The sequence below is a fragment of the Macaca nemestrina genome, chromosome 10 (assembly GCF_043159975.1).
Source record: "Macaca nemestrina isolate mMacNem1 chromosome 10, mMacNem.hap1, whole genome shotgun sequence".
Lineage (NCBI taxonomy): Eukaryota > Metazoa > Chordata > Mammalia > Primates > Cercopithecidae > Macaca > Macaca nemestrina.
Window position 1 is genome coordinate 121,139,083 of NC_092134.1, and position 576,716 is coordinate 121,715,798.

Genomic DNA, 576,716 nt, shown 5'->3' on the forward strand with positions numbered 1-576,716 from the left:
TAACATGTGGTTTCCTCTCTCTACCTTCAGCTGATGACCTATTTCACCGCCTAAAATAAAGAAGAAACCTTCCAAAAGCTCCTGGACCACATCTATACAGGCAAAGCTTCAGTACCACATGTTCCACCTTGATGAATGTCCATGTGTAAGCTAAGGCCAACCTACACTTGTGTATCAGATTGCCTCTTTTCCTTGTGTTGGCAAGGATATCACTTTCCCCTTTCTAAAGAAATATCCCCAGCAACAGGTTAGCACGCTGTCATTTTCCCGTCTCTCAACATCTCTCTTTGGCTTCCACTCTTTATATTGATATTGCCCAATTTCTGTGCAATTTTTACAGAAAAAAAAAGTCTCATTTATAATTCTTGTTTTCAATCTCTCTCCTCACATTCTCTCTTGAACACACACCTATCAGGTTTTTGCCCCCAACTTCCTAATAGAGTTATTCCTCCTAAGTCACAAGTTACCTAAATGCAACATGTAATTATCCTCATCTGATTTGAACTATTCACAGCATTTTTCAGAGCTGAGGATTCCCTCCCCTGGCAATACTTTCCAGGGCACTATTCTTTGTGGTTTGCCTCATCACTTTCACCGACTTCTCCATTTACGTGTCCTTTACTAATTTTTTTTCTTTTTTCATTTCTTAGGCTTCTTAATTGAAGCATTTCAGTATTCAACTTTTGCGTGTATGTGTATGACCTTGTCGAGTCTCACGTCTTAAAATATCATCTCTACATTCATAATTGCAAAATTTGTATCTGTGGCCAAAGCCTTACTCCTGAACTTTAGATTTATTTCATCTCCTCACCAGTTCCCTGTATATCTGTAATAGGAATCTCATACTTAACATTTTCTGAACAGGTATCCTCATCTTCCTTTCTCAAACCTCTCCTCCTGGAATATCCTTATTTTAGTACAGGCAATTCTATCCTTCCAGTTGTACATACACATGCAAAATATTGAAATAATTCCTATTCCTCTGTTGGTCATGCTCATAGCAGGCTCAAATTTCAAATCATACCCAGAATCTGACTACTTTTCAACACCTCCACAAGTTTTACCCTGGTCCGAATTATTGCCATACCCTCAAGCTTGTACCTCAGCTTGTCTCCTGACCTCTCACAGCCCTGCTTCCCCAACCTCACTCCCCTGTGTAAATCTGAAAACAGCAGCCAGTGTCATCATGTCAAAACAAGCCATATCACGTCACTGCTTTGCTCAGAAACCCATCCCCTCCCCACCAGTGGCTACCCACATCGCTTAGCATAAAATCTAAAGAACAACCTGAAGGCCCTATAAAGTATACCTCCAATACTGAGTATCTTTGATCCTGTTGTTCTTTCTGTCTGAAATGTTCTTTCCCAATAGCTGCATAGCTCACTCCCTCACCATGTTCTAGTACCCACAAAAAATGACACTTTCTCAGTGAGGATTTCTGTGACCATTTTTTTAATAATTACTCCCTCTGACACTCAATATACCTCTCTAGTTACTTAAATTTTCTCATTATTTATCAGACTATGATTTTTGCTCACATATTTTGTTTATTGTCAGCCTTCATTTGCCTCAGCAGCTATAAATTTATACTACTGAGTAAGCTCTAGAAGTTCAAGGATGTGTTTTTCTCTTTTTGTGTTCATTGCTGTATCCTCTGTGTCTAGAATAGTATCTATCCCCTAACAGATGCTCAATAAATATTTTAAAGGAATATATAAATTAAATTTCCATTTTAAAACAACTTAGAGCAACTAAGTGATATTAAAACCAAGATTTAATCTGGAATAATATTTAAAATGATAAGGAAGTTGGCTATAATTGTATATGACACAGTTATCCAATCATCAATGGTCATAATATTAAAAAGTTGAAAACAGTCAACAATTCATTTTGCTAAAGAGTCAGACATGACACTGATGCATACTACGTTAAGAAATTCTCCAAGAAAATCCTATTCAAAATCTTCCAACGGCTTCCTAGCTCACTTAGAATAAATACCCAAGTCCTTTCTACATCCCATAAGAATCTATGGAATCTTTTCCCCGGTTATCACTCTGACAACATTTTCTACAAGTATTTCCTACTCAGACATTACTACCCAGTCACACAGACTTCCTTAATATTCTGTAAACATTTCATCTATATACTTGTCTCAAGTCCTTTTCACTTATTCTTCCTTCTACACAGACTATTTTGCCTCCAGATGTCCATTTTTCACTTCAATTATTTTTCTGCTTGACCACTGCTGCCTTGCAGATGCTTTCCCTGACCTATATAAAAATGTAATATTTGTAATTCTTTAATGTCTTGCCCTACTGCCCCCTCCATATGTCTTAAAATTACTTGATTTTATAAAATATGTTTGTATATTGTCTTTTCCCCAGTAAATATAGTCAACAAAATGGCAGGAACTTCATCTTTTTTGTTCCATCATTTTCTAGTATCGTGCTTGTTGTATTATTGAAACAACAGACATTTTGAATCAATGAGTCAGTTATGCCAGCTGCATGGATCCTGAACATGTCTGACACACAGAAAGAGATTAGCATCTCTCCTTGCTTCTTATACTTTAATGCTTTAGCCCTGTGGTCTTCAATGTGGCACATGCATTCTCTCAGAGAAATGAGAAGGCTTTCCAAAGGATGTGCAAGTACAGATAAAGTTTTAGAAAAAATTAACAGTTTCATGGAAGAACAATTTATATGCAGTAAAATGCACATACATAATGTATACCATTAACTGAGTTTTGACATATGCATTCAGTCATGAAACAAAGATAATTAAGATAATGGTCACCCCAGAAGTTTTCTTCTGTCCCTTCCTACCACTACCCACCTCAGACTCAATCACTGAACTGCTTTTGTCACTATAGATTAATTTACATTTTAAAGAATTTTATATTAAGGTACGTCAAACAATAGGTACTCCTTTCTGCTTGACTGAACTTAATTACTTCCAGGTTCAACCATATTGTCATAGATATAATACTTCATTCCCTTCAATGTTGATTAGTATTTTCTTTTAGTTGTTGTTGTTTTGTTTTTTAGATGGAGTCTCCGTCTGTCTCCCAGGTTGGAGTGCACTGGTGGGATCTCTGCTCACTGCAAGCTCCGCCTCCCAGGTTCACACCATTCTCCTGCCTCAGCCTCCAGAGTAGCTGGGACTACAGGCGCCCGCCACCAAGCCCGGCTAATTTTTTGTATTTTTAGTAGAGACGGGGTTTCCCCGTGTTAGCCAGGATGGTCTCCATCTCCTGACCTCACGGCCTGCCCGCCTTGGCCTCCCAAATTGCTGGGATTACAGGCGTGAGCCACCGCAACCGGCCAGTTTTGCCCTGTTTTTATTGGTATGTTTGTCTTATTATTGAGCTGTGTTTTTTATATGTCTTCAAACAAGATGTTCGTTGAATGTATGTTTGCAAATATTTTCAAAAGCAAATGTTTACAATTTAGAGCAAGTCCAACTTGTACATTTTATCTGTACAGTTTCCCTTTTGTATTCTATGGAAGAGGGTTTTCACATAAGGTTTTCACTGCCAGAATGAAAGTGAATATGATTTTCCCATGTTGTTCTAGAGGTTTTATATTTTACTTGTTACCTTTATGCTCCATTTTTAGTTAATTTTGGCAGAAGATATAAGGCAAGGGCCAAGGTTTTTTATTTTGCCTATTGCCATCCAATTTTTTCAGCATTATTTGTTAAACTTGACTTGGAATTTTTGTAAAATATCCATTAAACATAAATATTTTGATCGTGTCCTAGACTCTCTATTCTGTTCCATTTACTAATTTGTTCAATTTTATGTCAATATTATTCTATTTTCATTAGTACAGATTGATAATAAGTGTTGGAATCAGATCCTGTATTTCTACTTTTAATCTACTTTTAAGGTAGATAATCACGTTGTATAAAAAGAGTTGTCCTTCTTTCTTTGTAATTTAGATATGTTTTACTCCTTGACTTATTGTACTGTCCAGAACCACCAGTGCCATCTCCAGACTACCATATCTCAAAATAGAAGTGATGAGAGCAGACGTCCTTGCCTTGTTCCCAGACTTAAGGGAAAAAGTTTTCAGTCTTCCATAATGAAGTATGATGCTAGCTATAGGGGTTTGTACATTCAGGTTAAGAAAGTACCCTTCTCTTTCAGTTTTATGGTAAGTTTTTGTTCACTTGCTTTTTTAAATCATGAATGAAATAATTAACATTTTAAAATCAATCAATTTAATTCACTGTATCAGCAGAATAATGGGAAAACCTTATACTTACATTATCTCAAAAGTTGTACAAAGAATATTTCACAAAATTTAACTACTCATGATGAAAACAATTGCAAACTATAAATAGAAACGAACTTCTTCTAGGAAGTGTATGGGGAAGTAGGAGATAAAGAGAGGTTGGTTAATGGGTAGAAATATATAGCTTGATAGAAGAAAAAAGGCCTTGTGTTTGACAGATCTGTAGGGTGACTATAATTTACAAGAATCTGTTTTATATTTCAAAATGGAAGAGACTAATTCAAATGTTTCTAGCTTAAAGAAAAGACAAGTATTTAAGGTGACAGATATTCTAATTATACTGATTTTACCTTTACAAATTAAATGAATATATTAAATTATTACATGTACCCCAAATTTAAAAAAAAAACTTAATGTGATAAAGGGTATCTACCAAAAAATACTACAGAATCATCATACTTCATTATATGTTTATTGATTATGAATGTCTTAATGAATAGAAAGAGAATGAAGGGCTCAATAGACTGGAGGTCCCATGAATTAGAAAGAAGAATATACTAAGATTCACTGAAAATAAGATGAACATAAAAATCTAAATGTATTCTTTTGGAGTAGTTTCAGGTGATGACAAATACCAAAAAGTGTCTACAGGATAGGCTGATTGAAGTAAAATAGAGGAGTAAATTTTTTTCCATTGAGCAACAAGGCATAGTCATTCTACTCGAGGTTGTCTCTATTGAGTCTTTAGGGCAGTGCTGGGCATAGCACTTTCAGAGATGATGAAAATGTAATATCAGTGTATTCTTAAATGCAGTAGCAACTAGCTTCATGGAGCTATTGAACACTTCAAATATGTCTAGGGTGACCAAGAAATTCAATTTTTAGTTTCATTTAATTTATTTAGTTTAGATTTAAGTAGCCACTTGTAGCTAGTGACTACCATGTAGCACAGCATAACTTCCGGCTATCAATTTCACCATGGCTGAGCTGGTAGAACATTTTCTTTCCCCAGAGTCCCGCAAAATTTCACTTAAACCATTTCTAAGTCTTTCACCTTTCACCTATATTTTTTCAAGTTCTGAAATACCAAGTCACTAGGCTGTTAGGAAATAGAGGGACTAGGCCATGCTCTATTACTTCTTTCTCTCATATTATTTCTTTCCTCTCTTTTGTTTTCTCTCTCCTTCATGTCCTGCTTTCAGGGTCAATCACCAAGCACGATGTCAAAAACATTACGATCATTCAATACAGTGTAGCTATTATAATAGTCTTTTTCTAATTATATACACTACCATCATGAGTATATTTTATGTAATTATTTCAATACATCTAGGATTACTTCTACAGTAAACTATCTTAAAACCAAAATTACTGATTCAAAGAGTATACAATTTTTTAAAATTTGCTTTTCAAATTGCTTTCCAGAAAGATTTTTATCAATAATAGTCTTTTAGACAAATTACACCTCTTAATTCCTATCTACTAGTCGTATATTTTTCTATTTTGAAAAATTAGTTGCAAAATGGAATCTACTATTGTTTTATTTTGCATTTATTTGATTATAGACCACATTCATGCTAGAACCAGTGACAGAGTTCTCTAGTATATTTCATATGATACAGAGTTTTCATCACTCATCTGTTTCTACTTCTCTAGGGCATAAACTCAGAATACTTTTTGTTATATTCAAATGGCAGGAACATGTGTCTCCCTTGAATGGCACCAGCATGACATTGGTTTTCTCTAACAGAAATCCAAATTAATGCTCAGTTTTAAGATATTTGCTCAATAACACAGCAAACAAAATATTTTTTTTCTGGAAATTTCAACTTTCCTAGAGACTTAGGAAATCATTTGCTTCCACAGGAAATAGCCAAGACCAGGCACAATTACTCAGATTTTCTTCGGATGACAGTATCCTCCTGCTCTCAACTCCTGATAATCAATTGTCTTGTGAGATTCCAGTTGTGACCATACTTTCTTGGATCACCCTGCCCGTTTTCCTCGGGCCTCTATCCATGTATTCTGTGTGGTATGAACTTTGTTAAGCCTTCTGATGTCCTCTCGGATACCTTGGATATCTGTAGCTTCTTAATATTTTTTAAAACACAACGTTCTGGCTAGTTTATCACTGATCCCAGAGGCTAGACCTACAGAGATCTGGTAGGTTTTGGAGTGAAGGAGAAGGCTTACATGGAAAAGAGCTGACATTATGCCTAGAAATCAGAAACAAATATAAAGATTCAAGTAGAAATTACCTGTAGAGTATTGATAATTGTGAAATTCTTCAACCAGTAGGTGGAAGCAGACTCCTATCTGTAGAGATGGAGAGTCCAAGCAGTTCGCACATCTGAGTATGCTAAGTCATTTAGCACTTGCAGCAAAGAAAACTTTCACTTGTCAGCAATCAGGAATCAGCTGTTTCTTGGGGAAATATTTATGCAACCACTAATCCCTACTCAAAGGAGATTAGGTGCCTAAACAAATTTAACTCATGCCTGAGCTATTGCAATATTTTCCCAGGCAACTCAGGTTAGGGGATATAAATCTAATAAATAAACTTTAAATCATCATCTTAGTAGGTGTTTAATGCTAACAAATTGTGTTACAAAGGTTCCCTGTTAAAATGAATGCTGTTATTGCCTCATCCTCCCCAAATACTGGTCCTATTTGTCTTAGAGTTAGGAAGAGAGGACTGGAATAGGAAGGATAAATTCTGCATACTAGCAGAAAAGGTAGTGAGCAGGATGACATACTTGATTGAGTAAAAAGGATGACATAACCTGTGAGCTCCATCAGGGCAAGAATGTATCTATGAGGTTGGCTTCAAAGGCTAACAAAATTCTAGATACCTGGGGCACACTTATTAAATATTTGGTGAATAAAATGTTGAATGACAAACTAGAAGTATGAACGGCCTCTGTTCCCAGGATTTGATATATCAGAATATTCCCTTAAAAATTATGCCGTGTGTGGTGGCTCACATTTATAACCACAGCACTTTAGGAGGCTGGGGCTGGCAGATCACTTGAGGTCAGGAGTTTGAGACCAGCCTGGCCAACATGGTGAAACCCCGTCTCTACTAAAAATACAAAAATTAGCCAGGTGCGGTGGTGCATGGCTGTAGTCTCAGCTACTACAAAGGGAGGCTGAGGCAGGATAATCTCTTGAACTCAGAAGGCAGAGGTTTCAGTGAGCTGAGATGCACCAATGCACTCCAGCCTGGGCGACAGAGCGAGACTCTGTCTAAAAAAATAAATAAAATAAAAATTATGCATCATGTAAAAGAAAGGCAAAGAGCAGTGAAGATTGGTGGTATGGTAGGCCCAATCCCTGGAACCTGTGGATATTAATTTATATGGCAAAAGGAACGTTGCTGATGTGATTAAGCTAAGAATCTTAACATGGGGAGAGTACCCTGGATTATCTGGTTGGGCAAATTTCTATTTTATCATTCAACATTTTATTAACATCCATAGGTTATAGCTCCAATCTGTGCTATACAGAGGCCACACAAACTTCTATTTTATCATTCAACATTTTTTTTTAACATCCACAGGTTATAGCTCCAATCTGTGCAATGCACTTTGAAAATGGAGAAATGGAACACGTCAAGGAATACAGGAAGCCGCTAGAAGCTGGAAAAAAGCCAGGAGACAGATTTTCCTCCCAGATCATCCAGAAGGAATGAACCATGCTAAAACCTTGACTTTAGCTCATTACAAAGGATTTCAAACTTATAGCCTCCGTAAGGGTAAGACAATATATTTGTGTTATTTTAAGCCACCAAGTTTGTGATACTTCTACAGAGCAGCAATAGGAAAATAATACAGATGGTAACCAGCTTCTTTGTCCCTAATCATCTCTCTTCCTTCACTAACTCCCACACTCCTATCTCTTTCAGAGACTGTCAATAGTGAAATATTGAATCAAGTCCCCCTGAATATTTTATACACACTCTTATGAGATTAGAGTGTGTGATTACTGTTGTTATAATACAGGATTCAAGTCTAATAAGGTGGGCTCCAGGGACCTACACAACCAAGAACTGGTATTTCCACCATTAAAAAGTATTCTAAACTCTTTCCTTTTGTTATGATTATTATTATTCTAAGTTACTATGCTTTCTTTTGGTCTTGGTGTCCTTCAGAATGCACCTCACACAACTCTAACAACATGAGCATAATTGACCAATGGTCTCAAGCACATTTAATCCCATTTTGTTATTTCCTAATTCTTAGAGACCTAATATATTTGCTATCTTAAACAGAATCCAGTTTTATTTTTCATAGCACTTTATTCTGGAACTTTTCCTAGTCATCTAGACTATTGACCATAGTTCTGTTTAGCCCATTTTCTTCCAAGAAATTGAATATGTTTTGTCACTTCACACTGAGATTCTTCTCTACACTAGGGTATTATAATAATATTGTTCACTCAACCATAGATATTCTATTTTCCCACAGACTCTGGTTGCTTTTCTGCCCATCCTTGGTCACGCTGGAGATAAAGTTTGATGAATCTCCTTAGATGAGGAAGAAATTGTGTGATGATTCAGATCACAGACTCTGAATACAGATGGTCTGGGCTTAAATCCCAGGTCTTTCATTTATGAACTGTGTGACTTGGTCAAGTTACTAAATCAGTCTCAATTTTTCTATCTGTTGAATAGTAATAATAAAATATGAAATAAGAGGCTGGGCGCATTGGCTCATACCCAATCCCAGCACTTTGAGAGGCCAAGGTGGGCAGATCACAAGGTCAGGAGATAGAGACCATCCTGGCTAACACGGTGAAACCCCATCTCTACTAAAAATACAAAAAATTAGCCAGCCGTGGTGGCACTCCCCTATAGTCCCACTTACTCAGGAGGCTGAGGCAGGAGAATTGCTTGAACCTGGGAGGTGGAGGTTGCAGTGAGCCGAGATCATGCCACTGCACTCCAGCCTGGGTGACAGAGTGAGACTCAGTTTGAAAAAAGAAAAAAGAAATAAGATTATTGTGAAGATTAAATAAGTGAGCTATTTAAAGCATTTAAAACAGTGCTGGTCACAAAAGATCACATACTTGATAATAGCTTTTGTATGAAAATCCAGAATACTCAAATTTATAGAGATGAAAAGTAGATTTATGCTTGCCATGGGCTGGAAGAAGGAGAGAAAGAGAAATGACTATTAATGGGGACTGAGTTTCTTTTAGGAGTGATGAAATTATTCTAAAATGAGGTAGTGGTGATGGGTATACAATTCTGTGAATATATTAAAAACACCACTGAATTATATACCTTTGAAAGGTAAATTTTATCATAGGTAAAGTATATATCAACAAAAAAATAATGCTGGCCCCTTGTATTGTGGTTATTTTAAATTATTATTGAGATCAATGTTTCTAGTCATCCTCTTCAGGGCCTTCTTCAGAAGGAAGTGCTACATACTGAATTGCATTTCTCCAAATTCATATGTTGAAGCCCTCATCCTAAAGTGACTGTAATTAGAGACAGGGTCTTTAGAAAATAATTAAGATTAAATGAGCTTATGAGTATGCCCTTACCTGAAAGAACTGGTGGCCTTACAAGTGGAGAAAGGAAGTGCTCTCTCTTTCTTCCTCTGTCTCTCTCTCTCTCTCCACGTGATCACAACGAAAAGGCCATGTAACAACTCAGGGAGAAGGTAGCTGTCTCCAAGCTGAGAAGAGGGCACTTACCAGGAATTGTATCAGCTGACACCTTCTTCTTGGACTTCTTAGCCTGCAGAATATGAGAAATAAATTTCTTGTTTAAGCCATCCAGTATTCGGTATTTTGTAACAGCAGCCTGAATACTTTAGTACATAGTTTGTTGCCATAGAATAGGGTGATGCTGCAACAGATACCTAAAAATGTGGAAGTGGCTTTGGGGACTAGGTGATGAGTAGAGCCTAGAAAATTTTGAAGTGGCACTAGAAAAAGCCGAGATTACCATGAAGTGATTGTTGGTAGTAATTTGGACAGTAACGGCAATTATGGTGAGGGTTCAAAAAGAAAAGAGGAGAGTTGAAGAGAAAGCCTACATATAATCATAAACAAAATTTTGATAGAAGTACGAACATGAAATGCCATTCTAGTAAGGTCTCATAAAGTAATGAAGATCAGATCATGTGATTGGAAAATGGAGAAAAGATTTTTTTTTTTTTTTTTTTGGTTTGATGGAGTCTTGCTCTGTCACCCAGGCTGGAGTGCAGTGGTGTGATCTCGACTCACTGCAACCTCTGCCTCCCAGGTTCAAGCCATTCTCCTGCCTCAACCCCCCAAGTAGCTGGGACTACAGGTGCCTGCTACCACGCCCGGCTAATTTTTTTGTATTTTCAGTAGAGATGGGTTTCACCATGTTGGCCAGGATGGTCTCGATCTCCTGACCTCGTGATCCACCTGCCTTGGCCTCCTGAAGTTCTGGGATTACAGGAGTAAGCCACCATTCCCAGGATGGTCTCGATCTCCTGACCTTGTGATCCACCTGCCTCAGCCTCCTGAAGTTCTGGAATTACAGGAGTGTGCCACCACGCCCAGCCAAATGGTTCTTATATTGTGTCAGAAACACTGCCAACTGGGGCAAAGGAGAAAAAAAAATGGAACAGAATGAAAGAAGTATTTTGAACTTCTTAGATTCTACAGGGTAAGATTATAGAGTTATTTGGTTCAAAAAAGGCAAGAGTGACCCTAAAGGCAATTCAGAGATCATCAAGGATACCACTCCCAAAGCTGGCAGGGCTAGTTCCTCCTTAGATTCAAAGAGTGGGGTTTTCAAATCTTTTCAGTTTTAGAGGGTCAAAATGCCCCCACCTCGCACCTCAGGGTGGGGATATCCCTCCAGAGAGCCCTAGCAAGGCAGGTAATGCTGTTGTTCAAGTGGGCCTGGAGGGCAGAACACTGAACCAGAGAAGATTACTTTTAAGCCTTCAGATCCAATGAAATTTACCTTGCTAGTTTTGGGGCTTGTTTAGGACTTGTCATCCTTTCTTCCAATTTCTTTCATTTGGAATGGGAATGTCTATCCTATGCCCATTCCACCACTGTATTTTGGAAGCTCATAATTTGTCTGACATTACAGGCTCAAAGCTGGATGGGAATTTGGGATATCTGTAATTCAGTAGAGATGTATTCTATCAGCAGCACAGAATCTCAGCCCAGGAGAATATCAATGAAAAGAGTTGAGCTGAGTAAAATATTTGAAGAGATTCATTCTGAGCCAAATCTGAGTGATCGATGGCCCGTGACACAACCCTAGGAGATCCTGAGAACATGCATCCAAAGTGGTGGGGTTACAGCTTCGTTTTACAAATTTTAGGGAGACATAAGACATCAATTATAACATGTAAGATTGGCCGGACGTGGTGACTCACGCCTGTAATCCCAGCACTTTGGGAGGCCAAGGAGGGCAGATCACATGGTCAGGAGATCAAGAACATCCTGGATAACACAGTGAAACCCCATCTCTACTAAAAATACAAAAAGTTAGCCGGTCATGGTAGCAGGCGCCTGTAGTCCCAGCTACTCAGGAGGCTGAGGCAGGAGGATGGCATGAACCCGGTAGGTGGAACTTGTAGTGAGTTGAGATCATGCCACTGAACTGTAGCCTGAGCAACAAAGTGAGACTCCGTCTCTAAAAAAAAAAAAAAAAAAAAAAAAGGCAAGATTTACATTGGTTTGGTCCAGAAAAATGAGACAATTGGAAGTTGGGGCTTCCAGGTCACAGAAGATTCAAAGATTTTCTGATTGGCAATTGTTTGAAAGAGTTATTATCTAAAAAACCTGGAATCAGTAGAAAACAATGTCTGGGTTAAGATAAGGGGTTGTGGAAACCAAGATCTATCATGCAGATGAAGCTGTAGCAGGCTTCAGAGAGAATAGACTGAAAAAGAGTTTCTTCTGTCAGTCTCAAGATTTCTGTATTGATGCTAATGCTGGTCAGCTGTGCTTGAATTCCAAAAGAGAGGAGAGTATAATGAGACATGTCTGATCCCCACTTCCCATCATGGTCTGAGTTTTTCAAGTTAACTTTGGGATGCCCTTGACTGAGAGGAGGGCTCCACTCAGTGGTTAGGGAGTAGGGAGATTAGAGTTTTACTTTTGGGTTATAAGAAAGTTCTGGGTTAGAGATGTCACTTTTAGCAGTCATCAACATATAAATAGTAAAAGAAATCTCTGAAGATAAAGTAAGTCTCCCAGGTGAGGGTATACATATGTATGTAAACGCATGAAAATTCAGCAGATATGATAATGAAAAAAGACAGAGAAAAAACAGATTACAGTCACAGAAGCCAAGAGAGCAGGTAATATCAAGTTTAAAAAAAGAATGAAAAGGCCAGGTGCGGTGGCTCACGCCTGTCATTCCAGCACTTTGGGAGGCCAAGGTGGGCAGATCACAAGGTCAGGTAATGGAGACCACCCTGGCCAACACGGTGAAATCCCATCTCTACTAAAAATGCAAAAAAATTATCCAGGCATGGTGGTGGGCACCTGTAGTCCCAGCTACTCAGGAGGCTGAGGCAAGAGAATGGCGTGAACCCAGGAGGCAGAGCTTGCAGTGAGCTGAGATTGCGCCACTGCACTCCAGCCTGGGCAACAGAGCAAGACTGCATCTCAAAAAAAAAAAAAAAAAAAAAAAAAAAAATTAAAGATAGTTCTGAAGAAAGATTGAAAAAATGAAGCCTAAAATTTATTTATTGAATAGGAAACTTCATTATCTGGAAATCAGATTACAGTGTTTTGTACAATTAACGTGTGTTGAGTTCAGGTAGACAGCGTGTCTTGGCTATCTCAGAATATGGCATACTAGAGTGCCACACCTCTTTTTTGTACATTAACAGCTCTTGATACTCCTGGGTAGCCGAGAATTTCCAAAGAACTATAAAATGTTGGAGGCTGAATGTTAGAAAATACAATCTATTAAAGGATCTTATGTGTGGATCCACCTGGGTAGCCTCAGCAGTAAATTCAAATTAATTGTAAATAATACCTTAATAAGCCCTTTTTGTAGGAATCCGTCATGTAAAACTTATGAGTTAAAAGGTTGTTACTGAAGTGGAGCAAGATGTGGAATAGAAGCCTGCACAGTCCATCCTCCTTGCTGGAACACTGCATTTTAAAATCTATCTGCACACACAAAAGCACCATCACAAGAACCAAAATTCAGGTGAGCAATCACAGTATCTGCTTTTAACTTTGTGTCATGGGAAGAGGCATTGAAGAGGGCAGGAGCAACAGTTTCAAATTGCCAATGCTACCCCTTCCACATTTCTGGCAGCAACCTGAGGGAAGCAGAGAGAACTTGTGCACCATGGGGAGGGAAAGAACAGCAACTGGGGGACTTTACATTAAACTCACTGCTGCTCTGTCAGAGTGGAGAATAAAATCATGCTGAAATCAGCCTGCACCAATGCACAGAGGGAAAATTTGGACCAGTCCTAGCCAAAGGGGATTCAGCCATCCCAGCTGTTGGAAATTGAGTTACTCAGCAAGCCATGCTACCACAGAGTGAAGCGTTCTGAGATCCTAAGAAAACTTGAAAGGCAGCATAAGATACAAGGACTGCAATTTCTAGGCAACTCCTAGGGTTAGGCTATGCTTAGAGTCAGTGAATTAGGTTGCCACATGACCTAGGTAGACACTAGTTGACACAGCTAAAGAAGGGCTTGCTCCATCCCTTCCCCAACTGCAGGCAGTGAAGCTCATAACAATAAAAGTGATTCCTTCATCTTAAGGAGAAGAGAGTGAAAAGTAAAGAGGACTTTGTCTTGCATTTTGCACACCAGCTCAACCACAGTAGGATAAGGCACCAGGCAGAGTCATGAGGCCCCCATTCTATGCCCTGACATTTGTAGAGACATCCTGGGACAAAAGGGAACCAGATAACCTTGATGGAAAGGACCCAGTCCTACCAGGAAAAATCATCTGCTGACTAAAATGCCCTTGGGCCCTGAATAACCAGAAGCGATACTGAGGAAGTACACCATGGGCCTTGGGCTCTGAGATGTGCTGGCTTCAGGGGAGACCCAGCATATTCCCAGCTGTGGTGACCAAGATGAAGGACTCCTGCTGTTGAGGAAAGCAGGGGGAAAAGTAAATAGGCCTTCATCTTGCATTCTAGGACCAGCTCAGCCACAGAGGGATAGACCAACAAGCAGGCTCTTGGGGTCCCCAAGTACAGGCCTAGGCTCTTGGACAGCATTTCTGGACCTGCCTGGGCCAGACGGGAGCCCATTGCCTTGAAGAATGAGACCTAGGGCTTGGCATTATTCACCACAAGCTGATGGAAGAACTCGTGGGCTTTAAGCAAACATGGGAGGTGGCCTAGGAGAAATCCCTGTAGACTAGCAGTGATGGTGGCCACAAGGAGAGGCAACTCTGCCTGTGGAAAGGAGAGAAGAGTGGAAAGGACTTTGTATTGTGGTTTGAGTGCCAGTTTTGCTGCAGAAGAATAGAACATCAGGTAAATTACTAAGATTTTTTACTCCAATTCCTGACTCTCAAACAGCATCTCCAGACATGACCACAGCATTGGGTAACTCACCACCCTAAAGGAAAGGGCCTTGCACAAAGCCCACTGCTGTGCTGTCTTCAGGTCTGAATAGGCACAGTCCCAGTTGTGGCAATAGCATGCTTGCATCACCATAGCTTCAGTTCCAGGTGACTCAGCACAGAAAGAGAGACTCCATATGTTTGGGGGAAAGTAAGGGAAAAGAACAAGAGTCTCTGCCTGGTAATCCAGAGAATTCTTCCAGATCTTATCCAAGGCTACCAAGGTGGTACCTCTATGAGTCTGCAAACACCACAGTGTCATTGGGCTGGGGCGCAAGTCCGTTCAAACACCTAGAAAGCCTTCCCAAGAAGGACAGGCACAAACAAGCCCAGACTGAGATTACAATAAATACCTAATTCTTCAATGCCCAGACATCAAAGAACACCTACAAGCATCAATACCATCCAGAAAAACATAACCTCACCAAATCAACTAAATAAGACAGTAAGGACCAATCTTGAAGAAACATAGATAAATGACCTTTCAGGCAGAGAATTCAAAATAGCTGTTTAGAGGTAACTAAAAGACATTCAAGATAATACAGAGAATGAATTTAGAATTTTATCAGATACATTTAACAGAGATTGAAATAATTAAGAAGAATTAAGTAGAAATTATAGACATGAAAAAATGCAGCTGACATGCTGAAGAATGTACCAGTCTCTTAACAGCAGAATTGATCAAACTGAAGAAAGAATTCGTGAGCTAGAAAATAAGCTACTTGAAAATACATAATCAGAGGAGACAAAAAATAATGAGAAACAATGAAGCAAGCCTACAAGATCTAGAAAATAGCCCCAAAAGGATAAACCTAAGAGTTATTATCCTTAAAGAGGAGGTGGAGAAAAAGATAGAAGTAGAAAGTTTATTCAAAGGGAAAATATCAGAGAATTTTCCAAACATTGAGAAAGATATCAAAATACAAATACAAGAAGGTTATAGAACACCAAGCAGATTCAACCCAAAGAAGACTACCTCAAGGCATTTTATAAGCAAACTGTCAAAGGTCAAGGAAAAAGAAAGGATCCTAAAAGCATCAAGAGAAATGAAACAAATAACATACAATAGAGCTCCAATGTTTTGTTCAGCAGACTTTTCAGTGGAAACTTTACAGGTCAGGAGAGAATGGCATGATATACTTAAAGTGCTGAAAAAAAAAAAAATGTTACCTTAGAATAGTATATCCATTGAAAACACACTGTAAGTATGAAAAAACCCAAAGACCTTCCCAAGAAATGAAAGCTGAGGGATTTCATCAACACCAGACCTGTCCTACAAGAAATGCTAATAGGAGTTATTCATGCTAAAATAAAAATGTGTCAATGAGCAAGAAGATATCATCAGAAGGTAAAAACTCACTGGTACTAGTTAACAGACAGAAAATCACAGATTAGTGTAACACTGTAATTGTGGTATGTAAGCTTCTCGACTTAAATAGAAAGACTAAATGATGAATGAATAAAAAATAACAACTACAACATTTCAACACGTAGTAACAAAAGACATAAAGAGAAACAACAAAATGTTAAAAATTGGGAAGACAAAGTTAAAGCGTAGAATTTTTATTAGTTTCCTCTCTACATGTTTGTTTGTTTAACTAATCAGTGTTATGTTTTCATCAGTTTAAATAATGGGTTATAAGATAGTATCTGTAAGCTTCATTGTAAACACAAATGAAGAAAACATACAACAGATATGCAAAAAATAAAAAGCAAGAAATTAATGTGTACCACCAATGAAAATTACCTTTACTAAAAGGAAGACAGGAAGGAAGAAAAGAAGAAAGAGAAGACCACATAGCAATCAGAAAACAAATAATAAAATGATAGGAGTAAGTCCTTACTCATCAATAATAGCATTGAATGTAAATGAACTGAACTCTCCAATCAAAAGACATAAAGTGGCTGAATGGATGAAAGAACAATACCTAATGAACTGTGTCCTGCAGGAAATACACTTCACCTATGAAGATACACAAAGACTGAAAATAAAAGGGTAGAAAAAGATATTACATGTCAATGGAATCCAAAAAAACAGCAGGATTATCTATACTTATGTCAGACAAAATAGATTTCAAGACAAGAACTGTAAGAAGAGACAAAGAAGGTAATTATGTAATAATAGGGGGGTTAAATAATAAGGGGGGTCAAAATAAGAAAAGACAAAGAAGGTAATTATGTAATAATAAGGGGGTCAATAAAGGGGTCAATTATGATTTTGCATAAATCAAAAATCATGCATATTTATGATTATAAATATATATGCACCAAACACTGAGGCATCCAAATCTATAAAGAAAATAGTATTAGAGCTAAAGAGAGAGATAGACACCAATACAATAATAGCTGGAGACTTCAATGCCTCACTTTCAGCATTGGGCAGATCTCCCAGAAAGAAAATCAACAAAGAAATATTGGACTTAATCTGCACTATAGAATAAATGGAACTAGTAGACATTTAGAGAACATTTTATCCAAGGGCTGCAGAATACACATTATTTCTTCAAAACATGGTTCATTCTCAAGGATAGATTATCTGGTAGTTCACAAAACAAGTCTCAAAACATTCTGAAATTAAAATAATATCTAGCATCTTCTCTGTCCACCATGGAATAAAAGTAGAAATCAATAATAAGAGAAATTGTGGATATAATACAAACACATCAGAATTTTTTATAAATGCTTCTGAATGACCATGAGTCAACGAAGATATTAAGAAGGAAATTGAAAAATATCTTCAAACATATGATAATGGAAAAACAGTATACCAAAACGTATAGGATACAGCAAAAGTAGGAGGAGGAGGGAAATGTATAGCTATAAGTACTTACATCAAAAAAGAAGAAACCAGACAAACAAACAAACAAACATAAAGAAAGAAAAGAAAAGAAAAGAAAGAAAAAGAAAGAAAGAAAGAAAGAAAGAAAGAAAGAAAGAAAGAAAGAAAGAAAGAAAGAAAGAAAGAAAGAAAGAAAAAGAAAGAAAGAGAAAGAAAGAAAGAGAGAGACAGAAAGAAAGAAGGCCAATATCTCTGATGCATATTGACACAAATGTCATCAACTAAATACTAACAAAACAAATTCAACAATACATCAGAAAGACCATTCATCATGACCAAGTAGGGTTTATCCCTGGAAGGTAAGGATGGTTTCAACTTACTCAAATCAATTGATACATTATATCAACAGAAGGAAGCACAGAAAACATATCATTTTAAATGATGCTGAAAAAGCATTTATAAAGTTCAACATCCCTTCATGATAAAAAAAAAAAAAAAAACTTCAAAAAACTGAGTATAGAAGGAATATACTTCAACACAATAAAAGTCATATATGATAGACCTACAGCTAGTATTGCACTATATGGGGAGCAACTAAGGCTTTTTCTCTTAGATCTGGAGCATGACAAGTATGCCAATATTCACCACTGTTATTCAACACAGTACAGAAAGTCTTAGCTAGAAAAACCAGAAAACAGAAATAAACAGAGGGAGAGGGTATCCAAATTGGTAAAGAAGAAATCAAACTTTCTTTGTTTGCAGATGATAATTATCTTATATTTGGAAAATCCTAAAGACTCCACCAAAAAACAACTATTAGAACTAATAAACAAATTCAGTAAAATTGCAGAATACAAAATTACCATACATAAATCAGTACCATTTCTATATGCAAACAATGCACAATCTGAAAAAGAAATTTTTTCAAATTGCATTTAAAAATAGGCACAAATAAATTTAAATACCTAGGAATTGACAAAGTGAAAGATCTCTCCGATGAAAACTGTAAAACACTCATGAAAGAAATTGAAGAGGATACTAAAAAATGGAAAGATATTCCATGTCCATGGATTAAAAGAACCAATATTGTTAAAATGTTCCTACTATCCAAAACAATTTACAGATTCAATGCAATCTCTATCAAAATACCAATGACATTCCTCACAGAAATAGAAAAAACAATCCTAAAATATATTTGGATTCACAAAAGACATAGAATAGCCAAAGCATCCTGAGCAAAAAGAACACAACCAGAGGAATCACATTACTGACTTAAAACTATACTACAGAGATATAAGAAGCTAAACACCATGGTACAGGCATAAAAACAGATATAGAGATCAATGGAAAAGAATAGCGACCCCAGAAAAAATCCACACAGCTACAGTTAACTCATTTTTGACAAAGATGCTCTATTAGTTCATTTTCACACTGCTGATAAAGACATACCAGAGACTGGGTAATTTATACAGGAAAAAGGGTTTAATGGACTTACAGTTCCACATGGCAGGGGAGGCCTCATAATCATGGCAGAAGGCAAGCAGAAGCAAGTCACATCTTACATGGATGGTGGCCGGCAAAAAGAGAGAGCTTGTGCAGGGAAACTCCAATTTTTAAAACCATCAGATCTCGTGAGATTCATTCACCATCACAAGAAAAGCATGGGAGAGACCCACCCCCATGATTCAATCCAAAATGTCATCTGAGACTAGACAAGTTCCTTCCACCTATAAGCCAGTAAAATCCAAAGCAAGTTACTTACTTCCTAGATACAATGGGGGTAGAGGCATTGGGTAAGTACAGATGTGCCAAATGGGAGAGACTGACCAAAATCAAGGGGCTACAGGCCCCAGGCAAATCCAAAATCCAGTGGGGCAGTCAAATCTTAAAGCTTCAAAATGATATCTTTTGACACCCTGTCTCACATCCAGGTCATGCTGATGCAAGAGGTTGGTTCCTATGGTCTTGGGCAGCTCCGCCCCTATAATTTTGCAGGGTTTTCATGGGTTGGCATTGAGTGTCTGCAGCTTTTCCACGTGCACAGTGCAGCTGTTGGTGGATCTATCATTATGGGGCCTGGAGAATGGGAACCCTCTTCTCACAGCTCTACTAGGTGGTGTCCTAGTAGGGACTCTGTGTGAGGACTCCAACCCCACATTTTCCTTTCACATTGCCCTAGCAAAGGTTCTCCATGAGGGCCCTACCCCTGCAGCAAACTTCTGCATGGACATCCAGGTGTTTCCATAAATCTTCTGAAATCTAGGCAGGTTCCCCAAACCCCAATTCTTGACTTCTGTACACCTGCAGACTCAATACCATGTGAAAGCTGCCAAGGCTTGGGGATTGCACTCACACCCTCTGAAGCCATGGCCTAAGCTATCCCTTGGCCTCTTTAGTCATGGCTGGAGCATCTGGAGTACAGGGCACGAAGTCCCTGAACTGCACACAGCAGGGATGCCCTGGGCCCAGCCTATGAAACAATTTTTTCCTCCTAGGCTTCTGGGCCTGTGATGGGAGGAGCTACCTCAAAGGTCTCTGACATGCCCTTGAGACATTTCCCCATTTTTTTTCTTTTTTGGAGATTAACATTTGGCTCCTCATTACTTATGCAAATTTCTGCAGCTGGCTTGAATTTCTTCTCAGAAAATGGAATTTTCTTTTCTACTGCATTGTCAGGCTGCACATCTTCTGAACTTTTATGCTCTGTTTCCCTTTTGAAACTGAATGCCTTTAACAGCACCCAAGTCACCTATTGAATGCTTTGCTACTTAGAAATTTCTCTGCCAGATACTCTAAATCATCTCTCTCAAGTTCAAAGTAGTACAAATCTCTAGGGCAGGAGCAAAATGCCACCAGTCTCTTTGCTAAAACATAACAAGAGTCACCTTTGCTCCAGTTCCCAAGAAGTTCCTCATCTCCATTTGAGACCACCTCAGCCTGAATTTCACTATCCATTTCATTATCAGCACTTTGGTCAAAGCCATTCAAGAAGTGTCTAGAGTATTCCAAACTTTCCCACCTTTTCCTGTCTTCTTCTGAGTCCTCCAAACTGTTCCATCCTCTGCCTGTTATCCAGTTCCAATGTCACTTCCACATATTCTGGTATCTTTTCAGCAGCGCCCCACTCTACTGGTACATCTTACTGTATTAGTCCATTTCATACTGCTGACAAAGACATACCTGAGACTTGGAAATTCATACAGGAAAAGGGGTTTAATGGACTTACAGTTCCACATGGCTGGGGAGGTTTTATAATCATGTTGGAAGGCAAGGAAAAGCAAGTCACATCTTAGATGGATGGTGGCAGACAAAAAGAGAGAGCTTGTGTAGGGAAACTCTGTTTTTAAAACCATCAGATCTCATGAAACTCATTCACCATCACAAGAATAGCAAGGCACAGACCCTTCCCCATGATTCAATCATTTCCCACTGGGTTTCTTCCACAACATGTAGGAATTATGGGAACTACAAGATGAGATCTGGATGGAGACACAGAGCCAAAGCACATCAGATGCCATGGAAATACAATGGGGAAAAGACAGTCTTTTCAATAAACTGTGCTGGGAAACCTGGATATCCATAAGCAAAAGAATGAAACTGGATCTCCATCTCCCTCCTTATGCAAATATAAAATCAAAATGGATTAAAGATTTAAATCTAAGACCTTATACTACAAAACTAAGAACAGAAAACAGTGGGAAACTCTCTGGGACATTGGTCTGGTCAAAAATTTCTTGAGTAATACCCCCCAAGCACAGAAAACAAAAGCAAAAATGGACAAATGTGAACACATCAAGTTCAAAACTGTCTGCACATCAAAGGAAACAATCAACAACGTGAACAGTCAGCCCACAGAATGAGAGAAGCTATTTGCAAGATACTCATCTGACAAGGGATTAATACAATATATAAGGAGCTCAAATAACTCTATAGGAAAAAATCTAGTAATTTGTTTTACAAATAGGCAGATTTGAATAGACATTTCTCAAAAGAAGACATACAAATGGCACACAGGTATATGAAAAGGTGCTCAACATCACTGATCATCAGAGAAATGCAGATCAAAACTACAACGAGATATCACTTCACCCCCATTAAAATGGCTTTTATTGAAAAGTTAGGCAATAACAAATGCCAGTGAGGATGTGGAGAAAAGGGAACCCTTATACACTATTGGTGAAACTGTAAATTAGTATAAACACTATGGAGAACAGATTGGCAGTTCCTTGGAACACTAAAAATAGAGCTAACATATGACCCAGTAATCCCACTGTTTGGCCTGTTATACCCCCAAAGAAAGTATATAGAAGAGATTATCTGTATTCCCACGTTTGTTGTAGCACTGTTAACAACAGCCAAGATTTGGAAGCAACCCAAGTGTCCATCAGCCAATGAATGGATTAAACAAATGTGGTACTTATACACAATGGACTGCTATGCAAAAGAATACAAAAAGAATGAGATCCTATCATTTGCAATAACATGGATGAAACATGGATGAAATGAAAAGTCATTATATTATGTGACATAAGCTAGGCACAGAAAGACAAATATCGAGCGTTCTCACTTATCTGTAGGATCTAAAAAATCAAAACCATTTGAACTGATGGAGATACAGAATAGAACGATGGTTACCAAAAGTTGGTGGGGAAGGGGGAGGGAAGGAGTGAGGTGGCAATGTTTAATGGTAGAAAAAAATAAAAAAATGAAGAAGACCTAGTGTTTGATAGCACAACAGGGGACTATAGTCAATAACAATTTAATTGTACATTTTTAAATAACTAATAGATTGTTTGTTAACACACAGGATAAATGTTTGAGAGGACAGCTATTCCATTTTCCATGAGGTGATTATCATGCATTGTATGCCTGTACCAAAATATCTCATGTACCCCATAAATATATCTACCTACTATTTACCCACAAAAATTAAAAATACATTTTTAAAAAACAGTTTTACCTTCTATTTTGTGACATCTATACACAATTTTAAGGGGTAAGTTGATTCTTTGTGTGTGTGTGCTTGTGTTGTATTTTTATATTTTTTATTGATACATCATAACTGTATATATTTATGGCATATATATGATGTTTTCATACATGCATATCATGTGTAATTATCAAATCAGAGCATTTAGGATATTCATCACCTCAAACATTTATCATTCTTTGTGTTGAGAACATTTCAAATCTTCCTACTAGTTATTTTGAAACATAAAGTAAATTATTGTCAACCATAGTTGCCCCACTGTGCTATTCAACACAAACTATATCTGCATGCTTGCACCATTTACCAACCTTTCTTCAGACCCACCACTGCAAACCCTTCCAAAAGCCTCTAGTAACTACTAATATACTCTCTACCTTCATGAGATCAACTTTTCTAGCTCCCACATGAGTGAAAACACGCGATCTTTGTCTTTCTGGCCTGGCTTATTTTACTGACCATAAAGACCTTTAATTCCATTCATGTTCTGCCAATGGAAGATTTTCATTCTTTTTATGACTGAATACTACTCTATTATGTACATACACATTTTCTTCATCCACTCGTTTGTTAATGGCCACTTAGGTTGATTCCATATCTTTCTTATTGTGAATTTAGTGCTGCAATAAAAATGGGGTACAGGTATACCTTTGATATGACTACTTAGTTTCCTTTGAATAAGTAGCCAGTAGTTGAATTGCTGGATCATATGGTAGTTCTAGTTTTAGTTTTCTTGAGGAAACTTCACACTGTTTCCATAACAGCTATACTAATTTATATTCCATTCCTACTAATAGTGTATAAAAGTTCCCTTTTCTTTGCATTCTCATCAGAATCTTTTACTTTGCTTCTTTTTAGTAATTGCCAGCCCACATGGGATAAGATGGTGTTTTTGTTGTTCTTCTTTTTATTACTGTTGAGTTGTTTGAATTTCTTGTGTATTCTGGATATTAGTCCCTTGTTGGATCAATAGTTTGCAAATATTTTTTCCATTCTATAGATTTTTTCTTCACTCTGTTGATTATTTTGCTGCAGAGAATCTTTTTAGTTTAATATAGTCTAGTTTGTGCCTCTTGTCTGTCTTTCCTTTTGTTGTTTTGTGTTTTTGAAGTTTTAGCCATAAAATCATTGCCTAGAGCAATGTCCTGAAGCACTTCCTCTACATTTCCTTGAAGATGTTTTATAGCTTTGGGTCTTATATTTAAGTTAAGTCTTTAATACATTTAGTGTTGATTTTTGTATATGGTGAGAAAATTGGGTCTAGTTTTATTCTTCTATATATGGGAAATCCAGTTTCACCATTACCATTTATTGAGGGGTACCGTTTCCACAGTGTATGTTCTTGGCACTCAAAAATCAGTTGGCTGAACTATGTGGGTTTATTTATAGATTCTCTATTCTGTTCCATTGGCCTATGTGTCTGTTTTTTATAATACCACGCTGTTTTGACTACTATAGCTTTGTAGTATAATTTGAAGTCAAGTAGTGTGGTGCCTCAGCTCTGTCCTTTGTGCTCAGGATTGCTTTGGTTATGTGGTATCTTTAATGGTGCCACAGGAATTTTAGAATCTTTTTCTATCTCTATGAAGAATGTTATTTAGGGATTACATTGGATCTGTAGATTGAATTGGATAGTAATGTCCAATATTAAGCCTTGGGATGTATTTCCATTTGTATCCTCTTCATTTCTTTTGTGGTTTTCTTTGAAGAGGTCTTTACCTCCATGGTTACATTTATTTCTAGAGTAGTTATCTTTTGTTGTTGTTGTAGCAATTGTAAATGTAGTTGTTGTCTTGATTTATTTTCCAGCTAGTTTGTTCCTGATATATACAAATACTACTGACTTTTGCATGTTGATTTTATGCCTAGGAACTTTAGTAAATTTGTTTTATCAGTTATAAGAGTTTTTTGTGGAACCTTTAGGGTTTTCTATATATAAGATCATGCCATCTGCAAAGAGTGATCATTTGACTTCCTCTTTTTGAATTTTCATGTCTTTTATTTCATTTTCTTTCCTAACTGCTCTGGTTAGAACGTCCAGTCATTACTATATTGAATGGGAGCCTTGAAATTAGACATTCTTATCTTCCAGTGCTTAGACGAAAGGCTTTCTGCTATTCTCCATTCTGTATGATGTTAGCTCTCGGTTTGTCATATATGGCATTTATTATGCTGAAATATGTTCCTTCAGTGCCTAATTTGTTGAGGTTTTATCATGAGAAGGATGTTTAATTTTATCAAATACTTTTCTGCATCTATTGAGATGATCATTTAGTTTTTGTTTTTTGTTCTGTTGATGTGATGTATCACAATTATTGATTGGCATATGTTGAATCATCCTTGCATCTCTGGGACAAATCCCACATGATTATGGTGTGTTATCTTTTTGATGGGCTTTTGAATTCAATGGACAAGTATTTTGTTAAAGACTTTTTTGTCTATGTTCATCAGGGATAGTTTTGTGTAGTTTGTTTTTGTTGTTTTTTGTGCTCGTGTGTGGTTTTCAAATGTGAGTAATGTTAGCCTTATAGAATTACTCAGTAGGAATTCCCTCATCAATGTTTTTTGAAATACTGTGAGAAGAATTCCTTTTATTTCTTTATAACAGTGTGAAAAATAGCTGTTATTTATTAATTGCTATAAGTTGACCTGTCTTAGCACTGCTTTTGCTGTATCTCATAGATTTTTGTATGTTGTGTTTTCATTTTTCTTTCAATAATTTGTTTTAAATTTTCTTCTTAATTTCTTCACTGACCTAATGATCAGTCAGGAGGATGTTTCTTAATTTACATGTGTTTGTACAGTTTCTAAACTTCCTCTTGTTATTAATTTACACTTCTAGTTCATTATGTCCTGAGAACATACTTGATAAGATTTTGATTTTTAAAAGTATGTTGAAACTTGTTTGATGGACTAACATATAGTCTATCCTAGAGAATGTTTCATGTGCTAATGAGAATAATGTGTATTCGGCAGCTGTTGGAAATAATGTTCTTTAAATGTCTGTTAGGTCCATTTGGTCGGTAGTGCAGATTAAGCCTGATGTTTCCTAGTCGAATTTCTGTCTAGATGATCTATCGAATTGTTTAAAGTGGGTTATTGAAGTGTCCAGCTATTACTGCATTGAGGTCTGTCTCTCTTTTTAGCTGTAATAATATTTATATATCTGTGTGTTCTAGTGTTGGGGGCATATATATTTACGATTGGTATATTCTCTTGCTGAATTGAGCCCTTTATCGTAAAATAATGACCATTTTTGTTTTCTTTTATATTTTTATTTTATTTTATTTTTGCTTAAAGTCTTTTTGTCTTATATAAACATAGCTACTACTGCATGTCTTTGGTTTCTGCTTCATTGGAATATTTTTTCTGTCTTTTTTCTTTTCTTTTTTGAGACGTAGTCTTGCTCTGTCACCAGGCTGGAGTGCAGTGGTGCAATCTTGGCTCACTGCAACCTCTGCCTCCCGGTTCAAGTGATTCTCCTACCTCAGCCACCCAAGCAGCTGGGACTGCAGGCACCACACCCAGCTAATTTTTGTATTTTTAGTAGAGATGGGGTTTCACCATATTGGCCAGGATGGTCTCGATCTCTTAACCTTGTGATCCGCCCTTGTTGGCCTCTCAAAGTGCTGGGATTACAGGCGTGAGCCACCACCCCTGGCTGGAAACTTTTTTAAAAAAGAGACAGTGTCCTTCTCTGTTGCCCAGTCTAGAGTGCAGTGGCATGATTATAGCTCACTGTAACCTCGAACCCCTGGCCTTCAGTGATTGATCCTTCCACCTCAGCCTCACAAAATGTTAGAATTACAGACATGAGCAACCATGCCCAACCTTGGTACTATTAGAACCTGAAAAAATAATCTTGAATATATCCAGAAGAAATAAATATGAATGAATATATTTAAGAAACTTTTGAATCATTCAAAGGAGGATACGAGCTGCCAGAAATTAAAATGTATTTTTATAATTTACATATGTAATTCTTACATGGTATAACCATGGTCAGAAATAGGCATATTGTTGAGATTCATAAGTCTCCAAACACTCATAATATAGTAGTTCTTAAGTATAGAAAACAGGGATTTTTCAATAATCAGATCTGGGACAAGTGGCCAACCATCATCCAAATAACATTTCCTTATTTCGAAATAGAATGTCAAAATAAATCCATGTGTATTAAACATCTTAATTTTAGAAATTATATCATAAAATGCAGATAAATGTAGGTAATTATCCATCTAAAGGTAAGAAAACAATTTTAAGCACACATGCAAATATAAAATCTGTTTAAAAAGGAGATATAAAATTATATAAACATTTTTAAAAACTGTGAGTCAAAATTACATAAAATAAAATTTTAAATTAAGACTTCAAATTGGAAAACATCATTATGATACATGGGACCTGCCAAAGGCTAATATCATTGATAAGATAAATACTCAAATAAAAATATTTTAAAAGACAGTGAACTTATTTATCAAAAAAGTAGATATGACCAGTGCACTAATAAAAGTTCAAACTCACTATTCACAAATTGTGTATTTGTGCAAATACACAATTTCATGTATTTTCATGCAAATACATGAAAAGTAAAACATTGAAATGCTATTTTTAACTTATAAATCCGTAACTTGGTGAAAGTTTAGGAGAAGCTAATCTTTTAAATGCTGTTTGTGTTATACTCTATTACCATTCCTTTTTTGAATGCTGTTGGTTAATCTGTTTGAAACAGTGTCTCCAGGAATCCATTTTAAAGAAATAAATGAAGATAGGAAAAAAGGCAAGTGCATAAAATATTCTTTGTAGATTTGTTTATATAGCCAATAGAAAACATATAAAGTAGAAATAATTTATTAATAATTTAGTTCTTAGATTCTTGATTATATTAGCAAAAAATCTTGGCATTGTGGGTAAAAAAGGAGACAGGAAGTAAAATACTTAAGACTTTTAATCTTATACAAAGGGAATCAATAGTATTTATTATTCAATTCTTGGTATTTCTAAGTAGAGATAGTTATTGTTAAGACAGATTTTTATAATTTGTGGGTCATTAATTACAAAATAATTTTCAGTTTGCTAAAATACTTCCACATTTCTAGTAAAAAGATAAAAAGTAATAATATAGTACATTTAGCATATGAAAGAATAAAAGAAAAACCATAATGAAACATTTACAAAGTAATAAACAATAAAACAGAAGTAAAGGCAAACATCTGATATGACAATTAAACTTCTTTAATAATAGAGAAAATTTTAGATAAAGATAAAATCAAATTTCTTGCTGTTAAAAAATAACTAACCATGAACAAAACACAGAAAAATTTAAAAAGTAAAGGGAGGACCAAAGATACATAGAATTTAAAAAATTAAGAATAACAACAGTTTTTAAAATCAAATCTATACATAATATGATAGTTACAAGACATAATATTAAATTCTACAAATAAAAATAACTTTTTAATGGAAACAATTCACAAAACTCGATTATATTGGAAAATTTTAGCATATTACTACTCTCAAGAGAGAAAACAGAAAAGAATATAAGTACCAAATATGCAAATAGTATAATTAGATTTGATAAATATATTTCCATTATTTTCCTCTATGATAAGAGAAATACTTTTTCTTCGAAATCCAAAACATTTTTACAAATTGATGATTTTAAAAGGCAAATTTAAATTAAAATATCCAAGCACAAGAAAATTTTTAAATATTCTCCTTCTAGAGTAAATAGAAATTTTCAATCAAATAGAAAATCAAGAACCCATTTGTAAACAATTCAAGAAACATCATTGCTGCTACAGCATGTTCAACCTTATGAATCATAAAGCTGCACATTGCAGCAAATTAATGTTTGAATTACTAAACTAGAGAATACAGTTACAAGCCTACAAACCAATCATTTAGGAAAATATTTTTAAAAGTATGTCTAAAGAAAATAGAAGAAAGAAAGTAACAAAATTAAACAAAAAATTAATCAATTAGGTAGCAAGGAAACAATTTAAAAGCCATTTCTTTGAAAAATTCAATGAAATAAGTAATTGACAAGCATAATGCACAAAAGACAAACTCAATACACCAAATTAGGAATAAAGAAGCACCATAATAAGAAATACTAAGTTTGGATGCTCCAAGTTTATAAAGCTAAAATTATTTATTTTTAAATCTAAATTTTTGGCCAGCACGGTGCCTCATCCTTGTAATCTCAGCACTTTGGGAGGCTGAGGCGGGCCAGATCACAAGGTCAGGAGATCAAGACCATCCTGACTAACACAGTGAAACCCCATCTCTACTAAAAATACAAAAAATTAGCTGGGTGTGGGGGCGGGTGCCTGTAACCCCAGCTACTTGGGAGGCTGAGGCAGGAGAATGACGTTAACCTAGGAGGCAGAGCTTGCAGTGAGCCGAGATAGCACCACTGTATTCCAGCTTGGGTGACAGAGCAAAACTCCGTCTCAAAAAAAAAAAAATATATATATATATATATATGTAAATTTTTCTAGAAAAAGTACAAATTTTCAAAGTTAAACTAATAAGCATATACTTTTGAAAAACCACAATGACCAATCAAAAGCTTTTCAAAGTATTATTTTTCAAAAAGACTAAGACATTCTTTCCAACATAAAAGGAACAGATAATTCTTATGCTATAAAAATTGTTCCAAGATATTAATTAAGTAGTTTTCTAGTTAATTTTATAAAGCTGTATAATCCTGATATCAGAATTTGACAAAGATGGCAAAATACAAAAAAGGATGAAATTGTATTTTTAAATATATTTTATTGAAAATTATGTTCAAGACTTGTTATAGAAAAATGGATTCAATGCCAAAGAAGTGTGAGATAATCATCCCCTGTAGAAGTTCAACAATGTACACCATCATATTGAAGAATCTATGATTCTGCAGTTATAAGTGTTATTAACTCAACATATTCCAAAATTATTTGGACAGAAAACATATTTTTATATTACACTTACTAATATTTAAATGTTATGTCTCTAATGCCTGATACGTAGTAGGTCCTCAATAAATTTTAGTTAGTTTGTTTGTTTGTTTGTTTTACCCTCTCTCATTCTGTTTTCAAGTGCTGAGCTTTCATACCATGGAAAGTGGATGGCATTGATCTTCATGGTGACTATTCAGGCCTTTCCTAGATTAGTATGACTGACTACAGAGCTGACTAAAAATGTTATTCTCGACAATGTAAAAGTAAAGGTACAGCTAGCATAAAGAGGGAGATAGAAGAGAATTTGAAGACCTGGAGAAAAGTTAGGAAGTTCTAAGTTCTTCATTTTGCAAAATGCACATAGTGACCTGTGTACTTAGTGACCTTACTATGTACAGAGAACAGAAGAACAACGGAGGATTTATGAGTGACATTAGTACCAATCTATCAGAGTAGACAGTCAACAGACATTGCCCAAAGTTGGTAAATCAAGACTAGTCATATGAGCATACATTTAAAGATATGAAAGTGACCTTCGAAAAACCAACAAACAAGCCAGGCACAGTGACTCACACCTGTCCTCCTAACTATTTAGGGGGCTGAGGCAGGTGCATGGCTTGAGCCCAGGAGTTCAGAGGCAACATAGTGAGACCTTTGTTTCTAAAAATAATAATTAAAAAAAAAAAAAAAAAAAAACAGGAAAAGAAAAGCCCACAACCAAAACTAGTGAGTAGTTAGTTGTTGCCTTTGAGGAATAGAAGTCAAGGTGGGGTAGAGGGCTATTACTTCTCATTTCAAATTTTTTTCATTTTTTAAACCATGTATATGTTTTAGTGTGTTAAAACTTTTCTAATAGCTATGTCCAAATTTTGATTTTTAGCAGAGTTAGTGAAAGCCAGTGATTTAGGGTATAGATTAATGAAGGCACAACATGGCTTTTTGAACCTGATAACCTTCAGTTTAAGTCTTGGCTCTACCAACTGCTAAAACTGATTGGCTTTGGACAAACCACTAACTCTTTAAGACTCAGTTTGTTTCTCTGAAAATGTCAGTAATAATACCTTACACATAAAGCTATTTTAATCTTTAAAACTGAGAATATCTAAGGCATTTAGCACACATACAGAGGGTACTTAATATAAATTGTTTCATTTAATATAATAGTGAATATGTTATTATCAAGTATGTGTCAATTCTCAAGTATATGTCTCAAGTATATGTCAATTTATCTCTTGAATCTCTCTTTATGCACAAGTATAGGTATAGGTATGTAATATTTAAGTGTAGATTCTATAAATACTCTAAATTCTGTAAATACTAATGGTCCAGCAATTTTTAGAGGCTTCAGAATGTTTGTTTTCTGTTTGTAGTAGGAATCATGATGTAATGAAAGAACCCAGTATTGGCTTTCACACACCCACATTGGGAAAGTCATTTAATCCAATTTAAGTCACTCCCCCTATAAAATGACATTGCTGGAGCTTTACCTGTAGGAAGGTTATAGTGAATCAGATGTTCAGTGGGGATGCTGGTCACCTCTAGGGCCCATGGCTGCAGAATAAGAGAATAATGTTGCCCATCAAACTTGGAGAAATTGTGGGATCCTACACATCAATTACAGCTCTACCTCAAAAGTTTGGTCTTGGAACTGAGGGAATTTCCTTGACTTCTGAAATGGAGCTTGGTTTGTTGAAAAAAAAAAAAAAAAAAACTAATCGTGCTTTCTGAGGCATAACAAGTCTGCTTACCTCTGTCAAATGAGTTTACTTATCTAAAATATGAGCGTTCCTCTTAGTAAATTCAATTTCCTGCTAAATGATACCCTCATTTGTTATACAGCTGAGTTTAATATGTGTAATTCCACTGTAAAATTAATGGTTGTGCATAAAAATATGCTTCCTTTAAACTGACCTTCAGTTCTTTCATAAAAAGATCATTGTTTATTCATCCTTTGTGTTGTTTTTTATTTTTCAAGTTATTCAAGAATAAATTGGAAACTATTCTGTTTGGAAATTTACTTGCAAAGAAGTTATTTTTCAAGGTATTGTGACAAAAAGCCTTGAAAAATAACGAGGATGTAGGAGGCAGGATTAAGACTTTGAAGTTTAATTATATCTCTACAAAGAAAACTCTTGGCAAGTGTACTCACTCACCCATTCAGTAAATATTTATATGGGTAAGATTCATACAGGGATGACAAAAAGGATTCTTGCTCATAAGCTGGCAGGGGAGCAGCAGGTCTGAAGTAGGGCTGCTGGAAACGAAAGTGTAAATAAAAATTTAAAAGTCTTTATTTTCAAAAATAGCAAAATACAAAACAATTGAACATCACCAATTCAAATAAATTGACAAAGTTAATATACATTTAGAGAACATTTCCTTCTTTCTCCAATTCCAAATTTTCCATCTCCTTTTTTCCCATTAGTATTTGCAAGATTGATATAAAATTAAAAGAATGCAAATGATTTTGGTTGTACTGTATGATCACTTCACCTGAAGGAGCAGTAGCTTGCACCTGTAGTCCTAGTCCTAGCTACTGGGGAGACTGAAGTACGTGCATGGGTTGAGCTCAGGAATTGGAAGGCAACATAATGGGGCAACGTGAATGAGGCCCCCATATTTTTGAGCTGGGCCTTCTTGTTGAATTTAGGCTTCAAGAAATGCCTCAAACAGACTGCTCTGGTTGGAGTGTTCTGTTGACTTGTGCTGATTGTTCTAAAGGCTACTAAAATTGTGTTGCAATTCCAAGTTTCCATAATTCTAAAGGATTATCTTTGATCATCAGACTTAAATGTTTTGGGCTTCTTTGTTAGCACTACAGTATTTCAAAATATAAATCAACAACATTTGGAGAAAACAATATGCTAAAGAAATTGTGTGGTTTATAGTAGTTGTTGATGACCTGCATGGTACTGAAATACGCAATGAAGACAACTATAGGAGCAAACTGATTCAGTGAAATAAAATAATGCAGAGACATTACAAATGACAGTAGCAGTTTATTGTAACATTATAGGGTCATGTTGGTATGGTGGAAAGATAACTTCAGATTCAACCTGGTTTTAATCCTCTCTGTGCCCCTCCAAGGTTAAGCAATGTATCTAACCTCTCTTAGCCTGTTTCATTGCAAAACGGGGATTCAGATACTAGGAGTGCTACACAGATTAAGTAACACAATTTTTGGTGTGGCTGGTACATAATAGAATTATGGGTTCCCATTGTAACCTTGAAAATCTCCTAAGTAAGGGTCCTCCTGTGCATTTGAAGGACTCTGTGGCCTCACTTAGGCTGCAGTGTTCTTCAGGTTATCTTTTCTAATCCAACTTTTCCTTTCATCTAGTCTTCTCCGGATTGTACCGGACTAACAGAATGCGGACAGAATTGGATGGTGAGCCAGTAGTAGCTGAACAGGATACCTCACTAGGGTGGTCTCTGTCTTAAGTCTGCTTTTCTTGGAAGGATTAAGCCTTTCTTTACAGCTATGGTGGAGGAGGAAACATATAGTACATAATAGAGCTAAAGATTAAAGATTTTTGACTGCTGAACCTACCAACCCCCATCAGAAGAGCACCAGGAAGTCAGGAAAGAAGAAACTCTTGGCCGGGCGCGGTGGCTCACGCCTGTAATCTCAGCACTTTGGGAGGCCGACGTGGGCGGATCACGAGGTCAGAAAGTCGAGACCATCATGGCTAATACGGTGAAACCCCATCTCTACTAAAAATACAAAAAAATTAACCGGGCTTGGTGGCGGGCGCCTGTAGTCCCAGCTACTCTGGAGGCCGAGGCAGGAGAATGGCGGGAACCCGGGAGGCGGAGCTTGCAGTGAGCCGAGATCGCGCCACTGCACTCCAGCCTGAGCGACAGAGCGAGACTCTGTCTGAAAAAAAAAAGAAAAAAGAAAAAAAACTCTTGGCTTGACTTTTTCAGTTGCAGAGAAACAGAGCTATCTGGCAAGCTGTCCCCGTGGCAACTCCCTGCGCAGGAGTCCCTCGGCCCTGTGATGCGGGCAGGTGGAGCACCAAAAGGTGCCACACTCAGACTTCCCATCACGCATCCATCACTCTCTATTCCTGTTGTAACACCTACATTTATTGTAGACGTTCAGAAATTCACCTTTCAAACATGTTTTAGGAACACGTCATGTATGTAAGTAGGAAGTTGCTTACATATATTAAATTAGGGGCAGCATTATATTTTACAATAGTTTTAAATTCACTGAATTCATAAAAGAACAATAAGGCATGTTAACATCAATTTTATTACTTTACAACCGTAGTCACTTATAGCGCCACACAAAAAGCACATGTAAATGAATAGTAGGAGAGCTATTAATTCCAAATTCTAATCCCCAATATAATTTGCTGCTATACATTTCTATATAAATTACTGTATTTCAAAGAAAAGGAGATGCTTAAAATGAAATCTTCCTCTCCATGTTCTGCTCCATCCTAAGTTCATTATTAAAATACACAGATGAAGACAGCTATGGGAGAAAATACTATAGAAGTAATACTTGAAGGAGCCCAAAGTATGAGTTAATTTTTAGCAGTATTTTCTTACTCTAGACACATGACACAGTTCAGAAATTACTTTGAATATAACCATGTGTGACAATAAAGACAATTGTTCTTCTAGAAGTACAGCTAATATATATCAATAAGCACAAGGCAAAATAAAGTGAAATAAGTAAATGATATAAAAAATTCATATAAATTAAAAAGTTCAAAATTAGTTTTATCATCTGCATCTTCCATTATATGTTTCAGTATATTTGTTATCAGTTATATTATCTAATGCCTAGGGCCAAAAACAAAGTAGACATTTTTTGAAAGGAGAAAGAAATTACAAATTTAGAGCTCTTTTGATTACAATTTATTTGTTTGCAAAATGTCCACCAATTAGAACACATGACTTCCAGTTATCATGTTTCTAAAGTTGAGTTTCCTTGCCTGGCCAGTATTTGGGTTGTAGCAAATGATCACTTGTAGTGCAATTTTCCTTTTGGAATCTTGTAGACACCATTGTTCTTTCTCTCTTCGTTATAAAACTTCTGTGTTTTGAAACATAATTTTTCTTTAAAATGAAAAGTACTGCAATGCTTAGGAAAATTGACACTGTGCCCAGTATCACAGTTAGTCCCAGATATATATGTCTAGAAGAAGAGAGAATCTCTGTTAGAATTATTGCAACTACCCAACTTCAGAGAAAATTTAAAAGGTAGGTAATAATATCATTCTGATGCTTTTCTTTAAGAATGCAGATTTGGTGGTTTATATAAAAGACGATTTTATGAATACTGACAGACCGTTGAAGGCAGTTTACAAAATAAAGCAATGTCTTAGTAGCACCATCATTTTCAGTTACTACTAATTACATAATCAGTTTTATCCTTTCTGTAAATTATTTCTTTAGACCAGGTAACCATATCCCTGTTTGCCTAGAACAGCCCCGGTTTATGCTGGTGTTGGCCCAGTGTAATTTTTATAGTGCTCCTTTTCACATTCAAAAGTACCCAGTTTTGAATAATAAATTATGTGGCTACCCTATCCTCAGACCTTTCCCAACTTCATTTCTTTGGAAAACTTGCATGAAGCAATGCTAAGGGGAACTGGAGCTCTGAGTAAAGCAGAGTGATTTCAGAATAAACCAGTTATTTAAATCAGTTTATTTCATGAGAAACCTATAGTTCTATGCTTTGTCAGAAGATGCTAAGATATGGAAGGGCAGGTTGCATGTCTCATTCTGGTTACCTTGAAAACATACTCTCAATCTCTGATTGAGTTGCATTGTCTCTACATTACAGTTAATACAGCCTTAGCAAAAATGTGAGGAAATCCTAAATTATACTCACAGATTGGGTCCCTTTCAAAAACCAAAATAAATTTCACGCATAGCATCAAAACCTATTAACTCAAACAGATTTATTTGAAATGGTGTACCCAATTCACATCCAACTAAGATGGTTCAGTACCAGGTTTATTTCTCTAGAAAATGCTCAGCTTGTAAGTCTTTTAAACAATCTTCCTTGCTTTTAAGCCATTGAAGCATTGCTTTAAGCAATAAGGGACTAAATGTTTGATGAGCTGAACTGAATGACACCATAGTGAAAAAGCCATGCCACCCAACCCCCATATACACTCACCCACACAGAGAAAACCTTTTACTTTTGTGCATTTCAAGTACGAGAATAATTGAACATCAGTTTGGCAATAAAAGCCGGGCAGATTTAGAGCCAAATCCAACTCTTGCCCAGGGGGATTATATCTGACGTAAGTGGTACAGTTTGGCTCAGTTTGAAAAAGAATAAAATCAAACCCAAAATGTGACCTAAATTTAAATGCCTCTGAATTTCAGGGAAATACTTGCCCATTTGTGTGCATAAACTTTCAAAATTCTACTCTATTCTGGACATTTTTGTCATATTTTAAAAATGATTACTCATTTAAAATGGGAGTCAAGGTAACGAATAGGGACAAAAATCAAAGATCTAATCAAATAATAATATAATTATTCTATGATTACAGATCACACTTTTTGATTAGACTATTCTTTACCTTACAAGCAGTGAAATGACATGAAAACTTGTTAGTGTCAGTGGCATTGTGTAAATCTGGGATGCTGTAGCAGTGAGACGCGGGAATGCTTTTGATTTGGTACCTGAAGACATTTGAATCATATAATCTGCATGATCCTCTACTTCCACATCTTTTAAATCCCCATTTGAGGCATGAAGTATCAATCAAAACTCCAAAATATACTGGAGCTGGGATTCCTGCTGTGAGAAAAACAACTGCTGTTAAAAAACATATGCACATCTTTTTGTCTATGAATGATTATCTGAAACCACTTACTTTAATTTAATTACTGTTTTGGAGATGAAAGGCCATCAGTTACATGCTGAAATCTCCAAAACCTCTCTCTAATCCAGTCTTTTCTCATAAGCTCCAGAATCATGCAGTAACTGCCATTTATTTTTCTCCAGAAGCATGTCACTCAGGTACTTCAAACTCAACATGAGCTCAACTTCTTCCCCTACAGACCTGTCCCTTTATCAGTGGAAGCCCAGTCATTAAAGCAGACTTGGGAGTCATCATTGAGCCTTCTTTCTCTCCTCTGTCTGGCTATCACTATATTTAATTTATCCCTCAAACATACCAATTCTACCTAGTAGGTATATCTTAAACAGTTTCTCTTCTTTCCATTCCCACTGCCACTCATTCTACCCTAACATAAAGCAACAGCCAATTCATGATTTCTTGGCTTCCTTCATTAACCTTCTCGAATCTATCCATCATACAGAGATTGCATCACTGAATTAAGTAGGTGACTTCCCAAGACATCACTTCCAAAAGAAGAGTAGTTAACTGAACGTTGGGTTATTCTACTTTTGTGGCCTCGCTTTGGGCAAGATTGTTGTCTTATATTTCAGAATGCAATTTTCTTGGATTTCTTTCAGTGACTAAAATGTTCTCTCCTCTTGTCTCAATGCCTTGTGTAGTTTCCTTTATCCTAAGCAATACTTTTCTCTTCTTTACCTTCTTAATACACACTCACTTTTAAAATCTCAGTTTGAACGTTTTCCTTCATGGAGGCTATTTTGATGAACTAAACTTGTTTTACATCTCATAAAACTTTTAATACTCCTGTAATAGCTTGTCGAATTGCCTTCTCTGCTAGACTATAAGCTCACCATGGTAGGAAATCTGTCCTCCTTTTTCAAGCTGTAAACCCTCAGAAAATGTTCAGAATTTAATCCCTCCTTAAGAGAAAAGGTATCTCTAGTGTACAAATATTAATGAAAGTATCTTAAGTAGTTGTTCATAGCTCAGGGTATATTTTACGTGTTCTAAATTGGTGGTTCATTAACATCTGTTATTTAGTTCTCTTAAGAACTATATTATCTGGCAGTTCATGGTCATAGTTGGCTGGAGTTGAGCAGGAGCTGCCTCCATGCCTCACTCCTCACCCGCTGCCTACACTTGGAGTCTACCGCGAGTCCATACAGCTTTCTCTCTGCCTACATCACTCATTTCCATCAACAGCCTGCTTGTTTCTGGCATTTGAGTTTTAACCTTTTTATATGTTTTCTTCGGTTATAAAATTTCTTTGTAGGCTTATATTGAATAAAATAATCTCACTAAATTTTTAAAATCATCTAATAATATTTATGATACTTCTAAATTTCAGAGATTATCCATTTGTTATTTGAAAACAAATGAAAATATTTCAAAATATTTTCTGGCCGGGCGCGGTAGCTCACGCCTATAATCCCAGCACTTTGGGAGGCCAAGGAGGGTGGATAACGAGGTCAGGATAGAGACCATCCTGGCTAACATGGTGAAACCCCATCTCTACTAAAAATACAAAAAAAAAAAAAAAATTAGCCAGGTGTGGTGGTGGGTGGGTGTACTCCCAGCTACTCAGGAGGCTGAGGTGGGAGAATGGCGTGAACCTGGGAGGCAGAGCTTGCAGTGAGCAGAGAGCGCACCACTGCGCTCCAGCCTGGGCAACTGAGCAAGACCCCGTCTCAAAAAAAAAAAAAACCGAATATATATATATACACACACACACACACACATATATTTATGTAAAGGTTTACCTAAACTTTGCAAATACTCATGTAAAAAATTGATTCAATCCAGACTCATGGGTGGCTGCCAAAGTTTTGAGTGAAAGATTTTTGGGAAACAGAATGGTGACATAATCTCGAAGTGTCAAATTATAGATAACTTATTAACTGCAGAAGGATTGTTACAATGGAGAAAACTGGTGGACACCACCTTCACCAAGGGACCAAAATTAAAATTCCAATGATGGCATAAACTGAATTGATGTGCTTCCTGATGTGATTTATTAAGCATCATGCAAATCATCTGTGTAGTATTGCCACCAACAATATTTTACCTGGACATACTCAAAAGCAAACACATCCAATAGGTGGGATATTTTACAAAACAACTGGCTTTGCCTCTTGAAAAAAAAATGTAAATGTTGCAAAAGAACAAAAAAAGAAGAATGAGGAATTTTTGGAGATAAAAAGGGTAACTAAACACAATATGTGGTCTTTGACTTTGGATCAAAAGAGAAAATAAAATACTATAGAAGACACTATTGTTATAATGAAAGAAATTTGAATGAGGAATTGTATTAGACAGAGTAGCATATCAATGTTGAATTTCTGAAGTGTGAGAATGGTATTGTGGTTATACAGGACGACAGACGTGCTCTTGTAGAAGAATACAAGTCGAGGACTTTAGGACTGAAGTGTCAGCATGTTCACTACTTATTTTCAAATGATTCAGCAAAATATTTGTATGCTCAGAGAAACAGAGGAGAGAGATTTCTGGTTTTTGGACACAGTTGATAAATCCCAGTAAAAGTTTTACAATTATTCATTGTCATTTAAATTTTTGTTTTGTAGATTTCAAATTTTCACAACAAATGGGAGAGAAAGAAAGAGGGAAGTGAAACCTATGGATTAAAAAAGATTTTAGCAATATATCACCTAAATGCAATTGTGGACCTTGTTTGGTTCTTGATTGAAACGTACATGTATAAAGAAACATCAGATAATTTAAAGAATTTGAGCAGTAATTGGGTATTTGCTAATATTAAGAAGTTATTTTTTAAGATGCAAGAATCACCAGATTAAAACAAGTCATTATGGTTTTGATTAGAAGAGCACACCAAACATGTTATAGAAGAAATGCAGTAGTCTAAGACTTACTTCAAAATAAGCTAGTTGGGGTAAGTAGTTAGGCACACAGATGTCCTAAGATGAGCTGTGCATTGATAACTGTTGAAATTGGGTAATGGATAAATGGGAGTCCATTGCTATCTTTGCTGTATACAAAGAAAGCTCTTGCTATCTTTGTACATGTTTACATTTTAAATAACAAATGATTATAGGAATATCTAATTTAATCTATTTTGCATGAAACCCCATGAACAAGAAGAGTAGAAAATTTATCTAGCATTCAGTTTGGATTATTTGGTGCCTCAAAAACCAACCAAATAGATGATTTACCACTTAAAAACTTCTGGTGATAACCAATTTTACATTACCTTTAATGATGTGAAGACAAGCCAAAAGATTCAAATGTTCGCCGTTTTCTATACATGGTTTAAGATTATTGTAATAGAACATTTTCAAAGATTCACAAAAGCAGAGAGAATGATATAATTAATCCTCATGTACCATCATAGCTTTGACAATTATTAATGTTTTGCCATTGCTGTTTCCTCTCTCTCTCCACTCTGAACTCTTTTTTTTTTTTTTTTTTTTTTTGAGACAGAGTCTGCCTCTGTCACCCAAGCTGGAGTACAGTGGCACAATCTCAGCTCACTGCAACCTCTGCCTCCTGGGTTCAAGCAATTCTTGTGACTCAGACTCCCTGAGTATCTCGGAACACAAGCGTGCGCCACCATGCCAGGCTAATTTTTGTATTTTTAGTAGAGATTGGGGTTTAGCTATGTTGAAACTAGGCTGGTCTCCAACTCCTGGCTTCAAGAGATCCACCCGCTTCAGCCTCCCAAAGTGCTGGGATTGTAGGCATGAACAACTGTGCCCAGCCTGAACTCTTGTTTTAATATTTTAAAGGCAATCTGAGACACCATGTCATTTCAATTATGTATATTTCAGCATGCATCTCTACTGATGACATTTTTTAAAAACATGACTGCTATGTCATTCTCACACCTAACACGTTTTGTAATACTTTCATAGTTTTATATAAAATGTAGCACATATTCAAGTTTTTGGATTGTCTCCAAGGATTTTTTTAATTCATTTGTTTTTATAAGGATCCAAAACAAATAAATACATTATATTTAGTTGATGACTCTTTATAGCAATATACACTCTTCACTTTTTTTTCTTACTAATGGTTTTTGAAAAAAAGACACCACCAAGTCCTATAGGATATGCCACAGTCTGGATTTCATTGCTTCTTTATAACATTATTTAATTTATTCCCCTATCACCCATCTTTCCTAGAATCTGGTAGTTAAGTCTTGTTAGATTCAGGTTCAATTTACTTCAGGCAAACGTACTGTGTATTTTTTTATTCTGTCCCAGTTAGAAGGCACATGCAACTTAGTTGCCACTCTTAGTAATGCTAAGATGGGCATGAAGTTCAGACTAGGCCAGTCAGATCCCTCCATTATGAAGCTGTTCATCAACTTTCAGCTAAAGCTTTTAACTATTTTTAAGGCCACAAGACAGGATTTTTTTTTTTAAATCTATACTTCTTCAGAAAGTATTTTTGGGTTTTTCTCTAAAAAGGTATTTTCCTTAATTGACTAATTTGGATACTTTGACATACAGTTAATAGAAGAAAGGCAGGATAAATCATTTTTTTATCCTTTATTTCTCAATTTTCAGAATAATGACTTGATGTCCTGATATTCTCCAAATTTTAAAAATATCATTATAAACTCATGTGTTTTAATATATTCTATGTATTTCAATAAACTGCAGCCATTATTGTTACTACTGCTACAACTATTTTGAGTTTCAATTTATCTCACCTTGAGGCCAATCTCCTCAAATTGGTTCTGTTCCCTTGTGATATATCCTTCTTAGGCTGTGATAGCGCATTCATTTTCTAGTATAAAAAGATGTCCCATAATCATCTTATGCATTTTCTACCCTAGGCCTTGAACCAGTCATTTCTCCAAGGTGCCATATCTTTTACTGCGAGATTATATTTAGATATCACAGATTAAGTGTTGTGGTGTTCATTTCTTCTGGGTTTCAAAGTTTCTAGAGTTTTCAGGAGATGGAGCTATAAAATACACATTATTTTAAAATAAAAATATGTGAGTTCAAATTTAAGAATGAGATTTATTTAATTTTCTTTTTTTTTTTTAGATGGAGTCTTGCTCTGTCACCCAGGCTGGAGTGCAGTGGCACGATCTTGGCTCACTGCAACTTCTGCCTCCTGGGTTCAAGCAATTCTCCTGCCTCAGCCTCCCTAGTAGCTGGGATTGCAGGCACGCACCACCACGCCCAGCTAATTTTTGTATTTTTAGTAGAGATGGGGTTTCACCATGTTGGCCAGGCTGATCCGAACTCTCGACCTCAGTTGATCTGCCTGCCTCAGCCTCCCAAAGTGCTGGGATTACAGGCGTTAGCCACCACACCCGGCCTTTAAATTTTTTAATTTTATTCTTGTATCACTTTTCTGTTTTACTAAAAATATTGATTCCAAGTAATCTTAACATATTTCAATTGCTTTATCTTAAAAATATAATAGTTTCAACATAAAAATATTGATATTAGTACTAATAATAACTACAAATCCAGTTAATCTATGAGGATTTGGTAAAAACTTTTATTTTTTAAGGCATTTAAAGTTTTTCATGTATGCTTATTTAACCAACATATGCTTACGTTAAACAGTTTCAGTTTAATATTTGGTTATTTTAAATTTTATTTTCAGTTATATTAAAACTTTGTATAATTTTGATTAAACAATCACATAAAAAGTTACATTTACAAAGTCTTACTTCCATCCTGAACTTTATCCCTCTTCCCTTTCTTCTCCTACAGGTATAACCATTTTTAAAAATTTGTTTTTAGTTTATGCTTCCATTTTTCTTTTATAAAAAAGAGCAAAATGCCTTTGCACATGCATATAATGTTTACACGGTTCCACACGTAACACCAAAAACATCGTACAATAAAAATTGTTCTCCATTTTGCTTCTTTTTACTTAATACTATATAGTAGAGATCGGTTGGTAACATTAGATAGATTTTCCCCATTCATCCTTACAGTTCTGTTATGTGTGTGTACTACAGTTTATTCAACCAATCTCCTACCAATGGACATTTAGGTCACTTCCAGTTTTTTGTTATTATAAAAAGTCACAATTATTGCACCTATTCATAATGATTAAATTTATTTTATAATTTTTGCTAGCAAATTTTTGGTATAATTCTTAGAAGTAAAGATATTAGGTTAAAAGGTAAATATATATATATATATATGTATGTAATTTTACCTGTTATTGCCCAATAAAGAACATCATTTTCCAACAGCAATGTGTAAGCATAATCTATTTTTCCATACATTGCAAACAAAATTTGGCAATTTGTCAACCTGATAAGAAAGGTGGTTCTAACTTGGCTCTTTTTATGAGTGGATTTGAGCATCTTTCTATATATTAAATGGCAATTACATTTATTTTTCCATGAAAAATTCACATCTTTGGCTCGTTTTTCTACTTTGTTGCTTGTTTTTTTCTTCTCAAAACTTAGGATTTTCTTTATAATAGGAATATTAGGCAATTGTCTGTTACATAAATTACAAGTTCGTCATTTGCCGTTTGACTTTGCTTATGATACTTTTGCCAATTTCAAATATTATTTTTGTCAAATCAATTTTGTAAACCATTTGTTTATGTTGGAACAATTTTTGCTCTGTAGGCTCCATCTGTATTCCCAAAGACAGGTAGATATGGGGGCCAATTCTTGCCAGGCATATACTACAGGCTCAATATATGACACTTTTCTAGCTAATACCTATTTTCATATTGTAGAATTAGGGCCAGTCATGATGCCACATAACCCTATTTTTGTTTCTTTTTCAGTGTTGTCAGGATTCTATTATCTTGCTATGCAACCATTTTACAACAATATCTATGTAAACCAAATTTAATTTCAGATTTTTAAAGCTTTGAATTTGTTCTTGTTTCTGGGTTGTTCCTTTCTGACAAATGGCAGTGAAATATTCAAAATTATTTTATTTTATTCTTTAATATATAAACTCTTCAAGGGTAAAACTTTAAGGATAAAAACCTTATTTGTCTCATTCACTGTTTAAGGATAAAACTCTTTAACAATAAAACTGTTTACGGATAAAACTCTTTAAGGATACAAACTTTGTCTCATTCACTGTTTCCTATGGGTTTTAACCAATATATATTTAAAAATTTGGTAGTCACAAAAAACATTTCAATTGCAATTTAAAGTATGACCTACTCAAATTTATTTGCTTGGTTTAAATAATACCTTATCTTTCTCCCTAATGACATAAGGGATAAGCATTGAGAGTAACTCAAAATAATTATTTCCATTTTAAGAATTGAAAAAATTATATTTAGGCTTCAGCCTTTCTTACTCATTAATTTCTGAGAGCTGTCTTGTAAAAGCCATGGGTTTTCTGAGAACACACAAGTGCTAGAAAAGGTAAGATTGTTAAACAAAAATTGTGATTAATGATTATTAATCTCACAAAATCTCTGTTATATCTGGAGCACAAAATAGGCAATACATTTCTGTAACAAAAGAAGAAAGGAGTCAAGAAAAGGAGGAAGGGAATAAATAAATGAAGAAAGGAATAAAAAAGACTATGAACTTTGCTACCTACAACATATATTTATGCATGGCAATTCTGTAAAAATATTTAGAAAAGTCTTCAAAATACACTTATGGTGGCTACCATAAATTAAAGCATAGGTTAACTTACCAAGAACTCTTATTGATAATGTGTAGATACCCAAGGCAAAAGACTTGAGCTGTGGCTTAATACACCTAAAATCAACAAAAGCACCATTACAAGAAATATATAATCCATTAAAGCAAATAGAAACTTGAATGATAATCTGCCTAACATGCATGAAATCATGTTAGAATTCAAGTGCCATTTATGTTGAACCCATTGTTGTGCTAACATAGGGAGGGCAAAATATGTAAAAGCCATATTCCATTTCATGCAATGCTATAAGAAGTTTATAATTAATATTTCTAGAAACTAAATCACCCATACATGCCATATTCATGTGGTGCCGATAAAGTCAAATTTAAGTGTAATCACCAAAATGCAAAGATTCAGAATAAAACTCAAATTTCTAAGAAATTGTTAGAATTTGAAGCAACAATAAATAATTAATAGCCTACAATTTTTATGGCTTTTTGTCTAAAAGCACAGGGCCAAATTGATCAGCGTTGATATAATCACTGTGGCATGCTAAAAAGTTGTTGCTAAATAGAGGGAATTTTAAAAAATCAGAAAAGTGCAAAAACACCTAAATAATAAGAGTGTCATTAATATGACTGTAAAGCTTAAACTGATTGGCCTATGAAATTTAATAGTAATAATCATGGTGATATATAAAATAACTGCTGAGTGTTAACCATGGTATTAACTACTTCTTACATATTATATCTTTTAGTTTCTGTTTAAAAGAGGCAAAAAAAAAAAAAAAGACACGCCTTTTCTTCTGACATCAAAATTCACAATAGTTAATATGACGGACTAGTGGTTAGAAAGATGCTTTCTGTGGTAAGTAACCTGATTCTACACTTGGCACAATATAAGAAGATGTTGAAGAAGTAGCCACAATGTTCTGGAAAGTCTAGGACAATGTTTTGCCATTTTGTCAAACTCAGGCTGCCATTTGTAAATGTAACTATCTCACGTTCTCCATGCTGTATTTCCCATGATTTGATGAAAGCTGTTTTGAGAATAGCAGGTTTGTGGTTAATAAGTTCTATTTTCTGTTTGTCATTTCTAAACAATTTCCAGATAAAAATTGTGGGAAATAAAAAAAATGTACACAATACTTTGCTTAGTCTTACTTTAGGAAAAAAATTAGTATTCATCCTTAAATATATGAATTAATTTGAAAATCACCCAGTCCATCTCATAAATATATAGAAACATTTGCAAAGCTAAAGCTAGCTCAATTAGGTTGAAAATATTATAACTGAGGCTCCTGTTTTCAAAACTATTTACAATTTGGATTCATATAATTTTTTCAGGTGTGTGATAGCATAATCAGTAAAAAAAATTCGAGCACAAATTCTGCTTTAATATAAGAAAAACGTTATAGGGAATTTGAATGGAGATATAAATACAGGAACAAGGAAATATGTAATGCTTGTCACTGTTAAAGTAGTTATACAATTCTCACTCAGGTGATGTTGGTTAACAAATCACTATGTTTTAGATCCCATTAATTACATTAGAAAGTGACTTACATTTAAAACCGTTATTTTTAAAATAGAAATATTTATAATATACCAGAAATCAATTTAGTTACTATTTAAACTTATGATAAAGATTTTATGTGTCAAATTATAAATATGCAAGAAGCTACATACTTTTACAAATTTTTTTAGGGTTTTATAAGCAAAAATGGTTGAAGTCATTGATATGGTCTGGCTCTGTGTTCCCACCCAAATCTCATCTTGAATTGCAATCCAAATTTTAATCCCCGCATGTTGGGAGAGGGACCTCTTTGGAGGTGATTGGCTCATGGGTGTGGCTCCCCCATGATGTTCTTGTGATAGTGAGTTCTCACAAGATCTGATGGTGTTGTAAGAGGTTCTTCCCTCTTCACTCTGTACTTCTCTCTCCTGTGCCTTGTGAGGAAGGACTTGTTTCCCCTCCCCTGACTATTGTAAGTTTCCTAAGGCCTCTCCAGCCATGCGGAACTGTGAGACAATTAAACCTCTTTCCTTTACAAATTACCCCATCTCAGGTATTTCTTTCCTTTATAAATTACCCCATCTCAGGTATTTCTTTCTATCAGTGTGAAAATGTAATAATACAGTCATTAACATCATGGATTAGAAGCCTCAATTTACCCAAAAGCCATGAAATCCCCCACAGATAATTCCAGTCATGGCAAAAATATACAGATAAAGCAATATATATAATAAATTCTAATATTATTGTATTAGATGAGCCTTAAAATATTTTATAAATTGTATTTCCCATGATTTGGTGAAACTATATTTAATCTAAAATGCATGTTACCTATGCTAATTAATATTATCACCAGCGTTAGAAGTTGGATACTACATTTATTAAGCAATTCTAGTGATGTAGGCACTAACATTGCCTCCTAGACCAATAGTTTGCAAACATTTTTAACTAAGAAAACTTCTATTCAGCCACATTTTTGTATAAATACCCAAAGTGCAATAACATATAAAAGTGAAACAAGGATATGGGACAAGTTTCTTGAAAAAAACTAAGAGGAATCATAACGATTCCACAGAAAAAAATTTAAATCATTGCTCGAGATGATTGTGTCTTATATTAAAGTTAGAATAGGGAGAATCAGTACTCACCTCAGAAGTAATATGTATCCAGGTATGCCACCTAGGGATAAAGTATAGGATGTGATGACTGAAATTACAAGGAAATACAGAAACATTTGGGGACATCCATTGTCTTTCTGACATCTTCCCACTATGCCTGAGGAATTTCCGGATTTAGAAGCTGCAATTCCCACACATGTGCAGTTGTAAAATATCTGTAACACAATAGGGAAAAGTCCAATTATTTCAGTAACATTTAAATAAAATTAAAGATAGTCACTATAAAAATTTTTACAGCACCATAGCCATGCATTACATAAACAATGAGGAAATATTCTTTTATTTTTCTGTTTTAGAGTATATTGAGCAAAGCAAAATCTATACAGATACAACATTTCATTATCTAAATAGCAGATGGTTGATCTACAAACTACTAATCCTATACAACAATCTCAAAGCAAATCCTGCCTAATCTAACCATACCTTACCTCCTTCACTACCACTTCCAATTCTAAGTAATCATTATTTCTTGCCTAGATTGTTACAATGCTCCCTTTATGCTCAACTCGTTTCCACTCTTACCTAGCTAGAATCTGTTTTCCACCCAGTAAGCAAAGTGAACCTTTAAACATGACAGTCAGACTGCATCAATACCCTCAACCTGCCAGTGGTTTCTCATTATACTTGCATGAAACCCCACATCCTTATAACAGTTTACACATTCTCCATCATGTAGCACCTGCATGCCACTCTAATCTCTTCATTCAGTGATCTTCCCTCTCTTCTTTTGTGTCAGCCACACACGTGACCCTTGCAAAGGCCCCATTTTGCCCTTTCCAAACTTCCCCTCAAACCTGGCAAGTTTATCCATGCCTCACGGCCCTGCTATTTTCTCTGCCCAGGTAGCTCTTCTCCTTGGTGATTACACAGCTGGCATCCATACCTTAGTTCTCTTTACAGAGGTTTTAATAGAGAACTTCCATGACTACCCATTAAAAAAAAAAAAAACAAACTCCCATCTCTCCTTTTTCTTATTCTAATTTACGTCTTTTTTTTTTACAGGGCTTCTTGCTGCCTATCAGGATATCCTATATTTACTTATTTTTAAAATATACTTTCCCAACAAAATGTAACCTCTATGAAAGCAGAAACTGCTGCTTTGTTATTATGCAACCAGGGAATGGAATAGGCTCTCATCTTAGGCATTTGACACAACTTGGTTAAGTAAATGGGCACAATTTGAGGATATGACATAATTTACAGTGGCTATGAGAAAAAAATGATTCTGGTGCATAAAACTAAACTAAATTTTGACTGAAGAGAGACAATTTGTATAACCCAATAGTTTATTATTGAGTAAACTCAATAGTTTATTTCTGTAAATTTTATTTATGAATGTGTACATATAATGTTATCATTTTAATCACAAAAGAGTTTGTGAGTTTTTAGACAATAAATAAAGCTGGAATTTCCTTTTCTAAAATAGTAGTAATATAGATTTTTTGTAATGTCAAGTTGAAACCTTTGAATCTTAATTCTGGTTGCCCACTAGGTAGATGAGTTAAGCAAGTCCTTTGTATCTCAGTGCCTCAGTTCTCATATGAAGAAAATACTGAAAATAATGCAAATTATTTTAGGACCATGAGATTTGAATGTAATTTTGTTCTTAGAACACCAATCTTTAGCCCTTCCTTATAATGTCTTTTATAAATGGTAGCTCTCATTATGAAAAGCCTTCATGCAGCTGTGAGCAAAAATAACACTGGCTAAAAGAAAAATAACAAAGAAAGAAAGCAAAGACAGGAAGAAAAGAGAAGCATGAAAACGTATTTCAGATGAGTAGGTAGTCTTATTCATCGTTGCTAGAAACCAATCCTTTCTGCTCTAAATAAGTCAAAATAATAATACAATGAACAGAGTCAATCAACAAACATAGCTATATATCTGTGGATATACAGCCTAAGCATTCATATCTAATATGTAAATAAATGAAATATATGTGTGGTCTAATTTTCTGCCCTCTAGGATTGTCAAATAAAGGCATATGTAAATAAATGAAATATATGTGTGGTCTAATTTTCTGCCCTCTAGGATTGTCAAATAAAGGCATATGTAAATAAATGAAATAGGATTTGTAAATACATGAAATATATGTATGGTCTAATTTTCTGCCCTCTAGGATTGTCAAATAAAGGCAAATTTAATCAGTCACAAATAGGAAGCAGTCTCAAAGAGCAAGGATAAGGAAAAGTCTGGGACAAGAATGGAAAGGTGTGCTTAGAAGAATGAATCTGTTAACGATTTAAGTACTTTATATCCCTCACAATTGCGGTCTGCTAAGGATTGAATATTTGTCCAAAGTTCGTATGTTGAAATCCTAACCTTCAATGTGATGGTATTTGGAGTACAGCATTTAGGAGGTAATTAGTTCATGAAGGTGGAGTCCTCATGAATGTGATTTTAGTGCCCTTATAGAAAGAGACAGGAGACCTGTCTCTCCCTGCCTGCTCTCTGCCATGTCAGGATAGAAGGTGAAGATGGCCATCTACAAACCAGAAAGCGGGTCCTCGCCAGGCACCATATCTGCTGGCACCTTGATCTTGGGCTTCCCATCATCCAGAACTATGAGAAATAAATGTTTGAAGCCACCCATTCTATGGTATATTTGTCATAGCAGCCTGGACTGACTAAAACAGATTCCTACCTATATTTCCTACCTCTTCTCCCTCTTCTGCCCTATGGAAACCCTCCATTCCAGCCCACCTGCCCTTTCATTATTATACAAATTGGCTTGATTTTCCAAACAAAGTTGTCCTAGAACCATCAATCTCCTCATAATCAGATCCCTGACCCCAAGGTCTAGAATCTCTGGACCTAAGCCTCCTAATATTGGCATCTATTTGTCCATCCCCTAAAACCTCCAAGGACCACTGGTCTTGGGGTCAGAAGACAGGGATCTGAAAGCGTATCTTATTATATGATCATATGACAGACATTCTCATTCAGGGCTAACACTTCTTAAAAGCAAAATGAGAGAAATAGACTACATAATTACAAAAGTTCTTCCACCCTATTTCGTGACTCTAATCCTCACTCACTCCAACTTTTTCAGCAACTCCAGTACTACTAGGAATAGTTATAACATTTTCTTTTTCTACATAAAAGGACCAGGCAGCAGAGGGGTAAGCCTCCCACTAGTAGTGGTCTGCTGTGAGCCCCCATAGAGTTTTGTTGTTTATATTGTACCAGGACCATCGCCATAAACTTGAGAGGTGATTTCTTACAATATTTTTTCCACTCCTGTTGGAGGTTTGACAACCAGCAAGACAAGCTGATACATATGTGATTCCATTTTCACCACACATGGGTTCCCATTTTGTCTCTGAACATTTGCATCTTGAGTTGCAATCTGAAAAGAGAGCTCGTTCATGATAAGAGACAGGTTTGGTTCTGAAAAGAAATATAACAATATAAAATATTACCTCTTGGCAGGTAGCACCCGAATATTTTCAAAAAAATCAATGTTCTTGAGTGATATAAATGATACTACCAACAAAATTTGCCTTTTAGAAACACAGTTGTCATCAGAAATGCCAGCTTCTGGTCATGAAATATAAGTTTACTAATAAAAAACTTTCTTTTGAAAGTTATCTTTAGAGGTTTACAAATTCACATGATGTCCAATTCTTAGCTTATAGGTTTCAGTCTACTGCCCCTAGGATCGTCTAATATATTTCTGTGCAAAGGTGTACAAAAATAGTTAACAAGGTAGAAGAGTAAACTTTTAGAGCAATTTATGACATTACTTAAATGCATCACAGGTGTGTGTGTGTGTGTGTGTGTGTGTGCAAATTTCATTCAGAATTGTTGTCTAAGTGTGAGTGAAATGGCTGTTGCTAATGGTCCAGTAAAAGCAAAAATAGCCAATCAGTTATCAGTTAATTCTCTTTCGGTGTTTGCAGGAGTTACATGCCCTCTTGCATATGTGTTACCAATAAGTGCATTCCCAGTTCATTCAACCTTTCTCCCCTGTATCCTACCAGTGTGTAGTGCTCTTTCTTAGCTGATAGCATCCTTTCTTGCTCAAATTCACAAGTAAGTTCAATGACTTACACATTTATTTGTTCATAAAATTTTACTGGAAGCCTAATAAGTGCTAGCTCTGGGAGAATAGGAGATAGTTACAAATATTAATGAGACAAAATTTGTCCCCCTTCAATGGACTTTTTTGAGTTATTACACAAAATTTTGATTGCATTCTTTCTTTTCTCCTTCATTTTTTTTTGTTCTCTGCCATTTGCTCTTATATTTACCCTTCATCTCTCCCAGTATTCTCTCTCCCTCACTTTTTTTTTCTGTCACATGAATGGCCTAATTCTTCTGCTTTTATCCTTTTTATTATTCATATCCCTCTATTCTTCTCAAAGGGAACTTTTGCAATGGTAAGTCATTTCTATCTGCACCATATATGCCATTCACTGGTCCTCCATACTTCATTCTTTCTGTTCCTTATTTTCAAATGTGTTTATTTATTTGTTTATTCCTCCTCTTCCCCCCCCCATTTTTAAAAAAAATATTTGAGGAGCTTAAACAAACAAGAAATACACTGAAATATACAATCAACAGAGGTAGGAACTACTTTTTTATTCACTCCCATATCTCCAGAACCAAGAATAATTCCTGTCACACAGCTAGCTAAGAAACAAAACTTCTAGTAAGTTAGTCAATAAAAAAAAAAGATACTTTATTTTGGAGAGAGAAATTAATCACTTGGGATTCTGCCTCTGAGAAGTATTGTCATTAATGATGGCAACCATAATTTCTTAATTAATATAATACTCCGTCTAGTAGAGCTGGTATGATGAATTCTGTCACCTCAAAAGTACAAACCAAAGACCTCTGAGATGTCTCCAAATAGTGTGAAAGGGTACTGCACTAGGCCTTCCGAGATGTGCTATAGGAATGTTTAATCCTATTCCCTTCCATAAAATTTTAATTGTTAACTGAGACTGTTTGTAATATCTGAAAGTATAAAACTTGCTCAAATTCACACTGCTTGCTAGTAACAAACCTGAAAACAGAATCCTGCAAGCCCTCTTGATTGTAAATTCCTATGTCACATCAGAGTTATCCTTGTTATTGCAGAAGAGAGATTTCCTCCATTATCATATCTAAGGCTTGTCTTCAGTTTTCCTATTGAATATCCAGGTCAAGACAGCGTTTGGAATAATGCAACATGGAAAAACCCATGGGAACCATTTTATATTTTATAAAGAAAAATATTTTATATTATTGAGAGTAAGTTTAATTTATCACCAGGAGCAGGAATCAACAACATACATGTTTTCTGAAGGATGTGCTGACAGTAGATTTGTAATTTAGAATTTTAATTATAAGAAGAGTTTTGACAAATATGCCAGAATGTTTATACCCAAATGAGATTTTCTTTCAAAATAGTTATTTTGAAAGATGAGAGCTTTTCCTTAAAGGTTAAATCTTTGCCCTTGTTAAGAATATTCTCAAAAATATACAAAGAAATTTCAAAAGAAGAGCCTTAGAATGTATTAAACAACAATAGCATTACTGCAATAGTTATAGTCTTTCAAAGTGACTGCTTTGAAGAGACTAGTACTCACTCAATGTAAATGTTACCTTTTGTTTCTTTAAAATATTTAATCTTTGATTATGCGGGAATACTTTTAATGGGAATCTCAAAGTTTACTTTTGTTGTCTGCTTTGTGTTTACTTTTGGCTTAGAAATTATAATGTAGAAAGAACGTTCTACTTTGAGTCATGCCTGTGTTCAAGTCCCAGATCCATGCAGTTGCCTTTAAACAAGGATAACAAAACTAACCTCATCAAGGTGTTCTGAGGATAGAAATGAGATCATGAAAGTTAAGGTGTTTTGGAAATCACAAACTATAAAGTCCTCAACAACTGTCCCTCTACTGTGAGGATTTCTGGGACAGTTAAAGATGGCGCTGGGCTTCTGCTGTCTCCAAATGGAAGAATCTTCTTCCATTTCATGGTTACAAGTAACATTCTTAATCCACATCACTGACTTTCACTAAGGCAGCACTACACTCAGCTGAGTCTAACAATGTGGCTGTGATAACTCCCAGAAGCCATAACTTATGAACTTTGCATTAACCAATTTTCCTGAACATTGTAGACGGCCAAAACTATAACAGGTGCTCATTTAGCAGCAGGTGAAACCAGGTTAATAAAGGTGATGGAAGTTGGAACATAGAGACAAGACAGATAAGCAGTGAAGCAAGAGTAGGAAGGGAGATGGACAGCAGGCTGTAAGCAAGAAGCCACAGAATAGGCAGGAAACAGAATATAGTGTCAGGAGTGTTTGCCTTTGAGCCACAGGCAGAGTTTCAGGTGGCTAGGCAGATACACTTGGAGAGGCCTTCGTGGCACAGGATGGAGGCTTGATATTTTTTTAGAAAACAAATAATGCATATATAGGTGAAATGATGAAGAGAGTTACCTCTGGAAACTCATGTTAAGTGGTAGAGTGATGGGAAAGACTCTCAATGGGCAAGGACAATATAGGCCCTACAAGATCCAACCTTGTATTGAGAGAGACTCTGGAAACCAAGCAATGTAATCACCCACCTCATACAAGATGACAGGCCTGAGGGCATCACTAAATATTCTCCTGACCAATTGCAAGACTCTCAGCTAAAGAGAACTTTTATGGGGAGCACTGGGTTGAAGGACAGACACTCTTTCCTGAAACTTTACATGATTCAAGCACAACAGCAACTATGGAGGATTGCAAAGAGGTAACTCCAGTTCCTCAGATATCCAAAGGAGAAAAAAACTATTGTTTCCATGAATGGCACATTTATTTTGTGTCAGGCAAGTAGTATTCACTTTCATGTATGTTAGCTTGCTTAAACCCTACAAAGGTTTAAAAGGTAGTTATTCTGTTTTTAAGATGGGAAAATTGAAATTGGATTAGTTTAAACCATATGTACATCATTTCATTAAGAATAGACAGAGGCATGATTCAAGGTTTGTATTTCCACTATCATGTTTTTCTAAATTAATCAGGTTGGTTCTCTAGTGTAAAATACGGGTTTAGCAATTTTTGTATTTCTCTAAAATCAAAGGAGATGACAAATTCTGGTGACAATAACAGATTCTAAATATTGTCAGTTATTCCATAGTTGTGATGTTTAAAAATCAAATTCCTTTTTGCAGCTCCACCAATAATTGATTTAGTTAAACAAACCAATATCCTCAAACTATTTAATGAGGGAACATACCCTTGGTAGGAGACAGTTAGTCCTGCCACATCAGAATTTTCACAGCCCAGTGCAAACAGGGAAAGGAATAGGAGGTAACCAAAGACAGATGATCCCAAGTAGAGTTTTGCAGCTCCACACACACTGATTCTGAATTTTTTCATAGCTATCCCCCCAGAGAATATTCCAAGGGCCACTGCTGGAATGTTGATGAGCCCTGAGAAATGAGAAAAATATATCATTTGTGAATCTCTAAAAAAGATCTGAGTGCACTAACACAAACTTTCTAAAGATTATTTTGTCACTTTAAATTATAGAAATATTCAGTCACTATCATCTACTGACATATACAAAGGGTGTATGATGAGTGTCTAGGTTATAGACTAATGGTGGTACAACTGTACAGTCTCAGGTTCTGTCTAGCACAATGTCTAGCACAGAGTATTAAATTAATAAATACCAAATGAATCAATACATCTTTCTGGTCTTTCTGGTCCAATTCCAGCATTAACAAGCACAATTAGGTGCTCATTAATGTTCTTTAACATTGTATATAAAAAATAACAGGCACATAGAATATAGAAAACTTTTTTTTTTAAGTCTTGGTTTCTATTTTCTGCCTCCCACCCTGGCAAAATTTGTTTTTGTTGAGCCATCTTCTTAGCTTTGAGTGTGGTATCCTTCCTAATAACAACCACTACCACCTATATTTATTTGCTTATAATGTACCAGCCACTGAACTGAGCATTTGATATGTTAACATTATCACATTGAATTTTCACCACAACCTTAAGAGTAGGCATATTATTAGCTTCACTTCAGAGAGCTATTTGTTCACAGTCACAGTAAGTGGGCAAAGCAGCTTTGAATGCAGAGAGTCTGATGTCAAGTCCTATGCTTTCAATCACTGCTATGTTGCCTCTCCTTCAGGGGTTTGGGAAATAGTATCCTTGATAAATAGATGTATGTTATCTTTTTTGATAGATGTGCAACCTCACTAGTAATCTAATAACTGTGAGCTGTAAACAATACTAGGAAGAGGTTCAACTTAGTAGTTAAGAGCTTAGACTCTGGAATCCCAGCTGCCTGGGTTTAGATCTCAGTTCCACTGCTGAATAGCTGTGCAACTGCAGGTAATTCTTTGAATGTCTCTAAACCTGTCTCCTCACCTACAATATGGAGGTAATAATAGCATTGTAGAGGTAACTAAATTCCATTATTTATGAAGAGTTATCAGCACAACGTTTAGCACAAAAATATCATGCAATTAATTTCTATCCATTCGATTTACGAAGATGAAAATATTGGAGGTGGGGTGGGGAATGGAACCCTTGTATTGCAAAAGACTTGGGAAAAGAGGCACTTTGGTGCCATATGTTGGATTATAAATGGTGTAACTCTAAAGAAAAACAATCTGGCACTCAACAATAAATAAATTCTCTGCTAATTAGAAATTATTTCTCATATTGTCTACCTATCAGTCATTGATGTCCATGTTTTCTTGAGGTTTTGAGATAATCCATCTCTTTCAAATAATGAAAGGGCTAAAGTTTGCATGTACTCTAGTCAACAGATAAGGTTCAAAGACAAAATCAGCATTTGCTGTAGTAAAAAATAATCTCAAGAACACAAGTCTGACTTACAACCCAATGTGAAATTGTAAAATAAAAATGAAAATACTGACATCTAGTGATAATGACATGCAAATTTTCTTCTTTCTTTCCCTTTTTTTTTGTTTTTTTTAAGTTTATATATTTAGTTTCTTAACAAAGCATCATAGAACCCCAAATATCAACATACAATGGTCTTTGGCTTGCTATTACATTATTTAAAAAAATATATTGTGGGAGATCAGTCAGAGTGGCAGAAGAAATTATAAGAATAGAAAGAAGCAGACCCTCTTGGAAGACCTAGCGTGGTTTGCATAACTTCAGATAGTTTGGCTGAAGGCAGCCAGATTCTCTTTTCAGGAACCAGAGAGCTTAGCGTGCAGATACAAAGGAATATAGGGGAGTTTATCTAAATAGCTTATTTACTCATGTGATCCTAAAATCAACCTTTGATCGCAGGCAGGATGGCCATCTCCGGGGTGGGGGGCAACCAGGTTAATTACCCACAGGTGTGTTGACTCAAAGCCTTTGCCAATTAAATCTGTACTAAACAAATGCAAGCATTACCAGCTTGGAGGGGCAGCAAACTCTCTTGGGCCCGTAGTGCTGGCAGCCCCCTGGCCCACTGTTATAGTGATTATCTGTGTCTGAGTATGTGTCTCAGCTGTCATGCAGCTGGGGACTGCAGGACAGAGCCCTGCAAAATATTTCTAACATGCACAGATGATAACAAAGGGACATTTTGATTCATCTGTTTTTATTTGACCATAGGTTGTATAAGTTAACATTTAAATTATCATATTAGAAATCAGCCCACCTTAAAGGGGGCATGATCATGAAGTTAGCGAAATGAAAAAGAGAAGAAATGCTAACTTTTGCTTTTCCATCTGAACTGAAGTTCCTGGGTATGGTAAGCAGCAGAGATGAAAATCTGGAAACCTGAACAGCCAAAAGTCAACTTAGAGGCACCTGATTACTATTTTAAAAACAATGAATAGATTATAGAAAATATATCAACAAACCCAGTTATTTAGGGCCCAATTAATTAATGTTAATGTTTTCTCCTAAATTTTCTGATTTTTTAAAATGTGGAAGTAGATAAAATTAGTTTTCCCTTTGTTTCAGGTTTCATCTTCCTTCTCCCGAAGTAAGTGCTGCTATGAATTTGATATATATCCTTGAAGTGCCTACTTTTACACACACATATACATGCAATGAATATATAAAACATAGTACCTGACTATGAATGCCTTCCACAAAGCCAAAGCTGACACAAACAACAGAGTCCTACATTTTCACTCTCAATTCCATCTCCAAATTGGTTTATGAAAAAAGTATCTTCTGAAAACCAAACTCCGAACTGAAACCTTCAGAGCATCTTTCTAGCATTTTATTTTATTTTGTAAAGTACCAATTGAATCTGGTACTTAAGGAGTAATAACACAAGGTGTAGCCTTGTCTGTAGCTATGTGCCTTGTTGGATTCCATTGACATCCCCCACCCCCAGCAGCCTAGAATAGCCTGAGAACTGAAATGAGATAATCCTGGGGACATCTGCACCCTCAGTATAAATTATTAAAAATCAGGAATATCCTTTCCTGATTTACCTCTTTTTGGTGAACAGTGTTTCCTTGAAACTTCCAGAATCAGAATATTTCTTGACTCCAGATCCTTCCGCACAAGATATTTGCTTTGATAAAAACCTCTACCCTCTTTCTCACATTTTCATCTTTTAATACTTTCTTATCCTTTTCTCTTGATTCAGGTATCATCATCTTCTGCTTGAGAATTCTTCCTGGCTCCAAGATTAGGTTTGTTCTCCCAGAGTACTCTGAGCTTCCCCCAAGTAGAGTTCCTCCTCACAGGTTCCACCAGTCATATGGGGCTTCCAGGGGACACATTTGGCACCAGGACTCACAACTTGGTCATCAGAACCTCATTTTCTCACTCATCAGGTGTTCCTTGTGCAGGGGCCCAGAGGCAGCAGACTTGATGCTTTAACAATTACCTGCTAGTTTTTTCAATTCATGTATCCCAACCTCCAACCAAACCCTCAAAGAAAGAACGGTGAATTGAATTGAATCCCATGTTCTTCAACGGTTTCCAATAAAATGTGCTAAATGAATAAACCTTAGTGTATTAATTTATAGCACTTCTCCTGATATCTTACTCTCCTATTTCAAGATAACTAAATTATAATACAATTCCAAAAAATATTAGTACATTTCAAATATAATGTTGGTTTGATTCTCCCTTTCAAATTTCACAGGATGTATTAAGTTGTCCATGGTGGGTCAAGTTGATGACAAATTTCCTTTACATCATATAAGATGTGTTTCTTCCCTCCCCAGGCTTCTCTTTCATTTTAGGTATTTTTAAATCATTTAGTGAGATAGAAATTAAACTTTGATTTATTCTCCACCCACATCATAAAATGTGTTGATCTAAAAATTTTTACCATCTACCATCAAGGAAGTATTCCAAATGGAAATATTGATTTACACTAGTGTCTGAAATTTGTTTCAATTTATTTTCTGTGTTTTCTTTTGAATTCAACATGCATATTTACCCAAATATCAGAAAAACTTAGAGAAATTTAAAAGCGCATTTATTATATTGTTATATTTTATTACATAATTATTAGTGTTTTAGCACACTCATCAGGTTAAAGATCTTATTCCTTGAGACTGATGTAAAAAGGAGTTATAAGGGATATGTAAAATGTTTGACTAGATTATAGTAGACTAGGAATTAGAAACTTTGATTTCCATACCGATGCCTTGGATTGAAATAGTTATGAGTTATAATAATAGTACTTGGAGATGTTTTAGAATTTTTCTCCTAGTAAACTTGATGTTATATCCTGGACTTTCACAAGAATAATAATAATGTTTTTTATAAGCAACTGTCCTTCAAATAATTATCTTAATTTTTTCTTACTTGTCTGTGTAACACCTCCAAAAATTGACAGTGATAATCATTGTCATAAATGATAGTTGATATATCTTGTCTACTAGAGGTCTACAAAAGGCATTCTAAGAAATTAAGCAAAAATTACTAAATTATTACAGTCTCTGTATTGAGAAGGAAAAGATAAGATCATTTGTATGTAACTTAATATTTATAGGAGAAGGTTAAATTGAAATAAAGCCACACACCTACAACCATTTCATCTTCAATAACGCTGACAAAAACAAGAAATGGAAAAAGGACTCTGTGTTCAATAAATGGTACTGTGATAACTGGCTAGTCATATGCAAAAGAATGAAACTGGACCCCTTCTTATCATCATATATAAAAATTAACTCAACATGGGTTAAAGACTTATGGGTAAGAATCTAAACTATAAAAATCCTGAAGAAAGCCTAGTAAATACCCTTCTCAGTATCACACTTGGCAAACAATTTATGTCTTTGTCCTCAAAAGCAACTGCAACAAAACCAAAAATTGGTAAGTTAATTAAACTAAAGAGCTTGCACAGCAAGAGACACCATCAAGGAAGTAAACAGAAATTCTACGAATGGGAGAAAATATTCATGAACTATGCATTTGATGAAGATCTAATATCCAGACTTAAAACAACAAGAAAATAGCATATAACTCAATTAAGAAATAGACAACGGACAAGTACAGACACTTCACAAAAGAAAATATGTAGCTGGGTGTGGTGGCTCATGCCTGTAATCCCAGCACTTTGGGGAGTCGAGGCGGGCGGATCATGAGGTCAGGAGATTGACACCATCCTGGCTAACACGGTGAAACCCCGTCTCTACTAAAAATACAAAAAATCAGCCGGGCGTGGTGGCGGGCACCTGTAGTCCCAGCTACTCGGGAGGCTGAGGCAGGAGAATGGTGTGAGCCCGGGAGTCGGAGCTTGCAATGAGCTGAGATCGGGCCACTGCACTCCAGCCTGAGCAATAGAGAGAGAGAGACTCCGTCTCAAAAACAAACAAACAAACAAACCCAAAAACAAACAAACAAACAAACAAAAAAACATTTAAGCAGCCAACAGAGATATGAAGAAATGCTCTCAGAAATAATCATCACAGAAATGCAAATAAAAACCACAATGAGAAACCATCTCACACCAGTCAAATGGCTTTTGTTAAAAAGTCAAAAAATAACAGATGTTGGTGAGGCTAAGGACAAAAGGGAATACTTGCACAATTTTTGGTGGGAATGTAAATCAGTCCACTATTTTGGAGAGCAGTTTGGATATTTCTCAAATAACTAAGAGTTGAACTAACATTTGACCTAGCAATCCATCAGTGGGTATAAGTCGAAAAGCAAATAAAGTATTCTATCAAAAGGACACATGCACCCATATGTTCATCACAGCTCTATTCACAAGAACAAAAATGTGGGATCAGTCACCCATCAACAATGGATTGAATAAAGAAAATGTGGTACATATACACCACGGAATATTATGCAATCATAGAAAGAATGAAATCATGCCCTTTGCAGCAACACAGATGGAGCTGGAGGCCATTATCCTAAGTGAACTAACTCAGAAACAGAAAACCAAATACCACATGTTCTCACATATCAATGGGAGCTAAATATTGAACACACATGGACATAAAGTTGGGAACAATAGACACTGGGAACTACTAGAGAGGGAAAGAAAGGAGAAGAGAAAGATTGAAAAGTTACCCATGCTCACTACCTGGGCGACAGGTTCAGTCATACCCTAAACCTCAGCATTATGCAATATAGCTTTGTAACAAACCTGCACTGTACATGTACTCCCTATTCCAAAATGAAAGTTGAAAAATAAAAATAAATAAATAAATGACAAAAGAAAAAATGCAAATCTAGCTGTCTATCCAAATTTCTTCCATTAAAAATCTTTTAAAAATTCCACAAACTTTAAAAAGCCAAATCATTTCACAATATGCTTCCCAGCCTTTGAATTTAAATTTTATTGTCATTTATTTTCCTTTAATATTTTTTCTACAAAGTTAAAGTAATTAGCATGAGAAAAAATGCTGTCTCTAAACTTTAGAAAGAATGTGGCTAACATTTAAAAACATGTACAGCAAGGCTAAGTTGTCGTTGTAACTGTTGGCCCTTGAACATGTCAGGAGATTTCTGTTTATTCTCCCCTCCATGGTATGTCAAATGTCTTCTCTCAAAGAAGTAAGGAAGTATGCTTCTTTGTGTCTGTCTCATATTTTATTGCAGGAAGATCATTATTCCATAGCTCAAGTTAAAAAAAAATTAAGAAAAAAAGAGAAAGGTTGAAGAAGAAAGACAGAAATAATATTTATTGAATGAGAGATATATGCATTTACCATGCATTTTATCTGTATACTCTCATCTTTATTTCAACCTAGTGATATATCCATTTTCACCATTGTACAAATATAATCAAAGTAAGAGTGAGAGGATATTGAATAACTGGCCCGCTTACCCTTAGTCGGCTGCACCCCATACTTACTAATGTGAAACCAAGATGATCTCAGGAACAATCCTAGCTATAATGATGTGAAATTGTTAAATACTATTACTTATCTCTCACAAAAGTATTTGAATTATCTGTAGACATGACATGTCAGAAACTTTGAAGAATAGAGTTTTAGGTAAATGCAAATTAAACCACCATGAAATACCACAACCCACCCATAAGAATGGTTACAAGGAAAAGAATTAACAATTCCAAGTGTTGATAAGGATATGGGGCAACTGGAATGCTCTTACATTTCTAATAGGAGTATAAATTTGCACAACTTCCTTGTGTTTTGGCAATATCTACTCTATTTAAACACATATTCTCCCTCTGACTTAGCAACTGCATTTAGCAATATAATATATATTATATATATTATATTATCTATTATAGTACTATAAATAACTCTTAGCTAAAAGCAGAAAACAACACAAATGTCCATTGCACTTCAGGGTATAGCCATGAAAAATGAGCATAGTGGTCCACCAATAAACATGCGGAATGTTGTTTTCTGCTTTTAACTATTATAAATATATTATTTATAATAGCATTATTATTATACATTATAGTATATGTAATATACTATATGTAATACCATATATTATTACTATATTACTATAGTATTACCATATATTTATATATTATATTATCTATATTATATATAATATACTATAAATTATAATATAGTATATAATACTATCTTATTATATAGTGTAATATGCTATAATAAATTATAAATAATATTTTATATATTATATTAACATATTAAAACACATATTTTTATTTGTATTTTTTTCACGTTTATATTTAAAATACTATTATAAATAATAATTATATGATTTATAATACTATTATAAATAACTGTTATAAAAATAGCTATAATTATAAAAACAATTATAATAATTATTTTATATATTATATACAATAGTTATAGGTCATGTTGTATATATTTATTTTATATAATTTATTATTATATTTTATAACATATAATATATACAATATATAATTAATAAATATTACATAATTAATATATATTACATGGTTTAAATATATATTTTATAATGTAATCATTTATAATGCTATCATAAATTTATAATATAATCTATACATATACATATAAAATCATAATTTCTAATGCTATTATAAATGTATATATAATTTTCATAATATATAAAATTGTATATTATTTATAATATTATTATATTATCTATTATAATATTATAAATAACTATTAGTTAAAAGCAGAAAACAACAGAAATGTCCATCAACTATAAAATGAATAAACAAACTGTGGTTTATTTATGTAATAGGATATGACATAGCATGAAAAAGAATATACCACTGCTATACACAAGAGAAAATGATCTCATAGATTTCACTTCAGTTGAAAAAAGCTAGACACAAAAGAGTATATAATATGCCATTTAATTTATATGAATTTCAAAAACAGGCAAGGATGGTCTATGATAATATAGTTTAGGATAGTTATTAGCTTTGGGGAAAAGTATTGACTGGTAGGAGATTTAAGTTTTCTGGGGAGCTAAAATATTCTATATATTCTGAATGCTGGATGTGACACACACACACATATATATACACACACACACACATATATATGTATCCATCTGAACTGTTTAAGGTCTGTAGACTTACTCTTGATAAGTTATATCTCAGTATACACATAAAAATGAAATAAAATAAAGTCTCTCTTAAACTTTAAATCCTCATCTATTCATGTTGAAATCAATATAAAGCATTGATTAGCATGCATGGGGTATTGGAGAAAAAAGCCACAAAATATTTCTTTAGTAATAAAATTAGTAATAAATAAGCCAATAAGAAATAAAATTAATTTGAACCAATTGATGTTAAAAGTAAAGATGTTCAGTGATGTAACCTTAACATCAAGAATTTTGGAGAAAAATCTTTTAAACTAAGAGTCAATTATATTAGCATGTGCTATGTGCCCATTACCAAGATTATCATAGAAAAATTATATCTCCTAAAATACATTTGGCTGTTTTTTTTTTTTTTTCTCCTTCCAGGTCTCTTTCAGAGGTAGAAATATAGAGTGATTTTTTACAATACTAAGAGAAAATTATTTTATACCACTGGAGTCTCTTATCATAAAGGAGTATGTCCCAAGAAACAAAATATTTTATGCCTTGAAATAGTAACATTAAATAATATCTTTGTGGATTAAAGAAATGAATCTAGATTTTTTTTAAATATCTAATTACTTCCACAGTGGTAGTCATCATGTATTTGTAGGTTCTGGTTTCTCTTCTTTCATTTCTTCATACTTTTCTATCTTTTTATTGACCATGTTGCTAGAAACACAACCCTTTGAACTAACCCAGTTGCCAGGAGTCAGAAAAGTTTTTTGACTGTGAAAATGCAAGCTTTGTTTTGGAATGAACATCTTTTAACCTATCTCATTGTCCATTTTATATAATCCTGGAAACTGTTCATGTAAAATGGTCACTGTTTTGAGGCTTTCACTACACTTAAAAGACAAATATCCAGTATTATTAACAAATTCCTCATAAAATGCATGTTTCATCTCTATGATATCACTTCAAGAACTGCGTGCTCTCTGGGCTACTTACCCACAGATGCGAATAATTCTTGCTACAAAATTATTGCTACTTTTTGAGCTCATCTAAAATGTCATAAATGACCTAAATCTTGGAACAATCTTCTCTAAGATTCCCGAGTTAATCAGGTACATCTAAGAGAGTCCCTCTGAGGAAGCATGAAAGGCAGATGAGCCTACCGATCACAAAGTTGGCCCTGGAGGATGACTGTCCATACTGCTGCTCAATGTACTTTGGTTTGTACGTCACCATGCCGAACAGAGAATTGAACTGAACAGTGCTTGTACATAAATAGAGGAAGTATACTGGATTTCCGAAAAGATTCTTCAGTGATGGAAGAAAATCTGTAAAACAAAAATAACAGACTAATTAAAGTTGCTGTCATGCATGGAAGAAGAGGTAGCTGTGGTGGCAGGACTTTCCATTGTCACAGAGTTTGGAAGTAGTCATAGTTTGGCGCACACATACACTATGTATAGTAAGCCACTGGCATGCATCAAGCCTGCGATCTGGCTAGGTTCAAATCCAGACATAGGCACTCATTTCTACAGACGTGCAGTAGATGGTTATATTAAAAGGTAAGAGTCAGAAAAGAACAGATTCCTCCAACTGATGTGGGCAAAAGATGAAAAGGATGAGAATACTCCCTCATCATCCAGCTGGGAGTCACAGGCAGGACATAAAGACCTTCACTTTTCTTGTCTCTATTCCTCAAACTTATCTTGTGGTCAAAGAGAAAGAAATATGAGAGTTATCTCCATTTAATATGTGAATTTTAGTGTGAGAAATGAGCATTGATCTTTTCCCTTTTTCCTGTTATGTAGACTACCAATTAGACATGTGAAGAATTTCTGCAAATGTAACTATTGCTTGAAGGGACATGAAGAGAGGCTCCTCATTTCCATGAAGGGGGTTCATTAGAACACTGGGTTTTTGCCTACAGAACACTCACCCCTCTGATCATTGGTGAGAGACATGCATTGATATACATCTCTCAAATGAATAGATCTTATCTGTAGAAAGGCTGCCAACCCTGAAGATTAAGCCTTTTATTTTCTGTATACACAGAGTTACAGGAAGCAGCAATCCTACAGACAACTGTAGGATCTAAACTGAGGAGATGTGAGAGGGTGCGGACATCAGCAGGAAAGGCTGTCAAGCCTTTGGTCGTTGGTCGTGTACTGCAATCAGTTGTTCAGTAATAAAGCTGACATCATTTTCCAGTTTTGCTTCTGATATGGTTTCTCAATTTTTTTAATACATGAAGGGAAGTGAAGGATATAATTTATAAATCTCCTTAAGTCCCAACAGAAAAATGAAAATACTTCAAAACTGAGAATTTTACTTACCTCTTGCCATTTCCATTATTTTTACATTTTCTCCCTGGGGTGTTTGGTAGTCTGTGTGATCATCTCTAATAAACTTGGATTTCTCAGAGGAAGAATTAGAATCCTCTCTACTTTGGGATCTTGGTAAACTCTTTGGTAAATACCAGAAAGGCACAGCTGCAAGAAGACTTATGATTCCTGCTATTAGATAGCCAAGCCACCAGGCTCCTACCCACTGGGGATCTTTTGGGGTAATGGTTATGTGATCTGAAAGACAGAGGAGATGGCTAAGTAATACAAACAGCAAAGCTAATATGTTAAAATAATCTACTTAAAAATAAATTATTGCAAAACTCTATAACATCATAAAAATACCTAATAATTCATCTATGCTATTTTTTTTTTTTGATCTGGATATTATCACAGGCATACCTTGGAGATTTTGCAGGTTCAACTCCAGACCATCACAATGAAGTGAATCTCACCATAGAGAGTCACATGAATTTTTTTGTTTCCCAGGGCATACAAAAGTTGTGTTTAATTATACTGTAGTCTACTAAGTATGCAATAGCATTATGTCTGAAAAATGTACATACCTTCATTTAAAATATTATTGCTAAAAAATGCTAATGATCATTTGAGCCTTCAGTGAGTAGCCATCTCAATGTTGATGGCTGCTGACTAAAGAGGGCAGTGGTTGTTGGAGGTTGAGATGACTGTGGCAATGTATGAATATAAGGAAATGATGAAGTTTGTCACATAGATCAACTCTTTCCTTCATGAAAGTTTTCTCTGTAGTATGCAATGCTATTTGATAGCATTTTACCCACAGTCAAACGTCTTTCAGAATTGGAGTCAGTCCTCTCAAACCCTACCACTGCTTTATCAACTAACTTTCTGTAATTTACTAAATCTTTTGTTGTCATTTCAGTAACGTACACAGCATCTTCATCAGGAGTGGATTCCACCTCAAGAAGCCATTCACTTTGCTCATCCACAAGAAGCAACCCCTCATCTGTTCAAGCTTTATCACGAGATTGTAGCAATTCAGTCACATCTTCAAGCTTCATTTCTAATTATAGTTGTCTTGCTATTTCTACCACATATGCACTTACTTTCTCCACTAAAGTGTTAAACACCTCAAAGCCATCCAGGAGGGTTGAAATCAATTACTCTCACACTCTTGCTAATGTGGATATTTTGACCTCCTCCTATGAATTACAAATGCTTTTAATGGCATCTAAAATGGTGAATCCTTTCCAGAAGTTTTTAAATTTAGTTTGTCTAGATTCATTAGAAATCACTATTGATTGTAGCTATAGCTTTGTGAAATATGTTTCTTAAATAATAAGACTTGAAAGTCAAAATTACTCCTTGATCCATGGGGTAGAAAATGGATGGTATGTTAGCAGCCATGAAAATATGTATCTATTTGTACAACTCTGTCAGAGCTCTTGGGTGGCTAGGCACATTGTCAATGAGCAGCAATATTTTGAAAGCAATCTTGTTTTTATTCTGAGCAGTAGATCTCAACAGTGGGCTTCAAATAGTTAGTAAACTATGCTACAAAAAGATGTGCTGTCATTCAGCACATCTTTATTGATCTAATTGTAGAGCACAGGAAGAGTGTATGTGTAGGAATTTCAGAGTGTTAAATGAGCATTGGCTTCAACTTAGAGTCACCAGTGGCCTTAGCCCCCCAACAAGAGAATCACCCTGCCCTTTGAAGCTTTAAAGTCAGGATTGACTTCTCCCCTATGGCTGTGAAAGCCCTAGATGGCATCTTCTTCCAGTAGAAGCCTATTTCATCTAGGATGAAAATCTGTTATTTAGCATGGCCACTTTCATCAATAATCCTAGTTAAATATTCTGGGTAACTTTCTGCAGCTTCTCCACCAGCACTTGCTGTTTCACCTTGCACTTTTGTGTTACGGAGACAGCTTCTTTCCTAAAACCTCATGAACCTATCTCCGCCAGCTTCAAACTTTTCTTCTGCAGCTTCCTCATCTCTCTCAGCCTTCATAGAATTAAAGAGGGTTAGGCCTTGTTCTGAATTAGGTTTTGGCTTAAGGGAATGTTGTGGCTGGTTTAATCCTCTCTCCAGACTACTAAAACTTTATCTCAATAAGGCTGTTTCACTTTCTTATCCTTCATGTGTTTGCTGGAGTATCACTTTTGTAATTTCCTGCCAGAATTTACATTCACAACTTGGGTAACTGTTTGGTGCAAGAGGCCTAGATTTTTGCCTGTCTTGGCATTCAACATACCTTCCTCATTAAGCCTAATCTTTTCCAGTTTTTGTTTTAAAGTGAGAGACATGCAACTCTTCCTTTCACTTGAACACCTAGAGGTCATTGTAGGGTTACTAATTGGCCTAATTTCAATATGATTGTGTCTCAGGGCATAGGGAAGTCCAAAAAGAGAGACAGGGGAATGGCCAGTGGAGCAGTCAGAACACATGCAACATTTATCAATTAAATTTGCTGTCTTATATGGGCACAATTGTGGTGCCCCAAAACAATTACAACAGTAACATCAAATATCACACATCACAGATCTCCATAACGGGTATGATGATGATGATGATGATGATGATAATAATAATAATAATAATAAACAACAATAAAAGCTTGCGATATTAGGAGAATTACCAAAATGTGACACGGAGACACAAAGTAAACACATGCTGTTGGAAAAATGGTGCCTATAGACTTGCTCAACACAGGGTTGCCACAAACCTTAAATTTACTTTATTGTATTTGCAAAATGCCATAAAGTAAAGCACAGTAAAACAAGCTATGTCTGTATTATCTCTGTTATTGAAGGAAAGAGAGTGCTTTTTGGAGCAAGATACTTTCTTTTGTTCATTAGATTAAAAATAAAGAGTCTAAATTCTGGAAGAGGCCTTATGATTTTCTTTTTTTCTTTTTTGAGACGGAATCTCGCTCTGTCGCCCAGGCTGGAGTGCAGTGGCGCCATCTCCACTCACTGTAAGCTCCGCCTCCCGGGTTCACACCATTCTCCTGGCTCAGCCTCCCGGGTAGCTGGGACTACAGGCGCCCGCCACCACGCCCGGCTAATTTTTTTGTATTTTTAGTAGAGATGGGGTTTCACCGTGTTAGCCAGGATGTTCTCGATCTCCTGACCTTGTGATCCGCCCGCCTCGGCCTCCCAAAGTGCTGGGATTACAGGCTTGAGCCACCGCGCCCGGCCTGCCTCATGATTTTCAAACCGTGCTCTCAGGTTCTGCAGAGAGACCCCTGGTAAAAGGAAGGCAACCCATGGGGAGAACTTTGAAGGCTCAAAACCTCATGTGGTGACTCCTCTATATCAGCACCACTTTCATTTGATTTGCATATTGAATATCTGTGTGAGATTTTACTCGAAGAGTTATGCCCTGCACCCTCCAGTCCAAACCCCGTGGAAACCTCTCACTATGATACTAAATTTGAGATTCATTCAAATCAGTGGAATATTTTTTAATAAATGGTGGTTAATACTACTTCAGAGCTATTCTGGATACGAAGCGGTATTTGTATGTGTAACCAAAACTTTAGTATTTTATTCGTCGTAAAAACTTTGTTTTTGAAATCATTTCTGATTTGCCTAAAAATAAGTATTGACAGGTTTTTGAATCAAAGCAAGTGGGTGTTGTTTTCTTCCTAGGCAAGAACCTAGAAAACATTTCATTATATTCTATCATAACATTCTGTGAGAACAAAATAAACACAGGTCCCTTGAGAAGTAGGCTCAACTGCCACTGAATTATACTGGATAAAATGCTTATACTAGGTTATTACTGCATGTGAATTGCTTCCCCTTAACAATTTTCCTCTGTGCTGCTCATTGCATCTATACTTTCTTGTCTTTAAAATCCATCAGTGGATTTTAAACTTTGTGAAGTCAAGGAACTCAACTGATTTGTTCAGAGCTGTAGAATAGCACCTGGCATAAAGTAAATGCAAAATAATTGGACGGGAACTAATGAATGAGTAAATAACATTTTTGAAGCTTGCCTTGTAGTTTATTTGATTTAAATGCAAGAATTTTGCTTTCTGTTTTAACATGCGAAACTTCAAAATGCAATTCCACATTTGTTTTTTAAGTGAAACGTGTTTAGTTTGTAACGGATCTCTTGGAATTCTTTAAAAAAAACTGACAAGTGCCACCTATTTCTAGAGGGTGCATCTCACAGAGATAGAAACAAATTATTAGCTATGAAAAGATCAGTGTCCCTTCTGCCATTTATTTCCTACACAAGCAATATCCCAGAAGAAAAGCCAGTCTTGCTCGATAATATGCTATAATATGTTTCCACCTAAAAATGACTTGTAGAGTAAAAACAAAAAGAAGGGCTGTTTGGTTGCCAGTAGACTTTAAATCTTTGGTCTTTCTGTCAAGTCCCCAAATACATTATTAATTGACGTAACTGTAATAAATGTTGACACACCTGAAGCCAACAAGAACGAACAAGTAGCTAGAGTTTTCAGTCTTAACTATGCTGGAATGCATTTAAACTGACAAATCAGATGTGAAAAAGGATACATCTTAATAACAAATCATTGGTCATCCAGTTCTAATCATCACCTATTTTTCGTATTCCATTTATTAATCTGTGTAACTATATTAATAATAAATTTTTAGTTTATGAAAGATTATGACTGCCATTTTATAAAAAGGCAATTTGATAATTTCCACACCGTTCCCATTAAAAAGTTACAGTAACTAAAATAAATGAATAAATAAAAAATAAACTCCCTTACCTAGGTTTACAAAGCCAATGTCAACATATAGTTTGGCACATAATGAGCCTAGCAGGAAACCAAAAATTGGTCCTATAATTGCAACCGTCTGCACACACCCTGCACCAATAAAAGAAAAGGAAGAAAAAGGCTGTCATTTCTTTACTTTGATAAATTAATACAATTTTAAACAAGAAATGTGAGATCCAGTCAGTAGCTCAAAATGTTTTAGCTCATTTGCATGTGTTTAGTCAGCTTTAAAACCACGGTGAATCAGAAAATAATCCTTCACTGCTTTGGGAGAAGAATGAACAATTTTAAGGCATTAAGTATGTCTTAGTAAGAAAATAACATTAATACTCTGAGGAAGTTAACTTTCCAAAATGGAACAAACTGTATTTCCTAGGATTAGATTGCCCATTTATAAAAATTGGAATTGTATTAATTTTGATAGTTTGTCAAAAACATTTTACATTCAGTTAAGCATAAGACTTGTCTTGACATTCAAAAGGATTTCTTCCATCTTAGTAAAAAAATTGCATCCATTCACTCCGAGGTTCTGTGGGATCATTAGTGAGAGCAGGACCTATGCAGATCCCCAGACCAGCTAACAAAGGTACTAGGAATTGGAGCAGGAAAAGTGCTCTCTGGAACCCTCTTGACCATTCAGGTCAATCTTCATAGATAGGTGGAACAGATGGCCTAAAGGACACCATTTCTAATAACCAGAAAGGTACTTCTTCCCTTCCAAACATCTCCAATCTGTCTTTCATTTCACCACAAGGTTTAAAACACACATATTCATGGGAGATTAAGTTAACTGGAAGAGTAAACAGCAGTTACTAGATACTTTTTACCAGAGGGAAAAGAGAACAAGCCCTGAGTTCCTAGAGAAGAAGGGGACACCTACGCACCTGTATGCTTCTCCTGGCTGTGACCTTTCCTCCAGTCTCCAGAGTAATTGCCTAGTGCAGGTGATGAAGTGTTTGTTGCAGTTCCAGTTCCTGATTTTACTGGAGTTTTCTGTTAGAATAAGAGCTGTGATCTTAACTATAGTCTATCTGGGTGTAACCAGCACCCCTTGGAGTCCTGCAGAGCATAGCCCGGGCAAGATTATACAGTGGACCTAGCTGTAGCATCCCCTCAATGAATTTAAATCTTGCCTTTCTGTCCCTGAACGTGAGATCTTTAAAAGATCAGAATTTCAAGAAATCAAGACTGATGTGTGTCAACACCGTAGGAAAGGGTACAATAAAAATTTAAAAAGAAGAGACTGACATGTGTTTCTAGCTTCATATTAAGACATCAGAGGAAACCAAAAAATGCTGTGTAGATGCATCTTACCTTAGGAGTTTGCCTCTGCTATATTATTTTGGTTTTTGAGATTTTTAGTTACTGGTCTATTTACTGGAATGTGTTCCAGAGATGAGGTAGCCTCATGCCTTGCTTCTATTTTTTTTTTTTTAATAATTCTCTTTATCCATTTCTACCTGCTTTTGAGATCTCAAGATTTCTCGTTGTCTATCCCTCATAGCTTAAAATAATTAGGGCTCATCAAATGGAAAGCAGTTTCTAGGGCTCAAGAAACAAACTTTTAAGTAAACTAAAATACCTAAATGCTTTAGCTGTATAGTTAACCCACTAAAAATCACCTATGAAACCTGAAGCCCACGAAGCTTCACAAGGTCATACATCATTGCAGTTGAGCTCACAGTTATTTTCTTTTAATCTGATGCTCCCTTTCTAATGCAATACATCCCTCTAACTATGGTGTCTTCATCATCCAAATCTTAAGTGTGCACTTCAGAAATGTGTGAGCTAAACAAAGGAGTTGGATATGAAGTATACAAAGCTTCCACATTTAATCTAGCATAGAGTGGAATTCAGAAAACCAGACACCCTTCTTCCCAAGAAGCTAAGTGAAGCAATATGTCAGTATTACCAATATAGAAAGCTGCATTGTCTTCACTGGCAAAATCATCCAGGTAGGCAATGCCCAGAGGCTGAATGGGAGTTTCTCCTATTCCACGAAGAAGATTGCCCAGGAAAACATAAATCCACATGGAAGAGCTAGTGTCCACTTCACATTCTTGAAAGAAAGGCAAACCAGAGGATTGAAAATAGATCACTATAAAAATTAAATATTTATTCTGCATTTCTACATTTCTACAATATATCTTAAACTGAACTAGAATGCAGGAGTTTTTGTGCAATAGTCATAATTTGATGGGAGTTTGGTCAAGTTCTAAAAATGTTTTATATCTTCAACCTTTTAGGCAGAGTAAATCTCCGAGAGACTTCACTGAGGAACTCTATTGCTTCTTGCTCCTCATCCCTTTACTTTTTATTCTCTCCTTTCCATTTCATTCCTGCCCTGAGCTATCTGAGTTCCCACACTACAATGACATTCAATATCTATCTGGCGCAAAACAGAGAATTTGGAACAAAGTCTTTCTCACCTTAATTTTTAGTTCTGTTTTTCAGCAGAAATCACTAGTAATCTTATCGTTCACTCAGTTTTATCTGAAATTCGAATTTTTATATGGTTGATATTCCAACATTTGGGCAGTATTGCCTACATTTATATTTGTTTGTTAGTGAATAACCATTTTTAGGACTCTAGAAACAAATTTACATAAAAATGATAAATCCCTATACTTTAGCAGTATAGTTATTCCAACAAAAACGTTTTGACAGCATTTTTAGAGTAAAATTCAATGCTAACCATTTTTAAATGCTTTTGTAAAACTCGTGTCTTAATATGATCATGTGCACTAGGATAATTACCCTCATATCATAAATGAAACATAGCTTTGAAGGTTTAGGTGTTTTAATAAAATTGATAATGTTAACAACCTCCAACAATCGTCACTGCTGAATGTTCTTTCTCTGCCACGTGCTGAACTAACTGGTTTGCAGGCATTTTTTAATTGAATCTTCCTAACAATCCTATGAAGTAGGAGTTATCTTTACCTGTTAATAACTCTTAAAGTAATTTTTGGCTGTGAAGAATAGATTATGCGAAGATCCAAGGTGAACACCTTTGGGCAAGTGAATCAGACTGCATAATTAACAGAAAAGACTCCTTTGCACTCATGTGGATTCTATCTGACTCTGCTTCTTCTAGAAAAGTTCAAATGACCATGGAATTTTCACTTGTCTGGATTTCTATTCTGCTTCCAAAAATACTATATGAATTCGTTTTCTAAAATTAACTCTAATGTATATTCTAGCCCTAGCAATTGTATAATTCTAAGAAGCTTGTTGGTAGGAGAGTCTTGTAGTAGAGAAGTGTAGACATCTTAGGCGTGTGCTTTTTAATACAGTAACCATAAGCCACACGTGGCTCTTAAAATTGAAATTAAATAAAATTAAAATTCAGTTTTTCTGTCACACTAGCTATATTTCAAATACCCAACAGTCGCCTGCAGCTAGGGGCTACTGGACAGCAAAGATATAGCAAAGATATAAGACATTCCCATTATCACAGATAGTTCTGTGGACAGCTCTGCTGTAGAGTGTTGTAGGGGAGATGAGGATTGTATGTGGAGCACTTTTGAGAAGATCCTTATTATCAGCTTTAGGGTGAGCCTTGTGTCCACTATGCTTAAGGAAACAGACGTTAAGGGAACAGGACCTCACCTGAAGGAAAGAAAATAATTGTCTGTTTTTCTCTGTATCTGTCCGCTAACTTGTCCTTTTATTAAAAACATTTTAATTACTGAGTCTCTGTTTCACCTTTCACCTTTTTACATTACAGGTTTAACTATTTCCTAACTAGTTGTGCTGTCCTTATATCATGTCTCTTTCAAAACAAACCACCTTCCCTGACTGTACATTGTATACAGATGAAACTGCAAGCCCTTAAGTCAGCTCCCTGCCTTCTTATTTGAACCTAAGCCATATTTATTATCTGTTACATTTTTACATAAACAAGGATGCTGTTCTTGTCCATTGATTTGAATGCATCCTCCTGAACATATCTATTACCCCCTTTCCTATTCTCCTCTTTGTCTAGAATGCGTTCTTTCTTTTGATACAGCAGGAGAGGGTAAATTTTTTACATTTCTGTGCTCTTGCCTTCCTTCTCCTTCCACATTTCCATATGTTTTTAGTCCTTTGTCCCTTCCCTTCATTCAAACAGACAGGGTTCATTGCCCAGAAAAAAAAGACATCTCAACAGAAAGTACTAATGAGAATATTAGGGGAGTGAAAAGGTCTTGTGGAATAGATAAGAGATTTGGATGGATTGCAGGTACATATTAATTTTAAAAAGGCTTCCATTCTGCCTGTATACAGTGTGGTTCCTCCGGTTAGGAGTAGGGGGTGAAATTGGGAGGTGGCAGGGAAGGAGTGTGGAGCATATTGATGCTGAAGGGAAGCTGAAGGGAGAAGAGGGGATTTGCTCTCCCTGCCTGTACTGACTCCTAGAGACACAGTAAACACCTGTGGATAAATTCATGGCTACTCTGAGTAAGGAAAACCTGTGTTACCTTGGCCAGGTGAAGCCCAGGCAGGAGGCAAGACTCTATTTCAGTCTAGTTCAGATTCCTGCCTTTGACTCGCGGGACTTCCGGTGTCGACAGTGATATAGAAGAGAGTATCCCTATATTCCCAAGGGTGTCTCAGACAAAGCATTGCTGTGCCGTATGCATCAGCCATCTAGAACACTAGACGCTTTGATAAAATTCCTGCATCCTAGCTCAGGTGAAAAATATAATTATTCCCATGTTTCTAAGATGGCCACTTCCATACTAGAGAGAGCTGCTGTGAGAAAAAAAAGTATGAACATGGACATAAGATAGCCCATGGTGACGAGTATGACCAAATATTGTGACCACAAGGGTTTTAGATATCTAAGCTGGCAGGGAACTGATAACACCAAGAGCTCCCCCGACAGGTGTCCATTTTACTCTTATGTAAGCTCCCTAGATTGTAAATAACCCCTGGGGACAAAAAGGGAGGTTAGGGACAAATTGAGATTACATTTTTTGTCAGAATTACATTTGTACTTCTGACAAAAAGTAGCTGAACACAGAAATTAAATTGACTTATGGGAAAAATTTTATTTCTTTCATAGCTGAGCAATGGATTGAGAGTTGTATGTGCTAAACTAGTTTCACCCTGCTTTCAAGACCCACTTATTCAGAAGCATTGAAAGATTTTCCCAGGCGCTATCAATTAATGCTCCTTTTTTTCCAAAAGATTTGATCATCTGGTATATTTTCTTAGGATCTAATCAAACATTGCTTTATATTCTAGGAATTTTTATGGCATTGTGATATCTCAATTTAAGTAGTAAAGCTTTTGGAAGCAAAAATCATAGATACTTTTGTCCATCCTAAAGCACATATAAAGTCTTTTTTTAAAAAGCTTGCTTAGTCAAGTCAAAAAAATGATCTTACCGTTACTTATTTTGGATTTTGATTTTTCCATCACTGAAACTGGTAATTGACTGCTTGACTCTAGGAGACATGGAGAGATGCTGAGAGTAGAATTGGAGGAAGGAGAATATATTTCATATTTGTACCTGTATAAGAAGAATGTTTTCTTCATGATAGACTCATTAACATCATACTAAGAATATTATACGTATACTCTATGAATCGTTAGGGTGCCAGGTTGAGCTTGCAGCTGTCTCTGAATCTAATTCACCAAACCAAGCCAGCATTTAACAGCAGATTTTGCTGAAGAGGTAACCAGAAGATCTAGCTCATAGACTTGACACCAAGCTTGTCCTACCCGCGGTCTGTGGGCCGCATGTGGCCCAAGATGGCCTTGAATGCAGCCCAACATGAATTCATAAACTTTCTAAAAACATTATGAATTTTTTTTCTGCAATCTTTTTAGCTCATCAACTATTGTTAGTGTATTTTAAGTATGGCCCAAGACAATTCTTCTTCTTCCAATGTGGCCCAGGGAAGCCAAAATTTGGACACCCGTGCTTTGCACCATACCTGAGCCAGTCAATTAATGACACAAAATAAAAGTAAAAAGTACTCATAGAGGCTCATCTTAAAGCAAACTAATGACTATAAATCACCTCCCCCCTAGGTGAAAAAGTATTCGACTTGATAAAAGCATGATTTTTTCTGAGTCAGAGAAAGAGCCATAATTAAACAATGTATTGCCATGAGCATACTTTAAAGTTGTAAATGTAGTCGAATTACAAGGCTGATTCTGGAGAATGGAAAATGACACACTTTGTACCCTTTATCCTGATGATATTCTGCTTTTTCTCTGCTGGTTACTAGTATAGCAACAAGTTACTTTTTTTTTTATTTTTTTATTTTTTTAAAGACATGGAGTCTTGTCTGTCGCCCAGGCTGGAGTGCAGTGGCAGGATCACTGCTCACTGCAAGCTCCGCCTCCTGGGTTCATGCCATTCTCCTGCCTCAGCCTCCCGAGTATCTGAGACTACAGGCACCCACCACCATGCCCGGCTAACTTTTTGTATTTTTAGTACAGACAGGGTTTCACCGTGTTGGTCAGAATGGTCTTGATCTCCTGACCTCGGTCTCCCAAAGTGCTGGAATTACAGGCGTGAGCCACCGTGCCCGGCCACAAGTTACTTCTAATTCCACCCGTTCCCCTGTTTATAAGGTTATGATAGCAGCTGGGATAAAGGGCCATTGCTTAGTGGGCAGCCTGTGATAATGCTAATCTACAATCCCCCAGTTCTACTCTTGCACTCAAATTACCCTTCATATGCCACATTCTCCACACTCTTTGTACCCCTTTGGGGAGAGCTATCTGGTAAGAAAACATCCCAGTATCATCTTGATTCTCATTTTATTCAGGCACTATTTGGCCAAAGGCTAGTATTCATAGGAATATGCACTGGCATATTAATAGTAAAGAACAGTTTGTTCAGCATAGTAAAGAAAAGATGTATTGCATTATTAAAATACTCAAGTTGATAAATAGGTTACCTTAAATCTGTTTTGTGCAGTCTACACCTCAATGGGTTGATGAACCCCACTGAAAATGTAAGAACATTTTTGTATGTATGTTTTTATGTGAATGCTTAAGAGAAGAGGGTTACAGGTTTTATAATTTTATCAAAGGTTCCCTGACCATAGTAGGTTAAGAATCACTCAATGAGGTTGACTGTTTTCGATTCTTAAGTACACATGAAACATTTACCTTTGAAATCATGGTAAATATAATTTTATTTTGTTAATAATTACAGAGAAACTATTGACTGTTATGATGCTTCAAGACTATTGAAGTAAGTACGGATGGTGATCATGGAGTATTTTGAAAAATTTTCATTATTTTAACTCAGTTCCTGCTGACAACAGGTTACTGTTCAAGTATCATAATTATTTTGATTTCAAATAACTGGTACCTTATCTAAGTGCCACTTTTGTTACTAACTGCTATCTGTGATACTCTAAAAAAATTAACGTTTAGGTTTTAATTGACTTAGTTGTAAAATGAGAGTTATGGATGTGGTCAGTACCTAAACTCTGTTGAAGAAGAGACAAAGGTGTAATTATGTAAATCTGGGACTAATATTATAAATGCTTTCATATTAGGGGCTTTAGCTTTAGTTTCGACCTGCATTCAAATCCTGACTGATGCACTCTTGACTTTGATGTAGGAAATTTTACAGTAGCCTCCTAAATAGTCTGCCTGCTTCCAAGCTTGCCCACCAGAGTCAATTCTCCAAGCAGCAGTCAGTGTGATCCTTTAAAAATATAAGTAAGATCATGTCACTCTGCTTAAAGCCTTCTCACAACTTCGCATCTCATTCAGAGGACAAACTAAATACTTGTACTTGTCTTAACCTTACGACTCAAAGGATGGTCTGCAGACCAGCAACATCAGCTGAATCTCAGCACTAACCCCAGGGCCATTGAATCACAATCTGCAGTTTACCAAGAGCCTCAGGTGATTCAAATGCCCATCAAAGTGAGAAACAACGTTGACATATTCTCTCATTCCCTTTTACTTCTCAGCATTCATCTTCTGTGCTTTCCCCGTGGTCATTGCCTTTTAGCCACACAGGCCTCCTTGCAGGTCATCCATGCGCCACACTTCCTCCTACTAAAGAAACTTTGCCTTCACTGTTCACTCAGGCTAGAAGTCTTCTTCCCCAGATATCCACATGACTGTCCTCTTTACTATTATCAGGTCTTCTTCAAATATCATGAACTCTGTGAGCCATACATTGACTACCCTACTTGATACTGCAACCACTCCCAACCCACCACACATACTCCTTATGTGTCTTTACTGGGTTATTTTTCTCTGTAGTTCTTACCATTCTCTGACATACTGTATTTATCTGTTTATTTTCTGTCTCCTCCTCAGAAGATCTATGAGGGCAGGGATTATTTTGTCACTACTCTTTCTTGACTGCCTAGAAAAATTATATATATATATATGTGTGTGTGTGTATATATATATTTGAAATGTATATATATGTGAAATATATATATGTGTGTATATATGTGTGAAATATGTGTGTATATATATATTTCACATATACATATATACTTGCTAAATTAATAAGTTAAATGAGCTAACACATAAAACTAAACAGCCTATTAGGAATAGGCCTTCAATAGTTGCTATCCATGATTAATAGCTTTTGTTGGACATCAAGGATATTTCTGTAAAGGAGACAGAGCACAGTTATCTCTTAGAGAACAAAAATCACATTTTGGATAAGTACCCAGTTAGTGACTAATGTTGTGTAAAGATGGAAAGAAATTAGAGTGATAGTCCTCAGTAGAGAGCAAGCCTCATGAAGGAAGAATTGTGTGTGTGTTTGTTCTATTTTGTTTTCTCACAGAAATAGCTCCATTACCTGGCATTGTACCTGGCAAGTATATTAAATAATAAATAAACAAATATATCCTCTAGCATATCAAAAATGTTGGATAAGAATCTGTCTCTGTCCCTTTGATATCCTTTGTCAACACTAGCCTGTCTGGTTGTCCGACCTTCTTTTTAATACATTTTTTCCTCTGATTTTCTTATATGGGTATTCGATATTTGTCACTAACTTAAAGTAATAAAATCATCTGTATACAGCAGCTTTAAGACAAAACCATTGCTGGTTAAAACCAGGTGGCTTAATTAGCTAAAATGATTGATAACAGACAACAATGATGACACAGCTACTAGTTAGGCTGGTAACCTTTATAAGCATTTTACCTGTGTCATCTCACTTAATATTTGCAATGGCATTATGAGCTAGGAATTATTTTTAATACCTGTTTTAAGATGCAGAAAGTGAGACCTAGAAAAATTAAGTAATGTAGCCATTGTCACATGGAAGAGCTACTGATCCACTGTAGAGTGATTTAAGTCTAGAGTAATGGATTTATCTATCCTATGTGACTACTTTCACGTTTTTAATTGTTTCAGTAGTGGAACGGCTTTTCCCCCTGAGTAAACTGTCACATGGAGGCTCAATGAATCGGCAGATAACAGCAACTAAGATCAAGCAGGAATTAGGCAGGTTGGAGACCCATTTTCTCATTCTTCTTTTCCATTCTTTCTACAGGCTGAACACATATAACATTTCTGTGGAATCTCAATGATCAAGGAAACTTCTGACCTAGGGAAGGAGGTTGTCCAAAGAGCAGGCAGAAGCCCCAAACCACAGAACCCCCCCCCCCCCAACTGAAAATTTAGGGTCCCAGGAATTCACCCCAATGGGTAGAAAATTCTCAAAGAATTCTGGGCCCTACCTTGATAGATTGGCTAGGGAGGTCAAAATCTGACTGTACTTATATAAGTGGTCTAGAAATTCAAGAAAAAGTTCAGACTAGATCATTTCTAAGTCTCTCCAGCTTTAAACTGTTCTGATACAATGATCTAGAGTGGACAATAAAGTATCACTTGAAATATAATTTTCTTTTTTTTTTTTTTTTTTTTTGAGACGGAGTCTTGCTCTGCCGCCCAAGCTGGAGTGCAGTGGCCGGATCTCAGCTCACTGCAAGCTCCGCCTCGCCTCCCGGGTTCACGCCATTCTCCTGCCTCAGCCTCCCGAGTAGTTGGGACTACAGGCGCCCGCCACCGCGCCCTGCTAGTTTTTTGTATTTTTTAGTAGAGACGGGGTTTCACCGTGTTAGCCAGGATGGTCTCGATCTCCTGACCTCGTGATCCGCCCGTCTCGGCCTCCCAAAGTGCTGGGATTACAGGCTTGAGCCACCGCGCCCGGCCTGAAATATAATTTTCTAAAATATTCTCTTACGTTGAAACCTTTTGGTAGTCATTTCCTTTATCAGCAATAGATAAACACAGAGAAAGGCAGTGACATGGGTATATATGCAGACTGCTGCTTGATAAGTCAACTGACCTGTTTTAGGGTTCTGGTTCCATAATTACAAGACACCTAAATTTACAAAAGTCATAAAACTCTTCAAGTCATGGTGTCTGGTCCTTAGCTCTAAAGTAAAAAAGATAAACTATGTTCTCTTACCCCACAGGTTACTATAAGGGTAAAAATGATATAGGTAAAAATCTTCGGAACTACTAAAGTCATGTGCGTGTATTAACAAAAGTACCAAAAGTGGGCTTTAGGGTTAGAGGATACAGACACCCCGCTTCCATTGATAAAGGTCTAAGAGATACTGTTGAGACACTGAATAGTTGTTTGAGTTGATAATATATCCCTGAGTTAATTATCTACCAGCCAGTGTTCCCTAATCCAGAATTTATTATCTGTAGTGTTCATTAATTACCTATTTGACATTTACCACATGTTAATTTATTTTCAGTTACATATTTTGCCTCCACAGCTAAATTAAAGCATTTGACTCAAAGCATAGTTGGTAAAATCTTTCTTTAATCTTGTTGATATCAATATACAGTAATCTATCAGTTTTTTTACAGTTTATTGTCAGAAGAAAAATTATAAAATTCTTCTGAAATTTTATCCAAAGAGAATGTAATAAAAGTAAGACAAAGTTATCATGCATTAAGCTTAAATTTACATAATTAATTGTCATCATAAAAGGGAGAAATGCAGTTATTTGGAAAGGCAAGGAAAAGATGATTGCTTTAGACTTACTGCTCCATGAAGAACTGAGGCATTGCAATGAGCAATGTTCCAACTCCCATTATTAGACACCCTGCTCCAATTATTTTTGGCCTGTGAAGTTTGGCTCCAAAGTAGCTAACAAATGTTATAACTAAGAGATTCCCTTTGAGGAAAAGAATAAAACATCATAAATTAGAGAACTTAGAAAGAAGTCAACAGCATAACCAATGAATGTATATAGCAGACCAAGCAATGTTTTCTTTTGACTAAGCCATCTCTGCATCATTTAATTTTTTTCCTTTAATCCAATATGACTCTTGAAATTCTCATGTTCATTACTTCAATCACCTCATCCCTTTATCGAAATATTTTAATTCAATCCTTCTACCTCACTTCACCCAACCTAATTATTCTAATTATTTGTCCTTGTAAAATATTTTATCAGTAAGTCAAATTCTAGAAGGCTTCCTTTAGTTTCTCTCTTCAATATTTTTTAGTAATTTTGAAGTAAACTTCATATTTTTTCTTTATTCATTAAAATTTCTGTGAAAACTTCTATTAGTGTTCTAACTGCTCATGAACTACATTACAAATTATTTAGCTGATATCCTTTATAGAAAAATTAAACACGACTGTACTTCACTTTAAATGAAATAAAATGATGAAACACATTTACACAAATGATATTTTATGATTTGTTAATAAACTTTGTACAAAAAGATTAAGACTCAAAATAGAAATAAAAATTATTCCACATAGGCAACTTCAGGTATACATCAATTATATAACTACAACATATGTCTATAACACAAATTTTATGAAATACAAAATCTCCATAAAATATGCCCATCTATCTCTTTTGTGAAAAATGGTTTAAAACTCTTGGGGTTTTTTTGAAAATAGAAATTATGGTTTCCCAAAATGTCTCTACTGAAGCATGTGATACATTACTTTTAGTTGATGATGGTGATAAGTGATTAAACACGCTTCAAGTAATATCTATCAGGCTTTGCTATGCATAAAAATACTGAAAGGAAATGGTTAAGCAAATGGAAACTTGTTAAAAATGCAGATTCTTGGCAAATACCAAATGTTTCTGAGTCCATGGCTCTGGGGTCAGGCCAAGAAATCTGCATTTCTAATACTAACTCCAGTGTGTTGATGGAGATGATTCCTAGAACATGCTTTGATAAACATTGTTAAGGTTTTAGACTTCAAGGGACTTTAAAGCTTTAGCTGTATTTATTTGAGATATTTAGTTTTTAAGATGTACAGTGCTAGATAGAGTAAGATCTTAACAATTTCCCAGCAATTGATTGTGATGGCTAATGCATGGCCTTGCTTTGAGGTCCTCCTCATTTCCAATTTTGGGGCAAAAGCATGTTTCCCTATATCTGTAAGCAATCATCTAATTTACTACTGTTCACTCACATTGCCAGCTTTAGTAAATTGGAAATAAAGCAGTAATTTTTGTGGGCTTGAGGATAATAAGAGTGATAGTGAGAAACATGACTTGAACAGTGGTCCTAGTCTTTATGGCTCCAAGAAGAATTAAGCTCTTCTTAATGTTCATATTAAAAAACTAATAACTGAGCACAAGATTTCTCATTTGAAATTTAAGAATTTAGTAGAAGACATTGTACATCATATTATTTTGATAATCTATCTATATGTTTGTTAATTTACCACAATAAACAAACCAATAGAAAATGAAAGTTGACTGTGACTTTATAGGCAATTCTCTCCTATTCTTGCCTACACTTCACCAACACCACACAATAAAGGACTCCTGTTTACAGGCTATTTCTGTGTTATGTTAATGGGCATATCATATACAAGACAATATGAGTTCAGTATCTGTAATATATATATATATACACACACATATATATATATATACACACATACACACTGTATCTATCAAAGTTTTTGCTTCCTTAATATCTTTTCTGAGATCTCAGGAGATACACTTGGAATGTAAATGATGATACAAAATCTTTAAAAAATGAAATTGGATATAAAAATTTTTCCGTATCTACCATCATTAGCCTCTCACAAAAAAACAGGTACAGAAAGTTTTAGAAATATGTCTTACCAAACTTTAAAGTAACATATTCTTGCTCTCTTCTCTCTTTTTCTCTCTATGCACACACATGCACGCGCGCGCGCGCGCACACACACACACACACACACACTTCAGATAACAGAAAAGAAAGAAAGCTATTCAATTCATCTTGTAAGGCTACTATTTTCTTAAAACCAAAACTGGTCAAGGATAATATAAGAAAAGACAATTAGAGCCTAAACTTGGTTATGAAGATAGATGTAAAAATCCTAAACAAAATATTAGCAAACTGAATAGTATATAAAAATAAAAATATCCTAACCAAGCGCAATTTATTATACTAGTACAAGAGTAACACCAAGTAAAAATAAATTATTAATTAAATCACTATATAAGAAATGGAAGGGGAATAATTCCACAGTTAACTTAATAGACATCGTAAAAGTACTAAATAAAATTAACCATTCATTTATGGTAGGAAAAACAAATCTGAGCACACCAGCTTTTAAAGTGTATCTATCAAAACCACAAAGCAAGCATATTGCTTAATGCTAAAATTTTAAAAGTATTTGCATCAAGGTCAAACAGAAGAGAAAGATGTCCATTGTAAATGCTTCTCTTCAACATAGTACTGAGGCTAATGTAATAAGGTAATAACAACAACAACAACAACAACAACAACAACAAAAAACAGATCTAAGAGTTGCAAATAAAGATACGAAATTATATTTTGTTTCAGACAATTTGTCCAGAAAACTCTACAGTTTCCATGGAAAATCAATTAAAACTAACAGAATTTCAACAAAGTTGCCACATACAAATAACATAAAGATGGAGGGTGATGTTGGTTCCAGAACCTTGGAAGGAAGGAATGCAAAAAGAGGCAAAAGAAATAAATTAAGATTATGTTCAGGAAAGTCATTTGTCTGGAAATTTATGTAATTCAAATAATTAGGGCAAACCTGTGATGTTTGGGATGAAGGTTTTCAATGGAAGTAAGAGAACTTTTAAGCCATTTTAAGGCAACTGATCCAATAAAGAATTTATATACGTAGAATAGTCTAGAAGAATTAATGTGAATTTGGAGTCATGGGTTTCTGCTACTTCCGGTGAAAACTTAGTACTCTCTATCGACTTTTCTCTCAAGTTGCATCGGGACCTGGGACCCCAAACAAAGCTTTGGACCAAATCATTTATATGCCTCTTCAGCTCTGAAATATTTTTATATAATAATCTAGAGTGAGAAAAACATCAAAACATCATAATATGTAATGTTTTGCCTGCTCATATCTGCTCTATTCTTTTATCTGCACCAGTTACCTCTTTCTCCTTGTTTCCTCTCATGATATAATGTGTCAGCCTTTACCTTGATTCTCTTTGGCCCTTCAGCGCAGGGCCATCAGTAGAACAGGGCTCAAGGAATAAATCAACCATCTGGGCCAATCTAAGCAAATTACATAAAAGATTGATGTGATCAGATGTTTCGGAAACCTGCTACACAAAGTGTGATCAACTGACTTGAAGCATCAGCATCATTTAGGAGTTTATTAGAAATTCAGAATTTTTTTCTGTTCCTACCGAATCAGGTTTTAAAAAAGATTTTTAAAAGATTGCCCAGTAATTTGTGTGGACATTAAAATTTGATTGGCACTAAGAAATGTCATTCTGGAAGGATGACAAAAGATGAATTTGGGAAGCAAATGCCTGAAGGCAAAAGGTTACTTACTCATTTTATTTTTTCTGTGATATTCAGAGTGAGAACCAAAACACATAGTATGTACAAAAAGAAATAAATTGTTAAGGGGTTGAAAAATATGTATTCACTGTTCTGAAAGTTCACCAGGTAAAGTTAAAATTGGAGCAGTTAGAGGTTTTACTATAGCGTATATCTGAATCTAAACAAGCCTTAAGGACCAGAGAGGGTACTGTTTTGTTTACTTCAACAAAAAATTAAAGCCTTTTAGTTTATCAATTCAGGAAGCAGACTAACTAGGATTATCCTCTTTAAATTACTTCTAAAACAGTGACTCAAATTACTCGGTCTTTTTAATTTCTAAGGAGTCTATAGTCAATTGCTAACCAAAGACACCTGAGATTTGAATTTTTATTGCCTGCTCGAATCTTGTGCTCTGGGTAATAGAATTCCTTTATTCTTCTTTCTTGGCCACTGGGTGGGAAAATCCCTTTATGATGTAACTTCTTTCATCATTGCAGTAAATTCTTGTAGAGCGCATTTGGATTATTCCACATCTCTAAAATTGAATCATAGGGCTCCCAGGGTGTATTGCTCTTCTGTAAAGACACTTCTACATATTTATAACTCAAAATACCGATTAGCATCTCACCCTCTTCGCCAAGAAAGTCACTTACTCTGATGTGGAACTCTGAATTGTGTGAACCATACAATACCGAACACCTTGGGAGAAAAATTTACTGTTGATTTCTCTGAGAAAATTGCCTCTCCTGTAGAATAAGATCATGGCAAATTCTGTCCCCCCCAAAAAAAGATTTTATGAATAGAATCAGATCCCAGCAGACAACAGAATGCAGATGTCCTTTAGCGACGCCTATAAGATCTTGGGCTTAAAATTAAAGTCAGGCATCTGTAATACCTACCGATTTCAAAACTACCATCAATAACTCCCACCAGTGAAGAAGGGATATCAAACCTTCTCTCTATCTGAGTGATGGTGCTCTTCAGATAGCCTTCTGCCAATGCTTTGGCAAAGTAAACAAAAGACAAGGCACCCAAGAACACCTGGAAAATATGACAGGTCACACTTAGTCTGACTCCAGCGTGACACACAGTTGGAAACTAAGTAAACAGACAAACAAATACAAAACAAACAACAAAGAACAATGTATGATATCAACTTTATTCTCGCTGAAATTCAAACACTGATCAAGGTTTCCACCAGCCGTAAGCACATGTACATTTTCAAAAGTTCAAATTCTCTTGGAATTTAAAATATATATTTGATTTTTATGCAAAATGTGTATTGAATTCCCTTTGTCCTCTTCCACTCTGGTCCAGAGGGGCACTCAAAGAAGTCTTACATCAAAGAGTCAGTGTATGGTGAGATATTCATTGGTAAGAAAGTAAATGAAACCATAAGCCACACACCTGACATCCTATAACACATCCAGCATTTGAGAGTATGTATTTCACAGGGTGGTACATGCACCAGCAGGGAACATAATGTACAGACTGAAAAAGTGCAACTATTATTCCTTGTGTTTATGTTTATGCTTATTAAATTCATAGTCCAATATTTTTCTCAATGGAAAACATGTCTTTGATATCCAGCTTATATATTTTGCTAGACATGGAACTGTGACAGAACATTCATAGGGAAGGTTAGCATTTATATGAAAAAAACAGAGATTTGTTGAGCGAATATTTGTATAAAGAAAGAATAGGAGCACACAAAGCTGCATTAAAAAGCAGCTCTTCTCCTTACTCTGTAACATTATTCCCATTTTTATTTGCAAAATGGGAGTAATGTGATGTTCCATAGATTAAATGTTGTATCTGTGCTTGGCGTAATATCTGGCACATGGCAGCAGTTCAATAAATAGTAGTTTCTACTATTTCTGTCTTTTCTGTTTAGGAGGGGCATTTAAATGAGCCCTGGAAAGTAATTTAACCGACATGGTCAGGTAGAGATTGCTTGTACCGCCTGGCAAGGTGTGGTTTTAGTAAATTGCATCTAAGATAGTTTTTTAAAAAGGAGAAAACAATGCTCATTCTAACTTCATATAGAAGATATCTGGACAGAAAACTAAGAGCATCAACACTATTTACTTCTTGGTTGCTCTACCTTTAGTTCACCACAGCATGGTTGCTTTTCCTCTGAGGAGGGATATTCTGTTTTAAAAGAAGGCCTTCCAACAGGTTGCACTGAAGTTTTGCAGAATAACTGGATATTTTCTTTGGATGAAGTGTCCATTATAAACACATTCCTTGACTCTGATCTGTTAAAGTTAGTTTTTAAAGTAAAAATAAATAAATAAATAAATACTACACAATTTATTAAAGTTTTTTATTCAACAGTATACCACAATTCTATGGACCCAATTTAAAGTGAATCTACCTTTTGTTGTCACAGTAAGTTGGCAAATGTTTTCAATTAAAATCAACCAGGATATCTGATTAACTAATCCTGCTATTGGAACTCTGTAGCTAGCATTCTTTCTCAATCCCTCCAGTTTAAGCCTCATTATGGCAAAGAATAAATTTAAGTGTTGCCTTTGGAATAAATAATGAGGCAGAATTTTGCTAACTTTGTGGTCTTGCCAGTTTAAACTAGGAGCAAGCAGGAAAGGAAGAAGAGGAATTCAACTATTTGAATATTGATTCATTAGAATAAAGTCTTTAAAGCCTTTAAATCTGTCTTCATAGCAAAACAAACAGAAAAGTTTTACATTCATTATAGATCCTTATACCACCTTATGATTCCTGTAGCACCCAAAGTGAGCCTTAAAATAGGACAAAAGAGAAGAGGTCCAATTTGTGTATTGTTTTTGTTTGACAAATAAGGGAGCAACATGATTTGTGCCTCAGGCTTAGATTGAATTCAGGTGAAAGAACAGTCTTTGATCAGTCTTAAAAAAGACAGCCTTGCTTCCCATGCTCAATTTCCCACCGCCCCTCACAGGACGGGATCACACATTCAACCTATTTTCTCCCTGTTCACATCAATATTTACATATCCTGTGCCCCTACTTCTTTAGGATTCCACATGGCTCAGTGCCTGCCTGCTAATCTAACCTAAATCAAGGAATTCAACAAAGTAATTTCTCAGTCTCCCTAATATTGTCAGATGATACAATTGTACATTAATAGAGAACTTCTATATCCACATCATAGAAGTGGAATAATATTATTCCTAAAGGAATAATGTTATGAGTCAAATTTCGTGTATTGTGGCAGAAATTTATTCTGACTATGTGTATATCACCTTGACTTTATGCAACGCTTGTTTTGTGTTTACTAAACCTTATCCAACATCATTTCAATTCATACTTTCTCAAACTGAAAAATCAAGTAATAGTAGTATAAACGGTTTGCTTTGTGCTAATAATAAGAAGGTAAAACATCAGAGGACTTCAACAATTTAAAAGTTAACTAGATTCCTCCAGGGAGTGGGAAATGAGTAAAGAAAGGATGAGGCAAGGGTCTGGTTTCAAAAAAATTATTATTAGGCTTTTAGATTCATTTTATAAGCATGCGTAACTTTAATTTTTTAATTTAAAAAGAAGAGTGAGTGAAACAGAAAAATTTAAAAACAAAAAATAAGCAAAACAAAGAGCTAATAACGCTAATCAAGACAAAAAACAAAGATACAAATACATATTAATGAGATAAAACGCAGATATTTAGGAGTATAAAACATAAGAAGATGCATCAAATGTAGAAGCAAGTTTAATATCTTGACTTAATGGTTAAGTTTCTAGCAAATATTCATTACCTTTATTGATAAAAACCAGAAGAGAAAATAGCCAAGAAAGACATTATCAAAAATACTCTGAAACTATTCCCTAAACAAAGATACTAAGGATAGATGATGTACCAGAAGTGCTTTATCACGGGATATTCTTTGAGGAAAGATAGCAGATAATGGAAACAGATAATCTTTGTCTCCATTAGTTTGACAAAACTAAAATTATCTTGGTAACAAAACAACACAAAGATAGCACAGAAAGGAAAACTTCAGATCAAGCCCATAGATTTCAAAAATTCTAAGTAAAATGCTAGCAAATCCAATTTAACTCTTGTTCTATGGTTAGAATTATTCTAAAAGATGAAACAATTGGTTAATTACAGGAAATTTATTCGCCTAAATTACCACATGAATAATTCAAAATAAAAAATAGAATTTCAGTACATGAAAAACATGTTGATAAAATTCAGCATCTATTACTGATTTAAAAAACAAAGTTTAAGAAATGAAGAATATAGAGATTCTTCCTTACTAGTCAAAAGCCAACTTCCTATATCTACTGAGTCACTAGGACTACTTTTCTAGAACAATATTTTGCTAGGACAAGGAAAACAGGGTTTGGGAAACACAGAGTTATACAATGACAATGTTAAATAGATATCTTTACTACAAAACTATGAGTAAAAACATTGCCAAGCAAAAGATATACAAACCAGAAAGGTTTTAAAATAAGAAATGGATAATTAATAAATTTATGGCTTAAATTGCAATCTTCTTCAAACGATTAAATTATATAATTCAAATTGGCCTTCTGTTTTGGGGATTCAGATATCATATTATTTCTCATCAGTCATAATATTAAAGCCAGTGGCCAGAAAATACAAAGAAATTGTTTAATAATAAAATATGCTATCACTTATCCTAAATTTATCTTTAAAAGATCCAAAGTGTTACATCTAGAATGCTAATGCCAAAGAGAAAAAATAATTATGTTAAAAACACTACTGAAAAACTTGAGACACTATAGGACATTTTAAGTTATCTAATATATGGAGGTATTGACAGAAAAATCACTGTAACTGAAATTCAAATGTGATAACGAAAGATAAATATAGTCATCTCAGTTCACTTTGTGTTAGGGCAAAATAGTATCCAGCTTAAACTATTGGCACTACATAGCTTTACTGAAGTGTCTTGATGGCTAATGCGCAAATTATTGCAAGTGTAGTATGTTCCAAGGAGGCTACAGTTCATCTCCTGTAAAAAGAGAGGGAAGGAAGCTCAATGACATGAATGGAAAGATCCTTGGGGCCTGAAGGCTCTCTCTCTTCATTTGCAACTGCAGAAGTAGAGCAAGAGTACACAGTTATTCAGAATGATTTGCATTTGGCAAATCCTTAATTGATCTCTGGCCACTTGAATAGATTCTTCCAGGAAAAGACATATGACAGTTTTCATCCAATACCCTGGGTTAAGAGCATAACTTATTCTGGAGGCCAAAGAAAAACAAGCCAAGCAGTTTCTCTTGCTTTAGTTCAAAAACATTGAATAATCTATCCTCATGAGTTTCAAAATCAACCCTTCAGATTTTAAATATAGAGAGCAAGTGGCTTATGAAGGTTGTAGTTGGATCCCACAGATGTAGTCAACCCCTCCGCTCTGCAACTGATTCAGACTCTGTCCAGCAATCAGTCCCCAAGGACTGCCACAGAGAAAGTCCTAAAGGCAACCACGCTCCTCCCTGTCTTCTCTTGGCCATCTCCCATGAGGAACACCTCTGTCCCGGCTTGACTTCTGGATACCAGGATGCCTCCCTTCAGACCAGCTAAAAAATAGCCTCATGGCACTTGCTGGAGAGGAGTGTGTGTTGTTTAGAAACTAATTTCCCAACCAATACAAATTATTTGTGTCAGATTCAGATTTAATAAGTACTATTTTTGTGTTGGGTGATGTATGTACTTTTTGTAATCCTTAAAACAACCCAACAAGCATAGTATTAGAATTCCATTGTTTAAATTAGATGGCCCAAAGCAATTAAGTGACTTGTCAAAAGCTAAACAACTTACAAGCATGAGATTCAAAATTTGAACTCAAATTTGAGTTTATCTGATTTCCTTAACCAATCTTCTGTCTTATTTCCATCAAACTAACAAGGGGATCATCATGTTTCATTGATAATTTTTATGGATAAAACATAAATAGCACATAAATTAAGGGTTAATCTCCCATAAGAATCTGATGTATTAGTCACAAATATAAAATGAGAGAACCAAGTCTTACCTGGAGGTAGAGATCAAAGATAGCCAGTTCCTTTCAATGTGCTCAGCAAGAGGATGGACCACACACCACAGGCTGAAAGAGGAAACTGAGGTAAACTCCACAGCAATTTTGAACAATTTTGCCAGGTGGGGAGAGCGTGGGTGGACACAGGCAGAGCAGATTAGGGGAAATAAAAGATGAAGGGCATGGTCTCACCCCTGAGCAATCTCTTCTCTTTCCTCTTTCCTCCTGGCCTCTTTTTTCTGGCAGTCAGCAGAGAATTGGCCACGCTGGCAAGGCCACTGACGTGCATCTCAGCTCCCAGGGCACAGAAAGAGCTGAAGCTTTTGAGCCATTTCTTTGCAATTTGCTGCAAGTTTAAGGCCACACGTGATAAAGCTTTCTTTATGGGAGAGAGTGAATAAAAGAAAAGACCACTTGTGATCTTACTTGCTGATTCCCAGAAAACACAACTCCGCAGGGGGCAGAGGGTAAGGGAACAGAAGCCAGAGGAGGGCGGAAGTTTATACCAGAGACCTCTCCTCCTTCCAAAAAGTTTTTAAGCCAACTATTCCTTAGGGACATCACTGAGATCCTTGTGTTTTCTTTGTTTGTTTGTTTTTGTTTTGTTTTGTCTTTAATGGTTCTTGGGCTAATTTGCTACATGGTTTTCTTTTCCATTGGTATTCTAGACTCTTTAGGGACGAAGTATCAGGTCACACCAAAGCTCTGCAGTGCTCTGTACAGAAAGAGTTAATTCTCAGAGACATGATCAATTGCTCATATTTACAATTTCTATGAGTTTTGAAAACAGAAAAAAAAAAAACACACATTGAATTTTTGGCATTGTTTATTCTGCCTAATTCCAAGGATAAAGAAATCCTTGCACTGAGAAAGTCTACAATTCTAATAAATTGTTTTTCCAAGAGAAAAACTTTAGAGGATCTTAAGCAGTATTAGTTTGCATTTGTTTTCTACCAACAAATAAATTTGCTACAAGAATTATCCAAGATTCACCCTACTCTTAAGTGGCTGAGACTCTGGGATGGTCACTTAATTTTACTGAGTCTCAACTTCTTCCTTTGTAAAGCAGAATTTTTTGGTTAAAAAAAAAAAACAGATTTATAGGGCTGTTTTAAGGATTAAATTATATAATGTATTCAAAAGCACGCTGCAAGAAAATGACTGCAAGGTATCATCATTTTATATATAGAGAGAGATATATATATTTGGTTCACATAATGGTCAGGATAGTTAATCAATATTATTCAAGCACATTTTACTACAAAAGAAAGAAAAGAAAAATGGGTTTATCTTAAACCTTGCAATGAAGCAATGGTGTTTTCAGACTCTGAAAGGCCAAATATTTCACTTTAACAATCAAACCAGACTTTTCCATTGGAAATAGTGAGCAAACATCCGAATACATTGAGTGTTAGTCTAGACTTCTCAGTGTCTAACAGGTGGCCAGGCCACTGTTTTATTAAAGAGGAGATAATATTTACCAACCCAAAGGGCATAATTTTCCTCACCAAGAAATGAAATTCTCCCCTGAGAATGTAATTTGGTCTATTCCCAACTGGCTCAATTTCACTCTCCAACATGATTCCTTTTCTTATTTCCAGAGTCCACAGTTAATGTTACTGTTTTGAATGCACATAATTTTTACACTTATTCAGACCTTCTTATATGCACCTTTGCACTGGATTGTGGCCTACTTTAGCCTTTCATTCCCATTTCCAAACTCTAGACCAGGGGGTTAACAAACATCTATAAAGGGACAAATAATAAACATTTTAGGCTTTGTAGGACCATGCGATCTCTATCACAACCACCCACCTCTGCCATTGTGGTGTTAAATTAACCACAGACAATATAAAAATGAAAGCATTTCCTAAGACTGCAGTAACAAAGTACCACAAGCTGTGTGACCTTAAATGGAACTTTATTGTCTCACACTTTTGAAGGCCAGAAATAAAAAATCCAGGTGTCAGCAGAGCCATGCTCCCTCTGAGACCTGTAGGGAAGAATCCTCCTTACCTCTTCCACCTCCTGGTGTTTGCTGACAGCCTGAATTCCTTGTTTTATAGGTGTATCACTCCAACAGCTGCTTCTGTTACCACACGGCCATCTTCTCCCTTTATGTCTCTTTTTTCTGTTCTTAAAAAGACACTAGTCATCTTTGACTAAGGCCCACCCTAATGACCTCATCTTAACTTGATAAGGTCTGCAAAAACTCTCTTTTCAGAAAAGGTCACATTCACAGGTACAGGGGGTCAGGACTTGCTCATATCTTTTTGGGAGACACAATTCAAGCCAGGACACTCATATTCTCATTTTCGTCCTTACTTGAATTTTTTCCTGCAATTATTTTACTCACTTCCTTCTGTATAACCTCAATTCTTCTGTTTCTCTTTCAATTTATTGATCTTCCCAGGCAAACCTCACCTCAGTTGAATCCACTTTCTTTCTCCTTAGTATTTCCATCCGCACTGTTTTAAATGAATGATTGAAGAACAACTGAGTAACATGACCTTAGGGCTTATTTTATATTTATAACCACTAAACTCACTGAGTCCTAGAGGCATTGCTAGACATAATACCTTTTAATGACCCAATCACTTTACCTCTCTCAAATCCTCATTTCTGTTTGCACCCTGATTATTAGCTGATGATCTTGCCTAGGAAATTCACTAAAAAAACCCCAGAAATATTGGGAGAAATATTACACTCTGTCCTCATGACATCTACTCTCTACCCAAATGTACATTGCTATTAGCTGTCTTCCTTCCTGCTCCTACAGTCCATGTTTCTAAGCCCACATTTTAGTCATATTCCTTGTATATATTTTCTCTCCTCCAGTTCATTTTTCACCAACTCTAATCAGTTTTTTCCTTTACCACTCCAATGCAAATATTTTCATCAATAACATTAAAGGCATTCACAGTAATAAATCCAGTGATCAATATCCAGACCTCCTTTTAATTGATGTATTAGCAGAATTATATGTCATTAATGTGCCCTTCTCTTGGATACATTTTATTCACTTGGTTTCACCACACTCCCCTGGTTTTCCTCCTACTTCAGTGGTCATGTGCTCTTAGTCTTCATTGCTGGAGTGTTCCAAAATTCAATCTGTGGAATATCTTCTTTTGCTGTCTATATTTACTTCCTTAATGACCTTATCTGGTGTCATGGCTTTAAATGTAATCTATAATATAAGATCCAGTGAGGTTAGGCAATATGTTGTATACCCAAATTTGAGTTAAGAGTTTTTCAGTCTGGAAACATGTATACATATATACAGTAGATATATATATATATATATATATATATATATAGAGAGAGAGAGAGAGAGAGAGAGAGAGAGAGAGAGAGAGAGAGAGAAAGAGCTATCTACGTGTGTGTGTATTAGCACTCTCCACTGAAAAGGTCTAGAAACAATGATCAACTAAGTAGCAATCAGTGCAACTAGCACCATAAATAAAGGCACCATGGATCCTTGGTAAGTGACTAATACCAGCTGTAAAGACATAAGATGGGCCTGGAATATCTTGTCATAAAAAGGAGCTAGGATGCCTTGAAGAATACATTGTGCCAATAGGAGTCAGAAGCCAGCCTGAACAGGCTCCTGCTAATCAAATATAGGAAAGTTTGAGCATCAGTAAGAATGACTGTAATGGTTGAAACATATAAAATGGTAATGGTTGAAACATTATTTCAATAAAATTTATGTTAAAAAACACTATAAAAACATCACATGGTCATTTTGGAATAATTCTAAACACAACTTAAATATTAATATATTTAAACATATTAATATTTATATATTTATATTATATATAATATATATCATATTATATATAAATATTAATATATTCAAAATTAGCGGTATTTAGGGAGAAATTGTGTGTTTATCCTAGCTTTCCTATTCCATTCTTTCCTTAGAGTTATTACAGAGTAAAGATAAATTTCTCTTCATAGAATTCCAACTAATAAAAAAAGGATGAGAGAATAAGAATATTATAATTTTCTTTTCTTTCTTAGGGTAATTAATATTTATTGAAATGTAATTCAATCTTAAAGGATTTTGGTAAGGTTTTGAAGTTTTACTGAAATAATACCAGTGCAACCTTGTTCAGTCCAACAAATAGTCTGAAAATAAAGACTATTCTCCAGAGATGACAAATTTATTTGTAGAACAGTTTTAATAAAAACAAGATTAAAAATACAAAATCCTTAAACTTATTTGAGTCAAATGCAACAGTTAAAGGAAAAAATGTAGCAAATATACTATAATTTTCAATCGCTTTTAGATTGGTAGAACTCTAATGGGTTTTATTTGCACAGCTTGGTTTTTGTGTCACAGTAGAGAAATTGAGAAAGTAGTTATTGTACAGGGATAATTCTTAACGGTTTTGAAAAATTTCTGTTACTATGATCAGTTCAGACCCTCTCTGTAGTTTTTATAATTCTATATTACATGTAAGTAGATTAATTTCTAGTAAGAATTAAGCTATTACATATTTAATTTTATAATTTTAATTTTTATTTAAGATTCAGAGAGTATATATGCAGATTTTTTACATGGGTATATTGTGAGACACTGAGTTTTGGGGTAAAAATGATTCCATCCACTAGATAATGAGCATGGTACCCAATAGGTAGTTTTGCAGCCCTTGCCTTTCTCCTCCATCTCCCCCTCAAGTAATGTGTCATGTCTATTGTTCCCATTTTTATGTCCATGTGTACTTAATGTTTAGTCCCACTTATAGGTGAGAATAGTGTAATTTTCAAATCCCTAATGAATTAATAAATTTAGCAAAAGGCAATCAATAACCAATACTATCACCAAAAATCTCAAGCCATTTTGAACATACTGGTGGAAGTTAAAAGCTTGAAACACCACCTTTGAAATAGTCCTCCTTTTTACTTCCAAAGAAAACTAATCTTATCAAATCTCAGATTAGATTTAAATACCAGTACATAAGAAATATAGGGAAGAGAAGACAACGCTAAATGACACTGCAAAAGATACAAACAGCAAAATTGAAAGTAAAGAATCTCTTTAGGACAAATAACTCAATATTTTTTCCAACCAAAAAATGCAAGGAGAAAAGGAGATGAGGGAGAAATTTTATATTTTAACTTAAGAAATGAACTGACCAATTACAATGTACGGACTTTGTACACCTATTCAAAGAGAAACAAACTATAACAAGACTTCTTTGTAATCTTCTTAGAAGTTTTATAACCTCAGAAATGAGAACACTGTGGATATTTGTTGTATTGAGTAATTTGTGTTAGTTTTTTTTAGACATGATAATGGTAGTGTCATTGTTTTAGAGGTAAATATAGCATTGCTTTTTTTTTTTTTTTTTACAAATCATTTACTAATAAAAGGATATATTTATATTTTCAAGATAATTTAGAGGAGATGCACTAAATATTAGGAGGTATATATGGAACAGATTGGCTGTATATTAATTGTTTGAGCTAGGTGATAGGCACCTGGTGTTCACTCTACTATTCTCTCTGGTTTGAATACATTTGAAAATTTTCATATTGAGTTTTAAATAAATGATACAGAGACAGATAAATATATGTGTGTGTATGTGTGTGTGTGTGTGTGTGTATATATGTAAATAGATTAAAAAGTGTTACTGGATAAATTCCAAATTTCTTTCTATATTTGGCTACGAAGCCATTGTTGATATAAAAACTTTTGTTTTCTACTATCCATTCCATGTTTTCATTGCCGTCTGCTAGGACTTCTCTTGGTGGAACATTTTTACTGACAGGATGACCTGCAAGTTAATTCTTGCCAGGTCAATTTTCTTAGTAGTTCTGTTTTTGTTTGGTGACTCCAGTGTCCCACTATACTTACTATGTAACATGGAAGCATTAAGGGCTCCATGGAGAATTCTTTGTGTTCCAAACACAATCTTTCTTGCCACTATTTTGTATCAGAAACCATACTTCAGCCTAATAAATTGGGATCAATCACTTCCTCCTCTGATGGTTCAGTAATATGAGACAACAAAATATCCAAATAGTAGCCTTGGTTCCAGGGTACCATTACTATTATCATCGTGTATTCTGGTGAAAGTATCCCTTACTTGGAAATTATTTCATCTGGACAAGCCGAATCAAAAATTTTAGAGATAGAAAGCACCCCCAAACCTGCTGAATCACATGGGGTAGAATTTATAGGCGTGGAGGTGACCTGTAAAGCTGGACTAAGTGTGAATTGGTGTGAACAAGGACACACTAATCTGATGTCTGAGGCTTCCTATTTTAGGTAATGATCATAGTAATCCCTCTCCTCTGACCTGGATGTTAGTCTCCATTAGAACTTACCCATTATGACCCCTCACACCATGTAATTAAAATTTTCCTTCCTTAAGACTTGTTTTGAGAATATTTAATTGAAGGATGACGTTAAAGGTTCAGACTAGACTGCCAAGCAATCATCTCCCTTCCACTCAGAGCCATGGCATGACCGTAAGAGGAAAATCCTGAGAGAGGAGTAAAATACACACCTGAAGAAGAGATAGTCAATCTTGTCTTCTTGTGCTGTGTATAGTTGGAAGTGTGTGTGTGTGTGTGTGTGTGAGAGAGAGAGAGAAAGTATATGTATATAGAAAGTGTGCATTAACTCAACTGATGTATTTGCCCGAGATAAATAAATATAAATGATAAGTGGAAGGTTCCTTTTGGAGCAGGAAGCTGGAGAGGGTAGTTTCAGGCCAGAGCAAAGGGAGATTTGAAAACACCAGGCTAAGGAGTTGGGATTTGATATCATAGGTAATGGGGAAATAATAGGTGTAGATTGAAGAATCAGTTCCTTAGGAAACTTAGCTAGAAACACAACTGTCTATTTTATAGGGCTCTAAAGCCGAATGCCAGAAATGTGGATATTTTGGCTTCGGTGCTATTTGATTAAAGAAAGGACACAACTTAGTTGCAGAAAGTTAGATGATGACTAAATGTGGCTATGAATTCATTAGTGATAGTGAGAAAGATGTGACTGTGAGAATATAAGCCCCATAAGGTTCTTTGGAGACTGTAGGAAGGTCAGTAGATGTCTGTCTCATGACAGAGTAAGTTAAGTACCACACCGCCGTATTTGCATATAAGAGGAAAGGATGCCTTCAGAGGACTGGAGGAAGTGGATTGTACAAATACTACATAAGTCATAATACTACAGAATTATTTTTATATTATACATTATCTTCATTCATAACATCGACAGATAATCTATGACATAATTTTAATAATTTCGAGTATATATTTACTATAATATTTATATATTATATATATAAAACCAAGAGGCACTTCCAGTAATTTTGGCAAAAAGGGAGCATCAACATAGTATCTAAGCTAAAAAATAATAAAAATAAACACAATTGATATAGTTTTTTCTGTAGAGATTCTACTTTTTACAAACATTTCCCAGCCACTAAGTCAGACGCTTAACAATACTTGAGATGGGATGATACTAAGTATTGCTATGTATATTAAATGGAAGGTACAGGCGAAAGGATAAGATTTATTTCAATTGCAAAATGATTACTTAAGTTCAAAAGCCTCACTCTTGTTTTTTTAGAAGTTGAAAAATTTCGCAAAGTTATTAGTTAGTAAACATATTCAGGTTCAGGTCGGTTGAGAATGGTAAGAATTACATTGTTAAAAATTGTCATGTACAAATGACATCCCTACAGTGTCACTTTGGTTGGCAGTTATTTGAAAATATTGCTTTTCAGAAACAGTAAATTCAGCTAATTAAATACTCTTTGGTTTACAAATATCCTTCAAGGTCAATTTTTGGGCCATATTTATTAAAACTTGCCAATGTCATTTTTTTTTTTTCCTGTCAGGAAGAGGTAATGACTGGTCAGAACAAATGCCTGCAGAAATCAGAGCACATTTTAATACCAAAATGCAAATCAAATTATTCAAACCAACCAAAACCCAAAACACTCTAAATTTAGATTAAAGTTCCTTCAGTCACATATCCTAATATATTATAGACAACCAGGGAGAATCTCACTTTTATTATTTTGCATTGAGAGCTTCTGAATATTTATAAAAGCACCAATTTTCATTTTGTGACTTGCATGATAGAAATCTTGAGGAAGAAATATCAGGGGTTGGGTGGGTTCAGTGATATTTATTACCAATGCTTATCAACTAACAGATTGTCCTTGTTGGAACAAAAATGGTATGCATTCTTCTGTGACAATATATTAAGACATAAACTGACAGTCATAAGTGAAAAAAACACCAGTTAAGCAAACATAATATGCTAAAATTCCCATGCAAATAATTTACAGAGTATAAAAAATTTAGTGATTTTTTAAGCTGATGAATATGTATTAAGTAAAGCCATTAAAACTTCACTAACAGGTAATATATAGATATGTTAGAATTATTAAAGTTAGCAATACTACAATACTAAATTATACTTATAGTTAAAATGAAATCTCTGATAGAAGATGGAGTTTTGGACCCGTAATCAGTTGGGAATTTTAAAAAGAAAAGGGACAGGGAAACTGCTATCAACCAACACTTTATATACACAAATAACTATTTATTGAAGTATATATACTTCAAACAACTATTTTTAATTTCACATTTAACATCTGAGTATTTTGCCTTTTTAGGGAGTAAAATTACTGGAAAGAAAATCTTTCTCTTCAAAAGTTATTCAAGTAGCAGTTTTCAAACTAATTCAAGGGCTAATTCACATTTGGAAACATGTATAAGTGCTCCTTGTCATACAGAAAGTAATGGTTGAACTGTGTATTCACAAGTCATTTCACTCCAGAGTAACTAAATTGGTTTGTATCAAAGATGGAGGGGTGTCATGGATACCCTGCAAATTTTACGTAGCGTTCACTTCCAATCCACAGCTCTGCTTTTTTTGCTTCTTAGTACCATCGGTTTTACAAGGAAAGCAGGCTTGAGGAACTAGAACTTAAGTTGAAGGCCGTTCTTTCTTTTTATTATGGCAGAGGAGAATTTCTGCTTATTTTTTTGGTTACTAATATTGAGTAAGAGGAGTATAATTGAAGTGAAGCCATGCTTTCCTCCTATGAGTTTGTCTTTGTTTTTTCTTCATCTGGTTTTTGTTTTGAAACAGGAAAGGAAAATTATCCTGCTGTACTTTAATTTGAAATAGGAACTTTCAATGACACTGAAATATTAAACCATTAAGGCTTACAAAGTTTTGTTATTAGTTTTTTATTAATGAATTTCAAATTCTAACCTACTATCTGATCATGCTGGGCAGATTAATGCAGTGGCTGTTGTTTATTGACTGGTCAGTGTTTCATCTGTGAAAGTCAAGATGAATAAGGTTTAATTTTTCATAGTAGGACAGATAAATATTTGGCCTTTTGTGTTAGAACTTAGTAAAATAAAATATACATTAATAGAACATTTATAACAACACAAAACATAATAAATTGCTGGATAATACACTCCTTTGTCTTATGAAAACTCAGAAGATCTCATACTATAATTTGTACAAAGTTAAATTACTGACACTAATTTTTATCTAATGTATTTGAATAATTCATAAAACATTTCCCCCAGAGGCTTGTAGAATATTAGAAAAAAAGAATTAAATCTTCTTTCTAGTTTTCTGTTATATGATACTAGTTCTTATTATATCAAAATATTCAGCCTCTGATTATATGAAAATAATCAGTAGTTTACAGTTCTGATTATATGAAAATACTCAGTACCACGGAATGTCGTTTTGTGGGTTTCATTTTAATGGAAAAATTTTAAAATTAAATAACTTTCAAGAAAATAAATCAAATTTAAACATTCTTGAGAGTACTTACCTATGGTGATTTATTATTACTCTTTGAAGCCTTTTTGGTTACACTGAATTATTTGCATAATTAAAGAACCACTTCTTAATGCGAAGCAATGAGGAAATCATTGCTTCATTGTCAGAACATGAACATGTTCAACATTTTTATCTGTTAGGAGAAGGCTTTTCTTCTGTGATCCACAACTTTTCAAGGAAGCAGAAACCCAAGGATACCAATGTGTGTCAAGGCAATCAACCTTTAAAACATGTGGAGAAAAACTAGCTGTCCCTAGAAAGAAAATGCGGATTCCTTCTAGAGTCTTACACATATGTCAAAAGCCAATTTTGTTTTCCATTTATACATAATTCCATATACTGTATTTTATGGTCTTACCTACACTAGTTGATACTAGGTCAGTATTTTTGAATCAGCAGGTGAACATTGAGTTCCACTATGGAAATGAAGCCTTAATCTTCAGCAGTTTTGTGTCTTCAAACCTATTTTGCTCAATTTTTTTTTTTTTTTTTTTCTGAGGCAAAGTTTAACATCTCGTTGCCCAGCCTGGAGTGCAATGGTGCGATCTCAGCTCACCATAACCTCTGCCTCCCAGGTTCAAGCGATTATCCTGCCTCGGCCTCCCAGGTAGTTGGGATTACACGCGTGCACCACCATGCCCGGATAATTTGGTATTTTTAGTAAAGACAGGGTTTCTCCATGTTGGTCAGGCTGGTGTCGAACTCCCAACCTCAGGTGATCCACCCGCCTTGGCCTCCCAAAGTGCTGGGATTACAGGCGTGAGCCACCGCGCCCGGACCAAAAACGTTCATTTTATTTCACCATTGTTAGCCTGCTGTTAGAATGATTTGCTAGTGGGAACACAAAGAGCAATTCAAGTTAGGTAAAAGCACCATTAGGTAAGGTAAAAGCAACATTTATTTTAACAAATACAATGTGTAGGCAATAACACACATTGCCTAACATCCATGGTGCACAACATAGACTGGGAAACATGTTACTGTTCTCTGAGCATGGTTCATTGGTGTGAAACATACAAATACGTATGGAAATCTCAATTTAAGTTATATGTAGTTTTAGCTTAACTCATTGTTTGTAGTGTAATTCATTCCCAATAAGAATTTGAGTATCTTCCAGATGAACAAATTGATGTGTGAATAAAGGACCTAAAACTGATATATTTCTTAAAAAGAACAATTTAATTTTGGGATATTCTTTACCTAAAATTTCTGATTTCTTAATCTTAAAATTGAATTTTGTTGAAGATTTAAAAAATGGACTGACAATATCAGCAAATTCATAAAGACACAAATGACCTAGGACAATGGTCATAAAATGTGTTGCTGCTTGTTCGATCAATGAAATAAACACAGTTTCGTTTCAAAGTACATAAATATTTTAGCTTTCAATTATCTGGAATTGAGCTATTAGCATTTGAACTTTTATTGATATTTCTTCCACACATTAGCTAATAATTGCTAAATAAGGGGGATATTGTTGGTGTTTCTAGACTATGAAAGTTCATAGAACTTTGTTTTATTGGCGTGTTCTAACAGTTTGAAAGGCAGTTGATTTGCAAATGGCATATAAGTCAGGAAAGGCATTAAACTAGAATCAGGGTTAGGATGACAGAAGAGGACAAGACCCTTATTGAGGTTTCCATTATTATTTTAGAAGTACTATAAATGACGAGGACAATGGAGAGCCCCTTACTGACATGGAAGCACCAAGAATACCTCCCACAGTAGAATATAAATGATTTTTAGATTATTCACTTCTCATTAATCAAGATTTGATAATCACACAATTAGTTCACTTTTATAAATTAATAATTTCAAACTTTAGACTTTATTTATAATGATAATTTTTATATTTTTATTACTTAGAAAATAATTTATATTTTTCCATCATTTAAACAAAGAGTAGGCCTGAGTCTCATGCCTTTTGCACAGCTTTTACCTTCAAAGAAAGTTCTCTGGGTAAGATAGGCAGGGAATATGGGGAAACTGCAAATTAACAGTCTACATACATCTAATATGAACAGTCTGTAAGATATTCCTTTTCTTTAGTTTAACTGGGATTGCAACGGTAAGATTTGTTCTGGTATTCAACCAAAATAGACAGAATTTGGTATTCTGTTTTTAGGAAGTAAATACTTTCTTGAACATAATATGAGAAAATTTATTCGTTCATCAGATGAAGACTAATATAGATATATCCCTGTACAGAGCTACCGTCTTCATCTTTTATTGAGAGCCAAACCAGGTCTTATACAAATGACAAAAAATATTACAGCTAACAAAAGCAAAAGTGGTGCTTTTATCAAGGAAACCAATATTTTAAAGGTTAATTTAGATATATAACTGGAAAGACGTTTATTAGCATGCTGAAAATAACACTGATGACACTCAGAATATACCTGGTTTTTACTTAACAGAGAACCATGGCATCCAGGTAACCAGTTCCAACTTTTCCTACCATTGATTTTATGGTTTTCTAAACAATTACCTTTTTCCCTAGGTGGGCTAGAAACTCTTTCATTTGAAAGACCTGAGTTTATTTAATGGCACCTATAAATAGGCTCATATAAAAATGTACTAAATTGCAACAAATACATTGGCACCACAGGAAGTAAGCTCTGGATTTGGATGTGAACACAATAATATTGCTGTCACCTAAAAGGGGGAGAACTCTACTGGCAGAAAATGTCCCTTAGCATCCTTTGAGATGTACTGGGTGTGTACGAAAGTCACATACTTGGTGGATCTTCATCCCTTTATTTATCCCAATTGACTTCTAGCTGTAATAGTAATTTATTTTTAAAGAAAAATGTATCAATCTTCCTGGATTGATGAACACAGTTCTGGAATGAAGATGTTCTAATTGCTTTGGCCACTATTATTCCTCTTATTTCCTGTACCTTAAAACACAACAAAAAACAAAACCAGGCAGTTTGCTGAGACTTCCACTGTAGTAGCCAAGATGCCCTGCTAATTGGACTATACAGCTTTGATGAAACTGCCAACAGACTGTGATGGGCTTCCAACTGTCCTGCCAGTCCACTCACTCCAAACGTAGCTTTATGTTCAATTAATATTTATGTTAGAGATGGACAGGCTTTGGAAGATGGGAAAATATTGGCTTTGTTAAGTAATTAGACACAAGGGGTATGAGAAGATAAATGCTTTTCTCCCCCTTCTCTTAATTGCAATGAAAGGAAAATAGTTAAATTCACTGGCAAAATTTGACTCATAGTAATTTTTGCAAACATAGAGACACACAGGCAAAACTAAGGAAATGAAAACAATTAGGTAAGTTCTAAAAAATGAAGACCTGGTGTTAATTCAGAAATCTACTGAAATATATTTTAATTATTTAGGTAGAGGCTGCATCCACTTGATCCTTTTTACATTTTCCTACTTATTGGAGAATTTGCCTTGAAACCATGAATATTTTTTGTTGTATTATCTTTGCCTTATTTTTTAAAATGCTGTGAATTACTGTAAAACAATGCTTCAAAAGGGGAGAGTACAATATCCATTTACGAGAAATAAAAGTATTTTTAATGTAAACATTTCTTTCTACTACGTCAGAGAAAATAAAAACTGGAAATCACAATCAAAGTTTACATAGAAGCTAAGATTGTTTAGATAATGAGTAGGTCTATATATAGTACTGAAGGAAGAATCATAACCAAACAGTGTTGGAAAGAAATGGACACCAACTATAAAAATATGGTATTGGCTAACAGTCTTTCATCTGGGAGATATGGACCCAGAATTCATTCAGTTAGCAAAAGTTACTAGTGAAAAAAACATTCTTTGCAGCATCCTCATTTAATTGGCAAAAAAAAAAAAAAAACTATATCAGATTATCATTTAAATTATAATAGGTAGATGATTGGCTGTCCATCGACCTCCATGCAAATGAATCATCATTCTCTTACTGGGCTTGGAGAGAACTACAATGTATAAAAATGGTGATTAAAGTATAACTTTATAAAAATGTTTCCCTTTTCCTTTTTTAAAAAAAGAGTTTACTATCTACAGAAACAAAAAAATCTTCATATTTACATCAAGATAACTATCATGACATATATAATAATACGAAATAAAATATTGAAAGTGAGTATCAACTTTTTAAATAGAGGTTTGGCTCACAGCATAAACAAGTGTAGATAACAAACAAACCAAAACAAAACAAACAAAAAGACTTTCAATAATAACCCGATCCTCAAACAATCTCTCTATAATCTCCCCTGCCAGAAGAAGCACGACTGACAATGGGCCAGATTGCTGATGGAGGCTACCCCGACAAACAGCGTGTGGATACCACAACAGGGGTTGTCAGCGGGACCTTTGCCCCTGAAAGACAAACTACAACAGTTGCCAAGAATCAGGCTTTTCCTACATCAACACAAAAACCCTGGGTTGAAATAATCTCCTTCCTATCTTGCTATATAACCCAGAGTGATTTTTCTGTTTCCTTTTCTTCCTCTACCACACATTTTGCAGCAAATTAAGAAGACACAGGCGATCACGCTGAAGTACAATTTCCCAAGCCTTCTCTGGCATCATTTAGAATTCTAACCTGACTGAAAGACCTGACTCTGACTCTTTCCTAGGTGTTTATGGATAAAGAATGCCATCCCCTTAAATGGTGATTTGATCTCAGTTGAGTGACATCCATAATCACAGACAGCTCCTATACATTCATTAGGCAAGTAGACTGGAAAATGCCTCGGTCTTCCAGGTTTGAGGCTGGTGATAGAGCTCCTTCAAGTGGTGCATAACAGTAATGTAATACCAAATATGTGGCCCTCTCACCCAGCCCTTCAGTGCCCTCCATCTGCAAAAGGCCCTTTATTTGAAGCTAAATGGAGGAGGGCATTTGGAATGGCTGCCTCCCAAAGACACTCCACAGTGAACTTCCTTCTGTTTGTTCACATGTACTCAGTCATTTGCTACAGCTATTCTATGAGTTACTGAAACCACAAAAATCATATGCACACACATGCACACAAGCACCCTTTCAAACCGTTCCCTTCTGTCTCTCTTTCACACACACACACACACACACACACACACACACACACACACACACACACACAGTGTTGGCAGGATGTATCAGAATTCAAATAATGCTCTGGAACTTTCATCCCTCAGTACTAAGAGCAAAAGCTGCTTAGTTGGTAACCTACATTTCCTGCACTGTTTCCTTGCTAAGCCACACCATCTCCTTTGTGATTTGGTTTCCTTTATGATTTATTATATCACAGTGACCACTATATATCTTAATATAAATGTTACTAAATTGTGGAGCCAGCAATCCTGGCCTTCAGTGTGTATGTGTGTGCGTGCATGGGTGTGAATACGTTTTACATGTATCTATGTGGGAGCTTATATACACACACACATATATATTCCCTCCTTAAAAAATCCTTAGAAGCTGGTGTTGCAATGTGAAAGCTTCTTTGAGCAAAGAGTTTTTAACATGTACCTCACTGTAAAAATATACACACAAAATGCGAAGAATCCCAAAATGCAATAGCCATTTGCCCATCTTCTCAAATTTCTACAGTGTTGTGTCTAAATGTTGTGCTGGCTTGAAGAGAGTCTTTGACAAGTCAATCTGTTTGGAAACACAGCCCATTCTATCCATTGTCACTGGTCTGGCTTTGGGGTTGGTATCTCCTCCCCTCTTGGTTTCCCTTTCTCTTCTTCTTCTTCCTTGATAGCCTGGATCTGTTCTGAAGAGTGCGATTGAGGGGTCGGGTCCAGGGATTGATTTTCAACACCTGCCAACCGTTGCTCCTCTTCAATGACTTTCTTCCACATCTTGTGGTTCTGTAAGAGGTGCTGAGTTATTTGGCAGTAGATTTTTCTCCTTTTGAAAGTCTTCTTTTCTAAAATAAATAAAATAAAATGCACTAAATTAGACTACTTAGTTGTGTGCTGAGCACACAAATGTTATCTCTTTTAAGATAATTAAGAGGAGGTAATCCATAACCTTGGTTTGTATATTATAATAATGCAGTTTTGGAGAATGGGGAAGAAAAAGGAAAATGGCAATAATCATTAAAATATCACTCACAAATAACTAGGGATGGTATTTAATATTTGGCAATGTCCAGAGCAAGATTCTGCTTTTATCTTGGTATTATTCTCCTTACATTCAGGCTCTCAAGGCTTTTTACATAGATCATTGAAATAACTTCTTGCTATGTCTGTCTCTGTTAGTCAATTTAATTCACAAACATCTACAAGACTGATATATTTAAAGATGGTTCTGATGTTCCTCATCTGCTTCATGTGGACTAAATAATTAATTTCAGGCTGGGCGCAGTGGCTCAGGCCTGTAATCCCAGCACTTTGGGAGGCTGAGGCGGGCGGATCACGAGGTCAGGAGATTAAGACCATACTGGCTAACACGGTGAAACCTCATCTCTACTAAAAATACAAAAAATTAGCTGGGTGTGGTGGTGGGCACCTGTAGTCCCAGGTACTCGGGAGGCTGAGGCAGGAGAATGGCGTGAACCCGGGAGGCGGAGCTTGCAGTGAGCTAAGATTGCGCCACTGCACTCCAGTCTGGGAAGACAGCAAGACTCCATCTCAAAAACTAAACTAAACTAAACTAAACTAAAAAAAAAAAAAATTAATTTCAAAATGTAGTTAACTATACCCTGCTTTTTTAATTTTTAAAACATCTACACTGAACTCATATTTTCAAGCTGGTACTACCTATCCTTCTGAAATGTTCTTTGCAACCACTGAGAGTATATATCCATTCATTTTTTAAAGACTCCATCAGATTTCACTGAATTCTTCTAAGAAATAATCTCTTTCTTCTAAATTTCTATGTTACTCCATATATGCCTCCTAGAGTATATACTGTTTCTGCTTTTATTTTTTCCCTTTTGTTCTCCTTATTATCTCTTCTTCTGGTAACTGTGCATCCAAAATCATTTAGAGAGAACTTTTCCCCCTCCCTTCAATTATGTGGTTCTAGAAAAGGTTTTTAAATTCCACAACCAGTCTACAAAATTGTATCACAGTGACTGGCCAATAGTTGCGTGGGTGACCCAAGTTGGGCCTGAGTCCTTCCTTGAGATATTTCCCATTTGCACATAATGAATGTGGGTTTGAGAGGTGTAATTGGAGATCCTATCTCCTTTGCTTATGCATCTGGAATGAAGTGAACTTACAGCTGGCTATAGTTCCAGCCTCATGAAGAAAGCAAAGCTGAAAGAACAAGCTGTTAGGCAGGTGAGGCAGAGACAAAAGCAAGAACAAATAAGCACTGATAATAGCCAACATCATGTTTACATGAACCAATAATGTTCACTTTTTGTATATCCTCATTCCATTGGAATTTTATAACTTGTAACAAAAAAAAAAGTTCTACCTTAGTATACCTCCTTTAAGAAACTAATCTTGGGCCAGGTGCGGTGGCTCATGGCTGTAATCCCAGCACTTTGGGAGGTCGAGGCAGGCGGATCATGAGGTCATGAGATCGAGACCATCCTGGCTAACACAGTAAAACCCCGTCTCTACTAAAAATACAAAAAATTAGCCAAGCGTGGTGGCGGGCACCTGTAGTCCCAGCTACTCAGGAGGCTGAGGCAGGAGAATGGTGTGAACCCGGAAGGCGGAGCTTGCAGTGAGCCAAGATCGGCCACTGCACTCCAGCCTGGGCGACAGAGTGAGACTCCGTCTCAAAAAAAAAAAAAAGACACTTATCTTGGCATCTTCAAGATGGTAGGCTAGAGACATCTGGTACTTGCCTCCTCCACAGAGAAGAACCAATGGACTGAGTAGGTAATCAGACTTAACCTCTAAAATATAATTTTGAATTCAACAGAGAAATGACAGGAAATACCTAATATAAGGAAGAAGAAAAACAATTCGTAATATGAATGAGAAATTTACTAAAGAGACAGGTATCAAGAAAAGAAAAAAGAGGAACCAAAGAGAAACTCTGGAATGAAGAATTCATTGAAAGAAATACATATGCATTCAAAAGTTTTAACAATAGATTAGATCAAGTTGAAAAAAGAATCAGAATTTGAAGATGGGTCTTTTGACATAACCCAGTCAGATGAACATTAAAAACATAAAAAATAATAATAATGAACAAAGCTTGCATGACATATTTGAATTTTCAGTGTCCCAGAAGGTGAAAAGAAAATGAAAGAGACAGAAAACCTGTTTAACAAAATTATAAGTCAAAATTTCCCAACTCTAACAAACAGAGATTTAGACATCTAGATGCAGGAAGCTCAGAGAAACTCACAAAAATACAATTCAAGGTCTTCTCCATGGTGCGCTGTAGTCAAACTGTCAAAAGTCAAAGACACAGAGAGTTCTAAAAACAGTAAAAGAAAAGTATCTGGTAACTTATAAGGAAACTTCCATCAGACTAACAGATTTCTCAGCAGAAATCTTTCAGGCCAGAAGATAATGGGATAATATATTCAAACTGCTGAAAGAAAAAACCATAAACCCAGCCAAGTTATCCTTCATAAATGAAGGAAAAATAAAGTCTTTTTTCACAGAAGCAAAACTCAGAGAATTAATCACCACTAGACCAGCACTACAAGAAATACCTAAGGGAGGCCTACATGTGAAAGCAAAAGGATGGTATCTATCATTATGAAAACACTTGAAAGCGTAAAACCCACTGGTGGAACAAACATGAATAAGGAAATGAAAGGAATCAAATGTTACCACTACAGAAAACTACCCAACTGCAATGATAAACAATGAGAGAGAGAGAGAAAGGAACAAAAGATATACATAACAATTATAAATCAATTAACAAAATGACAGGAATAAGGACTTATATATCGATAATCACCTTGAGTGTAAACAGACTAAGATTTCCACTTACAAGACACAGAATGGGTGAATTGATTAAAAAACATGACTTAATTATGTGCTAAGAAACTCATCTCTCCTGTAGACAGATACAGACTAGAAGTAAAAGAAAATACAGATATAGACTAGAAGTAAAAGAAAAAATATACTTCATGCAAACAAAAACAAAAAACAATCAAGAGTAGCTATACTTATGTTAGATGAAACAGAAATTAAGTCAAAACAGTAAAAAGTGGACATAGTCATTATATAATGAAAAAGAGATCAATTCAGTAAGAAGATAAAATAGTTCTAAACATATATGCACTAACACCAGAGCACCCAGATACTAAATCTGATCTTAGCCAAGAGGCCGAGAAGCAATATCACACCCAGATATATGCAAAGCAAATATTAATAGATCTAGAGAGAGAGAGAGAGAGAGACACTTCAACACAGAAATAGTTGAGGACTTCAACATCCCACTCTCAGAACTAGACAGCTCATCTAGACAGAAAATTAATAAATAAACATTGGATTTAAACTGCATTTTAGACCAATGGACCTAACAGATATTTACAGAACATTTTGTTGAACAGCTACAGAATACTCATTGTTAGCACATGGAATTAATCTCCAGGATAGACCAGATGTTAGGACACAAAACAAGTCTCAACACATTTTTAAAAAATCTAAATCATATCAAGTTTCTTGTTAGACCACAATGAATAAAACTAGAAATCAATAACAAGACAAACTTTGGAAGCTGTATAAATACACGAAAATTAGAAAATTTGTTCCTGAATGACCTTTTGGTTAAAGAGATAATTAAGGAATAAATCAATAAATTTCTTGAAACAAATGAAAATGGAAACAACACAAAGTAGTAGTCAAAGGGAAGTTTAACACAATAAATACCAACAACAAAAAACTAAAAATATTTCAAATAAGCAACCCAATAATGCACCTCAAGGAACTTGAAAAGCAAGAACTAATTAGGCCATGAATTAGTAGAATAAAAGAAATAATAAAGATAAGAAGAGAACTGAATACAATAGAAAATTAAAGACACAATGTATCTAGGAAACAAAAAGTTGGTTTTTTGAAAAGATAAACAAAATGAGTAAGTCACTAGGTAGACTAACCAAGAAAAAAGAGAAGGCCTCCAAAAATAAAATCAGAAATGAAAAAGGAGACATTATAACGGATACCATAGAAATACAAAAGATTATCAGAGATTATTATGAACAAGTATGTATTAGCAAACTAGAAAACCTAGATGAAATAGATAAATTCCTGGAAACATACGCCAAAATTGAATCAGGAAGAAATAGAAAACCTGAACAGACCAATAATAAGTAATCACATTAAATCAACAATAAAGACTCCCAACAATAAAAAGTCTACTACTGGATGACTTTGCATAAAAATGCTTTTTCTTTATCTATCCTCTCAATAGATGCAGAAAAAACATTTGATAAAATTCAACATCACTTTACGATAAAAACTAAAAATACTAGGAAGGAACATGCCTCAACATAATAAACACCACACATAATAAAACCACAGCTAATATCTGAATGTGGAAAGTTGAAAGCCTTTCCTCTAAGAACTGGAAAAGGACAAGATGCTCACTATCACTGCTGCTATTCAAAATTGTACTAGAAGCCCTACTCAGAGCAATCAGGCATCCAAATTGGAAAAGAGGAAGTTAAATTGTCCCTCTTTGTAGATGATATAGTCCTATATCTAGAAAAACCTAGACTCCACCAAAAAACACTTAGATCTGATAAATACATTGAGTAAAGTTGCAGGATACAAAAAATCAGTAGTATTTCTATACACCAATGATGAACTAGCTGACAAAGAAATTAAGAAGGCAATCCCTTTTACAATAGCTAAAAAATAATTAGAAATAAATTTAACCAAGGTAGATAAAGACCTCTACATGGAAAACTACAAAAATCTGATGAAACATGTTGAAGACAACACAAACAAATACAAAGACATTCCATGATCATGGATCTGAAGTATTAACATTTTCAAAATGACTGTTCTACCCAAGCAATGTATAGATTAAATGCAACCTTTATTTAAAAAAAAAAAGACCAACACATTATTCAAAAAACAGGAAAAACAATTATAAAACTTCTATGGAACCAAAAAAGAGCTTGAATAGCCAAAACAATCCTGAACAAAAAGAACAAAGATGCAGGCATCACACTACCTGACTTCAAAATATACCACAAGGGTATAGTAAACAAAACAGCATGGTGTTGGTATAAAAACGGACACATAGACCAAGAAAACAGAGACTCCAGAAATAAATGCATGTACTTATAGCCAACTGATTTATGACAAAGGTGCCAAGAATATATATTGAAGAAAGGACATATTTTTTATTAAGTGGTGCTGGGTAAATTGGATATTCACATGCAGAAGAATGAAACTAGACTCCATTTCTCACCATATACAAAAATGAGCTCAAGACAGATTAAAGACTTAAGTAAGGCCAAAACTAAAAAATGGTTAGAAGACAACATAAGGGAGATTCTATAGGACATTGACCTAAGCAAAGATTTTATGATTAAGACCTCAAAAACCCAGGCAAATAAAACAAATATAGAGAAATGGGACTAAACTAAACACTAAAACCCTCTGTACAGCAAAGGAATCAACACAGTGAAGAGAAAATCTATAGAATGGAAGAAAATATATGCAAATTTTTCTTACAACAAGAGACTAATATCCAGAATATACAAGAAAATCAAACAACAATTAAAAAACAAAAACAAAAAATTCTATTAAAAAGTAGGCAAAGACACGAATAGACATTTCTCAAAAGAAGACATAAAAATGGTCAACAGGTATATGAAAAAATGCTCAACATCACTAATCACCAGGAAAATGCAAATCAAAACCACAATGAGATATCATCTTACCCCAGTTAGAATGGCTATTAGTAAAAACAAAAAAACAACAGATGCTGGCAAGAACGTGGCAAAAAGGGAACTCATAACACTGTAGGAATATAAGTTAGTATAGCCACTATGGAAAACAGTATGCAGATTTCTCAAAACCTCAAAAGAGAACTACCGTATGATCTAGTAACCCCACTACTGGGCATTTATCAAAAGGAAAAGAAATTAGTATATTAAAAAGATAATTGCGCCCCCATATTTATTGCAGCAGTCTTCACAATAGCAAAGGTATGGAATCAACCTAAGTGTCCATCAGCTGATGAATGGATAAAGAAAATGTGGTATACATACACAATGGAATAATATTCAGACATAAAAAGAATAAAATCATGTCATTTGCAGCATCATTAATGGAACTGGAGATCATTACGTTAAATGAAATAAACCTAGAAAAGAAAGACAAATACCGCATGTTCTCACTCTTATGTGGGAGCTAGAAAAGTTGATCTCGTGGAAGTGAGAGTAGAATGACAGACACCAGAGGCTGAGAAGGGTATATGGTTGGGGGTTAGGAGGAATGAAGAGGTACTGATTAATTAGTACAGACATACTAGTTAGAATAAATAAGTTCTTATCTTCGATAGCAGAGTAAGGTGACTACTGTTAATAATGTATTGCATACTTCAAAATAGTGGGAAGACGGGACTTTCCAACACATAGAAATGATAAATATGGTCGGGTGCAGTGGCTCCGGGCTCATGCCTGTAATCCCAGCACTTTGGGAGGCCGGGGCGGGTGGATCACCTGAGGTCGGGAGTTCAAGAGCAGCCTGACCAACACGGAGAAACTCCATTGCTACTAAAAATACAAAAATTGGCTGGGCATGGTGGCATATGCCTGTCCTAGCTACTTGGGGGGCTGAGGCAGGAGAATCACTTCAATCCAGGAGGTGGAGCATGCGGTGAGCCGAGAATGCACCACTGCACTCCAGCCTGGGCAACAGAGTGAGGGATACTCTAAATATGCTGATTTAATCATTACACATTCCATGTATGTGACAAAATATCACATGTGCCCCACATAAATATGTACAAATATGTATTGATTAAAAATACAAAAAGTTGCTTATAGGACAGGGAAATGCAAATGAAAACTATGCCTACTTAGAATAGCTAAAATGAAAATGATTCTAAAAAATCAAGTGTAGACAAGGAATTTAACAATTAGAAATAATATATTGCTTATAGGAATATACATTTTTACATGTACTTTGGAAAATTATTCAGTTCTGTCTATTAATCTGAATAAATGAGTACCCTACTTAAAAAATATAAACCCAAATCTTATTCTCATATATTCCAAACAGTTTCTTTTCTAGACTATAGGGTCTTTGAGGGAGCCTTGGACACAGTACAGATTTGACACATCAGCAAATATGCATTTAAAAAAGAAATACATTTTCTTTGACCAAATCATTCAGAGTTTTCAACATGGAAATATTAACAATAATTTTCACAGGATTATATCCTTTGACTGAGGAAAAATAATAAACCCAATTTAAACAGAAAAAAAGTACAAGATATTTTAAAGAAGACTGTTTAATCAGCATTCACTATTTAGGCTTCTAAATCCTTATTTATTTATGAATCACCTGGTATGTACCAAATGTTGTCCTCAGTTCTAGTGACCCTCTGACAGACAAGATAAATATGATGCTTGCCAGCAGCAGGCTTTTACTCTCGTGGAAAGATAGTGAACAAGCAGGCACAATAATACTGAGTCTTATGGAGTCTTTGAAAGTCAGCAGAAAGGGAAGGAAATGGCTCAGTTGGTACAATATTGTATGAAGGTGGTGGCTGGATTAGGACAGGGGTAATGAAAATGAAGAAAAGTCAATAAATATGAGATATATTTGTATGGTAGAATCAACAGGACTTGGCAACTGATTAGAGGTAGGCAATTAAGAGGGAGGAATCAGAGACAACCCTGTTTTCTGACCTGAGCAGTTGAGCATGTTGGTAAGATGCACTGAGAAAGGGAAGGTTGAATGAGGAGTAGATTTGAAGGTGTAGTAGTCCATTTCACACTGCTGATAAAGACGTACCTGAGACTGGGTAATTTTTAAAGAAAAAAAGAGGTTTAATGGACTAAGAGTTCTACATGGCTGGGGAGGTCTCACAAACACGGCAGAAGGCAAAAGGCATGTCTTACATGGTATCAGGCAAAAAGAGAATGAGAGAGCCAAGCAAAAGAGGAGACCTCTTATAAAATCATCAGATCCATGACTTATTCACTACCAGGAGAACAATATGGGGGAAACTGCCCTCATGATTCAAGTATCTCCCACGGTCCTTTCCACAACACATGAAAGTTATTGGAGCTACAATTCAAAATTAGATTTGGGTGAGGACACAGCCAAACCATATCAGAAGAAAATGAATAGAGGTATTCTGAACATGAGGTGTCTGGAAGACCTCTAAATAGAGAGGTAAAGTAGGCAGCTGGTAGAGAGCTTAGAAGAGAGGTCTGTTCTCTTCCAAGAAACCAGAATATCATGTAACTCTCAGTACCGTCATCTAAGTGACGACTTTAGACTTGAGCCAAGAGTTCAGAAGTTCAGCTAAGATCCTCCCATTAGACTGAATTTCCCTGGTGTATTAGTCCATTCTCATGCTGCTATAAAAAACTGCCCAAGACTGGGTAATTTATAAAGGAAAGCGGTTTAATTGACTCACAGTTCCACAGGGCTGGGGAGGCCTCAGGAAACTTATAATCATGGTGGAAGGGGAAGCAAACATGTCCTTATTCACATGGTGGCAGGAAGAGAGAAGTGCCAAGCAAAGGGGGAAAAGCCCCTTTTAACCTTTAGATCTCATAAGAACTCATTATCACAAGAACAGCATGACAATAACCACCCCCATGATTCAATTATCTCTGATTGGGTCCCTCCCACAACACATGGGGATTATGGGAACTACAATTCAAGATGAGATTTGGGTGGCAACATAGCCAAATCATATTATTCTGCCCCTTACCCCTCCCAAAACTAATATTCCCACATTTTAAAACACAAGCTTGCCTTTCCAAAAGTCCCCCAAAGTCTTAATTCATTCCAGCATTAACCCAAAGTCCAAGTCCAAGGTCTCATCTGAGACAAGCCCAGTCATTTCTGCCTATAAACCTGTAAAATCAAAAGCAAATTAATTACTTCCCAGATAAAATGGTGGTACAGGCATTGGGTAAATACAGTAATTCCAAATGGGAGAAATCTGCCAAAACAAAGGGGCTACAGGCCCCATATAAGTCTAAAATTCAATAGGGCAGTCATTATACCTTAAAGTTCAAAAATGATCTATTTTGACTCCATGTCTCACATCCAGGTCAAACTGATGCAAGAGGTGTGCTCCCACAGCCTTGGACAGCTTTGCCCCTGTGGCTTTGCAGGGTACAGCACCTCCCCTCCAGCTGCTTTCACAGGCTGGCATTGATGGCCTGTGGCTTTTCCAGGTGTACAGTGCAAGCTGTTGGTGGATCTACCATTCTGGGATCTGGAAGACAATGGCCCTCTTCTTACAGCTCCACCAGGCAGTGCACCAGTGGGAACTCTGTGTGGTGGCTCCAACCCCACATTTCTCTTCCATACTGCCCTAGCAGAGGTTGTCCATGAGGGCTCTGCCCCTGTAGCAAACTTCTGCTGGAACATCCAGGCATTTCCATACATCCTCTCTAATCTAGGTGGAGGTTCCTAGACCTCAATACCTGTCTTTTGAACACCACAGACCTAACATGATGTGGAAGTTGCCAATGCTTGGGGATTGCACCCTCTGAAGCCATGAACTGAGCTGTACATTGGCCCCTTTCCACCATGGCTGAAGCAGCTGGGACTCATGGCACCAAGTCCCTATGCTGCACACAGCAGAGGGTCTGGGACCCGGCCTGTAAAGTCATTTTTTCCTCCTAGGCCTCTGGGTCTATGATAGGAGGGGCTGCTGCTAAGGTCTCTGACATGCCCTGGAGACATTTTCTCCATTGTCTTGGAGATGAACATTTTGCTCCTTGTTACTTATGCAAATTTTCTACAGCCGACTTGAGTTTCTCCTAAAAAAAGGGTTTTTCTTTCCTATCACATCCTCAGGCTGCAAATTTTCTGAATTTTTATGCTCAGCTTCCCTGTTAAACCTAAGTTCCAATTCCAAACCATGTCTTTCTGAATACATAAAACTGAATGCTTTTAATAGCACCAAAGTCACCTCTTGAGTGCTTTGCTGCTTAGAGATGTCTTTGGCCAGATACCTTAAATCATCTCTCTCAAGTTCAAAGTTTCACAGATCTCTAGGACTGGGGAAAAATGCCACCAGTCTCTTTGCTAAAACAAAGGGACTACAGGCCCCATGCAAGTCTAAAATTCAATAGGGCAGTCAATAAACCTTAAAGTTCAAAACTGGCCATGAATCATAGCCAGGTCAAAATGATGCAAGAGGTGTGCTCCCACAGCCTTGGGCAGCTTTGCCCCTGTGACTTTGCAGGGTAAGCAAAGCAGGAGTGACTTTTACTCCAGTTCTCAACAAGTTCCTCATCTTCATCTGAGACCACCTCAGCCTGGACTTTATTGTCTATATCACTATCAGCATTTTGGTCAGTGCCATTCAACAAGTCTCTAGAAGTTCCAAACTTTCCCACATCTTCCTGTCTTCTGAGTCCTCTGTATTAGTCCATTTTCACGCTGCTGATAAAGACATACCCAAGATTGGGCAATTTACAAAAGAAAGAATTTTACTGGACTTACAGTTTCACATGGCTGGAGAGACCTGACAATCATGGTGGAAGGCAAGGAGGAGCATCCTATAGTCTTGGGCAGCTCTGCCCCTGTGGCTTTACAGGGTATAGCCTCCCTCCTGGCTGCTTTCATGGGCTGTCACTGAGTGTCTATGGGCTTTTTCAGCCACACGGTGCAAGCTGTTGGTGGATCTACCATTCTGGGGTCTGGAGGATAGTGGCTGTCTTCTCACAGTTCCACTAGGCACTGCCCCCGTAGTAACTCTGTGTGGTAGCTCTGACCCTATACTTCCCTTCTGCACTGCCCTAGCAGAGGTTCTCCATGAGAGCCCCACCCCTGCAGCAAACTTCTGCCTGAACATCCAAGAATTTCCATACATCCTCTGAAATCTAGGTGGAGGTTCCCAAACCTCAATTCTTGACTTCTGTGTATTCACAGGCTCAACACCATGTGGAAGGTGCCAAGGCTTGAGGCTTCCATCCTCTCAAGCAACATCCCAAGCTGTACCTTGGCCTCTTTCAGTGACAACTGGAGCGGCTGGGATGCAGGGAACCAAGTCCCTAGGCTGCACACTGCTCGGCGACCCTGAACCCAGCCCATGAAATCACTTTTTCCTGCTAGGCCCCCAGGCCTGTGATAGGAGGGGCTCCATGAAGACCTCTGACATATACTGGAGACATTTTCCTCATTGTCTTGGGGATCAACATTTGGCTCCTCATTACTTATGTAAATTTCTGCAGCTGGCTTGCATTTATCCTCAGAAAATGGGATTTTCTTTTCTATTGCATTGCCAGATGGCAAATTTTCTGAATTTTTATGTTCTGCTTCCCTTATAAAATGGAATGCCTTTAAGAGAAGCACCCAAGTCGCCTTTGAATGCTTTGCTGCTTAGAAATTTCTTTCACCAGATACCCTAAGTCATCTCTCTCAAGTTCAAAGTTCCACAAATCTCTAGGGCAGGGGGATAATGCTGCCAGTCTCTTTGCTAAAATAGAACAAGTGTCACATTTGCTCCAGTTTCTCAACAGATTCCTCATCTCTATCTGAGACCACCTCAGCCTGGACTTTATTGTGCATATCACTATCAGCATTTTTTGTCAAAGCCATTCAACAAGTCTCCAGAAAATTCCAAACTTTCCCACATTTTCTTGTTTTCTTCTGAGCCCTCCAAACTGTTCCAAACTCTTCCTGTTACCCAGTTTCAAAGTCATTTCCATATTTGTGATTATCTTTTCAGCAGCATCCTACTTTACCAGTACCAATTTACTGTATTCGTCCATTTTCATGCATCTGACAAAGACATACCCGAGACTGGGCAATTTACAAAGGTAAGAGATTTAATGGAGAACTCACAGTTCCATGTTGCTGGGGAAGCCTCACAATCAAGGGGAAAGGCAAGGAGAAGCAAGTCATATCTTACATGGATGGCAACATCCAAAAAGAACTTGTGCAAGGGAACTCCTCTTTTTAAAACCATTAGATCTTGTGAGACTTATTCACTATTACAAGAACAGCACAGAAAAGACTTGCCACCATGATGCAATTACCTCCCACCAGGTCCCTCCACAACACATGAGAATTCAAGATTAGACTTAGGTGGAGACACAGCCAAACCATATTACCCTCCAATCTCTAGGAAGTTCCAAACTTTCCTTCATTTTTCTGTCTTCTTCTGAGCCCTCCAAACTGTTCCAACCTCTGCCTGTTACTCTGTTCCAAAGCTGCTTCCACATTTTTGGATATCTTTATAGCAGCACCCCACTTCTGGTACCAACTTACTGTATTAGTCCATTTCACACTGCTATAAAGAACGCCCGAGACTGGGTAATTCAGAAAGAAAAGAGATTTAATTGACTCAGGGCTATGGAGGCCTCAGGAAATTATAATCATGGTGGAAGGGGAAGTAAGCATCCTTCTTCACTTGGTGGCACAGAGAAGTGCCAGGGAAAGGGGGAAAAGCCCCTTATAAAACCAGCAGATCTTGTAAGAACTCACTCACTATCATGAGAACAGTAGCATGGGGGTAACTCTATGGTTCGATTACCTCCCACCAGGTCCCTCCCATGACACATGGGGATTATGGGAACTACAATTCAAGATGAGAGTTGGGTGGGGACACAGCCAAACCATATCACCTGATATATAGGCTTTTCTCTTTTCTTTTGTGTATATATAATATCTGTGGAGACCTAGACTTTAGTAAAGCATTTGGTAAAAGTTTACTAAATGAGTAATTTTCTCTCTAGTTTTTGTTCCACATTTCCAGGTAAATGATGAAGTATTGATAAGTGGTAAAATAAAACCAATATGAAAAAGTGGTCTACAGGAAATCCTGATCTAATTGAGACTGCATTAAAGAGTTAATAGTTCAAGCTGGCTATGGTGGATCATGCTGCCTGTAATCTTAGCTACTTGGGAGGCTGAAGCAGGAAGATCACTTGAGGTCAGGGGTTCAAAACCAGCCTGGGAAACATAGTGAGGCCCTGTCTCTACAGAAATAAATGAAGTGAGACTGCTGTCTCTACAAAAGTAAATAAACAATTTAAAAAAAAGTACAAGTTAGCAGGAAGATCAAAAGGGATATTTGGGTCTACTTAATGAGGTAGATATGACTTACTCTGGGAGCAAGAAAAAAAAGAAGAAAAGTATTAATAGCACAATAATGAAAGAAAAAAACAAAGTCAATTTCTATAGGTGACAAAGAAACTTGGAGGTCATCTACCAACATCTTTGTGGAAGTGCTAGTCATTCTTTTAACAGTTTTATTACAATGCACTGCAGAAATTTCTTGTACTCTACAAAACAACAAAATTAATTTTTAAAACATAGTGCAGAAAAAGGACATTAAATTATCTTGAATTAGTTTTGAACCATACGGACACAGAATGACAATTATTAAATTGAATGAGTGCCGAGGGAAATGAACACAGGCAGAGTCAAAAGGAAAAAAATATATTTATGATATTCATCATTTCTGCATGAGATAGACTCAAACTAACTGGCAAATACTTTCCAGGATACTTTGGAAACAAAGATCAATTAAGCTCAGAGCTTGCCTTAAAGGAGCTTATACTCTCTCTGTAAGAGAGCGCGCCAAGAAGACAAAAACTGAAATACAAGTGCTATGTTTTATGACAGATATATTCTTGTGACCAAGACAGGCTTGCCATTTCTCTCAGTTTGACTCAATTTTAGACTTCTAGACTACAGGACCCTGACCTCCCTCTTGTCAGAGCATTTACTTTAGAAAACCTGAAACAGCAAATTATTTCTCTGTCCCTCTGGAATATAGATAAATCTTCTCCCAGCCTCTAACTAGCTTTACAATCTTACAAAATAAAATTTAAATTTTAAAATTTAAAAAAGATTTCAATGAAGGAAGGAAGGATGGAAGGAAAAAAGAAAGGTAGGCTAGCAGGCAGGCCTATCTCCTAGTCTCTGTGGGGAGGGAGGAGCCTAACTTTAGTAAGTACCAATTAACAGGTGACTTAATCATACTAGCCAGTGCTCCCATAACGTCTTCCAGCACTTTTTCACTAGCTTACAGCAGCATTTAACAATTCTCCCACCTTTTGCTTCAACAGAGTTCAATCTGTCTCCCCTATTACAAGAGTCTTGAATAAAGCCTTCATTGCCATTTTTAACAAATGTCTGGTGCAATTTATCTTTGATACATCAAACCATGTCAACACAAAAGACTCAAACTGTGGAAAATTAGGTATAATTTTTTTTAAAGCACCTGGTACCTGGGCTGGATGTAAGTAATGAGAATTAAATACACTGGATGAAAAGGGGCTAGCAGTATTCCAAGCAAAGTTTGAAGAACTGGGACACAGGCAAAAGTGTATGGGCCACAGGCTATGACTCCTTATATCAGTTCTTCCATTTGAAAGCTTCCTAACAAGGGCAGTAGATATAATTGCAATTTAAATAAATTTGAATTCTTTCTATGAAAGTCAATAAAATACATTAATACATCAGATTTTTTAAAAGCAAATTAAAAATTACTCTTCTACCTCTACTTGTCTATTTCTACTTTGTTTTTGTTATAAATCAAATTCCATTGAGAAATTTTTAAATGTTAATATACTTTTTAACCTAATCGTTTGAATCAAGAGAGTTGCAGAGGACCCCTGTGTGATGGACAGGTTTGAATCACGGTTGCAGCAAACACTCTTCAGTTCAAGGTGATTATTTCATCTTAAAGTTATACACATTGATGGAAGTGCATTCATAGGGAAGAAGCTAACAAAAGCTCAATTTTCCTCTTATTCCCTTCCAGGGCAGTCCCCCTGAGAGTAGCGTCCTCTTATTAATACTGTTAAATGTTAGCAATATACCTCTCTGGAATTATACTGAATAAGAAGGTGACGTAGAAGAAAGTTTGTACCAAATAAATTTGCGTAGATTAGAGTCCGCAGGTGGTCTAAAACATGCCTGTATTGGGAGCCAAATTGTTCAGTACTGGAACCTTTTGAAAGGAGAACAAAGAGCCTTTCATTACTCAAATTCTAAATGCAGCTTAGTACTTCATTAGAAACCTCTTAGTTCGCTGTAGGAATCTTTCAGATTTAATTATAAGGTGGGATAAAAACCTTCTTTTCCTAGGATACCATATTGAATCATTTTATTCTGTGTTTCCTGGGACATCTCCAAGTTTTACAAACTACAGAACATAACTGTGCATATTTATTTTTTTCTGAAACCTAAGTATTAGGCAAAGTCAAGGTAACCATTTTAGCCAATATGAATTCTGAAATTTAAATTACTAAGAGCCAAAAGCATTGAAGTCAAAAATTAAGAAACCTAGGTTCCCTTTCTGGTTCTACAACCTTGCGATGTTATTTAAATTTCTGAGCCTTAGTTTAATCTTTTGTAAAGTGAGGCAGCTAAACTGATAAGCATCGATTCCCCCTTCATTTCTAAAGTTCCGTTACTCTATATGGCCAATATTTAGTAAATACTAATGTTGCTCCATATTTACCATTTTCTTGGTTGAAAAGAAATACTTTAAAGATATTATTTCCAAAGCTACATATCAAATCATTGTGGATGGGATATTTTTAAATTGTAATATAATGTGGTCAGTTAACTTTTGGAAGGCACAAGCAAACAGAACCCCAAAAACTCTCATTCCTGCTTTAGTGAACTTGATAAAAATGGGAAGGCATGACAACCCAACCCTTCAGAACAGAAAGAAATGCAATATGTGGTTGTAGCATTTGCTGCTAAAGGCTAGGTTGACAAGTTGAGCCTGTTAAATCTTCTGGCCTGGGTCCTTCAATTCCCAATGCCTGGATCTATGTGTCCGTATTTTCCATGTGTTTGAGTTCAAATAGCAGTAAGTCAGGGTCCCTGGGAACAAAGCTTTTCCAGAGGCTAAGCCGACAATACCTTCATTCAGTGGAAAAACTGTCTTATTCTTAGTAAGACAGCAAACTACCTGGCTCTTCGAAATGAAAACAAATGAAAAGAGAAAACTAATACATGTTTATTGAGTGAAAAAAATGAATGAATAACCCATGAAATCCAAGTCTTGGCTTCTAGCTCTGAATCCCAAGATCAGTACAAACTTTCTAATGGAAGTCTTTTTATGTGCATCAGATAAATAAAATATAATTACTCTGACAGTAGCATATTGAAGAAAAACAAATTTTATTTTCCCCCATTCTACAAAAAATCATTAACAGGCCAGATCTGACCTAAAGTTCAATTTGCAAAATTCTACCTCATAAGTTCATAATTGATAATGACTTCTTTATGTTTGCTTATGTGTGCCTACAACAAGGTGCTTTATATGAGAGCAAAATGGATCAGTATAAGGTTAATCTGCTTACAAGATGGTTGGAATGAACCAAGTTGTGCATTATCCTGACTGTGATGAAAATAGGCACAAAATGATCAGAATGTCTTTCATTGGTTGTATTTTTGGTAAGAACTTTAAGAATATTAAGATTGTACTTTATCTGTAAAGGTAAACAGAAATCACATACTATGTTCTTACAAACACAGGAACAGTATTTGTGTAATGTCATTGTAAGGGTCACGGATTTTTACTAATTATGCTATTAGTCACTGTTTGTTTCATGACAGGATAAATAGGAGAGTAGCTTTAGAGGCATAAATAAAAATGATTTTATCGTCGATTAAGCTAAATAGGTTAGATTGGCCACATGATGCACTCCAGCCAATTACCAGATGTGATAGGTTGTCATGGTCACTGTTGCTACTGCCCTGGTCCAAAGTCACAGTCATCTCTCACTTGGATAATTTCAGCGGTCTCCTAACTGATCCCCCTATGTCTATCCTTGCTCCCTTCCCAATCCCAAGCATATTCTCAATAGAGCAGCTGAAGCAGTCCAGTTAAAATGTAAGTTGAGTCTACTAACGCTTCTGTTCAAAACCACTGACGATTTCCCATCTTACTCAGAGTAAAAGCCACAACTCTTACCGTGACCTATAGAGTCCTATCTTCCAAGCTTGTCCAGGCTGACTTATTTGTTGTTGCTGTTCTTCTGTGTTGTTTTGTTTTAGGCTTTCAGCACCTGAAACCATGGTTTTTAGTTTCTGTCTCTAGTGATAAGCAGAACAGAGGGATGAGGAAGGGGCTTTACTGGCCCAACCAGAAACAGAAACTAAGAACCCATGACTGTATTTTGCTGCTCCGGCTATCCGAGTTCTCCTGCTGCTCCCTGAACACCCCACCCAAGATACACCTCCGGACGTTTGCACAGGTTGCTTTCTTCTCTCTTTGGAATCCTCTTTCCACATACAGCCCCAGGGGGCACTCCCTTACTTCTTGCAGGTCTTTTCTTTTTATTTTTACAAATCTTTCCCTTGTTTACATCTTTCCTATCACTGGTTATCTTACCTAAAATTTTAACCTATCTCTATAATATTTTATATCTCCCTCCTTTTATTTTTACTCTCACATTTCTCAGTATTTATCACTACAGTAAATAATACTGTATCTAACACACTATAGATATACTCACTTGTTTTGCTTATTGTCTACTGATCCCACTAGAATGTATTTCTATAAGGGCAAGGATTTTTTTTTTTTTTTTTGGTCTTTTTTCCCCACAGCTCTATCTCTAGTACCTAGAAGGATGCCTGACACAGAGCAGGTGCTCAATAAATGTCTGTTGAATGAACAAATGAATACTACCACCTATCTCTTCACATGGAGTTCCCCTAACCAAGCCAATAAAAACCCATGATTGGTCTTCATGGTAACTGAAACTCTTTCACTTTTAAATCACTAAGATAACGTGAAGTGGCCGGGCGCGGTGGCTCACGCTTGTAATCCCAGCACTTTGGGAGGTCAAGGCTGGTGGATCACAAGGTCAGGAGATTGAGACCATTGGGCTAACGTGGTGAAACCTCGTCTCTACTAAGAATACAAAAAAAAAAAAAAAATTGCCCGGTGTAGCGTCAGGCACCTGTAGTCACAGCTACTTGGGAGGCTGAGGCAGGAGAATGGCGTGAACCTGGGAGGTGGAGCTTGCAGTGGGCCGAGATGGCGCCACTGCACTCCAGCCTGGGCGACAGAGTGAGATTCCATCTCAAAAAAAAAAAAACCGAAGAAAAACCCCAAAAAGCAGTTACCCTGCAGAAAAGGCTTCAAATCCTTTTTTTTTTTTCTTTTAACTTCATGATGGAGAAGATATCTTTGTATCATCTTTCTACCATATGTGTTATTATTATAGATTCTGTAGTCTGAATTTCTATTATTATGATATTGGCGAAGGGAGCTACCTGTAATCAAACTCGGCAAATGATGTGTAGACCTGGAGTATTGTATTTCATGAGAAGCATAACATTCATCTAAAGTAAGAAAGCAATCCCAGGGAAAACACATTAGAACTAGGTTTTAGAACTTACTTGGAGATTCATTATTTTCACAGGTTTCCTCTTCATTTGGTGCTGCTGCTTCTTCCTCCTCTTCTTCTGGGTCATCGGTATCTCCTGACTCATCGCTGTCTTCCACCCATTTTCCTGGCATTAGTCCTGCTGAATCATAGGAGTTGCACAGAGGCCCCACAATGTGAGAGATGAAGGATTCCTGAAGGTTGGCCAGCTGAGGAGCAGAACGATCCATGAAGGGGCTTATGGGTAACCCAAGGCTGGCCTCTTCATCGCCCTGGAAACAAAATACAAGCGAAATCAACATTCACCTGGCGTCTGAAATTTGTAAATATGCAAAACCCCAGGCATTAATGTACAAATTTCTTTACTTGACTGCTAAAGGATCATACCTCAATTGCTAAGATTCCTATAGAAACACTGTTGCTAATTAGTACTTTTGTGATCTTGAGGTTTTTGATTTTTATCAAGGAGAAATACAGAAAGTCTAAATTCTAATGTATAAGTAGGTGATATTTTTATCACACAAGTCAGTGTCTCACATTTATATGAGAATATAAATGCATTAAAATGCAATGGTGAGGCTGGGCGCGGTGGCTCACGCCTGTAATCCCAGCACTTTGGGAGGCCGAGGTGGGAAAATCACAAGGTCAGGAGTTCGAGACCAGCCTGACCAACATGGTGAAACCCCATCTCTATTAAAAATACAAAAAATTAGCAGGGCATAGTGGCAGGCGCCTGTAATCCCAGCTACTCGGGAGGCTGAGGCAGGAGAATCACTTGAACCCAGGAGGTGGAGGTTGCAGTGAGCTGAGACCACACCATTGCACTACAGAGTGACAGAGTGAGACTGTCTCAAAACAAAACAAAACAAAATGCAATAGTGAGAAGAATTCTTTAAAAATATGTAAATGTAGACTATTTTCCTTTTTTGTTGTGGCTTCCAGAAAGCTTTAAAGAATTTATTGCTCAATTCAAGGGGTTACCTTATCCCAGATTTTGTTTGAATTTTTAATGTACCTCCTGTGATTGTGTGGTTTCTGATATTCTTATTTATCTATATGTTTAATAATATTACCGTACAAATGTTTTACTTTGAAGTGCTTCAAATGTTTCTGAGGAAAACAGGGAGATTTTTAACCAGTAGTTATCTAGCAAAATTAAAAACATCCCAAAATATCAGCAACAATTACGCCTAAGAAGTGGTATTATTATACATGAATTTTCCCTTTAATTTACATTTTTCTGCATTTCCATATTTCAGGAATGATTACGAATTAATCCCATTCTTAGGAAGGGCAATACATTATTTTTTAAAAACACAAACCTTTCATTCTATACATGAATCCTACCTATAGTAACCATAAAATTTCATTCTAATCTGTTTAAATATGTCCAATGACAGTCAATTTATTATCATTAATAAGGCGTCTCAGCCTAATTTTGGACAGCTTTAGCAATATAAATTTCTTTCTGACATTGACCTGAACTCTACCTCCCAATAACTTCTATAGACTGGTATATTCATACCTTTTTTAGGGCAGTAGAGAGGGATCTAACTTGTTTTATGAATCAGATCCTGTGCTAAGTATGTTACATAATTTATCTTCTTTAATCTCCACAGCAATGTTATGATTAACCTATTTCTAAATTAGTATGTCACTCCTTTAAATATCTGAAAACAGTTATATTTCCCCAAGAGTAAATATCTTCATTTTTTTCATGTGCTTTTCTGTCACTTATTCCTGTCCTTTATGCATGCTCCTTCACCTCCACATTATTTTTAAGAGTGGTTCACAGCACCAAACAGGAAGGTTCAAGTGCATTCTGATTGGTGTAGGCTAATGTCAGAAGGATCAACCCCAGCTTATGTAACTGTGGTAGCTTTTTGAGTAGTCTGTTAACTCTCACATTATCATGTCAAATGAAAAGCCTGTTTCTTTTTAGCTTTTTCATATAATGCTGTTAATAATTTTTTTACAAAAGTGAAGTTAATCTAATATGCAGATACATTTGAACTACCATATACATATACATATAAACTATTCCATATATGTTTAAACTACCTTCTATGATAATAAATAATTTTTTAGGAAAGCAAGTGAAATTAATGTGATATGCATATACATTTAAACTACCATATACATATAAGCTACTCCATATACATTTAAACTACCTTCTATGATAATAAATATATCTATAAAGAGCAGTATTTCAAGGATCTTCCTAACGTCTGACTTCCACTATCTCAGTATCTTCTTCCCCCGCAAATGCTTGCAAGTAACTTTATCAGAGTTCTACGATTATATTTTAGTCCAATTTTTACATGTCACTTTTTATCTCCTGATCAAAATTGACCAGTGCAATTTCTGATAAAAATATGAATATAAATTGAGTGATCACACTTTCATAGCTGTTAGAAGCTTTCAGCAATTCATGAGCAACCTGTAAGTATAGATTAAGCTATATTAAACAGTTGTCAGTTACCTGTTCATAAAATTCATTGACAATACCATCTGTCCACTGAAGATGGAGTTCTTTACATTTAGCTGGACCATTGATATCAGCCAACTTTATACACATTTGACAAACCAGTAGACGATCATTTTCATTGGTCCAATCTATTCCAACATCATCATTTACCTATTTGAGAGACAAAGTTAAAATATGTTTTGCTTTGATAAAAACAAAAGTTGAACAGAAAACAATAGAACATTTATTGTCTTCATATTATACAGGGATCATAATACCAAATAACTGGGAACCTGTAGCTACTTAAAAATGTTATTGGCCTGTGTAAATTAATGGTAAAAAAAGTTCATGAAAAAGTAAAATAATGAATTATGGATAAAATAATAATAATGGGTGACAGGGTGAGTGTAGTCAAAAATAATTTAATTATACATTTTAAAATAACTAAAAGAGTATAACTGGATTGTTTGTAACACAATGGATAAATATTTGAGGTGACAGATACCCCATTTACTCTGTTGTGATTATTACACATTATATGAATTTATTAATGTAACCCATAAATATATACACCTACTATGTACCTACAAAAATGAAAATTTAAAAAATCATTAATTATTGAATTAGCAACAAATGCTTTTTAAAACTGGCATATATAATCAATTACTTTTCTTTTCTTTTTTTGAGACAGAGTCTTGCTCTGTCTCTCAGGCTGGAGTGTCGTGGTGCAGTCTTGGCTCACTGCAACCTCCACCTCCCGGGTTCAAGCAATCTTCCTGCCTCAGCCCCCCAAGTAGGTAGGACTACAGGTGTGCGCCACCACACCTGGCCAATTTTGTACTTTCAGTAGGGATGGTGTTTCGCCATATTAGCCAGACTGGTCTCAAACTCCTGGCCTCAAGTGATCCACCCACCTTGGCCTCCCAAAGTGTTGAGATGACAGGCGTGAGCCATTGCGCTTGGCCTTATTATCAATGACTATTAAAATAATATAGTTACAGTTCATAAAAAATTGTCATAACTTAATATTTGGGCATTTACTCTTGAGGTATAAAATTGTGCTTCAAGATTTTGATCTGTACTGCTGCCAGATAATTTATATAAATATACCATAGAGATGAGAACAAATTAAATCAATCAAAAACCACAATGACAGAATGTGTTATTTCTCTGTGGTACAAAGCATAATCCATAGACGAAGCATCTCAGCTTCTTGGGCATCTAGATTCAGATCAACACCTATATGTCTGCTTCTGGTTAAACATTTTATTGTATTCCATTTTCACATTTGACATATGAGAGTTGATAGTAACATGTTTTGTTCAACAGTTTACTTCCATGATATCTTTCAATGTGTCTATAAAATGAAGACTGGTGTAGCCAGGCACGGTGCCTCACACCTGTAATCCAAGCACTTTGGGAGGCCAAGGCAGGCAGATCACGAGGTCAGGAGTTTGAGACCAGCCTGGCCAACATGGTGGAACTCCATCTCCACTGAAAAAAAAAAAATACAAAAATTAACCAGGTGTCGTGGCATGAGCCTGTAGTCCCAGCTACTTGGCAGTCTGAGGCAGGAGAATTGCTTGAACTCAGGAGGCGGAGGTTGCAGTGAGCCAAGATCGTGCCACTGCACTCCAGCCTGGGCAACAGAGCAAGACTCTGTCTCAAAAAAAAAAAAAAAAAAAAAAAAGTGAAGACTGGTCCAGCTCTATTTACCTTGCCATTAAATTTGGCTACGAAGTCAAAGTGTTTCTTCAGGTCAGTGGCCAAAATTGCTTCAATGACAAGGAAACGGAAATGCTTAAATTCCACATGGTCAAGGTTAACTAAGAAGTTATACTCTGGCCGGGACATGAAAAGATTCCATGCAGCAGCTGCGTGATGATTCTCCAAAACTGAACGATCGTTATATAGCACCGCCTACGAAAATAAGAGAGTTAAGAGTTTAACTTTTTAAGAAAAAAAATCATAAAAATCATGAGCATATGCAATGCTTTTGAAATTGCTTTTTATTCATACAACAAAGAAATGTAATCATATGACTCCTGCTTATTAAGAATCACTTATTACTGTACAATAGGTATTATTTTTCTTGATTAAATTTACCTTTTTTATAAAATAAATTCATTTCCTTGAAAACTTAGTTCAAACTCTTGTGAGGGGACACTAGCCTATCTTAATAGATTTTTTTTAAAGATTTTTTCTTTAGATTTCTTTGTAGGGTACAGGAATTTAAACGTAAAAAATATATACAAATAGAAAAGAAAGAGGAGGGAGGAAGAAAAAAATTACGTTTACATATATATGTAAATATATATATACACATATATAAAATATGTAATTATACCAATGCTACAATACCTCAAGAGGTAACTAGGTTACTTTCTATATTTGGCATAAGCATTACCTCCTCTTAAACACATATAGCTATTAAAGATGAACGGAATCCCCCAAATGCTCCTGATTTAAAACATTTTCACTCCACTCCACAGGAAATATCACCTTTTATCTAGTATTTGAAGACATAAAATGACATTTACTTGTCTGAAATTCTCTAATAATGCAGAGAGAAGTTTTATTAGAGAATTTTTTAAAAATTTTGCCTACAAAATGCCTGAACACTAGTGTGCAAGATAGCCTATGGAGAAATAAAAAGACAGGACACAAAGAAAACACTAAGCACTGAATATTAATATAGAGGTATATAAAAATGTAGATGTGTAAAAAAATCTGAATGGCAAATTATCCTGGCCAGTGGATTTTTGCCTATATTTAGAAAAAACAATTTTGGTGTATGAAAGACAAGTGGAAAGAAGGTAGACAGTCAAGAAAAAAATTACCAGATAATTTTTATTGTATATAGATTCAAGAAAAACTATAGAACAGTCCATAAGATCAGCTACAGAAATGGAAAGCAGTGGAATAGAACATAAGAGGCAAAGAAGAAAACAGAAAAGTCAGTATCGAATGAAACTGGCCTCTAGATCTTGTAGAAGAACAGAGGATCTCAGAATGTTTAGTAACTTGGGTTCAGCTAATTAAATAAATTAGGGGCTAAATTTGATTGTATAAATGGGTATGTCTAGATACTCAGTGACGAATTTTTTACTTAGATAGAATTATACACCAAGATGAACTTTAAATTTATTCACTGTTTTTGGAATCTATGTTTAGGCAAAAAAAAAAAAAAAAAAAAAAAAAATTCCTCCAGTGAAATAAATTGATGTTAAAATCCTACCAACCTATAGATATGTCATAAGAATGATAATCGTTATAATGAATATATTTCAAAGGAATGGTATTTATATACAAAGAAACCTTACATTCTTAAAAGTCCAAGAAATACTTGGTTCTCTAATCTTTTCAGAAAGGGGCTTTTGTATAGGTTGCCTTTTGTTTGTTGAAGAGGTCCATTAACATGAATTCAAGTAGGTTTTCTTCCTAGGAAGAAAACTGAGAAATGATTCCCACAGATAATAAAGTTGTATACCTGCTATTAGAATCTTGGAAGAATCCATGGTTTCTTTTCAGAATCAGCATGGTCTCTGAGAATTTTAACATGAGACTATATATAGTTTGGCTTATATTAACTTGGGGCCTATTATAAATCACACTCAACTTCACTTTCTTGAGAAATCTTTAAATTAGTTCTCCTAACCAAAATCTAAAGATTTACCTGAGGAGCACTAGTTGCAACCAGGAAAGCATTAGTCCTTCCTGGGTGATCATAATCGTGCATGGCTGCAGCCACATACAGAGCCATCAACTCTAAGGCAGGGATATTCCCAGACAGACATCCGTATTTATCATCTGTCACATTATACGTTTTTGAGAATACATATCCCATATGTCCATGTGTAAATCCACTGTCAGAATCTGAGAAGAGAAAACGAGAGTCAAAGAAATTTTTTTAAAAGTATTAAACTGACATGATTTGTCTTGACTTTCTTTTTTTTTGAAAAAAACACCCTTGTTCCCACCTCTCACATAAGGCAGTGCAGATTCGCTTTGTACATACCTGAATCACTGGTTGAACCATGATCACTAATCACAGTTGAAAGGCCTGGAATAGGCTGTGTAGTAAGATACCAAACAGCATGTAAAACATCAGTGGCGTGGATTCTGTTATGATCTGTAACCAGTGAATAGGAACAGTCATCAATTTACGAACTTTGGGGTCCAAGAACTAAGAGTGCCATCTACTGGACAAACAGTTTAGTTCTAACATTTTACTATTTCCATGAAAGTCGGGCAAACTTTCTAGGACAAATATTCTTTGATTACTCTTCCATAACTCTATAACATCCATAGTAACGAGAAAAAAAACAACAACCCTACTTGTAACATTTATTATGCGTGTAGGTATCTGAGGTAGAAAAATCTGTGTCAATAGTCGACTAGAAACTACGTATACAGGAAACACACTGTGTGAAACAGTGTAATGTTTACTCTGGTACTTATTTTCATGCTCCTGCATAAAACTATGCAGAGAACAAGAATAAATGTAATAGCTATGACATACTTCAACTAAATCAGACAGAATATTTCATCTCTGATAAATGGTACTCAAAAATAATCTGGGAATAGAACATAATACCATTTCTCTGTATCAATCTTAAAGCACTGCAGTAAAATATCTTTTATATGTAGATTTCATCCACAAGCAAAATTCAAAGCCACAATCAATTACATTCTCTGATCTAGACAATCTAATTTCAGAATAAAGTTCTAAGAAATACCTAAAAAGAAAAAGAAAAGCCTCTTTGTATAGTAATGTAGGAAGCTAAGCCATTTAGAAGAGTTAAAACCTACGGGAAAACCAGATTCACTAGTCATAATGTCATCAAGGGAAGGGGGTCATACTCCAAATGTGCAGTTCAACTTCTTTCAAACCATAACCACGTGCCCAGTGTGCTCTTGGCTCACCTTCCTTTTCTGTGCAATTCTTCCAAGTTTTCTGTTTGTTTATCAGACCCCTTATAATACTTCACTGATTAGTATGCTTTATTCTAAATATACTAACTTTACATATTGTATTTCTGCAAAACAACCATGATACTGTTTCCTTCTCTAGTATAATAGATTACATTTCTGCATAATACTTAACATAAGGAGAAGAGAGAAACAGGAGATAATTAGAATGACAAGGAGAATATGAGAGAAACACCTATTTCCTAGTCAGAGAAGAAAGAGGAAACCTATGGTCAATGTGGCAATTGTAGCACCTGAGTAGGTGTTAAATTTCTGGCAGCCATTAGGAATTAGTCTTTAAGTGACAATATGCAGCTAAATCTTAGGTAAACACCCTAGAAATTCAGTGGAGAGGCATGGATGTGGGTTTGAAAAGATCTTATCAGAAGAGCTTAAAGAAACTCAACTCCAGCCGGTCACAGTGGCTCATGCCTACCATTCCAGTACTTTGGGAGGCCGAGGTAGGTGAATCATTTGAAGTGAGGAGTTCAAGTTCAGCCTGGCCAACATGGTGAAACCCCGTCTCTACTAAAAATACAAAAATTAGCCAAGCATGGTGGCAGGCACCTGTAATCCCAGCTACTCAGGAGGCTGAGGCAGGAGAATTACTTGAACCTGGGAGGCGGAGGTTGCAGTGAGCTGAGACTGCACCACTGTACTCCAACCTGGGTGAAAGGGTAAAATTGTCTCAACAATAAAAGAAGAAGAAAGAAGAAAGAAGAAAGAAGGAAGAAGAAGAAGGAGGAGGAGGAGGAGGAAGAGGAGGAGGAGAAGGAGAAGGAGGAGGAGAAGGAGAAGGAGAAGGAGGAGGAGGAGAAGGAGGAGGAGAAGGAGGAGGAGGAGGAGGAGGAGGAGGAGGAGGAGGAGAAGAAGAAGAAGAAGAAGAAGAAGAAGAAGAAGAAGAAGAAGAAGAAGAAGGAGGAGGAGGAGGAGGAGGAGGAGGAGGAGGAGGAGGAGGAGGAGGAGGAGGAGGAGGAGGAGGAGAAGAAGAAGAAGAAGAAGAAGAAGAAGAAGAAGAAGAAGAAGAAGAAGAAGAAGAAGAAGAAGAAGAAGAAAGAAACTCAGGAGAAAATAGCAAAACTTGTATACCTGTGTCAATAATAAATATGAATACCAATATTATCTGATAATTGAAAGAGCAATTTTATTAAGATTGGCGTCTATATCCCTGAGTATAGACCATCTCAAGTGATATAAGCCCATTACATTTACAAATAATTCACAGGCAACACAATTACAATCATATTTTATGTCTGTACTTGGGCTATTTATGAAATTGATCATACTAGAATTTTCTGGATTTGGGACAGGTATGGTTTTACCTCTGCTATAATATTTATTATTCATGCTAACTTGGGTGAGTTACTTAAAATCCACTTCCTTATCTTAAAAATAAGATATAGTAAAAAGTCTCATTTCTTTACCTTAAAAATACGGGAATAATATTGCCAAATTCATAGTACAATTGTGACAATTACAGGAGGAAATAGATTTTAAAGGGCCTGATACATGGTGAGTTTGTAATTTGTGTAAACATTATTCATGTAAAATAAATTGCTGCTGCAGAACAAGATAAAACTAGTATAGATCACCAGCTTTCTCCCAGAGTCAATGCTGGATTTGCAAGAATAAAATAAAGTATCTTCTACCTCTATCGGTAGAAGATAGTAATGACCTGGTATGGTAAGAAAATGGCAGTCTGGGAGTAGGGTTCCACTTTTGGGATATATGTTGGAAGCCAGCTTCTTAGTTAAATTATCTTCTCCTGTTGCAAGCTGGGAAGATTACTATATGCCAGTAGTTAATATTATTATTGCAAGTCAGAGAAACCTGTGCACGAGCATAGCAGTACAGAGGTGGATGGGGGGCAGTATCATAGTGTTGGCAGAGCCTGTTTGGGGTAAGGAATCGATAATATCTATTCCAGGTGAACTCGCAGCTTTTGAGCTCTAATCCTCCCCACCCTGTCCCCCACCCCAAGGCCCAGGCCCAGAAAACTTTATAGGTAGCGCTTTTTTTTTTTTAAAAAAAAAACAAACTTTCAACAAGCAATCAATTCTAAGTAAATAATCTAGTGCTGAAAATATAAGCAGAAAAGCTGCCAAACTCATTTTATGAGACTGGTACAATCTCGATTTAAAAACTAGGTAAAGACAGTATATATATTTGAAAAGGTTCCTTTTGCTTTCGAGTACAGGTTTAAAAGTACTAAATTTTAAAAAATCGCTAACCAAATCTACCTGCTTATTTAAATATATACATCAAGTTGTATGTGTGTATGTGTAGGAGAATAACACCATCATCAATCACTTAGATTGAAGAATAGAAAACCATCTGTCCTGTTAGCAGTCAATAACATGTTTATTAATCAAATATTCACTTAGCATGTACTCGGTATTATGCCAAGTGCTGGCATCTCCATTGTTCTTGTCATTAATTCTCTGGTAACCCAACCCAGGAGCAAAGACACCCAGGAAAGAAGCTAGCAAGGTCAATGTAAGTTACTGACAGGTTTCTATGTGATACACAAAAATGTTCAAAGATTACTCTTCTTGTTCTGGCCAGGGTAGGCAACTGAGAAGGATAAGAAATGCTATCAGAGCTATCCTTATTTTATCCTTAATATCATCATACTTCTTCCTTCATCTCTGCATTTTGGACAAGCCTTCTTGATGACGCCTTCACTTACGTGGCAACCCCCTCGCCCTCTTTAATAACATATAGACGTACATGCATACACTAGCACATGGTACACCCTACCTCTTTCCCAGAGTCCGCCCATCTCCCTCTTCCGTCTTGAAACACTTGTTTTCTCAACTTTCTCCTTTTCCCTCAAGCACAGAGTTGAAGTGAGCTGGTGTGGAGGGTTGGAGTTGTATGTAAATTCACAGATTTTAAGATCCAAATTTATATATTTTTTATTTAAAATTTTGTCTATGCTCCTACGCACCATAGAGGAAGCGGAAGTAGTAAAGAATAGAGGTAACACTTCGAATATTTTGTTTTCTCTTGGAATATAGCTAATACTCTGGTAGTTCTGCCCCTCTAGCATGTACCATGTCACTTCAATATCTATCTTTAAAATCAGTGGGCACATTATGTACAGCTTGATTGAACTGAACTAAATATGGGTTGAGCAGGACTATTCTCATTGCTGCCATGAAATAGCTACATGATCACAGGTACTTCTGAGGCATTCTCCCCATTTCCCAAACTTAAATCAGAATGAGAGATGTTAGGGAGAATATACTTTAGAGAGGAAACTCTTTGAAAATAAAAAAACTACCATCAAAAATAACTGGATTGATGAATGAATATGAACGGATTTTTGTTTAATAAGCAAAATGCCCAACTGAAAGGGACTATGAATGACACCAAACATTATTTATCTCCTTATGCAATTGGGTATTGACCATACATTAATTTATCCTAAGTTTGATTGAACAAATACATTTTTATCACATTTATATTATTGAGTTGACCATATTTCTTGTCTTTCTATTGCTACTAACAAGAAATTTCCTTATTTAACTCTCTGTTTAAATCTAGATCCTTCAATTTTTGTCAGGATTCTAATTACAAATTTAAAAGCTTTCCTACTTACCCTCTTCTCTTGAAAACTGTTAAAGGTACACTTAGAACTATAATAAGAAATTTAGTTTCTAATATTAGCACACATTATCATACTAAAGTTAATCCAACCCTATTTTAACTTCGGTTCCTCTTATGCTTCTTTTCAACTAAGGATTTATTTAGATAGAACCATTAGAAATATAGTCCAAAGTAAATATTAAAATAAGTAGGTACATAGCAAATTTTTGTACGTGCTAATTATAAGTGAAGCTTTTAATAAATATTCATATTAATTTACAATCTCAGCACATATGAAACATTATTAGTTAAAAGTGATCACAAATGAAGCTAGAGCTTTCCTATGAAAAGATGTAAATAAATTCCCTTTATGGAGAGTATCCGGGACTTCTAATAGAACAAGCAGGTTTATTATAACAAGTTCTTTTCACCTGGAATAAAGAACCCACTCTTTCAGGGAAAAAAATATCCATTTACTTGTAACATATAAAAATGTAATAAGAAAATGTAAAAGTGAATAATAAATCTTAGAATCTGAAAACTTATTTTTGTACTTAAACACTTGCCATCTTTCAACTATGATTTAATGATACACTACCTGTGAAAAAGTTGGTAGTTTTTATGTCTATGGAGTTTAGTATTACTTTGAACTCAGTGGAACTTTGCTATGGCTAATTATATCATTAAAATACATTTGAAAATATAACATGAATTTGGAAATTCAGTCTAGTGACTAGCTGTTTAGTGTTTTTAGTGGCTTCCTTTCTATAAAAGTTTATTTATGTAACTCCTTAACCTTTGAGAAATTGTGAACACTTAGGTCAATCACTGGCATCCAACCAGGGTGGGCCCTGGGAAAATTGTATTACGAAAGCAAGGCTTATCTTGAGATCCTTTCCAACTACCCCTTTTCTCATATTTCTCTTCCAGCTTCCATGGATTTGTCAGCCAGATGTTCCCAGGGGCCCTGGTACTGTTCAGCTTCTCTTTGCCTTACTCCAACTGCCTTACTCTGACTGTATTTTGGTCCCATATTCTTCAGAAAATCTCATTGGTAGATTCACTTCTTCATTCTTTTTTTCTATGATACACTATCTGCTGTGCATATTCATTCCAATGTAGCATGTGGATGGGATTTTGAAAACAATATGCTCATAGTAAATCCCTAGGTTAATGTGATACCCCTTCCTGGAAATACTTACGCTTTATCAGTATTAATTTTTTTTTAATGTAACTTCAGCTCTTTACAATTATGAAGAAGTTACGGGACTCTGAAGTCTGAGGTGCATAAAAGCAAATACAAAAGCTTTTAAAACTTTTAAGCTTAAAAGTTTTAAACTTTAAAAGTTTTAAAAGTTTAAAAGCCAAAATACGATTTAAATAACATATTTCCAAGACATGCTCCAATCAACATATTATGTTTGATTATTTTTCTTCTATGTATTTATTTCCTTAATGTGTTACATGGTTTTTGAACATCTCCATAGTTTCCCTGTTTGGACCTATAGACATTGTCTCCCAAACCATATATTTTGTAGCTCTGTAGGACCATTTTACTTATGTGTTCTGATTGATGATTCCTGAAATGCTACATAATGAAAATTTAACATCTCCTCTGTGTTCCAATTTCTTGTTATTATAAATGGGAAACTTATTCTCACAAGACTCAAAGCTTGAATTCTTGACTGTGTGTTTCCCTTGGGTCTTCCCATTTACCTGATTTTTTAAAATGTTTCTCATCATTTTTCCATAACCACTTCCAGATGTCTATTTTATTCATCAGACCATCATCCTCCTGTCCCTCTAAACACCAGCCAACTTTATCTTATGTGGAGAAAACATATATAGTGACTTAACTCTTCAGATGCCACAACAAAAGTTGAATTCACCCAATAAAAGGGATGGGTTACTAAATGAGCAATAAATTTAGTATTTATTTATTTCCAAGAAATAGCCATATTAAAGTGGACTTATGTTGGAATTACTGTGTGCCAGGCACTAAAATAACCTCTTTAAAATTATAATCTTATTTGATCCCAACAATCATATGAAGCAGGTATTATAATCCTCATTTTATGGACTAAGAAATGAGGCACATACAGCTTAAGTAAACCCTAGGGTCTCATACAGCTGAAAAGTAAAGGAGCCAGGATTCTAACACAGGTGATATCTCCTAATCACCATATGATGTCTCCATATTGAGTATCTACCATGTGTAATTCTGTGCTACCTGCTAATGATTCACTATCCCACTTACCCACAGCAAATTTGACATATTTTAAAAGTATTATTTCACAAATCAAGCATACTTACAAGGAATATCCCTGTATCCAATCTCCAAAGCATGAAAATAATTCATAAATTCCCTAATTGGAATTTTAAAAGCTTCAAAGAGGCCCATGTCTTCAAAAAGTCTGTAAGATACCTGTTAAAAAAAAAAAAAAAGACAAAGCCTTATGAAACATGAAACATCTCTATCTGTGTGTCAGACATAAAGACAACAATGGTAAATATTGGTAACTGAAAACACTAAATGCCTTTTCAAAATCTGAAGGATGTCCTTTTAAATTGGTTAAAATGATAATTATCAAAAGGCAGGCTGTATATTGAAACTGAGGACTTACTTCCATTGTACATGTCTCTTTAAAAATCTTTTGAAATTAGACTTTTTCCTCTTAGTCACAGCCAAAAGGTGATGTACTGGAATGTTCACATTAAATCATTTCACTGTTCTAAAGTTGTACTATGGCAAAAATATACGCATATTTTCCATAACCAAAATTTCATAATTTTTGTTCTTGTAAACTCAAAAGAAAAAATCTCAAAAAGTTCTACTGAGCAAGTCATCTGAAGCTGCATTTGTTCAAAGTTTAATGTCTGGGAAATTGGGAAAGTAAACCGTGACTAATGAGGATCATATATCAATATATTACTCTGTTTTTGGAACATGATTGGAACAAAAGATACATTATTGAATTTTGCATGAATCTAATTGTTAATTATCCTTAATCTTTTTATTGTCTACTAGTATCCAGGACTCTTAGAAAACATTGTGTGGCAATTTTGGTCAAGTTGTTTTCTCCCATTCCCAGCTCACAGAACTTCAAGGGAGTGGTTGGTACCCGTAATGAAATTCTGTACACTGTCATTTGTGCTGTAAAACCGACTGTTATCATAACCACTTTTCTACTAGGTCCGAATCCTCATTTGGAGAACTTGAACATATAATAAGTCAAGGTGTTTTATGAAGATATGAGAAGCAATTGAAGGAATGTAAAAACCCTGGGCTTCTGATATGGATAAATCTACTTTGGAATCCTGGGTTGAATATTTACTAGATGACTTTAGAAGAGTAGCATATCCTCTTTTAAGCCTTAGTTTCTTCTTCTATAAAATACATATTTAAAAAAAACCCTGCACTAAATTTACTGTGAAGATTAAGTTTTTGAGAGTCTGTGAGATATACATCAAATATAAAATGAGATGAGATGTGTGTCTCTATACCAGGGAACATACTCCCTCGTAAAAAAAAAAAACTAAAATAAAATAAAGAGAGAAAATGCTTCTAGGTTCATTGCCACATCCTGTGGCCCTATTACAGGCTTATTTGCAGGAAAGATCACTCCCTCAAAGTTGCAGTTTGCCATGGGTTTCAGAAAGAAGATACACAGTCTTCCAGGTAAGGTATGAGGCTAAGGTGAATTGGACAGAGCAACTATCCTTAAATCTGTCGTTAAGATCAGCTAGTGTGAGACGTTGCTTAGCACTGAGAAGAAAGAAAGGGAAGAAGAACAGGACTCTCAACTCCTAGTAAAGTGCAAGGGCTGCCATTATATTCCTCAACATGGTGATGGACAGAATAGAGTCTAGCAGAGGCAAAATTGAATATTTTACAGACTTTGTAAGAATTTTTTGTCTCATATTCCATCCATAATGTTAGTGTACCCCCAGACTAGACAGCCATATGTGCTTGTAGAATCAAACACTAGAAGAAAGGCCTGCTATCTTTTCCCTTAAATCTTCACAGATTAGGATCCTCACCCCAAACGAAGTTCCACATTGAGACATGTGTTGAGTGGTCCAAAGACAGCTCATCTCTGATGCACTGCGTAGAAATCAGCATTTCAGTGATTTCTCTTCTATTGTTTTGCAGAGAAGTGTTAGTGGCCCCAATAAATCTGGGTTGGGTCCTGAATTCTTACCTAAGTCTGATATTCACAAGTTTGATGGTCCTTACTATCTCTGCTGTGATACTTACTCAAATTGATAAGAACACATCTAAAACATGTGAAGATAAGCTGATACACATTATCGCACCATCCTCTTTATTAATTAAGGGTGTGTATTTCAATGGGTATTCCGTAGTACAGCAAATCAATCATTTTGTTTTGTGGTTTGAAACATTTTCAAATTCTTAATTTCTACTTGTTTTCTTTCTTCTTCAGCAAAACGAATAATTATTTATGTGAAAAGCCATGAAAGTAGTCTAGCCTAAAGAAAACAATACTCAGAGGCTGGTTATGCAGCAACAGTATTATTCTATAACTCTATGTGATGTGTTTCTCAGAGCACTAAGAGGAAACACATTTTGGCACAATGTATTACCTTTGATAAGGTCTAAGTGCTGTAATATTCAAAAGTTTTTAAAAAGTCATTGAAAATAATTACAGACAATAAGTTAGTATCTCTAAACAGGCAGTTTTCTTCTTTTAGGGGCTTCAGTCAGATTTTCTTTTGCTTAATTCTATGAATTCTAGATCATTTGTCCCTTGTCTATGTATCTCTATCCCCGCCTACTTTTTCTTTAAAAATAAATCATATTTTAATTGTAGAATATGACATCCGACTCACTTGAAGTTCCAGTTTCTTCTGTTAACCCACCACCAAGGAATCTACAGTGTTCTAAAACTTCTTTTCTCCACACAACACCTATCCACAAGTGTCAAGAATTTACAGAGCTTTAAGCAACCAAGGAACTGTTTTTCCTATATTTAAATTAGTGTGAATGAATGCATTTCTTACCTGACTAAGAATACGGCCACATTTTCTTCCTATATTTTCCACTAAATCGAAAATTGGAAAATTCCAAGTATTTAGCTGCTCCATAATTGAGTCCAGGTTATCCATGACAAGAGGTTCGGGAGCAAGAATTGGTTTGTCCTGTAATGTTTAACGTTAAAATACTTAAACAGCATGCAGTTTTTCTACAGGGCAATTTGTGCTTTGCAAAATTCAGTAACAACTGTGGCTATCGGAAATAAATGACTTAAAACTCCAAGGTGAATAAGTGATTTTGCTTAAAAAAGTCAAGATGAATGAGACATTGACCCCAAAGTAAGAAGGAAAGGAACTAATGCTGTTTCAGATATAAATTTTGCACTATTAGGTGCTTGCCTATCACTGGTCCATATACACTCCAGCAAAAACATGGATGTTTCTTCTATAAGTTAGTATAACTACTTTGGGTCTACTGTAAGGTTCTTAAATAAAGTTTTAAAGACTTCAGAATATTCTGTAATTGCATGTAAATTTACGTCTCTTCATAGTTATGTAAATTTTTCAGAGATGAGGGTTCCCTCCTTAAATTAAGCTCTCAAAAGAAATCCATGAGTAGGAGGACTTGATCATTCCTACCATTATTATTAAGTTTATATTAATGCTTTAAAATGGACATAGGATTAATGTTGCCACATTTTTTAGGGATTTTAATTTATTTCATGTGATCGACTGTTTCTTGAGAAACATGCACTATGTAAAAGTAAAGGTTTTTTGTAATTGGTCCCAAACGAGGATGTTATTAAAAGCACATTTGCCAAAAAATAAAAAATAAAAAAAGATAGACAATGAGGATAAGGAAACATATAAATTATTTTACCTGATGATCTATCTGACTTAGAAATACAAACAGTAAATACAGTAAAAGAAAAATGGTAATAGCAGCCATTGATGATCACTTGAGAGTCAACAGTTTTCTACCACTTGCCACCTCCCCACAATGAAGTTGACTCAAATGTATGCTTCCATTCTCCTTAAATGGATCTTTTCAAATACACAAAGTAAGTAATCATTAAAGGATATTTTAATAGGTGGCTAGTGCCAATATATGCCTGACAATATTACAAGAAAAACAAATATTGGTTTATGTTCTAAGTCAAGGAGGTACTAGAGAAAACCAGCAGATGCCCTAAGTCAATGAATATCTTCTTCCTTCCCTTCCTTCATCTTTCTTTTCTTTGTTTATAAAATATTGTTTTAAGGAATGAAATAATACATTTTCCTGTATATACTTTTTGATGGGGTTAAGAAATATCTGTAATCATTGTGTAACTGTAAATGCTTATGCTTTTAATCACCAGATAATAGAACCACTAAGAGACCAATAATGCTTGGAAAGAGAAAAAATATATTGATAAGTATGGGAAGGGCTGTAATAAATAAATGTGCAATCCGGATGAAATACACCTGTAATCTCATGTTTCAGAGATTAATTTCTTTCTTTCTTTTTTTTTTTTTTTTTGAGATAGAGTGTCACTCTGTTGCCCCGGCTGGAGTATAGCGGCATGATTTCAGCTCACTGCAACCTCCGCCTCCTGGGTTCAAGTCATTCTCCTGCCTCAGCCTCCCAAGCAGCTGGGATTACAGGTGCCTGCCACCATGCCTGGGAAATTTATTTATTTATTTACTTATTTTTTTTTTATTTTTTGAGACAGAGTCTCCTTCTATTGCTTAGGCTGGAGTGCAATGGCACAATCTTGGTTCACTGCAACCTCCACCTCCCAGGTTCAAGCGATTCTACTGCCTCAGCCTCCTGAGTAGCTAGGATTACAGGCATGTACCACCACACCCAGCTAATTTCGGCATTTTTAGTAGAGACAGGATTTCACCATGTTGGTCAGGCTGGTCTTAAACTCCTGACCTCGTGATATGCCCACCTCGGCCTCCCAAAGTGCTGGGATTACAGGCATGAGCCACTGCGCCCGGCCATGCCTGGGTAATTTTTTTGTATTTTTATTACAGATGGGGATTCACTATGTTGGTCAGGCTGGTCTCGAACTCCTGACCCCACGATCTGCCTGCCTCGTTCTCCCAAAGTGTTGGGATTACAGGTGTTAGCCACCATGCCTGGTCTCAGAGATTCATTTCTAAGCCAATATCTGTAACAGAAGGTGATCTCTCAAGTAAATGAGTGAGTTAAGTGATGATATGGGACTACCAGAAACATCATGGTCTCAGGAGCATAGGTGCTGCAAGCCGATGCTTTCCTCAGAGGCTCTCTCAGGCACTCTGTTTCATCTTCATTCTGTACAATGTCACTGCTGTCACTGTTGTTATTGGTTTCATAATCAGAGGTAACTTGAGCAGTGTCATCTACAATTAAAAGAGAACAACTTATTACGAGATTTACAATAGGGAAAGGGGGCTCATTTAAGCAAATTTTGCTAAGATGCATATGGTAAATATACTATTTAGGGAAATAGGGCTTTCATGAGCTTATACTCCAAGAATATAGGATCATAGGGTGGAGAACATCACACATCTGTTAACAAAGTAAAACAGATGGAAATTATAATCTGTAATCTGCATGACATTCAATAATCCCTCAATAATATTTTTTAGATCAACAGTTCATACCTTTAACAAATCCTAGGATTTTATGTTTCTTTTTTCTCTATTTCTCTCCCTATACATTAAACCACTGAGTGACTATAACACTCTAGAATGGGCACGTGAGGTGGGAGAAATTGAATTGACATACCCAGGAGTAAAGCACTCTGTAGAGCACAGAGTGATGGCATATGCTTGGGAGCATGGGAAATCCTATGTATCCAATCCCATTTCTTAGAATCCTGTGGCTTCATTCCTTATCTGCCCTTTTTCACTGTCGCCATTTCAGTCAGCAGGAAACCGTGCTAACTAAAAGACCAATCGGTAAATACCCGGAGTCTGACGTCTATGCTCTCTGAGCTCCTATGACATTTCTCATAGCTGAGTAAGGTGCCTGAAGGAAGTTTATTGAGTATTTGCTATGTTTTGGGAACCACTTAAAGTACTTCCAATGTCAGAAGTAGCAAGATAAAATAGTATTTCTATATAGTTCTATATATTATATACAATGGCCTCTTGTGTTTTAGAAATATACACATGTAGAAATGTATAAAAACGTTTTGGAAAGCTTTGCACCCAAACTTTACCAATGATTAACTCCAGTGAGTAGGGGTACAGATGATTTTAATTTTCTCCCTTGTCTTTTTAAATCTGCAATTTAAAAAATCAGGCCAGGCGCAGTGGCTCATGCCTGCAATCCTAGCACTTCAAGAGGCTGAGGCGAGAGGACCACTTGAGGCCAGGAGTTTGAGACCAACCTGGCCAACATCATGAGACCACGTCTCCCGGCACCCCCCAAAAAATCAGAAATGTAGGTCACCGTTTTGATCAGGAAAACAAAAATAAGGCAATTTCCACTTTGGGAAACAGAATCCAAAACAATGAATTACCTGTTCTACTTGGTGTCCGAGTGGCTACCCCACTTCTCTCCAGGGGCTCGTCAGCGGGATTCCCTTGGGAATATGGTCTGCCACAGCTAAAAAACATTGGAAAAGTCATAGGCACATACCATCTACATCTACATTAAGATAAACAACAATAATCAAATATTTCTACCTTCTGCTTATTTGTGAAAATATTCATTTTGTTTGATACATAAATGCTGATATGCAGTGTACTACTTTCTTTTTTGTGAGACAGTAGTCACTACAAAGGATTAGAAAGTTCATTTGACTCTCAGTCTCCTCCTCCTTTACCTAGATCATATTTGAGGTGAAAGTGATGGTAAAATTTTGTTACATTATTTAGAGAATACTGGTATAGGCTGCGACTTACTTATAGTGGCCATTTTGCAGGTGTTGATCTATATTTGGACAAGGGTTATCTGCCACAATAAATACCTCTGTGCTTGCTTAAAAGCCTCATTATGGGCCAGGCTGCTTAAAGGCTCATTATGGGCTCACGCTTGTAATCCCAGCACTTTGGGAGACCAAGGCAGTTGGACCACCTGAGGTCAGGAGTTCAAGACCAGCCTGACCAACATGGTGAAATCCTGTCTCTACTAAAAGTACAAAATTTGCCAGGTGGGGTGGTGGACGCAGTAATCCCAGCTACTCAGGGAGGCTGAGGCAGGAGAATAACTTGAACCTGGGAGATGGAGGCTACAGTGAGTGGAGATTGCACCAACTGCACTCCAGACTGGGTGACAGAGTGAGACTCCATCTCAAAAAAAAAAAATAAAAAATAAAAAAAAAGAACCTCATTGTTAGATTTATTTATTTGGGTTATGATATTTTCATGTCTAAACAGACCTTTAAGACAGGATAGGTTGAAACAGAATGATAGTATATGAATTTTACGTTTTGCTACAAAATAAAAAATTGACTTCTTTTTATCAGATTGATCAGTTACTTGTTAAGGCCCTAGGGAAATGAACAAAAGACGGGTGCATTTTGATGACCAGTGAATGTATGACTGACTACAGAGGATGCTGGTTGAGAGAAACAGGCCCCAGAGGTACTATAAACCACCAAGAGAAACAAAGTTAAGAGAGGTAAGCAATGTGCTCTACCAGACGGTGTTGGAGGAATGAAGTTTGACTGTTTCAAAAATTAAACAGTAACCCCACAAATGGCCTGGCTCAGGCCATAAACTGGCTCTTCCCTCTTCTATCTTGTTTAGAGACTTCATGATTAGATTTTGATTCTGCATTTCGCTGCTGGGTTCTTTCTTTCTGACTAATATTACAAAGGGTCTCAGAGGATTTATTTGTTTGTTATTTAACCACAGACTACCCACTCTAAAATGAAAAAAGTAGTGATAGCTTATTGTTTAATATCTTAAATAACTCATCATTTTTTTTCCCTGAATTGTGCTCGTGTGTGCGCTAAGAGAAGAGCATTTTCCAGGAAGACTTCATCTGCATACTAAGTAACTTTACTTTTCAACCCTTGAGTGTAAATAGAAAAACATTACCTGTAAAATATTTCTAATTATTAAATCTGTCAGTCTGGGTTAGAGAACAAAAAGAAAATGATAGGACAAAAAGGAAAAAGAAAGGAGATGGAATTGGTAGGCTTACATTCTTAGACGAAGCTCAGAAGAAGTTGAGTTTATTAGCCTGAAAATTTTTCATTGCAAAGTAATACCTAAAAGGACCATTTAAATTAGTACTTCCAATATGCCAGCTCTCATGCCAGAAAAATAGCTTGTTGCATAGACATTACAGCAGCCAAGAGACTGGGATTCAACGCCAAACTCTTCAAGTTCAGCAGGGGAAACCACAACAATTAGTCGTGTGTTTCTGGAGCTCTCTGTGCCTACATGGGTGGCTGCCTTTAAGGCAATAATAAAACCGGGTTTGAATTACGGATTTATAAAGCCCAAACAAATAAAACACACACTACTGGATTTATAAACATTACTGAACAAGTAGACAGTGAAATGCTCTTGTTTTTCTCTGAAACCTTTTATAAAAATCCCATTGCATTCTTCCTGCTAAGAACACAAAAACAAACAAACAACAACAACAAAAAAAACCACAAAAAACTACACTATGATGAAAAAAGCTATGTGAGTGGTAGAGCTTTTCTGAACATCTCTCTCCTTTCTTTAGGGGACTTATTTTCCCAAAGTCCGGAACCCACAGTGGGAGACTCTCCCTAAAAATGCTGAACCCAGATGTCCTTGATGAAGATTACTCCACTGGGCTTCATCTTGGCTCAGGGTGCATACAATAAAACAATGTTTCTTAATTGTGTTCTGCCAAACATTAGATCCGTGAGCAATTCTTGGGTGTTAACCCAAATAAATTGGTTCTGTGGTCAAATAAATTCAAAAAACACTAAATGAAACAACAAAAATAAATAAAGAGGGATTCTTTTAACAGAGCTTCTCAGAACTTTTAATAAAGCCATGTGTGTTGTGAATTTCTAACAGGGAAGTATGATATATCTTCTGAATATTTTACTACAGAACTTGCTTTTTTGTGGAAAAGAGATGAGATTAATATCCCGCAGAAATTATTTTATTAAAAAAACTCATAGAAGGCAGCAGAATAACTTTTGCATAGTAGAATAACTTTGGCTCTGGGCGAACAAATGAAAATAATTTCTCATTTAAAAATGTCAGTAAAGAGAAAGGAGGTAAAAATAAAAATTATAAAGAACATTCATTTAATTACAGAGCTTATGAGTAAAAATATGAAAATGAAAATTATAAGGCTTAATATAAGTTGCTATTTCTTAAATCTGAATATATTGAAAAAAGCTGAGTCTGTGAAGTAATATTTGATACTAGAAAACCAACATGTTACTCATTTATTCAAACAGTTATCCTCATCAACCTCAGAAATGAAATACTATTTTATTCAAGGTACTCTCATAGTTAAAAACACTCAACTGTTTTTCTACTTAAAAAATACCATAATGCTTTAAGATAAATTACTCAAACTATTAGTGAAGAACAATAAAAATACATTAACCAGTAAGAAGAGATAATTATTTCTTGTGACAACCTTGGCAAAATAATTACTCTAGCCACGCTAGACCATTTTTTTCTTAACCTCTGTGATAGATAACACTTCGTAATTTTGTTTCAACATGATAGAATAGCACATACAATTGCTTAAATTGCATTCAGAAAACTATTTGAGTCCAGCCATCCTGTGCGATGTATTATTCACACATTTTTAAACTGTAAAAATGGGAAATGCAAACTGACAATTAAATATGGCTAATATCAATGTAACAAGTTCCCTGGAGAACAAGTACAAACATTCCAACAAAATGAAGCATTACAACAGAATACTTGATATCATTTTTTAGTTATAAATTTTCTATATTCACCATCAGGAAACAGGCAACATATACAGCTAACGATTTTGTATCCTCTCTAAAGATTAGCTGTATGAACTGCATGGATTCTAAACTTTGTTAATAGAAAACTACTAAAACATAAGTTTTTATTGTAGTCTATTCAACACAAATCACATTATCCTATACTTGGTTGTCAACTACTTTGGCAAACCAACCCCAAGCTGCGTGGGCTGGTGGTAGGTATTTCTAGGGGAAAACCATCATCAATTTTATTATTAAACTTCAGTTCATAAAAAATCCTTACCTGCTACATATAACAGGTGGAGTCAGGATTTGAGGGGATAGGTCAGGGGCACTCTGAGTGTAAGTTAAGGCCCTGTGAGAACCTAGACTTTGTTTGACAGTTGTGTCAGCAGATTCTGGAAACTGCACTGCAGAAATTTTGCTGACCAGGCTGCTGGCAGGAGTCCCTTGGAGAGGTGAGGAGCAGGGCGATGAAAGAGGTGAAATTTTAGCGAGGGCACCTGAGAAAGAATGAGAGTTAAGTAACTAAACAAATGTCTTTAAGATGCAAAATTGCAACTGTTGAACTTCACCTGGACTCTTACAAACTCAGTAACAACCACGTGCCTGCTCAGGTCACGGGGCTGGCCTCCTCCACATACCAACATCTGAAGCCAGTGCGGTTGGGGTGTCTCCACAGCATTCAATGGGAGGAATGAATCATCATAAAAAAATAGTGGCAATGTTGGCACGTACAGTCAAAGCCTTGGTGTCCTGGAGTAACTTCAGGACAGGATATTCTTTTCTCCTCCCATTTTTGTTTCTTCTTGTCATTCTGACATGGAAATAATAGTTAAAATTTTCTCATATGTTGATTTTCTCTTAGGTTGTGAAGGTTTTAGCAGGAACAGGATCTACTATTGTTTTAAACATTAACCAGTATCTGGGGCAGAGTTCAGCAGGCATCAGATGCTTAAAATATGTAAATAAAGAAGATGCATTACTGAGAGGAAATTAACCTTCTTAACAACTCGCAGTTTCAGTGAAATAAGACCTTTTGGTGTGAAAGATTGCTTTGATCGAAAGAATTTTTGAAGAAAACATTTTAAAATGTAATATAATCCATTTCAGATCAAACAATAGACCTAAAGCTTCCATTTCAAGTGTGGGTATTTGTGCCAAACTGTCTGTATTTACTCTAGATTGTAAGAGTTTTACAGGACACTGGCTTAGATTTCAAAGTGTGGCTGTTGGAAGACAAGGAAGGTATCTTTTGAAGTTACTCTCTCCCAAACACAGAGAAGGCAGCCTGCAATTAAAATGGAAAAAAGGAGAGAAATAACTTCTGGCCAAAAACCTGCTTACTGGTTTTCATGATTTTATGGCTGAACAATGTACTGTAGGGCAAATGAAATAACATTATTAAAAGTCGTTCTCTATTTCTCACCACTTAGGAAAATTTACAGCCATCCACCTTCACATCATCAAATTATGTGTGCGGTTAGCTGGCAGTTGGCTTACAGCAAAGTTTGTTTCCAGGATGTAGCTTCCTCAAAAGTTTGATTTGTCACACCAAAGGTTTTCTGGTCCACTGAAAAGAATATTAAGTTTGTTGAGGGAGTGTGTGTGTGTGTGTGTGTGTGTGTGTGTATAATTTTCTTTTTAATTTCTTGTTGGCACTGTGATTTATTTTTGTTGTTGTTGTTGTTAAAGATGAGAAATCTCACTCCCCCCTTGCTTCAGTGTGAAGAGCAGCACTCCCTTCTAGTTCTTTCTCAACCTATCTATTGTTAATTCCTAACCAGCAGCTCAACCCCCTCCCAGCCTTTATACTAAGCAAACAAAACCACTTAGACCCAGAGAGTGTAAAAAACCCTTCCAAGGTCACAGTACTAGTACGTGGAAGAATATAGAGCAAACCCAGCTATTCTTAGTAAAATGAGGCTTATAAGCCAGTACCTCTATCAGAGACTATCCAAGGGGGAAGTAAAATCAATGGCCTATTAGGCAGCATTTGCATTGCTCCTTATGTAATGCCTAATGGTTTTTATTTGGGTTTCTACTTCTATTAAAAAGACTCAGTTATTTTTCCAAAGATAACGACAAGCCTTCACATTACATAGTATCCTGAGCCAAAAACAAATCAAAACAAAAAATTAAGTTCACAAAGGTTTTAACTCAGAATTTCCCAGCCAATGTATGATTGTGTGCAGCAAGTGGGTTCCAAGTTTGCTGTGAATTATTTACTGGTTGAAAATATTTTTTAAAAAAGAAATATTTTATTTGGAAACTCTAGAATAAACTCAATTTTTAATATTATCTCCAATAGCTTATAATTAGTTTTTCTCATTATAATTTTATAAAATAAAGGAAATCTAGTTTTAAAACTCAAAATCCCTTCTCATTTCTCCAATGCTATGGTATTCACAAATACTATTACACATAGATGGGTGCTGTGATGTAAAGGTTAAAAAGGGTTGGTCTAATTTTGACCACTTTTTGGATTTAGACTGTAACTCCAGATAATCTTAGAAAGGTACCATAGCCGTTAAGGAGCTGAATCCTAGTAAGATGTGGTAGAAAGTTTAGCAAGGTATCTGTACTGAGTATCTCAAGGATTTATTCATCCAACAAGTATTTATTGTGAGTCTTGCTCCATGGATGGAGTAGGGTACAAAATAAAATCCCTGCTCTTAATGGAGCTCCCACCTTTTTAGGGGAGACAGAAACTAAAAAAATAAAGTCAATAAAAAAGAAAAGTTAACTTAAATTCAAATAAGAGGAAGAAAACAATGCACAGGGTAGAAGGCAGGGAAGAACATAAATGCTCTTTAGATAGGATGGACTGGGAAGGCCTTCCTGGCTGGGAAGGGGTGGGGGTGGGTAAAATTTGAAGAGAGGCCTCATGAAATACAGAAGACATTTAGAGAGAAGTAGCTGGGGAAAGCATGTTCAGGAAAGAGGGACATACCTGGGGGATGTCAGAGGAGCAGTCAGGAGGTCAGTGGTTGGCAGCTTAGCAAAAAGGAAAAAGAGGGGCAGGGAAGGTGGTCAGAGAGGTTGCTGGGCAAGTCTGGATAGGGTTGGGTAGGGCCAGGGCAAAGTTTTATTAGGTTGGTGCAAAAGTAATTGTGGTTTTTGCAATGAAAAGTAATTGCAAAAACAGCAATTAAAAGTAATTGCTGTGTCATAAGAAAAAGAGATTCCTGATAGACACTGTGTTAGGCAATTCCTTAGTTGTTCTCATAGTAAACTGTGAGTTTTGGGACAGTTTTCTACACAATTTTTTTTTTTAACAGAACAATAGCTCAAAGCCCATGAGAACATTGTCCATTTCTGTCTTGACACCCTGTTTTTTCTGAAGGCAATTTATGAGAAGAGTGATTTTTTTCATTGCTAAGTTTTAGTAGCTGCCAGCTGATTGCTTCAGATACATGCAATTCACTCTCAAACACAAATTTTAAAATTCACACAACCATTAGAGTTCTTGGAACTCACAGATTAACTAAATTTCAACAAACAAGCAGATTTTAAGACATCAAATTTACTGCCTGGGATGAAATTTAAAATAAACCTGTAATAGAGAAGCTCTGCTTCTGTAGTATTAGTCTACATATTTTGAACACTTTTAAAAGCATAACTCGGCTAGGCGTGGTGGCTCATGCCTGTAATCCCAGCACTTTGGGAGACCGAGGAGGGGGGATCACCTGGGATCAGGAGTTCGAGACCAGCCTGGTCAACATGATGATACCCCATCTCTACTAAAAATACAAAAATTAGCCTGATATGGTGGCGCATGGCTGTAATCTCAGCTACTCTGGAGGCTGAGGCAGGAGAATCACTTGAACCAGGGAGGTGGAGGTTGCAGTGAGCTGAGATCACGCCACAGCTGCACTTCAGCCTGGGCGACAGAGCAAGAATCCGTCTCACAAAATTTAAAAAAAAAAAAAAAAAGGGTAACTCTCGGCAACACTCATGAGAAGCAGGGATATTTCTATTCTGCAGGTGAGAAGCTAAAGTTATAAAAGCGTAAGTTCTCTTTTTTTCCCAAAGCCAAACTACTATTTTTCCCAGTGTGCATTATCATAGTTTACTTGAAGTTTAAAAACAGAAAGAATTAGGATGTACATGCATGTTTTGAAGACCGTATCGGTCTTCAAAAAGATAGGGAGATAAATGCAGGTAATAACCAAATTTTCTTTATAGAAAGGATAAACTATAAATAAATGATTTCAGATACAGGAAGAGGACAATCTAAGGAACTGGGAGGAATAACCTTTGGAAGTCTTCAAAAACAAATTTTCTAAAATGCTTTCAATGTAATCATGTCTAAAGTTAGAGGGATGACTGTTAGAACCTTTGAAAATCTCATCTAATTTTACATCGCACACTCACACATTTACACACTCACACATGACTGAAGAGATTCAGATAAACATGCATTCTCTCAAATATATTAATGTTTATCTTCACTTTATATTTGAGTAATTTTAGCAGATTCCAGGAAGAAGACATAGCTCATGAAACATAAATTTTTGAATGATTCAAACTGTCCTAATGTGAAATACTTAAAATCAAAACACTTAAAAACAAAAAATTAAAGATATAATTTTAAAAATAAAGTCTAAAATGCCAACTCCTTTGAGTAATTCGGCCTTTAATTCCTTGTTCCTGAGAGCATGAGAAAATGTGTGTCAGGACACAAGGAATTTTGGGCAATCAAAGAGAGAAAATAAACAATACTGCAGGGGAATTATTTAAGTGAATCCATCTGTTTTGTGCTATAAAACTCTCTCAGTTTAATTTTAATGGAACAAAAAAGGAACCAGCTTGTCTGATAAAGACATCTTTTTTTTCCATGCCTAGATGAAAATGGACAGCCTGAATATTTTTTCCAAAGCAGAAATTGCATCTAAAGAGAATGCCAAAGAAAAAGAATCAGAATACCGTAATTAAAGTTCTCTATATTTTCAAATTTTGTATAAGAAAAACAGTCTAGATTATAGGTGTAGAGATATCTGTTATCACTGCAATCGGCAGCCAAACTTACAAGAATCCGGGAAAGGACTACTGCAAATACAGTAACTATAAATTCAAGGAATTTTTAAAGCAGAATGGTATCATGGTAGCTCCATAATGTCAGTGACTCATACTAGAGGAGCAAAATTGAAAATACAAATTATATTTGAATCTCCTGCTTTTAAGCTTCAATTAAAGGAGTCCTATGTGATTTCATTCATTTATTTTATATTAGTAACTGCATAATAATTTGTGTTTCAGTTATTTAAAATTAACATTGATTGACTGAACTAAAGGACACTCTGTTTACTTGATTTGCGCAAAGAACAGATTTCATTAGCCCTCTCTGGAAACAGGGTATTTATCTTTCTGTATGTCTCTTCTTACTTCATACTCGCTTTCTCTCCACCTCATTGCCTATTGCTCTTACGTGTTTCCTCAGACTCTCTTCACATTTCATTTGATTCCATTTGCTTACACTCTTTGCCACGAGGGGGCTCTTCCCAGCTTCTTTCCATGGAGTTTATGGAAAACCAGGATGCATCACAGTCAACTGCATCAAACATGTCACAACTACTTAGCTCCATCAACAACCCAAACAGGGAAGCAAGGATTTTAAAGCAGAAGGGCCTATCTGATTAGGATAGAGTTGTAATCTCTTTTCGGCTCTCTGATTCTTGATAGATGTTTTTGTCTCTTTTGGCAGACCTTTAGGAATTTAATCAGTTAGATTCAGCATGCCTGGGATACAGGTTATTTTATAAACTTTTAGCTGTGCTGTGACAGCTGTCTAAAGATGCCACAATGCAAAATCCACTCCAAAATGATCATGATGGAAATGTCTTATGCACTTGATGGCAAGAATGGAAGGGCACTCTTGCTATGGCTGTGGCTCTCATTCCTACCACCGGCCCATGTGGTATCTTATGTGAACATTCCTTTCCTTTTACACTTTGCTCTTTCTTCTAAAGTGCAGTCATACCAACTGGGGATCAGGACACAGGAATATGAGGCTGTTGCATCATTTGCTCTGTTATTTCCAGTGTCTGCCTAATCATAACTTTCAGCTTCTTGATCTTATGTTGGTTATTCAATAATTTTTATGTTATTACTAAACCAAAGAAACAGGGAGAGAAAACCAAATCCTTCTATTATCTTACACCTACCCAAAGTCAGAACCAAAAAAAATCCTAACCTTAAATTATGACAATTTGTCATCCTCATTTGTTTCTAGTATGAAGTCATTAGGACAAAAGAAAGTATTCGGATTCATTGTATGACCTAGAGAAAGCAAATTACTTAACCTTCTTGTTCCTCAGTTTTCTCATGTGAACCCCCTTTCTGAGCTACTCATAGATTCAGAACACTTCAATTTATATTTCATCTCTTGAATTACATATTATTACTGTCTGAAATTTTAGTTCTGTCCTTAAAAAATCTTATAAAAACTATTCACAAATCTGGAAATACTATTATTTATGAATTTAATGTTTGTTTGGATTGACTCATGGTTTTCAGATTTGTTTAACATTTTTATTAGATCCCAAACTTTCTCTTCTTCCGCTTCTTTCTAGAATATATCCATCATAAATTCCTTTAGTAAAGATTTGGCAGATCGTAAAGTTTTGACTTCTTTCAAATTGTCTTTAGTTCGCTCCTATTCTTGTAAGATGAAACTGCCAGGCACAAAACTTTAGGTTATCATATTGTTTCAGAGCTTTGAAGAAAATATTCTACTGTGTTCTGACTCCTAGTATTTCTGACAGTTCTGCTCTCAGCCTGACCGCCTTTCCTGAAAAGGAAATTTGTTTTTTCTCTGGTAGACTTTAGGATTTTTGTGTGTGTGTATCTTTGGTGTTGTGTAGTTTCACTATTTTGTATCTATGTGTGAGTTTCTTTCCATTTACTAGGCTTCTCCTGAGTATTTTTTGTCTTCTATTTGCTACTAAAACTCTGATTACACATATCATGTATATTAGACTCTCTAATTTTTCTGTATCTCCTAAAATCTATTATATTCTCCAATTTTTCATCTGTATTGCTTTCTGGATAACTTCTTCAGATCATTCTCTACCCAGTTTACTAATTCAGTAGTCTACTATGCTATTTAATATTTCCTTGACTACATTTCCAAAAGTTATATTTAGCTGCTCTGCAGTTACGTCTTTTCTCATTGCTATTATTTTTCCTTAAATATGTAAATTTTTGAATTAAATTTTAATTTAAATATTTTCATCCTTTTACAGATCTAGAAAGTTGTATTTTTGTTTCTGTTAACTCAAACTTATGGTGTTTCTTTGTGCAATTAGTGATCCTGGTTGTAAGCTCTATGTTTGAATCTGATCTGATAAAATCTCATGGCCCTTAACTGGTGATGCTTCCCTTCCAAAAGTATCTGTATATATTTTTGTAGGGAGCCAAGGGGCCTTACATACCTAAAACCACTTTAGCGCTCCTTTAAGACTCTTGGGTTTAATGTGGAATTCTCAAATGCAGTTTCTCCACCTTGTTGGAGTCCCAGATGAGTCTTCTTAGTACTGAGCTAATCCGCATTTGTCTTCAGGAATATCTCAATTTAAAAGTATTTGCCTACCTTATCCTACATTGCCTGGCCCTGGTGAAAGCTCAATTTTATTAGCAGGTCATTAATAACTTCTAAGTGGCAAAATTTAATGAACATTTCTAAAGAGCAGAGAGGACCAGATTAGTTGTTGGAAAAGTAGATTAGCTTAATGATCTCTTTTACTGATGTAATTCCAATAAAATGATACAAAAAAGTTATCGAGGCAGAGCACACAATGCTGAGGGACTAGATTCCCATAAAGAGGAGAACCTCAGAAAGGTGAGCCCAAATCTTGTAAACTGTTCTTCCCTTCATAGCACGATTTACTGACTATTGGCATGGAGTAAGAAGTGAAGGATCCAGACAGAGGGGTGCAGCTATTCGGGAGGCAAGCCAGCAGAGCTTTTAGCAATGTCATGAGGCTGATGACATAAAAATTGGAGTTTGGGGTTGCCATGGCAGCCAGAACTTGAATGTTTCATATCTCAGTGGGAAGTGGGCAGTTTTCCTTTTAACCATTTGATGAACTCTTAAACTGCTAAAGGCAGTAGATTAAGAAACTAAGGAAGTTACTGAAAATCTCATTGATATTTTCTGTAATACTGAGAAGTGAAACCGTGATTCCAAAAAGGAAAGGTCAGAGGAAACATCCCAGCTTCTTAATTCGGCTTCTAGGGGAAAGGCAATTCAGAGACAGAATCTCACAAAAACTCCTATTACAGGTTTGGGTGAGCAAGAACCCTGAACAAATGAGGTAGTCTTCCCCAATATCATTTCATGTTCCTATCTAAAGCTTTATTATTCTTAATTTTGATATCTCAATTCCTTATCAGAGTTCACGTGTAGTAAATGAAACACTGCCTTGAAGTCATATATCATACTCCTGAAAAACAATTTTAATAGACACTAAAAAATTGGAATTTCTATCATGAGATGATGCTACCAGAGATGATCCTTGATGGTAAAAGTGATTTCCTGTGCATCTAATTAGTTCAAGATAGGAAATCTGATACAACAACTTTGAAGGAATCTGTATCACATAAGGTAGAAATTTAAATAATTGGTTATTGAGGCTTTAAAAAAAATAACTAATTGGTTATTAGAACAGACAAACCAAACATAACTGAATACAGGGCACCCTCAGAATATTTCAACACTTAAGGTCTGGTTTGCTCTATGACTCCACACTTACAGTATGAACCCTTCTCCAGTTAAGTTACTTACCTGGTCGACTTTGCTTTTTAGCCTTTACATGGTTAGCTGCAGAAATAGCATAGGATGAAGTAAAGGATCTGCTTTTGGTGAGGGTCATCATCACTGGATTATTCCAAGAATCAGGACTAACAGCACCGACAAGAGAGAATTAAAAGAAAATAAAAGAAATTATTCGTCAGTTATTGGGCCAGTCTTGCCAGAACCCAACCATCATTTCTGTAATAGATTTTCCAATCTGAGTATTGGTTCAGGTTCTGTGACAGAACCACTGTACTTCTCAGTGATGAAACAGATTATGTAAAAACAATCTCTGTTGCAGGGATATAGCAGTTACTCATCAACCATACTGGGTTAACAAAGAGGAAAGATAACCTCTTATTATCCAATTAATAAAAATTAAACACCTTCTCACTGTACTCTAAAATTGCATTCCTCACAGATTTTCTAAAAGAGGCTTGCAGATTAACTGGTTAAGATGCAGGTGAATTTACATAAGCTGTAAATGTCATAATGCTTACTTCAGTACTCTATTATTTTTGGTGGATTTGTATTCAAAAACTGAATGACCATGAAATCATTCAAAAATAATTTTTTTTGCATTATTTCCTTGTGACGGAAATGATTAGCAGCAGGCCTTTAGCTTATGATTTCTCTTTACTGGTGATAACCTAGAAAAAAAGTGATTATCTAGTCAAATTCCCTTGTAAAAAGGGAATTTGTAAAAAGGGACATGCCAACAATGGAGCTGATGCTAACCATACTGATGATATGTACTAGGTGAAAGGTAATGCAGAATCTTCATCTAGCAAATGCTTTTACCAGGATGTACTTGGTCTGCCTAGGTTGCTTATTGTAAATAAATGTGGAATTAACAGATTCATGGAAAACTGAGCTAGAGAATGTTATGTAAGTCATGCAATTCATGGGCTATACATTTTGGAGGGTATTCCAAGATAAAATTTCTCTGTATGTGTTGCTCAAAATTTATACACGTTGAATCTGAAATAGACTCCATCCTAACTTGGGAGAGAAGGGAATTTCGAAAGTCGTGTTAGCAATCTTGGACTGCTCCAAGGGAAAAGTGCTTGGTCTATGTTTGCTAACACCTGTGTCCTTTCAAGCACTAGTAAATTTGGTACTGGGTACAATCTATAATTTACATAAATATAATTTGACAATTTGATCTTTTGCCAATCTTAGATTGGCAATGTAACCAAGATGTGCCTGGTCTGTCTGGGTGGCTTATCGTAAAACACCTAAAATCCATAGAATTATGGGCTCCCGGATGCATGGAGATTGCCATATAAGTTTATAATTAATACGGGGGAATTTGGAGAGGTTCCAGAGCTGAAATGGTTCCCTCTGTGCGAGTAATATTATGCATGCATTGCTTAGAACCCTGACTGCTAAATCCAAACCGGAAAATGTGCTAATGTGGAATAAAGGGACTTTCAGAAAATTGCACTAATAGACCTCTCAAAGGAAAGCATACTAAGCATGAGTCTTACTATTGTCTGTATCCTTTGATTACTAGTAAATTCAGCAATGGGTAAGATCTGTAATTTATGTTGAGGTCAGTTTGACACTCTGACAATTCTTATCTCAATTTTTTTTTTTTTTTCCATTTCAGAGAGATTTTTTCTTCAACTATTGACCCAGGTATTTTAAAACTTCATCTTTTCTCCCCACTTCTAATAGCAGTTTTCCATATATGAGGACATTTGAAATGTGGTATGACCTTCAGCAATTATAAAATGCAATTAAGTAAGGCATAAAAATATTTGTTTGACATCCTTCTCAGAAAGCACATCCTACGTATTTCACAAGTTCTTGGTAGTTAGGAAATAATGAGATGAAAGAAACTTTGGATCTGAAACAGATTACAACACTGACTATTTTCTGGTGGTGCTGGTCCCTTTTAATTTACTTTGCTGGATTGACTGACTGATTACTGTGAACAACTATTATATAATGTATATGTGGCCTAAATGTTTGCAGTTCTCATTACATAATACAATGAATAGGTTATTACTTTTACTTTTCTAAGTAGACTTTGTAAAGACAATGCCTTACAGTAACTGAATGTTTTAATATATCAGAAAGATATATTATGAAGGCTATCTCAACAATTTACTATTTTTTCAAATAAAAATATTTAAAATGTGTTCATTTTAAAGTTTGCAAAATACATTAGAGTATCCTTAATAAATGCAGATTTAATGAACTCAAGATAAATAACATCCTAGTCATATCACATTCTTAATACAATAATTGTATTTTACTATTAATACAATAAATCAATGTATTATATTATACATAAATGCATTACAGTTTACAGGTGCTTTCATATATTGCTTTGTGAGACCCTTACAGTTTTCAGCTTTTCATCATTGTTCTTTATTTCCAGATTCCTGTTTAAATTTCATGAATATGAAATATTTGGATTCTGTAAAGGAGAACAGCTTAGGAAAGGCTTTACATGGTTTCCTCATGCTGGCACAGCAGAGGAAAATTATCTATGTGCCTGTGATGGAAGATCTCAATCTTCTTCCCAAAGGTGGTCTTATGCTCTTATTATCCCCATAATGACTCCATTCTAAGTCCTTAAAGTCTGATCAGGTAACTGTCTCTTTTGCCAAGTTTACTGCTTTCTTTTTGCCTGAATATACAGGCAGGGGTCAATTCCAAGGTCAACTTGGAATGATTTAGGGTCTGATGTATTTCAGCTTTTTCTATTTCTCTAAAGCCTATTTTTTAAAGCACCTACTTGTATTCTTCCATCTAATTTACTCCTCCAATTATGTCCAAGCTCCCCTTTTTCCTAATGACTCCTTGTAATTGGGTACAGAGACTCTGGCAGGCTAATGACTTGCCTCTGAGAACACAGTACATTTCTAAGTAGTAGGGCCAAGACCCTTCAGATTCTCAGTCCTGTGTGCTTTCTACCAGACTGTATTTAAAATTACCCAGAGTAAATTATCCAGCTGTAGATATAAAGGAATATAAGTTGTGTTCCTAATTTTTATTTCTCACTCTTATTCTTCTTTTAGAATAAGAGACCCAATAAATGAACAGATATGGGAAGGAATAAATAAAAAGGCTAAAAGGGAAGAAATTTCAGGGCTAAAACTCAAAAGAAGGTTTTAACTTTGATTTATGATCAAGCCAAAACTAGCTGTATTTAGTGGTGGTACTACTGCCACTTACTTATAAATGGTTTTTCCTTAAAGGGATCAAATTCTATTCAGAATGAATTTCCTTTCTTCACAATGATGAAGAAATTATATTGCTTTCAGATTTTACATCAGTACTTTTCACAGGACAGTGAGATTATGAGATAGTATATCAGGCAGTGAGGAAAACGTATACCCAGGCAAGACATGTATGAGTATTTTTAGGAATGAGAGAATGAGAATGAATGGAATCATATGCTACTCCTTATCTCTATTGTAAATATTTGGATGTATCCATTTTACAAAGAAGAATGACAAGATCCTCGGGCGTTAAGTTCTTAAAAGTTCTTGGAACTTTTTTCCTTGTCATGATTTCAATTTAAACCCTCAAGTTCATCTAATTGACTAAGAGAAGAGAAAAGCAGGGGAAATAGGATTTGACTAGAAGTAACAAAGAATAACAGAAAGAAAGACATTTGACAAGGCATGAGTGGATTTTTGATAGTCATTCTATGGGAAGGAAATCATGAAGCACTACCTATGCTATGACAGGAAACAGCAAGGTGCATTGGCAAAATAGGTAGACTCTAATGATACACACTGAAAACGTAATTCATTTTATTAAGCAATAGTTAACAGTAATACTATTAACATTTATCAGTATTTGCTGCTGTAGCAATTGTCAATGATCAATATTTTTAGAGAAAAATATTACCATTGACTTCTAATTTCAAATTTCAAGAAATTTTCATGAAACACTGCATAATCTCTTCTTGTGTTTACAAGTTTTACAAAAGTCCAGGTAATAAGATGGAGTGGAATTTTACTGACATATAAAATACATAATGACATTTGAGTTTGCTTCCAATTCTTTTTTTTTTTTTTTTTTTTTTTGAGATGGAGTCTTGCTGTGTTGCCCAGGCTGGAGTGCAGTGGTGCGATCTGGGCTCACTGCAAGCTCCACCTCCCGGGTTCGTGCCATTCTCCTGCCTCAGTCTCCCAAGTAGCTGGGACTACAGGTGCCCGCCACCACGCCTGGCTAATTTTTGTATTTTTAGTAGAGACGGAGTTTCACCGTGTTGGCCAGGATGGTCTCGATCTCCTGACCCCGTGATCCGCCCACCTCGGCCTCCCAAAGGGCTAGGATTACAGGCGTGAACCACCAAGCCCGGCTGAGTTTGCTTCCAATTCTACAGATTTTTTAGAATACAAATAATATGGAAGAAACCAATTAAAAAATTTTAATCAAAAAAGAGAAGTCAGCAGTCATTAAATTCTTATAATCTGAAATATTTCTATTAGTTTCAGTATGGTGGTTTATGTATATCCCAGACTAAGGATCAGGAGAAAATTACTTCTGATATTGCTATCATGTAATACGACATAAATGTGGATATTTTTCATTCATTAGGTTATTGATAAAACTGATATATGTGCTTTAAAAACCTGAAATCATATGGTAAATGGTCTCACAATTAATGGATTTGAATAAAGTATGATAAGTACAATATTTTTATTCTAAATAGAAAAGGACACAGTATCTCCTTCTAAATGCACTTTCCTTAGCTATTTTCTTCAAAATTCTTTTTACATGTTAATATAACCTTTTCTTTAGTTTTGGTAATTCTGGCTTTTAAGTTGCTTTGAAAAATTGGAATTAATATCCTCAGAAAAGTTTAAATTACCAAATGTTTGCACTTATCTAGGTGTTCTTAGGATGATCTGCTTTTGATTTGCTCTTTTGTCTTTTGTACAAAGCTAAGACAGCTGGTCTTGGGGGAGGCTAGTGACTGGGCTAGGGGCATCTCAGATCAATTGCAAATGTCAAGTTAGACACTTTTGATTTAAGGATCCCAGTATGAATCTCAATGTAGATAAAATTACCTACCTTTGCCCTGGAGCTTAACCCTTCCCCTCTAAGGTCACAATGGCAGAGATCACATCAGGTCATGCTTTCCACTTATATTTAGGGTCACACAACAGATGTTAAACCTAATTATCTGATGTTAACCCCTATAATGCTCTGCATTTAAACCATGTACCCTTTCCATATTCAAAGCTGACCTCCAACCAAATGTAATGGGTTAGCCTTCCTTCTCTTGTAATTTACAACTCATTTTTGGTAAGCAACTTCTCTAAGAGACATTAAACCAGCAGGAGCCGTATGCCACCTGGATGAAGGTGCTTCCTGCAGTTTGATGCTGGTGCTGCGGTCTCTCCGTACTGGTGCAGGCTCCAAGGTAGGTAGACCTGTGGCCGAGGTGGTGGTGGTCCAAGTGGAAGAAACTCGTCTCAACAAGCCAGGGGGCAAACTCCTTCTCAGGCGCTAGGAAAGAGACTTGACTTCATTACCAAGCATATTTTATATCTCTTAAATTTTATGTAACATAATAGAAGGAAATGAGCTTTTCATTAGAAGTGAATTGACTAAATTATATTGGTTGAATATCACCTATCTAAAATTTGAGTGCTCAGAAATTTAATAAAAGATTATCTGGCCAAAATGAACGCATATTATAAAAATCAGCAGCCAGGCGCAGTGGCTCACGCCTGTAATCCCAACTCTTTGGGAGGCCAAGGTGGGTGGATCATCTGAGGTCAGGAGTTTGAGACCAGCTTGAACAACATGGCGAAACCCCATCTACCAAAAATACAAAAATTAGCTTGGTGTGGTAGTGGGTGCCTGTAATCTCAGTTGCTCAGGAGGCTGAGGCAGGAGAATCGTTTGAGCCTGGGAGGCGGAGGTTGCAGTGAGTCGAGATCATACCACTGCACTCCAGCCTGGGTGACAAGAGCAAAACTCTGTCTAAAACAAAAATAATAAATAAATAAATAAATAAATAAATAATCTTTTAGGGTCTCTATTTCAATGCTTATACAAATATGTGATTATAGGAGTGAGTCAATTACCTCTGGGATAATTTTATAGTTATATTTATTCAACAGGATTTATAAACCTATACACACATATTAGTTATTATGAGAAGTTTTTCCTCAAAGGTCACTTGCTTGGGAGCATGAATTAATTTATATCACCTTGCACCACAGTCTATACCCCCAAGTATTATTGACTTTATTATCTTCATTTACAAACAAAAGGAGCTCAGTGTAAGAATGTAAGTCTTTCACAAAATGCACCATTTCTCTTATGATTAATGTAACTTAGACATCAGAGATATGGGTAATGTCATCAGTGTCAACTCCTCTTAATAGGAGACCCTGCTGGCCAACCTGCTGTTCCCCTTCTTATTTCTTCTCCCACCATATCCTAAACAGGACATGTAGCGTCATCTGCACTGAGACAAGAGTCTGGGATCACTAGGATGAGCACCAACCCTCTAAAGTGAGTCTTGACCTTAAAAGTTAAACTAGGGGGTGCGGTGGCTCATGCCTGTAATCCCATGTAAACCTCAGCTACTTTGGGAGGCCGAGGTGGGTGGATCACTTGAGGTCAGGAGTTTGAGACCAGCCTGGCCAACTTGCAGTGAGCCAAAATCGTGCCACTGCACTCTAGTCTGAGCAACAGAGTGAGACTCCATCTAAAAATTTAAAAAAAAAAAAAAAAAAAAAAAAGTTAAACTGAAGGTCTTTTTTCTATAACTTCAGCAACAGTCATAATAGACAGAACCACAACCCACTTTTGTTTGTGGCTAATCACTCCTAATAAACCTACCACACAGGCATAGTTCACAAAGACATTCTGCTCTTCCGAAGAAGGTAAAAAATTTTGAGAAATGAATTATATGTCAACTTGGGATTTAAGAATAGCTCCGACATTAAATAGTTTCCAGTGTCTCTTAAACATCTGAATGTGCATCTTAGAAGGTAATTCAGTTGGAAGAGAAAAAGTCAAACACTCTTAAATACCAGGTTTCTTGCCTTAAATCTGTCTTTGACCTCAGGTCTATTTTGAGACCTGAAGGAACCAGTTAATCTCTCTCTCCATTTCCTTACTGTCATATTATACTTAGGTATATCTTTATAAGGGAATTGCATATTGGAAGGAAACTATGTAAATATGTTATTGACAAAGTTATGAAGATCACATTCCTGAGAGAAGAGACGCACAACAGCAGAAGTACAGGTGTTACTGACTGACCACCAGCTCCAAGGGATAGCTGACTGTCTACTAAATAAGTAACTGTGCTGAATATACCAGAGACCACTGACACTCTGATTTTCTTGTCTTTAATATGCCTTATTTTTAATTAATATTGAGATCTTAATGGGTGAGGATCCTCTTATAATTGACTTTTGTAAAACTCATACCATATATGTCAAAAGAATAAATTTGTGTAATTTCTTCCTTTTACATATAAAATATATGTTTATAGAAATCACTAAGGACATATTTCACTTTAAATAATCTATAATTGACTAAAACTGTTCTGGGTTCAAAACTGATTGTGTATTGGAAAGTCATGAGGGCATTTTGAAGTATATCATTCAAGAAAATCGAAGAGTAAAGAACCTTCAGTTTTAGGAGTCAATGAATTTTAAACAGAATCTGCACTAAAAAGGAGCAAGGATTTCTGTCTTTTTTGTTTTGTTGTTGTTGTTGCAATATCCTTATCACCTTAGAAAAGCATCTGGCATATAGAAGAAAAAACTTCTTGCATGTAACATGAAAGATTAAATAAAAGAGGTAACATAAAAAGATAAATTTTCTATGTATAGAAAACTATCAAGTATAAGGACAGAAGTCTTTATGTTTAAATATTTATTACTTTTGTCACCATGATCAACACATTTTGCCTGAGTCATTGATATTAATCTGCAGATGGAGTTGAGGTGACAGGAAGGAGGCCTAGAAGACAACTAAAAAAAAAATAGTTTAACCCTTTAAGGAGTAGGTCATTACTACCTACCTTTGGAATAGCAAGCTTGTCTTTTTCAGAGCTCTCTTCAGAGTCCGAACAGGTATAGTTTTCACTGAGCGAAGTGACGGGATTCACTCTGGGCTTGTGAATGGCCTGGAAGGTGAGCTGTGTGCTGAGCAAGTTGCTCACGGCTCTCAAGGATGTGCACACGTTTGGTGGAAGAGAAGGGTCTGCCAGGAGGTCGGTAATGAGGCCGTGGGCCTCGCCCATGACGGCGATGTCCACAGTAATACTGGTTCCTGAAGACTGGAACACAAACCAAGACAAGATCAGGTAAGAAAAGGTCTGAATCGGAAGGCACAAAGCATTAATTTGAACTTTTTCACTAAGAAATGAATGGGATGGTTCTTTAGGATTTCAGTACAGTAAAATTCACATCACCTATTTCAAATTCTACTAAAATATGCCCTAGCAGTCATCCTTTTTTGCATTTGCGGCACATTTTTTAATGCTAGAACTCGGGGAGGGATCAAGCATATTTGAAGAAATTAAAAAGATGAACACTACTTTTAAAAGGCAAAAAGTTTCAGAGATCTGGGGGGAAAAAACTTCATATCACTCCTTACGAAGAGCTCAACATTTTACCTGTATGTTCTTTAGGAATTTCACTCCAAAAGCAACATTAATATACCATAAAATGTTATTTTTTATAATATTTTAATGTGACACTTGAACCTGGTGTTTATTCAATGAATATTTTTGCTAATGGTAGTTATTCAACGAATGTTATTAGAGATAGACACGTAAAAAAACTCCATTTGTGTGCTAGTTCACAATCTGTCTCTCTTGTTGTTGGTAAGAACAGAAATTTCAGTTCTGGGATTCTGTGGCACATCTGTCATATTCTGCCAAACTGCCTATCAGAGCAGAGTCATTACTCTGTCCTCACAGCAGAAACAAAGAGCACAAAACACAGAGGCCAGGAAAATACATATAAATACATAAAATAAACTCCAAAGAGAGAAAAAAACAGAAGTATAAAGTTGTACGATTAAAAGAAAATATGAGGGATTATTTTATAATCTTGAAATTACAACATTTAAAAATAATATGAATTCATAAACTGCCAAAGATATTCCTAATGTATCTGACTAAATGAAGATATAAAGTTCTACATAAGAAAATATACCATAAGCAAAGGAAGAAATGGCCTGTGAGAAAATGTTTGCCACACAGAGAAGATAAAACATATCCAAATATAGAGCTTCTAAAATCAATAAAGGATAAAGTTGAAAAAGGAAGTGAATAGACAATTCAAACGAAATGTAAATAACCAATATATATAAAAAGCCTCTTATGTCCCCTATAATTAAACTGCAAATCAATATAATAAAAACAACTTTCACTTACAAAATTGGCAAAACAGTAAAAGATTTGTAACACCAAGCATTAGTAACGGTTTGCATAAATGAGTAGTGAAGAAAAACAATCCAAAATATTTGGCAGGAAACTTTGCTAAGCCTATCAATTTGTAGCTTAAATGTATGTATCCTATGATCCAGCAAAACAACATACACATCTGGTCAAAAGAAATACTTCTACAAATATCTAAACATATAAAAACAATAACACAACGGGTATAGCAGTGCTCTGGCAACGACAACCAAAGAATGTAACCCCAAGATGCATATAAGTAGATAATTGATCTTTTAAAATTGTCATTATATCTGTATTATAAACTTGTATATCTTTGTTTAAAAGATGTGGGTAGATTCATAAATTATTGTCTAGAAAATATTGTTCAGTGGGTGGAAAAGTATGTTGTAGAAAAAGTGAATATATATTATTCTTGTAATTAGAAAAGTATCATAATTATAACACCTAACATCCATAAAGATATCTAGTCTTGCAATACCTATAAGTAATGAATAAATGACTCTGTAAAATTCTCATACAGAAAAGTTATGTCTTTTACTGCTAAAATTACAATAACTATAATAATAATGGTAAAGTTGATATTTATTACCCACAAGTCTACAAAGTATTAATAGGTACTATAATTACTTTCACTTTCATTAGACACAAATAATTTGCCAAAATCAGACAGGTTGAAAGTGGAAATATCAGGCTGCAATCAAAAATAGCTTGATTCCACAGCTCAAGAGTTGAACCAGCATGGTGGGAAAAAAAAAAAAAAAAAAAAAAACAAACAAAACAACAACAACAAAAAAAACCCAGAAAATCTTAATTTTATGTGCTTAAATATGTCTGTAATTACTTAATGCATAATTTAATAATAGTGCCCATGTTCTCTGATCACAGGCATAAATATCTCTTATGAACCATTATGAAAATTTAAGTGAAATATTAATAATTTTAGGATATATAGTCATGCATATGTCATATTTGTGCCTGCGGGTTAATTTTATTTTTCTGAGCTAAAAGGAGAATTTTACTTTCCTTATCTTAAAAATAACTTGTATTGTGTAACCTTGAGGCTTACAACATGATGGTATGTGATGTGTACAGATAGTCCAATGGTTACTATAGCGAGACCGATTAACATACCCAGCATCTCACATAGTATTTTTGTGACAAGAGCAGCTGAAATCTCCTTATTAAAAAGAATCTGTAATACAATACAATTTTGTTAACTGTAGTCCTCATGTACATTAGATTCCCTAGACTTACTCATCCTATACATCTGCTACTTCATATCCTTTGTCCTACATCTCCCCATTTCCTGCCCCTTCCCCTGACTCTGCCCACGGTAACCACTGTTTTATTCTCTCTCTCTGAATATTTGACCTTTTTTTAAAAAATTAAGATTCTACATGTAAGTGAGATCATGTAATATTTTTCTGTGTCTGGTTCATCTTACTTAGCATAATGTCCTTTAGGTCCATCTATGCTATGGCAAATGGCAGGATCTCCTTCCTTTTTAAAGGGTGAATGATATCCCATTGTATGTATATACATGTGTGTGCCTATAGACATACCACGTTTTCTTCATCCATTCATTCAGGGACGGATGCTTATGGTGTTTCCATATCTTGGCTATTGTGAATAATGCAATGGACATGAGGGTGCAGATATCTTTATGAGGTGGTGATTTTATCTTATTTGGATCATATAGTTCTATTTTCAATTTTCTTAAGAACCGTTATACTATTTTCCATAACGGCTATACCCATCTACATTTCTAACAGCAGTGTTCTAGAGTTCCCTTTTCTCCACACTCTTGCCAACATTTGTTATATCTTGTCTTTTTGATAAGAGGAGTGAAGTGATATCTTACAGTGGTTTTAATTTCCATTTCCTGATGCTTAGTGATGTTAAACACTTTTCCATACATATATGTCGGCCACTTTCATGTCTTCTTTGGAGAAATGTCTGTTCATGTCCTTTGCCCACTTTTTAATCAGGTTGTTTTCTCCCTATTGTTTTATAAGAGTTATTTATAAAGTTTGGATATTAATTCCTTATCAGATATATGCTTTGCACATATTTTTTCCCAGTCTATCAGTTGCCTTTTCATTTTGTTGATTGTTTCTGTTCCTGTGCAGAAGCTTTTTAGTTTGATGTGGTCCCATGTACTTATTTTATCTCTTTTGGCCTGGGATTTTGGTGTGTTATCCAAAAAATCACTGCCAAGGTCAAGGTCCAAGAGCTTTCCCCCTATGTTCTCTTCTAGAAGTTTCATGGTTTCAGGTGTTACATTTTGGTCTTTACCTATTTTGAGTTGATTTTTGTGTGTGGTGTAAGATAAACATACGATTTCATTCTTTTGCATGTAGAAATCCAACTGTCTCAGCACCTTTTTCGAAGAGATTACTCTTTCCACCTGTCTCCTCCTAGCACTCTTGTGTAAAATTACTTGAGCATGTATGTTTGAATTTACTTCTGGGCTCTCTATTCTGTTCTATTGGTGTAGGTTTCTGTTGTTAGGCTAGTAGCATACTATTTTGATTACTATAGATTTGTAATATAGTTTTAAATCAGAAAGTGTAATGCCTTCTACCATTTTCCCCTCAGTACTGCTTTGGCTATTTGGGGTTTTTTTTGTGGTTTCATACAAATTTTACGATTATATTTTTCTATTTCGTGAAGATGCCACTGGGATGTTGATAGTTATTGCATTAAATTTCTGTATTTCTTTGGGTAGTATAAATATTTTAACAATACTTCTGATCGAGTAATGGAATATTTTTCTATATATTTGTGTCTTCAATTTTTTTCACCAATGTTTTACAATTTTCAGTGTACAAATCTTTCACCTCCATGGTTAAATTTATCCCTAAGTATTTTTTATGCTATTGTAAATGGGAGTGGTTTTTAAATTCTTTTTCAGCTAGGTACTTATTTGTATATAAAAAATGTTATTGATTTTTATCTGTTGATTTTTAATCCTGTAACTTTGCTGAATTCATTTGTTAGCTCTAACAAATTTTGTGTGTGTGTGGAATCGTTGTGGTTTTCTACATATAAAGATCATGTCATCTGCAAATAGAAATAATATCATTATTCAATTTTTTAATGTTTGTAAAAATGCTACTGACCTAACATCCCTTTTAGAAATAAGTATTTTAAAGTGCATCTCTAATCATTATGCTTCTGAAAATCTCATCCAGTGTGGTCCTCTGAAATAGTAATGTTTATTTTTGGCCATGTTGTTCCAATAAATAATTCACTGCACTGTTTCCATACAAATTTGAAATTTTAAGTCAAACTTTGTTTTCAAGACATAAATGTTTTGACAGTGAAATTAAGTTCATTCTCTAGTAATAACTAAAAAGTTCTCTTAAAATGTTCTCAGTACATAAAATCTGTAAGTCTGAAGAAAAAGTAGAACATGTTCATGAGAATTACATGTTTTAAATAAAATATTGGGAAGAACACAAGTCTTTTTATAACTATCAAATTGTGTGTCTTTTATAATACATTTTATTTTTTCTTTAAAGTAATAGATGTATGTCTTGTATATACAGAAAAAAGTAGTAAAAATTTAAAAAGTAACTTTAAAATAGAAACTGAAAACTCATCTTTATAAGTCAATGTCACAGTTATATAAGAATTTAGAAAATAAGCACATTATGTATTTTGATGCTACTATGCTACAGCTTTTGCAAAAGCAAAGGTCTTTAATTAAGGGAAAACAAAAGCAACATTCAAGCCAAGAGATAAATTATCTGTATTGAAATTGGCTAAGAAACTGAAGTGAACACTTCTACTATTGGAAAAAAAAAAAATCTCCTCAGTGTCATTAAGTCAGGTCCTCGCTTTACTGTTTTCATGATTCTAGAATAAAATTATGTTACAGTCAACAGATACATCACACATAAGAAGTTATTACCACTTTTTTGCTCAAATAACTAAAGGCTTCAATGAGGCATGCAATTTAAAACCAACAATCAGATTTGTTTGCAGCAAACCTGCCAAGGCTAACCACATATGAAATGGTGAAAGATAGAAAGATGGACTGGCTGCTGTTTCAATAAATAGCAGGTAAGCTATAAAGGATGGGTATGTCTAAGATGTCCCTATTAAGGAATTTTAAGGGAGAGGGGTTTTGGGTTTTGGTAGTGTTTTTTAAATCACATACAAAGTAAGAAAAAATTGCATGATTCACACAGAGGGTATTTCCGTGCCTATTAACTTTGAAAAAATAATATAATTAAATATTGAGGTATACCAATGGTACTCAGAAATATTTTATTTAACTGGTGAGATTTTAGATACCGATAATAAATACTAAATGTTATGTTTATATAAAAGTCAGTTTAAAGAAAAGTCTTAAGACTAACAATCTGAAACCATCTTTCAGTGCAGTACGAGCCACACTAAGCACAAAACCGCAGTTGAATCTTGTTATGGTGCAGATGATCAAACAAATCTTTTCCTTTTAAAAAAAAAGTTACCAAGCAATATAAAACATTCTACTTCACAGACTCTCCTTGTAATAGAAATATCTATATTTAACATTTAAGAAAATGTAAGTGTGTTTCCCTAGACAGTATTTAAATGGCAACCAAATTTGGATTGCCACCTTTAAATAGAAAATGTGGAATTTCAGTGTCATAAACAGTGGAGGAAAGTGCAGTTTTACATATTAAGCCAAAAATAACTGATACTTTTGGTAAATTCACCATTTTTCAAGGTTTTTTTTTTTTTTTTTTTTTTTGAGATGGAGTCTCACTCTGTCACCTAGTTTGAAGTACACTGGGCACGATCTCGGCTCACTGCAACCTCAGCCTCCTGGGCTCAAGTAATCCTCCCACCTCAGCCTTCCTTGCAGCTACAACTAGAGGCTCAAACCACCATGCCTAATTTTTTGTGTTTTTGGTACAGATGGAGTTTCGCTATTTTGTCTAGGCTGGTCTTGAACTCCTGGGTTCAAGCAATCCTCCCACCTTGGCCTCCCAAAGTGCTGAAATTAAAGGTGTTAGCCACTGTGCCTGGCTGACTACTCAGTTTTTAAACAACTTCCTTTTCCTCTTTTATCTTCATCCAGTCTACCTTCCCATTTCCAGGATGTCCTACCTCATCCTGGCTTTAGACTATCACAGTTGTTAATGGTCTTGGTATATCATAATCTAGAGGGGTTCCAAGTTATTTCACTCATCATTAACCAAAGGCCCAGAAAGTTTGATGCTATAGATAAGAAGTTTAAAATACAACAAGTGTAATCAATATTTTACATACTTTTAGACATGTGCCTATCAATTACAGAAAATTTGTTTTAATTTTTTTTTTTTTTTTTCAGATGGAGTTTCGCTCATCTCCCAGGCTGGAGTGCAATGACATGATCTCAGCTCACTGTAACCTCCACCTCCCGGGTTCAAGTGATTCTCTTGTCTCAGCCTCCCAAGTAGCTAGGATTACAGGCATATGCCACCATGCCCGGCTAATTTTATATTTTTAGTAGAGACAGGGCTTCTCCATGTTGGTCAGGCTGGTCTTGAACTCCCAACCTCAAGTGATCCGCCCACCTGGGCCTTCCAAAGTCCTGGGATTACAGGTGTGAGACACCGCGCCAATTTGTTTTAATTTTTATTACTAGTGGGTAAAACCTTGACATTGCAGTTCTGATATTATAAAAGGAAAATCTTCAAGTATGCGTGGAGGTCAAAAGGCATCTTTTTTTTGCATGCTATAAAAGGCATCTAAGTTTCTAAAATGTTGTAAATTGCAAACTATAAAAAATTCTAACAAGTCTATGTAATCAAGTTACTAACAGAATGTAAAATAAAATTATATATCATTAAGTAAGATATCAGATTATTTGCTGTGGTGCTGTGTTTGAGTTCATGTCAAAATATTGAGAACTGGAAAATTTCTAAAAGAAAAAATCTAAGAATGCTTAGGAAACAATTGTGTGAAAAGGGTAAATGAAAACAAACCAAAAAAAAAGCAGAAACACACCATTTTATTTAAAGAAAGTAAAGGTGCCCAAGGGAAAAATCAGAAAAAGACTGGAGAAATGGTAGGGTAAACAGAAATTAATTCTTTAAAATGATTAGGGAGATGATCTAGCTTGGGGTGTAGATGAAGATAATGCATCCAATTCTTGATAAATTTGCTCTGAGGTAGCACCAATATAGTCAAATTATGGCTCTGCTTCCTATATATTTTAAATCACAGATTAAATTGATAACTTAATTAAATAGGCTGAATATGTCCCTGCCCACAGACAAAAAATGCAATAATTCTTCAGTCTTCTGATTCAGTGAACAATTTGGCGTGTCACTTGCTTTGGAGATTAATTTATTGTAACTGGAGGAAAAGAATTAGAAGCAGCACCAAAAGCCTCTCTCCATAAGTCTACATGAAACTTAAAGATAGGTTACAAATGCTGAAACATTAGAATTGAGAAATTATCTAGATAACCTAGTAGAGAAATGCTATATACTTCAAATTAGGCCACTTAAAACTATTTTAAGTTTTACGATGATTTCTAAAACCAAACCCACAGGTTTCCTAGAGGCAATACTGTATCCAATAGAGCACTCAGGCTCTTTTCCTCTGAAATCAGAGAACTGGGCTGGATCTCTTGAAGGTCCCTCCCAGTTGTGCAAGTAATTCATTTCTCTACATAGTGTATATATACACACACACACACACACACACACCCATCAAATAAGAAAAAAGAAAAAGATTTTAAAATTACATCTTGGCATCCTAAAGCATTTTACATTTTTAAAAAAGATTTTTAAATTATTATGTAGCCTTAGAAAAGTCCTTATTGTATTAATTGCTAATATTTCACAAGCTCTATCTTATAAATTGTTATCGAGTCACTGATGCTATTTCCTTCTTATGGTAAATTGCTTAGCGTACACTGAGTGCTCACAAGGAATAGGCTATTTGGTGGAATTTCCATATGCTTCTCCCAACAGGTAAGTTACGCATTTGCCTAGTGTCAGTTTCCTTTCTTCCCAAATCTCTTTAGGCCTGTTGTATTTGTCACTGTTAATTACATAGGCTAACAAAATATCTACAAAGAAATGACACCTGCCTAAAAATGGAGTTGTTTCCTTGAAAATGAAGTTAGGTAGCTTTACACAGACTTCATAAATAGACTTCATAAGGATGAGAGCCTAAGAATGGATTTCCCTTGATTTAGGTAGGGGAGATACAACTATAAAGATTCAAAAAGAAAATCACGACACACCTAAAGGCTTTTCAACTCAGAATGCTTCCAGGTTCCTAAATTGTTTCCACTATAAAGAAACTGAAACTGGCAAGCAAGTACAAGGAAATATGGGTATGGTGTAAGTAAGAACGGCAACCTGAAACTCCAGTCACTTCAGTGGACACATACTTGAGAGAAACATTCTTGGCTCTTCATCAAAGATGTGCAAAAACCTGCATACTCTATGTATTAAGTTAAAATATATTACTAGAATTATGAAAATTTATGTCATAGTTTTATGATTCTCTGCTTTAAAAACTTTTTAAAATTCCCAGACCAGCTATTGATCCTAATTATGTCTGTTAAGAGAGCTCCACAGTATTTTAAACTCAATATTTTCTTTCAGTTAAAATTGCTATGTTAAAGTTATTCAATAACATTCCTGGAACAAGAGATAGAAAGCTAAGCTTGGTTTACGAATTGGCCTTTGGGAAGCTACATACATATGTAGAAGTACATATTTTCATCATATATATAATTTGTAAGGTTGTGTATGTGGGAAGTTGGAAAACAGAGTTTTAAAACGTTGGGAAATAAGAGGAAGATTTTTTCATTCATCAATATCAAATATTTATTATATGAGGTAATACATGGGGTCTTTAAAGATGTAAGACCTGAAGTTAGACTGCTTGTGTTCAAATTTCAGATCTGCATAGATTTTTTTTTATTTAAAAAATAAATTCATTCTTTCTCCTTTCCTTTTCTCTCCTCTCCTCTCCTCTCCTTTTCTTTTCATTTTTCTTTTCTTTTTTCTTCTTTCTTGAGATGGAGTCTTGCTCTGTGTCCCAGGCTGGAGTGCAGTGGTGTGATCTCGGCTCACAGCAACCTCCGCCTCCTAGGTGAAAGCAATTATCCTGCCTCAGCCTCCCAAGAAGCTAGGATTACAGCCATGCACCACCATGCCCAGCTAATTTTTGTATTTTTGGTAGAGACAGGGTTTTACCACGTTGGCCTGGCTGGCCTTAAACTCCTGACTTCGTGATCTGCCTGCCTTGGCCTCCCAAAGTGTTGGGATTATAGGCGTGAGCCACCATGCCTGGCCCATTTTATTTTAGCTCTCGTTGTCTCATCTCTAAAAAGGGATTAATAGTAATAGCGACTGGATAGTATAATTGATGATTAAATAAGATCATAACCATAAAAAGCCTTGGTAGAGTGCTTGGCCCAAAATATATGTTTCACGAGTATTATATATCACCAACATTATCATTATTGTTGGTATAACATTGTTATTGAGAAAGATTGTGTGTGCAAAGGAATGTATGTTGTGCATGTGAGTGTTTGTCCCCTACATGAACTAGGCTAGTAGTTCCTTTATAAATGAAGATAGCCCAGAGATATGATTTCTCTACCCCCCAAAAAAAACAACAAACAAAAATAAAACAATAAAAACAAAAACCTAACTATTTCACTATTTCCACTTCTTATTCTAGGTAAATGCAGTCAGATATATTGTACTCCCTACTCCAAAATACTCATAATAGTCCTGATATTAATTTTAAGTTCTTAAAAAGTTGATTGTACAAAAGTCCTGGTTTCAGTTAATATGGTTGATTGCATTGGAATGATTTATAACACAGGATGTGAAAAGAATTCTAAAAGCAGGCATCATAGCTCCATTGTTGGAAGTATTTTTTTCTTTCTATTTAGTCATCCTGGGAGGCACCCTGGGAGGCAAACCCAGCATGAGAGGAATATTCTCAGGGTGGAAAGGGAGTTGGGATAAGTGATGAATAAACAGTATAAGAGATGACACATAAAAAGGAAATAGTCACTGGGGCTTTTCTCATCCAACTTTGGTCCTCAATGCTGGGAAAAGATGTGTGATGAGTTTTTGGAAGCTGTCTCCTCCGACATCTCTGTAGCACAATGTGCCACTCCATTCCTCCAACTCTTTCTCTGGGAGGCTGTCTGTGATACCAGGAAATGGTATCTTGGTGTTTAATGTACTACATTAATTTAGAAGATGAGCTGGATTTGATACAATGATCTTTAGTGCATTACTGGTTCTGACCTCAGAGACAGCAAAATTGCATATGTGTTTATACTTTCATAGGACCCACTTATAATTTTAGACTTGAAGTTGGTTGGGAAATTTTTAAAAAATGAAATCATGTGAAAATTTTGCAGTAACTCATTGTAGGCTGAACCTTGGCTAAAGGCCATCCTAAGGAAGCAGATGTTTGCGTATTTTAATTTTCTGGCAGGGAATATGAGTTTACATTTGGATTTTTTCGTTAAGATAATATATATATACAGTAGAAGGAAAACATGTAGGGCCCTTCGTCAAACTGCTTCCCAACATGTCTGTGGGCAGGTCCCATGTGAGATGTGAAACACAACAAACTTCATTAGTTACCAGAATTCTTAACTTCTTTCTCTTCTGATGTTCAATGAGCATTGCAAGTCACCAAATGAGATGGAGTACATGGCCTCTGTTCTTATACACGTCCCTACAAGCTATCTGCAAACAAGTCAAAAATTGTTGAAAAATTCTGTCTTGTTTATATTTTCTAACTACTTTCCAGACACTAGTGAATTCACTTAACAACTCAAAGTTAACAATTTTACAAAAGTGTTTTATTGTTTAGGAAATAGAACATACTCCCCCGTATCTTTCAGACGATAACCTTAGCTGCCTTTAAGTTGCATGCTGGTTTTCTCTCTTCGTCTTAATTAGAAAAGATGACGTAGCTGGCAAAGATATAATAAATTCAGGCAATGAGCTACTCGTGTGACTGCTCACACAAATGTGGGAAGGCTTGGTTAAGTACAAATTGCTATGTAAATAAAAAGCATTATTATTTCTGTTGTAAGAAATAGGAAGCAAAGAGAACTGGATGTGAGCACTTCTCTGATATGAGCAAGAATTTTAAAATATGATAGGAATAACTAAGAATCTCTGAAATAAGTATGAACTCAGAAAACTGATAAATGTGGGGTGGTCTTTTGTTAAATATCAAGAATTACTATTGAACTTGAACTTGAGGTTTCTGTTTGCTTAGGCTAAAGACTTCAGTGAACAACAGATGGCAGTATTCTGCCTTTTTAAAGAAATATCTGACCATCTCTTAAAACAAGTGCTACTGCCTCATTAACAGGCAGAATATAGTTTTATTTTATTTTATTTTTTTAACAGAAAACAAAAATAACCAAAAAAAGAATAACTTATAGAAGTCTATTGGTAGAAATAAAAAATTTAAAATGTGTCTTATCCCTCAGGATCATTGATTGTTAAAGTGAAATTATAATTATATAATTAAAATTCGTCTAAGTTGCAAACATTTTAGTCGTTACTTTTCTCAATTTTTATAAGACATATTAGAAACGGGACTTCTTCCCATACACAATTGGATTAACATTTTTCCCACATGTAATTTTCTACTGTAATTAAAATATTAACACAAAAAACATCAAATGCATTTGAACACAATTGTTTTGTGAAACTTTATTGCCATTTGTTTTATCCACATCAACACTATACTTTTTCCTGCCAAATATGCAATGGGTGCTTATCTAGGCTACTGACTTGCCTCTTCTACACTTAATCTAGGACATCTTCCCTGACTGCTTCAGGACCATACAAACATCTCCATGTTAATACCTATTGGGATATTCCTTTCATACACTGAAAACAGCAGAAACAAAAACAAGCCAAAAAAAAAAAAAAAAAAACCTTGGAGTTATACCTTCTGAGAAACCTGGCATCTCTGACCACATCTTACATATATACATAGACCCTTGTTGCAATAGCACCTGCCACAATTCTCAATTCAACTTTTGGTATGTCTATATGTGATTTTCTGTCTTCCTCCTTTAGGCTCAAAGTTATTCAAGGACAAGGGCAATGCTAGGTTTCATTCATTTAGTGTGGTATCTGGTACTTTGTAGGCACTCAATAATATGAGAAATAATGACTGCATAAGTAACATACTCCACACCTTCAAAGATAAGTAAATGCCCTCTCTCCAATTCTGTACCTTAAAAGACAAGTAAATTAGAGTGTTTGAGACAGTTCTTTGAAACAAATCACTGCTTTTCTGGGAGCCATCTTAAAACATTCAACCTCCTAGCACAACTGCATGTTCTAATCTCACACTTAAAGCATATTGAGAATTGTTACACTGAAATACTGGAGTCATGATTAAAAACTACATTTAACTACCTGATTCTGGAATAAGCACTATCCAGAAAACAGTGAAACTGCCAAGAAGTAATAGTACTGACACAAAAAGCAGTCCTACAAACTTTTCCTCAATTGGGTACATACATGAAAAGAGTAAGCAAAGGATCAGGGTGTACTTTCTGGAAAAGGAGAAGATCTTAACAGGCCTGGAGGTAAATGAAGAATGGCTTTTTGAAGACAAAGTTCAGGTGAAGTACACAGTGCTTCAGGTTGAAAGGATGATGCTGGAGAGGTTTGAGGAAGCAGATCATGGCAGGAATATGAACTATATTCAAGAGCTTTGATTAACTAGTAAGTGCAATAAGAAAGTCCTGTAGAGTACTGGCATCATCAGTATGTGTGGAGAGAGGAGTCAGGCTAACTTTCAGGATGAAGGTTTAGGAAGATGTGTAGCTTAGAGTCTTTCATAGAATGAGGAATCAAAAGAGAAGGAATCAGTTTGGACGAGGATACTGAGGTATTGGATGATTCAAGTGGCATATTACGAGAGACTTCTGAACTGGAAATATACATTTGGGCGTTGATGACATATATATGGTCATTTCAATAGCATGTTGCCATGAAAGTGTGTGAAGAGAAAGGAGTATACTGAGGGTAGAGCCATAATCAATACCAACTTCTAAAAGCCAGGCAGAAGAGAAATCTACAAAAGGAAATAAGAAGGGACAAGTGAGAACTAAGAGTGTAGTGTCCATGGGGCCAAGGAAATGTTAAGAAGCAAGGAGTGGTCAGCAGTGGATCAGTGCTTGAGAGATTAGTAAATCCTGAAAACTGTTTATGAATTTAGTATTTGGAAGGTCACTGGTAACTCCAGAGACAACAGTTTCAGTGAAGCACTGAGGTAGCCAGCCACACTGCAATAAATTGAGCAATGAAAGGAAGATAGAAAAATGAAGATCAAAGAGACAAATCTCATGAAAACCGGCTGTAAAATGGAAGATAGATATATGTCAGTATCCAGAGGGAAAACAGGGTCTACAGTGTTATTGAGCACGTGAACAGCCTAAATGCTGAAGGGTAAAGACAATGGAATGATAAATAGATAAAAATTCAAGAGAAGGAAGTAAGGGGTACAGGAGTAACCTTTCACAATGGGAGATACCCTTTCCATGATAACAGTAAGGAAGAAGAATATAGATTTATAGGTGAGAAGTTAAATGAGTTTTTATACTTTGACTTTTATTTACGCTGTGAATCACACTGTGATTTAGGCACTGAGTCCCTTGCTGAGAATGTGATGTGGGCAATGTTGAGGTTAGAGGTACAAACGAGAATGAAGAAGTTTTGAAAGAGGGATAAAAAAGAGCTGGCTAGATTCTCAAGCAATACAGAGGTCCAGTTGAGTACTTTCCAGCGTTACTCAGCATAAAATTTGACTTGAAAAGGCAACAAAGAGAAAACAGGAGAAGTATGACAGACAGGAACGAAAGATTGGCCGACTGGACTAGAGATCCTGGTGAGGTGAAAGAACAGATCTAGAGAGAGTAAGTGAGGGGCAGGACAGAAAAGCTGGAAGAAGCATGAAGGCAGCACATGAGGACTGCATAAGAAGGATGAATGGGTAAAGGCGTCCATTAGCAGATTAGATTCTCAGGCAGGAGAAGTTACTGCTTTTTATTAGCAGAAATGAAGGTTGAAAGGGAAGTATGAAGCTAGATTTCAGATGCCCGAGAATGAAAGACAAAGATTTCTAATTCTATCAGTTGGTAACTGAATGATGAAAGATGGCTGAGAAGGAAAATGATATAATCAAACAGTACGCAGTGCTTGAGGAAGATTAAGGTGTGGCATAGAAGAAGGCTGATCTGACCAAGGCTGCCACAACAATATACATGGAAAACAAGGCCATTCACAGCATGAATGTCCAGGAATAAAAGAGTGAAAGTTACATTAAGGAGAATCATTTGCACTTGGAAATAGATGAGATATGGGGACATAAGAAATGAAATAGATTTACTCCTGTAATAGTCTTCCTTACTCTGTCTACAATATTCTTTCAATTTCTTCTTTCAGAAATCTCTTTAAGTGCCCCTGGCTTCACAAAATAGTATGTGAATAATTCACTTGTGAGTTTATAAAATCTATATTGTGTCTGACCAACTAAGAAAATGTTCCCCTTTGATATCTCTATTGCCTTCCACAGTGTAAACATTTGAGGAGGTGGTTGATTTCAATAGCCCCCAATTTTTTAACACAACATTAAACACCTCATAAATGTATTTTAAAAGTCAGTAGGGCCCAGTGTAGTGGCTCACGCCTGTAATCCCAGCACTTTGGGAGGCTGAGGCAGGCAAATCACTTGAGGTCAGGAGTTCAAGACTAGCCTGGCGAACATGGTGAAACCCTGTCTCTACTAAAAATACAAAAAATTAGCCAGGTGTAGTGGCGGGTGCCTGTAATCCCAGCTACTCAGGAGGCTGAGGCAGGGGAATTGCCTGAACCCAGGAGGCGGAGGTTGCAGTGAGCTGAGATCGTGCCATTGTACTCCAGCCTGGGAGACAGAGGGAGACTCCATCTCAAAAAAAAAAAAAAAGAAAAAAGATAATAATAATAATCATAATCATAATCATAAATAAAATAAAAATAAAAAAGTAAATTTCATTTTCTACAACTAATCAAGGATTTCATCAATTGAATAATAAAGTTTCCAAACTTAAAAATAGATCAAATTTCAAAACACTTGTAAAGAAAGTATTTTTGGAAAATAGAGTGCATTTTCTCTAAAGAAACACTGTTAGAAGCAATTTTGAAGTTTATGAACTAGCTCACAAAAAACACATAATAATAAGTATGATAGAATTTTGTTTTCCACTGCAAATTCAGCCTATTTCAATAATGTCATAAAGGGAATACAGAGGTACTGAAAAAACATCCATTTTTACTTCATTTGACAAACATTAACTGAAGTCTATTGGGTACCTGGTACTATCTACACCTTAGGGCTACAGAGATGAATGAATCAGGGCTGCTGCCTTTAAGCAGCTTGCAGTTTAGTGGAAGGCATTCAGGAAACTGAAAGGGGTCACAGGATAAAAGAGAAAACCCTGTGGGTATATCCACTACCCCGGTCATAAGAAGAGTGAAAAAAGTTGGTTGAAAGTGAAAACAGTTGTTTCTCAAAGTGCAGATCCCAAAACACCTGAATCTGTCCATGTGGTTCTTTTCCAAACTTTGAAAATGGCCACTCTGAACAGAGTCACCATTATCATTCATACCTCTCTTCAAAGTAGGATCAAAAAAGAACAAAACAAACAAAAAAGCCTATTATCCAGAAAAGAGAATTGTGAGAAGCGTGAAGGGCAGAGAGCAAACATACTTATCACTATAATATAGCATTTCCCTCAAAATTTTGAGCCCCTATAAGTCTCAGAGAACCAACACCTAAGTCTTATCTTTGAAACATGGACTTCAAGGCTTTCTAGCTTCTGATCTCCCCAGCAATGAGCTGGGAACTTGAAATTCCTTTCCCTCCCAGAATACCTGAAGGTTCCTTCTTGCTTACCGGTTTTAAAGAACGGAGTAAGCTTATCTGTAAGTCATTTTACATATAGGGCAGGTAGGTGTAATACATCTACAGTTTGTAATATAATTTCCTGATTTTCCAAGATGCAACTCAGAGATCTAAAAAATGACATTGTAAAGGGAGTGACTTTCAACATTTGAAAGCAGTGCACACAAAAGGTGACGTAATTTGCCCAAAGATCGTAAGCTGCAGAGATGACATTCCAACCCAGGTAGTCTGGATCCGAAGCCCTACGCTACTCACAATGCTAAATACTGGGTACTCTTCCTATGTACAGTCATTTACATTCAATGATATGAAAATATCCTTGACAACTTGCTATACAGTATTATTTTTAAATAAACACTTCCTCCAACTAACAGGAGCCTAAGTAGATAAAGATTATTAAGGGGAACTTGTTAACGTCATCAGTAAACTCCAAGATTTCATGGTACACTCTATTCTTTCACGTGTTCTTTGAAAATGTCAAATTAGACTCTTCCCAGAACTAAATATTAGGAAAGGTCCCACTATTAATATTTTTCCATCAAGAAAAATGCCACTTATTCTCTCTCTCTATTTCTGATACTTAAGCCAGATCGTTCACATGGTTTACCCAGGAAGGAAAAACTTGTGGGCCCTTGTGGAGACTTCCATTGCCAATAGGAAGGCATCTGTCTTCATTTTCCTCTTAGGTGGTAATGAAAATAAAATTGTATGATGTATCTGTCTACAAGTCTGGGTTAATTACTTCAGTTTAAGAAACTGGTTTCAGTTGTAATCTTATTATATTCAGAATGTTATGAGACAATTAAAAAATATGATTATCCTAGGATCAGCAGACATGGTGGCTCACCAAGACATTTAACAGGCAGATGTCAGGCAGGATCATCAAGGTTTTGTATGGGAAGTATTTCAAAATGATACCCTACTCCAAGTTTAGCAATAATGTGTTGCTGAATAAAGGAGGAAATAAAGTAAGTAAATAAGTCATTTGGTCATAATAGTGAGTCACTCAGGATTTCTGTCATAGATTTGTTTTCTTCTTGTGGACATAATTGCTAGTTCAGTCAATGCTTCCACACACCGTTTGTATGGTAATACCAGCAGATTTATGAAATATGAAGAGCCAATTTCTACAGAAATACAGCACAGGTTCAAGACAAAGATCTATGCAAAAAAGGACAAACTAAATTCAAAAATAATCTTTTAAAAATTATAATGTTATAAGACTAATACAGTCACTGATAAAAATATATGTTTTTCTGAAAATAAGGAGGAGGATGTAGGAAACACATTGATATTAAATTTGTCTTTATCATTTCAGTCAATTTTAATTTTATTTCATCTTAAAATAGGGAGATGAGGACTGAAGTAGGGTGCCAATGCTTTAATTGAAATTCGCCATAAAAACAAATAAGCAAAGCTTTATTTTAAAAATGGCCATAGAGCAGATGTAAAGGCCCCTTTCAAGTGCTGGCCCTGATGGCAAATTGAAGAATATAAAATGAAGACAGAATAAGGTCTAACTAAAAAGAGTTTCAAAATGTCTCCCTACTAGTTTCAATACTTCAAACAAATACTTTAAACTTGCTATATTATCCCTGTCATCAGCTACATTGTACTCTGTCTGGCTCAAAAGATTATAACAGCTTCTCAAATATCCATCAAGCGTGTCTTGTGGCTGCTGGACCAATTGACAGCCTCATTAAGTTTCCTATGGACTATGATAACTTTCTGATATCAAGACAAATAGGTCCAACGACATTTGGAAATGTCTAATTCTAAACTGTCTTCAAAGCACATGCAGTGGGTGTCATGATGGACTCTCTGTGCCAATCATGATCATTTCAACTCCAAAGCCAGGTATTTGGTCAAGAATGGGTAGGCCAAGTCAATGTGAGTCAATGAGATATGAGGGGAATGTAGCTTCATGCTTCTAGAAAAGGAAATCTTTTTTCTTCAGAAGAAAGCTGGTTGCTGCCAGCAGTCGTTTTTGGATCACAAGTAGATTGGCATTAGGATGATACCTATACTACAGACAGATGCAGAGTAGAGAGAATAAAATACCTAGGTGCATTATAACATTGCTGAATTCACTAAATGCACTAATCCTGAATGCTTCTTTCCTTTGGCCTTCTATTCATGAGAAATAATAATATCTCTTTATTGCTACAACTAGTTGAAGTTTTCTTTTATTTACAGCTGAAAATATTTTAACTAATACAGCATAATTTTTTTTTTTTTACCAACTGTATATGTAATAAGTAGATAAATAGGTGGTAATAATAAAATTTTATAATGTATCGATCTACAAGTCTGGGTTAATAACTTCAGTTTAGGAGAACAGTTTTAGTTATAATCTTATTATATCCAGAATGTTATATGGCAATAAAAAAATATGATTACCCGAGGGTCAGCATAACATGGTAACCTACTGAGGGTTGAGTGATGGGCACCAACTAGTTCTCTCAGCCAAGAGACTCACTTCTACCAGCGAACCCCCAACAGACTATCCATATCTGAATCCTAGATGCAAATTAATAATCAAAATGCTACTCATTTAATATTCTTATAGAAAGGCACTTTAGACATGTTTGGATTCTGTAAGCTTCTTAAAGATGAGCGTCATTTCATATTTATTTTCTAACCCCACAGCATTTTGCTCAGGTACCAGGCACACACACACATGCATACACACACACACACACACACACACACACACACACAGGCCCCTAATTAGTTTAAATGAATTCTCTTTTCTCCAGTTCTTCTTGACAGAAAATATACAAAAATAAGCTATCCAATCTTTATTGAGGACTTTAATTTGGCTTCACACGAATTTCTAAATATAGATAGGACTTCATAATTCTTGACTTCCCCCCTATTGTTTCAATGAGCAAATAATATTTTTTCTTTTGGTTAATACCAGTCTTCTACCACTGTACTTTTAATTTCATCCTTCGAGTAGACAGCATATTTGTTTTAATTAGTGCATTTCTTATTTATTCTCTTTTTCCTCCTCGCTTTCTCCTCGCAACTTAAAAACATTGTTAGCATTTTCACTGCTAACAAAATTAGGGTCTTTGACCCCATCTCTAAGGAGCTCACCATTTTTTAAAAAATTATAATCCATTAACATTTTGAAAGCCTTTAAAGACAGCTCTCCTCTCACTAATTCTCTATCAATATTAATCAATATCTTAATCAAAATATCTAATGACAATATTCCTGGCTTTTTCTTGCTTCACCACCAGACGCTACTGAAGCCTAGCACCTCAGGCACAGCCACCTCCTCTTCTTCTGGCCTGGCTTTTTTCCAGCCTCTCTGAGGACAAACTCTCTGTCTGCTTTCCTTTTTATTACTTTTATCCACATTAATCTGTGCCCTTCCCTCCCAGACCTCACCCTATGTTATAATGAATACATTACCCGCTAATCTGTTGTTCCAATACTGACCACTCCTTCGAGCTTCTGGACAGCTCCACTCAGATATTCCAAAGCAATTTCACACTCAACTTTCCGAAAGAAAATATTTTATCTTTGGAAATCTTTTCCTCCTGTATTTCCTACTTGGCTAAAACCAAAATCACTAACCAAAACTGGACACGTTGACTCTTGGGTTTTATTTGTATTTATTCTTTGCTTTCTTACCTTCAACATCAAATTGGTCAGTGGATCTGGAAATTTACATGTAAGACTGCCATTTTTTTTTTCCTTAAAAAGCCTCTCATCCCTGCTTTAATCCGTCTCTCATTATATTACATGAGGATGGCTACAATATTTTTTTTTTTCCTAGTTTCTTCTTGCCACAAACTTGGCTTTTCCCAATACAGAGATATTATTATGCTGCTCTGCCATTTGAGGGCTCCCCAAAGTTAGAGAACAACATTCAACTTCTTGGTTGTCTTTAAGTGTGTTAACATTTAACCTTTCACCCACCCCTCTTTTGCAGTTACATCTCCACATACTCTACAAATGCCTCATCCCTCCAGCTAACCTGGATTCTCTTTATAGATACGATGGCATAACCCTATGCTTTGGTTTATGGTGTTACTTCTGCCTACCACTTCTTTTATATTCGTATTGATTATCGAGATCCAACTTTAATGCATAAAAACATTCTAGCTTCATTCTCAAACTGACACCAAATTAATCGCTTCAGCCTCGAAGTCTCCATACTACTTTGTCCAAACATCTATTATGATATTGTTCTGTTGCTAATTATGACTAAATTCCTTGCCAGATTATGAATTTGAGAACAATTTTTGTTCATTTTTATAATCTTAGTACTCAGCATACTGTAAGAACTCAAAAACCTAATTATTAAAAGAATGAGCTCTAATTGCCTTCTAACACAATGTGCTATTCTTACAAATGGTTCTCAAATGTTTAGAGAATGTCATTATTCTAATTGGTCTGAAAAGTGTGACTTCTCCACCCCTTGTATTCAAACAAGACCTCCTTCTAGTCCTCACCACCTCCTACTGAGTATCATGTCACTTAAGGCAACTGTCTGCAATAACCACACTCCATTAACAGGCAAACACAGATTCCCACGAGCAATGAACAAAAAGGAGTATTGAAGAAAGAAGAGGCAGAGTGTACTAATTTCCCTGATGCTCTCCCGAATTTTCAGCAGTCCCTGACTACATGCCCACTGCTTATTTTCACAGCTCCTTTCTATGATTAGTACTCAAGCAGAGGTGAACACGTCACAGAAAGTGGCTTTCTTTGTAATAACGGCACACATACATCATTGGAAAACACTAGAACACTGAAGGAAAAAAACAGAGTGAACAAATTTTTACTTATTGCTAGCATAGCCATCTGATATTATAGTTTTTAAAATCAGAAAGATTGGATATGGTGTTCGAAATCCTTTTATTTACTGCAGGATGACAATTTATACCTTTAAAGAAAGGTAATTCTGAAAATCTAGAGTCAATCTCTCTGTTCCCTCAAAACAAATATAACCTTTTGAGTTTTCCACTGTAATTAGTACACTGGCATTCCCTATGCTTTTAAGACACAATATTCTTTTTTCCTTATGTTTGAAGAGTTAAAAAAAATTCCTCTTAAATCAAAACTAACATCTTTAAACAGATGCAATTTATCAGCTTTCAGTAATGTAACCTACCTAAGATTATGAATCATTGCCTTTCTGCTTAGAAGACATACTGGTATCTGTGCCATATTGAAAATTATGTTAATCGTTGCACTTGAATTATTTGTTTGCATATCTTTAAAATTAGACCACGTATTTTACTTAATCCTTTACTATATCCCCAGCGCTTATCATAATGAAGTGTATAAAAATGTTTGCAAATTATAAATACATTTACTTATTCACTGATTTGTTTGCCCAGGTAGACTTTCTTACTTTGAAAACAAAATACTGGACAGTCACTACGAGTATTACAATCTGTTTGGCTAGGACAGTTCTCAAGAAAAAGGAGTACACTGACATTCTGGTTTATTAATCAGCCTCTCATGAGATAAGTTAAAATGCTTAAGTTCTGTGAAACCTGAATTCTCGGGGTAAGCTTACAGTTTTTGAGTCTGAGAAAAAAGAATAACACCTCTCTACCAGCCCCTAGACTGGACTTATGGGACTCAGCATGAGAGAATGGAACAGAGTATCATTCTTTCTGTCTCTGATCCCTAACAATGCACATATTTTGGCAATTTGCCCTTGGCATTAGAAGGCTATATCTGTGTGTCAGCATGAAGCCACTTCTATGGCTACTTTTTTTTTTTTTTTTTTTGAGACGGAGTCTCGCTCTGTCGCCCAGGCTGGAGTGCTGTGGCCGGATCTCATCTCACTGCAAGCTCCGCCTCCTGGGTTCAGGCCATTCTCCTGCCTCAGCCTCCCGAGTAGGTGGGACCACAGACGCCCGCCACCTCACCCGGCTAGTTTTTGGCATTTTTTAGTAGAGACGAGGTTTCACCGTGTTAGCCAGGATGGTCTCGATCTCCTGACCTCGTGATCCGCCCATCTCGGCCTCCCAAAGTGCTGGGATTACAGGCTTGAGCCACCGCACCCGGCCTATGGCTATTTTCTTATACAATGTAATTGTATTTTGGATCATGCCATCAGCACTGAGACACCAGGTCCTAAAATATTGTATACTAATTTCTTCTAGTTAAAAAATAGTATTACTAAAGTCAGATCAGATGATGGTTTGACCCTAAGGTAGCTTGACAATTGATTATTCACTTCTTTGTCATTTCACTTCATTCAAAACAGAGTTAAGTAAGTACATTGGCTTTATCCTGTCCTTGAACTGTAGCACTGCCCAACATATGAAATATACTATATTACTGCACAGTCAAAAACTGATTTTGTGGCTAAAGGAGATGAATTAACAAAACATTATTTTTCTGTAGCTGAGACATAAAAGAGACCTAGGTTTACTGTTTTAGGACTTTAGGGGGAAAGGCATAATATGCCAGAAAGGACTATTACCTGTAGTTACACTCAGAAACACATTGTTTTAATTCATGTTCAGGCAAACCTTAACATATCAGAGTAGTGATGATAATAACAACCATTATATTATCAACAATGGCAATACTTATGCCTGGTACAAGTGCTCTGCACTTTCAAAGTGGACAGGGAGCTAGGACATGCAAAGTAGGACAATGCTATTATCACTACAGCTTTCCTAAGGTTTATTCTTGGAGAAACATGAAACACACGTCACAGACCCACCACAACCTACACACTCTTGGGATTTAGGCCCAAGTATACCTGAGGTGAAACATTTACTCATGAATTCATTTCTAATTTCCATTCTATATGCATATCTTCATATCATCTCGGGTGGGAGTGTATAATTTAAATGTGTGTCTGCTGCCTTTTAAAATTCCCACCACTCTGACCATTTAGATTGTTTTCTTTCTTTCCTTTTCCTTTTCCTCTCCTTTCCTTTCCTCTTTCCTTTCTTCCGGTTAAGATGAGGGCTCCTTATATTGACTAGGCTAGTCTCAAACTCGTGGGCTCAAGTGATCCTCCCAACTTAGCCTCCCAAAGTGCTAGGATTAGAAGCCTGAGCCACCACACCCAGCTTGAATTGTGTTTCTTGAAATGTCCTTTCTCCTCCAGACTAGTCTTGGATGTTGGTCTCTCATTCCTTGAAACTGACCACATGCCACCTCTCACTCAGGTCTGGACCTTGCTCATAAATACAAGATACTGATTGTGCTCCTTTTCCCTGCAGTTGAGAGAAGAAAAAGGGGTCAGAGGCAGTTGGAAGGTGCTTATTGAAATTTTGTAATCTTCACCATCACCTCCTAAATCTCTCCAGACCCTGAAGTAGAATTAGAAAGAGAAATCAGAATGACATGAATACACTCACCAGCAGTTCCACTATTTACATTTGGAAAATATTCCACGGCTGAGCTTATGTATGAATTTGGAGCATAGAATAGTAAGAGTACCTTTGTTGGTTTTATGTGCTGTGTAATAGAGCACTCGGAAAACTGCTCTAGGTTTGTCCATCACTCAAGCCAGTGGCCTTCACATCCATGTAATATGTTGCCAACTGACAAGGTGGCATAAGATTTTTCACTAGATCTGTTGCACTGTCGGTAACCTATTATGACAGTGAGTGCAGGCATAAAATTGAAACTAGGTAATGTTTCATGTGAACTATTTTTTTTTTTTTTTTTTTTTTTTGAGACTGAGTCTTGCTCTATCGCCCAGGCTGGAGTGCAGTGGCGCGATCTCGGCTCACTGCAAGCTCCGCCTCCCTGGTTCACGCCATCCTCCTGCCTCAGCCTCCCGAGTAGCTGGAAACACAGGTGCCTGCCAGCACCCCTGGCTAATTTTTTTGTGTTTTTAGTAGAGATGGGGTTTTGCCGTGTTAGCCAGGATGGTCTCAATCTCCTGACCTCGTGATCCATCCGCCTCCGCCTCCCAAAGTGAGGGATTACAGGTGTGAGCCACTGCACCTGGCCATGTGAACTAATTTTTAAGTTTCCCTAGTCTCCAGACTCCAAAGCTCTTGGTATACTTGCTGCTTCTTATCTCAGCACAATGCACAGACCTATTGCCAGCAAACCTTCTAATTCTGTTAGTCATCATGTCATTGATTTCAGATGAAGGTTAGGAAGAAAACAATCCGGGTAACACAGCTTAGGTCACGTTTAGTATGTCAAATTACTTACCATGAACAATATAATTTACAGCAACCATGGCAAAAACATTGTTTCTGGTATAAATACTTTATTTTTTTTTTCAATTTCCAATTTGCTCTGCAAATCAATTTATTCAATTAACTGTCCCAGAAATAAGTACATTATAAAAAGAACATACTTGAGGCTGGGTGCGGTGGCTCATGCCTGTAATCCCAGCACTTTGGGAGGCCGAGGCAGGTGGATCACGAGGTCAGGGAATCAAGACCATCCTGGTTAACACGGTGAAACCCTATTTCTACTAAAAAATATTAAAAAATTAGCCGGGCGTGGTGGCGGGCACCTATAGTCCCAGCTACTCGGGAGGCTGAGGCAGGAGAATGGAGTGAACCCAGGAGGCAGGCGGAGCTTGCAGTGAGCGGAGATCGCGCCACTGCACTCCAGCCTGGGCGACAGAGCGAGACTCTGTCTCAAAAAAATAAATAAATAAAATAAAGTAAAATAAAATATTGATAACCCCATGAATTAAAAGCTTGACAAATTCCAGGCAAAAAATAAGTAAAACGTGAAAACTTCTGACAATGGGAAGGGTTGCGGTATAGACAGGACAGGTCATCCTGGCCTGAGAGTGTGGCCCTGGGGTCAGCTTCTAAGAGCAGCTCTTGGCGTTTCAACTTCATTTTCTCCTACATATAGGCCCCCAGATTTTCAAAAAGGTCCATTTTTTCCCCAAATTGAGGAGGGGCTTACAAGGCAGCATAGGGCAAAATGGTGAGAGCAAAGCTGTTTGTAGTGTGCTCAGGTCTGTGGCGCACTGGTTATTTTTCAGTCTTGGGGTCAATTCATGGAACCTGTCTTTTTGTTCTGTAGCCCACCGCTGCCATGCTAGACCCTTCAGGTGCCCCTGAATGTGTTTCCGCCACTGTCAGGATCCATGAAAGTCCTTCTGGAGAGAATATTTTTTGAATGATCACATTATAGTCCTAATTGAAGCTGAGTAGTTTATGGTCCTCTGAAGCTGACAGTGAAACATGGCATTCTCTGAGCCTGTGTCCCTTATCAGAGCCACTTAAAGTAACAACATCCTACAAAAGGCCCTCTGGGTCTCTGAAGGTACAGAGCCCTCATTACTCCTACATTAGGGAAAGCTTTAGACCACTTCTGGGAATGCAAATGAATGAAACCCCATGTGACAGCTGTAATAAAAGGCTCCTGTCTTTTTGCAAAGCATTCAAATGCCATCTGGCAATTTCGTTGACGTCAGCAGGCACAGAAAAACAACTGCCTCTACCGCCTTCTTCATGGTTCTCTTCCACCTCCAATTTTGCTCTCCCCTCCCCAGCAGAAAGCTCCAACATTTAGTTATGGAGAAGGACAGGAGCAAAGCAGCCTTTAAAAAAGATTTTCTCTATTTTTTTTGTCTGTTTCATTTTCAGAAACAGCTTTAGCATCAGAGCTGCAGTGGTATTTGGCCCCAGATTTCAAATTCCAGTTAGAGGTTGTATAGATCATCACATTAAAAAGCAACTTTAAAGCCTTTCTCTATCTGTATGTCAGGACCTGAAGCACATTTATTGTGAAAGTAGAGGTGTTAAAGAAAACTATTAATCTAACTTCTGATGTAACACATTCTCACTTTGATGACTGTAAATAAACACCCAGTGTTAAAATGCTGGGAACAGGTCTGCTGCCCTAGGCTGAATCCATTGGCTTAGGAACTTACATACCATATGTACTTCTTTCAACCATTCAGTAGAAGCTTAGATGTACATTTGTATGTTTTCCAAAGTTGAAATCAGATGATATAGTTATTAAGCTATTTTGCTTTAGATATATTCCATAAAAATATAGTTTTCTGTATTACTGAATGAAAGACAAACAGGTCAACTGAATGTTGATACTCTCTGTGAAAGAAACAGTAAAATTCTAGAAGAAACACTATGAAACACAAATCTTTTCCAGAAGTTCTAATTTAAAAAAATGTTTCATCCCAATATTTGTGCATAGTATAGAAGAGTCTAGTAATTTTAATTATTTATTTATTTATTTTAATTTTTGAGGCGGAGTCTTGCTGTGTCGCCCAGGCTGGAGTGCAGTGGCATGATGTCGGCTCACTATAACCTCTGCCTCCCATGTTAAAGCGATTCTCCTGCCTCAGCCTCCTGAGTAGCTGGGATTACAGGCACGCAACCAAGACGCCTGGCTAATTTTTGTATTTTTAGTAGAGACGGGGTTTCACCATGTTGATCAGGCTGGTCTTGAACTCCTGACTTCCTGTTATGCCTGCCTCGGTCTCCCAAAGTGCTGGGATTACATGAATGAGCCACCGCGACCAGTAGAGCCTAGCAGTTTTAAGTTATTTATTGCCTACTGTCACTTTTTTCTTTATAAGGGAAAAGATAAATACAATACCTAGCTTGTTCCTTCAAATGAGCAAATACAATTAACAGCAAAGAGTAAAATGATCTCATTAAAAGCCAACCAAATGGACTACTCCTGAAGGTAAAAAAAATACATATCTGAATGAGATTCTATATATTATTGATGCTTGCTACTTAGACCACTATAAGTGCAAAAGATTTTTGAGAAACAATATTATGTATCAAATTAAAGATAAGGCTAATTAGTGAGTATTAAGCAATCTTGGAATTGCTTAGTTACATTGCTGTAGACCTAAAGCTTCGTCTTTCCTAAGTTTTGCTTTTTCACTTTTTTTTTTTTAAAGTTAAACATTCTAATATTAACAATAACCTTTAAAACCATTATTTTCCAATTATAATTCCTCATAAATTTCACACAACTCTGAGTTCCTCAAGTTAAACAAAGTTTTGGCAGAGACATCTTCACACAGAATCTACATTTTTCATGAAAATTCCTTCATCCTATAAGTTAGAGAAGTGATTTTAAAGTACATATATGACTATGCCACTTTAAGACTAAATCTTTTTTAGGAGCTCCCTTTTATCTAATAAACTTTTAATCCTACTCCAACTTACATGAGGATCATGACACAGTCCCACTAGGAAAATAGCTAAGGCAATAAAGGACACGTGAGAAGTTTGGCGGAGGTGAGAAGAAATAACAAGAGTGCTGTGTAATTTGAAAGTTTGCTCAGACTAACTTAAAAGGAGAGGGTTTCATATCTAAACCCAGACCCTCTATGACTTAACTCTCCTTTCCCAGTCATTTCCATCTCAACTCATGCCATTCTCTCTTCTTAGGAAATCTTTGTGGTTTCTTCTTAACAGATTGTTTCTTGCCTTTTTGCTTTTGGAACATGTTCCCTTTATACAGAAGACATACTCCCTTGTGCACTGGTTTAGTCCCACCCTTAAAGGTTTACTCCAGCTATTACCCTCCTCCAGGAAGCCTTTGATAACCTGTTTTGCTTTGCAAATGCCCAGTACACTTGTCCTCATTTTAAATTCTACATTTAGTTGTGCATGTCCATTCTCCCATAAAACCATGAACTCCATCAATAGTATCATTCGTCTTTGTACCTGCAGTGTGTAGCGTAGTATTGAGTGTTCAGCATGTATCTGTGGAAGAAAGGAAAGAGGAAAAGGCAAGGCAAGCACAGTGAAGACATAGAAAGGAAAAGGTATGAGCCAAAGTCAAAACTGAAATATCATTACTAGAGAAAGAAAAAAAAATAGTACTTAAAAGATAACTTAAGGCTGAAGGAGAACAAAGAGGATTTATTGAACATATGCTATTTGTCTAGTAGTGTGCTAGACATTTTCACACATTATCTCATTTAATAATGAACAAAAGCTTGGTAAGTGGGATTGTTATTACCATTTACATATGGAGATTCAGATTCACAGAGGTTCTGTTACTTACTAAATGTTACTCCGTTGGCAAATGGTGAGGACAGAATGAAACGCAGATCTGTTGACACTGTAGCATTATATGATATTCAATAACTTATGTTGTTTTGGTTAAAGCAGAACATGAGAATGGGAAGAGAAGGCAAGAAAATGAATAACCTATTGTTGAAACTGGGTGAATCTTGAAAATTCCAAGAATAAATGCTTAGGGCAGAGACAAAAACTCAACAAAGTACGTTTGGAAAATACCAACTCTGGGCTAAGCTATGTTTCAATTACAGGACTTCATCTGGATCTCTAACAACTCCCTGGAACAAAAGGTCATTAGTAGCTGCTGATTTAGAGGCAATGTCTTCTCTGAACGTATAAACGAAGCAAGTTTTCCAAAAACACCTGTCACTTGGTAACTACTGTTTTTTTATGAGCTGTGTGTGGCTTAGGGATACAGAGTAAGAAATCCTCTGACATAATCAGGCAGAGGAAAATATCAAAATGTCAAATTAGCAACTAGAGAAAGAATAAGATTGAGGTACTATTAGATTTGTACTTTTAAGCTTTTATTCATGAGCAAAAAGGTCTAACATATTTTCTACAGTGTATCAAATGAAACAAAGAAGTGGAAAATGTTCTGAGTGCCTTGCCTAATCATAACTACCTTTACGTGAAACTTATTTTTCTTATAATAACAGCAAAATCAAGGGAACAGAGAGTAAAATGGCCCAGAAAACAGGTAGCATGCTTTTAGGGCAAGGAGAGCAAGGACATTAAAAAATGAAATTTGCCAGAAAAGGAAGACATTCTGAATATTAACGGCACACTTGAGATGGATACTTTTTACAGAACAGGCCTTATCTTGCCCAAGAATGAACCTGAGTTTGGGTCAAAATAAAACATCTCAAATTCATAGCCTATTCTTCTGAGTTATTCCTAAGGATTGTAATGTAATAAAGGGACAATAGAAGTTATTCAGCAGTCATATAGTCAATTTTTTACAAATAAAATTTTTTAATCAATACTCTGGCATTCTGCATTACATTAAAAATACAGGTTGCCAACCCCCAAGGAAAAATCAATGTGTATAAATCCTGTCATGGTAAAAAGGAGGTTCTGATATTGGGGGAAAATGCTACTAAACTTTATAAATAGAAACATTCTAGAGATATGAGACTTACAGAGCATAACACTCATTTAATGCTCTACATCTCTCTGATCAACAGTTTGAGATTCTGAGTGGTGCCATGTACTACTTGTTGGAATGCCCTGGGCAATTGATCACAATCTGTAATTTTCTGACAAACCTATCATGTTTTTTTGAGTTGACAAAGTTTCATCTCACTCATTTGCAACTCTCTAATGAGCTAATATTTCAGACTTTAATTTTCTAGGTTACCTCACAAAATGAATTTCTGGACCTGCAAAATCAAGGATTATGTCTTTGACAAGGGACACTTCCTAGGTGTTCCACGCTGCTGAAGAGCACAACCAGTCTTTCTCTGGATTCTCCTTTATTGAAAGCAACAAGGAAATCACCTTTCACACAGTAGGTGCATCTATAGCTTGAAGGTGGTGGTCATTAGATGGCTCTCTCTGAACCTGAGCCAAGACCTACCTTCACCAATCAGCATTAGTTCTGTCCTCATCAGTCAAACTCTTTGTACTTCCCAGTTTTCATAGAAATGGAACAGTTTTCCCGTTCCATAATAGAATTAATACATATTTCCCATCATTTGTGATTTTTTTCCTACTATTTCTAGACTATAAAAATGAAAGTAGGTATATTAGTTACTTAAAATAATTTTCATTGATCTATGAAAAAAGCCAATTACTAACAGTAAATTAAATAAAAATGAATATTTGTTGAGGGTTTATCTTATGCCAAGGACCAGTCTATGCACTTTATATAGATTATTTCATTAGTCCTCTTATGATCCGGAAAAGTGGTACTAATATTATACGTATTTTACAGATTAGCTCACAGAGTTTAAGTAACTTGCCCATGGTCTCCCATCTAGTAAGTGATGGGGCTTGGATGTAATCCCAGGCAGTCTGCAACTCTACAGACTGTTGCGCTCTTAACCATTAGCTTCTACAAAGTACCATCTCATTATTGAAATCCAGTTTGAAGCTATTCTTATCAAAACCCTCTCATTCCTAGTGAAATCACCAGCAGGAATTAAGATAGCGCAAATAAAACAACGCCTTGAGGGCAGTCTAGAAATCACTGGGAAAATTATGTAGTTAAACTTCATGACCTCCTAATTCCAAACTCTTTATTCACTGAAACTACAGAAATTGTGAGAGATTTAAAATGATTTTTAAAATAAAGTTTTTAAAACAAAACTGAATTTTTTATTAGATTTTGGTGCACCTATCACCAGAGAAGTGTATACTGTACCCAATGTGTACTTTTTTATTTATATTCAAAAACTTACTCTATGAACAAGGCAAGGTAGAGGGGAGTATTTCAGAACCTGAGTTCTGAGGGAAAACAAACCAGCTCACCAGGTTTCTGGGCAGGGGCTTGACTGAACTGAGCAGAATTTGGACAAGTTATAAGTGAAAGCCAGATATCTGACAATTGGGGGAAGGGAAAAAGTGAAGGATAAGGGAATCAGTCTGTAATTTTTAAATTGTTCATTGGAATTCAAGAGTTCGTTTGAGGGATAGTTTTTCAAGAACAGTTAAGTTTCAATGATTTCTAAAATTAACATTTTTACCCTCTGCGTATTAAGATTGTGGGAGAATGCTGTTTCTAAATGCATTTCCCTTTATTCTTTCACCTCTGTACTCCATCGTAAATTCACTCCACCAGTGCACTTGTTTTTGAGTGCAATCAAGAATCACATTAAAAATAAATGTTTCCATTTACAAATAGACAAAATCAAACACAAAAATAAAAAGTCTATTATCTCAAAACATATTCCTATGAAGATCAATATCTGTAGTTGCAATAAATATTGTTTCAGAGTCTAGCTTGTAACATGGATCCATGGTGACAAACCATTCTAAATTTAATTATCTACTATATAAGCCTATATATTTTATCACTATGATTTTATTACAATATCCTGTAATATTTTAAACTATAATTATTAATAATTCAGTATGTGTTATTTCCCTCAAAATAATTTTGTAGCCTCCCAGCATCTTGGAAGGCTGAGGTGGGCAAACCACTTGAGGTCAGGAGTTCGAGACCAGCCTGACCAAGAAGGTGAAACTCCATCTCTACAAAAAAATTTAAAAAGTAAAAAAATAGCCAGGCATCACAAGACAAGGATGCCCTCTCTCACCACTCCTATTCAACATGGTGTTGGAAGTTCTGGCCAGGACAATCAGGCAGGGGAAAGAAATAAAGGGTATTCAATTAGGAAGAGAGGAAGTCAAACTGTTTGCAGATGACATGATTGTATATTTAGAAAACCCCATCGTCTCAGCCCAAAATCCCTTTAAGCTGATAAGCAACTTTAACAAAGTCTCAGGATACAAAATCAATGTGCAAAAATCATAAGCATTCTTATACACCAATAACAGACAAACCGAGAGCCAAATCATGAGTGAACTCCCATTCACAGTTGCTTCAAAGAGAATAAAATACCTAGGAATCCAACTTACAAGGGATATGAAGGACCTCTTCAAGGAGAATTACAAACCACTGCTCAGCAAAATAAAAGAGGACACAAACAAATGGAAGAACATTTCATACTCATGAATAGGAAGAATCAATATCCTGAAAATGGCCATACTGCCCAAGGTTATTTATAGATTCAATACTATTCCCATCAAGCTACCAATGACTTTCTTCACAGAATTGGAAAAAACTACTTTAAAGTTCATATGGAACCAAAAAACAGCCTGCATTGCCAAGAAAATCCTAAGCAAAGAACAAAGCTGGAGGCATCACACTACTTGAATTCAAACTATACTACAAGGCTACTGTAACCAAAACAGCATGGTACTGGTACCAAAACAGAGAAATAGACCAATGGAACAGGACAGAGCCCTCAGAAATAATACCACTCATCTACAACCATCTGATCTTTGACAAACCTGACAAAAACAAGAAATGGGGAAAGGATTCCCTATTTAATAAATAGTGCTGGGAAAACTGGCAAGCCACATGTAGAAAGCTGAAACTGGATCCCTTCCTTACACCTTATACAAAAATTAACTCAAGATGGATTAAAGACTTAAATGTCAGACCTAAAACCATAAAAACCCTAGAAGAAAACCTAGGCAATACCATTCAGGACATAGGCATGGGCAAGGACTTCATGTCTAAAACACCAAAAGCAATGGCAACAAAAGCCAAAATTGACAAATGGGATCTAAACTAAAGAGCTTCTGCACAGCAAAAGAAACTACCATCAGAATAAACAGGTAACCTACAGAATGCGAGAAATTTTTGCAATATACCTATCTGACGAAGGGCTAATATCCAGAATCTACAAAGAACTTAAACAAATTTACAAGAAAAAAATCAAACAACCCCATCAAAAAGTGGGTGAAGGATATGAACAGACACTTCTCAAAAGAAGACATTTATGCAGCCAATAGACACATGAAAAAATGTTCATTATCACTGGCCATCAGAGAAATGCAAATCAAAATCACAATGAGATACCATCTCACACCAGTTAGAATGGCGATCATTAAAAAGTCAGCAAACAACAGGTGCTGGAGAGGATGTGGAGAAATAGGAACACTTTTACACTGTTGGTGGGACTGTAAACTAGTTCAACCATTGTGGAAGACAGTATGGCGATTCCTCAAGGATCTAGAACTAGAAACACCATTTGACCCAGCAATCCCATTACTGGGTATATACCCAAAGGATTATAAATCATGCTGCTATAAAGACACATGCACAAGTATGTTTACTGTGGCATTATTCACAATAGCAAAGACTTGGAATCAACCCAAATGTCCATCAATGATAGAGTGGATTAAGAACATGTGACACATATACACCATGGAATACTATGCAGGCATAAAAAAGGATGAGTTCATGTCCTTTGTAGGGACATGGATGCAGCTGGAAACCATCATTCTGAGCAAACTATCGCGAGGACAGAAAACCAAACACTGAATGTTCTCACTCATAGGTGGGAAATGAACAATGAGAACACTTGGACACAGGGTGGGGAACATCACACACCGGGGCCTGTCATGGGGTGGGGGAAGGGAGGAGGGATAGCATTAGGAGATATACCTAATGTAAATGATGAGTTAATGGGTGCAGCACACCAACATGGCACATGTATACATATGTAAGAAACCTGCACGCTGTGCACATGTACCCTAGAACTTAAGGTATAATAAAAAAATTTTTTTTTTTAAATAGCCAGACATGGTGGTGCATGTCTGTATTCCCAACTACTCGGGAGGCTGAAGTGGGAGAATCACTTGAACCTTGGAGGGAGAGGTTGCAGTGAGCCAAGATCTTGTCACTGCACTCCAGCCAGGGTGATAGAGTGAAACTCTGTCTCAATAATAATAATAATAATAATTTCATATTCATTTTTAAAGTGACTAACCACAAAAGGATATTTCCTTAGGTCTTAATTTGGAGGCAAATGTCTTTTTCTTTTAAGTGCTTTTTAGAAGAATCAGAATCAGAATACAGAAACTTGTTAAGAGTTTGGAAAATTTAAAAAAAAACAACTAAATAACACAATACGTATTTTAGAATGTAGAATTAAATCTTTGAAAGGAGTTTCTTTTCATTATCCTGGTAGTCAACGAAGTTGTGCCCAATTTTATAATTCTGGTGTTCCACAGTTTCTCTATAGATTTAACATTTAGAAATCTATGTACATATACATACTACATGCTCAATTTCAAACAAAGAAAAAATTGCAAAGTCTATAATGTTGCAAGTACATCTACTGGATGTATTCAACTAGCTTTACAACAAATTCTAACATGAGAAAAAAAGTAATTGGTGAGGTAGTAGTAGCTATTTGGTTCTAAACCATGAAGCATGTTCTGTCTTAGTTCCCTACAACTTTGTCATACAACAACCTGTATCAATATTACTTAGTCATGTGCTGCTTGATGACCCTTTAGCAAAACAAAACAAAACCAAAACCAAAATCCATTATTTTACCTCAAAGCCATGAAAGTCTGAGAATTTGGGGTAAAAAGCATTCTGTTTGGCATTAAGTTTTTACCCGCTATTCTAGTTAAATTTAATACATTTCTCCTATTAAACTACATAAACCATTTCTAGTTTGCCTTTATTCTGTTAATGATTAAGTCCAATGTTCTGAGTGCTTTTCATAATTTGAAAAGAAAATTTAGAAAGAACTGTCTTCTGCTATTTTTTCCCTCAAACCCAAATTAGTTCATTGTAATAAAGGTTGTTTGAAAATCTCAGTAATTAAACAAACCTAGAGCCTATAATTTTCTTGATAGTGAAACCCTCCATTTGCTTCTGAAAGCAGGCAGAGGACATGTCATTCTTCCATTTACTATTCACATTTCACCACTATCTTTTATGCGCTACAGTAGTTTTGAAAATGCCAGATTCAAGAGGTTAATTTATACCATTAGCTGTCACTTTTAGGAAACATTTGCATATTTGCGTGTTAGGAAAGCAACATGCGAGTGTGCAGAGGGGACGAAGGAGCATTACTTTAATACTAGGCTGCACATTTATTCCTTTGACTTAGCACACATTACTGCTCTTGATGTCACAAAAAATAAATAGCAAAATATAATTTGTAGCAATTTTCTTAGCCCCATGATCAATAGAAGGAGAAACAGAAAAGAATCAGAAAGCCTTTGCTTGTCAAAATGCACACTACTTCATTGATTGCTATGATCACAGTCCTAATTTGACTAAATGCTTTTGGACCTGAGAATATTTTTAATATTACCAGTGTGGTTATGACTTGAATTTTGAAGTGGCCTTTTCTTCTCTTCCACCCCAAACAACTTTTATGTATCCTTTAAAGCCACCAGTTTATATGAAATTATCCCTGAAGGCTTCAGTCTATACAGATTTTTCTCCTCTTCAACTTCCATCTACTGTAGTCAATAGTAGACCATTAAAATGTCTTCCTAACTTTTGTGTGCCTTATGATTTTTTAATCCAAGTTGTAAGTTTTGAGGTAAGGAGCCATGTCTTTTGAACCCTACAGGAATTACCCAGCGAATCTTTCTTCCCTCCTGACAATTCTCTACCCCCAAGTCATGAGATTATTTTAACTGCCACAGAATCCCCTAAGAGGTGGCTTGTTACATGATTAATCTATCATGGGCAAAGGTGAATTTAATTTAGGTAAACAGATACTTCTCTGATGCTAACTATACAATTTCAATTGATTATAGTTTATGTTTATATTTGTTTTTATATTTATCAGATTTTGATCTAATGTGTACGGTCTCATTTGTACATCCCAAATACCAGGCTGTTTTCCTAAAGCGTTTGTAATTTCCTTTGTGAATTAATCAAATCTGGACCAGCCTTTCAGTTGGTACTTTTCTTTCTGTGAGAGTTCATTCCCACTCCAATTTCTATAACACATGGCTCTTCAATTGTTTTCTCTGCAGTCTCTTAGACTTTTCTCAATCCCTTTGATTGAGCCTAAGAACCTTTGATTTTTACCAAAGCATTACCTAAGGTGCACCTCTGAATCACTGCATATACTGCTGATTGTGGAGTAGAAAGATATTCAGAACTGGTACCCAGAGTGGGCTGTTGCTGTAAAGTATCCCAAGTACATGAGGTAATGGGGGAGGGGCCTGAGAGCTAGTGCTGAGGAACCTGGCATTAGTGGCTGGAAAGAGGTGGTTTATGTGACACAGAGAAGGAGCATATGGTATCGCTGTCTGCAATATTTTGAAGGTAGATGAAGGACCTAATGGACTTGTAGCTCTACCAGAGAGAATGGACAACAGGATGTAAGTATCGCTTGTTGGTTACTGTGAGCTGTATTTGACAAGGTATAAGAGACAAATGAGCTCAGAAAAGACTAGATTGGTTTGCAAGGATGAAAAAAAAGGGAATAGAAAGGTCTAAGAACAGGGAAAAGGCAACTGTTTTCCCTTCTTAAATAGCAGAAGAACTGAGAAGGGCACTGAGCTAACTCAGCCTCAGTAAGGGTTAAACAAGAGATGGTCACCACACTGGTTACAAATCCTCTGAATGGATTAAAGTGTTTAAGAGCAAAATCAAATTAAGGTTATAGTACTCAATATATCTTTTCAGTTGGACAAAGTAACTCAAGGAAAAGAGACTAAAAATTCTTTTCTCATGGAAAATCTTCTAGGTTTTCCCAACAAAGCCTGACAGTCTGAAATTATCATCACCTAAATTGGGAGTGAGAAGCACAACGCCTATAGGACACAGAAATACAGCAAATCTTAAAAGTACATCCAGGAAAAACAAACAAACAAACAAACAAACAAAAAAACTGACGGTGCAGTTATTAGCACACAAAACTGCACTGAATGAATTTTAAAAGGAGCTATGTTTTTGAGAGTATTATACTATGAAAAGAACACCATACAGTACCTAACACCACTATTAAACTCCTAAAGACTTACATATAGGAAGTGATGAAATGAACCTGTAAAGCCCCTAGGATGGCATCCTTTCCAATCCTCACTTTATAGGTGATCATAGAAGGTAATCAGACCAGGGAGACCAGGGAGAGTGGGACCAGGGGATCAGAGAATGATCGACAGAGGCTTTCTCCCAGGAAGCAGAACCAGATCTAATAATAATAATTTAAAAATATATCTAGCCCTAGGATAAGGGACTTTAAAATAGCCTCCCAGTAAGATTTTGGTATTGCTTCAGGTTAGTGATGGTGTGTGAGTTCTTTTCTTCTCTTTCAAATGATAGTGCTTACTGTGATGATCCTATTTTCCACCTGTGTGTTAGTGAGTACGTGTGTGTGTGTGTGTGTGTGCGTGTGTACGTGTATTAGTTGTATTACTCCAGAATGTGACACTTAACTGCCAAAGCCATACCCAGTAGAATTCTCCTTCCTTCTGCCACTGTGATGAATAATGTCTTAGGGGGCGGCTGCTCTATCATCTCTGTCTCAGAGTAAGGGTGATATGGAACAGAGCCCTCACCAGCATGGAGCAACAAATCAACCTCACTGTTTTGAGAACTGGGGTCTGTTTAATACTGCAGTACCACCTTGTCTATCCGGACACAGTCCTTGAATTGAAAATAAAGATCATAAAGAATATAGCTTATTTATGAAGCCTTCTCTGGGGAGTATATTCGACTAACTCCTGCCTTGTACTCTCTTGGAATAGTGTGAAACTCCTAGAGAAAAAGTGAAACCTAATGCGTAAGGAATCTTTAAGAATTTCTTCTGACTCCATTGACCCTAACCTATCCAGTTTCTCCCTGGAACATGTAACAAAATGAGTGGAATTCTCACAGGACTGCCCCTCTCCCACTCTGGTAAATTTTTCAAACCTACATTTGTTACTAGTTTGTTTCTGAATTTACACCTCTACTTTCTTCCCATCTTTTGAAAGCTACTACTTCAATCGTCTTTATATTTTCAACAGCTTTCTCTGAATTATACAAGAAAACAAATGCTTCTCCCCCTGGCCCAACCCGTGTTTGGTAAATAAAATGACTGTACATTTCCTGAATGTGTTAAATTCCATTTGTGTGTCACAGAACACAACCACAAAATAAAGGAAGAAGAGATAGTAGAGGTAATCCAAGCTGGATTCATTATTTTTAAAAATTTACAAAACTGGAACATAAAGATGTTATTTGACTAGTTCAACATAATGAACACAAAGAGATTATTTGACTGCTCTAAGATTACCCAGCTCATTTGGGGCTACACCAGCTGGAATCTGAGTTCAGGTCTCCTGATTTCCAGTCTCGTTCAAATTATACAAAAACACACATTAAACTGAATATGCAGTTCAGTTTAATGTGTGTTGACATTACTTGACAGTTCAATAACACTGTGAGGACAGGGGCATTAAATGTAGCAAACCTTCTTTACTTAAAGTCCTTTGATTGTTCTTTATTATCTACCAGGTGAATTCCCAGGTCCTTAGCAGGGCAAACGAGGTGTGTATCAGTGATTCCTACCTAACCCATCATTTCATCATATTTCAGCACTCTTGACCCACATGGACTGCGTGCTCTAGAATGCTGCTCTTGGCCATGCTGACCTAGTCACTGGGCGCCCAAAGCACCACAGTTTCACACCTACTTATGTAACTTGGCTCTAGCCAGCTCTTTAAAATTAGAAAACTCTTCTGTAATTCCTTGCTTGGGGGGTTCGTATATAATCTCAGTAGTCTTTATTCCAGTTCCTACTTGTTACCATGGGAAGATTTAATATTTTCCCCCTCTAATGTACTTCTAATACAGTGGTATTGCATTTGCTGTACCTGTGATGTATTGGAGGGTGCTAACTCCTTAATCTCCTCATTGTATTTGGGGGACCTCATCTGGTTTAGTTAAAAAAAAAAAACTTCATGTTTCCAACTTATCCTTTTATTTCTTTGTATAATGCTGTGTTCCTCTCTAGGTTGCTGAATCTTGTATTCTGACAACTGGACACATTCCATTTAAAAAACGAGAAAGTCAATCTAAGCCCGTAATAGCACGTGGCTAAGAGAAGATAAATAACATTCTCATTATCAATATCTTTTCCATAACTGACAAGAAAATTGTTCTACTTGACAAATTATATTTCTGTGAATATCCATAAATTGAGCACACTTAAAATGAAAACTGTCTAACTTCATTTCCACCGGCGAATGCTTAATGCTGAAAGTCAGTTTCTCTTTTCTGTTTATTGCTAGTAGTGGATATAGTCCTTTCACATCGTGTAAGACCAGGGCAATTCTTATTTCCTGTTTTCCAGTTATCTTAATTCTTCTGCCAAACTACTCATCCCTCTGTTTTTAATTAGTTGTATATAATATTCTTCATTTCAGGATGTTCACATCTCTATTTTAGTCAGTTTTGCTATTTCCTGACAATCTAACATTCAATAGATAACATAAAAATTCTAACATATGAAATGGTACTCATACTTCAATCAATACTTGAGACTAATCTTGTTTTCAAATTCCTTGTTTTGGAAAGGTAAGATAATATTTTACTCCAAAACCATCTTTAGAAAACTTAAAGACTGGTAATGCTAAAATTTAAGCAATTCTCTCAATAATATTAATTTCATAGATTAGTATAGTGCAATTAATAATTGTACATTTTAAAATAACTAAAAGAATATAACTGAATTTTTTTAACACAAAGGATAAATGCTTGAGGGGATGGATACCCCCTTTTTCCATGATGTGACTGTTACGTATTGCATACCTATATCAAAATATTTCATGTACCCCACAAATATATATGCTTATTATGCGCCCACAAAAATTAATCAATTTTTTTTAAAGTTCAAATTAAGATATAGCAATAGGTTTTAGGTATAAGTTCTTTGTGTATATATACAAATACTGACCAAATTTCTTAGTTGTTTTGCATTGGGTTTTGTGGTACTTTTTTAAAAAAAAGACCCTTATTTCAATCAGGTGTATAAGAAACTAAATATTACCAGATTATAATTTGTAACTTGAGCTCATTTTTCAGATTAAATCAAGTACTTTGATCTTAAAAAAAGATAGGAGGATGAAAGAACAGTCTCTCAATGAAACTTCACAAACAGCTAAAATTAACGGGACCTTGTGACCTAACTCAGAATGAAGTAGAACTCTTTTTCACTTGGATGAAAGTCTGTAGATGATGCCAAACAATCTTAGAGAGTAATATGTGTCACCTATTAAATTATGTGTTAATAGGTCAGATTCCCAAATATTCCCTGTATTGTAACCAGTAGATAGCTGATGATTTTTGAAGTTACCTAATCAGCTAATACACTAATTGTACATCAAAACCAAATTGCAGGCAAATTTATCTTAGAGTTAAAATTTATTTCTCTGCAATTGTTTATTTAATTAGAGCTTTAATTTTCCCTCCTAATTTTAGTCAGAACTTTTTCTTACAGCTTAATCTTAATTAATTTTATAGCTTAATTTAAATACTATATTAGCCATAATGAAAGACTTAGATAAATAAGACAGATAAATTAGGTAAGCTGAAGTTTACTTAACATTTTGCTTGATGCCAACTAATAAGGATGTTGATTAAAAAGTTAAATCCAGTTTTAGTAAGAACAACTTTGTCTTAATTTGTTTCATAAAATACAGGATATAGGACGTCAAAATTAGTATTCCCACTGAAAATTCCTGAGGAATACTTTGTGGATAATATTATATTCCTCCTCATAAATTACTTGAAAAACAGGCATTCCAACTTAGACAAATAATTTGTCTTACTCATGTAATCAAAGACAACTCAATAAATAGTATGTCCAATGGCATTTATAGAAACTTGGAAGGAAGATATTTCCATTTGGGGCTTGGTTTTGATGCCATCTCTTGAGTGTGAATGAAATCTGTGTAATGGTGGGATACTGGTAACAATCATTTTGGTAGAAGAGATTATGAGGCAGTATCATCTCCCTTTACTGTAGGATGATATTGAGATATCTTGCTGTTTGTGGGAGAAAAAGATTAGAAAATGCTACTTATTGCTTTATTAGGGACAGTGAGACAAATGTGACTGTGTAAGTTGATCCTCTATGGCCCAAAGGCATCATGTAGTCATTTTCTGAAGGATCAGAGAAGAGAAGGCCTGGGCTCATCATGCTGAGCATACTTGTATAGCATGATATACAGGTGGAGCTGGTGGTGGTGGGAGCAAGATGATGATGTTGGTGGTGATGGTGATGATGATGATAATGATGAAAGCTATCATCTAAATGAGAGTGTTTATTCCACATACTTTTTAATTTAATGTCTCCCAATGTATTGTATCCACAGAACAAACTTTCAAAATAGATACTGATGAACTTTCTAGAGGAAAAAGCATTACTTCCAAAGGTTAAATATCTCATTAAGGTCACATGTACATTCAATGGTGGACTTGGAATTTTTATTACTTCAAAGATCATTCCCTTCACCACTATACCAGGCTGTCTTTGATTTCAGTTAGTGTGGAATCCTGCAGGACTATACTTTAAAATGTGTAATTTCATGAAATTCCAGAAACACTTAATTATAACCTTTTGCTTTCACAGATGTGCAGCTTTAAGAAGACGAGGTATAGTAAATTTTACCCCCATGGACTGCTGCTGGTTAAATGAGAGGTTATATCACTTTTAGAAGTCTTCCAAAGTTCATATTCAGAGGTAATTTCTACTCCAAATAAACTAACTTACTTAACAGTCCCGCTGCAAATGTGGTAAAGTAGACAGCTTAAAGAGCTATATAGGTTTGGCATGGAACTTCTTCATGTACTGGACATAATAAATCTAATTTACAAAAGGCAGGCTTGGAAGCAGAAAATGTGGTGCTATATTTCTGTGGGCTGAAATCTCCTTTTTTTTTTTTTGTCAGAAAAGCAATTCTGAAATGTGTTTTTTTTTTCTTCCTGCACATTTACAAGACTGTTTAGAAAACCCACACTCGAAGATTGACCTCGTAGTTATTTAAATTTCTGAGACTCAATTTATAATCTCTCTCACAACATGGGGATTATGTTTCTAATTAAAATTCAGGTTTAACAAGTAATTAAATAAAAATGAATTTATTTTAAATGATCATAATTAGCATCAGTATAAAAAACTGAATTTTGACCTTATATGGTAAAGTATTTGGATATCTTCATGATAAATCACATCTTAAATATATCTTGGGGAAGGGAATATAGCACAGAAGAGACAAAAGTGGTTGTTTCAAATGAGAACAGTCTTACCTCTTGCATTTGTCCTGCATTTGAACACAGTCTTGCTTCTTAGTCTTGCATTTGAACACAGTCTTACCTCTTTCTAGCTCAGTGACTTTGGCAAGTCATAACAACTGTTCAAGTCTGTCTCTTCATAGGTAAAGGTATAATAATAATATCTAGAATTCTAGAATATGAGCTGCATGAGAAACAAAAGTTCATTTGTCCTGTTTCCCATGGAACTGCTTCACCACCAGCACTGTGCCTACACACAGGACATGCCCCAAGACCTTAACTGAATAAATAAATTATCTATTCTCAGGAATTATTTAGTAGATTAAAATAAATTATGTGAAAAAAGTACTTAGCGCAATATATGGCAAAAATACATATTCAATTGATGTTGCTTTCTTTTTCTTTTAATTAGTTCAAGGTATGTTTTAAGTATTTTATTTTAAATCTTTTATGTTTTGTTACAGGAAGCAATGAAAAATTATTTATAAAATACGAAAAACTTACCATCAAAGTCAGTTTTAAAAAAGACACAAGTATCACCAGTTAAGCACTTTACTCTCAGATGAACCAACTCCCAAGTTTGGAAATTTCAGTGTGTTTAGAAATGTTGACTAGTCATTTGACTGGTAGTTACTGATGAATACCAACCAGTACAGCATGGGGGGAAGATATTATATATTGACATTTCTGATTTGGCATTTCATACATTTACAAAAATAACTTATTCTAAGTAAAACATAAAATACACAGGTGAACTTAAGAATTGGAGGGACCGTGGCAGTGAATAATCTTGTTCAAAGCACTAAAATCACTTGTATAATTTGCATATTTTATATTTAAATGACTTGTCTGCTCAAAGTTATTCTTTCAACAGATGTTTAGTATTCCCTGCTACTGAGACAGGGTATTATATATTTTATTTTCCTTCATAAATTTTAGCATGAAACCTCAAAAATTCTAACTATGCTACTAATCCACGAGGAAAATAGGAAAAAAATGCGGAAGGATCAACATTGTCAATCTTTAGATAAATGTAGATTTGGTACTAGATAAGGATTATAAAGTTTAATGACACTTTAGTATTTTACTGAGGTGGAAAGATCTGGTTTTTATTTGGGAGTTTAGTGAAGAGTTCTAAGTTAATGAAATTTTCTGTTTAACATTCTAAGATGTTTTGTAACATCTTAAAAAATCATTCTAGAATTTTTACTGGGAAGTTTTTTGGTCCCAGATCATATTTTTGTACCTCATTAAAAATTAACTAAAAATACATTTAATAAATACACTGAACCAGTTTATTATAAACTTGATTTGGATTACTTTCTGAATTCATTTTTAAAAGGCTTTCAACTGTCCTTCTCTAATATAATTTCTGTTGAAAATCATTATAGAACAAAAAGGTTATTCATATATTTTCCCAGTAGAAGCTCTATGATTTGGAAAATATCATCACCATGTATAATCAGTAATAAGATGTTTTTTAAAATTCAGATTCTGTTAGACTGATTCTCATTTTTTTAAAAAAACATGCTGTCATGAATACTGATTGCAACTCCAGCTATTCTCTAATTAAAAGCAAGGCCACACCATAGTCAAATAGAGAAGCAGGTTAAATGAAATTCTGTGTGCCCAAATTTCCCATTTTATGCCCCATTCATTGATTCAACATTTCCTGAACAACTTATGGGTGGCAATCACTACTGGAGAGTCAAATGAAGTATTTCTTGGATACCAGAAGCTTTAGTCTAGTGGGAAATTTTGCATAGTGTTCTAAGTTCTATGATAAATGCATTATGGATGTAAAATGTGTTACAAAAACACAGTGCTTAGAGTTGGGACTCAAATAATGTTTCAGTTGTATTTAAGAGGGATTTAAGAAGATTTATTAAAGGTTGAAAAACTGGAAAGGCACAGAGGAGTGAAATAACATGATGCCACCCAGAGTACAGGATATTTGATCTACTTTAGATAGAGAAGTAAGATATTGGTGGAAAAGCTAGGAGTCAGAAAATAACAGGCCTTGTTTTGTTTTCCTGAGAGTTAATCAGGATGATAGGATTGAAGTTTAGGCCTTGGAAGTAATTCTGTTATAAGTATAGAAGTAGATGTAAAGGGTTTAAAAGGATCGAGTATGCAGTTGTGAGTGTTGTGCACTGCACAACTCCAGGGGGTCATCATTCATGTAGACTACAGTGTGAATGGCTCTCCTTGGAGTTTACAGTATTACTGCTGTGGTGCCAGAGACTGTGACTCTAAACATTGTGAATCTAAACATCTAAAACATTGTCCATCAGAACGTCTAATAAGTTCACTAGCTGATACTGAATGGATACTGCTAGTCCACAGGAATGGCTGCTTTAAAAACAGCTCCTCAATGGGAGCTGACAATTCTACTCTGTACAGAAGTCAGCCTAGATCTGAGCTTAAAAGTCATGGTTTGCTTAGATTTGGAAATTTCCACTAAATGAAGAGCATAGTTATAGGACTCTTCTCTGAAATACACTGAGACACACAATAATCTAGGAGATTAAGATTTTTGTATCTTGGTCTGTTCTTCACTGTTCAGAAACAATAAAATGAACGCTTATGAAGTTGGGTGATCCACTCTAACAGAAACTTCTCTGTGCACAATCATTTAACCTATTTCATATTTAGAAAAACCACTACCTTATTTTATTTTTAAATCAATTTGAATGGCTAGAAATGTCTTCCTTATATTTAAGCAAAATCTAACTGCTCTGTGTTCTATTCATTTGTCCAAATATCACCTTACAGAACTACAAAGAGAAAAATTTCACTCCCTTGATACTTTTTTTTTTTTTTTTTTTTTGAGACAGAGTCACATTCTGTTGCCCAGGCTGAAGTGCAGTGGCATGATCTTGGTTCACTGTAACCTCCACCTCCTGGGTTCAAGAGATTCTCCTGCCTCAGCCTTCCGAGTAGCTTGGATTACAGGGGCACACCACCACGTCCAGTTAATTTTTTGTATTTTTAGTAGAGACAGCATTTCACCATATTGGCCGGGCTGGTCTCAAACCACTGGCCTTAACTGATCCACCCACCTCGGCCTCCCAAAGTGCTGGGATTACGGGCATGAGCCACCGCATTGATAACTTAAGACAGCACAGTTTTTCTCCGTCTCTTGTTTTTCATTATAAGTTCTCTTTCATAAGCTAAACTTCCACCTCATCTGGGACACTGTTTCTAGACATATTGATTGTTTATGTGAGTGCATCAGCTTTTGAGTATCTTTCTTGAAATTATATACTCAGAACTGAATTCAACACTGCAGAGGTCATCTGGCCAGTGCAGAATTTATTGAATTTGTTATTCTGTTCTGTATGCCATAAATACTAGTGTTAGCTAGTGAAGCCCAAAGTGCCACTTGCTGTTAGAAAAGCCACATGATTTTGGGCTTGAAGTCAACCCAAATTATTATTACTTTTTTTTTGAGATGGAGTCTCGCTCTGTCACCCAAGTTGGAGTGCAGTGACTCAATCTCAGCTCACTGCAACCTCCGCCTCCCGGGTTCATGCCATTCTCCTGCCCCAGCCTCCTGAGTAGCTGGGACTACAGGCGCCCGCCACCACGCCCTGCTAATTTTTTGGTATTTTTAGTAGAGACGGGGTTTCACCGTGTTAGCCAGGAAGGTCTCAATCTCCTGACCTCGTGATCTGCCTGCCTCAGCCTCCCGAAGTGCCGGGATTACAGGCATAAGCCACTACGCTCAGCCAGTCAATCCAAATTTTTTAAATCTTACTTTTTGTTTCTTCATTTGCTTATGAAAAAACATGCAGGTACTTTCCATACTGAAGTTTTATTAAAAACTTAAGTGCAAAATTTTATTTCCTCCTCTGGAATTTTCCTAGTTTAGTATTTTGACTGAAGGTTAATGAGAAACCTTTCTAAATCCTTATTCTATCATTCATATATTAGATACATATTCTTTTTGATGTCAAAATGTAAACGTGCATTATTTTGGGCATATTAATTAATGATAAAAATATTAAACGGGGTAATGCCTTAATGAGTTTTACAATTCTTCTCTTATCCCATGATTTTGTTCTGCAAAAACTATTCTGCTGCAAATAGAACAATCCTTACAAGGTGATGAAAGAAGAGAGAGATATACTATTGTAACTCTAATTCCCTCATAAATAATTAAATGAATTTTTAAAATAAAAATATATAGAACATCTTTATCTTTTAACCTCTTAAAGACATTATTTATATACAATGTACAGAAAGTATTTGTAGAAGACAGAGCAAGCAATACAGAATATCAGTTTTCCAATTTCATAGTTTCTCTAAATGAAGCTGATATTAAGAAGTTAATCCGGTGACCATTATAGGGTTGATTTTTTAAAACATGATTTAAAAAAAACTTTAAATGTGATTACCAAGGTTAGTATATTTGGAAAAGAATAATGTTAATAAAATATCTTGCATTTTTTTCCTATCTCCATAAAGATAATGATTTTATTTTTAATATAAGGCATGCTTATGACAACACATTCATTTAGAATAACCCATTTATACATACATGTTCATTAATGTGGTGACTATATGTCAGTTTTTTCCAAGTGGTAATAAAATATATATTACTTGTATCCGCACTTATCAATGTACCCAGCCTTTAAAAATTAACATCAACCAATTTTGCTTGTCTCTTTGAAAATTAATCCTTTCCATTTTCTCTAATTCTTTTCCATACTCTCTAAACTACTTCTTTACCCATATTCTCTAAATTCCCATAAGGTCAAACATCGTAAAATACATTTAACAAAGTATATATCTATTAATGGGAATAATGTATACATTATGAAAAATGAGATTATTTCTACGCAATTTTCTAGCTATCAACAAAAATACCGTGTCAAATATAGAACATTTTAATATTCATTAAATCAACCTAGCTTTTGTATATTATTCACTGTACTGTGCTGTATGTTTGAAATGTTGTGTCACACGAAGAGACAGCTGCAAGCAATTGATATCTAGTATAACAAATGAGAGCCTCTCGTATGCTTCTAGCCATGCATATAATATGTGTAACACTGTTCATTCCCCCCAAAATTGTTGACTTTCTATGCTGTATCCACTGATTAAAGTTCCACAACCACCAATGCATAAAATGATGAACATAGAAGGTCTTTAAAACATTTGGAAGCCATAGACGCTATTTATATCCCTATTTCTTCCGAATTAATATTGGCAGAAATTCACTCCAGATAAAAATAGTTGATGTTTTAAATTAGTTAATAATGTCCATAAAGCACTTATAAAGGAACTTAATGTTAAATGTTATTACTTTTATTAAACATAAATATTAATGCTTTTCTTTTATGCTAATAGAATTTGTCAAGAAGAAATAACATCCATAATACATAAGCGTCTCTTATTCATAAATAAGTACAGAAACTAGATGAATTCTCCTGGAATATCTCTATAAAGTTATGATGTTAGTGATACACTTAAACCAGTAATGCTATTTAAAGAAGATATTACCATTATATCATTTCAAACTTGCACTGAATTACGAGCAATACTCATTGTAATAAGAAAAACGAACAAATACTTTTTAAGGAAATCTCAGTTGGGTATGATTATTTATCATGTGAAGTTAAAATAATGCTTTTTTCCTCTCCTGTCTTTTTCCATAAACAAAAGCCACAGTGCCAAGACCAAAACATAAAAAACAGTTAAATTATATATTTTTCTTCTTTTTGAACAGAAATAGTAATGCCAAGTTCAGTTTGTTCCATTGATTTTAAGCCAAATAAATGGCAAAAAATAGTGAAAAGCCTGGTCATATCATGTGTCATAAGCTTCTATTAAAGTCCTTATGTAAATTTCAGATCCCTAAGCTGCATGAGACAGAATCACTTCTGAGCTCAAAAGTTCCATGTGATAAGGAAAAAAAAAAAAAAAAAAAAAAAGGGAGGAATAGGGGGGAGTGGTCATATGCCTAGAGAATGAGAACACATATTCCTGTATGAAAAGTCAATATTTAAATACTATCTACTCCTTAAGTAATGACAACATGACAAATTATTCCTCATCCAGCAATTTCAGTTTACAGTCAAAGTAATAATATGCTATCCTACAATAAGGTATCATTAAAATGAGGGGATCTCAACTTACCTGTAATGTTTTAGAAACAGAAAAGCCTGAAAGCAGGGGAATAGAATAAATAAAACAAAAGGCTTTTTGGCTTTATTATTTATGCTTTAGATATAATTTCGCTAATTCCTCAAGGGCTGCTATATTTTATTATGGATTAACAGAGTTCCTCAAGACACACGGGTTCAGCAAAGTTTACATGAATAAATGAAACTCTAAGTTCCTAAATTATAACGCTTTCCTTTATTTTAGAAATATTAATTAAAAATTCACTATACACAGGGTTGCCATAATCAGTATAAAACAAAACTGGCTGCTGCAATTTTACTATTTAGCAAAACTTATTTAAAGTCATGCTGTATTTCTCCACGAAAAAGAAAACTAAATTGTCCTAGGATTACATTTCATAAATATATAGTTAATTGGAATACTCTTTAAAAACTCATGCAAAGGCCTAAAAATGCAATAATCGTGCATATACTACCATATTTTCGAGGTACCAGAAGAGAAATGTCACCACAGTTATGGCACTAAGTCACCGTAAAACTGAATAGGGACAATAACCAGTAAAGGTGGAGTTAAGACCTGTCAATCCCCCAAATCATCATTCATTCCCAGTATCAAAAAAAAAAAAAAAAAAAATTCACTGCGTGTTTCTAACTTCAATATGGCTTCAATGGCCATGTTCTTTTTGCTTCATGAGATGGTCTTTTCTATATTTCCCAATCATCATCTTTGACAGACAACTTCTTTCCATTCCTCTGCTCCCAGTCTTGAGAACTAGAGCTTTTACATCTGTTTGCACTTCATCATGATGTAGTTTATTTTTGCGATTTCTACTCCATCTATTTGTCTCACCCACAATTTTCTGAGAAGTTTTTTCTCCCAAACTTAAAAAAAAAAAATACTCTTGAGGCACTGGAGCAAGATGGCCGAATAGGAACAGCTCCAGTCTCCAACTCCCAGCGCGAGCGACACAGAAGACCAGTGATTTCTGCATTTTCAACTGAAGTACTGGGTTCATCTCACTGGGGAGTGCCGGACGATCGGTGCTGGTCAGCTGCTGCAGCCTGACCAGCGAGAGCTGAAGCAGGGCAAGGCATCGCCTCACCTGGGAAGCGCAAGGGGGAAGGGAATCCCTTTTCCTAGCCAGGGGAACTGAGACACACAACACCTGCAAAATCGGGTAACTCCCACCCCAATACTGCGCTTTAAGCAAACAGGCACACCAGGAGATCATATCCCACACCTGGCCGGGAGGGTCCCACACCCACGGAGCCTCCCTCATTGCTAGCACAGCAGTCTGTGATCTACCGGCAAGGCAGCAGCGAGGCTGGGGGAGGAGCGCCCGCCATTGCTGAGGCTTAAGTAGGTAAACAAAGCTGCTGGGAAGCTCGAACTGGGTGGAGCTCACAGCAGCTCAAGGAAACCTGCCTGTCTCTGTAGACTCCACCTCTGGGGACAGGGCAATAACAAACACAGCCGAAACCTCTGCAGATGCAAACGACTCTGTCTGACAGTTTTGAAGAGAGCAGTGGATCTCCCAACACGGAGGTTGAGATCTGAGAAGGGACAGACTCCCTGCTCAAGTGGGTCCCTGACCCCTGAGTAACCTAACTGGGAGACATCCCCCACTAGGGGCAGTCTGACACCCCACACCTCACAGGGTGGAGTACACCCCTGAGAGGAAGCTTCCAAAGCAAGAATCAGACAGGTACACTCGCTGTTCAGAAATATTCTATCTTCTGCAGCCTCTGCTGCTGATACCCAGGCAAACAGGGTCTGGAGTGGACCTCAAGCAATCTCCAACAGACCTACAGCTGAGGGTCCTGACTGTTACAAGGAAAACTATCAAACAGGAAGGACACCTACACCAAAACCCCATCAGTACATCACCATCATCAAAGACCAGAGGCAGATAAAACCACAAAGATGGGGAAAAAGCAGGGCAGAAAAGCTGGAAATTCAAAAAATAAGAGCACATCTCCCCCGGCAAAGGAGCGCAGCTCATCGCCAGCAATGGATCAAAGCTGGACGGAGAATGACTTTGACGAGATGAGAGAAGAAGGCTTCAGTCCATCAAACTTCTCAGAGCTAAAGGAGGAATTACGTACCCAGTGCAAAGAAACTAAAAATCTTGAAAAAAAAGTGGAAGAATTGATGGCTAGAGTAATTAATGCAGAGAAGGTCATAAACGAAATGAAAGAGATGAAAACCATGACACGAGAAATACGTGACAAATGCACAAGCTTCAGTAACCGACTCGATCAACTGGAAGAAAGAGTATCAGCAATTGAGGATCAAATGAATGAAATGAAGCAAGAAGAGAAACCAAAAGAACAAAGAAGAAAAAGAAATGAACAAAGCCTGCAAGAAGTATGGGATTATGTAAAAAGACCAAATCTACGTCTGATTGGGGTGCCTGAAAGTGAGGGGGAAGATGGAACCAAGTTGGAAAACACTCTTCAGGATATCATCCAGGAGAACTTCCCCAACCTAGTAGGGCAGGCCAACATTCAAATCCAGGAAATAACAGAGAACGCCACAAAGATACTCCTCGAGAAGAGCAACTCCAAGACACATAATTGCCAGATTCACCAAAGTTGAAATGAAGGAAAAAATTTTAAGGGCAGCCAGAGAGAAAGGTCGGGTTACCCACAAAGGGAAGCCCATCAGACTAACAGCAGATCTCTCGGCAGAAACTCTCCAAGCCAGAAGAGAGTGGGGGCCAATATTCAACATTCTTAAAGAAAAGAATTTTAAACCCAGAATTTCATATCCAGCCAAACTAAGTTTCATAAGTGAAGGAGAAATAAAATCCTTTACAGATAAGCAAATGCTTAGAGATTTTGTCACCACTAGGCCTGCCTTACAAGAGACCCTGAAGGAAGCACTCAACATGGAAAGGAACAACCGGTACCAGCCATTGCAAAAACATGCCAAAATGTAAAGACCATCAAGGCTAGGAAGAAACTGCATCAACTAACGAGCAAAATAACCAGTTAATATCATAATGGCAGGATCAAGTTCACACATAACAATCTTAACCTTAAATGTAAATGGACTAAATGCTCCAATTAAAAGACACAGACTGGCAAACTGGATAAAGAGTCAAGACCCATCAGTCTGCTGTATTCAGGAGACCCATCTCACACGCAGAGACATACATAGGCTCAAAATAAAGGGATGGAGGAAGATTTACCAAGCAAATGGAGAACAAAAAAAAGCGGGGGTTGCAATACTAGTCTCTGATAAAACAGACTTTAAACCATCAAAGATCAAAAGAGACAAAGAAGGCCATTACATAATGGTAAAGGGATCAATTCAACAGGAAGAGCTAACTATCCTAAATATATATGCACCCAATACAGGAGCACCCAGATTCATAAAGCAAGTCCTTAGAGACTTACAAAGAGACTTAGACTCCCATACAATAATAATGGGAGACTTCAACACTCCACTGTCAACATTAGACAGATCAACGAGACAGAAAGTTAACAAGGATATCCAGGAATTGAACTCATCTCTGCAGCAAGCAGACCTAATAGACATCTATAGAACTCTCCACCCCAAATCAACAGAATATACATTCTTCTCAGCACCACATCGTACTTACTCCAAAATCGACCACGTAATTGGAAGTAAAGCACTCCTCAGCAAATGTACAAGAACAGAAATTATAACAAACTGTCTCTCAGACCACAGTGCAATCAAACTAGAACTCAGGACTAAGAAACTCAATCAAAACCGCTCAACTACATGGAAACTGAACAACCTGCTCCTGAATGACTACTGGGTACATAACGAAATGAAGGCAGAAATAAAGATGTTCTTTGAAACCAATGAGAACAAAGATACAACATACCAGAATCTCTGGGACACATTTAAAGCAGTGTGTAGAGGGAAATTTATAGCACTAAATGCCCACAAGAGAAAGCAGGAAAGATCTAAAATTGACACTCTAACATCGCAATTAAAAGAACTAGAGAAGCAAGAGCAAACACATTCAAAAGCTAGCAGAAGGCTAGAAATAACTAAGATCAGGGCAGAACTGAAGGAGATAGAGACACAAAAAACTCTCCAAAAAATCAATGAATCCAGGAGTTGGTTTTTTGAAAAGATCAACAAAATTGACAGACCGCTAGCAAGACTAATAAAGAAGAAAAGAGAGAAGAATCAAATCGACGCAATTAAAAATGATAAAGGGGATATCACCACCGACCCCACAGAAATACAAACTACCATCAGAGAATACTATAAACACCTCTACGCAAATAAACTGGAAAATCTAGAAGAAATGGATAATTTCCTGGACACTTACACTCTTCCAAGACTAAACCAGGAAGAAGTTGAATCCCTGAATAGACCAATAGCAGGCTCTGAAATTGAGGCAATAATTAATAGCCTACCAACCAAAAAAAGTCCAGGACCAGATGGATTCACAGCTGAATTCTACCAGAGGTACAAGGAGGAGCTGGTACCATTCCTTCTGAAACTATTCCAATCAATAGAAAAAGAGGGAATCCTCCCTAACTCATTTTATGAGGCCAACATCATCCTGATACCAAAGCCTGGCAGAGACACAACAAAAAAAGAGAATTTTAGACCAATATCCCTGATGAACATCGATGCAAAAATCCTCAATAAAATACTGGCAAACCGGATTCAGGAACACATCCAAAAGCTTATCCACCATGATCAAGTGGGCTTCATCCCTGGGATGCAAGGCTGGTTCAACATTCGCAAATCAATAAACATAATCCAGCATATAAACTGAACCAAAGACAAGAACCACATGATTATCTCAATAGATGCAGAAAAGGCTTTTGACAAAATTCAACAGCCCTTCATGCTAAAAACGCTCAATAAATTCGGTATTGATGGAACGTACCTCAAAATAATAAGAGCTATTTATGACAAACCCACAGCCAATATCATACTGAATGGGCAAAAACTGGAAAAATTCCCTTTGAAAACTGGCACAAGACAGGGATGCCCTCTCTCACCACTCCTATTCAACATAGTGTTGGAAGTTCTGGCTAGGGCAATCAGGCAAGAGAAAGAAATCAAGGGTATTCAGTTAGGAAAAGAAGAAGTCAAACTGTCCCTGTTTGCAGATGACATGATTGTATATTTAGAAAACCCCATTGTCTCAGCCCAAAATCTCCTTAAGCTGATAAGCAACTTCAGCAAAGTCTCAGGATACAAAATTAATGTGCAAAAATCACAAGCATTCTTATACACCAGTAACAGACAAACACAGAGCCAAATCAGGAATGAACTTCCATTCACAATTGCTTCAAAGAGAATCAAATACCTAGGAATCCAACTTACAAGGGATGTAAAGGACCTCTTCAAGGAGAACTACAAACCACTGCTCAGTGAAATAAAAGAGGACACAAACAAATGGAAGAACATACCATGCTCATGGATAGGAAGAATCAGTATCGTGAAAATGGCCATACTGCCCAAGGTAATTTATAGATTCAATGCCATCCCCATCAAGCTACCAATGAGTTTCTTCACAGAATTGGAAAAAACTGCTTTAAAGTTCATATGGAACCAAAAAAGAGCCCGCATCTCCAAGACAATCCTAAGTCAAAAGAACAAAGCTGGAGGCATCGCGCTACCTCACTTCAAACTATACTACAAGGCTACAGTAACCAAAACAGCATGGTACTGGTACCAAAACAGAGATATAGACCAATGGAACAGAACCGAGTCCTCAGAAATAATACCACACATCTACAGCCATCTGATCTTTGACAAACCTGAGAGAAACAAGAAATGGGGAAAGGATTCCCTATTTCATAAATGGTGCTGGCAAAATTGGCTAGCCATAAGTAGAAAGCTGAAACTGGATCCTTTCCTTACTCCTTATACGAAAATTAATTCAAGATGGATTAGAGACTTAAATGTTAGACCTAATACCATAAAAATCCTAGAGGAAAACCTAGGTAGTACCATTCAGGACATAGGCATGGGCAAAGACTTCATGTCTAAAACACCAAAAGCAATGGCAGCAAAAGCCAAAATTGACAAATGGGATCTCATTAAACTAAAGAGCTTCTGCACAGCAAAAGAAACTACCATCAGAGTGAACAGGCAACCTACAGAATGGGAGAAAATTTTTGCAATCTACTCATCTGACAAAGGGATAATATCCAGAACCTACAAAGAACTCAAACAAATTTACAAGAAAAAAACAAACAACCCCATCAAAAAGTGGGCAAAGGATATGAACAGACATTTCTCAAAAGAAGACATTCATACAGCCAACAGACACATGAAAAAATGCTCATCATCACTGGCCATCAGAGAAATGCAAATCAAAACCACAATGAGATACCATCTCACACCAGTTAGAATGGCGATCATTAAAAAGTCAGGAAACAACAGGTGCTGGAGAGGATGTGGAGAAATAGGAACACTTTTACACTGTTGGTGGGATTGTAAACTAGTTCAACCATTACGGAAAACAGTATGGCGATTCCTCAAGGATCTAGAACTAGATGTACCATATGACCCAGCCATCCCATTACTGGGTATATACCCAAAGGATTATAAATTATGCTGCTATAAAGACACATGCACACGTATGTTTATTGCGGCACTATTCACAATAGCAAAGACTTGGAACCAACCCAAATGTCCATCAGTGACAGATTGGATTAAGAAAATGTGGCACATATACACCATGGAATACTATGCAGCCATCAAAAAGGATGAGTTTGTGTCCTTTGTAGGGACATGGATGCAGCTGGAAACCATCATTCTTAGCAAACTATCACAAGAACAGAAAACCAAACACCGCATGTTCTCACTCATAGGTGGGAACTGAACAATGAGATCACTTGGACTCAGGAAGGGGAACAACTCACACAGGGGCCTATCATGGGGAGGGGGGGGAGAGGGGGGAGGGATTGCATTGGGAGTTATACCTGATGTAAATGACGAGTTGATGGGTGCAGCACACCAACAAGGCACAAGTATACATATGTAACAAACCTGCACGTTATGCACATGTACCCTACAACCTAAAGTATAATAATAATAAATAAATTAAAAAAAAATACTCTTTTAAGTGTGTATCGCTGATACTATGTAAACAACTTTCTCTAAAATCAGGGTTAAAATGATTTGAAAACAAAGAATATGATTACAAAATTGTCAAATTGAAATAGTTGTAGAGATCCAAGTGGAAACTGTTACCCAGATGTATTTAAACACAACACCATAGAACTCAGCAAGGAAACGGTTTTGATGCAAGTTTGATAACCTGCAGATTTCCAGTAAGAATAAGCTTTAACTTGTAACACTTAAGAGTTTTCCAAGAATTGCTTATTACACAATGCATCACCACCCAACAAGGGGAAAAAAACAAAAACAAAAATTCTATGATCTAGAAAATCAAATCTAACAAGAAGCTTCATTTGTGTGACTTTTAAGATCATTTTAGTTCATTAATACCGCTAATATTATTCCAGGCTTTTTCTTTGTAGTTATCAGCCCTGCTAACTTTGGGTTTACTTATGTTTACACGATGGCTGAATTTTACATAAAATGGGACAATCACTTAAGGTTGACAACATAACTGCTAGGCCATCTTTGTTCTCCCAAGGTAAAACCTTTTAAGAAAATCAGTACCTTTGATGAGAATATAAAATCTTATGGGGAATGCTATTAAACAACATTTTAGTTTGTTCCCTAGAATGGCTATAAAGAAAAATTCCTGTACCATAAATGTTAATGCTATTAGAAATACATATTTATACATATAGCCTGGATATGTACTAATAAGAAATTAAAACATTCAATTTCTCCAAATTAAAAAAAAATTGTCTCAAGCATGTACTAAAAGCCTATATCCTGTGTTTTTTTGTTAGTATATGAAAATGGATGTTAATATTCATCTTAAAAGATCAACCATTTTCCAGTTTCTTTGCCTCAATTCACCCTCTCTAGTTAACTGTCCTTACTACCATATAACCTCCTCCACCCTATATCACCTTTACTTACCTCTGAATCTAATTATTTGTTCTAGTTAATACATCCTAGTCTTAGATTTCAATCTTCTATGAGAACCTCATTATTTTTGGCACAATCTTTTTTTATCAGTTTTATCTATAAGTGGAGTAAAAATAAAAAGTCCACCCACAAAACTTCCCTTTTAGAGTATGTTGTCAGGATTAATAAAAAACAAGATCTTACTAAATGCTACAGATGGCATAAAGTCACCCAGCGTGAGATAAAAATGATTTCCCTTTGTCAGATACTGCAATTCAAAGATAAAGTTAACTGTTATCAAGTTAGTATATTTTTCTTCTGTTATTCTCTCAAGTGGAAGGCAAAACTTGAGAGTTGGAAAATTTTGAGAATGTGTATGTTTAGAGGAACGTCCATGCAAAATATTTGCATTAATTTTCTTAATGTTTACAACAAGATATCTGGGGGAAAGAATATAATAAAAGTCACAACTGCAGCATTGGTCAGAAACTATTTGTGGCTTAAAGTGATAGGTATTATTTTTGTTTTTATTTCTCTCAAAATATGCTTTTGTACACTTAGTAAAATTGACTATTTTGTAAACTATTTGCAGTCCCTGCAGATAAATATCTATTATCAGTGGTCGTTTATTTGATTTCTTTGTTTCGTTTCAAATGAAGTACCACAGGTTGTGATTTGGCTAAACAAACACAAGGTAGTGCCCATCTCATGGGAATGATGTCCACAGGCCCCAACATAAGAGGGTCATTCAATAAGTATTAAACAACATGTCTACTAATCTATAAACATGGGGAAAACAATAAAAGCATAAATGCCAGTGGCAATTTTCCCTTTTATTTCTGTGGATTTGATTCCTGTTCATCAATATTCTTTTAAGAGACCAGGGCCCGTAATAAAGAGTGACTTAACCAAGGTCATCCATCAGTTTCCCTGAAACACGTGTTCCATGAAAGCACTGTGAGGACAGAGCCAAACTCTCCTTCCTCCTGCGAATCACTCGAACATATAAGTGTGGGAAGAGTGCATTCCTCCCCTACACTCAACCATTAGATTTCTTGGACATAATTCCACTATGAGAAAACTACTTCAGGGTGAAATGAATATGTTCTTTAAAATTTTTATTTGATAGACTTAAAGATGAAACCTGAGAACCTGCAAGCATAAATGCTTTGAAAAAGCATATTCTCATTTTCCTATATAAAGTGTTAAGATTAATCACTAAATATTTATTTACTATGTTCCATACACCTGGCAATGAAATTATGCGGTAATTTCAGGGGTTTTCAACTAGAAGCAAAGTTGCCTCCCAGGGGACATTTGACAATGTCTGGAGACATTTTTCTTATCCCAACTTGGGGACTGGGGGTGTTGTTTCTGGCCTCTACTAGGTGGAGACCAGGGATGCTGGACAAATAATATACTAGTGGGTTCAGTTGTTAGAGAGAAACACTGTTTTCCCTTCTCTGAGGACAAAGAGAAATGTCTCCCCGTCCTCTTGACACTGTGTGCGCTGTGGACATTGTCAACAATATCCCTACTATGATAGATTTGCTAAAAACTCTGTCCTGTAGTTTATCAGTGCAAACTAAAGACATAATACTCAACAGTAACTAAATAAAAGCAATTTCAAAGAGTGGGGGAAGAGTATAAAACAACTGTCCAACAGTGCAGAACTGACTAAAGGATAAAATTTTAAATATCTAGAGGAAGATCTAATGGAGAAGATACATATGGTATTTAGGTCCTTTCCTGTCACTATTACATGCAATGACAAGGCCATCCTTACAATAACTGAGACCCTAGGCAAATACGTTTTGTGTGGTCCCTGTTAGTATAAGCAAAATGTAAACAAATTTCTCAAAACAACAAGCAAACGAAAAACCCCAAAACCAAACTGTCTTTGGAGAGCTGCCATAAATTAAAGAATTATTGGAACAATTTCTGAACGAATATTAAGTGTTGTTAGGTTGATATATGGAAAAATGAAAAAGGAGGAAGAAATGCAAGTGAAAGACACTATGTTTGTAGAAAAAGTGGCACTGGCAGCTAGCTCCAGGGCATAAATTATTCCCTGGTAACATGTCAGACATTTGGGAGATGTAATAATGAGCTCCCAATCTGCTCACATTAATCCCTTGCAACAAATTCCTGGGAAATATGGCTGGTCATCTTTCTAAAATGTATTAAAAGGAATTAACTTCAATAAATATATATGGCATTACTCCAGATAAATCTGAAAAGGCATTTAAATTACTCTCCACATTCTCTTATCAAAAACAAATGATTTAACCTAGAAAAGAAGTGACCTGTCACTGAATCAGGCCATTAGTAGGCAAATGATTAGGTTAATCAACTTCAGTAGCTATCACTATCAGATCCATTCCCTTGAAATTACGGACAAAAAAGTAAAGCACAATGACTCCTCATCAGAATTCATCATTGAGACTTAACATTATGATATAAAGACTAACTGATCTAGGCAATTGCTTTTAGTCTAGAATTTTTACAATTTGTTGCCTCCAGGACTTGTTAAACCACTAAAGACATGCTCCAAAATAGGCCATGGGTCATTTTAAAGCATACTGATAGTCTAATGCATTTAATAACTTTTTTTACATCGGAATACTCAACTATCTTCCTATATTTTACACTTAATACTTGAATTATTTAGAATCATACAAACCAGAATTTTATTATCTAAAGAAAGACTTCAATCATTTGAAAACCAGATGGACAACACAAAAATTTGTTTCTTGTAAGTACTTTTAAGTCCAGCTAATAAAGTCTAGCTGGTAGTCAAAATACCTATAATGTACTAAATAACTAAAAACTTGCTAGTTTTTCACTATTGGTAAATAAAGGCCTGAGGGTTCCAAGTATATTAAAATGTTAGGATGTTTACAAATTCACAAATCGAACTAATCTTTTCCACAAGGAACCTCCACTAGGTGAGAAGTAAATTATTGGCCCCTTGGAATCGCCTCCTACCATTTTTAAGCTTTTCAAAAACAAAAAAGGTGGCCGGGCGCAGTGGCTCACGCCTGTAATCCCAGCACTTAGGAAGGCCGAGGCGGGCGGATCACGAGGTCAAGAGATTGAAACCATGCTGCCCAAAATGGTGAAACCCCGTCTCTACTAAAAATACAAAAATTAGCTGGGCGTGGTGGCGGGCGCCTGTAGTCCCAGCTCCTTAGGAGGCTGAGGCAGGAGAATGGCGTGAACCCGGGAGGCGGAGGTTGCCGTGAGCGATCGCGCCACTGCACTCCAGCCTGGGCACTGGGCCAGACTCCGTCTCAAAAAAAAAAAAAAAAAAAAAAAAGCATACTTTCTGTTGCCTCTTTTTACTTCCCACTGGAAAACTTCCCTTCAAGAATAAAAAATAAAAATGAAGAAAAAACAACAAGTAATTGCCTTCTGAGAATTTCATCCCAACTTCATTTGGTATTACTGGGAACACTGCCAGACAAAGGAGTTTTGCATGCGGCTGGAAGTTTATTTATCATTTAGCATCTTTCCTACATTTGGATGATCTACTATTTGACAGTTATATACTTTTAAAAAAAAGAAGGAAGAAAAATCAGCCAGAAATCTATGAGTGAGCGGACAAATTATGAAAGAAAATTACTGAGAATAAAGTAATATAAATAAGCCTGAATGACATTCTTGCTGCGTCTAAAAAGTCATATGCAATTAAGGCTTGGAATTTACTAGAAGAAAGGTATTTTTCTATAGGACAAGTATTCGATATGAACGGTGCATCTTAAATTCTGTGATAATGCATATATGATACAATTTTGAAGTACGAAGGGAAATTTAAGAAAATCCCTTATTTATTAACTATCCAGGGAGAAGCCAGGGGAAGCTTAACTCTATCCTAGCAATGATTAAGGCTGAGGTGTAAAAAAAAAAAAAAAAAAAAAATTAGATGCTGCTAGACGCCAATGTTTTGTCTATTTCTGATTCCTCAAAGGCTAAAAAAAAAAGTACCTGACATATATCCATGTTTTGCAAATCAAAGTAAAATATGTTAAAATTCATCTTGCAGGCTAGCACACTCATGTCTCACACAGCTCTCTGCTTTTTACTGGGCAGGAATCAAGCGAGTTCCCTTTTTTATATATCTAAAACAATATTTTTCTAGCATTCAAGATTTTTCACTATTATATCCTCAATCCTACCAAGAAAATTGAAGTCAATAGGTTCATAATATCTTTTTAATGTTACAGTATCTGTCCTTATTTTTTTTCTCTCTCTCTCTCTCTCATTCTGCTAGAAATATTTCTACTTTTTTTTTTTTGAGACAGAGTCTGGCTCTTTCTTGCAGGCTGGAGTGCAGTGGCGCAATCTTGGCTCACTGCAACCTCTGCCTCTCTGCCTCCCAGGCTCAAGCTATTCTCCTGTCTCAGTCTCCCAAGTAGCTGAGACTACAGTCGCATGCCATCACACCTGGCTAATTTTTGTATCTTTAGCAGAGGTGGGGTTTCACCATGTTGGTCAGGCTGGTCTCAAACTCCTGACCTCAGGTGCCACCTGCTTTGGCCTCCCAAAGTGCTGGGATTACAAGCATGAGCCACTGCCCCTGGCCTCTACTTTCTTTTCAAAGCTTCCCCATCTGTACTTTTCAGTGAATTTATTCAGTATTTCATTTGCAAACAGCGCCAGTTTCTGTGATGTAGTGTAAATGGCTGATATGGGGTGGGGGTGGGGGTGGGTCTCCTGTGAGGAAAATACATAAAGAAGTGCCAAAAGGACCACTCTGGAAGAAAGCACATTCCCTTCCCTGAACCTTCACCAATAATGAGTCCTGAATCAGCTCACTATTGAGAATTTTCAGTGTTTTCTTTTCCATACTAATTCTTTACATCTGCCAGTAATTAAGACACATATCTCACCTTAGCATTAAAAATAACTAACTAAATAAATAAATAAATCACTCTTGCTGCCACCTCTTGCTGCAATCCCAACTTTCTTTTAAAACAAAGCTCTTCCAAGAGACTCTTCTGGTATCTTACACTTTTCTCTTCTGTATTTTTCTTTCCACTACTTCTTGCTCAAAACTGTTTTTTGAAAGTTCACTAATGTCCTCCTAATCACTAAACCCAAAGACATCTGCTACATTTTAATTTTCCTGAACCTTGGTCTGTGATCTTATTCCTCTCCTTAAGTCCTTATTCAGAACTTTTGGTTCTGAATCATCTCTCCTCCCCCTGGTCTCTAGTAAGACCATGCGTACTCATATTAACTCAGCTTGTTTCTAGTCTTTACTAGAATCAGACTTTTTTTCTGTTTTTTCTTTTAATTTTCTTCTGGGAGTCTATCTACTGGTGGAGCTCAATTATCTCCTGTATGATTAGCAATCCCAAACTGACACCTTTTGTTCTAATCAGGCCTCGAGTATGTGTCTGTAACTTCGTTTTGGAATTGTCATCTTCACTTATCACTTAATATTGCTAACCCTGAACTCATCATCTTCCATCTAAACTGCTCTGTGTTAATGGTCCTAATTCTTATAGTACTCAGTTTCAAACTCTTGACCCTCTTATCTTCCTCTGCCTATCTAGTCAATAAAGTATAGCATTATCCAGATTATTCCTTCACAGTAATTGCTGTAAGAGTTGCCATCCACAAGTATTTATACAGAAGTTATAAAAAATTCACATATATTCAAATGTGTCCCACACTCTTCTCAGTTCAGACTTTTACTAAAGCTTTTTCATCCACCTTTTCCTCTGTACTTTTGAAAGTTTATCCGTCCTTAAAGCCACACCTCAGATACCATCACTTCTCAGAGGTATTTCCTAGTCTACTAGGGAGTAAGAAATACTCCTCCACCTAAATCCTATCTCACTTTGTATATATGCAGTCTTTTTTTATTTTATTTTTTGATATGGAGTCTCATTCTGTTGCCCAGGCTGGATGCAGTGGCACAATCTTGACTCACTGCAACCTCCACCTCCGGGATTCAAGAGATTCTCCTGTCTCAACCTCCCGAGTATCTGGGATTACAGGCACCCACCATCATGCCTGGCTAATTATTATTATTTTTTTTTATTATTTTTAGTAGAGACGGGGTTTCACCATGTTGGAAAGGCTGGTCCCAAACTCCTGACATCTGGTGATCTGCCTGCCTCGCCTTGGCCTCCCAAGGTATATATATAGTCTTACCACACTTTGGATATATGTCATTTAATGATGGGGATTTTGTTGTGGGAACATCATAGAGTATACTTACACAAACCAGATGGTATAGCCTATTACACACCTAGGCTATATATTATAGCCTGTTGCTCCTGGATTACAAATCTGTGCAGCATGTTACTGTGCTGAAAAGTGTAGGCAATTGTACCAAATGCTATTTGATCTAAACATAGAAAAGGCGTAGTAAAAACATGGCATTATAATTTTATCTGACCACCATCATACATACTGTCATTCACAGATATGTCATCATGCACCACATACTCTATGTAATGTTGCATCTACCAGATTGCCTTATATGTGAATTATGTATACAAATATTACTCTATTTCCAACCATAATTTGTGAGCTCTTGGAAAGCAGTAACCTTGTCTTTCAAGTTTTCTTCAGTTAGACCCACCACAGTGCTGTAAACACAGCAAGTGCTTAGAAACCAGTTCTAAATTAACTAAGATGGAACTTGAGCAAGGCTTTGGAGTAAACTATTAAGAGGTCTGTGTTCAAGTGCAATTTGTCTGAAGTTCCCCTTGAAAAGCTGGAAGGCTTTAGACATATTGACCAAGGAGATAATACAATTAAAGAAGAGATCAATTATTCAAAACATGAACACATTATTATTGTTATTATTATTATTATTATTTTGTGAGTAGGGAATTGAAATCAGATAAGAGGTTATTACTCAAGGCTTAATTTATCTATCGGCAATTTCCAAATTCTTTGGAAATTCTCATTCTTTTTAAAGTTTTCTGCTATGGTTCTTATTGTTCTTATCTTTTGGTGTGTTGTGTTTATTTTTTACTTTGACAGTTTGCATCTGAGTTGAGGAATCAAAATGGGACAAAGGTATACTATATTTAGAATAGCTATTTTGCTGGTTAAGAGATCCAAAAAAGACTAGCTGTTTATAATGGTAATTCATGCAAGCCTATTTTAATGCTTTTGCTTTTTAGAACCACCTCAGGCTTTCAAATGTAATCAAACTTCATTTATGAAAATAGTTTATGTTTATATGTGGAATTCTCACATATTCTAGCTATATGCATTATTTGGAATTTTAAAAATTTTGTTCTTTTTATGCTGAAAGTTAACAAAAACAATACTGTACAATTGTGAGGGTTTTTTTTTTTTTTTTTGACAATTTATACTGACACAGTGACCAATCTAAACCTGAAGATAAATTATACCAAAGCAAAATAGAGAGTAAATGACGTATATCTTAAACAATAATTTTCTACATATAACACTACATTGCTTTGAAGAGACATGTCCTCAACAACTTGCTTGGCATGTTTTGAATATCAAAATGTTTTGGTAGCAATCATCAGAGACCATGGACCTTGTTACTTGCAGTTATCTTTACTTTTTTACTGGCTTAGAATCACAAAGAATCTACTCTATGTTAATTTAATCCCTTCATTACTGACCTTGCAGCAAATTCTGATTTAAAATTTTATAGATGTGTACAGAGGGAGAGTATTCAGAGAGACTGAAGGGGAGGTGAGAGTGAGGGAAAAGAAGTAAGGCATAAATTCTTTTAGATGATCCTAATTTAATTGGTTTACATTATTTACTAATCAAATTGATGATGGACAGAAATAAAATCAGTCATTAAAATGTGAACTAAAACAATTGATTGACTTGGTTTTATTTTCCTAGTGAACTAAATTACATAGAGTTATTCATACAAATTTAATGACAACACAAGAACACGTCACCTTTGTAAAACACTTGGGAGAAGCCCCCACTTTCCAATGAACTTTCATTTAAAGTATTGCACATTCAACTGCCTTTTGTAAATTATATATTTTTTAGTAGCAAATACAAAATGTGTGCAACAGAAGCAAAAATTTCCACCTACTTAATTTTTATTTTGCATGTTTACAGTCAGGTAACCATAGGCTGCCATGAGAGGAATTATTTTTATATTTCTTCACAAAGTGCTCTAGGAGAAGAAATAATATTCTTAGTGTAAAGCTCAGTCTTTATTCTGTCAGGGACAGTAATTATGGAAGCAAAACAAATCCACATTGTCTAATTAGGTCATTAAAAAGCATAAATGCGTCATGGAAGCTTTTCTCCTTGCCTAAGACATAAAGTAAGACAATGAAAACAGTCTAGTAATATAGAAAGATTTAGAATTTGTTTCTTTTCAAAAATAATAGGTCCTTTCATCTTTCTGTTTCCCTCAGATGAAGAGAGTTAATTTAGAGACAAAATATTGTAATTAGTTCAGAGTTTAGTCTGATTATATTTCAAAATATTTAACCAAAAACAGGAAGCTGAAGAAAAAAACAAAATACACAGAAAAATTGTCAAAGGAAATGCATAAAGAGAGTGGGTTGCTGATCGAAATGTATTCTGCAGAGACAAGATGAATATAAAATCTATAAACCAATCTGGGATACCAGAAAGCTCTGAGGAGGAATATTCTGGCATCTGCCTTTGGGATTTGAAATCCAGATTTTAATTACAGTTAACTTAAATAAAAACAAATGGCATGGTTATTTCGCCTCTTACTCTCTCTACTTTTTATCGTATCTTGAGTTTTAGGAAACCCATGGCTGAAAGTGTTAAGAAACAAAACATGAAAAAGAAAAGGAAAATAAACTTACCTGAGATCCTCTTGACCCTCGTTTGTGGTCCCATTCTGAATGCCCCATGAGCTGTAAAGATGATAATTATAATAAGTTAAATGATTATTTTACCTGACAAACACTTTTCTTCTTTATTTTAAAGAATAATCAGGTTTTTCCGATCTTTATTAGTAATATATTAAATAGCTATCATGAATAAATTAACACGCCTAAATTAGTAGCAAACTCCTAGTTTGATAGCTAGTATTTCAACTTCTAATCATTTTGAGAGTATTTTAATAACACTGTGTGATAAAATAAGCTACTGTATAGCTCTGTCAGGAACATCCTAGATAGATGTTAAACCATGTATAGCTTTATTTGCATGTTATTAAGCCTTTCGCTTCTCAAGAAAATATTCTGGGTAAATTACTACTATCGTTAAACCTGGTGCCACAAATTATAAGAACCAGAAGGCCAAATTAGTTCAATAATTTTTAATCCTCCTTCAAAACTGTAAAAATCTTGAAAGTTCTAAAGAGTAAAATTATTAAATATTTAATGTGAAATATGCCCACATAGTCACAAAATGTAGACTTTCAATAATAACCTATAAAATATTATCACGTTATTCCTATGGTGGTAATAGCCCTGAGCTACCTTGCTTACAAAGAATAATATTTACTTATTGAAAATAACATTTAACGTTAAGAATATTAAGGAAATACAAGATATTGACTGAGAGAAATGAAACTCCATTCATCTGTCAGTAATCTCATTACTCATCAGTACCAACTGAAGAAGTATCTACAACTAATAAGCTAGCACAACAAGATGGACTATAAATGAATGTATGTACATTATTAGCTTTTGTGTATAACAGCAATGACTCCTAAGTAGACTTAACAACAAACAACTGTTCACAATAGCAACAAAAATAATATGCCTTTGAACATTATCAAGAAATGTCTGATAACCATATACAGAAAATGGTAAAAATTTACTGATGGACATACAGTGCTACTAGTAAAGAAGACTTAATTCTATAAACTATTGAGTGCTCAGTTCTACTCAAACAAATTTAACTAGATTTCAGGTTTAACTAGATTTCAGTCAAAAGCTAATAGTATTTTTAATTTTTAAAAAACATAAATTTCATTGGAGAGTATACGCATATATAATCAGTTGTCAGATGAATAAGTGTAGAGATACAATGGAGAACATGAGAACTATAGCTCATGATGTTATACGGTGTGCTGAAGTTTGCTAAGAGGGTACATTTTAGGTGATTTCACCAGACACAAAGAAAGTTAAAACTATGAGAGATGTTAATTCACTTGACCTTAGTAATTATTTTACATTGTAAATATATATCAAAACATCATGTTGTACACCTCAAGTATATACAATAAAAAAGAACTCATTAGAGGTCCAGGCACAGTGGCTCATGCCTGTAATCCTAGCACTTTGGGAAGCCAAGGCGGGCAGATTACCTGTGGTGAGGAGTTCGAGACCAGACGCTGCCTCTACTAAAAGTACAAAAATTAGCCAAGCATGGTGGTGTGCACCTGTAGCCCCAGCTACTTGGGAGGTTGAGGTGGGGGAATTGCTTGAACCTGGGAGGCAGAGGTTGCAGTGAGCCAAGATTGCACCACTGCACTCCAGCCTGGGAGACAAAGTAAGACTCCATCTCAGAAAAAAAAAGAATCCATTAGAAAATGTTACAAGTGATGAAAATACCTTTCTGGTTGTTAAAATATATTGTAAAATTTAACCAAATTTTGGGATAATTGTTTAGTATTAAAATGCAAATGAATGAAATAATTTGGAATAAATATACGTATGTGTACCAACAAAATATAAAAAAGAAAATACCAAAAATATTTTGTATTTGATAAATTAATCAACTAATGAAAAAAGGAGTTTGTGACCAGCCTGGCCAACATGGTGAAACTAAACTTCTCTACTAAAAATACAAAAATTAGGTGGGCGTGGTGTGGCATGCCTATACTCCCACCTTCTTGAGAGGTTGAGGCAGGAGAATTGCTTGAACCTCAAAGGCCAAGATTGCAGTGAGCTGAGATTGCACTGCTGCACTCCAGCCTGGGTGACAGAGTGAGACCCTGTCTCACAAAAAAAAAAAAAAAAAGAAAAAGAAAAAGAAAAAGAAAAATGGACTTTTAGAGGAAAAAATAATTAGAGCCTAACCTTATATTAAATGCTAATATTAATTATAAATTTAAAAGACAAATTTTTAAAAAGACAAACCTGTAAATATAAAATAGAATAAAATCCAGGCAAATATTCAACCTATCTTGGGAAATAAAAAAAATTAAAGAAATCTAAATCTTTTTTTAAAGATTTTTTTTATTACACAAGAGGACAATTGATCTGGCTATATAAAACTTCAGAGTATTTGCATAAATGTCACATTGGTAAAGTATCTGTAGTAAACCGTAGGTAAAGAATAGTATCTTCAGGACAGTAAGGGTTCTTACAAATTCCAAAGAATCCCAACCCTAGTAAAAAATTGAGGGAAGACTAAGAACAACTTACAAAATAAATAGATCTATGGAAAGAAATTTAACTATATTGGAAGTAAAAGAAATTCAATATCAACTATGACAAGATACTACTATTGCCTATTATATTTACAAATTAATAATGTTGAATATTCAGAAAAGGAGTAAACTAAGCATATATATTGCTACTATATAACAAATACACTTATATACATTGTGTAGACATATTTACACATATATAAAAAATATATAATACATATATTCTTAAAAATTCATAGCCTTTGAACCAGTAAACTAAGATGTAAAAATTCAGTAACTATCATGTGCTACTAATTGTATATCCAACAAAAGGGAAATTACTCAATAGATTACAGTATACAAAATGATACCATATAGCAATTAAAATTTGGCTTCCAAGGCCTTTATAAAAAAGAACATGTGAACTGTTCATGGTATAATAAGTAAAAAACATAACAAAGTAATTTAATGAATTTTAAGCTACTCTTTTTTAACAGACATAGTCAATCATTTTAAGCCTTGGAATTACCATGATGATTTAATTGTAGTTTGGCTAGCACACAATTTTGGGTACACTGACCTAGATAATCATTATATAAAATTGAATGCTTACATAGTAGATATTTATTTAATGCTTTAATTGTTTAATTTATGGATTTATTGGTACTACATCATCTCAAAAATTGAGATTTTATTGATACTAATTTAAAGTTGCCTATAATATAGTTCACAAGCAATAATTAACTAATGAAATAAATAATATGATTTAGAAACATAAATTAAAATCAGTTAATTAATTGTTCACTAGAACTATCAAAAACAATTCTTGACACATTTCAAACATTGACGATACCTTACATTAAAATAGGAGGACGAGATGATTATTTTTGGCAACTTTAAAGTGGCAATAAATTGAGCAGTAGGCCTCTAGTGAAATGATTTATCCACATCTTCTGGAAGATTTATAAAATGCTGACTATTAAACCTGTTATCCCCCTTACTAATGAGTGTAAACTAACAGGATCAAAATAAGGTGGTAAATTCTCCTATCACAGCTAAAAAAGGCAAATAAATCTTACAAACACAAGTTGTAATCCATAATATATTGATTTAAGAGAGAGTGTTTGATGATGACAGTAAGTCAAAAAGGAAACATTTTCGTAGGACCAGAATTAAAATAAGAAAAGCATGTAATCACGGCCTTCTGCCATTAATTATCTTAACGATGATGATTTTAGTCAAAGAACAAAAACACTCAAAGTTTAGACTAATTTCGGTCATCATTTAGTACAGAAGATAAGATCAATTTGGTAATTTGCAAATCAGAGCTTGTATGATGCATTTCAAAAAATTCACTAAGTTTGACTTTTTCTTTTAAAGCATAAAACAGTAAAATTTGCCAAGTGTGTTATGTATCAGAGAGTTATTTCCTAGCATTATATAATAAACTGAGAAATACGTAGGGCAAAGAAATTCTTTTCTATTCTTATATATATATTAATATCATCTTTATATTATATTTGAAAGGTATGAGCTGACCAAGAATGTGGTAGTATTTTTAAATGTACACTATGGCTACTTTTTTCAAAGTAATAGGAAATGTTACAGAAATCTACATCCTATGTGAAGTATATTCAAAAAGAATGAACTCTGCATATGACAAATGAGATACTGTAATGTTCTACAGTCAATAAGAGAACCAAAGGAATTGAACAGGATATTTTTCCTTTTGGATTTGAAGAATACAAAGTATTTATCATTAAACTTCTATTTCTAATTAAAATAATCTGAGCCAAAATTTAGCATTTATTATTTCACTGTATTCCCTCCCTCCCTCCCTCACTCCCTCCCTCCCTCGCTCCCTCCCTCCCTTCCTTCTTTCTTTTTTAATGCAAAGGAAGAGGCAATGGTGGGGGTAAGGACTGCATAGTGTCAGCGCTTTATTCCTTCCCATGATTACAGCATTCTGGCCACTAGATGGTGCATGGGGTGGAGAGTGGGAGATGTAAGGATAGACTTCATATTAGCACATGACAATATATGAATTTTTATCCTACTTGTACAAAAAAAAAAATTTTACTGTCATAAAAACATTGTTCTCAGATAATGGCTGAATGACTACAATAAGAAGCATATTGTCAGAATCCTTTTTAAAAAAATTACCCACAGTGTGATAAACTGACTTAGTATTACAGATTATTTAAACTAAAATGAGGCATTTAGCTACCGGTAAGTATTCCTGTTAAAGTAGAACCATAGGGACAAATGTTTCACAAACACATCTCCCTAGGCCTACTTTCTTGATGTGTGATTACAACAAATTTAAAAAAAAGGTTATTTACAATAAATAGTAAAGAAGACAGTTTGCACATTGAGGTCAATGAATTTCAGAATTAAGTGCAAAATGATGCTAATATTGTTTCAAAGAGAAAGTCAAACCATCCTTTCAATCAAATGGATAAGACTGGTGTTAAGTTGCAGATGACCAAAGTAATCATTTGACATTATCATAGTAGCAGATAAAAGACATTAATGGGTCACAGACAATGAGGAAAAGAAATAGAAACTGTGGAATTTTCCTTTTTGCAAAATAATTCATTTTGACTAAACTTTCAAGAGAAATGAATAGCAGCATGTTACTTAAGCAATTCTGGGGAAAGAGAAACTTTATTAAGATAATATGATACTCTTTTTGGAGAAGGAATGCTTACGATTTTAAGATTAGTTATATAAAGTTGCTGGAAATATAAAACAGAGAGGGAGAGACTGAGACTGGAAAAATAAATAAAAGTAAGTTTAAATATATTCTAGTTGATAAGAGTACATGACTACTTAATTCAGGGAGAAAAAAAATGTTTGTCTCTCACCATCTATAAAAAATACCCTCTGGCTATTTTATGATTACTCCTCTGGGTAATGACATTTTAATAAGCATCTTACCAGAAGGTCTGGGGATATACAGGTCACCAAGGTTATGCCTGCAAATGGCAAACAAAATCTTTCCATCTGATGAAGAAATTCTCTAAAACATTTTTTTTAAAAAGAGTATCTTTCTTCTCTTCTCAGTTCTCATTAACCAAGATAGGCACAATGAAGACCCTTAAACTTATTCCTGGCAAACTAAGTGAACTTCCTTGAAAAGAAACACAATCTGTTATAGAAAGCATTTTGAAAATCCTAACTGCTTTGACACTAAGTCATTTTGATCCTTATGGAATAAATTCTCTCTCTCTTTTATTTTTAATAATAAATTTCTACATCACAGCCTTCAACTAACAGTATGTTACACAGTACTTAGCTCCAAGGAAAACAAAACTGCTGCCAAACACAGAATTTAAAAAGTTCACAGGAGAAGCAAAGAAGAAGTCAGTATGGAAACAAAAAGGTTCTATCCAAGCAGAGATATTTTTAACAATAGCATGAGAAATAAAGGTTGCTGAAAATATATTTCTGTAGGTAAAATATTTTGCTTTAATGTTTATATGTTTTTCTCCTGTTGTTTGTTTACATAAAAATTAATGCCTTTTTAGGGGTTTCTTGGGAGAAAAATTCACCACAACTATTACTAAAGGGATGAAAGCTGAAGGAGCACTGTAACTTGATGGGAAATAAAAAAATTCTTTGAATGTACCTTAAAGAGGTGAGAAGTTTTAGATACAAAAAAAAAAAGAGGGTAACGATGGAAAGTAATAGTCACCATAGTTAACTTTGCACTACTCTCAAGGAAACTATTCTTTCACAGCAGCTGAAGATGGCTAAAATATATTTCTGAAGACATATAAAACTAATATACATACAAGGATGTAAAGGTTACCACACAGTCCACTTTTTATTTCATCATTTACTCATCAAGTAAATATGTATTGTATGCCTATTATGTGCAAAGCACTGTTCTAGGCACAAACTGTATGTCATTGAACAAAACAAGACATATCTCTGACTCCTGGCTATTACATTTTAGTGAAGGAAGAAGATAAACACATAAACATAATATACTAGGTGATGATAAAGCTATAAAGAAGCTTAGAATAGAATAAACAAAGGGAGAAGGAGTGGGGGTAATGGATGGTAGGGGCTGGAAGCTGAGGTAAGTTAATATAAGTACAGTAGATCAAAAAAGTCCTTTCTGAAAAAAGTGACATTTTATCAGATAATTGTATGAAGAGCCAGACACATGGGGGAAATGCATGCCAGATAGAGGAAATAGAAGATGAAAAGTCTCTGAGGTAGGAGCAGGAATGGTACCTTAGGAACAGCAAAGCATCTCTATGCTGAAATCTAAAAAGGGTCTGGATCTTTGTGATCATAGCCATATATTTGGTATTTACTATCTTCCTTTAGTACAAACTTGGTCTATAAGTTAATCATTAGCTTCATTAATTCAAAATTACAAGAAAAAATTCTCTAGGGAAATACTAATACACCAGGGATTCTTCTGTCTCCAAACTCTTACTTAATTCCATTCAATACAACAAGAATTTATAGCATCTGCACCACGTGCCACAAACGTATCCTTATATTAGTCATACTACATAACACAGTTTTATTGTCGCTTTACATATGGGTTCCGTTTTTCAAGAGTCACCAAATGCATGAGAGCAGGGGTTGTCTTTTAGAACCACATTTACTCTGATGCATACAGAGTTTTCGATTTGATAAGAAACTAAAAGCTCTTCTTTAACCATGACATGTTTGATTGGATTCTTTCCTTGGCATACTCTTTTCCTTAATTTCTATGCTACCTATATTTGCTCTCTGCAGCATTCCATGGGAGAAGACGAGCCTGAACTGTGTGTTTCCCCTGCCTGTAGGCTCTAGCAGAGGTCAGTGCTCTGGACTGGCAAGATCTCTGATAGTTTAGGCCAGTCTCAGCCATTGTCTAATCATTTTGGGAAATTGTTCTTATTTTTTGGTGTTCCTTTCCTGGGTCTCTTCTTTTTTTTTTTTGAGACGGAGTCTCACGCTGTTGCCCAGGCTGGAGTGCAGTGGCGCGATCTCGGCTCACTGCAAGCTCCGCCTCCCGGGTTCCCGCCATTCTCCTGCCTCAGCCTCCTGAGTAGCTGGGACTACAGGCGCCCGCCACCGCGCCCGGCTAATTTTTTTTTTTTTTTTGTATTTTTAGTAGAGACGGGGTTTCACTGTGGTCTCGATCTCCTGACCTTGTGATCCGCCCGCCTCGGCCTCCCAAAGTGCTGGGATTACAGGCTTGAGCCACCGCGCCCGGCCTAGTCTCTTCTTATCAATGGAGTAAGAATGTCAAAATTACCTTGCACTTATCAGAAAAGGAAGAGTGGAAATCTGCATTTGGTCTGGGGCTTAGGCCAAAGAAGCTAACAGAATTCCTGGGATTCCCATATACTGTTTCTCAGCCCTCCAGGCGTCAATACTGGGATTTGGGATCTAGAAAGACCTAATACAGGTGGTACTGAAAAAGATTTACCCATCTGCATAATTTTTTTTAAATCTCTGCTGGCAGGAACCACCTGCATAACTTAATTTACAAACTAGAAGACCACATCAGCCTCGTGTGGGTAAAACAGATGTGACTAGCAGCCATACTCTCATAAGCAGAACACCTCGATTACAGCTACTTCATCACATCTCCACGTCTCCCCGCTCCTCAAATCAATTCCACTCTACAATGTATTATCAAGTGATGTTGATTTCATTGAAGATTTCATGGGGAGACGCAAGGACATCGTTACATTATACAAAAAACAGCAAAAAGCCATATAAATATCCATTCGATATCTCTTCACCAAACTTTTCATCTTTTTTTTTTTTTTTAGTTGTTTGTTTGTTTGTTTGTTTTGTTTTTGGCAGACACTACCTCTTGCCCTTCACTCTTGGGATAGGGCAAGAGGATTGTGTCTTTTTCAGCATACTGGTCCCAGCCTTTCCTCCAGGATCTTTCTCAGGATCTAAATCTCTTACTGTTCTCCAAACAATTTAGCTTTCTCCTGTATTCCTCTTAAACCTTCAGACAAATTAGCAGGAACAAAGAGAGTCCTTAGAATTCATTGACCCTCCTTTTAAAAAGCACTGAGAGCCTTATACATAGCATTGTGACTGAAATTAACAGATACTTTTTCCTTTCACAGTTGCTGATAACTAGCTAAATTCCATCCACTTGGTTGATACTAAATCCCTGATTCTGACTCGTAGCATTTCAATATAGCAGCCAGTGTAAATTTCGTAAGCACTGGGAATGAGAAGGCTTCAGATAGAGACAAATTCAGATATTCTGGAGTTTGAAATTCTAACCTCTCTATTACAATTTCTGTATCTATTTCTGATAACGATGTTCCCATATACTGCTTTAGAATGTTTCCATAATTCTATTTCTGTCCTTGTTATCACAATGATAATAATTACTCTAAACCTATATGCTGCCACTAATCTTACAAAGTTTCCATTATTTTCATTTAATACATTTGGTTTATCTTGAATACTTGAAATTTTTACAACTTTTATTGCTAATTTGCATTTTGGGGACTATTAATAATAATGTAATCATATCAGTCTCATGCTTAAGTTTTCCTATGAGGTATTTTATGAAAAATGGTAATAAAGCAAAATAAGCTTGTGAAATTCTGCAAAATATCATCCCTCCTTGGATAGTCCCAGTACCTGTTAGCATGTTACAGCTTGAGGAAGTTTTAAAGGAACTCAGCTGAAATATTTCTAGAAGTATGTGATTATAGAACCTTTTTTGTTTCAAGAGAGATTTACAGGTTTCCATGGAACACAAACACGTTTTAAGAAATATTTCTTACAGTTTTATAATTTTTAATACATAATTTCATCACCAAGAAACCATAGAGGCATATGCTTCATATTTTATGGATATGGAAATGAATTAAGAGAGGAGAAATGTAACATAACCCAGCCAGTGGTTAAATACGGATTAAAATATAGGTTGGCTGGCTACAAATCATAAACTTTTTTATTCCTGCTGTGCTACTTACAACAATAAATAATTACTGAGTCCAAACTAAGTATCAGGTCCTTGGTACTGAAGTATATTCGTAAGGAAAAAGAAAAAGACTTCAGATTTGATTTGTCTTCAAGGAACTCATGGTTATAGTTAATATGATGGGTTTATTTCTCCAAAATCTATTTTCTACCCTCTAATCTCCACCTTGTTTAAAACAGTGAAATAAGAGAAAAATGTAATGTCTCTGAAAATCTTCGTAAGTACTATAAATTAATCATATTTTTTAAATGTTGGCTAAATAATTACCTCAAAATATAAATTATATATCAGATGTTTAGTTATACTAAATTCTCTATTAGCAAATCTCAATACAAATTTTTCATTTATGTATTCACCCACCCACTCATTCATGTGTGCATTCTTTCAATATTTATTAGGGAAATATATATATATGCACATATAAAATATATATTTAAATATATATTATGTATAATATTTTATATTTATATATCTTATACTCAGCATAAAAAATACTGAAATTGCCAACCCAAAGGCACCACAGGAGTCTTGAAGTACCTTATGAATAATTAAAAAGTGTGGGCTACATGTTATGCATGTTAGCTCTGGAGTCAACTGGTTCAAATCCCACTTGACTTTATATTCAGTCTTACTAGATACTTGATCTTGACAAGTTATTTAATGTCTTTGTGCCTCAATTTCATGTCTCCATAACTTAGCTAATAATAGCATCCAATTTGTATGGTTTTGTAAGCATTAAATGAATCATTAGATTTAAAAAGCCTTAGTACAGTACCTGGTACATAGTAAGGGCTTATTAAATGGGAGCTATTGTTGTTATCACTATTAATAATTATATAATCAAACTTAGGCATTGTTGCAAACTAATTCATTGAGAAAAGTAAAATGCACATGACATACATTATTACTTTCTATTAACCAACAATAGGAAAAACCCATTCCTTGGCCACACCAAAACACAATTTACAGAATTTGATCAATCTGTAATTAAGACTTCATGCAACATTACTCAGAGGAACATGTAACGCATGTGAATGACCATGGAATCTACTGAATTCACGGTTTTCTGCATAACAGTTGAAAAATCTAAATTTTAATATTAATGGGTCCCCTTGGCTATGAGAGGCCTGGGATAGCTTAATCTTCCTCAAGTGTAAAGAGTAGCAAAAGGCTACAAAAGGCCTTTGTTTTATTTCTTTTGGGCCAGACAGGCCCAAATAGCAAACGTTTGAAAAGAGCAGCTAGTGAAAAGCTGCAAGAGAGTCTGTTCAATATGGAAAGGACTTGCACTTTCAGGTGCATTATTATTTGTTAGTTGGAAACACAATCAAATTTCCAATGCAACTGATAGTTAGGCCTGTTAAAAAAAAAGAAGCAAATCAAACCAAATAAACTTACTCCAAAAATTCCATGCAAATATTTCTAAAATAACCACAATAAAACAGATTTTAGGTTCTAAGTAGACAAAACAAAATGCAATTTTCTCATGAAATATTTAAACAAGGCATTATGACTTTATTTACTATATGAACTTAACTTCAGGTGAAACCCAAACCCCTAAGCACCAATGAATGTGACTATAAATCTGTATTGTACAGTTTGTCAAACTACCTCTTGCATTATTTATGTCAATTTGAGTCAATGAGTAGGAAATAAAATAATAAAATAAAGGCCTCATTTATTATTTCTAGCTCTTCACCTGTTGTTTTATGACTGGATCACGCTAGTATCTCTGTTTCTCTATATATTTAGGATTCATTTATACCATGACTCATGAAAAGGCAAATTCAAGGCTATTTTCTACAGAAAATTACTAAAACTCAACAAACCCACTGGCACAACTTCAGGAGACTAATCTATAAAATTGATCTCTTTTCTTAGAAAAAATTGGAAATCCTAGGGAAAATAATAAAATCCAGACATAGCCTCAGCTGTGGCAAAAGCTTTAACTCGACAATATTTATGAGTTCTTGCATTTGGATAGATTTAAGTGTTTTTATTTTTATCAAACATTGTGATGTATTGCATTTAAACAACATACAATTTCTTAGACTGCAGTGTTAAAATTACATGCTGAAAATCATAAAGATTGCTTTGATATCCAAATGGTTTATATTTATGGGCCCAAAACATATAAGTCCAAGAAAATTAAAAGTGTGTGTGTGTGTGTGTGTGTGTGTGTGTGTGTATGCTGTTATATATACCAAAAAACTAACTCAGAGGAAAATTCTCTACTTAAGCTATCTTTTTCAGAAATGGTCTTTAAAATTTATAAATAGGTAAATTTTAAAAATATATCTCACTAATTGGTGTGACTTAAAACATTGAATTCATTTTAAGTCTTATAAATGAGAAAAATACTGAATTGGTTTTTATACAATTTTAATGTGAAAGTTACCTTTTTCCAAAAAGCCTTTTGCAAAACTTTTAAAGTCTTATTTCATTCAATGCATTTTTCATAAGTACCAAAAAATCTTCAGCAAAAAGACAAAATTCCAAACATTTTCCCTGCTACTTACTTCTTACTCCGCAATCAGCTTGACTTTGGGAGGTTGTTGAGAAAAGCACAGATGGACTACAATATATACTAGTCCCATTACATGACCCTTGGGTTTCTTATTTGTCCTCTAAAGCTGATTTGCGCGAAAAATTACTTTAGTTCCACTTTCAATTAGATTTTAACAAGACATGTGCATTTTGTGTTCAAGTTCTTAAATGCTGAAGAAATTTATTATAAGACTTGAAGATATTCTTTTGACCAAGTTTACAGTACATCTCTGCCCCTAAATTTGACCTTCCTCCTCAATTCTTCATCGGTCCATGACCCATCTGATACGTTGAAAGTAATTTCAGAGGTTTGTTTACAATAAAACCAATGCTTTTTTTTTTTGGAGAAAAAAAGTTTTATTGCAAATGGATTCCTCTTAGTGATATATTATGCAGACCTCTATTTAGGGATAAAAGAAAATAAAGTGGAAGAGATGATGTGGCAAGGAAAAAGGAAGAAGTAGAAAAAAAGAAGAGTAAAGTATGACCTAAAACTGTAATTAACTGAGGTAGTTAGAATTGCAGGTGCAGGAAGAATTAACCAGGTACTTCTCTGTTTCTCTTCCTACCACTAGTAGAAGAACTGAGAGACTTGCTCATACTTTTTTTCTATTTCAAGCAAATACAATGTACTGTACCCTTGATTAAAGTCAAAAAATATATAAATAGAGGGGTAAGTACGGTGGCTCATGCCTGTAATCCCAGCACTTTGAAAGACTGAGGTAAGAGGATCAGTTGAGGAGGTCAGGAGTTGGAGACAAGCCTGGGCAACATAGTGAGACCTCAGTCTCTACAAAAACATATTTTAAAAATTAGCCAGGTGTGGTGTTGTGCACCTGGTAGTCCTAGCTATTCTGGAAGCTGAGCAAGAGGATTGCTTGAGCCCAGGAGTTCGAGGCTATAGTATGCTATGATTGCGCTACTGCACTCCAGCCTGGACAATAGAGGGAGACCCCCCTGTCTCTTAAAAAAAAAAAGAAAGTTACCAATGTCCTTTTCAATTTGAATCAATAATATACCGTTAATAGGATACTTGGTTTTTTGATTATATATTGAAATGGAAAACTCTAGCTTATTTTAGGAGTGAGAGGGTCTTAAAGAAATATATGATTTAAAATATATTAAACACATTCTCTTTGCTTTATTCATAATTTGGAGTATTAAATGTTTTACTGTAAAACATGTTTCACCATTGACTGCATCCCTGAAGAATGGGACATGGCAAACAAAATATCTGCACATTATCACCATGTTTTAGCCAAAGTTTTCCTAATGAAATTACCACAGAAAAATTCGTTAGTTTCGTATTATTTGTGAAGATATTTAAGAATTAGAATTAAGAATCACAATTAGAATTAGAATTCTTAAATTTCTCCACAAATATGAACAGAAATACATTCAAACATGATGAGAAAGTCACATTTGAAAACTGAAAGCTATCGTCACTTTACACGAGTAATAGGGTGATTTTCCTGTTAGCCTCAATTTACACTTTTGTAGAAGGTCATGAAGGAATGACTATTCCTGTGCTGTTTCTGGTTGCAGGGTGTGCCCCATATGCCCAAGATAATATCCTCAGATGACGGCAAATCCAACTTTTCAGAATCAATAAATTATGCAAAGTATAATCACAACTTTAAGAGCATAGCTAAACTGGCTTCCCAGCTTGAGTTTGCAACGCGTTTCCTCTATCAAGCTATTGTTATTCTAACTAAATTTTTTAAGCAATTCCATATTTCAGCATTTATTAGAACCAGAAACTGATCCTTTATAATAATCCAGTTCATAATGTAATATACAAAGACAATTTTTACTTTGAAAGAGAAAGATGGTCAGTGGAGGCTCTGAGAAACTGTTATGTATTCAATTCATAAGAGTCACAGACAATGTGGTTAAAAATTGAATCCATAAAATTGGCAGATGTCTTCTTTCCAGGCTTTTACTTGCTGTTTAAACAATCTGGTCCTGTTATACAATTTACTTCTATAGTTTACAACATTGCACAGTGGTTAAGGGTGGACGCTGGAGCTGAATTTCTTATAATCAAATCCCAATTTCATTCTTACCAGCTCTGTGAACCTGGATAAATTATTTTGTAATTTCTAGGTTAAGTTTCCTCATTTGCAAAATGGAAATAATAAGACTATCTACTTCCCGTAATTTTTGTGAGGCCCAGATGAGATAATCAATGTAACACCTTTCAATGGCTTCTCATTTGCTTTAGAATTAAATTTGATTTCACCGATATAACCTAAAGATTTGGATGCTATTCATCTTGCCTAGAATACATTTTCCCATTTTCTTAGCATTGTCAGCTCATTTTCATTCTTCGGGTGTCACTTCAAATAACACTTCCTCAAGGACACTTTCTGTGACTGATCATCCATCCATCCATCTATCCATTCATCCAACACAAACAAATATTTACTGAGCACCTGCCCTGCACCAGGCATGGTATTAGGTGCTGGGTTTTTATCAAGTGAACAAAAGTGGCCAGTCTTACCCTCATCTTCTCTTGTCATTCTTCAGCATATGACCATGTGTGTTTTCTGCATTTATTGCAATCTGAAATAACCTTGTGTAATTATTTCATTGTAGTTCGAGCAATCTTCGTCCAAAAATCCAAAATGCTCCAAAATCTGAAAGTTTTTTTTTTTTTTTGGCCACAGAATGCCCATATGGGTGGCTAAGAGAGTGGCATCTTTGCTTTCTGATGATTCAATGTACACAAACTTTGTTTTATAAAGAAAATCAAAATAATGTATAAAATTACCTTTAGGCTATGTGTATAAGGTAGACATAAAACAAATAAATTTTGTGTTTTATATGTGAATCCCATCCCCAAGATATCTCATTATGTATATGCAAATATTTGAAAATCTGAAAAATTCCAAACTCCAAACACATTTGGTCTCAAGCATTTTAGGTAAGGGATACTCAACTGGTACTTGCTTTTATCTACCTTCTATTTTAGAAAGTAAGTTTCAGGAGAGCAGAAACCTTATGGATCTTATTTGCTATGTGGAATATAATTGGCACGTGTTAAGGGATTCAATACATGCTTTTTAAAAAGAATAACTGGGCCGGGCGCGGTGGCTCAAGCCTGTAGTCCCAGCACTTTGGGAGGCCGAGACGGGCAGATCACGAGGTCAGGAGATCGAGACCATCCTGGCTAACACGGTGAAACCCCGTCTCTACTAAAAAAAATACAAAAAACTAGCCGGGCGATGTGGCGGGCGCCTGTAGTCCCAGCTACTCCGGAGGCTGAGGCCGGAGAATGGCGTGAACCCGGGAGGCGGAGCTTGCAGTGAGCCGAGATCCGGCCACTGCACTCCAGCCTGGGCGGCAGAGCGAGACTCCGTCTCAAAAAAAAAAAAAAAAAAAAAAAGAATAACTGATTGGTTTTGTCCAGGAAAAAAATTAGTAAGGCTAGGTGCGGTGGTTCACACTTGTAATCTCAACATTTTGGGAAGCCAAATCCAGAGGATCACTTGAGCCCAGGAGTTCGAGACCAGCCTGGACAATGTAGTGGGATCTCATGTTTACAAAAAATTTTAAAAATTAGCCAGGCATGGTGGCATATACCTATAGTCCCAGCTACTTGGGAGGCTGAGGCAGGAGGATTGCTTGAACCCAGGTAGTTTATGCTACAATAAGGAGTTGATTTTAAAAATTCTACTGTTGAATGCACAAGTAGTAAAGAATTTTTAGCTCTTCACTCTAACTCAGAATCTTCTGTCATCCTATGCCTTGTGTGATAAAAATGTTAGTTGTCCATCCTATATACATTGTATTCTTCCTTATTCACAGAACCCCAGTTCTCATAGAGACGGCAATGGGTCCAGCTAGGAAACTATTTCCCCCAACCTTAACTCCCTTCCAGATCAGGAGATCATGGAACACAGTCCTGGTTAATGAGATACGGGCAGAAGTCGCTGTGTGAAGCTTCTAAGGAAAGTCTTTAAAAAGGGAAAAACTTGCCTAGCTTGTTTCTTTTGCCTTTCTGCCTTCCTATTTTCCCTGTCCAGAAGCAGTATAGGATTCTGGAGATGAAGCAATGATCATCTGACACAAAGCGACCATGAGGAAAAGATAATTCCCTCTGCCTCAACATCCTGAAGCCATAAAAATGTCATCATTAAGCTCTTTTGGAGAAGACATATAAAAATCTAAACACACACACACACAGAGTGTGAATTTTTATGGAATAGTAGCAATAATGGTAGGTAGCAAATACATACGGGAAAAGGCCTTGGAAATTGAAAAGAAACAGACCTACACATTTTAGTTGACTTTGAATTTTCTCTGAAGTAAAAGCATATATTTCTAACTATCTGATTGGTAGAGAAGACAAATTTCTATTGTGAGTTTGATTCCTACTATGTATGTAACACATCAAATTCAATCTCCTGAGTTAAACAAACATGGTAGAAATAACTTGTGGATGTCTCAGTCTTTTTTGTTGCCATATACCTGACTATAGAATTTTTAAAAGACTCTTCCAACTTTTTTTTTTTTAAATAAAGAACAAAAGCACATAGTCCTACAAGGCAGGTAAAACTAGTTTAGAGAATAGATTAAAACAATATTTCTGAAGTATATATTATAGAATGTGGGTTTAATAGCCGTTTCAGGGAAAAAGATTAAAACAGCTTTTGGAAATGCTGGGCTAGACATGTTATTTTTAATATAGAATATCATGTGACTTTTAATATTGTGTGCTCAGAGTAAGAAATAAAGCAAACAACACCTCTCAATCTACCTTAGTCGTGGAGCATTTTGTATATCACAGAGCATGGTTTGGAAAACACTAAAATGAAGAATTTTATTGTTCAAAATTTTATAGCTGTAATTAAAAAACTAATAACTTCAGAAAATAATACAAAAATAAATAATAGATGCATTATGAAAATAAATATCAATCTTAAAATCCAGCCTTTAGAATAATTTGTCATCAGATTTTGTTTTAAAAATAAGCACACACAACAATGGCATTAAGAAAGTGAAAAGACAATACAGGGACTGAGAGAAAATATTTTCAAACCATAAATCTGATATGAGACTTATACCAGAATACTTGTATATAAAATACAGAAGTCTTAAACTTCAATAATGAAAATAATCTAATTGAAAAATGGGCACAGGATTAAATAGACATTTCTCCAAAGAAGATATACAAATGGCCATCAAGTACATGAGAAGATGCTCAACATTAGCTATTGTGGACATGCAAACCAAGATCACAGTGAGATACCACCTTATACCCATTAGTATGGGTATAATAACATTTTTTAAAACACACACATAGAAAATAACAAGTGTTGTTGAGGATGTGGAGAAATGAAGACCTTTATAATTTGCTAGTGGAAATGCAAAGTGATGCAGTCACTTTGGAAAACCATTTGACAGTTTCTCAAACTTTTAAACATGGATTTACCACATGATCCAGCAATTTCACTTCCAGTTGTATGCTCAAGAGAAATGAAAACAAATATCCACACAAAAATTTGAAGACAAATGTTCATAGCAGCATTATTGATAATAGCCAAAAGGCAAAAACAACTAAAATGTCTATTAACTAATCAATGGATAAACAAAAATGGTATATCCATACAATGGAATATTTTCTGGCAACAAAAAGGAATTAAGTAGTACTGATATACGCTACACCATGGATAAACCTTCAAAACATTATGCTAAGTGAAAGACGGCAATTACAAAAGACTGCAAACATTTTCATTACTTTTATAAGAAAAGTCTAGAATAGGCAAATCTATAAAGATAGAAAATAGATTGGTCATTGATAAGCCTGGAAGCAGTAGAGAGTCAGGTGAGAATGAGAAGCGGTTGTTAACAGGCATAGGTTTTTTAGGGGGCATGATGAAAATGTTCTGGATTAGTGGTGATAGCTCTAAAGCTTTGTGAATATACTAAAAAACAATGAATTGCATACTTTAAGTGGATAAATCACATGGTATGTGAATCATATTTCAATAATACCTCTATGCACATGCGCGCACGCGCGCGCGCGCACACACACACACACACACACACACACACACACACACACCCCTCACGGTAAAGGATCTCCTTGAGGAAAACCTGATAAGCATCAGTCTTGTCATCCCTATTTAAATTTGAGAAGCATGTTAAAAATATTGAGGAACAGAGTAGGGAATTATAACTAACTTCTTTATGTGTAAGATATTTTGGCTGTATTAAACAATACATATAAGCATGGCTTATTTCTAATAGAAGTGATAAGTATATGTATGATGATCATTATTCCTATTCGTAGTGACTTTGGAATTATTTAGGAATCTTTCCACTTACATTAGTTCCACCTGCAGAGTCTGAACCAAATGGAGATTTTGTAAGTACACTGTTTTTATTTCAAAATTGGCTCCAGGCATAATACTCCACTGAAGAGATACAATATCTAACATTTTTGGATTTGTTATTTTAAACTATAGTTCACCTAGTAGCTTTCATTTCCTTTTTTTTTTCTGTGTGTAAATCCCCTCTTAAAATACTTGAGCAGAGATTTCAGCATTAATATGTATAAAACATATTTTATTAATCAAATAATTCTCCAAATAATTAATGTTTTGACCAATATGTGACCCTTTACATATATTAATAATCACATAATCCAATATTATATGCTGAGAGCTGTTGGATGCTGCCTGTACAACAAAGACAGAATTCTGGCCATCTCATTTTAATAGGGAAGAAAAATATGTAAGCATATTAAAACAAAACATAAGCACACAAAACATTTGTTTTGTTTATTAGTGGTTGAGTCCTAACTGTGTACCAGGCCATCAGTATTGTTTATGCATTATTTTAAAAATCCACAAAATAACCTTCTGGAGCAGTGTTATTTCCCTTCTCTCATAAATGATAGAACTGGGACACACACAGAGCTTTTGCTCTGTGGAATCCTCTGAGGGTCCCACAGACAGAATGCAAACAGCACAGAAGGTCTGCCTTTGAAACACTAGCTCTTCCTCTCTCCATTTTATTCCTCCACATACGAATGGGTAGGTGCTATAATTCACAAATATGGAAACAATGAAGTCTTGCCTAAAAGGCTGGGGCATCAATGAAAACTGAGCTAAGGAAAGCATGTAATGTTTGAGTTAGGTTTTAAGGTATGTAGAGGAGATTACCAGGGATGAGGAGAAATCCTAGGTAGATTGGGGGGTTAAGACATATGGAACCTTATACATGGAGTTTAAGAGTTCAGGGTATACTTTAAAGGCAAGAGAAGACATCAGACACTTCAAACTATGAATTCTATGAACAATATATAAGAAATATTGTCTGTATTTCAAAAAGAAGAGTCTATCAACATAATAGCAGATTATTTATGTAATGGGAGAACTTGTGGGAAGAAAACTGATGGCAAAATTACTTAGAAGACCTCTGCTAAATGTAGAGTTAAATACCAGTTTTTATTAAAGTTCATACCTATTCTCTTTTTATTCCCACAGAGAAAGACCTAGTCAATTCATGATACATTTCAATTGCAATACAAACATTTCACCCTTTCACATTTAATTATTAAGCCATAAAATATTCATGATATCATCTTTATTTTTGCATGAGGATGCAACTGCGTCAACAGGTATAATTAACCTCCCCAAAAAGCAAAGCCTAATAAATTAGAAAATCCATCAAAAGCAGATAGAGGACAGACATTTCAAAGGGGGAAAAATATGATTCCTTTAAACAGGTAATTTACATCCCAATTGCAGGCTGAGCCCCCCTTAGCAGTGCCAGAAAATGTGTCCAAAGGTCTAGAGTGGTTGCCAAGCACTGAGATTTCAATATTTTGAATTACACAGATTAGTGTGAAGGTTTGTCTCGCTCAGGACATTGCACTTAAAGTATAAATGTGAATATGGATGAGAAGATAAAAACACTTATTTCATGACATACATCCTTTTAAGGGAGATCAATATATTGCTTTGCCTTTGGGGTCACTGTGACCCATTAGAGGTAGATCATAATCACCTCGCCTATTGGAGTGGATCAAAATAGAGGAAGTAGAAAAAGCAAAGGTTGAAGGCCTTCAGAAAGTCATGGATACTCATGCTCTGACAAGCAAATCCATATTGCGTATATTAACTAATTCAATAATCAAATTGGGTACCTACAACCTGCCAGGCACAGGTTATGTAAGAGATAAAAAGCTGAATGAGTCTCCACCTCGGAGGAACTCTCATTCTCTAGAGGAAAACAAAACACGTAAATAATTAAATATAATATCATAACCCTGAAAGTTTCTGTTTCTCAGTGCCAGGAAAGGATGCATAATGTGTGACTGTGAAGGTTGAAGAGGGTTTTGTCAGGGAGAAATAAAGTAGGTCGGGTGGTGGAGGCTGAAGGATCATGCCAGGTATATGGAACACCCCTAGCAAATGCTAAGAATGTGAAGGTACACAGACAATTTGCTCAAAAATAAGACGGGTGCACGGATGATCTTTACTTAAGATGCATTAAAAATAAATAAATAAATAAATAGATAGATAGATAGATAAATAAAAACGGTGGCAAAATCTGAGTGTAATTTTGAAAGGCAGGCTAAGAATTTAGTAAATGCAGACTATTGGTTTAAAATAGTCACTGCTTTGTTCAGATTTATTCTTTAGAAAGATACAGTGTAAGAAAGTGGGTATCACAGATTGCAGTCAAGTGAAGGGAGGTGACTCCAAGTAGAAAGACCTGTTATGAAACAGTTGTAAAATCCAGGCAAGAGATAAGGAGGTCTTGAGTCAAGGCAGAGACAGCAGGAATGGAGGAGATGGGGGAGATGGACAGCCATTTCTGAGGTGGAATTTTATTTACTTAAAGAAGTTGAATAAGGGAAGCCATGAAAAAAGGAAAATACTACTCACAATTTGTGTGCTTTTCTATAAATAACTGTCTTGAAAAAAAAAATGCAGACTCCTTGATGGCAGGCCTAGCTTCCAATCACTTAGCCTAGCACTGTGCCTGGCACCTGCAAGTTAGTTAACTAATTAATTACATAAATGCTAAAATGTCGAGTAGTATAGTTGAAGTTCCAAATTAGTGTTACTACCATAATTGTATTATGTTTGAAAGTTATCTCAAGATAGCATGGGACACTTAATATGTTCTTGTTGACTGTGTTGACTAACTTTCAATAAAGAGAAACTAATCACAAAAACCTGACATAAATGTATCTATTCAACCCAAATGTTATTTCTCATGTCAGTATTGCTAATATTCACATTGAACGGTAGTTATTTGCCTGTCATGTTTAACCACATCAGTGTTGCCAATCTGTAGTTGTAAGAAACCAGAGAATCTCTCAGACTGATTGGTAAATGGATAGATCTATACCTTTAAGTTCCATAAGCCATAATCATCAGCTTAATAAATTTAAAATCATTACATAAGTTAATGTAAATATAAAATAATTACATAAATAAATTACATGATTTAAAATAACTAATAAATTTCAAATACCCTGACAGTATATATACCCGCAAATTACCCCATGTTAAATAAGACAAATGCCTAGAATCTAAATCGTTATATTTCTTATCACAGATTTTGTCAGCATGCCTTTTTCGTCTTATGTATCTATCACTACTTTTATTTATAGCTCTTTATATAGCTTTTCATAAAGATGACTCTACATGTATACTTACTTTGTATTCACAGAATATATTAGTAAATAAGCACAAACTAAATAAAAATTAAGTTTCTTAAAGTTTTCAAAGTATCTGCTCCATATTTTGCTGTTTGTCACTTTCATCTCTGAGGGCAGAAGTTGGAACTTCAAGGTATACATCTATCCATTAGACTTGCACACAGGACATAATATATATATATTTTGAAAACCCCTTTAATTTCAAAGTTCCTAAAATTAAATAACAAATAGAAGTTTATGAGATGGAATAAACAATTTAAAAATCAGTCACAATTTTCAATATAAAATAAATCCTCTAATAATTCCATGTCTTCAATTAACTTCTTAGGTATTTTGAAAAGTACTACTCTTGTCAAAATAACGGTATCATTTGTTTAATAATAGCCCAATGTCTTAGTTGACACTGTAATTGTCTAATAAAGATATAGTTCCCAAAGTTCAAAGAAATTGTTACAGTGCAATTTTTTTTTTTTCCAAACTAAGTTTTAAGTCTCGGTCCTGCGACCTTCAGAAATTCATGTCACCTCTCTGGGCTTCACAGAAACATATAAGACAGGATAGGCTACTACTGTCTTATCACAACTACCATCTTTACCCATCTAGTAAGGATTTTATGATGGAGCAAACGAGAGATCCAAAGCAGTGCTTTCTTATCTAACATGATTGTGAATAGAAGACATCTACTTATATTGTGATTTTAAAACTCAACTATACATTCTGTAAATTTAATATGGTTAAGTATCCAAAGTATAGAATTATCTTTAATTTTAATTTTTCCCCTTCACATCAAATAAACATTATTTTTCCCTGTCATGATGGAATAAAGGGATCACTGCTTATAATGCATTATCAGCCATCCTGCAAGAACCAGTATGGGAAAATGTTTATCTAGATGCAGTTAGATTTTTTTGTTGGTTTGTTTTTAACATAACCGGCTTTCGCTGAGGTTAGTAGAATAAATGGAACAATTTTGTCTCAGAATATGAAGATAAATAGAAACTCTTCTAAGAGGGATGAAGCTAAGAGGGGAGCTGTGTAGGTATCATAACTATGTCCTGATGGGGGAACCCTCTTAGCCTCTGGGAACTTCAAGCACCCTACTTTGGCGTGACATTTCATAGGAGCAGACCTCTGGATTATCATAAGGAAGAGTGCTTATCCTGACAAAAACCCAAACCAGATAACAAAAAATATCTTTTCATTTTCAGGATCCCCATTTGAGCTTACTATAAAGTTTCAATTAAACAGTCAGAACTTACATTGCATGGAGGTGTTTAAAAGCATGATTGATTTCTACAAAAAGAACACAGCATTATTCCAATTAATGTACAGATCAAGAGGCCTAGAGGAGCACCTGAATGATCCTTCTTCCATTTTTTAATTTGTTGATGCACGTGTCTCTTTTTAATTCACTAATTAATTTTAGCTTGAAATTGTTTAAGCAATCCTTTTCCATAGCACCAATTCTGAATAAAATATATTTTAAGCTAGGTGCAATGGCATACACCTATAGTTCCAACTACATAGAGTGTGGCAGAGGTAAGAGTCGGAAAATCGTTTGAGCTCAGGAGCTAGAGTCCAGCCTGAGCTACACAGTGAGACCCCATCACTTAAAAAAAAAAAAAAAAAGGTATCACATAGTCATTAATATATATTCATAGACTCATAGCCAATTCTTGAAAAATATCTGAATCTATTATTGGGTACTCACATTAGATTTATCTCATGAAATGTATACTCTGAGTCCTATTTCTACTATCTGGAGTTGGGAATGCCCATAAGATGTACTAATATGTTCAAGGTTAGCTGACTAATTCATTGACAATTATGAATTATGGTACAGTTTATAAGTTATAATTTGAGTGTTATAAACTATAACCTACAGTTTGAGTGTTCACACTAAGCAAAGAAAAAGATATAACAATGACATTATTCTCCAGATTTCATTAACCAACTGTGGGAAGTGAAAGAAATGACTGAAGAACTTTTATCTCCTCAAGTTTGAGTTTTTATTTTAATAAACGAAGTCTATGCCTGAAATTATCAGACTTCAAGAATGTGCTATAAATGAAATAATATAAAGATAACAAAAAATGGGCAATGATAGAAAAACAGTCCTCATAACAGTTTGTGAATTATGGTGCATTTATCTTTGCAGTAAAAGAAATTAAAAAGTTTTATTTCTACAGACAGGCATTGAGCACTGAACCTGGGAATTAAATGGGGTTCCAGACTTTACTACCTTGCTAATTACTTCTCCAGGAGATCATGACTAGTAATATCTAGGATGTATTAGTTTGCTAGAGCTGCCAGAACTAAGTAAACAAATGCAGTGGTTTAGAACAACAATAATTTATTATCTCACAGTTCTAGAGGCTGGAAGTCTGAACTCTATATGTCAACAGGACTATGCTTTCTCACATCTGTAAGAGAAGAACCCTGGCTTCTGGTGGTTTGCTGGCAATTCTTGGGGTTCCTTGGCTTGTAGATGCATCATTAGAATTCTCTGTCTTCAGATGGCCATCTGCCCTCAAGGGGTGTCTGTGTCCAAATTTCCCTTTTTTATAATGATATCAGTCATGTTGAATCAGGGCCCACCATAATGATCTCATTGTAACTTGGTTACCTCTGCAAAGACCCTATTTCCAAATAAGGTAACATCTTGAGGTGTTCGGGGTTAGGATATCAACATATTTTGGGGGGAAAGCACAATTCAACTCTTAGTATATGGGTCTCAGTTTTCTCAACTATATAATAGGGAAGATTATTATCGTACCTAAAGGGGCTCTCAACCAATTATGGATGGAGCAATTTTCATTTTCTCCAAGTAAAATACACGCTTGATAAGTGGTATTGATAGCACTTGCTAAATGAAAGAACTTGGTAAGAACTGTGCTGCCTTCTGCACTTCCTGGAAAAACCTCCTTGGAACAATTATACGTGTAGTAATTGACCATATGATTCTTCCGGTAGATTTTATTTAGAGATTTGGGACTCCTAAATTAGATAATCTCCAAGACCTTTCTAGCCATGATTTTCATGATTCTAGAACATATTTAAGATTTGAATTCCTATTATAAAGACAAAATCAACAAGACAAACATATTCCTGTCCTGCTCATGAATTTTTCCTAAAAACCAGGAAAAAAGTCCCTCATAGTACTTAAAATATTATTCTTATTAACTTTTACTAATGCTCTATTATTATTGCTCTATTATTAATTCTAAACTAGTCTATTCTCTGTAAATATTTTGTTTCATCTATAAATATACACTTCTCAGGATATACTCATTTTGATAAATCATAGTATTCATAAAAATGTCATCAAGTACCTATTTGCTAGATGTTATACCCCTAGCCTCTGTTATAATGTGGGTTCTGGAAAGGTCATGTACCTCTCCCTCCCTTCAGTTGTTTCAGTTGTCAAAGGCAGATGTTAATTAAAATCCCACCAGGCATGTCCAATGGACATACCTTATTTATCAATATCTTATTACTAAATTATTGTAGATGCAATAAGGACTAGGAAGATAATGGCCTCATCAAAGATTTTGAACATTATAAACATAATCAAGGTTGCAAAGAACCATGCTAAAATGACTTAGATATTCCCTGTGGAGGAAAAAGCTTTCATTCATTTACCTTGGCTCTCCACTAGGTTTAACTTATCTGTTTCTGTGCCTCTGATTCAAAGTGTCATCATTCCTCCTGGGGCAACTACCGAACTGCCACCATCAGAATATTTCACAATATATTATTCAACACCAGCGTGCTAGCACAGATCACAAAACACAACCATGTACATAATGCCAGTAGCTGGGGTTTGAGAAAGGGAGTAAGATGAAAGCAAGGCCGCACTGAAAAGACTAAGAAATAAATCAAATGCAAATCAGTGTGACAACCTCCTAGGTTGGAAATTACTCCCAGCCTAAATTTTTAGCAACTGAGAACGACTACTTGCAATAAAAAGGACAACCAAAAGAAACAATTAAAGTTGTCAGGGCATTACAAACCCTATGTACCCTTTAATCATCCTTTTAAAACCTGCTCAAAAGGACTGGGCCCATTCTCACAAACTCCCTCACTTTCAATCTGAGTCTGAGACTCAGAAAATCGAACACTTACAACTGGGTACACAGAGCCTGAGAAAGTTTTGTGAGTTTTTCTTTTTTTCTTTTTTTCCTTTTAAAGTTATACAGACACACATAAAATGTCTGCTTCTACATTTTAGCCTCTGCAACATATAAAATGATGGGGTTTAAACAGTAAAATAACAATACAATGGAGGGAAAAAAGTTTTGCCACTGGCATCGGGTATTATAAACATCAAAGAGTGCCAGTGTAAACCTTTATTCAAGAGACTGGGTTCTCTGTCAAGCAATGCCTTTCTTCCAAAACATCCTTGCTGCCATATGTCTGTACTCAGCCAGCTGCAGATCTAATAAGAAAGTTCTTATTCATGTTGTATAATGTTTTACAGGTTTGCCACGGGGGTCACTCACTGAGTCCTTTACGTCAGAGTCAGAACTCTAACCAGACAGCAGAAAGATGCCAAGAAATGTAGGTTGGGAGGAGAGAGGACTGAGGAAAAAGAAAAGAAACTGTGCATCAAGCTCATAGCCTTTCTATTTATCTGGCACTCACTGAATGCCAGAAGCAATGTTTTTGTTATTATTATTAGTGAAAAAAAAGAAAGGAAAAGGGGCATATTAGGTTATACAAACATTATCATCCACTATAAGATCAGAAATAACTAACTCTCCTGGCTATCTGTTTAGAAAGGAGTGATGCATTCATCTTCTCAAATGTTTGGTAGCTATTTAATTATGTTTCTGCTGTAGTATTCGTTATATTAAAAAAGACATGGCCGGGCGCGGTGGCTTATGCCTGTAATCCCAGCATTTTGGGAGGCCAAGGCAGGCAGATCACCTGAGGTCAGGAGTTTGAGACCAGCCTGGCCAACATGGTAAAACCCTGTCTCTACTAAAAATACAAAAATTAGCCAGACGTGGTAGCGCATGCCTGTAATCTCAGCTACTCGGGAGGTTGAGGCAGGAGAATCGCTTGAACCCGGGAGGCGGAGGTTGCAGTGAGCCGAGATCACACCATTGCACTCCAGACTGAGTGACAAGAGTGAGAGAGCACTCCAGCCTGAGAGTCAAGAGCGAGACTTCGCCTCAAAAAAAAAAAAAAAAACAAACAACAACAACAACAAAACACTAGGAAAACAATGTCTCCTAATGGACTTAAAACATGAAGATGTTTTATTAGCTTCATAGTTTACTTTAATAAAGGAGTTGGCTACATCATCAATTACAAACACTGTATTACCAATACAAACTCATGTTGACATGAAATGAGATTCAGCAAGTAAAAAAAAAATTAGTTTAAGATAGGCACTATAGGAAATAGCATAAACTGGCATCCATTCACTTTTCAAAAACTGAATGGAAGACAGCTTTTACTGAGTCTTTCCTATCCCAACTACCATATGCCTTGCTATGAACTCATTAAGTAGATTTGTAGGTCATTCACAGAACATGGATCTCTGCTTCCAGATGCTTAGAGGTTTAGAAGTTATATTACACATACTCATATTACTTTACTTTTCCATGATGACTTGCTATCATTGTAACACTTTTTAAAAACAATTTGATTTAAAAAATGAATTTTCCAGTGAGTTTTTAGACCCCAGACATTGTTAAAAAATTTAATCACAGGCAAGTAAGTTTTCAAAATGATATAATGCAATCTCAATGAAATTGAAATATTGCTGGACCATTTAAAATACAGAATCTAAAAGCCAATAAAAAGGTGCTTACAGAGGTGCTGACTAGAAGTCAACTTGAAAATAATATCAATAGAGAGAAAAATAATTTTATTGAGGAACAATAGTATCAACTAAATAGAAGGTAAGCCAATGTGTAAAGACGGTGAAGATATGTCTCACCCCTTAAGTGTGATGTCACCACAGAGGTCTCAAAAAATAATCTTCATATGAATTCAGAAGCACAAGAGGCATTAAGAGTTTCAAAATACCTTACTGGTGAATTTTATATTAGTATCCAAAGCCTTACCAACTTTGAAACAAAGTCCTCAAGTATAAGGTTGTTTTCTTTGACTGAGAAAACTGATTACTGTTTTTCACTCTTGTTTATGAGTACTCAAAGAGAAACACAAATCTCCAAGTAAGAAATTTTTCTGCAGTTCTCAGTACTGATAAGATAGCAAGTTTACTCATTATCTCATTTCACAGTTTTTTGATTTTGTCAACCTTCTTCTTGTATCTCAATCCCTTATCTTCTCATACTTTTAGAAGGACTCGCTAGTAACTTAGCAAACAGACTAAATCCCCCAAAAACGAAGTAATATTTTGTAGTCGGTCAAATTTTGCTGTCTTCAAAGACTTTCAGTCAGCAGCAGTGTTACACAGCAGAATATCAAAATACTATTAAGAGTAAATCATGCCGGGCGCGGCGGCTCACGCCTGTAATCCCAGCACTTTGGGAGGCCAAGACGGGCGGATCATGAGGTCAGGAGATCGAGACCATCCTGGCTAACACGGTGAAACCCCGTCTCTACTAAAAATACAAAACATTAGCCGGGCGAGGTGGCGGGTGCCTGTAGTCCCAGCTACTCGGGAGGCTGAGGCAGGAGAATGGCGGGAACCCGGGAGGCGGAGCTTGCAGTGAACCGAGATCGCGCCACTGCACTCCAGCCTGGGCCACAGAGCGAGACTCCGTCTCCAAAAAAAAAAAAAAAAAAAAAAGACTGGTGTTATATTTTGAACTAGTGACTGACACTAAAGGGTCTTTGTTGAAAACAATTTTCATGTTGCTTCAATGAAAGCATCTTGAAGATATTTGGAAAGCACACAGTGATAAAGTGAAATAGCTGATGTCAAAAGCCTCCCGCCTAAATCAGAATGTTTCCATGTTAAAAGATTTGAAAAAGGAACAATAACATTATTATTCTTAAAATCAATTTTAGTCCCTCAAACTCCATCTTGTTGGCAACATTAGAAGTCCTGAAGGTGATGATAGTAACAAGAATAGTAAACAATGATGACTACACAACATATTTTTCTAAGCATGCTTCCTGGGTGACCTCATTCAGTCCTCACAACACATATATTACTATTCCTTTTATACACATAAGGCAACTGAGGCACAGGGAGAATACTAACTTGCCCAAGACTCCGGAGCAGTAACATAGCTCCATCTTCTTTTTTTGTTTGAGACGGAGTTTCATTCTTGTTGCCCAGGAGTTTCATTCTTGTTGCACACTTGATGAGTGTGCAATGGTGGATCTCAGCTCACCACAACTTGCGCCTCCTGGGTTCAAGCGATTCTCCTGCCTCAGCCTCCCGAGTAGCAGAGATTACAGGCAGGCACCACCATATCCAGCTAACTTTTTGTATTTTTAGCAGAGATGGGGTTTCTCCATGTTGGTCAGGCTGGTCTCAAACTACCAACCTCAGGTGATCTGCCTGCCTCAGCCTCCCAAAGTGCTGGGATTACAGGTATGAGCAACTGCACCCATCCTAGCTCCATCTTCTAACCAAAAGAGTGTCATGCACAGAGGTTACCTCTGAGGGCAAGGAATGGGGTGAGACAGATTAGGGACCCATAGGGGATTTCCAAGATTGTAGAATGGTTACTTCTTAGACTCAATAGTTGATGCCTGTGTGTTCATTTTATAATTTAATATTATTCCTATTATAGTAAAAATAACACATAAGATATATACCTATATATAAAATATTTTAAAATGATATGCACGTATAATACTATATATGTTATATACACTAATGTGTGAGCTATTTCACAATTTAAAAATTTAAATAAAAAAACTAGCTATTATACAAATTTTAAAAGTTGGCCTAAGTAGCATCTTGACTGAATTTGAGATTTAGGCAATAAACTTCATGATCTTTTAGTGAGCACACACCATGGTCTTGGCAAAATTTTGTCCCATTCTAGAAGATAACTGAAGATTCCCCCTCTCTCCTAAGAAAAAAGCTTTGGCAAGTAATGGCTACTCTAGGCTGTGGTTTTCTCATTAAAAAACGAGGAAATGGGATAGATTATCGTTACAATACCTTGCAGTTTTCGTATTGGAAGGATGTGAAGAGCTAAAGGAAGCCTCAACTGCTAAGAAAACTTGTCACTGAAACCTAAACACAGTGGGTAATACCAGAATTTGTTAAATCAGGAGTACAGATGAAGACGTATTCTATAGAGTGCTTCTATTTTGTTCCTCCTACCCCTTTCTTAAGCTGCTCCCCTGGGGCCGGGATGGTAGTTCCATAAATAAAGGTGACAACTGATAACTAGGGTTCAAGACTTGGTTGCCCATTAAAGAGGTATGAGTCCTTAGACAGTCATTTAACCACTCCTGTCTTTATAAATTTTTATTAAATATATGCAAGTACCTTGTATCAGTGACATACACATGTAAAGTAATAAACTTGTGTCTCCCTAAACAGGTATGTGCAATTGAAATAACATTTTAAATGTTCCCAGTAGCACTTGATGAGTCATTTTAAAGCAAAGAACTTTTCTATGAAGTGAATCATCCACTGATCAATCTCTTCTATAATTCAAATTTTAAAAACATTTTTTACTTTAAGTGATACATTCCTACGTCAGGGAAGTATTGTTTGCTGAAAGAAATCCCAAGAATCACATGCCCGGTTAGAAATTATAAATTTCATTGTTGCTTTGGTCAATAGCTCAAGGTATTCAAATCAGAAAATATCAAGGTCTAGGACACTAAAAATCAACATTTGAATTCAACATTAAGAAATACCTCTGTATAAGTGGTAATAAATAAGCCAACTGTCAAAATGATCTAAGTACTATTAACTTAAAAAGAAAGATAATTATTCTTTTAGCTCTGCAGACCAAAGAATTTTCCTGTTGAAAGTACAATAGAGGAAAAGGAAATTAGAGAAAGAAGACAAGGTAACAACTGAGACAAGAGGAAAAGGAGAGCGCTCCTCCTCTAAGCAGAATTGCATATGTTCTCTGCATTTTCTCCAAGTTTCAAGGAGAACCCACAGCAGGCAGCTCAGGAGTCTGGATCCCATAAACTGGGAAGGGAGAACAGTTACCTGTATGGCAAGAAGCCCTGGCCTGTGAAAGTCAAGAGGGATCTGTGGCACCAAGGACTCCGAAACAGAAACATGGCAACTTCAAGGAAGGCATTAAACTTGGGACTGGGCTAGGATGCTGCCACTTCATCATATCAATCTCAAGGTCAACGTAGCAAAATATTATTTATCATTCATTAAAATTTTCACTATCTTTAATCTAATGCCACCCACCCCACCCCCCAGGTATACCCCAGGACTTGGTATTTACACCTCCTCCATGTACATTCATTCCCTTGGTGATCTCAGGCTAACTCGTTTTTTAAAATACCATTTAGATGACCATGACTCCCCAGTTAATATTCTCAGTGCCAACCTTCCACATGAATGGCACACTCACAAATACAGCTTCATGCATGGCTAATGAGCTTTGAAAACAACTTTTCCAAAATCAAATGTGTTATTCTTCCCCCAAAGTCTGCTTTTCCCTGCCCCTCCCCATTTCATTGTTTCCCATTTTAGTAAGAGGTAACATCAGAGATCAGTAGGTACCATCCACAACCTTAGGATTATCCCGCCCTCTCACATCACATTTCTGATTTATTCAACAGCAAATTCTGGAGGTTCAGCCCTTCTAAAGACATCACAATTCCAACTATGCCTCAACTCACTAAAATCTTTAACGTAGATTACCGCAAAGCCTTCTTCCCAGATATCCTCACATCATTCAAGTGCTCAAACAAAAACAACATCCCAAAGAAGCCAAAACCACACCCTTTTGCACTGTCTATCTTCTTTCCCTGCTTTATTTTCTTTATAAAACTCAGCCTTTCCTGGCATACTTAATCATCAGTTAATAATTGTCTGTCTTTGGCAGTAGTTCTCAAACTCTCACAATCACCTGAAGGGCCTGTTAGAAGACAAATTGCTGAACCCCACTCTCAGAGTTTCCAGATTCAATAGGTCTAGGCTAGGGCCTTGAGAATTTGCATTTCTAACAATCCCCAGCACACTGATACTAAGGATCTGGGAACCACACTTTGAAAAACATTGCTCTACAGAGGATAAGTTCCTGGAGAGCAGGACCCTTGTGTTGATGGTCCCTGTATCACAAGCACATGAGAGAGCAGACGTGAATGATGCTGTAGTGTAAACTGAAGCAAACCCTTAGAATGACCCTGTACAGTAGACACACCTCAAAGTGTGTCCCAAGCTAGGGGATCTGGGAGTGGCCAACCCAAAGATTTGTTCTTTGTCTATGAGGAACATCTGAAACCCCATCCCATCTCATGGAACATGGGCCATACAGAGAAATGAGGCCCTAAGTTTTGGGTTAATGAGGGTTACCAGGTGGAGGTCATAAAGGAGAGTGTTAAGTGAAAATGCTATATACACTGCATGCTGTTTGCAAGTGGTTGCAGTTCTCCTGCCCAGCCTGCCACCACTGGACCATTTCTGTAGGTAAGTTGGTTCTCCTGTCCTGTCCAGCCCCTTTCCACTGACTCTCTCCTCCGTATGTAAGCTCCTAATGAAACTCCATGTCTCCTTTGTTGGCTCTGGGTCTATTCTTCAGCCTCTTGAACCTAGTGCCTTCACTATTGAGGTTAATGAGGGTTTGGAACAACAGACGCTCAATAACATTCGTTGGACAAATGAATGAATAATCTTGAAATAAACCTATTTTAATATAACAGATGTTTCCATGAGCATTTGATTCTAAATAATTTATCTCAAAACCTCAAAACAACAAAGCATTGTATAAATACACACATATATCTTTTTAAAATAGACTATGTATCAAATTGGAAATCTGGGTATTACCAATCAATACAAAACACATTGATAAAACAGTGTACATGTTCAGTATCACTAATTCACAACTGAATATTCGATCCATTTAAACTCCTTTACCTTTCAAAATGACTGGCTAAAATGCTTGATTCCACTCCCAACATCTAAGGCTTTCCAGACTTAAAAAAAAAATCTCTATTATTCATGTTACCACTCCTCTTTCCTACCACAAATTTTATCTCATAGAAGCTAGATTGTGTAGAAGTTCCTGGCTCCAAAAGATGTGTATAAATTTAAAACTATGTCCACCTATTTCCTTCCTGTCCAGCCAGCCTGTTTCTAGACACCTGCATTTGAACCTGATTCCTACAACCCCAAGAATATAAAACAGCTCCAGGACAGACAGCCAGGAGTTTGGCCAGGAATATATTTGAAGCAGAAGGAAAAGGTATACAAAAAATAAAAGGAATGACACTTGGAACAAAATACGTTTTCATTAACAGGCCGAGGCCATTCTTTAGTTCAAACTGTAGGACATGAAGAACGGCCCATCACAGAGGTGAAGAGGATGTCTCATGAGCCAAGGTCTCCCCTCTGGATCTCCTCCCTCAATTTTAAATCATCAGCCCCCTTTGCAGCATGAGTCTCACGTGGGTTGTCAAGTACAAAGCAGATAACTCACTGCACAAAACAGATGCTAGTATTTCTCAGAACAACACTTGGCTCTGGCTTCTGCTTGCCTGACTCTGACTCCATTCCTCCTTTTGCCACAGGGCTGACAGCTGATGGTGGGTGCTTCTGAGCGTACAAAGCCAAGAAGCAGCAGAGGGATCATCAAACCTTGGGCCAAATCCTAGAAATTATTTGGCAATGTGATCTATTGTCCTGCTATTTTATGTTTTCATAAGCATACAGTAAAACAAGCCAACAATCAAAAAAATATATAGCAAAATCTTCTCATTCTATTGGCAGACATAGGAAAAGAAATTATAAATATTTCTTAAGCATCGGCATGTGTCTTTTGGCTGACTACTTGTGAATTTTTACTCCTATGTTGGTTGATAGCCAGCACACACCAGGATGGAACTCAACCACTTCTAAGCAACTGCGTATTCAGGAAAAAATAAAGCCAATTTGAATGGAAATTCAAGTCAAATAATTGGCTAAATATGTTGTTGATTTTAGCTCCTGAATTTCTTTAGGAATCATGATGTCATTGCCAGCCTAAAACTAACCCACTCAGAGCTCCACATTACTTACAGAAAAATGTCCAGTGTATTTGTCATGGCATAGATGATTTTTTATTACCACATGCCTCCATTCCAGCTCTTCCGCTGCTTCTCCTTGTGTCCTGTGCTTTGGTGATACTGCACTACTTGAATTTCACCAAACATGTTGGATTTTTCATTACTGATACCAATGACTATGGTACAATTCACAGGCTTTAGCGTTAAACATACCTAGGTTCAAAGCTTAATACCCTCAATGAATAGCGCTGTCACCTTGGGCAAGCTTCTTTAAATCTGAATCAGCTTCATCATCATTGAAATGAGGATTAAAGACATCTACATTGGAGGAGTATGGAGAAAAATGATGTGAGATGATGTCCCTTAGCAAAGTACCTGGAGCAGCGCAGGCCTTACCTTCCTTACCACCCCTCTGCCAGCTCCTGCTCATCTTTCAAAACCTGCCTCAAAAGTCACTTCCCTGATGCAGCTGTCCTTCTCTGATGTGCCTTTTTTGTTCTGCTACAGGACTGAGAAAATCAATCAACCAAACAAAAATCACTTTCTCTTTCTTTGCTATTGGGAACTACATCTTGCACATATGTTCATTAGTGCAGTTACTTTACGATGCAGCACATATTTTTACATGCCCTTCTTCATTAATCAGCAGTAGACATACTATGTCTAAATTATCTTTGTATTAAATACCTAAATGAATACTTGCCACAAAGCAGGTACTTCATAAATGTAGAAATTAATGAATATAGAGATCAAAGGGAAAATTCATACAATGTGTTCTATGAGCACATAGTAAAATATTTTTTTAAATCACTATCCTTTATTGCAGATATCAAAATTGAGATATATATTCCTTACTTAACAAAGATTTGTCAGTAATCAATTCCATACCAAGCATTGTAGACATAAAAATGAACACGACATTGCCTTCAGAAGTGACTCAGCTTATGAGGTAGCCACAGATGCTGTGTGCACAACTCCAGGGGGCACCAGTCATAATTTGGCCATTCCTGGTGTTGTGTAACAGGAGTTTTCAGACTCACTCCATGATATCTACTTGCTCTAAGAGAGGGACTTTCAAAATAAAAGTAGAGAGAATAAATAATAACTGTCTTTATAAGTATGGCAAAGTTAAAGAACTACTGCATAAGAAGCCACCTTTGGTCACATAAACTACAACACTAAATAATCATACACTTCCTAGTCTCATAAAAATGCCAATTGCTACCCCTTAAGTTATGAAAAACATTTTATACATTCTTTTTAGCAACACGGATCAATACTATGACTACTTGCCACATGTAGCAATTTCAATTAAATTAAATGAAATGAAATTTTAAAAATTCAATTCCTCAGTTGCACTAGCTACACTTCATGTATGCAATAACCACATGTGACTGTGGCTACCAGATTCAACAACATAGATATAAAAAAAATCCATCAGTACAGAAAGTTCTATCTAACAGTGTTACATGTAGAGAATTAAATAAAATTCTGTTTTTAAAAAAAAAAAAAATCTGATTATGCCTGTGTTCATTTAAATCCATTAAGTGATTTATTAATTCTTTTACCAAAAAAAATTGGTCACCATTCTCTTTTATATGCAAAAGGGAAAAAAAGATGGAAGAAAAAATACTTCAGATGTGAAACATCTATTAATCTTGATTTCCAAATATGGAAATACTCCAATCCAACATTAGGAAGCCTTTTTTTAATGACAGAGCATTTTACTTAATTTTAAAAAGCAGTCTTCTATTCAAAATATCTATTGCTTTTGCTTTCTTTTTGAATTCAGTTATTTTCTCAGCCACAGCTAAAGGGATACATTTGGTTATACTTGGAGATCTTCTCCTAAATGAATCCGATTTTTTCTCCAGTATTAAATATCTTTGAAGCTCTGACTCTGAGCCCTCTAAAAGTTCATTGTCATAGCAAGGATTAGAAAGCTTTCAAAACATGTCCTCTCAAGCTGTAAAAAAAGAACTGATTCTTAGTCTTTATGTATTCATGTAAAAACTTTTCTATGCCTGTAATACGTTTGAACATTGAGAAGATCTCTCTTTATAAAACAGTCTCAGGAATGAATAACTTTTCCGAAGCACTGGGGCAATTTGCTTGCAATTTACCCTTGTGGGGCAAATTGCTGTGTCTCCCCATTCTTAGGAAGATATAAATATTTTGATATTCAAAGAGTATATAGGAATTACCCATGACAGAATAGCTGCTGCCAAGGAGGGAGACATGAGTCCCTGTCTGTCTTCAGAGAAGAACATAGCATAGTTAGTGTTTCCCAAAATGTGCCTTGGACCACTCAGATTGGGAGTCTCTTTGTAAACAGGGTGTTACTAAATGGATTTCTGTGGGCCACATTAGGGATCCCAGGTTTGTGAAGTCATAATCCTAAGGTTAGGACCTAGGAATGTGCATTTGTCAAGTTAGCAAGAGATTGGTATACACATTCTAAAGTGACAACCATTGTCAAAGTGGCAGGGATAAAAGAAAATGCTGGCTAACACAGTGAAACCCCGTCTCTACTAAAAATACAAAAAATTAGCCGGGCGAGGTGGCGGGCGCCTGTAGTCCCAACTACTCGGGAGGCTGAGGCGGGAGAATGGCGTGAACCCGGGAGGCGGAGCTTGCAGTGAGCCGAGATCGCGCCACTACAGCCTGGGCGACAAAGCGAGACTCTGTCTCAAAAAAACAAAAAAAAAAAAAAAAAAAAAAGAGAGAGAGAGAAAATGGTCCCACATGACATTTCCCTGACCTACTGACCGAGCCTGAAGAGAGGAAAATCTGATATTTAAGATAATTGCTAAGTTTTATAACAACAAACCCAGGGATCCCCTTTCAGTGATTTTTACTTATTTGTAAATAAATATAATCTTAAGGATATCCAGTTGAATTAAATCATAAATACTCAGTTTGTTATAGGAGGGAGCTGTAGGAAACACAGCAGAAATTTTATAAAGAAGCTTATTTATGTCATCACGGTGCCCATTATACAACTGAGAAAAACGTTCTGAATAGGAGTTTACAATAATCACACAACATTTGTATATCCAAGCAATCCAAATATACTCAGAGGGAACGTGTCCTCTTTCCTCTCCATTGTTCAAACTATCACATAATCCCCATAGTCCAACCCCTTCCTTCATAGTATAAACTGGTCAAGAACCAGGGCCATGTCTTGTTTTCTTAGTCATGTTTTATTCCCGGTACCTAGATCAACTTAGTTTTTAAATCAACCCTTTTTGAATCGATGGGTGTATGCACTAATGATAACAAGTACAACAAATGGCACTAGCTACTCTGAAAGAAATAAACCAACTTTCAAACTTACTTACCATTTCCTAGAACCACATTGGAAATTATGAAATAGAAGAACACATTTCTGTTCTTGACAGAGTCAAACTACACGGTTTTACAGGCAACTTTGCCATTCAGTAAATGCCTGTGAGACACAAGTAAATCAAGTACTCTCCTAGGGCTCTTTTTCCCATCTGTACAATGAGGGGTAAAACAAGATGCTCTTCCTGCTTTGAAATTCTATAATTTGTATTCGGAGAAAAGAGTTCCTCACCCTAGCTATAGTTTTTAGCCTCATTGAATAAAATATTTTAGCTCATTCTTTTGAATAAAACTTATCTCAATGTAAATGACGTTGGTGACATTAAAATTCCTACTGGTCTCGCTAATTAGTTAAGCTTCACTACATAGAAAAATATTTAACAACAAATTAGAAAATAAAAACGTTTGACTTTTGTAGACAAAGAGGCCGTAGCATAATGGTTCAGAGCCTGTCTCTAGAATCAGACTTTAATAAACATATTCATTATTAAATGAATCGCAGTGAAGGCAACTTGAAAAATTTAAAGAAACTTCATTAGAAAATACCTGTAGAATCCCGTACCCTGAAAGAAATGATCCAGCACAAACCAAAGACATGGAGGTTTCATTTTTTTACATGTGTAAATGTATAGGTATTCTACACGCCAGGTAATGACTATGTTGATCGTAGTACATTTAAAATATATGTGAAGTAGAACTGGCCGTGTAAATTGCAGGATTGTTTTACTAATATTTTGAAATATACAAATCAAGCAAATCATAGTTTTCTTTTACATTTCCACCTATTTTAAGTGCCACTCTATTAAACAAGGAATAAATGAAATTCATCAACAGCTCAGTAATTGACCTCACACAAAGCAAGACCGGTAGGTATCACTATCTAGTAAGGTCAGAGACTTCACCAAAATGAATGCCCCAAATCCATCCCTTTTTGAAAGAGTCTGAATAAGAATCTATGAAAAAAAGTATGCCTGTCTTCACATTTCCATAATAATTGTTATCACTTCTCCCATTACCTTTGGGAGGTTTTGAAACGTCAAAAACTTTCCTTGGCACGGCCTCTTGCCCAGAGAATACTAAGCAAACATGTGCTGAAAAAAAAAAAAGAAAGAGCGTGCGATTCCACACCACTAAGGAGATCAGGGATACTCTAGTCTGCTTTGGATTTCTGCATTAGTCAGAATACTCCACGTGTCCAGTGGAAGGTCAGTTTATAGTAGATTCTTTCCAGCGTAACCCAGTTTCCAGGGTTAAAGTTTGAGTGTCCAGAGGGCTAGCATTTCCAATCTGTGGTTATCTAATACAACATATCAATTGTCCTCTAGGAACTTCTCAAATCACTACCTATACATGTGTAAAGCGGAATTTTTAAGCTAAGGAGTTTTATAACCATTTATCAACACTTGCTTTTGTAAAAAAGGTATCAGTGTATTACGTATTTGACATATATTCTGAGGTCATGCATTCAGAAACACATTTAACATGTTAGTGGTATATTACATTGTCATCATTATCAACAACCATTTCTTCAGGATCTACTATATGCCAGGCAGTATAATAGGCCCTTAACATATATTGTCTCATTATATTCTTAAAACAACTTCTAATAAAGTGCTATGGTTTGAATATCTGTCGCCTTCAAACTTATGTTGAAATTTAAATGTCATTGTAACAATATTAAGATGTAGTAACTTGAAGAGTTGAACAGGCCCTGAGGGCTGTACCCTCATGGCTGAGATTAATACCATGACGAAAGGGTGAGTTCAGCCCCCTGTTGCCCTCTCTTTGCCCTTCTGCCATGTGATGATGCAGCTAGACGGTCCTTGTCAGATACTAATATCATAATCTTGACCTTTCTAGCTTTTAGAACTGTTCTAGAAACAAACTTCTGTTCTTTATATGATTATATAATACCAGTGTCAGGTATTCTGTTATAGCAGCACAAAATGGGCTAAGACAGGTACATGTTATTGAAACCATTTTACATAAACTTGGGTTATGTCACATGCCAAAGTCACACAGCTAGTAAGACACAGCTAATGTGTGAAGCCAAGTTCAATTCCAAAAGCCATGTGTTTTCTATTATGCTTCACTGTCTCTCAACCTTTTCCAGGATGTTTAACTAACAATAAGTTTATAACTCAGACAAGTGATGTTAACACTAAACAAATCTATAACTGAAAGGCTAAAGTATAACAATTATAGACCTGGGAATTAAGAATCAGAAAGTTTATATGACTTTCTCAAGGTCGTATAGCTCAAAAGTTGTAGAAACAAGACTGACATTACTTCTACCCTTTGTTTTCAAGGCGTCTGTTCTTTTAGAAATGATAACGTTACTGCCATTGCATATATTTTCACACCAAATGGTATCAATCATGCTTTACTTTAAACACAACACAAAGAATATAATTCACACATGTGATGCATGGATTTGAGATCAATGACATTTAGAGAATTTAATAGAAGGTTCCTGCATAGTTTATAAAAAGATGACTATTCCTTTCAAAATACCATATTTCCCAAACCATGTCAATCAGTTGAGTAATCAATGATAATATCCTAGGATGATTTGAAACTAAAAACAAGCAAAACAGTAGGAATAGGCTAAAGTATGTTATTGACTTATTTGATTATGCCTTGCAAATTATGATATCTTCTTTGAAAACGTCAAACAAAAATAAAATGCCTGTGTCTCACCACCAGAGATGTGGATTTAATTGTTTTAGGGTGAAACCTGGGAATTGGGATTTTTACATATTCCCATGTTATTTTAATGTGCAGCCAAGGTTGGAAGCCACTGCAAGTGTAACAGACTTACAGATGGTTAGTGGAGGAGGTGGGACTTACAAATGAGATTTCTTAGTCCCAGGTGTGTTATATTCACTGCCTCTTCTTTTCTTCCAATTGAAACAAGCCAAAAAAGGTAACAGTACTTTAAGTTGGCAGTATTAAATTCAGAAATATTTTAATCTCATTTAATGGCATTAAAGTCCTACTGACTGATAAATTGACTGAAATCTGTCTAAATTATTTCAATCATCTCACTAAAACTTCAGTGGAATTTCTAACAGATGTGTCAAAACTGCTTGTGTGGTCCTTACGGTTTAATAAAACATATCAACACAGTCTCCTAACACAGGAAACCGATAAAAAGGTCATAAAAAATCTGAATACCTTGAAAATGCTAAAGTAATTTTTCGTGCATAGTTCCACAAATTCCATGAGAAATTAATACAACTAGGAAAACTACATCCAACAGTTTGTTGATTAAGGAAAATGAGACCAAACCCATCTTGCAACCATCCCAAGAGCTAATAACTTTCTCTAGAGAAAGTAAAGTCATTGATGGATTTTGTAGCTGTTAGACGATGCTAAGTTGCTATTACTCATGAAACAGTTTATTTTCTGTCTCTCAAAAACAAATTCTCTTTAGAGATGTTGCAATGTCAGTCAGCAGACATTATGAAATAGACAATATTTTACCAAATCCCCTATTTTCTCTAGTTTTACTCAACACCCACAAGTATTTCTAACATACTATATTAACATAGTTTACTGCTAAAATTGTATAAATTTATACTAGAAATATAAAAATATATATGCATTGAATGACTATAAACATGGTTTGATTCTATGACAGTGGGACCCAAATTTTTCAATATAGCATGTGACAAAATGTAAAACACGAAAGACTGAAAGTCACTGCTCAACGGCATATATTATGTTAAAAGAAAAATACATAGGCAGAAGAGGAGCAGGCCTTTGACAACATCCTTTGGCAAGGCAGAAATGATTCTGTGTACTTAATTCTGCAAAAAGAACAAAACACATTTATTCATAGGAAGCCCAGAGTACTAAGAATGGATAAGAATCTTGTGACTTTTATTATGAATAATACTGCATTATTTGGTTATGTTTATGTAATGACAGGTGTTATCACAATAATAATAAATAATATGCTTTACATTGAGTCTTTTTCTCCCAATGAACAACTTCCTTGGAGCCTGGCACTTCTGAATCTGTCATCACTCTCATGGAGATAGGACACTACCTAATGTGATGAAGTTGTAATTTTCTAAGCAGTACTCAGGTGCCTCTGATAATGGTAAACGTAGGCTCTAATATGCTCAGAAATTCCTGGAAAATCATTTTGCTTATAGCTTAAAATGTTCTATGTTCTGCCAGATATTCCATTGTGTAATTAAAAATATGCACACAGAACCTTTCTGGGAGATGAAATTTCCTAAACCCCAAGCAATAACATTGTAAAATGTTGACTATTTTACCTGATTCCTGTGCTGAAAGCTATGAAAGCAACAGTAGATATTACTCCATCAGTTTCTGGGCCTCTACGAAGGAGCACTTGATAAATCAAAATAGTATTTATTGGATTTGTCTTCATCTCTTGGTACAAGAGCAGCTTCATAATAATTAAAGAGTGTATAATTTGCAGAGTGGATTTTTTTTGTTTTTTAAACAAAATTTCTATTTTAGAATGACTGTTTACAGAAAAGTTTTGAAGATAGCATATTCTCATATACTGTGCCCCCACCACTAGCCCCTTCAGTTTTTCTTATTAACATTTTATATTAGTATAGTACACTTGTTATAACTAATGGACCAACAGCGATATATTATTACACACAACCAATATTTTACTCAGGTACAGTTTTTCTCTGTTTTTGTTGTTGTTGTTGTTGTTGTTGTTGTTGTTGTTTTTGTTGTTCCAGGGTCCTATCTAGGATGCTATAATACATTTGGTCTTTATATCTTGTCAGGTTCCTCCTGACTGATGATTTTTTCTGATTTTGTTTTTGATGACTTTTTACACTTTCAATGCTGGTCATGTATATTCTAGAATATCCGTCAAATGGGTTTGTCTGAATTTTTTTCATAAGATGGAGTTATGGATTTTTGAAAAGACAACCACATGGGGAAACTGGTATCCTAATTACATCATATTATGGGTCTATACTATCCACACGACTTACTGTGATGGTCCCCTTGATCACCTGGCTGAGGCAGTGTTTGTAAGGTTTCTCCAATGCAGAGTCTTTCTCTTTGCCCATTTCTCTCCTGTACTCTTTGGAAGGAACCACTGTGAGTAGCCCACACTTAAGGAATGGCGAGTTATACTATACATCTTTAAGGGGAGCAATATCCACATAAGCTATTTGGAATTCTATTACATAAGAGACAGCTATTTAGCCCATCTAGTTAATCATTTCTATTAGTGCAGGATCATGAATATTTATTTTATACTTTGGGTTATAATCTAATACATTATTCATTTTGTTTCTTAGGTTGTTTAGACATTGGGAACTCTTTCAGTTGACACTTGTGTCCAATTGACATATCATCAGCGTGTGTGTGTGTGTGTGTGTATGTGTGTGTGAGCACTTCCTAATTTATGTGCACTAAAAGATACTCCAAGCTTTTCCTGTATGTTCCTGAACCAGCCCTAGAATAAGCCACTTTTTCACAGATCCTCTGGTTCCTTCGATTTGTGAAGGTATTAGAAATCACAGTCTCAATGCTGGGTATGATCCCTGCTACTAGAGTGTAGCAATGAACACTCCAGTATGCAGAGCAAGGAAATATATGTGTATATACTAACCCCTGGTTTCATATCTATCCATTTGTATCAACACAAAGCCTTTTTAAAAAATTTTGATGCCATCAACTAAACTGAAAATATCTTCCCCAAACTGGCAACACTTAGTCAAGTAGATCCTCTTTTTGACTCAGTGGTGACTTAACTGTTGCAGTGGAGAAGTAACAGAGTCCTTTTCATCATGTGGCTGCCTGGTTGACTCATGACTGAAGTGGTTTGATAGACTCCACTGTGCACTTCATTTTTGGTCGCTTTTTCTAGTCTTAACACAGAACATGGCACATGGCAACATCCAATAAGTGTTTTTTGAGCAAATGTATGAAGGAGAAGACATATAAATAACATGTATGACCTTCCTTCCTCTTCACTCTCAGAGAATGCTCCTCTTCTTAATGTATAGAAGAAACAGAGGATATGTTATGGAATCTTCCTTGACTTCAGGCCCTGCTTCCTACAAATGTGCCTGTACCATAACTCTCTATATCTTCTGTTTCTGTAATGGAAACAGTATTCGTCTTTACCCCATGTTGACAGATCCATCTGGGGGTTACACTCCCTTTTCCTGCCTTCTCCAGTATGTAGTTTCATCAATCCTTTGCCTAATCCATCCTGTGTCTTCAACTTCTCCATCTCAGCCCTCATTTTGCCCACAGCATACACACTCAAGTTCCTCTCTTTATTCAAATACAGATTTTTATGTCCAAAACCACTTTCTGCTATTTCTCTCTTTTTCTATTTCCCTTCATATTCCAGAATTTTGAAATGCCATCCCTTTCTCTACTGTACTATCTGGCTTCTACCTTTAATTAAATATGGTTAATTTCTACCTAATTTTCTAATTCTAGTGGATTCTTTATTTTAATCGATCTAACATATTACATACCAACAGAAAAGAACATGTGTTATTCAATTAAACTGGCTGACAAATTTGTACAGCAATTTACAAAAACACCCACAATTTGCTTATTATATGCAACTACCATTTGTATAACTGAATTCCAAAAGTATTAAAGGACTATGTTAAAAATCAGCTAAATAAAAAAAAATTAGAAAAAAATACTGATAAAATGTGTTGCTATCTAAAGTAAGCCCATTTTAGAATTTTTTTAATGAAATGATATCTACCATAAAATGATTAAAAATTTCCATTTCAAAGCTATATTAAATGTATGTCAAGCACATTGGAAGTGTTTTATCATATAAATATTATTAATATTTAAAATGTAAATGAGCAGACAATTCATGAGAAAAAATACAAATGGCTAAAAAACATTAAATGTTCAGCTTCATAATTAATGAGCTACTTTTTCCACCTATCAAATTTATGAGTAAGTCAAATATATCTCCCAATTTTAGTAAGTATGAATGAAGACCAGCATTATAGTAATGGTTTCTAGAGAGTGGTAAAAATATATATGATTTTCATTTTTTGTTTATTTCTAAATTTTCTAAGTGGCACTAAAGAGAAGAAAATACATTTACCAACGAGAAGGAAAACATCACGTTTACCCTAGAACAGAAAGTATAATAAAATATATATAAAACATCTGGGAACAAACAAACAAACAACAAAAACAGAGGCTACAATAATTTCAGAGCTAGACATTATAAAACAAAAAAAATAGGCAGAGATACCTGCTGGGATTTTTATAGGGCCAAAAATACCCTTTTAAAATAGTTTTCCTACCGACTTATTCATATCTGATTTTTGTTGGAAAAAAACTTTAAAAATTAAGGTATAAGAACAAACACTTCTTGGGTAAATAGTTCTCACTGGACAAAAATAAGATTGCTTCTGGAAAAGAGGTCTTAATTAGGGCAAGAGAAACTAATGTAGGGGTACCCAAAAGACAGAAAGTGAACATTCTGTAAGGGGAAAAATGGGTGGTGATCTAGAAACCCAGAACACTAAAGGAAAGTCTTCGCACATCACCTAAAACTAGACACTTCAAAAGGCCCTTGTCCAGAATATCATGCTATGGGTCCTGTTTAAAAGGCAGCAGCTGTGGACACAGATGTGGTGCTTCCTTCTGTGATCCAAGCCAAGGCCCCACTGGATAGAAGCAGATTAATATAGCTCTAATGGTGGCAGATTAGATATTTGGCCTGTTTGTTAGACGTAATTGAATCTGCGTTTCTGAGAACAGCTCTTGATGACGCACAATGTCACAAATCCAGCATAAGAAGGGCAGTTTGAGATATGGTAACAGAATACACATGTTGGTGAGGGAAAAATGCTGGCTGTATATGAAAAATACATACATCAACAAATTATAAAAATTTCTTCATTTAAAGATATAATTCCTTATCCTGTAAGAATGGCCTCTCTAAGAACAAAACTAATAATCATATGTATGGATTTTTAATGCTTAAATAAAAACAAGTACTGGAGAAAAAATTCAAAAACCCATAAACCCAGATTTTTTTTTTGGTATCAACTACTTGGTTATTTCAAGTATTTGAGCTCACAAAAAGAATCAGAAAATTGATCATCACAATGAGCTTTTTATGTGGCAGAACTAGGAATTGATCCTCAGTAATACAATTGCAAAGCTACCACCATATTCTAACTGCTTCATCTAGGTTGCTTTCAAGTTGTTTGCCAAATTTCGAACTGCCTGCTCTGAAGGGTGTGACGTCTAAATGGATTCTTTTTAGTAAGTAATACCGCATGAAATGAAAGAACTCTAAGAATGCATTTTTTCTGATCAAATTGCTGTTTACCCAAATCATTCCACAAATATTCATTGAGCAACTATTATCTATCAGACACTGTTCTAAATGATTGGGAAATATCAGGGGACAAAACTGGAAAACAACAACAACAACAACAAAACCAGCTAACATTGTGGAGCTCAAATTCAAGTGAAAAAAAAATTAAAAATATATGTGAGTAAATTCTCGCATGTGTTAGAAGATAAGTGCTTTAGAGTGTCATAAAGAGGGCTGGTATTACAGTGGGTGGGGTTTCATTTGAAATGGGAGTCCTGCGGGAGGGATCAGGTATACAGAAGTTGCATTTAATAAAAAAACTTGAAGACACAGGCAGAGAGGAAGTGAGTCATGGGGATAACTGGGGAGAAAGTGGTCCAGGCAAAGAAAACAGCCAGTGCAATGAGAATGTGCCTGGCATGCACAAAGAATGGTTAAGGAGAAGGATAGCTGCACTGGAGTGAGTGAGGAGAAAGGTAATGAGAGATGAGGTAATGAGAAAGACAAAAGAGCCCAACTGCACAGGCCATGTAGGCAATTGTAAGGTCTAACACGAGAGCCACTGGAGGGTTTTGAGCAGAAGAGTGACATTAACTGACTCAGGTTCTGAAAGGATCACTCGGGCTAATTTGTTGTGAATAGAGAGTGAGGAAGGAAAGGTGGAAGCGGAGAGAAGTGCTACAAGGTTTCTGTAGTAATCAGGGCTAGGCATGATGCTAGCCTGGCTAGAGGTTGTAGCAGCAGAGATGGCGAGAAGTTGTCAGATTGTGGATTATTTAGCAAGTTGAACTAATGGTAGATGGGATGTGAGGTGTAAGAGAGAAAGGGGAGTCAGAGATGCCTTCAGGATTTCTGACAGAGTAAGTGAAAGGCTGGAGTTGCCATCAGCTGTTAGAAAGGACGGAACAGATTTGGAGGCAATAATTGGAAGTTCCATTTGGCACATGTGGAGTATGAGAGGTCTGTTCGATATCTAAGTCAAGAAGCCAATTATTGCAATTGGATATATGAGTGTGGAATTCAGAAGAGGAGAAGCTGTCGGTATGAACTTAAGAGTTATCAGTCTGCCACTTAATTTCTAGTTAAGAGATCAAGGGATATAAAGCATTCACTGGTCAATTAACATATGCCATGCACAATGTCATGCACTTTCAAATACCTTGTCATTTACTTCTTATAACTTCCTTATAAAAACTTCTAGTTTTTACAGACTTGAACTTTCTAGGGACTAACAAATCAAACTGAGAAAGCCTAAGAAACTCCCTGTGGCTAACCAACTTCCTTTATGGTAATGAATTTTAGAAGAGGCAGAACTTGGACTCGCATGCAGGTTTCTCCATTAGCTGTATAGTATAGTCTCTCAAAGGCCCAATACAAACAGAAATGTAGCTTACATTCTGGCTTCTGGGGTGAGGGGAAAAAAAGAAATCCAAAAAGTGAATGCGGAACTGTGCACAATTACCCCCTAGTATCATAATAAATGCCCTTTACGTGAATGGGCACGTAAAGTTTAAAACTAAATTTAATAACCTTTTATAAAGAATAAAAAGATATGGGGTCTTTTAAAATTTCAACCAAAATGTTTAAAACATTTTATGGTTTCATTTACTAAATAAGTAGTCTTCTTGAAAAATCACCTGTTTCTCACAAGATACTTTATTTTGATGACAAATGTGAGCTAAATTGTGTACACATATGAAACATTAAGTAATCAATTTCTCTAAAACATAACAAAAATAAAGAATTAACTTGATGCCATATTTTTCAAAAACAAATAGAATTATCTCTCTTACCAAAGACTTTCCTTAAAAGTTTTATGTGTTACTTCTCTTATCCATTTTAGGTATATCCATAGTTACACAAGATGCACATCTGAGACAATTAACCAGGTAAACATATCAAATATCATTTCTGAAGATATGTATGAGCCAAATTATAAATTCGTCTAGAAAATCATAAATGACTACAAAATATGCCAAGTTTGAGGAAAAATACAATTATAATATTCTTATTACAAACTAATCTACATGTTATGACAAAAAGCTTGCAAATAATCCTTTCATAGGATGATTAATAAAAATGTTTCACGTACTCATTCATACATTAAATGCCCAACGCTGTAGCCTCTATTCTCTGTCTGTGGGGGACAGATGCAGGAAAAAAATTCAAAATTATACAGAATGTTATATTGGAATGAAATACTGTGTGTTTAGTGCATATTATTACAGAAACAACATATAAAATACCTGCTTTTTAAATTTATAGTATAACTTTCAAGGAAACAATGTGAAGTGTTACTTTTCACATGGGTTACAGTTTTATAGGTGAGGTTAACTCAGAGAATAAACACTGACTTAGCATTAACATTTACAAAATAAATTTTTGGAGAACTCATTTGTTTAACCTGCTACACACACACACACACCTCTACCTCCCTTTGGAGTTCCCGTAGCTCCTTGATCCTAATATATATTATTTGGCATATTTCAATATTTATTAAACATTTTCCAAATAAATAACCCTATCCACTGAAACCCACTATGTTCCCTAGAAGCCAGTGAAGTTAGCAGACACTGGAATATGTGTTTTGGGGGCACTAACCAATGGACTTGGTGCCTTATCATCTTATACAACCACAATAGCTCCACATATATTTGTTTTGTACATGGCAGCTCCATGCTGCCATATACAAAAATATTTTCTGGCAAAAAGACTTCTGTTACAAAATAACTTGAAAACTACTGTCCTGAAGACTTCCTCCTTAAAAATATATTTAGAATTATTTAGGTATTAAAGTTTCACATTTATGTAACAGAACTATGGAAAGAATAGTGAGACCATCAACAGGAACTTGGACTCACATTACCATTCAAAAAAGAAACAGGGCATAATAAATCTGCTTTGTCTAATTTACCAGAAAGTTTAACATTTGAGGTGGTAGGAGGTATGATTTTATTAAACACTGAGTTCTTTTCAGTAATGTGCAAGGATTCACATGGTACACGTTTACATTAAAGTAAATAAAACACTTCAGTACAAAAGGGCCCCCTTGAGAAGACCTAAAAAGGTATCATATATAGAAAGAGAGCTCTACACTTTATAGAACATTTTTCATTGTGATCTTATTAGTCTAGCAGTTGAATTAGATTGAGTGATCATATGCAATCTGTAAATGAGCAAATGAGGTACAGTGACAAAAAAAATGATTCATAAGAGATTGCAACGTTAGCAGTAGGAGAAAAGGAGACTCCTAGGTCAAGTTCCAAAAAATTGGCCATGTACCACATAGAACACTGTCATTGTCTAATGACCTAATGCATTATGAATTTACTGTATCAGGATCTCAAGTAATAGGCCATAAATATAGGACTATAGAAAGTAATTGCTGGTTACACATTTGGAATGAAATCTAAACTTAAAGAATGGAGCACTTCTCTTTGAGCTAAAACCTCAGACAGGTTTGGCCTAAGCACTTGCATTTGCTAAGCGAAAAAGCAACTTCCCTGTATAATTACAAGGAAAAGACCTCTGGTGCTTTCAGCTACTGACATATACTCAAAGTGCTTGGCAGAAAAACAGCCCCCAAAGATGTCCATGTTCTAATCCCTAGAATTTGTGAATACATTATCATTCATGGCAAAAGTGACTTTGCAGATGTGATTAAGGACATCGAGTTAGAGTGATGATCCTGACTATCTGGGTGGGCCCAATGTTATCAAAAGGTACTTATAAGAAGAGGCAGGAAGACCAGAGTTAATAGTGAGAGATGTGAAGATGGTAGAAATTATAGTGATGTGATGTGAGAAGGAATCAACTCACCTTTGCCAGCTTTGAAAGTGGAGAAAGAGGGTCGTAAGCCAAGGAACTTGGGCAGCCTCTAGAAGCTGGAAAAGGCAAGGAAACAGATCCCTCTCAGATACTTGAGAAAGGAATGAGACCTTGCCAACACCTTGATTTTAGCCCCATGTGGTCCATGTCAGACTTCTGACCTACAGTTCTGTATAGTTATATAGAATTATAAAATTAATAAATTTGTGGTTTCAAATGCCATTAAAGTTTACAGTAATTTGTAATAGCAACGATAGAGAACTAACACAGTAGTCTTAGAAGAATATGATCTCTTTAATAGACGAAGAGATATTTTAAAATTTATTCAAAAAATATTTGCTGAAAGTCTAAAATATATCAGACTCCAGCAATTAGGATTAAAGAAAACTAAGACATGTTCTCTGTGGTCAGGAGTGAATAGTATTTTCACATATACGAATTGGCTTGAGTGTACATGTTACATGTAGATACACATGTTTATCTGCATGCAGAATACCAACAGAGTAACAGAAGAAGAAAAAGGAAGATAAAGGAAAAACATTTTAGGAATCATTAAGCTAACTGTACAAATGAGGAAACTATAATCCAGTCTGGCATTCACAAAGTTTAACATCCTACTTTCCCATATCTAACTAGTACTACTTTTGCTGAATTAACAAAATGAAAGCAACGTGAAGTCCTTCTTCGATTCTGATATGAACAATCCCTAAATTTAGATTATGAATCAATCAGCCCTAGATGATTCTGAAGAAAATCAGTTGTCATGGTGTTTTCTTCTTCAACAAAAAATTTTAAGCTAAGGAATTGATTCCTGTCTTCTAATTGTAACAGTAAATTACAGATTCCATTACATTTGAAAGCTACAATTTAATGACGACACATTAAAGGTGGTTTATAAACTCTAGGGTGGTTTATAAATTCTAAAGAATATGAAAAATGATGTATATTTTAAAATTAGAACCTAAAATAAGCAAAACTATCAAACACAGAAATGTATTGAAATAAGGTAGTTACGACATAATAATATCCATCTGGAAAACTTTTTGAAATAATATTATTACATCTGACTCTAGTCTCAAAAAATAGAAATTCAAATTAGATCACTCTCTATAATAGAGAATGATCAATATGCATCTATATAATTTATATGTCTAGGACATTACCCATGTCTTCTCCTGAATGACTTCTGACTGATGGAATTTTTCTATTGTGGATAGAAAATCGATGAGGAGGAAAAAAAAGCATTCTATCTTGAATTATTTTTTTCCACAGAGCTTCAACCTCTGTAGCTGAATTTGCATCCTTCTTATATTGAAAATCTATTACAGATAAAAGTATAGTCTTTCTGTGGAATACCTGTTAAAGTCCAGGCATCAGAAACACTAGATTGATGAGTATTTAATAGTAATTGGTATTATAAACTAGTACAGAAACCAAATTTCATATTAGTATTATCTAGTATTCTAAACTAGCATATCAACCTTATAAACTTCATATATATCATCTGTGGTGAACTAAAGAGTTCTAAATACATTAAGTTTGGGGAAAAATATTATGGTGGTACTATAGAAAATAATGGATTAAATGCCTATATAATTTATATGATAAGGACTAAAGGGTCATGATGATAATGACAATGACAGCTATAACACTTTTCCTTGTGCCAGACTCTGTGATACATGATCTTATTTAGGCTTCACAATAATCCAATGAGATATGCATCATCTCCATTTATAGTTAAAGAAAATGACTTAGAAAGATTAAATATCTTTCACAAAGGGACACAGCTAGTAAGTGGTACAGCCAGGATTCAAACTCTGGCCAAAGTTATGTCTGTCCAGCTCCCAAACACCACTTCTTAACCATCTTGTATTGGCAGGAGTGAATGTCCCAAAGTGTCCTGAAGCACTGAACTGATTTATTTCCTCAATCCATGGTACAGAATATTGAGGAATTCAGTTAACCATTAATTTCTTTTATACATAGTCTTAGTTTCCTTGATATAAACTGGAAAGGTTAGACTGGATGATATTAAAAGTTCTTTTTACCTCTACAGTCATTCATTTTTTCAGTCATGTATTCCATAGACAAATACACACGCATTCTATTTGCTAGACTTGCTCTAGGTGAACCAAGTAGGGGAAGTCCCTGACCTGACCTCACTCTGGTAAGGAAGACAGACTACAGACAAACATTTTGGGGGGAAACGACTTCAGGAACTGTAGTTCTGGCCAAGGACATTTGAATTATGACTAAATGAAATGACAGATTAAGTCATAGGCATACATCCCAGTAGAAGAGTTTTCTAGGTAGGGGGGTTTCATTCCAATGGTTCCTTTAAAGTCTAACCACACTGGCCATCCTTTTAACTAAATGTATTTTTCCATATGATTGTGAGACTCATACCTTAAGTGATACATTTTAGATAATAAAAAGAAGTTGGAAGTATAGGAGTTGGAAGTGGTTCAGTAGCATTGAGCTGAACCTTACTCTTTCCTGGACCTGCTAATCTATAAACTGAAAATCTACCATTTGGGAATGCAGTCAGTCACGTGATTCAAATTACCTAGTTGATAACAGTAATTCATACAAAATACATCTAAGGAGGTTGTAGCTGAGACCGCTTAATAAAGCATTACATATCTCAAAAAAAAAAAAAAAAAAAAAAAACACACATCTAAGGTATCAGTGTCATCTATAGCCTCACAAAATATATGTGATGATTATCTTTTGGATTAATGTTACTCTGTGTAGTGTCATTTGTAAATTAACGAACAATTATTTGTGTTCCCCAGTGTTTCAAAGTTCATTCATACAAATTGGAAAGCTTAACAAATACAGAGTTTACAAAAATCAGAATGAGTCTATGTATATTTAATATCATATCAGGACGCACTGCATAAAATGAGGTGTTATTTAGCATAAGATTGGAATGATGACAGCTTAATGTGCTAAACTGATACATCAAAAGCATAATGCAATCATTTCTATTATTGTTATGTCTCATCCTTTCGATTTTATTACTACAGCATCAAACTAACTTGAATTTTGCAAAATAGTCTGGAATGATCACTTAAATATTTACAATCACTACAAAATACCTTTATTTTTTTATAAGTACTCATTACATGAACAAAAAGCAACTCTTTTGGTAGGATTTGGTAGGCAAATAAGCAAACAAAATTTAACTGCCTCGGTCTATGAATAATTTCACATCATGTCTATCGAAGTAAACAGAAAGTTTTACTCCTTTTAAATAACCAAAAAGTTGGCACAAACAAGGTTGTCGGAATAATTTTATTTCTATTTAGAGTAGCAATATTGCATATAACTACTTTAAATGCGCAATCATATATGCTCCCACTATTTTAATTTTACATATAATGTGTTCACTTAGCAGTTTTCAGGCAATAAAAAAAATGTGTTTCTTTTCACTCTGATGAAATTCACAAAAATTCTCTTACTCGAACTTCTTAGTTATTATGTTTGATGAGAATATTTAAATCAAAATGGGATTCAAGTCAATGTATAGGGAGACCTCCGGAAACCTCGACAGGTGGCAGAGACTCTTGCTTCTTCCGCAGTGAAGGGGATACAGTTTAGTATGGTGGTGAAGGAGCCAAGCTTATGTTTTAAGGCAGGCTTTGCTGGTGCCCTCAGCAAGTCATTTAATCTTGTTAAACTCAGCTCTTATCAGTAAAATCAGAATAATTGTAGGAAACAGATGGGGTTGTGAGGATTAACACGTGTATAGGTAAAATGCTCCATATATATTTGACCTTCCTTGCCACTCAGAACGTGTTGCCTGCTGTTAATTATAATAACAGAATTTGTAATACGAGCTGAGAAATTATATGCAGTTTATATACATTTGCCACACTAATTGAACTGTACACTTAAGATCTGTGTATCAGTGCATACAAATTGTACTTCAATAAAATAACAAGAAAATTGAATATACGTAAAGGTAGCAGAATGGGGGTGGAGAGAAAGAAATGTACACTACTTGGATCACATTTATTACTGGATCTTATTAACTTGAACAAGGTTAATAAGAATGATTTGTTTGAAAATGTTTGTCTTTGCATTATTAGTCTAATTATACGAATACTAACAGTTGACCCTTAAATATATTTCATATCATAAAAATCAATTTGTTAATCTCATTTTTGTTATTATAAAGTCTAAAACAGATACAAGTTTTGCGGGAAGTCAGGGACCCCAAACGGAGGGACCGACTGAAGCCCTGGCAGAAGAACATAAATTGTGAAGATTTCATGGGCATTTATTAGTTCCCCAAATTAATACTTTTATAATTTCTTACACCTGTCTTTACTGTATTCTCTTATCATAAATTGTGAAGATTTCATGGACACTTATCACTTCCCCAATGAATATCCTTGTGATTTCCTATGCCTATCTTTACTTTAATCTCTTAATCCTGTCATCTTCTTTGTAAGCTGAGGAGGATGAATGTCGCCTCAGTACCCTGTGATTGTGTCAACTGCACAAATTGTTTGTAGAGCATTTGTGTTTGAATATGAAAACTGGGCATCTTTAAAAAAAGAACAGGATAACAGCGATGTTCAGGGAACAAGAGAGGTAACTTTGAATTGGCCGCAGGTGAGCCGGACGGAACAGAGCTATATACCTCCTCTTTCATAAGCAAATAGGAGAAATATCGCTGAATTCTTTTTCTCAGCAAGGAACATCCCTGACAAAGAGAATGCGCCCTGAAGGTATGCCTATAGATGGCCCCTTTTTAAGGCATCCAGTCTTTTATAGTTGAAGCCGAAGGGATGAAATCAGCCTCGGTCTCTTATAGTGCTCCCAGGTTTATCAAGTAGACAAAAATTCCCACCTAATAAATTTTGGTCAGACAGGTTATCTGCTCTCAAACCGTTTCCCGATAAGATGTTATCAACGACAATGCGTGCCCGAAACTTCATTAGCAATTTTAATTTCACCTCATCCCGTGGTCCTGTGATCTCGCCCTGCCTCCTTTGCTTTGTGATATTTTATTACCTTGTGAAGCATGTGACCTCTGTGACCCACACCCTATTCGTACACTCCATCCCCTTTTGAAAATCGCTAATAAAAACTTGCTGGTTTTACGGCTCGGGGAACATCATGGATCCTGCCTACATGTGATGTCTCCCCCGGACACCCAGCTGTAAATTTCTCTCTCTTGCGCTCTTTCCCTTTATTTCTCAACCCAGCCGAGACACTTAGGAAATAGAAAAGAACCCATGTTAAACATTGGGAGCGGGTTCTCCCGATATACAAGAAACAACCTCAGGCACAATCCACAGCCAAATTGTAATCAGCGTCCTTGTGAAAGTCTCTATTCACTGCACATCTCTAACCATTTTGTAAGGATCCATGGAAATGATATACAAAGATGACTAAAGATTAATAATTTCAAACAAGTCCACAGTAGCCAATGAGATGCTACTAAGGTTGTGCACATTAGGCACAACCTTAAGCATTTCACAAGTATTTCCTCTTATAATCTTCCCAACAATTCTACAGGAGTATGGTCTTCAATCTACCATATAAATGTGGAACGGTAGAACCGTTAGACTGAGTAAATTGTCCAAGGCCACAGGGTTGCTGATGTCAGAGCACACAACAGGACCCATCTCAAACTCCACAGGCTATAATATTTAATCTTTACTTTCCACGGGCCCAAATATGCAAAAACACATGCATGTGCCAATTTGCTACTGAAAAGTATAACATACATGTGATCATTGGTCCTTCTCTTTCATGACAATGTGAGGTATCAATCACTTTACATTCTTGCCTTTACTGCTGTTCCTTTTTGCATCCATACTGAGGCAGAGGGGCAGACGAAGAAGGAAGGAAAGAAAGCAAGGAAAGAGAAAAGAAAAACAGGAAAAGAAATATTTCCATCATCATACTCTTTATCTGTGAAAAAACGTTCAATTTTATAGGTTCTACCAGTAAGGGATAGGTTCTACCTGTAAGACAAAGCTTGAAGAAGTCAAGTAAATGCCGTTTTAAAAAACATATGTTGAAATAATCTGAGATACAGAATACAGTTATCTCTTGATATCTAGAAAAGAGTTACAGAATACAGTTATCTCTTGATATCTATGGCAGATTGGTTCCAGGACCTTGTAGATACCAAAATCCAGGGATGCTCAAGTACCTGATATAAAATGGTATAGTATTTGCATATAACCTAGGCACATTCTCCTGTTCACTTTAAATCATCTCTAGATTACTTATAATACCTAATCCAATGTAAATGCTATGTAAATAGTTGGTATAGTCTGCTGTCGAGGGAATAATGATTTTTTTAAAATCTGTACATGTTCATTTCAGACAGACTCACTATTTTTCTTGAATATTTTCCATCTGAGGTTGGTTGAATCCATGGATGTAGAATCCAGGTATTCAGAAGGCTGACTATACAGAGTTCCTACATTTCCTTCAGTCACAGGGGGGCCTTCTATTTTAATCTGCAAGCTCCACAATGCCCACCAATCTATGAGACTTGGGATTTTATATTATTTAACATTAGGGTAAATTTTCCTTTAACAACATAGGTATAGTTACCAGTCTACTAACAGAGATTATAGTAGAAAATGCTTCTACTTGGATAATGGATAAATGGAAAAATGGTGGGATATAGTTTGATAATTTTTCTAACCAGTGCTCCTTTTAGCTTACTGTATAACACTACTAAATCTTTTCTGCTATAACACGTTTCTGCATAGTTAATTAGCTCATACGCAATTGGTAAACAGTGGGATAGTAAAAGATATACTGACTTACACGATTTCCTCCCCACTGCCTGCCAGCTGGTTAGTGTTTAATCACCAAGTCACAGCAGCAGAACATAAAGTATACTAACACAAATGACCAGAACAGGGCGAAGAGTAACATACAGAGTAATGTAAACCCCATTTTCCTGCACAGTATTCTTCTTTGTTCTGCTTGATCAATGAGTCTCTAATTAGAAATACCCAGTGTTTGTTTTTCTGATTTTGACGCATTTTGCATTTGCCACCCTCTCAACTCTTCTTTCCATCTCTTTTGAATAATCTACCTTCATCTTTTCTCTGTCTATGATTAGGTTTATATTGACCATATCACTTATTTATTTATTTATTTGTACTAACATCTCTTTCTAATGCCACTAGTATTTTGATTAGAATTATTATTTTTTCTCATGATCCTGTTTTTTTTTAGGGCACAATTTGCAGAACCTATGTTTTAAAAAACTTTAATATCATGTTATAGCAGAAACACCTGCCCAAGATTTTATCTTGTTAACATTAAAATAGAGGAGACTCTTAGAATATAGCCCTCCATTCAGTTAAGAGATTATAACTCACTACATTTCAAATAATCAGTTTACATATAATTTATTATAACTTAAATGAGTTCATATAACAATTGTAATAATTTATAAAAATTACTATCTGTTATATACATTTTTCAATTGAGGTAAGTTATGTTTCTGGGATTGAAAACTATAAAGTACTTAATCAGTTGTATCAGAATCACTTTAAGTTGTTTTTGGTTTAAATCTTATGAGAATGTTTCCTAAATAATTGCATCCTCTTTAGGGTACAACTACTTGCAGTTTTCATTAAAGTGACTTGATTGGCTTCTTGAGAAGAAGGATCTAATAATATAGCTTCCATTATAGAATAAGTGCCCACCTCAACATGCAACATAAACACCCATGATAACACTGAAACTTTCAGATAATAGAGCAAGTGGAATTCAAATACAAGGCTTCCTCATGGAACTTCTCTTATGTTTCTTGAGTTCATCTCCCTGCTGAGAGCATCACTAGTAAGATAAATGACTCTCTTCTGGAACCTGTTCAACTTTCTCTGTCACTTTCATATAGTATATATTTATTGGTCCTATATTTTAAAAAATCCTGCAGCCATGATTGAAGACTTTTCTCTTTGAGCACAAAGCCCACATTCATGAGAGACAGAAGCTAAAGTTCAGTACCAACACCTTTTCTATACAACACAGCAAACCAAAATCTAAAAAAGTGTACTTCTTAAACTCTGAAGTCAGGCACTTAATTTTGGACGAATTCTAACAACTGAACATGGACAGCTCATTGATAAGAGCCAAAATAAATTCTTAGTATGGATCCCAAAAGAATTTGGCCCATAAGGGAGTAAAGAGAGAATCCGGGGTGTTGTGGGATGGGGGGGCAGGGGCATGCGGAGTACCCAGGTCCATGAGAATATCAGGAATCAGAGCTGTCATGTCAGATCTCTGAGAACTGTGCTGGTTTGTTTGTGGAGGTGGTTCTACTACAGTGACCTGAAGGCCTCTTGAACAAGTTCTGAGGAGCATAACGGTAACTAGCCAACCATGTTTTCATCTGTGTAAGGGGGCTTGTTCACTAATACTACAATGCCAAAGGATGGCTCTGGTCTTTCAGTAACAGCAGGTTTGTGAGCTTATCACTTCATTTATGCATCCACACATCAAACATATGGAGTACTTGATTAGTATCAGGCACTCATCTATCTCTTTCCTCCTTGCTGATAAGACAGACAGTGTGGCCAGAACATGATTTCTTGAGTAACTAGCACAGAATCAGTTTCCATTTCTCACCATTTTTCACAGTATTCTGTAACCTCCGCTTATCTGTACTGACATTACGAGTACCGGGGCCAGGCGCGGTGGCTCGCGCCTGTAATCCCAGCACTTTGGGAGGCCGAGACGGGTGGATTCGCGAGGTCAGGAGATCGTGACCATCCTGGCTAACACGGTGAAACCCCGTCTCTACTAAAAATTCAAAAACTTAGCCAGGCGTGGTGGCGGGCGCCTGTAGTCCCAGCTAATTGGGTGGCTGAGGCAGGAGAATGGCGTGAACCCGGGAGGCGGAGCTTGCAGTGAGCTGAGATCCGGCCACTGCACCCCAGCCTGGGCGACAGAGCGAGACTCTGTCAAAAAGAAAAAAAAAAAAGTACCAAAGAGGGGGAAATGTGAATCAAATTCAGTATTATTATAGTCTGATGAAAATGAGAATAAAAATTACATGATTTAACATGTAGAATTCCTTTAGTGCAGTAACAGAAATTTAACAAACCCCTCTCTCTTTTTAATGAATAGTTAAATGTTGTCCATTTGGCTTCTTATCAAAGAAATCCAATTTAAAAGTTACCAGGCACTCTCCTACATTGCTGGTGGGAGTGTAAATTGGTACAACCTTCTTAAAAAGCAATCTGGCAACATATACAGAAAGCTTAAAAGTATTCCTACCATTTGGCCTAATAATTCCATTTCTAGGAATATTCTGTAAAGAGATGTTCTGCAACTTTAAGTGTTTTATACAAAACCTTTTATATCATTATTAATTGTAGTAGGGAAAAGTCGAAAACAACACAAATGTCTAACAAGAGAGAATGTTATGTAATAGCCATAGGAAAAACTGGCACATTACCATTAAAAATGTTTTTGAAAACTTAATACAGAAAAAAATGCCTGTGAAACAGATAAATTTAAAAGGAATATTCAAAATTAAGCATATTATTCTATGTAAAATATATAAAATGATGAAGACACATACACCATTACTTATCTTAGATTAATTATAGTTGTTTCTTTGTATGACTCTACCTTTCAAAACACTGAGCTTGTGGTCACAAAGAAATCTAAAATCTGGTATAATGAAAGCATTTAAAGTATTTAGCTGTTATGCTAAGTGCCAGGAATAAAGGCTCAAGCCAGAGCCCAGACAACTAGATTAACAGAACATGTATTAGTGACCACAAGAAGAATGGTCAAGAAAACAGGAGAGGAAAGAAGAGGATAGCAGAATTCCAAGCAGGCATTGACTGAACACATTTCAAACAGGCAGACTTAGGGCAAAGGAGAGTAAATAAAAATTCATGCAACATTCTCTTGTCCACTGTCCATATGGAGGAATTCTCAAATTGAGTGATTTTAGACAGATACTATGTTTAAATAAATAAATAATGATGTAGAATCAATTTCTTTATATGAATCACATTTGTACTAAGTAACTTATCTGATGAAACACAGTTGTACTGAATTTAGGACAGATTGCCATCAATGCCATCAAAACATAGGGCTTCTATTTGTGTATTTTTTTTCTTTTTTTGCAGAATTGTTTAAAATGTTATTTTCTCCAATTCTCTTCAATTACCTTTAGCAAACAGTGGATGGAAACCTTTTGCTTAAGCCTAAATTCTCTACTACAGGGCAAAATAGTCCTAAATATTTCAGTGAAGAATGACATGTATTACTTTCCACTCCAATTCTGCCCGGAAGTAGGAAAGTAGTAAATAAATGTCACTTTTTTTCACACTTGGTCAACTTGAACTGATAACATTTATTCCATAGGAAAGGGAAGTCATAGTTTGTCATGTAAGGAGAAAAAAGTCTGAGGACAAAACTATACACACACACAAACACACACACACAGACACACACACACAGACACACACATACATAACAGTCACAAGACACATTATTCCATTAAGAAATGTACATACACACAGCATGAGCTTCAAGTCACTCACCTACAATTATGCTTCTCTGACCACATGACAATAAAATCAAACATTGAAAATATTTGGCCCTGAATTTGATTATACAGTTATCAATATTTTCATAAACAATATGAAACCTAAGTGCAGGGCATATGGTGGTGTCAAGAAAATATTTTAAAAGTTGTTCTTCAATAAAGTTAAAGGTCATGTAAACACTCTATACACTTTTTATTTCTCTATAAAATTGAATTGGGTTTGGACCAAGAAAAATAAAAGGCTTCAGCCACTTGAATATTTGTACTAATGTCACTCATTTACATTCCTTCTCATCAGAGAGCGGCCTGAAGACAACTTAATCTAGATGACTCAAAATATGCAAAATTCACTTGCTTCACTTGAATCCAAAATTAGAGGTTAGAAGGGCAAATGTTACTACAGCATTGCGCATAATGGTAAAATACTGAAAATAGTCTGAATCCCCTTGTAAACAGAAAGGTTTAAATGTATTCTAGTATACCCATACATCGGAATACTCTGATGCCATTGAAAAGTAGTTTGTGGCCAGGTGCGGTGGCTCACGCCTGTAATCCCAACATTTTGGGAGGCCGAGGCAGGCGAATCACCTGAGGTCAGGAGTTCGAGATCAGCCTGACCAACACGGAGAAACCCCATCTCTACTAAAAATACAAAATTAGCTGGGCATGGCAGCACATGCCTGTAGTCCCAGCTACTTGGGAGGCTGAGGCAGGAGAATCGCTTGAACCCAGTAGTGGGAGGATGCGGTGAGCCGAGATCACGCCATTGCACTGCAGCCTAGGCAACAAGAGCGAAACTCCACCTCAAAAGAAAAAAAAAAAGAAAAATAGTTTATGATGCGTGTGAGTGTGAATGTGTGGAGAGAGAGGGAGAAGTGAGGCACATCTGTGTGTGTTTGTGCCTCTGTATACGTACATATAGTCATCCCTTGGTATCTGAGGGGAATTAGCTCTAGGGCCCTCATAGATAAATAGCATAGTATGTGTACATAACCTATACACATCCTTTCATATACTTTAAATCATCTCCTGATTACTTAAAATACATAATATAATGTAAATGCTATGTAAGTTGTATTTTTATTTATATTATTTTATTGTTGTATTGTTATTTTTTCTAATATTTTCTATTCGCAGTTGGTTGAATCCACAAAGGCAGAACAGACAGGTACAGGGGGTTGACTGTCCATATATGTATATGTACATATACAGACAGAGAAGGAGGTGATCAAGATACACTGCCAAGTAAAAATCAGAATAGCTAAAAAGTGCATGTAAGATTAATTTGTAAATGAATTAATCTATAAAGTGTTAATGATACGATTAACAATATGTGCTGACCAATTTCTATACAGGTGGTACTCACCTACACATTTCAGACATATTAACTTATTTAACTCTCATACTAATCCTGTATTATTGGCTTTATTATTCTCCTCTTTAAATCAATAAGGAAAATAAAGCACAGAGTTACTAGGAAACAAAGTGCCTTACTAGCAAACACAGCTAACTAAGTGTTTTTGCTTTTTGCTCGTAAGTCTTCATTCCCGCCACCACCACCCCACCCTTACTCATCTCCTCCCTCTTCCTCTTCCCTAAAGAGGCTGACTTTACAAATTACCACACCTGGATTCTGGAGTCCATGGATCTTGTTAGGATTCAGTCCATGAGAGTAACCATCAGTGAGTGTGGAATAAAAGAAAAGGTTGAGGTGAATATTTATAACCACCCCTCGCTCTCCTGTCCCCACCTGCTCAATGCAGCAAGGTAATACAATAGTGGCTGCATTTCTCTACCCATAGCCACAGTTCCTGTTCAGTAGCCCCTTTCCCACAGGTACTGCTCTCACTGGGTCACAGTTACGCCTCCCTCTCCTCGTGCCTTTGGTCCCAGTGATAACAGCTTTCCCTTTTTGGGCACCCAGGTTGCCTCATCATTCCTTGTTGTTTTTCTTTTTTTTTTTTTTTTTTTTTTTTTTTTTTTTTTTTTTTTTTTTTTTTTGAGACGGAGTCTCACGCTGTTGCCCAGGCTGGAGTGCAGTGGCGCGATCTCGGCTCACTGCAAGCTCCGCCTCCCGGGTTCCCGCCATTCTCCTGCCTCAGCCTCCCAAGTAGCTGGGACTACAGGCGCCCGCCACCGCGCCCGGCTAATTTTTTTTTTGTATTTTTAGTAGAGACGGGGTTTCACTGTGGTCTCGATCTCCTGACCTTGTGATCCGCCCGCCTCGGCCTCCCAAAGTGCTGGGATTACAGGCTTGAGCCACCGCGCCCGGCCCCTTGTTGTTTTTCTTAATACTTCTATAACTAGGTCCTTCCTCAAAGTCTTCAATGACCTCGGAGTCATCTACTTCCTGCCCAGACTGTGACTCATACAATAGCAGAGACAGGATTCGAACCCAGGCACTCAGGCTCCTGAGGCTGTGCTATGCTTCAACTCACCCTGCAATACTTACTGCCTCCCCACTATGCTAGTCTATGTGTCATTTTAGTACTGAAATACTACTAGGATGGGTGCAGTGGCTCACATTTGTAATCCCAGCACTTTGTGAGGCCGAGGTGGGAGGAGGATCACTTGAGGTCAGGAGTTCGAGACCAGCCTGGCCAACATGGTGAAACCCCATCTCTATAAAAACACAAGAATTGGCCGGACGTGGTGGTGCACGCCTGTAATCCCTGCTGCTCAGGAGGCTGAGGCACAAGAATAGCTTCAACGTGGGAGATGGAGGTTGCAGTGAGCTGAGATCGTACCACTGCACTCCAGTCTAGGCAACACAGTGAGACTCTGCCTCCAAAAAAAAAAAAAAGACAGAGAGACTGCACTAAATTACCTTCAGAAATTTTATCTGGGAAGTAAGATTACAACAGAGAATTTAAATCTGTATATCGTATAGTTGTACAATATTTGAATGTTATTATTTCTCAAACAAAAATGCAGTAACAATGGACACTAATTATTACGAACTACTACTGTAAAGAAATTTGATTATAATTATAGATAACCTAGTTAAGGCAGACAATCCACTTTGTAGTTAAATGTTACTTGACAATCTTAACTACAAGGTCATTTCATAAAGTATGAATAATCATTCTCTAACACAGAGGTCTAGACAATGTGTTGTAGGTTTGCTACCCAGTATGATGCCTACATGGCTCAGGTGAATTTCTATCCCGCCTTAACTCTGTTTATCTTTAAAAATAGGACACCTGAGGTCAAAATTCCCCTTAGTGACCAAACTGGCCAAGACTGGCGGGATCCAAGATGGCAGGTTTCTTGACCTCTGAAGAACCTCTAACTTCATTATAATCTAATTTTCATGCTAAATGATACACCTCACAGCACCATGATGGGGGTCTCACTATGTTGCCCAGACTGGTCTCAAACTCCCCAGCCTCAAGTGATCCGAGGCCTCCCAAATAACTGAAATCACAGGTGTGAGCCACCACCCTGGTACATTATCAAAACAGGAGAAACAGTAATTTAATGATCCTTTAATCCAGGGGTGGTGGCTCTAATGGGATGAGAACCAACAGAAAGAAATGTTTAATATTATGTTTTTAATATTTAAACAACAGATTTTAACCATCACATAATTTTATGGTCTTTTTTGGGACATTACTGATGTTCAATATTGTAAATTTGCTTCGAATTTCATCAAATTTCTAAACTCTATATAAGGTATATTTTATAGGGGACTGGAGTCTAAGTTGCACCTCAGCCTCATGATTGCTAACCTAACCTCAACTCTTGCTCTGCTTAGCCACTGTGCTGAGAAGCCTTATATTCTTCTTTCCATGCAGCAAACACAACATGCTCATGTCACTTCACCAATATTACAAGTTTCCTCCAGAAATGGCCTTGAGCAAGAAAATGGAATTCAATATGAACAATTTTGCCTCATCACTAGACACTTCGGAATGTATGTGTCCTTTCCAAATATTCAAGGATCACTGTTGTAATTTTCTTGCTATGTAAAGGAAATTTCAATCTCCGTTTTTAAATGGCAATCAAGAACTAATAACAGATATGTATTCCTGACACTACATGGCTCAAGCAATGTTTTATATTAGCACCTAACATTAAATTAACCAAATTCATTCAGGGGAAGGAATCATACAAACTCGATCTTTTTTCTTCAATTCTTTCAATCTTTCACCTCCTCTCAATGTGAAATGTTAAACCCATCAATTATATATGTGGTATTTCCTAAAAGATGAATCTAGCTTACCAGAAAAAAAATACAAACCCAGAATTCCCCCATCTCTAGGTATAGAAAGCCTCCAGATGTCACTCAAATCCAACTCTCTTACCAAGGATTTACTAATGAATGACTGCCAGCAGTGAATATACTCTGGCCCCAAATCCTTCTGCCTCTATGACGTCAAGACCTCCACAGCCCTGTGTTTCCTGAGCAAACATGTGGGCAAAATTCAGGTCATTCATTATTGGAGCATAAATGTTAACAATCAATGTCTCCCAGCCATAGCTGTTATCCTGACCTAAGACCCATCTGTCATCAACATCTAAATCAGTGAACATTATTTTCTGACTTAATTTTGCTGGAATAAAGCCATTTAGTCTGTAATTGAGGAAAAAAAGGGATTAACTATAAATTTTAAGTAAATGATATATCTTATGATCACATATGTAAAACATTTCAGTTAGGCATTAATATATCTAAGCACAAATTATTTCCCCTCCTCTGTAGAGATAAACCATGTACTGATTTTTCTTCCTTTCATATACAGAATATACACAGGACAAAACAAATAGTTATTTTATCTCATTTTCATGGCTATAATAGTTTACTGAGACCCAAACAATGTTTTCTGAAATCAAAATGGTAATAAGACTCTGGCATAAGGAAGGTTGTCATTTTTCATGCCCACCTCAAGGCTTGCTTCTGCTGTCAGGGGCTGCCTGAAAGGCTTACTGGCTATGATGCTCCAACTTTATAAATCACAGCCAGACTCAGTCTTCACTAGGCATTTTCTGTATTAATCTCTAGAAACAACAAAATGAATGCATCTGTTCTCTTGTCCACGCACGCGAATGAAAATAAAATACAAAATCCTTAATGAAGGAAGGAAATGACTAAGAAAATAACTGCAAGTAAAAATCTATACTTCACTGTAAACTGAAAACATTTACATAGCCCTATTCAGATACAGAGTGTGTTACTGATTTTGGAGTACGGTATTTGGAAATCTCTTTGATGATTCTCAATTGATCTATTTCAGAAGAATTATTTGTTTATTGCTAAAGAATTATTAGGTAAAAATACTTATGAAATAATAAGATATCACTTTGAACCTGGATACTTCTGGCATAATGATGTGATTATGGGAATTGCATCTTTTTTTTTTTTTTTTTTTTTTTGAGACAGGGACTCACTCTTGCCCAGACTGCAGTATAGTGGTGCAGTTAGCTCATGGCAGCCTCAACCTCCCAGGCTCAAGCAATCCCTTTATTCAGCCTTTCGAGTAGCTGGGACTACAGGTACACATGGTGGCTTGTACCTATAATATACTCAAGAGGCTGAGGTATTTGTTGTTATTTTGTTGTTGTTGTTGTTGTAAAGATGTCTCACTGTGTCGCTCAGGCTGGGCTTGAACTCCTGAGTTTAAGGGATTCTCCCCCCGTCAGGCTCCCATAGTGCTGGGATTACATACCAGTGTAAGCCATTGCACCAGCTGCGAATTGCATTTTGCTTTCCGTACTGAAGAAGCTAATTCTTTTAAAAACTTGTTCACTTAAAGAGAGATACTTGTCTCATGAAAACCAAAATAAAGTTGAGTTTTTTAAACGTGAGTGAAGGTCAGCTTAATTTAACAAAGATCTGTAATTAGCAATTAAATTGAATTCCTTTTTTTTTTTTTTTTTTTTTTTTTTTTTTTTTTGAGACGGAGTCTCGCTCTGTAGCCCAGGCTGGAGTGCAGTGGCCGGATCTCAGCTCACTGCAAGCTCCGCCTCCGGGGTTCACGCCATTCTCCGGCCTCAGCCTCCCGAGTAGCTGGGACTACAGGCGCCCGCCACCTCGTCCGGCTATTTTTTGTATTTCTTAGTAGAGACAGGGTTTCACCGTGTTAGCCAGGATGGTCTCGATCTCCTGACCTCGTGATCCGCCCATCTCGGCCTCCCAAAGTGCTGGGATTACAGGCTTGAGCCACCGCGCCCGGCCTAAATTGAATTCTTAAAAATAAATGCTAAGAATTCCTGTTCACCAGCACTGAACAACACTCACATGCTTTTTTCAAATGACATGACTGGTATCATCAATTGAATCAAAGAAAACCCCAAACTCCACAATCAGGATAGGACTAATTGTGGAGGCATGTAAGGGGAGATTGGGTGGGGGTGTTGGTAGAATACATGAAAGAGAGAGAGGTTGACTGGGAGGAAGAAAGTAAAAAGGAAAATATAGTGTCCCCCTTGCCCCCCAAGAGTAAAGAGCTCAAGAAAAGGGTATTTTTGTTTTACTTGTTTTAAGTGTTGTGCATTTCATAATGCTCCTGGGTAATGCTATGGATAGTATCAATGTCAATAGAAAGGAATATGCATTATGCTCTTATTTTCAATTATATTCATTCTATGTGAAGAAACATAAAAACATAATTCTAACTGATGAGAGTATATATCAAGATAAGCTGTATTAAAAAATATGTGAAAAACTTCAAAATGGGCAAAAAGAAAAAGCAAGACAAATTAGTAAGTTCCCTGACTATCTCACATATTTCTCTGGCTTTTATTGTCTTTGAGTCATTTTACAACTCTGAAAATAACAGAAATTGACAGCAATCTCATTTACCATCAGAAAAATAACAAATAGAAATGGATGCTGTGCCCACTGGAATGCAATTGACTATTGCCATGTGGAAACTGACCACTTTTGCATCTTTCTTTCTTTCTTTTTTTTTTTTTTTTTTTTTTGAGACCGAGTCTCACTCTGTCACCCAGGCTGAGTGCAGTGGCGCAATCTTGGCTCACTACAACTTCTGCCTCCTGGGTTCAAGCAATTCTCCCACCTTAGCCTCCCAAGTAGCTGGAATTACTGGTACCCGCCACCACGCCTGGCTAATTCTTTTTTTGTATTTTTAGTAGAGACAGGGTTTCACCATGTTGACCAGGCTGGTCTCAAACTCCTGACCTCAAGTGATCTGCCTGCCTCGGCCTCCCAAAGTGCCGGGATTACAGGCATGAACCACCACGTCCAGCCTTTCACATCTTTTTGTAAATTCATTTAGCACTTCTTTTCTGATTTTAAATGTATGTGATATTGTAACTTTTCATTTGAATCAGTTGTAACATCTTATTGGTTCCCTCATTAATCAGTTAAATAGAATTTTTGGCATACATTCGTTCATATTTGTATCAGTCATAATTTATTTTTTAAATTATTCTTTAGCTCTACACACAGACATGTGAACACACACTCACAGACAGACATATGTACCAATCAAATTTAATATTATGCTTGGATTTTAAGTAATTTTCTTCACATATTTCTCTTTATTTTTTAAAATTTGTTCAGTAAGCATGGATTATTTCAATAATTAGAAAAAAAGTTTTAAAAAACTATGAAAAAAGTAATGCTTTGAAAGTCTCTACACATACTCTAGCTCTTAAACAAACATGTGATTTTAATATCTGTGATTAAGCCAAGCATGGTGACTCATGCCTGTAATCCCAACACTTTGGGAGGCCGAGTCAGGCAGGTCGCTTGAGGTCAGAAGCTGGAGACCAGCCTGGCCAACAGGCTGAAACCCCATCTCTACTAAAAGTACAAAACTTAGCCAGATGTGGTGGCACATGCCTGTAATCCCAGCTACCTGGGAGGCTGAGGCATGAGACCTGCTTGAACCCGGGAGGTGGGGGTTGCAGTGGGTTGAGATTGCACCACTGCACTCCAGCACAGGTGACAGAGCAAGACACTGTCTCAAAAAAAAAAAAAAAAAAAAACAAATAAGCAAAAATCTTGAATTAGGTGAACCACATAGAAGTAGCCAGTTTCTAAATCACCACATCTATCATATTTTCCTTTTGAGAAACATGAGGAACATATACAGTGGGAAGTCAGAATTGTTAATCTTAATGAATGTATCTCTCTGATATGGTTTGGCTGTGTCCCCACTCAAAATCTCATCTTGAATTGTAATCCCCATGGTCCCCTTGTGTCAAGGGAGACACCAAGTAGATGTAATTGACTCATGGGGATGGCTTCCCCATGCTGTTCTCATGATAGTGAGTTCTCATGAGATCTGATGGTTTTAAAGTGTTAGGCACTTCCTCCTGTGTTCATTCTCCTTCCTGCCACCTTGCAAAGAAGGTACCTTGCTTCCCCTTCGCCTTCCACCATGATTGTAAGTTTCCTGAGGCCTCCCCAGCCATGCGGAACTGTGAGCCCATTAAAACTCTTCCCTTTATAAATTACCCAGTCTCAGGCAGTTATTTATAGCAGTGTGAAAACAGACTAATATATGCTCTATCAATATAAATGTCAAGACAATATATTTTTAAAGTTCTATCAGAAATAGGCTAAAATAAGAATTTACACATGTGTTCTAAAAGAATAACTATCCCTTGGATTTTATTTGGAGAAACATTAAAATATTAACAAAACCTCAAGCTGTGGCATCCCAATATTAGTGAGGTAAGGTCCTTAATCTGGTTGGTCAGGCCACAGACTCCTCATTTCTTCCAAAGTAGTCATCTAAGTGATGGATTTACAGTTTTGTTTTATTTTTTGCCATTCCAGAAAAAAACAAACCTTTGTACTCCATAGCCTGCCATATTTAAAAAAAAGTGAATGCATTAAAGAGAGTAATAATACTTAAAAGTAAAATTAAGTATATAAATAAATACGAAAAGGTAAGTAAATGTCAGGTTATAAGAACACTGATTTCATGTAAATGTAGACAGGTGACTCCTTAAAATGTACAAGTTTTCATGTCAATATCAGCACAGAGTTCATTATGAAATCTCAGTCCATTTTCTTACTAAATACCCCAGTGTACCTGAATGAATAACATCTTATTTTGTCTTATTCTAAGCCCTGAGAATGTAAGTAAAAAGTACTCTGAAAACTTATTAACACTAATCAAAAAAGGACAAAACAAAGTTTCAGAATTCTTATGGGTTGAATTGTGTCCCCCAAAAAAACATACTTGCAGTTCCAATCCCCAGTGCCAATATACATGACCTTATTTGAAAATAGCGTCATTGCTGATGATCAAGTTGGAGTCATTAGGCTAGGTTCCAATCCAATATGTCTGTGTCTTTATAAAAAAGAAATCTGGACTCAGAGACAGACATATAAAAAGAAGGCATGGGAAGAATGCCATTACAAGCCAAGGAATGCTTGAGTCCCCAAAGCTAGGAGAGAGGCACAGAATAGATCTTCCCTCACAGCCCACAGAAAGAACCAACCTGCTGACACCTTGATCTTCGACTTCCAGCCTCCAGAACTGTGGGACAATGCATTCCTAATGTTTAAGCGGCACAGTTCATGGTACTTTGTGACAACAACCCCAGGAAACTAATACAAAATTGACATTTCATTGTCTAATTTCACATGTACTTTTGATCTCAATAAAATACGCTGAAAGTTTGCTGTTCTCTAAACACATTAAGAATGAATGACCAAGATATTTTCTCAAGACTCATTTCTTTCCTCCAAACTCACCACCCATCAACACACAAACATATACCAGGAAAAGGAACAAAAACAAATAAATACATTTTTGAAGAGGATATAGTAATTTTTAAAACACAAATTACAATTGGCCTTTCTAGTCATCCATACATCAATGACCATTATTAGTGATGTTCCCTTAACATCAGTTATTTCACCCTTTACAGCCATACTTTCAAATTTCGAGGACATTTCAAAGTGTATGTTTTACCCTAAGTATAAAAAATAAATGAGATAATGTAATAAAGAACAAAAGGTAGAAGACAAAGCAGAAAGTTTAAACAAAATTCAAGTTGAAAATTGCTGAAATGTTGATTAAACCTAATGGAGCTCATTAGCCATTAACAGATACCAGTGTTAAAGTGAAAAAGAGCAAGCACATTGTGTTACACAGAGAAACTCCTTTCCTTCAGAAATCAAAGATAAGCCTAAAATTACACTTTCCCTTACCCAAAAAGATTAGAAATTGTACAAAGGAGATATGTTGATTTGGGGGAACATTGATTATACCTAACTCTGTTTTTATTATAAGTGGGTTTTATTTAATAAGTTACAACTAAAATATTAAAGAAAAACCTTATATAAAAATTAAAACTGACTACTATATCACTGAGTTATATACTATACCACTACCACTAAGCACAACATACTTTTAAGAGATAAAAATCTCAAGGAAATTATAGTAACTACTTTGTTTAATTCAGAGGAACTAGTTTGAGGAGGGGAGATACAGATTTGTATGTATTATAGAATTCTGTCTGCAGGACCCACTATATAAAGAAATTAAGTACTTAGGTAACAGCTAAAAATATTCCAATATATATACAAGGAGATTTTTGAAATACTCCAGAAAGAAGGCATAATTTAAACAAAAAACAAAAACAAAAAAACTGTTCACTAAGCTATGAGTCAGTTGGGTATGGGAGGAGTGAAGGAACCAGCAGGCTAGGAGGTTCCATGCAGCCTGCTCACACATCCAGAGTCCTATAGGCAAGCCTTACATGAGGAAAGTTAAAAGCATTATACATTTTTAAAATCACATTTTAAATGTCTATACGTCTACACTCATAATTTTCTCTGGAAGATGAAAGGCTATGAGAAGTAAAAGATGTTGAGACTGGAACAAATATTAGGTAATCCATTATTAATATTTACCTTTTCCTCCAAATTTTTCTTTGAGTTTAAAAAAGATTGAATATTAAGCTATGCAGCAGGATGATTTCTCCATAGCAATTAAACTAGAAAGTAGATTTCTAAACATTACAGTAAAAACTGAGTAATATAAGGAAACAGGAAAGGAACATCATGTGTTTTACATTTTAATAAAACATATCAAAGATAAAAGTATTTCTCTACAAAAAGTCAAAGTTCTAATTCAATAATAAAAAAAATCAAGCAGAAACTTGTATTTGCCTGATTCCTACTTCATATCGTACTTTGCACTTTCTAGGAAAAAAATCTTTCCACAGAAACATGAAACATTGCTTTTGAAAGACTAGAAGTAACCAACTAAAAATTAAGCAATTGTTGCAAATAAAATCTGTAGTACAGCTGCATCCATTTAAAAACAGCAGCTGTTGAAGAAATAAAAGTACATTCTCTGCATCAAACTACAAAACATTCAAAAACATAGTGACATGTGATTAAATGGATATTTATTAGAGACAGTTCCATATGGCTTTTACGTAGATTATTTCACATAAACACCAGCTTCTCTTTTTATACTAGAAGTTGAGAAGTGCTTATCTCTAAAACAGTCAGACACACTTAGTTCCAATTTTGTCCATTCAGAAAAAAATTTTTATTTTATTTTCATGTGTATTATAGCTTGGCCAGCTTGAATATGTATAGTTGGGCTTTAATGTTTTGCACTGTTCAATTTTGTGTGCCAAAATCTGCTTCTCTTCATCTGAAACTCTTCTATTCCTCAACTTGAACATGATTTTTTCTTTCCCTACATGTGCTCGAGTAAAACAGTGAAGTAAAGCTCATTCAAGAGAAAAGCACACCTATAGAAACAAGGGAATTTCTCTATGCCATGGCCTTCTGGTAAGTTATGCTGGAACAAAAATATTTGTGTTCCTATATGGCTTAGAAACATTCTTCTACATCAGGATTTTTTTACAGAAAAAAAAAAATACATGTGTGCAATGAATACTTTTAGTCACTAAAATATTTTTCATTTCTTAAATGATCAATTATGTAATTATATGAGTCAAAACAACAAGGAGAAATAATCTTGTGCTTTCTGTTAGAGAAAATTACTTGGGGAACTTCTTAAAAATATCTATTTCCCGCTGGGCGCAGTGGCTCACACCTGTAATCCCAGCACTTTGGGAGGCCGAGGCGGGCGGATTATGAGGTCAGGAGATGGAGACCATCCTGGCTAACACGGTGAAACGCAATCTCTACAAAAAGTACAAAAAAGTAGCCGGGTGTGGTGGCGGGCGCCTGTAGTCCCAGCTCCTCAGGAGGCTGAAGCAGGAGAATGGTGTGAACCTGGGAGGCGGAGCTTGCAGTGAGCCAAGATCACACCACTGTACTCCAGCCTGGGTGACAAAGCGAGACTCTGCTCAAAAAAAAAAAAAATCTATTTCCAAAGTCACTTACATGGAGAATCCGAATAAACTGTTGAAGCCAAAAATCTGTAGAGTTTGGGGGATTCGTGAAGAGATGCTTTAAGCAATAAATGGGATTTATTTCAAAGTTCTTAAAAATATATAAATAAATATTAAAATGCTTCATTTACTTATTTTTGTTGGCTGTTTCATTGTGTTACTCCATATGTAACTACAAAGAGTAGGTCCTATAGTACCCCAGTTATGATTAGGGTTTGATCTAATACAACAACAGTCTTCTTATTCAAACGACTAGGACTAGTTAATAACAACAACAACAACATCAGTAAATACAATTGAAAGAGCCACATAAAGCAAATAATCATTTTTAAGAATTAAATGAGCATATAATAAACTTTCAGTTTCAACTTGAAACATTCATTATTCAGACATTCATTCACCAATCTTTCTATGAAGGGCTAAAATCCTGCAAGGATTAGGTCTCCTACTCTCTACTACACGTCACCTTTAGACGAGATCGGGCGCGTTCAGGGTGGTATGGCCGTAGACATGTCACCTTTAGAAGAAAGATAATTTAAACAACTGTAATGCTGCAGAGTTACTTGATCTTAGTTTTACCAATAGTCCCGAATCATTTCATCTACACCTAAGTTAACATACATGCTATATCTACTTTGCCTTCAAGTCGTTCAAAGAAAGCATTCGATCAAGTTTTCATAGAAACAACAACAATATTTTTGGCTTATATTTCAGTGGTTTATATACTTTTTAATTAAATTATACAATTACAATATTAAGGAAAAGTGGCATAAACTGGCCAGGTAACCACCACAATTGATGGACATCAGTTGGTATTTTTAACAGAAAGACTCCAGAGCACTGGTTAACCCCAGTAAGTTAGGTAAGGTCAAGTCAATGAAGACAATTTCTCCTATGGTTTCATTTCAGAACCTGAATGGTGTTCTGCCTTCACCATCAATGCTAGTTTTGTTTGGTTACTTTGGGAGCTTCTCCCACTAGAACTTACCTTTGTGAAAAGATAGTGGAAAAAGTTATTCATAAATTTTCCTTTCTCACTGCCCTACTATGGTTTTTAAGCTGAATGAATTCACTTCTGGGCAAATCATTACTTTAAGAAAAATGAAAATTACACAATCCAAAGCAAAGAGAGGAGGGAAACTTCTTTACATGAGATGAAAATGGTCAATAAGTTAAGGAAAATTATTCCTAATAGACTTGAAAATAACCTAGGCATTTCTTCAATAACAAGATCCTCTGTGTGTGTTTTACAAATGCTGTATTTTATTTCTTTGAGAAACAAGATTTTTAGAAAACGTAATTGATCATGTTAAATTATACAATGCTTAGGGCACACCGCAGTTTGTCCACAATCAGAAGAATTTTTATATTCTGAACACTTTACTATGTAAATGATAAAGATGTTAATGGAAATAAGTTTAAAAGCCCTGAATGCAGAGGGCCCCTGCTACACAGCTAAAAAATATATAACCTGGATGATGTTCTATTGTTTTGACTTGGAGTTTTATCCTGTGGTTTTTGTACAATTAACTGTCTTTTGTAGCACTGACACTAACTGCCAAATTCCTCTCATTGGTTGATCACTGACACATCTCAAAGATACATCAAATACTCAAACTTTGCATGTTCTGACTTGAAAAACAGTAAGCATTTGGCCTCACAGCTATTAAATGAGGCCTGGTAGCAGCAGCAAGAGCTTGATGGACAGATAAGCTCATCTTCACTGCTGTCCCCATAGCCAAAAGAAAAATTTTTCTCCAGTACTTGCTTTTGTCAACAGTGATGAAAAGAACTCAGAAAAAGATGATTAAATCTTGACAAACTAAGCCTTTTAACTTTGGGGACTTCAGATTTAGATCATCCAGCTTCTCAATTTTGCTCTTTTGTATGCCTTCCAATTGCTTTGCTATACCAGTCAATTTAAAACCAAGTTAAGACTTTGTTGAACAATGTTCAGCTATTAACATCTGAATCTGAACCTATAGGAGTTCATAAAAGATTTCGAGCAATGAGTGATCTTCAAAGCAATGGCAACTGAAGCTGCGGAAGTCTCTGGTCCAAGTGTCCTCCGTGTAATATCACTTTCCAACCACAGTTTCTGCCACGCTGCCCCAGGAAAGCATTTCCTAAATGTGCTCATGTTTGACCATAAACTCAAAGGAGCAAGATTTAGATATAGGATGAACAACCGAAATATTTTTCTGCAGTGAGATTTCTTTTCCTTAATTCCCTTTTAACTCACAAGAAGGGATAGGGACTGGCCTATCCCTATGTTCAGTTCTGGCCCTCAACAACCAAGACACATGATAAGCTCAGGAGATATGCTCAAGGGATAGCAGAGAAGAAAACACTCAAAGGAATTTAGGTAAAAAGGTAATACATGAACTTCAACACTGATCAAGGAGGAGTGGCGTCAAGTCCCCAGGGCTTACTAGTACAATCACGTTATACCCACAAAAAGAGAGCAATCCATCAGTACCCATTGAATGAAACTTTAGCTCTGATACCTTGTAGACTACACTACATCTGATACAGCTTATGCACATAAAAATGAATTATTATTCAGCGCTTTTCAATTTCTATTAACTGTGTCAGCTACCTTTTAAAGGAATGACTAAAACCTTTTCAACAAGGATGAATATTTAGAAGTATTAGATACCGTAACTCAACCGTTATTCTTGAAAAATACAGCAACACTACCTGAAAAACCAAGGGTGAATTCCCAACTAACTGCCATTTTTCTAAGCAAAAGTACAGATAAGAAGCCTGGCCATAATAAAATGTGGATTTTAATAAATGTTGAAAAATGTCACAAAGTCTATATTTTCAAATTAGTATGATTATTTTCTGCTCTTTATTCAGGATAGTAAAAAAAATGCATGAGAAAATTCAGAAAGCTGGTAGACTTTTCAACTATCCAAAAATCTAGGCAAAAAATGTGCCAAAATTTTGACCTGGAAATGATTTGAGATTTACTGTCAATGAGTGACTATTTTACATTAGAATTAATAATATTGAAATACAGACCATAAAATATTGACATTGTCCTGGCTTAATAAGGATTTTGCAATATTAACACTTATCCTGATTATGAAAAAGGAAAACATCATTTTAATTATATTTCAAAACAGGTGGATGAAAAGCATTATTTCCTGGAAAATTTTATATTTACAGTAAACATTTACACCATTACATTTACAGGCAGTTTTTAATCTTGTTTAATACATCCAATATTTATTGAGTCTTTATTGAATGTCAAGCACTGTGCTAGGTAGGTACTGAAAATACAAGAAAAACAAAAAGAATAAGCGTCATCAGGGACTCACTGAAGGCAGGTGTGTAGTGGTCAGCCTATTGGCTCTGGACCAGTACTTATTAATTATATAATGTGACTTATGTGTTTCCAGAAGTGCGATCTAATGAGGGTATATAAAATGCAAATGGCTGCCTAGGTTATGTACGCCTCATTACAACTACAGCTATTACAACTACGTATCAGTATGTTTATTTCCTCAGTATCCTGTTTTGAACCATCGCTCCTTCCAATTTGGCATGTTGCCTTCAAACATGACTCCCCTACATGGGACAAGCTGTCAACAGGAATAAACCATCCTTATTCCTAAGAGCACATTATAAAAATTTAGATGAAGAAGAATTCCTAAAGCTAATTATCCTTCTCTCACAATTATTGTTATAAGTACTGCAATTGTTGACAGACTATTTTGGAAGAATATGAGTCTTCTGCAGAAGCTTAAAGCCTTACACATTTTATTTATTTGCTTTAATTAATGACTTGAGGAATGAGTACTTTTGAGATTTCAAGAAGCCAAACTTGTGGCTTCTGGCAGAAGATTCGATCTGGAGAGAACGGTTTACTCTGGTGACAAGGAGAAAGGCAAGCTGTTGAAGCAGAAGAATCATGAGAAGACTTTTCAAGCACCATTCTTTGTTGTTCTAAAGGAAAGTAGGGGCTAGGAGGCGGGGTGGCTATGGTGTTTTTCAAAAAGTCTCACTCTGTTCCTGTTTTAAGGGTCTCACTCTCAACGCTAACATACTCAATGACAGAGGAAAAGAAATCTTTCTAGTTTTCTTCGTCTTACACACAATGGCATTCCTTTAAATCAGTAATGTTTTAGTTACCTTGAAATACACAAATCCTTCACTCCCTTTTATGTTCAAGGGAAAAGATTTTAGCAGAAATCAAGGTTATTTGAAAAAATCTGTTTATCAAGCCAGATATCGAATTATTCCTTTGACTTACGGCCTTAACAGTTTGCATCTTTGCTAGAAGTGCTGTTCTTTACTACTCTACCAAAAAGAAAGTATTTAACAATGGAGCAGAGGTTCGTTAACACTGACCAGCAACTGGAAAGCTAGAGTCCCTTCTTCCTTGCAAACTGCATGAGAATTCTCAGGATAATTAGGGGCATACATTTGCTGGCACATAGTGTTTGTTTTTGCTGTGATTTTTTTTAATAGGAAAAAGAAGTATTTATGGTAAAATATTATCTCATATTTTTCTTTCAGCAGCACCAGATTTCACAGGCAATCTTAGTCAAATATATAGGATTTATTTGTTTCAAAAGGTTATATATGCAATGGACACTGAAGTTCTTGAAAATGTCAGAAACATGTCTTTCCTTTTAGCAATGAGAAAGTGCTCCCGGTGCATCTGTTAGAGAAACAGCCTCAAAATATGGCTTAGCAGCGAGTAGATAAAAGTAGATGGAATGAAGATTAACCCGTCTATACTAAATCACCAAATAGTATTAGTAGCTAACAAGGCAATTCCTCCATGTTCTGTTTTTTAATTCATAACCAACAGTAATCCTGTTAGACCAGACAAATGAATACTCAGCTGCCACTTTATTGTTAATGACACAAAAGAATATAGGACATTCAGCAATCATATTCCTAATAATTTTCAATGTATACTTTAATAAGTACTGACATTTTCAGCCCACGGATTCAAAACAATTTGATGGAATTTGCCAAGGGTTATAATTTTGTTGTCATATCTTTTTGCTTTTTGGGAAAGGCCTTTCCATCTAAAACCCCAGGCATTGGTTTTAATCCCTGTGGACTCGAGCATATGTTCAAGGGATTCATAGTCTATTCTTCCTGGATAATTTAGATAATCACATGAAACAAATTCCTCTCCAATGCCAACTGTATTCTCCTGATACAGATATTTCCAGAGTGTGTGATGCCACAAGATGGAACAGGCAATAATCAAGACACACTAACCACATGAAAATTTTAAGTTCCCATCTTTAGGGCAGAAATATTGAATTACTCAGTTATTTGGTTTCTTTAAATGTCCCTTGAAATTCTTTTATTATTTTTATATGCCAATCACAGAAGAGTTGACAATCTCTACTTATTAAGATCATAACATCCATCAAATATATCCTGCAAAACTCAAATATCATAACATCAAATATTATGTAGCACAACATAAATATCTCATGTCTACTTTTTACCACTTGGCATAGATATTACCAAGGCATTGATTTTTCCCAGTCTAAGGACATTATAGGTCAATAACTTTCTGACATTAGTATTTTGTCAATAATAGCAATGCTCTACTCGTGTTTTTCTACATATTGCCACAATCCTCAAAATAAGAATAAAAGCAAGAACAAAATCTTTCTTTTATATCTCAAAAGAAAGGACAGTAAAGTATTTAAAATGAAATGATTAAAGCAAAGAAATTTAGACAGAGAAAATGCCTGATTTTAAGCTCCAGGCATAAACTTGTAGCATGAACTACATAACTTGTAGCATGAACTAAAATGCAAACTGAAGCATTTAAACAATGCTTGTGCTTATGGCTTCTCGCCCCCAGTCACTTTCCTCCTGTTTCTACTTGGGTGCTTATCTAGCTTCTGGCATTCCACACCAAAAGTTCCAAGAACATCTGCCCCTCAGTTTCTTTCTTTCTTAGGGGTACGGCCTGTTTCTTCAGCCCATTTGAATCCCATTTTCTTTCCAGATACACAGAACAAAACTGAAAGCATTTTCTGTGTTCTTTACACACCAAGATTGTGTGTGTGTGTGTCACCCAGGCTGAAGTGCACTGGCATGATCTCGGCTCACTGCAACCTCTGCCTCCAAGGTTCAATCAATCCCACTTCAGCCTCTCGAGTAGCTGGGACGACAGGCATGTGCCAACATGTCTGGCTAGTTTTTGTAATTTTTGGTAGAGATGGGGTTTCACCATGTTGGCCAGGCTGGTCTCAAACTCCTGACCTCAAGTGATCTGCTGGCCTCGTCCTCCCAAAGTGCTGGGATGACAGTCATGAGCTACCAGCATGCCCAGCTCCAAGATTCTTTTAATGAATCATTTAATTAGGTGAAGGGGTTGCAAAAAGCCTCTGTATCTTTAAAAAAAAAAAAAACAAAAAACGCTTTACTAAGATTATGCCATTGAACAAACCTCGCATGAAAAAGCAAGTGTGAGCTAACTGAAGGCACTAGGCCCAGAGACTTGGACATGCTACTGATTTTAACACGGGAAGAAAAAGAGGAGCTCAGGAATTTTAAAAGGAGCATACATACACACACACACACACACACACACACATTTTTTCCTCTCCCACATTTGGTATAAGTGATAGGTGTTAAGGAAAAAGAAATATTCCCCCATCTTTAAGTGGCAGAAGTGTCTGGTCACTCAGTTTTGATCAACAGTGACCCAAAGAGAGTGCTTACAAAATTGGGCTAATCTGGCCTCTGAAGATTCGATAGTCACACCACTGTACCACTACCATATCCACCAAAATAAAAAAAAAGATAAATTTATCTTCTATGTTAGGATGAATAATGGCCCCCAAAGATAGCCACATCCTAATCCCTGAACCTGTCAAAATTATTTTATAGGGCAAAAGGGAATTTGCAGATGTGATTAAATTAAGGATTTTGAGATAGGGAGATTCCCCTGATTATCTGGACGGGGCCTAAATATAATCCCAAATGTCCACAGAAGAAAGAAGCAGAGGAAACTTTAAGGACAGCAGCAGTCGAGGCAATGTGAAGATGGAAACAAGATGCTAAACTGCTGCCTTTGAAGATGGAGGAAGAGGCCAGGAGCCAAGGAATGCAAGGAATGAAGCTCTAGAAGCTGGAAAAGGAAAGGAAAAGAATTTTCCCCTGGAGTCTCCTGAGAAAGCAAGCCTCTGCTGAAACCTTAATCTTGGCCCAGTGAACTGACTTCATGCTTATGACCTTCCAGAACTGAAGGAGAATAAATGTGTGTTGTTCTAAGCCACTGAGTTTGTGGTAATTTGTTATAGATGCCAGAGAAAACTAATCCACATACATTAAAATTGAAAAAAAAATTTTGTCCTAAACATCACCTTAAAGAGAGTGAAAATTTGAGAAAAATCCTAAGAGAAAACACTCACAATATATCTAGATGACAAAAGACACGTATTGAAAATACCTAAAGGAATCTTATGAAGTAATACAAAGACAAACCAACAATAATAAAGTGAACAAAAACAAAGGCATTTCAAGAATGACTCTTAAATACATAAAAAGAGGTTCAACATCATTACTCATCATAGATGTGAAAATTAAAACCACAGTAAATTTCATTTTACACGCATCATATTTGTTGGTATATAAAACAACTAGAATTCACCCACCGTGCTGGGGAGAGTGTATATTGTTACAACCACTTTGGAGTGCAGTTTGATTCTATTTAGGAAAGCTGAACAAGCACATACCGTATTTAACCTAACAATTTAACTCCCAGGTATATACCTTAGAGAAATACTTGTACATGTGCACCAAAAGCCACATACAATTTTATTCATATTGTTAATAATATTCAAAAAAGTATTGAAAACAATCCAAAAACCTATCAATACTAGAACGGATCAATGTTATAGGACCTTTATATAATGCATTAATATATAGTGGAAAAATGAATAAACTATAATTATACATAACATGGTTGAATCTCAAAAACAAAGCTGAATGAAAAAAGCAAGTCATAGAAGAAACAGTATGATTCTAATGCGTTAAAAAATAGACAAAAATAAACAGACATATATATATAAATTCTATTTTTAAGAGATCCATGCTATGGAAAAAAGCTAGGGAATGATTTTCTTAAAACTCATGCTACAGGTTAACTGTACAAAGAAGAGAGAAGTATGAGATCAGGGTAGAGCACTCAGGAAGATGTAGTCACTGATAATGTTTTATTTCTTAAACCGAATAGTAGAACACTCTGAAAGCAGTAAGAGGAAAATGCATCGAGTTGGCTAGTGTTTGTTGAAGACACACTGAATTACTTCATAGAACAACAGAGTAATCCCTTTCTAGTTGTCTCTTCCCATCCAGTCTCTCAGGAAACATGTTGAAAATACAGATTCCTGAGCTCCAATTCTAATCCACTGAATTAGATTCTCTGGGGCTGGTGTTCCAGAATGACATAGGTCATGTCAACATACATTCAAATATGACTGTACAAGGGACTGTAAGTTTTAAGAGGGTAGGGAGATACATGTTTCTTTCGGTGTTAAATTTGAGGCCAATATGCACCAATGTTTGCTATTCTTTAAACTGTACCAATATTATATACACTCTTTCATGTGCATAGTATTCATAATTCAAAGTTTTTATCTAAAACATTCAATGACACAACTCACTAGAAGTGTTGTAATAGGAAATCAGATACCAGTTCTAAGTAATCTTACCATTTTAAATGTTCATTATCAATTGTTCAAAAAGCCATGGATAAGATCACATACAATATGTATATACCGAGTATCATTTACAATATGCTAATTCAAACAGATTTAAAAGATTTACCATGTTGGCAAATAAAAATTTCAATGCATTTTAAAAGGTGAATCTGAAAGTATGCATTTTTTAGTATCTTTAGACATTTAATGCCTTTAGATATTTAATGCTTTTAGATAATAAGCTGTTTACTTTTCCAACATTTTGCTCTTTCATCCAAGCCAAATTTTAAAATTCCCCAAAATGAGATTAAAAGTTACACATTCCAACACTGAAAAAAATTTCAGAAGAAACCCTGATAAGATTTAAACTGTTCTTTATTTTTTTCTCAGTGTACAGAGTCACTAGCTACTTACTGTTTTTCTGAGAAATAGTTTTTAAGATGAGTTGCAGCTGTGATAATGTGGTCATTTAGATTAATAAAACCCCTGAGGGATGACTAGATTCAGAGACAGATTTAACAACAGAAGAGGGTGGGATTTTACATCCAACTAAATAGTTGCACCTTTAGGAAGAAAAACAAAGTGGTATCTCTTCAAGTTTCTAGAATTTCCTACTGACAGGGGTTTGCAGTGGGAGGGAAAGGAGGAGCTGAAGTTGTAGGAACGTACAAAAGCTAACTCTCCATAAAATTAACTGCCAGGATGCCAACTATCAGGCAGTAGAGATTTTCCACAGAAAACACCCTGAAAGAAATAAAAGGAATATGCATGGAGTTGGCTAGAGTTTATTGAAGACAATGGGAATTGCTTTGTGGAACAACTGAGTAATCCCTTCCTGGTTATCTTTATCCAGTCTCCTAGGAAACACGTTGAAAATGCAGATTACTGAGCCCCAACTCTGATCCACTGTATTAGATTCTCTAGGGTAGTATCCAAAAATGATCTAGGTCATGTCAACATACATTCAAATACAAGACTCTACAAGGAACTATAAGCCTTAAGAGGGTGGGGATGTATCTGCCTCTTTTGGTATTAAATTCAGAACCAAAATGCACCAGGATGACCACAGGGCTGTTTACAATCAATATCCTTTCTGACCAATCACGTCAAGGCTATGCTGGTAAAAAATATTCTAAATGTTACCATTTCATTTATATCCTGAGTGCCAATGCAGTAGCTGGAAGGGATTACAAAAAAGTATTCAATAAATATATTTTGGAAAAAAATCAGAAAGATAACCTTTAAAAAGGCATCATATATCAAATATTGTTTTGGTATAAAATCTAAAACCCATTACATCTTTGAAATGTGGAGTTTTAAATAAATAACACCAATTTGCTCAGAATCCAAAAATCCTAGAAAATCAATTTACTTTCTTACTTTTTCAGTCCTCATTCTGAGATTTAAAGTACTGGATAACTTGAGGCAACAGAAAAAAGATGGTTTTTGAAACTACGGATTTGCTGTTCAGAAAATAATAGCAATGGCATTCTGAGATGTAAGGGGAACCCAGAGGGGAAGAGAGAGTATGACCGGACTCTGTATTTCTAGAAACTAGGATTTATGAAGCAGAACCACAGAGGAAAAGGAATAAATTCAAGCCACTGGTTCTTCCTTTTGCTTGGCTACATGTTAGACTCACCTGGGGAGATCTTTAAAAAACACCAGCACCGGCCGGGTGCGGTGGCTCACGCCTGTAATCCCAGCACTTTGGGAGGCCGAGGCGGGAGGATCACAAGGTCAGGAGATCGAGACCATCCTGGCTAACACGGTGAAACCCCGTCTCTGCTAAAAAATACAAAAAAATCAGCCGGGCGCGGTGGCGGGCGCCTGTAGTCCCAGCTACTCGGGAGGCTGAGGCAGGAGAATGGCGGGAACCCGGGAGGCGGAGCTTGCAGTGAGCCGAGATCGCGCCACTGCGCTCCAGCCTGGGCGACAGAGCGAGACTCCGTCTCAAAAAAAAAAAAAAAAAAAAAAAAAAACCACCAGCACCTGACCTTACCCCGGATTTAACTGATCATGGATGGAGCCTTTCCATCAATCAGAGTTAAAAGCTCCAGAGATTTTAATGTGCAGAAAAGGCTGAAAACCACTTGTAGACAAATTAAAAATTCGGTTGCACTCTACCCTAAGAGTACATTACAAAATCGTATGGAGATTTTGAAGAGTTCAAATGCTAGGCTGGTCTCCAGAACTGTTGAATCAATCTCCAGGGTAAAACCTGGGAATGGACATGTCAGCTCAAGCTGTAATAACAAAATATTATAGACTGGGTGGCTTAAAACACAGAAATGTATTGTCTCACAGTTCTGGAGACTTGAAATCCGAGATCTAGGTGGCAGCATGGATGGTGTCTAATGAGAGCTTGCTCCTTAGATTACAGACAGACACCTTCTCACTGTGTCCTCACGTGTGAGGACATGGAAAGAGAGTTCAAGCTCTCTGGTGCCTCTTCTTATAAACACACTAATCCCATTATGAGGGCCTACTCTCTCGACCTCATCTAAACCTAACTGCCTGCCAAAGGCCCCTTCACCAAATGCCATCACATAAAAGATTACAACTTCAACATATCAATTTGGGTTGGGGGGGAAAGGACACAATTCAGCCCACAGCATTGCACTGTGAAAGTGTTAGAAAGATTCTGATGCCTATTCAAGACTCATGCATACAGATTCATAATTCCAAGATTATTATTTAAGAAGCAAAGAGATAAATCTCATCTCTACCACCTCCACAGTCACACCCTTAAATTGTTCCCTAGTCCTGTCTAAAATACTTCAAGTGGAAAAGTATTGTAAATTATAACACCCTTTCCTGACCATTTGCAAATTTTTATGAGGGGTAATCCAGATTAGCTATTTAAGGATGTAAGCTTTGTAATCAGATGGTTCTAGGTTCAAACCTCTCATTACAGTGTTCATACTTGAAACCCTGGGACACAACCCCCTTTACAAGTAGATGTCCCACTCAGACATCACGAATTGTTACTTCCCTCTTTCCCACTGAACTCAGAGCCTCAGAGTCCTTCTTAATACAGTATCCCTCAAGTCAGAACAACATTCAAGATAAAAACTATTTACCATTCCCACTTTAAAAACTCCTGTTTTGTGCCATCAAGTCCATCAACACAACTATTTCTTTCTTAAGACAAAGTTCTGGTATACTAAAAACAAAAATTACCCTAACAATTAAAATAATAGAGGATACTGAATGATTAGTGTTAGGTAAGAGAAAACAATCCGAGTTTTGCTAACACATGTGGCAGGGATAGAAAACAACAGAAAAAAAAGACTAAAATATGATTTCCAAGAAGACTTGGAGATAGAAGTATTAATAAATTCAGAAAACAAGGAGATGCAATTTCCCAAAGTCATTATTGGCAGAGAATGTCATTTAGAGTTTCCTGAAAGCCCATAAAGAACAGTTCTGCCATGGGAATATCTATTTTGTCTGCCTTCATTCTGAACACTGACCTTTAACTTCAGAACTAAAGTGTTATTTACAGTTATAGCACTGTTAGGCTGTGTTAAATAATTTACTGTTTTTATTTCCTAGATAACTTACTATGTCCCTATTCCTCCAACATAATATTTCCTCTCAAATGTCATCAAATACATGTTGTACCTAAAAATTTATTATGTTACTCTAGACATTATTCAGTACGCAACGTGTTTTAAAAACATACAAAGGCACCCATGTTTATCAGAAGGGAGATTCTGGTGTTTTTAAACTGAAACAATTCCTAAATAATTATTATCGACAACATAGGATTTGAGTTAATGTATTAAATTCAGAGTAGCCAGTTTATATGCCGAATAAGTACACTGCAGATGTGTGTATTTTAGGAAAGTAAGTGTGAAGGCAATTTGAAAGACTCATTAGAGAATGGGAGGCTAGAAAGAGAAGACCCTTAGGGACCATGACAACCATCTGAGTGGAGAATGACTAGATGTACTACGACTGTGACCATAGGGAGGAGTTGACAGACATGAAACTGGCAGGATATTACAACATAACAAAAGTAAGGAATGAAGTTCAGAAGGCAGGCAAAAATGGATCTTGGACGTTTCACCCAAGTAACTAGAAGGGTATTCATTATTACGATGGCTAGGACAATTTGAAAAATATCAGTCATTCCGTGTTAAAGAATGGCTTAGGGGTATTTAAGGGCTAAACATGAACAAATATGTCTCAAAATCTGCAAAAAACATAAAAAATAATAATGGTAATCATGTGATTTCTGTTCAGCATCTCTGACTCCTTATACCTGATATTTAATAATTCTCAAGCATATTATCACTGGGTTCTGAAATGTAGAGAAGAGGCAGTGGGCTTCAAGGCTTTGGACTTCTCCTCCCAGTTCAGCGTGGAATTGTGAGGACTCAGATAATTAGACCACATTAATGATACACTTAGTGACTGAGTGGCAGCCTCACAGTTTGCAAAATAAGCTACTTAGTAAGCTCTCCTCTAGAATTATTTAACAAAGTAACTCCTGCCAGAAAATATGTTTGAAACTTTGAGAGGATGCTTAGTGGCTCTTCCATCCTTTGTGTAGAGAAGTCCTACAAAACCCAATTACAGTCCTTCCCAATCCACTAACATCCAGTGAACAAACAATTTTTAAGTACTTGTTTTTAATTTCTCTCAACAGAAGTTAGGTTAAAAGTCAAAATAACAATAGTGAAATAATTCTCTTAGGTCTGGCATGTTTGAAGCTGTGTATAGAAGGGAACTACAGAGAAGCTGTGTATAGAAGGGGAAGGACAGTGTAACCTGAAAGACCAGGCAGCCCTTGCTGTCAGTGTAATTTGAATCACCTCTGGCATGTTTATATAGCCATGATTAGCAACAATTTACTACATTTCTAATGTCATGCCAGACATGTATCCTTATCATTTCATTTAATGTTTACAATCAGTCTTATAGATCCCACATTCTTGGGCCAATTTCACAGATTACAGAATGAGTTTCAGAGAGGTTAAATAACTTGCTCAAGACCACAGGCCAGTACAGACCATAATCATTGGTCATTCTAATTTTAAGACAAAAGATTAATGGTAATAAGCAACACATACAAATGTAAAATGTATAACATGCAAAATGTTATTAAAAAGAAAGCAAGCATGATTCTGAGACAGCTCAGGGTATGAAAGGGAAGACTCAGAAATCAATTGCAAATGGAAAAATAAATGCCGGTAATGAATTTATGTATCGAAATCAATCCTAATACAATAATGTTGCTATTTTAAAACCTAAACAATGCTATTTAATTTGTTTAAACATAAGGGACAAAATCACAAAGCTGGCTACAAAAAGAAAATGTGCTATTAATTTTGTAAGTGTTTCAAGAAATGTTCGTATCCATTGAGCAACTCTTTTTTTTTTTTTTTTTTTTTGAGAAGGAGTCTCGCTCTGTCACCAGGCTGGAGTGCAGTGGCCCAATCTCAGCTCACTACAACCTCCACCTCCCGGGTTCAAGTGATTCTCCTACCTCAGTCTCTCGAGTAGCTGGGATTACAGGTGCTTGGCACCATGCCCAGCTAATTTTTGTATTTTTAGTAGAGATGGGGTTTCACCATGTTGGCCAGGATGGTCTTGATTTCTTGACCTTATGATTCACCCACCTCAGCCTCCCAAAGTGCTGGGATTACAGGCGGGAGCCACCGCGCCCGGCCCATTGACCAACTCTTTACTGTCTAAATACCTCAAATATTCAGAATAAAGTAGATATCTTTAAAATGTGTAAGAAGTTCAAAATTTAGTAAAAGATAACTGCAGATATATATATTTCAATGTTTTTAATAGTGTATCACATATAAGAATAAAATATTTTAAAAATCCTCCTTTATATAAGCACGCATAATAAATTCATTTTTATAAACCTTTTCATGTGAAAACATCTAGACTATGAATTAATAGAAAGAATACTAGGCAGGAATATAGAAAGCCATTCCTACACTATCTTTATTAATATAAATCATTTCAGAAATAAAGATTCCTAGATATACAAACCAAAAAAAAAGCATCATCATTATTCCTTTTATTTTCTTCCTTAAAGGATCTCATTCAGACATTTCACATACTTATAATCTATCATTTTAACCAAGTCTACCTTTCCTCAAATCAGAAAAGTTTAAAAGATGAAAACAACCAATAGCTAAGAATTCGTGTTTAACATCAGCCTCATTTCACTTCCAATTACATAGAAAAAAATGAGTGTACCTATTAAACTTAACATATAAGTAGTTCAACAATCAGGAGAAGAGCTTTGGAAGGCATATATAACAAAGGCTACCCACCCAACAAGGAGAAAAACGAAGTCGCAAAAAACAAATGAAGTATGTGCTTATTTCTGAAAATTTTGAATTCAACTCTGGAGTTCAAATGGCAATTTATTTTTTGCACTCATAACTATAAAATGAGAAGCATACGCTTAAGATCTCATTTATCTTTCAAACAAAAAATTGATGAGGGGAAAAGACAGGTACCTTTAGTAACTGGGACAGGCGGTGATGGCTAAGAAGAAAGAAAATAAAACACTTATCCTAAAATTCAAACTTCATCTATCACACACAAAGCCACAATTATATAGTCATACTTTTTAATAGATTAAGTGATTTTTACATTCACATTAGATTTTTCTAGAACAGTAACTACTGAAAAACAGAGCCAGAAACACACAGAGAAAAAATTGCCTTTTATATGAGACATTTAAAAATAATACACTAGTGATAATTTAACTCTTAAATAATTTCTTTAAAAGTACACTGAAAATTTTTAATAAAGCATTCACATTCGAAGTATTACTCATGACCATTCATTATATCACATTATAATCACTTAAATACAAGTCAGCGCACCCTGTTAGATGGTCCACTGAATGGCATCTGTTTATTTCATTCACTTCCTCACCTCATTGAAACACAGGAGAATTGTTGCTTTGTATTCAGCAAGAACTCTTAATTATTAGAACCTTTGTTTATATGCTTCATAATATTTGGATTTTTTTTAAAAAATTACTTGCTTATATAAAAAATAGTTTCGTTCACAGATCGTAGCTGCCAGTGCTAAGTGTTTGTGCTCCATAGGCGCATCCTGTTTCTTTGCTTGTCTTCCAAGAGTCTGGCTGTCAGGAATTGGAATGGGAACAATTTCCCTGTTGCATAACACAGTTCAGTGTACTGGACAAAGGGTGGGGCCTCAGGACTCCAGTGACTATTTGGATAGATCTCTAGGGAACATGCTTTTCAAGAGTCCAAAGAGAGAAAAATAAATGGGCCAGGGGGTCAGGTTTTAACCTGCTGACTTAGTTCACTGGCTCTTCACACTAGGCAACGGGCTCTGCACCACTTCCATTGAAACACGGTTTCTTATTGATCCAAAATCCCCAAAAGAGAGATCTAATATGAGTAATATTTTGGGCACAAGTTGGTATTATTTATAACACTTCCCTGTTCTGGAATATTCTTTGAGATATAGTCTCTCAAGTTCTAAGAAGTAGGAACTGTTTGTCCTATCTTCTTTCCCTATTTCATCCATCTCCAGGACTTTCAACTTCTATATTTCCTATTTTATTTAGGACAGGCTACCATTTTAAATTTTTAAAATAAAAGTACCAGCTGGGTGCAGTGGCTCCTGCCTGTAATCCCAGCACTTTGGGAGGCTGAGGCGGGCGGATCACAGGGTCAGGAGTTCAAGATCAGCCTGGCCAGCATGGTGAAACCCCATCTCTACTAAACATACAAGAAATTAGCTGGGCACAGTGGCGTGCGCCTGTAGTCCCACTACTCGGGAGGCTGAGGCAGGAGAATTGCTTGAACCTGGCAGGCAAAGGTTGCAGTGAGCCAAGATCGCACCATAGCACTCCAGCCTGGGCGACAAAGTGAGACTGTCTCAAAAAAATAAACAAATAAATAAAATAAAATAAATACATTTTTTAAACGTACCTAGAGAATTAACATTCTAAAACACATAAGTACTTAGCTTGGGGAGTTGGTAGAAAGTTTTACTATCAGAGCTGTGGGCGTGTGTAATCCAACAACGTAATATGAACCAATATAAGGGCTACTCTGTTCTTGGAATACATATTCTGCAAAAATGAAAACAATGACTTGCTATTAAAGAGAAGAAACTGTTAAGCAACCTTCAATTTCATCGACTTTTATCTTCAGAAAGGAAGATTTGATGAACTTAGACCTGGAATTTAATGAACTATATATAACTACACATTTTTTAAAAATTGAAAATAAAAATGGGGTATCATGAACCTTAAAACACAAGAAGTTATGCACAATGGCTAAACTTCTAATTTCATTTTTAGAATTTCATATTCTCATATGTAACTGCTTCTTAATTCATAATACTGAGATTTGCTAGGGGTATAAATAGAGTGTGATATTTTATCAGTTCATCATGTGGTAAGAATGTTTATCCTAAAATATCTGTTTTTCTCTCTAGAAAATATGACTTGATGGTAACTAGTTGGCTACGTCTAGAAAGCTTTGTATAAACAAAGAACACATCTTCTTTGCACATGAGAGACTAATGTCTGTATCCATAGGTCTCATTTTATTCAGTCCCACATCAGCAATTATAGTCCTGCACTCAGTCTTCAAGGAGAATGAAAATTTGCATAGTGTACAATCCTGGCCATAGAATTTAGTATGGGCTTAGGACCAACCCAAAACCAGACTGGCTTTGAGAGTAATCATGATTCAGTTCATGGTAAAACATCTTACCATCATAGCCATCCAGAAAAAAATCTTACTTATATATAGTATATTTCTCGGGCCTACAGAATAGCAGTCATCATACTGAAGTACAGAAAAGATAATTATGATAAAAATCATTCAAGTAAAGGGAAAAAATAATGTACTCAACATCAAAGTTATAGATATAAAACACAAGAGATGAAAAAATAATTCCAATATTGATTTACTGAGTGGCAGTGAACCTTGTTAAGTGAATATATTGCTTTCTAAGTTAAATATAACCCTTATTTTGAAGGAGATATATTAAATTTGTGGATCTATTGAAATACCATTTAAATTATCACAGGCATACTCTGTTGAATTATTATGCAATTTTATTTGTGTGCATTCCATATAATGTTAATAAGGGCAATAAAATTTCCCATCATTTCAATGATACAGGGCACTTTTTCTTCTGGAAAAATAGTCACTCTGAGAACAGAGCCATCTAGTGGCAAGTGCAGAATAATGATTGCAACATAAAATTAACTGTGAGCCTAACAGTATCATTAGTAAATATTATCATTAACAACCTAAACTAACTGGTAACGAATATTAATGGTTCTGCTTTTCAGATAAAGAAATAAATTAAGTGAAAAATCCAGCTATAAAGGGTGTACACATTCTTTATACCGTATGGTCTTCATTTTGTAAAATAAAAAAGTCTAAAACAAGAATTACACACACATGTATAATACATACACACACAAACACACAGACACAAAACAAAGGAACTATGCCAAACTATAAACAGTTCCCCAGCCTGGGAAGTGCAATTAAGTAGGTTTTGTCCCCTTCTTGATGTTTTTCTGCATTTTCCTCGGCAGGTACATACTACTTTTGTAAGTAGAAAATGTAATATTTAAAAATATATTGGGAGAGTACTGAAAGAAGTATGAAAACAACAAGAGCAGTTTCACTAGTCTTTCAGAAAATATATTTTCCACTTCCAACTATACATCCTTGTAGATCTAGAAACTGTTTTCTATGATATAAGCAAAATAATACCTTTTGATATGTTTACCATAGGCTTAGATGATTCTTCATCTCGGAATAAATCACAAGATGCTTAGATATTAGGTATATAGCATTAAGATTTGAGCAACAAATAACAAGTATAACATAATTACGTAGGGTTTTAAAAATACATACAAATTACTTAGCTATATACTTAATATTGCAAAAAACGCAGTGAGGTAGAAAAGGAAAAGATAATTATTTCCATTTTATAAAGAAATGGAGATTTACAGACATCACATATTTATCTCCAGCTCTGTCACTGATGACTTAAAAGTCTTCTGACTCCTAGTCTATTGCTTTTCATACTGTAAAATTTTGATACCTGGAACTTAAAATATCTGTAAGTTATGTTCATGTTTATTCTCAAAAAGTCTCATTCGTGGCAATAGCTACTCTTCTCATTCCTCTCCTTAGATAGACACAGATGATGTACTATAACTGAGATAATTTATCATGGGCATAAACAAGAGTATAGATTTCCCAGGTGAAGTGGCTCATGCCTGTAATCCCAGCACTTTGGGGGACCGAGACAAAAGGATTGCTTGAGGCCAGGAGTTTGAGACGAGTCTAGGTGACATAAGGAGACCTCATCTCTACAAAAAACATTAAAAATTAGCCTGGCATGGTGGCATACTCAGGAGGCGGAAGTAGGAGGATCCCTTGAACCTAGAAGGTCAAGGCTACAGTGAGCCATGATCCTGCCACTGCACCCCAGTTTAGATGACAGAGTGAGATGCTGACTCAAAAAAAATATAGATTTTACTTTCTTAAAGTATGTTGATATTTTACAAGAGGTTTTTAACTAAATGAATGCCAAATTGCATGAAAGCCTGAAGTAAATGTTTAGAGTAAATGAAGAATAAAAGAAAACTTTAGACATTGACATTTTTTAAAATCCAAAAAAATCAAACTAAAATTTAAAATAGAGCAAACAAAACAAAACAAAATATGCCATATAGATTTAGAATGATCTATATGGCAACTCTGAGGAGAAAAATACAATTATTAAAAGGGGTCTATTACTGACCCTAATCTTCACAAACAACCAAAAAGTAGTTTGATTTTGTTTGTTTGTTTGTTTGGTGGAGTCTTGCTCATGGCCCTGACTGGAGTACAGTGTCACAATCTCAGCTCACTGAAACCTCTGCCTCCCAGGTTCAAGTGATTCTCCCGCCTCGGTCTTCTGAAAAGCTGGGACTACAGGTGCGTGCCACCAGGCCCAGCTGATTTTCCTATTTTTAGTAGAGGCGCGGTTTTGCCATGTTGGTCAGGCTGGTCTCGAACTCCTGACCTCAAGTGATCTGCCCATCTTAGCCTCCCAAAGTGCTGGGATTACAGGCATGAGCCACCACGCCTGGCCTCTAGTAGTTCAATTTTTAATTTTCCTGATATTCAAAATTGATTTGGAAATTCTTGGGTTAATTACTTGTCAATGATAAGAACACTTTTCTTATATTTTCAATCTAAAATTAAAAGTTATATGTGAGATCCAAGATTAGTAATAACCCTGTTTGGTGGTGCCAACTCTGTCTACATCTAAGTAGCACCCAAAGTAGACACATGCAGCAGGGAGGTGGCCAAAAAAAAGTGCTTTGTCACTTCATCTCTTTTCCTTCCTTCAGTACTCCTTTCATTCCATTCTAATTGATATATTTAAAATCGTCTAATACTATTTATATTCTGATACATTGCAGATAGATAATAATAAGCCATTTTGGGGAAAAGATAGGTATTATAAATGTGTACATTGACATTTTTACTGATATCTGTTTCTTATGTACTTGGTAAACCAACTGGGAAAAATTCATTACAATTTGCTATAAGAGTATTTTAATAGGAACCAAGGTTTTTAAGAAAACAATAATCAATAATCATCATCACCATCATCCCTTTCAGTTACTGGGTTGGGCCCAAAGCTTAATACATACATTACCTAGAGAAAGACGTAGATGAATGATTATCTTTCTCTAGCTTTTCTAGATAAGCCTATAGTTCTGTTTTATATCTTTATGTAAAATTAACTTAAAGAAGAAAAAGATAGAAGCAAATGTGCTACATATATTACTGCTTCCAAAATTTCAATTATTCACATAGCAATTACCTTGGTGATTCTATCATGTTATGGACCAGCCACCCATAATATTGTATGCTTAGTCTTCTTCTATCAGTAAAATTTTGTTTCCAATTGGATTTATTTGTTAAAACTTTATGTCACTACTTAAATGGAAACTCAGTAATACTTTATATAAGAACAAAGTGGCCATAAAACTAAAGTCAAGGAAAGACAATGCCATCTTTTTCAATTCTCACAAGACCCTCTTATTTCTGACAAATATCTAGCCTGAGGCCTGCTCTCTGTTACAAAGATAATCAGTGACGGCTGGAGGGACATGAAAGCATCCTAGCTCCAAGGTGAGATCTGCTCCCCTTATCTCAATCAGTAACATCAGAGTAGAAATGAAAAGCAAATAATTTAGTAAACACTTAATATTATCTACCAGCATATCTGGTTGCATGTAAAACAATCTTTTATATCACCACTGATACGGACTCTACATTTCAAGAAATACTGTAGCCTATTATGCTAGGTATGCATTACTCAAGTAAAAAGTTATATTTTATCAAGAATGATGGTGGTTAAGCTAAACACAGAATGGCATTCATCCATGATCTGAATGACTGAGGGAAGGTAGTGTTTGCTTATGTGAATGGCAGTAGTGAGCCATGGAAAGGGGGGAGCAGGGGCATGGAGGCTACAGAACTCCTCTGAGATCGCCAAGTCCCACTTCCCTACTTAAACACAGGCTTTAAAATAATCACGCTGAAGCTATCTTTTCAGATGCAAACATTTTAAGGAAAAATTGCTAATAATCTTGAGAAGACTATTACGTTTACTTTCCATCATGAAAAAGTAGTATTGCCTTTGTTCTAACTAATCAGTTATGTGAATTCTACCATGCCATTACCATATACAACTTTCAGATTATTCCAAAAGCTTAAAGATTTATCTGATTTTACTTTTTCGCATTGCATTCTTCTTATAAACTATGTATGAGATGCTTCAGAAAAGCACATATATCTTTCTTGATACCATGCTATTTCTCCAATTATTCATTTCCTAACAATATTTTGCCTTTAATAAATTACAGTGTATGCCTTCAGCCAATGAATTGCCATTATTGTGGATTATTTACTCGCAGGTTATAAAACAAGCAGTAAGAAAGAAGAAAATTACTAAAATGAATTAATGAATAAATGTGTGCAAACTCTTTATTGGCCATCAACTCCATCGCCATCTTTCTGATTCACAGGAGTCAGGAAGACTCAGAAAACCTCATTTTTCACAATCATTAGCCAGCTGGCTTCTCATCAGGTCCTGCCAATGGGAGGCATTGATTAGAGATCTGAAGGTGGAAGAAGTATAGGGTATTTTTTTCTGCTGAGTCAACAGCAGCAGAGGGCTACTGACAACCACTGTAGGTGACTATGGTATCCAGCCTGATAGTTTCACAGATAGTAGTAGTATTGGCTCCTAGAAGACTGCTATGCCACAATGGCACAATGCTGTTTTAAGATCACAGCAGAAGCACCAGTCTCTCCTGCAACTCAGTATCAAACACGATTTCATGGCCTCCAGCCTTGGGTGGTAACAGCCTTCTGATATTTAGATAACAGCCCTTTCTCTCTTTTGCACCTCCAGTCCTTCTGTTATCACTGTAATTGATTCTTTTCATTCAATATCTTACTGCTTATATTATTACAGTAGGTTCTGATTTTGAGTGGGCACTACTGATACACAATAAAACTAGTATAACTCAAAAGTATCTTATCTTCCTATCATTAATGGTATTAAATTGAAAATTTTTGAAGTATACATTGCAGATAAATGCTATGAAACCTTTGAATGTATATGTATGAATGTACACACACTAAAATATGAAGAACATGCTCTACAATGTAAAACAATCTCTTGATGGTCAAATTATACATTATTTTTTCTTCATGTATTACTAGTAACAAACACATTAAAAGGTATATGTAAATTTAAAAAGATAGAAATTATGCCAGTAACCTCAAGAATGTCTTTAAAATTTTTACTTTATACACACAACAAACTTATACTTATTTTATATATTTTCTGCCTTTGAGGCTTTGCATAAGGATGATTTTCTGTTTGTAACAAGGCATAGTAGAAGGACCAGGGGGTTTGGAGTTGGAAAGATTTCACAACCATCCTAGTCATAATTGTAAAATATTAATAGAAGTCTACCTCCGGGATGGCTGAAAATTTTACATGAAATTACAGATATTAAAAGATATTACTAAAAATATAAATGTCTTATATTTTCCACCCATTCTTTCCTTTTGTTTAAACAGTAACTTGATTCACACTCAATGTACAAAATTATAAATAACAGAAGGATATGGTACACATTTTCAGAAGCACAAAGAAACACTAATTTAGGGAAGAAAAGTCATCCATAATTTCCCCATCTGATAAGAAAGCACTGTTAACATCTGACATATTTCCATCATCCTTGTATCTAGGCACTTTTATTTACATATTTTTATATCTTACATATTCTTTTTGTATAAATTCAAATTTTTTGCCCTCTTAAGGTTTTACCATCAGCATGTTTCAATCATTCCGTGAGCCACAGTAAACACCATGTTCATGACTATATAATATCGTGTAGACAATAGTCTGATGGCCTCAAAGGCTATATCCACGCAGAAGATGGACAGTATCCTAATGTCTGGCTTTGCTTTTCACTGGAGTAGCTCTATGTTTCTGAATCTTACGTTTCTGACTCTTAGGAAGGACAGCTTGTCTTCTTATCCACCAGACAAGTAGAGCAAAACTGAGGGGCTTTCTCTGGGGGGCTTTCTTTTGCTCTACTTGTCTGACAGTAGATAGGAAGACAAGAATGGCATTCTTTCCAGTTTTATTTGCTTATAGTAGTGAAAACTCCTCCCAGACAGGCAGTAGGTTGACTGTCTCCACAGTTTTCTGCATACATCTTTTCCTGTGTTTCTAAGGGCACATTAGTAAGAAGGTGGGAGAGAACTACTGACCAGATGCTATTTCTAAACTGTAACCCAGCACTCTCTTAAACCTATACAAAAAGATTTGTCTAACATTACATATTCATCCCAGAATTGTTTCTTTTGGAAAGCTTAATATTTATATACCTCGATAAAACTCAGGATAAGTAAAAGGACTATTCTTGAAAAAACAAGGAAATAGTGGCAACAAACTCAACACTACATCAGATAGAAATGGGAACTGCAGAGGCATATATGCGTCAATCAATAGTAGAACTTCCAGGAAACATATTAACAATCCTGAGACAAAGCTACAAAGGCACCAAGCACTGCTCTTTGTACTTTTGCAATAAGCAGGACAACTAAGTGTTTTATAAACAATAAATACAGCTATGTGAAGATGAACATGTACAACATGATGAAAATTCACTAGTATATAAAATAATTCAAATTTCTGAAATCAAGAAGAAAAAAATCTGGAAATATTTTTGGAAAAAAAAGGTAAATGATCATATCTGTCAATTAGTAAAGTTAATATCTAAAGGAATCACCAAAATAATCATATCTAACTATATAAAAAAATAACATTGTGAAAACTTACTGAGAAGATAGGCTCAAAATGCAGCAATTTTAGGGAAATAACCTTTCTAAATGGCAATCTATGTGACATGTTAATTAATTTAATCAGGGCATAGTTCAGGAGTTTTTCTTAAAAAAATTTTTTACAGCATTGTAATAAACCAACTATGACACATTTAATTATGTTACAAGTTATTTTTTAACAGATATAATAACTCAGATAAGAAAATGTTCTACTTTTAACCTACCAAAAGTAGATTAACCCTTACGTTGAATACAGACATTATATCCTTTTCTATCTAATTGCATTGAAACTTAAGGAAATCTGTATTCTATTCTGAATCAACCACTGAGATAATATTATATAATAATTTATATATACAACATGTATATATAGAATTATAGTTAAAATATTTTGTATAATGAAAAATAAAACACAGGAATTAAGTTGTGCATATATGCAAATATTTTTATGTGTTATATGCATGTATATGCATAAATTTTACTTCATATATGCCTTGTTTTATCCATAAGTGAAATACTACAAGTATAATACTATTGGGAGCCCTAGAAAAATCTAAGCTACTCATATAAATTTAAGATCTCAGTAGAGCAACGTTAATATTAAAAGCAAAATTAATGAAAAAAATAGAAAATTTAGAATAGAATAATAATAATAAAATAAACAGAAAATTTTCCCTGCTCAGAATTAGGAAATAGAATACTTTTTCTGTAGTGTATTCCATATTAGAAAGGAATTCCTTTGCCACTCAATGTCCTTGCTTAGATTTTGCTTGAAATTTTCTCGCTATGTGAATTGTCAGGTTTTGTTTGTTTTATGTGGTTTTTGTTTTTTGTTGGACATAGGTGCATTTCTGATAAAGAAGTGATTGATTTGACTGTATAAAAAAGGATTAAGGGGATTTCCTGGAAGGAGGCTTTGGTATAACTCAACCAAGGGAAGAGAAAGCAAAAGCTAAGGCTACTTGATAAAGCATCTCCATGCTTAGTCTGAGAGAGAATCGTTATTCTCAGTATGGTTCCCAGCTGGCAAACTCATCCAAAAGCATAACCCCTTTGCTTGATTCCTGTGGGCAAGTCCATAGCTTTAATTCTTTTTACCAGTCATTAAGTGCTATTCTGTAAAGATAAAAGGGAGCTATCAAGGATTATTAAACTTCTAATAAACTGAAATAACCAAATTACTAGTTGCACCCCCATGCAATGTTTGGCAACTCTACCCATGGACACACATAAACATAATTGTATTTCCAGCAAATTTTTTGGTAATAATTCTTTATTACAGCATTCATTTAGCTAGAGTACTGTACAGAGCTGGTCATGTTTTTAATCACTGGAACTCTGGTCTGTTTATAAGTTAGTTTTGCTTTGGAGCTATAGATTTAGGTCATATGGGGCTTGGTTCATGCTGAAGTACAGAGAGATACATGTTTGCCTCAATATTTGGGGCATATAATTTCCTAAGAAGTCAACTTTATAGTTTGAATGTGAAACGCTAATACTTGTTTTATTAAATTCTCCCCAAATTTGTTTGTAAAATATCTCTTTGGTGGTATGACATATTACACAAGCAAACTAACCCCCAGGGAACGTATTACAAAATTCAGCGTTTTAAAATTCTACCTGCTTCTGTGTTTTAGCAAACTTAAGCTATCTGACTTTTTCCTGTCACTCAGCAAACTCATTTAAAGCAAAACATAGTAAATGCCTCCAATTCTCTCTAAAGGTTCTAAAATATATACTCTCTCTGCTCATTGAAGGAGTGCTGCTAAGGAGCTGATCCCTTCATGAGGGAACCTATAGGTTGTTGAGATGTCCTGGATATAAATATTTAAATGGACAGTTCATTTTCAGTCAGTTCATACATTTAAATATTTTTTCTCATGTATTTATTTTATTAAGGAAAAATACTATCTATTGTGGTCAAATGCCATTTAACATTAAGTGTGTTACATTGATACGAATGTTCCAGCGAGCAATGCTTTGATGCAGGAAAGCTTTAGATACATCACACAGTAACAGTACCTAAAATCTGTTCAGGGAGACCCAAGAGGCGCTATCTGAATGGATTATTCTACTTTCCACCTCTTAGACCTTTCCCAATCTTTTCAATGTTTTTAAATACTCACCTGGCATCATGCTACAAAAGAAAAGGAGAGAAATAGGAGAGGAACAATTAACATGGTTTTTATCTGTTTGTTTATAGTTGGAAAGCTTACCAATTTTAGAATAAACACAGAGACATGACAGGGATTTACTGAAAAGCAGCCTACCATTTCCTAGTAAATACTGAATTCCATAATAAACAAGAGGGCTTGCTCACACATTCTTTCATCTTAATTTATTTGGCAAGCATCTGGTGCATGCCTACTACATGCCAGAATCCTGCTACAAGCACTATTCTTTAGCAATAAGTAAGATAAAGCCAATGAAATCTAATTAAACTAAAGAGCTCTGCACAGCAAAAGAAACTATCAACAGAGTAAACAGACAATCTACAGAACGGGAGAACATTTTTGCAAACTACGCATCTGACAAAGGTCTGATATCTGGCATCTGCAAGGAACCTAAATTCACAAGAAAAAAGCAAACAGCTCCATTAAAAAGTGCGCAAAGGACATGAATAAACACTTTCAAAAGAAGACATACATGCGGCCAACAAGCATATGAAAAAAACTCAACATGACTGATCATTAGAGAAATGCAAATCAAAACCACAATATAAGATACCATCTCACACTAATCAGAATGACCATTATTAAAAAGTCAAAAAGTAACAGATGCTGGTGAGGCTGTGGAGAAAAAGAAACACTTATACACTGTTGGTGGAAGTATAAATTAGTTCAGCCACTGTAGAAAAGTAGTGTGTCTATTCCACAAAGAGCTAAAAACAGAACTACCATTCAACCCACACATTCAATTACTGGGTATATACACAAAGGAATATAAATTGTCCTGTCATAAAGACACATGCACATGTATGGTTATTGCAGCACTATTTACAACAGCAAAGACATGGAATCAACCTAAATGCCCATCAATGGTAGACTGGATAAAGAAAATGAGGTACATATACACCATGGAGTATTATGCAGTCATACAAAAATGAAATCATGTCCTGTGCAAGAAAATGGATGGAGCTGGAGGTTATTATCCTTAGCAAACTAACACAGGAACAGAAAATCAAATACTACATGTTCTCACTTATAAGTGGGAGCTAAATGATGAGAACACATGGACACATAGAGGGGAACAACACACATTGGGGTCTATTGAAGGCTAGAGGGTGGGAGGAAGGAGAGGACCAGGAAAAATAAATAATGGGTACCAGGCTCAATACCTGAGTGCCCAAATAATCTGTACAACAAACCCCCATGACCTGAGTTTACTTACATAACAAACCTGCACATGTACCCCTGAACTTAAAAGTTAATAAATAAATAAACAAACAAACAAACAAAGCCCTCCTCTTATTGAGCTTACATTCTAGTTAAAGAAGGCAGCATATAAGAAAATAACATGTCAGCTGGTAATACAAACAATGCAGAAAAATACAGTTAGGTAAAGATAGAGTGGTGAGGGGAAGCGTGAATGAATTGTTTTAAATAAAGTGATATGGTGAAGACTATTCATGAGGAAAACTGGAGCACAGGCAAGGAAGTGAAAAAATAATATATGTGTACGTTAGAAAAAAGTACATTCCTGGCAGAGGAAACAGTAAGCACAAAAAAATCCAAGGTAAAGATATGCTTAACAGGTTCAAGCAAGAGCCAGAAGCTGATGTGCCTAGAGTGAGTAAATGAGGAAAGTGTACAACATAAGGTCAAAGATATCACAGGGAGACAGATGATGGCTGAGCTCATTGCCTGGGTGAAGAATGTCAAATTTTCTTCTGAATGAGAGTTGGTGCAATTGCAAGATTGCAGAGAAATGGCATGGTCTGATTCACCTTTCAAAGGATTAGTTTTGCTGCTGTGTGATGAGTAAACTGTAAGGAGGCAAGAGTGGAAGCAGGCAACAGATAATTTCAGCAACAGATGATGGTGACTGTGTAGATAGTTAAATAGTGACACTCTAGATATTTGGAAGTCAGGTGGAATAAGATTTTCAGATAGATCGAATCTGAGATGTAAGAGAAACAGAGCTGAGGAAGAGGACTCAGAGCATCTGGAAAAATCTAATGGGATTATCAATGTGTCAACAACATGATTTCCCGAACATGATGCCTACTTATATTCAAAACAATGACAAAAAGTATCTAACATTTTACAGGCTTTTCCTGACTTCTTTAACCAAAAATTGAACTTTCTATTTTACTTAGTTCTTAGATACTCTTGACAAATCATGGTTCTCTCTTTCCATTGTTTTTGCCACCTACATACCGATACCTCAGCAAATGACTTCTACATTATCAAATGTTGGCCAGGCACAGTGCCTCACGCCTGTAATTCCAGCACTTTGGGAGGCCAAGGCGGGCAGATCACCTGAGGTCAGGAGTTCGAGACCCGCCTGGCCAACATGGTGAAATGCCGTCTCTACTAAAAATACAAAAAAAATTAGCCAGGTGTGGTGGTGGTCACCTATAATCCCAGCTACTTGGGAGGCTGAGGCAAGAGAACTGCTTGAACCTGGGAGGCGGAGGTTGCAGTGAGCTGAGACGGTGCCATTGCACTCCGGCCTGGGCGACACAGTGGGACTCAGTCTCAAAAAAAAAAAAAAATACATTATCAAGTTTGTCATCCAAAACCAGTCAATCACAAATCTCGGAAATAAAAACTCAACTTCACTGTGGTTGGCTTTTAAATCCCTTGCACCTACAGATTCAAAACAGTGGCAGGCAGGCATTAGATCGGAATACGATGGCATTCTTTCTGAAGGTGCCTAAAAGCAGAGGCTAAAAAAACTCTTTAAATCTTATCAAGACAGCATTGAGGAAATACTGCAAGAATAATTAGCAGTGTCTTTAGCGGGCGAATCAGGTGAATAATTCCCTACTTGGGGCCCCTTCAGCTAATCAACATGGTCTGAGCTACCAAAAGAGTGCGAGGGTCAGCAGCCATTCAGTGTCATGAGGCTGGCATTGCTTCCCTTCCATGTGTTTGCTGTCTATAGCTGATGTCTATCATTAAGCTAAAGTCAAATGATCCACAGCCCATGATGAGAGGGTGACTGTTGCACAATTCTACCAGCATATTCTCCCAGGTGGGTTTTGCAGATCATTAACCACATAAGATTCCCTGAGATGGAAAAAAGCTTCTCTGATCAAACAAATATAGCAAATGTTCTATCCTGCATTCCTTCTGTAAAAATTTACAATGTTCTTTCATTCGAGGTTTTGTCAAGTCCTGCGGTAACTAAACCATTAACTGCTTAACTAGCATTTCCCAAACTTGTTTTACCAATGAGTAAAGAAAACAAGAATCCTAATCTGAGAAAGGAGAAGAGGATGACCATTTAGAGACACATTGCAAAGGAAAACTGTCAAAACTTGGTGAATGATTTAATAAATGGATGAGAGAGATATTGAAGATGACTTCAATAGTTCTAATGCTGATGACCAGAAAAGGGAGAGAAATACACATTAAGACAAATGACTTCCAAATTCTAAAAAAATTATTTTGTTTCAGTTACACTCATTAGGCATCATTGATACGTTCCATGTGCTAAATAAGGCACTAAGAACAATGAACAAGAAAGAGACTAATCTTGTATCTGCACAGGTTAGACTAAATGGACCACTATGAGAACTAGTCTGATGCATGCAGAGGAATGCCATAATTCAGGAGCACTAATATTTTACTGGGATTAAGTACTCCCTTTGAGAATATGGAAAGCATTGTTCAGGGAAGCATTCCAAGCAGTAACATCTAAGCTGAGACCTATGGGGGCAGAGCATTTTGGTCAGGTGATGAGACATATTGTTCAGATACAAAAGCAAGGCAGACAGATCAGATGAAGAGCCAGAGAGTCAGGGTTAAACTATGCAACAAAGAGAAATGCAGTTAAGTGTGAGCTTAAGATGAAAGGGTGAAACACAGTTAAATAAAGGGTGAAACACAGTTAGATAAACAACAGTGTGTCAAGTACAACTGCAACCACGTTATAGGCATGGATATTTCTAAATGAATATAAAATCTGACTCTTTTCAAAAGAAGTCCAACACATTCATCTCACACATGAGAAGATTCTTTTAGATGCTGGGGTGCCATATAATGTGGCAGAATTAAAGGAAAGGAAATAAATCACCTTTTGCTTTGGGATCCTTCTCATATTCAAAAAGGTTACTGGGGCGGGCACGGTGGCTCACACCTGTAATCCTAGCACTTTGGGAGGCTGAGACGGGCGGATCATGAGGTCAGGAGATCGAGACCATCCTGGCTAACATGGTGAAACCCTGTCTCTACTAAAAATACAAAAAACAATTAGCCAGGCGCAATGGCAGGTGCCTGTAGTCCCAGCTACTCGGGAGGCTGAGGCAGGAGAATGGCATGAACCCTGGAGGCAGAGCTTGCAGTGAGCTGAGATCGCGCCACTGCACTCCAGCCTGGGCAACAGAGCCAGACTCCATCTCAAAAAAAAAAAAAAAAATGGTCACTGGTCCTTTCCCCCACAAAAAAATTAAAAACCGTAAGTGAATGAGGCTGGGTATTCTTGCTCATTCCTGTAATCCCAGCGCTTTGGGAGGCTGAGGCAAGCAGATTACTTGCGACCTGGAAGGCCAAGGTGGGCAGATCACTTGAGGCCAGGAGTTTGAAACCAGCCTGGCCAACATGGAGAAAGCCTGTCTCTACTAAAAATACAAACATTAGCCAGGCATGGTGGCGCACACCTGTAATCCCATCTACTTGGGAGGCTGAGGCAGGCGATTCGCTTGAATCCGGGAGGCAAAGGTTGCAGTGAGCTGAGATGGCACCGCTGCACTCCAGCCTGGGAGACAGAGCAAGACTACACCTCGAGAAAAATAAACATAAAAAGTAAAAGACCACTGAATAACTGAATAGTTAGGAAAACTGTTAATACACTGAGGTCTAAAACATTCTGAAGGTCTGAAACAAAGAAACATTCTTTGTTTGGAAGTTTGAACCAGATTCTTAAATACCTGACACTTACTATGACTTCTGTCTTCCACAGCCTTTTGTAAGTGATCAAGGCATATTTCCAAATACTAGAATTTTTGCTGACATATCTGAAGGGATTAAAAGGTAACTACTAGATTTAAACAGTGAGCTTTGTAAAACTGACTGCAAGCAACTTTCTGCAGGTAACTGATCTTTTTCACTTTCACTCAGCTGAAGTTAGAAACTGTTTCTTGCCTTCAACAAGTTCTCAGACCAAGTCAGAAGGAAGAGTTCTTGTGTATCCAAGTAAACTCAATTTTTGTTTGGCACCCATTTGCTCTTACCATATTCTTTGAATACCTACTGAGACCTGACAAGCTCAACATTCTGACATGCATCTTCATTTGTTATAAAAACACATTACTCATCAAATTATAAGCACATTCTCATACAGCATATTTGATATACCAGGGTGCAGCCAAATTCTAGGTGACTCTTGGTTTAAGACAACTTGAACGACTCCTTCTAACACCTTTAGCCAATTCTGCATTTGGATAGCATTCTCTCAAATGTTAAAATAACACGTAAAGGAGCATTGTCTATTTCAGGTATCAAACTTGTTCATCTTTTATAATATTCCACGAATCTGTTTTTCACTTTTCTCAAATAAAAGACAGCTTCAAACTGAAGGAGTTTTCTATTTTAAATACAATTATTAAAGTATATTGGTGTCCAGTGGGCTCAACAGAAATATGTGAAAATTTATTTTTACCTAATTGGCTAAAAGGTTCAAGAATATGGCACTGTCTCCTTTACAACCTCTTTGAAATTAGAATCCCAAAAGTCAGGGGAAAGGGCTAATTCACACCTGTGACCTATTGGCCCCTGGATGACAGGGACTAGGTCTCATTCACTGCTGTGTCCCCAGTGTTTAGCATAAACCTCACAATTTTGGGAAACTAGACAACTCTAGTAAGCACTCAATATATAATTATTGAATAAGTAAACAAACTAATGCAAAGCATCAAGCTCAACAAAATAAAGCATAATAAACAGCAATGTTGGGCTGCGATGCATTCTGGGAAAGGAGCAGCACCAAATCCAAGATGGCAGCCAGCAGAAGGCTGATGAAGGAGCTTGAAGAAATACGCAAATGTGGAATGAAAAACTTCCATAACTTCCAGGTGGATGGAACTAATTTATTGACTTGGCAAGAGCTTATTGTTCCTGACAACCCTCCATATAAGGGGGCCTTCAGAATCGAAATCAACATTACAGCAGAGTACCGATTCAAACCACTGAAGATCACACTTAAAGATCTGTCATCCAAACGTCCACTAAAAGGGGCAGGTCTGTCTGTCAGTAATTAGTGCTGAAAACTGGAAGCCAGCAACTAAAACTGACCGAGTAATCCAGTCCTTCATAACACTGGTGAATGACCCCCAGCCTAAGCATCCACTTCGAGCTGACCAAGCTGAATAATACTCTAAGGACTGTAAAAATTTCTGTAAGAATGCGGAAGTTTACAGAGAAATATGGGGAAAAGCCACCGGTGGACTAAAATCTGCCGTGATTGGTTCCAGTAAGTGTGAGCAGAGACCCCGTGCAGTGCATTCAGACACCCCACATAGCAGGATTCTGTGGAAACTGACACGTGCCACCGCCTACTGCGTTGGCAGTTACTTTCTACAGTTTTCTTAATCAAAAGTGTTCTAGGCAACCTGTAAATAAAGAATTAAAAATTTTAAGATGTTCTAAAAAATAAATAAAAATAAAAAATAAATGGCAATGTCTGTAAATGAAACAAACTCTGGTTGGAAAAACAAAAATGTGGTGTTGAAATATTTTGCTGTATTTTGCCTAATAAAATTTTATTTTCTTAAGCAACTATTAAAATGAATTAAGATTTGTCTAACATTTAAAAGAACGGCAATAACGCAGATTACTACTTCATCAAAAGGCTGAATCACTAGGAGAAGAAGTGATTCCTCTATATTTCAATCTTCTCTTCCTAGGGGACAATTTGAGAGGGAAATCTTTTCACTATTTAGGTCTGGACTATCCTGTTAATAAAATACAATGTTGAAATGGCTAAATCACATTGGCTGCTATGCAATACATTATTTTAGCTACAGCATTGCTTTTACAAAGTAGCTTTTACATACTTAGCAATCCAGCAGGTGATAAACACATATGTTAAGAAGGATTAATGCACTTTAATGGAGAGTAGTAGGAAACCAAAATAAATTCCATTTAAAGAGATTAACTGAATCTTTTGTAATAGGACCTCTTTTAAAATGCATGGAAACAGACATTTGTAAACTGTCTTCTTTCAAAATGTAACGTGACAATCCCAACTACTCAGGAGGCTAGGTAGGGAATGGGGATTGCTTGAGCCCAAAAGTTTGACACCAGCCAGGGCAATACAGCAAGACTCCACCTCAAAAAAAAAAAAAAAAAAAAAAAAAAAAAAAAACTTTTTAAATAAAAACCTTAAATAATGAAATGCAGATTACCCTTTACAAATAAAATTTTTTAGTGAATTTAAGAAACACCAATATCATCAATATTAGAAATTATGTAGGTAAGTGCCTGCATTCATATCCAAATTCATGAAAAGAGAAGGCAACTATTCATGTTTTGAAAACCAAGGCATAATACTAAACTGTCTTAACTCCAAGTTACTTTGGAGTACTTTATTCAGAAAAGTCTGTTAACAAAAGTAACAGACCTACCTCAGAATTTTTGTAGGTTACAATATTGTCCTCTTCACTAATCCACCCCTTGTCCCCGCCGCCCGCCCGAGGCAGAGGTTTGCTCTTGTTGCCCGGACTGTAGTGCATTGGCACGATCTCGGCTCACTGCAACCTCTGCCTCCCAGGTTCAAGTGATTCTCCTGTCTCAGCCTCCTGAGTAGCTGGGATAACAGGCATCCACCACTACTCCTGGTATTTTTAGTGGAGACAGGGTTTCACCATGTTGCCCAGGCTGGTCTCGAACTCCTGACCCCAGATGATCCACCCGCCTCAGCCTCCCAAAGTGCTAGGATTACGGGCATGAGTCACCACCTCTTCACTAATTTTATCCCATGTTTTTGTGTGAATGGAATTCACTGTCTACTTTGAAAGGATGATCATCAGTTTCCTAGAATGGACAGCCTTAATATTACTAATGGAGTTTTAATACATGGTTAACGGGTTCCTCGCTGTGACTTCCCATCTCAGTAAATGACAGATCCATCCTTCCAGTCTCTCCGAATACAAACCCATCTGTGTAAGAGAATGTAGGGAAAACCAGTGTTTCTCCTGCTCTCACACATCACTCAACACTTCTGACACCAGATTCTTCAACAGACACCAGCTGAGCATCCTCTAATTCGATTCAATCCTAACACTATCCACCTGGACATAGCATCACCCCTCAGTCCCTCATGACTGCCCCCCTCTTCAGATGCCAATTCCAAATCCCAGGTTGTGACTTGTACTTCGACCAACCACCTATACATCAGAGATCCTATAACCCACCTCTTTGGGTTTGATTACTTTTCCACAGCAGCTCACAGAATTCAGAGAAACATTTCATATATATTCACCATTATTAAAAAAAATTACAAAGCATGTGAACGAACAGCCAGTTGGAGAGCTGCATAGGGTGAGGTATAGGAGAAGGGGTGCAGAGCTCCCATGTCCTCCCTGGGTGGGTGTGCCACGTTCTAGGAACCTCCACATGTTCAGCTATGCAGAAGTTCTCTGAACCCTGTCCTTTAGGATTTACATAGAGGCTTCAATTCTACAGGTATGACTGATTGCACCACTGGCCATTGGTAATCAATGCAGCCTTCAGCCCTGCAGAGACTGAGAGATGGGGTTAAAAGTCCTAACCCCTGATCATGCCTTGGTCTTTCTGGTGAGCAGCCCCCATCCAGAAGTTACAAAGGGGCCTCCAGCCATTAGTCGTCTTATTAGCACACAAAGGATATTCTTATCAAGGGTTTTAGGAGCTGTATGACAGAAAACAGGGATGAAGACCAGATACATATTTTACAATATCACAATTAGCAAATTCAACTGGCTCTACTTTTAGAATATCCTCCTACCACCTTCATTGTCATCTCCAAGCCACTGTTATCTCTCACCTAGATGGCTTGCAAGAGAGAGGCTTGTCTCATGCTGCCTCCTTTGCCCATCTACAATCTGTGTTCCAGTTTCTCTTCCCAAGAGCAAGTGAAATGATGCCACTCCTCTGCAATGTCTTTACCAGAATAAAATCCGCGCTCCTCCATATTCCAGCACTGGCTTCCAGGCTGTTTCTCACTGCTGCCTTCAGGACCTCTTATCATAACACTCTTGTCCTTGCTCCACTGATGCGCCCTCACCTGTGAGATTTACGCTTGCTGTTTCTTCTGCTTGGACTGCATTTCCCTCAGCCATCCACATGGTTCTCATTTCCTTGCTTCTTTCAGAGAACTAAGCAATCGCCCCCTCATCAGTTTGTGTCTCTCTGATCCACCTATATAAGATAGCACACATCCCCCATAACTACCTACATCTAACACTCAGTCTGCTTTTCTTCACAGCATTTATTCCTCCAAATACATTATTAGCTAGTAGCATGAAATTTTAAATGAATAGAAGATCTACCTCTTCTTAACTAGAATTCTAACTGCTTAGGGTAGAGTCTGGCACATAGTAGGCAGAGAACGAATGGTCCCTAAAAAGTACTGACAAATCAAGAAGAGAATAAGATGATGTAGACCTGGCATCCAGGACACAAACTCCAGTGGTAACAAGAACACCGTCCCCACTACTCACCATGCTTGTTCCCGACCTTCCTCGAATGTGAGATTACCTCTAAGAATTAGCCTTCTTGCTAATTGTTGGCCTAGATACCATGAACTATAACACATAATGAAGCTGGAGGAAAGTAGAAAAAATAATGTCTTCCCTCACCCCATCTGAAAACAGTCAACACACGATTCCTCACTCAGTAGGCACTCAATAATACATGACTGTCTGAAAGTACAACCATTTTTATTTTACTAGAGAGGAAAGCAGAACGAGACAGATGACATTTTCTCACGACTTGAGCTTATACATTTGGAAGGAAGAAAGCAGTTGTAGTAAGAGAGGCAGACTCTTCAAATTCTCACAAAACACAAATTCCTAGTTTTGCTTTGGATGGGAAGGGCTTCATTTCAGGCACGTTGGGGGAGAAAGGGCAAAGGGAAAAATGCTCAGACTATGCTATTTTTAAGCTATTTGGTAAGAATGGCTATTTTTCCCTCTGATATTCTTGAACCACCCAAACGTCATGTTTCCATGCACTGCTGTCTGGACGTTATCAAAGGCACGGCTCTGAGGTGAAAGGAAGGAGTCAGTCATATGCTCATCTTCTCACATGCTGCTACCACTGCTGACTTTTTTAAAAGCTTTGTGACCTAGAAAGGAGATGTACGGTATGAATGATGCACGGACTGCAGAGAGCATAGGGCGTCATCAGTCTATTTATACCTCCAGGAAGGAAAAAATGAGTACAGGGCAATGGCTCTATATTCCAAGGACTGAGTATGCAAAGATTATCTGGAAGAAACAATAAACACCACAGTGAGGGTGGCATTTATGTCGTCAGTGAGAAAGAAAACGTGAGACCATATTCTCGTGTTCCTTGATCGTTCCAAAATTCTGTTGACTTTTAAAGAATTTCAAGTTGATCCCCTGATATGTCCCATGACTGCATAAAGCATCCCAAATCTGAGTTAAAGACACTGCCACCCACATTTTAATACAGCTTCACCTCATATGTGCATATGTATTTACATTTAGCTATAATCGATAGTCATTTGGATATACTATAAGTCCCGAGGGAAAGTTTTTCAGGGGGTTAAGAAAGTATCTGGAAAATCCTTACAGTTACTTATGTTACTTAACTCCAAAAAGGGGGAAAATGAGATTTACTCAGATTTGTACAATATGATACAAAAAAAAAAAAAATTCTCAAGGTGTGTAGTTCATTTATTTCCCTTAAGATGTGAAATCTTTCCAGGACAAAGCAGGGGAAAAGCACCCCGGCCCAGCTGCTAACAGTTATTCCTGCATCACTAGAAAATTTAATGCCAGGCTTTACCTCTCAACTTCCATTTGTTTCTAATGTAAGCAGTATAACATGGAGCCTAACAGAAATGATGTTCTGAAACGTACCCATTTTGCTCTTTTGCAACCCGTTTATTATTTGTGCAATTACTGCCAATTTCACTTGCTTTGGAGTTATTTTACTAGCAGTGGCGATGGGTTTGATGACAGCTGGCCACAGTATGAGGTGTTTTCTAAGGCTTGACATTAGGTATTTCCTAGTGCAAAATTTACTGATCCCACATAGGCTCCAACCTAGAGCTAGGATTCCTTAATGGAACACAAACTGATTTACTTTGAATACACTCAAGCTTCACAGCAAACACTTCCTGTTTCTATTACTGTCCAAGTCTTCTTACCATGTCTGAGGCAGACAATTTAAGACTTGATTCCTCACCCTTTCCCTTCATCTGCTGAAATCCCATTTAGTTTTAATGCACCAGGCATGCACTGGTATTTCATCCTATGCACTCCTTCCACAGCCTGACCTATAAAGGGCTGACACTGAGTCTTGGCTTGTTCGGATCAGAGAGAATTAACACTTTTATTTCTTTAATTTCAAAAGCTTCCAAGGTAACTTTTGAGCTTCTAAATGCCAATCAATTGTTGTCAAGACAATTATATTCTTAAACCAGCTGCTACATATAGGAAACACAGAGACTGACAGAAACCCAATGAATTTAGAATTCAGATAACAGTAAGTTTATCTGATTGACTATGCTTCTCAAAATGTAAATGGATGATACAAATTAACACAAGCAATTCATTTTATTTGGTTTGGGTTTGGTTTTTGAATGGGTTTGTGGGTTTAAGAGGCATTGCCCTTTGTTGTTTATATGTATTCAGTGTCAGAAAGGAAAAGTGAGCAGTGTGAAGTCTTCTTAGATGGAAGACAGGTTTAAAGGTTTAATGCACGGGGAAAACTGATATTCATGATGGACAGGTCAGGAGCTGGAGAGCAGGGATAAAGAAAGCAGAAAAGAAAACTCAGCTACAGGTACTCTGTAAGTGAAACTAACAGGTACTTGATAAATATTGGCTGGTTGATTACACAATGGAGGGGAAAGGAACAGCATGCTGTATCATCTTTAAACACTCCTCTACATGTACCACACTACTATGAATAGGAAATCGTTTTCCCTGTGCTCAATAATTGTAGAGCTCTCTTGTCTCTTAACTTTTTGCTACATAAACCAGCCCTGCAAGGTCCTCCCTCCCTCTTTTCCTTCTCTCATATTGCCACGGGGGAGCTCACCAAAGGAGTCTGCCTTCAAATGGAGATAAACCTAGCACAAACAAAATCAGTTGTGCTTTCAATAGGTTACTGAAGTACAAATATTCGGAGGGAGTTTCAAACAATTTGGCAAATTTTCTGAGAGGCAGAGTGATGATGTTCCATAAGAAAATTTACTAAATGAAAATAAGTAGAATAATACCTATTTCTCTTTTCAAAAAGAAATTTCATTTTCATGGAATTAGGGGTTTTTATGATTTCCATATTTAATCCATAACTTATGCTAATGCCTCTGTTTATAATTTTCAACATAATTACTGTGGGGCAAAAGAAAGCAAAGGGACCTACACAGACATATTTAATGTACACACAGCAAATGAAAATAGTCTTATGCAATTTTTAAAAAGCTAGTCAAAAAAAATGACTAGTCAAATTTTTTGAAGGAAACAGATATTTCTTTTGATTTCCTAATTTTATGTCTGTATCCTAAGTCACACTGACAGTCATCATTCATTCTAAAAAAAAAATGAGGTATTACCTAAATAGCTTATGTCAGCATTAATTGTTAAATAAGTACATTTGTAATTCCTCCTGTCACGCATATCCCCTTACATATCTATGCAGATAGTCAAGCTCCTATATCCAAGTTAGGAGTTAGGAATACAGTGGTATAGTTTATCAATATCCACAGATAGGACAGGGTAAGATTTCCTCTCATTTAACATTTATATTAAATCTCCCTCAAATCAATTTCTATATAATTTCTTGCAAAAAGAAATAAAAACCAGCAGTTAGTGCTGACAAATTAAACTAGGGGCAAATACATACTAAATATATACATTTATATATTTACATTTGTATATGTATATTTATATATACATTTATGTATTTTACACCTATACAGGAGCATTTCATTGTAGAATTTTGACTCATTCAAACTCTGTTCACTACCATTGACTGATAAATTATTTATGAAAGATGATCATGACCTCCCTTAAAAAAAAAAGGATCCCTCAAAGCATGATATATTTCTAAGAATAATGCAACCTATTTTCTGTGACACTGCTTTGTTCTTCAATACTATCAGTGGATGGACGATATAGTTTTAACACATTTTTGTGCCACGGCCATGAAATGCTCGCATTTATTGCTTTAAATCTAAGCATATGCTTCAATATTCAGTGTTTTCAACTGAGATGATGATTTTAAAAGACACAATCTCACATCTTTAGGATTTTTTCAGTTTTCACTTCCAAACTACAACATTTGACTTGACACTTTTACCAACTACTAGTGAACATAAATTTTCTAAAGAATTGTCTTATAATTTCAGATCTTTAACACACTGCAGTGCTGTTAACTATTTCCATGTGTCTCCCACTTTCAGCCACGTGGTAGCTTCCCTGTCTCCTTGACATTTGGTGAGGCCATGCGGGGTCAGTGAAATGTATGCACAAGTGGAACGCATCACTACCAGCCAGAAGTGCTAAGAACCAGCGTGTGACTACCATGTTCTCTCCCTCTCCTAAGTGATTGTGAAAGCACATGTCAAGTGGAGCTTCCTTCAGAGGTAACTATGATAAGCAGAGTCTTCCTTTCAATCTACACAAACAAGAGGGAAATCTTTTTTGTTGTAAGCCATTACAATATTTGTGGTGGTTGTTACTGCAAGATAGCTTAGCCTATCCTAACTAATAGACAAAACAGGTCACGGTATGGGTCACACACTGGAAATTTGGGGAAAAAATTACATTAGATAATTGTAAAACCATTTTAATATGGAATAGATAGTGTCAATGATTGAATTCCATTTTGGTGTAGAACTGCATATCTGGAAACAGATTTTCAAATTTTTATGAAAAAGAGGGTTAATAAGCAGTTCAATATTTCACAATAAATGACAAAAGCAGAGCAGAATAGATGGACCCAGAAATGCAAAACGGTTATCCAGGAGGAGGCACTAACCTCAGGAAAAGCAGAGGAAGACAGCAAGGAGATTTCAGAGAAAGGAAAGTAGTTACAAATGAAGCTATAGAGATTGGCAGGGCCTTGTACATCACGGAAAGAACAAGAAATGCATGCTATGGGCCCTGGGAGCCCTGTAGGATTGTAAGCACATGTACTATACGATCAGACCTGTAATTCCAAATGGTTTGTCTCGGTAGTTTAAAGGCAGGGTTATAGAGAAGGATGGGTGAGATGAGACAGAATAATTGGGAGGAACACATTACTCACTCTGCTCAAAAACATCCTATGAGTGACCACAGCTTACAGAATGAAATATCCATCCTTCCCTCTGTTACCAAATACCAACATCAGGGAACAGAGATTGGTGGTCAAGACCCCAGTCCCTGGTTTCCAGTTCATCTGCTTCCACATAATAGTTGTATCATGTCCTGAATTCTTTATCCATACATTTCTACTTCTTAGGTTTACCATGAAGGTGAAATAATTTATGTAAAATGCTTATTTTGGCAAAGTACCTGGCTCTTAGTGAGAATTAACTTGTCAATCTAATGCATTTTATGACTCATGACATAATTGCACTATTCTTCTTCAATACCATATTTTTTTTTTACTCTTCTGCTCCTAATGATGTTGCCTTTGACTATGTCTTTCTCAGGTCTCTCCCTGTTCAAATTCCACTCACCCTTCAGAACCCACACAATGACTATCTTCTCCATGAAGGATCCTACTCAATGACTACTCTACTCCATGAATGCTCCCTTTGCCTCAGGAAATAATCTCTTTCAAGTCTGAACTATAACAGTTTCTAATTGCTTCATGCTACTTAATTATATATTATTTCAGAATTTATTTTTCTCAATTATGTTCTATTTTTCCTTTAACCAGTATTTCTTCTTATGTATCCACTATACTCCCAACAGTACTTTGTGGTAGTGCCTTGAACTTACTGAGCTTCACTGTTGAATAATTCAAGGAATTAGATCCAATCCTAGCATATAATTTCATTATAATTCATTTGTATGATACATAATGTTTTATGCATGTGTCAGAAACAGTTTCACAAAACGGGTAGTTTTCTCCCTCCTTTTACTTATAAATAATCAAAGGTGAGATAGGTGAAGTCATTCTAAAATGGCATGGCATATTGATCAGGAATCTCAAAAGAATATATCCATTTCTGATGGAAAAGCTCTAGCTCCAGGAGCAGAAAGGGAAGAAAGCTAAGCTTCCACAGTGAGTTAGATCACATTCTTCATTCCACAGGCATAAAGATGTCACAAAGTAGATAAGGGTCCTTGTAAACAACTGGCTGTTAACAAATAGTTTTATTTTTCCCCAGACTCCACCACCAAGTAAACCTACTGTTCCTTGATACCCTTTGTCCAGGCTGTAGTAAACAAGTACTCAAGAAGTGTTACATAAGTGATGTGACTTATTGAGAAACAGATTTGTACTTGAAAAGAAATATGAATAGAGTTGCACTTGGCCCTTGTAGTTTGATCATTGTAACGTGAAAAAGATACAGTCTATCCCAGTTCTTTTGGCTTAAGTGAGCAAATAAAATTAAAAGGGACTTGGAGAATAATTTTGCTTACTACTCTGATTTCAACTTTTCTGAAATAGGCTTTGAATATTAACGTCTACTTCACAAACTTTTCACTACACTCAGTCGCAAGCAACTCACAGGATCACGGAGCCATGCCACCAATTTCTTGTTCCTTATAATTACATTAAAGTTTAAGTCTTTTGGGGGCCAAAAATCAAATCCTAACTACTCCTTGTAAAACCTGGAGCAGGGCAATATCCTACACACCATCACTTTTTCATACCTCACCACACTGTTAACTCTTTGAAATGTCCCTTGCACAGGTTTCTCTCACACACATTAGACTCAGAGCTTAATCAGATTTCCTTGGATCTTACACCATACAATGACTTTTAAATTGTCATCATTTTTATACAGTACCCAAACAAAAACAATCAAAGAATGTACACAGAACAATTATGGATTTTGAACATTGATATCAACTTAGATATTGATATCAAAATATGTAGGGAAATTATCATTTATGTAGAGTTATTTAACCAAAAAATGTTGTCACAAAAGCAAAGCTCTGCTAGATAGTGTTAGCTGTCTGTTCCTATTTTTTCCAGACTGACTTATGCAATATCCTGATGTTTAGAACTATTCTGTCATGGAAAATCTTTCTCTAGGGTGGGGCGAGAGGAGGGTGTCCCATTTTCTTTTTAAAGTTATAATAAGAAGCAGACAAACAATATAATAAACTTGTACTTTGCAAACATTTTGCAAACGCATTGCAAGGCTACAAGGTAAAGACAGAAATATGCATGTTAAAATAAAAACTTAGCAGACACCCATGTTGCTCACAGCATGAACAATACATTAAAATCAAAACATTTTGCCTTATAAGCAGTCAGCAATAACCAGTGATCTGAATATTTTTAAGAGCAATAGGTCATACATCAAATGGAGTTTATTTCATTTTCCTCAAATGCTACTGTGGAAATTTAAAGACTATTAAGAAATAATAATTTCCCTTTTCATGAAGATAAAGAATCAATGAGTATAATAAAACTTCATTCAGGTTTTTGCCTTTTCTATGTTGACTACATGATATGTGGATATAAACAGACAAAATTCATACTGAATGTCATAAATCAATGTTAGGAAAAAGTAAATTTAAAGTACCTTTGCAACTGAGTCTTGGTCTCTTCAAAAAGTGAACCTTTCTGCTTTTATCCCTTTTCTTGCAAAGCTAAGAAAAGCCCTTTTTAAAAGTCCTATTGTTATTTTCTGGATTATTACAGAAAAATTATATTTTGAAGCTAAAGATTTCATTTTTTTAACATTCAAAACTGACTTAAGGATGGAACATATTGGTCAGGCACAGCGACTCACAACTGTAATCCCAGCACTTTGACAGGCTGAGGCAGGCAGATCACTTGAGATCAGGAGTTTGAGACCAGCCTGGCCAACATGGTGAAACCCCATCTTCACTAAAAATACAAAAACATTAGCCAGGCATGGTGGTATGTGCCTATAGTCCCAGCCACTCGGGAGGCTGAAACAGGAGAATCGCTTTAACCTGAGAGGTGGAGGCAGGAGAATCGCTTGAACCTGAGAAGTGGAGGTTGCAGTGAGCCAATATTGTGCCACTGCACTTCAGCCTGGGAGACAAAGCAAGACTCCATCTCACAAAAAAAAAAAAAAAAAAAGAAAAAGAAAAAGAAAAAAAGGCAACATCTTAAGTGACAAGAGAATCCAAGAATCATGGGTCTGTCTCAGTGACTGAAAGTCATTACTGGACTAGAAGCAAGGCACATCTCTGAACTTTAGTTGTGTCAGAGGAAACATGCTAACTCACATCATAGTAAGTCCATATCCTGTGTGATAAAGATATTATAACAGAAAGCTAAATCACTCCAACATTTCTACTTTACAGTATGTGCCTGAATGCATACCATATTTGCCTCTACTATATTTTGCACTGCTTTTTAAATGAATAACTTTTGAACCATATTTTCTCATATTACTAAATCACTAAGTGCAATGTCAACATCTGAAAATAATTATTTCTGTGTATTCACATAACCTTGGAATGCTGAGAAACGTATTTGGCTTGAGACACAGCATAACAGCCATGACAACTCCGCCTTAACATTATATACAGCAGACTTCCTTAAGGGAGGAATTACCATGTGGTTAAAGCCTTATAGTAAACACTGAAAATTGAAATTTTAGGGGGCTGAACACCTGTGGATACTTAAGAGCTTCCTTAAAAGATAAATAGCTATAACTTAGAGCACTCTGGAGAAAATGGAACTAATTCTTTTTAGCAACAATCTACATCCAAGAATAGGAAGAATTCTCCAGAGAGAATCAGCTATCGGAGACCCCCAAGAAAGGTCTTAACATTCGCAATAGCCTTGCACAGGGCAGCTTTGTACAACAATTGTAACAAAATGATTTCCTGCTTTGATTGGTTATCTTATTGGAAAAAAAAATTCTTTTTCTTTATATAAAAAGAGGTTTAGCTAAAATTTGGGGAAAATAGCTTTATTTAATATAAACAACCCTCAATTTAGTTTGCTTCAACCTTTCAAGCTATGCACTCAAAGGCATGTCTACTAGGATAAAGTGTTAGCTGTGTGAGTACAAGTCTATTTCCATTATAGGCCTTGATAAAGTTTGGATACATTACCCCCCTAAATCTCATGTTGAATTGTAATCCCCAGTGTTGGAGGTAGGGCCCGATTAGAGGTGATGAAATCATGGGAGCAGGTTTCTCATGAATGACTTGGTGCTGTTATCATATTAGTAAGTTTGTTCTCCCAAAATCTGGTTGTTTATGACTGCGTGGCACCCCCCGTGTTCACTTTGCTCCCTTTCTCACCACGCGACACACCTGCTCCTGCTTCCCTTCTGCCATGAGTAAAAACTTCCAGAGGCCTCCCCAAAAGCCAAGCAGAGGCCAGCTTGTACAGTCTGCAGAACCATGAGCCAATTAAGCCTCTTTTCTTTATAATTTACCCAGCCTCAGGTATGGGTAAATGCCTCTTTTCTTTATAATTTACCCAATCTTAGGTATGCAAGAATGGCCTAACCCATAATACTAGTAGCACATAGTAGGGATATGATCAATATATGTTAAACAATTGAATGAAGGCTGAGTCTGATGCAACACAGGTTCCCAAACGCTGGTCATAACGAACTTTTAACTAATTTATAGCAAAATTGGAAAAATAAAGCCTGAAATTTTTGTCATGAGCCATCCACTCATCTCTAATCTCAAAGTTGATTTATCGCACATCATCCTACACTCTCAACTTTGTTCAGTAGCACAGTCCAGATGTGTAGTCAATACTCAAAGGAATCAGATAGCATCAAACACACATACACACACACACACACACACACACACACACACACACACACACACACACACAATCTTAAATTTTACCCAGGACTCCAGGCAGGAGGGAAAAAGAAAAGAGGAAAAAGAAGAAAAGTCGTAATTATTAAAACTGTAGAGGAGGTATGATTAAAAATTAGCTTTATCATCCTGCAAAGAAAAGCAGTGTTCTAAGGGGAAAGCTAGTTCAGTATCATTTAACCCTAAACCTTGCCATGGCTGGAAGTGAGGGCTAATTTGCAATTACATGTAAAAGGTTTGGGTGTCTGAAGAACTACGTCCAATTTTCAAATACGCACATTATCTTTATGGAAGATTTAAGCCTCCCTTGCTCTCAATTCCCCTCTACAAGAGAAAAAGAATATGTTTTATAAAACCACCTGATCTCTTGAGAATGTACATTTCCTGGAACTGGGAAGAGGCAGAGTAAGGCAGTCCTTATCCACTTCCCTCAGAGAGCAAAGGTGACTAGAAACTAGAATCTTGGAGACGAAATCATTCATATCTCCTGATAAACTCCCAGTTCCTCTCACTAAATATTTTTCTCCCTAATCCCACACACTATAACTGTCAGTCATTTCTGGTCTGTTATTCCAATATGAGCAGTCTGACTTAAGTGCCATAAAAGTCTTGGGAAAAAAACATTTTTGAACACTGGTGGGCTCAGGGGACTGATAATGGAATATGAACCTTTCACCCCTAAAATGGTTCCTTGGGAACAGAAAGCAGCATAGTCATTTTTTTCTTTTTTTTCTTTTTTTTTTTTTTTAGTATAGCCCCTCTCCCCCACCCAATCCCCCATTCTCCCAGGTGGTGCTAAAACATCTAGCAGCTGCTGTGATTGAAGCTGTAACTTCCTAAAGAGTCTTTTGGAATGATCAGGGTAGTTTTAGAAATCTGTCAACTTCTCTGCTTAGGAAAATTTGCATACAATAAATGTGGGGATTTTCTTAAAATGCAGATTTTGATCCAGTCATCTGGAGTGGAACCTGAGACGCTGCATTTCTACTAGCTCCCAGGTAATGCTGATTCTGTTGTCAAGTCTTACTTTGAGTAACAAGGATCAATCCCACCTTTACCTATGTAATTAAATTTGAGGGACACCAGAAAAATTCCTCCCACACCAAAAATCTCAATCTTGCCCATCTAAAGCAATACAAGAAATAAAAAAAAAAAAAAAAAAAAAAAAGCAGGGGTGGGATGGGGAGAACAAAGTTCAGTTTCCCTTATTTAAATTGTTTGCCCAGCTCTGACACTATATTGTACTAATAATAGTTAGTCCACACTTGTGGTCTAAAATTTAATCACCCCAGCTTTGTGCCTGTATTACAGTATGAACGCAACTGAGCATTTCTCATGTGATCCTTATAAGAGCTGTGAGTTAAGCAGAGCAAACAGAACTACCATTTTAGAAAAGGAGAAAATAGATTGGTCAAGGTAAGCAACTTACTCATGGCCTCCTTACTAGCAATAATTAGATCCAGGAACCATACTCAAATATTTGACTCCCAAATCTAGAGCATGTCCATAGTAATAGTACTTTTCCTATCACCAATCTTCCTACCTCCCAAATTTTCTTTGACATTGTTACACTATTGTCCCAGCAGTTGTATAACCAGGAAAAAAAAAAGGAGTATCAATGGAATATGGGGTTGCTCCAGGTTCACTATTTCAGTACATATTGCACCTTAGATGATTTTTTTTTTTTTTTTTTGCGACAGAGTCTCGCTCTGTCACCCAAGTTGGAGTGCAGTGGCCCTATCTCTGCTCACTGCAAGCTCTGCCTCCTGAGTTCACGCCATTCTCCTGCCTCAGCCTCCCAAGTAGCTGGGACTACAGGTGCCCGCCACCATGCCCAGCTAATTTTTTATATTTTTAGTAGAGACGGGGTTTCACCGTGTTAGCCAGGATGGTCTCAAACTCCTGACCTCGTGATCCGCCTGCCTCAGCCTCCCAAAGTGCTGGGATTACAGGCGTGAGCCACCGCGCCCGGCCAGATGATTTTTTTTTAATCTGGAAGACAAGCCTAAATTCTACTGAATGACATAGAAGAATTAAGATTCTAAGATTTCCTTCAACAGCAGAGGAATATTTTTAATCAACCTGAATACAAATGTTGGTCAGAGATAATCGATGTTAGTAATGGAATGAAAATGTTCTATGACCAAGAATCGCACAGTGACTCTATAGTAACAAGGAATGCGGTGGGGATTCCCTATGACAGGGTGAGAAATGAGAAGTACCTCCAAGTTCAAGGCCCCCCAGGACATCTCTGCTTTGTTTGCTGCTGTGCTCCAGCATGCAGGAAAATGCTTACTATGTAGTAGGTGCTCCATACATATTTTAAAATCAAATGAATACCTGAAGCCTTACTTCAACAATACGCAATGTAATAAATGCTGAAATGTCTTTAAACATGGAACCCTCATTTCTTTCTTAGTGGATTCTTTTTCACATTAATATGAATGAAAAGTTGCTTTAAAGTTTTTAATCCTTGGGATAACTAGAGACATTCTGCTCTTCCCAAACTAAAAATTACTCTGCAGTATCTGAAAAAATAGGATCCCAATGGAATAAATCCCACTCTATACAAATAGCATATTGACTCAAATAAGGGAAAGCCAAGGGCTCATACTGTTTTCAAGTCTATTCTTCATGATATTGTGGGAGTTTAATTTCTGATATCTCCCTAGATCTTAGCTCAGTCAGCATTTCATGAAATAAATACAGTTTCTTCTCAGCCCCACTTAGTTCCCCTTCTTAGATGTCATATGATTTTATATGTATTTGCTTTACCTGTCCCTGCCACTAGACTATACTCCCTCTCAGCACAGGGATCAGGGCTGCTTTTGTTAACAGGTGTAGTCCTCACACCTGCCTGGTCCTGATCTTTACCAGGTCTAGGAGTTACTAAAAGCTAGCAAACACTTTCTAAAAACATTTCATTCTAAACGGCCTCCCTGGCTCTCCCCTTAAATGAAGACAGATAACAACAGAGGTTTTTTCTACAGTTTGAATACACACAATACCCCACACAAATTCAAAGCCCCTATAGAATTTCCACAGAAACAAATTCCAAGTTTCCAACATTGCAAATGCATGCTCCCATCCTGGTCCAGAGAGGATTTAGGGTGCAGGCAATCAAAAGTCATGAGCAAAAACAGGTAGCAGTCAAGACTATTATAAGAGAAATTCAGCTGAAATGCAGGGAAAAAAAATAGTCACCTTCAATAGTAAAGTCTTGATTTGACAAATCAACAAAGATAAAGCATGTTAATGGTATTTTAAAAGAATACTAATGTTGCACATTATTTTAACAATGTGGGAGCCTAACACCACCTACATCATAAACACGGAGTCTCAGGAAGAACAAATCAAATTCAAGTTAAATGAGACCTGATCTTAGAGTGGAAATAAGTAATTGATCACCCAATTTTTCTACTAGTAATTCTTATTCAGTATTAAGAGTGGAAGAAGATGACTATACTTAAAACATTGGGACCATGTAGGAATTTTATCTACACGTGATCTCTCTCCACAATCCATCTATGAGAAATTACAGTATCTTTGAAGTCTTAAGAAACATTCTACAACAATGAATCTGAAGGCAAAATTGTGACAGAGAAGACATATATTCTGTCTATGTAGTTGCAGAACTATCCTTCCAGCAGTACATGCTCTTCTTAACCTTCCTAAAATGACATTTTGTATATTTTTTTTAAAAAACTTATGCTGTTCTTAAAATTCTGACAGTAAAATATGTACAGTATTTATAAAAAGTTAACTTGAGTCTTGAATTTATTAAAAACCAAATTGCAGATAAAATAAATTAGAAATAAACAGCTTCCTTGAGAGAGCAGTGTCAATGTTTGTCAAAATTTTCACATATTTAAAGTCATCTTACACATACAGACCCCAAGCAGTACCCAAGATAATAATATATATAATATACATATCTATATATAATATATATTATATATATAATAATATACATTATCACTAATTGCTGTAATTACCAAGCCTGTGTGCCACTTTCATATCCTATATATCTCAACTTTTTTCCTACATCATAATGTATTCTCAGAGTGCAATGAACACTTGTCTTGTTTCATTTCATTTCAGGAACACATAGTCTCCAGTTTTTCTAAGGGGCAGGGTGAGCTGTCCATAATCTTTCTCCCTTCCTGGGGTGTTTTATTCCTCTCCCATGTGAGCCGGTGTCACAGGTCTGCTGTGTCCCACCAAAGTTTGGTTGTACAGTGATCCCACTGCCCTTTGAAGGGAATACTTCAAAAAAGATCAGTCAGGTTAATAAAAGGAGGATTTTTGGAGGCTGCTAGGAAAGTTCTTCCTCACTCTTCATCTATTCATTGTTACGGTTGAATATGAGGTTCAGAGGTGCTTCAATTACATTGTTTCATTTAGAGGAGGGCAGCATCAAGAGAATTCCTGAGAAAATGGAGCCAGAACTTCTTGATGGAGTCACCCTTAAGACCTTCTAGACTTCCATCTGTGAGATAATATACTTTGGTTATTAAAATGTATATCATTTTTAGTTGGGTTTTCTACTCCAGTACAAAAAAAAAAAAAGCATACTGAAAGATAAGTTTTTATTACTTAATAACCATTTACCTAAGTTTCAAGAACAAGTTCTTCTAGTAAATGCCGTAATAAATTGAATATTGCTTTTGAAATGTAACACAGGTTTTAAAAAATATTGCTCAGAAAGTAGGTGAAATAAACTAAGAAATTTGCACTCTGAATTTTTATGAAGGTATGGAAAAAGGAAAGAAGAGAAAAATAATTGAAGCTCTTCCTCTTTTTTTGACCTACTTTATTAAGGTATGATTGACATACAAAAAGCTATACATATTAAATATATACAACTTGATGAGTTTGGAGATAAGCATATACTTGTGAAACCATCACCACTATCTGTGCCATAAACCTATCCATCACCCCCAGAAGTTTCCTCCCATCTTTTTTTATGATAAGAACAAAACATAAAATCTACCCTCTTTTTAAGTCTACAACACAGTATGTACTGTTAACTGTCAGCAATATACTGCACAGATCTTTAGAACTTACTCATATCTTGTATAACCAAAACTGTTTACCCTTTGACTAACACCTCCCCATTTCACCCTCTTCACTTTTTAGGAAATTTTCCAGGATCTCATATAAGCCCAGAAACATAGTAAGAATTCAACAATATCTAGAAAGTAAATTATTTATTATTTGCTTTTCTGTCATTGAAAGGAGTGTCTAAATATCTGGTAAACCAGGAAATCAGAGCCATGCCACTTTTCTGTGACTTTCAGCAATAATTTAACCACCTTAGGGCCTTTACTTGTTTCTCCATAAATAAAAACATCTTTTCTAGTTCAAATATTTCATTATCATTGGCACATTATCACTGCTTTTGGCAAAAGATTTGCAAAAAAAGGAACCATGCTGTTAAGCAATCATTTTAAAAGTGATTACAGATTAATACTTGAAGTCAGGTCACCAGGCTACTTAATTTCATTTGTTTTAAAATTTTGCCTTAATACTCAGCAAACAAAAACTTATGAACCTTACAACAACTGCAAAATGTGTTATTAAACTATTAAATAAACATATTTTCTTTCAAAAGGTTTATACACAATTGAGAAGATAGGGCACATAGTGATCTTTGATTCTATTATTTTAGTTTCTGTTCTTCAAATTAATTTCAAATAATTGAAGAATAATATAATACCATGAAAAATTCAGATATACTATAGGTACATATACATCAAAATAGCAGTGAGGAATGTGTACGTGCACGTGTGCGTGTGTGTGTTTTACTGACTAGTCACTATTTGACAGGCAAGGCCCAGTTTCCTAACACTTAATTCTTTTGATTGAATTTAATCCTCACAGTAACTTAAATGCCCCCAACTTAAACATAAGGACCATTCTCAGAAAGGCAGCTAAGGAAACTAACGTCATGAAACTAATAAAATCCTTTCTCTCCACGATCTCTTAAGATCGTGTATACAATCCTCATACTCTCAAACGATGAGAACTTTTTCCCACATGAACAAACATGGCGGAACAACATTTCTGTGAAGAACAACAAAAAAATTATCCGATAAACCGAATGGAAAAACTTCTCAGAAATTAAAATATACAAAACCTTTTTTTTTTCTTTTTGGTTCATTCATTCTCCCTACAGCCTTATTTCATTCTGTATCTTTTATTCTGAAAATATATAATCAACCTGTTTCAGACATAGTTATAGAACGGCAAACACATAAATATGTAAACTTTATATTGGGGTAGTAATAAAGATGGGCAGATAATATTTCTTCCCACAAATGAGACAAACTGAAGGGAAATATTACTCTCTCAGAACTTGGTGGATGGAATATTTTTAGAAAATCTTCCAACAAACCAGAATATTTAACTATTGTGCCAGTAACTGCAGTCCAGAAAGGGTGACTTGCCTGGAACTGAGGAGTAAGATATCTGTAGCCCTGTATAAGAACATGGATTTAAAGAAGTTTTTACAATAAACTTATCCCTCTCCACAAAGAAGTAAAGCAACAACAACAAAAAAAAAAGAGGCCAAAAATATTACCTTCACTACAACAGGATTCTTCTAAGCACAGTGAAACTGTGTTTATATATACTAAAAGTGGAGAACTGAAGGGCTCAGGAATTCAGGCTGCAGCCAATGCTTCTATACACACCAGGTTACAAATCATGGAAAAATGCAGTATTTTAGAATAAAATGCAAAATTTCTATATAGTAGCCCATCTCAACTTTGCTTCCTTTCATGGTTTTACAAATATTCCTTCCAGGGCACTGTTTTACATTTTGCTCTTCAACAGGAAGATAATGCCCCCTGCCCCCAAAACAATTAAAAATTGAGTAATTCATCTCTAAAAGAGGCAATTTTGCTTCAGACAAAAGAAAAACTAGTTAACAAAACAGAGGACTCATTTAAGGTATGATGTTTATCAAGAACTAAGGGATGATATCAAATCATTGATATCAGCAAAAACTTCCTTGATTAAAACAAATACCTTTCTGAAGTTTCTCTTCCTTTAGGGATAGATACTTCTGGATGAAAAATTAAAAAAAAAATGACTGCCTTCAAAAATTTTTAACGTGCACTCTTTCTCAAAGGCCAGTTATTTGGATTAACTTTGATAGACAATGAAACAATAATGCTCAGCCATAAATATTTTAATCTTTTTAAACTATGTTTAAGCAGTAGAGTCACCTTGAAGGAGTTTCTCCGATTAAGTGCACTGTTCTCTTAAAATGCCTTTGTACAAATATGTTCACTTCAGAAAGCGACAGTGGCAAACAGTTAAATACCATATGCTACAAGTCATGGAAAAAAAGAGTTTAACTACAGTTCACATAAAACTGAGAACTCAAAGGAAGGTTATTTTGAAAACATACACAAAGAAATTTTGAAAACATTTAAGGCTTTTCAGAGTTCAAGCCTACAACCGTGTGGCAAAATGTAGCAGATGTTGGCATTTGGGTGCTGGAGGGATGTCAAAATGACATAAAAAAAAAATCAGTGTCTAAGATGTATGGAACACGGATTTGATGTTTTCGTATCTGAAACAAAATAAGAAACTGAAATGATGAAGGTAAAAAATAAAACATCAACAATAACTGCAAAAAAATAAACACACTTTTCTATTGCCCAGATCTATATATTTCAACTTTCTCTTTCATAATCCCTCACCTCCTAGCACGTTTTGAATGCAGCAGGTGCTAACTAAGGTATTCAGAGATATCTACCTTCTAAATTAAAGTGAGTCTATTATATTACTTAGAACCATTTCTCTACCCCACAGAGTTAGTTTGGTGGAGATTGCTCTAGGCTTAGGAGAGCAAGTCACAGAGCTTCAGAAACACTGATGTGATCAATGCAATATTCACAACTAAACAGCCTTGCATTCAAAAGGTTCTTCATACCACTATTCTCTCAAATTTTTCACCATTTGAAAAAGGGCTGTAGCCTGCAGCACTCTACCAGGGAACAATTTGAGGCAAGGGTTAATAATAAGATAACACAGTCAAAAGAGTAACTGAAGAAAAAAAGAAGGAAAACAGAAGCCAAACCCACGTATGCTATTTTTCTGACCTCTATTTATCAATAGAACATATGGGCTTAATTGTAGATGTCAACTTTACAGGATTGAGGAATACCTAGAAACCCCGTAAACCAATTCACTATGTTATGTATTTCATCTTCACATCATTTCCTTTACTGGAGGTATAAATGTATAGAGATTTTGAGAGTTCTGTTTTATGCATTTTTTTGCAAATTCAACTTCACAAAAGTGTGTTATGTTTACTTTGTGTTAAGCGTTGTATATGTATGTAAAAACATTGAAATTTTCTCAATAAATGAAGAGATGTTCTTTTGTACATTTGCATTTGTGAAATATAAAATTTCTTGAGATCTCAGCTCTTTGGGTGACTACATATACTTTGGTAACCTATTACAGTTTTTGATGGATCTTGTCAAAAGAATTAGGTTGTTCATTATATTATTTCAGATGACCGAAGTTAGAAAGCTGTTGCACACAATTATCAATCATAGTGATACGCGTTTATACATTGTCCTTTTTTGACCTACTTCTTTATAAGGTCAGTTCATCGTCTCATAACTATTATACCAGTATGACTGTCATTAGCATACTTCAGCGTTTATGTGTGCAAAAGTATGTATGCTGTTATTGCATATTTTGTTGTGCAAAGTGGCCTATATTCTATTTTTACATTTCTTAACTAAATCCTCTTTTTAAAATATAAATAAATACCTTTAAAATTTTAGGCAGGGTGCGGTGTTTCACACCTGTAATCCCAGCACTTTGGGAGGTCGAGGCGGGCAGATCATGAGGTCAGGAGATCCAGACCATCCTGGCAAACACAGTGAAACCCCATCTCTACTAAAAATACAAAAAATTAGCCGAGCATGGTGGCGGGCGCCTGTAGGGCCAGCTACTCGGGAGGCTGAGGCAGGAGAAAGGCATGAACTCGGGAGGCGGAGCTTGCAGTAAGCTGAGATCACGCCACTGCACTCCAGCCTGGGCGATAGAGCGAGACTCCGTCTCAACAACAAAAAAAAAAGTTTAATTTTTTTTCAGAATTACATTTTCAGAATTTTGATGTTTTGGGGATTGTGATTTTCTGGATTTTAGACTTTAGAGATTTTACTCTTCTGGGATTTTAACATTCAGAATTATGACATTCGGAATTGTGTCTTTTGGGATTATGACCAGATCCCAATTTAGCCAACCAGAATTACCTAATTGGATATATAGAAACAATTCCTTAAATGTGTCCACTTTTGATTAAAATAAATTCATTATTGACTTGAATGGTGTGGGATTACTATAATATATTCTAGATTATAACAAACCGATATTATCCAATGCCACAAAAGAAAAACAATGTGACTGTGCCTTTTAATTCTGGATTTAGATAGTCTATTTAGATTTTACATAGTCTGTCTTATGAAAAAATACATACATTATAAATGTATTAAATGTATTAAATTACCTGTTTCCTATAAAAAATATAAAATTATAAAGCCTATTTATTGCTTTTTCCAATCAATTATACAAACTGGTGAAATTGAACATAATCCAATGTCTTAAACTTGGTAATATTAATACAGAATGGCTGATATTTTGACAAGATGAATTTAAAGGAATTCTAAGATCTAGCATATACCTACCCGTAAGTAGAGCTTATTTCAAGATACAAGAATGAAATATGTAAAGAAAAACATGCCTGTAAAACATAAAGTCAGTTTCCAAGGTCATACTATAGCTATCTTCTATTATATTTCCCAGTAATACACTTTCATTTCACTCAATCCTTAAAAATAACCCTTAGTGTACTGGTACAAACCTCAAAAATTGTCCACAATAAAATTCAAAAGCACACAACATTTCAACCCCCCTTAGATAAAAAGCAACTAGAGTTCAGGGACACACACCATGGTTTTTCTCTGATCAGTTCCCAACACAATACAATATTCAATGAGTCCTGTATCTAACTATTTTTGCTGACATGCATGAAAGAATTCTTAATTACCTGCTGAACCTAAATTAGTAGAATTTCTGAAATTTGGGAAAATAACATATTACCCTGTGTCCCTTCTTCATCCAATGTTCCTTCATCCATTCTTAAGATTTCCAAACTAGACTGAATAAAAGTAAACCAATTATACAGACTTTTAGCGCCTTTCTTAGAAAAACCAATAGTGCCATCAAGTCTAATTTCAACCATCCATGCAATCATAGAACAGCCCTACAATTTTAATGAATTTTTCCGGGGATTTAATTCCTTTACTGCCCCATCCCAATGAGGATATGAATGCAAAAATCTTATTTTAGTGAATGTAACTGAATGTAAGCTTCAGCCGTATACAGGAATTCTTATATCACTGCAAGACTCAGCATTGGTACCCATTAGTTTTCACCCTTAATACTGAGTAAAAATATACATGGTACTTTCATTATATTGATTCTACTTTTTCTTTTCTAGGGCAATACATAAGTGTGTCCATTTTTCTAAATGACAACCTTATAAATAATTGGAGACAAGTGTTTTAGTTCCTATTAGTCTTCTCTACATTACACAGTCCCACTTCCTCCATTTTTCATATTTCCAGACTTCTGGCACTCCAGGTTGTCAAAGTCTTTCCTAAAATTATGGTGTCTTGGACAGAACACGGTATTCCAACCATGATCCGGCCAGTGTGAAGTACGTCAACCATGTTACTTCCCATGCTGTGGACACTCTTATTTCTATTTATACTGCCTAAGGAATTCTTAAGGGTTTTTTATTCTTTTTTTTTCTCTTTTAAGCAGTTGCAACATACAGTTGGCTCATATTAAGTTTGTAGTCAAGTAAAAGCTCCAGATGTTTTTCACAAACTGAAAATTTTCATATTCAGTTCTCACTCGGAGCCAGCAACCACGAGCTCTAGTAACAAGCAGAGAACTCAGATGTGTAGTTGCCTGAATGAGGGATAAATATGTGAGATACTCCACTATAGTTTGTTACGAAAGCTCTTCTAGTTGCCATTCTAATTGCTTATAATTCAATCGACAGTATTAAGTATATTCCTTCGAAGAAGTCTTGAATATTCAAATACATACTTCTGTATTTTATTACTTATTTTGTATTGAATATGTGCCAGTCCCTATTCTAAAAGCTATAAACCTATTTTTTAGTGATTAATCTGAATAACAACTCTACGAAACAGGTGTCATACACATTTAACAGATGAAGAAACTGAAGCGCAGACAATTTAAGTCACTTACCACAAATCACACAGCCTGTAAGAAGCAGAGCCAGGATTTAAAATCAGGTTAGTCTCTTCCAGAATTGAGGCTCATAATCATTATATTCCGTTGCTTCTCTACAAATGCTTGGTGAAATAGGCATAGTGCCAGATACTTGGGAAAGTAATATAATATCATCATTGTCATCATATTTCTATATGTTTGTCTTAGTTCTCTTAAATAGAACTATGCTAAGCAACACAGAAATAGGTCATAGACAATTTGAGAATGACTTTATATTCAATCCTAAACATGAAAGTCACTTTTCGGGGCTGTTAAAAGAATTAGAAAATTAATATCTATAAAGCACTTAGAATAATGTCTGGCCTAACTTAAGTGCTAGCTCTTTTTAAATATCAGTTTTATAAATGTATTTATTCATACAAATATGCATATATAAATTCATATTTACAAGTCACAAAGTTCCTTATGGCAAGAAAACAATAAACATTTAAGTGAGTCATTATGAGACTTCATTTTGAAAGATGAACTATTCTCTGTAAAGAGACATATGTTGAGACTTGAAGGAGGCAAGACCATCAGAAATATTGTATGATGAACACAAATAAAATGGCTGTTTCTTTAGCACCCATCTTCTGGTGAGAAAAAATCCCACTGGCTTTACGTATGTCACCACCTTCTTCAGTAATTAAAGACTACTCCAAAATGCATGCATTACCACCAGACATTATTGGTCACCTAGGCCAATCCAGGCGTGTGCCTCTTTTAAACACTCTAAATGGATATTTTTGGCAACCCATATGTGTTCCCACAAATGCAAGGTTATCTAAAAACATGTTCTTTTGTCAGTTCTTTCAACTGAATGACACAGGATTCCACAGACTGTCATATTTGCCTAACATTAAATGCTACATACTATAACAGTAAAACTAAAAGCATCTCATTACTAGAATTTCCTGAGTATGCCAAGTCCTCATTTGGCTTTGAAGTGAGTTTGTTGTGTTGTGCACAGAGACATAGCACAATGTGTTACAATGAACAAAATTTAGGAGGGAATCCTATAGTCATTGCATCATGATCCACTGTCTTGATATGGTTGTTCTACTGTTGATATTGTTCTTTTCATTATTATAATCACTGTTCAGACTTATCAGTTTGTTATTGACTGGTTTTCTCTATGGTGTGAGTGACATAAACTTGCATATTTTTCTACGATTTTCTGATAAGTAGATATTCTGACATGTATGCCTAGCAGTTCCAACAAAAATCATCCTCAAGGCAGGTATAAACATTCTACACCACCTATCAAATATTTGTTTTGTTTTACATAAATAGGACCACATCATTTTTTATTCATCCATGAATCCATGCTAATAATTCACAATAAAATTGTTTTATAAAAGTAAAATCCTGAACATATGTTTAAATTCTTAGCTTATAGAGTAATCAGCAATTCATTTATGCTCCCTTACATCTATTTGTATCTATAGAATAATTTTTCTACTAAAATAGAAACTTGTGATCTAAGGGAAGTAATTGAAAGAGGGAAGGGGGGAGATAAAAGTTGAGAGGCCTACTGATGTAAAGTATCCACTCTCCAAATGCTTTTTCCTAGCTCATGTCACCATTAATCATTACTTTTTCCTCTTCAACTCACAATTCAAAATTGACTACCCTATTTTATAGCCACCTTATTTTACAGCAAGAACTAATATGATTACTACAACGTATTAAGAATTTCAAGCTGAGAAGCATTCTTTAAAAGTTTTACTTGTGCAATATGTATTTTTTAATACTGCACTTACGGTTATGCATGAGAGTACAAAAACCACTACTTTCTACCTCAGGTTTGTATATGTCTCACCAAACTCCACTTCACTGAACACTGCTATTTCTTCATTCTTACACTAAATACAGTAACTCCACTCACACCCTAGTTGTTGCTCACTTGGTTATTACTATAGACACTATCTGCTCTTTCTACATTTCCAATACCTAAATAATTTTTTTTTAAATCTATCTTCTGGTCACACCTTTGCCACCTGTAACCTTACCTTGGGATACGTTTGGGTAGAAGTGCATATGATCTCAGCCAGCTGGCCCTGCAAACCACCAGGAGGCTGTAGGAAGCTGAAGAGCTGTCTCTGGCTCACTTGCTACAGAGGGAACCAAACTGTTAAGAGGAGGCACTGTAATACCGGTGGCATAAGAAGGATGAAAACAAGGGGGAAGTAAAGCACAGATCAGCCAGCTCTAAAATCTTACACATGAGAGTCCGCTTAACCTTCATAATTATTTCTAAACCAGAATTAATGATTCTGAAAGTCTGTTTTTGAAGGAACACCTTTGTTTGTCCAGGTGCAAGAGGCTGTTTTCCTCTGTCACAGAGAAACAAGTTCAAGACATTATAAAAAGTGTGCTGTGAAAAAGACGACTTTAATCTTAGCTGTACATGTAATGTAAAACATTTCAGGATTAAAGTCTCAAGAAAGAAGTCAATTAAAACAGATATGAGCACATATGGATAGGTGTTTACCTTGTGTCTATGAAAGAGATACAGAGACAGAAAGAAAGAGAGGGATTGATTTGGGAGAAAAACTGATTTTCTGACACATACAATATCTAATTGCCATTATTTATTATATCTTTCATACCTATGGAAACACAAGGATTTATTGGGCTCAATTTTACATCTGCATATATTTCCTCTGGATATTTTATAAATATGTATACTTTATTAAAATGTTATATATAAATACATTTTGATCAATGAAAGGCCACTTTTTTCATATATCTGAATACAGAATATGGGATTATAATTTGGTACTATCAACCAAAAATATCAAAAACCAACCCAGGTTTCATTGGCTATACATTCCGGTGATTGTTAGCATTCCAAGTCTAATATCATGCCACTAAAATATTAAATTATTACTGTAACATAATTAATATAAAAAATTAGATAAAGATGTCAGTATTTAAAAATTATATACTCCAAATATACATATAAGTGTTGGATTCTGACAGTCACAACTCAAGTTTCACAGTTTTAAGAATTGCCTCCAAGGCAAGAGATAAACACACTAGAACTAAGATTGTCTTTTAAAATTCAAACCTTTCTAAAAATATAAAAATATTCATATTTACCTTTGGGGCTATTTAACAAAATTTGCCTATTTTCTTGGAAGAAGGGGGACATGATACACTAAATCTATATGGAGTTATTCCATGTCCTTCTGTATGTATTTTAGAATGTGACTTTGGTAGAAACATGTCTTTTTAAATTATGGTGTTTTCCTGACAGAGAATATTTTCTAAAACAGGCCACTGTTATATTACAATGGGGGCCCTTAATAATAACATGCAATGGAACAAAAAGTCTATTTTTATTCAAAGGTATTTGATTTAATATATAACCTCAACTTCATATTGAATTCCATTCTTCTGATACCCATTCGTAATTACAAAAATAAAAATGGCACTTCAAGGCATGGATTGTCTTTTTAAAAGACTAAACAAGAGATAGTGCCACCCTAATTTTTTTTTTTTTTTTTTTTGATACGGAGTCTCGCTCTGTCGCCCAGGCTGGAGTGCAGTGGCGCGATCTCGGCTCACTGCAAGCTCCACCTCCCGGGTTCACGCCATTCTCCTGCCTCAGCCTCCCGAGTAGCTGGGACTACAGGCGCCCACCACGCGCAGCTAATTTTTTGTATTTTTAGTAGAGACGGGGTTTCACCGTGTTAGCCAGGATGGTCTCGATCTCCTGACCTGGTGATCTGCCCGCCTCGGCCTCCCAAAGTGCTGGGAATACAGGTGTGAGCCACTGCGCCCAGCCTGCCACCCTAAAATTTTAAACTAAATATAGCAATCTTTCTATCAAAAACGCAAGTGAAGTTGAGATTTTTCAATTATTCTTACAGAGGAAATTCATACTATTATATTCACAAAACTTGACAATTTACCTGGGAAAGAAAAACACAGTTACGACACAGCCTGAGCCAAATCATCCCAGACAGGCTATTCTCAGAGCTTGAATTTTCCAAATATTTTCCCACTCTTTACTTTACATTGCTCATTACCAATCTATGTTTTTAGGACTTCAAAGGCCAGCTATTCAAAGGAGCAAGAAGCTAGACAGACATGAAACCTGAATACCACTCTCAGGGACACAGAGTGCTCTGGCCCAGCCACAAAACCAGCACTCATTTCACCTCTCCCACTTCCTGTTAATAGCAAAGGTTAGAAACAGATTCTGTTCCCAAGCACAAAAGTGAGCATGGGTTTTTTTTTTTTTTTTTTTTTTTATTACCAATAAAACTCCGAGGAGTACACACAGGTACAAGTGTTTTATGCTATTTGCTTATTCTATACCAGAGTTATAAACCCTTAAGGTAGATGACAACATAATTGTTAAATTCTACAGATTAACTTGGCTGCAATTAAAGCAACACTCCTCATAGCCAATAGCATAGTCACAGTCTTGAGTTGTTATCTGGTGTGAACACAGATTTAAGTCTGATAAAGACATGTATACAAACATTAATTTATTTGATTGTCACAGTTAGAGCTCCTATTAGTATAAAATGGCTGTTGAACATCAAAACATAAAAATTTTATTTATACAATGGCAAAAATAAATGGCAGAAAAATCCACCTTTGAAAAAAATTAGAAAGATATGCAAATATATGTGCCTAAAAGTCAGTGCCACAATATATTAAGATGCCTTAATATACAGTGTAACTTGACACTAACAATTTCTGGACTCATGGAACATGTGTTTATCTAATATAACTCTTCTGTTTATCAATATTATTGTGTATCATTTCAGTGCCCTCTATTTTTATCCCCACCAAACTTTGTTTCTGCTCTTAAATACCTCTAATGATCAGAAAAACAGAAAAAGACTATTTTTTGGCCCTATTCTATCAAATGGGACGACATGGAACAAGTCCAACCCTCGTATACGTGTCCTTCCCCTATTCTTATTAAAGTACAGTTCGATTGCCTACCAGGTTTAGAACATATGAATAAAGAACAAGACATTCTTCCTTTTATTGCTCAATAACTTATCTGTAATCTGATAGCAAAGTGAAATGGACTACACCTAAACCCAGAAATGTCTAGAAGCTTGTAATTCCAGAGAACCCGGTGTGCATTCACAGGGATTTTATTTAGCACTCCACAGTCAGTCCTTCTGGGACTCTGCTCCACACAACAATAAAAAGTAAGGCCTGTGCTTCCTATACAGTGCTCTTGAAAAAAATCACGTACCCAAGCTGTCACCTGGAGACTACCTGTCCCTTGCAATACATGTAGAATTGCCCTGAATGTCCCCCAATTCAGCAGTCAGTTCAAAGTTCCTGACCCAACTTAACTCTTGACCAACGGTCCTGCTACTTGTAATTACCAGTGAAGTTTCATTCCTCTCGGATGCTAGCTTATTCCAGGATAGCCTCTACTATACATCAGTCAAACTCTGCATGAACTCAGACCATTCTTGTGTTAAAAATAACATAAAACTCGGAGGTAAGCAGTCACGAACTTGAGACTTGACTGAGTTTAGAGGGTGGAGATAGGGAGGATTTACCAGTAAGAGTCACACTGCAGTTTTCTGCAAATCCCTGTCAAGTTGCCAAGAATACTGCAAAATAGTCTCTCTCTGTAATACAGATATTCTCTCTTCTCTGAAGCCCTGGCTCCATGTGATACCTAAGCCCTTTGGAAACAGGCAGAATGGGGTTCTTTCGATACTTGCACCAATATCTAAATATTTTTCCTTATCTTTGTAAATAAAAATTATGATGACAAGTCAACAAAATATTCTTCACCTAATTTTTAAAAACATCCCTAAACTACCCCATGTCACAATTTCTCTTTAATGATATTTGATATGGTTTGGCTCTGTGTCCTCACCCAAATCTCAACTGGAATTGTATTCCCCACATGTTGAGGGAGGGAGGTGACTGGATCATGGGGACGGTTTCCCCCATGCTGTTCTTGTGATAGTGAATTCTCATGACATCTGATGGTTTTATAAGCATCTGGCATTTCCCCTGCTTGCACTTCTCTCTCCTGCCACCATGAGAAGAAGGTTCTTGTTTCCCCTTCACCTTCCACCATGACTGAAAGATTCCTGAGGCCTCTCCAGCCATATGGAACTGTAAGTCAATTAAACCTCTTTTCTTTATAAATTACCCAGTCTCAGGTATTTCTTTATAGCAGTGTGAAAACAAACTAATACAATATTAGGCCAGGCACAGTGGCTCACACCTGTAACACCAGCACTTTGGGAAGCCAAAGTGGGTGGATCACTTGAGGTCAGGAGTTCGAGACCAGCCTGGCCAACAAGGTGAAACCCCATCTCTACTAAACATAAAAGAATTAGCCAGGCATGGTGGCACACACCTGTAATCCCAGCTACCCTAGAGGCTGAGGCAGGAGAATCACTTGAACCCAGGAGACAGAGGTTGCAGTGAGCCAAGATCACACCACCACTGCACTCCAGGCTGGGTGACAGAGTGAGATTTTTGTCTCAAAAAAAAAAATATATATATATATATTAAATTTAATCATAGGGTTGTTGTATAATTTAAAATAAATTATTTATTAAGTAAATCTACTTATTTGTGGTTCTCTAATGAGTTGTAGGATAATTTAATATTTACATTTTATCATGAAATGGAAAAAAAACATTAGCTACATGAAGCAACGTATCTTGACTTTATTTTTTGTGAAACTCGATATTTTGAAAAGCATCCTTGGTACTAAAAAACACGGGGTCTTTGAGAGACCCCCGTCTCTAAGAGAAATATGAAAAAAAAAAACAAACAAAAAACAAAAAACAGTGGGACATGATGGTGTATACCTGTAGTCCTAACTACCAGGGAGACTGAGGCAGGAAAATCACTTGAACCTAGGAGTTCAAGCCTACAGCGAGCTATGATCGCACCACTGCACTCCACCCTCAATGACAGAGCAAGATCCTGCCTTAAAAGAAAATAAGTTTCATCTGGTATAAGTAAAAATAAATAAATAAAAAAGAAACAGCATTTAAGAAAAGCCACCTTCAATGTGTAACTCTCCCATCTCAATAGCAACCCCAAGTAGATGTCACAGGGCACTTTAAAAACACTGCTCTAAGATTTTTAAAAGAAATTTCATCCAATTTTAATTATTAGGTTGAAAACCATTATTTTAAAGCATAGAGGGCTTCGTTTCTTTAATATATAACCCCACATACAGACATATATCTGAAAACGATAATCAGAAGTGCAAGCAAGAATTTACTAAAATATGCACTTCAGTATTATTTATACTGACAAAACCAGGAGATAATCAACAAGCCTAACAAGAGAGAAATACTTATATAAAATATGACACAGTCATATATGGAATACTAAGAAGCAGAGAAGTAATTTCTGCAGACTTCTCATGTATAAAATGGGTTATAGCATACTATTAATTTAAAAATATAGAACACTAATCAAAATATGATACTATCCTAGTTATGTAAAATGTAAAGGCATTAAAAAGTATTGTGGGAAAATCAACACAATATTAGTAACCATTATTTTTATTACTTTACTCTCTTATTTCAGAAAGTAAGCTAATCGAGTGTTAGGGACACAGTTACCATGGGCATGATACAAAAAGAAAGGAAAAAAATAGAAAGAGAGAAATCAGCAATAAATAGAACATAACTATCTTGACATTGTGTGGTTTAAAAAAAAAAGCCTTTAAAAACCATCTTTTAAAAAATATAACCACATTAAATAAAAATTTAAATGAAATGGCTGAGGAAAGTGTATCCTCTGAAAAGCGGAGACAAGCTAAGAGGCAGCCAGGGTGAGGTCAGTTCACAAAAACCTACCACCAAATTTGGTGCACATAATTCAGTCAGGCCACAAACGGAGCACTCAAAACCGATGCAATCAGTCATTCCTCAAAGCAACAAGAGCAGACTTCCTTTACTGAGTACCTATTATGTACCAGGCTTTGTGTTCAGCAGCAATATACACGCCTTGTCTCATTTAATACTCCCGACACATTTAGGATTGATATTACTGATATCCCCCGTTTATAGAAGGAGGAACTGAAACAGTTTAAATAACTTTATCATACCCAAGGACGAGGCAGTGACAAGAGGTCATAAGCCAACTTCTTTCTATTCCAGAAGTCTGTTGTGGAGGATGGTTTACAGGGAGGTTCTGGGGACCTTTTTTGGCCATCCTAGATTCTCAACATAGGAAAACTGGAATAGCTCAGTGATATGGGGAATGGACGTAAGAGACAGAGAGCCTGGAATTCCAATCCCGGCTCTCCCAAATATTGATTTTCTATTGTTTTTATGATAATCATGTATAATTAAATCAATAACAATTGTTATTGTTGTTACTGTAAATACATAACATTTATATGCCAGGCACATATGTGCTTTATATTAACTCATTTAATCTGTATAACAAAACTCAGAGATTATGTAAGTATATGCTGCCTCGAACACTCAGTAAGTACTCAACAAATACCTGCTTTTATTATCCTACATTTTTTCATTTCTAATGTTTTATAAATCTTACCTATTATTCCTCTCTAAAACACTGGTGGGTTATATGCGTACTTTCAGACTCTTAATAGGGCAATCACAAGGCTTTAATTGCCTAAATGGGCCACAGAGCCATTCAAAAGCAGTTCTGGCTAGATCTGGGTGGATGAACTCACATATTTCTTGATGTCTCTTCAAAGTTTTAAACAACCTTTGCCAGACAAAAGTCCAGACTTTTGACACATACACCAGAATTTTAATTTATAAAGTGCTACCACTGGAAATTAAAAATAGGATAAGTTTTACCTCTCGAGGCTATGGTTGATACTGTCATTTTGTAAAATATTCTTAAACATATCAGTATCTAAAGATATAACCGGGGATTTGCTTATCTGTTTCCAAAGAAATCAATTTTTAAAATTCAAAGTAAAACAAAAAAGGAAATTACATCATTCTAATATAAGACTTAAAATGACTTTTTTCTACAGGACTTTTGTGTACTGCAATTTAGTTTTTGAAAAAGTAAACTGGTTCTAAACATTTAGAATTAAGAACCTTGATTTTATATTTCTAAATAAAACAGTGATGGGATCCATCATGTATTCATGTTAGATCTACCAAAATGACATCTCAGGATCAAAGTTTCAAAAGGCTTGTAGTTATCTCATTTTACACATGAGGAAATGGCAACATATAGAAATTGAATATCACATCCAGAGTCACAACCTAGTATGTGTCCAAGTTTGGACTAAATCCCATTTCTGTCTAACACTGAAGCCTGTACTGCCTCTCTGTTTCTGTCTCTAATTCTAATATCCCATGAGCTTCACTCACACTGACTCCAAAGAACCTGAGTCATATGTCAGCATGTTATCATGGGATGAGGAATTAAATAAAAGGAGGCCAGCCGGGCGCGGTGGTTCACGCCTGTAATCCTAGCGCTTTGGTTCACTGCTGAGGCGGGCAGATCACCTGAGGTCAGCAGTTCAAGACGAGGCTGGCCAACATGGTGAAACCCTGTCTCTATTAAAATACAAAAATTAGCTGGGCGTGATGGCGGGGTGCCTATAATCCCAGCTACTGGGGCGGCTGAGATGGGAGAATCACTTGAACCCAGGAGACGGTGGTTGCAGTGAGCCGAAATCGATGCCACTGCACTCCAGTCTGGGCAGCTGAGTAAGACTCCATCTCAAAAAAATATATATATATAAATAAATAAAGGAGGTCAACGTCTTATTCTGAGTGAACTGAATACTTTATCACAAAACAATTACCTTGTTTGGGGGTAAAATAAGCATAATTACCCTGAAGGAAAAGCTGATAGATTGTAGCTTGGCTGTAACTACAATTCAGACACATGTTTTATCTGTCAAACTCAGGATCGATGCCAAATGAGAGCCAAAAAAGGAGCGTGGGAAAGCCTGTGGGTTGGGGTAAGGGTTAGGGAAACAGCTGCTATGGGCATGATACAAAAAGAAAGGAAAAAAATAGAAAAGGAGAAATCAGCAATAAATAGAACATAACTATCTTGACATTCTGTGGTTAAAAAAGAAAGTCTTTAAATAAAAGCTTTTTTGGAAGGCAAAAAAAACTGTGCTATTAAGTTTATCAGCAATCCTGTAAAGTTTAATCTTTATGATTAAAAAAAAGTAATGAGTACTTTATAATTATAGTTGTATTATGTTTGACATACTTTTAGGTCTAACAGTGGTTTATATTTATTAGATTTTTAAACATCAAACTTTTGCTCTTAAAAATGCCAATTATTGCCCTCAGTTTACACCATGAGCAAAACTAGCTACTAGAAAAAATAACAGTAATTCAATGTAATTGTTATGCAAGTATTTGTACTTGGCTCAGGAGAAAAAGACAAATAACTGAGTCTCTATCTTTAAAGAATTGATCGTCTCAGAAATCTGTTTGATTCGTTCAGCAAATATTATCTGTTTTTCGCCAAGCACTGTGTTTCATACTTTCACAAATTTGAATACTCAAAAGAGATGTGAAAATTTGCTGCCACCCAAGTTAAATATAAACATAGGAAAAATTTTTGATGCTTTCGCAATTTATAATTCAATGCAGACAAAATGTCAATAAGAAACTGAATTGTGCTTTTAAAAACCTACACAACAAACATAGACTTAGGAGACTTTCTATACATGACCTAGAAAAATTTATGCAGTCTGACAGAATTTCATTTCATTCATCTTCATTTTGATTATATCAGATTGGATGATGTACAAGACTTTTTCCTGCTATATGATTTGAAATCTATAGTTGTCTGCCCTAAATTCACCTCTACTCTCTTGTTAAGTATTTGTGTTCTCAAGAGTGCTTCTTTTTCTACAAGCTCCCAATATATTTTGCCTAATTCCATGGCCTTACTGGCCATTTATGGAGGGATGATTCCAAAATCTGTACCCTATAGGCATATAATCAAATATACATATACATAAATATTGCACTATATATTAATATACAATAATGTATAATATCACAGAATTCCTCAATGCTGTCTCTCCAGAATCTGTTCTTTGGCCAGTTTTTCTCATCTCAGGAATCATATTCTGTTGTCTATCATCATCTTTTACAGAACTACTCAAGGTATAAACCTGAAAGATATCGTTGCCTCCTGCCTTCCTGTCACCTCTTAAAATCTAATCGAATTTAGAGCAAATGACTTTAAAACTATACTAAACATCTCTAAAGTCCATCTATTTTCACTCTCCCATACCATCACCCTGGTCAAAGATGCTCTTCGCTGCTGTCCTGGCTGCTGATTTTCCCACATCCACTCCTGGCTTCCTTTCATTTCATTCTCCGTAATGCAGGTGAATGGCTACTTTAAAACACAAATCACACCATAATGGGCCCTTGACTAAGCCTTTAAATAGCTTCCTTTAAGGTTCATTTCAAAATCCTTGACAAGTAGAGGTAGGCTCTGCATCATTTGGCCCCCACCTGTCTCATCTCACACTTGTTGCTCAGCTCCCACAATTTCCCCCGCACTGATGGTTTCTCCATGCTCTCTGTTCCACCAATGTTGCTTTTCCATTTCCTCAGCATTCTACAGTACAGCTCCCTCTTGTCCTAGGCAGGGGTGTCCAAGGGAGAAAATACAGTCATGGGTTCCAAGTTTCTGTTTCTGGTTGGGCCAGTGAAGCCCCTTCCTCAGCCCACTTTTCCACTTAAAACTAGAGACAAAAACAAAGAACCATGGCTTCAGGCTGCTAAAAGCCTAAAACAAAACAAAACAAAACAAAATAGAACAGCAATAATAAAAAAAAAAAAAAAAAAAAAAAAAGGTGGGTTGCACAAGCTTGCAAGTCTTCACACATGCTATTTGGAAAACTCTACTTGGAAAACTTTCTGGGTTCCTTTTTGCCTGGTTACCTCCTGCTCAACTTTCAAGTCTTTGTTTAAAGAACACTTTCTCAAAGGCTTTCACTGGTCCCATAGACAAAGTAAAATTCCTTTGCTCTTCAGTATTTTACATCCCTTTAATCATATTCATGTACTTGTCATTACTTAAGGCATTCCTACTAAACTATAAAAATCCAAAAGGAGAGAATGGTGTTACTCTGTTTATCATTTTATTCCTAGTACAGTATGTAACTGGTGTTTCAATGCCTCATTATTGAACTGATTTGTACAGTATCTGTTTCTTGCCACATATGTGGTATGAGCTATTATAGCTACAGACTTTTAAACACACACTCCCTCACTCTTATTACAGTATTTGATTTTTACAGCTAGTATGATGGTCTTCAATGTTAACAGAAAGGAGGAAATTAAGGCCAAGCTGGTAAATCCTATCTACCTGAGTTGGAGGAAAAAGATGGCTAAAAGTCATCCCTCCCACTCAACAACTACCTTGAGATTAAGGTCATTCAGAAAAAGACAAGGAAAGTTAAGGAAAACAGAGTAGTTCAAAAGAAACAAACAAAAAAAACAGGGCTAAACAATATTCTTTACACATACCCCATATTCCACAAAATAGGGTAAACAATATTCTTTACACATACCCCATATTCCACAAAATAGGGCTAAACGATATTCTTTACACATACCCCATCTTCCACAAAATAGGGCTAAACGATATTCTTTACACATACCCCATCTTCCACAAAATAGGGCTAAACAATATTCTTTACACATACCCCATATTCCACGTAGGTAGGAGGTGGAGAATCTCATGTGCTATAACAGCATTCTAAATCCTGTTGCCAATATTATTGACTTAAGTGGGTTTTGTCTGTCTGTTGGTTTTTCACTTTCTTAGATATGTATCTAATAATTGCCCATGCATATATTAACTACTTCTAATGTTGGGATAATGCTAGACGACATATATGTTAAATCAAAAAAGTTGCCTGTGTGATTCTCAGGAGGAAAAAAGAACACTAATAATTTCTAAAATATTTTCACATGCTAAAGCACTTTCAGGTCAATTAAAAGTGGGAGATTTAGAAACAACAATGAGGTAGAAATTGGCATTTTATAGCACATCTATAATTTATTCTATCATTGCACTATTAAAATACCACAAACACAACAAATATTTATTACCCACTTAATATGTATTCACACTATGCTTGCTAATGTGGACCTATAAAAAACAAATATAAATTTTCAAGAAACTGAAATCTAGTTAATATGGCTTCTAACCAGTACAACACAGTCTATAACAGTGTTTAAGAGTATGAGTGTAACTAAGTGAACTATACAGGGCTGTAACAATAGTGAAGTTTTAACGAAAAAGGTAAGCTCTACACATAACACATATTTGGACAGATCATAAGAAGTATGCTGAAATTGTTGGCTGAGGGGAATTAAAGGCAAAAAGAAGAAGACACAGATATAAACACTGAGGAAATTAAATGACCATAAAATTGAAATGAAGGTCCTTGGCTAAGAATGGTGGAATATAAATTTAAGCATATGATAATTTTTTAAAGGGTCTACCTATACTATAAAGGTTTCAGAAATTACATTGAAGGAACAGACTACATGGGGGACATTAAATGAAAATGTGTAATGTTTTTAGCAAGAATGGGGCTATCTCAGACCTCTACATTGCACTAACCACCCATGGAAGTCCATTCATGATAGTCCTATTGTCAACAACCAGATGAAAGCCATGTATTCATGCATTACAAAGATTATTCATGCATTACAGATTATGACAGTAAGCAGGGAGAGAATCTCCAGAGACCTGCTAGGACATTATTTCAGTAGCTCAGGTGCAAAGTAATAAAACCTTAGGCCTTCCAGTTGTCAGCGAGAACATAAAGAGAGGAAAAAAAAAGAGTAAGCAGCAGAATAATGTCAACACAAGAAATGTCAAAACTCTGACACATGCTACAATACACATAAACTTTGAATACATTATGCCAAGTAAAATAAGCTAGTCACAAAAACAGACACATACTGTCCTATTTCACTTCTAAAAGGTTTCTAAAGTAGTCAAACTCATAGGGACAGAAAGTGGAATGGTGGCTACCAGGGGCTTGGTAAAGGAAGAAATGGGGAGTAATTTTTAACGGGTACAGTGCTTCAGTTTTGTAAAATGGAAAGAGTTCCGAAGATGGATGTTGATGATGGTTGCACAACAATGTGAATGAACTTAATACCACTGACATGTGCAGTTAAAAATGGCTAAGATGGTAAACTTTGTTATGTGTATTATACCATGATTTAAACTATTAATTTAAAAATAAATGCCAAAATTTGAAAGAAGGAGAAAATAATTCCAAATTACTCTTTGATCACTAGTTTAGAAGATGGGGTAAATGGTGCTGCTGTGAAAACAAAGTAAGGAGATCCAGCCTGACAAGGCAGAAGAATATGAATTGTGAAATATGTTTGATGGGGACATCTAAATGGAAATGTTTCATAGGCTTCTGGAGACAAGAGATAAAGGCTCTGTGGACAGAACAGGAAATATGTTGGCTTTTATTTTAACGTCACCATTTCAAGGGGAGAGGGGAGTCAGTTTTCGGGTTCAATTCTGAGCCTTAGATTTTAACAGAGATGTTTTCAAAATAGATTGCTATATTAAAATATTGTTTTCACATTTTGATACCTCTGAATTGGGAAGGTCTTATAATGAACAGCATCTTTTAAAAATAACTCTATGGAGACATAACTGACAAGTAAAAACGATATCACAGGACACATCTTAATGGTTCTCACCGAAAACAACAACAACAACAAAACAAACATCATCTTTTGATGAAAAATAGTAATTACAATATTAGAAACTAACTCTAGGTAACTGATGGAGGTGGTTATTTATAGAACAAAGAACAGGATCACAGTGTAGCTTCAGGGAAGAAGTAGAGCAAGAATCATGAAAGTCCTGAAGTAACTGAGATCCCTCTTCCTCACCTCCCCCACTAGCAGAGAGAACAGAAATTATACGTTTCATTTTCTCTGTGAATTGACTTTCTCTGCTTCAAGCCCTACAGCTTTTGCATGTTGGAAAAGGCTCCCTTGGTCTCAATACTGAATGCCTGGATCAGAATCTCACTGCTCAGCTTGGGTACAACTGAGTAAGGCCAAGACAACAGGGTCATGCCAAACAAGTGTGGCTTCCCTGAGGATGGCAACAAAAAAGGATAGCCCAATACCACAGTAAGATTTAACTAGTGCATCCCAGGGAAGAACAGTGTTTCAGAAATATGAAAATGAGGCCAGACAATGGACAGTTGAATTAAATGAATAGCTTTAGCCTGGGGACAGGAAGACTTGGGAATCCTAACAGGCATATAGGATAGAAAATAAACACTAGGACAGAGGAATCAAAGTTACAAGGCAGTTTTTGGTTCAATACAGCAAGTATCCTATATCTATATTTTATTTTAAAACATTTGTCTATGAGATAATCCATTTATATTAATACTCAACAAACCTGCAGAGCTGGAATTTAAATTTTCCATTAGTAGACAGAAAACCAAAAGCTAAGGAATTTGCTGAATGCCCAGTAACAAATAGCTAATATGTAGAAGAATCACAGCTTGCTCCAATGTGCACTTGGATTCAAAGGCTTTTTCTTTGTAATACTCCCATCGCTTTGTATTGGTTTGACCAAGCTCTCTTTCATACAACGTATTTCAATAGTGACAAAACATTTATAATAGAAAGACTATACGAAAATTCACTATTTGGGGTAGAAGATTTATAATATCATCTCTCTGATGACATCCAGCTATAATATTTCATAAGATTACTATTTTTATTCAGTGACTTCATTTTGAAAGTACTCATTATAAGCAAAGACAAATACTTTCTTCCATCTATCAAAGATTTCACAATTTTGATAATTTCTAAAAGAAAATGTTCTCTCTATATAGTATCAAATTGTACATAAAAATCATTCCTTTTGTCCTTAAGAAATTTAGTTCATCTTTAAATAAAAGAGCTAATAATAACAAATATATTCAAATCTGAGAAACAATGTTTTCTAGAAAGAGTTGTAGAAATGATCACAATTAATAAAAAAGAAAAAAGTTCAAATAGAATTTTAAAAAGTAAAACCTATTCAAGATTAAATATTGCTTGTGGCTTCAAGCTGTGTCACTGACTTACAAATATAACAACTATTAAGCATTTGAATACTCTATTAAATATTACTTTCAGATTCCAGATGCATCTGTCCAAGAAATCACATGAAAAGGAATTCAGGGGGAAATGAGGAGATGATGAAGAGGCTGGAGTTCTAAGCCTGCCTCTACTTTTGTCAATAGTTTGGATCATATTTGTTTTAGCTATCCATTCATTGAATTTGCATGAAATTTCATTAACAAAACATCCCCTTTCCAGAAGAAAGGGAGGGAGGGAGGAAAGGAGGAAAAAAGGAAGAAGGAAAAACACACAAGCCACTCTTTTAGAGCTTTCCAGAATCCTCATTCTCAATGGATCCATCATTGCACACAAAAACTATGCAATAGAAATAATATATGTACACATAATTAATGTTGTCATAGAGCTTAATATTATCATGACATTCAGAAAAGTCTGTTGAAAAACAAGATGTGTATTAAATAAAATTAATATAATAAGATAGAGAATGGCAATAAATTATATAATCACTCAGGATTATATATTTTCCTTTAAAACTTGTTTGTACATAGTTTACAAAATACAAACATGGACTATTTCAGAAAAACGTTCTGAATAGGGAAAAAATGAGAACAGATGTTATGTTAAAATAATTATGTACAAATCCATTTAATCTTTGAAATAAAAATGAAAAATGACCCTTATAAAAAGAAACTCTTTAACACCAACTGCAAATTAAAGTTCAGTCAATTTTCTGTGAAGTGTTATCCTTAATAATGAAGGGTTTTTTTATCATCAACAGAGCCAAACAGCCATGTAAATTAAACTACAGTATACAATATCACTAGGAATATCAATTTTTGTAACTATAAGCTTTTATTTAAGGTATGCAGGTTCTATACCAATATTTTATGTAGGAAGACTAATAACACTTGTTTATATTTTTTTTAACTACAGCTATACTCTTATAGATTTCTAAAATGTTAAGTTATAACACATGACTTTTCTAATAAAGAAATAAAGAAAGAAAACACACTGGCCGGGTGCGGTGGCTCATGTCTGTAATCCTGCCACTTTGGGAGGCTGAGGTGGGTGGATCACGAGGTCAGGAGTTCAAGACCAGCCTGACTAATACGGTGAAACCCTGTCTCTACTAAAAATACAAACATTAGCTGGGCATGGTGGTGCGCGTAGTCCCAGTTACTCAGGAGGCAGAGGCAGAAGAATCGCTTGAACCCAGGAGGCAGAGGTTGCAGTAAGCCGAGATCGTGCCACTGCACTACAGGCTGGGGGACAGAGCGAGACTCCATCTCAAAATAAATAAATAAATAAAAATAGAAAACACATTTTACTACACTTCAGTAGAAGAGAAGTCTGAAACCATGACATTCAACAACAAAAAATAAAAATTAATTTTTATATATTAGTTGCTTTTCTTCATGTAGTCAATATAGATATGCAACATACTGTATCTATACTACGAAAAACACAAAAGCCAACTGGAAATAGGTTTTTTAAAAAAATTATAAGTTTATAAAAAGCTAAAATTAAGTACTCCATAATCAATTAAAAAATTTAATAAGCCACAAAATCTTTGTATTGGAAGGAATTGGGAATGCGGATATATCTTCCTGCAACTACCCTGTCTAATCCAGTCTAATAAACTAGACCCCAAAACACCACCAGCCTCCCTCTGGGAACCTCGGTAATCAGCTACAGCATATGGGAATAAAGTTTGTTTTGCTAGATTTAGAGTTACTGCACTTCTAGACCAAGAATACCTACATGAAGATACTTCAAACTAACTTTATCACCTGCCTTTTTTGCCTTTCAAATAATTCAGCCATTCAATTAGAATGTATTCAGTTGCTCAATTTTTTAAAAACCTTTTTCATAAATAACCATGCTGAACCTAACTGTGTATTTATGAGGAAAAGGAAATAATACTGTGTACCTGCTATGTTTGGCACTTTGATAGATGCTGTAAGCAAATTATCTTAAGATTAAGTCATAACATTTGGAGATAGGAAATATTGTCACTATTAAATAGAGAATGAAAAGGCACAGAGATGCTAAGTAACTTTCTCTAGATCACAGAGCCTGTAATCAACATCTACGTTGATCCCAAACTGTATAGTATACCAGTGACTTTTGCCTGCCATAAGGCAGAAAAGCAGCATAGACAGGATGTCTATCACAAAGACCAATGGAACAGAACAGAGTCCAGAAACAAACCTATGCATATATGGTCACCTAATCCTTAACAAAGGCACAGAATAAACAATGGGGAAAGAATATCTCTTTAATAAATGGTGTTGGGAAAACTGTACATCCATACACACAAAAATGATATTGACCATTATCTTACACCATGTACAAAAATTAGTTCAAAATGAATTAAAGACTTAAATGTAAGACCTGAAGCCATAAGTCTCCTCTAAGAAAACAGAGAAAAAGATATTCGTATTGGTAATGATTTTATGGGTATGACACCGAAAGCATAGGCAACAAAAGCAAAAGTAAACCAATAGGACTCTATCAAACTAAAAGGCTTCTCCACAACAAAGGAAATGATCAAGGAAATGAAAATGCAACCTACAGAATAGGAGAAAACAACTGCAGATCTTACACCCAATAAGAGATTAATATCCAAAATATATCAGGAACTTATACAACAGCAAATAATAAGTAACTTGATTTAATAATGGGCAAAGGACCTGAACAGACTATTTTTAAAGAAAACAAACAAATGGCCAATAAGTACATGAAAAGGTGTTCAACCTCAGTAATCATCATGGGAATGCAAATAAAAATCACAATGAGATATTGCCTCACACCTATTAGGATGGAGACTAGCAAAAAGACAAAAGATGACGAGTGTTGGCAAGGGTGTGGAAAAACTCCATGCTTATATGCTGTTAGTAAGAATGTAATTTAGTACAGTGATTATGAAAAACAACATTGATATTCCTCAAAAAAATTAAAAACAGAACTTCCATAAGATCCAGCAATCTCATTTACAGGTATACATGCAAAGGAAATAAAAACAGTGTGTCAAAGGGATATCTGCCCTCCCATGCTTATTGCAGCACTATTCACAAAGCCAAGACATTGAAACAACCTAAGTGTTTAACAATATATAAACGGATAAAGAACATGTGATGTGTGTATATGTATATGTATGCATACACAGCGAAATACTATTCAGCCATTAAAAAGGAGAAAATCCCACCATTTGCACAACACAGGTGAACCTGTAGGATATCATGCTAAGTGAAATAAGCCTACCACATGATCTCACTTATATGTGGAATCTAAGAAAGTTGAACTCATAAAAACAGGGAGTAGAATGGTGATTGTCAAGGGCTGGAAGGTGGAGGGAATGGGGAGACGTTGGTCCAAAGGTAGAAACTTTCAGTCACAAGATGAGTAAGTTCGTACGTTCTGGGGATCTAATTTACAATATAGTTAAAAATACTGTATCATTTACTCAAAGTTTGCTAAGACAGCAGACTTCAAGTATCCTCGCCACCACCCCCTAACTCCACCACACACAGGTAACTGTGTGATTGATGTGTTAGTTTGATTGTGGTCATTATTTCACAATGTATATGTATATCGAATCATCACATTGTATTCTGTGAATATATACGATTTTATTTTCAATTCCATCTCAATAAAGTCGAACAAAAAAGAAAACAATCGGATGTCTATGATGAGTCAGGAAAATGAAGAGCACGCAACAGAGTAAGGAAATGCTAAACTGAGAGGTGCCATGTGTGAGCAGCTCAGGTAAATGAGAATGAAGCTGTGTAGTTTCAGAAAGCTTCGTGAAAGAGAGGGGCCTGGAAATGGGGAATAAAAGATGAACAGGATTTTAGTAAGTGCAGAAGAGAATTTAGGTCATCGCAGGGACTGGAAGAGGATGAAGGCTGGAAGGAACCTGGCAGGCTCAGAGAAAACAGGAGGTAGTGACTGGAGTAAGGAGACGGTGTGCACAAAGCAACCATAAGAGGCCTGGGTTATCCCTAGCGATAGATATCCATAACAGAATGGACCAAACACACATAACAAAGATAGAGAAAAACTGCTGAGGGGACAGAGAAGGATTAATAAGAAGCAGCGGTTTGGGCAGCATGGACCATACTTCCTCTTTTCTATTTCCCCTTTTCCATTTCCTCTGAGACTTATCCCTCCTTCACACCAAATTCAAATGTTTGTACAGAGAGGCTGATCCTATATTCATTCTCTCTCTGAATAAAGCAGTTTGTCAAAATAAATGTTGGGGGAAGAAATAAAGGTAGCAGAAAACTCTGTCCTTGAGTCAGCAAGCAGTAGGGAACCATGATCACTCCTTTGTCAGGTTATCAGCCGGTAGATAAATATGTATTTTGAAGAAAGGATTTACATGCTAGTTCCCGCTCAAAAAAAAAAAAAAAAACTCTGTAACCTACACATGTGTAGAATGGCAATGGTTCTTGGCATGTGGCCAATAGCTCGAGGAATATGAATCATGCCTGCAAAGGAAATAATTTAGACATATAGAAATAAGGTGGTCTGAGGTGGACAGGTCAAAGAGTTAATTACACTTTTAGGAATTGCTATTTCCATTAGAGAAATATTATCAGATAAAGCCAGATCTATGGGGAAAAAGCTAGAATTGCCAGTTCCATTCAATAGATTTATAACAAATAAATTAATAAAACAATTTAATGAGTATCTGTCATGCATATAGTAACTAGGTTCAATTCAGAATAAAGAAAAAATTAAGACATGTGGTTCCTGACCTCATAAAACTTACAGTATTTTACTTTTAACTTGAAAATTACCAAAGTTGTCCCTTTTCTTTTTTAACTTACAGTATATGGCTTTCTACATAAGTGTGATTTTATTAAGTCCAGGACCCAATTAGTTTTAAGCAGCATGCGTCTCCAAGATTATAATTAAGTCACTTTTGCTAAAATTTAACTCAAAAAATGAGGAAGAAAAAAATAATACATCCCCCGAGATAAAGTTATAAACCCAAAAAAATTATTAAAAGAAACAAAAAACTATCATAAAATTGGAATGGGGCTTAAGAAAACGACACATATTCCTATTAATACACCATATACCATGTGATTATGCTCTATGTTAGTTTATCTCAAAGTAATAACATTAAAACACTGAAGAGCCTACCTACATTTTTCTTTTAAAGTATTCTTTTTCAGAAATCTGGCCAAACTGTGTCACTTGAGACATGCAAACACACCTGCCAAAAAAAGAGAAATTCCAGGAAGAGCCTTTGAAAGAAAATAATTCATTAGCAAACTGAAGTCGAAATCTAAAGATTAACTAAATTATTAAGTTTTCAGAGTTTGAAAACTTTCAGAAATTGAGGGCCTACTGTGTCTAAAGTCTCTCGATATATATATATATATATATATATATATATGTATCTACATATATATTACATATAACCAAATTTCTAATTGTGCCAGAAAAACCTAAATAAAAATTTATTATAATTTATAGTCGTAATATTTTGTTTGTTTTTATTTGAAACTCGAATTTGCAAATAGCCCTGAAATAAAAATTTGGGGGGGCCTTATAAAAAAAGACAAAATGTAGTTTGTCATACTTCTAAATTCTCCTTCTTCATCACAGAATTGTCATTTTGAACATTCTGATGTTAAATGACTTCACTTTCTTTAAGAAGCAATTCCAAGAAGCTCTTCGTTCATAACATAATTGTAAATTTTATTGTAATGGGGAAAAGGCTGCTAGATGGTAAGAGGAATGGTGCTCACAAATTCTAAGAGCTGTCCTACACAGGAAAAATATACTGTCACCCTCAGGCCTCCATCTAGTGCCCACTGACTACAACTGTGAATAAATAAGACTATTAACTTGACAAGCATGTAAGTGCTCTCCTTGCAAACTTGCAATTCTTCTTCAAAACAGAAACAAAGATTCCCGCTAACCACACTGGACAGCTAACTGTAAAGGAGAGAACAGACATTTAGAGGCACACATACTAGTATAAAGCATGAAAAGTTGAGCCATTCAGCATCAGGAAAATATCTCCAAACATTTTAATTATCTCAGAAGATATTATGGAACTGTTGCATTTTGCAATAATTCAAGTTGGTAAAGATAGACCTTGAGCAAGCAAGAAAAAATTTAATTAAAATCACCCACACAAAACGAAAATGAAATTTGGTTACTAATGTAACAGCAACAATAAAAATTCATGTGATGGCATTCCTTAAGGAGAAAGAAAAATGAGACATTATTACATAATGAGGAGGAATTATATATTATTTCTCTATTCTTATGTAACTTCCTGTCATCAAATGTTTCTCATTCATACACAAGACTTTTCTGTTTCCTATTTTGAGTTTTAAATATAATCTTTACTGGCACCCAAGCTTGCATTTCCCAGAAACATGAGCTGATCCACAGTAGCCATCATAATGCATTTAACTCTTATAGCTCAGTTAGGATTATATCAACATAATCCTGTGCCTCTGAAGGGTTATTCTTGTACAACTAGGATACAGACCTATTTTTCAGCCCAGCCTCAGAAAAAAATTTATTTTTCACAATACTGCAGACATAAAGAAAACATCAAATTTATATTCTATAAAAAGAACTCTGTAAATTATCTGCTCAAAATTTTTGAGTGTGTTTATAATAGCAATAAATTTATATTCATAAATGTCTTCTATACATTCAGTATAATATTTTTCAAAGTTGTTACACTTAAAAACAAAAATTCCAACATCTGGGGCCCACCATAAGATGAAAATCTGATGGGGTGGGGCTTAGTAAATGATTTTATATTTGATTTCCTGAGGATGAGTCCAAATCACAACCAGCGTTCAGAAATCCAGGATCCAGGCCAGGCGTGGTGGCTCACTCCTACAATCCCAGCATTTTGGGAAGCCAAGGCAGGTGGATCACTTGAGGCCAGGAGTTCGAGACGAGACCAGTCTGGCCAACATGGCAAAACTCCATCTATACTAAAAATACAAAAATTAGTAGGGCGTGGTGACACACACCTGTAATCCCACCTACTTGAGAGGCTGAGCCAGGAGAATCGCTTGAACCCAGCAGGTGGAGGTTGCAGTAAGCCAAGGTCGTGCCACTGCACAGCAAAGTGAGACTCTCTCTCAAAAAAATATTTTAAAAAAGAAATCCAGGATCCAGTTTCCCAGGAGGTCTTGTTTGCTCCTTACAGTTTAACTTAGGACTCCTACCTAACAACTTCCCCAGCAGCAGAACTATCCGCAAACCTCCATAGATACATATTGAACCTATGTCTGTGAATTTCTAAGTACTATTCATCAATTGGGGATAATCACCAAATTCCACACTACTGTTATCAGATTTAATAAGATAATATATACTTAAGATATTATCTAAATTTCCAAGCACTACCTGCATTCAAATTATGATATCTTATTTCCTCAAAAACATTTGTTAAGCATCTACAAGGCACTCAATAAATAATGTGGGGCGCAGGCAAGGTGGGCTCAATTATACATTGATCATCCTTAAGGAACTCACCCTCACTTATAAAACTATTCACAATCCAAGACGGAAAATATAAGTGCCGTAAGACAGCAATAGATACAGCGCTATGGAGATTCAGAGGAAGGAGAAAGAGCTTCCAATGGGGATGATCAGAAAACACATCGTGAAACAGGTAAAAGATGGGTAAAATTTCAACCTAAGCTGGTTGGAGATCAGGATAAAGAGATGAGAATTATGGGCAGAGGGCAATCATGTGGTAAACAGAAGTAGGACCTCAAGAGATCTACCCATCTCTATCTTGAGAGAGAAACAGCATACTTCAAAGTCACTTGAAAAATGATGTGACGAAGGCAGTAGCAGTTTAAAATGACTGAATGTTAAGAAGGGTAGATGAGAGAGGGTCCTGAATCCCAAACGAAGAGGTATTTATTTCATTTGAAAGGCAACAAACAATTACAAACTACTTTTTATCGAAGGATTTACATGATTAAATACTAACATTCAACAAAACTGCTGCCTGATTAGAGCTGTACTACAAGAAGGTGTAGTGTGGTAGTTCAACGAATAAATTAATATTCAGAAGGCATGAGGGTAGGGAGACCAGTTGGGAAGGTGCTGCAGCAACCCATCCAACTAGGAAGTGATACGGCCATAAACGAGGACAGTGAGAATAGAAAAAGGAAAGAAGGACTGGGTATAAAGATTAACACTTGGAAGAAAGTTATATCCTGTAAATTTCAGTGATGTTTTGACCATCTAGTGTAACAGAAACAGGACGCCATCAGCACCAGAGAGACCTGGACCCAAACCCAGGCTCTGCATCTGATAAACAGTGGGTAAATTACTTAATCCCTTTGAGCCTCAAATATAAATAATACATACCTCTAATCTTAAGAGAAGTTGAGACATTTCTAAAATGCTTAGCATACTAGAAGAAAATTAGCAATAGGGAAAAGAGCAAACGAAACAAAATGAGGATTCATGATCTCTCTGAAATGCTTAGCCTACTAGGGGAAAATTAGCAATAGAGAAAAGAACAAACAAAATAAACAAAAATGTATATTAAAATATTAACAATGTTGGCCAGGCGCGGTGGCTCACGCCTGTAATCCCAGCACTTTGGGAGGCCGAGGCAGGCGGATCATGAGGTCAGGAAATCGAGACCATCCTGGCTAACACGGTGAAACTCCGTCTCTACTAAAAATACAAAAAATTAGGCGGGCCTGGTGGCGGGCGCCTGTAGTCCCAGCTCCTCGGGAGGCTGAGGCAGGAGAATGGCGTGAACCTGGAGGCGGAGCTTGCAGTGAGCCCAGATTGCGCCACTACACTCCAGCCTGGGCGACAGAGCCAGACTCCGTCTGAAACACACACACACACACACACACACACACACAATGTTAAACAGTCAACATGAGCTTTTACAACAAAAGACTCAGCTACTACCTCCACTCTCATCAGTGTCTGACTGTGATATTCCTTTAGACAGCAGGACTCTTGAGGTCTTTCATTCTTTAGTATCTCTCTAGCTTCAGGTAGCAAGCAGCTCCTTACTTTTAAAAATAGAGCTCAGTGGGACATGTACCAGAACACAAAAATAGACTACTAGAAGGTAAAATGACACCTGCATCCCTGGCTCCTGGACTTCTATGTATTTGGGATAGAAAACGGATTAGTGTTAAAGCATCTACTAATGGATGTCTCAAAGTAGGAAAAAAACACGACAGGGCTAATGGAGAACTGTGCAAACGCTGCAAGCGGAGGATTCTTACAAAGCTTTTAGACTACACAAAGTAACTTGTTCTTTCTTCTAATTCAATCACTGGTACACAAAACTTTGCCTCATTTGGAATGATTAGATTGAAAATTAATACGAATACACAAATGATTGCTTGAAGCAACATTCAAAAGGGGGTTTATAAAAGGCTTGCCATATATGGTTACAGCATCCTTAAAAAGTCTTTTGAACTCAGAATATTGCTATACTGATCTTGTTGGTGGAAAATTAATTTATCTCCTCCTTAGATAATAGTTTCATTAGCTCCAAAAAGAGCCTAATAAAAAAAGCATTAAGTTATCTTGAAAAAATGTGTTATTTATGCTCACATTTTCGTTATTTGTTAAGACAGACTTCTTTGCTTCTCTAGGATGACTAAAATAATAGTATTTTAAGCTTTCTCTATCAGCTTTTTAATAGTCTGAGTCCTATATGTAAAGACCAGCCAAGCAATAAAGTTTCAGTTTTAAACCAAAATTTAAAGGTCTTAATTAATGGGCCAAATGTGTTTCATGTATGCCTTTCATTCTCTTCCTGTAAGCTCTAATCTTTGCATGAGAAGCTCATTGATTAGGATCAGTTTAAGAAAGTATTCTAGTTTTAAAAATGCAGCGAAACCACCCACATTTGCTGCAGCTCCTTTGTCAACTTGGTGATTTTATACAGAAAGTTCACATTACTGCCATTGTTAAACAATATAAAAATCTTCCTATTTGTACACACATATTCATAGCAACATATGTACAATGGACAAAAAGTGAAAGCAACCCAAGTAGCCAACAATAAATAAATGGATAAACAAAACGTGGCATACAGATATAATGGAACATTATTCAGCCTTAAAAAGGAAGGAAATTCTGACACATGGATGAACTCTGAAGACATTATGCCAAGTAAAATAAGCCAGTCATAAAAGGACAAACATCATGAATCCACTCATAGGAGATATCAAAAATAGTTAAATTCATGGAGACAGAAAGTGGAATGGTAGTTACCAGGGGCTGGGAGGAGGAGGGAATGGGAAGTTGTTGTTTAAATGTGTATAGAGTATCAGTTTGGGAAGATGAAAAAGTTCCGGAAGTGGACTGTGGTTACAGTTGCCCAACAATGTAAATGTACTTAATGTCACTGAACTGTATATTTAAAAATGGTTAAAATGGTAAATTTTATGTTATGTATATGTTACCACATTTAAAAAAAAATACAGGAAATCTTGTAGCACTGAGACTTCTTAAAATACTGAAATTCTAGGAATGAATGAGTAAACAAAAGTTTGGGTTTAAGAATAGCATATCCAATCGCTGCTGCTAAACAAACTTGTCGACATGTCTGTTTCTATTCATTTAATTTATATATTTCAGAATCATCCTGCACATGGGCTACAATGAAGGCCGCTAGAGTAAAGCTCTCTTATTAGGCTATATCATTTTATGGAAAACAGAGACACCAAGGCTAAAAAAATAAGTGCAGTTTTTTTGGTGGCTCTCTTTCATATTTATGAAAATATGAGGCTGTTTATAACCCAGAGACTCAAGATCGATTTTCTAAACAGTATTGGCAAGGTTACCAACATTAAAGTTTTGGAAGTGGATTTGAATGAATTAACTGATGACACAAAGTGAGAAATCTGATATATATAAACTGAGAAAATAAAAATTTATTGCTATTATCCATAATATCACTAAAGGCAAAAAAAAAAAAAAAAGTGAACTAAGAATTGTTTTTGCAAATGGACCATGCTCTTTCTTCTCCAGATCAATGATAACTGAGTAATTCCTCCTCTCACACACCCTTCTTTTTCCCTACAATAAGCCATCAGGCATTTTCCCACTTTCCTCTAGGATTGTTTATCATTATTACTCATTTGGAAATAAAGTTCAGCGTTCCTGTCCCAGCCAAAAAACATTAGACTGAATCAGATAGTGATTGCCAGTACTCCTGAAAAAAAAAAAAACTGTCATTCTCATGAAGAGATGAATACCAGTGTTTCTTTAAAATGATTTAAATAATCAATTAATGTTCAATTAAGTATCCAATAAATCATCTACTCGCACGAAGCCTCTCCTTATTTACTCAATATGATCATGAACAATCCTTTTATTTTCATTCATTTGCAATGTCCGCTTTGTCAGAATTTGTATAATTAGTTTTGTTAGCATCTAAGAAAATGAGCTGATTCTCTTTGTTAGTGGGTTGCCTATTTTCCTAATTTTGAATTAATGAATCTAGTTTGTAAGCCATCTTTAAAATATATACCCAGGAGGCAATTATTTTACACTTGAAATTGAAAAGAATCTATTTTTTTCAAAGTAAATGGAACAGCATAACAGTTGGAAAATATTTTAAAGTATCATTCAATAATATTATTTGAACTCAATTATGATTTTTCTAATTATGCTATATTAACTTGAACATATATTATCATATACATCTTACTATATTATACATGTATACTTATACAATATATTACTATATTAACTTGATAAATTGTTTTTAGTATGGATTACAGGAAACGAACTCAGTTTTTAGATATACCTCTTTATATATATCTTTATAGGTACCAACAGGGCTCAAAACGTTTATTGAGATAAGCCCAACTTCCTTCTTCTGGCAAAAATTCACAAAGGTATATAAACACATGATACCACGTCTAGCACTCATATGCACAAAAATTTTTAACTATGATTTACTAGAATATATAGAGACATTAAGCTCACTGTGCCTGTTTCTTCAGCTGTAAAATGAGCACAACAGTATCAACCTCAGAGTACTAACGAGAAGTAAATGTACTTACAAACATAAATTTTTAGAATTTAGCTTGGCTTTGAGTAAGCAACATACAAGGTTTATTAAGTTATTATTATTAGCATCATTATACTCTCAGTCAATCCCAAAAACATTTTTCTAGGGTAGCTTAAAAAAATGTTTTTATATAAGAAAACCTAAGCTTTGAGAGATTAAGCATTACAATTTACCTAAAGCCACAGAGTTAATACATGGCAGAGCAGGGATTTGACTAATTCCAGGCTTTCTGACCACTTCATAGTAGTCAATACTCCTCCTAAAATATAGCAAGCAGAAATGGTCACAATGCTACAAACACAGCAAAGGATTCTGAAAATTTTGCTTTCAAAATCTAGTCTAAGAGATTGTCAGTTCAATGAACTGTGGCAATCTAAAACTTAGGTAATGGGCATTAGATAATGGTCCAACTTCTCTCATCATGAAACTATAAAATTATTCCTAAATCTAAATTTATAGAAATTTACCTTTTCTCTTTTAAATATTTTTAAATTAACTATTTTTAAAATTTAATGTTTACTCGTTATTCAAATCTATGTATATTTTGAAACTGGTATTCAATCATCTAAGCTAGTATCTATGCCTTCCAGTTTTTGTCAACTGGAAATTTAAATAATATGCCTTCTACGTTTTTATTGAAGTTTTTAATAAATTGTTAGGGAAGACTTGGTCAAGGATAGAGTTCTGGCTTTAGAGATTCAAGTTCTAAATTCTTCTGCACTGTTCGTCTACTCACCACCCAGACCAAACTGTGCTGGCTTCATGCAGGCACTACAAGCCAGCTTAGGAGATAAAGGCATCAACATGACCAGCTTTATCATGCCAGTAAAATGTTAATGGGTCTCACAGCTTATCCACTTTTAGAAAGGTGACTGAAGAGGAAAACCAACGAATACAGATAAACCAGCAAAAAGGGTAACCCTATAAATTAGAAGAGGAATGTTTTAACAATTATATTTTTCACCATTTATATTGGGGAGCTATGAGGGTTTTTTTAATTTATAATACTTGTTTTCTAAATTACAAAATGTATGTTTTTTGAAAACAAAATTAAGCAATATGACAATATAGAATAGGCCAAGTGCAGTGGCTCATGTTTGTAATCCCAGTGTTTTGGGATGCCAAGGCCAGCAGTCACTTAAGTGTTCAAGGTTATACACAGTGAGCTATGATCACGCCACTGCACTTCAGCCTGGGTGACAGTGACAGAGCAATATCCTATCTCTAAAATAAAATAATAAAAGAATGTAAAATTTTCAAAGGGAAAATATCATTTTTTCTTTTTAACAAACCTCATTGATAACCTCTGTTAATAATTTGGCATTTTTAATGTTAGTTTACTGTCTTGAGGGTTACATCTCTATAGATCTCCCCAAATTGTCAAATATTATTTTCTAGTTATATATCTATATGACTGTGCTTTGCTAGATATATACATATAATGCCTCTATTCTAGTTATATGTAGTATACATATATATACTGTGTGTGTATATATACTCTATGTGTATATATAGTATACATATATAATACTATGTATAAATACTACAGCTCTTCATTAAACTGCAAAGAAATATTTATATTCAAGAAATTCATTTCTGTTAATATTTCTACCATCTCACTCTCTATGTAACATATAAATACTATGCTACCAATATCAATTTACATTCTAAATGGAACAGTAGCTACAATTTATTGAACATGGAATACTTTCCAGGCTGCAAGCAATTTTATTCATCCAAGCAAGCCTGTAAGGTAGAATTTATCATCCACATTTTATAAATGACACTCTGTCTCAGAGGAACTAATCATTTTACCAAGGCCACATGGCTAACAAGTGGCTAGAGTAGAAACCAGAACTCAACCCCGATAACAAATCTAGCATCTTAATCACTGTGCTGTATTTGAATCCCTCCATCAATTGATCCTGCTATCACTATTTTCATACTTAGGAAAAATTCCATTTCTATTGATTCCATCCTTCTTTCCATATGGAGCATGGATTAAATAAATAATGCTAAGGTATCTCTCAACCTTAGCATTACTGACATTTTGGGTCAGATAATTATTTCTAATAGGGAGCTCTCCTGTGAACTGTAGGATGTTTAACGATGCTCCTGAACTTTACCTAGCAGATGTCAAACCAGTAGCACTCTTCAAGTCCTAAAAACTAAATAATATATCTTCAGGCAGGGATAAAATTTGGCCTAGTTGACAATCAATGCAATACTCTACTTAAAAACGTGAAAAGACACAGTAAGTAGAAGCAGAATAACAGATTCAAGTTCTTGCATGTTTTATTTGCATTTTTAAATCTTATTTTCTTCTGTGGAGATTATAATTGTAAAATTTAGTACTTTGAGAAGAATATGTAGAGTCTAAGATCATTATAATCCTTCTCTGATAGCTATTTATTATACAAATTAATTGTTAACTACATTAGATAAAAATATTCCAGGTGCAAGTCTTTAGTATCCATTTCATCACAATGTTAACTACAGTAAAACTTCTTTTCTTGCCCAAAGTGCCACAAAGAGGTTTCTTATTTATCCCAACTCATAAGAAAGTATTATATACCATCTCTAAGGCAGGGATATCCTTTTAGAAGTTCAGTGTTCTGTTTTTATGATTTCCCTATAAGTTACAAGCATGGACTCATAAACTATAGAAAATAAAACTGAAACTCAACTTTATGGAGAAACATTATGAAACAGTCTACCATTGAAGGCTAGAATACCAGTAATTAAAGCCAAAACTAAAATCTAAATGACCAATGAATATACTGAGTCAAATATTGCCTCTTGCGAGAATATTTCACTGATGTTAAAGAAACTCCTGAAAAAGGCCCTTCCTCTACACTATATTTATTTAAATCTCTCCTTAGAGGAACTTTGTACAGGAAAGTAAATGCTTGCTTGGTCCACAAATTAGGTTCATGCCCTTCTTGGTTCCAGTTTATAGAGCTGTGATTTGTAAACTTTTTTTCTCACGTCAACATACCTGATGGATGTGACACACACATCAGTAACTGGCTCACTACAGCATTGATTCAGGAGGTTGGGAGGTCCCCTAGAGAGAACATATCAGAATCGAAGGCAGGTTAGTGTTTGAAAAAGCCTACCATGTGATAATCACCCTTGTAGAAGACAAAGAGCCATTGTTCCTGCCATCTCAAAGGGTGCACCTAGGATGAAAAGTTCATTTCACTATTAACAGTGCCACCTTATGTTAATAATATTTCCAAAAGTACACATAATTTAGTGCATCAAATCTCAAGCCTTCCTTTTCCAGCTTTTTTTCCTGGGTTTTTTTTTTTTTTTTTTTTTTAACTCTTTAATTGATATATCAGAGTTCTGCATAGTTTGGGGTACATGTAATGTTGCGATATATGTATACAATGTGTAATAATCAAATCAGGATAACTGGATGATACATCACCTTAAACATTTGTCTTTCTTTGTGTTGGGAACTGATATAGTTTGGCTGCGTCCCCACCCAAATCTCATCTTGAATTGTACCTTCCATAATTCCCATAGTTGTGGGAGGGACCTAGTGGGAGATAACTGAATCATGGCAGCAGTTTCACCCATACTATTCTCATGGTAGTGAATAAGTCTGATGAGATCTGATGGTTTTATAAGGAGAAACCCTTTTCTCTTGACTCTCTGTCTTTGCTTGCCGCCATACATGTAAGATGTGACTTGCTCCTCCTTGCCTTCTGCCATGATTGTGAGTCTTCCCCAGCCATGTGGAACTGTAATTCCAACTAAACCTCTTTCTTTTGTAAATTGCCCAGTTTCGGGTATGTCTTTATCAGCAGCATGAAAATGATAAATAAAGGAACATTACAATTCTTCCCTTCTAGCTATTTTGAAATATAAGTTATTGTTAACTATAATTTCTCTACTGTGCTATCAAATACTAGAATTTATTCCTTCTATCTAACTGTATGTTTGTATCCATTAACCAGCTCTCTTCATTCCTTCCTCCCCTCTTCCCTTCCCAGCCTCTGGCAAACACCATTCTACTTTCTATCTACACAAGATCCACTTTTTAGGCTCCCACATGTAAGTAAAAACTTGCAGCATTTGTCTCTGTCTGGTTTATTTTATTTAACATAATGACCTCCAGTTCCAGCCATGTTGCTACAAATGACAGTATTACATTCTTTTTAAGGCTGAATAGTATTCCATTGTGTATATATACCCCGTTCTGTATCTATTCATCTGTTCACAGACACTGAGGTTAACTCTGTATCTTAGCTATTGTGAACAGTGCTACAACAAACATGGGAGCATACTGATTTCCTTTGAGTATATACTCAGCAGTAGGATTGCTGGATCAAATGGGAGTTCTATTTTTAGTTTTTTGAGGAACCTCCATACTGTTTTCCATAATGTCCAGCTAGATTTTATTTATTTATTTATTTATTTATTTATTTATTTGTGAGACAGGATCTCACTATGTTGCCCAGGCTGATCTTGAGCTACTGGGCTCAAACAATCCCCCCACCCCAGCCACTTGAGTATTTTGGACTAAAGACATCTAGTCCAGGTACATTTTAGACCCATACATTTTAGACCTGGAGTGGTAGTTATAAATCTGTCAAATTGTTTTACTATTTATATAGTGTTTTCGCCTCCCAATTTTCACTGTTCTAGCTATACATAAATCACCAGAAGATATTTAACAAAGCAGAAACCTTAGTTATCTTCCTATTTGCATTGGGACCAAACAAAAAACAGAAGATCTAAAGCACCAAAGGCACACGACAGATGAATGGAGCATAGTATTAACTCATGTGAAGGTCTTCAAAGCTTTAGCTAATAAAAACAAAATATACATCTATAGATTAGTATGCTGACAAAAAAAAAAGCAAGTGCAGTCCCAGTATGTGTTAAGGATCTCATTAACTAGACCAGTGGTTCGTAAGCAGGCATATGACAAAATTACACGTTCTCCTTCCTGCTCACCCACGTGTTGATGTTCTGTAGGTTTAGAGTTGATGCTTAGGCAAGTGTATGTTGTAAAAAGGTTCACAAATTATTTTTTCTACAAAAGAGGTGACAGCCACACTTTGCTTTGTTCCAGTCATGCCACATCTGTTGTACTAGGTTCTGGACTCCCCAATTTCAAAAGACCATATCTAAACAGAGAGGAGAGGAAAGGGGGAGAACGAAATGGCATGGAAGGGGACTTAGTTCCCTATTATGGCAGTGATTAGGCAAAAGCTTAACAAAGATCACTTGTTAGGCAATTCATAAATTGAGCTCTACCTTTAATTTCCCTCCATTCCCGTGATACAACAGCAATGATGTTTTCCAGGAAAAGTAGCACATACATAAATAGAAAAAAAAAAAAGTCCTCCAAAAATTTACTATGATATATAAAGACAAGTCTAGAAGAGTAGTGAAAGCAATGGAGATTGTATGATGCGGGAAAATTCACTATGTGAGCAAAGAATCAACAGTGGACTGCACTTATGGGCCCTTGATCCAGAGTCAATGGTCCGGAATTTTATATATATTATATATATATTATATCTTTATTTATAATATACATAATATAATTTATATATTATATATAACATACATATATAATATATATTTATATATATATTGAATGTAGCCTAATTTATACATACATATATTACTTGTACAAAAGGCAAACCATAGTAAGCATCTAGGATAACCCAAGAAAAACATCAAAGCGGAACTCAACCTGATAATTTTACAAGGTTAACTTCTCTCCACAGCCTAGATTGTCTCTACTGATAAAGTAAGCTTTTAACTAGTCATATGAAAAGCACTCATCTGCTCAAGGATAAGAACCTTGCCCATGTACTTTTTAAGTGTGATCAAAGGTTACAACAGCACATTGCCCTGGGGATCGTTAGAGGGTTCCACAGAAGTTGAAGTCTGTACTGACTCAGTAATATCTTTCATCGGTAGGATTCAGCACCAAGAGTAAGAAGTCATCTGCCCTGTAAGATTTAGGACCGTGCTTAACATCTAATCTTAAATAGGGTGATAGTCTTTGCACAAATTGAAATATCCAAAGCCTACAACCTTTCTGTGTTTGTAGTGATAGGCTGGGCACAAGAAGCTCCAGTTCTAAAACAGCATGTACATACTAATCAGGAAAATATGGTGAACTAATGTGGCTGTGGTATTAAAATATTTTGTGTGAACTAAGAAAATTGAGCAGCTTCAAGCAGACAAGGTCACATGAGGTAGATAAGTAACATACACTGAATATGTCCAAACCAAACACATCATCTTCCCTCCTTCATCCTGAAACTAAAATAAACAAAAACTGATCTGATGCTTTTCTTCCTCAGTAACCAGCACCACTATCTTTCTAGTTTGTCAGGTTCACAATTTTAAGTGGTGTTAATGTCCTTTGTTAACACCTTCCACTATCAATCACAGGCTAATCCTCCCAACTGCATTTTTTTTTTTTTTTTTTTTTCTTAAATCATCTTTCCTGCCCACCACTAGTATCTTAATGAATTTTCAATGTCTCTACCCAGGACTTTCACAATACCCTCTTAAATGCCTCCTTGTGTCCATTTGGGTCCCCACCTAATCCACTGCTAGTATAATTATGTTTAAACTGTTCACATCACTCTTAGGTTAAAAAATATAATGCTTGGTACACATAAAATGTCAAATTCCTCAACCTAATCTTAAAACACTGAAGTTTTCATCCCGCCTGCCCTCCATACCGGCTCCACATTCCCCTTATCATACCTCTTAAAATTTCCCACCATCCCACCTCTACTCCTCAGTACAAAAGCAGGACGATCGGTTTCACATGTCTTTTCCACAACCCAGTATGCACTCTACACCTGGTGTCCAGCTCTATAACACATCTTAATCCTTCCCTACCTCATATCCTCTGGGCCTTATGCCCACAGAGGAAATATATAGAAATATTCTTTTACAAATACCCTGGGTTTTTTTTTTTCTATTTTAGATACATTCTTTGTATTGTACCAAAATTGATTACAGTTGGCTTACTACTAACATAAACACATCAGAAAGTTAAACATAAATCAAAAGGAAAAGTCAGAAAAGACAGGAAGACAGAACTTTACCAGAAATCCATGTTAAGAGGGTGATGGTATTTGAGCATTAAATTTAGCTATGACCTTTCTGGAGGGCAAAGTTCTCATGACTTTCTGTTTTTCAAAGCATTTATCCCTTGGCACTATAATCATTTGTTACTGTAGTATTTTACTCAGGGAGGGTGCAAGGGAGGTTTACTTCTGAATCTTCCCCCAGCAATCCCCACACTTTCTGGGATGTTGTGGGCACACTTCAAACGTTCTGGAATAAAAAACGCAAACAGTGTAAGTTTTCCAAGGAGAATTCCCACAAGCCAGAGATCCCCAGCTGCAGTCTAGGAGCCAACCATGCTAAAGGTGACTTTCCCACTAAAAACAAGAAGCACTGACTAGTAAGTACTGGCATTCTGGTCTTCCTTACAGTTAAATTCCTGTGTCCATTAATAACCTGACATTCTGATTGATGAGATATAGTTTTATTATTAGTGTGCCTCCACAGTGGATAACCTCTAGTTTTATGGAAAAATTGCATCTCTGACCTGCAAGACTGAGATCTGGAGTCCACCCAAATGCTAACTTCAGTCCTGATTGCCCCCTTTCCTCCTCACACACACAGAAAGAGAGGGAGAAAGGAAACGGCTACCAACCTCTGTCACCTTAACTCAACCATCGCAAGCATGATCAGCTAGTACTATCCTGCTAACTCTTCTTCAACAGAACAGTGAAAACTGGGTGGAATGATTGATTGAGTAAAAGTGATTTTTCTGTTTATATTCTCTGATTCTATCATATTTTCTTCTAGAAAGATTTTTTTTCTTGGTTAAGTGAGAGCACACTCTCTATTTTTCTAAGTAGTTATAGAAACTTTTAATATTCTCAAATTTATTTCTGCAAAATTGTACAGCTCTTCAAATGAAAAAGCATTTTAATAATCCTAGATGTGGCAGCATTTTAAAAAACATTATGTACACATTGCTTTCTTTCTGTATTCATTTATTCGAACAAGGAATAGCAAATGGAAATGTACAAAGTTCCTTAGTCTTATGCAGGAAATGCAGGGAATACTCAGCAAAATCCTAAGAAGCAAAACTGAAGTTAATCAATATTATATATAGTGTATGTAACTCAAATACATGAAAACAACAAAATACAGAAATAACTCATTTTTAGAAAACATGCTCATTACTTTAAACAATAATCATTATGAACCTGATGTTTATTTGTAACCTTATTGGCCTGGTAATCAGTGAGGTAGTACAATACTCTCTTCTACATGTTTTATAAGGAATTTTCTCTCCTTAGCAGAACAACATTTGTTTTCATGTTCATCTCAAGGTATCAGTTGTGGTGGCAGAGTTTTGTTGCCACCTCTAAAACAAAAAGACACCAAAAAGCCTTTGTAAAAACTGAAACACATTTTGGTATATATGTACATACACATGGATTATATATTTTCATAAAACTCTGCCTTCAGGTAAAGTTACAAAAATTGTCTGCAGGCTGATCTAAAATTTCAGGGATCTACCTTGGAGGATCAGGTACCAGTAGGATCTCCGATCTTATAAGAAATTTTAAGCCTGTCCAGCCTTCTGGGTCAAAAATTAGGAATGCAAAAGGATTTTATTTCCAAGGGTGTTTTACACAGTATCGAATATCACGCATCACCATTCCTAAAAACACCTGGAGGTGCAATTTCCATGTCTCCAACCCAAACAACCACTAAGGCAATGGCCCTAATAAATATTCTGCGAACATATCCAAAGGAACAATGTCAAAGGACTACATTTCTTTATAAAGCTTTGTTTTTCTGATTGTAAAATACGTGTGAAGGTTTGAAAACTTACAAAATACAGAAAAAGCATATAAAAGTACATAAAACTAACCCATTATTCTCCCACATAGACAAGAATGAACATCTTGACAAGTTTCCTTTCTGCTATGAATTTGGCCTATCCTCAATTTTGTTTCATGATTTCACTTTCCAGTCATCAAAAGTATTTTCCCACGTGATTTAAAAACTCTTCATTTCACACATTTTAAAATATCTTATCTTTTGTTGTTCCCAAGCAGTATGTAAAAATGCTTCATAATCAGAAATTAACCACAATATAGAATCAGCAAACTCTAAACTTATAGAGCAATCAGCTATCATAATTTAAATATTTATATAGCACCTATCACTGAAGTGCTCTGTAGGTCAACAGATGGTCTGATTTAATACGAAAACAAAATAGAAGTATTTCCTCTATAAAAAGACCTGGGATGTATTGGCAATATGTCTTTGATGGATATGGGATTTGTCAGACTATTCAAAGACTAATAGAGAACGCTTTGAATTTTCTTTGAAAGTCTCATGTTTTTGCTATACTAGAGCTTAAGATATTTAGAGCATCCAAGGAATCAGAGAGGACACAAACAAATGGAAAAACATTCTATGCTCATAGATAGGGAGAATCAATATTGTGAAACTGGCCATACTGCCCAAAGTAATGTATAGATTCAAAGCTATTCCAATTAAACTATCATTGACAATCTTCACAGAATTAGAAAAAGCTACTTTAAAATTCATATGAAACCAAAAAAGGAGCCCACACAGCCAAGACAATCCTAAGCAAAAAGAACAAAGCTGCAGGTATTATGCTACCTGACTTCAAACTATACTACAAGGCCACAGTAACCAAATCAGCATGGTACTGGTACAAAAACAGACACATAGACCAATTCAACAGAATACAGAACTCAGAAATATGACTGCACATCTACAACCATCTGATCTTCAACAAACCTGACAAAAACAAACAATGGGCAAAGGATTCCCTATTTAATACATGATGCTGGAAGAACTGGCTAGCCATACGTGGAAGATTGAAACTGGACCCCTTCCTTATACCTTATATAAAAATTAACTCAAGATGTATTAAAGACTCAAATTCAAAGCCAAAAACTATAAAAACCCTAGAAGAAAATCTAGACAATATCATTCAGGACATAGGCATGGGCAAAGATTTCATGACAAAAACATCAAAAGCAATTGCAACAAAAGCAAAAATTGAGAAATGGATCTAATTAAAGAGCTTCTGCATAGTAAAACAAACTACCATTAACGTGAACAAACAACCTACAGAATGGGAGAAAAATTTTGCAATCTATTCATCTGACAAAGGTCTAATCAGAATCTACAAGGAACTTAAATTCACAAGAAAAAGGCCAGCTGCAGTGGCTCTCACTTATAAACCCACACTTTGGGAGGCCAAGGCAGGCGGATCACTTGAGGTCAGGAGACGGAGACCAGTCTGGCCAACATGGTGAAACACCAACTCTACCAGAAAAAAAGAAAGAAGAAAAAACAAACAACCCCAACCCCATTAAAAAGTGGACAAAGGCCATAAACAAGACACTTCTCAAAAGAAGACATTTATGTGGCCAACAAACATATGAAAAAAAAGCTGAACATCACTGATCATTAGAGAAATGCAAATCAAAGCCACATTGAAATACCATCACATGCCAGTCAGAATGGCAATTATTATTAAAAAGTCAAGAAACAACAGGTGCTGGTGAGGCTGTGGAGAAATAACAATGCCTTTACACTGGTGGTGGGAATGTAAATTAGCTCAACCATTGTGGAAGACAGTGTGGTGATTCCTCAAAGACCTAGAACCAGAAATAGCATTTTACTCAGCAATCCCATTACTGGGAATATACCCAAAGGAATATGAGTCATTCTATTATAAAGATACATGCACGCATATGTTCATTGCAGTACTGTTCACAATAGCAAAGACATGGAATCAACTCAAATGCTCATCAATGATAGATTAGATAAAGAAAATTTGGTACATATACACCATGGAATACTATGCAGCCATACAGAGGAATGGGGTCATCTCCTTTGCACGGACACAGATGGAGCTGGAAGCCATTATTCTTAGCAAACTAATGCAGAAACAGAAAACCAAACACCACATGTTGTCACTTATAAGTGGAAGCTGAACAATGGTAACACATGGACATGGGGAGGGGAACAACACAGTGGAGTCTGTCAGGTGGGGTGACAGGGTGAAAAAAAGCAGGATAAATAGTTAATGCATGCTGGACCTAATGCTTAGGTGACAGGTTGATAGATGCAGCAAAGCACCACGGTATACGTTTACCTATGTAGCAAACCTGCACATCCTGCATGTGTATTCTGGAACTTTAAAATTAAATTAAATTAAATTTTTAAAAAAAGATATGAGGACGATCAGCTGCAAATACATCTCTTTAAAAGGAAGAGCATGTGAATGACACAAATTTATTAAAATTTCATCTTGTTAAAATGCATTTTAAAATATAAAGACATTTATATCAAAATAAAATTTCAAAACCAACTTTTATTACACAAAACGTTATAGCATCCTAACAAACTTGTGAAGAGTTTGAGATGCTTGATTAGAATTTATTTCCGTGTAAGCAGATGTCATGACCTTCCCGAATGTCAGGTCTCCAGTTTGTACATCTTCTGGAAGGTGCAGGCAGAAGATAAAATTAGAAGAAAAAAAATGTCAACCCAATCAGATCTTTTTAAAGCAAGAAATAAAGATAAATATTCCTTTATTATTTGGTCCCTAAAATAAGAGAAAACATTAAAGGAACTCTCTGTCTGTCCTCAAAGGAAATATCAGCCAGTCAATGCCCAACTTGGCAGTACTGATTTCAACATATATTTAAAATCTGCCGCTGACATTACCATTTTGGTCCAACTCCCAATCATCTCTGGATTATTATAACAATCTTAATTGGTTACCTTCTTACATCATAACACCTATTCTCAACACAGAGAATATGAGACATCCTATTCAACATAAGGCTGGTAACATCCTTTCTTTGCTCAAAATCCTTTGATGGTATCCCATCTGCCTCAGAACGAGTCTTGCAATGACCCCTCATGGCCTATGTGATCTGCTGTCCCCTCCTCCTCACCTTTTTCCATCTTCTATCACAAAAGTGGAAATCCATGGACTGTCTGTAACCAAGTTAGGAAAGAGATGACCACTCTAGGCAGAATTTATAAACTGAAACCAATAGGAGTAGCCTGAGACTCCACAGGACTCCTGCTGCTCCTAGGGCCAAACCAAAATAACTACCTCAGACTAGACTGAAAGATCATTCAATAAGTGGAAAAATCTGGAAGAAGAGTGGTCTGAGGGTTAAGGCCTAGAGTAAAGCCCTGTGGAAGCCGGTAAAAGAGAGAGCATCCTGAGAAATATTTTTATGCGATAAAATAAACACTCACTACCTTCCACTGAGGGCCACAGCTGAGCCAGGGCTTAGCTGTATTATACAGTTAATAAGCAGCAAGTCCCTGTCATTTGAGAATAATGGCACCACTGGTATATAATGAGAAAAAGGAGGGGCATGACTGAAATTTTACCATGAAAAATGAAACTAAAATTTTTGAAAATCATTTTGTTTTTCAAGACAAAATATAGGTTATAATAGCAGATAGAGTACAGATCAAATTTAAAGCACGAATCAAGTTTCTGTACTTGGGGTTATAGGACACATTACACAACTGACCCTCAAAAGCATCATTTTTACAAAGACATTCAAGGACTCCATGAATTTTCTTAAATATCTCTCTTAAGCCTTTTTCAATGAAGCACCTGAAGCATCTGAAGTCCCTGTCAGATCTCTCTCCTATTGTTGCGTTATCTGGTTCCTAGGACGCCTCACTTGGCAGTGGTTTTGCTTACAATTTAACTCCCTAATACTGTTTTAATTAACTTCCATTAAATTTGCATATTTTGTTAAGACTTGTGAGTTTTTGTAATCAAATGCAAATTTGATTGCATTGTTTTACATAGTGCTTTCTGAAATTTAGCCTATAACCTTCAATGACCTGGCCCTAATGGGCAAGAATATGTATTATTCACGTTCAGCTGTGCACAATGTTTTACAAGAACCTCTGTCCATTATTTCATTAATTTGATCTTCACAACCTTAAGAAATCAGTTACATTATTCTTATGGTATAGACAGGGTACTAAAGTTTTGAAAGTTTAAGAAACTGGTATATAATACAAGCTTTGGTCTGTGTCAGTCCAAAGAGTGCATACGTTCTTTCTATTTAACATTTGTGTAGCAATTTATTTTGATTTAGCCTTTATAACAGCCATATGAGACACGTAGTGAAGCTGACATTCCTATTCCTATTTTACAGATGAGGAAATTGATATCCAGGGTGATCAAAAAAACTTCTTTGAGGTATCATCAATTAAGTTTTTTTGAACTTCAAAGAAATGAAATCAAAGTGAAACATTCATGAACGTCATAGGTTCATAAACTATAGTGTGTGTGTATAGTTTTTCCCCATGATACTGACCCTTCTTGTCTGAGCCAAGCACTTATAAACTTTTGTTGAATCGGACTGCCAAAGTCAGAACTTCCTGTACAGTTTTGGTAGACAGTAGTTTATAGTCCTGTGATTCTCAACAGAAGCAACTGGGGTGTTCCTTAAAACTGCAGATTTCTGGACCCCACTCTACAATGAACTGAATCAGAGTACCTGGAGGGCTACAGGATCTATAATCCAGTATTGAAAGGTCTGAATTTCAATAGTTTTCCCAAATAATTTTTATTCACAGTAAATTTTGAGAACTACAATAAACAGCTCAATTTAGAGGGTGTCCAATGACATGTAATTACATGTAGGTGAAATTAAGCAATGTCCTCACAGACTTCAAAAGCACCTAAGGCAGGTTGATTAATCTATTAACCAGGGGCATTTACTGTTATAATTCATAAACAATAGTTTGATTAACATGGCATTACAGTTATATAAGAATAATTATCAACAGGGGAGAAGTTAGAACAAAAGAAGAATCTGGTCATACTGAAATGCTTACAATGTAGCAAATATTCAGTGTAAAATGGAGAAAGTTCTGAGATTTTTAAATAAAAAACTTGCTGACATTTTTAATCAATTCTGGTCATATAAGAGGTAAAAGTTCACATAAGATTGCTATTAGCATACATGTATAAGAGAAAATGATAAATGTGCTAAAAAGTTAAAGAATAAGAATCAATGTCTTGGAAACTAATGAATGTCAGGAGAGTTCGTGAATAGCATTAGGATCTCTTACACAGACCATCATCCCCTGAGTGGTTTTGGTCTAATGACAGATCTTGAGGCAATGCATGACTGGATTTCCCACCCAGCTTCTAAGAGTGTCTTTCTCAGTGTCTTCTCCTCTTTTCAAAGCATATAGGGTTCTAGTTTTTATGTGAACTAATATTATGTCCTCAAAAGACCATAAAATATTTTTTGAAAGCTGAGGAATTATTCTTATGATTTTGATCTAGTCTTCTTTCTGCACAAACAAAAATACTACCATTCGTTTTTGGCACTCATTTTTATGGTGGTTTTCACATCTGAATGTCACTTTATTTTTTAGATAACTTATTTAATCGGTGTTTAGTTATATATATATCCAACATTCCCAATCTAATTCTCACACTTTTTATTAGGACTAGTTAATTGCTTAAGGAAGTTCCACCAAAAACACTTAAAAGCTCTAGCTGTAGTTCTGTAAAGGGGTTAAGATGAGTAAATCTAATTGTTATTTAAGTAAAAAGGAATGACGAGAAGTGGACAAAATGAGGCTATTGCCTTAATAACTATGCTGTAATTTAGATCCTACTTATCTAGCAAAAAAAAAGCTCCAATTATAGGAAAAACAATCCCTAGGAATAAAAACAGACACGATTCAAGATGATACACACAGCTCCTTGTCTCAGAATGCAAACAAATGATTTTGCTTCTAAAATGTTTTACAAAATTTAAACTCACAAATAGCTTCATTATATTTTATTTCAGTTTAATTTATAATGAATGTCTCAGTTAGTAATATATTTTTTCAAATAAAAACCATATTGAGATTTTTAAAAATAGTATATTCAAAAAACTCTCAAACTCTGGAAGCTGTCAGTGATAGCAAACTCTAAAAAGTCTGCCTGTGAGAACACTTGACATCTACAGATAAAAAGAAACTTGAAACCATAAGGTTGGAAATCACTTTTTCCCTAAACATTGTATTCCTAGTTCATCTAATGTCATGATCATCTTCCTAACATACTCAAAAGATATGTCTCTGATTTCAGTGAGAGAATATGAAAATATTGTACCTTCTCTCAGTTTTAATACTTCTTATCTGACTTAAATTGTTCTATTTTCACAAGTCAAGTTCTATTAAAAACTAGGTGGACCAAAGAAAAATGACTGAAAAGCTAAATTTATTATTCCATAAAACCCTATAAGCTTCTGATTTTTCAGTTCAACTTGACTCTGAAATTAGGCTACCAAATTTCTAGATCATTCCACATGATGGAACTAGCACTGCGGTTGGATGACATTTTTAAAAAGTCAATTTCACAATGTCATCTCTGGAAGCAACCATCTCAAACTTTGTTTTGTAATTGATCACAATTAAAAGCTAAAGAGATGGCATTTGCCTTACATGAGACTTTTCACAAAACACAGCTATTCAGTAAGGACCTCCAACAAGAATGCAGACCACTGGAGTGTAAAAAAGGTGATAGCCGAAGAGCACCTGTCAGACCCCTGTGGGATTGAATGGAAGAAAATAAAGACAGAGTTTGTTCTCTCTCAACGTATTAGTTGAATGTGAAATACACTTGATATTTTATTTTTCTAAAAGATGAACCCTAATTTCAGAAATCTTTCAAAGTTTTATAGTACAATGATCTTGGTGGTAGCTTTGGTTATTTTCAGTTGAGAGTGAACTAAAAATAGTTATCTAGGACTCATGCTGAACATGGGATTTCCTACCAGTAAGGGCACAGCCCCTTATGTAACATATGCAAGAAAATATTTTTTTAAGTAACCAAAATGTAAACATCATGTTAAAAATGAAAATGTATAGGTTTGTTGATAGTCTATTTCTTCTCTTCTTTCCATAGAAATTTCCTTAAATCAATTAAGTCACCACCTCAATCTCAGGAGAATGGGGAGATAAATATTTCAAGTTAAAAGTCTCTTATAGGCCGGGCGCGGTGGCTCAAGCCTGTAATCCCAGCACTTTGGGAGGCCGAGATGGGCGGATCACGAGGTCAGGAGATCGAGAACAGCCTGGCTAACACGGTGAAACCCCGTCTCTACCAAAAAATACAAAAAAAAAACTAGCCGGGCGAGGTGGCGGGCGCCTGTAGTCCCAGCTACTCGGGAGGCTGAGGCAGGAGAATGGCGTAGACCCGGGAGGCGGAGCTTGCAGTGAGCTGAGATCCGGACACTGCACTCCAGCCTGGGCCACAGAGCCAGACTCCGTCTCAAAAAAAAAAAAAAAAAAAAGTCTCTTACTTCTTTTTCATCCATTTTTCCTACCATCCAGCCAGCACTTACAATAAGCAAGACACTGGGCCAGAATTTTCTAAATGAAATGCTGATGGTTGAGAAAAGGAAGCTACAAAAATTTGATTCCTTTTGTAATAAAAATTGTCTTAATCTGAATCTGACTTCCTTAGTTCCTGAGACTAGAAAGCAAATTCTCAATACAGCATAAGCGGTTCAGCAGGCTCTCTCTCTTCCAAACTTCCTGAGGGACTGCTGCTGAGGCTGGACCCCGAAATAATAACTCCCAAACAAGGGGATGTTTCATACCACGAGGACAAACACTGCTTGCTAAGGAGCATTTCTGAAGTGGATCTCTAAAATACGATAAAAAATAAAAACTCTTTCATTTATTTGTGTCCATGCCAGCTTAAAAATGGGCTAAGGATGCTGATTCCACATAGCAGTATAGCAGTTGCCACAAAATTAAACATTCCCCACTGAATAATATCTCTATGACTTCAAACTTCCATTAGGTCTCTTTAAGTGGTTTATACCTGGAGAGAAGGAAACACTTGCCACAGACATAGCATAAATATTCAGTTATTTAAACTTACTTCACAAGATGGAAAATTTTTACTAAAATCCTATTAAACCAAAACCACAAGATTCTTGCATAAACTTATTTCAATATTCTAACAAGGTACTGGGAGAGACAGAATGGCATTCCTTAAAATTTGAAACACATTCTGAGGGAGAATAATCTATTAGGTAAAAAGAAAATGAAATAAAAATAAAATGTGTATGTAGATAGAGATGGAGAACAGAAAAAGACTGACCAAAAAAAAAAAAAAAAAAAAAAGGGTACCGGAACATCCTCTATATTAATTTAAATCAACTTCAAAATTGACCAGAGCTAACAGTAACTAGTTACATTCAAGTATAAACTCTTTCAAGCAACAGATGTGTGTTACAATGACATTTCATTCTTCAGCTAGCTTCTTCAAGAAGTCTAAATTAAGTCAACTTTACCAGAAGTGAGCCAGTGTCCACATTATTTCATTTTATCCAAATGTGCTTCTTTGTATACCATGATTCTATTGCCTTTTGATCTTTTTAGAATTCCTAGTAAGTGAAAATCTATGTACCTATGATAAAAATCTATCTATACTTAATCTGCGTGTAAAAATAAATAATATACCTTGTCCCAAGCACTGAGAGTATCACACACAGATATAAACATTATACACAAAATAAATGTCTTTTAAAAAGTTAATCTATTAAAGTAAAATGCCATATATAATTTTCTCTTTATTTCTTGATGTAGCTTTGGAATTATGGCTACTGTTAATGAATTCATAGAGTCAGGAAAGGTGATGGAGAGGACATGACATTAAACATTTCCACACTTTTTCATCTGAAATCAGTTTGAAATTGCAAACAAGAGAGAACTCAGAAAATGGCTCCAAAAGTCACCTAATCTCAATTCCTAGTTTAAAACTTCCACGCTATCAAAATCTCCAATCCACTCTATACACAAAATGAACCATTTTCATTATGTTTCCATGAAAGTGGTATTTATATAAGCAATACTGAAAAGTCATCAGCCCTTTACAGACACTGTTACAATTTTCATCCATTAAAGCGACCAGCAGGTTTGTGACTTTTAGTTTCCTAAATTACAAAGATAATGACCTGCACTACAAACATAAGCACTTTCATTTCTAAAGAGACATTAGATAACCCAATTATAGACTAATCATCATGAACATGTGTTGTGTTTACAGTGTATCCATAAGCAATGCCCGTTACATACCAAACTCCTAAAGGCAAATTCATAATTAACTGGAAATATTGATACTGTGTTATAAATCAGGTTAACATAAATGTCTTTTATTAAGGAACTCTGCTAAATCTCCCTCTCCAACGAAAATAATCATATTTTAAAATAAACGCAATAATGAGAAATGAAGAAAAAAGGGGAGATAGACTTGGCAACTATTAGAGTGGTACAAAACTGAGCTATCAAGATTACAGATATAATTGCAAAGACTGTACATTGTTATTAAATCTACAAAGATTTTTCATTATAACTGAAGAGGTGACATCAGTATCTCAAATATTACAAATCTTTAAAAATACAGAGCTGCACTGCCCAATATGGCAGCCATTAGCCCCCTGTGTCTATTTAATACTTGAAATGGGGCTAGGCCAAACTGAAATGTGCTTTAAGTGTAAAACACACACAAGATATTTAGACTCACAAAGAAAGAGAGTGCAAAATATTTCTTTTTTTTTTATACTGATTACATCTTGACATGCTATGCTGGGTTAAATAAAGCATATTATTATAATTCATTTCACCCATTTCTTGGGTGTGTATGGCCTCTAGAAAATGTAAAATCAAATGTATGGCTTGTGTTGCATCTCTATTGGACAGTGCTTATCTATAATGTTTATAGGACTGTTTTCATCAAAGCCACTGGGTGACACTGTTTCTTCACTAAATTGATACAACCAAAGCAATTTTCTGCCAGAGGAAAACCACACACGCACACACACAAATCATAAATGCACATACAGGTACACACACGCACATGTACATACACACACTTCAGCAAACAACATGTGCCCCTTATAATCAGTCATCTTCTCAGGATGAAAGAACATGAGTACCCTTAAAGTAATGTTATTACTATTGCTAGCAAGACTGGCTATCCTTGAAAGCTTTAATAATCATTCACAGATTCCTAAATAAGAAATGACAGCTCTAATCAGATAAAAAACACAGACATTGCTTAGTTGGTGACTATTCTCAAATAGCTTTCCATCTTCGAAATGGTAATGTTCTTCATGACCTCCTCTGATATTATACCCTATTTACTTATATTTTAATGAAATTCTAAGGAAACACTGCAAAATAACAGGTGAAAAAAATTACCAGCTGTTTTTGCTAATGGAGAAATGCCTTACCGATTTGCAGATTATGTTTTGCCTGCAATTTTGAAATCCTGAACATACAAAAATCAACGTATTGAAAATCTAAAATAAAACTATTCAATATTTCAGCCACTGCTAAATACTTTTGTTTGATAAGACTCCACAAAGTTAGACTTTTCAGCACAACTGATATTTATTTATGCGACAAAGTCAAGAATAATTCATTCCAGAGGCTACCTGGTATTATCTGATTACCAGAAAATTCATTGTAAGGGCTGAACAAGTTTTGTGTTATTTACACATCTGACACTCAATCTGATGACTCAATCTTATAATACTGAATGAGAATTTAGAGTTGGCTCCATGTGAAAAATGACAAATAATACCAAGGCTTAAAGTTACCAGCCTGACTCCTTTCCTACTGTTTCCCCAGTAGCATAGTCAAGTCAAAGAGGAAATGGACAAAAGCCATCTTGCCTTGGGCTATCTTCACACATTTAGCTAACTCTCAGTTTCCTTCTCTCTAAAATCAGAATAATTCTCGTCTACTAATTACAGCCTTTTCAGAATTAAGCATTTAAAATATCAGTGCAACCAGCTGTTTACAGTCATAAACTAACTCGACATTAATACAATCAGTGCACTATTTTGAAGTGTAACATGTCCTAAATCTAACAATATTTTACCTTTGTTTCAGAGCAGACTGTAGAGGTACACCAAACTAATTTCCATTTTCCAAAATATTCTCCATGTCTTCAAAATGTAAAGTTGCTTAAAATCTAAACCATTGATGTTTAACCATGTATGTGTTAAGGACCTTCTGAAAACCTATGACACTAAGACTTTTTGCTCGTAAGAATGAACAAATGAAGTTTTGCATATAATGTCAGAGCAGAGGTGAATGAATCCTGGAGCCAGGTTAAAAACCTGCTCTAAGTTATTATATGCATTTCTCCATTATCTAAGATTTCACTGTGACTTCCCTTTTTCTTATGTTCATGTCTCATTACTCTCACTAGGCTGTAAACTTTGGAGAGACAATGCTGTGTCACATCTCTCTGTGTATTATTTGTATCATTTTTAGCACGAGGACTAATGCACAGATAAAATGTGTTGATTTGAGACCTGGTAGGTTGATTGATCAAAGGCCTTCATGGATAATGGGTAACATTAGCTACAGGTAGGATCTTCTTTTAAAACACTGGTATACATTCACAATGAACAGGTATGGCCAACTAATATTTTTTACAATTGTTATACAACACATCTTCCTCTAAACTACAACTCAGGCGCATCTGTTAGACTTTTTTTCAGTAATGAAATCTGTATATTTTATATCAATAACAGCACAAACATACATTCGCAGTTCAGAGTTAAAACAATTCCACAGTAGCCTTACTAAAAAAAAAAAAAAAAAAAAATCCTTTAATAAAAAAATACTATCGTGAAACTATATATAGGTAATTACCAAAAGGATTCAAGTTTCTATATAAAGGAATTATCTTCATTTGAACACTAATGGAACACATCTTTAGGTACAAGAATAGGAGACTGGACTTTCTGAGGGTCTTTAGAATTATTTCACAGAGGTTCATTAAACACATGAATGCAGAATATAAGCATACAATTTTTTAATCTCAATTTGAGGGGGTTTTTTTAGAAGACATAAACACCACACAGAAATGGAGCAGGAAGACTCCAATGAAGAGGAGACACATGGCAGCCAAGTAAACAATTCACCATAAACCTGTAGGGTTATGCATCACTTCCGGGAGCATAAGACATTTCGCCATCAGCCAATGCAAAAGCATGATACAATAGCTGCATTGATTATCTTCACACATCCAGGACAGTACAACTCACAACAATAACTCTTTCTCAAAAATACAACTCCCATCCTAATCCCAAAATAAACTGTTTCTTTTGATAGATAAAATAACACACGTTTTCAATGAAGTCGACATTGACTCTACTGGGCTGACACAAACCGTATTAATGGAAAAATCTCAAAATATATAGGCATACTTCTAATTTTGAGGTTTATAAACATCCTACCTTGACAGAATGAGAACTTGCTTAGAACAGAAGTAAAATTGAATTTGTAAAGCCTTTATTCAACTAGCACTCTGAAGAGATTATTTCTCAGAGCTGAATTTCCTAATAGACTACAACAAATTCACACAAATGTCACTGCAGATAGAATGAATGTTTTTTCATGCCAGTGTCACTCACCCTTGCCTGCCTGCACCCCCTCCCCCAAGGCTTTTCAAAATGTATTTCATACACAGAGTCACTGTTCTGGTTGTTTATTTAATTAACATGACAGCCCAGCATACACAGCATTTCTTTCAGTTCTACAGTTTTAACTTTTTACACTTTCGACTCAATGCAGAAAGAGTAAAATTACTGTGTTCACTCCTTCCAGCCTCTGTAAATTTATATAGATTCACTGACTATTTATGTCACTTAAAAAAGTTTTTCAGTATGCTTTAAATATCTGTATTCACAAAGTAAAATCACAATTTTTGTCCCCCACACACAAAAAAAATTCTTTTCCTTCACCTTTCCCGAGGGATAAGGAAATCTTGTTTTCCCTTTTCAGTATTTTGAGAAATTAACATTAATTAATTTTAATTCTGTCACCAAGTCAAAAGTAATCAGCATTGCTCATTGAATCACCATAAACTGAGTAACACTACTGAAATGCAGAAGTTACAATTTAATTAAAAGTCCATGATTATTTCTGAAACTTACTCAATTTGAGCAATATGTTTATATTGAAAGGCATTTAGGAATTTAAACAATGTATTCTACATTTTGAGAATAAGCAAGTTTTTTTGTCAACGAATAACAATGCCTCCCATCCAGTGCCTACCATCAAACACCATACCCATTTCTCCTATTTTTGCTTTGCTGTTGTTTGCTTTCTCTCCTAAAAGTATGTTTCTCACATCAGTGATGAAAAACTTGACTCTTCTTTTAATAACTAAGATCAAAATGGATGATGTTGTATCCATCACAAAAAATGTCATCATTAAGCGGTACAGACGCATTAATGTAACAGTCATATGCCTTTGTGTTTATCTGAAACCACAGGTAAAAATATAAAATTTTTCTTAATAGGTAATTAAAATAAAATTGCATTGGTTTGAAATCTTTCAAAAGTGAATGTGTAAGGTGGTCTCAGTAATTAGAGAGGAATGAGCAGCCAATTATAATTCTTTATTTATAAAGAGAATGGAGAGACACCCCTTCAAATACAATTTCCAAAAGCAAAAAATTGCAAAATTAAAATTTTACAATGAAAAATAACATACTAATCATGCGTAACATCTAACAGTCCAAGAAAGTCTAGGTCCCTCTGTATATTCCCATGTTTAGGGCCGAGGGCACAGTGGTACTTTGAGAGAGACATATCTGCTCCGGGATGCGAACGTCCACTTAGAAAAGATGCACCCACCTTAACAGACACTTGCCTTCTTAACACGGGCAACCAAAAAAGTAGTTTGACACACTCATCTACAAAATCAGCCTCAGTATTGTAGACACTGGGTTGGCAGGGCTAAACTAAAAGCCAAACAAACTTTATAGTTCTTTAAGCTTTAAAGAACTATAAACTTTGTTCTTTCCTGAGAATAAAGATATTCCCACTTGCATTCACAGACACCAGGGCTATAGATTTACGGTTCTTGAAAGGAAAAAAGGGAGGGAGAGAGAAAAATGTATCTGTCAGTTGGTTTCTCTTATGAGAATTTTATCATATATTCTCTTTGCACTTTTAGAACTGAGGGTCACTGAAGAGGGATAGTTCATAAGTTAACTAGCCACTGCCATTCATACAGAGAAGAAAATGATGAAATTCTCTCACCAGTAAGCCTCACAATGAGCAAAGTGCAAATAAATTCTCAAGAGGACTCTGACAGACTGTGCTTTTAAGTTCTTAAATGACTATTTAAAGTTCACTTGTTGCCTATGAGAATTGTCTTGAGTTGAAAGTAAACATTCCTTCAGAAAAAAAACAGATGATATTCAGGGGAGTGTTATATACTTATTTTATAATTATTTTGATGTTTGACTTCACAAAGTATGCAAATGACAGTGGTACACTTTGCACCCTTAATCAGAAGTTTGTTTCCTTATGATAAAACAGATAAGCCATTTACTATGTAAGCTCCTGAACTTTTCACACAGTAAGGTTAACGTATATGAGATACTGTCCTATCTTATAAAATAGTACACTGTGTTAGTTTCCACCCACTCCCCACAATTATGCTCAGCAACAACTTTTAATGGGTCATATATATAAAAACTAGCCTTCAGTGACACGCACACACTCACCCATGCCCTCATTAAAACTTCAAGTATCTCAATTTCTGCTAAATGTATTCTTGTTTTTCCATCAAGCGTAAGACATAAAGTTTCTCACTTTAGAATAATCTTCATTAACACAGCCTTTAAAAAAAATAGTGACCAAAGAAAATTACAGAAGTAGATTGCAATTACATTTTCCAACAGCATTAATCAGCAAAACATTAAATATGCAATGCTTACTTTGATAACTTTGCAGATAATTCAAATTCTCCATTTATCAATTTAAACCAGAGAAAACCAATAAAAATTTGTGGGTTAATGAACGCCACTGGTTAATTTACCTAACCACCTTCTTATCTTCTATCCACCCTTAATTTCTTAACTTATAAATGTTAATATAAAATTAAAAAATATTCCACAGGGTGAATGATACCAATTTGGAATCAAGTTGCGATTAAACCCCAGATTTTCCTTAGACATTATGGTTGTGAAGTTTGCAATAGTCACATCATATTGCCCTATAAGTTAATGAATAGTGTATTCTGAACATACTTAAAGCTGTGATATTTTCGTTTAAAAGACATTCTGTTCTATAACTGTGAAAAGAAATCAAAATGGTTAGTTTACCCTCAAATAGATAACTTACTTTACTGTAACAATTTCCAAATTTTTACCAAAACTAAGTATCAGTCAGTGGCCTGCTTTCTCCTCCACTCTTAGAGTAAGCTTAAACACAAGAAGCATTTGTTTTATCTAAACGAAAAGCAAATAACTACATTTGTTTTAAAATAAACAGACTATGATGCTGTCATCTACTCTGTTAAATAATGTCAAACAGCCATAGGTCTGTGTAATCAACTCCATTTCAGAAACAAACTAGCCACCCACACCATGGTGACTGCTATTTCTTAGAAATACCCAAATGATTATCCACAGAATAACCTTAAAAGAAAAAGCTTACTTTATCTTAGGATATTCTCTTGCTCCCTAAAGTTGTCCTAATAGTACCATAGGTAGGCATTAATTTAAAGGGAAAAGTGTAAATTTCCACTTGCTGTGTCTAACCAGCTCCTCCTCCCCATCAAGTGTCAAATCCACTTCAGACAGAGGTGAACAAATCTGCTTCAACTAGAGAAGCATATACTTCAGTATGCTTTTTTAGACACAGTATGCATTTAAAATTGGGATTTGTTTTTTTATCCCCTTTAGAGCAACTGTTCTATACTTTTAAGTCATTTAATGATAATAAGGAGACTCATCCCCAAAAGTGACTAAAGTTTTATTTACAACTTTATAATCCCAGGTTCCTCCTCCTCCCACGTTGTAGGAAGATATACATCTTGAGCAATCTTAGAAATGGCCTCCCAAATTAGTATTTCCTGTAAAATCTACATAAATCCATTTGAATTTACAAATATCCACTTAAGTATGCACATACTAAAGGAACTGTTTTGTTTTTAGTTGACACTAAAGCGCAGTTGACAATTTTGAACAATTCCAAAGTTCAGACATATTATTCCCCAAGTTGAAGTTTGTGATACAAAACACACTAGCATGGAATAATGCATGCCCCTAAATTATATTTAAAAACAAACTGGGTACTATCAGCTGCAGCCTCTCCAAAGAAAACTCACTGCAAAACCAGAAAATGTGTATCAATTCCTCGCCTTCAAGCATAGCTTGCTTTGCTCTGGAATCCTTTTACTGGTTTTCATAAATGTTTAATATCATTTCATTAAAAAGACATTTTACTTTTTAAAAAGTAGAAATCTAGTGAAATCTGTATGTTAAAAAAATCACTCATTGCTAAAAGAGTAAACTTAATTCTAAAATTTCTGCTAAGGAAGGAAAGCGTAAGAGTACCGAAAAGAGTAGGCAAGCCATACACCAGGTGTAGCAGATCTAAAAAGTTGGCCCAGCTGTGGAAGACCCTACACATGCCATCTAGTTTTTTTACTCAATCGTGTTTCAGTTGTTCCCGTTATAAAACTATTGTGTGAAGGGGGGGGGGGAACCTGCTAGTTTCTTATTAATTCTGAAGTTAGACCACTTTTCTAGGCTATCTTCCCTTTAGTTGCCAGCGCTCGGATTCTCTCCACTCTGCGCCGGTTCCCAAGTGTTTCAAGTTTCCCCAAGAGCCGAGAGAGGAGTTGCCGGTGCTTACCTGTTCCCTCGGTATACAGGGCAGGGAGGTCCTCCGATGGGACTTGCTGCTGCAGCCGGACATCTCGGCGGACACGACAGAGCTGGACCGCCTCCTCCTCTTAAACACCGGGATATCTTCCTTGGTCCCAGCAATCAGCTGGGACCCCAAATGCTCCCTTGGAGCCGCCTCCGCGGACTGCGGCAAGATTTGTTCCACGTACCTGGCCAAGAGGATCCCCAGCACGCCGGCCAAGTACGCCAGGTAAGGTCTCCAGGCGACCTTGAACCTCTCTAAGGAAATGAGGGACACGGTCCTGACCGCGCTAGTCAAGGCGATCATGAGGACGCCCAGCCTCAGCCTCAGCACCAGCCATGTCGCGGCGGCCAAGCAGCTGAGCACCACCCCCGCGGCTGGGAGCGAGAGTAAGTGATCCTCCCCGACGCCCAGCCCAATCTGGACGAGCGCTTCCCCCCCACAGCAGGCGGCCAGCAGCGCGACAGCCAGAGGCAGGCGCACCCCGGCGCGCAGGAGGTACAAGCCCATCCAGAAGAAGGCACACAGGAGACTGAAGAGCAGCGCCGAGGGCTGCAGCCAGGGGCTAAGCCGCGCGCCGCCCCCAGGAGCACCTCCCCGAGGCCCCGGGAAGACGCCCCCTTCTGCTCCCGGGGCTGCTTCCTCCTCCTCCTCCGCAGCCGCCTCCTTACACTGCTCCAGGTCACAGCCGACCTCCCCGCGAACCAGCCTCACCAGCAGCGCCAGCAGAAAGGACAGGGAGCCCGCGCACAGCGCGGAGGAAAGTTTCCGAGAGCGCCGGAGCGGCTGCAGCACTAGGTCTCCCAAGCAGCCACGGCAGCCCGAGTCCCGCGGCGATGCGGGCTCCGCACGATGGTGGCAGTCCCGGCCCGCCGTGGGGGCTTGACTCACCCCACTGTGGACGGGCTTGTCCCTGACTTGTGCAGCGTCGCCGGGCACTGCCATGGTATGGGGTGCCCTCTTCACCGAATTCCCAGTGGCCCCCCGACGCCCCCGCCCCGACCCACACGAGCGCGCGCGCGTGCACACACACACACACACACACACACACGCTCTTCCCAATTCCACCCTCGGAATCCTTCTCCCCAGGCCCACAATCCACCGAAAGTTTCAGCTTTTGAATAACTCCTGGAGAATGCTAGATGCTCCAATGAGACTTCTTCAAGTTAAAAGCTAGCACGCTCAAGTTGAAAGCAAGCACGGGCAGAAACGATCAGGATTCCCCTTTTCTCTCTTTGAATATCTTTTACAGATTATCTGTTCTACCCCCGCCCCCGACTTATATCCTCCGGGGTCTCTTCCTACTTCAGGATTTCAAAAATTGCCCAATGCATCCCGCGCACAGGAGCCGCTGACGCTGGAGGAGTCTGGGGCGCGGGGCGGGCTCCGGGCCATTCCGAGGCGCGGCTCGGCGCTGCGGGGCAGCGCGCCGGCCCGCGGCAGATGGAGGTCTCCCTTCTCTTCCTTCCTGCAGCTCTTTTTCTATCACTCTTTCTTTCTCCTCGGCCGATTCTCCCCGGCACGGCCCCAGGACGCGAATCGCCATTCCCTGGGGCAGAAAGCAAAGCCTCCCCCGCCTCTGTCAATCCAATTCATGGCAAAGGATGGAAAAAAAAAAAAGGAAAAGGGGCTGAGAAATAAAAAGTTGCTAAGTCCCGACGGAGAGAGAGCCAGACCGAGAGACTAGCGGCAGCCGCAGAAGGGAGGGAGGGAGAAGGAGCGAGCAAGAGAGGAAGGGAGGGTGAGAGGAAAGGGAGGGTGAGAAGGGAGAAGGAAATTTACTTTTTTTTTTTTTCTCCCCACTTCTTTTTGATGCAAGGTTGGTGGCGATTTGCAGTTTTGCAAAGGGGAAACGAGTGGAGACGACTGCTTGAAATTGTATAAAACTGGCAACTGGAGTGATCGACAATTCCGCTTTCTTTCTTTAAGGCAACTCCCTAGGAAAGCTTTCTCAGCCGAGCTCCCGCCCCCTCCTCCGGAGGAGGCGCTACCCTCAGCTCGATTGCTCCTTTGCTGGGAAAGCTGCCGGTTCAACATACAGGCTGGAGCAGGGGCTGCTGAGGCTGATCCACCGCCCAGCCCACCGCAGCCCCGGGGTGTGGGGGGGGGGGCGGGGCTGCGGCTGGTCCTGAGGCTGAACTCCCTAGGACGTTGGAGGGAAAAAAATAAAAAAAGATAGTGTTTGCCTACTTGGCAGATGAGAGCCAACATACTTTCTACTGTCCCTGAAAATGACAGCTACTTCTGTCTTATTCAAAGATGCTCCCAAGTCAGGTACAACAGCAGTCCAGTTTCAGGTGACACTGTAATCCTTTGGTTGCTCCTGCTGGAAGGTCTGTTTTATGAGAACCCAAGCCTGGCCTGTTGGTTCAAATGATGGAAGAATCAGCCTTACCTAGACCACAATAATATAAAAAGAAAGGAAGGAGAGGCAGCAGTCATTTAAATCCAGTGTATGAGTATTACACAACAGTTTTTGACTGTGGAAGGTAAAATTACATTGAGATTTAGTGACCATATCCTCAAAACAGGTTAACAAAGTTTAGAAGCCCAGATAGTTCATCAAAAATTAAAGAAAAACCTCAAGGGAGAGGTGAGGATAGGTGGGTTAACACTAGGAGAGATCTTAGAAGACTGACTATGGCTGCAAAATACTACATCTTTGAGCAAAGCATATGAAAAAAATCAGGACCTTAGTTATTAATGAGTAAAGGTTCATGTACAGCAGCAATGTGATATTTGAGAAACTAAAAGAAAATTTTCAAGCTAACTTTTTTTTTTTTTTGGCAGATTATGAAAAAGAATTCAGTATCTATTCAATGGGCTTAAACTCTATTGATGTTCCTTGGGATCTGGTTGTCTTTTTAAAACTAAAACAAGAATATGATACTCCACTTTTAACATGGCCATCTTAGATGTCATTTGCCCTCACTTATAATAATCTTAATCCAATTTTGTCTTAATTATCTTGACATTCCAGGTTAAAGTGTATTTACAGCCTAAAGCATTTAGATAATTGATTCAATATGCCACTGTATTTTGTGTGTAGACATGAAGCAATAAAAAAAGCCAAAAGGAGATCCTTAAGATAAAATTAATTTATGGGGACAGGGGGAGAAGATGGTTTAAGTTTTAAACAGCTTCATGGGAAGCAGCCTGCTCTAGTAGGAGGCAGATATTAATATTATGACATAAGTAGATATGAGAAACTGTAAAGGTACAGCTTCTCTCTGTCAGATGTCCAGAATTGTGCTACCACCCAGGAGTATGAGTTGGGCAGCTAGTCAATGGCAGTAGGCACCATCTGTTTAATAATTAAGGAAACAGGAGCAGCAATGTCTCTGCCAAAGACAAATGAGCCCCCTAGCATGCACACATACTTTCATGAGTTTCCTTTTTAGACATATGATTCATATGCCAGATCCTACCTGGGACACGTCGGAGTGAAAACCCTTGATTGGAAAATCGTTCATATCTGTTGGCATCAAAAATGACATATTAAAATAATAAACTGTAAAAGTCTGGCATATATCAAGGTTAAAAAGAAAAGCAGAGTAAGGGAAATTTTAGAATATTTCAATTTTATCTGTCCCCTACCCCCACAATTATCTCAGTTCTTTAGAAAATTTAATATAATAGTATCATAAAAACTGAACACTTAGGGTAGGGGAAGCAGACGTTTTTTAGAAGTTGTAACAGGAAAAAATGGCATTTGTTAATGGCAGCAAAACAAGAATATCCTAAATCCACGTGTTAAACAATAACATCCTAGAACTCTTCAATAAAATAAGGAGGAGATAATTTTTTTTTTTTTTTTTTGAGCAGAGTCTCACTCAGTCGCCCAGGCTGGAGTGCAGTGGCGCGATCTCGGCTCACTGCAAGCTCCGCCTCCCAGGTTCACGCCATTCTCCTGCCTCAGCCACCCAAGTAGCTGGGACTACAGGCGCCCGACGCCACGCCCAGCTAATTTTTTGCATTTTTAGTAGAGACGGGATTTCACTGTGTTAGCCAGGATGGTCTCAATCTCTTGACCTCGTGATCCGCCCGCCTCGGCCTCCCAAAGTGCTGGGGTTACAGGCGTGAGCCACCGCGCCTGGCCGCCATCCAGGTTTCTTTAACAAATCATAATCAAAAAGTTATTTGTCCCATCGAAAGAAAAGAAGGTAGATTTTCCCCCCATACCATCCAGAACCCAGAGGCAAGTGAACAAAAACAACAAAATGCTAACGTTAGAGAGATGCAGAAACCTGCAGGACTATACTAACTGAAAGAAGCAACTAATAATGTACCTTTAACAGAGTACATTAAATGAAATAAGCTGCAATACATAAACTGGATAGGGAGCAATCACATATCAACACTGCCCATTTTCTACAGATCGTGGTGAGTCCTAGTTTAAGAAAGTGACAACACAGCTGAAGAATAAGGAAAACGTTGTACATGCAGAAAAATAGAACATGGACATCAGAAATAAACATTTAAATTTTACTTGATAAATCTTACACTTAGCCAAATCTAGCAAACCTGTTTTTATAGTTTTTTGGGAAGAGGATCCAACCCATCACATTTGAGCTTTATTAAATATAGTTAAGCATCAGGGGATTCTATTGTAAAATTCAGTAAGTTTACATTCCGTAGTATGGGTTCAATCATTCTCTGCTACCTATCTGATTATTATATATTTATATCTAATAGGCAGCTAAAATATATGGTATCCAAAACAAAATTCTTAACTTACAATTCGCTTCCTCCCTATCCCCTATCCACCCAAAATATATTTTCTCAATATATATTTACATCCAGTAAATATATATTTACATCCCAGTAAAGAACATAACCATCTACCTAGTTGCTCAGGCCCCAGAAGAGGGAACTGCTCTTGATTCTTTCCTTTGTTTATCTTGCTTTACTTTTAGTCGATTAGGAAATCCACTGATCCTCTCTAAAATGTATTCTAAATTCATTTACTTTTCACCGTCCCTCTTATAATAACCTACCAAAGACCCATCATCTTCCTTGGCCAGGACAACTGCAGTAACTAACTGATCTTGCCCTACTTATAATTCATTTTCTATATAGCAGAGTAATACTTTAAAAATATAAATTGAATTATGTCCCTCCCCTATTTAAAATGATCCAAAGGCTACCCATTGTAGTTGCAGAATCCAGTCCTCATCACAGTCCTCATGACAGTTTTACAAGGACCTACATGATCTTTCCAAGTAATTCTCTCTGACCTCTCCTCCTATTCCAATGCTCCTACTTCACTGGTGAAGCACTATTTATTAGAGCTTTCTTCAATGACAGATAGACCCTCTGCTGTCCAGTATGGTAGCCACTAACCACATGTGGCCGTTGAATACTTGAACCATGGTTGGTGTCACTGAGGAGCGGAACTTTTGGGAAGAGGATCTAACCCATCACATTTGAGCTTTTATTTTATTTTATTTTAAATTTTAATACATTCACTTGGCTAGTGTCTACAGAAATGGAGAATGCATCTCTAATACCCCAAGCCACCTTTGTGGTCTTCATACATGTGAAATGGGAAACCATGTTCAGGGCCTTGGTATCCAGAGATTTTCACATAGCTGGCCCCTTGTGCTCCATCAAGTCTAACCTCAAATGTTACTTCATTTCCGAAAGGCTTTTTTCCCAAGAATCTTATCAAAAACTTGTTGGACACCCCATGTGCACATACACACTTTTTCTCTCACTATCATCCTACCCTATTTCATTGTATTTATATCACTTATCACTATATAAAATGGTCTTGTTCATTTATTTGTTTTCTCACTTATCATTTATCTCTGTTCACTAGGGTGTTAGTGCCATGTGAACAAGGACCATGAATATCTTTCTTGTTTGCTGTGTATCTCCAATTACCAGAATAGTGCCTGGCATATGATGGAAGCTTGTCTTAGTGTGTTTATTGTTGCTATGAAAGAATACCTGAGATTGGGTAATGCATCATGAGGTGATTTAATCATATGAACATCACAGAATATACTTACACAAACCAGATGTGTGACCTACTACACATCCCGGTTATATGGTATAGCCTATTGCCCCTAGGCTACAAATGTGTACAGCATGTTACTGTAGTAAATACTGTAGGCAGTTGTAACACAAGGGTAAATGTTTGTGTATCTAAACATAGAAAGGGCACAAAGTACCGTATTGTAATCATACGGGACCACTGTGGTATATGTGGTTTGTCATTGACCAAAACATTGTTAGCAGTGCAAGCCTATATCAATACTTACATTACTCATCTATTAGAGAAATAGGTAATTGTCAAAGTTTTGAAAACTTTGTATTGATTACCTGATGAAATGTCTACAATCCATAGCAGTTTTCTGGTAGGCTTAAGGACAAAGCAGTGTAAACCTGCTTTTCAGTAATGTGTAAGCTGAGAAATTAGGAGACACCTAAATATGAGTGACTGACTAAGATGTCATAGCTCACATTACGATTTAGGACATAGTCTCCAACTGTGCCAATTAACAACAATAGGGGATTAACTTAAGATTTAAAAAAGTAAACATTTTGCCAAGATAGACTTTATTAATACTTATTATTTCACATATAGTCAGAGAAAAATGCAGAAACCTTGCATTTTTAGATGCATCATCTGCCTTTTTTTTAATGCTGCCACTCAAAATGCAGTGCCTGCCCAATAAATTGCTGATAAACAGCCAAAGGCTGAATTCTTATTGACTTCATGAGCAAATAGTTCAGGTTTACAGCAGCTACTGATGTACAGGCCAGTCTAAAATGTTAGAAATTAAGGATGATTTGCATTTTTAAGCTGGAGTGTATTATTGAGAAACCTGTGAAGGTTGCTGATAGAAAGGAAGATATAAGTATAGCCTATTTCTTTGTTCTATTATATTTCAACACCACTGAATTTTAAAGTTAGTTTTACTTACCTGTAAGTGTTATAATAGCACCCAAACTGCTACTTTTTATATGTGATAGAAGGATTCCAGGACAAAATTTATATACAGCATAGAAACATCCTTGATCTATAAATGTGATGCTCTTTTGCATGAAATATACCAAGGTCTCTAAATATTAATGGAGTGTTTTAAGCTACCTTATCATTTTGGAGAAAATTCTAATAAGCAGCCAAATGTCTAAAATTAGGCAATTGATAGAAGGGAAAATAGGAAAAAAGAACACAGATAATTTACTAATTGAAAATCTACCCTGAGTAATTGATCACCTACTGCTCTTTTCCTTTATAACTATCTAAGGAGAACACACATTTAAAATTAGAATGGAATTTTAAAAAGAGTTAAATAACCACTCATCTCTATGTAAATATAATTGAAAATACTGTCACTTGACTAGTTATCTTATCTTACTTATATTTACAATTCTTTTTTTATTTGTGGCTGTGTTGGATCTTACAGAATCTAGAGCTATTTGTTATATCATCTATCATCTCTCAAATTCTTTTCTCCCCCAAAGTTTTAGCCTCAAAAGGGCAGTTTCATTTATGACTATGAAATGTCTAGTTGGCTTTCACACAACAACTATGTTGTGAGAGTAGAGAAAAAGTGTTAAAATACAGTATTTAAAAAATAATTACCTATAGAACCTATAGAAAAGAAATAATCAGTGTCTAAAAATACTTAATATTTACACTTAAAGACTTAGACTCAAATACAAAAATCAAAATGCTTAATGTTTAGTATCTCTCCCACTAATACAAAGGTCAGAAAAGAAGCATCATCTGAGATCGTCAGTATAATCAATATCTTGTATTCAGTGACTAAAAAGGAAGTGCTCATACTAGTTAATCTGAGTTGTTCTCTGCCTGAAACTGTAAGGCATTTTTTTCATTCTACCGGAACCACAGAACTATGGTAACTTTCCACAGAAATGGCAAATTACATACAGAGCTTAGGCTCAATGAGTTCCTTTAGCCAAAATCTAGAAATAGGGCATTTTGAGCTCAGTAAGAACAGTAAGTGATGCATGGAAGAAATCAATGTGGTTCTCCCATTCCAGAAAATGGAGAACCTCCAAAATATAGGTAAAAATGTGAGTTTTCTCTGATAATGTCTCCTCTTCCTGACCGAATCTTTACATTTATTTTTTAATTTTATTTCTTATTTGTTTTGTTTTTTGCTTTCTAAAGATCCTTCAATGAGAAATTTTAGTCCATTTACATTTGAGAACTAATTTGGCATTGTTCTGATTTTGTTATTATAATTAATATAGTACATAAAAAGATATAGATGACACATAATTAAGAGTTCTGGAAGTTATGGGTGACACACAGTTAAAAAGGGCCAGAGAAAGGTCTCAGATTCTCCTATATTAAAATAATTATTATCACTCACCATGTATCTTATCTAATTTCATACCTCAAATATCAATTATTCAAGGGACTGAAGAAAAGCCCAGAAGAAACTCGTACAAGTCATTTCATTACTGCATATTAATATTGGAGAGTTCCCTTAAATTTACTCATATAGGTTTATTTGAGAAAAAGGGATTTCTTATCTATAAATATGTTTATACCCCAATAAGAAAGTCACTCAAACAGGTGTTCTGTTTTGCTACTCTATAAAATAAGAGTTCACGATAAAATTTCGAACCAATCTGCTGAATTTTCTCCCATAGAAATGCTAATTGTTCTACTAAAATTTCCATACATCTCCTTTCTTCTAGACCTTACTAAAAAGCCAATATTCCTACCCAACTGGAACAAGATTGTAGAACACAGGGATGCATCCTTAACCTTATAAAAATGCCTTGGAATTTTTAATGAGCAGAAGTGGTCAGAACCTCAGTCATGCATCTCATCCAATAGATGGTTCTCCTGTAGCTCAGTGCTCCATAACCCAGGCTGAAGTTGGCTCAGCACCACCTTGGGATGGAAGAGGGCCACCTACTGAATCACCGCCACCACATCCTGCAGCATCCTCCATCCAAGTCTTCCCTGGGCCCACCCCTGCTGAACTCCCAAGGTCAGAAGAGATCACAGCTTTAGAGCATTTCATTACAAATTTTAAATTTCCAGTCTCTGGTTTTCATATTGCATTTCAAGATCAACATCCTTATTAGTAGTCGTATATTTTTTATTTTGAAATTTTATAACACCTTTTCCACTGGGAAATTCCAAGCAGGCTACTGAACTTCATTGCCACACAGGCAGAAATCCACATAACACCCCTGTGAAGGAGGTGTTAAATGACAGAAAGAGAGAGAGAGCGCGCACCATCACCTACTCTTACAAAAGTCCAATCCTTAATAATTAATGAATGAAAAGACATCTTGAGTCCAGTGGTCACTGGGAGTAATTGGCGTATATTTTCTCAGCTGCCTCTGAATGAAAATGGTAATAATTTAACCAATATATTTGGGCTGACAGCTAGGCTAAATTAAGTTCTCTCTTGCACCCAAGCAGTAGAACTAAGTGGGATCTGAACAGACTACTCTCTGTTACCACTTGATTGTGGAAAACTCACATGTGGTGCTCAGTAACTGAGTATTTCAAGTCCTGCTCACATTTACAATGTCTTTCTCTATCCTCGGTTAAAAGGTCCTGAAAATAGGGAGGACACAAGATTACATTTGTTTTATACCTTTTCTCTGTCCTCAATCCTTATGTAAAAGCTTTTGGCATTTAAATGATAATATAAGAGGTTACTTTGAGTGATAAAATCAAGAGTCCAGCTATCCAGATGAAATTACATGACATAAATGTATAGTTCATAGTATAGCTTGGTGGTTATCAGCCTCATATTGAATGCCTCCTTTTATAACAAATATTTTATAGTATCACTGTAGCAGACACTATCGGTTCCCCTCCCATATTCCCTAGTCTGTACACACCAGTGACATCCTATTTCTGGTCTCTGCTGAGGGACTTCTGGCTGCAGAGAGTACTTGGCTCACACACATTGTGGCAGTCCAGAAGATGATAGCCTGACAGAATATAAAATGACCTCATACAGGTTCAGACAATTGGGAGGAGAAGGTGGTTGGGGCAGATCTTCTACCTAGGAACACAGTCAATGTTCCACTATACCCAAAACTTTGGATGTGGCCTAAACACATTGGGCATCACGTGCCAGTAGACTAGCAAGCAAAGAAGTTACTATACTGATTTTCATGACCAGATAGGGTTACTGCTACACATTCAAGACAGGGAAAGATATGACTGAAACTCAGAGAATTCATGGAGGTGCCCTAATGTGGTTTGGATCTATGTCCCCAACCAAATCCCACGTCCAACTGTAATCATCAGTGTTGGAGATGGGGCCTGGTGGGAGGTGATTGGATCATGGGGTCAGATCCTTCATAAATGGTTTATCACCATCAGTTCTCGTGATAGAGCTCTCATGAGATCTGGTTACTTAAAAGTGTGTAGCACCTCCCCTCACTCTGTCTTGCTCCTGCTCCCACCACGTGAGATGCTTCACTCCCCCTGTGCCTTCTGCCATGATTGGAAGCTTCCTGAGGCCTCCCCAGAAGCAAAAGCTGCCATGCTTCTTGTACAGTCTGCAAAACCATGAGCCAATTAAACCTCTCTTCTTTATAAATTTTCCAGTTTCAAGTATTTCTTTAAAGCAATGTGAGGACAAACTAACACATACCTCTTGATGCTTCCATTCCAAGGGATAATCTGATAAGAACAGGGCAAGTTAAGGGTCCAGAGGTTTCATGGATCTAGGTCTATGTTACCCAACTAGGCCAATGACTTAGGCTAATAGAAGTCCTGACTGAGAGTAAAGGTGAGGAGACTCCAGAGTGGGGGCAGAAGAGGAAGCTTCCATCAAAAGAAGGTACTAACCTGGGGCAGGACAAAAAAATATGGTGATATATTAATATGCTTCCATTCCAAGGGATAATCTGATAAGAACAGGGCAAGTTAAGAATCCAGAGGTTTCATGGATCTAGGTCTATGTTACCCAACTAGGCCAATGAGGCAGAAGAGGAAATATCACCTATAGGTGATATTTCTATTTGTCTTAGAAATTGTGTGTGTGCATGCGTGTGTGTGTGTGTGTGTGTGTGTGTGTGTGAAGTGGGTGGGGACTGGGTATCCCTTTGTAGAATGAGTAACGGAGCAGATTAACGTAAAGCAGAACATGAATGGAGCTGGATGATCCAGCAGGTGGATTGTAGCAGATGATGGTAGCGCTCCCATCATCAGCCCTCACTTTCCCTGTAAATGCCTACAACCCTTTCTGCAAACACTTGTGCTTCCTTGTCTACAGGGAGCCTCTGAGGAAGCTCCCAGACTCCAATAATGCAAAGCAAAGCAAAATAGTGCTTATGTGGGTCTGGAATAGCTTTTACTTTAAAAACTGCACTCCTCGCCTTGTGCATAACAACACTGTACACTTGTGTACCTCTCTGTGTGCTTCAGAACCTCTGTGACCCGTCAGTCTACACACACTACATATCCCAGTCTCCAACCAGTGGTTTTTGGATCCTTCCTCATTGGAGTTCTCCATTCAATAAAATGTTGTATCCACTGTCTCAAGTGTTGATTTTATTATTTAGGCTTCTGCACTTTAATCACTTTGCTTTTCCCTGGCATGGTATTTTGCCAAGTAAGAGGCTCTCGTAGCACAACTCTGGGACCCCTCCATTTCCAGAGATAACAGGCTTGACTTTCTCTCAGCCCCAGAGAGGCCAACTTAGATAATGACTGTTGAAAATATCATTTGAAAATGCTATTTTTTAAACAAAAACCTTTATTTTTACATGTTTTCAGAGTCACAGTAGTGGAAGGGCCTAAATATAGTACAAATGTAGTTATCTCTAGCTACATTTAGGAAGGTTGGCCGGGATTATATTTTTGAAAGTTGTAATCATTTTCACGAGAATGGCAATAGCAGAATATACTGGTCCTTAATATTTTAAGCATTTAGTCAAAAAGGGTCACATCTTTACCTCTCAGGCATTATGTAAGTTGGAAAGGAGGTTCATACTTGATAAGATTTTTTATGAATTTGGGCTTGGACACATTCGAAGTAACAGGTGAAGAAAGAAACAAAATATGTCACACAAGTTGTCATCTAGAAGAGCCCTCAGGAAATCAATACCATAGTTTCTGGGGAAAAGGAGGCTGTAAGAGTCTAAACCAGTACGTCGAATGGGAAGAAAAGAGTGCCACTCCGGAAAAAGAAGGAACAAGTCTGTACAGTTTAATCTAATATGGAGAATGCATTTTTTATTATCTCACCATGAGTACCACTGAACTGAAATGAAGATGAGGCTATCCTGCAATGCGGGGGGTGTCAGAGATGTGAGCAGGGTCATGTGATAAGCATGAGCCAGTAACTAAGGAAGACAGAAAGAGATACCATAAGATACTTCAGCAGCTATGGCAGTTGTTAGGAGGTATGTTCTTTACAGTAATCACTATTTTGACTCATTCTGTAACTGTAGCACCATATTCATCTATGCCCTGACTAAAATGCCCTTGGAAAATCAGATTGTGAATACGAACTTCAAAAGGTATCCTTTGTCCCTTTTTCCACTTCCATGTTAATTATTAATATATCACCATATTTTTATGTCCTGCCCCAGGTTAGTACCTTCTTTTGATGGAAGATATTGGGCAAAATATTACAGTAACTAGGCAAAAACTTCAGGCATACATCTAACAATATCAATAGTAAACACTTCAAAGAAGAATAAAATGTAGCATAAAATGTTCAGATGTAGAAGTCATCCTTTTATTGTAAAAATAACATGGACTAAAAATAGATAAAAGACATTTTTATTAATAAATGTACAAAAATGCCCAAATTATATTTAGACACACTTAACTAAATAAAAATGGTGATTTGGTGGGTTCAGTTTGTATCTGTACTAAAGTTACTAAAAAACTATAGATTCCTACATAGGTGTTACCCTAAAATAATGTGAATATTTCAGATTGACTAGAAATAAACTATTATCCAGCTAAAATGTAAACTCACCAATTCTCACTAAAACTTTATTTTTAATCATATTTATCCAATCTCAAATTGAGCCTTCTTAGGAAAGATCGTTAAAATATTGTAGAAGAAATGAACAATTCTTCACCTGAGTGTTTATTTCTCTCTCCTTGGACCATGGCCTGAATTTGGTTTGGGAAAGAGTCACAGTTCAGATTTTTCCACAGGCCTTCTTGACCTACACAAGTCGGCTTGCTATAAACGAAACCCCTGCAGCTTTCCTATCCTGGCAAAGCTGGGAAAGCCATAAATACTTTTGGCAAAGTAGAACCCTAAAATAAGACAAGGTTTTTTATTTCAAGATCATATAACATTGGTCAAAGTGGCATACTGAGGCAACTAGCTAAAACATATTTTTAAAGCAAATATGTGGTGATATAGAAATATTTCTCACACTAATCCATGTCAACGACCTAGTTGAGGTTTTACAACACTGGGCCGTATAAGATACGTTGTTTTGGATGGAGATTATAAACAAATCTGGATTCTGCTGGTTGAAAGGAAAAGGTGCTGATGTGCTTTAGCCCCTCAGAAACAGAGCTCCCACCCAGAGGGGTTTAAAGTATCAGAAACTTAAGAGCACTCCTTAGGCCAGTGGTTTCCAAACTGTCGTGCATTTCAGAATCCACCGGAGGACTTGGCGAGGCTCAACCCCAGAGTTTCTGATTCGCTAGGTCAAAGGGAAGCCTGGAAATTTGTTTCTCACAAATTCCCTGGAACTGCTAATTCTGCTGGCTCCAGGATCACACTTCAAGAACTACTGCATTAGACTGGCTTGGACATCACAGTAACCCTTCAGAAGAAAGAGACCCTCAAGTCCCGCCCCATCAATACTGCATTTTCATCTATTACTTACTTGTGCTAAATTCACTAAGTTATCTACTTGGTGAATACTTGATATTCAGTTTGTTGAGGGTTAATCATTTGTACCACCCAAGTTCAGAATTTGAAAAGCTAATCAGAAGTCAAAGTAAAGAGAAAGTCCCAAACCTAGGGCTCCCATTTCTTTCCCCTCTCTGTAGGTTTCATTATCATCCCGAAATCTACTGAATTGCAAAGAACCACAAGTGATGATTAGTTTGCATTGAAAAAATTTGGTTCTCATTGACATTGTTTTTTCTCAAAGTGGATTCATATTCTTAGCTACCCCACTGGGTCTACTATAAATACAGCACCCTAAAATGGTACAATGTATTTTTAAATGTCACATTATTTCACATAAGTACGATAATATAAAATAATATACGGCAACATAATATTTTAATTATGGCAGTGCGTAGCATGGTAGATTGCACTGTTTTCCCTGAGCCCTCCCTACACTTCCCTGTGAGAGGATGACATACCCCAGCCCTTTGGCATCTGCTTTCCCTTCTCAGTGACACTAGCTCACTTCCTACCACGTTGACACTTGCCTTGGCTATGTGATTTGCTTTGGTCAATTATCCCAGGTCATCATTATCTTCTGTCTGCCATCAAACTGACATTTCCTGGGTAGAAGCTGTTCCTCTGGCCTTGTTCTTGAATGGAAATGATATGGAGCAGAGCCCCAGCTGACATGCATCATGAGTGAGAAATAAACCTGTTTTTCAAAGCCACTGAGATTTGAGATTTATGTGATACCACATAACTCAGCAAAAGTACAATATGAATATACAGAATACATAACATAAGAGAGGCACTTTAAATGACCTCCTTTATTGAGAAAGTGTCATGGAGAATATGAAGAGGATACCTGGAATTTACACTATTTCATTTGCACTAAATCTGAGATCCAGAAAGGTTAAATGATTTTCCTAAAGTCATACGCTTAACTATGAGTATTTTCAAGCAAATGGAAGAGAAAGACCAGTAATTGAGGGTCATGTTAGAAAATGTGCGAGTCTATACAGTTCACTGATGTCTAACATACAAACATGCAAGTGCTACATTGGAGTTTAAAAAGTAATCTGTGTTGGAAACTGGCTGTCTCAAATTTAAAACCGAGTTTGCTTAACCAGCAATCATTGTCATCATACTACTGCTGTGGAAGATACATACAGGGCTGCAATGAGGCCCCCAGCAAGCTAATGCCCAGATCACTTACCAGATGTAAAATGATTGTGAAGAAAAATACAATAGGTTGCTGCTACAAAATATTTGAATCTTATAACACATTTCCTTCAATCTAATTATTTGTCTACCAAAAAAATCTGTCAATGTGTATCTCCATTTCTAGCTTACTTAGGGGAAAAAATACACTGTTCAGGCTAAAGTGAACAGCTTATTCAGTTGTATTTCTCATTGCATAATAGAATTGCTCTTCTCCTCACCCCTCTCCAAAATCCCCAGCATCTTTCTTACTTGCAAATAACACATGGCATTTCCTTTGTTGGATAATTAATCGCTCCACTCAGCCCACACTATCAAGGTAGGTTGACTTCACTTTTGACTTCAGGACTGGCTAACATGAATCACATAAATAAGGCAATATAAAATAATATATGGCAACAGAATTTCTTTAATGTACTTGAACAGTGAGTAGCATGGTAGATTATATGGTTTCCCCAAGTCATTTTTACCCTTCCCTGTGAGAGGGGATGACATATTCCAGCCCTTTGGCATCTGCTTGCCCATCTTAATGACCCATTTTCTAACCCATTTTCTACCATGTTGACACTTGCCTTAGCTATGTGTAACCCACAACCCATCCCCCTGCCCTGGTGATTGGTTCATGTATGGGTATGTGACCTTGTGGGGGCCATGACGACAAGATCCAAAATAGTTGGGAAAGAGAGGCTATTCCTTCCACACTAAATGTGGAATCCGGAACTGCAGTGGTCAGTTTTTAATTAAGAAAAGAGATCATGTCTGCAAATGAATTCAATATGTGGGGGGAAATTAACCCAAGATGAAGAACCAGGTAATTCTTTGAGCCTCAACATCAAGCCAGCCAAACTTCCAAAGTTTATTGGTCATTTGAATCAATAAATTCCCTTTGTGTTTAAGCCAGCTTGACATTGGGATTTTTCTTACTTGCGATTAAGAGTCCTAAATTATAACATAGTAAATTAACAAGGTTGGCATTTTTCAGCCTCTTACGTGTTTAGAAAATGCAGGTTAGCCTCCCTGACATTCACAAACTCTGGGTGACTGACAAGATTATTTTGGCTGGGATGTCAAACTCTGAGCCTAGGTAAACTGACCAAGGTAAATGTCACCCTGTAAGGCTTATTAACAGCCAGCTGTTTTGCTATGAATTCTAAGGTTATCAAGCTTCCAATGTCATCCTGACTTTTTCTTTTAAATATATACAGATTATTGGGTAGCCTTATCCTGTTTTATTTTAGAGATGAGCTCAAAAGAGGAAACCCTTCTCTTCATGAAATTTGGAGTTGTTAAACAAATCAACAGGTATTTATTGAATAATCACGTTTGCCAGCCTAGTGTTAGTGTGTTGTATTCTGTAAGAATAAGTTTTTTTGAAGCAATCTTCTATAAAGAATGCTGCCTGGTAAGTTCAAAACAGAGGTCACAATCATGCTGACAAATTACTAGGCTCAGACTTTTATTATTATTGATACACAGAGAGTTTTTTTAACTGAAGGTTCTATAAAGAAAAGTATTAAATAAGAATGGCCGGCCGGGCGCAGTGGCTCATGCCTGCAATCCCAGCACTTGGGAGGCCGAGACGGGCGGATCATGAGGTCAGGAGATCAAGACCATCCTGGCTAAAATGGTGAAACCCCGTCTCTACTAAAAATACAAAAAACTAGCCGGGCGAGGTGGCCGGTGCCTGTAGTCCCAGCTACTCGGGAGGCTGAGGCCGGAGAATGGCGTAAACCCGGGAGGCGGAGCTTGCAATGAGCCGAGATCGCGTCTCTGCACTCCAGCCTGGAGAGAATCCGTCTCAAAAAAAAAAAAAAAAAAAAAAAATGGCCTCGCAGTTTACTTGCATTTATATATAACATATTAGTAATGATACTGAGTACAGTTTGGAATTCTTTTCTAATTCTATATATTGACTCAGTGAGACTAGTGAAATGTCTCTGTTCAGGTACAGCACAATTTTCTTTATCTGTTGTCAATTTAACATGCACATCCTCTTCTTTATACCTCTAGCTCTTCTATATTGGGATAATTACGTCTCTACTAAAAATACAAAACTCAGCCGGGCATGGTGGTGCACGCCTGTAGTCCCAGCTACTCGGGAGGCTGAGGCGGGAGAATCACAGGAACCTGGGAGGTAAGGTTGCAGTGAGCAGAGATGGCACCACTGCACTCCAGCCTGGGTGACTGAGCGAGACTCCATCTCGAAAAAAGGAAAGATAATTAGTCTTTGTATCAAATTCCACATTACTAATAGTAGAAAAAAATCTTACTTTATATCTACAACTGCTTTTCAGATTTTAACACAGAGCCTTCATAAACTATATGTAGTTAAATATGAAGGCTGTTTCCCTCCTTGCTGTCGGCTAAATGGCTACTGCTAGTATTTATTATACAGGGACTGGCTTCTGTCTCTATTTGAGCAGACCGGCAACTTTCTGTCTTCTCTGAGTGCTCTTTGTCTGCCACCTCTGTGTTCTGCCAGAGCTGTCGCCGTTGCAAGGAGGGGGTGTATATCCTACTGCTTTTTGGCTGGGAGAATAAATTCCAGCTTAGGTCCAAGTTGAAAATGAATCCCCCAGTAGGCAAAAACATGGACTCTAGTATACTTCCTGTGCACCCCATTAAAAACCCCTTTGGCCTCAGCAGCCTGGAGTTTTACAGTGGAACCATTTCATGCTTAATAACATGTTCTACGCAAGGCACCATGGGAAATACAAAGGCATGGGCCATACTGTCTGCATTGAGACATGCAAACTCTTGCATGGGCGACAAGATTTGTTTGTACACGGAAACACGCACACATGTGCATGCACACACACAGGCACACACCTTGGAACTAATGTGACACAGTGTACTGAGAAATAATAAATGTATGATACTGATAGTTTATTCAGGAGAAGAAATCAAGGTAAGTTCAATTAGTCAAGAAAGACTTCATAAAAATCTAACTTGATTGGTGCTCTGGAGGCCAGGAAGGACTTGAAAAGTTACGTGAAGTCTGGGCTGGCCAAAGGAAAGCTTCTCCAAGTGAGCTGAACCCTAATATCAATTTAGTTAAAAAACCTGGTCCAACAATTGCTTGTCATAATGTAGGCCACATGTGTATAGACCGAATTCTTCCCGTTTTAATTGCTTATTTTGGCTCTATAAAATCCCAGTCTATATCTTTTTGGCTTTCATTTGGTAATGCATATTTAAACAAGTTTCTAATGTTGCATTTGTTGAAATCCAGCAGAACAGTGGCTTGTATTTTAAACCTGATTGTCCTTGTGTGAAAAACCACTAAAGTTTTTGAAACGCTTCAAAAAATACTTCATGCTTAAGAGTCATCAAGTAAGCCATTATATCAGTTTTCTAAGTGAAGCCATAAGCGTGCTGTTCTCTTGGTTTATTAACTGATCTGTTTGTTAGAAACCTTTATTATAAATCCAGTCACTCTGCAAATATTTCTCTAATGCTTTTAAAATAAATAAAACCCAAACTTTGCCTTTAAGCAGCAATAAAATCAGGAATGCATCAAAGCAAGAAATTCAAAGTACAGCTCGATGTGGCTGTGAGAGAGCGCCCCTGTTCAAAGACATTGGAAAATGATCCGGGAAAGGTGTAATATTTATATGTCAAGTCTATCTTGATGCAGCTTTAGATCATATTTGAGAAAAAAATTTCCAGCCAGTGACCATTGATTTTTTGGAATATGTTCATTGGCTTCATTTGTTACTTGGACTTAATTATAAATATATACATTTATATATTATGCGTTATACTACAATTTTAAAAGTGAGGGTATCTCAAGAGTTTGTGTTATAGTAATATATATCAAACAAATAAAAGGTAAACAATTTACTTAAACTGAAGTGCTCTACTTGTGAAGTCTAAAAGAAATACTTTGTGCTTCACAATTTTGAAGCAACAGCCTGATCTTATCTAGTCAGATGCCTTTAACAAAACAGACTGGTGAGAGGGGTGAAGGGTGAACATGTTACTCACTGAATCTAGAAATGACAAATTATTCATCATACTAAAGGAAATAGCACACAGGCCCATCATGTAAGTTTATTTTACTCATTAAATCCTGATTTCTACGTCAGCTTTTTCTATCTTTCTCACAGATGCAAAACTGTAAATGAGTCATGGTAGGATGCTTCCCATGAGAATTATTTTTCTCAGGAAGAATGAAGGAAGTATAGTCTTATGCTGTCCTTCTGAAGTTCACAAAGCTTTTGACTAAGATACTCTTAGTGAATAAGCTATTTTTCATTGTCTCTAATTTAAGACATTTGTTTTTTTAAAACATATTTTCCAGAAAATGTTCGTTGTATTGCTGCCTGTATCTAATAACACAAGATAAAGTTAGAAACAAGGTAAAGCAAATTTAACTATCTTTTCTTTTTCTTCCTTCCACAGTTACACATTTTATGTATAAAGAGAATTTGTAATAATCTCATTCACCTAATTGGATTTTATCTTTAGTAGACTGAAATACTGTCTTTGAACATGATGAGCACTCAAACACGAAAAGTTTTCTATGTTTTGTTATCGTAAATTCTCATAATCTGTAATATATTGAAAAGAACTGAGCCAAATAATTGGTCTAAAATTTGAGTTCACAATGTTGAGACGACCAAAGCTGGCAAGTATAAGTTGCCTCATACATCTGGCTATCTTTCAAAGATACACAAAAATATATAGTCACAACTTTTTAAAAAATAAAGTTAACTAATGGACCCATTCTTTTAAAACTTTTTTTGAAGACGAGTACTTGTATCTGCTTTATGTAATAGGCCATGCATACAAATTACATGATTTATACCAAGATACTCTAAAGATACTATTTAATTATAGAGTAGAGAGAAAATGGCAGTGTTTATGTCATAATTACCAAATGAAATGCAGTTATACATTTTGTGATAAGGACTGAATATTGACCACTGAACCATATAGCTATACAGTATTAGACTGAGTTCTAACTACAAGACAGTTTGATCAGCGGTCCCATTTATGTGCTCAACAACATGAGCATATCGAGATCAAGGCCTCTACCTTTCTGGATTCTCAGTAACTACGTCCACCTATTCACGGCTTTCCTTGATTTAGAAAAAAGTGTAAGGTCATTCTTATGTTAACATAACTAAATGTACTCAATATTCTTCCCTTAAAAAAAATAAAATTCTCAATCAGCTGCTGAAATTGAGACCCATAAGCCTTTCCATAGCTTCTATACATTACTGGCATAAAACGTCACTTGAAACAGTAACATTTTCTTTTATTACTTTTTTTTGTTATTTTTAATTTCAACTTTTATTTTAGAATCAGGAGTTATATGTGCAGGTTTGTTATATGGGTATACTACATGATGCTGAGGTTTGGAGTATGATCAATCCTATCACCCAGGTAGTGAGTATAGAACCCACTAGTTTTTGAACAACTGTCCCCTATCTCCCCCCCATAGTAGTCCCCAGTCTCTATTGTTCCCATCTTCATATCCAGAGTACCTATGTTTAGCTCCCACTTACAAGTGAGAAGGTGCGATATTTGTTTTCCTGTTCTTGTGTTAATTCACTTAGTATAATAGCCTCCACTTGCATCCATGTTGCCACAAAGGACACGATTTCATTCCTTTGTATGGCTGCATAGTATTACATGATGTATATGTACAACATTTACTAGATCCAGTCCGCCATTAATGGACACCTAAATTGATACCATATTTTTGTTATTGTGAATAGCACTGATATAAACATACAAGTGCACATATCTTTTTGGTAGAGTGATTTATTTTCTTTTGAATATATACCCAGTAATGAGATTGTTAGGTTGAATGGTAGTTCTATTTTAAGTTTTCTGAGAAATCTCCAAACTGCTTTCCATAGGGACTAAATTTATCTACATTCCCACTAACAGCATACAAGCTGTTAAACACTTACACACTTTTCTCTGAAGGCTCACCAATATCTGTTGTTTTTTGACTTTGTAATAATAGCCATTCTGACTTGTGTGACATGATATCTCATTGTGGTTTTGATATGCATTGTTTGATGATTAGTGATCTTGAGCATTTTTTCACATATTTGTTGGATGATTGGATGTCTTCTTTTGAGAAGTGTCTGTTCATGTTTTTTGCCCACTTTTTAATGGGATTGTTTGGTTTTTGCTTGTTGAATTGATTAAGCTTGTTATAGATTCTGAATATTAGACTTTTGTCAGATGCATAGTTTATGAAAATTATCTCCTATTCTGTATGTTGTCTGTTCACTCTGTTGATAGTTTCTTTTGCTGTGTGGAAGCTTTTTAGTTTAATTAAAAGTCCCACTTGTCAATTTTCATTTTTGTTGCATCTGCTTTTGAGGACCTAACTCATAAATTGTTTCCTGAGGCCAATGTCCAGAATGGTGTATCCTAGGTTTTCTCCTATGAATCTTATGATTTGAGGTTTTACATTTAAACTTTTAATCTATCTTCAATTAATTTTTGTATATGGTGAGAGGTAGGGATCCAGTTTCAGTCTTCTGCATATGGCTAGCCAGTTATTCCAGCACCATTTATCGAATAGAGACTCCTTTCTCCATTGCTTATTTTTGTTGAATTTGTTGAAGATCAGATGGTCGCAGATGTGCAGCTTTATTTCTGGGTTCTCTATTCTGTTTCATCGGTCTATGTGTCTGTTTTTATATCAGTGCCATGAGGTTTTGATTACTGTAGCCTTATATTACAGTTTAAAAGTCATGTACTGTGATGTCTCCAGCTTTGTTCATTTGGCTTAGAATTGGTTGGCTATTTGGGGTCTTTTTTTGGTTTCATATGAATTTCAAAATAGTTTTTTGTAATTCTGTGAAAAAGGACCTTGGTAGTTTGATAGGAATAGTGCTGAATCTGTAGATTGCTTTGACCAATACAATCATTTTAACAATATTGATTCTTCCAATCCATGAGCATGGAATGTTATTCTATTTGTTATTCTATTCTATTCTATTTGTTTGTATCATCTATTATTTCTTTCAGCAGTAGGAAACAGTAACATCTTTTCTGCTCAATTACACCCTTTATTTGTAGGCAATTTTCAGTTTTCAAAAGAACAGCCTTCACATGAGCTTGTCTAAGGTTGTATCTTTGTGTGCTAATAAACTACTAGAGTGATTAACATATAATAAATATTGTTAAAAGGTAATATTTGTAAAATAGAAAATCATAATTTATACAAATATATAATGAAAACACATCATTTGAATTCAAAATTTAGTGCGGGAAACAGTAAGATATTACAATTAATTCAAAAGAGGAATTAAACCACCATATTTACATAGCCAATAAAGAATGCTGAAATTAGTTTACAAATAAATGCAAAAATGATATATCCAGAGGGCAACAATAATCTGCATTCTACCAGACACATTTCACTCGCATTTCTATGGATAAGAATCACCAGCATTATTATCAGTTTTCCAGAGCTTATAGATTTGTAAAATAGTTCAAAAATATTAACAGGTGGTAATAACTAGGAAGGTTGTGGTACCCAGTGTGGTAGGCAGAATTCTAAGATGGCTCTCATGATTTCCAACCCCATTGTTATTCCCATGATTCTGTTGTGTTACAAGGCAATAACGATTTCGCAGCGGTAATTAAGGTCACTCATCAGTCAATCTTACCATAGGAAGATTATCCAGATGGATTTAGCTTAGTCACATGAGCCCTCTAAGAGCAGGGATTTTTCTCCAGTTAGAAGCAAAAGGGAAGTCAGAGATTTGAAATATAAAAAGGATTTGACACGCCATGGCTGACTTGAAGATGGACAAGGCCATGGGAAAAAGATCTGAGCATGTCCTTTAGTTGTTGAAAATGATCTCTAGCCACTAGTCAGAAAAAAAAAAAAAAAATGAGGACGTCACTTATGCAACTGCAAGGAATTGGATTCTACTAACAACCCAAATAAACTTGGAAGAGAACTTTCTCCCAGAGTTTTTAGATGAGTATTCAGGCCAATTAACAAATAATGATAGCCTTGTGATGCCCTGAATAGAAAATCCAGTCCCACTGTGCTGTATGCCAGACTTATAGAACTATGAGCTAATATAAGAATATTGTTTTAAGCTGCTAAGTTTGTGGTACTATGTTATGCAGCAATAGAAAATAAATACACAATTAATTCTCTGCTATTTCACAAACACTTATCAAAATATTAATAAGTATGAAGTATATGCACAGAAAACAATCGTTGATAACTTAGTATCCCCTTGATTGGCATTTAGTTTTTTTTTAACAGAAAATGTAAAGATTTACACGTAGGTCATATTTGAGAGATATGGTGAAAGTGGAAAAAATCTCTAATTTCGTTAGATTTACTCAATATGGAACACACAAAAGGATCCATAGGCAGCGTCCACATACCTCTTTACTCCCTAACCATGGTTTGAAACTTAATAAGCACTGATTTAAGAATAGCTGACTATCAGTTTTTCTAAACAGAGCCCTGCATTGATAAATACTTTTCTTTATAAAAGAAAAGCACTTGTGAACATATTGACTGCAGTCCTCTCCTGGAGAGAAGGCAGCTTACTTTCTGTCACCTGCAGAGGCATTGGAATGAAAGCATAATCATTTGTATTGAGATTCTGAATAAAATGTGCCAGGTTTGAGAGGTTTTACTCCCGATTGGCTGGCCTTTGGAAACAGGAAAACAGAAAGAGGAAATGTCCATGTTTGAGCTGGCATGTGCCATGCAATCTTTATCCAGCACTGACAAGCCCCTGCTGTTGGAATCCTGCAGCAGTTGTGCAGTTTGTCTGTGGGTATTACCAAAGGCCAAGGAAGTGTGCCGTTTGCATAGGGAATATTAAATAACTAGAGAAAAGATTAAAATTTTACAAACACACATCTACACATTCTTAAAAATCAATACGTCTTCTGAAGCTATGGTATACTACATTTTTTTAAAATCAAGTGGATATTTTATGTTCATCTTTAAATTTTTGTTTTAATATGTTGGGGACGTACGCAGCATCTTTTAAAGATGTTTACCTATCTAATTTTTCTTTTAGTCAGATAGAATTAAATAAAACTAAAACACATTTTACTAACTGATTAAAGCTTCTTTCTTTCTCTCTTCCTCCACTATCGACTGTTTTTTTAACGTCTGGAAACATTACTTTTAATGTCTTTCATCAGTATAAAACAATGTATATGAGTAAGCATTTGGTATCTCAACACAGCAGTTTAAGCCTTCCACAACAAATCTACTTTTTAATGGCATGTTTTAAAATGTATATACTAGAGTTGATGCATGGAACCATGCCCAATTACAGACACTATATATACACCAGTGCTTCTTATGTTGTGCAACTGTATTCAAGAGAAGCTGTGTATGTGAATCATTTATACACATTTATAAAATTGAAACATTTAGAAATCTACTAGGGGGGCTGGGTGCGGTGGCTCACGCCTGTAATCCTAGCACTTTGGGAGGCCAAGACAGGTGGATCACCTGAGGTCGGGAGTTTGAGACCGGCCTGGCCAACATGGTGAAACCCCGTCTCTACTAAAAATACAAAAATTAGCCGGGCATGATGGTGCATGCCTGTAATCTCAGTTACTCAGGAGGCTGAGGCAGGAGAATCACTTGAAACTGGGAGGCGGAGGTTGCAGTGAGTTGAAGGTTGTAGTGAGCCAAGAACACACCATTGCACTCCAGCCTGGATGCCGCACCAAGATTCTGTCTCAAAAAAAAAAAAAAAAAAAAAAAAAAATTCCCTAGGGGATATTTCTGTTTCAAGAAACTCTGTATTGATACATTTTATAGCACAAATAATCATTTCTAGATATTATCTCCTTTGAACATGTTGTGCCTAGCATAAAATTAAATTAGTAGAGAGCATTAAATTAGTAGAGAGAGGCAAAATCAAACTTAAGACACAGGACTTTGAAAGCAGAAAGATGTTTTAGTTTTGTATTCTAGTTGGTGTTTAGAAAATATTATACTCAATAATATTAGCATGGTGAATTATTTTTATTCATTATTCAAGGCAATCGCTATATATAGTGATATATATTTTATATATAAAAATTATATATAGCATGTGAATATATGCACAATATAAATTTATATATAAACAATTTTATATATTATTGCATATAATATATAATATAGTAGAATATATTATAATATATATACTCTAGCATGTGTGGATATACTGCATACATTATACTATATATCATAGTATAATATATATTACACTATATAATTACATATTGTAGTGTAATAGATATACAGTGTAATAGATATACTATATATAAATATATATAAATTATATATTACATTATATATTATGTAGTTTAATATATAACACTATATTATATAATAACATATATAACATAGTATGAGTGATATATTATATATAATATATAGTATATATATGCTATATATATTCTATATAGTGATATGCTACATATAGTATATATAGTATAATATATAGTGATATATATTACATAATGTAGTTTTAATATATTATATATTTTGTTTCACTGTCCTGACCTTCCACTTCAGAATGCCTAATTTAAAATTTGGAATCCTTAGCAAGAATACCCAGTTATTGTCGGTTGTAATGATGCTGAGTTGGAAGATAGTCAAGGAAGAAGGCATGATATGTTCATCTAGGACTAATCAGGAAGCTAAAGCAGAAAAATTTCTAAATAGCTCATATGATGAAGACCAAAGTTAATTCATTTTTTAAAAAAGTGAATGCAATACACATTGGTATATTTAATTATATTTTTCCTTTTTAATTTTAGAAATTTGCTTAGCCTGAAATAGAAGAAAACAACTAAGGTCAATCTGTGTATATTAGGTTCCTATTACACAACAAATTACCAGAAACTTAGTGGCATAAAACAACACATATGTATTATTGTACAGTTGTGGAAGTCAGAAGTTCAAAATTGTTTGCATTAGGTAAAGTCAAGTTGTTAGGGGAGAATTCATTTACTTGCTTCTACAGGTCACGTGTATTCCTAGGGAAGGCTATATACAATATTACTTGTCAGTTATACCTCAATAGAGAAAAAAAGAACATGAATATATGAAAACTGAAGATTATTGAAGCCACTTTTGCATTTCTTCGTATGTATGTGCATATGTGTTGGGGATAAGTTGTTACGACTTCCATACCTGAATATCAATATATTTAATCAATTTGCTTTCTTCCCAACACTACTCAAACTGAGATAAAGTGTGTTTGGCAAAACATAGACAAGAAAATTTCCATTTAAACTAGGATACTCCTAACGACCACAGCACTCCTAGAGAACTGACCACAAACCATGTCTTATCCAAGTACAGTCCATTGCTCTAAATTCCTAAGAAACTTATTAACAAAATTACTTCTTCTTTTTATCCCTTTTAACAATATTATAATTAAATAATTAATGGTGGAATTTTTTATTTTATAGTTATCCCTTGGCAAATTCTTTTTTTTTTTTTTTTTTTTTTTTTTGAGACGGAGTCTTGCTCTGTCGCCCAGGCTGGAGTGCAGTGGCGCGATCTCGGCTCACTGCAAGCTCCGCCTCCCGGGTTCACGCCATTCTCCTGCCTCAGCCTCCCGAGTAGCTGGGACTACAGGCGCCCACAACCGCGCCTGGCTAATTTTTTGTATTTTTTTTAGTAGAGACGGGGTTTCACCATGGTCTCGATCTCCTGACCTTGTGATCCGCCCGCCTCGGCCTCCCAAAATGCTGGGATTACAGGCGTGAGCCAACGCGCCCGGCCTCCCTTGGCAAATTCTTAAAGCTCTATGAAAATCACAATCATATCTGTCTTGTTCACCATGCTACTACAGCAACTAATAGATTGTATGGTACACAGTATATAGGCTGTTAATATCTGTTGAAAGATGGAAGGAAGAAAAGAAGGAACTAGTAAAGAAAGAAGCAAGGGAAAAAGGAAGGCCCAATCACTAGTTTGGGCCTGAATAAGAAATAATGATGCATAGGTGCACATGGGCACTATAAATGAGACAAAATAGTGAGGAAGCCTTGCACGTTTAGAGCCATAAGCCAGATACACAGTATGCAAGGTAGAGAAGTCCAAAACCCACTGCTTTATCTCCTTTTATATGGAGCTTGGCCCATCCTGCCCAGAGTTAGGGGGTGACTTCATAAAACATTTTGCTAGTCTGGAAAGAAGAGAGAAAGTAAACTTTTGAAATAGAGCCCTTTTGGGGGTCAAAAAAGTATTGTGAGGAAGTTGGGCAGGGCAAGAGGCCTTTTAATCAGCATTAAAAAGGCCTACTTTTGATGTAACACTTTTAGTAATTATCTGCTTAGTTTTCTCCTTCAACATTCAATAGATACTTAATAAATGAATCATGATACAACTGAATGAAGGCCACGATGGAAACAACCCAGGGCAATATGGTCCCAGAACCTCAAGGGCAGTTACCCAGACGAGGTCACAAGTGTTATCATCACAGAGGAATAGATGCCTAACCCAAGACTTGAAAGATAAACAGGAAGATGGCCGAATAGGAACAGCTCCAGTCTCCAACTCCCAGCGCGAGCGACACAGAAGACCGGTGATTTCTGCATTTTCAACTGAGGTACTGGGTTCATCTCACTGGGGAGTGCCGGACGATCGGTGCTGGTCAGCTGCTGCAGCCCGACCAGCGAGAGCTGAAGCAGGGCGAGGCATTGCCTCACCTGGGAAGCACAAGGGGGAAGGGAATCCCTTTTCCTAGCCAGGGGAACTGAGACACACAACACCTGGAAAATCGGGTAACTCCCACCCCAATACTGCGCTTTAAGCAAACAGGCACACCAGGAGATCATATCCCACACCTGGCCGGGAGGGTCCCACGCCCACGGAGCCTCCCTCATTGCTAGCACAGCAGTCTGTGATCTACCGGCAAGGCAGCAGCGAGGCTGGGGGAGGGGCACCCGCCATTGCTGAGGCTTAAGTAGGTAAACAAAGCTGCTGGGAAGCTCGAGCTGGGTGGAGCTCACAGCAGCTCAAGGAAACCTGCCTGTCTCTGTAGACTCCACCTCTGGGGACAGGGCAATAACAAACACAGCCGAAACCTCTGCAGATGCAAACGACTCTGTCTGACAGCTTTGAAGAGAGCAGTGGATCTCCCAACACGGAGGTTGAGATCTGAGAAGGGACAGACTCCCTGCTCAAGTGGGTCCCTGACCCCTGAGTAGCCTAACTGGGAGACATCCCCCACTAGGGGCAGTCTGACACCCCACACCTCACAGGGTGGAGTACACCCCTGAGAGGAAGCTTCCAAAGCAAGAATCAGACAGGTACACCCGCTGTTCAGAAATATTCTATCTTCTGCAGCCTCTGCTGCTGATACCCAGGCAAACAGGGTCTGGAGTGGACCTCAAGCAATCTCCAACAGACCTACAGCTGAGGGTCCTGACTGTTAGAAGGAAAACTATCAAACAGGAAGGACACCTACACCAAAACCCCATCAGTACATCACCATCATCAAAGACCAGAGGCAGATAAAACCACAAAGATGGGGAAAAAGCAGGGCAGAAAAGCTGGAAATTCAAAAAATAAGAGCGCATCTCCCCCGGCAAAGGAGCGCAGCTCATCGCCAGCAACGGATCAAAGCTGGACGGAGAATGACTTTGACGAGATGAGAGAAGAAGGCTTCAGTCCATCAAATTTCTCAGAGCTAAAGGAGGAATTACGTACCCAGCGCAAAGAAACTAAAAATCTTGAAAAAAAAGTGGAAGAATTGATGGCTAGAGTAATTAATGCAGAGAAGGTCATAAACAAAATGAAAGAGATGAAAACCATGACACGAGAAATACGTGACAAATGCACAAGCTTCAGTAACCGACTCGATCAACTGGAAGAAAGAGTATCAGCGATTGAGGATCCAATGAATGAAATGAAGCGAGAAGAGAAACCAAAAGAAAAAAGAAGAAAAAGAAATGAACAAAGCCTGCAAGAAGTATGGCATTATGTAAAAAGACCAAATCTACGTCTGATTGGGGTGCCTGAAAGTGAGGGGGAAAATGGAACCAAGTTGGAAAACACTCTTCAGGATATCATCCAGGAGAACTTCCCCAACCTAGTAGGGCAGGCCAACATTCAAATCCAGGAAATACAGAGAACGCCACAAAGATACTCCTCGAGAAGAGCAACTCCAAGACACATAATTGCCAGATTCACCAAAGTTGAAATGAAGGAAAAAATCTTAAGGGCAGCCAGAGAGAAAGGTCGGGTTACCCACAAAGGGAAGCCCATCAGACTAACAGCAGATCTCTCAGCAGAAACTCTACAAGCCAGAAGAGAGTGGGGGCCAATATTCAACATTCTTAAAGAAAAGAATTTTAAACCCAGAATTTCATATCCAGCCAAACTAAGTTTCATAAGTGAAGGAGAAATAAAATCCTTTACAGATAAGCAAATACTTAGAGATTTTGTCACCACTAGGCCTGCCTTACAAGAGACCCTGAAGGAAGCACTCAACATGGAAAGGAACAACCGGTACCAGCCATTGCAAAAACATGCCAAAATGTAAAGACCATCGAGGCTAGGAAGAAACTGCATCAACTAATGAGCAAAATAACCAGTTAATATCATAATGGCAGGATCAAGTTCACACATAACAATCTTAACCTTAAATGTAAATGGACTAAATGCTCCAATTAAAAGACACAGACTGGCAAACTGGATAAAGAGTCAAGACCCATCAGTCTGCTGTATTCAGGAGACCCATCTCACACGCAGAGACATACATAGGCTCAAAATAAAGGGATGGAGGAAGATTTACCAAGCAAATGGAGAACAAAAAAAAGCAGGGGTTGCAATACTAGTCTCTGATAAAACAGACTTTAAACCATCAAAGATCAAAAGAGACAAAGAAGGCCATTACATAATGGTAAAGGGATCAATTCAACAGGAAGAGCTAACTATCCTAAATATATATGCACCCAATACAGGAGCACCCAGATTCATCAAGCAAGTCCTTAGAGACTTACAAAGAGACTTAGACTCCCATACAATAATAATGGGAGACTTCAACACTCCACTGTCAACATTAGACAGATCAACGAGACAGAAAGTTAACAAGGATATCCAGGAATTGAACTCATCTCTGCAGCAAGCAGACCTAATAGACATCTATAGAACTCTCCACCCCAAATCAACAGAGTATACATTCTTCTCAGCACTACATCGTACTTACTCCAAAATAGACCATGTAATTGGAAGTAAAGCACTCCTCAGCAAATGTACAAGAACAGAAATTATAACAAACTGTCTCTCAGACCACAGTGCAATCAAACTAGAACTCAGGACTAAGAAACTCAATCAAAACCGCTCAACTACATGGAAACTGAACAACCTGCTCCTGAATGACTACTGGGTACATAACGAAATGAAGGCAGAAATAAAGATGTTCTTTGAAACCAATGAGAACAAAGATACAACATACCAGAATCTCTGGGACACATTTAAAGCAGTGTGTAGAGGGAAATTTATAGCACTAAATGCCCACAAGAGAAAGCAGGAAAGATCTAAAATTGACACTCTAACATCGCAATTAAAAGAACTAGAGAAGCAAGAGCAAACACATTCGAAAGCTAGCAGAAGGCAAGAAATAACTAAGATCAGAGCAGAACTGAAGGAGATAGAGACACAAAAAACTCTCCAAAAAATCAATGAATCCAGGAGTTGGTTTTTTGAAAAGATCAACAAAATTGACAGACCGCTAGCAAGACTAATAAAGAAGAAAAGAGAGAAGAATCAAATCGACGCAATTAAAAATGATAAAGGGGATATCACCACCGACCCCACAGAAATACAAACTACCATCAGAGAATACTATAAACACCTCTACGCAAAAAAACTGGAAAATCTAGAAGAAATGGATAATTTCCTGGACACTTACACTCTTGCAAGACTAAACCAGGAAGAAGTTGAATCCCTGAATAGACCAATAGCAGGCTCTGAAATTGAGGCAATAATTAATAGCCTACCAACCAAAAAAAGTCCAGGACCAGATGGATTCACAGCTGAATTCTACCAGAGGTACAAGGAGTTGGTACCATTCCTTCTGAAACTATTCCAATCAATAGAAAAAGAGGGAATCCTCCCTAACTCATTTTATGAGGCCAACATCATCCTGATACCAAAGCCTGGCAGAGACACAACAAAAAAAGAGAATTTTAGACCAATATCCCTGATGAACATCGATGCAAAAATCCTCAATAAAATACTGGCAAACCGGATTCAGCAACACATCAAAAAGCTTATCCACCATGATCAAGTGGGCTTCATCCCTGGGATGCAAGGCTGGTTCAACATTCGCAAATCAATCAACATAATCCAGCATATAAACAGAACCAAAGACAAGAACCACATGATTATCTCAATAGATGCAGAAAAGGCTTTTGACAAAATTCAACAGCCCTTCATGCTAAAAACGCTCAATAAATTCGGTATTGATGGAACGTACCTCAAAATAATAAGAGCTATTTATGACAAACCCACAGCCAATATCATACTGAATGGGCAAAAACTGGAAAAATTCCCTTTGAAAACTGGCACAAGACAGGGATGCCCTCTCTCACCACTCCTATTCAACATAGTGTTGGAAGTTCTGGCTAGGGCAATTAGGCAAGAGAAAGAAATCAAGGGTATTCAGTTAGGAAAAGAAGAAGTCAAACTGTCCCTGTTTGCAGATGACATGATTGTATATTTAGAAAACCCCATTGTCTCAGCCCAAAATCTCCTTAAGCTGATAAGAAACTTCAGCAAAGTCTCAGGATACAAAATGAATGTGCAAAAATCACAAGCATTCTTATACACCAGTAACAGACAAACACAGAGCCAAATCAGGAATGAACTTCCATTCACAACTGCTTCAAAGAGAATCAAATACCTAGGAATCCAACTTACAAGGGATGTAAAGGACCTCTTCAAGGAGAACTACAAACCACTGCTCAGTGAAATAAAAGAGGACACAAACAAATGGAAGAACATACCATGCTCATGGATAGGAAGAATCAATATCGTGAAAATGGCCATACTGCCCAAGGTAATTTATAGATTCAATGCCATCCCCATCAAGCTACCAATGAGTTTCTTCACAGAATTGGAAAAAACTGCTTTAAAGTTCATATGGAACCAAAAAAGAGCCCGCATCTCCAAGACAATCCTAAGTCAAAAGAACAAAGCTGGAGGCATCACGCTACCTGACTTCAAACTATACTACAAGGCTACAGTAACCAAAACAGCATGGTACTGGTACCAAAACAGAGATATAGACCAATGGAACAGAACCGAGTCCTCAGAAATAATACCACACATCTACAGCCATCTGATCTTTGACAAACCTGAGAGAAACAAGAAATGGGGAAAGGATTCCCTATTTCATAAATGGTGCTGGGAAAATTGGCTAGCCATAAGTAGAAAGCTGAAACTGGATCCTTTCCTTACTCCTTATACGAAAATTAATTCAAGATGGATTAGAGACTTAAATGTTAGACCTAATACCATAAAAATCCTAGAGGAAAACCTAGGTAGTACCATTCAGGACATAGGCATGGGCAAAGACTTCATGTCTAAAACACCAAAAGCAACGGCAGCAAAAGCCAAAATTGACAAATGGGATCTCATTAAACTAAAGAGCTTCTGCACAGCAAAAGAAACTACCATCAGAGTGAACAGGCAACCTACAGAACGGGAGAAAATTTTTGCAATCTACTCATCTGACAAAGGGCTAATATCCAGAACCTACAAAGAACTCAAACAAATTTACAAGAAAAAAACAAACAACCCCATCAAAAAGTGGGCAAAGGATATGAACAGACATTTCTCAAAAGAAGACATTCATACTGCCAACAGACAAATGAAAAAACGCTCATCATCACTGGCCATCAGAGAAATGCAAATCAAAACCACAATGAGATACCATCTCACAACAGTTAGAATGGCGATCATTAAAAAGTCAGGAAACAACAGGTGCTGGAGAGGATGTGGAGAAATAGGAACACTTTTACACTGTTGGTGGGATTGTAAACTAGTTCAACCATTATGGAAAACAGTATGGCGATTCCTCAAGGATCTAGAACTAGTTGTACCATATGACCCAGCCATCCCATTACTGGGTATATACCCAAAGGATTATAAATTATGCTGCTATAAAGACACATGCACTCGTATGTTTATTGCAGCACTATTCACAATAGCAAAGACTTGGAATCAACCGAAATGTCCATCAGTGACAGATTGGATTAAGAAAATGTGGCACATATACACCATGGAATACTATGCAGCCATCAAAAAGGATGAGTTTGTGTCCTTTGTAGGGACATGGATGCAGCTGGAAACCATCATTCTTAGAAATCTATCACAAGAACAGAAAACCAAACACGGCATGTTCTCACTCATAGGTGGGAACTGAACAATGAGATCACTTGGACTCAGGAAGCGGAACATCACACACCGGGGTCTGTCATGGGGAGGGGGGAGGGGGGAGGGATTGCATTGGGAGTTATACCTGATGTAAATGACAAGTTGATGGGTGCAGCACACCAACATGGCACAAGTATACATATGTAACAAACCTGCACGTTATGCACATGTACCCTACAACTTAAAGTATAATAATAATAAATAAATTAAAAAAATAAATAAAAATAAATAAATAAATAAATAAATAAATAAATAAATAAATAAAAAGAAAGATAAACAGAAGTTACCCAGCAAAGAAAGAGTGGGGAGTGATCTTCCCAGAGATGAGGTGGCTGTGCAATGGCAGGAAGGCTTAAGATGACACGGTGCATTCTGATAATTACATGTAATTTGCTATGAAGGGAGCAAACAGAAGGAGGATGTGATTGGGTTGATCAGGAGTATCAAAGATGAGGCTGAGGTTGAGAATGTTTGGGTCTTATCCCAAAATTAGTGGGGAGTTTTAAGGTCAATTAAGCAAACAACATGACTGGATTTCTTCTCCCAGCTGCATAGCAATTGAATTATAAGGGGGTCAGAGATGGGGTTTCTTCTAGATTGAGAGAGAAGTAATTGCAATAGTTTTGGCAAAAAAATTATGAACACCTGTACCAATGCATATATGATGAGAATGTAGAGGAGATGATGGTGGTTAAGTAGAGAGGTAAGGCAGAGGATGAGGGAGCAGGTGGAGTCACTGATGTCTCCCAGGTTTCAGACTAGAGTGTCCAGGTGATTCTCAATCAAGCAAGAAAATGGCATAAAGAGACTGGAGATTTGGGTGAGTGGGTAAGGAGTATAGTTCAATATATTGAGTTTGACATGCTGCTGGAAAATAACAAATAGCGTGGATTAACTGCTAGCTTTGTGCTAGGCACTCTTCTCACTGTTTTACATGTAATTGTGAACCTCAAATGAGATAACATATAAGAACTTTTGAGGAATGTATAATGTGCACCATTGTTGTGTGTATTAGTATTTACATATGTATCATATTTAGAAGAGTAAGGCATCAGGGTTTTCTTTTAACTGAGAAAATCACATTACAAAAAACTGAAAAAAGATAATAAATTGACAAACTATCATGAACGACTTTTTTAAAGAAAAATGATTTAATGGGACTGTATTTTTAAATGCTTCTAAAATAATGCTATTCTATACAGTTAGTCTCATGAATTGAAAACATGTTACGTTATTTTAAAGCGCTTCAGTGGTTTAACGGGCAAAATATTTGAATAAGAATTTCAAATAATTATTTATTACACTTGCTCAGTTCTTCTAAGCATGAATCTCTTTTCATTGATACAGCCAACCCATAAGAGGAGCCTGATCACCATTACTCCAGATGTTGGCCCACTATAAAAACCAGTGTATTCATGTAGCGTGGGTATTCATTTTGCCTGTTCGCATTTGCAATTCTTTATGCTTCACAGTCTGTGCCATACCATGAGTAGCTTTCAACGCTTTAGTAGAACATACTGTTCTAGAACTACTGTGTTTCATGTTATACTGATAAACTACTCATTAAAGTTTGGGCGCGGTGGCTCAAGCCTGTAATCCCAGCACTTTGGGAGGCCGAGGTGGGCGGATCACAAGGTCAGGAGATCGAGACCACAGTGAAACCCCGTCTCTACTAAAAATACAATAAATTAGCCGGGCGCGGTGGCGGGCGCCTGTAGTCCCAGCTACTCAGGAGGCTGAGGCAGGAGAATGGCGTGAACCCAGGAGGCGGAGCTTGCAGTGAGCCGAGATCGCGCCACTGCACTCCAGCCTGGGCAACAGCTTGAGACTCCGTCTCAAAAAAAAAAAAAATAAATAAATAAATAAAATATTTTCTCTTCCTTTAACTGATGTATTGAGTAAACCATCTACCATGGATTGAGAAACTTGATAATAGAAAAAACACTATTGAATTATAAATGAGATACCGAGTATGAAAATAATGAATTCTACACTTTTCTCATCTGAAGGCAAAGACTGTGAAAGTCCACTAAAGCTGCAAATGAAATTATCTTGTGCAGTCTGACACTCAGCAATACAAATATATAGCACAGAAGCTAGTAATAAGTATTTAAGAATTAAAAAGCTGCAGAGTCAAGCCAATTAAATGTTATTATTTGAGCTGTTGAGAGTAGTGAGAAGAACCCTGAATTCAGAATCAAGGACCTAGGTTTAAGTGCTGGTATGATTTTGGACATCTCTGTATTTCTCAATTTCTGAATCAATGCCCAAAGCTACTCATGTATTTGTACACATTTTAAAAATATGCATTTTTAAGTTATGCTCATTATTATGAACACTGAAGACTCACATGACATAGGTAATGTTTAAAAATGCTCTTCATGGGATAAACTATATCAATGTTTTTTACTGAAATAATATAGAAGTGGCTAAAATGACAGCATGTTTTCTAAATGCATCAGAGAATTTCAAAAGGAGGCATTTGTCATCATTCTAATTTTTATCACAATAATAGTAATAATATGCCAAATGCTAGTATTCCTTCAAAACATAATAAATTTTAATTAAAAATTTTGATACTAGCATTGACACTCTACATTTATAAAATTCTGTTTACTTTATCATATAACTTGGGGAAAAAAATGTATCTTGTCAGATAAGACTTCCTTGATTAACAAAATAGGAAACCTGACATTCTGTCTTCCAAACTTGTTATTTTCGTTTTTAATTTTCACCATCTGAAACAGTATCTTCTGTTGTTTATTTGTACATGTTCTGTCTGTCTCTAATGGAGTGCAAGCATTAAGAGAAAGGGACTTTGTTTAATTCACTCTTGCATCCTTAATGTCTAGCCCACTGTCTGGCACAAAGAATGCCCCCAATAAATATTGTTGAATTGATATATTTCTTCTGCTAGATATTGTGTTACATTAAATGTGCTTTCTCATTTAATTCTATTAACCCTTGAGTTAGATAATAATAGTAGAAGCAGTTAAATAGTGCTTTTGCGGTGTCGGACAATGTTCTCAGGGCTTCACTCAAATTAATTCTCATAGGAATCTCATAAAGTATTCTCATATGCAGATAAGAAAATGACGCACAAAGAAGTTAAATGACTTGCCTAAACTTATTTATCTAGAAAGTAGCTGATTTCGATTTTAACCTAGCCAGCATGGCTCTAGTTTCCATGACGTTAACTGTTACGTTATAACCTTTCTACATGTTTATCTTACATGTTAGATAGCTGTGGCTGAGGACATTGAATGGAAATTGTACTGTTTCCTTACGTATGTTTTATATTTATGCTGTATTTATGTTTATCATTTATTTAATAATGTATTTTTACAATCAGTAATGACAATGATATAATGGAAAATTAATATAAAAATTGCAGAAATCTGTTTAAAACTAGTCATATTTAGAGCTACTGAATTGCAGATGGTTAGAGCTAAATATCTTAATTGCCACCCATTTTAAAATTTGTTATTTCACACATGAGGCCCAGACAAATACAGTGATAGTCTGTGGTCACCAAGAATGTTAGTTATTCTAGTTTGAGGTTCTTTCTCTCGGGTAGAATGCTTTCAGATGAGTAGGTCAGACAGCATAAATTTTCAACTCCTGCCTTCCCTGCTTGCTTTTTGCTAATGAAGCATAGATGCTATGGTGATAAGCACTGTATAAATAATAAATGGAACAGAAAATAAACTGTACAGAAGGGAGGAACGTAATGGTCTTTTCACCTCCATGTGTTTAATGATTAAACTGTGCATCCTCACAGAGGCTTTTAGAAATGATGACAATCTATTTAACCATCATTTAGCCATATATATTTTCAGATTTTTAGATTATTAAATATATTAGCTACTGCTGTGCTAATTACTTGAGTAAAGAAATAAACTATACCTGCAGTAATAATTTTATTGTTGACTTTTTCTGTTGTTTAGTCTTAAATAAATGACACAATTGAACTTAAAAATTTAAAATTCATTTTTCAGATTTTGTAATGGACATTATTGTTTTATTTAATGGGTATTTATCACCTTCCTTCTAAACCCAAGTACTATTCCATGTGCTGAATGTAGAGTGAACATGTTTGGCAGATAAGTATATAGCATACTGTCAGGAAGTAAGAACTATCAGGAAAGATAAAACAGGATGGAGGAGATAGAGAGAATCTACTTCTGATAGAGTCGTCTCAGCAGACCCCTTTGAGGAGGTAACCTGCAACAGAGACTTGGATGGATGAAGGGACCAATCTGTAAGAATGCCTGGGGAAAGTGTATTCCTAAGAGAGGGATGGGTAACTGCAAGCATCTAGGAGATGGGAATATACTTGCCAAATGTGAAAAACAGCAAGAGGGCCAATGTGACATAAAGGAGTGAGAGAGTGGAAAAGTGAAGGGAGGCAGGCATTGGTGTGGGTAGAAGCAAGACTGAAGAGAGACTTCTAGACCATTGTAATAACTTTAGACTTTGTTTGAAAATGGGCATTTATTTTGAATAAGGGTGTGCCACAAAACCAAGTGATATATTTTATTCCAAAGCAGGCAAGAGGATTAATTTTATGTGTTGACTGGGTTAAAGGATGCCCACATAGGAAATAAAACACACTTGTAGGTGTGTCTGTGAGAGGCTGGCATTTGAATAGATAGGCTGAATAAAGAATAGCCTCACCAATGTTGCAGGGCATCATCTAATTAATTGGGGGACCAAATAGAACAAAGAGGTAAAGGAGGGGTAAATTTGTTTCTGCTTAAGCTACCCCCATGGTTCTCAGGCCTTCAAACTCAAACTGGGTCCTACACCATTGGCTTCCCTGGTTCTCATCCCTTGGGTCTGAACTGGAACTACACCATCTTTTCCGGGCCTCCAGCTTGCAGATGGCACACTGTAGGACTTCTCAGCCTCCAAAATTGTATGAGTCGAACCCTCATAATAAACCTCTTTCCATACACCTATATATATCCTATTGGTTCTATAGGTTCTGAAGAACCCTAATATATCTGACCCCAGATTTTGTAATTAAGAATAACATATAAGAAAGCATTCCATCAGCAGACCAGAAATGATGAAGAATTCCTAAAGGCAGAGAGCAAGTGGCAGTTGACTGATAAAGAAACCCGAAAAGCTAAAGCAAATAAGATCTTTCGTACAAAGAAATCAGAAAAGAAAAAAAAAAATCAAAACAGTTAAAACATCTGGAGGAAGTGCAAATAGTCACATGGGAGCCCTGAAGGAGTGCCCATCTAAGGATCAACAACTGCAAAGAGAATTAGACCATGGAAATTAATTTAACTGCTCGCAGATCACCCTAGGGATATGTGTCCCTTACCTTTTTCAACTGCCTGTGCATTCGGCATAGCTGCCACTAATTGCTTTTAAATTAGGCTACAATTTCAAGAACTTCTCCCTAAATAAAGTGATATTACAACTCCTAGAGTTGGGATCTGAGAAAAATGCAAAGAAATAGCTAATGCATATGGCACTTAATACCTAGGTGATGGGTTAACAGGTGCAGCAAACCACCATGCCATACATTTACCTATGTAACAAACCTGCACATCATGCACATGTGTCCTGTAACTTAAAATTAAATTTAATTAAACTTAAAAAAAAGAAATTAAGGCAAAGTTCCTCAGAGGCTGCCTGAAGATACACAAGGCAAGGGGGAAGGAAAATAAATCAAAGAACCTAGTTATAAAATAAAAAATTGTGGGGGCTGGCAAGATGGTCAAATAGGAACAGCTCTAGTCGGCAGCTCCCAGAAACATCAGGGCATAAGGTGGGTGATTTCTGCGTTTCCAACAGATGTACCTGGTTCATCTCACTGGACCTGGTTAGACAGTGGGTGCAGCCCGTGGAGGGCGAGCCGAAGTAGGGTGGAGCATTGCCTCACCCAGGAAGTGCAAGAGGTCGGGGAACTCCCTCCTCTAGCCAATGGAAGCCGGGAGGGACTGTGCCGTGAGAAACCGTGCCATGAGGGACTGTGCCATGTGGGATGGTGCACTCCAGCCCAGACATTACATTTTCCCATGGTCTTCACAACTCACAGACTAGGAGACTCCCTCAGTCTACACCTGGGTTTCAAGCACAAAACTGGGTGGCCATTAGGGCAGACACTGAGCTGGCTGCAGGATTTTATTTTTTGTACTCCAGTGGTGCCTGGAATGCCAGCAAGAGAGAAATGTTCACTCCCCTGGAAAGAGGGCTGAAGCCATCCAGCCAAGTGGTCTTGCTCAGTGGAGCCCACCCCCACGGAGCCCAACAAACTAAAATCCACTGGCTTGAAATTCTTGCTGCCAGCACAGCAGTCTGAAGTCCACCTGGGATGCTCAAGCTTGGTGGGGGGAGGGGTATCTGCCATTACTGAGGCTTGAGTAGGCAGTTTTCCTCCTTCGGTGTAAACAAAGCCACCAGTTCAAACTGGGTGTAGAACCCACTGCAGCTTGGCAAAGCCACTGTAGCCAGACTGCATCTCTGGATTCCTCCTTTCTGGGCAGGGCATCTCTGAAAGAAAGGCAGCAGCCCCAGTCAGGGGCTCATAGATAAAACTCCCATCTCCCTGGAATAGAGCACCTGGGGTAAGGGACTGCTATGGACACAGCTTCAGCAAACTTGAATGTTCCTGCCTGCCAGCTCTGAAGAGAGCAGCAGATCTCCCAGTACAGGGCTCAAGCTCTGCTAAAGGACAGACTGCCTTCTCAAGTGGGTCCCTGACCCCTGTGTATCCTGACTGGGAGACAGCACCAAGCAGGAGTCAACAGACACCCCATACAGGAGAGCTCTAGCTGTCATCTGGCAGGTGCCCCTCTGGGACAAAGCTTCCAGAGGAAGGAGCAGGCAGCAATCTTTGCTGTTCTGCAGCCTCTGCTGGTGATACCCAGGCAAACAGGGTCTGGAGTGGACCCCCAGCAAACTCCAGCAGACCTGCAGAAGAGGTGCCTGACTATTAGAAGGAAAACTAACAAACAGAAAGCAATAGTATCAACATCAACAAAAAGTATGCCCACACAAAAACCCCATTTGAAGGTCACCAACATCAAAGAACAAAGGTAAATAAATCCATGAAGATGAAGAAAAACCAGTGCAAAAAGACTGAAAATTCCAAAAACCAGAATATCTCTTCTCCTCCAAAGGATCATAACTCCTTGCCAGCAAGGGAACATAACTGGATGGAGAATGAGTTTGACAAACCAACAGAAGTAGACTTCAGAAGGTGTGTGATAACAAACTCCTCCAAGCTAAAAAAAGCAGGTTCTAACCCAATGCAAGGAAGCTAGGAACCTTGATAAAAGGTTACAGGAACTGCTAATTAGAAAAACCAGTTTAGAGAAGAACATAAATGGTCTGATGGAGCTGAAAAACACAGCATGAGAACTTTGTGAAGCATACACAAGTATCAATAACTGAACAGATCAAATGCACAAAAAGATATCAGAGTTTGAAGATCAACTTAATGAAATAAAGCATGAAGACAAGATAAGAGAAAAAAGAATGAAAAAGAACGAACAAAGCCTCCAAGAGATATGGGACTGTGTGAAAAGACCAAACCTACTTTTGATTGGTGTACCTGAAAGTGTTAGGGAGAATGGAACCAAGTTGGAAAACACACTTCAGTATATTATCCAGGAGAACTTCCCCAACCTAGTAAGACAGGCCAACATTCAAATTCAGGAAATATAGAAAATATCACAAAGATACTCCTCGAGAAGAGCAACTCCAAGACACATAATCGTCATATTCACAAAGGTTGAAATGAAGGAAGAAATGTTAAGGGCTGCCAGAGTGACAGGTTGGGTTACCCACAAAGGGAAGTCCATTCAGACTAACAGCAGATCTCTTGGCAGAAATCCTACAAGCCAGAAGACAGTGGGGCCGAATATTCAACATTCTTAAAGAAAGAATTTTCAACCCAGAATTTTATATCCAGCCAAACTAAGCTTCATAAGCAAAGGAGAAATAAAATCCGTTACAGACAACCAAAGGCTGAGGGATTTTGTCGCCACCAGGCCTGCCTTACAAGAGCTCCTGAAGGAAGCACTGAATATGGAAAAGAAAAACTCATACCAGCCACTGCAAAAACATACCAAAATGTAAAGACCATCGACACTATGAAGTAACTGCATCGCTAGCATCATAATGACAGGATCAAATTCACACATAACAATATTACCTCAAATGTAAATGAGCTAAATGCCCCAATTAAAAGACACAGACTGGCAAATTGGAGAGAGTCAAGACCCATTCATATGTTGTACTCAGGAGACCCATCTCACTTGCAAAAACACACATAGACTCAAAATAAAGGGATGGAAGAATACTTACCAAGGAAATGGAAAGAAAAAAACAAAACAAAATAAAACAAAAAACAGGAGCTGCAGTCCCAGTCTCCGATAAAACAGACTTTAAATCCACAAAGATCAAAAAAGACAAAGAAGGACATTACATAATGGTAAAGGGATTGACGCAACAAGAAGGGCTAACAATCCTAAATATATATGCACCCAATATAGGAGCACCCAGATTCATAAAGCAAGTCCTTAGAGACTCACTAACAGACTTACACTCCCACACAATAATAGTGGTAGTGGGAGTTTTTAACACCCCATTGTCAATATTAGACAGATCAACAAGACAGAAAATTAACAGGATATTCAGAACTTGAACTCAGTTCTGGACCAATTGGATCTAATAGACATCTACAGAACTCTCCACCCCAAATCAACAGAGTATATATTCTTCTCAACACCACATAGCACTTAGTCTAAAATTGGCCACATAATTGGAAGTAAAACACTCCTTAGCAACTGCAAAAGAATGAAAATAATAACAGTCTCTCAGACCACAGCACAACCAAATTAGAACTCAAGATTGAGAAACTCACTCAAAACTGAACAACTATGTGGGAACTGAACAACCTGCTCCTGAATGACTGCTGGGTAAATAAAGAAATTAAGGCATAAATAAATAAGTTCTTTGGAACCAATAAGACCAAAGATACAATGTACCAGAATCTCTGGGACACAGCTAAAGCAGTGTTTAGAGGGAAATTTATAGCACCAAATGCACACAGGAGAAAGTGGGAAAGATCTAAAATCCACACCCTAACATCACAATTAAAAGAACTAGAGAAGCAAGAGCAAACAAATTCAAAAGCTAGCAGAAGGCAAGATCAGAGCAGAACTAAGATCAGAGCAGAAGTGAAGGAGATAGAGACTCGAAAAACCCTTCAAAAATATCAGTGAATCCAGGAGCTGGTTTTTTGAAAAGATTAACAAAATAGATAGACTGCTAGCCAGACTAATAAAGAAGAAAAGAGAGAAGAATCAAATAGACATAATAAAAAATGACAAAGGGGATATCACCACTGATCCCACCAAAATACAAACTACCATCAGAGAATACTATAAACACCTCTATGCAAATAAACTAGAAAATCTAGAAGAAATAGATAAATTCCAGGACACATACACCCTCCCAAGCCTAAACCAGGAAGAAGTCGAATCCCTGAATAGACCAATAACAAGTTCTGAAATTGAGGCAGTAATTAATATTCTATTAACCAAAAAAGCCCATGACCAGATGGATTCACAGCCAAATTCTACAAGAGGTACAAAGAGGAGCTGGTATCCTTCCTTCTGAAACTATTCCAAACAATACAAAAAGAGGGACTCCTCCCTAACTCATTTTATGAAGCCAACATCACCCTGATACCAAAACCTGGCAGAAACACGACAAAATTTCAGGTCAATATCCCTGATGAACATCGGTGCAAAAATCCTCAATAAAATACTGGCAGATAGAATCCAGAAGCACATCCAAAAGCTTTTCCACCACAATCAAGTTGGTATCATCCTGGGATGCAAGACTGGTTCAACATATGCAAATCACTAAACGTAATCCATCACAAAAAGAGGACAATGACAAAAAACTACATGATTATCTCAATAGATCTAAACTGACATCCCTAAAACTAGATAATTTACTTAGAAAAAATTAATCCTGTTTGTAGGTCTAACAAGGTGGAGTTACTTCAAGATGACAATAAATGATAATGGCATTCATCAAGGTATAGCTCCTTCTGAATGGGGCTGATATTATGGTAAAAATAACTAGAAAATTCTTACCCACGTTAGAAATCCATTAACGTGCCTGATTCTTGACAGAGCATGAAGAATTATTGCTCTCAGTTCAATTTTTTCTTCTTCATCAATTGGTCACAAGGGACTCCCTTGGAATCACATGTGCGGACTGAATGAGACCCTGGCAGTGAGGCACAAGTACACCCACTGAGATTTCAACAATTTGCTTGTGTCTTCAAGACCAGGCCTTTGAGATGCCACTTCTAACTGTATGTCACCTTTAGTGGCTTTTAAAATAAATTTAGTAAGTTGCAACCAGAATTTGAAAGTTTAATAGAATAAAAGTAGAATAAAAATGTTCACACTGCATGACACACAGTAAAAATGTTTTGTTTTGCAAAACATCTTTTTAAATGTATGCATATGGCCAGGCACAGTGGCTCCCACCTGTTATACCATCATTTTGGAAGGCTGAGGCAGGCGGATCACTTGAGGTCAAGAGTTCGAGACCAGCCTAGCCAAAATGGTGAAACCCCATCTCTATTAAAACTACAAAAAAAAAAAAAAAATTGGTGGGCATGATGGTGGGCGCCTGTAATCCCAGCTACTTGGAAGGCTGAGGTGGGAGAATTGCTTGAACCCGGGAGGCGGAGGTTGCAATGAGCCGAGATTGCACCATTGAACTCCAGCCTGGGCGACAAAGCAAGACTTCATCTTAAAATAAATAAATAAATAAATAAATAAATAAATAAATAAATAAGTGTGCATATGAATATGTGGGGGATGGTAAAGAGGGTAATATTTCTTATAGAGCATCTTAGTCAAAACAGTTTGAAAAGTGCTCTTATTAATGATGAAATTACGTTAAGTATGTCTAAATTCTTGATAAACACATACAAGATCTGGCAGTACCTAATTGATGACGGTCAGTTTGAGTCATATACTCCCCTGATATACTGTATTCAAGCATTCAATTAACACACAAGCCCAGTAGCAAGCCAGAAACTCTTTCTCAAAAGAAGTACAGTCACTTGCCATAAAGACATTGGCTTTGCTTCAAAACTTCAACGGATACTGATTCTTCTATAGGGCTTGCTACAGTCTACATGACATCCTGATTACTCAGAGACTTCCAACATCATGGTACCTGCTGGGTCACAAAGACCTGGTTGTGGAGCCTGTTTGTATGGCCCGCTGATTAGTGGTGAGTCTTCTCTTGCTCTGGGCACCACTGAAAGCTGGCAGCTTTGTAGGCCACCTGGTACAAAGGTCAAAGCAGGACACCAAATGTGGTAGAAATTTCCTCCAACTCTAAAGTGCCTCACCGATAAAGTGTTCTCTTTCCAGCGTTTCTGTGTCCTTGTGTTTTAGCTGTGCCTTTTATAAATAGAATATAAATGGAAATTTAAAAATACGTTCTAATAATTACTGTCTTCTAAAAGGCAAATGTATATGAATATTATTCTTACCATCTTATTTTATATTTTCCATTCATTTCTTAAATCCCATTTTTATTTGTAGGTGAGTGTTGAATGAAATCTGTATTAGATCACTCCAAATACTATTGGAATCTGGGTTCCAATAGTATTGAAATTGCAATAGTTCCAATAGTTATTGAAATAGTTCCAAGAGTATTGAAATTGAAATTCCAATAGTATTGAAATTGCCAAATTCAAATTGATCTAATGTTCTTCCCTGCTTAGTTGAGTACCCTAAAATTTTATTTTCATACATATTCCTGAGATAATTTCTAATATATATTAAAACAGATTTGCAAACTTAGTGTGAGTATTCTCCTCCAGGGCATAATTTGAATTTGGCTCCCAAGGCCATGTTGCTATATAAGTGTAATCCATTTTGAAAAAATGAAAACCAGCTTCCTTTTGAAAGTAATGATCTCAGGTAAGGGAAAGATAGCTGAAGCTAGAAAAGGAAATGGCTTGTCAGGCAAAGGAGAGGCAGCAGCAAAAGGGGTAGAAGAATAGCTACTTCCTTAAGTAGGGAAAACTCAGAAGATGGAAACTTTCAGATTTCTCTATTTAGTCTTCTGATTTTCTCACACATCTTCATTTCAATTCTCAGGGCTCCATTTGTTCCAGATCAATCCCCTGTTACATAAGAAATCGCTCAAGGTAAACTCCCAGACTTATTTTGAGCTCTTTTTTAGTCCTTTAGTTATGAGTCAGGAAACTCTTTCAAAATGATCGCAGAAATTCTCCTAGACATCATCTACCTTCCATTTCTAGCACTATAGTGATTTAACTGCCTGGATTAACACAGAAAAGCAAAAAAGTCCGGAACATATGTTAGGCATTCAGAATGGGCTAAATTCAGCGAATTTGTTTAGAATTCAATGAATGTGTTAAATAGCAGATTAGACACAAGTAAAAATGGAATTCATAAACAGGAAGGTAGAACTGAAGATTACACAGAATGTACCATAAAGAATCAAAGAGATGGAAAATATGAAAGAGACGTTAGCTTCTATTGGTGTATAGTAAATTCTTCTGGTACATATCTCATTGGAGTTTCAGAATAAGAGATAAGAGAATGGTACGGAGGCAATATTCAAAAACACCATGGCTGAGAATATCCAATATTAAAAGATAACAGAATCAGGTTTAAGAAACCCAGTAAATCCCAAGGAGGATATACACATTTTTTGTTGTAACATAAAATTGCAGAATGCAATTTACAAAAACAAAATAACAAAAACAAAGAGATCTTAAAAGCATCCAGAAAAAATGACAGATTACCTATAAAATAATAAGGACGCCAGCATGGTGGCTCACGCCTGTAATCCCAGCACTTTGGAAAGCTGAGGCAGATGGGTCACCTGAGGCCAGGAGTTTGAGACCAGCCTGGCCAACATGGTGAAACCCCGTCTCTCCTACAAATACAAAATTAGCCAGGCATGGTGGCGCATGCCTGTAATCCCAGCTACTTGGGAGGCTGAGGCAGGAGAATCGCTTGAACCTGGGAGGCGGAGGTTGCAGTGAGCCCAGATTGCACCATTGCACTCCAGCCTGGGCAACAAGAGTGAAACTCCGTCTAAAATAAAATAAAATAAAATAAAAATAAGGATTACAACTAACCATTAAGACTACACAGTAACAAATAGGCTGAAAGACAAACAAATCATATCTTTAAATGCTGACAGAGAAGGAGAAAGTAATTATCACTCCAGAATTGTATTCCCAGTGAAATGTTTTCCAAGTTTGAGAGTGATATGAAGACAATTTAATATAGACAAAAACTGAATGCTAATACTAATGTATATTGCTAAGGGAACCTCTAAAGGATGTACATTTGAACTATTGACAATCATTCATAAAGGAAGATATGAGATCTAAGGACTGGTGAACCAAAAAGGGAAATGTGAGTAAACTTGACCAAACATCTAATATCTAATAATACCTAATTTGTGGGTTAAGCAAATAGAATAGAACTAAAATACCTAATGGGTAAAACTATGGCATAAATGGGCCAAATCACAACTATAAATAAACTTATTTTGAACAAATAAAAATAGACTAAAATTTCTAAAAAAAAAAAAAAAAAAAAAAGAAAAGAAAGAAAAAGGCAAAGATGGACAGGATGGATTAAAATACCCAGCTATTTTATGTCACCTAATCTAACATGCCATTGAATATAAGAGTTACTATTATGTTACAGCCTGCTAAAAAAAAGAAAAACACTGCCCATTAAACTATGAGACTATGCTTTAATATTAATCCTGTGTGATGAAAGTTACCTGTGACTCATTAATTAGGCACAGCAGCCTCTCTGCTTGGAAATTTTTTTTCACTTATTCTGAGGGATTTGGGATTATTTCCACCTTCAATTGTTTTTACTGATGTGTGATATATAATATTTTTGCTTGTATCTAAGAAACAATATATAACAGCTTGCTTGACTTACAAGTATCTTCCTTAAATCATATCCCACTGATAAAACATTCAATGTCTCAACAAGATAAAATCCAAAATCTGTATGTACTCCATGACTTATTTTTGAAATATATAACAGAAGAAACAAACTGATAAATCTACCAGGATATTAGAAAATTTAATATATCTTCTTCAATACTTGATAAATCAAAACAGAAATTAATATGGATTGATATAATGTAAAAAATATAATTATGAATTTATGTATAAATATAGAGACGTGTATTAAATTAATCAAACCTCAAAACTGCAAAATATGTTTTTTTCAAGGACACACAGAACATCTGCAAAAATTGACATAGTGCTATATAATAAAGTAAGCAAAAAAAATTCAAAGATTCAGTATGTTAGAAAACATACTCTGTTTTTAAAAATGCACATAATCTTTGGGAGGCCGAGACGGGCAGATCACGAGGTCAGGAGATCCAGACCATCCTGGTTAACACGTGAAACCCCGTCTCTACTAAAAATACAAAAATTTAGGCGGGCGTGGTGGGCGCCTGTAGTCCCAGCTACTCGGGAGGCTGAGGCAGGAGAATGGCGTGAACCCAGGAGGCAGAGCTTGCAGTGAGCTGAGATCCGGCCACTGCACTCCAGCCTGGGGGACAGAGCGAGACTCCGTCTCAAAAAAAAAAAAAATGCACATAATTCAGTAACAGAAAAGATGGCTTTAGAAAGTTAGTGAGTTGAAAAATTTAAAATACACTCCTTCATAATTCATAGGTCAAAAAAATTAAAATGAAAACTAGAAAATATTAAGTATCAAAGAATAAAAATATAACCTATCTATGACTGAGGATTATAGTATTATTATTACAGCATTTATATTAGATGAGAAGAAATCTGATAATTCATAAATTATCTAACTTAAAAGGTTTACAAAATGAACCATACCTCCATAAAAATCAGAAGTATAGCATTAAATATAAGAGCTGGAGTCAAAGAAACAGAAAAAAATATATACATAGAATCAACAAAGCCAAAAAATAGTTATTTGAAGAGATGATTGCATTGGCAAAGTTTAGAAAGACTGATCAATTTTTAAAAGATAAGGCAAGATAAGGTACAAAAATATTAGTAATGAAAGAAAGATTTAACAATATATGAACCAGACATTAAAGGGATTAGAAAGAATATTATGGACAAGTTCATGGCAATAAATTTGAAAACTTGAATAAGATGAAATAACCTTAGAAAAATATCACCTACCATAACTAATTGAAGAAGAAAAATAAAACATTAACGTACAAATAACAATAAAAATTCTTCCTATAAATAAAATAATGTGCTCAGATTATTTTACAGGTGAGTTCCATCAAACACCCAAAAAATAATATATTTTGAAACAATGCCTTACAAAGAAGAGAAAGAGAGACATCCCCAACTTAATTGACGAGGGCAGTGTAACGTTGGCATGAAAATCAGGTCAGGAATAATAGACAATTAAAGACCACCTTCACTCCTGAGCATAAATGCAAAAGTCCTAAATAGATAGCAAACCAACTTTACTCATTGTTAAACTTTCTCATTAAAATCAGGAATAAGTCACCAATGCACCCTATAATCATTTCGACTTTATTATATGGGAGGCCTTATCTAATATAACAAAACAACAAAAATAAAGCCTAAGAATTGGGAATGAAGAAAGAAAACTTTTATTATTTGAAGATTAGATAATTATCTCTATAAACAACCTCAATTTTCTACAGACAGATTATTAGAATAATTAAGAGTAGAATAAGATTGCCAGACGTAAGGATAATATACTAAAGCCAGTTGAATTTCTGTATCTCCATAAATAATAGTTACAAAATTTAATCAAGTATACTCTTTACAATAGGAACCAAAAATATATGGTAGTCAAAAATAAATATAAACAGAAATTTTATAAAACAAGAAATTAAGATCTGTATAAATTGAAATGTATACCATGTTTATGAATAGAAAAAAAAAAAAAGTCAATATCCCCAAAGGGGTTAATATGTTCCATAAAATTCTGATCAAATTTCCAAAAGAGTTTTTCTTGGAATTTGACAAGCTATTTCCAAAGCATATGCACAAGAACGAAGAATCTAGAATAGCTAAAATATTCATAAGGAAGAAGATGAAGGAGGAGGAAGAAGAAAGTGTTTTATTTTCTCATAATGAAGAAAATTTAATAAAGAAAAGTTAATACTGGTATAGAAAAATAAACCAGTGGAACCAAGTAAAAGGCTGGCCCAGAAATAGATGTATGTGTGTATGGCTATTTGACATATATGACAGAAATAGAATTCTTGGTCAGTTAGGAAAGAATAAACTATTCAAAAATAGTCTAGAGCAATTTTCTGTCTATAAAAGATAAATAAAACTTGAACCTTGCTGAACCTTGCTTCTCTCTCTCCCCCTCTCTCTCACATGCACACACACAGACAAAAACAAATCCTTTCTATATACATTAAGACTTACTTGTGAAAAATTTAAAAAGTTTAATGGCAGCACAGGAGAACACAGAGTGGGAAAATTTTCTTAAATAAGGCATGTAAAACTCAAGCCATAAAGAAAAGGATTCATATATTCAAATACAATAAAATGAAAAACTTCCAATCATTGAAAGACAACATAAAAGAGTAAAGATAAACCGCACATGAGGTCAGGAAAAGATATTTTAAAAATACATGACTAAGAAAATCTCATCTCCAGAATATATAAAGAATTCCCACAAAGCAATATGTAAAAGCAAACAATTCATTATTAAAATGGGAAAATATAAGAGGCATTTCATAAAAGAAGAAAGAGAAGTAGGCAATATCCATATGAAGAGATGTTTAATATTATTAATAGTTAAGAAATACAAATAAAAACAAAGTTCTCATTTCATATCCATGATATGGAGAAAAGTTTAGATGATTAATAACAAATATTGGAAAGTATATAATAGAACAAGGACATATAGAGTACTTGTGAGAATGTAAATTGCTACAACTTGTCTGGAAAACAATTAGGCACTGCTACAATGAAGTTAAGGTTATGACTGCAATACAACTCACCAATTGTATTTCCAGGAACGTATCATAGAGAACTAGCTCTACATGTATATCCGGAGACACATACAAAAATGTCAATAGAGGCGTGGTTTGAAGTAGACAAAAACTGGAAATAATAGATGGGAGACTAGATAAAGAAATCATCTTAAATTCATATAGTTGTATATAGTATTGGTTTGAGAATGAACTAGAGTATCAACATGGATTAAACTCAAAAAATAGTATTTAGGAAAATGTCACTGAAGTATACATAAAAGTATAATTTATTGTCACTGAAGTATACATAAAAGTATAATTTATTATCAGCATATAAAAGTAAAAAGGAGATAAAACCAAATAGTATATATTTTCAGGATGCACAAATGTGATAACACCACAAAGAAAATCAAGGGAATGATGAACACAAGTTTTAAAATACTGACTCCCAAAAAGTGAAGACAGGAATGGTAATACACTTAAGTTGCAGCTCATTTTCTAATTTTTAAGCCAGGTGGAAAGCATATGCCAATTTGTCTTATTGTTCTTTCTTAAATTGTACATCTATGCCAAGGCTCCTCTTATAAACATTTCATAATAAAACAGTTAAGTGCCCTAATTTTAAGTTTGTATCTTGAGTAAAGAAATAAGAATTTGCCGGGCACGGTGGCTCAAGCCTGTAATCCCAGCACTTTGGGAGGCTGAGATGGGCAGATCACGAGGTCAGGAGATCGAGACCAGCCTGGCTAACACGGTGAAACCCCATCCCTACTAAAAAAATACAAAAAACTAGCTGGGCGAGGCGGCGGGCGCCTGTAGTCCCAGCTACTCGGGAGGCTGAGGCAGGAGAATGGCGTAAACCTGGGAGGCGGAGCTTGCAGTGAGCTGAGATCTGGCCACTGCGCTCCAGTCTGGGCGACAGAACGAGACTCCGTCTCAAAAAAAAAAAAAAAAAAAAAAAAGAAAGAAAGAAAAGAAAAGAGAAAAGAATTTGAGCTTGTTTTTATCTGTATGATGTCAAAAGTAGTCGACCTCCCTGTAGTCCTTGGGTTTAACACTGTCTCAGAGTGGTAGCCCTACTGTGATCTCTGGTCTTCCCACTGTTAGCAATTGATCTGACACAATCCCTGAGAATAATATAGTATTATTATATACTACTATATTTTTTCACTACTGCATGTCAAAGACTGAAGTTCTAGAACATTATGGAACACTCACTGTCACCTCATCTTAGACTTAACCAACCCAAATTCCTCACATTTCCTAAAGTTATTTATTTATTTATTTTTTTAAGAGACTAGCTGGCATGCAGAGGCATGATCACAGCTCACTGCAGCCTACAGCTCTTGGACTCAAGCAATCCTCCCACCTCAGCCTCTTGAGTAGAACTTCCTCAAGTGTCATTATTTGAAACCTACTCTTAAATATTACTCTCTGCATCATTCAGGGTTCTAACTAACGTGATATATTTTTTTTACTAAAATATGCTGATGTTTATTAGCCATAGCAAGATACCATCCAAAAATATCATAACTACATATTTATAAAAGATGCTATACAAATTATATTTCAGAGACCCAGAAGAGATTTTACAAATGGTATCAATTTCAAATAGGCCCTGGTAAGCTGGCAAGTGGTGTGCATTTGTAGTCCCAGATATTAGGAAGGCTGAGGTCAGAGGATCACTTGAGCCCAGGAATTGGAGACCAGCCTGGACAAAAGAGCAAGACCTCTGTTGCTGGGAAAAAAAAAAAAAAAAAAAAAAAAAAAAGGCCCTGGTATAAAAAGGGAACTTAGAAAATAATGAATAACTAAATAACTATAAATCAATTTCAAATAGGTCCTGGGTAAGCTAGCAAAGTGCTGTGCATTTCTAGTCCCAGATATTAGGGAGGTTGAGGCCAGAGGATCACTTGAGTCAGGAGTTGGAGGCCAGCCTGGTCAAAAGAGTGAGACCTCTGTCTCTTAAAAAAAAAAAAAAAAATTCCCTGGTATAAAAAGGGAAATTAGAAAACAATAAACAGCTAAATAATTATAAATAAACATCTACCAAAAAGGCCCCAGTATAAAAAGGGAAATTAGAAAATAATAAATAACTAAATAACTATAAATAAACATCTACCAAAAAGGCCCCAGTATAAAAAGGGAAGTTAGAAAATAGCAAATAACTAAATAACTATAAATAAACATCTACCAAAGTGAAAGACTATTAAACATGGTTTACAAATTTAATAGATCTTATAGATTTCTACCCTAATGGATTTGCTGTGACAACCTAAGTAGCTTGTAATCCACAGTCATTGAAGCAGCAATAGCTCTTTGCAGTTATATTTTGAAAACAGGCATATCCACTATGGCTAGGAAAAAAACTGTTATTTAAAAGAGTGAAAGGAAAACCTAGGAGTAATTCATGTAAGTTAGACAAAGAATGGAACATTTTAATGTTAGTTAAAAACAGATACAGTTTCAGTTAGCAAGTGAATAAAAGGTCTTTTTTCTTCCTTTCTTATTCTTGATCACAGGAAAACTGACCTGACGAGGAGATGGAATCACTGACACCTGATGTCTCTCTTAGCAAGAGCAAGCAATGTCAGAGGAACATTTCTAATTCCGATATCCCTTGTCGTGTGGTAGCTACTGGACACTGCCCGTCTCAGACAATTCCTGATTATTGCCCTATAGCACTGGTTCCAAACGACTGTTCCTTCCCTAGGGTCAGATGCAGATACAATTAGCTGGAATCAATTCAAAAGAAACAGCTTTTGAAATGGGTCAAAAGAAACAATCACTGCCAATGAGTGAAATCTGGTTGAAAGACTAAAACAGGCCGGGCGCGGTGGCTCAAGCCTGTAATGCCAGCACTTTGGGAGGCCGAGATAGGCGGATCACGAGGTCGGAGATCGAGACCATCTGGCTAACACGGTGAAACCCCGTCTCTAGTAAAAAATACAAAAAATTAGCCGGGCGAGGTGGCGGGCGCCTGTAGTCCCAGCTACTCGGGAGGCTGAGGCAGGCGAATGGCATGAACCCGGGAGGCGGAGCTTGCAGTGAGCTGAGATCCGACCACTGCACTCCAGCCTGGGCGACAGAGCAAGACTCCGTCTCAAAAAAAAAAAAAAAAGAAAGACTAAAACAAGAAAGATTCCCAGTCTGAAGCTTATTATTATTTCCAATTTTAGGTTGAGAGTTACAGGGATATTGTAAAATTATACTTTTTAATATTATAAACAACTTAAAAAGTGTTGCCAAAGTAGCTGCGGTAATCATTTCCCGTAATATTCTATTAAGAGTTGAAAATGTCAGATCAGGCGACCACTTACTGAGGATAGTTTCCCTTGGGATGCTATTGGTGTGCAAATGCATGTATGTATCTGTGTCTGTGGTGGCATTTAGTTGTTCTTTTGCTGGACTGACTCTTCTAATTTGCATTTAAAAAAATCAAGTAGGCCGGGCGCAGTGACTCACACCTATAATCCCAGCACTTTGGGAGGCCGAAGCAGGCAGATCACCTGAGGTTGGGAGTTCGAGACCAGCCTGACCAACATGGAGAAACCCCATCTCTACTAAAAATACAAAATTAGCCGGGCGTGGTGGCGCATGCCTGTAATCCCAGCTACTCAGGAGGCTGAGACAGGAGAATCGCTTGAACCCGGAAGGCAGAGGTTGCGGTGAGCCGAGATCACACTGTTGCACTCCAGCCTGGGCAACAAGAGGGAAACTCTGTCTCAAAGAAAAAAAAAATTGAGTAAATTTTATTTAGCCATGAACACTATATAGTTAAGTCCTCAGTCCTCAGTTCTAATAGTAATAAATATGAAGAATTATTAATATTTAACTAAGCATTTCTTATCCCTGAATGGAATGTGCTGCTTCGAGTTCCTGAGGCATTTTACTCTTTATCCTCTATCTGGAATACAACTTTCCCTCCTTTTTCGTCCTTCACCTTCACCTTGCTACATGGCAGGAATCTGCTAAATGTGCTATATGCCTTATCCCGTTTAATCTCACAGCAACACTCCGAGGTAAATTCACCCTCCACTTGCTATTTGAGGAAACGAAAGCTTAGAGGGCTCAGCTTCACACATAGCTATAATAATAAACCGTGGCATTGCTCCTCAAAGCCGCCTCTATCTGATTTGCTTGGATTAAAGCCGTAGCCGTGGAAATTGAGAGCAAGCAGCTCAGACTTCAAAGACATTTCTCTGTTTCAGTTGCCAGGATTCAGTGATGTTTGAATCTGGGGTTGAGGGGTAGGGAGTAATCAAGGATAACTGGAGGCTTCTGATATGGTTTTACACCGATAACCCTAATAAGAGAGCAAATAAGAGCTCTTGAGCCAACTTGATGGGAAAGATAGAGAGGCCAGTTTGTCCAGACTGATATCTAGTTCCTCGTGGGGTCCACTTAAACAAGATCGTACTGTGATTCACAAAGAAAATATAATGAGACATGCGGGAGGAGTTCAGGGTGTAGAGGAAAAAAATCAGAGAAAAAAAAACCCTATTGGACCTACAAATAGTGCAACTACATAATGCATATATAATATGTGCATATATCTACATAAAAATAGAAAATTTAGTCATATTAAAGAAATGTGCCTAGTTTTCTAGTCAAAATACAAAAAAGTTAACATTATAACACATCCAAAACTTGATTTATTTAGCTTAATGAGTTGCTGCCAAGTTTTGTAAAAATCCAATATAGCCCAAACACACAAGACTTGATTTAGAAAGCAAGTGTTATATTGATTTAAGGCTGGAGTAAAATATCATGTGATTGATTATAAAAGGTTTGTTCCATAATTCGGGTTGGTTTTACATTGTGAAGTCACTAACAACTCTCACTTGATCCAGAAATTTCGAGAGTGCTGTACCGATTTAAGATGATAAAGATAAAGAGGACGTAAAGAGTTCCTATCAGTTTTTGTTTCTCAGCCTGACGTACCTGTCTTCTTGAATTTGCTCACTGGTATTTATTTTTTAGGGTGGCATATTTGTTATCTTTAGTGGGGACAAATTCTGCAAGAGTTTCTATGAGGTTTTAGATAAAGAAATATCTTATTGTTCTTTATCTCACACACTCAAAGAGAGATAGTAAGAAAGAAAAAAGGAAAATATAAAAGAAAAAAGAAAATATGACCAAATTTAAGCTCTGGATAAACTTTCAAAAACTACAAGGCATTAAATATGGTTATTAAATTAAATAATAATGTTAAAACTTCTTGCTTATGTCACTATGCCATGTGTGCTAATCTCTTTTAAGTCCCCAGCTAGATATCAATTTTTTTTAAAGGAGTTTAAAAAAAAAGGATGGAAAATTCTTAACTGGGCTAGGTAATAATCTGCTTGCAAATTGTTCATTTATGTGACCAAAGGGAAAGCAGACCTCACATTAAGTATTGTATGCTAATATGCTTCCTCTAGCTTATCCCACAGACTTTCACCCAATTGCTCATATTTCTCCACGGAAATGTCACAGAATATCTGTGCAAGCTAGTTTTTATGGATTTCTATGAAAAGCTTCAGAAACATGGCCAGGAAATAGTCTCCCTCTCAGGCTCACTCACTACGTTCCTTTCAGAACTCTGGCTGTGTCTTAGTCTGTTGTGTGCTGCTATAACAAAAATACCTGAGACTGGATAACTTATAAAGAACAGAAACTTACTTCTTACTGTTCTGTGGGTTGGGAAGTCCAATCAAGGCACCATAGATTCAGTTGTCTGATATCTGTTTCCAAGATGGTGCCTTGATGCTGTGTCTTCAGGAGGGGAGTAACACCACGGCTTCACATGGTAGAAGAGATGAAAGGGCAAAGAGGGTACAAACTTTCTCTGTCAAACCCTTTTATAAGGCCATTAATCCATTCATGAGAGCACACCCTCATGACATTATCTCTCAAAAGGATCTACTTCCTAACACTGTTGCATTGGGGATTAAGTTCCCAACACATGAATTTTGGAGAACACAGTCAGACCACAGCAGGCAGTACAAAAAACTCTCATCATGGGCTTTTGAATATCCAACTGCTGCCTAAACTATAGCAACTGGTTGACTAGAACAAAAGATATCAGGTGGTTTTGACCCTGAAATATCTAAGTAATCTAAAAATGCTTAGCTTTCTGTTGTATACAGAGTGACTTGAGTTTAAAATAAATCTCTGCCCTCTAATGGTAATAGTATTTACATAAAACATATTTAAAATAACAATTGAAATCCATAATCTGTCCACAAAACACATGGCCAGATTCTTATATCTACACAAATTCTGAAGTTCATTAGCACAGTGAGTTTGTTTCTTAGAGTACAAGTGACATTATTCATTTTTAATTTTTAATTTTTGTGGGAGCATACTAGGTGTATATATTTATGGGGTATGAGATGTTTTGCTACAGGCATGCAATGTGTAATAATCACATCATGGAGAATGGGGTATCCATCCTCTCAAGAATTTATCCTTTGTATTATAAACAATCCAATTATACTCTTTTAGTCATTTTGAAAAGTACAATTAAGTTATTATTGACTGTAATCAAACTGTTGTGCTCTCAATAGTAGGTCTTATTCATTCAATTTTTTTTTTTTTGACATTAGAGTGTTTGAAGATAACATTTTGCACATGAGGAAAGCAAGCCAATGAAAGGCAATAGCTTACCCTTAATCCAGTAGCTTGTAAGGTGATAAAAGCTGGAACTTTACATCAGGTTCACAGCCTCCCAGTTCAATAATCTTTCTCACAGCATGGTTTCATCAGGAATGCTGAATGCATGAGAGGATAAGACTATGACCACGTGCATTGTGCATTGAGGACAACAGTGGAGGTCGCCTGGGACCCCCAGTTGTTATTTGTCTAGGAAAACTGTTTCCAACAGAATCAAAATTTGAAAAAAAAATACATATATATGCATATATATATTCTCTATATATATATATCTCACGTAAACTTCTGATATAATCTTGGAAAGAAAAGACACCCCACAATAGTGCTGGTTTAGAGGAAGAGAATTAACAAAGGCCAGAAATATTACATATTAAGTAAAGAATTTTCAGTGACTAGGCCGGGCGTGGTAGCTCACGCCTGTAATCCCAGCACTTTGGAAGGCAGAGGAGGGCAGATCTCGAGGTCAGGAGATCGACACCATCCTGGCTAACACGGTGAAACCCCATCTCTACCAAAAACACAAAAAACTAGCTGGGCGAGGTGGCGGGCGCCTGTAGTCCCAGCTACTCGCGAGGCTGAGGCAGGAGAATCGCGAGAACCCGGGAGGCGGAGCTTGCAGTGAGCGAGACTCCGTCTCAAAAAAAAAAAAAAAGAGGTTTAGCTAAATTTATTGCTGGCCTCTCTTCTGTTCATATAAGCATAAATTCCTCGTCAGTTCATTTACTCAAACTTAACCCTGGAATAAGAAATAATTTCATATGGTGTAATTCTTACGGGATTAGAAGGCGACGCTAGATTCTGCTGCCTAATTAGGTAAAGTAATTAACGTCTCTGGTCCTTAGTTTTCTCATGTTAGTAATAATGAGATTAATACTAGCCATCAGTTTCCTCTCAGGGTTCTTGTAAGGATTAAATAAATAATGCCATGCAGAAATATATTCAATATATTATTTCGACTATTTCGTCAAAAGATCTACAACTCCCATTGCCACCACCGCTACCATCGTGGGAGTCACTCCAGAAAGCTGCTGTTCTCCCATCTCATACACATTTGTTTCAGGCACAGAGGTTCTTAACAAAAGTCATTTCAATGATAATGGCACCACTTGCATGAATCTCCAGTATAAAGTGTGAAAAAGGAAATAAGTACGTTCCTTTGAAATGACATTTTATGTAGAACAAGAGTTTTTGTTTGCCTTTGAGAGTTTCTAAAAGAAAACTTGTAACACGTTGTTGAATTATTGCCTTTTGGTGAATTTTATTTCTAGAAATACTAGATTTGTGAATGATGACAATGGGGTCTGAATCTTTAAGTTCCAATCTCTGGTAATTATTTGAACATAAATTCTCTCTTAGAGAAAATGCATTTTGCCTGTTTTTACAAAGGCCATGAAGTTTTTTTAGGAGCTGAAGAGTTTTGAGACTTTTTGAGCACAGAAATTTGTTTTTAAATTATGCTAAAATATTTGAAATTATATTTTTATTGGAGAGATGTTTCCTCTTATACTGTAAATATAATACCTCTGATGAAAGTATATTGTCAAAGATGTTAACTATTGAGCTCATCATAATTGTGTGGTTTAAGGAAACAAAAAAGTGGTTTATTTTATATTAAATTCTTCAATGGAGTGTTTAAGTGTGTGCCTTAATAGCTTCTCTCTGTTTCTATGCAGCAAGCCATTTACTTTTCTCAGAAAGTTACAAATATAAGGGATATAGCTAAAAAAAAAAAAAAATCAAGCTTTTTATTTTGCTTGAAACTGAGTGTTTTCTTGGCTTGTTTTAATATATAGTTTGAAGTTTTAAGATTGACCAAGTAAATAGTTCAGAATCTTATTATCAAGAAATTCTATAGGAGCTTCCACTCACTATATTTTTAAATACAAATGCAACACATTTCAAAGTTGACTAATATTTTGTAAGCCTATTTTGGGAAAAAGACTCTCGTAGCTAGTCATCATAGTTATCCACAAGAGAATTTTTTTTGGATGACCACCAGAATGTCCTGCGCAGGACATTGTGTGAAGGATTGCTCATTTAAAACAAAATTGTACAAGAGTGAGTTTGCTCAAGAAGCTTCTAACCGTGTTGATAGTCAGTATATATGAGGTTAAAGTTAACCAACAATTCAAATGCGACAGTAGATTTAGTGAAAATACCAGACTTTGCATCACAGGGGTTCCAAGTCTGCTAGTTTTAAGAGCTTGGGTAAATTGCTTAATCTTACTTGATCTCTAATTTCCCAACTGTATAACGGGGACATTGATTATTCACAAGTCTTTTTTTAGATTTAAAAATGTGCTTTTGGATGTGAAAGTGTTTTTAAAATTATAATATTTGCATAAATGTTAAGTTTTACTTAAATATAACATGTTAGTACCACCATTTGTACAATAAATGATACGGCCATTCAGAGTAGAAAGCAAGCAGCTTGTACTGGCACCATATTTTTTCAATGAAGTATATTTAAGGTTCATTTAAACTTGAAATTAAATTAGGCAAATTATAGAAAAGCACTGCTTTGTTTATATTTATGAACAAAGGCCCTTTCTCACCAAGTTAATGGTGTAGCTTTTTTTATTCTTTCCTACTTTTTGCACTAACTGAAACCACATCTAGACTTGAAAACATAGTTCAAAATTCAGCATCATTTAAAATTTATTTTCCTTTCTAGCAATATCTTGGCTAATTTCAGCAGGAAATGTGGTGCAAGCACATGATCAATAGAGAGATGAATAGAATGTGATCAGCAGCTAATTGGATATGAGCCCAAGTGAGCCATCAGATATTAGTACTTTGAGTCATAATCTTCAGTACATGGACTGTATCTGAATGGGTCATTTAGTTTCCTGCAACATCCAGGCAGCTCGATTCCCTTACAAAAAAAAAAAAAAAAAAATTCTATTTAAGTTCCTCTCTGTTTTTTAAGTTCTTGATTGAAATGCTAAATCAGAGATGAAATGGTTAAACTGACACACAAAAGGGATTTTCCATTTTTCATTTCTCCATGCAATCCACCTGCAGTCTCTTTAAACTTTTGTTTATCGCTTATATGTTTTTATTTTCTGGTAAACAAATTTTACTGTGCAATTGTTATCTCTTCTCAAATAATAATGCTATTTTATTATTTCACTACTGCTTTTCAGATTGATTTTTTCTTGCATGTTGCTAAAAGCAAGTCTATTTTCCTTCTATTTTATAAGCACACTCTTTCATGGCAAAAAAAAGATGAAGAAAGAAAAGAAAAAATAAATAGTAGCTTTCACAAATCTCTCAATTTTCAGAATGAGAATGTTATAGAATAGTTTAATATTCAATTTGAGATATCTGAAACGGAGGTCCAGTCATGCCCTTAGCTACTAAAAGGCAAAAGAATAAAGAAGGCAGAAATTTAATCAACATATCTTAGATTTGCAGAGGCTCTCTGAAATGTAGTAGCTGTGGCCAGTAACATGTGACCAGACTACTTCAACATTGACAGACCTGGATTGGAATCTTGATAACACTGTGCACTATCTATGTATTCTTGAACAATTACTTAATCCCTCTAAACCTCATTTTCCTTATACAGAAAATAGAGACATTCACATAAACACCTTGTGAAGACTAAAATGAGATAATACGTATAAAGACTATGGGAGTGTACCTAGAATATACTATGTACTCAACAGTTACAAGTTCTCTGACTCCTTTTTTGAAACAATCTTTGTTCTTATAGATATTAAGATTGAGGGATTTGCATACTAAAGTATAATCTATTTCATCCCAGCTAATACAGGAATTGGTACCTAGAAGTGAGATGTTAAGTAACAAATAACCTATAATATGTGGCATCAGACTAGGGGGTGAGTCTGATGATGACAGTGAGGAAATTGATATTTCAAGGTGAAAGGATAGCAATTATGCTATGCACAATTAAAATATATATGTCTTGCCCTGTTTAGGCTGCTATAATAAACTACCATCGACTAAGTGGCTTACATAACAAATATTTATTTTTCACAATTTTGGAGGCTGAAAGTCCAAGATCACAGTGTGAGTGTGGTTGGGTTCTTACTGAGGGCCTGTTCCCCAGTTTGCAGATGACCATTTTTACCCTGCATTGTCACTTGGCAGAAAGAGGCTCTTCATCCCCTTGCAAGGGCCTTAAACCCATCATGAGGGTTTCATTCTCATAGCCTCATCTAAATCTAATTACTTCCCAAAGTCCCTGTCTCCAAATACCATAACACTGGGGCCTGGATTCCAATATGTGAATTCTGGAAGGACACAAACATTCAGTATACAGTAGCTAGAATGTAGACTAAGTATCTAATGAACTTTTAGCTCTAAAAATTGGAGAACAGAAATTACTGCCATTGTTGATTGCTTTCCTCTTCATATGGCAAGGTGTAAGAAGGACATGATCTTAGAAAAGAGCAGTTTGATCTGCAAAACGGAATAAAAGGAAATAGAGATAGGACGCAATTTTAGAGTGTCATATAGATGTAGGAGAACCTTTTCTCAAGTATGAACAGTAAAACATAACATTTTTAAATGCTATAAGGCTAAAGGCTGGTAAAAACTTGGCTTTGTGGTAATAATTAAAACAAGGATATACTTGGTTTACCCATTGTTAAAACCTCTGACCAGATTAAGGTGGCATGCAATAAATTCTTAAAATTGGATTTAATGACTCAGTGAATAGAGACTAAAATCTCACCAAATTCTCATTTCCAAGGTACTCATAATCACTCAAGAGAGAGAAGCATGAAGAAGCAAGATAAAAACATATATAGTTAAATACTTGTTAGATATATTTTATATATATACTTATTTATTGAATATGTATATCTAGAAATATATATTTCTATGTATATATTTCTCTCTCTATATATATATATCTATATATATATCTCTCTCTATATATATATATATAGAGAGAGAGAATATCTGGAAAAAATGTGGCTGTGAGTACATGAGCTAATCGGAATTTAATAGATAAGAAACCATCATTTTAGGAGAGCTTGTAGCTATAGATACTACAGGTCTGAACTAAGAAAAGGTATTTTTCTGAACAGAAAATGCTTCGTGGGCCATTACATTTCTACGAGCGGGAAGTAGGCTGAGATTGCTTCTAGCCCCAAAAGGACGTCTATCCAGTGCTTACTTCACAGATGGGGTCAAGTAGGATAACAAGAAAAAGGCAGACATATATAGAAGGAGAGAAAAAAGACCGCCAGATAATAATGGACCAGGAAGCTCCTCCCTGGAAACAGAACTGGACATAATCTAGGGTGCCGTAATAATTCATCTCTGGCACCTAGAGGGAATTCATATGCATATCCATGTACAAAAATTTTCCAACAGGCTTATTTCTGATTCTGTCATCATAACAGGTACAAGCAGCAGAAATGACCACAGTTTGCATATGAACTTGCTGCATTACATTCAGAGGGCGCTTGTGGAATCTTATAAAAGTGCTAATTCTGATTCCTCTTGAGACAGATGATACTCACCACTATTCACACACATATTGGAACAAGATGGTGAGCAGAATGATGCTGAAAGGCAATTCATACGCACAATATCATCCAGCCTATTGCAAGCCATATAGTAGAGGTTTAATAAATGGATCTTTGCCACATTGGTTACCTATTCTTCATAAATGAACGTATGAAGCAGTCTCTATTTAAACTTTTTATAACTTAAATTCTACTTATTGAAAACATCACTAGGTATTCTGTAACATTTTCTGCTGATTTTCTTAAAGTTTCAGCTTCAATCATGTGGCCTCCCTACCCCAAATCTTTCCATGTCTCCCCGTTACCTTTCAAATGATGGACAAAGTTCTCGCTCTGGCATTCTGAGCCCTTCACCATGAGACCCTTTCTAATCTTGCTAGCTTTACTTCTTGCCACTAGCATAATTGCACATAACTGCCACAAAAAAGTAGGTGAGTTGAATGGGTAGTGTTTCTGTCCCAGAATAGAGAGCAATTTCTTTTTGTTTTTTTTAAATTTTGAGACAGAGTCTTGCTCTGTCGCCCAGGCTGGAGGGCAGTGGCGCGATCTCAGCTCACTGCAAGCTCTGCCTCCCGGGTTCACGCCATTCTCCTGCCTCAGCCTCCCGAGTAGCTGGGACTACAGGCGCCCGCCACCTCGCCCGGCTAGTTTTTGTATTTTTAGTAGAGACGGGGTTTCACTATGTTAGCCAGGATGGTCTCAGTCTCCTGACCTTGTGATCCGCCCGCCTCGGCCTCCCAAAGTGCTGGGATTACAGGCGTGAGCCACTGCGCTCGGCCATAGAGAGCAATTTCATATACCAAGAGTTAAAATCACAGGTTTTTATCCCTCCAAATTTTATTTGGGTTCTTAGAAATGATGACACCAACTGATTCATACTGTCACAACAACTTGACTCTTCTACGTTCTCTTTTCTACCTAATCAGCCCTGGTTTTAAATCACGTTCTTGATGGTACTCACCCAGAGCTTTCAGACTCAGCTGGGCTCTTGGACTTTTGCCTTTGGAGACTTGCCCTGCGCCTGCACTGACACCATGGTAACCATCCATTTCTTGCCACAGGTCTTTGCTCTGAGATTTCCTTTTGGCAACTGTGCTGTTCCTCTGGCTTTGGTCATTCCTGACATCAGTCTTTATGTGACTTTGTCCCAGCTGCCAATCAGTCATCCTTTATTCCTTTCTTGGCTTCTGCTGCTTTTGACCCAAGTTCATATCTTCAGGTAGTGTTGGAAAAACCCTCTCGTAGGAGTTGGCAGGCAGTCCTCACATTACGCTATGTGCTGTAGCCAAACTAGCCTAGTCATATTGTCTGAGAAATTCCCTTCTATCCACTGGTGTTTTGAAGGAAAAGAAGATACTATCTGTCCTCCTGGATCTACCCTAAATGTCATTTCTTCTGTGATGCTTTCTTTATCTGACTTCTCTAGATGAAATTAATCCATTCTCTCTCTGCACTCCTGTAGCACTTTTTGTTTCTTCAATTCATATTAATCTCACTGTTTCACAATTTTAAAACAAGCAAATGCTTCATTTGTCTTCATGGCCCTGCTCAAATGCCACTGTCTGTATCTCTCTTTGACTTTCTCTCCCCTTTCAGCAGAAGAAAACAATTCATTCCCCTGTTTTCTTGACATTCACAACAGATCAAAGTTCCTCAATGGCAGGGATGTATTTTATTCTTCTTTGTCTTCTCTATGCTGAGCTTAGTGCCTGGAACACACTGAGTTGTCAATAGATTGCTGTGAAACCTCACTGTTGACATGGATTTACCTACATTATATTGTTTAATCCTCATAATGACAAATAAGAAAAGAAGAACAGCTATTATCTCCTGAGAAGAGGAAACTAAGACTCAGAGTGGTTAATTAATTTAGTCTAATCTCCCATAGGTATAGCTAGAACTAGATTTTAAACAGAATTTAAGTCTAATTGACTTATTACTCTTTCTGCTTCCCTCCCATTCTCCCTCCCTCCCTTCCTTCCTTCTCCAAATGCCAGAGGTTCAAAGGCAAAGAAAACATGCTTTTTATCTTAAAGATATTCACAGACTAATGGTTAAGATAAAAAATTAAACATATAATAAATGTTGATACACGCTGTGATAGAAAAAAGCTTAGAATTCTATTCGAACACATAAATATCTACCCAGATTAGTTGGGAATGAAGAAGGGCCAGGAAAGCTTTTTATATGGAATCAATCCTATATTGGATTGCAGGATAGGCAGCAGTTAGTCAAATGAATAAATTGGGGAAATAAATTTTTAGACAGGAAGAAAGCATTGCACAGCCACGGAAGTGTGCAAGGACATGGCCCTTCCAAGGAGATGCAAGCACATTAGCATGGCAGCTATGCAATGTATGAGAACTGGGCAGGTGCAGGGTTGACACACTTCTTGGAAGAGATGATGTATAAATAATAAAGGTGGTGTCAAAGCAGAAATAGTCAACTCACGTTTTTAATTTTTTTCTATGGTTTTTCTATATTGTGTTTGCTTTATTTCTGTTCTGATCTTTATTATTTCCTCCCTTGCTAACTTTGGGTTTAGTTTGTTCTTCTCCTTTCTTTCTCCTTAGTTCCTTGAGGTATAATGTAGTTTATTTATTGGGGATTTTTTTAAACTATAGGAATTTGTTACTATTAATTTTCCACATAGAACTCCTTTTGCTGCATCTTCTAGATTTTGGTATGTTGTATTTCCATTTTCATTTGATTCAAGATACTTTTAAATTTTCATTTTGATTTCTTCTTTGACACCTTGTAGTTATTTAGAAGCATGTTATTTCATTTCCACATATTTGTGAATTTTCCAATATTCTTTCTGTTATTTATTTAGAGTTTCATATCATTGTGGTCAAAAGTAATACTAGATATAATTTCAATCTTTTTTTAAATTTGTGAAGACTTGTTTTGCACCCTAACATAAGGTCTACCATGGAGACTGTTCCATGTGCACTAAAGAAGAATGTGCATTTTGCTGCTGTTGGATGAAAAGCTCAGTATATGTCTGTTAAGTTCATTTAGTCAAAAGTGCTATTCAAAACCAGTATTTTCATACTAATTTTCTGTGTCATTGGTGTAGCCATTGTTAAAAGTGGAGTATTGCATTCCCCAGCTGTTATTGTATTACTATCTATTTCTCTTTTCGTGTCATTACTATTTCCTTTTGTATGTAGGTACTTTAATGTTGGCTGCATGTACAATTATAATTATGTCCTCTTCATGAATTGATCCATTTTCATCGAAAAATGACCTTTTGTGTCTCTTATGTCAGATTTTTACTTTAAATGTATTTTATCTGACATAATTATAGCCACCACTCCTTGGTTTTGGTTACAATTTATAAGAAATGTCTTCTTCCATTCCTTCATTTTCAGCCTATATGTTTCTTTAAAGTTAAAGCGGGTCATTACATAGGAAGCATATCACTGGATTTTTAAAATTCCTTCACTCTATATCTTTTGATTACAGAATTTAATCCATTTATATTCAATGTTATTATTGATAATTATGAATACATTACTGCTATTTTGTTATTTGTGCTCTGGTTCTTTTGCAGATCCTTTGTTTCTTCCTCTCTCGTTGTCTACCTTGGTGATGTGGTAATTTTCTGTAGTGCTCAGCTTTGATTCATTTCTCTTTATTGTTTGTGTATCTTCTGTAGTTTGTTCTTTTGTGATAGTCATGAGGCTTACATAAGACATCTCATAGTTATAATAGATTAAGCAGATAACAATGTAACATCCATCATATACAAAAACTCTAGGTTTTTACTCTCCCTGGTTTCACAATTGATATTTTTAATGTCACAATGTACATTTTTTATATTGTTTATTGCTTAACAACTTATTATAGCTAGGGTTATTTTTGAGTGTCTTGACTTTTAACCTTCATATTAGAGATATTAATGGCTTATACAACACCATTATGATATTGGAGTATTTTGAATTAGACTATATATTCACCTCTACCAGTGAGTTTTATGTATTCATATGTTTTCGTGATAGGAATTATTGTTCTTTAGTTTTCATTTAAAGAATTCCCTTAACCATTTCTTGTAAGGCAAGTCTAATGGTGATGAATTCCCTCATCTTTTGCTTGCCTGTGAAAGACTTAATTTCTCTTTCATTTCTGAAGAACAGCTTTTCTGCATAGAGTACTGTTTGTTTGCAGTTTTTCTTTTTCTTTCAGCACTTTGAATACATCATCCCATTTTCTCCTGGCCTGCTGAGTTTCTATTGAGAAATCTGCTGACGGACTAATGAAGCTTCTCTTGTATGTAACATTTCACTTTTCTTTTGCTGCTTTTAAAATTCTCTTTGCCTTTAACTTTTGATAATTTTCTTATAATATACCTCAATGAAGACCCCTTTGGGTTTATTATGTTTGGAGAGCTTTGAGCTTCATGGATCTGGATATACCTATCTCTCCCAAGACTTGGGAAGTGTTCAGCAATTGTTTCATTAAATATTCTTTTTGTCACTTTCTCTGTCTCCTCTCCAACTGGAAATTCCAGAATAGGAACATTTGATGTCTCACAGGTCTCATAGGTTTCCTTCACTTTCTTTCATTTTTCTGTTTTTTCATCCTCTGCCTGGAGAATTTCAAAAGACCTGTCTTAAAGTTCACAGATTCCTATTTCTGCTTCATGTCTGCTGTTGAAGCTCTCCATTTTATTTTCTATTTTATTCATTGAATTCCTCAGACCCTAGATTTCTTTTTGGTTCTTTTAAATGATATCTATCTCTTTGTTTAATTTCTCAGTCAGATCATGAATTGTTTTTCTGATCCCATTGAATTGTTCATCTATATTCTCTTACGATTTATTCAATTCCTTAAGATAATTATTTTGAATTTCCTTCCAGGCAGTTTGTACATTTTTATTTTGGGTCAGTTACTAGATAATTATTGTTTTCCTTTGGTGGTGTCATGTTTCCTTGCCTTTTTTCATGTTTCTATGTCCCTGCATTGATGTCTGTGCATCTGGTGGAGTAGTGACTTTTTTCAAACATCACAGAGTGGCTTTTGTAGGAAAAGGTTTTCATCTGCAGATTGGTCTAAAGGTAGTAGTTGAGCAGGGTGTGGTGACCCTGGCTCTGGGTGGCAGCAGTGGTATAATCTCCATGCAACTTCTTCAGCTGTGATTAATGTCAGCAGTGACTGCAGATATCTCAGTGGTCAACTGCAGAAATCTGGGTCAATGCTGCTGGCAATGTAAGTTATGAGGGTTCTTGGTGGCAAGAGCTTTAGAGGACTTTCTATTCTTGTCTTCTCCACAGTGGGGAGTCTTCGCTGAGGGGTTTCCTGTTAGTGTTGGGCCTGCAGTGACTCATAAGCAGCTGCAGTGGCTCTGGGATTTGGGGATAGGTGTTTATTAGTGTGGCTATGGAGCCGAAGTCCCACATTTAGTCTTGCAAAGCTATTAACACTATGGTACCTGGAACTTGATGCACAAGTGGACACAGTTTGCTCACAAGTCTGGGATCTGTGACTCTGAGGCACACCCCAGAGCTCAGGTGCAGGAGGAAGGATGTAGCTCTAACTCTGACTCTGGGAGGCAGAGTGCAGCACCAGCATGGCTCCAAGGAAGGAGGAGTATTCTAGAGGCTTGGATCTCAGGGATCAGATCACAGTTGCAATTCAGGTCCTGGAGCAAATAGTACACAATGGCACTTCGGGGCCCAGAAGATAAAGTACCATGAAATGGACCCTGAGATGGTGAGACATGGTAGCAACTTAGGTTTGTGAGGCTGGGTATAGTGGCAGCAAGACCCTAGGAATGGTGAAGCACAGCTATGGCTTGGGCAAAAAGCAGCACAGCAATAACTCCACTTGCCAAAGAGCCATGGTGTCTCAGTCTCAGACTGCAGGGGGATCGTACAATTCCAGTGAGGTGGAACTTTGGCTCTTTGTTCTGGAAGGGGTGGCACAGCTCAGTCAAGGTTCTGGTTCCCTTGGGGGGCAGCTCTCAGAATCTCAGCTCTGGTAGGTGCAGCTACATGGGTCACTCAAGCCTCTGGTTCCCTGATGGGGCAGTGCACCACATCAGATGCCCAACTGGGATGGGGAAGGAAATAGCTATGTAGTAGCTTGGCCTTGGGGTAGGGCATAGTAACAGCTTGGCTTGAGAATGATGTGGTACTGGGTAGGCATGTTGTAGTAGCAGCAAAGCCTCGGGGATGCAGGAGTGCAATGCCTACTCACAGCCAGAACAGGATGCACTCTAGTAGTGGCTCTGGTTCTATGATGTTCCAGCACAGTAGCAGCTCAGGCCATGGGTAGGGGCACAACATTGGCTCCTTCTGTGAGGTTAGCACATATGTGTGGACTCCAGGTAGCTCCCTCAGCTGGGCTCAGAGCCTGTAAGGATTCCAGAAGGCTCCAATGGCAAAGACCACAAGTATTCATGGTGGTGATGGGGTCTAAGGGGTCCCCTTACCTATCTTTTCCCTTCAGGTATAAGTCCTTCCTATTTCCAAACTGACCCTGACTGCTGGAGGGGATGGGGGGAAGTGAAGTGTTTTTGTCTTTCCTCTATGCAGCTGTTTGGTGTTTTATGTTCTACAGGATTTCTGCTTCTCCTTTGCTGTGCTCTGGTACTCTCCTTCAGTTACTTTTGTTGAAATGTAGTTGTTTATTTTTTTGAAGGGGGTAAATGAGTGCTAGGGACATCTAGTTGGCCATCTGACTGACATCACTCTCCTTAAGGGTGTCTATTGATGAACACAATTATCACGTAGTAGTCTAATTTATTAATTTATTTTATATTTGTGGTTATCTGTCCTATTTAAGAAATATTGTGTATTCTAAATCCTTGAAGATCTTCTCCATTTTCCTCCTAAAAATCTTTTTTTTTTTAAATTTATTTTATTATTTTTTTTTGAGATGGAGTCTTGCTCTGTTGCCCAGGCTGGAGTGCAGTGGTGCAATCTCAGCTCACTGCAAGCTCCGCCCCCTGGGGTTCACGCCATTCTCCTGCCTCAGCCTCCCAAGTAGCTGGGACTGCAGGCGCCCACCACCGCACTCGGCTAAGTTTTTGTATTTTTAGTAGAGACGGGGTTTCACCTTGTTAGCCAGGGTGGTCTCAATCTGACCTCATGATCTGCCCACCTCAGCCTCCCAAAGTTCTGGGATTATAGGCATGAGCCACTGCGCCCGGCCTAAATCTTTTTATTTTATTTTATTTTTTACCTTTAAATTTATAACCCATTTCATTGTATTATTTGCTTTATGAATATCTGATTTCACACCATTCATTTTTTAAAAGTCTCCCTTATCTGCTGCACTGTCATCTGTATTACACAACAAGAGAAAGTATTTTAACTATTTAATTGTAACTATTAAGTATTTTAAGTATTTCAAGTATTGGAAAGAATTTACACATTTTACTTTCAACTACAGTCAGATATCTGCAGAATTTTTAAAAAGAGGTAAAAGTTACTTAAATATAGGAATATTCTCTCAATGGTCAAAAAGAAAATAAAAACAGTTCCCCAAAATATAGACCATTGAGCTTTAATTTGGAACCTCTTTAGAGTTTTAGTATACATTATAAATTGTTTTCTGCCTCTTAAAAAAAGGGAATGCCTACAATCCAATACAGGATTACTAAGAACAGGCCATGCCAAAGATAACTCATGGCAGTGCTATAATAATGCCTTAAAATATCTCCATTAAATTAAAACAACTGGTGTAGACTGTCATAACATTTTGGATATGCATAATATAATTAAATATAGAATAATTTGTCAATGATTGAATTCCAGCTGGAGTGTTGATTAATGGGGCTGGATATGAACTCAAAATGTAATGTCTACAAACATTACTTTGCTCTGTCCTGTCCATCAAGTTTGTCAGTTACATTGATACAGCACAAAAGACATGCTTATTACCTTTTTTCAATATCACTTGGTTAATTCAGGACGAGGTAATGAGGAGTCTAAAAGTTTTCTGAAAAATGTAAACTGCAAGACCAAACGTTTAATAAAAATAAATATAAATAAAAATGTGAGTCTACATTTAAAAACTAATTGATTATGTATAAGATGGATATTTTTGTAAGAATGGCTATTACATTTTTTCCCAAAATAAAGGCCAGAATGGTTTTGGAACTTACTGGTAGAATTGTAATGTAAGACTAGGACAATGCATGCTATATGCCGTATTTGCCTGCCTTCACATGTTCTAAACGGGATATCTGGATATCGTATTACTAGCATCTGCAGGAATGCTAGCAAAGTGTGATACATTTAGGGAAGATGACCAAAAGCACTCAGAAATCACTGGAAAATTTGTGAGTTTTTAGACAGATAATTTGAAATTATACATCCTAGTCTCCCATCTGACAGGTTTTCTACATGAAAATTGAAGAGAAAATAGAGAAGAATTGTCTTTAGGGGGAAAATAGGCTTATAATAAGCCCTTTATAATAGGAAAAAAGAGTATGTGAAAAATGTATTTTTGACTTGCTGAAAGGTATGACTTTCTAATAATTACAGGTGAGCATTTATTCATTAAGTTGAAATTCATTTACTCACTCATAGTTGTTGAATGACTATTCTGTGTCACAAACTATCCTATGTATTGAAGAGACCAAGAATAATTAGAAAAAATGCCTACCCTCAAAGAGCTCATAACTTAATAGGAATAGGGTAGAAGTGGAAGACAGAATGACAGATAGAAAAATAAATAATTAGAATGTAAAAGGTGCTCTAATAATTATTCTCAGTAATCCACGGGAGTGGACAGAATTAGCAGTTCTGTTCCAAGATTAAATGAACACATAGAAATGCTTCGTTAAAGTAAAAGTTATCTATGAATAGTTATTCTTTCTATATGTGAAGTTTTGTGCTGAATATATAATCTGATCTAATTCTCAATACCATCCTATATTCTATTATTTTTCTCATTTTATAAAGTACCTGATTCACATATAGGCTGTGCATTACCAGAGCTACCACACTACTAAGTGATAGACCTGAGTTATAAATGCAGGAAATTTTATTCTAGAGAATGTAACCTTAACCAGGGTTTTCCAAACTATTACAACTCATTTGTAGGTCATAAAATCAAATTTCTGTCCCTACAATTACTTTAAAAAATTAGTAGAATATAAAGGATATTTATGTATTATATAGAAAGAATAAATATTGCTTTATGAAGATCCATAAGTGTATGTATGTGTGTCTGCAGGTGCATACTAGGTCAAAAAAATCATTTTGAAATGCACTAGAGTGCTTTGCCCTTCTTAACAATATCTGCCTTCAGGAGAAGCTAAAGTATATTCTTTATAGTTGTATACTACTTGCCTATTTCTGCCTAATAAATGTCCACAAGCCTTAGTGGACTAAACAGCAATAACATTTACTATCTCATAGTTTCTGTGGGTCAGAAATTCAGGCCAACACGGCTTAGCCAGGTCTTCTGACTCTCGGTCTCTCACAAGACCCTGGTTATTTCAAGTCTTAAATGGAAGTGTTTGCTCCCTAGTTCATTCATTTAGTTGAAGGATAGATTCAGTTTATTCTAGGCTGTTGGACTAAGGTCTCAGTTCCTCACATGTTGTTGGCTAGAGGTCTCCTTTAACTTCTTGCTACATGGACCCCTCCACAAAAAATACAACATGACATCTTGGTTCACTGAGCATGTAAGAGGGTGAGAGTGCAAGGAAGAGTGCCAGCAAAAGAGAGACCTAGCAAGATGAAAGTGATAGTTTTTTGGGACCTAATCATGGAAGTGACATCCCATTATTTTTGCTGTATTCTATTTATTAGAAGCAAATCATGGCTTCTAGTTCTGAATGTAAAGAGTCAGAAGTCAACCCTCTATCCTAACAATGAATAAAAATCTGAACAAACTAAATAATCAACAACTTTTCTTAGATCTATAAGAGAAGTGAGGTCACAGGATGAACTGCTGCCATGAAAATTGGAAAGACAGAGAGGCAGATACAGAGAATCACAACATACCTGGTCAGAAACCATTGTGTGAATCAGTGCTGGGGCAGGGAAACGTGAACTGCAAATAAGGAACTGCTGGAGACTAAGTGCAGGCAAGCCTGAGAGATTAAAAACTCCTGGGAAACCCAGTCATAGGGCACCCCCTTGTTTTTGTAAATTTTACCTCTAGGAGCTCAACCAGGTTCTCACAGTAAATATCAGAGAAAGAGCTCCTTGTGCTTCTAGCATGGGGTGGGGAAAATAAATCATTTTGAAATACACCAAGGCAATCTTTTTCTTAACAAGGTCTGACCTCAGAAGAAACTAGTTAACCATAGCCCAACCTGTCAGAGTTTTATCAGAGCCTAACTGACTTGGGAAGTAACAACTCCCACCCTCTTTAGCTATCCTGTCCCTGCTGAGTGGGGAGAAAAAACTGAGAAACCTTTGTGAAATTCACAACCCAGAAGTGTAGGCTGACTAAAAAAAACAGATATACTCATAGGACTATAGAACACTTCCCCTCCACTCACACCTTACTACTACATTATTAAAGTCTGACTTATCAATGTTTCTTTAACCCAGTATATCATATCCCAGATACTAAAAAAAAAAAAAAAATTAAAGCATACTAAAAGGCAAAAACAATTTGAGGAGACAGAGCAAACATTAGAACCAGACATGGCAAGGTTGTTGGAATAATCAGACTGGGAATGTAAAACAAATACGATTACTACGCTGAGCACTCTAATGGATAAAGTAGACTACGTGCAAGAACTGATGGGCAATGTAAGGAAAGAGATGAAAATCTTAAGAAATAATCAAAAAGAAATGCTAGAGATCAAACAAAAATATCACAGAAATGAAGAATGCTTTTAATGAGTTTATAAGCAGACAAGACACAGCTGAAGAAAAGATTCTCTGTACTTACGGATATTATCCATGGAAACCTTTAAAACTGAAAAGTAAAGAGAATAAGGACTGAAAAAAATAAGACAGAATATCCCAGAGCTTGGGGTCAACTACAAAAGATGCAGCATATGTGTAATAACAATACCAGAAGGAGAAAAGAGAAGCAGAGACAGGATAAATGCCAAAACAAAGACAAAAACAAAAGCAAAATAAAACAAAACAAAACAAAAAATCAAACCTACGTGTATAATTTTCACAATACAGAAAATCAAAAGATAAAGGAAAAATGCTGAAGGTAGCCAGAGGAAATAACACTTCACCGTAGATAAACAAAGATAAGAATTATATCTAACTTCCCCTCAGAAACCATACAAGCAAGAAAAGAATAGAAGAGAGAACATCCAAATGGCTGACTAGAAGCAGCCAGGAGGAGCTTCTTCCACTAAGAGACCAGACCATTAAGAACTGACACACTCCAAGCAGATCTTTGGAAGAAAGGTATTGACAGTGGTTGGAGGGACAACGTAGAATTTGGGTGAAGGGGGAGGAAGGTGAGAACTGTACATGGGTTTGCAGAGCACCAGGACTAGTTTTTGGCCCTGAGTGGCTCCTAGGGAAGGGATGAGTTAAATACACATGATGTAGTGGCCCACTCTTGCCAGGAACCTCCAGAATCCTAGCTGCAGGATACCGTACAACCCCAGAGATATTTGAACTGGCAGGGAGAGCTGCTTCGAGAGCTGGCAGGGACAGGACTCCAGCCTGTGCAGAGCCCAGAGTGTTTGTTGAGAGAACAGCTACAGTAGAGTATGACCAGGAATGCCCAATCTCCAAGGCTCACCATGATCCTCTAAGTGTCTTTATCCTTTGTCGACTGTCAAACCTGGACAGAACGGGGCTATTTTGCCCATGGAATGGGGCCAGTATGATCTGTGTGCCTCCTTGTGTACTGGCCTCTCCCAGGGTTCCTGCCTGTATGTATCCACTTGCAGCACACCTTCAGATGCTCAACCAGGGTATTTCCTAGCACCCACTGCCATAGCTCCTTCACCAACAGACCATGCCTAAACATTAGAGAGCTTCTACAGATGGGTTCCTACTGGTGTGCACCCTCCCACCACCTGTCCTGATCACTTTGCCAGCATGGATGGATCTTGCCTTGCTACTGTTGCCCCATCCTTGCATGTATGTGGGGTTGTGGACCCTGCTGCCCTGCTGCTGCTGGTGTGTGTGTACATGCTGACCCTGTTACCACTGACCCAATGAAGTGGGTCACCATTGGAGTGTTGTTGTTAGTGGACCAGATATACCTCAGCCTCTCCAGCGCAGCAAGTACTCAACCCCAAGACACCAGAGAAAAAAGATTTGGGCCTGGCCCAAGTCCCCCAGGTTTATAGCATGCAGCTGAGGAGTTCTGAGCTGAGCCTTGGCCTCCTGAAATTGTCCAGAAATGAAGCCAGTCAACTGAACCCAACATATACCACAATCAAACCCTCAAGGGCATCAAAGGATATAAAAGCAAAAAACCACAGCCACAGGACAGTGACTGTAAAATTAAAGGAAAATCAGCCCACATAAATGTGAAAGAAGCAGCTCAAGAACTCTGGCAACTCAAAAAGCCAGAGTGTCTTCTTACCTCTAAATGACTGTACCACACCCCAGAAATGGTTCTTAACCAGGCTGAAATGGCTGGAATAACAGACGTAGAATTCAGAATTTGTATGGCAACAAAGATCATAGAGATTCAGGAGAAATTTGAAACCCAATGAAATGAATCAAGAAAATCTGGTAAAATCATACATGAGCTGAAAGACAAAATACTCATTATAAGAAAGAACCAAACTGATCTGACAGAGTTGAAAAACTCTCTACAAAAACTTCATAGTACAATCAGAAGTATTAGCAGCAGAATAGACCAAGCCAAGGAAAGAATCCCAAAGCTTAGAGACTAATTCTTCAAATCAACTTAGTCAGAAAAAAAATAAAGAAAAATTCATGAACAAAATATCTGAGAAATACAGGATTATGTAAAAAGACCAAACATATGACTTGTTGGCATCCCTGAGGGGGGGGGGGGAGAGAGAGAGAGAGAAAGAGAGAGAGAGAAGAAAGCAACCTGGAAAACATACTTGAGAACATTGTCCACAAAAATTTCTGCAACCTCGTGAGAGAGATTGACTTTCAAATTCAGGAAATCAGAGAACCCTTGCAAGATAGGATACCAGACATTCACCCCTAAGTCAGATAGTTATCAGATTATCCAAAGCCAACGTGAAAAAAAATATATTAAAGGGAGATAGAGACAAGGTGCAGGTCACCTACAAAGTGAACCCCATTAGGCTAACAGTGGATCTTTCAGCAGAAATTCTACAAACCAGAAAAGATGGGGGTACCTATATTCAGCATTCTTAAAAAAAAAGAAATTCCAATCAAGAATTCCAAATCCAGCCAAACTAAGCTGCATAAGCAAATACTAATGGAATTTGTTACCACCAGACTTGCTTTACTAGAGTTCTCTAAAGGAGTGCTGAACATAAAAATGAAAGACCATTGCCTGCCACCACAAAAACATACTTACTAGTTCACTGACACTATAAAGCAACTATACAATCAAGTCTACATAACAACCAGCTAAAAATACAATGACAGGATCAAATCTTCACATGTCAATATTAACCTTGAATATAAATGGGTTAAACACCCCACTTAAAAAAACAGAGTGGCAAGTTGAATAAAGAAGCAAGATGCAACCATATGCTGTCTTCAAGAGACCCATCCCACATGCAATGACACCCATAGGCTCAAAGTAAAGAAATGGAGACAGAGCTGTCAAGCAAACAGAAAACAAACAAACTAAAAAGCAGAGGTTTTATTAGTATTTCATACAAAACAGACTTTGAATCAATGATGATCAAAAAGGACAATGAAGGGCATTATATAATGATAAAGATTTTAATTCAATAAGACTTAATTAGTTAAATATATATGCTTCCAAACACTGGAGATTCTAGATTCTTAAAATAAGTTTCTAGAGACCTATGAAGTCTTAGACAACCATAGAATAATAGTGAAAGACTTCAACATTTACTGACATTTTAAGACAGGTCATCAAGACAGAAAACTAAAAATGATACTTGTGACCTAAATTTGACACTTGACCAAATGAACCTAGGTGACATCTACAGAACACTATGCAACAAGAACAGAATAGGCACTCTTCCCATCTGCACATGGCACATACTCTAAAATTGACCACATGCTTAACCATGAAGCAATTCTCAACAAATTCAAAAAACCTGAAATCATGCCAACCACACTCTTGGACCACAGTGCAATAAAAATAGAAATCAATTCCAAGAAGATCTCTCAAAACCATACAATTATATGGAAATTAAACAATCTGCTCCTGAATGACTTTTGGGTAAAAAATAAAATTAGAGCAGAAATCAATAAATTCTTACACAGTAATGGAAACAAAAATACAATATATTAGAATCTCTGGGAAACAGGTAAAGCAGTGTTAAAAGGCAAGTTTATAGTGCTAATCACCCACATCAAAAAGTTAGAAGGATCTGAAATTAACACCATAGTGTCACATCTAGAGGAACTTGAGAAACAAGAACAACCCCACCCCAAAGCTAGCAGAGGAAAAAAACTAATAATAACAAAATCAGAGCTAAACTGAAAGAAACTGAGATGCAAAAAGCCATACAAAAGATCAGCAAAACCAAGTTGGTATTTTTGAAACAAAAAATAAGAGTGATAGATCACTAGCTAATTTAAAAAAGAGAGAGTGAGAGGAGATACAAATAAACACAGGTAGAAATGAGAAAGGGGATATTATCACCAACCCCACAGGAATACAGAAATCTCTGAGAGACTGTTACGAACACCTATATGCACACAAACTAGAAAACCTAGAAGAAATGGAAAACTTCCTGAAAACCACAACCTTCCAAAATTGAACAAGGAATAAACTGAAAACTTGAACACACCAATAATGAGTTCCAAAATAGAATCAGTAATAATAAAACTTAAAAACTAGAAAAAGCTCTGGAACTGACAGGTTCACAGCAAAATTCTACCAGACATACAAAGAAGAGTTGGTACCAATTTTATTTAAACTATTCCAAAAAGTTGACGAGGGACTCCTCCCTAACTCATTCTACGAGGCCAGTGTAATTCTGATACCAAAACCTGGCAGAGACTCAATGAAAAAAGCACACTTCAAGCCAATATCCCTGAGGAATATATATACAAAAATCTTTAACAAACTACTAGCAAATCAAGTCCAGTGGCACTCAAAAATCAAATCTATTACAATTAAATAGGCTTTATGCCTGGAATGCAAGGTTGGTTCAACATACACATATCAATAAATGTGATTCATCATGTAAACAGAACAAAAACCAAAAACTACATGATTATTTCAATGTATGCAGAAAAAGTTTTTGATAAAATTTAATATTTCTTCATGTTTTTTAAAAAAACCCTCTACAAACTAGGTATTGAAGGAACAAACCTCAAAATAAAAAGAACTATCTATGACAAAACCACAGCGAACATCATATTGAATGGGCAAAAGCTAGAAGCATCCCCCTTGAGAAACTGAATAAGACATGGATGCCCCTTCTCAATACTCCTATTCAACATAGTACTGGAAGCCTTAGCCAGAGCAATCAGGCAAGAGAAAGAAATAAAAGGCATCCAAATAGAAAGAGAGGAAATCAAAATATCTCTGTTTGCATATGATACGATTCTATATCTAGAAAACCACGTAGTCTTGACTCAAGAGCTCCTTCAGCTGATAACTTCAGCAAAGTTTCACAATATAAAATACATGCACAAAAATCAGCAGCTTTTCTATACACCAATAAAGCCCAAGCTGAGAGCCTAATCAAGAACACAATCCCATTCACAATAGCCACAAAAAGAATAAAATACCTAGGAATACAGCTAACTGGGGAGGTAAATGATCTCTACAATGAGAATTACAAAACACTGCTGAAAGAAATCAGAGATGATACAAACCAATAGAAAAGCTTTCTGTGCTCATGGATTGGAAAAATCAATATTGTTAAAATAGCCATCCTGCCCAAAGCAACCTACAGATGCAATGCTATCCGATTAAACTGTTAATGCCATTTTTCACAGAATTTTTAAAAACTACTAGAAAAAATACCCTGAATAGCCAAAGTAGCCCTAAGCAAAAAGAACAAAGCCAGAGGCATCACACATTCTAACTTCAAATGATACTACAAGGATACAGCAACCAAAACAGCGTGGTACTGGTAAAAACAAACAAAAAACAGAGACATTAGCAAATGGAACAGAACAGAGACCACAGAAATAAAGCCATACACTGATAACCATCTGATCTTCAACAGAGATGACAATAACAAGGAATGGAGAAAGGACTCCCTGTTCAAGAAATGGTACCGGGATAACTCACTAGCCATATGAGGAATATTGAAACTGGATTCCTACCTTTCATCATTTACAAAAATCAACTCAAGATGGATTAAAGACTTAAGTGAAAAACCTAAAACTATAAAAATCCTAGAAGAAAACCTAGGAAACAACATTTTGGACCTAGGCCCTGGCCAAGATTTCATGACAAAGGCTCCAAAAGCAATTGCAACAAAAACAAAAATTGACAAGTGGCACCTAATTAAACTGAAAAGGTTCTGTGTAGCCCAAGAAACTATCAACAGAATAAACAGACAACCTACAGAATGGGAGATAATTTTCACAAACTATGCATCTGACACAGGTCTGATATCCAGGATTTATAAGGAATTTAAACAAATTAGCAAACCAAAAACAAACAACCTATTAAAAAATTGGCAAAGGACATGAATAGACACTTCTCAAAAGAAGACATGGATGTAGCTAGCAAGCATATGAAAAGATTCTCAACATTACTAGTCATTAGAGAAATGCAAATCAAAATCACAATGAGATACCATCTCACACCAGTCAGAATGTCTACTGTTAAAAAATAAAAAAATAAGAGATGCTGGTGAGGTTGTGGAGCAAAAAGAACACTTATACACTGTTAGTGGAAATGTTAGTTAGTTCAACCACCATGAAAAGCAGTTTGGAGAGTCCTCAGAAAACTGAAAACAACTCACAATCAACTCAAGAATCCCCTTATTGAGTATATATCCAAAGGAATATATAACTTGTTCTACTATAAAGACATATGCACACATACATTTATCATAGCACTATTTGCAATAGCAAAGACATGGAATCAACCTAAATGCTCATCAATGGTAGACTGGATAGAAAAAATGTGGTACACATATTCCATGGAATATTACACAGCCATAAAAAAGAATGAAACCACAACCTCTGCAGCAACATAGATGGAACTGGAGGCCATTATCTTAAGCAAATTAACACAGGATTAGAAAACCAAATACCACAGGTTCTCTTAGTGGGAACTAAACATTGAGTACACATGTACACAAAGAAGGGAACAATAGATACTCAGGAGTACTTGAGGGTGGAGGATGGGAGGAGGGTGAGGATCAAAAAACTACCTTTCGGGTACTATGCTCATTGCCTGGGTGATTAAATAATCTCTGCATTGAACACCCACAACAAACAATTTACCCAGGTAACAAACCTACATATGTACTCCCTAAACCTAAGATAAAATTTAGGAAAAAAAGAGAAAAAATAGAGTGAAGTATTTAAAAAGTGTTAAGAGATAAAACCATCAACCTAGAATTCTATACTCTGTAAAGTTATCTTTCAAAGTGAGGGAAAACTAAAGACTTTCTCAGACAAACAGAAATTGATGGAATTTGTTGCCAACAGACATGTCTTATAAGAAATGTTAAAAGAAGTTCTTTAGAGAAAAGGAAAATCATATAGGTCAAAAACTTGTATCTACATTTAAAAAAGGAAAAAATATCAAAGATAGAATGAGTGAAGATAAAAACTTACATTTTCAAATTCTTAATTGATCTAGCAGTAGTTTGTTCAAAATAATAGCAATAATGTATTTGATTATGTATGCTTATATCTTATATTTTTGAAAGCAGGCTTGAATTAATTGTAAATGTATGTTGCAAACTCTTGTGCCACCACTAAAAAAAGTTTTTAAAAAGGAAGCAATATGCTAAGAAAGGAAAGAAAATTAAATTATATAACATGCTCAGTGAAAAACAAAAAGGGCAGAAAAAGAGTGAATAGGCACAAAGCACAAGGGCAACAAATAAAATACTAATAAACATGCTAGTTATTAATCCAATGATATCAATAATCAACAGTCTAAATGCACCAATTACAAGGGAGAAATTGTCAGAGTGTATAAAAAAATAGGACCCAACTATATGCTATTTACAAAAAACCCACTTTAAATATAAAGAAACATGCAAATTCAAAGTAAATGGACAGAGAAAGATATGCCAGGGTAACACTAATCAAAAGAAAGCAGGAGCACCTAGATTAATTTCAGACAAACAGAGTTCAAAGCACAGCAAGTAATCAGGGATAAAGAAGAACATTGTATAATGATAAAGGGATTAATTCTTTTTAGCTGAAGGCATCACACTACTTGACTTCAAACTGGCATAATAATAGACACATTGACAAAGGGAACAGAATAAAAAGTCCAGAAAAAAAGTCCATATATTTACAGTCAATTTTTTTTTGACAAAAATGCCAATAACACAGAATGGGAAAAGACATTCTCTTCAATAAAGGGTATGGGGAAAAGTGCATATACACAGGCAGAAGAATGAAATTAGACAGTTATCTCATACCACATGCAAAAATCAACTCAAAATGGATCAAAGACTTAAATATAAGACCCAAAACTATAAAACTACTACAACAAAAAGAAGAAAAAAGTTTTATGACATTGGTCTGGGTAATGATGATTATTTTTATTTGACTCCAAAAGCTCAGGCAACAAAAACAAAAATAGACAAATGGAAATACAACAAACGAAAATGCTTCTGCACAGCAAAGAAAATAATTAATGAAGTAAACAGACAACCTATTGAACTGGGACAAAAACATTTGCAAGGTATATATCCAATAAGGGGTTAATATTCAAAGTATAAAAGGAATTCAAACAAATCAATAGCAAGAAAACAAATAACCCAATTAAAAAATGGGCAAAGCACCTGAATAGACATTTCTTAAGAGAAGACATGCAAGTGGCCTACATATATTTAAAAACTGCTCAACATCACTAATCATTAGGAAAATGTAGGTTAACTCCACAATGAGATATCACCTTACGCTGGTCAGAATGGTTATTATTTAAAAAAAAAAAAAGATAGATATTTGTTGGAAAGAATGTAAAAAAAAAAAAAAAAGAAAGAAACCCTTGTACACTGGTAGTGGGAATGCAAATTTGTGTGGCCATTATAAGAAACTATATGGAGGGTCCTCATAGAACTAAAAATAGAAGTACCATATGATCCAGCAATCCAATGTTTGGGTATATAGCTAAAGGATTTGAAACCAGTATATCAAAGATATATCTGCACTCCTATGTTCATTGCAGCATTATTCACAATAGCCAAGTTATGAAATCAACTAAAGTGTCTATCAACAGATGAGTGGATAAAGAAAATGTCATATAGATACACAATGGAATGTTATTCAGGCTTAAAAAAAAAAGAGGGAAATCCTGTCACTTGTGATGACATAAATAAACCTGGAGGGTGTTATGCTAAGTAAAGTAAGCCAGGCACAAGAAAGACAAATGCTACATGTACTCACTCACATGTGGAATCTAAAACAATCAAGCTCATTGAAGTGGAGAGTAGAAGAGCAGTTACCAGAGGCTGGGAGGCAGGGCGAGAAATGGGGAAATATTAGTCAAAGGGTACAATGTTTCATTAGATGGGAGGAACAACTGATGCGTATTTGAGGTGGTTGATATGTTAATTAGCTTGATTCAAACATTGCACATTTTGTACATATAACATTATTCTATATCCCATAAATACAATCTTAATTTATCAATATTCAGTAGCAGTTTCAAAAGAAAAAACAGGAAAGCAGTGGTGGTTTGACTAATTTCAGAGTTGACTTAAATCCAAGGAAACTCATCAGGAATAAGGAAGGGAACATTGCCTAATGATATAAGGGGCTGTCCTCCAAAAAGACACAATAATTCTTAACATGAATGTGCCTAACAACAGAGCATAAAACTACATGAGACAAAAACTGATAGATGAATCCACTGTTATACCTGAAGACGTAAACATCTCTATCAAAAACAGAGGCTCCAGCAGGCATAAAATCAATAAAGACATAGTTGAGCTCGACACCTTCAATCAAGTAAATATAATGGACATCTATCAATTCCTTCATCCAACAACAACAGAACACACATTCTTCTCAAACTCACATGAAATATTTGCCAAACATACCACACTTTAAGCCATAAAACATATTTTAACAAATTTTAAAAATATAAATTATGCAATGTCTGCTCTAAGGTCACAATGAAATTAAGCTAGAAATCAATAGCAGTAAGATGAATGGAAAATACAAAAATATATGGATATTAAGCAACCCACATCTAAAAACAATGGGTCAAAGAAAAAAATTTCAAGAAAAATTTAAAAATATTTTGAAATAAATAAAATAATAATACAACTTATCAAATTTGCAAAATTAGTGAAAGCAACGCTTAGAGGGAAATTTATAATATTGAGTGTATGTATTAGAAAAGAAGAAAGATCCAAAATCAATCATCTAAATTTCTACCTTAGCAAACTAAAAATAGAAGAGCAAATTTAATCCAAAGTAGAATAAAATAATATTAATAACTAGAACAATTAAAATATCACATTATACAATTTAAATACACAAATTTCTTTTTGCCGATCGTACCTCAAAAAAGCTGAAAAACATTAGAACAGAAATCACTGAAATTGAAAACATGAAATCAATAGAGAAAATTGATGTAACCAAATGTTGATTCTTTAAAAAGATCAATAAAATAGATACACTTCTAGCCAGGCTAACTAAAAGGGAGAAAGAGACAGAGAGAGAGAGAGAAAGGGCACAATTACTAATATCAGAAATGAAAGAGGGTATAGCTCTACAGATCCTATGGACCATACATGGATGAGAAAGCAGCATATGAACAAATCTACACTCATAAATTTGATAACCTAGATGAAATGAACAAATTCCTTCAGATACAATCTGCGAAACTTGCTCAATAAGAAATACAGACATACCTCAGAGATATGCCAGACCACTGCCATAAACCAAATACCACAATAAAGTGAGTCACATGAAAATTTTGGTTTCCCCATACATATATAATTTATGTTTACACTGTGCTATAGTCTATTAACTGTTCAATAGTATTATGTGTTACAAAACAGCATAATACTTTAATTTAAAAAGACTTTTTTGCTCAAAAAAAATACTAATGATCATCTGAGCCTTCAGTGAGTCCTAATCCTTTTGACATTGGAGTCTTGTCTCCAAGTGGATGGCTGCTGACTGATTCGGGTGGTGGTTGCTAAAGGTTGGGGTGGCTGTAGCAATTTCTTAAAATAAAACAACAATGGTTTGCCACATCAATTTACTCCACCTTTCACAAAAGATTTCTCTGTAGCATGTGATGCTGTTTAATAGCAGTTTACCCATAGTAGAACTTCTTTCAAAATTGGAGTCAATTGTGTCAAACCCCACCACTGTTTTATCAACTAAATTGATGTAATATGCTAACTTCTTTGCTATTTCAACAATATTCACAACATTTCACCAGAAGTTCTATTTCAATAAACCACTTTCTTTGCTTACCCATAAAAAGTAACACCTCATCTGTTGAAGTTTTATCATGTGATTGTAGCATTTAGTCACATCTTCAGGCTCCACTTCTACTTCTGGTTCTCTTGCTGTTTTCACCATATCTACAGTGACTTCTTCCATGGAAATCTTGAACCCCTCAGAGTTATCCATGAGGATTTGAATAAGCTTTTTCCAAATTTCTGCTAATATTGATATTTTAACCTCCTCTCTTGAATCACAAATGTTTTTAATGGCATCTGGAATTGTTACTCCTTTTCAGAAAGTTTTCAATTTACTTTGCCCAGATCCATTAAAAAAAAAAAAAAAAACATTATCTATGAAGGCTGTAGCCTTACAAAATATATTTCTTAAATAAGACTTAAAAGTTAAAATGACCTCTTTATTTATGGGTTGTAGAATGGATGTTGTGTTAGCAGGCATGAAAACAACATTCCTCTCCTTGTACTTCCCCATTGGCGTTCCTGGGTGACCAGGTGTATTGTCTATGAACATTGATATTTTGAAATAAATCTTTTTTTTTTTCTGAGCAGTAGGTCTCAACAGTCAGCTTCAAATATTCAGTAAGCCATATTGTAAACAGATGTGCTGTCATTCAGGCTTTGTTGCTCCATTTCTAGAGCACAGGCAGAGTAGATTTAGGATAATTTTTAAGGGCCCTAGGATTTTTGGAATAGTAAATGAGCATTGGCTTCAACTTAAAATTACCAGCTGCATTAGCCTCTAGTGAGAGAGTCAGCCTGTCCTTTGAAACTTTGAAGTCAAGCACTGACTTCTTCTCTCTAACTGTGAAAGTCCTAGATACCGTCTTCTTCCAATATAGGTCTGTTTTATCTACATTCAAAATCTGTAGTTTAGTATAGTCACCTTCATTAATTATCTTAGATCTTCTGAATGACTTGCTGTAGCTTCTATGTCAGCACTGTTGCTTTACCTTGAACCTTTATATTATGGAGATGACTTCTTTTCTTCAACCTCATAAACCAACATCTATTAGCTTCAAACCTTTTTACTGCAGCTTCTTCATCTCTCTCAGCATTCATAGAGTTGAAGAGTGTTAGGGGCCTACTCTGAATTAGGCTTTGCGTAAGAAAATGTTGTGGCTTGTTTGGTCTTCTGTGTGGACCACTAAAACTTTCTTTATATTAGCATGAAGATGTGTTATAGTTTCATCTTTGTCCCATCCAAATCGTATGTTGAAATGTGATCCTCAGTGTTGAAGGTGGGACATAGTGTGAGGTGTTTGGGTCCTGGGGGCAGAGCCCTCATGACTGGCTTGGTGCTCTTCTTGTAGTAATGAGTGAGTTCTTGCTCTGTTACTTCACAGGACAACTGGTTATTTAAAAGAGCCTGGCAACTCCCTCCTCTTGCTCCCTCTCTCACCATGTGATACACCAGCTCCCCTTTCCTTAAACCATGAGCAAAGGCTTCCTGGGGCCTCACCAGAAGCCAACAGTTGCCAGTGTCATGCTTCTTGTGTAGTCTGTAGAACTGTGAGCCACATTTCTTCATAAAAAGAGCTCTTTTCTTCATAAATTACCCAGGCTTAAGTATTCCTCACAAAAACAGACTAATTAAAAAAATTATTGTGTTTTGTTATCATTTGTATGTTCACTAGAGTAATACTTTTCATTTCCTTCAAGAAATTTTTCTTCATATTCACAACTTGGCTATCTGGTGCAAGAGGCTTAGTCTTCAGCCTAACTTGGCTTTCAACTTGCCTTCTCACTAAGCATGTTCGTTTCTATCTTTTGGTTTAAAGTGAGAAACATGGAACTCTTCTTTTACTTAAATATTAGAGGCCACGAGAGGTTTATTAATTGGCCTAATTTCAATATTATAGGAAAAGAAGGCCAATATTTCTCATGAACACAGATACAAAAGTCCTCAGCAGAACACTAGCAAATCAAATCCAGCAATGTATAACAAGAATTATACACCATGTCTGATATGGTTTGAATTTGTGACCCCACGCAAATCTCATGTCAAATTGAAGGAGGGTCCTGGTGCGAGGTGATTGGATCACTTGTTGTTCTTCTGACAGTGAGTGAGTTCTAACGAGATCTGATGGTTTAAAAGTGTGTGGCATTTCTCCCTTCACTCTTTCTCTGTCTTCTACTACATTATGGTAAGATGGGGACTTCCGCCTATGTTCTGTGTCTCTCTCCTGCTCCACCATGTTTATCCTTTGCCTTCCACCATGATTGCAAGTTTCCTGAGGCCTCCTGTTCATCCTTCCTGTTAAGCCTGTGGAACTGTGAGTCAATTAAACCTCTTTTCTTCATAAATTAGCCAGTCTCAAGTAGTTCTTTATAGCAGTGTGAAAATGGACCACTACAATGTCAAAGTCGGATTTTTCCCAGATGTGCAAGGCAGACTCAACATTAGAAAATCAATTAATGTAATTAATCATGTCAATCGACAGGCTACAGAAGAAAAATCACATGATTATATCAATAGATACAAAAAAGAATTAAAAAATGCAATACCTTTTAAAAAGGTAATAATTGAGAAAGAGTAATCTTTTCAGCCAATGCTGAAATAACTAAATATTTACATGCAAAAATATGAATCTAGACACAGATACTATATGCTTCACAAAAAATCAAGTCAAAATAAAACACAGACCTAAATGTAAAATGAAAAAGTGTAAAACTCCTAGAAGATAATGTAGAAAATCTAGCTGACCTTGCATTGGGCAATAACTTACAACACCAAAGGCATAATCTATGAAAGAAGGAATTGATAAACTGGAATTTATTAAAATACTTATGCTCTACAAGAGACACTGTTAAATAAATGAAAAGATACGGCACAGACTGGGAGAAAATATTTGCAAAAGACATATCTGATAAGGGACTGTATCTGGAATATACAAAGAACTATTAAAACTCAAAAATAGAAAAAAATTCCCTAATTAAAAATAGGGCAAAATATCTAAATAGACATCTCACCAAAGAAGACATACATGTGAAAAAATAAGCATAGGAAAAGATGCTTCACATCATATGTCAGCAGGGAAATGAAAATTAAAACATTAGTAATATATTACTACATACCAATTAGAGTGGTTAAAATCTAGAATGCTGACAACATCAAATGCTGGTGAGGATGCAGAGCAACAGGAAACAGAGCAACAGGTCTTATAGGAAACTAATCCCTGGTAGGAATGCAAAATGGGGCAGCTACTTTGGAAGACAGTTTAGCAGTTTCTTACAAAGCTAAACATAATCTCATTATACAATCAAGCAGTTGTGCTTCTTGACATTTACCCAAAGGAGCAGAAAATTTATATTCATAGAAAAACCTGCACATTAATGTTTAGAGCAGCTTTATTCATGATTGCCAAAACTTGGGAGCAACCAAGACTTCCTTTAGTAACTGAATGAATAAATAAACTGTGGTAAATTCAGACAAGAAAATATTATTCAGTGCTAAAATGTAATGAACGATCAGGCCATTTAAAGACATGGAAGAACCTTAATTGCATACTGTAAGTAAAAGAACCCAATCTGAATAGGCTAAATCGTGTATAATTCCAACTATGTGACTTTCTGAAAGAAGCAGAAATATGGAGATAGTATAAAGGTTAGTGGCTGTCAGGATTTGCAGGGAGGAAGACATAACTAGGCAGAAAACAGAGGATTTTTAGGCAGTGAAATTACTCTGCATGACACTCTTATGGTAGATACATGTCACTATACATTTGTCCAACATTAAGAGCGAACATATAATAAACAACATCAAGAGCGAACCTTAATGTAAGCTATGGGCTTTGGGTGCTAAACATGTGTCAGTGTAGGTTCACTAACTGTAACAAATGGCCCACTCTAGTGGGATGTTGATGATGGGGGAGACTATATTTATTTGGGGGAGGAGGTATACGGAAAATCTCTGCACCTTCCTCTCAATTTGGCCATGAATTTAAAACTGCTCTAAAATAATTAAGATCTTTAAAAAAAAGAAGTAAATCAGTAGGTTCAGCCAACATTTTAGGGAAAGAATTCCACGTGGTGGTGACTACCTGAAGGTGGACATCATTGGTAATCAAGCCAAAAGCTGCTTAATAGAAGGACGTTGTGATGAGGAAGTTTTACATACGTTGCTTCCCTTAGATTTGCATAGCCAAACTTAAGGAGCAGCATATCAGTGGTTCTTTCACTGGTAGAGTTAGAATAGAAAAACTTCACTATCTACTCCTTTCAAAGCTCCTTATATCTGGGAACTTTCTACACAGCTTTGATAACAATAACATTTCTAACATGCAATAGAATATACTGTGTGGTAGACACTGTTTTAAACATATTACAAATTTTTAGCTGATTTAATTCTCACAAGTACACTTGTTAGTTAGAAACTGAAGCACAGAGAGGGCAGAGTTATGGAGTGGCACACCTGAGATTTGAACTTAAGCAGTTTGAATCCAGAGGAAAAGCTTTTAGTCACTACATATAACCTAAGACCTCCCACGGAGTTCCCAACTGAATCTTTTAAAAGCTAAACCCAAGGCATCTTCTCCATCTCATCTTCTTTTACCTTTCTGTAGTATTTGTTCTGTTGACAACCCTAAATTTTTTGGCATTTTCATCTCACTTGGCTTTTTTGAACACTCCAGTAGCATGATTTTCATTCTGTAGATCAGACAATTCATCCCACTGCAGCATATTGCAAAATTCTGGCAAATATTTGTTGTTATTGGATCATGGTATGTATGTAGTTTGTCTCCATCAGGTTTTAAACCATTTACAGGTACAGACCAGTTAAAATTATCTGTGCAGTGGGTAGAGTGAGTGCATAATCATAATTGGTCAATGAACTTTAGAAACATTCAATTTATATTTAACATAAGATTTATGCTCTCACTGTATGTGTTTCCTCAAGGAATATCTAATAGCTAGTCCATGTCAGGTACTGTCTTAAATGCTGGGTAAACAGCAAAAAACAAACTAGACAAAACTCTAGCTCTTGTGGGACTTCCATTCTATTTAGATGCATTAAAAAGATGAATATGGTCCCTGAAATAGATTCTGATTTCCTTGCCTAAATGTATGCATACACACCAGGAAGCCACAAATATATGAATCATGAAAGATATGAATGCCTACGAGTAAATCAGAACCCAGATTTGCTGTCTTCACGTACATTTTAAATAATGAAATCCTTCCCCAGTAAGGTTCTGTGCCTCTATTGAATACTCAGAAATGTTCTAGACATTGGTATAACAGAAACTTAAAGGAAACTGAAAGACTTCTTATTTTTATTCTTGACTTAAAACTGCTAGTATCGCCTGTCCTTACAAGGAATAAGAGATAGAGCTTAATGTAATAATTTTCCTTCCAGAAGAATTCAGAGCCTGTTTTCTTATTCAGACTCTCACTTTCTCAGGTTTCCTGACTTCTAACACTAGTTTCAAAGGCGACACAGCCTCTGGACAAGACACTTTTTCTCCAGCCCATTTTTTACAATTTTATTTTCCTAATTCTTAAGGCCACCCTGTTGCCTAATTCAGCTGCTTTCATTTCAATCACCACAGCACATTCTGGAATTATCTTATAATGGTACAGAAATATGTCATAAATTAGGATTCTATTGTACTTTAATAACTAGCCACAGCCATAGAAAGAATTTCACACAGATGAGGAAAAGCATTTTGATCCTGCCAGGGGGCCTTCTTTCTTATTCATTTGCAAATTTCTCAGTTTTTTTCTTTTTTAAAGGTAGTTTCTAAATCCTGCAAGGTCTAGTCTAAATAGGTAACTGGGTTCATCATGAGGCTGCAATTACACTTCAGTAATTTGTTCCTTATAATTTGTGCCAAGTAATATTTCTGAGACATCAGAAGTACCAAAGTTATACAGGTCTCTTTTTAAGTTAGAAAAGAATCTATGTTGCACCCACTAACATCTTTGTGAATGTGGCTTTGATGAAGGGTACTCAATTTTCAAATAAAATATACTACCCAGAATGGTGTTCTGTTCTGGATGACAAATACTTTGTTAGGCACTGGGGAGTCCAGAGTAGAGAAAACCATTATTTCTTTTCTTTTTTCCAGCCATTAAAACAATTGAATGTATTAAAAGAGATAGAGGAATATAGTGATGACAGCAGGGCTACAGAGAAATGAGCAAATTGCTTACATTGCATATAAGTGGAATAAAGACAAATTATAAGAGATTTGTTTTTAAAGGTTTGTTTACAATAAAAAAGATCCGCAGCACTTGAAATATTAAAAGAGAAGTTGAAATTAGAATCATTGTTTACACATATTTGCTTTCTTTTCATGTCGTATTCAATTATTTTGCCAAATGTGGGTATTTTCCTGTTTAGGAAAATCTGTATTCAAGATAATTTTAAGATTAAATTCTTGACTTTCTAGATTGAGAACTTTTATTCAATTATTGAATTCATACTTTAATGAGGTTTTTAAGTTGTCAAATATGTCTTACACGTCTCAAGTTTGTTTGAGTTCAGTAGATGTTATAAATTATAAACATATCTGGATGGATGTAAAGCCAGTTGCTAATTAGTACAAGAAACCATGATTAAGTTTGGAATATTCAGTTTTTCCAACCCCCTCAAAATCTCTTTATTCATAATTAGTCAAGTTAAGTCCACTGAAAAACTGACTTGGAAATGTTTTGACTTAGCATGTGTCATTAAAAGAGGAGACACAAAAGATCTTGGTGAAGTGTTATAAAAATATTTTCCCATTTATTTTGCCCAAACCAACTGTACTCTTTTGAAAAGATGTATAATAAAAAATAATTTTGTGAATTTATGTAAACACATACACTTTGGAGTTTTATGTTAGACCTTCATTGCAAACATACATTAGAAAATATGCAAATAAATGTAGTCCATGGGTCTTCAGTTATAGTAAGTAAATTTGAACTCTCCTTTTGGGGTTCTCACTTCATTAGTGAATTCAGTAGATATTATCCCACTTCATTTTTCTCTGCCTTCATTGCTACTTCTTTAGAATCTTCCTTTTAAAATGCCCTTCCTTGGTCACTACTACACTTTTTTAAACTAAATAAAAACTAGGCAATATCTTCCCAAGGGGAGATTTATGGTCAGAAAGTTTCCAGGAGTTCTATGATTACAAGATTCTCCCATCTTTTTCTCAAGGTTCCACTGTTAGTGGTGTCTATACAACACAGTGTTTAGAAAATTCAGGCAACGTAAAGGAACGTGTCTTGATTGGCTACAGAAAAACTTTCCTTGAATACATTTTTCCTGTTACTTGCTGTGGTCTGGAAGAAATTACTGTAGTTTCCTTGTACATGTCAGATTGGAATTGTTGCTTTCTCTAACATTAAATCTAAAATCTTTATATCTGTTAAGAAAACACAAATGAGGGGTCTGTTGACTAAGGAAGCTGTTACAGCTCCAAAACTAACCAAAAATATTGAGCAAGCTGCCTTAGGAAATGCCTGCAGTTGGATATCTTGATGATGTCATCACCACATAAAGTCTAGGCCAAAGCTTCAAAGGTTAGATAGAACTAATCAGAATTTGGAAGGATAGACTCCTAATAACCAAAGCCCAAAAAGATTGATTCACAAACAAAAAGAACAATTAATTCATTTTGTGTAGGAATAAGGAGAGAAAGGGCTGTTTTTATTCCTTTTATCTTATTGAAATGAAATTCTTGTATTTCTCTTTGCAAAAGGAATACAGAACATTGTTGTTATTGAGGCTGAACTTTGTGCGCCCTCATCCAGATTCATATGTTAAAGTCCTAACTCTCAGTATCTCGGAATGTAACTGTATTTGGAGATAAGGTCTTTAAGAGGAAATAAGGTAAAATTAGGTTATTTGAGTGGGCTCTAATGTAATGTGACTAATATCCTTATAAGAAGAGAAAATTTGGGCGCAGATGCATACAGACAGCAGGCCATGTGAAGACAATGGGGAAAAGACAGCCATCCATCAGCCAAGGAAAGAGGCTTCAGAAGAAACCAACCTTGCTAATATCTTGATCTTGGAATTTTGGACTCTAGAATTATGAAAAAATAAATTTCTGTTGTTTAAGTCACTCATACTATGGTACTTTGTTATGGAAGTCCTAGAAAATTAATATAATTGTGGCTAAAAAATATGTAAAAGAGGAATAAAAACAATAAAAGATACATATCATCTCTCCAAAAGTTGCTGTTACAGCATTGAAATATGCCTTTTTACCTATTTTATTGCATGTGTATGTGTGTGTGTATTGTATATATATAATATAAAATATATAATATATATAACAATTTTAAAACAGGAATGTAATTTTTACCAGGTATTTATAGCTCACTTTCCCACTATTTCCATGTTAGTAGAATGCCTTTAATAGCTGGATAATATTTCATTGCATTATTTTCCCTTTTATTATTTATCCAAGCCCTTAGTATTCAACATTTAGGATGTTTTCAACAGTTTTACTCCTATAAACAGCCTTCAGTTGAAATTCCAGTTCTACAACTTTACTAACTCTGTGGATTTAGATAATTCAATTAGCAATAAGTTTGGGGAAAAAGTTCGTTTAAAAGTTGGACTATGAGGTTTGAACTACGCAAGTAAAATATCTTAGCAGAGCTTAGAAGGTTTTTTTTTCCTTAGAAATACTTTTTTTTTTTTTTGTCGGATTAAAATCTTTAGCAACTCTTTAGCACTATTTCATGCATCTGGGTCATGTTGATAATATTCTTTGCCAAAGTCTGATTGCTTGTACATTTTTCCAGGATGTACATCTTACTTTGTATATCAGACTCCTCGACACTCACAAATTTAAAACAGCATTTGATAGATTAATGAATTGGTATTTCAGTGGAGACTTAATTAAAGTTTTCCTTGGATGTAGTATCCTAATAATATATGACCACTTATTCAACTTAACCTTCAAATCTGGGCTGGGATCACAGGCATATACATTAGCATAAGTTAAATATGTTCAAGTTCTTTTTTCCCATTAGCAAAAAGATCAGCCAATAAAAGAGGGAATGATAAATGAAGAAACCTTACAAGTATTTAAAACACTCATTGACGTGTTAGTATTTAAAATTGTCATCACATTTTTAAATAGCTTTGGCTCAGCTATTGTACAACTGAAGAGATGTTTTATATTATTTTAATTTGGAAATTACTTGAATCAGGTGTCATTTTATCTCATTCTCCTATAGCAAAACTGTGCCTTAGTTACTTTTTTGTAACCAGAAAAAAAAAAAATATATATATATATATATCAGCTGCATATTCTGTGAAGTTAATTCAAAAGACATGAATAATTTTTTTCTACATATTTTCTTGTTTAATAAAACTCAGGCTTTTGGTCTTCTTTGAAGGGGATAAAAGTAAGTACTAGAGATCTTACCTTCTTATTTATTTTTATTTTTATTTTTATTTTTTTTTGAGACAGAGTCTCGGAGAGCTCACCTTCTTCAATTGTTTAAGAAGATTGTGGTGTTTTGATGTCACACTGAAAGCTTGAAAATCCCCAAGCAGGCTGAGTGCTTCCTTTCAGAAATTAAGTTTGAACATTAGTTGATCTCAAGATGAACTGTTGTAGGTGCTTATGAACTCAGAAAATAGACTTTCGTCAGGCTTGAAAAAAAAGCTAGAAACAAATGCTAGAAACAAGTTCCCAGAATTCTCCCCAACACATTTGGCACAAAATACAATTAATAACATTAATAGAACATATTTTGATTGATTTCTAATTTTTTACAAAATAAAACATGCTATCAAGTCAGAGCAAGGTTCAAAATAGTGCAATACAAAGGTTCAAATTAATTATCCTTGTCACTAGGCATCGCTTATCACAAAGCTTAACTCAGCTTTGCTCTTGCCTGCAAAATTCCACTAGAATTTTTATTTTAGTCTTTCTAATTATGATACACGCTCTTGGCAAAAAAAAAAAAAAAAAAAAAAAAAATTCAAAATATAGGAAGGAGAAAGTAAAAATTATAAAAATGCCATTACCCAGAGGAAACTTCTATTCACATGTTGGGAAAAATCTCACTATGCATATGTGTAAATATAGGCATAGGCATCCAATCTTTTATAAATAGGGTAGCAGTGAGGTTAAAAATGTAGATTTTGCAGGCTTACCTACTTCATAGGGTATTATGATAAGTAAATTAATTAATAACCAAAGAATTGTGCCTGGAGCATAGTAAATGCTCCAAAATATTTACTATTATCACTTACAGATTTGTAAGGGCTAAGGACCCTTACAAATACTTATCATACAGTAGTGTGACAGCTTGAGGAGCTTAGCAGAACTGGTCCCCTGTGAAATTAGTGAAAATTATAGAAATGCAATCATCTAAAATCTCTGCAAATTGTCCTAAAAGAATACAGCAAATGAATAAACATCTATCTAAGAAAATCTATAAAATCCTATTTAAAAAAAAAAGTGGGAGTCAGGTGCATTTGAACCAAGACCACTCCCTCTCTCCTTCCTCCCAGCTCAGCAAGTCAAACCCTCCACTTCAATCTGGTGCAGCGAAGAGCACAGGGCCTTCTTCCAGGGAGGAGTAGGATGTCAGCTTTTCTCATCTTGCCCACAGCTGCCGGTTGCTGAGGCTAAGTTCCTGGTGAGTATTGTTATGAGGTGAGGGCTATCTTCCAATGTCCAGCTCCCACTCATGTAATAGAGGTCTTGACCTTGAGTGCAGTGCCAATGGGAACACTGGGACACTATCACCTTGCTCTAGTTCATAAGGTTGTGGTTCCATGACAGAAGAAGCAAGGTGAGAAGGAAGGCTACTGCCTGCCCGCCACCTCCACGTAGTACTCAGCTTGTAAAGAGAGGGTGTCAGCCAGAGAGAATTGTGCCATTGTCCTCACCTCCAGCTCTAGAGCCCTTGGTCAAAAGTTTTGCCCCAGCAAGAGGTAGGCCATAAAATAGACAGCTACTAGTCTCGTCCCAAAGGAATTGACTTCATTTGCAACAATCTGAAAATGAAATTAAGAAAATTTCATTTACAGTAACATCATAAAGAATACTTAGACTAAATTAAATACAATAAATGCAAATCGTATACTCTAAAAATAATAAAACTGTTGAAAATTTAAGAAGCTCTAAATAAGTGGTAAAAACCCATGATTATGAATTATAAGGCTTAATATTGTTAAGATGGCAATATTTCTCAAATTAATCTACGGATCTAATGCAATTCTTGGCAGAATCTCATCAGACTTCTTTGCAGAAACTGACAAGCTAATTCTAAAGTTCATATGGAATTGCAAGGGACACAGAATAGCTAAAACAATCCTGAAAAAACAGGAGAAAAGTAGGAAACCTCATACTTGAGTTTTACAAAATTACTATAAAGCAACAGAAATCTAGACCGTGTGATACTGATACAAGAATAGATGTATAGTTTAATGAAATATAAATGAGAGTCCAGAAATAAAATCATGTGCCATTAGTCAATAGATTTTGACAAGAGTTCCAAGACCACTAAATGGGAAGAGTCTTTTCAACAAATGGTGCTGAGAACAACTGAATAGCCACATGCAAAAGAATAAAGTTGGGTCCTTACCTAATATCATCTATAAAAATTAACTTAAAATTTGTTATAAAACTAGATGTAAGACTTAAAACTACAAAACTCTTAGAAGAAAACATAGGATTAAATCTTCACGACCTTGGATTTGGCAAAGGATTCTTAGATATGATATGAGAAACAAAGGAAAAACATAGATAATTTTGACTTAATCAAAATTTAAAACTTTTGTGATTCAAAGGACACCATCAAGAATGTGAGAAGGCAACCCACAGAATGACAGGAAATATTTTACAAATTATGTATTTGACAGGGGATTTGTATTCAGAATATATAAAGGATTTTAGAACTCAATAATAAAAAGATGAATAACTAAAAAATGAGCAAAGGATCTAAATAGACATTTCTCTAAGGAAGATATAACAATGATCAATAAGCACATGAAAAGATGCTAGTTTTTGCCATCATTGGTCATCAGGCAAATACAAATCAAAATCACGGTTGTAAAGTGACAGATACCAGATACCACTTACAACCACTATAATGGCTAGAATAAAATTTTTAGGTAATAAATGTTAGTGAGGACATGAAGAAATTGAAAACTTTTACACTGCTGGTGGGAATGCAAAATAGTGTCAAATGTTTTGGAAAATAGCCTGAAAGTTCCTCGAATGATTAAACTAGATTTAGCAAATGACCCAGCAATTCTACTCCTAGGTTTATTTCCAACAGAAATGAAAACATATGTCCACACACACAACCTTGCACATGTTTATAGCAGCATTGTTTATATGAGCCAAAAAATTGAAGAAACCCAAATGTCCATCAACAGATGTATAGATAAAAAATGAAATATTATTAAACCGTAAAAAGGAATGAAGTGTTGATACATGCTACAACACAGATGAACCTTGAAAATATTATGCTAAGTGAAAGATATCAGTCATAAAAGACCACATATTACATGATTCCATTCATATGAAATGTCCAGAATGAGCAAATCTATAAAGACAAAAAGTACATTAGTGTTTGTTTGTGGTTGGAGCAAATGAGGAGACAGGCAGATCATATATAAAGGGTACAAGTTTTCTTTTTGAGGGTGATAAAAATGTTCTGTGATTAACTGGAATGATAGTTGCACATATCTGTGAATATACTAAAAGTCATCGAATTATACATTTTAAATGAGTGATTGCATGGTATGATGGTTAATTTTATGTGTCAACTGGGCTAGGCCATGGTACTCAGCTATTTAGTGAAAAATTATTTTAGATGTGAAGGTATTTTTAGATTACATTAACGTTTAAATCAGTAGGCTTTGAGTAAATCAGACATAATACTCTCCCCATAATGTGAGCAAGCCTCATCCAATTAGTTGAAGACCTTAATAAAAACAAACTGACCTCCCCAAGCAAGAAGACATTCTGCCAGCAGACTGCCTTTGGAGGTGAACTAGAGGTGAACTATATAATTCTTTCCTGTATCCCTAGCCTGTCAGCCTACCCTGAAGATTTTGGACTTCCCAGGCCTCCACAATCACATGAGCAATTCCTTAAAATAAACCTCTCTTTATATATATGTTTTATATTTATATATATATAAATATATATGTATATATACATATACACAGACACACATACACACACACATCCTATTGGTTTGCTTTCTAGAATCCTGACTAAATACATATTTGAATTATCTCTCAGTAAAGCTGTTTAAAAAGTGAGGAAGCTCAGGGAAAATGAAGCTCATTAGCCACCCAAGATTCCACAGCTGTAACATGGTAGAATGGAAAGCCTCTCTGTTTACTACAAGATAACACATAGTGTATTATTTGTGTCTTTGTTAACTTTGGCCATGCGTGGAGTGCTGTTGAGAAGTCTGAGCTAATACTAGGATGGAGATATTGCCAGTACAGGAATGGGGGCCTGCTATAGAAGGGATGTTGAATGGGAGGTGTCAGGTTCTGCTGGAGGAATGATATTCAGTATGTTTAACAACTGGTATGGCATAGACATCAGCCTACCAGAATGGGCCCTGACCCCACCTAGCTGGAACTGGACTAGACGCTCTCACTAGCTTAATAACATTCCTGTCCTCTAAAAGGGTATTATCAGAGTCATTTTCATTTGAACAAGTATTCATCACATAGTGGCTTTATTATTTATTATTTCTTTCATTTCTGTATCCTGGGGATGCCAAGCCATAATGAAATGATTTTTGCAACTAGTTACTGAACCACATACATACTCTTATTATAGTAAGAAAACATTGCTCTAACAATAAGAAATATTTACTTACTTCATATTTTAACAATTTTTCAGGAATTACAAATTTTCTGATTTTTTGAAAAAAAGTGAATAGAATGAAAGATTTTCATGCATCACCGTTATCATCAAAATAATGGTAGAATTCTCTAGTAAGGTAGGAATGCCTCCAGGGGCCATTGAGGTATTCTAGGCATGTTGCTTATATATTAAATGGCCCTGATTCCTTTTGGGTTATTATGCCTGACTTCAAAACAGAAATAACTATACTATATCTCACTTCATTTTTAGACTGTTAAACTTTCCACAGTTATACTTCCTAACTTTTACTAGGTCCTTCCACTGTTGGACACTGAGACATTAGGAATCCAATATGTTATGATTTTGATTAATGTGCCTTAACTTTAGCACATGGTCTCTGTGTCATTTGTGTTGTTCACTTAGATGCCTTTGCCTGCCTTTGCCAAAATTCCTCCTACATTTTTTTAATGGCAAGACTACCAAATAATGTAAACTTTGCTTGTAGTCATACAGCATTGATCAGCTGATGTGTTTAGGTAGCATTTTACAAAGCAGCAATCACTCGTTAGAGCCTTTTTGAACTAGTGTCTAGTTTTATACATTCTATCACTATTCTCAACTACTTACATGTATTTAGCCTATGGGAGACTGATTGACATTACCCAAATTCTCAAATGATTGATTTAAGTATTTTCTACATTTATGTAATGAATTTAATGGAATACTATAATGCACAAGACAATACAGGATTCAGGTGAAGATCTGGTCACACCTCCTAAACAGCTTATGGTGCCAAGTCCAAGGCTATTGTGTTACTTAACCTTATTTAGGAGGTTATGAATCAGCCTGGGAAGAAACCCAGAAATGAACCAGAGGACATGTCGTCGCTTTTCCTACCAAGTCTTAACTCTCCCTCCACCTAATGCTCTGTCCTCTGAAGCTGGAACTCCTCTGAAGTTTAAAGGCAGAATAAAGTTATATCTGGAAAAATAGAAGAAGATAAAACATTGCCCTCTGAACCCACAATAAAGAAAGAGAAAAAGCCATTCATTTTATATCTTACAGAATACAGCTCTATCTATAGCAATCAATATATTTATCATTGCTTTACAGGACTCCCAGAATCAGGATAGCTGGAAAGCAAGAATTAATTAGAAAGTTTTCTGATGTTCACTGAATCAGGGAAAAATAACCGCTTTAGTCTTCTGGGAAGTATTTTTTCAGGCTAAATCTTTTTTCCTAATATTACATCTTTCTAGAAACTATAAAACAATTAGAACGCCCCATGTTTTTACTTATTCATTAATTTAGTAATTAACTTAACATAGGCGATTTCTTCACTCGCGCAATTTGGATAATGCCCAAAGGTACTGGGACAAGAGACAAGTAGAGCCTCAAATCCTGCTTGTGCTCTGCTCACCAAGCTCCACCCTAGAGGAGTCCCCAAGTGGAGCAACTTCTTTTAGTTCGTCTTCCCAGAGGGGGCATGCCTTTTTAAAATCTGCCTACTCAGAGGACAATTTGTACAATTTGCATTCCTATGCTTGAGCTTAAACAGAAATAAGATATGGTTTTACACTTAAATAAACATGAAACATAGAAATGCTTGATATAGTCTCTCTTTCCTTACATAGTGTTAAATAAACCTCAATAAATCTGTCTTTATTCTACTTTTTTATCCAGTCCTCCTTATTGATTATCAAAATGCAGCAATGCCAGAGCATATTAATTTTAATATGTTGCAGATAGACGACAACTTATATGAGTTCCAGTCTACACTGATGTTTTAAGGAGATTTCCACTCTTAACTAAGCCCTTAGGAGATGCTGTAATCAATGAGACATTTCTACATCATTAATACCGTGGATCACTTCCACAGAAAGTATATAGGGATGAATACTGAATGTATTTCTCCAAAGTGGGACTTCAATTTTATAGGGATGTATTTTCCCTAAATTTTGGAGTCTCTCTGGGGCCTCCAACTTTCTATTCCTTGACAAATCATCCCCTTTTACCCCCAAAGAAACCCACCAGTGAAAAACTGTAGGTGTTTCTGCAACGACTGTGCTAAGTGATTGTCTAGCTGCTCTAACAGTTCCATTCATGGAAAATTTCACATTGAGAAGCAGACTGCTCCATCTTCAAACTGAAACCTTCGGATCTTTCTTCCCTTAAAACGTGCTGGTATCTGTCTCCTTACCGTGCCTACCTGTACTGGTCCTGTATCTATTTCACATAGTATGTGAACAACCAACCTGACCCCAGTGCAATGTGAAATACCCTCAACTAACTGAAGACTTTGCATATACCCTTGCACATATTCTTTCCTCCAAATTTATCTTCTTTCAAAAGATACTAAAATTAAGAGATATTATAAAAATGCTGGCTTTGGAGAATATTTCATTAAATTTTGTTATTTAAATATACACATATTTCCTTAGCAGTGGCATTTCAACCATTTGAACATTAGTTTGAAAAGTAAAAGGAGAGCTGATACGTTCTTGTCATTGAAATTATGGCAGTTACATTATTAAATTAGTTACTACATTAGCTCTACACACATGGACAGGTGTTTTGGTGTTATTCATTTGGCCACTGTAAATAAAGAAATAAAAAGGTAACACAAATTTTTTGTATTGTATACTTGTAAAATACAAGGCTTAAACAGACAGTTTATGGCAAAAGTATGTATTTTCAACTTTCTTTTCTCTGATCTAGCAATCAACGTACTCCTCTTAGAGAGAAAGAAAAGATCTTGTTTCACTCTCTAATCAAAGAAGCTTTCTTAATTTCTGTTACTGGGAAATTTGGGTTTTTTAAAATCTTTAAAACTCAACACATCTGTGCTTCTTGGCTTATGCAATTGCTGAGAGAAATGTGACCCAAATTCCATATTACACTTCAAAATCATTACATTCAAAGCAATGTTTGTGATTTTTATCCAACTACATATTTTTGCTTTTGTCGATGTAACACTCATATTTAACACCTTGTCAATATCACTATGACCTTATGTGAACAATGCGCTGGCATGTGAGGTAAATGCTCAGTCGGTCATTTGACTTTATTATCAACATGTCATACTTGGTTATTAACACAAGTCGCTCCAAATGGAATTTATAATAATTCTTGTTCAGCCTCAATCCCTCTGTAGTTTAGCAGAACTTAGCAACACACTAGATCTACTTAGGAAGAAAACCCCTCCGCACGAGTCAGTCAGAAAATGGAAAAAGTTCTGTAAGAGAAGATTCAATTGTGCTATTTTACTTCTTAAGACTTTATTTTTTTTATCACAAAAATTGATTATATGTTGTGAAAGCAAAGAGGCAATATATTTTTGTCTTAAATTCCAAAATAAAATATGAATTCTATTCTTTCATCATCTGGTACTTTGTTAAGATTGTTGTTAAATGACTATATGCATAAAAAGATGTTGCAAATAAATTTGACTATGTAGTCATACTCCCTAGTGGAAAGTTTTGAATTTTTTTTTTTTTTTTTTGCTAAAAACTGTGGCTTACTCTGTATAAATATTTGGAAGTGTTCTTCTATCACACCTTTCAAGCCAAGATTGCAATCACCATGATATTAAAATGATCACCAAAGCCTGTAGCTGCTAAAACCTTCTTGGACAGCCAAGAGGCCTTTCTCTGGGATGTATTTCTTGTTTAAATTCCCAAAGTCCTAGTTTCCACTTATTGTGCTACTTTGGGAGTCACAGACTTCAGTAAGTTTGCTTTCTCCTATTCTGTGGTCTTATATGGCAAGAGCACATAAATTATGCCTCATCAGTGCCGATGTAACTTTGGTCACTTAAAGTTTATGGGCTATTACCCCCTGATATACAATGTTTTAAGATCTAGTTCTGCTGTTGGAAGAAAGAATCAAATATTTCATGTTGGACAATGTGACATATTCCAGAGATGCTTTTTCCTTCTGCAGATCCTTCTGATTTAATTAACATATTATGATAAGCCTATATTTGCTCTTCTAATAATGGTAGAGATGTCAGAAATTCTTTCTGAAGTTAGAAGATGAAAGCCTGAAAGAATGGTCTTACTCTCCAGATTTGTTTACCAGTGGAGGATATGATGGGAAAACACATTCTGCTCATCATCTTCACACCCTACATATTCTTGGGAAATGGAATGAGAAAACATTCTCAGCTTTGTTAACACTCTAATTCTATTCTTAGACATCAACAAGCAAGATGTGCAATTTAAATGCCATGGCAGAACTGCTAACAAAAATAGGGTCAAAGTCCTTAATAGCAAACGAACCACTGGAACAGAGCTCTCTAATTCATGTGATTTCAACTTCGAAAGCTACCAGGGTACAGACAGCACCTACTTACAGGGTCATCTGCAGGCCAGATGCTGGAGCATTTAGCATTTCAAAGCACACTGGCCAGAGTTCTAACAAAGTCTAATATGTGTGAAGCATGAGCATTGTTGTTCTTCACCTCAACTAATGGGGATGGGGAGAACACCTTTAGTTGCAAAATGGAAGGTTTTCTATGAGGAGAAGAAGGGATGCAGGTAAGGATAGGTGGAAATAGGCCAGCCAATACTAGGGACAGGAAAGTGATCAATCGTTGGACAGGAAAGTGATTAATAGTTGCTCACCCATCACTTTGCCCCATGTATAGCCATGAATCAAAAGGAGAAGAGAACTTTATGTGCACAAGTTAAAGTAGATTTGTGTGTAGCATTAGGTCCCCATTTTGCTTCTTACTCAACTCCACACAACCTCAGTTTCCTTATTTCCAATGATTAAAGTTGAGAAAAACATTTTTTAAATCAATACCATTCTTTTTTTTTTAATTTTATTATTATACTTTAAGTTCTAGGGTACATGTGCATAACGTGCAGGTTTGTTACATATGTATACTTGTGCCATGTGGGTGTGCTGCACCCATCAACTCGTCAGCACCCATCAACTCGTCATTTACATCAGGTATAACTCCCAATGCAATCCCTCCCCCCTCTCCCCTCCCCATGATAGGCCCCAGTGTGTGATGTCCCCCTTCCCGAGTCCAAGTGATCTCATTGTTCAGTTCCCACCTATGAGTGAGAACATGCAGTGTTTGGTTTTCTGTTTTTGCGATAGTTTGCTGAGAATGATGGTTTCCAGCTGCATCCATGTCCCAAAAAGGACACAAACTCATCTTTTTTTATGGCTGCATAGTATTCCATGGTGTATATGTGTCACATTTTCTTAATCCAGTCTGTCACTGATGGACATTTGGGTTGATTCCAAGTCTTTGCTATTGTGAATAGTGCCGCAATAAACATACGTGTACATGTGTCTTTATAGCAGCATGATTTATAATCCTTTGGGTATATACCCAGTAATGGGGTGGCTGGGTCAAATGGTATTTCTAGTTCTAGATCCTTGAGGAATCGCCATACTGTTTTCCATAATGGTTGAACTAGTTTACAATCCCACCAACAGTGTAAAAGTGTTCCTATTTCTCCACATCCTCTCCAGCACCATCAATATTATTCTTATAATAAAAAAACACATAAACAAATAGGAAGTGAAAGTCCAGTAGCACTCCCCCACATAGCAACCTTAACATGTTTTCCAGAGGTAGCTACTGATAAGATTGTGTATATATCCTTTAGCTTTTTCGTCTATAAATTGGAGATGAGTTTAAGTAGATCATAGTGTTGGTGAGAATAAAAGGAGATAAAATATGTAAAATGCCTAAAACGTTGAGAAGTCATGTCTTTCTTTTTCTGTCTGCTTCCCCTTTGTTCTAATTTTACTTGCTTTACTTAATCTAATGCATATTCATATTCAGACCAATTTTTAAGTTTATAGGTTATTGCATGAGTCAGGTGCTGCCAAAATAACCCAGGATCTTAGTGTCCTGTCACTGCAAACATTTATTTCTAGCTTTCAGGTCTGCAGGTTGATTTTGTGCTCAGGGATCTGCACGTTGGCTGGGCATGGCTGTTTCAGGCTACAGTTGGGTCAGGTCTCCTCCACACTTCATTTATCGATAGACTCAGGCTAAGTAGCAACAATTATATGGGTGTTTTCTTCTCATAGGGGATGGTAAGGGAAGAAAGGGGGCAAGTAGAAAGGCCTGATTTTGAGAAAGATAAAGACATACATCACAAGTGTTTTTAAAAAATAAGTTTTGTTGGGTGATGTGTGACTATCCCGCCTTTTTTTCCCACTGTCCAAGAAAATTTTATGTACTATATCTCACTTCTCTAAGATGACTCATCCTTTGGTCTTCTTTAAGAGAGCAAACAGAAGTGTTGGGACACATTACAAGACTGATGTCAGTGGAGAACAGAAGCTGCTTATGAGGACAAGTATGCACTAATTTAAATATGAAAGAGGGTAAGATGGTGTCAAGGATGGCAGTGAAGTTTCTAATATGTGGGGATCACCATTGACCAAACTACAAGAGAGAAGGGGATTGGGTGTTTGGGGAAAAGAGAGGGGATTGAGATCACTGGTAGGGATCTAGTGGTCCTAAATCATGCTAGAAGTGAAGAGGGTAGAGTGGAAAGGACACAGATGCTGACCCAGGAAGGGAAGTAGCTTGGATTGCTCAAACGTTCTGGCTTCTTTTTCTCTTCAACATCAAAAATAAAATTAAAAAAAAAATAGGGTGGAAGAACAAATATCATGTGCAGATTATCAAAAGGAGAGAATTAGATAGTTTTTAAAACTTGTACTCAACCATCACTTCCAATTCTAAGAACAGTATAACCTGTTATACTCTTTTTATCCCAGGCTCATTGAGATCTAGGCAAGGGAAGTGAGCCTGACCTCTTCAGCTAGGTTCTGCTGCCAAAAACTTCATGGTCACCGCAGTTCAAACAGAAGTTTCTCAGTCAGTGACAAGACAGTAAGTATGTTTTTTCTTTTTTTTCAAAATTGTCAATAATAATGATAAAGACATCTAAGTATCTCACCAAAATATGTCTTTTTTCCCTGTGTGAGCACTTCCTAAGAGCCTAAAAAAAGTTACATCTTGGAATATTTTATGTAATCAATAGTCTACAAATAATCTTTTAAACAAACCTTTGAATGTATCATTCTAGGTATATGCTTTCTGTATATATCTACGTCTATATACATACACACAAACACATAGACATACACACACGTATATATATACCCACATATACGTATATTTATATGTATACCTGGCCTGTCGTTAAATAAAATTTCAATAAAAAAGAGGTAAAGGTAAATTAATAGGTGGGATATTGGACTGCTAATTCCCTTCCAAATTAATATTAGATATATTTAAAAGAAATGTGACTTATCTCAGCATTATAACTGGGCTTATTCTAACTCAGTTGTCAACTTTCCACTGTATTGTGAAGCTTTTCCTATTTAAAGCATTTCTTCTAGAAATGCTAGAGCTTTAAGTCTCTCCTCTATATTCCCTCAACTCAGTTTCTCTTACTTAACCCGATAATCTTAATAATTTTAAGTCCAAGTAATCTTTAAGAAAGACTGCCCACTGGAAATGTAAAATAATAATTCTTATTTATTTATTTATTTATATTTAATTTATTATTTATAAATAAATAAACTTATTTATTTAAAATCTTATTTTAAAGTTTTTATTTAATATACACAGATGGATATGACCATGTTGCTCATAAAACTGGCCTACAGGACTACATGTTGCTCATAAAACTGGCCTACAGATTTTTGTTAAAAATCTCTATAGGAACATTTTCAGGTACACAGAATGCAGTGTTGAGAAAGTCAAGTGGCCCTCTCTAGGACAGGAAAACTTTTAAATCCTACTCACTCTAGCCATTTATTTTCACTTAAAACAATTTTCATTGTCAACCTAGTGGAAAGACAAATTTAAGTTTCAGCATTACAAGAAAACACCTTTCCAAGGGCTTATTTCCCATTCCACTTTTCCAGATGAAAGGAACATCAGAAGAGTAAAAGCCATAAGTAGTTCTCAGATTTAGTGATTTCAAACCTAATTTTGCATTCTTACTTGTAGAGAACACCTTCAGAACAGACGTGTATTGAATTTTCATTGAGAAGCACTTGAAGTTGCAGTTTTGCACTGATTTAGAAATTACTTATAGAATTAGTGTGTTTTGTAATCAGTCAAGCAACTTTATGGGTTACCTGCTTTCACAGAGAGATGGTGTCTATTACTCTTGACTCTAGGAGAACAGAAATAAGAAACAAAAACTCATTTGTTCATCTTCAGATTAGGTAAGCTGTTGAGCCAAAACTCCAAGTACCATGGGCCTTGTGACTGTGACTGATGAAAACATGGAAATCATTGATCATTTTGATCAGGAAAAAAATAGCATAATTTTAAGAATAAGCATTAGCTGTTTCTTCCACTGGCATTAATCAAAAACAGTAAATTTTCTACAGGTTATTTACTACTATATGCATTCAGAAATAGCCTCAATAATAATACCCAATATTACAAGATAATGGTAAAATTTTCCAAGTTTATAGACATGTTGAAATATCACAAATGATAAATAATACTTGTATTTTCTATAATCCTTTAGAGATTTTAAAATTTTAATTGTACTTTTTGTGGGTACACAGTAGGTACACATAGCTATGCCTTTATAGATTTTCGAAGACTTTACATGCACTATCTTATTTAATCCTTAAAATGCTCTCTTCCAGGTAAATTATTATTATTAATCTCTGCTCAGAAAGGTATGGGGACTGGTTATCCAGATAATAAGTGGCAGAACTTATTTGATTCTAGGGCTTTGGATTTCAAAAACGATGCTAGTTCTGATTTACCACACTACGTATTTTATGAATACACTTTATGATTAACTACAAATAGTTTTTTTAAAGTAACCATAAGGACATAATCAAGTTGATAGTTTTTTGTATACTTGTTGCTTAGCAACATACAGGTGGCACATCAATTTTACTTTTCTGTGATTTTTTTTTTAAATCATGAAATTTATTTTATTTGTATCTAAATTATTTAACTGCAATTCAAGCTATTAGCAGGATTTATTTATTTATTTATTTATTTATTTATTTATTTATTTATTTTTGAGACAGTGGCTAGCTCTGTTGCCCAGGCTGGAGTGAAGTGATGCAATCTCAGCTCACTGCTACCTCCGCCTCCCAGGTTCAAGCAGTTCTCCCTGCCTCAGCCTCCTGAGTAGCTAGGATTACAGGCACCCACCACCACACCTGTCTAAGTTTTGTATTTTTTTAGTTAGAGATGGGGTTTCGTCATGTTGGCCAGGCTGGTCTTAAACTTCTGACCTCAGGTGATCTGCCTGCTTTGACCTCCCAAAGTGCTGGGATTACAGGCATGAGCCACCGCACCCAGCCAGGATAATTAAATATAATACTATCTTATCCACTTTTTTTTTTTTTTTTTTTTTTGAGATGGAGTTTCACTCTTGTTGCCCAGGCTGCAGTGCAATGATGCAATCTCAGCTCACTGCAAACTCTGCCTCCCGGGTTCAAGCGATTCTCTTGCCTCAGCCTCCCGAGAAGCTGGGATTATAGGCATGCACCACCACGCCCGGCTAATTTTTGTATTTTTAGTAGGGGCGGGGTTTCTCCATGTTGGTCAGACTGGTTCAAACTCCCGAACTCAAGTGATCCACCCACCTCAGCCCCTCAAAGTGCTGGGATTACAGGTCCACTCCTTTTTTAAATGCACATGCATTTCTAACAATCTGTACAGTAATCTCTGTATTAAATGCTAGAGATACACAGTTTACTATGAAATAGTCCCTGCCCTTAAGGAGCTTGTAGTCTTTTGGAAGGAAGACAAGTAAGTCAAATATTTCTACTGTTTATAGAAATAGTCACTATGTCATTAATGCATTGAAAGAAGCAATAAATTGTGCTAGAATTGAGACATAGTCACTGAGAAGGTAGAGCATGGGGGTAAGCTTTCTAAGACAACTGTAAAAGGGAAGATGGAGGCAGAGTGATTAGAAGGGAATCTTGAACCACAGTGACTGTTTTTGGGACACATAGGCTCACTGGACCAAGCTATATGATATTGGATGGAGGTTTTCCTGAGCCCTGGAATCAGCCAACTGGGCCTATGAGGACAGTCAGGTGTTGAGTTGACAAGAATTAAAACAGAGCGGTGAGAGAAAAGTTAGGAGAGTAGTGTTCGTATGAACAGGATTTTCCTTCTTTTTCCCCATGGAGAAGAAAGGAAGGATTGTCCCCACGTCTAACAGAAGACGTGTCCACTGAAAAGGGGCCCCAAGAGGGTCATTTGTAGACATTAGGGTTGCCTGACAAGAAAGAGAGACTAGTATCTTACCACCTGCTTAGACATATGTATAGATTGTGAACTTGATTTTCCCACCCATGCTTCCTCGAATACAAGAACAAAAGACCTGGAGAAATATGCCAGGGCGTGGGGGAAGGTAATACATAGCATGGTAAAGCCTCTGAGCCAAACATTTGGCATGATAAGAATGTGTGAGCTGTTTGTGGACAAATGAAAACTGGAGGCATCTGTCCAATGTCAGACAAACAGGACACAATGATGGGTGAGGGGACCCAAGTAGCAGGAGGCTGGTGGTACAGTGACAGAAGTGGGTGGAAGAGGCCAAGGTGGAGCCAGCTGTCACTTCTTGGAACTGTCAAGTTAGAGGGCCCATGGGAGGACCTGCTGAAGGACTCAAGCATTTGGATTTCAACAACAGAGAGGCCTTAATGGCCTGTCATTGTTACCCAGAAAAGCAGCAACTACCAACAGTGAATTACAAAAGCCTTGCTCCTCCCTACCCCAGCATAGGAGGGAAGGGGCTAGAGCCAGGAAACAGGAGGGAAAGGAAGTGTCCTAGAGGCAGCCTTGCACTTTTCACTCTAAGGTGAGGGATTGAGAAGACTTGAGAGCAAATCAAGCTCCCTAAAACAGAGAAACATTGGGCCCTCGGGGAGGGAAGTAAAAGAGATTTAAAACAAGTGACCTTGGAATTCTAAAATGAAGATATTTTAAATAATCAAAAGTATCAACGACATAAATAAACTCATATTTTGTAATGGGATCTACTATTCAGTGAGTTGGGAAGTCTGATGTGCTATGGCTGGAGAGCATAACTGGAAAAAGTAAAAATGGGGTTACAGAATATCTCCACTAAACACTGGATCATTAGATGATTACAGATAGACTTAGAATAACAGGAGATGAGCCTAGAGAGAGGTAGGTGGGAGTCACGACATTAAAGGCTATATTGTGCTAAGAAGCTAAGAACTTAGAACTTTGGACTCAAACTATGGGTGCCATTGACAAATTCTAGACACGGGAGTCATATGATCAGAGTGTAGAAGATACCCTTTGACAACAGAGTAAAAACTGTTTGCAAGAAAGCCAGACTCATCTAGATTAGGTAGATTAAAAAATACAAATGAAACACTCTTTTGTTAGCAAATATTTAGGTAACTCTTTGCAACTATGTCAATAAATTACAATATTTTTCTCTCAATGCAAAAAAAAATTACCATACATCTAATGATAAAATAATTTCCTATGTCTTCAATGTAAACTTCAGTAAAATGTGTGCTTGCATTTTTCAACATCTCTAAGTTGATACATTTTGCTAACTGGCTTGCATTTTATGCCTCAAAAGACAAATGGCTATATAGAAGACCAAAGCTACAGAGATATTACTTTACAAAATTAGGACTGCTATTCATTGTTGAATAATATTTTTATAATTTCCAGGGAACCAGAACTCATGACAATTTTTTAATACAGTAACATATATTTTTTCAAAGGTACATGTTTTCAGCATCATTACTTTAAAGCAATTTTGAATGCTAAACTGAGTTAATCTCTCTGAATTCCATCTTTTACCCCCACCACTGACCTGAAAATATTCAGGTACAACGAAGGCGGTACTTTAGAGACAAAAGTCTCCAATGGTGTTTCCAAAAATTCATTAACAGTATGGTTATGGTTTAAAATGTTTCTGAAAACTCAACACCTAGTAGAAAAACATTTCTTATCAATGTTGCTGAATATGGACATTTTTTAACTCATTAGCTAGTCAAATGAAACTAAAAACTGAACCTGGTTCCAACTTTTTTACCTTAGGGGAAGTAGAACGTGTTGGTGAAAATGAGACTAGAGAAAAATGAAAGCAGATTTATAACACTCTACATTCAGGAAAACACATGACTGAGTCTGTTGTATGCAACATGGCTTGCTGAAAGTGCTCTAAAGTAGGAGACAGGAGAGAAAGAGAAAAAGTCTACTCTGAGCTCAGGCAGTAACTGACTGGTGTAAACTCCCTGGTCTTTATGTGGAGGGACCGTAAAACAAAAAGGTAAGACATGCTTATCTTTTCATCCAACTCTAGAATATTACACTATTTATCTATTTTTTTTTTCATTTTAGTTTAGTGAGAAAAAAATACCCAGAAGAATAAATGTTTAAAATTTAATCAAATCATGTGTTTTAGTTAAGCAGCATACTAAATAATTGAAAGTATTTATTAAAAAAAAAAAATAGGAAGACCAAAATAAAATAATTAGGTATTACAAAATAAATCACTTTTTAAAAATATTTTTAAAAACCAACATTTCTAAAGTCTTGTAACTCAAAGTATGAAATGTAAATCAGCAGCATCACTGGAATCACTTGGAAGCTTATTAGGAGTTTAATAGAAATATAAAATCTCAGGTCCCAAACAAAACTGACTGTATTTAATCTACATTTAGCCATGATCCTTCAATAAATCTTATGTCTGTTGAATTTTAGAAATTATAGAAATGTCTGTTGGTTTAAATAACTCCAATGAAATGGTTTCCAATATATAACGTAGGAAATTAATTTAGCTGAAATTCATTTCCAAGGAGTACGTCTCTTATTGTTATCCTTGTTCAAATGGCTAAGACAAGTTTAAGTTTGACTGTCCATACATATCTAATTCTTTCTGAAATTTTCCACATATAAATATATTTGTGGGAACAAATTTTGTTTTGTCAAATAAAAGGGATCCAATCAGCTGATTTTAGGAAAAGACACTCTAGAAATAAACACCACAGTTTAGAAAGCACCTTCGTAAGTGAAAAGTTTCATTCTCATTATTGAGACCTTGCCCTGGTGTGCTGTCATGAAAAAGGGTTTTCTTTTTGTCAACTGTGTATTTTTTTTCCAGCTCACAACAAAACCCAGCTCATATTCCACCATTCACGGGCTTTTTAACAAAAAAGCCTCGCCTTCACACTCTTTCTCTTGTAACACTTTACAGCACCTCTTGCTCAGGCAACTGCTCTAAGAAAAGTCAGTGAGGAAATGGTCAATCTGCACTCTGTGATTTAGGAGACTTGAAAAAAAAAAAACATTAAGAAGAATCACAGAGGAAAGATGTGATGAGGAAGATAAGGAAGGAATAAGGGAACAGGACCAGGTGATACTTGATAGGAAATCTCAAGAAAAGCATTTAGTGAGTAAACTCAGATGCATAAAGTTGCATAAAAATAAAGCTTTTCCATTGCTATGTCATCTTACAAATTTTACTAAAGAATTTGTATTCTGGATAATAGCTTTGGGGTTGTAAATACAAGAAATAGAGATTACAATATAGTTTTTGTTTATTGAAGGGTATAGTGACTTTCAGTTTTTAAAATGACAAATGTTTATGTTCACTATTGTTTATTCATTCAATCATTCTTCAGTAAATATTTATTGGGTGAACTGTGTTCCAGTGAAACAAATAACAAATAGACAAAGACCCCTGCCCTCAAGGAGCTTGTCTTCTTTTTTTTTTTTTTTTTTTTTTTTTTTTTTTTTTTTTTTTGAGATAGAGTCTCACTCTGTCTCCCAAACTGGAGTGAAGTGGCGCTATCTTGTCTCACGGCAACCTCTGCCTCCCATGTTCAAGCAATTCTCCTGTCTCAGCCTCCTGAGTAAGCTGGGACTATAGGTGCACACCACCCCCCCCCGGGCCAATTTTTGTATTTTCAGTAGAGATGGGGTTTCACTATATTGGTCAGGCTGATCTCGAACTCCAGCCCTCAGGTGATCCACATGCCTCAGCCTCCCAAAGTGCTGGGATTACAGGGTGAGCCGCGGCGCCTGGCCACTGGAGCTTGTGTTTGAATGGGGTTGGTGGAGATGAGGAGAGCCAAAAATAGGCTATAAACAAAATAAATAACTGCTAGAGGATTCTATTATAAACCACATCAACAATTCACTTTCACTTTATTCCACATGCACTGAGAATAAGTATTTCAAGCAGTGAAGGGAATACAGTGTACAGTAATATACAAGAAGAAACTAATAGTTCCTTTTAAAGTCCTTAGCAATTAAGTGAAGGAGATGTAACTGCAACATAGGTAAATATTATAAAAGATTATTCCAAGTGGTTTAAAAAAAATGCATTCTAAAAGGTTTCAGGGGACTCAGAGGAAAAATATTTTTATTTAAATAAATGAGATGACAAGAAATGAGGAAATGGAATATTCCTTCAGAGAAAGGAAGTGCTAATTTTAAAGCTTAAATAATAGATGTGACAAGTCGTGCTTAAAGAAAATATTTCAACTGTGTAATAAAAATACATTTCCCAAGTTGAAAAATATATTTTAAAAATCTGGCCGATTTCAAACTTCAAAGAATGAAGGCTCTGAGCTTTGACTAATCCAAAAGGAATATTTATATAAGGTTTTATAAACGGCTGTATCCTTGTTTTGAGCCTATTTCTTTTCTGCCATGTACCTCTACTTTCATTGTTGGTATCACTCAGCAACTGTGTTTTTGTGAAGTATAAATTCAAATTCCAATTGAAGTTTCTTAGTGGGCTTAGAAGTTGTTTCATTTGTTAGTGAAATCACTGGGTTTTTTTGTTTTGTTTTGTTTTGTTTTCTTGTTGTTGTTTGTTTTTTTGTTTTTTTTGAGATGGAGTCTCGCTCTGTCGCCCAGGCTGGAGCGCAGTGGCATGATCTCGGCTCACTGCAAGCTCCGCCTCCCGGGTTCCCGCCATTCTCCTGCCTCAGCCTCCCGAGTAGCTGGGACTACAGGTGCCCGCCACAACGCCCGGCTAATTTTTTGTATTTTTAGTAGAGACGGGGTTTCACCGCTTTAGCCAGGATGGTGTGGATCTCCTGACCTCGTGATTCACCCGCCTCGGCCTCCCAAAGTGCTAGGATTACAGGCGAGAGCCACTGGGCCCTGCCAAAATCACTTTTAAAGTATAGGGCACTGTTACATAAAGGTGGAGATTGCTTTAAAACTGTCAATCAAATACAAAACCAAGGTTTGAAGAGGATAAATCATGAGTAAAACACCCAGCAATAAAGGCCTCCGTTGTTAGTTTGATGTTTTCTTAAGGGCTTTAAGATGAATTCATTTTTATTTTCAAAAAAATAATAATAATGGGTTTTACCTCATTGTTTTTTTACTTTAAGCAGTAGAAGGACAAACGAGGAAAGTCAGTGTAACGACAATGAAGAAACTGCATGTGTACAGGAAGTGTAGAGAAAGACTTCAAATTCCAGCGGGCAATGGGTGAGGTAATAAATAAGAGATCAATACAGAAATGGTATTAACAGTTAACTTTTGTATTATGTTTCACAGCCTACAAATGCTTTTGCATACCGTGTTATTTAACTCAACACAACTCTTTACTTTCACTAATAATTTATTATCTATTAGTCAGTGTTATTCATGAAATAGACTGAATTAACTACCACTGTTGCCTATGGCTAAACCTTGACTATTTTTATTTTAAGTTCTTTCTTTAAGATGGAAGGATGACAAGAAACTTCTCAAATGCCTCATCCACAAAATCTAATCTCATGCAATGATATGGATTGTTAGTGACACAAATGGGTGTACAAACATTATTTCAATTGCAGAAAACCTACCCCAAACTGACTTCAACCAACATGACTCCAAAGATATAGAGGCAAAGCTTGCTTTAGGACTTGTAAAATATCCCTAAGATCTTGCTATGGGCTCCATATGCTTTGTAGTGCCTCTATATTCAGGCTGCAGTAGGAAGGTCCCAGCAACTGAGTACTGCCACATCATGGCAGCACCCAGTCCATCAAAATATAGTCTGCTTTCTGGCTAATTTAAAAACAAACTCCAGAATTTCTGTTCTGGAGAACAGAACACTAATGTTCTGATGGTAAAAAGTATGGAGGTTACTGGCAAAAGCAACAAGTATCTATTACATCAAAATGCTGCACATAAGAATGCTTCACACTCTGCTATTTTGTTCTCTCCATGACTAGTCTATTTCTTCTCCAGTCCATCTTATCTGCTGATACCAGATTAATTTTCGTAGAGGACAGACTTATTCATGTCACATCTTTGTCCAGAAACCTTAAAAGTTCCCTGTGATTTATGGAACAAATGTCAGACTTCTTAGCCTGACATTTAATGTCCTTCACAATCTGGTCATGCCCAACTCATCTAACCATTCTTATCTCCAGCCTTTGCTTCTGCTGTGTGCTTTACAAAATGTGTTTTCTTACCCTCTCTATTGTCTAAATTGTACTGACAGTGTAATAAGTAAAGCAAATGGCATGTTTTGTTATGAAGCTGAAAGTAATTTTGTCCTCCTTTCAACTCCCAGAATTGCAAACCTCTGCCACAGTACCCACTACTTTCTACTTGACTCTGTTATTTCTAGATCTGCCTACCAGAGTCCATATTCCTCACTGAAGATGGGGTTTAGGTATTATACATCTTTGCTACTTTTTAAAAAACAAAGAACTTTGTACTTAATAATATGCATTTTGTAAATAAACTAATAAATATAGAGTATTCATAAGAAATAACTGATCCTAGAGCCTCTCTATTTAGGCAGAATTTTTTTTATATTGTAAACAAAGTGTTGTCAAATCATTCATTCATTTATTCAGTCTTTCATTTGTTCAGCCTTTGTTCATTGCAAACCCTGTGCTAGATACTGTGCAAAGTTGATGGAAACACAAAATTCAATGGCTTGGTTCTCATTCTCAAGGAACTGAAAGTGTAGGTGGAAAACAACAAATGTAATTACAATACAATGGAATAAAATGATGTGGGAACACAGAGGAAAATATAAATTATGTCATAGAAATTCTTTTAAACTTTTGCAAAAAAGGAAACATTTGAGGTGTAAAGAAAAAGAAAAAATAGCAGATATTAACCAAAAAAAAAAATTCGTGTTTGGGAATTTTGAGAGTTTAATGTAGTGAACGTAGACTGTACTTTGGTTTAGAGGGGAAGAAGACATTGAAAGGATTTATCAAAGCCTGCTTAAGAAAGGCTTTATATTTCATTAAAAAGAGTTTACATTTCTTCACGTAGGTAATTGGGCAATAGCCAAAAGTTTGAGGCTAAAGATTGGTATCAGATTTATACACTAGAAGGCAATATAGAGAATGGCCTTGGAGATAGGAAAAGAGGGATCAGAAGACGATTTGAAGGTGAGTAAAACTTTGAAGATTCTAGCATAGAAAACAGGATATATATTAATGTCATTAATTAAGGGAATACAAAAATATAACAGATTCTGGGGATGGGAAAAATGATCATGTTGAATCTGAGATTTATGGAACCTTCAGGTGGAGATATCTAATAGGTGAGATGAGTGACAAGAAATAATGACTGCCTTTTCTATTCCACCACTGGTTGTGGAAAAAACGAAAATGTTTTAAAAGTAAAACAGAAAGTGTGTAGTCTAACATACAATACAAATTACTTTTGTACATTTTCAAGGTAGGGAAAAACATAATTTGCCAGTTGGCTCATGCTACACCATGAGGAAAGGAAATTAACAAACTAATTTGTTAATGGAAAAGAGATGAATAAATAACTAAATTTATAATTTTTAAGAGAAGGTTGATCCAAGTTGTTCAGGAAGGTGACTTCAAGTTTCTAGACTGGATGAACTCTCATTTGGTTAGTAAATCCCTGAAGACTGATATTTTGGGAAACATTTTTCGGTCTTTTCTATTGGGACTTTATCATGTTTTTCTTCACATTTACTTTCTGGAATTTTACTCCAATAACCGTAACTTTCTGTGTACCAGAAAAACTTACTCAGTAGTTTGGTTGTTGGAAAAGGTCACATTAATGTTATTTTCAGTAATTTTGATGGAAGCCATCAAAACCACACACACAAAAAAGATAAGCTATAAGTTAAGAATTATTTTGGTTTCTCTGAAGGAATTATATTAATCTTATATACTATATAATGAGGAAGTTTTATATGCAGGTTAAATATTGGTCATTTACAAACTTAAAATGATTAGCCCTTATTTACTTATACACACTTGGAAAAATAATCTTCTTATATATTAAAATATACTCTTGAATAGCTGAGCCGTTGGCAAACATTAAAAACTGGGCAGTTAACTGTTCTACACTTTACCGATGAAACTGTGACAGCAGCAGAAGTTGGAGTCTGATGTGAATATATTAGGCTTGCCAAGTTAATTAAATTTAACCAAAAGCATTTCTAAGACAAAATCCCACCCTACAGGACCTTATACTCAATTATAATAATTAAATATGATATAAGTTTAAGAGAATAAAAAGACAAGCCACATATGGGAGAAAATATTTGTAAAACACATATTTAATAAAGTTCTTATATTCATATATAAAAAACCCTTTAAACTTAACAATAAAAAAAACCACCCAATTAAAAAGTGGAAAAAAGATCTGAACAGATATCTTACCGAAGAAGTATATCGGATTGGCAAATAAGTATATGAAAATATGCTCAATATCATGTCATCAGAGAATTATAAATTAAAACAATGGAAAACCATTATACATTTATTAGAATTGCTAATATGGAGAATATTGATAGCACTAAATGCCAGTGAGGACATTGAGGAACAGTACCTTTCATTCATTGCTGATAAGAATGGAAAATGGTATAGCCACTTTGGAATACACTTTGGCAGTTTCTTCTGAAACTAAACATAGTATTACCATAGGATCCAGCAATCACACTCCTAAATATTTAGCCAAATGAGTTGAAAACTTGTATCCAAACAAAAACCTGCACACAGATATTTATAGCAATTATTTGTTTATTTATTTATTTATTATTTATTGAGACGGAGTCTGGCTCTGTTGCTCAGGCTGGAGTGCAGTAGCCCATCTCAGGTCACTACAACCTCCACCTCCCAGGCTGAAGTGATTCTCCTGCCTCAGTCTACCAAGTAGCTGGGACTACAGGCGCCTGCCACCATGCCTGGCTAATTTTTGTATTTTTAGTGGAGACGGGTTTTCACCATGTTGGCCAGGATGGTCTTGATCTCTTGACCTTGTGATCTGTCCTCCTTGGCCTCCCAAAGTGCTGAGATTACAGGCATGAGCCACTGCACCCGGCCCTTTATACCAATTTTATTCGTAATTGCTAAAATTTGAAAGCAACCAAGATGTCTTTCAATAGCTGAATGGATAAACAAATTGTGATATATCCACGCAAGGTAATATTATTCAGTGATGAAACGAAACAAGCTACCCAGTCACAAAAAGACATGGAGAAAACTTATATTCACATTTCTTAGTGAAAGCAGCCTGACTGAAAAGGCTACATACTGTGTGATTCCAGCCATATGACTGCTATGGTTTCAATGTACCTCCCAAAGTTTATGTGTTGGAAACTTAATCCCCGTTGTAACAATGTGAGAGGTAGGACCTTTAATAGCTGATTTGGTCATGACGAATCTGTTCTCATAAACAGATTAATGCCGTTATTGTGGGAGTGGGTTGGTTATCTCGGGAAGGGGTTCCTGATAAGGGGATGAGTTCAGCCCCTATTTTCTCTTTGTCTTGTGCACTCGCTTGCCTTTCCACTTTCCACCATAGAATGATGCAAAAAGCTGGCCCTCACCAGATGGCCAAGCAGATGCTGGCATCATGCCCTTGAACTCCCCAGACTCTAGAACTGTGATCCAATAAATCTCTTTTATCTCTAAGTTATGTAGTCCATGGTATTCTGATATAGCAGGAGAAATGGGACTAAGACAATGACGTTCTGAAAAAGGTGAAACTATGCAGACAGTAAAAAAGATCTGGGGTTAGGAGAAAGGGAGGGGTGAAGAGATAGAGCATAGGGGAGTTTGGGGGGAGAAGTAAAAGCATTCCGTATAGTATCATAATGGTGTACACATGAGGTTATGCATGGGCAACACCTATAAAACTGTACAACACAAAGAGTGAATGCGAATGTAAACTATGAACTTTAGTTAATGATAATGTATTAATATTCATTCGTCAATTGTAATAAATGTACTACACCAATACAAGATGTTAATAATAGATGAAAAGGAGAGTAAAGAAGGAGGAAATGTTTGGGAACCTCTGTACTTTCTGTTTAATTTTTTTGTAAGCCTAAAACTGCTTTAAAAATAAAGTCTATTAATTTAAAAACAATAATATTAGTGACTCCATTATTTATGCTCTAAGAAATGGAAATAAATAGCATGGTAATGTGAAGGATTCCAACTAGAGGTATTTATGAAGGCTTCGTGGAGGTGGTGAAATTTAAGATATGTGTTGAAGAATGAGTAAATTTAATGAGAACAAGTAAAATAAACAAGAAATATTTTATTAGGCAGCACTTCATAAACATAACTCTGTGGAATGACGGTAACTCAGACCGGGATGTGTTATGTTATATTGAGAAACAAAGGTGGCATAGCAGCAAGTGACAATGTTTAAGTATTATTCTTCTTATATAATTTATCTCAATATAATAATATTTTTTCTCACTTCAAAGGTGTGGAAAAAGTCTACATGCAAAGTAACTACTAATGAAAGTTTGTGAAGATGTTAAAATCAACAAATTAATCACCCTTATCTTGAGAATATTTTTCCCTTTGCTAATGTTGACATCTTTACTTAATTCTTGTATTTCTCTTTCCTTTTATTGCCAAAAATTTTAAATAAATGAGCTATATTCAGTTCCTCAGTAGCAATACTTTATTATTGCACATGTATTTTAATGGCATCTTATGTGTCAGATTCAAAGGTCTTCATCCATTCTCATTTTTCTTCACACTTTTTGAGTTCTCACTCCTATTCACCATAAATTTTTCTTGAAAGCTTCTTTATCCCCAAATTTCAAAATACTGGAGGATTCTTCTCCTCAATTCTGCCTCTCTCTTTTCGTAATAACTCCTAAATTGATAAACACCCACGTTGCACTCTCTGATTGCTGTGCTGTGAGTATGCAAGTATGAATAAGACAGGTTTCTGGGACCTCCCAATCTAGCGAAATGCAAGAGCATGGGGCCTATCTGCTGTGAGAGGCATAAGCAAAGCACTAAGGTGGAACTGATGCTGGCCTAATAAATATGTGGGGGGAGGCAGCATGGGAACAGGGAACAGCAAATGGAAAATTGTGGTAATAACAACCTGTGATATGTCAGAAACTGGGTGAGAAATTTATCAAGGCTAGAGCTTAAAGGTAGATAAAAAGTTGAAGATCAGGAGAGCTGAAAAGAAGACTGAGGACTGAGTTGTAAAGGATTTTACTCTTTATGCAAATATATCTGCTCTTTAATGAACACAGTCAGTGCTCAATAAGTGCTGGGTAAAAGTATCAATAAATCATTTGACTAACTAGCATGTGTTGAATAGGAAGTGAAAAATAAATGATCTCTGATTATGAGAAACATAATATGTAGTTGGAGGGAAAACAGTTTATAGGATGAGAAAACATAGAATACTACAAAATTATACAAGGCACATAAGTATGGGAGAAAAGAGTATTAATCAATGTGTATATACTGACTATTAGTCCTTGAATGCCAAGTAGGCTTTGGGTAGGGTCAGAAGAGAAAGGATGACATTTAGGTAAATGGAAAAGCTCAAACAAAGACATAGCTGAAAATTGGCCAAGAATGGAATAAGAACAATACTGGCATTGGGCTACATGAATAACTACTGTGTGTTGGGAAATGTAATAGTCATTGATGTTTGCAATAGCCAGCAACCAAGCTGGCCACAAAGAGTCCCATTCTCATATTTATTAGCAAGATGAAAAAAAAAGGGATAAAGTAGAATCAAAATTGAAGGTATCAAAGACACAGGCAGAATGAGCATCATATTTATAGGGTGCCATCAATAGAATAAACAGAAAAGGGGAAAAATTTAGGGTTATTCAGCGTAAAACTCAACTATACTTAATTCATGGCTCCCTATGTCTCAATTAGAACTCTAAAAAGTTCTAGCTGAGGATTTAAAAATATCCAAAGACCAGAACGCTGGCAGATATAGTCTTCCCTGAGTATCCTGCTGACCTCCCTGAATAAGCCTTTTATCATTTTGTCTTCTTTGTCACTATGGCATATTTAAGTTTAGATAGTTTTCTTCCTTCCACCCTTCCTTCCACTGACCATCTGCTCTGTATATTATTATGCTCCATAAATGCCTCTCTCCTCTTTTATGTTTATTGAAGTCCTAACCATTTTTTATGGTCAAACTGAAGTCATACTTCTACTAAATCTTAACCAACAACTCCTTAGGACTCTTACTGCAAATTATATTATATTATAATATATTATTATATTATATTATAATACATTATTATATTATATTATAATATATTATTATATTATATAATTTGCACTTACCTGCTAAGCTAAAATTCAGGATACACTGTGTTGGCAAGGCTGTAGAGAGGAGCTCTCATGAGTTTATGGTGAGAGAGTAAATTATACAATCCCTACTATGGAGGCTAGTTGGCAGCAATGATCAAAATTCAAATGTGTATACCCTTTGGCACCATAATTCTATTCCCAGAAATTTGTCCTAGACATATACTACTACACAGGTAAAATTACATATGTACATAGTCAGTGTGACATTATTTATAAAAGGAAAATAAAGAAAACACCCTAAATTTCCATCAATAAATCAAAGAAATTATGGTATATTCATAAAAGGGAATATTTTGCAATTGCCAAAAATAAAAAGAACAAGGAAATACTTTATGCATGTATTAATATGGATTAATATGGAAATAATTTTAAGATGCAAAACCATATACAATATAAGCTAGAAGAATGGAACAGAAAATTCATTCCAGTACTATTGGGTAAAAACTAGTGGTGAAAAAGTCATGTTCCAGATCTTAGAGAAAAGGCTTTTAGTTTCTCCCCCTTTAGTTTGATACTAAATGTGGGTCTGTTCCATATGGCTTTTATTATGTTTAGGTATGTTTCTTCTATACCCACTTTTTGATAGTTTTTATAATGAAGGAATGTTGAATTTTATTAAATACATTTTCAGCATCAGTTTAAATGATCATATGGTTTTAGTCCTGCATTCTGTTAATATGATGTATCACGTTGATTGACTTGCAACCATGCTTGCATCCCTGGAATAAATCCCACTTGGTCATGATGAATTATCTTCTTCTTGTATTGTTAATTTCACATTGCTTGTATTACATTGAAGATTTAAGCATCAATATTGATGAGGAATATCAGCCTGTAGTTTTCTTTTTTGATGTGTCTTTGTCTGTTTTTGGTATCGTGGTAATACTGGCCTCATTGAATGAATTTGGACATATTACCTCCTCCTCTATCTTTTAGTTTGAGTAGGATTGGTATAAGTTTTTCTTTAACTGTTCGGTAGAATTCAGCAGTGAAGCCATGGGTTATGGGCTTTTCTTTGCTGGAAGACTTTTTATTACAGCTTCGATCTCACTACTTGCTATTGATCTGTTCAGGTTTTGGATTTCTTCATGGTTCAATCTTGGTAGCTTGTATATGTCTAGGAATTTATCCATTTCCTCTAGATTTTCAAATTTATTGGCATAAATAATTGCTCACAGTAACCATTAGTGACCCTATGAATTTCAGCAGTATCTGCTGTGATGTCTCCTTTTTCATCTCTGATTTCATTTATTTGGGTCTTCTCACTGTTTTTCTTAGTTAGTCTGGCTAAAGGTTTGTTGATTTTATTTATGTTTTCCAAAAAAAACCATGTTTTTACTTCGTTGATTTTGTATGGTTGTCTTCATTTCAAGTTCATTTATTTCTGGCATATTATTTATTATTTTCTTTTCTTTTACCAATTTTAGGTTTGGTTTGCTCTTGCTTTCCTGTTTCTTTAAGATGCATTGTTAGGTTGTTTATTTGAAGTTTTTCTTCTTTTTCGATGTAGGCATTTATAGCTACAAATTTCCCTCTTAGTACTGCTTTCACTGTATCCCATAAGTTTTGTTATGTTGTGTTTCCATTATCATTTGTTTCAGGAAATTTTTAAATTTCCTTCTTAATTTCTTTACTGACCCACTGGTCATTCAGAAACACATTAATTTCCATGTGTTTGTGTAATTTCTGAAACTCCTCATTATTGATTTCTAGTTTTAATCCACTGTGGTCAGAGAAGACGCTTGATATTATTTCAATTTTTAAAATGTTTTAGAACTTGTTTTGTTAACCTAATATATGGTCTATTCTTGTACAGGGGAGTAGAATGTGTCTTCTACAGCCACTGGATGAAATGTTCTGTAAATATTTATTAGGTCCATTTGGTCTTCAATGCAGATTCAGTCTGATGTATCTTTGTTGCTTTTCTGTGTGGAGGATCTGTCCAATGCTGAAAGTGGGGTGTTGACATTTCCAGCTATTATTGTACTGGGATTTCTTCTTTGTCTCTTCTTACAGTTTTTCTCTTGAAACCTCTTTTGTCTGATATAAATATAGCTACACTTGCTCTTTTTGGGTTCCATTTGTGTAAAATATCTTTTTCCATTCCTATATTTTCAGTTTATGTGTATCTTTAGAGATGAAGTGTGTTTCTTGCAGGCAAAAGATCGTGGGATTTTGTTTTTATATCCATTCAGCCAGCCTGTGTCTTTTGATTAGATAGTTTAGCCCATTGTTGGTTATAATTTAATATTATTATTGATAAAGAAGTACATACTGTTGCCATTTTGTTATTTGTTTTGTAGTCTTATCTTCTTTATTTCCTTCCTTCCTGTCTTCCTTTTAGTGAAGGTGATTTTCTCTGGTGGTATGTTTTAATTTCTTACTTTTTATTTTTTAAGTATCTGTTGTTTGCTTTTTGATTAGCAGTGATCATGAGACTTGCAAATGCTATGTCATAACCCATTATTTTAAACTGACAGCAGCTTAACACTGTTTGCATAAAAAACAAGCAAGCAACAAGACAACTAATAAACTCTACACTTTAACTTCTTCCCATTGCTTTTTAACTTATTGTTGTTCCCTTTATGTTTTCTTGTACTTGTCTATGTCTTGAAAAATTGTTGTAGTTATTATTTTTGATTGATTGACCTGTTATTTTTGATTGATTAACCTGTTTGTCTTTCTGCCTAAGAGTTTTCATTGTTATAATATTCTGTTTTTCTAAGTACTTATTATTAACTGTGAGTTTTGTACCTTCAGGTAATTTCTCATTGTTCATTAACATCCTTTTCTTTCTTATTGAAGTACTGTCTTTAGCATTTTTTTTTTTTTTTTTTTGTAGGACAGGTCTGGTGTTGATGAAATCCCTCAGCTTTTGTTTGTCTGGGAAAGTCTCTATTTCTTCTTCGTGTTTGAGAAATATTTTTTGCTGGATATACTATTCTAGGGTAAAAGTATTTTTCCTTCAGCACTTTAAATATGTCATTCCAAACTCTCCTGGCCTGTAAGATTTCCACTGAAAAGTCTGCTGCCAAATGTAATAGAGCTCCATTGCATGTTATTTGTTTCTTTTATCTTGCTTCTTTTGGATCCTTTCTCTATCCTTTATTTTTAGGAGTTCGATTAGTAGTCTTCTTTAGGTTAAATATGCTTAGTGTTCTACAACCTTCTTGTACTTAAATATTGATATCTTTCTCTGGGTTTGGAAAGTTCTCTGTTATCCCTTTGAATACTTAATATTCTCATTCTCTCTCTTTCTCTCTTCCTGCCTCTTCTTTAAAGCCAACAACTCTTAGATTTGTCCCTTTGAGGTGATTTTCTAAATCTTCTAGGCATATTTCATTTTTTAATTTCTTTTTCTTTTTTTCCTTCTGACTCTGTGTGTTCACATTGTCTTTAAGCTCACTAATCCTTTATTCTTCTTGATCAATTCTGCTGGTTAGAGACTCTGATATATTCTTTAGTATATCAATTGCATTTTTCAACTCCAGAGTTTCTGCTTCTTTTCAGTTATTTAAATTGCTTTGCTAAATTTATCTGATAAAATTCTGAATTTCTTCTCTGTGTTATCTTGAATGTCTTTGAGTTTCCTTAAACAGCACTTTTGAAGTATCTGTCTGTTAGGTCACATATCTTTCTCTCTGGGATTGATCTCTGCTGCCATATTTAGTTAGTTTGGTGAGGTCATGTTTTTCTGGATGGTCGTAATTCTTGTGGGTTTTCGTCTGGGCATTGAAGAGTTAGGTATTTATTGTAGTCTTTATAGTCTGGGCTTGTTTGTACCCTTCCTCTTGGGAAGGCTTTCCAGGTATTTTTAGGGAGTTGGGTGTTTTGATCTAGGCTGTTTCTGCATTACAGCACACCCCAAGCCCAGTAATGCTTTGCTTCTTGTACATTCATAGCAGTATCACTTTGGTATTCTTGGATAAAATCCAGAAGAATTCTCTGGGTTGCCAGGCAGAGACTCTTGTCCTTTTCCCTGACTTTCTCCCAAATGAATGAAGTCTGTCTCTCTGTGCTGAGCCTCCTAGACTTGGGTAGGGGGACACAAGCACTTCTATGGCCTCCGCCATTAGGCCTGAAGCCAGCACAACAGTGAGTCTCACCCAAGGCCCACTGTAACCACTACCTGGCTGTTGCATAGGCTTACTCAAGGCCCTAGGGCTCTACAAACATCATGTGGAGAAGCCAGCCAGCCTTGTGTCCTTCCCTTTAGGGTAGTGAGTTCCCCCTGGCGTTGGGTGGGTTCAAAGATACCGTCTGGGAGCCAGGAATTGGAGCAAAACTCCTTAGAAATCTACCTGGTACTTTTTCTACTGTAGCTAAGCTGGAACTCATACCATGAGACAAAGTATTTCTTACTCTTCTCTTACCTTTTCACAGACAGAGGAGTCTCTCCCTGTGGCCACCACCACTGTAGGCTCACGAGGACTACTGCGAGACTACCAGAGATGTTCATTTAAGCCACAGGGCTCCTGGCAGTTCGTGGTGAATGCTACCAGGCCTGCTACTCTCCCTTCAGGGCAGTAGGCTCCTTTCTAGCCCAGGCCAAGTCCAGAAATATCATCTAAGAAGCAAGGCCTGTATCTGGGGACCCAAGATCCTGCTTAATTCTTTACCTCCCTGTAGCCAAGGTGGTACCTAAGGTGTAAGACAAAGTCTCCTTTACTTTTCCCTCTGCTTTTCTCAAGCCAAAGGAGTCTCACCATAGCCACTATATCTGGGAATGTACTGGGTCTCACCTGAAGGTAGTATGTCTCAGAGTCTTATCCAAGATCCACAGTGTACTACCTTGGTATCAATACTGATTATTCAGGGACTAAGGGCTTGTTAGTCAGCAGGTGATGCATTCTGCCAGGACTGGATCTTTCCCTTTAAGGCAAAGGATTCCCTTCTGGCCTATGGTGTATCTAGAAATGTTGTCCAAGAGTTAGGTCCTAGAATGAGAACCTTATGACTCTGCCCATTGCCTTATCCTAGTGTGGCTGAGCTGGTAATTGAGATGCAAGACAAAGTCCTCTTTACTCTTCCTTTTTTTCTCCTCAAGCATAAGGAAGGGGTTACTGTTGCTGTGAGCTATGCTGCCAGAATTTGTGGCAAGGGTAGCACAAGCAGAACCTTAGCCACCTAGCTTATGTCTCGCTAGGTAGAATGCTACCCAAGTCCACCATCTCCAAGCCCAGCACAGCACCAGGACTTGCCCAGAAGTTGCAGTCCTTGTGGCCTAGACTGCCTTATAAGTTTATTTAGTGCCCCAGAGCACTTTATCCCACAGTGGCTAGGCTTGTCAAAACTCAAGTTCTGATGCTGGGATGTGGGATTTCTCTCTGTCTAGAGCTGATCTAAATGATTCCTTCATGAGTGGGTGTTGGCTGAGTTCATCCCAGTTTTGCTCTCCACTGTGACAGGGCAGCACCAAGCTCAATGAAAAGTACCACAACTGCTGCACTTTCCCTGCTCCAAGCACATAGATTCTCTCTCCACACCATATGCCTGCTGCTGAGGAAAGAGAAAAGGGTGTGTTGGTGATTCAAGACTGTCTTTCCTACCCTCTTCAGTGCCTCTTTCAGCGATATGAATTTAAAACCATGTGCTGTGATTGCTCACCTGATTTTTAGTTCTTATGAAGGTGCTTTCTTTTGCATAGATAGTTGATAAATTTGATTTTCCTGTGGCAGGTGGCAATCAGTAGAGGTTTCTATTTGGCTATATTTCCCTTTCTCTCATAAGTGTCTATTTTTAAAACTTGTTATTTTATCTAGAATTCTCAATGAGTAACCACAACAGTATCTATTTACTTTAAAGCAAGTGCATGAATGGTTTAGATCAAACAACTAATTTCTAACCCTCCCACTACTGGGAAGCCTTCCATTCTCTGAAGGATTATATGTCATTATTATCAATTAGCTGTGTGCTTTTTTTAGGATTCTATCAATTTATGTATTAAACTATTGTTCAAACCCCTTCTAGCGTTCCCATACAGCAGCATTCTGTGACATTAAACAAATTCTTTTTTTTTTTTTTTTTTTTTGAGACAGAGTCTGGCTCTGCCGCCCAGGCTGGAGTGCAGTGGCCGGATCTCAGCTCACTGCAAGCTCCGCCTCCCGGGTTCACGCCATTCTCCTGCCTCAGCCTCCCGAGTAGTTGGGACTACAGGCGCCCGCCACCGCGCCCAGCTAGTTTTTTGTATTTTTTAGCAGAGACGGGGTTTCACCGTGTTAGCCAGGATGGTCTCGATCTCCTGACCTCGTGATCCGCCCGTCTCGGCCTCCCAAAGTGCTGGGATTACAGGCTTGAGCCACCGCGCCCGGCCACTAAACAAATTCTTTAAGTCTTTGTTCAATTGTCAGCATCTCAGAAATACTTTTTAATGCATACCTTTTTTTCCCCCAATTCAAGGACCACCAATGCCCCTTTTCTGTTACATAGGGGTGTGTGTGTGTATGTGTGTGTGTGTGTGTTCATTCTTGTGTATCATTTAAAAAATTTCTATTTTTACTACAATATTTTAATGTAAAGATATAGATACACACATTTACTAGCTATAAGCTTCATAGGGCAGTATGTCTTGTTTTCTTCTTTATTGTCCACTGCTTTATCTCCAGTATGTAAAGTAGTGTCTGGTACATAGAGGTACTCAGTGAATATTTGTTGAGAAAAAAAATGTAATTATTTTAGGGAACCCAAGAAGGTTTAGGTCTTCAAATTGTAAACCCAACTACATTACATCTTCAGATGTAATTAAAAGAATGAATGAAAATCTATAACATTGAACGCTTGAATTTTATAATTTCTTTGGTAATTGCTCACATTTTACCAGAAATGTTAATGAGAACGTCAGTTCCAACACTGGACCAGCCTGGGATAAATACAAAAAAAGAGAGGCCTTGGGAGGGCAACAAGGGTAAAGACCAAAAACAAAGGGAATATAATGAGCATATATAATATAGGGTTATCATCAATAACAAAACTTCAACTATGCAATAAGTACTTCGGTTATAATTTCATTTTTCCAAATATCCTCTAGAAAAAGTGTGCTCATAATGTGTATGCTGACTGAATATTCTGTAGGGTCATGCATGCAATAGCTCATTTTTAGCTTTACCTAAGGATATTTGAGAATGAGAAATTCCCGGTATGTTTGAAGACAGCATTACAGGATATCCTCCCACAGAATCTTGAAACACTCACTTTATTAAGAGAGTTTAAAACGTTTCTGTTATGTGTTGTGACTAAAGTTAACAAAAGCTAGATTTCCTTTTGAGAATTTGCTAAATTACCTCTGGCCAGATGGCTTCTATATCCTGAATTTCCTTCCTATGCTGATCTTTGACGATCCTCAGCTGCATTGGCTGTCTTGGCTATTTAACCTCCTCTCATTATGCTCTCATCTGCTGAAAGGGATTCTCCACGGATCAGCTGCAAAATAAATCTCCTTTATTTAATTGCATCCAGAAATAGAACTGAAATATTACATGTGAAAATAACAATTAAGCAAAACACTTTATAAATCTAAAACATAAAAATGCACACCTTGTATAGGACAATCTGTTTTGTACTTTTAAAAATACAAAAGTCTTTGATTTTCCCATCAAAGACTTACCATTGCAGATAATAATTAATAGCTTCATCCATACAGTGCCTGGCAGAGTGCCTCACTATGGATTTATTATTTTAATGCCATACCTCATTAAACAAATTTTTGATAGCTGGCCCAGTTTGTATATATATATACACACACATATATATAATTAATAAGCATATATTTATCAACATATGTAATTAATACAATTAATGGATGCTTGTTGACTAATAGAATAAATAGTTGTTATAAAGCTGAGGTAGTTTTTTTTTCTATTAAATCCAGTTGTCTCTTCTTCTTCAGCTATCAGGAGCCACTCTTCACTTTACCACAAATAGCATCAATCCTTAGTAACTGAATGTCTGGTCTTGGAACACCCTTTTCCTAGGTATTCCTAGAACCACTGAGGAATGTTTTCCAGTTCTAGAATTATTCTAGTTATTCCTCTACCAATGCCTTGCTCCTTGTGCCAGATCACACCTCCATCCTACTCTGCATCTTCTCTTGCTTTCTGGAAACTTTTTCCTAAGGCAGTTGCTGCCGTCCACTTTGGCATTGCTTTCCAAGCATGGACCCAGAATATTCCCTAACTCTGCAAAGCACGGCTATGACCAGCCCACATGGTTTAGCAAGATTTCACTAAAGGTTTGCGTAGAGAAACCCAAATTTTCATTGGTGAGAAGCATATACACACACATTCACAAAAGTAAAACACTTGAAACAGGATTGAGTATATGAGAGATTTTAGACTGGGCTACTCCACAGGTACCCTCAGACAATTCTCTACTGTGCTTCCACAGAGCCATCATATTTCAAGGGTCACCATACCTCCCTTTCTATATCTCCCCACCAAAGAATTCAGAACACCACTCTCAGATAGCCACCAAAAAATGTGTGTGTGAGAGGGATTTCTGGAAACTCTTTCCAGAATAAAATTAAGCCTTTGCATTTTTGTTCTGGAAAGAATAACATTTTATTGTCTTAACTTTCTCATCCCAGAATAAGATGTTTACAGTACCTTTGTATAACCCGCAGGCCAATTAACAACAAATTTTTTCCTTAAGAAAGGATACATCATCCTTTTATATGAAAAACTGCTCTCAGCTTTGAAATAACATTAGCCTGTATCCTCTTCCTACCCTCACCTACACACTTGCACCCACGACCACACGTTAAAGCCATTGGTGTAAACCAATATGGGAGTCTAGTTTACTATACGCTCAGACCAGCATGTGGAAAATGCCCTTCTATTCTGCCAAGATATATTTTACCTATAGTTTTCCAAATATTAGCAGAACATATTTATTTCTTTAAAAAATCGTGAACTAAAAAAATTGTGAATATATTTTAAGCCTCTGATTTTAAAAGAATGACATAGTAGCAATTTGTTTTAGATGTAAAGTATATGAAGACTTCAGGAGAAATATCAGAAACAAATATACTGATGTCTACAAGCTGAAACCCTCACTATATCAGTATTTCTAAACATTGGCGTTTGACTATGTGAAGCAGTTTTGGGAAATACTGATACTTGAGACTTAACCTCAGCAACTCTGATTTATTTGGTATGGTGTGTCTCAAGCATGAATATTTTTGTAAAAATCTCTCCAGGTAATTCTACATGCAGCCAAGATTGAGAACATCTGCGCTACATAAATCCAATGTGTGTGCTGCCATTTCCCTTCTCCCCAGTGCACCAAAATGCTCTCTGCACCAAAACTGCCGCCCACACTGCACCATGCTGCTGCTGCGGGATGGGAGGGGAGTGGCATCAGCAATGCAAGACTGTTCTTCCTGCCTCATTAGTGTCTCTTTCAGGAATATGAAGCTAAAATCAGGTACTGGGAGTGCTCCTCTGATTTTTGGTTTTCATGAATGTGCTTTTTTCGTGTAGATAGTTGTCAAATTGGTATCCTTGCAGTGGAGATGATTGTCAGGACCTTCCATTCTGTCATCTTGCTCTACCCCAATAGTCTCTATTTGTTTTTTTATGGACAAACTAGTGGTGTTTGTTAGACTGAAGACTGTGTTCAGTGTAGATTCCAATATTGAATTCTTACTTCACAAATAGGAAACATCTTACAATTCCATGTCTTACAAAGTCATTCAATTTGTAACGTTTGGAGTTATACAACCCTTTGGTAACATCAGGGAATTGAATATAGATAACAGAGGAAATTGCTAATTAATTTTTGATATGTACTTATCTATTTGTAAATGTAAATCAATTAAGAAAATATTTCATGCTCATTAGAAAGAAGAAAGGTACTTTGGAATTTGGACCAGTGACGTGTGTGTATATGTGTGTGTGTGTGTTTGTGTGTATGTGCATGTGTGTGTGTTTATTGTTAAATTTGACCTGTATCTAATGTTACTGACTGAGATTACAAGGTCTCTTGTGTCTGTCTATAATTGATAAAATCCTTGACCTTTCATTATATATGAGATATTTCCTCACTCTAGAGGGTATTAATATAATAAATACAAGGCCTCTAAAAATAAATGAGGTTTGTGCTGATATAGAAAGTAATAGGCCGGGCACAGTGCCTCATGCCTGTAATCCCAGCACATTAGGAGGCCGAGCTGGGCAGATCAGCTGAGGCTGGGATTTCGAGACCAGCCTGACCAACATGGAGAAACCCCGTCTCTACTAAAAATACAAAATTAGCTGGGTGTGGTGGTGCATGCCTGTAATCCCAGCTACTCTGGAGGCTGAGGCAGGAGAATCGCTTGAACCTGGGAGGTGGAGGTTGCAGTGAGCCAGGATCATGCCACTGCACTCCAGCCTGGGCAACAAGAGCAAAACTCTGTCTCAAAAAAAAAAAAAGAAAGAAAGAAACACAGACATAATTCTAATATTCTCAGAAAACAAAGACAAAACTTCTAATATTTTTAAATGTACTTGCATTTTAAGAAGAAAAGTCCCATCTCACTAAAACTGCTGGTTCAGATCATTCTGCTTGCTTTGTTGAGAGTCAGAAACAGTCCTTTATTTCTGACCCAGAAGTCTTGTGTCTTCTACCAGCAACCCTGGAACTTTGGCAGGCTAACTTGTTAGCTTGTAAATATGGTAACATCTTATCCTTCATAGAGCAACATCAAAAGGCCTAAAAACTGTTAGGGGACTAACCAAAGACCTTTGATATCAATATTGAAAAGAGAAGAAAAACAAAAGGTACCAGTGAATCAGCATTTCAGATTTACATGTATGCAAAGGTAGCCCAAAAGTGTCTACAAAGTCTGGACAGAATTTCAGACATATTATATCGTAAAGTTGAAAAATAGACAATTAAAACTTCTCATATCTTCTTAAGACTTAACTGCTATACCTGTGATTATGTCATGTATACCTTGAGAGAGCCACTGAACTAATTCCGAAGGTAAGGGTTTATAGTTCTAAGGGTCAGAAGGCACTGTAAAGTCAAAAGATTCGGCCTTTTGTCAAGACAGTAATACTTTCAAGAAGACACTCTAAGGAGATGAAGTGAGGAGGAAGGAGCATCTCTATATTAAAAAATAAAAGCATATCTTACTCAACCATCAGGGGAAACTGATGAAATTTTCATGACACAGTTATGTATGCACCTTAATGGAGAATAATCCTCTTCTCCATTCTGATATTGATGGTCACTCAATAAATTAAACCCAGCCTTTCAGTTATATCATCAATAGGTAGCTTATGCTTTTCGTTCATGCTTATTGGAAGGCTCTGCTGTAGGCCAGAAATTTTTTCAAGAAAGTAAAATAGTCGCAGAGTCTCTCAGAAAGACATGTGTCATATGTTTTTAAATTATTTGTACCTGAGGAATAGACTCAAAAGTACAGGCTTTGGAACTTAAGGTGGTATCACTTAGATGACTATAAAGACAATACACGACAATTGAGTCAGCAGTTTGTTTTTTTTTTAAATTCCAGAAGCCACCAAATTCATGAAAGCACACTACTGACCCAAGATAGAGATGGACAATAATCAATTGCGTAGTACTAAATAAACTGATGAAGAAAATCTATTGTGTGTCCAGGTGTGTGTTGTTCTGTCTGCAATATTATCGATATGTATGATGGTTATAGGAAGCAGCCCCTTATCATTTGCATATCATTAATCCTCAACTTATTAGATTATGCTTTTGCAGACTGAAATGAAACACATTTTAAAGAGTATTTTCTTTACTACTTTGTAAAAAATGGTTTTACTACATCCTTTTAATTTTAATGACGAGGTTGTTATTTTCAAGCTTCAATAGAAACCCTTTTTAATAGGAATTTCATTGCACAAATCAATTGCACAGCCAAGATCATGTACAAGACAACCTTCTCATATTTGAGAATAAATCCAATTTAATCAGAACTATAAGCCCTTCATTAAGGAACAAGTGCTGTAACTCAGATGTGGAATCAAAGTCTAACAGCTCTCCCAGGAAACTGGTCTGCTACCTCATTTAGGTTACAAGATCACAGTCTCATAGGTGGCATAAAATATCAATTCCTTGCTAATCTGACACTTAGCAGATTCTAGGACCTTAAAACAGTAGAATTCATACACATGAATAAGTAGTACATATGTAACCTGATAAAAACAAATGTCTTTTTTTCCCTAGCCTCAGAATAGAAGAACAAGTAAGAGTTATTTAAAACAAAACAAAACAATTGTGAAGCAGACTATTCAAAAGCCGTGTAATATCTTTGGTTATATGTCTGTAACTTGACAAAATACTCGGACAAACTTATTTTTTTAATCAAGAATAATCTTCAGAGTTTATTTAGGATCACAAACGGAGACTGTCATACTGAAGTGTTGTCCAACAAGCCCACTCAAGAATTACCTGATTATGATCCTTTGTTTTGAATTACTACTTACTATTGATTAGTCCATTTTACATCTCTCAAAGGGTAGATGTTAGCAATGCTAATATTGATAGCAATGCTAATATTTTATCCTGCAGATACGCAATTGGTGTCTGAAACCCACCATTACGCCTCCTCTTCCTTCTCTTTCTTCTTCTGTCATATAAGACATTATTTAGTTTTGTGTATAATGTTACAACCGTTCTTTTATTCAGTCACCATAAATGCTTTTGTTTCTTCTATACTTTGTTGGAAACAGCTTCACCCTCCTGGTTCACTAAAGTGTTAAATAGATTTGGGGCATGTGCTTATTTTTATATGAAAGTCACCTTTTAACCTTTGCAAATCATACTTTGACATTACAGAAGGATTCAAACAACAATGGGACTCGAGATTCTGTAGATATATAATTCTCTGTTTATGTAGTCCACTACAAAATGAGATTTTCTTTCTCCTGAAAATTTTTCCAACGTTACTATTCTTTTGGTGCTCTAAAGAGCACTAAAATAATTTGTATTACTACCCATTTTACAAAATTAATTTCATGTAGAATCCAGATATTACCATTATAATCCCTGTTATAAACAGCTAATGCTAATTTATGCACTGGCCATTAGAAAAATGCAAATCAGAACCATAATGAGATACCATCTCATGCCAGGTAGAATGGGGATCATTAAAAAGTCAGGAAACAACAGATGCTGCGAGGATGTGGAGAAATAGGAATGCTTTTACACTGTTGGTAGGAGTGTAAATTAGTTCAACCATTGTGGAAGACAGTGTGGCCATTCCTCAAGGATCTAGAACTAGAAATATCATTTGACCCAGCAATCCCATTACTGGGTATATACCCAAAGGATTGTAAATCATTCTACTATAAAGACACATGCACACATATGTTTACTGTGTCACTGTTCACAATAGCAAAGACTTGGAACCAACCCAAATGTCCATCAATGATAGACTGGATAAAGAAAGTGTGGCACATATATACCATGGAACACTATGCAGCCATCAAAAAGGATGAGTTCATGTCCTTTGCAGGGACATGGATGAAGCTGGAAACCATCATTCTCAGCAAACTAACTCAAGAACAGAAAACCAAACAACACGTGTTCTCACTCATAAGTATGAGTTGAACAATGAGAACACCAGGAGGGAAAAATCACACAACGTGGCCTGTACAATGCTGTTTTTAAGATGATTTGGTATCTTTGTTAATACATTTTTTAAATCACATAAACCAAAATGTACTTAAAATTTAAAAATAATTAAAATTATTCAAAGTGATTAACCACATAGCTATAAATTACAATATAAAATTAAGGTATCTGATTTAGAGTAAAGTCAAATAACAAACCAACTTTGTCAATTAGAGGTTTTAAAAGTAATAACTTTAAGTATCCAAAGTGATCTTCTAAGTTATACTTTTTTTTTTAAAGCTTTAAGAAACTTATTTGGATTTAGACAAGTTGCATTGGTAATTCAATACAATCTACACTTAACAGAATTTAAAATGTTTATTATTCCATTCTTTTTTGTTATTATTACACTTTAAGTTCTGGAGTACATGTGCAGAATGTGCAGGTTTGTTACATAGGTATACACGTGTCATGGTGGTTTGCTGCACCCATCAACCTGTCACCTACATTAGGTATTTCTCCTAATGCTATCCCTCCCCAACACCCCCAAGACACCCACTGACAGGCCACATTGTGTGATTTGATGGCTGCATAGTGTTCCATGGTATATATGGAGGGCTGTTTCCCTTCCACATTGCCCTAGCAGGGTTTCTCCATAAAGGTACCACCCCTGAAGCACACCTCTGCCTGGAAATCCAGGCATTTCCACACATACTCTGAAACCTAGGCGGAGGTTCCCAAACCTCAATTCTTGACTTTTGTGCACCTGCAGGCTCAACACTATGTGGGAGATGCCAAGGCTTGGGGTTTGCACCCTCTGCAGCAATGGCCTGAGCTGTATACTGGCCCATTTTAGCCACAGCTGGGATGCAGGGCATCAAGTCCTAAGACTGCACAAAGCAACAAGGCCCTCAGCCTGGCCCACAAAACCATTTTTTCCTCCTAGACCTCCTGGCTTGTGATAGGAAGGGCTGCCATGAAGACCTCTGACATGCCCTGCAGACATTTTCCCCATTATCTTGGTGATTAACATTTGGCTCCTCATAATTTATGCAAATTTCAGCAGCTGGCTTGAATTTCTGCTTAGAAAATGGGTTATCTTTTCTATGGCATTCTCAGCTGCAAATTTTCCAAATTTTTATGCTCTGCTTCCCTTTTAAACATGAATTCCAATTCCAAACCATATCTTTGTGAATACATAAAACTGAATACATTTAACAGCACCCAAGTCACCTCTTGAATGTATAGCAAGAGTGACCTTTACTCCAGTTCCCAACAAGTTTCTCATCTACATCTGAGACCACCTCAGCCTGGACATTATTGTCCATATCACTATCAGCATTTTGGTCAAAGCCATTCAACAAGTCTGTAGGAAGTTCCAAAACTTTCCTACATCTTCCTGTCTTCTGAGCCCTCAAAGTCTCTAGGAAGTTCCAAACTTTCCCACATTTTCATATCTTCTGAGCCCTCCAAACTGTTCCAACCTCTCCTATTACCCAGTTTCAAAGTTGCTTCCACAATTTCCAGTATCTTTACAGCAGCGACCCACTTTTAGTACCAATTTAATGTATTAGTCCATTTTCACACTGCTATAAGGTCATACCTGAGACTGGGTAATTTATAAAGGAAAGAGGTTTAATTGACTCACAGTTCTTCAGAGCTGGAGAGGCCTCAGGAATTTTACAATCATGGCAGAAGGGGAAGCAAGCATGTCCTTCACATGGTGGCAGCGAGGAGATGTGCAGAGCAAAGTTAGCGGGGAAACCCCTTATAAAAACATCAGAGCTCATGAGAACTCACTCACTGTCACAAGAACAGTGAGAGCACCAGATCATATAATGAATACTTGATTTTTAAAAGACACACAGCAAAATACAGCTGACAACCTAAGAAATACAGGTTATTTCTTATCTAAAATGCTTAGGATGAGAAGTATTTCAAATTTTGGCTTTGGGAATATTTGCACATACATAATGAGATATCTTGGGGGAAAGAACTGAAGTCTAAATACAATTTTTTTTATATTGCACATGTGCTTTATAGACATAACCTGGAGGTAACTTTATAAGACATTTTTAATATTTTTGTGCATGAAACAAAGTTTGTGTACATTGACCCATCAGAAAGTGATAGAAACCCTATCTCAGCCAGTCATGAGGATACTCTGTGGTTCCTTGGCAATCACCACCATTCTTGACTAAATGTATAAGCTACTGATACGCCATCATTCTCTTAAACTTATTCACACATAAGTAACCGTAAAAAATAGGAGATACCATTAATACAGTGAGAAAATAATATGTTCAGAGTAACTAAGAAGCAGAGTAGCATCCCCAGAACACCTTATTTCAGTTATTACACAACAGCAACAATAAACAATGGCAGGCTTTCAGTATCTGCCTACAATGCTGTGTTTTGATTAAAAGGTTACTTTATGTTGCATTTTATTATTTTTTTAGGTAAGAAGAAATGTCAGAAGCAGTTGAATGACCAGAAACCGTGTCCTTTAGGGTTGAGGAGACATTCTGCTGGATAGAGTTTTAAATGTTTCCTCCAGTTATCTGCCTTATTAACCAGGATTTTCGTCTCAGGAGTCTCCCTTTGATTTTATAAAACGACACAATTTCCTGTTTTGTTATGAATGCACACTGCTCTAGTCCTTCAATAAGCCCATTGCACATTTTCACCATGTTGTCTATAGGCACTTTTTCTGCAGTGTTAACAATGTCATCTTCATTGTCATTATTGTCATAATCACCTTGATTCGGGACCATTTCAACTACCTCACCAGTCGATGAATGAACAACTGGAGCTTTATTATTGAGGTTAAAAACTTTGTTATCCCCTTCTTCCAGCTTACTAACACTTTGAAGGTAAGTTTTTTGCATATGTAAGTAGGTCTGACATCATTTTTTTCTCACTCAATATATGGAATCCTTCAAATTCACTACCTTGTTCATCATCATCACTGAAGGCCAAAGGTTGTGCCAGGGATGCACAACTGTATCTTTAGAATCTGTGTTCCAAGTGTTGGCAACAGCATATATAGTATCCTTTGTGGTAAATTCCTTTTGAAAACTTTCCACACCTAGGCCTCTATTCACTGCTGCTAGCATGCTGTCAAGAAAGTGTTGCTATATTTACTTTTCACTGATCTAAGGATACCCTTGTCATATGGCTGAATTAATGAAGTACCATTTGGGGGAAGCACATGACATTAACATTATTCTTGATAGAATTTTCACTGGAAGATTAACAGTTGTCAAGAAAGCACAAAATTTTGCAGTTGCCATCCAATCTAGCTTCCTTGCAGTAAGTATGAGCCACTGGTAAAACATGTTTGAGAAGCCAATCAGAAAAGATATCCCTGGTGATCCATGCCTTTTTGTTAGCATCATAATGGACTCCTGGAAAACTGCGTACACAAGCTTTTGTCTATCATGGCAAGTTACACTTATGCAATGCCCACTGCATTGGCACATTCCAGCACAGTTATTTTGTTATTAGCATCCTTCATTACTGTAGGCTGTCTCATCAGCTGTAGTCAGTGTCTTTCTGGGGCAATAACACCAAAACAGTGATATTTCATCAGCATTATAGACTTGACCTGGAGTAAAAATTTTATCAGCAATGACCTTGGCAAATTTGTCAATAAATTTCTCCTCTATTTCAAGATCAGTAGATGCTTTGTCACCACAAATCTTTAAAAATTTAATGCTATGTCTTTTTAAAAAAAATTTCTACAGCCAGTCTATTGAACGTTCATAGTTCCCTTTACCAGTTCATCGTGATAGATCTTTGCTTGTTTCATGATCAGCATATCATTAAGTGGCATGTGTTCATTGTGACGCTGATAGATCTACACTTTTAATACATGGTTGAGATCCTTATTTTTAGCTGTATGTAGTGTTTTTCTTTAACGGCTATTTGTCACTTTCAGGGTAGAACTTCAACAGCTTATCTTCAGGTCATATATGGTGGTCATTCCACCACCGCGCTCTTCTGTGAGATGTTTCATACTTACACTACTGTTCAGTTTTTCCAGCAGCTTGACTTTCTGTGCTACAGATAAACATAAACGCTTCCTCTTTTTCTTATCACTGTTACCCATGGGGTATCTGTAGGCCTTTTTGACATTTTCAACAATATCTTTACACCACAGAGCAGAGCATATGCAAACAAAATGAACAAAAATCCAGAGAGAAATGCACATAGGCATTTGCCCCATGTGGGTCATCATGGTGATATAATTTGAATATTTTTCCCCTCCAACTCTCAAGTTGAAATGTGATTCCCAGTATTGGAGGTGGGGGTCTGGTAGGAGGTGACTAGATCATGGGGACAGATCTCTTATGAATGGTTTAGCACTATCTGCTTGGTGATGACAGTTCTTGCTCTGTTAGTTCACATGAGATCTGGGTGTTTAAAAGTCTGGGACCTCCTGCTTCTCTCTCTCTCTTGCTCCCTCTCTCACCATGTAATGTGTCTGTTCCTACTTCATCTGTTACCATGAGTGAAAGCTTCCTAAGGCCTCAGCAGAAGCTAAGCAGATGCTGGTGCCCCTCTTGTACAGCCTGCAGACTATGAGTCAATTAAACCTCTTCTTTACAAATTACCCAGTCCCAGGTATTTCTTTATAGTGATTCAAGAACAGAGTAACACAGTAGGAAACTTACCATTGGCCAGTATGGCCTGCACACATGCCATTTTATTTCCCTTTGAGAAAATCCTTAGATGGGGGAATCTGGGCCTGTGCGAAAAAGATGTATCACCATTGAAGGGGCTGGGAGAGTCTTTTTTTCTCTTGGGGACACTGAATAAACTGCATTGTGTGCCTAGGCTTAGACTGCAACCTGTCACAGAAGGTCAGGCATGGAACTTTACACTTGTGGCATCAGGTCAGCATTCAAATAATTTCAGATTTGGTGGCATTTGGTATTGGATTTTGGATTTGAGATGCTTAACCTGTTTGAAAAAGAAACCACGATCTCTCTCTCCCTCATTGCTTAGTTAGAAAGTCAATAAGCAGATGGATTATTATATTTTTTTGAGGCAGAGTCTCACTCTACTGCCTAGGCTAGAGGGCAGTAGTGTGATCTTGGCTCACTGAAGCCTTTACCTCCCAGGCTCAAGCAATCTTTCCACCTCAGCCTCTCAAGTAGCTGGGACTATAGGCATGCACCACCGTGTCCAGCTAAACAAATGAATTCTATATTAATTCTTGCAGATTGCAAAATCCACTATTTTTCTTCCAAATTTGTGATGTTTAGCATGTTTTCTGCATGCATTTAATATAGCTTAAAATTATAAATCTATGAAAACCAAAAGTTAAAAATGTTTTTATAGTATATGTTTTTTGAGATAAATATATAACTTTACTACTTCACTATTTTAAATAAAAACTTATTTTTTGTTTATTATTTTTATTGGAGAGTTGGTTGATATGTTTTGGCTATGTCCCCACCCAAATCTCATCTTGAGTTTTACTCCCATAATTCCCATTGTTATGGGAGGGACCCAGTGGGAGATAATTTGAATCATGGGGCCAGTTTCCCCCAAACTGTTCTCACAGTAATGAATAAGTATCACAAGATCTAATGGTTTTATCAGGGGTTTCTGCTTTTGTATCTTTCTCATTTTCTTTTGCAACTGCCATGTAAGGAGTGCCTTTCATCTCCTGCCATGATTCCACGAGCCACATGCAACTGTAAGTCCAGTTAAACCTCTTTTTCTTCCTAGTCTCGGGTATGTCTGTGTCGGCAGTTTGAAAATAGACTAATACAGTAAATTGGTACCAGTAGAGGGGGTCGTTGCTGAAAAGACTTGAAAATGTGGAAGCGACTTTGGATCTGGGTAACAGGCAGAGGTTGAAACAGTCTGGAGGGCTCAGGAGAAGAGAGGAAAATGTGGGAAAGTTTGGAACTTCCTAGAGACTTGTGAATTGCTTTGATCAAAAGCCTGACAGCAATATGAACAATAAGGACCAGGCTGAGGTGGTCTCAGATGGAGATGAGGAACTTGTTGGGAACTGAAACAAAGATGACTCTTGCTGTTTTAGCAAAAGGGCTGGCAGCATTTTGCCCTGGCCCTAGAGATTTGTGAAACTTTGAACTTGACAGGGATGATTTAGGGTATCTGGTGGAAGAAATTTCTAAGCAGCAAAGCATTCAAGAGGTGACTTAGGTGCTGTTAAAGGCATTCAGTTTTAAAAGAGAAGCAGAGCATAAAAGTTCAGGAAATCTGCAGCCTGACAATGTGATAGAAAAGAAAATTCCATTTTCTGAGGAGAAATTCAAGCTGGCTGCATAAATTTGCATAAGTAATGAGGAGCCAGATGTTAATCCCCAAGACAATAGGGAAAATGTCTCCAGAGGATATCAGAGGACTTCATGGCAGCCCCTCTTATCACAGGCCTGGAGGCCTAGGAGAAAATGGTTTTGTGGTCTGGGCCCAGGGTCCCCATGCTGTGTGCAGCCTAGGGACTTGGTGTCTTGTGTCCCAGCTGCTCCAGCCATGACTGAAAGGGGCCAATGTAGAGCTTGAGCCATGGCTTCAGAGGGTGCAAACCCCAAGCCTTGGCAGCTTCCACATGGCGTTGAGCCTGCAAGTACACAGAAGTCAAGAACTGGGGTTTGGGAACCTCCACCTAGATTTCAGAAGATGTATGGAAATTCCTGGATGCCTAGAGAGAAGTTTGCTGCAGGGGCAGATCCCTCATGGAGAACCTCTGCTAGGGCAATGTGGAAGGGAAATATGGAGTTGGAGCCCCCAACACAGAATCCCTACTGGGGCACTGTCTAGTGGAGTTGTGAGAAGAGGGCCACCATCCTTCAGACCCCAGAATGGTAGATCCACCTACAGCTTGCACTGTAGGCCTGGAAAAGCTGGAGACACTCAATGCCAGCCCATGAAAGCAGCTGGGAGGGAGACTGTACCCTGGAAAGCCACCGGGACAGAGCTCCCTGAGACCATTGGAACCCACTTCTTGCATCACCATGACCTGGATGTGAGACCTGGAGCCAAAGGAGATCATTTTGGAGCTCTAAAATTTGACTGCCCTGCTGGATTTCAAACTTGCATGGGCCCTGTAACCCCTTTGTTTTGGCCAATTTCTCCCATTTGGAATGGCTGTATTTACCCAATACCTGTACCCCCATTGTATCTAGGAAATAGCTAGCTTGCTTTTGATTTTATAGGCTCATAGGCAGAAGGGACTTGCCTTGTCTCAGATGAGACTTTGGACTGTGGAATTTTGGGTTAATGCTGAAATGAGTTAAGACTTTGGAGAACTGTTGGGAAGGCATGATTGGTTTTGAAATGTGAGGACATGAGATTTGGAGGGGCCAGGGGTGGAACAATATGGTTTGACTGTGTCCTCACCCAAATCTCATCTTGAATTGTACTACCATAATTTTCATGTGCTGTGGGAGGGACCAAGTGGGAGATCATTTGAATCATGGGGGCGGTTTCCCCCATACCGTTCTTGTGGTAGTGAATAAGCCTCACAAGATCTAATGGTTTTATCAGGGGTTTCTGCTTTTGTATCTTCCTCATTTTCTCTTGCCACCACCATGTAAGAAGTGCCCTTCACCTCCTGCCATGATTCTAGGCCTCCCCATCTGTGTGGAACTGTAAGTCCAATTAAACCTCTTTTTTTTCCTGAGTCTTGCATATGTCTTTATCAGCAGCATGAAAATGGACCAATACATTGGTATTCTCTAATTAAAAGAGAAATTCTATTTTGCTTGGATGCTATTGAATAGGCTATAAGAGAATGTGCTGTAGGAAAGTACTAATTACACTAAACTGTGGAGAATTATCATGCATAAACCTATTACAGCAAAATTTCTGGCCTGTAATACAAAACTGGATACAAAACCAAAGGTTCACTCTGGGAAATGTTGATGTTTCATATATTCCTAGTGTTATTGATTCAATACTGATATCTACTACTAGCACATAGTTATTATGCAATTTTAGACAATATGTCAAAAGTTTTTGGACATAATAGTCATTTGAAAGACAAAATAAGCATTCTTTTTTAAAAAAAGGTATTAAACATCTGAACATAAAACTACAATAATGAAAACTCCACCCTTCTTTCTTTTCTCCTTCCATCCTATTTTTTATCTCACTTTTCCCTCCCTACTTTTCCATCCCGAATTTTAGCAAAGTTCAGACTTCGATGAAATATTTGTTATTCAGTGAAAGAAAAGTATCAGAGTTCAATCAGAGAAGCAGACCCAGTAGGAGATTATATATATATACACACACATATATACATATAAGCAATTATATGTCTATTTGTTGATATAATTATAGGATCCCAAAGCCTGTTGGACAGGCAGGCAGGAAGGGAAGATCATGAGCAGGCCGGAAGCCCAGAGGCAGGAGCTAAGGCTTTTTGTCCACTAGTGGGAGGCTCTACTGAAAGAAGGCCTCAGCATACTTAAAGACCTTTCAACGGATTAAATCAGGCCTACACAAGATAATCTCCCTTTTTAATAAAGTCAACCAATTAGAATATTTAATCTCATTCATAAAATCCCTTCACAAAGAACACAGATCAGTGTTTGACTGAATAACTGGAACAAGGTATATACATGCTAAAAATGGCTACTGCTCCCTTTAGTTCTCCGTCTCTTGAGTCCCTGGGAACCCACCCTAAACATACCTGAGAAGGATTTCTTTGCACTGTTCAGACTATTCAAGCTGACACATCAACAGCCATCATATAAAATGCATTGATTTTTCTCAGAAGTTAATAGATCTGATTCCTAAGTGGAAGAATACTTGCCATAAACACACAGACAAAATGATAATGGAGATCCTGTAAGGAACCAAGCAATTATAAAATTGATCGATCTCACCAGTACCATGAACAAAAATCAAAAATCAAAACAAAAAGTCCTCTTCTGACTATTAATAAAGCAGAAACTTAGGTAATACCAAGACTTAAGACTTTAATTTAATCCTTACTCACTTATGTTTTTAAATCAAGGATGAACATCTTTCTCTGAAATCCACTAGAAAATTTCCTTTTTCTTCAATAGACTTTAAGAGCAGTTCAATTTCACAGTAAAATTGTACACAACATAGAGTTCCCATATAAACCCCACACCCCACCAACCCCGCCACACACAAGCCTTCTCCACTATCAGCATCCCATAATGTAGTGGTACACGTTTTTACAACTGATCAACCTACACTGACATATCATTATTATTCAAAGTCCATAGTTTTCATTAGGGCTCATTATTGATGTATAGCCCATGGGCTTTGACAAATGTATAATAACATGCATTTACCTTTATAATATCACATAGAAGAGTTTTAATGACTTAAACATTGTCTGTGCTTTGCCTATTTATTTCTTCCTCCCCAACAGCCTCAGGCAACCACTGATATTTTGATCGACTCTATAGGTTTGCCTTTTCCAGAATGTCATATAGTCACAATGATAAAGTATGTAGCCTTTTTCAGACTGACTTCCTTCACTTAGTAACATACATTTAAGATTGTTTTCATGTCTTTTCACGTTTTGATAGCTCATTTATTTTCAGTGCTAAATAGTCTTCCATTTTCTGGGTGTGCCACCATTTATTTACCCATTCATTTACTAATGGGCATTTTGGTTATTTTCAAGTTTTGGCAATAATGAATAAAGCTGCTATAAATATTCATACACGAGTTTTTGTGTGGACATAAATTTTCCACTTATTTGATTAAATAACAATGGGTACAATTGCTGAATTGTATGGTAAGTTTCGTAAGAAATAGCTGAAGAATTTTGCAGCAATGAATGAATATTCTTGTTCTACACCCCCATCAGCACTCGGTCTAGTCAGTGTCTTGAATTTTGGCCATTTGAAAAGGTGTGTAGGGTACCTCATTGTTTTGAAATTCTCTAATGGCATATGATATTGAGCATCTTTTCTTATGCTTATTTTCCATCTGAATACTTTCTTTGATGAGGTATAAATTCAGGGCTTTTGCCCATTTTAAAAATTGGGTTTTTTTAATTGTTGGATTTTAAGAATTCATTGTATATTTTATTTTGGGAAGTTTTTGCTTTTGTTTTTGTATTTTTACTAAATCTGAAATAAGCAGATTTTTTAAAATTAAAATTAACTTTTTTTTTTTATTTTTAGAGACAAGTTGACTCTGTCACCTAGGCTAGAGCATGGTGGCACAACCACAGCTCACTGCAACCTTGACCTCCTGGGCTCAACTGACCCTCCCTCCTCACCCTCCCAAGCAGCTATGGCTACAAACAAATGCTATCATGTCTGGCTAATGTGTATTTTTTATATTTGGTAGAGGTGAGGTCTCCCTAGGTTTCCCAGCTGGTCTTGAACTCTTGATCTCAAGCAATCCTCCCACCTTGGCCTCCCAAAGTGTTGAGATTACAGGTTTGAGTCATCACATCTGGCCTCTTTTTATATTTTAGATAACAGTCTTTATCAAATATGCCTCTCCTAGTCTATGGTTTGACTTAATTTTTGACAGACTTTTTTAAATTGAGTCTAAATTTTCAATTAAGATAAACTTCAGACTTAGTCAGGTATTTAAGATTAAATCTTATTTATAAATTAATATTAATATAGTCATATCTACATGAGTTGATTCTCAAGTGAATCAGAGAGTGCCTATACAATATGTACATTTTTATATCTTCATTCATCTAACCAGCAAAATAATAATATTACAGTTTTCAAAATACACTAGAAGACACAGAGTGGAGGTTATTGAGCAAAGACAAGCAAACATTGGTAATATTATGGAATGATTAAACTTCAGGAAGAGAAAGCATATATATTTTGTTATAAAGGCACTGGATCAACTAATATACCCATTCTAATTTTCCTGATGTTAAGTAAAGCATGGTCTACTCATATTTTATATGTCATATGTTTCTATAATGCAAAGCATAGGCGCTAGAGACAGTCCTCCATAGTTTTAACGTTCTTCCTTCTCTTTTTCACTTGAGGGTCAGACTTGCAAGGATGCTTCCACCCGAACTTTCTTTCCTCTCTCCTTCATCTGTGGTCTGACAGACCCTTTGGGCTCCTCAGGCCTCTTGCCCTTAAGCATTTCCTCTGCTAAATTCTTTCAAGTTTAAAGACATGGCCTTAAGGTCTTTTTCTTGTAGTATCTGGATTAACACAAATGGTACCAGGATAGTCCAAGAAAACAGGTCTCAAGATGGGCATGTGGAAGACTGGCTCACTCCCTGACCTCTCAGCAGGTGAAGAGGACACCGTCCTCCCTAGTAAGTGACCATGGATAATTCCTGGCACAAAGTTTCAGTTCAATTGGCAGAGATTTCTCTAGTGTTGAACTGGGAAAATGTTTTAGTGAAAGGAAATGCCGTGACAGATGTAATGATGTCAATATTTGAAAAATATGAAAGAGGCAGGGAAGAAAATGCTTAAAACCTCAGAAGAGTTGACTAGTCATTGCTAAGTTATATTGACACCCATCAGAAAGAGTGAAGGCTGTTAACAAGCAGTTGGTAGCTATGCGAGAGCCAGATAGCTCCTCTGTAAAGCTCTGATCGTTCACAATGATCCTTTTATCACCTGTGTTGGGAGGGCAGACACATTTGAGGCACAGACTGAAGACTTAGTTGTTGGAGTTGCTGGAGTTGCAGTATTCCAGAGATGTTTGAAATTTCAACCCAAGTAGTCCTGTTATGTGAAGAACTCAGCCCCTATGAGTAAACCTGAGATACTGAAACATGAGATGGAGATGCCTGGATAGGGGACATTGAAATATAAATTCTGCAACTCTCTGTGAGCCTTTGGGCTTGCAGATGTAGCTCATCCTGCTCTAGCAAGAGCTGGCACTTCTATTCTGCTAGAAGATGCTGCAAGAATCTCTCCTCATTGAAGTATCAGATGTCTCTCTCAGAATCTGTCCCCACTTGCATGGCTATGAGGCTGATAATCAGGGTTAAATCCCAGCATAACCTAGTAGGGGATGTGCTTGGCCTGATAAGGGAAGAAGACATTATCAATCTAAAAAATTGCACCAAGAATCCAATGGTGAGCCCTGTGAGTAATCCTGGCGTTGAATTCTGATGTTGCTTGGTCAAGGGAACTATAATGTAAGACTAGATAAGCAATAATTTATTTACTTAGATGCACTTTTCTGGGACACAAGATTTGTCTTAGTTTGTTTCCACCAATACAACAAAATACCTGACAGAGTAATTTTAGTCACTTATTTTTATTGATACATATTAGATGTATATATTTGGGGTATAATTTGATGCATTCATCTGTAGTCAAATCAGGGTATTGGGATATCCATCACCTAAATATTTATCTTTACATTAGAACATTCAAATTATTCTCTCCTGGCTATTTTGAAATGTATCAACGATTAATGTTTTCCATGGTCACCCTACTGAACACTAGGTTTTATTTTTTCTAAAGGTATATTTTTACTCATTCATAAACCCTTCTTTATCTGCTTTTCCCCTCTACATTTCCCAGCCTCTGGTAACCTTTGATTTACTCTCTATTTTAATGAGATCCACTTTTTAGCTCGCACATATGAGTGAGAATATGTCATATTTGTCTTTATGTGCTTGGCTTATTTCACTTCATAATGACCTCCAGTTCCATCTATGTTGTTTCAAATGACAGAATTTCATTCTTTTTTGTGGCTGGATAATATTCCATTGTGTATATTTACCATAGTTACTTTGTCCATTCACTCATTGATGGACACTTAGGTTGATTCCATATTTTGGTTATTGTAAATTGTGCTGCAATAAACATGGAAGTACAGATAACTGTACAATAAATTGATTTCCCTTCTTTTGGATGTATACCCAGTAGTGGAATTGCTGAATCTTATAGAAGTTCTGTTTTCAGTTTTTTAAGAAAGTTCCATACCATTTTCCATAGTGGCTGTGCTATTACGTTTCCACCAACAGTGTATGAGGAGATAGAGTTCTCCTTGTCTACATTCTAGCCAGCATCTGTTATTCCCTCTTTTTGATAAAAGCCATTCTAACTGTTGTTGGAGTGAGATGATATCTTATTGTCATTTTAATTTGCATTTCTCTGATGATTTGTAATGCTGACAATGTTTTCATATGGCCATCTCTATGTCTTTTTTGAGAAATATCTATTCAATTATTTTGCCCATTTTTAATTGAATTATTTGGGTTTTTTGTTATTGAGTTGTTTTAACTCCTTATATATTCTGGTTATTAATTCCTTGTCAGGTGAATAATTTGTAAATATTTTCTCATTCTGTGAGTTGTTTCGTCACCTTGCTGATTATTTTCTTTGCTGTGCAGAAGATTTTTAGCTTGATGTAATCACATTTGTTTATTTTTACTGTTTTTGCCTGTGCTTATGAGATCTTACACAAAAAATTGTTGCCCAGACTGGAGCATTTCCTCCATATTTTCTTTTAGTGATTTCATAGTTTCAGATCTTATACTTTAGTCTACAATCCATTTTGATTTGATTTTTGTATATGGCAAGAGATATGGGTCTAGCTTCATTCTTCTGTATGTTTATCCAGTTTTTCCAGCACCATTTATTGAAGAGACTGTCCCAATCGTATGTCCTTGGCACCTTGCTGAATGAGTTGACTGTAAAGAGGTGGATTTATATCTGAGCCCTCTATTCTGTTCCATCGGTCTATGTATTTGTTTTTATGCCATTACCACGCTGATGTACTATAACTTTGTAGTATATTTTAAAGTCAGGTAGGGTGATGCCTCCAGCTTTATTCTTTTTGCTCAGGACAGCTTTGGCTGCTAAGGGTCTTTTCTGGTTCCATATTAATTTCTCTTCTGTGAAAAGCATAACCCGTATTTTGATAGGAATTGCACCGAGCAATCTGTAAATTGCTTTGGATAGTATTATTATATTAATATATAAGATAATATTAATTCTTCCAATCCACGAGCATGGGATATATTTCCACTTTTTGTGCCCTCTTCAATTTTTTAATCAATGTTTTATAGTTCTTCTAGTAAAGATATTTCACTTCTTTGGTTAAATTGATTCCTAGGTCTTTTATATTCTTTAGAGCAATTGTAAATGCTTTCTTGATTTCTTTTACTGAATGTTTACTATTGGTGTATAAAAATACCACTGGTTTTGTATGTTGATTTTTGTATCCTTCAAATTTACTGAATTTGTTTATCAGCTCTAACAGTTTTGTGGTGGTGTTTTTAAGTTTTTCTAAACAGAAGATCACATCATCTTCATGCAAGGCTAATCTGACTTCTTCCTTTCCGATTCATATGCCCTTTATTTCTTTCTCCTGCCTAATTGCTCTGGCCAGAACTTCAGTATATTGCTGAATAAAAGTGATATAAGTGGCTGCTCTTGTCTTGTTCTAGATCTTAGAGGTAAGGTTTTTAAATTTTCCTGTTTTAATATGATGCTAACTGTGGGTTTGTCATATACAGCCTTTATTATTTTGAGGTATGTTCTTTCTATACCTTTGTTGGGGGTTTTATCATAAAGAGATGCTGAATTTTTTTGAATGCTTTTTCAGCATCTATTGAAATGATAATATGGTGTTTGTCTTGGTTCTGTTGATATGATGTTTCATGTTTATTGATTTGTATATATTGAACCATCCTGTTTTCAGCCTCCCTGGGGTGAATCCCACTTGATCATGGTAGATGATCTTTTCAGTGTTTTGAAACATTAAAAATCATCTCTTTGCAGTATTTTCTTCTCTTTTCTTTTGTTTTTGAGATGGAGTCCAGCTGTGTCACCTAGGCTGGAGTGCAGTGGCATGCTCTCGGCTCACTGCAACCTCCACCTCCTGGGTTCAAGTGATTCTCCTGCCTGAGCCTCCTGAGGAGCTGGGATTACAGGCACGCACCACCAATCCTGGCTAATTTTTGCATTTTTAGGAGAGACAGGGTTTCACCATGTTGGTCAGGCTGGCCTTGAACTCCTGACCTTGTGATCTGCCCCCTTCAGCCTCCCAGAGTGCTGGGATTACAGGTGTGAGCCACCGCACCCGGCCTCCGTTTGCAGTATTTTCATGAAGATGTTTGCATCTATGTTTCTCAATCATATGGGCTAGTAGTTTTTGTTTGTTTGTTTGGTTGGTTTTTTTTGAGGCTGAGCCTCGCTCTGTCACCCAGGCTGGAGTGCAGTGGCGTGATCTGGGCTCACTGAAAGCTCCGCCTCCCAGGTTCACGCCATTCTCCTGCCTCAGCCTCCCGAGTAGCTAGGACTATAAGCGTCCGCCACCACACCCAGCTAATTTTTTTGTATTTTCAGTAGAGAAGGGATTTCACCATGTTAGCCACGATGGTCTAGATCTCCTGACCTCGTGATCCGCCCACCTTGGCCTCCCAAAGTGCTGGGATTACAGGCGTGAGCCACCATGCCCAGCCATCTTTTTTTGTTTTTGTGTTTTAGTCTGGTTTTGGTATCAGGGTAATGTTTGACTCAGAATAAGATTGAAAGTATTCCCTCTTCTTTAATTTTCTTGAAGAGTTTGAGTAGCATTGGCATTAGTTCTTCTTTAAAAGTTTGGTAGAATACAGCAGTGAAGCCAGCAGGTCCTGGACTTTTCATTGACGGGAGACTTTTTATTACGGCTTTGATTTCATTACTCATTGTTGTTTTTTTGAGATTTTCTATTTCTTCATGGTTTAATTTTGACAGGTTGTAGGTGTCCAGAAATTTATTCATTTCTTCGAGGTTTTCTAGTTTGTTAGCATATAGTTGTTCATAATATTCTCTAACAATTCTTTGTAGTTCTGTTGTCTCATATGTTTCCTTTTTCATTTCTGTTTTATCTATTTGGTTCTTTTCTTTTTTTTTCTTAGTCTAGGTAAAGGTTTGTCAATTTTCTTTCTCTTTTTTTAAAAAAGACTTTTTGTTTTATATTTGATTTTCTGTATATTTGATTTTATATTTGTTTTTCTCAATTTTATGATTTCTGTACTTATGTTTGTTATTTCTTTCTCTCTACTAATTTGGGCTTTATTTGTTCTTGCTTTTCTAGTTCCTTGAAGTGGATGGTTTAGTTGTTTATTTGAAGGCTTTCAACTTTTTTGATGTAGGCATTTATTGTTATAAACTTCCCTCTTATTACTGTTTTGCAGTCTCCCACAGATTTTAGTGTGTTGTATTTCCATTTTCCTTTGTTCCAAGAAACTTTTAAATTTCCTTACTTACTACAGACATTTTGTTGCTGGTTTTCTGGTTGTTTTTATCTCCTCTCTTTCTTCCTTTCTTGCTGTTATCCTTCATGGCTACGTAATTTTCTCCAGTAGTATTTTAATTCATTGCCTTAAATTTTTAGTGTATCTGTTACAGGTTTTTGCTTTGTGGTTACTATGAAGCTTACAAAAATATCACATAGATATAACAACATATATTAAATAGATAACAACTTATCACAGATCACAAAAAATAATAAAAGCAAACAAAGAAAAAACCTTAAAAACTTCTCTGCATTTTAACTCAATCTCTTCAAATTTTGACTTTTGGTTGTCTCAGTGTACATATTTGTATATTTCCTGTATCTTAACAGATTGCTGTAGCTATTATTGTGTTCTATTGACTCAATTTTTAGGCCGCATACTAGAATTGTAAGGGGACTGCACACCACAATTACAGTATTGAAGTATTCTGGGTTTGTTTTTGTATTTAATTTCACACGTGGATTTTATGTCTTCAAATGGTTTCTTTGTGCACATTAGTGTATTTTTTGGAAAGAAAACTTTGATTGAAGAACTCCCTTTAGCATTTCTTTGTAAGAAGGGTCTTATAATGGTGAATTCTCTTAGCTTTTGTTTATCTGGGAAAGACTTTATCTCTCCTTCATATATAAAGAATAGCTTTGCTGGATAAAGTATTCTTGAATGACAGGTTTTTTTTTTTCTTTCAGAACTTTGAAAATACTGTCCCCCTACTTCCAAGTGTGTGTGGTTTCCATTGAGAAGTCTGCTGGGAGATGAATTGGAGCTTCTTTATAAGTTATTTGCCTTTTTTTCTGTTGTTTCTTTTTGAATCCTTTTTGTCTTTGACCTTTGAGAGATTGATTATTATATTTTGTGGGGTAGTCTTGAGTTGAGCCTGTTTAGTGTTCTCTAATCTTTCTGTACCTGGATATATATCTCTTTCTCAAGTTTAGGAATGTTTTCTATTATTCTTTTTTAAAATAAACTTTCTACCCCTTGCTCCTACTCAATTTCCTCTTGAACATCAATAATTCTCAGATTTGTTTTTTTGAGGTAAGTTTATATATTCTGGGGAAAATCTTTATTCCTTTTCATTCTTTTTCTTTTTTACTTCTCTGTGTAATTTCAAATAACCTGTCTTTGAGCTCACTGATTCTTTTATTGTGCTTGATCTATTCTGCTGCTGAGAGCCTCTAATAAACTTTTAGTTCAGCAAATGTATTTCTCAGTTCTAAGACTTCTGTTTGACTTTCACAAGTAATTTCAATCTCTTTGTTAAATTTTTCTGATAAATTTCTGAATTGCTTTTCTGTGTTATATTGGAGATCACTGAGTGTATTAGTCTATTCTTGCATTGCCATAAAGAAATACCTGAGACTGCATAATTTATACCGAAAAGAGGTTTAATTGGCTCATGGTTCTGCAGGCTTTACAAGAAGTATGATAGGCATCTGCTTGACTTCTGGTGAAGCTTCAGGGAATTTTAAATAGTGGCAGAAGGCAAAGGGGGAGAAGGCACTCTACACATGGTAAAAGCAGGAGTGAGAGAGAATGGAGGAAGGAGGTGCCACACACTTTTAAATAACTGGATCTTGTGAGAACTCACTGTCATGAAGACAGCATCAAGCTACAAGAAGTCTGCCCCCATGATCCAAACACCTCCCAACAAGCCCCAATTCCAGCATTGGAGATTACAATATAATATGATAATTGGTTGGGGACAAACATCCAAACTATATCACTGAGTTTCCTTAAAACTGCTCTCTTGAATTCTTGGCCAGAGAGCTCACATATCACTATGTTGTGAGGATCAGTCACTATTTTCTTGCTTTGTCTGTTTGGGGAGGTCATAATTCTTTCTTTGCTATTGCTTCGTGTGGCTATAGCTCTATGTCTTTGCATTCCAGGATTATTTATTCCAGCCTTCTCTGTCTGGCTCGTTTTGGTTACTATTGGTTATGTTTGCTTAGAGAATCTTTGTAATTTACCTGTTGAATGTCTTATATTTTTCTGTAAGTCACTGCCTCCTTTTTGGCACTAGATGGTGCCTAAAGCCCAGATTTCCATCAGCTCTAGTAACCAATCAGAGTGCTGCCTGTCTAGAATTGGGGAGGTCCCAAAGGGAGGTTCAGCCATGTGGAAAGGCTGGCTAGTGGTTCATGCCCAGGAAACCTGTAGAACATACTTCCTACAGTATGATGCTGCCAAACAGTCACTATGATTTGGTGTCTCCTTTGACAGAGTTACAGAGCAGAGTTTCCAGGGCTGGGGTTGGTAGTCTCACTTCCCGCCTGTCTCTGGGTGTCCTCAGGGATATATATCTCACTTCAGGTGCTCAGAATGCTTCCCTTGGGTTGAGGCATGGATGAGTCACTTGCTAAAGAACCCAAGATGGTGGGAAAGCTGATTGTTCACTTTATTCTCACTTTTCCAGTGTAGAAATCATGATTTGGGGAAAAGTCTCCACATGTCTGGTGCCAGGCAGAATAAGGGGAGGGGTGTCATAGATATGAAAATCTGATTCTCTTACCATCCACTGAGTTTTTTTTTTAATTATCTGTGACCCAGGAAATTGACTTATCCTCATATTTGAGTTTTGATGTATTACCGTTGATAATCTCAGTGCTGTATATTTGGTTTTGGTCTTCTGGGGGAAAAGGGGTTGGGGAGTAAAGCCAGCTTGTGTCTATGCCACCAGTTTGGAACCAGAAGTCTCCAAGTAATTTATAAAAAACAGAAACGTATTTCTCACAGTTATGGAGGCTGGAAAGCCCAAGATCAAGGTGCCCACAGGGTCATTGCCTGATGAGAGCCCATTTCTCATAGATGATACCATCTAGGTGTCCTCACATGGCAGAAGGGCTGAAAGGTGCAAGAACAGGGTGAACTCCCTCCGTCATGTGATTTTGTAGGGGCTTCTATCATACTCCTGAGGGAAGAGCCCTCATTACTTAATCAGCTCCCTCAGGTGACACCTCTTAATACTGTTGCATTGGGCATTAAGTTTCAACATGATTTTGAAGGGGTCAAAACATTCAAATTGTAGCAGGACTAGATGCTCTAGTTAGGACATTGGAGATACGGGAAAACTCACTGCTGGGCTCATAGAAGTCTGGAAAAAGGAGTGAAAAACTCTCAGCAAGGTGGAAATGCTTGAATTATTCTGACGGATAGTATAGGAAGGGCAAGAGAGGCTGAAAGAAATAGGTACATGTCAATAAATATATTATGTAAGGCTGAAAGACCATCAGAAGATTATATTCCACAAGAAGGCCCAGAGGACCACATGTTCATGAAATCTATAAGGCATGCGTTGACATGAGGGGCTCCAGCATCACTAAAATATTCAGATGATGTTTTGTTCTGCAAGGTAGAAATGTCAGTAGGAAAGGCAGTCACGGACCTGGGCTCATTTATAACCATGAAGATGATGCTTGGGCTTCCCCATCCCAATAATAGAGACTGAGTGACAGGGCTTAATAATAAGTTAAGCAATTATCATTAGCATTATGGTTATGCATTATTATAATGACCAACAAGGGTGAAAGATGAGTGATGTAGGAGCCAAGCAAAGCAAGCTTGACTCACAGGGAGCCATGCAGACCATTAATAGGGTATGCCATCCCTATAAGTAAAAGAAATATGCAGTCAGCAAAGGTTCTGCTCAAAATCAATAAAAACAACAAAGCATGAAGGGAGGGGTAGGGAGATGCAGGTGATTTCCCAAATAAAATACCATAAGTCCTTGCTCAGTTATCAGTTCTGAGACAATTTTCAGATTTGGAGCTTTCAGATTTGGAGGACCATTAACTAGGCCCCAGGGATCCAGAGTGAGAAGAACCCTGTAACATAATGGGAAGTGTGTACTGTGATGATTCCCTTATGTCCTTCCCAAAGTGTCCTTGGTTATTCATTCCAGTGACTGTATGTCCCCAAAATAGGGGGGATCACGAGTTACTTCAAGAACTATTAGATACTGGAAATCAGTTTGTTTGCTGTATTCAATCCTGTACAGCTCCAGAATCTAGTAATTGTTTTGATGAGAAGATCAACCACATGATCCATGCACTCCAAATCCAAATCTCCTGACTTAGTCCTTCTCATATTTACTTGCTCATCAACCTTTGACATCATCAAACTGATTATGATCTTACTTGGCTTTTCTAGTTGTTTTTAATGGGAGTCTTGGTTGGTCACATGTTACTCCACCCCATTTCAGATGAAGCTGTATTCATCATTTTATCATCTTCTGGAATCATATTTATCTATTCTGTTTTTTCAACAAATATTTACTTAATGACTATTATACAGTACAATACAAGAAAACTGGAGTCAGGCAGAAGGTTAAAAAAATCTACCTTCTAGAAAAAGAAGAAAAATTTGGGCAAGTCTAGGTATCACATAACAAATGCCCCAGCACCCTGTATATTCCTGGCAATACTCCCATCTCCTCCTCCCTCATCTCCATTACTCACAACCTTGTCCATATGATTTGCTTAAGATTATCTATTATTGTTTATATTAGTCAGAGAAGTCCTTGACTCCTAGGTCGTTACCCGTCTCTGGGACCGCAAACCCATATGGCTCTGTACATCTCCTAACCTGACCTTGTCACCTAATAATCTCCAATTCCTAAAACCGTTCATTAGGCCCACTGGACTAACAGGTCAGTCACTGGGAAAATACTCTGTATCTTCAAATGTGTCAGTTAAGTTTTCCTTCATCTTTTTACTCTGAGAAATGTCTCCCCACCAGGGACGTAGATTTCCACACAGCCGTATAACATGATGGCTGATTTTTCTGCTGTAGTCATACTATTCCTAGGTGTGCTGGTAGATGTTTTCACATGGACACTCACTGTCCATTATCCTGTTGTCTTCACTAACCCACTGGCTCTTCTCTTACCAAAAGATAAAATTGTGTATTTATTTTTGCCTTCAATTCCTCTCTTCTTATTCTCTATTTAACCCAATCTAATTTAGATTTTTGGTCTTGTTTTAGTCCATTCTTGCATTGCTATAAAGAAAAACCCGAGACTTGCTAATTTTTTTTTTTTAAAGGGGTTTAATTGGCTTATGGTTCTGCAGGCTGTACAAGAAGCACAGCAGTTTCTGCTTCTGGGAGGCTTCAGGAAGTTTCCAATCATGGCAGAAGGCAAAGGGGGAAAGAGGTGTCTCACATGGTGGGAGCAGGAGCAAGAGTGAGAGGCAAGAAGGGTACTACACGCTTTTAAACAACCAGATCTCATGAGAACTCACTCACTACCGTGAGGACAGTACCAAGGGGGGATGGTGCTAAACCACAAGAAACTGGTCCCATGAGCCAATCACCTCCCATCAGGCTCCACATCCAACATTAGGGATTACAATTCAACACGAGATTTGGGTGAAGACACAGAGCCAAACCACAGCTGGCCCCATCTCTCCAGTGAAACAGCTCTTGTTGAGGTCAGGAATGATCTCCCATTGTTAATTATTTTGAAGAGTTCTCTGTTCTCACCTCCATGATCTTTAAGCTACATTTGGCACCATTGATCAATATCCTTAAAACACTTTTATCACTTGGCTTTTAAATATTAAATTCTGCTTTGTCTACTACTTCACTGGATGCTATTTCTCAGTGTTTATCTTTACTCTTGCAATGGATTGATCTGTGGACTTCTCTTATCTATCAACCAGACTTTCACTGGTGAGTTCATTCAGTTTCAGGACTTTAAATACATCTATAGGCTGATGAGCTGATGACTCTCCAATTTGTATATCAGGCGTGGACATTTCCTGTGAGCTCCAGCCTTACACACCCAGCTTCCTATTTTACATCTTCAAACTGAATTCCTAATCTCTTAAATCTCCTCTTTGACTCCTTCCAGTCTCAGTAAATGACAACTCAAACCTTCCAGTTACTCAAGCTGAAAACCTCTGTGTCATCCTTGACTAATCTCTTTTCCGCCCCATATCCAGTCCCTTGACAAATCTTGGTAATTCTGCCTTCAACTATGTATCCAATATATGACCACTTTTTACCACTTCATCGCTAACATTTAGCAAGCTGCTATCATCTCTCACCTGGATCCTTGTAATAGCTTTTACTTTTGGCCCTGTTCCATTCAAAAAACAGTAAGTAGTGGGAGAAATTCTTATGAAGCACAAATTAAATTATGTCATTTTTTTGCTCAAAGCCCACTAATGATTTCCCATGCTAAGAAAATTCTGAGCCCTTACAACCATGTGTAAGGCCCTATATTATTCCCATCTGATGGCTCTGACTTTGTTGTGTACCATGCTCCCTCTCCCAGCACCACACTTCTTTCTCTTCTCCAACAATATAAGCACTCCCCAGCCTTAGGAACTTTGCATGTACTAGTCCATTTTCAAAAATGCTTTTCCCATCATCTCCCACTATCCCCAAATATTTAAATCTCTCTTTCCTCCTTCATATCCTCAGTCAGATGTCATCTTATGTGTGAGGACTCCTACACCACTGTATTTAAAACTGCACCTGCTTACATGTAGACACACATATATATACACCAGTACTAATTTCCTGCTTGGTTTTCTCCATTGTTTTGACATAATATATATTTAACTGTTTGTTTATTCTCACTTCTTATGCTAGAATGTGTGGTTTATGAGGGAAACATTTTTCTCTGTTTTTTTTTTTTACTGCCATTTTTCTACTATTTAGAAACATGACTAACACATTGTAGGCACTCCACAAAATGTATTTATTGATTGAAAGAACAAATTCCTAGGGACATAAGGCCATTTTTGGTGTATCCACTGAATAGTGTATACACCACTTACAGAATGTTTAGTGTATAGATGAATTTGGATTATGTGCATATTCAAATTAAAAGTTATTTCTCAGACCATATTTTCCCAGTGAAGCTTTTTGAGAGAAGGCATTCTCTCTCGTTTTCATCAGTGGGCCTCACAGATGAGCTAAGCAGTTGCAGCTTTACAATTTCAACTGCAAATCAGTGTTGTCTATTTATTTTTATCCTCACTAACAAGTTCCCTCTAACTGTGAATGTTATTAAGTTATTCTTCATTTATTTGGCAAATAGTTATAGAATACCTGCTATTTGCCAAGGCACTATGTTACTTGTTGAGGATGTAGGGTTCCTGCTCTCAAGAAACATTTAATTGTATTTTTCTTTACAGTGTACAATAGTACCTTTTACCTACAGCCTTGGTGATGGCATGTAAAATTATGTGGTTATTTGTGGAAATTCCTATATGTGTATCATTGATTAACCTTAACTGCTTTGGGTTTATCCAAAAATGAACACTTGAAATAGACAATGTAAATGGCACAGTCTTTCAACACAAAAGACCTGAATTTTATTTCCCATAATGTGATTAACCTTTGTAAGCAAGTCAGTGGGTCTTCATTTACCTCAGTTTCTTTTTCTATAACAAAAAGTTAACAATACCTATTAAACTGAAAAGATTCTTTGAGGATAAAATAATAGTTAATAAAATGCTTTAAGAAGCAATCTACCACTTTTAAACATAATAAACTTATCTTTTCAATGGGGAGGCAGCATTGTGTGATATGATAAAGAACAGACTATGGAAGGAGACAGGCTTGGGGTCAAATCCCAGCCCTGGCCCCTAGCAGCAAATGGAAACAGTCCCATTTAATTTACAAAGTTAATGGGATAATTAGAATTAACATACTTAAAAAGCCTAGTATCTCACACAGGATATGGTGCGTAGCAGATGTCAGCTCTTATTTACCTTAATATTTTGGCATCTGACCATTAAAATTATTATTTCTTCAATTTCTAAGTATACCTCAGTTTCTTTATCTGTAAAACGGGGAAATTGTATTGCAGTCTTTCAAAAGCCCTCCGGAGTATACTGCATTAATTGGTTGCCATCTCCAAGCTAAAGTCATTATTATCATATCCTCGAAGGCAATGGTTTGACATTATTAGATTTCTGCATGGCCAACTCTGAAGACCGAGACAGAAAAATCACATTCAGGAAAAGCTCTTCAGAGCAGGACATTGGAGAAAAACACAACTAATGAGGTAATACAAACTCTAAAGTAAACCAGGCAAAGGGCCAAGAATTATCATGCAAAGGGAGAATGGACACAATCAGCTCTCATGTACATGTGCCTTTCAAATGGTAGGAGAGACACAGAACACACTTCTCTAGTAATTTTTAAAAGTCAAAGCCAAACCAGCCCACACTCTTCAATTGCTGTTACAGGACATCCTTCCACAGCTCACTGTTGGCCTCAGATCACTAGTTTTGCTGACATCATTCTAGTCACATGGTAGAGATGTTTACACGTTGTAGAAACTTCCATTTTATTCTACATTAGTTTAGTGTCAAGGTTATTCTCCTAAGCAAGTGAAAGTAGAATAATGAAACGTTCAAGTCATCTTATCACAATTGTGTTGTAAGGGCTTTGTGTCTTCGCTGTAAGTTCCCAAAGTGAAGACATTTCCCTCCTCTCAAGTACTTTTTGGTCTTTTGAAATAAAAAAGGTCAGTTTTCTATTATAACAGCTAGAAATTAGCTGATGTTTTGGCACACTATGAACTTGTGTTCTGACACTATTGCACAACTGCCTCTACACTAGCGGTTTTTTAATCCATTTTAGATGACCCAGGGCTGATCCATCCTTCAATAGCCATAGCATTTGATCTATTATTTAATTCTTTAGAAACACAATGCTGTATCACATGATACTTTATAAACCAACTGACAAACTCAACAGCATTATCTACTAGAGAATTTTACTTATTTCATGGCACTTCACTTAAAAACCAATTTGTGGGGTTTTAGGTGACATTTTGATGGTTCAGCCTATAAAAACCTCACTTCTCTTTTATTTTCTGGCCAAATCTGAACATACAGTGTAACAAAGACTCATGTTTTTCTATATCACAAGCTAAAAATGTAATTCACTCTTGTAAAATTGGAATTTTACTACTGTTCTAAAGTTAATGAATGCCATGAAACTGTACATAAACAGGATCAGTAGCATAGCTGTTATTTATGTAGCTAGATATTTATATTTATTTACTTTTAAGATTATTTCAAAAAAGTGGCCCACTCCTGCTCGAGGTATTAAATATTCAGCAGTTTACTAGCATAAGAATTAGGAACTTTAGATTTATAGTACAAGACATTTGATATTTGCAATACTGTTCAATAGGTAGATCTGATATTTAAATTTGGTTTTGTTCTACGCCTGGTTATTTTAGAGTTTGTCCATATGCTAGCTAATTTGCTGCCAGTCAGACACTTACTAGTTTTTGTTAATGGATTCAGAGTTAAAACACAGATTTCTTCTCTCCCATCTCTTGTCCTGTCTTTCTCAAGCTCATTAAGTTTGTGGCCCAATTGACCTTTGAGCAGATCAATCTCTCCTTCAGAGTCATGGCTTGCTTTATCTATTTACGTATTTTACGCTCATATTACATTCTTTGGCCCAGACAAAGTTTTCTAAAAAGTGGTCCTCATGAAACGTTTTCCCACTAAAACAGAAGGGCTGTGGTTTTATACCCACCAGGGAGGAAAGAGCAGCTAGGGACACTCTGCCGTTTCCTGAAAGAAAGTCTGTGGATCTCAGGGTTTCCTTTGTCTCACTGTGATCACACACACATTGCTAATGGTCTGAGGCACTCATACATTTCAGGGAGCTCTCCAGCCTTCTCTTGAACTAATTCCTTCCAGAGCCTCTGTTCAAGTGTGACTCATCACTCTGCAAAGCCACTGCCTCCCAGCACGCCTCCTGCCAAATGTGGAGGGCATGTCTTTCCCACTGGATTCCTGCCATTTCTTTCGTACATTTGACGTAATCCCCTTTCCCATTGTTTTTGTGCATTTGATTGTGCAAAATTGCAGGCAAAAAAGTAAAGCAGAAACTGAAAGCCTGCAAAATGACTCTTCTGAGACGCTTTTAGGAATCCTGGGGTATTCTTTGGCCATGAAGATCTCTACTAGTTTGAATGGAGAGGTTTAGTTTAGTTCTGTTTCTTTTTGTGTGTGTTTGCTTTTGGTGGGGACAGTGGGGTATCATCAGACTTCACTTGATGTTAGGACAGTAGACAAGATGAAAGGAGACATAAAAATATTAGGCATTCTGAAAAGCCAAAATAGATATAGAAATAAAAATAAAAATATTGAACACTTTTAGTCAAATCTGCCATCTGAGCAGATCCTAGACTTTACTAGAGATTTCATGGCAAGAGGAATAGTCATCACTTTCTGTGTCCTTCTGGATTTCTGCCATAAATTATCCACTCTCTTCTCGGTACTGTCAACCTTTTCCTTCCCACTGGCATCTTTCCCTTTGTGCATAAACACGCTCAAGTCTCTCCCATCTTAGGAATAAATACTTCCTCGATTCTGCCTCCACTCGAGCTACTGAACCTTCTCCTTTTTAATTTTTTAAAAAATGGATCAGCTTCGAGAACAAGCAGTCTACATGGAGTGTCTTCACTTGCTCACATTTAGTTTCTTTCCCTTATTGATGAAAACTCTTCCAGCTCTACATTATTGCTATTCCAAAGTGAGCTTCTAGGTTGCTCATTGCCATTTAATTAGTCAGTATACTATTGGATACAAGTGACTGAAGACGCAATGCAAGTTGAGTTAAAGAAAAGCTATTGTTATGATTGTAGTTATTACTAGTATTTAGCTCATTTACCTAAAAAAAACAAAAGTTCATTGCTTGTGCTGACTTAGGTTCAGCTGAACTAGGACTTACTCTCCTTTTCCTCACTCTGCCTCCTTCTCTTTTGGCTTTACTTCTTGGCTGGTTCATGCTTCATGGTGGTGAAAAGTGATTTTCACACTTACATCCTCACTGCTGTAAATATATCAGAAAAACGCAGCTGTTAGATCACATCTCCCATATAATTCTCGGGATTAACTTTGGTGTACTCAAAATGAATTGTGTGTTCACTGCTAAACAAAGCACTCTGGCCTAAGGGCTGCAGCCTCCTATTGACTAGGTCTGTGTTAAGTGTATTCTTTGGAATGAAGCATGGCTTTGAATTTTGGCTCTAACAATGTTTATTAGGAGTAACAATATAGCTATACCTACTATGTTATTTATTTTACAGCTAGCATCTGTTCTTTATAACAAGCCTGCAGTTTACGTATTAAACATTATAAAGAGGGTAGGAGTTCAAAAAACTTACAAAATTGGCCCAACTCTTAAAAGTAATGAAGAAGATCTAAGATTTGAACCCAAGTTTGTCTAGACTCAAAGTTGTGCTCTTCCCACCGGATCACACTGAGATACTATATCCAAAGGAGTCATCACATGCCAGGTGTGGTGGCTCATGCTTGTAATCTCAACACTCTGGCAGGTCAAGGTGTGAGATCACTTGAGGCCAGGAATTTGACACCAACCTGGGCAACACAGTGAAACCTTGTCTCTTAAAAAAAAAAAAAAGAAAAGAAAAAGAAAAATTAAGTTAGCCAAGTATGGTGGCATGAGCCTGTAGCCCTTGCTACTAGGGAGGCTGAGATGGTAAGATTGCTTGAGCCCAGGAGGTCCAGGCTGGAGTGAGCTATGATTGTCCTGCACTCCAGCCTGGGCAACAGAGAGAGATCCACATCTCTAAAAAAGAGAAAAAGAGTAAAAACAGTCATTACAGAGCTAGTACATATGCTTAACTAATTTCAGTTCCTTTTCTTTACTCCGCTCATGCAATTCTGATCAGGTCATAGATCTTAAAAACTTTGTCATGACGTCCTCTCCAAATCTGGCCCTCTCTTACCTTCAATGGTTTCACCCCTCATCTATCTTCCTCAGGTCGTTCTAAGCCATTTGATTTTCTTTCAGCATGCCAGGTTCCCTAATTTGTCTGAAATTTTGAATATAAAATGTATTTATTCGGTCTGATTTCCTCTCCCTACAGAAAATGACTCATTTTTTAAAGTCTGACCTCAAGTACTTACTATCTTCTGCGTTTCCTCTGCAGCTCATACCTACCTTCATTATGGAATTATTACATTGTATTGTAGTATTTCCTATGTCTTCTCCCCACTATGCTGTAAAATAGTCAAGTTAAGGCCATGGATCAGGCCATTTTCTCTTCATTTCCCAGGAACATAATACAGGTACTCCATAAATGTTTGCTGAATGAATAAATGGATATGCAAAGAAACAAATTTCTTTTTCCCAAATTGGCCCAAACTCCTTTTCCCAGCAGAACTTCCCAGCACAAACAACAACAAAGACGACAGGAATAGAGATGGAATGGAACGGAACGGAAAGCGACGGAGGGGAGAGGGAGGGAGAGGAAGTGGGAAAGGGGAGGGGAGAGGAGGTAAGGAGGGAGAGGGGGAGGGGAGGGGGAGAGGAGGGGGAGAGGAGAGGAGGGAAGGGGAGAGGAGAGAAGGGGAGGGGAGAAGAGGAAAGGGGAGAGGAAGGAAGGGGAGGGGAGGGAAGGGGAAGGGAGGGAAGGGAAGGGAAGGGAAGGGAAGGGAAGGGAAGGGAAGGGAAGGGAAGGGAAGGGAAGGGAAGGGAAGGGAAAACACTGACTGAAGACATCCTATCCCTGCAATGCAAAGGAATTACAGAGAATTTTTTTCATATCTTTTACATAAATAAAGGATCATTAATACACAACCAATTATTAAAAGGAAGCAGAGGCCAGGCATGGTGGCTTACACCTGTAATCCCAGCACTTTCGTAGGCCCAGGCAGGTGGATCACCTGAGGTCAGGAGTTCCAGACCAGCCTGGCCAACATGGTGAAATCCCAACTCTACTAAAAATACAAAAAGTAGCCAGGTATGGTGGCAGATGCCTGTAATCCCAACTACTCAGGAGGCTGAGGCAGGAGAATTGCTTGAGCCCAGGAGGCAGAGGCTGCAGTGAGCTGAGATCATGCTGCTGCACTCCAGCCTGGCCGACAGAGTGAGACTTTGTTGGGAAAAAAAAAAAAAAAAAAATGGAAGCTGAAAATTTTGGCTACTTGCCTTTGAGTCTTGGTGAACATAGGAAAAACAATTCTTGACGACCCCTTTTTCCTTCCGCCCAATGGATGTTGTTGTAACTTCCCTAAGTAATCTTTTGGTGTGGGTTCTCAGTACTGTGTTGCTATAGCTACTGCTTTAGTACAGATCTTCATTATTACCTGGATAATTATAAGTCTCTCCTCCCCTTCCTTTTGCCTGAACCTCTCTGCAATCCCTCTTCCACATGACTGCAAAAATGATATTACTAAACAAAACGAGAAGTACTTATACAGCTTTCCAGTCTCTTTAGCACAAACTCCAGACTTCTAAAATGAGAAAGCCATTCAAAACTGCCCTAATTTACCTCTCTAGTGCCTTTCTCTTAATTTTCCCACGTTCACATCTCATGCTCCTGCTGCATGGGTTAAACATGTGTATTATACAAGGAATTTAGCCAAAGATTACAGAGCTAAGAAGCAAAATATACTAACAACAACATTGTCCACCAAGCTGTTTCACCCTGGTGAAAGAAATTAAACCTTGTATGAGAGCGGATAAACTTTAGAAGAGAGATAACTGTTCTTGCCATATCCTCAGCAGGTAACAGGTGCGCCTTGGGAATTCTGAGGTTTGTGCGCTTGCCTGGTGGCCATTAAAGCTTCTGTCTCTTACCTGTATTTCCTCTTTCTTTCCTGGGCCTCACTGTCTGTATTATAAAAGACCAAAGGAGCCACTTTCAGATGGTCCTCTAAAGTACTATCTGGTCCCAGGGCCTGTTTTTGAAACTTTCTCCTGATGTCAGAAGCTGCCTGGGTAATAAATGTATCCTTTAGACTAGTTGTCCCTCGACTGAATCAGGAGATAGAGAGGTGTGCTTTACCACAGCCTCTCTTAGCCTTTCCAGGAAGGCCGTGGGATTTCCATCAAATCCCTGGTTGATCATGGACAATTTAGTATAA

The 576,716-nt window shown here is 36.2% G+C and overlaps 2 protein-coding genes and 1 pseudogene across 9 annotated transcripts; 1 reads left to right on the forward strand and 2 right to left on the reverse strand.

Annotated features, from left to right (window-relative positions):
• Positions 1 to 30,830: 30,830 nt before the first annotated feature.
• LOC105481248 (solute carrier organic anion transporter family member 1C1) lies at positions 30,831 to 90,816 on the reverse strand. 5 transcript variants are annotated; one of them, XR_011609296.1, is made up of 17 exons: positions 90,535 to 90,816; positions 90,340 to 90,411; positions 86,437 to 86,590; positions 85,232 to 85,373; positions 80,581 to 80,713; positions 74,954 to 75,078; positions 71,491 to 71,637; positions 69,570 to 69,668; positions 64,828 to 65,073; positions 63,658 to 63,822; positions 53,841 to 54,036; positions 49,845 to 50,010; positions 46,591 to 46,775; positions 43,979 to 44,043; positions 36,060 to 36,280; positions 33,056 to 34,657; positions 30,831 to 31,056 (listed from the first exon to the last, which is right to left on the reverse strand). XR_011609296.1 is itself a non-coding variant. In XM_024792792.2 (16 exons), exons 3-16 carry the CDS (start codon positions 86,563 to 86,565, stop codon positions 34,484 to 34,486), a joined length of 2,190 nt encoding a protein of 729 aa, XP_024648560.1. In that variant the 5' UTR covers positions 86,566 to 86,590; positions 90,340 to 90,411; positions 90,535 to 90,816; the 3' UTR covers positions 32,485 to 34,483. The 5 variants fall into 5 exon arrangements, 4 of the variants coding, with proteins under 4 accessions (XP_024648560.1, XP_011738999.1, XP_011739019.2 ...); XM_024792792.2 differs by lacking the exon at positions 30,831 to 31,056 and having other exon boundaries at positions 32,485 to 34,657; positions 36,060 to 36,277; XM_011740697.3 differs by lacking the exon at positions 30,831 to 31,056 and having other exon boundaries at positions 32,485 to 34,657.
• A 10,244-nt stretch (positions 90,817 to 101,060) lies between these two features.
• On the reverse strand, positions 101,061 to 413,904 carry LOC105481259 (phosphodiesterase 3A). 4 transcript variants are annotated; one of them, XM_011740744.3, is made up of 16 exons: positions 412,339 to 413,904; positions 229,364 to 229,414; positions 164,316 to 164,573; positions 161,619 to 161,773; positions 156,284 to 156,399; positions 147,779 to 147,998; positions 144,109 to 144,194; positions 142,827 to 142,981; positions 140,636 to 140,773; positions 137,927 to 138,038; positions 131,070 to 131,183; positions 130,728 to 130,927; positions 128,768 to 128,971; positions 127,067 to 127,222; positions 124,598 to 124,856; positions 101,061 to 106,065 (listed from the first exon to the last, which is right to left on the reverse strand). In XM_011740744.3, the coding sequence occupies exons 1-16, from the start codon at positions 413,296 to 413,298 to the stop codon at positions 105,824 to 105,826; spliced, it is 3,426 nt and encodes a 1,141-aa protein (XP_011739046.3). In that variant the 5' UTR covers positions 413,299 to 413,904; the 3' UTR covers positions 101,061 to 105,823. The 4 variants fall into 4 exon arrangements, with proteins under 4 accessions (XP_011739046.3, XP_070928203.1, XP_070928201.1 ...); XM_071072102.1 differs by lacking the exon at positions 412,339 to 413,904 and adding an exon at positions 410,727 to 410,741; XM_071072100.1 differs by lacking the exon at positions 412,339 to 413,904 and adding an exon at positions 389,528 to 392,109.
• On the forward strand, positions 333,856 to 334,310 carry LOC139356843 (ubiquitin-conjugating enzyme E2 L3 pseudogene; annotated as a pseudogene).
• Positions 413,905 to 576,716: the final 162,812 nt, after the last annotated feature.

What these genes read in the sequence shown, in the direction of transcription:
- LOC105481248 (XM_011740697.3), bottom strand. Translation starts at nt 86,565, where the DNA reads ATGGACACTTCATCCAAAGAAAATATCCAGTTATTCTGCAAAACTTCA. An exon ending in TGATGGTAGTTTTGAAATCG is followed by an intron (nt 80,714 to 85,231) that starts GTAGGTATTACA and finishes TTTTCCTCAAAG; the next exon opens with GGAATCTCTTAGTTATAACA. An exon ending in CCTCAGTTCTTCATGGAGCA is followed by an intron (nt 75,079 to 80,580) that starts GTAAGTCTAAAG and finishes CTTCTTATACAG; the next exon opens with GTACAAATATGAAATATATT.
- LOC105481259 (XM_011740744.3), bottom strand. Translation starts at nt 413,298, where the DNA reads ATGGCAGTGCCCGGCGACGCTGCACAAGTCAGGGACAAGCCCGTCCAC. An exon ending in TTGCAACTAGTGCTCCTCAG is followed by an intron (nt 128,972 to 130,727) that starts GTAAATCTTTAG and finishes TTATTTTCGTAG; the next exon opens with GCGGTGCTATATAACGATCG. An exon ending in TGAAAATAATGAATCTCCAA is followed by an intron (nt 106,066 to 124,597) that starts GTAAGTTCTAAA and finishes TATTTATTTTAG; the next exon opens with AAAAGAAGACTTTCAAAAGG.